This window comes from Serinus canaria, chromosome 1A (assembly GCF_022539315.1).
Source record: "Serinus canaria isolate serCan28SL12 chromosome 1A, serCan2020, whole genome shotgun sequence".
Taxonomy (NCBI): Eukaryota; Metazoa; Chordata; class Aves; order Passeriformes; family Fringillidae; genus Serinus; species Serinus canaria.
Genome location: NC_066314.1, coordinates 19,766,779 through 20,343,494, shown reverse-complemented (window position 1 = coordinate 20,343,494; position 576,716 = coordinate 19,766,779). Strand labels below are relative to the sequence as shown.

General features: G+C 36.7%; 2 protein-coding genes and 1 long non-coding RNA gene across 10 annotated transcripts; 1 reads left to right on the top strand and 2 right to left on the bottom strand.

Annotated features, from left to right (window-relative positions):
* Nucleotides 1–171,585: 171,585 nt before the first annotated feature.
* GRM8 (glutamate metabotropic receptor 8) lies at nucleotides 171,586–480,323 on the bottom strand. The gene is made up of 10 exons (XM_050970061.1): nucleotides 479,814–480,323; nucleotides 423,860–424,076; nucleotides 342,964–343,099; nucleotides 342,350–342,504; nucleotides 341,302–341,439; nucleotides 292,575–292,775; nucleotides 237,169–237,305; nucleotides 214,334–215,269; nucleotides 176,655–176,901; nucleotides 171,586–171,635 (listed from the first exon to the last, which is right to left on the bottom strand). The coding sequence occupies exons 1-10, from the start codon at nucleotides 480,321–480,323 to the stop codon at nucleotides 171,586–171,588; spliced, it is 2,727 nt and encodes a 908-aa protein (XP_050826018.1).
* A 34,596-nt stretch (nucleotides 480,324–514,919) lies between these two features.
* ZNF800 (zinc finger protein 800) lies at nucleotides 514,920–531,549 on the bottom strand. 5 transcript variants are annotated; one of them, XM_050970067.1, is made up of 6 exons: nucleotides 531,421–531,549; nucleotides 530,776–530,886; nucleotides 527,969–528,064; nucleotides 524,611–524,754; nucleotides 520,498–522,235; nucleotides 514,920–519,103 (listed from the first exon to the last, which is right to left on the bottom strand). In XM_050970067.1, exons 2-6 carry the CDS (start codon nucleotides 530,834–530,836, stop codon nucleotides 519,094–519,096), a joined length of 2,049 nt encoding a protein of 682 aa, XP_050826024.1. In that variant the 5' UTR covers nucleotides 530,837–530,886; nucleotides 531,421–531,549; the 3' UTR covers nucleotides 514,920–519,093. The 5 variants fall into 5 exon arrangements, with proteins under 5 accessions (XP_050826024.1, XP_050826025.1, XP_050826023.1 ...); XM_050970068.1 differs by having other exon boundaries at nucleotides 530,776–530,883; XM_050970066.1 differs by having other exon boundaries at nucleotides 531,212–531,536.
* A 2,264-nt stretch (nucleotides 531,550–533,813) lies between these two features.
* On the top strand, nucleotides 533,814–565,803 carry LOC127059140 (uncharacterized). 4 transcript variants are annotated; one of them, XR_007776615.1, is made up of 7 exons: nucleotides 533,814–533,984; nucleotides 534,113–534,261; nucleotides 538,675–538,797; nucleotides 541,171–541,605; nucleotides 552,587–552,786; nucleotides 556,324–556,474; nucleotides 561,363–565,803. It is a non-coding gene; the product is annotated as an uncharacterized LOC127059140 (long non-coding RNA). The 4 variants fall into 4 exon arrangements; XR_007776617.1 differs by lacking the exons at nucleotides 538,675–538,797; nucleotides 541,171–541,605 and having other exon boundaries at nucleotides 561,363–561,533; nucleotides 562,976–565,803; XR_007776616.1 differs by lacking the exon at nucleotides 541,171–541,605.
* The last annotated feature ends 10,913 nt before the right edge of the window (nucleotides 565,804–576,716 follow it).

The following is a 576,716-nucleotide window of genomic DNA, read 5'->3' as shown; positions in this document are numbered from 1 at the left end:
CTGATTTCCCTGATATAGAAGACTGGTCTATATTTTTCTAGTCCTGGAAAAATAAATATTATTTTTAACACATCTTGTTCTACTTAAATTAATTTGATTAAGTGATAAGTTATGGCATAAGTAATTTGAATTCTTTTTTAGTCTTCTGGGCAGTGAAGGAATACTTGATGATTTCTTATGGTTCATCATACCAATTTGGTCTAAAATATCTTCTAATAATATGTTAGTCTGCAACAATTTCCTTAATTTTCCTCATTAAAAGAAAATTTCCAGGAGAAACCTCCCATAGTTCCTATGGGAACCAATGGACAGTGGACACCTATGCAAAGAACACTTTTATTTTTCCTATTCTTATCTTTCTCATCTCTTTTGAACATTCCTATTCCAACTTTCTAATCTATTGACCTTACAGAGTTTTTGGCAGTCTTCCTATTTCATTAATAATTTTAATGTATTTAGCAAGATATTTTTCAAAACATTTCTTGATCTGCTTTTTAATAATTTTATATTGACATCTGTATGAGCCAGCAGAGAGCCCAGGAGTACAACTGCATCCTTGCTTTTATCAGAACTAGTGTGGCCAGCAGAACCAGAGCAGTGATTGTCCTCCTTGCACTCAGCACTGGTGAGGTCACACCCACAGCTCTGTGTCCAGTTCTGGCCTTTCACTACAAGGACATGGAGGTGCTGGAGTGAGTCCAGAGAAAAGGAACAGAGCTGTTAGAGGGGCTGGAGCAGCTGAGGGAGGTTGCAGTTGAGGTTGCTTAGTCTGGAGAAGAGGAGGCTCGGGGGAGACATTATCACTCTCTACCACTACCTGAACGGAGGCTGTAACATAGTGGAGATGGTCTCTGAAAGGGAATATTTTATGACCAAAAACAATAAGACAGAACAAACAGGAGTTTGTCAGAGTTATGAAAACTTGCTCCAACTTCTGATCTGCCTGAGATTTCCATTTTTCCTTTCTGATGTCTCCAACAAGAAGAAAAACCAAGTATAAAAGGAGGCTTCCCTAGAAGACCAGGAGGAGATACAGGACTGCATTTTCAGATCCATAACTCATCCTCTGTTAAAGGAATCCCCATGGTTGGTCCACATGAGGGCTAAGAACTGGCTCAGGGTACAGTGAAGGGCAAACAGATAAGGAGTGTTACACAACATTAAGGAGTGTTGGTTAGGTTAATGGCAGCCTTTGCAGATGAAAACGTAAATTGAAGATGCATCATGCCAGCATAGCCTGACAGGAAAAATCAGGCAGTAAAAATAAAGGACTTAAACAATGAGGAGAAAGCACTCCAGCAAATGTAACTGTGTTTATTATCATGATTCACTGTCAGATGAACTCTTCAGTGAGCTTTAGATCAGGAGCTTAACAATTTTAAAAATATATACAAAACCTCAGAAATTCAGAAATCTTGGTAACATCCATCCTACCAATCATGTGAAAATTTTCAAAGCAAATGAGTTTAGGTATTCCAAGGTTCTAATAGTCATAAAATAATTTAAATTCTTTATATTCAAGTACAGTCAATGAGTCCAGTTTGTTTGGTTTTTTTCTTTAAAAAGGAAGACTCACCTGCTGGTGTATATGAACATACTTCCAGAAAGGAGGCAAAGGCAAAAAGCTCAGTGAATAAATGGTGTTATTGTAGTTATTCTGTAGTTCTCTGTGTTGTATATTACATGTGTCACATGTACTTCCTTGTAAGGAAAAATGGTGAAGATTTTCTTCTCTTTTCCATGATAAATGCTGGTTTAGAAGTGTTGTTTGTGCTGTTCAAAAAGGCAACAGACAGGAATTCAACATTCTAAGGCAACATTCAACAAGAATTCATTTTTACACACCAGGATGTAATTTTTGCATAAGTGGAAGGTACCTCTTAAATAACCTTTTGTCTAATTCTAAATTTACACTATGAGAAGAAAACATAAACAGAAAATTGTGTAGCGCATCTAAGTCCTGAAAAAGCAGACAAATGAAAACTGGAGCTTTGTTCTTTAATTCAGTGTAGATTCCTAATTAAATCTTTCCCTCAGTAATGTGATATATGCAATCCTCCTTGCAATATCAATTCTGAATGCTATGCTAAAAAGAAAAAAGAGATAAAATAATGCAGCTTACTGGTAATGAACTAGCCCAAAAATAGTTGGGTTTTTTTTTAATAAATAACAGTTCAAAACAAAATGCAGTCAAAAGATTCCCATTTGGCATTTGGGTTCTTTTCATTACCATTTTATTACCTCTCCTCTTCCCCAAGAAACAGGGATCATACCCATGGAATCCAGTTTGATGTATAAAACAATACATTAGGTGTAGGGTTCCATATTTTATTGGCCAGCTGTGGTGAGACATCAACCCTACCTCTGTTGTCCATGTAATATCTATTCTCAAAACAACTGTCAGGAATCATAACTTTCCCACAGAAACTCAGTTTTAGCAAAGCACAAATTGTCTCCAGTCTGTGAAATGAAGGCAAAATTCAACTCATTGCAATTAGCAAATACTACATGCAACTTCTACATGTTCCTCTGTCTGAATAGGCCAGTTAAATGTCAGGATTAAATTAAAATATACCTACAGAGTCATGAACTTCTCATATCATGTTCCTGTTATATGAAAGTCAATGCAGCTCTAACAGTTAATATGTGGTTGTTTCCTCGATTTCTCCAAAATGTCCTAAACATTTCTTTGGAAAAACCCAAGTTTGGATTCTGGGTTGTTTTATTTGTGTACTTCATAATAGAAAACTAGTAAATCAAACAAGATAGCAAGCAGATAATAATTATAGATAGACAATACACAATAGATATCAGATGAGAAAAGAAAGCAGGAATATTTAGACTGAAACAGGTGTGAATTAAGACCTCTTAATTCATCACCTGATCAGACCTCTTCTCTGCTGACATGTGTCCTTCATCCTATATATCCAAAACCATCTGGTGCTAGAAAAAAACAGAGTTGATTTTTGCAAGCTCTCTCAGAAAAGCAGAATATTCACCTAAAAATCATTCTGGCAGTCCCTACAGAGAATACACTGTGAAGACAGGAGCCAATAGCTCTTAGGTTGTTCAGAAAGCATTTTATATCTTTTATTATGAAGTATTCTGGAAATTATTCAGACACCACAACTCCTTTGGCCTATTTCACACACCTGAAAATGGTTCCTTTTTTCCTTTTTTTTTTTTTTTTGTTCCCTTTTTTTATTCCCTTTTGTGTCTTTCATTTGCAGAGCATTTTACATAACGTATTTTTGTCAGTTCTGATAGCTGAGCTGACAAAAACAAATCTTATGCTTGGTATTTTGTGTCCAGTACCTCAGTGAATATCTTTTCTATTGGGTAGTAGATTCTCCTCCTGTGTGACAAGAAGCCTTACATAACTTCTCCTTTGTTATTACACTGCATACTAATTCACTCTTATGTTCATTCCTAGGTAGCTTCTTAGCAAAATCTCTCATCATAAATTTATTGTCAGAAACAAAAGACTGGCCTATGGCTTTTGGTAAATGACAGCAAATTGTACTCTGTATCACAGTGGCCTAAAAATGTATCTGGATTTTTTTTGTGTGGCATGTTTCTGGATACAACACAACCATTTGAAACACAATGCTGGAACAATCTTTCACAGGAGCAAAGAATCAACACTAGACTAGAGGAAATGTAAAAGCATATTTAGTGGAACTTTCATCTTATCATCTTAAAGAATCTGTACTTCCATGACTTTATAAACCCAGCTTTAAATCAAGTTTATTTTACAGTAGTGGTACTGTAACAATAGTACACTACAGTCAAAATTTTTCAGCTATTATATTTATTTTGAATGCAAATTAAATGCACTGAGTTTGCAAGTGTAAATAGGTGACTATCATCTATGAATACTGTTTTATTTTATTATATTTTTCTATTTTAATAATTTCTTTTATCTATGTAATCCATCCAAAATATTATTTTGAAATAATTTGAAACATTATTTATCTGCTGAATACACAGATAATTTAGAACCATATTTAATCTTTAAGTCAATAAAACCAGATATTTCCAGACACCTTTCTCCAGAAAGGTAACCCATTTATTCCAGAACCTTGATACTCAATTTTAGAGAACCCTGGTCTGTTATTTCTTTCACTAACCTCTCTTTCACTTTTTTCTTCTCTCCATGTGGTTTTCTACAGTGTGCCAGCTTGAGCAATGGATAATGCAAAGCTTTTGCAAATTCCAAAACTGCTGCCAAAAGAGGCAAGTATTCATGATTCTTTTTTCAAAGTCCTAGAATTAGCAAGTAATTGTACTCTTGCTTGTAGAAGATGATGTTCATCTGTGATTGAAGTCTTAGGAGAACTAAGGAGCAAATTTAAAATCACACATTAACTGCTTAAGTCAATATAATGCAAAGGAGGCAATCTTTTCTGAGGATGGATATCAAACTGATTTGATTTGCCATGTTGTGATTGGTTTTGATTTTTGGGGGGAAGAGGGGGTGAGGTTCTCACCTTTTCATTCAATTACCATTCTATAACCTGCTTTGATTATGAAAGGTTTTTCCACATTCTTATCAAAGATGTAGCACTTCAACCATGCAGTGAAGGTGTGAACATGTGAATTTCAATATTATAAGACTGCAAAATGCTAATGATAAGCTGTTTGCATGTTTTCAGGCATATCAAGTTTAATAAAAGTTTCATTAGTGTTAAACAAAGGGATTGCATCTAGGGAAATGGTCATGAAACAAAACTAATTATGTGCGCTCAAAACACCAAAGCAGGGTCTGAATTACACTTGAAAGGAATTAAATCAAGTAAATAGTCTAACAAAGACAAAACAAAACTACCAGCAGAATACCTTTCCTTTCCTAGAATTTATAAAAGGTTTGATTTCATTGGTCAAGACTTCAAACAGTCTTATCAGCCTTCAAACCTGGACTCTCACAATAAATTTTTATTTAAGGGCTATTTGTGGCATTGGATAAATTTCAGGTGGATTTTTTTTTCAACTTTTTTTGATTGGTTGGTTGATTTAGTGTTTTCTCCACAACATCCTTTTTGTGCAGATTTTGAAAGAGCTGGAGAGAAGAACAAAACATATATACTTAAGGTTCAGTATCTGCCTGAGTATGGTGTTTTATTTTGTGGATGTCAGCAAACTCTCTAGGACATAAATTCATCAGTTTGATGATGCTATCCATTCTATATTTTGTGTCAGTTAGTGTATTATCTACCTTCAAAGCAGGCATGAGTTCATCAGTACTACTCATTGAGAGGTGTGCTTTTTCCCTTAGTAGCTAAATGTTACTTTGGCATTTATTTTACCATATTTGTGTATTTACATATTTTTTATTTACAACACTGCTTAAACTTTTCCAGCACTAATCTTTTGTAGAGATCAGAGCTACAGACTACCTACTGCTCTACTATTAGCTTTTTGTTGATTTTTCTTATACACAAGGTGAATTACTCTGTGAATTATGCGGTCTAACAGACAAAGCTGAAAGAACTGCCCTTCTCATTGATTGCATTACCTGACATACATTATGAATTCTAGATAAGGAATTTTCAGTTGTCCACTCATGTGAATTGTTGACCAGCTCCTTTCAAACAGTAAAATGAACCTCTTGAAACTCTAAGCACCAAAGAATAAATGCTGGCAGAGTATAGTACTGTTTATAACAGCACTAAATTTTCTTCTTTTGTAAAGGCTGGTAAACTGATCAGATTCTACATTTTTGAAGAGGTTTAATTTTTTGAAGAATAACATTAGTTTCCATTTTCTACCTTTTCTAGCTTTTTTTTTCCTTCTAATGTAATGAATATAAAAGCAGTACATCTTCCCATGCCACTGACACATGTTTAACTAATGACAGGGCTTAGCAGAAGTAGACTCTAGTGGGAGCCTTGATTGCACTTAGACTGCCTATCCATATCTCTTGAATACCAGATTGAATACCTCTGCTTTCTAATTAGAATGATTTTCATTAATACTCTCCACATTTTAAGCTTTCTAATGTATGCCATTATTCTCCAAATCATCTGTGTCATTAGCATTTCAATTTGTACTGAAATTATATTTTTTATAACAGGCAAGAAAAAAATGTAGAAATTCTTGACTCAAACCATACTGTTTAATGGACATAATCTCCGGGGTTTTTATAAAAAAATATGTGTGAAGAGCTTTTCCTGTTGGTTTGACTAGCAGGTGTATGATTCTTATGCCAGTGATCAAATGGAAGTTGGATCTCATGAAAACAGGATAAGATCAAACCAGAAACACATCAGAAGAACAAGACACCATATGATCTTCTTTGAAGGCTCTACTCACTTATCTATGAACATTTTTGGTCCTTAAGGATTGACTCTTTAAGATTTACACAAATAAATCTAAAATATAAATACAGATGATTGATCTATATACTCCATATAGACACTGGAGACATCTATGTGTATGTCAGTTCTCTGGTCGCTCTTTATATTTAGTAAAGAGAACCAGAAGCCTCTAGAGGGTGAGCAACCTCATCTTGCAATGGAGGTTGTCCAAAATGCTTATTGTTTCTTGCCTGAAAATTAAATTCAGAATGTGTTGCTTCAAATCTGGAGTTATGTGTGGAAATATAAGATTAAATGGGATTAATTAATTCAAAGTTAGCAGAAAAGATGTTCAGAATTGGGTTTTTTTTGTGTGCATATTGGAAGTAACTTCTCTGCATGCTTTGGGAAAAAAAAATTTACACAGACAGTCAAATCTTTTTTATTCATCCCAGTATAGACTCACAAATGTATACTCAGGAGAAATTTATAGTGGTTAAATTTTAATGAACTAATTACCGTTACAATTATTCCCTCTTTGGAAATGTAGTTTCTAGACCATTACTTGACAAATAATTACACAATACCACTTCCTTGTGTTCTGAGATATAACTTAAAAAGATTGCATAAAGAAATCACCAAAACTACTTTGAAGAATTTTGTTATTACTGCAATTTTCTTGCAAAAATATCAATTCCAAAATGTCCTCTTTTTGCAGGATACATAGCTTAAAAATAATTTTATTATTTTAAAATTTATTTTTCAGTTCAAAATAACTTTTCCATAGCAGAAATACATCCTAGTGAATCCACTGGATGCACAGATTAACAAGAAAAGTTTACATTGCAGTCTTGAGACATTTTTCCCCTTTCTTGCTTCTCAATACATATCCATAATTGGCATTATCCTAATTCTTTAATAAAAAATGTTATATTTTTATCTTAGTCTCAGCTAACTAAAAGTGGCATTTTATGCAAAAGCTTGGCATTTTAAAGTGAATTTACCACTCAGTATGCAAATTCTTTCTCTGCTACATCAATCATGAGGAACATTTGATGATTCTTTGTAAACAAAGGAGTAAACTATCACTTTGCCTCAGATAAATATTGCTTGAATAGCATGGAAAAAGAATACAGTATCCACATTAAAAATTTCATCTTCCATAATTATCTGGTGATTCCAGGCTGGAAGACTTAATAGTCCTCCTTTGTAAAAGCTTTCTGAAAAAGAAAACTGAAGTCCTCATGTCTAAAATAGAATTAGAGATGTTAAGATCATGTTCTTTACTTATCTAAGAGAGTTTGATTGCTCTACATTTGATTTCTGAACCTGGGTGATACATTTAAAAGTATTTTTACATTAAATATCCAATATATGACATAAATTAAAGTCATTCAATTGTCTGACAGGGCATCTAAAATTCAGTTTAAAATAGTTCCATGTAGGGAAATTTCAAAACCCAGTAACAGAACCACCACACTTCCCATCCAGTTACTCTGTGTTCACTGACTGTCTGCATCTGCTCAGGAATGCATATATTTAGTTTAAATATTTTATTAAAAGCCCAGTAAATGTTTTACATTTTTCATACTGAAGACATTTAGATGGAAGAGTCTATACAGAAGGAAGACACAGACAGGAGAATACACCAAGTGCACCCTGCAGGTTTTGCTCTGCTGGAACCATTTTTCCAGTCAGATGGCTGAGCAGAATCTTGTTTCTCCTTGGTTGTGTTGAGCACCCTGGTGCCACTGACCAGTGGAGCTCAGAGACACCACATTGCCCTTGCCTGCCCAGAATGTGTCAGCTGCATGTGCTCTCCTTGAAAACTGATAGCAGCTGGCAGCTGCTGCTGGCTTTCTTTGCAAGGAGAGCACACAAAGCTGATAATGCCGTGCAACCTAAAGGAAATAACATTTACTGAAAAAATTCCTTCCATTTTCCAACTGCTGATCTTCCAAAATGCTAAAGGAATCATATATCTTTTTATATTACAATATTTTCACTTTTACTTTAGGCCTGAAAGAATTAAGGCATAAGCAAAGAAACAAAATATCATTCCTGAGTTCATAATTTTTTATATTTCTTTAGAGCATGACAGGAATAAAATATCTTTCACAATTTTCTGAACTTTAGGGGAGGGTCAAGAGCAATTCTTCCTGTAATGACTATTTTTTCTCATTTTAATTATTCTGTGAGGACTTACATAATAGTAACTTTTTCTCATTCCTTTCTCCTTGATTGTCTGTAAAATGAAGATTGATTACTGTAGATCAAGAATTTTTTTTTAAAGGAATGATACAGTAAGAATTAATATGACAAAAAAAAAATTGGTGCTTAAAGAAAAATTCTGTATTACATACTGATACTGTCTGAAGAAGATGAGATATTTTTTCTGATGAAAGAATTACCATATCTCTCTATAAAAATTTTGTTAAAATATGGTATATTGATTCCAATAGATAAAATGTGAAGCCAAAGATTGAAAGAAGCAAATATATGTATACAAAGGAATTTTTATCATGGGGTTTTTTTCTGCAGTTTGTTCATATATTAACAATATATTTGTTCACTCTGTCTTTATCCTTTTGCTGAACTACTTTCTCAGTTTCTATCAGTTTCTTTTAATCATTTGTAGTTATTTATAATTTGTTACATTTCTTGTAATGATTCGTAGTAAATGGAAGTAACTACTTCAACACTCGTTGAAAAGGAAAATTATGTCTGAAAGTTTTAAAACCATGTCCTTAGAATAAACTAAATTTCTTATAAGCATAGGGAAAGAAAAACTCTATACAATGAAAATTTTGATATGAAATAATGTAGCCACTCTCTCACCGACCTCTCTTCATTCATTATATCAAATAAAGAAACTATTGTCCTTTTATTTGGGACAATAAAGAAATTGCTCTAAATTCTATAAAGTGAACGCCACTGTAAATGTTTACATTTTCATGAGGATCAGGTAAATGAAAATAAACTTGTTTTCAGAGAGGCAAGAAAACAGTGCATTCAATACCTCACAGAGAAATCATAGGACAATTTTGCAGGCAGCTCCAAAGCTGCTACAATGTCCTTGGGGATATGCCAAGGAACCAAATGCTAAAAGCTGGAAAGGATTTGTGCAGCTTAACATATGGCCTTTATCACAGCCAATAAAGGCTTCTGTGTGATCTCAGGTGCTTCCCCTTCTCAAAAAACAAAAGAGGAATTGAAGGCAATCATGACAAATAAAGACTGGTTTATTTAGTTATGACTTAAGCCTATTGAAAAATAACTCTGAAGGTGACCTCTAAGCCCTCAGTGGAAATCATCTGTGAGATCTGCACTCAGATATTTTCCATTCACTTTAGCAAAAGCAAAACTATTTCTGCATATATGCAAAGCTCAATGAGTACTGCAATATTGTAATTTATCAACAAAATATTATATAGTTGTACACTCCAAGGCCAATATTATCAGCCTTTCTTTTAGTTACAGATAGTTTACTAAACCCTTTTGTTCTAAAAGCCATGTGACATATCTTGTATTTAAAGGAGCTTATCAATTAGTTCTGCATAAAAGCGTTCTTCAAATTGTTTTCCTTAATTCTGTTGTTCAGAACTACAGAATTAAGGAAATGTACCAACTATCCCTTTTAGATGTACCAACTATCCCTTTTCAGCTACACACTGAAAACATGAAGAACTTCCAAAACCACTCTTCTCAAATATCTGCAATTTTTCAACTCTTAGTCATTACTTTCATAGAAAATCAATATAATTTTAATTGAACAACTCAGAGAAAATATAATGGGAAAGTTTAGAATACATGAAAATTAATGTAAAATAATTCTACTGCTGAAATTTCTTTACCAGAACTTAGATGGGCAGAAATTGAGAACATACTACTGTTTGTTCCCGTTTATTTTCACAATCCTTTATGTTTCCCACAAACTTATTTATTCTGACTAGTTCAGAAAATACTGTGCATCAAGGGAAAAACAGCAGCAAGGAAGATTTACTGCATCATTTTACCTTCTGTCCTCTGCTTCTTGTTTCTTCTTTGGCTGTGCTTTCTCAAGGGGACAAAATTCCTAACAAAAGAATAAAAAGAAATTATTATGTTTCCTATTCAGCATTACTGGAAACAGACGTCTGTAGTTATCTGACTGCACTTTTGGTAGTTTTAAAAGTACTTGAAACTTTTTATTTTTTCCCATCATCATCAGTAAATTCACATTTTGCTGGGCCATGGCTTTTGTTTTACACTCAAGGACAATGAACTTTACAAGTTCACCTACCCATTTCAATAGGTTTTAAACTAACCTATGATGTTAGTCATGGAAATACAGGCCTTTAAAAGTCATTATTCTAGGTTATCTGTTTGTATCTAAAACTGGGATATTTAGTTCATGTCAGCTTTGGATGTAAACACTTTCATCTCAGAGGACTGTGAAGATGCTGTGTTAAACATGTAGTACCTTGGATGATGAAGTATTTTGCTGCAGTATATGACCCTTATGTGAAGGAATACTAGAGAGATCTTAAACTTCATTTTGATGAGAAAAAATAAAAAAGAGAATGAAACATACAATGAAATGTGATTTATCTTCAAATAAACAAACAATACATATGCACTACAAAAAGATATTTTTCTATATAGTGTTTAAAATGTCCTGAAAAAAATACAGCCAAATTACTGGCAGCTACAGTGCATGAGAACAGCTATAAATCAACTTCTCTACTGTATATCAATTTATATTTAGTAGTAACTTCTAACTCACTGTGGATTTTATAGACACTTTTATGATATATTCACGCTGCAACAACAAAAGAGTGCTGCTCCTCTACACAAAATCTAAGGAAAAAATGAAAGTGATCAATTGGCCCCATGGCAGAAGACATCACTAATTTATATCTCAGATATCCCCTGTGAATCTATTTTATTTTATTTTTTTTGTTGTTGTATTAATCAGTGGAACAGAGCAAGAATCAGAATAAAATGATAAAAAGAGAGCTCAGTTTAATGTTTATATATTTTGCCTGAACTCTATTATAATGAATGTTCATTATATGTTAAATATTTTATAAATGCTTAAATTGTGAGGAAATTAATTTAAGTGTTTTTTCTTATGAGTCCATATTTTATGCCTGTAGGAAAATGCTCTGCCTGTAATGCAGTAAAACAACTTAAACAATGCCCTGTTTGTAAAACACTCAGGGGTGATCTGTTGTCGTGCTGCTTTTGGTGTTGAATTATGCTAAAACCATGCTGACTCATCAGCCCCAAAGTTAATAATTCTGATTGTGAGGTGAAGGTGTGTCAGATATAGTAAAATGTCCTTATCTAAAAATGCTGAGCTGACACAGCTGATCTGGAGACATGTATCTGACATGTATCTACAAGTACTACATACTTTGTAGTATGAAGTGCAGTTTCACTTTTAAATTGCAGGTTCTTCTAACATAACCCTTCTTGGGGTGTATGTGTGCATGTGTGTGTGTGTAAATTCCTCCCTTGCATGGGGACACCCCTCAAGTTACTCTTTAAGTCTGAGTGAAAAAGATTTGCCCATGGTTGTTGGTATGAGTGAGTAACATCAATCTCTACCTAATTATTGTGGGGTTTTGTTGCTGGCTTTAATATAATTGCTTTGATACAGTACATTATACTATACTAGTGAGTTCAGTTTCTATACTGTGTAGCATGTTTCTGATTAAGGTCTTTTTTTTGTCTAGTAATTTATCATAGTAATTTTTTTTTCATTTTTATATAAATCTTCATTCTTGTTTAAATATATCTGGTTTGCCATGCTTAATCATGCAGAAAAAAATTTGTATAAAGGTGCAGTCACTGGATCCAGCTGTGCCAAGTTTCCTCTCTGAGGAGGAGTTTAGAAAACAATGAGGCCCTTTCTGCACCTCATGGGCCAACAGGAGGACTTCTCCATTAATTTTTGTCTGAAGCTCCCACTCCACCAGTGACAAAGCCTTCTTTCAAATGTAATTGAATTTCAGTTCCTATGCTGTATGATACTCAAACAAATTTTTCTGGTTTTTATAGAGAGAAGCTCATTGAACAGTTCCAAAAATTGAATACTATACCTATATGTGTTTGTACCCCAAAGTAAGATGTTCTGAAAAAATTTCCCATCTAGTCTTTTTTTCCTGCTTTATACTTCATCACACCCAGAGAATATTTCTTGTACTTCAGTGTAAAGTTAATTAGATCTGGTCTTACCTTGAAGCAAGAAAATTACTTGTATGTCTGCATGCAGGCTTCAGTTGCAGGCATTGAGATTCAGAGCACAAATCTGTTAATTTGATGGCTTTCTAATTCTCAGAAATGATAACATTAAGTCATAACTGTCAAAAATTGAAAAAATGTTGAGCATTCCATGACTGATACATAGCAAAGATCATGAGGAAGAAAAAAGTACTTCTTTGATGCCTTCTGAGGACGTAGTAGTAAGGCAACAACCTTTTCTGCCTTAGACCTAGTGGTCTAAATGTTTTTTAACTTCACCAATGGTACTGGAAATTATGAACTGGAATGGTATCCCAACAGCTCTACGTTGCTGTAGGAATTTGCCATACAAAAGCATTTCTCAGAAAAACAGTTGATCTAACTTGCCAGCTTCATTCTAATCTAACATTGATGCAAACAACCATGATAACCCAAGGATACAACTGGTTTTAAAATCTTATAGCATTTATGAACCATAAATTTGAAAAGAAAATTTTAACATTTCTAAATCAGTGACATGCATTGCTTGTTTCTGAGGTGAAGTGCTCTATAAAATTTTGCAAAAAGAACATTATGGATGGAAACACCTCTGCTCTTTAAATAATGATAGGAATTTAATCCCAGAAATTTCGTAGTTCAAATCTCATATTTTTTTTACATGGAGAAAAATGCCTCTACCTGCATAATATAGAAATGAAAACATGCTAATAAGGCTGAAATATTAACTAGGTAAAAACACTGGAGAATTTTGATTGGAAACTCTCTTTCTCAAAGAGAAGTATGAAACTGTAAATTTACTATTCCGTGGATAACATAAAACCGAAGTCTGATGATGACATCTTGATGTTCCTATTGCTCTCAATATTCTGCTAAGAATGAATTGATTAACTAGGAAATGAACAGAAACACTTCAGCAGATAATTTTATTAGATGACTTGTTAGGAACAGGTTCATTTCTTATCTTGAAAACAGTAATTAATCAGTAGTTATTTTATGAAACACTTCAGAATGGCTAAATCCATTTACAGAATCATGATCATGCACTAAACTGATATGCAGTCTAATTGAAGAAATTTTAAAGAAATATAAAGTATTGTTATATGTGCTTAATAGTAACATTTCCATTTCCCAGATAAATGCAAAGTAAGAAAAATCATATTAAAAGAGGTGCCTGTAAAGAGGAAACCCAAAAATAAAACCAACACAAAAGTATATGAAAACACTGAGAGAAGTTCTTGAAGATCCAAATGGCTGCAGAGAAGCAGAAGAGACAGCAGACTTTGGTAGTGATGATTTGGAACAATGGCATAGTTACAAAAAGGCTTGTGCAGCTACCTTGGAATGATAGTTTCTGTAACTCTTGCAAAATTAACACTGTCATTTTATTTATTTATTTATGCTTATTACGTATTTTTTTTCCTCAAATTGAAATCCTCATCATCATGACAAATGGTGAAAAAAGAGTGAGGTTGAGAGCCATGAGAATAGCAGCTCTGTGAGAGCACAGGAACAGGAGGGAAGGGAGGAGTGGGGTATCCTCAGAAATACCTCTGCTATTTTGGGCATACTACGTTGTATAACCTCTTTCATCAAATATTGAACAGGCTTCCTTTTAAAAAACAGCCTTATTTCTGGACACTATTATTCCCATTATAATTTTGTCGGAGACGAAATTTGGCATTGTTTTGTTTTTCTGCAGTTTTTTGTGGTTGTTTTCATAAAAGCAAAACTTTCCTGAAACAAAGGAAGAAAAAGAAAATTCTGGGAATTATTTTGTTGCCTTTTGACTAATTAGAGTTAAAAAACTTTTAGACCACAGATGTGAAACACTAGCCAACCCTAAAGTCTAATAAGTCTAATTATACATATTTAGAAACATTAATCCCTGAACGGTTAAAACTTAAATAACTTTTAAAAGTAAAACTGCATTTCAAAATAAAATATTATCTCTACAAAAAAAAAATTACTACAAAAATAATTGAAGTGTAATATTACTTAATAAAATCTGTTATAGTACCATTTTTTAAGGAGGTTTCTGCATTTTATTAAAAAGAGATAGATTCTTGGGACTGATCCCTTACTGTGCTGTGTTGACATTTACCTCATTAAAATGTGCTGTCTCTTACACAAGAAAGAAATATCAAAGATCAAAACACTGAAGAAAACAAAGCTGCACAGGCTCAGTGTCTGAAGGCCATCTTTTTTCCTTGTAACAAACACTTCTACAACATTTACTTATTGTAGAACTTTTATATTTCAAACCCCATATTAATCTTTCAAGTAGAATCTGTGTGTTTTCACATGTCCTATGATTTGTTTTATTTTGACATTGGAGTTTGAACAAATGTGCATTAAATATGTATATTGGAAATATCAAGCCCCCTTTTTTTATTCAATGTTTAAGGCGAAGCACCATGAGTTTTGAATGCATTTAAAGTCAAATTCTATGCACTTATCAGTTACCTTATATTTAGTGAAGGTAATGGAAAAATAGGTCAATCCAGTTGCTAATAATAGGATTTTGGAGAATATTTTCCAACACATTTTTTTTATTTAGGCATTATTTTGTATTATGCCCACAAAAGTAAACATTCCCCTTAAAAGTTTAAAATTAGGAGAAAAATACATTTTCACAATGTGAAGACTCATCATTAGAGACGTGGCAATGCTGAAAAAAAGAATATATATTTATTGCATATCTGCAATGGTCTGGTGCTGCCTTCTCTAAATAATCCTTGAACTTTTTTATCTTGTATCTACAAAACAATTATTTGGTGATTAGTTAACAGAATAAAAGGAAATGCACTTTCCTTGCTTCATTTAAAGCAAGATGAGAGTTTTGTTTCCAGAGTTGATGAGATGGGCTAAAGCACAAAGATTGTCTGCAGAGCAGATAAGTTATCCCCATCTCCTTGAAGTCAAGGATCTTGTATTAGTTGGAAGGTACTCTTACAAAAATGCTATTATTCTATGTTGGAAGTGATATGAGCATCTTAGGATGATATAACAAAACAGCCTTGTGTGTCATTCTGTGACAGACATTTTTGTTGTGGCTGTGCTGTGGGTTAATCACAAACAGTGGAAATAAACATACAGAGTGTAGATACCTATTCTGATGTATAGAATTCTAACCTGGTCTTTCCTTGGGAGTATGAAAAATTGCTTGAGCAGAGCATAAAACTATTTTAGATGTTATAATTATGGAGTTAGGATAGTTAAGACATTTCAGTCAGTTATATGGGCAGAATTAGAGCAAGACTGGAGGAAAATTCAAAGTAAATAAATTAATCAGTGAGCCAAAAAATAAAATTAGTAGGAAGAACTAATAAACATGAACAATTTCATAATTGTTTATTTTCATGTTTCCCATTTCCACCAAGTATGCACTTAGAGACAGGAAAAGAGAAATAGAACAGGTTATAAAAAAATCAGAATTAAAAAACCAGTGTTTTAAAATAAATTTATTGTAGAGGTAGTAGATGTGATGACATAAGAGGATGGATGACAAAGGTCCCTATTAGAGCAGTAAGAAAAAGTTTATGTACATGATTCTTCCTAAAAATGTTTGCATTTAGACTTTTGTTCATCTTGTCTAACATCAACTTCCTAACATTTAGGCACTTTAATTCAGTCTCTAGCACTCCTCCATGATTAATGAGGAGAGCTAAGTATCTCCAGAGGGTGATCCATTCCATCTGTCTTGGACGTTTTTCTGGCTTTTCTCTGACCATGAAGGAGAGCTCAATGGAAAATCATTGTCTGGCTTTTTTGTTGGACTAATTGCTTAGCTTTACCTTAGATATCTGATTCCTTAAACGACAGATTATTTGAATGAATTGCAGAGAGTAAATACTCTAAACCAATATTTTTTGTAATTTCTGCTGGTTTTCAACTGATTTTGAAGTAAGTTTTAAGACATTGGCTTGACCAAAACAAAACTATATTGTCACTTTTAAGTGCAAGGCTGAAAAATATGAAGATTCACAGTTGATCTGAACAATAAGACTGAAGAAGGGTATTGAGACAGGAGGTAACTCATATCAAGACTAGAGAGAGAGGTAAAGGAAGATGATAATTTCTCTTCTTCCACAGATTTTATGGAATAGTTTGCTTTACACCCAGACTCTTCAGCTCAAATAGATTTTCTCTTCCAGGCCTTTTCTAGTTTGGATTTTTGAAAAACTGTAAGTTTTAAGGTGTTTTTCTGAGTGATGGGATATTAATAAATATAACATTTATGACTGGAATTCTGAATTTGAGAGACCTCTTTATTATAGCAGCCTGCTTAGATAAATAATTTTACGTATTGTATTGATGTTTAATTTTAGTACAAAGTTTTTAATGTTATGAAAGTCCTCCTTCTGACTGGTACACTTAAAATAATGTAAAAATTTGATACCAAGAATAAAATTAAAAAATACTTCCTCTTTCATAGGATTTTTTTAATTAAATGAAGATTGAATTATACACTCATTGGATATTTTTGGTCTTATTTTATGTTGAACATTTGTTATACTTAGCATACAGTTGCAGGCATCTGAACAGTTGCATGTACTTCAAAACATAACAGTACTGTATTTGTAGACATAGGTGGAAAAAAAGAAATCCCTGACAGGAGGGAGCACCTTCCATGGAGAAATGAAAAACATTTTGGAGCAGTGTCAACTGTTAAAATGGCATCACTTATCCACATGCAGCCTTTACTCAGAGTTCCCACAGAAAAGTATCTTTCTTTATTCATGATTAGTGAAATAATACAATAGAAAATAAATTTCAATTCCTTCGAAAGTTGCATCTGTATATTTTAATTGTGTTGTAACACACCAAAATAAGCACTAACTTCAAGCTTGGGTATAATTCATTTGAAATAACATCTGATTCTTCTTCTATTTATGATACTCTGGATGACTAATTTTTTCCCAACAAATATGTATCCATCCGTGTATCAGAGACAAAAGATGAATGAAATTGTCCATAAAGGTAAATAGCAGGCAAGTTTTCCATTAAGCTAAGCTACATCCTACAAAACAAGAAAACGTCCACCACTTTGTTCTTTATGTCAAGATTTGTGTTAGCTTTAGAACTCAGTAATTTGAAAAAAACTAGAGAACAGATTTTTTTTTTCTAGAACTACATGAAACATCAAGTAGCTTTTTCAACAAACTTTCTCAGAGATGTTCTAATGTGAAGTGAACCACAACAACTTACAGTGAGCGTCTGACACTGGAAAAACCATAAATATTGAAAGACACTCCTCCATTTACACAGTCTCACATTTAAGGAGATATATAAACTCCAAGATTATTAATCTGAGTAAGGAATTAGTCAGCAATTCTGTTATTTATGTAAGAGCATATGCCTTTAATGTGATTTCAGGATTTTTTTAGGCAGGATCTTTATATTTTGACAAATAACTGGTGGCTTATATGTTGTTCTATAGTCATACTAGGTAAGAAATGTAAAAGAGGCAGAAGTTCTCACAAATCAAAATGAGTAAAATATTTAGGTGTTCTAAGAGAGTTAAAAATCTAATTTACATCTTTAGAAATACTTGGAAAATGTGGGCTCATATGTGTAATTATGCCATGATAAATTGACAAATAATCACACGTCATAAGAGCCTGGGAAATCTCTTCCTTGTGGCTTTCATTAACACTCTGACTTTGGGTCTTCAGCAGGCTGAGATTTTCCCTACAACAGAAGAAAAGTTAATACACTGAGATTTCTGAGTCCTAAGTCATATTGCAAGCCTCTCCCTACCATTTATGTCATATTTGGAAATAGGATCCAAGCTCCTAACTTTGTTAGTAGCGCTTGAAAATATTGCTGTTCATTTGTTGGGGGTTATTTGTTGTTGGTTTAGGGTTTTTTCCTGAGTGCTCCCACCTTGCTTTATATATTCTCTACTCTGAGAGTAGACCCATAAAAACCTGTGTATACTTTGGGGTTGAATGAGATCCAAGGGATGCCGTTATTATCCCTTTCACATTAAACCTTTCCCTTAGTTTACTCTTTTCCATTATTCTCAAATATACTACTTAGAAATATTTTCTTTTGTGTGCACATATAAGAGCACACACAAACCACACTACAGGTTTAGAGGGATTAAAATACCTGCTAGCCAGAAAAAATCATTAAATACATCCATCTAGGGTGCTTTTTCTTCCTTTTTTCCACAGCATTACCTTGGCAGAAATGATTTAAAGCTAAAAATTAGCATTTAGTATACTAATCAATAGCAATTGTTTTATTTCTTCCTTTAAGAACTTATTTCCATTATAATTTCACAGCTCATCTTTCCTGGCCTCCTGTTTCCAAAAAGAGCTTGCAGCTTCTGTGTCTAGCCAGCAAGTCACACTATTGAATCGATGTGGAGTGCATCAGCACAAACCATAAATTCAAGATTCAGTAAGAAAGCCTCAATTTTCTATTCACTCCAGTTTTCATCACTTTCAGAAAGCATTCTAGGTAAATATCTTTTTATAGCCCAGGGTTTTGTTCAGTTTTGCCATAATTACTCAGAGTATGATGATCTATTTACTGGATGTCAGTTCCCTATTCAAGGGCATGGAACATTCAAATTTGTGTTGCAGACCAAAGAGAAGTAAATCAATGAAGGAGGAAAATAGGGGGGAAATCAGTAAAAAATCTAGCCACTATAGTAATTTCCCCTAGTTGAGCATTTTGCACTCAGAAACTTTGTGGCAATATTTACAATTTATTAAATCCCTTATTGCAACACTTGGTACTGCAGAATAATTTTTTCTTCTAATTTCCCAAGAAAGAAACTCTCTGTATCAGAGATTATTTTATTTCTTTCACAAGAAATCTGCTGCTGCTCTAGTTGAAGATTCTGCCCCAATCCAACAGTACCCAAAGTGAATTTAGAGTAAAGGATATGGCTGAAGAGTTTGTTTTATAAGGCCCAGCAGGCACATGAATAATTTAGAATTTATACGGGTGGAATTGTATAACCACCTCCGGTAAATTTTCCCTTTTTCTTCTAAGCCACTAAGATTTTGCTACCACATGCTGTGATTGTAGAAGAAGTCTTCCACTTTGCCACTCTCCTAAATATTTCCCATTTTGGCAATGGATAGACTGAGCTCTTAAAGGGGCATGTAATTATATCTGTAGGGAAGAATAGAGGAATACTGGCCTTGATTTTCTGTGGCTTCTCATTTAATTCAGAATTAAACAGGATTTAGTCAGCAAAACATCAGGCAGAACCGAAATCTTCACTGAAGACTACTTTTTTTTTGTGTGTCTACAGTAACCTAATCTATAGCAAATAGAAAAAGTGGATGTTGTTGAAATTTAGAAACAACTTGGAATATTATTTAGTATCTCTCTACATTCACGGCAACAAAATCTGAAGCCATTTTTCTGCTATGTAATTTATTTAAAAGTATAACTTTTCTTTGGTTTTAAAATTTCCTTTTTGAAGATTTATTTGCTACTTTCCTGATTTAGGATCTGGTTATGGTAGTATCATGAAGCAGAGTGGAATAATCCAGACAAGTGAATTCTAATACCCTGCCCTATGGTTTTCTGCAATAAGGCACAGTAATGAGGGTGGATCACACTGCTCTGACTCCCTGAAATAATTGGCATTCGGCACTCAGAGCATACTTTAATCACAAAGTAACATGAATTTATTTAGTGTTCCCAGATATAAAAACTCTACTGTCCCCACACTATTTTCAAGGAGATACTGTTTAGAGACCATGTCTTAACCCAGAGAAACTATTTGAACTATGTTTGAAGAGGCATTCATTAAGTCGTTTCAAAATCAAATGAATTAGTTTTTTCAGATTTTTACTGTGCAAAAGCTGTCAGCCTTTGGGGGTAGGCCAGGCTTATCAGTGTGTTTTTAAGATACTACTTTTACCAGGATATTTGAATGTCCTGGAGACCACAGAAAGGAAAGATATTGTCTGAAAGCCACTCCATGTTCACATCTAATTAAGAGCAGTGTGGACAGACACAGAAATTCCAATTCCTCATTGATTTGCTGTTTTTCCCTGACTTCCACGTACAATGTGGTCCTCCCTGTCTCCCTTTTCTCCTGGACAATTTGAATCACATTCTTCTTCAATGTATTTGCTATTAACATCACTCACTACTGTGGCCAACACCTGGAATGTGCAAAGCCCTTTGATTATGTGCTGTTTTCAGTGTTAACATTTCCTGAACACATTTTGTTTGTTCTTGTTTACAACCAACTCTATTTCATATCTATTAATTTATCAAAGAGCAAGGCATCTTGGCAGTGGAGAAGGGATTCTCTGTAATCACACCCTAAAATATTGTTATTTTTCTCCTTTCAGACCATAAAGATGCTTAATTTGTTTTCAGGAAAGTTGCTTAGATGGATATGGATGGAGGAGGCTGGATTTGTGCAGGTGGCAGTGCGCCTGTGGGTATGGCAGCCTGCATTCCCCATGGTCTGTTCACCTGCTCTGCTGGTGATGTGCCTGAAATTATTTTCCTCTGCATTTTCACTTGATTTAAGAAAGGATTAAAAAGTGTAAGCCTGTATGTTCTGAGGGTTGAGGTGGATGCAGCACACTATTTTGTTCCAATAAACCAAAATGTCTGGAAGATGAAATATAGCCATACCAGCCTTGACACTGTTTTCTTCTAGATGTTATGTTTCATTTCATCTCTATTATAGTCATCTCTTTATTCCCATAAATGTTATATTTATCTGTCCCTGAGAGCAATTCAGACACATTTCTTAATCACTCAGAAGTTCAAAAATATTATTGATCTCATATAAAAACTCTCCTGAGGCACTGCATGAAACAACCTTTTAAAGGAAGAGATATATAATATTCTTCATGGTAGATGGCAGGTGCTTTGTGGACTTGAGTCCACAAAAAATATCTAGGAGGGGGATGAATACCTTTCAAAGTAAGTCACCTTCTGGAGAAATTATGAGGCAACAAATTCTTTAGCAGAGTCATTAAACATTTATTGGCTTTGCCTTGCAGCATCAATGCAAACACTGTTTTTGGTTTTCTTTCCTGCAACATTTGCACCCACCCTTGTTTTGTTCAATAAAAGCCAGACTTTGATCAAATTTATACAAAATGCAGGTTAACCTGTTTTGTCTTTGAGTTTAGCTACTCTCTGCATCTGGTGTATTACAAGATGAATATAAGAAACAGTTCTTGCTGCTAAAATTAAAATAAGATATATTCAAATATTTTGAAAGTAAATGGCTTTTATAATATTCCTTCAGCTCTCCTTTCAGGGATTTTATGCTACTTTTTTTTCTACTAAAATCCAACCTTACTGAATGAGAACAGATGGAAATAATAATGTCTGTTTACTTCTCTTAGGGACCTCTTTTAGGAGGTGATAGGTTATCTATAGGAAATGCATAATAATTTTCAGTGCATATAAATAGCTTAGAAATAAATATCTAATTTTAAAACTCTTAAAGCAGACAACTGCTATGTAAAGAATGCTTTTACAATTTAAAAGAAAAATCTAAATACTTTACAAAGGGCCTTACAAATTATGCTCAATGTGTCTACATAATGTGAATTTATTCAATGAATTCAAGCATAATTTAAAACACAGAGATCCGTCTGATATTTTAATGGTGCCTGTTAAAAGATATTTTCCTACATCATAGCACTTGATCTGATTTATTCAGATCAGATAAATTAATGTTGTAAGTTCAATTCACTTTTATAAATTGAAAATGCTTGCATGTTTTTAATAAAGTTAAATTAGTAAGGCAAAATTAGAACTGAACAAATAATTCATAACTGTTAAATTGTTTGACAGATTTTGCTTTATTTTTTTTGTTTGAAGATTATCTATCCACAGATAATATAAAGTGCACACCTTCCATGAATAATTATTGAAGTATAGATAAGCCTAGAGCTGTTTTTCAGAACTTTTCATACTTAAAATTCATCATGTGTTGGTTAATTTTGATTACACCTTTGGGTTACCTGCTGCTGTCTTTGGGACATGCATTGCAAAAGCTTTACTTTGGCTTTTACTGTATTGTAAATCTAATGTCAAGGGATCAAAAGCAGAATTACACTTTGCCTGCTTATGCTACTCCAGTTTCAAATGAGTGGTGACAGTCATGTTAAAGTGAGTGCACACAAGACAACGTGGAAAAACATTTTTTTAAATCCTCTTCTGGTTATTATAACATAGTTGCTATTAGCTATCTGCTTTATTTAAATTTATTTTTCACGCTATACCAAAACCAAACATTTCTTTTTAAAATGCTCCCATTGAAACAATCATTAAAGCGATAGACTTTCATAGAATTAAGGTTTTGGGAATTGTTAAAACTAGCATTTTTTCTTCATGAGTTACTTATTTTTCTATACAATTGCAATCACACCTTTCTAAACAGAATATTTTCCGTAACATCATGACCGAACTTTGCTACTCTTCTTTTTTGTTACAACTTTTTAAGCATTTTAGACCTTACTGTTTTGAGCCTCAGATCAACACCAGCAGAGAGATTTGGTTTTCTTTGTGGCAAACCACACTAGGATGACTGATTCCAAAGAATAATAGCCATTGTGGTTTTGCTGGGATAGTTTTCAGCTGGATCTGTTCCCTGAGTAATTCACTGGATAGACAGTTGCAGTACAGAGAGCAGAAAAAGCAGGGCTGGGAAGAAATCACTGTCAGTGAAAGATGAGGCAGACTGCTTCTTTTATTTAAGAGCCCTGCTTCACACCAATCATTCTCTGGGCCTCAGTATCTAGCTAAGAATGTTTCCTTTTTAAGCAAATGGATTTTACTTACTGTGCAATTTCAGTCTTGGAGGTCTTGATATGGACTTTTTATGTGAGAAAACAAAACCATTCTAAATGACCTGAGTACTCAGCCATTTAAAATTAGAGCAGAATAAGTCAACCCGTATTTATCAGTCAGTTTAGCCTCCTCTGGATGAGAATGAAAAGCTTAGTGACTTCTGTCTCACATGCCAGCTGTCACTTTTGAAGCTTATGTTTGTAAAATAATAATACCTTCTCTTCCTACCCCTTTTTGGCATAGTTGCAGGAGATCAGCCTTTGGAGCTCCTAGTAGTGTAGCCACAAAGGCTGTGACACACATTTGCAGCTGTAGTAACTTGCATATCCAAAGGATTTTGTAGGTGGAAACAAAAACATAAAGGAGCTGGTGTCTCTGTGACTACCAGTGTTCCCAGGGGTCATGTTCAGTGGTTAATGAGGTATTTTGTTGCCAATGGCTCCAGCGAGAATCTAGTCTATAAAAAATGCATTAGCGACAATAATGAATTATAAATTACAATTAATTTTCCACTTTTGTTTGGTTTTATTTTACAGCAATTTTAAGTTGGTGTCTGTTTATATTTCAAGCCAATTAGTGACTAACACATTGCTTTAATTGCAGCACTTTGGAAGCAGCTGAAAGGGATCCAAGCATAATAGTTGAAGTCATTGTTTTGTTTAAAATAACCCTGAAATCATGAAATTTGGTCTCAAAAGAGTAACACTGAAATTGATGAAGAATTAGAAAGGGTGGGTGAGTATCTTGTGTGAAACTAGAAATGTTATGCAGGTTGTTATACCTGGTTATACATTAGAAGACCAATGAATACTTATCCAACTTCCTTATATGTTAAAAAGCAAAGAAAGACTTGGGAGGTGTACTTAAACAATTGATTTTTGGATAGTCAAAGCTAAGTTTAATTCAGCACATTTGACTACAAAATATAAACCTGATAAAAATGTTCTTTCCATTTACTAACAGGTTCTACCTGAGCTTTTTAAATCTTATAGATTATGATATTTTTATTGCTATTTCTTCTCAGTTTATCTTTTTCTATATAGTTGTCATATCATTCTTCTGCAGTCTATATAAAACTAGTTACATTTTTTAAAAAGAAAAAATTTTAATCAAATATACTGCATCTAAAAGATTTCAAGGGAAAATTCTGAATATCTGTGCAAATTGATACAAAAAGAGCAGAATTAAGTTATGGGTTGTGTATTCCTTCTGAGCAAAAATGTGACTGCAGATATAGTGCCCAGACAAGGGTCTTTACTGTCAGTTTCCAATCTCTTTATCTAAGGTAATAAACCAGTGACTGTTTCTCCTAAAGAGAACTTGAAAGAAATATATGCAAATTCAATGATAATGGGAAAATTTCTCCTGAAGGAGATGAAAGAGTAGGGAGATACACTCCAAATTCCTCTGTTCTAATCAGGTGCCTAGCAACAGAATAGTATCTTTATCAGAGTGATAGTACTGAAGTTTTAATTATTTCAGATTGATTTTCTTTCTGGGAGATTCTAAGCCTTATTTTAGCAAAAATAAATCTCAGGACCTTCTTCTCACCTTAGGAAACTCTTGGGGTTTTGGCTTATCCAGGTACCTTTTGGGAGTCCTAATTGCTGTCAGCAAGTGAGTCATAAAGCTTGTTCAAGCTAATGGGTTTGTCAAACAGTTTCAGGCTGAATGAAAGGAACATTTAAGTCTTCTTATGTATCCAAGATAGCTAGAAGTAAAATAGTCATCCAAGACAAATAGCAAATCAGACTTAGTTTGAACACAGGCTTTGGACATATGAATTGATTAATTTCTTTTAGTTCCAGTTGTCCTAAATTTCAACATAGTGAGCTTATGAAAAACACAAAAAGTTATGTCACACTTGGTGGGTAAATGAGAACTAAGTATCCTGTTTTTAAAAGCCCATTTCTTAGGAAATGGCCAGCACAAATCTCATCCTTCTCAATGCACTGCCTGCTCAGTTTTATGCAGCTGGCATAGTGTGATCTGTGCAATATCTAATGCTCTAAATATTGCTTCTCTATATATCTACAAGCCTGATTAGGTGTCATACTTAGCTGTTTGCAGACATTAGGCATTTGAATTGCAAAAAGATGTGGTTCAGATATCAGAAGCTGGGAAAGACCAGAAGAAGTGACTGTAAATGGCAGTTTGGAGGTGCAATTTGTTGGGTAAACAGTTCTCTGCCTTGCAGATTGTGAAGCAAAGAAATTATCTTTTATTTCAGTCACAACTGGGTAAAGAGTAATTGGGTTCCTCTTCCTGTTGCATATAAACAAACAGGGAATACATCTTTGGTGTGTAACACAGTCATTCTCCCAGCAGAAGCAATCCTTGCTGCCAGCTGTTCGGAGCATCTTGGTAATCTATCTCTAAAGCTGCAGCCAGCTGCAGATTTTTTCCTTGCCTGCTGACTTTTACTATTCACTTCTCTCTCCAAACCCCTATATGGCAAACCTTTAACACTCTGCTATGCTTCATTTTCCAAGATTGTTGCTTTCAAAGCCCTGAACTGAATAGACTTTATTACACTCACTTAGGTAAGCAAGTGTTGCTTATCTTGAATAAAGCTTGAGGAATCTGGCTGGAAGAGAACAGTAGGTTTGGAGTTTTTTTCTGTAGCCAATTTTACTATTGTGCATTAAGTAGTCTTCTCTGACCCTTTTTCACCAGCATATAGATCTGATTTCTCGCTAGATCAATTTCTCCTGACAGATAGCTTTGAGTCTTTCCACAGCCTGAGTTATAGACAGACACAAGTATTCATTTCACTCACGCATTAAGTTCCTAATACATAGGAGCACATGACATGTAACCTCAAAACAGACAGTGACTGACATATTCAATGCTCTGCTATATATCTGTTTTTGTGTATTTACTTATTTATCAGTAATATAAATATCCTGCTCCTTCATAGTTTTGCTCCCTGGAACATAGCAGAAACTTGCCTATGTATAGTTTCAAGCTCCATCAGTCATAAAATTCAATACTCTAAGGCAAACATTAGCCCATATTCTTTTTCTATTTCCTGACATTGCTATAGCTGCTGCAGAAATACAAGTAACTGAGCCAGAGAACTTTATGTTTATTGATTTGCTGAGGGAATCACAGAATTTTACTTGGTCGTGAGATTGTGCCCTTTGCAAACAGGTTTTAGCATTGCAGTTATTCACTTCCCATTAAAAAGCCTCTCACGGGCTCCAAAATCTGTTCACACACATGATACCAAACTAGTGATTATAGAACTTAAATATTTTGGTTGGTTGGTTATTTTTAAAAAAATGAATTATACAACTGAAAGTCTAGATAATGAAAAGATGTATATTTCTTCAAAAACGCAGTTTTTGAAACTACACAATTCAGTTGGAATGGCTAAGATAAAAGACAGAAACTGAATATTTCCTGAGTTCATCAGTTTCTTAAGGAGGAAGATAATGATGAAAGGCCACACTTGTTTTACCTTCATTTTATACTGAAGAAACAGAGAAAATCAAATTATGATAATTTCCTTGAACACACTAAACACTTGTTTCAATCATGAAAATACATTACAAAGAAAAGCCCCTATATGTAGGCTTCTAATAGTAACATGTGCACTTTTAATATCTGTATCTTACTGATGAATGAAAATGTTCAGTTGGACTAGGGGTATTTTTTGACCTCTGGGAGGACCCTCCCCATTGATAAGAGCAAAATAATGTAAGAGAAGAGGTCTTGAATTTGTTGTACCCAGAGAAACCCGCTAAAATTCAGGCTATGTTTTCTGCAGAAATATGTATTGTTCTTGCAAACAGTTTTCATCTTCCTACTGTATTTCTTTAAGATCAGGGAGAAGGAGAAAATCTCAGGCAGTAAACTATATTCTTCTTCACTTTCTAGTTCCTGAATGTACTTCTTGTCTTTTCTGGTTTTTAATTTCTTGTCTTTTTTTCTCCACATCATGTCAGAAGTGCTTATATCTTATAGCACAGCATATTACTTCAATCAAAACAAATTGGCATTTTTTTCAGAATTTTTACCCTTTCAACACAAGAAATAATAATTACTTTTATGGCCTCCAATGTAATTGATTTAATGATGCTAATTTTTAGGTGTTTATATTAGAAAGGTTGTTTGATTTGTGGACTTTTATCCCTAGTTTCCCTTTAAAGTAATTTCTCACTTACTTTTAATATTGGGACCACAGAAGCATATTTAAATTTTATGCCAGCTAGCAATTAACTCAGTGATAATTGCAAAAAAAAAAAAAAGGTGCATTAAAAATAATGTACATTTCTTACTCTTATCCAGGAGGAACCTTTATAAGTTAACTGGTCTCATATTAATACCTTTTTCCTAATACTCAGTAAAGAGTATTGCAAGCATCATGCACATCTTGTGACTGTGAAAGGTTTGAAATTTGCAGACAATTATAACAGTCTGAAGACTGAAGTATCTGTGTATCTTGTTTGGGATATAAAAATGCAAGAGTACTCTATCTACTTTTTATGTTCTCTCTCCATCAGGTGGTCACTGCTGTTGTTTTTCTGGCTGCTTTCTTAGGCTAAGTAGTTTGTAAAATGTGTCAACCTCAGATGAACTTATTTTTGTACTAGGTGAATAGTCAAAGCTACACCTTTGCTATCAACATGCATTTTGCTAAAACCAGCATTTAATTAAAAAATAAATTAGGGTTCACATATGAGGAACCAAAACAGACCTTTTTTTAAATAGCTTTCTGAAGTGTCTGGAGAAGAGGAAATATCACACTACTTTTTAATAAGTTTAAAAAGGATGATCCTGGGAACTGCTGACCAGTCATTCTAATCTCAGTGCCCGGTAAGAACATGGAACAGATCCTCTTGGAAGATATGTCAGAACACATGGAAGAAGGGGAGGTAGTTGGTGACAGGAAACATGGCTCCACTGGGGAAAATGGTGACTGATTAATCAGGTGGCCGTCTATATGTAAGTGACTACATCAAAGAGAAGAGTCACCTGGACTTCTGTAAGGCCTTTGATATGGTCCCCCACAACATTCTTTCCACTGAATTGGAGAGCTTTTGGTTTGATGGATGAACTGTTAGGTGAATAAGGAGTTGGCTGAATGGCCATGTGCAAAGAGTTATAGTCAATGACTCAATGTCGAAGTCAAAAACACATAAGGGGTGGTGTCTTTCAAGGGTGCTCAACTGATACTACTTAATACCTTCAGCAGTGACAGACAGGGGGATTGAGTGCACTCCCAGTGAGTTTGCTGATGACGCCAAGCTGAGTGGTGCAGCTCATCACTTAAGGGAAAGGATGCCAGAGGGATCTTGACACGTTTGAGAAATGATTCTGTGTGAAATTTCATGGAGTTCAGCAAGGTCAAGTGCAAGATCCTGCACCTAGTCTGGGCCAATGTCCAGTACTAACACAGACTGAAAAATTAATGGACTGGTAGTAAGCCTGCAGAGAAAAACTTGGGGATACTGATGGATGAGTCAAAAATGTGCACTTGCAGCCCAGGAAGCCAATTATTTCATGGGCTGCATCATGAGAAGAGTGACCAGCAGATCAAGGCAGCTGATTTTATCTCCTCTATTCCATTTTGGTGAATCCCCACATGGAGTACTGTTTTCACTCTGGGGTCCCCATGTGAAGTACTGTTTTTACTCTGGCTTCTAATGGGCCTGTTGGAATGGGTCACAGGAGGATGGCAAAAGTGTTCAGAGAGCTGGAACACTTATCCAGTTAGACAGGCAGAGAGGGAGGGAGATGCCTGGAGAGGATTCTGGAGTAAGCTTGTTACAACATGTCAGCACTTAGAGCAGTTTTTAAGTCTGCAGCGGCAGAACAAGGGACAATGGTTTTAAACTGAAAGAAGGTAGCTTTAGTTTGGACATACAAAACATTATTACAATGAGCATTAGTGATATGATGGAATAGGTTGCCCAGAGACGTTGTGGGTGTCCTTGCGTTTGAAGTGTTCCAACTCATGTTGGGTGGGGCTTTGAGCTGTAACTTCCCATGTCCCTCTAGCTCAGAAGCAACTTACAAAAGGAAAAGGAATTTTGGTAGTAAAGAGTAACATTTGCCAAAATTCAGTTTTGAAAGTTCACAGTAAACTCCAAAAAGTAGGTTGACAACAGAGGTTGCAGATAAGTGTTAGAATTAGTAAAGGAAATCATGAATTTGAAAGCCATCACCACAAAAGAACATACAGCAATGTAGTATTTTCTGTACTTTTCAACATGGTTACATTTTGCAAACCTTTTATTTTGTTATTGCTGCTTATTTAACTATTTCTACACTACCAGCTATGATGTTGCTTTGTTTCTAACCTGCAGTCCGTGTGTGGATCCTACAGATTGTTATTTAGACTAGTGTTTCCATTCTGAGGAGAGATCAAGTACTGTCATTCAAAGTCTCACAAAGACTAGAATGTGATACAGCAGAAAACACCGAAAGAAACCGGTTGATTCAACCTAAAGATGTCTTCTACTTTTCAAGAGATCAGTCCTCTTCTCACACTTGAAAGGGTGCAATGAGCATGTTTTCATTGCACATGATGCCCATAGCCATATTTCCCTAAAGTCATCATGGAAATAGCTACTTTTTAGATGTTTTAGACCTAGTAACGGCTCTGGGTTTGAGTTTTTTTGCATGTGATTTTTTTCAACACTTACATGTTTCTCTGTCTTCCTTCTCCTTTCCTTGCACCATTTTGAATGTTGGCTGTTCAAAGAAAACAGTGTGGTCCAGACCGGCCATCATGTTTGAGCTCTGAATGGAAAATCTTATTTAGTTCTGTGAAAATTATCACATATTTTTAAGAATTTATGCATATATTGTATTTATTAGAAACATTTGATGAGGTGAACAAAGGAAGCCTCCTCCCTCAAGTCTACGGTTCCAGAACTGCTCAACTGATCATGTAGGTTAGATGACATCAGGTGACAAGGTATGGTGGGGAAAAGTAACTGGAGATCCAATGTGATCTCAGTCTATACATTCCAAACATTTAATCCGGGAGCCCGGAATGTGAATGTGAAGAGTCATTCAAAGGATGGGAATGAAATGTATTAATTGCTGAAGTTGTGATTCAGAGAAATGGGGGAGTTTTTTATATTCTTCTTCATTAGAACTTTAAAGCTGAGCCAAGAGCCATTGTATTCCAGTAAACACAATATCTGGATTAGATAGTTAGCAGATACTTAATTAGAAAGAACCACTAATTTTGAGCAACTGTGATGAGTCAGCTGCCTGTACATTGCTGCACTTTAAAAGAAATCCAGGTTCTGAATCAAAAGCTAACAATTCAGGAACTTTCTGCATACAGCCACATAAATATAAACAGATATATGTGTGCGCGCGCGCGCGTGTGTGTGTGTATGTATTTTTATATATGTATATTTATGTCATCTGAGTAAAGTATTACTTGGAGGAATTTGTACTTGCATAGTCTTGGCCTTCATAGAGGTTCATGAATCATGAATTTGCTTAAATTAATCTTGCAATAGTGAGTGAAAAGAAAATAGACAAGCAGGGAAATCTCAGACTACATGAAACTGGCATTACAAGCCATAAACTAGTTCATCTCCATGGCAGAAAATAGAAGTAATCTCGCATCAGGATCATGTGAGTAATTAATTCATCTTTCATTCAAGAACATACTCTGAACTAAAAATATATGTGCAGTGGTATGTTACCTCTACTTAAAAACACTTTTTTGTTGGCATGATTTAACTACTGAACTGAAGTCTAAAAAAGAGAGGTTACCTCTACTATTAATCTTTAATAAGCTGTGCCAATTAGGAGATCTGTAATTAAACAGGCTACAGCAAATAATTCCTCAAAATTTTGGATGTTGTATAACTTTAATTTATTGAGAAAAAATTGTCAATAAAAAAGACAAACTCTTAGTACTGTATACAAAGATGCTAGTTTAGAAAAGCTGTGGCTAAAATTTGACTAGTGCTGGCAAAGAAACTCACTTTCCATTGCCAAAAATAATATATAATTTTTTTCTGTGTTGCAGTACTTTAATACAATGAAACAAGCCACTTACATTTAACTTTCTTTCACGATCCCTTTATGACGTTATGCATTGCAATGACCTCAGTATAAACAGATCTGATTTTATAAACATAGTAAAAAACCACTCCTTCCATTAATCATAGATAGAAGTAATAATTTTTGTCAATTTTCGATTTGCCTGAAACTGTGACCTAAAGTAATCAAAGTGAAAAAAGATCCACCCAAATGCAAGAAATACTAATTTTTATAGGTAAATTATTAAAATAAAATAAATAAACCAGAGAACCATATTTTCTGTATTAATAATGTATTAATAAAAATTAAATATAATATAGTAATAAATATATTATTAAAAATTAATACAACTTTACTTATTTGCACTTATTTAGTAGACACCAGAAATATCTGGGTAGAAAAATATAGGGCACTGTCTATTCGATTATGATCAGATACTTTTTTGCCTATATTTTCTTTATACATTTGCTTATATATATTTCTATAAAAATGTTTTCATATATGACAATGAAAAAGAATTATTCATGATAGCTAATGCATGAAGACAGGAAGAAGAGTACTAAAGTGAAGATACTTGGCACTAGCTTATTTTAGTTAATTTGTTCAAGGAAGGCATTGCATTGGGCAGAAAGTTTGGATTCTGGAGCCCTATCACTGCTTTCCTCTGTAATTTGGGCCTATCACCCATTTTGTGTCCAGGTTCAATTTTTCAGGTCTTTTAGCATAAGTCAATTATTTGACAGTTACATAGCTCATTAATACAGAAGAAAGTCATATCTCTTCATCTAGATAGATTCCAAATGTTAATCACAGCAGATTTTAATGTTATTTTGCTGATGTTTAAACTCTAGTTCACATCTCTGAACCCTCTGAAGATGGAAAAATGTTTGGTCTAACAATATCTTTCCCTTCAAACTGATTATTCAATTTGTTTCAGCAAAGTTACTGGCAAGGATAAGCTGTTATCCTGTAGGCAGCAATAATTGAAAATAAACATTGAACAGGAACTAAAAAAAGAAAAAAAAAAAAAAAGGAAAAAATCCCAATATACTTACTGCAAACAAATAACTACAGCCTTGAATTTATCTTTGTACACCCTTCACTCTTATTGTATCATATGTTTTTTTAATTTCTTCCTCAAATAATACAACAATTTTTATACAAAATTGCACTGAAATGTATCCTCCTTGAATTAAAAACCATCATTTTGAGAACACATTCTATAGGCAGGTTTGAACCCCCAAAATTATTCTGTATTATTTATGTTATGGTGATCCTTCTATGTGAAATTACCAAAGATGGAAAATAAGAAAAAATGTGCCTATCAGAATCTGAAATCTCTACAGAAAAAAATAAACTTCAGAGCTTTCAGATGGTTTGGTGAGTTCCCTGCCCATCTCTTCCCATTTTTTATATGGAACATTTTGAACTTTATTTAATACCAGAATATAAAGCTGTAGTGCATCTATACAACGTGAGAGAATGTATGCTTTAATTAACTCAGTGAAAAATATATTGGATAACAAAATAGGTGTGATGATATCAATTTCAAGAATGACTTAAAAAACTGTGCTTCTGTGTGTGTGATAAACCCAGGTTTCCACGACAAAAGGCTGAAGATAAGCTCTAGTGAAATATATTCTTACCTGCAGGAATTCATTGCATGCTCTTGCAAAAAGTCCTTTTCCAGCTCTCTCTTGCAGCCCCCATTAGGTACTGGAAGGCTGCCATAAGATCTCCCCAGAGACTTCTCTATTTCAGTCTGAGCAACCCAATTCTCTTAGCCTGTATTCACAGGACAGGGGCTCCAGCCCTCACCCTGGTGGCTCTCCTCTGGACTTGTTTCAACAGGTCCAAATCCTTTGTGGATCCGCTGGGGCCCCCAGATTTGGACACAGGATTCAGGGTGGGGTTGCATGAGAGCAGAGTTGAGGAAGAGAATAGACCTGGGAACTGAAGAATAAAGAACCAAAGAAGCAAAGACACCCTAAATGAACCCAAAAACCTGTCCCTGGACTGAGCACCACAAGGCTAGAAGGAGCTGGGCTGGCCTGAAAGACTTTTCTCCTGGAGTGCTTTGCTGTCCCCTGTGGGACAGGGAAGCTGTACAAGGAACCACTGGGGTTACCTGTGCAAACTTCTATTCAGGCAGAATGAATGAAAAGAAAAAAATTCCACAAAATCAAGGAAAATATCAAGCTTGTCTTGAAGGTTTTTTCTGTTCCTGATCAGAGTTTTTAGTGGCAAAACAGGTCCTTACATCATCTAAGCTTTACAGACAATGCAGAAAACTCACAGAAATGTTTGTGAAACATTACCCTCATTAGTGCATAAGTACTGATATACTGGTATTCTGTTACAGTATTTCAATGGCTTATGGTTGTAGCAAAAGGTGAAAACAGTACCACAAGTGAAATTGATGCACTTTTAGAGCAAAGATATAAAAGAAGAAAAGAAATTAGCCTATTCTGAATTTCCCATAAAGTCACTAGGCAGTAACTGTGAGAATGTTCCTTAATGACTTTACCACAGGCTACAAGAAACATTTTTTAGTATCTCCAAATCTACATTGGAAATAAATGTAAGGCTTTATATTTAAACTAGCATAAACATAGAGCTTTAAATTCAAATTAATTTAATTTCAAATGTTATGCCTCCTGCCATTGTCAAATGTATTAGTCATAATACAGTAGCATAATGAAAAGGTGAAATCTGCCTCATGACAGCCCTTACCCTTTTCTTTACCTTCAGTACTCCAATATGACCACCCAATGTAAGGCTTTGGGATCCTTACATTGTTTTAATCAGAAAACATGATACTGTTCTCTCCTCAGTTTAAGACAAATGTGGTCAAATCTGAGTTTGTTTTTTCTTGCAAGATATCCATTCCCCCTGTTCAGATATAAATCAGTAGTGGTGATATAAACATGGACTCAGACCCACAACCCAGGCTCACCTGGGATGCTTCTATTCCTTTCCTGTGCATATCCACTCCCATGTCCTGCTCTATCTTCAGCCTTTTCCTGATAGGTTCTTTTTCATTAAAAAGAGGTTCAAATCTTCCCTTGTCTTTAGAATCCATTGTAGCTCTACTCTTTGCTTTTCAGTCTCTGTCAGCATTATTGCCACATTTACCAAATTTTTATTCATCTTTCTTCTTCCTGGTTCTAAATACCTTTCCTATTACCTAAAGTCCATGGTATACTATAATTAGCTATGAGTTTTATCCTCATATTCTTCAAATGTTTAGTTTTAAGAACAACCTCTTTGAGATCATAGGGATTACTTGGATTTTAGAAATTTTTGTCATGATTTTTGAGAGTCGCCAGCTTCTTAGTTTGCTTTTCGCTGTATAAACATACAATGGATGATATTCCAAATATATCACGCTTTTCAAATCTTAAAGAGAAGGTCATCATACTTCTGAAGAAAAAAAAATCTATGAACAATCTTATGAATATCTTGGTAGCTTTTATTTAAAGGACAATAAAATTTATCCTAAGCTTGCAGGAATTATCTATTACTTTCATTTTCCCCATTTTACATTATTTTTCTTCATTTTTTTTTCAAGTTTGGTGTTTTGTTCTTTTTCTTTGATTGGTATCTTTTCAGATATCATCTTATGATGCATAATAGACACCCTACAGAGATCACTTAGAAACACAACACAATCATTAATACAATTAGTGACATGGATTGAAAGGTAGAATGTCTTTTCATTTATGTTCTGTATTCGAACAGATAGCGAGTATCATCATGAAGATCTTGATGGTGATAAATGAAAACTAAGGTGTTTTTTCCCAGCTTTTTTATTTTGATCGAAAGGTAACAAACCAATTTCTATGCTTAATAGCTGGATTTATGCAAATATAGGCATACCAATACAGGCAAAAAAAAAAAAAAGAAAAAAAAAAGGAAACCGGAAATATGGTAATGTACTAAGGAAAAAGAAAAGTAAGAAAATTAAAACTCGAGCAATAAATCTACACTGAAAATTCTGCCCCAGGCAATGACTGTGTTCACAGACTGTGAGCCTCTAGTTTTCTTTCAAAACAACCCCATATAGTGTATGGATAAGTACTTTGAAATGAAAAAGCAGTGCTTTTCCCAGAATCTTTAAAGACATGAGAGTGATTCTAGAACAATTCTGAGAAAAAATAAGAAATGCTAAGACAGAAATAAGTAGTCAGGAATTATTGACTACTAACTCTATGTGGTATAACTTTATAGAGAGCAGTACCTTTTGGATAGTTACTAGATCTGATAGAAGTCATGATGCATTATCATCTACCAAATTTTAAGGGAAGAAAACCCAACACTGCATAACAAAATAACACTAAGAATAAATGAAATTGATAGGAAACAAGTTTTAGAGAAGAAAATTATAAGTATAAAAGAATAATTATAAAAAGAGAAGGGAAATAAGCAAAAACTTGAAAGATACGCACTGAATGTATCAGAGTTAATCACCACTTGTGGGTTAACATCAGCTGGCAGCCATGCACCATGCAGCTGTCTGCTTACCACTGCCTCACCCAAGGAGATGAGGAGGAGAACCAGAAAAACTCATGGGTTGAGATAAAGACATAGTGTTTTGCAATGCAAAAATCTCACACACAAGGAAAGCAAAACAAGGAATTCATTCATCTCTTCCCAAGGGCAGGAAGTGTTCAGGCACCATCTGCAGGAAGGCAGGGCACCATCATGGTGACTTAGGAAGGCAAGCACTATAATGCTAACACCCCTCCTTTCCCCTCTAGCTTTTATTGCTGAGCATGATGCCATAGGGTGGAGAATATCCCGTGGGTCAGTTGGGACAGCTGTCCCAGCTGTGTCCCCTCCCAAATTGTTGTGCACCCTCAGCCTCCTCGCTGGTGGAGTGGTGTAAGAAGCAGAAAAGGCCTTGGCAGCGTGTACACACTGCTCAGCAGCTACTGAAACATCCCTGTGTTATCAACAGAGTTTTCAGCACAAACACAAACCAGAGTCCCATAGGTACTATGAAGAAAATTAGCTCTGTCCCAGCCCAAACCAGTCTATTATCTTATAACAGTCACATAAAAATAAGAAGGAATATTTACTCTTTTCAGAAAAAATAAAAGAGCATGCTAAATTAAAAGAGAGGGAAAAAGTAATACTTATTCAGGCTGTTATTGGAAGAGAGGTAAAAGTAGAGCCCCTCTTGGTAAAGACGATTAAACTCCATGAAAAGAGAAGAGCATATAGAAGGGTAGTTACCTAATGACACTTCATTATGTTTTCAACATCAACATTTAAACAGCAACACAAAGTACCAAATGCTGGGACCAGATGATATCCTCACCCAGTCCAGCAGAGCTCCTGGTGGATTTATCAGAACTCAATCAATGAATACTCCATGCCAGAGCAGTGCTAAATATCACAATTTGAACTACTAGCCTGTCTCACGTTTAAGCAAGATGAGGAACTTACTCACACTATTCATTTCAGAGTATTACTACAACCACCATTTAGGCAAAGGTACATCTTGGGAGAGGCAAACATAAAACAAGAGATAACAAAAATCAGATTCTGATTGACAAGTTAGTTATAAAAACTGTCAAATCCATGGAGACAAACATCTAGGGTAGCATGAATGGATTACCATAATGTTTTTTACTCCAGTATCTGTTTGGAAATCTTTAAAATTCTGAGATTATAAACTGTTGTGAATAAAACAGAAATTTTAAGACTTTTATTAATCACCACCAAAGACTGATATTTAGCTATTCTTGATAACAGCTGGAAATCTTTTCATTAAACTCTTTCCCATTTATTTTTCATTATTTGCATTTTAACTACATGGCAAGGCCTGAAATACTTGCAAGGTGGGATTAGGAGGACATGACCAAGGCACAAGAAGCAATGGTCTGAGGAAATAACAAATCATGATTTATAAACATATAATTGGTGTATTGTTGATAAGACTAACAACAATGGATTTAAATCCATGAGGCAAAAAGTCTAAACTACACAGAAATAAACCCATCACAGAAATTTAGATTACTTGTGAAAAAGACATGAAGCAAGACATAAATAAAACGGGAGGGCAAGCAGAATGTGGTAAGGTTTATCATTAGTATCTGTTCAGTGCTGAGGAAGAGCAGACAAATCATTGAACCATGGAATATTTTGGGTTGGAAGTTCAAATGCAAGCTACTCCAACCCCAACCCCCAAAATAAACAGCAATATCTTCAACCAGATTAATTTTCTGAGGCCTGATGCCACCTGACCTTGAATGCTTCCAGGAATGGGGCATCTTCCACCTCTCTGGACAACCTGGACAGCAGATAAATTGTGTCCTTTGTGATAAGCACCAGTAATACAGGAAATGAAAAAGCTAAGAATATTTCCAGAGGACCAAAAATGGTTAAATTAATTTCATATTGGATTTCCACAGGCTGTTGGAAGCCAGAAGATGAAGTACTGTATTGATTCAACATCTTCACAGTCAAAAAGCAAAGTCATAAAAACTATGAAAAAGAAAACCTTTTTCTTCAGAGAAATATCACTCAGAAAAAAACCCAAAATTCCTCCACAAATAATAATGAGAGAAAAAAACCTTTTAAATACCACTTTGTCACATCTAAATGCCCTGCTGTCTAAAAAATACTGGTCCTTTTTGGTTGGCATTTTTTAAAATCATGCAGTCTCCAAAACTCTTGATTTTAAGTATTTAAGCCACCTACCATCCATAAACAATATATTGACCTGTAAGGATACAACTGACACCAACCACAAGAGACATTTTAATTCATAGCCAAAGGAAATAAATTAATCAAACAAAGAAAAAAACCAAACCCACTCACTCCCTCAAAACATGCATATATATTAACTATTCATTAGAAATTATTCCCATTGCTCTGAATAAAAAAGCTTTTAAATCCTACAGGTGACATCACATCTTCAAAACATTGCCAAGTGTTGCTTTCTCCTCCTGCTAAGTAGAGATGGTAGCACAAAAACAACAATCCTAATCTCAGCATGAGCAATTTCACTGCATTGACTTCAGATGTGGAAAATACTGAGGCTGAAAAGAAAAATTATGTAGGTGATTATTCACACAAGGAGTAAGTAGCTGTCCTTTTCAGAAAAGAATGACTTAAATTCATGTTCTACATTCACTGCTTGACTTAATACCTTAATTGAACCAACACAGAAGAATAAACAAGCCTTTCAGACAATTATGTGTGCAGAACATTAATTTACTAACACCTTTATCAGTATAAAATTAGAGGGAAAGATGTGAGGTCTTCAGGGGATCAATTTTCCAATCTCTTTGGAAAGTCTGATACTAGACAAAATGTAACACAAACAGGTGAAGTTTTTCATAATCACAGCAAATTTTAAGTGGAAGAGCATAAGGACTGATTCAAAATCTATTAAGAAGCTAAGGGATAAAAGGAGGCTTCAGGAATTAAAAACATCTTTAGATAAACAGAGTCAATGAACATCAAAACATAATTGAAGAAGAAATAAGTTAGAAAATGCTGGGGATTTTTGAATGAAGAAATTGAGCAGAAGTTAGACTTTATTAAAAAAAAAGTACCTTTTCCTGAATAGATAGGAGAAACAGTGCTTTGTCAGATGTAGATGAAACTATGTGACTTTGTACAGAAAGGGCTTGCTATTAAAGGTACCATAATTTATTTTTATTATTTTTTAAAATCCTTTTTATTAATTAAAGAAAATCAGAGACTAAAATGAAAGCAAGCATTCTATTGATAATTTCAAGTCTGAATATAGCCTATACACATGGAAGGGTAAATATCTCAGAACACAATATATAAAAATACTTAGAGGAATTATCAGGAACCTGCTCCTATTTTTCTTTGGAATGAAATAATGCATTAAATAATTTGGAGATTTCAGGAATAGCCCAATCTTTCCCTCTTTTAATATAGAAGCTGTGAAAAAGATAAGTGAAGAGTAAGAAAGAAAATCTTAAAAGGAAATATAAAAGAGAACTGGATAAGGAATGGTGATGGAGTAGCACTGGTTTGGTTGCTTTAGTTTATCTGTTTTTTAATAACAAAAATTATTTTTCCCCCCAGTAATATTGTACCACCTATACACTTTTCATTATAGGGCAACATTTACAATTATATCTTTGTTTTAACCAAGTATTCTGGGTTAAAAAACAAATCTGCAGATTTTTGCAGAGAAACTATTTGCTTGGCCCTGCCTGAATGTCAGGCACCCACCAAAGTTGCTCTTAGTCAGCTGTACAGGGGAGAGAAAGTAATAAAATAAAATAAAATAAAATAAAATAAAATAAAATAAAATAAAATAAAATAAAATAAAATAAAATAAAATAAAATAAAATAAAATAAAATAAAATAAAATAAAATGCTTTTGGGTTGAGACCGATACAGGGAAAGATCACTAATTACCAATATGGGGAGAAATGAACTCAGCTTAGGGAAATCATTTAATTGATTGCCAATCAAATCAGACTAGTGGAAACTAAAACACCTTTCCTCACCCTCCTTCCCAGGCTGAGCTTCACTCCTAATTTCTCTATCACTTCCCCTCAGTGGCAGAGAGTGGGAAATATGGTCTGAGGTCAGTTCATCACATGTTCTCCTCAAACTCTCCCCTTGCTGCAGGGTGATGTCCCTCCTACAGGGGACAGATCTCAATGAACTTCTCTTGTGTGAATTCCTCCCATGGACTCGAGTTCTTTACATTCTGCTCCCAATCCCCCACAGGGTCACAAGTCCTGCTCTCAAACCTGCTCCAGCAGGAGATTTCTCTCCTGGGCTCCTCTCTCCCTGGGCCCAGAGGTCCTGCCTTGGCCCTGCTCCAGCAGGAGATTTCTACAGGGTCATGGCCTCCTTTGGGTGACCACCTGTTCTGGCATGGGGTTCTCCACATGCTGCAGGGGCAATCTCTTCTCCTCCATGGGCTGCAGGGGCACAGCTGCCTCACCATGGCCTGCATCACAGCCTGCAGGGTGGTGGTGATGGATTTGCCCCTCTTTCTTCACTGACCTTGGTGTCAGTGTTGTGCCAGAGCTGTTTCTCTCTCACTCATATATTCTCACTCCTCTCTTCTCTCTCTGCAGTTGTTGTTGCCCCTGCACTGGGCTTTTTTCCCCTTCTCAAATATGTTATCCCAGAGGTGCTTCCACCATCGACGATGGGTTTGACCTTGGCCAGAGGCAGCTCTGCCTTGGAGCTGGCTGGCAGTGACTCTGTTAGACATAGGGGAAGCTTCTGGCAGCTTCTCACAGAAGCCAACCCTGTAGCCTTCACACTACCAAAACCTGGCCATTCAAACCCAATTTAGAAAAACTTGGCTTTTTCTGCCATATTTTCTGAATCTGTAAATTTACACTCCATACTTATCTAAAAAAAACCTGACCTCCTATGTACTTTAAAATTGTATTCATTGCAACACCAAAGGCATAATAGCTGTTCATTTTGCTACAGAATTCCTAATATTGATTTTGATTAGAAAAGTAATTTCCAATGTCAATAAATTTAATAAAATGAGAATAAAATTTCTCTACAGAGAAGGTTGCATCAACGCAGCCAAATGATTAAGAGAATTTTACTCATGGGCACAAGCCTCATATAAAGTGGGATATTCATGGCCTATTGATGCTTGAGCATAAGATCAATAATCCTGTAAATGCTTATCTGCATAGCTCATAGAGTTTTATATAGACTATTCAGATGGATCTCATAATTCAAATAGATCTTAGATGCATGGAGTTGCACAGATTGTGCATTGCCCACTGTCATGTAGGCTATTAAATATCAATACTACACAGCTCTAGCCTCAGTTGAGTACCTGAGCCTAGACAGTATTATTTCAACATAGATTCAGTCTCTGTTAATACATCCTTATTAATGACCAGAGTTTTTAATCACAGCAGCAAAAACAATATCAGACTTCATTCACTGTCATCTTATTGTCACGTTTTAGAGTCCAGATTTGGAGTGCAAGAAATGACTGTAGTATATTTACAATATAAGTTGCACACAATGCCCTGTGCACAACTTGTGCGAAAGAATAACTTTCATGATAGAACACAGCATAAAAGAAAGAACTTATACATCTTTTTTCTTGTACCACGTTCATTCCATATTTTAATTCCCTTTCCTTCCTAAAGCTCCAGTTAGGATAGCTAAAATCAAGTGGTAAGGTCTTACTTTGAAAAACAGATGCTGCTTAACCATATGTTTGTCTCAAGAGAAATGCTTCTGCAGATGCCAATAAATGAGAGACACCCTTGGCAGTGCTATTTGCAGCCAATGAGAATATGAGCTTCTAAGAGAAACTTTTCAAGGAAAAGGAAATTTGATGTAATAAATGTCTACATATTTGCACCTAACATAAAGAAGGGCTTAGAAGGGTAAATTGCCCCATTGCAGATTGCAAGTATTCTTTTATATTCTTATTATGCTAAAATAAATAGTGACAGTAATGTGACTTAAAGTATCTCCAATGACAACAAATATAATGGAAAAAAAAATTATTATTATATTATCAACATTATTATAAACTATTTGCTGCTATTTTAATAAATATATTAGTCTCCATGTGTTTAAGGCCACAGAACTTGAAAATCAGAATCCGCAATGACAGTTATACCCTCTCATATTATCTTCTGCTTCTATGAAAAAGTAATAATCAATATTTACAGATGAATATAAGGTAACATTTATATCTTAATTGGCTCTCACTAAAATATGGAAAACTCATATCCTATAGAAAATGAAAAATGTTTTAAATGTACTTTCTGTCTAAATAAGGTTGAAAAATAAAAATTTGTCAAATATTTTTTTCCATTACAGAGAGAGTACAGTAATGAAAATATGTTCAATAACAATTAAGAAATAATTCAAGACAAGAAAAAAAAACAAAACCACAACTAAATGCTTAAAGCTTTCACATAAGAAATGAGATTTAAAATTTCATTGTAATCCAGATGTTCCCGATGTTTCTTTTCAGTGGAATCCTTTCCACTGGTAGGCTAAATCCTCAAGTTCTGCTGATCTGTGACAACACCATGGAGTGATGGTGACTTAATCCATTGTTGTCAATAAACACTAAGATGTATTTTATCATGAATACCACAGTGACAGAACCAGCAATATAAAGATGATAATGCAATCATGCATGAAATATGAATGACGACCTAGTATGAGGAAAGCAGTTAAACCTGACACAAATAATGAATATTTTTATTTTGTAATGAGTATTGATATAAGCTTCTTTTCTATTTTGCAACCAAAAAGTAAGCTATTTAACATCTTCGTTTCATCACTTCAAATAATGTTACTTTTTATCAAGCTGAAATTATAGCAAGTCATTAAAGGGAAATTTAATTTTTGTTGTAATGATTAAGCAAAATCTTTTTTCACACAGTACTTTGTTTTTTATTATTTACCCTTTTTCATATTTTAACTATTCCCAAATAATGCCTTCTTTTAATCACTCCTTTTGACAGTATCTTTCAAATTCTTGTTTAAGTTTATGCTTACTTATGTCTTAAGAATTATCAGAATAGGAAGATCTAGAATAAACGCAATTGCAGTGATGTAAAGAAAACACTCTTTGGGTGAGCTTCCTCTTAACAAACATTTTTGCTCAATAAATAGGCATCTGACCCTAGGCTCCATTGAGGGAGAAATGAGCCTCCATAGAGTTATTTATGTTGCTGATTTCAGAAATTCATTTTAGAACAGGATGAATCACTTTCTAGAGTTGTCTAAATCTTTCTCTTTAAAGTCTTATCCTACTACACAGTACTACATATTTAAGTACAGGAGAGGTCAAATTGTGTGATTCATAGCAGATGATCTACAGTTACTCTATAAACAAAATTATTCTGAGGTTTTATTCCTGTTCACACCAAGAAAAGCATCATTGCATCTTATCTGTGCAATCATGTTTTTCTCAAGCCTCTTCTGCATAGCAGACAGAAGGAAATGTGAGTCCTTTCTAAACACAGCCTCCCTCAGTGTGGATGGTGGCCTGTCTTGTAGTGGCAAAAATTTCTCAGTGAGAAGGTGAACGTGCATTTTCCTTCATGCCAGCTTTGCCAGCTCCAGTCAGCTCAGCACCATGTGCTCAATATCCAAAGCTGGGTATTGCCAGTTGCCTTTTTAACTTGGTTGCTACCCCCTCCCTCCAACTACATCGTGTGCTAGCCCAGCTGCACTCAGTTCTTTAAAAGGTAACCTGTAATAGCAGCTGTGTGCCTAGGGACCAGGTGTTTGTTGGTTCTTGTCCTAAGAACATTCCCTGAATCCATTCTGATAATCTGTGAAGGTTATCTTTTCTTTTGTTTTTTTTAAGCATAGAGCTTTTATGTGAACAACTATATGAAAAATAAGAAATCAAGATAGAAAGTGGCAAATGGGGAAAAAAATGAAACAGAGATTGGTCATTATTTCAGAGGGAAGGAAAACAGTAAGCAGGGTCAATCTGGGAGGAGAAAATAGTAAAGTAAATGATGGTGATTGTAAGGTGTTCTTGTTGAGCAGCCCTGCACAAATTCAGTGGAATTCTGTTTACAGCAGAACTAAAAAATCTGTGATTCCTTTGACATTTTCATCTGATTTCACTCTGGCTCAAACACCTGGGCTGCTCTCCCTAATGCTGGCAAGGGAATGCTAAGAGGGGTGTTGATGTCCTAGCTGACGTGCACACTAACAGCAGACATAAGATTAATTTCCCAAAGAAATTGGGCTGAGGTGCCTCTCTGGCATCTTCTTGTTCTTTTACTAGCCGGTTTTTTTTTTGTTTTACATATCATGAAACAATTTATGTGTTGTTCATTCACACTTTCAGTGGTCTGAGGTAAAAATCAGATGCCATCTGAGTTCCTGTGCCACAAGATTCCCCTAAGGCTTTGCCCTTCATAGTCTGTCTTTCCTGCAGCCAGGTGTCCTGCACAGAGTAAATGTTAATCACTAATGTTTTTATATCATGCAGCTTATATTGAAATTGGAATAATAAGGAATGATCAAAATGTAAACAGAGTTTTCACACTCAGGCAGGCCATGCTATTCATAATTGCAATTGAGTCTTAACTGTGCTCTTGCCATTACCAACCCCAGTTGAGGTTAAATTTATCTTAAATATTCTCCTTTAACAGAAGAGATCCAGCATGGACTGATAATTGGCTCAGTGAGTTATGTTATGTCTCAATTTTTGTGGTAAAGGATTTCTTCCAGAATAAATAAGTGTGCCCTTTACCACATTCTCACATTTTGATATTTTCTACCTGTCAGAATGGTGGACTTGGAGTGCAATTAAAATAGTGACACACAAACATAATTAGGTGTGTGTTACACACAGAGATTGAACGGTGACAAAGTTCATTGTACAGTCAGTGGAAATTCTCTTGAGCTCCTGGTATGTTGGTTCTAAGCCTGACAGTCAACCAGTCCAGTCAGCTGCAATTTCCCTTCTTGTTTTCATCTGATGTTTCATTGTCCATGACTTCCTCAATAATTTTCATCTACTCTATAAATGGATGTTATCTCTAATGTTTTTATTTGTTTCTTTTTTTTTTTTTTAGGAAACACAGAGTGTGTTTCAAAGCACAAAGGGAGAACAGTGCACGTGAGGTACATGCTTTGGATGGCAGATGATTTATGAGTCTTGACAAGGCAATTTACAGATTTTCTATTTCTGCATTCAAAATATAGTTTGTGTCTAACAGGAACTCCTGTTGCTGTGAATTACCACGTGAAACAAAGTCATACATGCTGTAACATAAAATATGGGGGATTATTTTGAAAAGTATACACTTAATCATGAATGAATTCCAAATCAGTGTAAAGGAAATTTGATAATGAGTTGCCCCAGATTTTGATATATGAACCAAAATAAAATCAGGTTTCTCAGATAAGTAAAAAAAAAGGTGACAATAAAGGAAAAAAAATAAAAGATCCACAGCAAGTTAGTTAATTAAATATATCTTGGCAGTTTCAGCCATATTTAAAGCCAAATTTGGCAGATTATGGGCCTGGATTTGCTGCATTTCTATTCTAACAATAATGTAAAATGATGTAAGAGTATTGCTTCCCTGAAGTATTTACTACTGAAGAAAAATTGCTTTTATAATTATACATCTCAAAAAAAATTTACAGAAATATTGGAGACCATAAAAAAAGTAACCAACAAATTATAAGGTTTGAATTCTCCTAGTTACATGTGTACAACACTTTCATTACTGTTAAATGGATTTAGGAACCTACACTGAAGGATAAGCATAGCTGATTGGATTTTTCACTGTAATTTGCATTGTAGTTTTTCCTGCTAAGGATTTTCTACTAAAAAATTGTGTTTATTATAATTTAACATTTTTAATTCTTATAAAAACAAAATAGATAGCAAGTTTCTGTGATGGAACATATGTGAAGGGCTCCCAAAAACCTAAATTTTCTGTTCATTTATTTGCTCCATATGTAAAAACCAGTATTCCATGTGATATATTGCCTAATTCAAAAGAAGTGGTTTCTGATATATATATAATACACAGATATAAATATATATATCTCCTTAAAATGTCTTGATGCTTACACTGTCTCTCATTCTGGAATTCATCTGGTCATCTGGTCAGAAGAAACCACACTATCTTCTCAGCCAAGGAACCTTTTTTTCTATTGCAACAAAAATTATTAACCTAACTGTTAGAAATATCTCTAATAATTACTTTTTATTAACACTTAAATGTACATCTCTTATCAAGGCCATATTGTCCATACAACTTAAAAACTTCTTAAATAATGGCTTTGATTTTGCTACTTAATAATTTTGAAAATCAGGTTTTTTTTTTCAGGAGACTAAATATTAATTTAGAAAGCTCTGCTGTTGCAAAAATGTAAAATGTGCTCTTGATATCCTTTGCATCAGTGAGACCTATTTTATGGCAGCAATGGCTAAGTTATGTCTTCTGTTAGGAAAGGAAAATGTAAGCAAAAAACTGTTTTAAACAGGTATTTGCAGACAAATAAATGCTAAATCTTCCTCTCATTATTCTGGAGCTGGAATAGTAATGATATGCAATTTTGAAGAGGATTATTGATTAGTGACAAAAGAATATTTCCTGGTTGTGCTGGTTGTTATATCCATGCAAAGAAAGGGGATTAGGTGCCACATTTGTCTGTGATGCAGAGGGATTACTGTGCTCTGAACTGCAGATCTGCTAAGTATAGAAAAGGCCACTTCTTGAGAGGCATCTGTTAGTTTGGATGTTACTCAGCTTCTGTTTCCCACCAAGATCACTGCAAATGAGAGAATGGGTAAGTCATTGGCAGGAAATACTCTGCCTGAGTTATTCTTACTCTCTTGAGCACATGGCTCCATTATCTGTCACCACTTAGACCTGTACCACTTTATTTTTTTGCAACAAATGGAACGCTTCTTGATTTCTAAATACAAATAATTCTCATGGATAAATTTGATCATGAGAGTTTTGTTTTGTGGGCTTCATAAGAATACTTTTTTTTCTCTTAGGGCCATGAATGCAAATTAAAACAAGTATGGGATATTTTTAAAGAATGTGCTATGCTTAATGCCATTAATTCTATTTTTTTCTAACAAATGTTTCTAATTAACCTAGAGCTGGCCCTTGAGATAAAAAAAAATTAAAACTCTATTCAAGTACTTTTTCCCTGCTCTGCCAATTCTTGCCTAATTTTTCATGGGTTCATGGCTTTAAATATAAGAAATGAACTGCATTTTTTTTCTCCCCAAGGATCAAGGCAATTCATTCTAGAACTAGCCCTGTAAAGAGTGATCTGAAAAATAATTGAGCACACAGAGTGTGAAATTTTAAAGGATACTAGAAGACATTCATTGCTTTGAATACCTTACTGAGTGGTATACAACAGTGAAGAGCTGAAGAGATTATTAAGTCAATTAATAGTCACAGAGAATTACAACATATTTGCAATATGCCATCCTGACATGACCTTGTGTACTCTGGTATTGATACAACAGCACAGTGAAAAAATTGCAAGGCATTATCAGGAACCCTATTGTGATTACTTTGTTGTTTTCCATAACTACTTTACTCTATTTTTCTTATCTTTCTTCTCTTTCCTCTAACACATGACTTCTTAGAGGAGCCAAAGTATTTCACATTGTATATCTCTTCCCCTCTTTTTATAACTCTTTCTTTACTATGTTTTGTTTTTGTTATTTGTTTTGCTTTCTTTTTGGGTTCATTTTTATTTTTCCTTTTTGGAGGATTATCAGTGACATGGTATTGTTTGTTCATCATTTTATGACTTTATTAAGGCAATGGCAAAGATCTTAGTGTCTGGGTATTTTTTGGTCATAAAAGAAGAGCTTTATAAACTCTTACTGACTATTTAGGAATTATAGTCAGGGATCAAAAAATAAACAAGTCCCTTTATTCCAGAAGGATTCAGCTAACTCAGCCCTTTGTGAACCGTGATAATATAATTATAATTTAAGGAAGTATGTTGACTTTTTTAAAAGGCAAATTTCAAGCCGTCAGTATCTCACATTTCAGCCCTAATGCAAGATGTGAGAGGTATAGATTCAACACAGCATATGGCTTTAAAGTTGTTACAGATTTAGAGCACAGAGCCATTTCCAGTCCTGTGAAATTACTTCCCATGAAATATAATCTTCAATTTGCATTTTTTTCTGGTTTCCTCCATTTTTTTATTCTCCATTTATATTTAAACTCCCACAGGACTCTCAAGTAGATAATGCCAGCTGATGAGTCAGCCTCATGAAGGCAGCCCAGACACTATGGTAACTAAGTTTAATTCTCTACTCTCTGAAGAGGCAGCCACCAGATTGTTGCAAAGAAAAATGACTTGTATTGCACATAAGATACTTGGGTTTTCAGAGTGAGTTTTATATGATGTTCAGTATGAAATTAAAAGGGAAATATCCTTATTTTATCCCACAGAAGTTGTAACAGTAGTCAAAGGTAGGTTTGGGAGATTTATGATTGATAAACATGTAAACAAAAAGTATGGAAAAACTTTACTCTCTCTGTTCCTCTCTGTCTTTTCACGTGGTAGCCTGAAACAATCTGAACACAAAGACAGGAGAAAACTTATGGAATATGTGTGCTATGAGTACCTTGGATGTGGTTCTGCCACATAAACAGGAGTGCTGTTAAAAGGTCAAGACTAAACAATGATAAATTAGAGATAGGAAGACTGTGGTTTGTATTCTAGGAGATTAGATGCTGCAAATGAAACCTTAGCTGTAATAAAACAGGTTACATATCTGATCAAAAACAGTGTTTATAGGTGGACTGTAGAAAGGCAGCAGAATTATATTTTTCAAAGCCATTCACATCAAAAAATTATGCATTCCTGTCAGAAACTAGAGAAACTAGAGTTTGAGGATGAAATTCATCTGATGTAAGGCAGCTGACTTCTAGAGCTTAACTGGTCAGCTACAGTTCCCTTTACTGTAAATGGAGATTAATCAGAATAAAAAATTCATCTCATTAAAAAGTAAATAGCTAACATAGATTAATCACATAAAAAAAGCAATAATTTCTCTTTTTCAATAAAAAAGGCCTCTCTAATTAGCTATTCTCTGCATATATGGATGTTTAAAGTTAAGCTAGATACATCTCTTCAGTACACAATTCTTCCATGAACTTCTGAAAAATTTCAGATTTTTTTTATACCTATAGCAACTTATAAATGAAACTTGTAAGATTACAACATTTATTTGCATACAATTTTTTAATACAATGCAAGAAATAATCACAAATGTAAATAACAAGTGAGACAAATATTTCACAGATATATTGTAACAACAATGAATCCACAAAACACTCCTGAGTTTTACAGACAAGGAAATTAATAAAGTATTATTAATAATGATAGTGGCAATATATGAAAAGCTGCTTTCAGTTAAAGTAAGAAAATCTGATTAAAATTTGCCTTTTTTTAATCATTTGCCGAGAAGCAGAAAGGGATAAAATCTGTCGCCTGCACTCTTCTCCTCCATTCTTCTATGACATGCTGTCACTCCTTTGTTTGCTTAGTATTTCTGTAACAACAGAATAAGGGAAATAGCAGTCCACAGGAAACCCCCAGAGAGGTAGTGAAAATGATAAAGAGCCGGGTTTTTTTTTGCTAGGTGGTAGAATATATTATAGCTTTATCTTCTGGTAACATATTGAGACAATCTATTTTAATATAATGTTAGGCACAAAACATGGCCACTAATGAGTTATACTGATATCAGTCGACTGATCTGAACAATATTGTCTTCAAGGGTTAATGCTTTTAAGTTTGAATATTCTCACAGGGGTTATTTGTTCACATGATTTTTAAAAATTAAGGCAGCATATTTTTATTTATTCTCTGAAAAGTCCAGTTGACAAATTTTACATGTTTTAGCCAGAGTATGAAGATTCAGAAGCCATCTTAAGCCAAACAGCAACAGAGAAAAAGACCTAAACTATTGCATCTGTGTTAAAATGAGCAACTAAAACTATTTTGTTAGCTTTCTGTTTTGAAGAATCCATGCAGCAAAGAATGCTCATAAATTAGCTTCCTAACACTTTTTAATTTAAAAGTGATTGTGATTCAAATCATACTTATGAAGTTTTCTTTCTTACTCTCTTCTTATTCTCTTTCTTTCTTATTGCATCTTTGCCTACTGAGAAAAATAATATTAAGGTATTTTGAAAAATCTTAATACTCACAATTGTCCAAATGTTTAATTGTATAATCGTGAAGATGGATTTGTTAAAAGAAATCTGGCTCTTGATTTAGCAAAGATTTAAACTAAGAAGCGTAATTAGAGGTGCTAAATAACTGTTCTTGATATATGAGAATAGAATAATAATTAATGTTGAATAAAAATTTTCTATTACCTAATTAGTATAGTTGAAGTTCTGCCTTGTGATTAATTCACAGTTTACTCTCTTTACCCCAAAAGGCAGCAAACTTTTAAAAGTCTTTTGAAATCCCTATTGCCCTTCGCTGTTGATAACTGACATCAGCTGAAATTTCCCCGTATGCAAGACTGAGCAAGAGAGCCCTCTGGCCTGGCAGGGTTTTATGGGCTTTCCTATTTTCCATGGCTTAGCTGAGTCTACCTCTTCTTTCAAGCAAGATGTGACTGTTTTGCTTTTTGTTGCAGAGAATAATCTGAAATGAATTTTCGGTATCTTCTACTTTGTTTTGTCTTCCAAATCCTTTCCTTTCTCCAGCATGCTTCTTTCATAGCTGAAGATAAAAAAAAAGCTAACAACTATGGTACCCATATTTTTGCAATAGTTTTGTAGACTTCAGGTAATATCTCATCATATCTAGAGTAAGAAATGAAAGAAAACAGAGTTCCAATGCTATTACTTTTTTCAGAGTCATTATGAGAGGGGTAGAAATAAAAGAATTCTGTACTTTACATGAGAAAAATGTAAAAAGGTTTGCTTTTCCTAATAAGCTATTTCATTCATTCATTGTCATGGGCTAGTTTGCTCAACAGAGCAAGAAAAGACAATGGAAGACCCAGAGATTAGTTTAATAGGTCAGATAATACAGCAAGTTAATCAACTCCATAACATTAACCATTAATAATTTCTAAGGGTAACTGACTCCTCAAGATTTGATAATATTCTGGCTCAAGCAAATAGGGGTTTAAGGCTGACCCCAGTTTTGGTGTCCTTTGACAGAGCAACCAAAGATCTCTCTCCCTCACAATGTTTTTTCCTACTGTACAGAAAATAACACTTTGCTGGAAATTCCTCAGATCAAAGCATTTTTTAACCATAGTTCACTGATAGAAGTGAGAGGTGGAAACAGATGAAGTGGAAAAAAAATGAATGAGAACATGAACATTGCTCTAATTCTCAGGGAAGACAGCAACATTAGAGGTAGTCCAGGCAAGAGGTCTGTCTCATTGTTTTCCAAATGGTGCTACTGCCAGGCAAGATAAGCAAAAAACAGCTGAATTTTATTTTCACTCAATTTTCTGATTTAACATTTTTATTCAGGACAACTAGGTATGTTTAATGCACTAGTGTTACATGAATAATGGTAATCCAACTAGGAGACATTCCGAAAACCTTGAACTATAATACTTTCAAAAAAGTAAAATAAATTATAGGTAAAAAATAAAAAAAAAAGCCATGCAAAATCAAGAAAATAAAATAAGAGCTTTCTAACAGATCTGAATCTAATGGGTCAATTTATTATTTTGAAACGTATATTTTGGATTCCATTTTAATTCATAATTTGAGAACACATGTAAAAGGAAGTAAAGGAGTCAAATAGGGAAAAAGAAGGCCCTAATAAAGAGTTTTCTTAAAAGTATAGTAGGCTGAAGAACAGAATGAGAGCAGATTGGAAGCACTATCTGAGAAACTAGATGATATTGTGGTTGAATAGGGTACAAGATGAAAAATCTGCATACATACATAACTTGAGAAAACCAGCTTGTTCTTTCCCTTTGACTTTTTTCCCAGTGATTCATTTGGAAATGATCAGAGGGGCTTTTTTTTCTTCTGTTGTATAGCTTTGAGGAAAAAATTATTTTTTACTTAAACAGACAGATGTAGCTTTCACAGAGTGTAGGTTCTTTAATTGAAAAAAGCCATGAAACAAATTTGAGTTAGAGGAGCTTTTTTGTCATCACCACATAATTGATACTCCTCTGAAGACACCAAAGAATGGGAGTATTAATTTAAGTTTAAAAAAAGAAAAGTCAAGATTCTAATGAAACTACAAGGCACAAGTTGATTTCTTTTCTTTATTTTTTATCTTTGTCTTTTATCATTAAGGCAAAGACTGGTACTTCAAAACCAATTTACCAAGCAAGAATATGCTGTTGATTAGAGAAGCTGGTTTCTTTAAAACCTTAAATACAATCTTGATATTTCAGTGTCACTTAGAGTTGTGTCAAAGTCATAAGTTATTGTTCAGATAATGGAAAACATCCAGAAAGATATTTCTGGGGGTACTGAGCTATACAGCTGTGACAATAAGCTGTTTTAAGTCTTTGGTGCTTAATGTCTAAAACATCCTCCTTCTCCAGAATGGACTCCTCTCTCTACAGGTCTGCAGGTCCTTTCCCACCCCTTCACCCAGCACAAGTTTGCCATGGCTTCACAGCCCTCTTTTGGGCATCCCCATTCTCTGGCACGAGTCTGCTCCGTGGGCTGCAGGTGGATCTCTGTATCCCCATGGGCTGCAAGAGCACAGGTGCTTCACCATGGTCCTCACCACAGCCTGCAGAGGAATCTCAGATCCTCCCCCTCCTCTGTATCTGTAGATTTCTTTCTCTCACATGTTCTCACTCCACTCTTCTCTGGCCACAATTACATCTGCACAATTACTTTTATTTTCTTCTTATATATGTATCACAGAGGTTTTCCAATAACATATGTAATTGACCCAGAGGCATGGCCATTTTTGGAGCTACCAAGGATTGGCTCTGCTGAACATGTAGGAAGCTTCTGGCACCTCCTCACAGAAGCCACCCCTGTAATGTCCCCATTACCAAATCCTGGCCATGCCAACCCAATAAAGAAATCTTCTCTGGCTGGGATGCTAAGGATCCTAGAAGTTATAAAGAATCCAAGTGTACACCTGGAAAGGTAGACCCAGGTCACAGCCTGTCATTGCTTTGTCTGCTGAGCAGCTGGGTACTTGGAGTTAGAAATGCAAGTTTGGGGGAGGTTCTCAACTCTCCACCAGGCAAGCTGATAGGAAGCCAAGAGCCTTGAAGCCTTGGCTAGACAGAGCAACCTGGCAGCCAGGACTCACAGCTCAACAGCATGCCATGTGGATCCTGAAGAGTTGGTAGCCTGGAAGTCCACCAGCAGCCTTCAAAAAAGGCAGTTGGGTGAGCTATCACTGTGGATTACTGCTGGAAACCTGCCCCCTTTCTGTCACTACTTTGTCAAAACTGAACTGTCTCCTGCAAACACTTTAGTTCTGATGAACTTGCAGTCTCTGCTCCATCTGACAATTTCCAAAACACTGATTCTGGAGTCTATAATCTGGGAGGTAAGGCTCTTCAGCAGGAAAACAAATGTTCTCAGGAAGCACATACAGTTTTGTACAACTGGCAAACAAAAGCCCACACCAAACTAATTGAGATGTTCTTTCATGCATGACAGATGAAAGCTGCTTTGCCTGGCTTCTTTTTAACATTTTTTGTTTGTTGGGTTGATCAGCTACACTTTTGAAATGGAGAAGATTGTTGCTTGCTTGTGCACTTATTCATCAGACATTTGTCTGTTCTTAATATTATTTTGGAAAGTATTGCCACTAGTGAACATTGGTGAAGTAACTCAGCTAATGACTCCATCATTAAAATGTAGATATATCTACAGATTAAAAGATCAATCTATACTTCAAGGAGAAAGCTGAAGTACATTAATATTAATTTTTGTCTTTTTAATAGTCTGCATAAATATGGATTTATTTAATCTATATTGCTTTTTTTTCAATCCAGTGTTCCAGGTGTAAAGAAAGAAAGCTCTCTAGTAAAGTCCTGATTTTTTGAATTGTCCTATTTTAGGATCATTTTTCCATAAAGTAATTTTTATTGCCCCTTATGCAATAAATCTTTCTATACAAGCTGAGAACAACATAATGTGATAAATAACTGAATGACTGTGTTATTCTACATTTAGACACAGAATGGCATTGAGATTTTGTGGGGTTTTTATCTCTGGTCTCTGTAAACACTCTTTAAAAGATATATTCTCTATCTGCAAAACAGATTTCACATAGTTCACAAGAGCATAAATGAATGCAAATAACACAATGGAAGTATTTCAGCAGAGGTTCAGCTCTTCTCAAGAGTATCCTTCACACAAATGTAATGTCATTGCACTAGAAATGTCTGGATATTCTGGATTTCAAAAGGACTGTGCATTATTCATTTATTATGGCTGGTATTTCAAAGGGACAAAGGGACTGAATTCAAAGCCAATAGGAGTTGTTGTTTTTTTCTTATACATTCTCTCTTACTCTGTGTCTTTTTTTCTTTTTTTCCAGAAATTATAATTTCTGTGGGAACTTGCTCTGTTGGAGCTTTGGGGTTATTTTGTTTTACTTTGATTTTTTTAAATTATGTCATTTGGTCAAACTTGGATTTCACTATGTTTTGTTTCCCATACACTGATGTGAGCCTAAATTTTATATTTACTGTGCATTAGTACCTAATTATATCAGGTGCCCAAAAGCAGATCTCTGTAAAAAAAGACCTACAAATGCACAGATTCATTCATGTTATTTCAGTGAGATTGTATTAGTTCTATCAAATGCCCTGAAGTCACCAGAAAAGTTATCATTTAAAGCAATGTGAGGACTGTGCCTTTCCAGTGCAGAAAATCACTACGCCCAAGTAACTTCTAGTTGCCAACACTTACTGAAATCAAAACTATGCACATTTTTTTTCAGAGAGTGGCTATGTATCACATTTACTTTTCAGTTGGTGTAGACTGTCCATTTCAAGAAGGCAGTCAAATCACCTGGCCATTAAAAGTATCTAGACCTTTCTTTCATGGTTCAAAGCACCCTTTCCTGAGAACGTAACACTTTGGATTAAACTCTGAAAAGGTCGTAAATGCTGTGCAAACATGCTGCAGAAATTGCAGCATCAGTTTGAAATATGGGTACTTGAATGTTAGTTTCTTGTGTCTCCTGAAATAAGGAAAAGAAAAATGAAGGAGGAAAAAAAGGAAAGGAGGAAAAGCTGTGTAATACAAATATATTGACCTTGTTTCATGGGAAACAGAGACAGAATTAAGTTGTTAAGCTCCTGTATCATGTAAGAAATCAAAAGTTTCTACAGGACTTCTGTAAAAAATTGTATATTCTGATCAATCTCCCCTTCCAGTTTTGATCTTTGAACAGAGAGAAATTTTCTGTGCAGGTAAAAAAATATTGATTTCTTTCTAGTTTCCATTTGAATTTGATCCAGAGAATATTTTGTGAAATATGACTAATAGATTTGGAATGTGAAACACTTTGAAACATCAAAATTGAAATAAACTGATCGATTATTACCCATTGCTATAGGTAATAATATTGAGAATCCCAGTTTCAGGGCCAGAGCAACAGACAGGAGTATACCTGTTTCTTTTGCCTTTTTCTACTTTCAAGAAATAAATTGAGGTATTGCATGGTCATTAGAAGAAAGCCTCTTTCCTATCTCTTATAAAGTTTCCAATGATAATAATAAATAAATTTTGCATTGGCAACATCAGAGGAGTTATTGAAAAAATCTCCTTAGTTACTAACCTCAATGTTTTATATATTTACCAATACTTTTCTGACTCTTTCAAAATTTTCTACCACACTGGCAAGTTTTGTCATAAAGTTGCACAGATATAGGAGTTTTTACCTGAATGAGTCAATAAATACTCTTGTATTCTAAAATAAAAAGAAAAATACGTTTTTGAGTGTAAATTTTTAGTTCAAACTTTTTTTCTATCCCTTCCTCTCTTTATCCTTCTGAATCATTTCCTTCATAAAGTAAGCAACTATTCAGTTGTTTAGTAGTTAGTAGACAGCTTCACTCTCTTTTTACATTTTCTTGGTTTGGTTTCATTTGATTTGGTTTGGTTTGGTTTTAGTGTAGGGAAATTCATGTCTGGTTTTAGGATTTAAATGATGTGAACACAGGGCAAGGTAGATCTTGTGATAAATCTGATCTAGACTTAATAGCCTATATGAATATACCAAACTGCCCTGAATAATTTAAATATTTTTGATAACATTGTCATTACATTTGGTCTTTGCCTAAATTTCCACTGCACATTCAGACAATGAAATGAAGGGGTTTATTTCAAGCTTCTCCCACAGACACTACATATTTTTCCTGCTAATTCTATTTCTAATTTGGCACTCAAAGCTAAGTCAAAGTGAATGAATCCTGCCTTTCTTAGCTGAAGAAGGATTTGTTACAAAGTTCCTAATAAGAAAGAAAGCACAGCCTGACTTTCATGAAGACCTTTCTAAAGAACTTTCCAAATTATGTAAGTGCAGCTAAGGAACTCCTTATCTGTTGTTGAGATGTATCTCAATGTCTGTAAACTCATTTGCCTAAATGTGTCATCCTATGCAACCACATCTCTCAGGTTCACACAATTCAGGCTAACAAATTATGGGACTACGTGTACAGCTATTGGCCATTTTGAAGGCTAGAAGGTATCTGTGATCCTAAAGACTTATTTCTCAATGTAATCAAGTTAGGTCTGCATTTCAGAAGATAGTGACACACGGTTAAATACTCAGTAATCAACTGGATTTCTCTAAAGGGCTTAGCAACCAGTAGGTCATGGATCCAAACTGCAAGCACATCAGTAATCTTCTCTGAAAAACTTCTTCTCAGTACCAAAGAGCACCTTTCTGTTAAAAAGCAGCTGAATTTTTAGTCTACCTTTGAGTTTCATGAGTGTCGACTTTGTTTTGATTACAACTTTTCTAAACTGATCAAGAAACACATTTAACAATTGTGAACCTGTGCAGATAATGATTTCCATATGAAATGATTAATAAATGGCTGAATAGTTGTAACAAAATTTTTGGTGTAATGTCTACATGAGAAGTATGCATATGACTTTGATTTATATTTTAACTTCTATGCTTGTTTGTTTTAGTTAAATGTAATTCAGCTACTAATTCCATTCCACCCACCCCCACGTCCCTGACTTATGTAATGGATTCTAATTCACTCTTCAGTTCTATAAAAACTTTTTTAAATTGTGCTTTATTGTATCCACTGCATATTTATCTGGCTGAATGATAATTTCAATTTTGAGGCATGTATTCTACGTCAGCTTTCATGAAGAATTTTGTGCTGTAAACTATGACAGAATAGCACAAATAAATAGAGGCTACGTTTCTAAGCTGAGTTCTATTCTCACCTTATATACCATATATTCAATGAAACCTTGAATAGTATCACACTACAAAAAAAAAAAAAAAAAAAAAAAAAAAAAGAAGAATCCAGCATATATATGCTTTTATTTCTAAATAGCTTTTATTACACGTTAAAATGAAATAACCAATTTTCATTTTCTTCCTAAAAGACAGAACAACGGATGCAATGTTCAGAAATGTGTTCATGATATTTAAATGTAGGAGGTCAGATAAAATTTAATGAAGCAACCCTTTCTCATGATGAGAAATATGATTACAGAAAAGCTTTAATAAGTTGTGGTCCTGGGAAAAAACATTGCTCATTTCATGTAACTAATGATAAATACAATGGAGAACATAAACCAGGAATGAGTTATTTCCAACCTCAAACTATCCTGAACTTGTTTCAGTCTTACATGGTTTTGCATGTTGTTTAAAGTTGGGTTTGAAGGGACTTAAAAAGGAGTAAAGCCAAGGGAAAAAATCCAGGAAGAAAACCAGAAAAGATAGGGAGCTCTGCAAATAAATGTAAAAGTAGACCACACAAAGGCTTAGACAAGGTTGTTTAAAAATCTAATAAAAAAGTCAGATTACCTTTTATCACAACCTGGGTTATTTGTTTTAGCTATGAACTATGTTTCATCTATATATATGGCTTTCTCTTTCCTCTAGCTACCTCTAATATTAACTTTAGCTTTATTGACTTCCCTAATGGGAAATTAGGTTGGTTGAAAAATTTACTCTTCTTTCTTTTTTTTTTTTTTTCCGGAAAACAAGCAAACAAATAAATCTAAAGCCCACACAAGTTTTCATAGGAGCAGAAATTCTTTTGCTTCACTAATAGCTTAAAAATTATTTCTAGACTAAGTCTTCCTAACTGTTATTTGATTAAGATACATGTGGTGTTTTCCCCTTTCAAGAACAAATTATGCATGTCACACATGCTGACAGGTATATATTTTAAGGTTTATCAGTAATGCCACAGAATGCCCAGTCTTAAATTTCAATTTTGCTCTCTAAGTGGGAAAGTACTAAACTACCTTATTCAGTGCTGAGAACAGATTAACTGACTTTATTATCTTTCTTAGAAGAAAACCAGAATGTGTAGCCAGATCAAAATATTGTAAAAGGTCTGTCTAAATAGCATATTTTCTTACCTTTAAGAATTCTTCAAAGTCCTCTGATGAAAAGAGTTTAATGAGATTTTTGTGCTTTCTTCTGCCACCACACGAAAATTTCAAGCCAAATATTCATAGCTCAGTTTAGGGTTAGCTTAGGGTGTCCATCCAGCTGTAGGATGTTATATGTTATTTAATTCTTTAACTGATTTTTTTTATTATTATCTTTAGCACAAAGAAATCTTTTTAACAAAAATGAGGACTATAAAATCCTATTACACAAACATGAATGATGTCCAAGGGTTTGGATTTTCCTCCTAAGCTGGAAGTGTGTTAAAGCTAGAAATAAAGATTTGCAATAACAGAGTCACTTATTTTAAAGAGTTGCTAATAACTGGATCTGTATTTCTATTACTGCTATTTGGGAGAAAAGAGTTGGATGTGTTCTCTGAACTTATTTCCAATGTTGAAATGGAATTCAGCAATTTGTGCAAATCTGATTCATAAAGCTTTGCCTTTCTGCTTGAAGTGTGAATTTTTTCCAAATGGGAAGTGCAGATGAGGACTTCAGGAAGGACAGAGAGGTAACTGAAGGGACTACTGATATATAAAGTGATGAAGCAATAAAGCATTAAAATTATCCTCAGTCTAATGAGGAATGATAAGAATTAATGTAACAGCATGTGAAAAGGAGGTGGAAGAAAAGCCTGTATGAAAAGCTATATTTACCAGTAAGCAATTCATACTTTAATTCCTTAACAAAAAAAATAAAAGTGGGAAAAAATGTGGGTGACATTGTGCCCTGCTATTCTAGTCACTTCATCTCACTATTCCTTTCATTAACATACTGAGTTCTGTCTCATAAGTGGCAAGTTTTGTGCCTCCTCTCAGTCCCAACAAGCTGTTCCTGAACATCTGACTGATCATTAAGAACTTTCATCTCACTCCAGATTAAATTTTTCATCACCAGTTTGCACTTCTGTGTGATGTGATAGTCACCACATAAGAACTTTTGTACTCTTCTGCAAGGTCTGCCATTTTCAATAATTAATATTTAGGGACCTTGAATTACAGAAGCACAAATGGACACCAGAAATGTTTCTCTTGTTCCTTTCACTGTGGCAATGGGGATAGAACACCAAAGCAAAATTTTGGCAAAATGATTTAAAATGTCACATAACTATTCAATGATCAGAATCTAAGTGTGACAAGCCAAATTTTTCTTTCTTTATAATATGTGTTGCAATCTATTTTATATAGAGATATCTGTATATTTGGAGCTCCAAACTTTATTTACACAGCCCAGGAATCCACATCAAGAGTTTCAAGCTTAACTTCTTAGCCACTGTTTCAATATGATTTTTTGAGCTAGATGTAAATAGGTCAAAAGTATTTACTTCTAGTTAGATCTATTTCAGCAGTAAATAGATCTAACTAGAAGTAAATACTTTTCTCCAAATCCACTTTAGTTAAATTTCATGTCAGCTTTTGGGTTATTTTCCCCCCTGAATAATCTGTCAAGGCATACATTACCTGGCATTTCTCAGCCCTGTATAATATGTAATAGATAAGAGTTAGCCACTACATCTAGTTTTTCTTATTATCTACAGTTATACCTAAAAATACTTCTTTGACATGAAAAACTTTGATATTAACTTTTTGATATTATCTTTGATATTATGCCATCAGGTAACTCAGCATCCTTAGCTGACTTTTAAAAGCCACATTCTTTAGCCTTCTGTCAAGCTTCTGAGTGTCTTCCTTGGCCTTCCTGTGCTTGCTCCATTCTGAGTTCTCCTTTCATGAGCATCAGTAACAAGAGTTGTAGATGCATTCTGCAAGAAGACTAAGCTGGCATAAATTTACAGTGAGATCAATATCTTCCTGCCTTCACTGGAAATCTCTGTTCTGCTTTACTAAGATTTTTTTTCTCTTTTTCACAGCTACATCAAGTTAGAAGCTGGAAATGATTCTGTAACCAACAAGCAGCACTAAAGTAATTTCATCTGTTTTTCTATAGGAAAGTTCCTAGATTGATGTCACAGAAGTTTATCTTATTAAACCTGAAGCATATAGTCCTGCATGTTTACCAATTGCATTGCATCTTAAAATTCCTGTCATCCCAATGCTTAGTTCCTCTGTGGATGTTAATTATTTTTTTGTAGACAATATTTTCCAACTCTATTTCATTATAAATTCTCTGAGGCAAATTTTGTCCTTTCTGTTTTAGGTAAAAAAAACTAAATAAATCTGTCCTAAAAATTGTTCTTGTGAAATACCACTGAAAAGATCCTTCAAAATCCCTTGTCATCTCCTTTTCAGGTTTTTTTTCCTTTGCTTTTTAATTAAAGTATAATTCAATCTTCACTACTTTTTTTTTTCATAAAGAATTGAAATAGACATTCTCCTCTGGTCCAAATGCAAAAAGTACTGCAAGTCTCATCTATCTAAAAACCCCAGAAAACCATATAAATTTATATTAGAATATGTTATGATTGATAAACTAAGATTACATATTTCATTTTGAATTTTGAATTTGTTAAGCCTTCCCATATTAATAATTTGTTGTGAGACTATTCAAACTGGAGAAGTCCCAAAGCTTCTCACTAAATCTCTTATTCTCATATGGCAAAATTCAAATTTCTTTACTAAGCTGAACTAAGTAATATGATTTTTGCTTCATCTAAATTCCATTATTCAACTCACTTTTTCTCTTATATTCAGTATCTTCCTCTTTTTTTGAGTGCAAAAACCAAACACTGTTTTAATATATATCTACATCTTAAATTTGAAGAAAATTCATTATTTTTCCAGTTTAATCGCATAAGTTAAAACTTTCAAATGATTTGATTTGCTGGTCTTTCTAATAATTAGAGGTCACATTTTTAAAAATTGTATTTTGTATATAGCTAGGTTATTTTTCTAGCTGAATTAAAGTAATTTATAAAGCTTAACAATTATTCTGTCCATTTTTTTATTGCCCAGTCATGTGTCTTATGAACCTGTGGAAGACAGGTTTATGCCACAGAGCTTTGAGACTCATCTGCAACATAAAATTTTCCTAATTGAGATATATTTTTGAAATCTAATCAAGCCCATATACTTCAGTAGAAACTGGGCTACTTGTTACTGAGAATGTATTGTCTGGATTTTAGATTGCTAGAAGAAAATAGCAATGAATAAATTTGTCTCTGGATGTCTCAATTTTCACTTCAACACAAGAGAAAGATTGTAAATGAAAATTTAGGCAGTCATTGGAATGCCTGTACAACATCCCTATACAAATGAATCTGACATCTGTTAACTAGAGCATATATCTGGCCCTGTATTCAGCTGCAGAAGAATCTACCAGAACACTCCCTAAACCACCATTTTTAAAACTTTTAAATGAGTAAAATGTTCCTTTTAGAGCCAGCAACTTCATTGTTGTGAATAAACTTCATTTTAACTGTTTTAAAGACTCCTAAATTACAGATAGTCTGACATATATATATCTGATATATCTGTCCCAAAGGACCTTCAGGATATGAAAATTTACATTTTAGACAAAGGATTTATAGCTTGGTAAGATTTTTGGGAAGAAACTATTTTAGTTCACACTCTCTATAATGAAAGAAAACAAAACATGTAAGTGTACAATGCATATTCAATATCTTCATTAACAGTGTCCTATTACAATCTACTTTAAACTTAATGTGACACAGAATTATGAAATGAAATTAAGGCTAATTCTGGGGTACCTGTAAGATTAAATAAAAACACAGGATGTGATAGAATGAATATTTTTAAAAGAGTTTCCAGACATTAATAATATGATGCAAAATATCAATATTTATTTTTCATTTCCCAGGAATGTGTAACCCTCACACATGTTTAATACCAGCAGAGACTACTCTCTATTACTGCAAGATGTAGCCTAAGCATCAGGTAAAGTGTTATGATTTAATCCATCCAACAGCCAAGCCCCATGCAGTGGTTCATCCACTCCCACACCAGTGGGAGTGGGGAGAGAATTAGAAGAGTAAAATCTAGAAAATTTTGGGTTGAGATATTGACAGTTTAACAGGGAAAGCGAAATACACACCCACAAAAAAATCAAAACAAGGAATTCTTTCACTACTTCCCACGGGCAGGCAGGTGTTCAGCCATCCCCAGGAGAGCAGAGTCCCATCATGTCTGGTGGTGACTTGGAAAGGAACATGCCATCATTCCAAATACCCTCTCCTTCCTCCTTTTCCCCCACATTATGTACTGAGCATGATGCCATATGGTCTGGAATATCCCTCTGGCCAGCTGGGATAACCTGTCACAGTTGTGTCTCCTCCCAGCTTCCCAAGCACTCCCAGCTTTTGTGCCACTGTGGCTGCACAGAAAGCAGAAATTACCTTGGCTCTGAGTAAGCAATAACAAAAAATGTATTTATATTATCAACCCAGTGTTCAGGATGTTTAAATCCAAAACATGCAAGCTGCTGTGAAGAAAATTTACTCATTAACCCAAAGCTGACACAAGAAGACAAACTTTTCTTGATTTTAATTTTAGTTTTATTATTAAATCAGTTCCCCTAAACATGCTATTTCTCAAAGAAAGAACTAGCAGTTGGTTGAATTGGAGAAAACAGAGACTGTATCCTGAGGCAAATTTTTAATAATGACTTATTTTTTTAATTTTTCATGGTTATCAAGTGATTTGTTTACTAATTTATTAATAATATTGTGAAAGTAATATTATTTATTTTCTGGACCATATAGTCTGTATTGTGTTTTTCAATTAGAAAAATTACTTCCAAAATTATGACAACTTTTCTTTAGAGAAGAGCATCATGCTATTTTCAGAATTCTATGTGAAAAACATCCTTTTGCTACTAGTGTTAATTATAATACACAACTGTGTCATGCACATCCCAAGTGATGTCATCAGTTCTGCTGGAATGCAACCATTTATGATACTCTTATATTTGGCTCCTCTTTTGAATGACCATATTTTCTATACTCAGTATAGGAAAGAATTTTAGGGTATAAAACTCTAATCAAAACAAGGAATTACCTAATTACAATAGGTTGCACTAATTTTTTATCTTGTCCCACATCATTTTTTGATTTAGAGCTTTTCCCACACACCTCACAAGGCCATTCTCCAATGGGAGCCATTTCTTCAGCCTCTTTACATTGCTAGAAATAGCAGGGACAGTGTGATATTTTCTAATTGTTTTCTCACATTTCACATATTGAAGCAAAATCTCCCATGGCATCTTCATAATAATAACCAGTTAGACCTGGTTTCCACAGCATGGACATGATGGACTTTTTTCCAGGATCTTCTCTGGTGTGCCAGATCTGTGCTGCTCACCAGGATAGGGGAGGCGTGCAACAGAGAGTGTCCTGTCCTTCTGTGCTACTCTCACCCTCACCATGGTAGGTGTTTCTTCCCATGGCAGTTTAGAGGTGGGAGCCTCATGTGCCTCAGGATACCTGACCAAGCCCTCCCACCAGATGGAAGGATATATATCCCTCCATATCCTCTTCCACAGTGTTATAGAGCTCCAATCTCATCAAAACCGTTTTGTCTTCCTCCAGTTCACTGTGGGTTGTGGTCAAATGTGTACCCAGCATGTCATTCCAGTCTGAAGGACTGGTCTGTGTGGCTCTCAATGCACATATTAACTTGTCAATCAGGCCATTTTGTCAACTTTGGTCAGATCAGCCAATCACTGTGAGGGTAGAATAAACCAACAGCATCACTTTAGTAATGTTTCAGCTGTGCCCAACTGAGAGCCCATGGGCCAGGGTCTGAGAAACAAACACATTGAAACTGTTATCATAAATTTGTTTCATCTTATTTAGTTCCATCTCTGGTCAGTGACTGCAAGCAAAAGGGGAGAGTAGTTATAACTATGTAACACCAGGACAGAGAAGGACTCAGCTACCCTTAGGGATATTTGGTGGGACTACAGAGTGGTGTGAGCTCTGCAGCTGAGCCTAATTGCAACCAGTCTTGTCTTAAGAGAGTCGTAGTTATGTTATCCTGCTATCAAATGGGGTCTAGATGCAGTCTACAGAGCACCCAAACCACTTCTCTTTATATGTTTATCACATTACTTCATGTTTACGTTTACATAGGGCCTGAACCCACAAATTTAATTAACTCAGCTTTTGCTGGAGATCTGAAGCAGATCAGCTGTACAGCACCAAAGAATCTGTCAGCTGATGCATGTTACATTAATCTTATGGGACCCTGCTGCCTCCTCACTCAAGGAAGTCCCCAGTGTTAGGGATCCAAATGGGAGGTGATTATACAACATCCCATTTGTTGTACGAGTATTCCCTCGCCTCCTTCATGTTTATTTTGGAAGGAAAGAATAGGCTCGGGCAGATAGATAGATATCACTTCTTTACCTATTTTTTCAGCTTCAGTAAACACGGCTTCAGCAGCTCAACCCATTCTACCATATGTTATGACCTATATCTAGGTCATATCTCTGGAGAGTCCAGCTCTGAGTGATTTTCTAAAGAACTCAGATTACAAATTTAAAATTTTTTGGTATTTTTCATAAAATAAAATCAATTGAGGACTGCTTCAGGAATGATCTTAAGATGAATACTGGACAGGAAGGGGTCCCAAGGCCTGCAATAGTGTAAATATCTTTGCACCTTTGATAGAGGGTCATCCAAAAAAAAAAATCAAATTTATTATAATGGACCTCAAGATACTGTCAAAACCTTTTAGAAAAAAAAAAAAGTGTTTCTCTATGCAATTTGAAACATTTTACTGGTGAGTGAGAAGTCTTTGCAGATGCTAGAAATGAGATCTCTAAATGCAGATCTATGCGATCAGCACACTAGACTTTTAAGGAAAGTAGTGATGCTTTTAGAACATCATTAACAATAGTGAGTATTTTTTCTCTATTTTCAAAGGGGTTGGGTGTCTTTCCTTCCCCCTCTTGCCCTTGGTAAATAAAATATTTTTAGTAACACCATGGTATACTTTTTGAAACAAACAAACAAACAAAACAACCCCTCAAAAAAAAGTGTCAGAAACAAGAAAAACCAAAACAAAGATAAAAAGTTCCACAAACCACATTAAAAAACCCAGATCCTTTGAACCTTTGACTAGTCTGAGTATTTTTTTTCCAGAGGAAAATAAGTCACAGAAAGAAAGGAAAAAGACTTGATTACAGCAAATTTTGCGTGAACTAGTGACTAAATACTGACAAGAGACACACTAATGCTCACAGACAACACCGCAAGACAGAAAAAGCTACAGTAGTTTCTTGGGGATCCTCATAGAACCTCAGTATAAAGAAACAAAACCTACAGTAATCAAAATATTGTTGGTTCCACTACTGATAGAGCCATTTTGCAAAGCTTCTGAACATGTACTGTAACAGGAATACAGAAAGTTAAAAGTGTGGATGTTGAGAAAATAAACCACAATGTGATCTTTCCCTATTTTTGTTTTGTTATTCTTACTAGATTTTCTTCTTGTAACCTTGAATATTTATATTTCATTTGAAATAAAGATGTGAGTGGTTTTTTTTGACAGCCAGTCTCTCAAACACTAGAATGAAACAATTTACAACTGCGAGATCAAGGCTGATGTGCCAAGGTTAAGGAGTTCCACCATTATAACTATGTGCAGATTATTACATGAGAGGCTCAAAACACAGGCAAAGTAATGTCATGCTCTGTACAGAGAAACTGTCCTTTCAATTGAGATAAACTTTTATTGTGTATTATCCACAATAGGCTAAATTTGCTGTTTGTTGTTTGCTGTTCTTAGCAGGAGAGGTGGCTTCATCGAGGTAGCACTGTTTTTCATGTTTTCTGATGGACTGAAAAATATCTAATGCTATCCAAGTATTAAAAAAAAAAATATGCTTTGTACATGGTTTGTATAGATTCCTTTTCTTTTAAAATTCTATTCATTCCATTAATAGTAACAGAATGAAATAGTACTGTCCATGAAAAGTAACAGAATGTCAGCTCATTTTTAACATATCCAAAGCAGAAATAAAAATGGTTTATTTTGCACTCAGAATAGTTTCATTTTATATTTTATCCATTTTACTTTACACTGCAGTAGATTAGGTATGGTAGTTAAAGAAATGACATTTCACTGAGAAATAACTTCTTAAGCTGTTCTCCAGTGGTCACCTATAAATATCCAAGTATCTCCTAATGGTTATGGCTATGGGTTATTAATGACCTGATACTTTGTAACAGAGATTTATTTTGATTCTGTAAAAAATTTTGTCATGTATTAGATGTTTTCATGTGTGTATTTTCCAGTCTTCCCACATATCAAATAGATAAACTATACCAAGTCAAAAGAGCATGTCAGCATATGGTTAATTTTGTGTTTAAGAATATGAAGCAGTAACTTCAAAATAAAGCATGTAAGTTAAATGTTTTACTTCATAAACATACTTAACTTATATGTTCAAATGTCTTGACTTTAAAGATATTTTGCAGCTCAAAAAGTGCTTTACAATTCATTGCTTATTTGATTATATTATCTTACTTTTCTCAAAATTTATTGATTGTTCTCTAAAAGATCTATATTTCTTAACATTTCTTTGGAAATAATATCTTAGAGAATTAATGGCTTTTGATTTGTATTTGATTTTCTATTCATGCAAACACATGTGACACTGTTCCTTATCTACAAAAATTAAGCTTTATCAAGAAGAAGCACATTGAGAATTCATTGCTCATTAGTCAAAAAGGGCAAAGCTTTAAACTGCTCTGTCTGTGGGGATTCAGAACATTGAAATCAAGTCACATGAATATTGGTGAATGTCTTGGCTGGTAATAGGACAGACACTCTAAAGCTGCATATGCTTTGCACAAAGCTTCCATCTCCAGGCAGAGCAGAGAATGGAAGGTAGGTGACTTCGGCTCCATTTTCAACAAAAGTCTTTTTGTCTTTCTTCCATTTGTACTGGCTCCTTTTGACTGACTCTGTGGATGGAAAGTGGACATTTTTAACAGGATTAATCTGACCAATGTAGAGCCTAAAATAGAGGCTTCTGTGTCTGAAACCAACACCTGAAGTTCCTTTCAAGTCTACAGGAACAGGAAAACACTTTAGGATTAAATGAATGTAATGTCATCTGAACATCCTCATCTAGGAGATGGCGCCTTAAAAGAGCCTGTTCTCTTCAGTGACTTTGAAGGGGGCCAGAAGTGAATTTCTTGGATGCAGACATTTTCTAAACTTAGATGAGTTAAGATCTCTATTTGAAAATGGACAACAAGAGGAAAAAGTATTTTTAAAATGGCTGAAAAATTGTTTAATTGTCATAAACCAGCTGCAAGCATAGCATTTTGTAACAATTTAGAGCATATTTCATATGTCACTGGGGAAAGGCTATGCTTCTAAACTTCAATAGAATAAAATAACTCACATTGCAAGAACTTTATTGAAAAGAAAAAAAGGAATGGAAATTCCATCCTTTTTCCTGAACAGACAAATATACACAAATCTTTAATATAACAAGAGCACCGATGCACACTCACTAATGAATTGTTAGTGTTTGAACAATGTGCTGTGACAGATTCTCTTATTTGTCCTCTCAGACCAATAAATATGAACACATTACTTTAGTTAGCACATTTCTGTATAGTTCAGTAGGAGAGGGAACACAAGAGGTTTTTTTGCCATTAAAATTAAAGACATTCCATTTTACTATTAAAATAGTACCTGTAATTAAGGTTCTCAGCTTATTAATTGATGCATGAAAGACTTCAGACAAGGACATATTTCAAAGCATTTCTTCCTGTGTATTTAGTGAACCACCATAGGCCTACCTATCCTTCTGTTATTTCAGCTTTTAAAGTTCTGTAATGGAAATGATTTTCTGTCATGAAGTGCTAGATACTATTTAAAGTCAACAAAATAGGCCCAAGGACATTGAGTGTGATGTGGTCCTCTGTCATCTGTTTTACTCATGCAGCAGAGTCTATTTGACTAGCTTGCTGGATGGGAAAAGCAGAAATAAAATAGAAAAAAAATTGCAGCCAATATTATTCTTTTTTACTTCAAGGACAAGGTGCTTTCAAAGTTATGTAGAACTTTGTGATTCTGACACATACACACAAATACAGAGTTAAGACTAAGCAAATAAAAACAATTTTATAGCCTATATTGAGGATACTGTGGTCACCAGCCTTTTTATGTTAAGAATCTAGAAATCATTTCATCCAATAGATGAAACTTCCTCTATCACTAAAAATTGATTTTTAGAAATAAACAGATATTTACTTACCCAAGAAAGGTACAACTGCACTTCAACTATTGTCTGGATTCTAACCTAATTTATATTATTAAAAATAAGCTGAAGTCACTGATGCTACACAGTGTGCATCTGGGGAGAAGCAGTATGTATACAACTATAGGAACTTTGTATGCCCTCCAATACATAATGAGCAGAGCTTGCTATTGTTTGAAGAGATAGTGTAACTGTAAGATTTTGGCAATCCATAGACCAGATGAAGGCTGTTACTATGTACTTTACTCTTAAACATCACATTTGGAATTAGTTGCTGCTGAGGTACCTCAGACTACTTTTGTTGTTCTGACCACTATTTTATGTATTGTGTGCATATATATACACACTACAGCACAAACAAAATCAAACAAAACACAAGTTCAGTTGTATATATAGACTTTTTATCAAACTATGTATATTTATGACCATATATAATTATACACATAAATGTAATAGTGTTTTACCCCCTAAAAGAAAAAATAATTCAAGGGCCATAATCAACTATAGTATGTTTGTATAGTGATATGTACATATGTGTGTGCCTCTGTGTGTGCCTCTGTGTGTGTGTGTGTGTGTGTGTGTGTGTGTGTTTGTGTGTGTGTGTTTGTGTGTGTGTGTGTGTGTGTGTGTGTGTGTGTGTGTGTAACTTGTTTTAGAAGCCCTTTAAAGGCCTTGGATGAATATTAGGAAAAGTCAAACAGAAGTTTTCTAGTCCAATTTAGATGCTTTTTTTTAGGATCAAACACATGAAACTCTGGAGGTATTTTTCCCACTCTTCTAAATGCAAAGTGTTTTTGGGGTGACTTGTTTAGCCTTGAATATGTACTCATTCAACTTTGGGAGAATATCCAAAACCATTACCAATGAATGAATTCCCCAGTTACATGTAAATATCAATAGACAGAGACAGCAGTAGAGAGAAATAGAGAGCAACAGTGGCTCTCTCTCAACAGAGCTGTCAGATTCTACAGTGTCTAGAAATAGAAAATATATAGATTTAGACACAGGTATAGGTAGATACAGATATATCAGCATAACCACCAAACCATTGTAATCTGTTCCAGGAACCAAAAATTTTTGACCAAAATTTCTTTCACTAAAACTGACTAAGATGCTACCTCTTCAAACTGAGAGCTGTCTAGAATTTATGTGTTTGAAATTTACTTTTAAAAATCCTGGTCTGAAAAGAACCACCTTGGCAAAGCTTTCTCTAATCTAAACACACCATAATTCTTTGTATGAGTAATTTATCAGGCCTCTTCTGTCCTTTCCTAACAACAGCCATAGCCAAAAGTTCAGCACAAAGCACAGGGGATGTGAATGATTTCATCAAGTGGGATGAAAATCTGGGCACAACAGCCTTTGGTTTAGCTCCTCCCTCTGAGGAAGCAAGTGATAAAAATAATTAGGCACAGGAAGGATTCAAAACTAGATTTCCTAAGACAGTGATCTTGCCTAATATTTTCACTGAGGAAGGTTGATCCCTTAGTATTGAGTCTGTACTTTTGGGGTAAAGATATTATTCTGTGATCTTTGAATATATCTGTTTTTAAAAATGTTAAATATATTAAGAATTGCAAGACCTGAGGATTGAAGTCAGGTTGCCAGTGTATACTTGAACCATTAGCTCCCACAATCCAGAACTTCCTTTTGTGCTCTTATAGTCCTTTTTAATACAGTGTCATATACAGGACCTGTACTGATAGCCTGTTTTCTTTTATTTATAACTAGAAATAACATACTGTAATTGCTGTTCTGGAATGCAGTTCATGATTGATTTGAAAAACCCAAATTTTCCATTCCTTGGGTGATATGTAAAAGAGTGAGTACTGTAATTATTATGCTCTGCTCAAAAAGATATTTATTCTCCAAAGGTGCTTCAGTGCTCTGCATAGTAGGTGGCCCAAAATTCAGTAATCTAAATTGAAATGAAGGTAGAATTTGAGACTCTGCTGTGCCTGGTATCCCCTATTTATTACTGCTATACTGGTTTTCCATATTTCCTTTTCTGCACTTTCAAATCCCTGCTGCTTTGACAATCTTGCGTGTGAAGTCTGTTTTTCCACTAACACCCTAAAACAGATTTTTAAAAATGTTTTGCTGTACTTCATAAAGAACTCTAAACAAATCATGAATCACAGTACGAATTTGTGAAAATGCAAACAATACTGAAAATATCAAAAGAGAAATTATTAGAGGGGACTTGAGGACCTGTATGGATAAGTATCACTAATTCCTAAACTCTCCTTTCAGTTATGATGAGAATGCCTGTTACTAGGTTCTCCCCAAAAAATGTAAATATCTGTCAAGACATGAAAGCCTAAACCTGAAACATAATGAACATTGCAATGCTATCACAGTCATAGAGTCATAGACTGTATAGGTTGGAAGGGACCTTTATAGATATAGTTCAACCCCTAAATGTTTTCAAAGTTATGAAATGTAATTTATATGGCAGTTAAAACAGCATAATTTTTATGTACTTGCACTTTGATATAGTCTTCTCTTTTATGGTCACATTTTCTCCGACATATTTTCCCACCTAGCCTCTCATTCAATTAACATCATAGAAAGCTACATTTTTTTAACACTAAGCTTTTAAGGCTAGAGATTTTTCTTTTGCCCAGTATCCAAACTATGATTTGAAGAAAGGAGAAGAAATTCCTTACATACTTCTTATGGTGCTCATCACTTGCTAGCATGCTGAAGCTTTTTGAAGGCATCAATACATCCACTTTTATAACACTACTTTTCCATTATCTCTCCAGTAGATAAACTGAGTTAAATGCTAGAATTCACAGTGTAATGTTCTGTCCTTATTTAAACAAGTTATGCATGGGTTTTTTGCAACTTACTTTTCTTTAAATATAATATGTAACTTAAATGCATTGACAGATTTTTTTTGAGAATTTCTGCCAGAAACATCCAGGTATTTAAGGCACTAATAAGCAGCATATAGACTGTAGGGACCCAGAAAAATTCAGATAACTATTTTGCCTAGCATACCATGGAGCTTCATGGCACAGTAAGCTTAGGTCACTGTTCAACTCCCCAAACTCCATTCTTAAATTCTTTGTCTTGCTTACTAGAAAAACCACTAGAACCTCTTTAACCTTATTCTGCCAGAATTCGTTGAGATCAAACTTGCAGAGAAATGTGATATTTCCATGAGACCTGCTAACAAGACAAATCAGTTCTGAAGTTCACTTTCCCAGCTGTTTTTTTACCAGCTCTCTTGTCCTTCTTTTTGCTTGTTAGTTTTAGGCTTGTTCATACCCTTTTCTTAGGAGTAGGATCACAAAACCCTCCATCTTGGACTTCCCAAGAACCCATATTTTTCAACTACTTCATCCCAGGCACCCTGAATTAGGAGATTGGGAATTTTCCAAAATCTGTTGTCTCCACTTTCAAAACCATTTCACTAAAACTTTTCCCCACATATTCACCTGGAGATAGATCCTTAGCTCACCACCAGTTTAGTTACATACAGGTGGAATCTTACAAGTGCTAGTCTCAGACTGACAAGTTTGTTGCCTTAGGTGTGGAATTCAACCAGTGGAGCCCACTCCCCTCCTGTTCCTAATTGCTGGCATCTCCTCTAGTGCCCATGTGGCATCCTCTGCTCTGCTCTGGGTGCCAGTAAGCCTCTGCACACCCTCAGGTATACCAGCTTCTGCAAGAGGTGTTTGAAGGCACAGAGATGACCTCCAGCTCTGGGAGCTCAGCCAGGAGGGCTGGTCTCCAAGGGCAGCTCAGCTCCAGCTCAGCACACAAGCTGAGGTGCCATCTCTGTGCTCTCCCTGGCCAGCAGCCACATGGAAAGCCAAGAGGTTTGTGTAGATAAAGTCTAGAAAGCATGGAAGCAATCATTTGCTCATGTTCATCAAGAGATTATCAAAGATTTGTGCATGAACAAGCACTAAGACAAGTATTGCACTATATCACACCTCCTGAGAGGCAAAGAACTCTCTTTCTTGGTGCCATGAGAATTGTCACCTGAAGTATTCATTTATCACTGGCTTGAACCTCCTTTCCTTGAAGCAGCAGTAAAAAGGTAACTTATTAGTACAAAAACTTTAAACAGCCTATTAATATGCTGTTAAAAATATTATTACTGTATAACTTTTTTTTACTTTTTCAAAGAATCTATTTCCTGGATTTTTTTAATAGAAATAGTATACCAAATGAAATGTTTTAATAATAAGTTGGTGAAAGACCACTCATTTTTCCAATCGACATTTTGGTAATTATCTCCTAAATGTCACTAATATTAAGAGTTTTTATTAAAAAAAAAATGCTTCTAACTTTTAAGTGTTCTTTGATTTGTTACTCACTAAAAATAAGTCACTTGTACCTGCAATAAGTGAATATGAAACTGATGTATATGTATTTACAGTAAATAATTTTGCTCTTGGTTTTGGTTGGGGTTTTGTTTAATTTCTGTCTAATTTCTTTCTTTCTTCCTGTTTATTTTTCAGAACTTCCATCTTATTTATTTGTTTTGTTGGTTGGTTGGTTTTAGTCAATGGCTCAGCTTCTTTTCATTTGGTTGAAATCTGAGTTACTCAGTGTCACACCAGGTTAGCCACAAAAGCAGCTTACAAGGTGTGGAAAAAGATGGCCAGTGATACCTAATAAATTGTCATTTTAAATGCTGGCAAGCTGGTAAAGAAAGTGACAGAAATTAAATTTCACTGAACACTTGCACTTGAATAACATTCACAAAAGTCATTGATTGCTACAGAAAAGACAACATGATGTGTTGCATGAGTTAGTGCATTTATTTACTCTGTCATTTCCAGTCTTGAAATCCCTGTGTAAAAGTAACCACTGGGAGATCTTGGTATTAAGATACAGAGGATAAAGATAAGTGGCATTCGTCCTTATATTCAGAACCAGACATGGCTAATCTCAGAGGTCATGTCACCACCCTCTGGATATTCTTCACAGTGTAAGGCTAACAAACATGCTTTTAATTTGTATTATTTAAATCCAATAATTTTCCAATGGATTTTCTTAGGGGGGAAAAAAAGTATTTTCTGAGAAAAAAAAAATTTATCTCTCAAAGACAAAAGGTAAAAAGAAAGAAAAAAAGTTGCAATTACATTTTGCCTATAAAAAATCAACAGAACTCAGAAGTCAGGTGCAAAGTAGAATTCTCCACATTGGTTATATTTCTCATAACAGAAGTAGAGCTGTGTGATATTGCTTTTACTATCCTATTCATGTATTTTTGCTGCTAAATCAGCTATATTACATCTTGAATTTCTAGTCCTTCCAAAAGCATGATTTATAGAAGACTAGTGGGCTGAATTACAGCTTCTGTAACACAAGGACTAAAAAAATACACTCTAGTAAGTTCTGAACTAGGGGTATTTGCTTAAGTTGTGTATTTAAGATTATGCCCACACAGTGAATCATTCTCAGGTTAAATACACTTAAATAAAATAAAAAGAATTATTTTTATTTTCTTGCTTTTTTTTATTCTTTCACTCCTAATACATATATTTATATATACACACATAAATATATGAAGCAGAAGTTGTTAATTTTTTTTAAATTTACTTTTTTTATAATATTTTAGAATACTGTGAACTCAAGTATGTATTACAATATATTACTTGGTTAAATGCTCTATGCTGTAAAAAAAAGCACAGAAATAAGAATTTATACATTTTTTTAGCTACATCACTAGAAGAAACACACAAAACTATCATTCTTCATGGCTCAGCAGAATGTTAGGAAACAGACATGTTGGGAAGTATGACTCTCTAATCATATGTCCTAGTGAGCACTGGAACCTAGTGCTTTCCTAAAATGCACTGGGAAAATTCAGTGCCCTGCAATCCTCTGAATCTCTAACTCCAGTTCTTGGTCAGAGCACCTGCTTATTACTGGGAAAGTGGTGAAAAGGGAAGAAATGCTGACATGGTAATTCTTCATTATTTTTCTTAAGTATTTCATTTAACCTTAAATTTAGAACATGTAAACTCATTTTAGCAGGAGTGATTTGCAAGAGGATATTTTTTCTTTCCTTTTTTTTTTGGTGTTGAAGCCATTGGTTCACATAGAAACCAAGTTACTTGATTTAGCTAGGCAGAAGTAATAGCTTTTATATTGAGAGAAAAAATGTGGAATTAACTGGTGTCTAACATAAATGACATCTCTGTATCTTTCAGATCTTCATACACAACCAGCTGGAAAGCAGGTAGACAAAATCCTGGGAATACGGGATAAAAAAATTAGTCAATGCTCTGTCACAAAATAATTTCCTTTCCTCACTAAGATATTCTTTAGAAGGTGATATAAGAAGATTAAGATGATGGATGATGTGGCTGTCACAGTCTAAACAGTACTGGTATTTCACTGGTCATATGTGTAAGGATGAAAGTCACCTGGAACTTCTTCACTTTTTGCCTCTGCAGTTTTGATACATTTCATTAAGGGCCAACACAAAAAAATAACCTAAATTAAAGCAGTCATATGCAATATCAATACTGATTCTTTCTTATCTTTCATATCACATCAGAACAGTGCCAACTGAGCACTTATAAATAATAAAAATAATATAAATAATATAATATAACATACAATATAAACAATATAATCAAATGGACAAGTAACAATCCTGCTTCAGAATTATTTGCTACACAGAGAAAGTGCTGTTTCTTATGAAGGCACTTCTCTTTTTCCATTTTTCCTTATCTGTGAAAAAAACACTTTTTGAAAATATTTTCACCTTTGTGATGAAGTGTCATCATTAATGACCTCAGTGTTGTGATGGAGGGCTCTTTCACTGAGACTGCCAACTTGACTGGGTGGAGTGCTCACTATGCTGTAGGTTCCAAATGGTTTTTCCAGGCTCAAGAAATTGGTTGACAGAAAAGTCATGAAGTTCTACAGAGGCAAGTGCAAAGCCTTGCCTCTGTGATGAAATTACCACATGAACAGTAGAAATTGGATAGGAAGCAGTGCCAAGGAAAATGAGCTGATGTACATGTTGCATGAACCCTTCTAGCAAAGAAGCCAAGCTGTTGCCAGTAGCTGCAGGGAGGTGAACCTTTCCATATGTTCAACACTTGTGAGATTCTATCTGGAATACTGTGTCCAGTTATGGTCTCTCCCACACAAGAAACACATTGTCATATTGGAACAAGTCCAGTGGAAAGGCAACAAGATGACTGAAGGTTCATTACTTGGAAGGAAAAGATGAGAGAGCTGAGAAAACAAGGCAACCAATGAGGGGTGGAGAGAAGACAGAGCCAGACTGTCTGCTCCAAGGTGCACAGGGACAGGAAGAGAGGCAGTCAATAAAAGTTGGAGCAAAGAAGTTCTGACTGAATACAAAAGGAATTTTTTTTCTCATAAGGATGGTCAAACACTGGAACGGGTTGACCAAAGTTGTTGTGGTGTCTCAATCACTGAATTAAAAACTCATCCATACATGTGCCTGAGTAACCTGATCTAATTGGACCTTCTGTGAGGCAAGGGTCAGACTAGGAGATGTCCAGACATCTCTGTAACATAAAATACTCAATGACTCTGAAAAAGGAATCCATGCTTTCTCCTTAAAAAGAAAACTTTTTACCTGTGGTAACAGTCAATACCTTTCTAGATCTGGGCATAAAGATCAGATATTTGGTGCTTCCTTACAACTTTTTTACTTCTGCAACTTTTATTTTTTCCTCTATCAATCAATCAGAGTAACTAAATAGTATGTAAATTCTAGTTGCTAGTCTTTAAATAGCCAATAACTCTTCCCTTCTCCTCATATTGTACCAATCTCAAGACTTCTATGCTACAAAATAATGAAAATGGAAAGGAAAAAAAACTGATAACATTACAACAATATGAGATCTCAGACTTCTGCTGACTGTAAATGTGTATCTCTATCAAAATTGGGATGGCATTCACCTGCAACTGAAATCCTCCAAAACACGACATTCATTCTTTTTACATTTTAATAGACAAATTTGATTTGTGGAATCACATTACACTGTCCCTTTACAGCGTAGAATCACATACACTGTCCACTTTATCAGTGTCCTTATATACAATCAGGGCTTTGAAAGTTTGTAGGCAAAGAATCAGAAACCTGATTGGAGTTAAATAGGTTTTGATCTTGCCAGCATTGGAGCACCACTGGTTAGTTATCTCTAAACTGCTACTGCTGTCTCCTATTGTACTCATATATGTACACAGATATCAATGTTAGACATGCCTGCTGATGCAATTTTCTGTTCTTTGTTTGACTGAACTTGATGGATTTCAGTCATTGGGTGACTGCTTTTGACTGTGCAGTGTGAATATGAACTGTTGGTATAGAGAGATGCAAGCATGAGCATCAAGGATTGTGATCTCAAGCCCCACTAGAATCAATGGGAATTTGTCATCTGAAAGCAAGAAAACTCCTAATCAGAACTAGGTTCTTAGAGTTCTAGGACTCAGATACTTTTTGTCTCATGAAAAACAAACAGAACTTCTCCTCAAACAGAGAAAACTTGCAAAATATGATTAACAGTACCTGGACAGAGATATTATGAAACCATTCCTTTGATGTTACAAGAAGCACAAAAAGAAAAGGTGGGATAACACTTTTATGTGTTGTTGGTGCCCTATGGGAGAGTAATAGTGAATAATAGTAGTGTACTGATAACATTAATTAACCAGGGCTATTAAGATGCTGAATGATGCAAAAGAAAAAAAATATTGAGGAAAAATTGCAGCAAGGAACCACAATAGAGTAGGGAAAGAGCTGAGGAAACAGGCAGAAAGGACATGGAACAAATTATTTTTCAGGGACAAGAGAGCTTGAAAAAATTTATCATCTTGAAGGGAAAAATAAACCATTGATTCAAAAGCAAAAGAACATGGTAGCAAAATTTGATTGAACATAGGTAACCTCATAGAGATGAATGGAAGCAAGATGAAAAATGTGAGAAGAAAAAGAAAATTGTCATCTTCAAATTTCCAACTCTTCAGTGATACAGAGACACATAGAAATGGTACAATAATAGTGATTTTTTTTTTTTTCCCCAGACATAGTAAAATACCTGCAATTCTGGACAGATGTTAACAGCAGAGGCAGAAAACCTGGGAATAGATGGATGGCAGCTCATGCAGTTTTAACTAGTTTCAGCCATGTAAATGGCAGTTCCCTACAGATATTGTTTAGCCTTGTCTGCACCTTTGGGTGTATAAGTCAAAAGTTGTATTATAAAATCATATACTGGTAACATGTTACTGTCTGGAAGGGACCTTGAAAGTCATCTAGTCCCAATTCCCACAAATGGGAAGGGACACCTCTCACTTGACCAGGTTGCTCAAGTCCTTGTCCAAACTGGCCTCAAACACTTCCAGGGTTGGGGCATTCACAACCTCCCTGGGCAATTTGCTCCAGTGTGTTATCACTCTCACAGTGAAAAAATTTCTTCCTGATATCCAGCCTGAATTTCCCCTCTTTCAATTTGTATCCATTATTCATTGTCCTGTTATCCAGAGTGTACAATTATTTTGTTTTGTGATATTCTTTGCAATTAGTAGTCAAGCTGTATTAAATTTTATTTTATTGTGAGAATTTATTGAGAGTAGCCGTAGTCGCATACATTTCATCAGCATTTGTCTTACCATCATAATGACACTAAAGTCAGGACAACTTGAAGTGAAAGACTGAACCATAGGGAGGTTTCAAAGCTTTTCTTTCTTACTGTGTAATTGAATTACTGGGATAGACAGGTTCAAATAATACTATATTTGTGTTGCAAAACAATATGTACTCCTGGGGTTTTATCAGTTTTAGTTTGGCTCTTGTTAAAGGTCAAGGTATGTTTCTCTGAATAGAAAACAGCTGAGGATCCTCAGAATGACACAGCATACTTTTCATAGATCATATTACAGTACTATACATACTCTTATTGCTAAGATCTAAGAAGGCTCTGAGTAAATTTGAACATGTCCATTTTTATAAATAATCTTATAAAAATGAAAAGATGCAAAGTAACAATAATTTTCAATTAGCTCTTATTTAGGTATTTTCTTGTGTGATCCCTCATTAACAGAGCTGATATTAAAAATAAATAGATAGAGATTGGCTTTGTGAAACACACCAGCTCAAACTGATACATTACTATTTCAGTACTTTGTTTACTTCACACAGAAGTCTCAAGTGAGTGAAATAATGCAATCTAAATAATAATGTAATAATTTAAGAAATAATTATTAATAATTTAATAATCTAAGAAATAATTAATTAATTATTAAGTATTAAAAATAATTAATAATTAATTATTTCTTAAATTAAGAAATAATTTTAACTGTATGTTAGCTCAGACACATGGATATGAGAATAAGATGTGTGGGAAACATTAACTACAGGATAAATCATGCAGAGACTGTAAAACTTAGAAGGGTGGTGGGCATGCCTCTGTTGGAAGTGGTCACACCTCACAGGTCATAGTCCAGAAGCAGGTCTGGCATGTAAGCAGTATATTTCTAATGAGCAATATTCCTCAGCTGAGGAAATCACTTCCTACTTTGGCCAGAGCCTTAAAGCTAATACAGCAACCAAAATAGTCTTTGAAATAGTTTACATGTTTTCATTATCAAGTTCTTCAGAAACTCTAGTACTACTCAGGCTGTGTTTGCTGGAGTTCCAATCCTCTCCAAATAATCAAAGAAGGAAAAGGAGTTCTAAACATGAGATTATCCATTTACCAAAGCATGGGTTGTGCTCATTCCTCATCCTGATCAGGTCTGATACAAAGGCTGGTGTCTTCTTTTCAGTGTTTCACAGTCCAAAAAATAGTTGTCTGCTACCAGTTCCTCATACAGAAGATTTCCCTCTCTCATAGTTTTGGTAGGAACAATTTAGTTCTGCTGTTGCTTGATCCCAGTGAATATTGGAGGCATTACCTTGTGCTAATACCAATGATTAAAGTCATCAGAGTCTCAGATTGCTGTGACCACTCAGTCGCTTGAAACATCAACATGTTTGTATTGTTGTCTTCTGCAATATAGAGAAATAAATTTCAACGATACTTTTATTTTACTTATGCTTTTCTCCTGTAAGACTGTATGGCCATTGCTAGTATGAAATACTAGCATTTTCCACTTAATCTGGTTTTGTAAGAAATGCAGTAGTCTAGAAAAGGAAGGAGGTGAAGAATCAAACTGTTTCATTATCATTGATCAGTATCTTGCATCTGGCTGCTCTTTTGCAGAGGCATATGTGTGCATGTATGGGTATACAGATTATTTATGATAAAAGAATAATTTTATTTATATTTATAATTCTATGCCATTATGAAACAACAGCTCCCCATCTTAAAAACGTGCTAATACCAAATGTATCAAAATATTGTCTTAGGCATTTAAGACACAGTTTAGTGATGGACTTGCGAGAGTTATGTTAATGGTTGAACTCAATGATTTTAAGGGTATATTTTTCAATTTGCATGATTCTCTGATTCTATTTCAGTGTGTTCCTGAGAAGGCAGTTGAGAGAAGTATTACATTCCAGATTTTTCACTGACAGCATAAATGATTAAAATTTACAGTAAGAAAATCTTGCTCAAGTATTTCATAAGCAGCAGGAGCTCTATTTCACAAAGAGTGAGTTTCATCAAGTTAGAGATTTCAGGTTTCAGGTTTTATTATTATTTTCCATTGAATTTTGTGGACATGATAATGATATATATCAAATTAATATCCAGCAGCAAAAGCTATTTCTTATTCTTATGAACTTATTAATCCTTGAAATTGACTTTAGTATTCTGAACTTTATTTTTTAGTGATTTGTATTTTCCAACAAATTTTTGTTAGTTTACATTCTTGAAAAACGAATGCATAGAGGAGATTTCTTTTAATATTGAATAAACAATATTTTCTTATTGATATATGTTGATTATATCTTTGCAATATCTGAGTTTTACTTCTCTCCTTGTCTATAAGATTTAATAAATCCCTCTAGTTTTATTAAATCAATGAAGTTAATCAGTTATAGAGAGTAGGATTCCATTCCAGTAAACAAATATCAAATATAGGGGAAATATCAATCTATCAAAATATCTATTGATCTAGCTATCCATAGGGCATCACCCATCTGGTTCAGTTCTATGGTGTCAATCACCTTGTCATTTATAAAAACTGGAACAAAAACACACCACCAACTTTTAAAAATTCTTTACAAAATTGAAGTGTAAAAATGTACATATATATATATATATATATATAGTATATATCACACTATATTTAATTAGGTAGAAAATAAGAGTGCATGCAGGTGAAAAAAACAATGTTCTTTGTCTGGCAGACAGAACAGAAGAATTTCTGCAGATAAATAGTGGCACTGATGAGGCATACCATCCTTAAACCAGGGACAATGATAGAAGTATTTTTATTTCCTCTCCTTATTTCTTTCGTCATCCATTCCTTAATCATTTAACTTCCATGTTGTTACCTTTCTTTTGGCAGCATATGGAGTGATATAAATTTGCTGCATGTATGTTTTTGTTCTCTTCATTACTCTATAAACCAGCTCTGCCCAGCTTTCAAGACTGCTTTCCTCTAGTGATCAGATATTTACTGTTTCTGCAGCTACACGTCCAGAGACCTGGGTTCATCTGTTCCTGTATTGTCAAGGCATTTGCTGTTATCCTGTGCTCACACAGTTCAGGTACCATGTTGCAACCTGTATTGTATCTATCTTGATAAAAATGTAGGCTCTATTTCTGAGTATGTGAAATTGCAATTATTGTGGAGTTTTGCCAGCGTTCATCTTCTACCACTCCCTGCTGTCACAAGAACTTCTGGGTCTAAAACTGAGGCTTGAGCAAAAGAAATCATTAAAAGAGAAATGCTCTCGGGGTTTTGAATGAGTAGGAGCATAAAAAGAACTGATCTGCAGCGCATGTTGAAACAGTGACAGAACTGAAAGACTGGGATGTTTGCTGTGGGTATGCCCAGACTGCAGGGAAGGTATGCAGGTCAGCACTGCCCCTGGGATACTCTGAAGACCCATCATCCTCTTACTGCTTATGATTTTCTTTTAGCAGAAAATTTCTTTATTGTCATGGAGCTGGCATACGGTGGTGGATCTAGTTCCACATCCATGATCAAGAGCAATAAAATACTGCTCTGTCTCACTGCATATACAAAGAGTGACTAAGCAGTTGTACTGTCCTGAATTCTGGACTGTCTAGAACTCTCTTAGAGAACAGAGATGATCACATGGTAAATAAAATGCAGGAAAAAAACAAACAAACAAACAAAAAACAGGAGCTGGCAAATCCCTATTTTAATGGAGGTTCTGGGGCTATTTTGCCACTGAAGAACCTACCAGTGAATGGACACTGTTGTTGTATTAGTCCTGTCCACATGCATCTGTATAATCCCCATGTTTTTTATAGGATAGAAAACCAGGTATTTTTTATAGTATATGGAAACCAGACTATTAGAAAAGTAAGAACTTGAAACATTATTACTTTTCTGGATGTGTTTTATATCTGTTGGAAGGACAGTCATCTCACTTTGCCTCACTTATACTTTTGCAAATTTTGTTAAACAGCAAAATATTAGGCCCAGAATGACACTGTCTAAAAATAAATTCAGTGTTGATATGGAGAGGTTAAAAAAATGCCACAATCCATGCAGAGTTCCAAAAAGAACTTTGGCATTGGTATAGACTATTACAACATATAATTTACTGGCAGGTGGTCCCTAGACCAGGGTTCACAACTCACAGATGTCCTCAGGAAGTCTTGACTGCATAAACACTGGACAGGAAATGACTGCCTTAGTTAACAGTCCTTCAGAAAATATTTTAGCTCATGAGTCAACAGTATCATGCTGTTGAAGAATAAAAAAAGCAGCACACAGATGTATATGAACAGGGAAAAAAAAATAAAACAAAAAAAGAAGAAATAAATGTAAGAAAAAGATAAATAGAGGAAAGAGAGAAAGTGAGAGAGAAAAAGAAAGAAAGAAAGAAAGAAAGAAAGAAAGAAAGAAAGAAAGAAAGAAAGAAAGAAAGAAAGAAAGAAAGAAAGAAAGAAAGAAAGAAAGAAGAAAGAAAGAAAGAAGAAAGAAGAAAGAAAAAGAAAAAGAAAAAGAAAAAGAAAAAGAAAAAGAAAAGAAAAAGAAAAAAAAGAAAAAGAAAAAGAAAAAAAAGAAAAGAAAAAAAAAAGAAAAAGAAAAAGAAAGACTTGCTTTATGCAACATACAGAGAGATGACTTCTAACCCTGAAGGTGCTCCAAATTCAAGAACAGGAAAGACTTTCAAAAAGTAATAGAATAATCTCTCATGGTAGATGGGAAGTAAAAAAAATCTTAAATTTCAGTGAGCCAGTGCAAATCTTGCTAATGACAAGGGTGGTAGCCATTAAACAGACTGCCTGGCAAAGTTATAGCCTTTGTCACTTAAAATCTGATGGAACAAGTTTATAGCTGAGGGGGAAAAAAAAGCCTTGAAAATATAGAACAAAATCGAAATTAGAGACTGAAAGAGGTTTTCAGACCATATTAGTTTTTATAGATAAACATCTGAATTTTGTTCCAACTTCAAATACGTCTATTTCAATACTGTATTCAGTAACACTGTATCCAATGAGCACTTCCTAAAGAACACATCACTTTGTATTTAGCTTCAAACAAAAAGTTTCATGATTTCTAAAATAATGTCCTATGCATGATCATAAAAATAGTTTTATGTCTATCTCATCTCTGTGATCAAATGAAGCCTTAAAAGTGTTTGCTTAACTAGTGTGTTATGTGTATTTCTCTCTGTAGCCCCAAATCTGGTTATTATGGTACTCAAATGGAGGACAGAGTTTTCATCTTCCTCCTTCTGGCAGAGGAAGATACTGCATATGGTGTCCCTGTATCTGAAGTTTGGACTTATGCTCTAGATCAATTTGAGATATTGAGTTATGTAAATCCCAATTCTTTTCTCTTTACTTTCCCATTAATTTATTCAGCATTACTGCTTTTTCAAATACACACACACAGATGCAGAAAAATTAACACTAAAAACCCTACTGAAAATACTGTTATTTTCAATGACATTTGCTGATTGACCTAGTCAGTTTAAAACTCCTGTTAACATTTGCTGAAGGTATAGATTTTTAATCCAAGTGGTTTGACATCATTGTCAATAACTATTCTTTACAGATGCTTGAAATTAACATTTCATTTTTAAAAGTAAAAATTTCAATATTAATTTCCATGAAATGCTGGTGTTTAAACAGCATGCCATTTTCAAGAATAACCTTGAGCTCAGCTTTGAAAAGAGAAAATCTTTCTAGTTTTCTGTGACAAATGTGAAGAGTTAATGCTTGGGAAGTGCCAAGATAAATGCTTATTGATGACTCAGTTAACATCTTGGAGTAAGCAGAGTATAAACAGGCAAAATATGTCTTCTTTTTTATAGCTCAAGCAAGGGAATGCAGTCATAAAAAAAGGAAATGTAATGAAAAGAAATCAAAACAAACAAAAGACAAACTCTCAGACCATGGTGCTGATGACTCATTTTCAGCCTCCTTTTCAAATTGTCACTTTATTTTCCAGGTTGGACTCCTCACCCATGACTTCTTGAGTGACATTTATAAATGAGAATGTGGGACTTAATTAGGTGAGCCCTCCCAGTGTTCCGTGTGCATCTCACATGGATTTCAGTTCCATCTCTGGATGTGCAAGATGAACTGTTTGCAGCTGAGGAGAAGCGCGCCCGATGGCAGCGAGGCGCTGGGTCACGGCACACAGATGGTGCCCAGTGCCAGCCTGGGGGGCTGCTGCCCTCCGTGCCCACCGCGCTCAGAGCCTGCCCAGGGGACCTGGCTGTCAGGAGCTTGCTCCACTTGGACTCAGGCTGAGACATGCAGTAGCTGCTCAATGAGTGAAGAGGACCATCAGCTCCACAGTGGCCCAGCAGTGGCCAGCATTGCAGAGGAATTTCAATTAGTCAGGTGACAATCAGCTGCAGTCTGAGCTACCACCTCTTCTGCACAGTGCTCTCTCTATCACTGCTACAAAAAGCTCACTTGTGACACCACTTACAGCATCAGGTGTAAAAGTAGCTGCTTGGAGGCACTTGTTCTCTCTGTGTGGTTTAATTTAAAAACTGAGATCTATTCCGTGTTTGAATATGAATGAGTCAGTCGTAAACAAAGAGCTGAAATAGATGAGTCTGGTTTGGAGAGGTAGCTGAGTCATTCTATAAACACTGTCCCTTAAATGTAAATGGCAGAGGTTTTCTTTTTTGACACAATTGCTATTTTAGCTTAATGAGCTAAGTGGCTTTTGCAGCAAAATATCTGCTTAAAGTTACTTTTCCCTCAACTTTTAAACTTTTCTATCCAGGATTTTACTTCTTGATCACTGTGAAGAGAAACTCCAAATATTTTCTTCAGGAGCTTTCTTTTTATTTTAGCTATTTATTTAAATAAACAGTATTTGAATTTTGTACCTCATCTTATGAAGGTACTATTTCTTCATTGCACTATGCCTCTTATACCATTTTAAAGAGGTACACAATCAAATTTTGGTATTAAAAAACCAAAAATTATTATAAATATAAATTAAATAAATATAAAACCTTTTTGCAGTTTTGATTCAGAGGAAGAGATTAGCACAAAAGAGAATTGTTTCTAGTGTGGATTAAAATAGCTAAAATCATACTAGAAAACATTACATGTTTCAGCAAACATATCCACTGTCTGAATGAGAAAAACCTTCCACAAAACACGAAATAAAATTTCTTTTCCTTTCTCACTACAACTTTGAAAATACATTATATTATTAAAGCAATATAATTCCACAGAAACTGATAAATGTATCTTTGTGTTATACTTGATATGGTATGTAAGCTTTAAAAAAAAGGAAAAAACTTTTTTTCTTAAAAAACCTTACCTAGATAGATTTAAAAGGCTAAAGAAATTGTAATACCATCTAATAAATACCTGGAAAAAATTAATACTGTTTTGGATGCATATTTCCACTAAAAAATTTACTGCTAGCAAAATGAAAATCTAAGTCAGAACATGTTCCTCCTGTTACCCTTGATAACATTTGTAGTAGCCACATAAGACAGAATATTTAAAATCAGCAGAACATGATTTTCCAGAGTAACAGGTTGCAGCATTAGTTGGCAAACACTGTTCTTGTGTCCACAAGTAGAAATGTTGAGTATAAAACAGCTATTTTACTGCATTCAGAGCTGATAAATCCTTGGCATTTCAAATGTGGGCAAATGCAACTTCAAGGGAGTGGTTCAGCTAAAGAGATCCTCAGGGTGAGCAGGAGGCTTTTCAAAGGTCTGGAAAAATCAAACACCAAAAGGAAGATGAAAGGGTAAAGTATATTTAGGCTAAGGAAATGAAAAGACAGTAGCAGTGTTCATATATAAAAAACAAAGCTTTAAGGAGTTTATTCCTTCTCTGAAGTCATTTCAGATCAGACATTAAGCAGCAGAAGGGAAGGTCTGTGTTGGGATGTGCACAGTGAGGACTGAAATGGCACAGATAGAGCTGACCCAACATTTCCAAAGGAGGTGGGAGTAAAAACTCTGCTCTATTTTTGCTCAGCCTCAATGTTTACTATTCCTATTTCAGTGATTTTATTATCCAGCTTCGTTATACATATTATTATGCAGCAAATAAAATAATGAAATAATAATTCAGAAAGTTGAATTCAAAACAAAATTTTCGGAAAAACTGAAACATAGGGCTATGCTCTAGAAATTAACAACTCTTTCATTTAAAATTTGCAGCAAGTATTTTCAGATTGAAATAATATTTTCTTTTCAAATGTTCTAACTTTCCCATAATTATTATATTATTATATTATTACTCTATATAATTATTTCATTGCTTGCACACTGGCTTTTTACACATCATCTATGTAAATACCAGTATTAGGCATTAACAACAAGGCTGATAAATATAATTTCAACGCGCCAGCTTGGGTTAGTGACAGGTTTAAAAATTTCATGCCAGTCCAACAAATTACCACAAAATATAGCTATGAATTCTTCTTCTTTTTTCAGTCTCCTTAAATATTTTACACTGCTCAATGAGGGTGAGACAAATTATAGGTTAATTTTAAGAATTATAATGGATGGCAATTACATCTGTATTATTTCATATTTTCATTATTCTAATTATCTTACAATAGACATTCTGCCTCATTGTTCTCATGTCTGTTTGCCATAGAAGTGCTGTATCAGAATGCTAATAACTTGCCACATTCCCTCTTTAACAGTTGATAGTAAACCTCAACTATATAATTTCACTGATGCTCAGTAGGTTTGTTCAGCAGGTCCGTATCACTTTAAATTGGTAGCAACCCACATTTTGATATCTATTCCCTTTAAGAATGTAACAGATATCAAAATACAGGAAAGGTTTGACCATGCTTTTTAAATTACTTGATTTTTAAATGCTAAATATTGCAATTTAAGCATATATTTTAAAACTAGAAGACTAAGGATATTTACTTGATTTTTAAATACTAAATATTGCAATTTAAGCATATATTTTAAAACTAGAAGACTAAGGATATAGTAGACAATTTTCTAAATGAAAAATTCCCAACTATAGTTCATCTAGGAAATTTATTAGTGCTTACTGAAGTCCCATATATTTTATCTGATATTCTCCTCTAATATTCAACCAGCTAACTATCACATCTGCTTTTGGTCAAAATCAATTAAACCTTTGTCTTGCCATGTATTTCCTCAATAATCAAGTAGATTTTCTTTGGCTAAATTTTATTTAGAAATATGGTATCTTTGTAAAAGATAATTGGTTTATTTAATATTAATATACTCATGCATGTAGTCCAGAGCTGTATCTATCCCTGGGGCCCCCAGCAGGGGAAGGGCATTGAACTGCTGGAGCAAAACCAGAGGACAGCCACCAAGTTGATTAGTGGGATGGAGCACCTTTCTGACAGAGAAAGACTAAGATAATTGGATTATTCAGCCTGGAGAAGAGAAGGCTACGGGGTGACATCTTTGTGTCTTCCAGTACCTGAAGGGACCCTACAGGAAAGCTGGAGAGGGACTTTCTACATGAGCATGTAGTGACAGGACAAGGGGGAATGGCTTCAAACTGAAGGAGAGTAGGGTGAGATTCAATATCAGAAAGAAATTCTTTGCTGTGAGGGTGTTGAAGCACTGGAACAGGTTGCCCAGAGAAGTTTTGGGTGCCCCATCTCTAAAAGTGTTCAAGGTCAGGTTGGATGAGGCTCTGAGAAACCTGGCCTACTAGAAGGTGTTCTTGCCACGTCAGGAAGGTTGGATCCAGATGACCTTTTAGGCCCCTTCCAACCCAAATCATCCTATGATTCTAGGATATCAATTGCCCAGCATAATTTTGCATATTCATGTCAGCATGCACATAAATGAAGCTGGTGGATAATCATCCCCCTCTGTAAAATATAAATATTCATTTGATTTTAAGTTCACTGTCTTAGACATTCTGGCTTTCTTAAATGTGAGAAGGTGTTTAAGTGCTATGCAGTGATGGGGCCTAAAGTGTTTAATGAGTCATTTATTCAGTGTGAAAGACAAAAATAAGAAGCATGTTGCTAATCATCCAACCTTAATTTCTACAATTTGCCAAACTCCCAAATTCATGAGAAACAAACTCAATCTTGGAACCAGACTGAAATTAGTTGTTGTGGATCAAAGGTTGATTCTGTGTTTGGATGAGAATAAAATAGCTGATCCTTATGGAGTGGATTATCATGGTTTAAAAGAAAACAGCTGAAGGAAAAGACAAAAAGAAGTCTTGGATTTGACAGAAGTTACTGAAAAAATAGAATTGGCACGAGAAATAAAACTTCCTTGCTGCTTTATCAGTATCCTTCTATAGGGAAAATTCCAGCATTTCTTATGGATTTGCTAAAGGCTGTTACCATAAAAGAGAGGGGTTGCGTAGCAGTGCTGTCTTGAGGAAATAAATGTGAGACAAGGTCAGGATATTCATCTACTTAATTCAGCTCAATTGTTTTTGATGGAGACATCTTATCAGCCTAAACATTTAGCACAAACATTTCATTTTCTTAGTTTAGTGTTATTTAAAAATAGGAAGGAGTTCAGGGCAAAAGAGAAGATATTTACACTTTTACAGAGCTGGGTCACAAGCTTGTTCTACTTCTGTTTCTTGTTCTAGCATAATTTACATGGGAATATAACTCAATAGTACTAAATTCAGCCTACTGAAGCACTTCTGCCTGTTGAATCCTGGATATCAGATGAAGCCAAATGTCGCAGGAGTATGAATTAATCATGTTTCTGCACTCATGATCATCATGAACCTGGAACTCTTTGAAGCAGTAGTAAGAAAATAATTCATCTTCCTGGTCCCTTTGTCATTTGTTTCAAATGTCAATGGACAATTAGAGTTTCTGCACTCCAAAGTTCCTTACTATATCAATCTTCATGGCTCTTCAACAGCCTCACCTGACTGAGAAATTTACATTTTGTGAATGCCTAATAAAAGAAATTGCCACAATACTGAGATAATTCACATAATAAAGTTGCATATCAGCCCAACTGAAGTGACTCTATTTTATAGTCAGTTACCAGATCCATCTTTTCTTGAACAATGATAAGAAATCACCTGTCTTCAAAGTCTATGAAAACATCATGAAACTGTCACCTAGGAATTTTAATTGTGTATGTAAAACTAATTGGAGCTCAATTATTATCTTAAAGTTTTTTCTATCTTTCACCCTTCCCCATTTATCATGATGTACTTAATAACTTGGAGTAAAACACAGTCTAAATCAAAATATTCAACACTTTCTATATTTAATTTCTGCTGTATCTGTCTATATAGATAAGGTGTCTTTATATATTCTGGAAATGCAGAAATGCTGAGACATTCATGCTACCAAGCTTAATATCAGCAGTGTAATAAAGTTAAAAAGAAATACCAAAAGCTCAGAATAGAAAAACATTCATAACCTCTTGCTCAGATTCAGTTTTGTAGATATCACTTTTTCCTAAGATGTTACTTTTAAAAATAATTGCAGAATTTAGCTCATACTTTTCTGAAGTTGTTTGAAATTTTGTGTAAAATTATCCCAAGAAGTCTTTAAAAATTTTTTTTCTTAAAGTGTTAATGAGGGATGAGTTATTACTATGCACGACAACAGCTTTAAAAGCAAAAGAAAGTACAAGCAGTCTTTAGACATGACTTGATTCCCTACAACCTGAAAATAAAAAATAGGAGTTTAACAATGGTCACTGCAAACAGCAGCACTAAATGCTGAATCCTCTGTCAAAAATCACTCCAATAGTTTTAAAAATATACAGTGATATTTTAATATTTCAGTATTTAAGATTCAACTTTAGTGCTACCATTTAGGCAACGTAGTGTAAATGTGATTATATTTTTGTATAAATTTCTAAAGAGAAGAGAAGATAGACGCATTATACAGTTCTACTCTAAGTGTCATTTTTCATCGTTTTATGTTTCATTTCACATAATCTGCCAAAGGAAAAATATGCATAGGCTGTTATCAGTGGTGCTGTTTTCTTTGTTCTGTTTCTGTATACTTTTGCTCTGCTTCTCCTTTGCAGAACTGACATAGCTATTACTGTAATTATGATTTTTAAAAAGATATCTGAGTATTTTAATTGAATAGTCAGAGTATTCTTACATCCCTACTCAACTTTGTATTATGTATTATTTAATCCACAAGATGCTTTAGGCCATTTATATAAAAAGTCAATTCAGCTGTTCTAATGTCTGGAACAAAGGGAGAAATACTTTGTTTTAGTTATTGAAGCAAGCCCTCACATGCAAATTCCCATTTTAATTATGAAAGGCTAAGCACATGCATTCCATTTTTATTGTCTATATAATAGAAAAGGGTGAGCAGTAAGAGCTGTGAGTCTAGCCAGCAAAATAAAGTAGGAAAATTTCAATATTTTAATTAAACATTTTCTTCAGAGTAAGAAGGCTTAAGTCACTCTGATCAGGCAGCCTGTTTCGCTCCTTCTTATGGCTTTAAGTCTTTCATCCTTCTCTGTATAGATCAGCACACATTGGGCAATTCTTGTTGTTTTATCTTCATGTCTGGATGTCCTAAGCCATACGCTAAGAAAAAAAAAAATCTCCCCCACAGAAAATACTAGAAAGCCTTCCTGCAAGGGCCAATCATTCTGAGAAACACAATAATCAGTGAGAAAAAAAATCTTTAGTGAGTTTCAAGGAGAAAGTTTTGAGGTAAGATCTGAGTGGAGCTTAGGAAGCAGGCAATTATTTATGGAATGCTGCCACTGAAGGTAATGCCGGACAGCACTGCTCACTGTGCTCCTGTGGGACAATTCCTCTCTGCCATTAAGGTATATATATTACATAAAGAAAACCTTCTGCAGTATCTACTAATAGTTTAATTAAGGGCAGTGAGAGGATGTTATGAGCACTTATCTGTACACAGTAATTGCAGAAGAAGTGGTTTTATCCTGATAGCTTGTCTAAAAGTTACAACCTCAGTTGAGAGGCAAGCCTTCATTGTTTAGCATGTGACCACAATCACACTGGATAATGACCATATAATGAAAAGTCAATTTGCATCACAACCTCTCTTTTCATCTGGAAAAATTTAATCAAAAGAGGTAATTTAACAAGATTTTTAATTCTTCTTGAGTCAGAATCTTGTTCTTATCCTGGTCTCAAATCTCCTTTGCAGAGAAAAAACGTCCTTCAGTTTTCTAGAGATCTGAGACTGAATGGTGAGAAGAGATAAATAATGACCATTAGTGCCTCTTGGGGAATGCAAAGAAATTTATGAACAGAATTAATTTGCTTTTATTCCAATCATTTGTATATTCTTAGGAGGCTTTTTGCTTTTTCAGAATATCACCTTTCTTTTCTGACCATACAAACAAGAGGAATCACAAACATTTAGACTATGTAGTTATTTAATAACACATTTTTATTACAATATTCTCCTGATTTTATTTTTTTTTATTTTATTGAATAAAGAGACTCATTTTTATTCAAAAGAAGTTTCAGTTCTAAGTAATTCCAACAGCAAATAGCTTTACCACAGCCCTTCTACTAATCACATACTCACAAGACTTGACTTTCAGAAAAAAAATATATTAACCTCAGTCCAGTTTTTTCTGTTTTCTTGGATCTTATTTATTCCTTCTGAAAAGAGGTGAAACTCTTGATCCTTATTTCCCAGTTTAGCTGCACCCTACAGCAGTAAACTGCTCTGCCTGTGCCATAGCTATACTTTTGAGAGGTGCAAGGAATGGAGTGCTAAACTGAAGAAGAAGAAAAAGAAATGCTGGCATCCATGAATCACAGTTCACCTTAGAGCAAACATGATAAAATTATTCACAGGAAATAAAGTGGTACTGAGATTCTGTGAGAGATGGCAAAGATGAATCATCACCAAATAGAGAGCTTCTGTGCGTGTCGGTTCATCAGGAGAGACAGCTGAATAGAGCACACTGTGAATGTAAGGCAATGACATATAGACCTATAGGTGGAAAAATGAGATTTGCAATCAAGTCTTAAAGTTCCCTTTGGTGCCATAAAAGAGCTGGTTTTTAGCTTTCTTGTGTTATCTTTAAGTGTTCTGGTACAATTTTTTTTTTTTTTGGAAGATCACCTACATGTTAAAATCTCAATTATGAAGGATACCATTTATTCAGTTAGTATTCCTGATTCTCTGGCATGTTTCATATATTTTAATTTTTTTATACAAACAGGTTGCAGAAGCATATTTTCCTCAGTAGTTTCAGTTTTATAGAGGCAGTCGGGAATCACAAAAATGTTTTATTCTTTGCTCAGTGTATAACACAGGTGTTATAATATCAGCAACATTTTCTACTCACTTGAGAGACCCATGTGAAAGGAAAATGAAAGGCACATTGACTGAGCAGGAAATGTAATGCAATAGAACTAGTTCCAAGCAGAAAATTTAGAGATTTGTCTTCAGTGACTTATGATTTGAAAAAGAGGGCAGATCAAAAATGTATGGGTTTATATAAGGACAAATTATACCAAATATACACATATGACTGTTCTTGCAGCAGTTTGTACTCTTCTAACTTTGCTGGTTAACTGGAAATATTTAGATTAAAGAATAGATTTGATCTTCCTTATGTTTATTAAAAAAATACCTCCCAACAAAAATGGTAAAACATATTTCTTTCAAAATAATAATTGAAAAGAATCACTTTAAATTTGCCTGAATTAAAGTGTTTGCAATTTTTCCCCATTTTTTGAACCAAACATGGACCAACTCAATGTGGGTATAGAGATAACTTCAACAAAATCAGATCTTTGCATTCTACAGGACAAAATTGGTAGATAAGACATTTTTCAGCAGATTATAATAGTTGGCACATGTCTGCCTTGCTGTTAATCACTTCTGAAGTCTATGCTATTGAAGTCCTTTGCAAGAGCTACAAAAGAAATTTGCAAAGAATTAATGATAAAAATACAATTTAGGAATTTTATAGCATAAATTTATTAAAACAGGTTTGTGGGGGAAGGAACAAAATTTATACATCGGGTATAAATTTTGTTCTATTTATTGTTAATAAAGTGATTATGTTGTTAAATGTTTCAAGAACGATGATGGAAAAGACCTGATGATGATGAGAACTCTCATCTTTACATGAGTAAAGAAATTTTCCAATTTTGTTTACCCTCTGAAATGAATCCTTAAAATGTTTCTTCAATCTGTAAAAAAAGCAAAAAAACAATACGACAAGCACTAATACAGAACAAAATTTTACAACTTGCAAACAAACAGACTGAAAACAGTCATTTAATCAATGTATGTGAATAGTGAGTAAACTCACATGGAACATCATGAGATTACATATTTGTAATAATATTAGATATTCATGGACTCACAAATTTACAAGTTTTAAAAAAATCTGTTTTGCTGTTTTTACTTTCAAAATCCACATGTATGCAATGCAGCTTTTATGTGCAACATTAATTCATGGGGTTTAGCATCACAATGCATCCAGTAATCAAAGTCTACAAAAGCTGGTGAAAATTATTCTTGCTTTCCAAAAAGTCTTGAATAAGAAACAATGTATTCATGCATGATAGAAACTGAAGATCTTGAAAGTTTAAAAAATTCTTAAACTGTAATTATTGTATTTTTTCCCTTTCTCAGTTTTATAATTCTACAACAAAAGTTAGCTTTTTCAAAAGCCTTCTTATGTGTCTATGGTGTACTCTTGATATTTATTGTTGGACTGTCTCTGGTATCGACTGTGGATAAGTTACTCTAATAAATAATCAGTCTCCAATGAAAAACACTTCAGTTATTAAAACTGAATTTTCTATTTGGTTTAACATTTTATATTTAATATTATTTATATTATTATTCTCTCTCAGATGTTTGTGTTCTTGGTTTTATTCCCAGAAACTACTGTTCATGAGCCTGCAAATGTTGATATTCTTATACAAGCCCAAATGTTTTTCAGGCTGCCAAATGTTATAGCTTAAATGTGCAAACCTAACATTGTCATTTTAATCAAGTGTGAACTTTAATAAAAACATATTACATAGATAAGAAAAGCACAAAAATGTCTCTAATATGTTTTTCTTTACAAGCATACTTAGGTGATTTCTTTTTCTAGCCTATTTTCTAATTGGTCTATGATTTACTGCCTTTGACAGGTTTTTTACCATCTGTTTGCTGAAGTTGTTTTAAAACTCCTGTGTCAGGGATTTTGAGCCTTTATCTGAAGTGAACACCGTATAGATCCTTTCACTTTTGACATCTCTCATTAAAAGAGTTAAAAGAGCTTTTGCACAAACAGTTCTGTCTTTGGAAGCTGAAAGTAGATTTCCATCATCTTGAAACCTGAAAATCCAAAAGTTGTTCTTTGGTTGTCTCCTGAGAATAAGGACTGATACTATCAGCAAAGCCTACCAGCATGTCACAATGTGTTTAGTAACAAAAATAAATTTAAAAGAAGTAAGAAGAACAATGAAACGGCAGCAACATCAATTTTGCAAGGCTTTGGCATAAATATTGGGAAAAAAAGAAAGAAAAATCCTGTTTTCCTTTTGTAATTGTCATTTGAAAAGATAAATTCAAACAGTTTTTCATGTTTGTCAGCTAAATGCACCTTAGAAGTCTGAGAAAACATTTCAAAATAGGAATTTACAAACTGAGAGAGAAAGAAGTAAAAAAAAATTTACTTCAAAAAGTAAAAAACATCTAAGCAAAAAGTTAGTTTTTTAAGTTTCACCCGAGACATTTGTGACAGAGTGAAAATAAATGGAGAATAGATATCTGTATTAGCAGCTTTGCACGACAGTGGCATTCCAGGTAGTGACTCAGAGCAGAGAGTAATATCACTGTAAACAAATGCACCTGTTATTGTAGGTAAGTACCTAGATGGAGAGGAATTTAGGCTGATGGTGGAGTAACAGCAAGCCATTCAATTTCAACGAGAGGCCTTTTAAGAGAAATAAGCTTTCAGGGCAGCCCTTTTCCTAAGCTAGCCTTAGAAACATAGAAAATTTAGCTCTGTCTTCAGTCCCTCCGTGGGCTGTTTTAGCAGCTGCAAGCTGCAAAGTGCAGGGATCATAATGATGCATCACTACTGAATTATGTGTTAACTCCAAAAAGAAGTGACGTTATTCTGAACTTATAAAAACCCTGGATGCTATTTATGGATGAAGTTGTTGTTAATGTTCTTGTTAAACTGTTTAGCCCACATAACTGCAAAGATAGAAAAGAAATATATGTTATCAACTGTTTTGCCCATCCAAGAAAAAAATAAAGTCTAGAGGAAGATGGCTAAAAATTACTAGAAAGAGATAATTAAAGATATTGCATCTTGCAAACAAAACAGAGGAACAGTTTTATGGTGATGAGAGAGTTGGGGTTCTTCAGCCTGGACAAGTGAAGGCTCCGAGGAGACCTCATTGTGGTCTTCCAATACTTAAAATGGGCTCTTAAGGAAAAGGAGGAGTGATTTTTACATGGGCAGATAGTGACAGCACAAGGGGGAATGGCTTTAAACTCAAAGAGGCCTGGATTAGGTTAGGATGGGTGAATTGCTCTGAGGATAGTGAGGCACAGAAACAGGCTGCCCAGAGAACTTGTGGATGGCCCATCCATGGAAGTGTTCAAGGACAGGTTGGATGGGGCCCTGAGGAACCAGATTTAGTGGGTGACATCCCTGCCCATGGCAGGAGAATTGGAACTAAATGATCTTTAAGGTCCTTTCCAAACCAAGCCTTCCTATAGTTCTATGAGTCTGTGATTCTCTGAAGCTATTTTTAGCTCTAAGTACAAATCAACTTGATCTCCACTTCCTTCTGGTGTTACAACAGGATTGTCTTCCCACATTTGCAAATAACATTTAATTTCTATACACATCTTCCTACACTCACATGCTTTCATGTTATTCCGCATTTGCTTTGGAAATAAAGCAATGCAAAACTTCTTTTAATGGATATGTATTAATCATGATAATTTTAGCTATTTTTTTCTTTAATCGTGTAATTGCCACACTAATTGGACCACCATTGGATTAAGATATTCTCAAGGTATCTTTTTAATAGTATCTTCTATTTAAATAGGATACTGAATGTCCCCTTGTTGGAAATACTTGCTATTATTCTGCTCTAGAAGTTCTATTCTATTCCAAAGGATAAAAAAAAGTAAGACTTGTGTACTACAGGGCTTAGGTTTTATAACATTAAGCACTAAATTAGGTGTCCAGGATCTCAAGACAGCTCTGGTAAGGAGTCACTGACATAAGCAAAGAAGGTTTTACATTAAACAATAAGAAATGTTGAAATGCTGATATTCTTATATTTTTAAGAAATGTGCCCACTGCATTTCAGCTTTAGAAATGAACTAAACTTACATACAGATTCAGGTACTTCTACCAGTCCAACCAATGAGATTGACTATCAACTGACTAAAAAGTGTTTATTAAAATCCTTGCAAGGAAAATAAGTTCTTTCATCCATCAGGAGAAAGTTATTAGAATATGTGGGGATTGTTCAAATTCAGAATGTGATGATAAGTTTTTTTACAAACAAAGTAACTTTGAATACTGTATTTGAAAGGCATCTCAATAACTTTTAGTACTTCATATGGCAGGATATATTAAAATATGTGTTTCTGTGAATGAGCCTATTTATCATAATTTTAAATATTTTAATTTCTTACTTCTCTTATTTTAGTGCATAAAACACAAATTCAAGCAGACTGTTATAGACCAACTGCATTTATTCTCCATTTTACTTCATGCCAGTTCTCATTGTTAAATTTCCTTCACCCATAAAAACTGATCTTAAGGAAAATTTTAATAATCTTCATATAAAACTTGGCTCAGGAAGCATTTCATAGAACAGAATAGTGTATTTATTTATAAAATTCATAAATGGACTAGCAAATGGTGGGAATAACAAGTTTATAAAGTTTGACAATGTCCATGAGAAGCTGCAGAAGGATTTCTTAATAATTACCACTCTAACGTAGATGACATTCAGTGCCAATAAATTACATGTAAAGTGCATGAGGAAAGAGTAATCTGAACTGGGTATTGCCTCTGTAAGAAAAACAAAAAAGAAAATTTATTGTCACCGACATGTTTTATGAAAAATCCTTTCCTTAGGATTTTTCCCCTCCTGAGAAGCTGAGAGGCCTCAGGAACAAACTGTAAACAATTCTTATCTGCTGCTGTGGAATGCAACAGGGGAATCTGTGATTGGCCTCATCTGGCTGTTTCCAATTAAGGGCCAATCACAGATGACCTGTCCGGACGGTCTCGGTCAGAGACAAACCTTTGTTATTCATTCCTTTTCTATTCTTAGCTTAGCCTTGTAGTGAAATCCTTTCCTCTATTCTTTTAGTATAGTTTTAATATAATATCTATCATTTAATAATAAATCAAGCCTTCTGAAACATGGAGTCAACTTTCTCATCTCTTCCCTCATCCTGGGACCCTTGTGAACAAGACCACAATTTATAATAATTCTTTGAAGACTGTTTAGTATCGATAAAGAAAAACAAAAAAAGTAAGCAAGAACCCCCAAATATCGTGTAGTTAATAGAGAAAGATAGAGAATAAGACATGAAACATCATTATACCAGAACATAAATTAATTACAGATATAAATATTTGACAGTTAATCTCTGAAAGTAAAGAATATTATTGGAAAGGTATAAGCATGGAGGGCTTTAACTGGAAGGAAATGGGATAATTTCAGCTATAGTGTGAGTTCTGTGCAAATAGAAGTCACGCAGATTCTTTGTCCTTGTTTGTCAAAAAAGAGATGCATCAAAGTCTTATTTGCAAAGGGAAGGAGAGAAATTACTTATTCCCACTTTCTCAAAAAGTAGGTAAGAACATGGCAGGTTGCAAACAAAAGGTGAAATCTAGAGTTCATTATAACAAGACATGGTAAGCATGAAAAGTTTACATGGGTTCAAAAACTGATTGTACAAATTCATTGAGGAGATTCAGAGAAACCTTTGTCTCAAGCACATCAGACACAAACTTTAAAAGTTTGTGTCAGAAAAATTGTAACTCTCTGCTTTCCTTGTTCTGCTCTTTTTCCTAGACATTCACTTATGACTCAGTGTCAGAAATATTGGACACAGTCTCTGACAGAAAAAATGAAGAAATTTCTTGATACCAGAAATATGGTCTATTTTTATTTGTTTAGCTGTGAGTCATCTACACTGTGATAACTATTGAGAATTGGCCTCATGGGCTCTTTAGACACCACAGGATATAAACTTACCTGTTGCTTAGGTAAGGATTTGTTGCCAGGGAGCAGCAAGAGCCAGCAGCTCCAGCAGGACAGGTCAAAGCCAGCTTGTCCTGTGCCCCCACCAAGGAGCACAGTCCCACAGGGTATGAGCACAACAGGCAGTGCCAGATGTTGGTAACAATTCCAACAGATGCAAACATATGCAAGTGATGATCCAGGTCCAAAGGATGTCCAAAGACTCAAGTTCAGAGCAAAGTAGGTGAGGTCTGGGACATAAAATTGAGGTAATGTGACTCAATGAGCCTTAGGAAGAGAACTTCAGGCAATGTTAGCTTATCTCCCAGTTCAGATGTGAGAGGTGACAACTCATAGCATGGTCTCAGGTGCTGGGTCTAGATATTAGCTCAGCCCTTTGTCCTTGAAAACCTGTGTCTCTCACTCTGCTTTATGCAGAGTCCATAAAAGAACAAAAGGCTGGATTTTTGTCTTGCAATGTACATATGCTAAGTATTTATCTGGACACCACAAGCACATAGAAGTACGAAATTACAGTAGCATTTGGCATTGATACAGGTTTACTCTGAATTTAAAAATTAATCAAAAAACTTATTCTGCAAACACATGGAGGTATTAGTAAAACTGACACTTCAAAGACTACTGACAGCTAAAATTTAATTTAGTTTCTATAATGTCAAGAATGAGTTGCCTTACATCTAAATAGACCATAAGAAATCATCTTAAACTTGAAGGAAGCCATATGTAATCTTTTTGAGAAGAGGAAATGAAAATCAAATTCTCAGTTCTAGTTCAATTGAAACATCCCAGGCAGAGGTGACAGAATAGATAAAACATTTATATTAAAAAATGCCATGTTGCCTGGAGCTTATTGATAAATGCTGCTTTATTAGACTCAGCTATTCCTGAAGATAAACGCATACAACTTTCATTGATTTCCTTCAGCTTATATTTTGATAATCATTCAGAGTACCAGTACAACGTGACATTTCATGCTACTGAGTCAAATTGGTCTTACTGAACAGTCATAAAAACTGTGGAATCACTGAATCATTCATACTGGAAGGAACCTTGACAAGACACCCAATCCACCTTCCTTCTCAAACAGGGACAACTCTAAATACAGACAAGAGATTTAGAACTTTTTTTTCAGAAAAGCCTTGAGTTACTCAAAGAATTCAGATTTTCTGGGCAACCTATACAAAAATTTATTAAATCTGATAGTGATTTTGTTTTGCTCCATTTTCATTGGTTTGGTTTGCTTTGTCCTAGCTAGGCTCTCAGAACCTCTTCTGTTTCTATTCATGTCCCCTTGTCTCCCGTTCTTTCACTGGGTCCCTGAGTAGAAATCTTGGCTCCTTCTCTTTGGTTACGTACTAGGAGGTATCAGAAGGCTGCTGTTTACTGCCCCTGTACATTATTTACTTCTTCAGACAAAAAAAAATCCCCTGATTAATTCCCAGTAAGGCAGAATAGCATTTTTTAATTTGACCAGCTGGAAAGTCCTGCTAGCTCAGGAGCTGTCCAGGTCCTTTTCAGCAGTGGCTCAGCCAGCCTGCCCCAGCCTGGGCCACTGCTCAGAGCATCACATCTGCAGTGCAGACTGCAGAGAAGGCTGGGGCTGCCAATTTTCCCGGGGTACATTCTCCAGTCACTGATGGGAACAGAACCCTCTGGTGTATTAGCACCATTGAATTTTCAGAATTTAGAAATTTATTTTTATTACTATTATTACTGTTACCTAACTTTTTCATCTTTATTCTTTGTTTTGCCAAAGTCAAATCAAACAAAGCATGTACACATACACAACACACAAAAAAAATATTTCTTAATTTCACCTTTAAACACCTAAGATTGTATTTTTAAAGTAGCCATTTACATTTTTTGTGATTATTGTTCTACTAAGTGTAATAAAATGTGTGTCTCATAGGAGGAAGTACAGAAAAAAGACAGATTGCTGCTTAAAATAACAAATTATCAGGGAAAAAAATTGCCCCAAAATCTCTTGATGAAATGGTATATCTAGTCAGGAAAATGGTAAAACTCCTATTACCTCTGCTGATAGTTTGTGATTCATCCCACCACATAAGGTCTGTGTCAACTCTTTGGCACAGTAAAATATTACCTTGGGAAGCAGCTAGTAGAGAGTTTTCTTGTGCCTAATGCTCACAGGGAAGGACTCAATAAGCTAACCTAAACAATGCCCTCACGTAATGAGGAGCAGCTGGACCTTGTAAAAAAGGTGGCTATACTTCAAAAGCAGCCTTCCTTAATGCAGAAGTCATGTCCCTGTACCTGTCCTGAGTATGCCTTCTGACAACAGCCAGAACTAAAAGCTCAAGAGGAAAAGGCTGGAACATTTTCAGTTTAAAAAAAGAAACTTGACTGGCAGGAAATAACACTAGTTTAAGGTCAAAGTTTCCATATAAAATTTATTTTATTGATGCATTTTGAGGTATTTTTTAAAAAATTCTTTAGTATTACAGGCTTTGGACATATGTATTTGTTTATGTAGATTGTAGCATCTACATTAATGGTAGGAAAGGGAAAAAAAGTCAAGAGAAAAATTAAAAAAAAAAAACAGAGACAATCAAGCTATAAATCAAACATTTGCCTGTGATGTTTTATCACATAAGAGGCAGAAATGTAACTTCACTTCCCATTTGGCATCCATATTTCCTGTTAAGCTTCTAACCACTTTCACATAACCTCAGAGGTTCATCACCCTTTATGAGTCCTTTTCTCTTTGTCAGCAGTTACCTGTTATTGCTGCTACAGTCTGTATAACTAAAGAGACTCTGATGACACAGCTGTTGCAGGAAAAGGTGGCTGCAGTGATTATGGTAATGAGATCACTAATTTCTTGCATAAACATCATTTAAAACTGTTGCACTTCTTCATGTGTCACTAGCTGGGTTGATGAAATATCTTGAACAAAATATAAAAATGTTGTTAACTCTGTTGTTATTTGTTTGTATTTCAGTAACATCTACCAGCCACGAAAAGCGGAGACCTCAGCCAAAAACATCCTGTTTCCCTATAAAAACCTGTATAATCAGAAAACAGGATTTTAGTCCCTCCCTCTACGTGCTCTTTTACCCCTCTATCTCACTCTTATATAACCCCAGCTGGAACACTGCTTTCAGCTGAGGTCCCCAGTCCAAAAAACACACAGACCTGTTGGAATGGATTCAGAGGAGAGCCAGAACATTATCAGAGGGCTAGAGCACTTCTCCTGTGAAGAATGGTTGAGAGAGTTGGCATTGTTCATCTTGGAGAAGAGAAGGCTACAGAGAGAGAATTTTGTGGGCTTTCATTATATAAAGGGAAATATAAAAAAGGCAGACAAAGAGTTTTTACAAGGACCTATAGTGATGGAACAAGGTACAATGGATTTGTTCTGAAGGAGGGCAGATTAAATATAAAGAAGAAATTTTTTACAATAACAATGGTGATACCCTGGCACAGGTTCCCAGACAAGTTGGTCCATCTTTGAAATTGTTTAATATGAGGTTTGACAGACAGTACTCTGAGCAACCTGATCTAGTGGAAGGGTTCCCTGTTCATGGCAGGCAGGTTGGAACTTAATGAACTTTAGGGTCCCTTTCAAACCTAATAGTTCTATGATTCTATGATGTTGTGAAAGATAAAGAAGGGACTACAAGGATATTGAGATACAATGATCTTACGTACCTAAAAACCATTTAACAGACCATCCATAAAATGCTGGAAGCCTCTTCACTCCTACTGCAAAAAAAAAAAAATAGGGAAAAACATAAAATATTAAAATAATAATTAAAAAAATAAAAAAAATAAAATATTTATTGTAATAGGGAAAAAATATTTGTTTCAACATTAACAAAGATATGTTTCAGGATGTAAGGGGGTCAGTTTTCCATAAAGATTTTCCTCAGCCCATGAGATATTCACCATCTGTTCCATCACTCAGTATGCAGGAGAGATCTTAGTTTAGCTCATACATGTGCTGGCCCTGGGACTTAACAATTTCTATTTTTCATTTCTGCAGATAATATCAACTTTTGTGTTAGTTATCTCCCATAGACAGGGACTTGAGTTGCCTACCAGTCCACAGGACCGCTGCAGATACATCCATAGGCCTGGGATGTAACTCCGACCTTAAAGACTTTGTTGTTTTGGCCACGTACAGACATAGTTTGCATATTCTTGAGGTACATCTTTTTTGATGGCAAGAGTTTGTCAGGATTTTTGCCACTGACTATAAATAGAAGTTCAATTTGGACAGTTGAAATGTGTCTAAAGCTAGGTGACATGACAGGCATATCAGCCTTTTAACAAGGGAGTGTACAGGTTTTCTATAATTGTGTTGGTATTGTTGATATATTCACATTCAAAATACAGACTTAGCCTAAGTTCCTTGGAAGATGGCAACAGTTACAACAGACTAAAAACTTATCAATCCCATTTGTAGACAAGACTTCCAAACCTTTAGAACTTTTACATTAATATCCCTTCCAACTAAGCTTTCCAAAGAACGGGCAGGAAGCCAGGATTGTTCAGCCATAGCCTGCCCTCAGCAAGAAATGTGACTCAGGTAGACAGCACTCATGGTGGGCCTTTTGCATATTTTAAGTATGCACACTGTGATGCATTTGCAGGGAACATCAGAAACTTACAGAGCAAGTGTGACAAGCATGGATAACTGAAGGCAATGTCCATATCCAGAGATGAGCCCAAACAGAGATGAAAATCTTTATTCTGGCAGCTGCTTATTCTTGCCCTTCTAAAAGTTTTTAGGTTTACATTATACAATGTGCAAACACAAGCATGTGTATGTACAGACAAAGTCTAGGGGGCACCTCTTCTAATAGTGACTCTTTTCTATGTGTTATTTGCACTTAGACTTTGGCTTTTAAATACTTCAGTCTGCCTCTTCAAAGGTAAGCTGTGAGATTCTCATTGTGTAATATCCTGCCACAAAATTTGTGTAGCGGTTTGTGGCATCAGTTTTGAGAAAGACATACACATAATGCCCAGTCTCAAAGTAAGTATGGAAAAATGAGAAGAAAAGTGACAGCTTAGTGTGATCCCAGCCAAAAATATTCTAGTAAAGAAAAAAAAAAAAAGCACCATAAATGAACAGAATAAGCAAATTAGAAGATATGGTTTATTTTTAAATTAGTTTTTTTTCAAGACTGAGCTTATTCAGAAGTATCCTAGGTACTTCTAAATAAGTAGTTTAAGTGTTGAAGAGTTTCTGTCCTTCATGGAGTTTTTCTAAAGTTATTTTACCTCACTCTCACTGATCCCCATGGGAATACTACCACAGTATTAGTCAACACTCAAACTAAGTAATTTAGAGCTAGGCCAGACTATTATTTTTTACTCTGTACTGGTTTGTGACAACACCTTTCCTTATGTATTCAATTTCCTTATGTAATTAACTTCTTGGCTACCTTCAGAAATTCAACCATTAGTGAGTCCCCTGGGCTACTGAGCCCCCCCAGCAATAACTGCTGTTAGGATGCTCACTTATTATTAAATATTTTAATTAATATTAGTTAAAATCCCTAGTTTATTTCCAAACTTCTCTTTGTTTTCCAGAATTTTTGTAATTGTCTGAAGTAAGTCCATTTGTACAGTCTCCTCTGGAAACACTGCTTCTTCCAGATCAAGTAAAATCTTTTGCTGGCTGGGTTCCATTTGAACTGCAGATATAAAACTTGATTCCTGTACTTTCACTAAAGGAATGTGGTCTATGTTTTTTCTTCTTTTGACAGAGGACAAGAAAGTCACTTTATCACAAGGATCTTGACTTCAGTAGACCCTAAATATGATATTTGATATGATATTTGATATAATATTGATATGAAATTCCCTTTTATTTTGGCAATTTATAGTACTGGCATTTTTCAGACCAAAGCACAGTTAGAAACTGTAATTCATTCTGCTGCAGCTAAAATTTCTATTTTTATCTATGCATAAAATTTCACCTTTCATATTTTACAATGAGTGGATTGATGAATTCTTGCTCCTCAGAAAATTAAACATGAGTTTGATACATATCAAACTGTTTGATACATATCAACATGAGTTTGATACATATCAAATTGCCAGCCAAATTGACCAGGTTTGGAAAATCTCATATCAGTCTCAATTGCTTTAAACTAGAGTTTTGAGTACTTCCTTCTCTTTGTTCAGGCTTGCTAATGCCTTCTTTTTTCATCCACATTGATGTGCAGAATTTATGTTTTATTGTGCAAACATCCTGTTTGTATTCCAGGCATTATTACTGACATACAAATATACTCATCTACAATTTATAGACACAAATCAATGAAGAATCTGAAATTATTGAAGCATAATTTAAATACATATATTTAGAGGTATTGAATACAACATCTGATTTTTAAAAATAGTATTTAAAAATAAGTTTCTGCTTACATTTCCTTACTTCCTTTCTGCTACATAAATTTGGTTTGTGGGTCATGAAGATGCTATTCTACAATTTCAGAATCACCCTGGGTTTAAACATTTCTGTGGGAGAGTTCAAGTCTTTTCCATTGTTTCCTCCCTCCTAATAGCTCAGTCCTGAGCTATATGAGATTTTATTAAGAGGAAACTGAAATAAACAGATTTATTCATTTAGGATCATAAAGTTCTTATTTTGTTCAATTTATATAAGGACAGCTGAATTTTAAAAAAGTTTAAGTTCCAGAGTGCTTTTTACATCTGGATTCTAACCAGTATGATTAGCAATTTTTCCAGCTGAGACTCTTTCCTCCCTATAAATAATTGAACATTCAATGGGACTGAGAAAGAGAAGGAGAAACTGCAAACCTGATTGTACAGCTTGTTGTTTGGTGTTCTCCTTTGGGATACAGAAAAGTCAGGTTACAAGTTTCTGCTTCAAAATCTGGTTTAATTATTTATACAAAGAGAAATAGGTTCAATTGTATATCGAGAGAAGTTCACACTAGGATATCCAATATCTTGATGATTAGGGTACTCCCATGGGATACTGGAAACCTCTCTTTCCATTCCTATGCCAGTGAATACTTAATTATTTATACACAATAAAATTGCTTCAAGACAAACTCACAAAAGATGATCCAGTACCACAAAGATTAGAATACTTATTTGCAATTAAGACAGACCTGATTTCAATCCTCTCATCAAATCAGAACTCCAAATCAGCAAGCACAAATATTTGGAAACAGATTCTTCTCTCCTAATGCTTTGAACTCTGAACTGCAGAGTAAAATAAAGAGTTTTTGTGGAGCAGAGAATTTTTGAGACAGCTGAACTGGAACTGGTTATTTTTTCCTGAAGAGGATACTTTATTGTGAATATATAATACCAAGTGTTCTTGATACCTGTCTTAGAGTGTTCCCATATCTTGGCATTCTCATTTTGTGAACAGCTGTTGCTTTGTATGAATCTTACCTGTAGACACCTTGTTTTCTATACTATCCATAAGAAGTCTGACCTCTAAATTTAGGACCCAAGGTTATAGCAGATTGCAGTGTGCCTAAAGGTTAGAAACACTAAAATCCAAAACAAATCAACTTCATTTCTATGTACAGAGAAGAGAAAACATTCCTTTATATCCAAATTTCTTGTACATTTACATCACAGAAGAAACAAGCTACTTCAAAATGTGTAGCAGCACAGACAAATTACAGTCAGCCCACAAAAGAATATATTTAAATCTATTCTTTGTGTAATGATATGGAAACTTTTAGCAACTAAAATTTCTTTTAAAATTGTGTAAAAATAGAAATAACCTATAGAAAAGCTATGCTTGTTCTGACCTGTAATGGCTCACCTAATCTTTATAGCTTTTATAATGTGGATTTATTTATATATTATTTCCATATTTATATATTCATCTAAATGTATTCATTAGCATATAAGGTAAATTAAAGCACCAATAACCTTGTTAAACACTGGAACACTAAACAAAACAAAAAATTTGTTCTTGATTAATGGTGAAATACATTTATTTTCTTTAGGGAATATTAACTTCCAAGTGTCAAAGTAATAGTATTCATGAGTCAATGAAAGTCAGGTAATTGCATAGTCCATAAATAGGCTTATTCCCCTTGAATACTTATGTTACCTAAATATGATTAAGGTCTATAAATTTTTTTAATATCTAAATGAAGCCATTCAATAAGCATTCAAAGCAAAACAGAAAAATGACTACAATTTCATAGAGAGAACCTTGGATTTTGCTTTACTTGGCTGCTACAGAAAAAAATGGAATTGCAAAGCAAACTATTATTCAAAATTATCACTATCAATATCATTGTAAATAATAAAAGGAATAACAAATGTAAAATATGCATCATAATATTTTCATTTCTAGCAGGTGTATCTGAAACTCCTAAGTGAAAGAGAAACTGCTTAGAAGAAACTGCCAATTTTAATACCTCCCCTGAGCAATGAAATTATTTACTCAACAATAAAATTTGAAATTTATCACCATGAAAAAAAATGTGTAATCTACACTGTGAAAGGAAATAATAGAACTATATACTATATTACATTATTATTATATAATGTTTCCACCCATAAAATATATTTCCCTCTTACAACCACCAAAAAACAAAAAGTAACTCTTGCCTATAGGAAAAAAGTGCTTTAATTTAACATATTTTTTCCCTTTTACATGCCTACTGTGTTATGTCATAGAAAGCATACAGCTCGTTTTCTTTCTAATTGGTCTGTCCCACCATTTTTTCAAACTGCATATATATCTCAGGTTTTGATCAGCATAAAGGTAAAAAAATTTAGCTGGAGTACACAAATAACTAAAGATGGATGTGATCCCAATACTCACTATTATCACATCAATTTTCAAATAAGGCTGTGTCAGAACATATTTAAAGCTTTTACTGTGTGACCTCCTCCCCACACAGGAGATATTCATTTTATTGTCACTTGCCAGGCAAACAGTAATTGAAATACCTGAAACACCTGTTTATCCATCTCACCAACATGTGTTCAGAACAGCCAGCAAAGGGTTGTCTGAACTGAACACATTCAGTGTGAAACTGCCTAGAACAAACTGATGAAGATGAGGGTAAATATTGGCATATTATGGCATTTTATTAGCAGATTCAGGCAGCCAAATCCATTGCTTTCTGCATTCTTAGACATGGGAAAAAAAATCCCTTGAAAATGTGTCAATATTTCTTTTAAACTTTAGAATAGAGCTTGAATAGAGTTAGAATATGGTCAGTAGTTCATACTACCCTTACAAAGGCCCTGAATTTTATACAAAACTTAAAGGGAGGTTTATATCGAGTAATTGTTAACTACCTAAAGCCAGAATCTACTCAGTATTAGTCAAATAAATCACTTTTTACCAACCTTCAGAGTTTCACAAATAGACCTACAAGAGCAAGGCCTTTGTGGTGTCTTTTAAACAGCTCAAGACTGATGTCAGTTGTTACTGCATGGGGAAGAAGGTGTTCAATCAGAAATGTCTGCCTTTAAAAAGAGAGAGATACTATACTAGACCAAAAATTTCAAATACCAAATACCATAGTTTCAAATTAAAAATTGCCACAAACATTGATCTTCCTTAGTTCCTTCTTCCTGCCTTAATCCCACATCATTCTTCAATGACAAAATTATTTTTAATATGTTTCTAGCTACTTGGCCACCTGTTGCCATGAAAGTCATGAAACTCTCTGAGGTGTGACATCTCACTGTGCCTGACAGATTTCCTCCAGAGATCCTCAGTAAAGCTATGGCTATGGCTTACTTTGGTTGGGAAGTACCATTAAATAGCTGATGAAAGATAAGCATAACCAGATGTCTCTCTTGGCAAAAGCAGGCAATAAAATCCTTGTGCTCAGTTGGGTTGGTTCTGCTGAGCATTGTCTGTGCAATCCTATCAGGGAGCATGGATAAGTAAAGAATAAGCCATAATGACAAACCTGGAAACATAAACAGAACTTTTCAATCAAAAATAATGACTTTTCTTGTGACAGAATATTCTGGGCTGAATATTTTGGAATTGGACAGGTAGTTTAGATGAAATTACATTTATATGAAGCACAGTTTGAAAAATGAGCATCACTTGGAAATAAGAGCATCCTTCTTTGTTTGTGGCTAATGACGTAAATCATGGAAGAAAACCAGTCTTACTTTCCCAGCTTAAGGAAAGGGCAAATCTCCATCAGGAAAAACTTGCTGAACTCTATGGTTTGGCAGAGACAGGCTGCTGATAGTGTTTAACAATCTCAATCATGTTAATTCTTTAAACTGTCCAATAGAAACTGTACTTAACATCTCAAAGTAAAGTATATGGCAAGCTATTATTCAATAAGAATTGATGTCCAATGCACAGTTCAAAGAGTGGTTTGAACTTGAGTTGGAGATTTTGATTTTTTTACTTGAGACAACTTTTTTCCATCAGTAAATTGGTGAAGTCATCAATTTAAAAAGAAATGGAGAGAGGAAAATGGGAATTAAACAAATAAAGCTCTGATCTAAAAGGAAAGAGAAAAAGAAAAAAAAAGAACTTGTAGAGAATTTAATAAAACCGTTTCCTGTTTTAAATGTTTTCTAAATTATTTTCCGAAATAATTCCTCTAAAAATTCACATTATTATATATACACACAGACTGAAAGTCACAAAAATATTGCAATGAAGAATCTTAAGCTCTATGATTCATTTTATTATGAAATTATCAAGGAAGTTGAAATGGACAGGAGAAGTACTAAAGTTAGTGGCTTTTAACTGCAATGATTTATGTATTGTGCTATGAAAGTTAAGGAGACATCTTTGTTCCAAGAAAGCCTACACGAAGACCAGGTTGAAAGATATTTTCAATTGTAGTTTTAGAAAGACTCTGAAATTTATCTCATCATCTGAATATTTAAATGTTTCTATTGTGCAATCTCTAAATAGAGAGATCAGCTTACAAAATATTCTTCCTTGTGTCTGGAGAGAAGTGTGATCATCACAGCTGCTACGACCCTTTATGTTCTTTGGGCAATCTTAGCTGGTTTCCTTCACTATGCATCAAAAGACAAAATGTTGAACCCATGTAAATATTGCAGATTGATAAGTGAATGCCAACCACAATTATGTAAGTGCTTAACAGTTAATAGTTTCACAAGAGCATCATGTATTTTGATGAAGTAGAAGTTGGGCATTTTTTTAGGTGTGAGGGTAATTACTCATAAATAAGACTGGCAGAATTCACCCAAAAAATCTCGTAAGACAGCTTTGCAAATGAGACATGATCAAATTGCATTTACCTTGCAGATGGCAATGGTGTGAAGTGTAAAACTAAGGTCTAACAAGATTAGGAGTAGATTGTGCATTTTATACTGCTGAATACATGTACTATTAGACACCAACTTGAAACTCCTTATAGAATCAGTGAAGACAAAGAGACTAGGTAATGCCATCTACTTTGTGCATTTAATTTAGGGTATAAACTACCTTGTAAAGCTTCTTTGCTCTCCAGCAACCATAGATAAATATTCTACAACTAGATTAGATGGGATACTTAGTATTCAGCAGATAAAGTTGCTTCATGATCTGTCATAGAGTTTTTAAGTTCTTCTTTAATGCAGTAGCCAAAATGTAGTACTGGTTTGGCCATTTGTATTTTGATATTTACTAACTGAATATTGAAAGGAAAACTGTTTAACCATTAGGATGAAATTGAAACTATGTATTTGTGTTTTATTTGATAATTCATCTCATGTATCAGTAACATTTTGCTTTAATGATATTATATAGCTCTATATAAGATAAATTTCTGTGACTTATTTTCTTGTCCCAATCATTTAAGAACCACTGTGAAGAAGGATACTGAACTATAAAAATACATTTTTGTAAGTGTGTTTTATGTCAAAGGAAAGCTTTTGGCATGTCTCACATGTCCAGTATAAGTGTTACTTCTCTGTGAGAACTGAATCAAAATCAGCAGGAAACAGAAAACTTGCAATAAGAAACACTGTCAGGAACAAAGGAAACCAATAACAATTGACCAGCAGCTAATGAAAATGGATGGAAAAAAGGAAAAGAAAGAATTGAAAAAAGAAGATAGTTCATACTAAGGACAAATAATGAAGTAGCACTGTTTATCTTCATTTGGCTAGATATCTTAAAGGATAAACCCCCAATGCTGATGCTGTAAAGAAAGAGGAAATGTGCACCCTTTCTAAAAGGGTTCTTGCTCTGTGTGCAATGCTGCCTCCTGCTGTGGAATCTTCTACTGTCTCTCTTCTGCTTCCACGTCAAAAGATATTTTTTTCCATATGTGTTACAGACACATCCTAAAAAACCTCCAAAAAACCCAAAAAACCCAAACCTCAAACTAAATAACTCAGCAATCATGAAGATTTTCTGGGTTTGTTTTGTATTTTGCAGCTTGTAAAAAAAAAATAAAGGTAATTCAGCTCACAGATAATTTTGTAACTTTCCTTTTATCTATTCCATTTTTTAAAATTTCTCACCTCTCTTATCTTTCCAAACCTTTTTAAGATTATAATAAAGTAAAAATATGTTTTCTTTGTCTTTTAAACTGAGTATACTCTTCCAAACATCTTATTTAGCAATTCTTAAGTTACTTTGGGCGCCAAGATCTACAGAAAAATCTGTAATTTTGCTTTTCCTTGCTTTATAATTTTATGGCTGCAAAAGTTAAACAGAAAAGGTAAACAATTGAATCACATAATTTTATAATCTCCCAGCTGCTATAGAATTCCCATAGTACCTTTCTGTTATTGCTGCGCTCTTATTATTCTTTCCTGATTTTAGATGACAATCTGTGATCACAAAAATTAAGGCATAAACAACACTTGAAATATGTCACCTGTTCCTCAGATATATATAAGAAGAAGAAGGGCACAGTGAACTAATGTTTTTGTAGAAAAAGGGCATCTTCCTTTAATGATTCTAAAAATGTAATCATTCTTGCAATGACAGGAAAATGCCACTACCTAGGATTTATGATCCACCTACTAGACAGATCTCAGAGGTTTATGCTAGGTAAAAAATAGGACCAAAACATGGATTAATCATTACTTTTTCTCTATAAACCTTAAGGGTCTTGTCCCTTGTGCTGATTTTTGGCTGGGATAAAGTTATTTCTCCTCATAATAGTGGTCTACCAGGGGGGTGATTGATTATCTAGGTAGTTCTTAGTTGTCAGCTGGGGTTAAACCACGACATTCTTGACAACTCAAAAATTAATCAGGTTTGTCTAATAACTGTTTTTTGACATCATAATAATCACCACAAAATGCCTCTGCTTAAATACAGGATAGATGTATATTATCAGTGGAAATCTGTAATAAAAAAAAAAAAAGTTATTTTTGACATACTGGGGATATGTTATCAGTTATTATCAAATCTTGTTTAGAATCACTTTTAAAAGTAAAAATAAGCATCTGTTAAAATATGGCTACTCTTGAGGTATGATTCATCTCACCTAGACTTGCTGTTAAATTCACACAGTTTGTGTTCTTAATGCCACAATGTAGGTTATTCCAGAATGATCTTCAAAAGATCATTCATCCTACCAAGGGGACATAGGTTAGGAAAGTATGAATCAAGATCTGGAAGTACCTGTGTGGATTTGTCTGCTTTGGAAGGAAGACAGATAAGCAGCTGACACAACAACGCAATGGCTAAAGATGTGACATGAGTGCTATTTCAAGTGGCTGTTCTACACTCCCATGAAAATCAGACTTTGCAGTATATTTTAGATGATATATGCATACATGGGTCAACCCCTGTGTCCTGGTCTAAGAAAATTGATCAGTTTTGTTTTTAAATCCACTTTGTTTTTAATGGATCATTAGTTAATTTAAATTTAATTTACCATTTAATGTTAATGCTTACAGCTACTGACTTTTCAATACATAGATTTCTTCTTTCTCAGATTCAAAAATGTGTGTCCTAATCATTCATATGCAGTTCAAAATGATGCAATTTTGTCCTAGATTTATGGTTCAAGATTTAATGTTTCATTCATTTTCTTATGACTTACATTACATTGTATGGCAACTGCTGCTGTTTTTTAAAATAGTAATTATTAAAATCACATTACCTAGCATTATTTGAAGAAGATAATGCTGTTAATATGATAAGTGATAGTTTGCTCGCAGTAATTGAATGAAAACTGATTTCTGACTTTATTTCTGAAAGTTCTTGGTTTTTGTTTACGACGATAAAGCAAAACATTTCAAGAAATCCATGAAAATATTGTACTCTAAAAATTTCATAAAACCCAGCACAAGTAGTTTGCAATTTTCCTAAGTCAATAAAATAGTTTTCTGGTTCTGTTCTGATCTACTGTATCAAGACAATAAAATCTCACACAGAAATTTCCTCATTCAACCACTATCTTCTGCTTGCCTTTAGGGCATAGCTTTATGACATCCAGTTTGGATTTAATGTGGTTTGACTTACAACAAAACAAAACAAAGCAAATCCCCAAAGATATTTAACTTTAGACTGAACTTCAAGGATAAAATCATTAGTGCAGTGGAATGAACTGGACTTTTACCACTGATACCTTTCAGATTGTTATATCTACAGAGAAGATTTGGACATGCATAAAACCATGCTCCAAATCTGAGAATCAAGCAATGAAAATTTTATGGTGGAACCAAATGGGTTCAAAAATCTGCTTTCTACTTCCTTCCAATTTATATATCAGACACACTGATAATTCTTCTGTAATACCCTCATATGTACTGAAATTTTATTATATCATGAAAATTAATAATGGCTTTTAAAATTCTGCAGAAGAACATCAGCTTTTACTAAATTTCATTAGACTTTACTATACTAGCTGGCTTTTACAACTCCATGTTTTCAGTTGCTAATGAAACATACTCAGTGTTTTTAAGTGAGGTGCTTTGAGACAGATTTTTTTCAATGCCTTTTCTGTGCTCTGTTTAGTGAATATTAAATTTCTTCTACAGAGTTTCTAATGAACTGGAAGACAACCTATCTTCCTTTATTTACCTTTCTTGTCTATATTAGCATTAGTACATTAGCATCCTGAAGTTACATGTAGATATGTGTAGTGCAAAATATTATTTTAATTGAATTCAGAAAGATTTGGAAATCCTTTTTAACAACAGAAGGCACAGTAACCCTTTTTCTAAAACATAATTATCCTAATCCTACATTAATTGTTAAGATTCAGTGACTACTACTTTGGATGTAGTGTTTTTATTCCCTGCACCAGCCAGCATTGAGGATATCTTTGTACCTTACCACAAACAATTCTGTAGTGCAGACATATGAGTTTATATTGTTAACTCAGATATTGTTAGCAAAACATCATGAGTAGTCTGGATCTCAGTGGCACAAATGACCAGACAAGCAACACAAGAAATGCTGAATCCTGAGCTGTCACAAAATATAGAGAGATGTATCACAGCTCACTATTTTATCTCCTATCTTATATATTTACTTCAAACAAGAAACATGGCAAGGACAAACGGGTGTAAAGAGGTAACAAGGAAGCAAATATGCTTAATGATGTAGGATCTGTATGAAAATAATCTCTTGTATTATAGAATCTTATAGTATTTTCAGAAATCAATGCTGTCAAAAATACAAATTTTGCCTATTATTTAATGTGAAGAAAACAGTGAAATTTCCAGAAAATGGAGATTCCAAAAAAGCTAAGTTTGTAACGCATTCAAAATTTTATGCATTTACTGGAAGAACTTAATCCTAGTCTGAGAATATGGACAGACATCACTACCTGCATCATTTTAATGGTAAATAAAATCAAAAACACTAGTAAATATTAAGTGGAGCAAAAAAGCTTTGAGCTTTAATTTTAATAAGCTTCAGTATATTATTCACCTCAAATAAAAAAACAAAAAAGTGGAGATTGGAAACCTAGTTATATTTCTGGTTTTTTTAATTTTAATAGAAAAGAGAGAGAGAAACTTCAAAGCAGAAGAAAGAATTTTGGGGACAAACCCCAAAGAAATGAAAAATATATCACTAAAGAAAATCAGAGTCCTGAAGACAAGTACTGCTGTGTTTGTTTCATGTGTACTTCAACAGTCAGAACAATACCTGATAGAGCATGTCAGTGTAGGAGATCTTCATGAAACCAGTTCCAGGCACATAAAATTGTCATTTTTAATAGAAATAGTGGACGACAAGTACTGAATTTTGAAACAAAGGATAGAGATTTGAGTTTTAGCTGGGGTTTTTTCTATTTTTCTCTGTTTTGGACAGTAACAGGAATATAACAGACTACTGTTTGAATATCTTGTACATTTTTGATGCTATTAACTATTCACTTCAAGAAAAGAAGTGACCATGCTTACCTTCTGTGTCTATTGGAAAAGCATATATCATGCAATTTCAGAAAATGGCTGCTTGAACTTTGTCCTAATGGGATGTTTTTCTACACAGAGAACATAATTTGTTTTTAGACAAGTAGGAGTTTCCTATTACTGCCAGTGTGAAATCAGTGCTATGCAAATACAGGAGGAGTACCTTTCAGCACCTTGAGTATTTAAAATATTGCTAATGTTGTACAGTTGTGCACACATATTTAAAATATTGTATTTAAAATATAGCAAATGTTGTACAGTTGTGCACACACACATGTGTTGTGCAGTATACACACTTCCATGTTTAGGCATTTTTTAAGGCAGTAGACATTGTCAGGATTACAGATTAGCATTAGGTCCTTGAGGTCCCTCTACTTCTTTTGTCAGTCCTAATGCTTGAAGAATTAATTACTAAATTTCCTAAGGAAACAGGTTAAGATTTTTAACTTGAATTTTAACTTGCAACACATGCATGTAGTTTAGTTTACTGGTTTTCTACATAATTAAAAAAACATCAGTATATAATTTCCATTATGCTGTACTTAGATTTATTCAACAAAGCTACAACCAGTCATTAAAAAGAGAAAACAACAAAATTCCAGCCTTCAATACATTTAGTGCCAGGAATTCAAACTATGCCATTACTAGATCCAAGGACAATTTTACGAAGTTAAAACCCATGAATCACAGCCATAGCAGGGATCCCATGTCTATCAGAATTTGCATATGGAAATTATAATTTGGATAAGAACATCTAGTTACATTATTTTAAAAAGACAAAATCTTATGTAAATCTCCTTCCTAGAATTTATCAAAACACCTCATATGTGTTATATGAAGAATAAATTTGGAAGAATCACATATTTAACATTAGTCTTCATATTAGTAACTCAAAGCTTAAAACAACGTGAAATTGCTCACACCATGAGATGAATAGCTAAGATACTTAGACAAACAACTGCTCTACACATTTATGCATTAATGCACTTTTCATTGGGCTGTTCAGAAATAGATTTATTGTAATTAACATGAAATAAGAAAAAAAAAAATTGTGTGTCAATTTTCCAGTTGAGAAAACAAGCACTCTTCAAAACTCCCTTTTTTCCTGAAAATGTTCTTAAATTCTGTGCCATAATCTTCTGTAGTCTTAGTGATGGATAAAAAGTTGTCAAAGATAAAAACAAACAGAAAGAAACAGGTTTGGAAGTCTTAGAAATGGTGTTTTCATACCAGCATCCATGGGTTTTTTTCCCTAAAATGAATGAGAGCTGCTTGCAGTATTTCTACAAGCTTTGCCAGAACAGAGTATAAATGTGCTTATGTTACAGTCAGGCAGACAAGAGGTGAGGTATAAAGAAAAACCATATGTTTTATTGGACAACATGATTTATTGACTTCTAGAAAAAATGATAAAAATAAGAAAAGGGAGAAGAAAAAGTAATGAAGACTCAGAAACTTGGAAAAAATGTTCTTGCTCTCTGTCGATATCAGAAACTTGTGACTGTCTTGCTATGAAGAGCTTTCCTGTGTGTTTGGGTGAATAATCTGAAATAAATAATCACTAGACTAACCACTAATAGTTGTTTGGATTTTTTTTTTAATTAAATACAAACTTACACATTTTTTATTAGTTATTTAAAAATCTGTCAACATCATGACCATGCAGGAAATATCTCTGAAATCATGGCAAATTACTTGACTCTGTCCTCTTCTTCCTTAGCATTTTGTTTTGTGAAACAATTAATATCAGTCTCATATAGTATCACAGTCTACAGAAACAACATACCTTGTTCCTCCTCCTCCATTATAACATCACTTAGAACTTATTCTACTATTTTGATATTCAGAATTTTGATTCTAAAAACAACTGCAATAATTTTAAGTTCATTCTCTGAGCATTATCCAGCAACCAAATAATTGGAAAATTTTTGAGCAGAAACACAAAGCAGTTTACAAATGGTATAATGCAGTTTATTTAAAAATATAAATTAAAATTGGATCCTTTGTAAGTTATTCTTTGTTATATTGTGTGCACAATTCATTTTGAGAACTACACAGCAGTTATTAGTTTATAATTATAAACTTCTCCATTTTTTGGTTATTTTATTGTAAATTTTAGAGACTTTCTTGTGATGAAAAAAAAGTCTGTTTATTTTTGGCGTAGATGGTTCTTTTTCTAATACTCAGAAACTTCAAGTACTAGTAACTAAAACAAAAAAATGGTATTCTTCTACACAGTAATGAGACCACTTCATTGAAAAGAATACCAGCGTTCTGATATTTTTGCCTGTTTTGGGGACAAATTTAGCATTTATTTTTAGTTTTCTGGTTAAGATTTATTGGACAGGATCCAATGCAAAATGTTTTAAAACACTGAGGCTTGAAATTATTTGTATTTGACAATATTGAGACTGGTGCAAGAAAAAAATTGGATATACAGAATATTCTCACAGGCTGCTAAGATTATTGAATAAAATCCCCTCCATGGAGAAATATGAAAACACATTTTTTTATTCAGGATCCCAGTTGTTCTGTTATTCCCAAGGAAGCTTTGTTAGGTCAGATGCCTTCAGCAATAACCATTGCCTGTTTCAGTGTCAGCAAAGGCTGTGCAATTCCTGTGGCCATAAAGGCTTTACAGTATCACAGTTAACAGGAAAGGTTAACCACAAGGTTTTAACAGATTTGCCATCTACCGTTGTGTTTGCTGTTGTACATCATCAAATACTGGAGAGCTTTCTACCCAAGGCAATGCTGTTGGCTGATTTGGGAGGCCAGACAAATGACTGAAGGAGCAAAAAAATAACATCACGCAACATGAGTGACCTATACAACAGAAATTTAAAAATTTTAAGATAAATGTCTTTTGCTTCACTAGGCTTTGGATTCACTGAAGGACACAATTTAAAGGCTATCATGGGAAACAGAAACAGATATGTGTTGCAAATAGTGACACTAAATAGTTAAACATTTACATATTTTTTAATTACACTGATACGACACTCTTAGCTGAAAAATATTCAGCTGTCTATTCCATTTATTGAATATATCTGTGAAATTTAATGTATAAATACTTAATAGTATTGCCTATTTACGTTTACAATTATTGCATAATTCTATATTAATCAAACTGCTAAATCAGTCTGGCTTAATCTTCATGCCTCATGAAGTGTAAGACAGAAGCCTGCATGCTACTGACATATTCAGTTCAACAGATCATGCTAGTCCTCTTAAACAGCAAGGAATGCTAATGGAGTTAATCATTAACAGCTTTTTAATAGGGTCACCTGCAACTATGGAAGGGAAGAAGAATATTAGCTTATACTTAGAGGATATCCCACAGCAATCAGCTGCCTATTAGAGCGCCAGCAAGGGGCATTCGCCAAAGGGATTGAACAACAGAATTTTGCTGAAGTGTCCACAATTTCCTCTATGCAGAGGCTTTGTGACAAATCCTTAGATCAGTTTGACCCTTGACACTTGAAATTGCAGTTTATAAGAAGAATACTAAACATTTTTTATCACTTTCCATTTTTAATTTCAGTTGAAGTATTAGTTTAACATTTGAGATGCAATATCACAATGCTGGCTTTCATACACAGGTGCACACTTTTTAGCATATGCTCAGAGAATGGAAGGTTTTCTTTTTAAAGTATTTAAGACTTTCCATTTGTTCAGAGTTAAAATTTATATTCAAATTGATGAGAATGGAGAGTGATAAAAGGATAAGTGAAAGGAAGGAAAAGCGAAAATTTAAAAACTAAGCTCAGTTATTATTTTAGCTTATTTTTCCTCTTTTCCCTTTCATTTTATGAGAAAGAATGAATTAGCAAATGTCTCTAGTATGTCCTTGGTTTTGTGAAAAAGTTACTATAAATAGATTGTACTTCGATGTTGTTCCTGAAGTTGAGTTTGATACCTTAGGTTTTAAGTTTTTCTGTTCTGCTCCGGTGTGCAGCTTTAGCTTTATATTAAGTGTTACTAAGACCTTTTCACAGGGTGGTAAAGACAAAACAATCCTATTCTAGCTGGAGACTCAAGGACAACCTCTTCAAACTCCAGGTCAAAAGCACAAACAACTTGAAAAGAGGAGGGCAGGCAGGCAAGCAAGGAAGATGAAATTTCAAAATTTGAAGATATTAAGTGGACAGTTAACCCCTACTTGCAAATGGACTAAAACTCAGAAAAAGGTGAGGTCTAGTGACCAAGCCCTCTTTTGTTTCCATCTTGGAGCCATTCAGGCAGCGCCACGACTGTGGCTACAGTACTGCCGGGGTGTGGCCTTTGAAGTCACTTCAATAAATATCCTCTTTATTCCTCTTAACTCTGTCTAGCATCTGTTCCAGCTCCTTAAGGCATCAAGTTCATTGTTCATTCTACTGTCTTGCAGGAGAGAAGCATCTGCAGACTCTTTTAAAGGCTGCAATGCAGAGTACAATGTCAGTGATGTGCCTTGAGATGTCCTTAAGTGCGAAAGCTCAAATCTGCAAAGTGCTGTGGAAGAAAGGACCTATTTGTACTGGAATAATGCTTGGAGCACTCAGCACATGCCAAAGAGCACTCAGCACCTAGCAGGATTATCCCAATAGTCAGAAGATTAAATAGGATGAAAAAGGCATCATCTAGCATATACACTGTCTGCAGCACTGAGTACTACCCAGCTGCTATTACATTGAGAATTCTGCTCTTCTGTTTTGGAAGAAAATATAGATTTTTTTTTTTTTTTTGATTCTGTGAACTGTCTGCTGTGTTTCTTTGATAGAAATAAGGCATTAGCAGTGTAATTCTTCTAGCACTATACAAATGAAGCAAAATTAATTCTTTGTTTCATTTTTTCTAAAGAGAAAAAAAATGAGTCTGTTTTTGCTCCTGTTATATCCTCTGTCATCTAAAATATTTGATTCTAATTTAATAAGTAAATCAAAAAAGCCAGATACTATATATTTGGCTACCAGATCAAAAGAATTTAGCAATCTGTTTTACAAATTCTGGATAACCAGTGCCTGTTAGTGCCTCCACTATGTTCTTGGGACACTGTTCTCAAATTCCTATTTAAATGGCAGACATTAGTTAAAGAAGTAAATGTGTTTATCTGTACTACCTTTGCAGTCCTATGCCATTTACAAGGATTATTCAGGTAATTAAAATGCTGTGTTTTCTTAAGTAATATGTAGAGTCTGAGTTTAATCTTTGCTTTCAATACTCAAGTGGCAGCTGAAAGAAGATTTTGGGTTTACGTTACTCTAAAAAGTAGTGAGTAGTGGCAACTTCAATCCTTGATTAATCCTGAATCCTAATTAAAAAAAAAAAAAAAAAAAAAAAAAAAGGCAAGATACAGGTCCACATAGCTCTTGATATAACTATCTTGAAAAATACCTCTGAGCAAGATACCAGATCCACACAGCAATCCATTCTTCTGTTTTATCCTTTTGACTTTGCAGGTGAGGTTAAGCATTCATAATAACTTAATCTGCTCTTGCAGTGCCTTTTTCTTTTTTTCATTCTTTGAATAAGCAAACACTGACTAAAGGAGATTTACAGTTAGGTAGTCTTGGTCTCAAACTGCTGAAAGTTATTAAATATAAACTTACTTTTTCTATCCTCTTTTATGGACCAGTGATCAGAATAATTGAGCTTCATGAGCAGAAGGTGTCTGTATTCTTGCCTCCTAAATTCATGGATGTTCCAGCTAGTAGAACATTTTTCATCAGAATACTTTGGACACTAGTAGTAATCAAAAAACAATGGTTATTTTTAAAATTTATTACCGGGAAAGTGTGTATCCTAAAAATATTCTAGTTTAATAAGTAAAGCTGTAAAGGCTGGAAGACAGAGAGTGGGAAGCATGGGTTTAATGCTGAAGTGCAGTAGCTCCCTACTAAGGAAAGGATTTTGTAGGCATTCAGTCAGCAATGTTTTCTGAAAAAAATAAAAAGAGAAATGAGAATCAGTACTTTTATATTTCCTAGCCATGGAAGGGTACTTCTTTAAAAAGAGTAACAGGCTGGAGTGTTAGAGTAATAAGAGAAGTGAAAATGCCTGGGATTAATTAAATTAGTTAAAAGACAGTGCAATGAGAGTGTGTAATGATATCTGAGGCAATTGGAAGTGACCATTAAAATGCCTGGAATAACAGATGCTTAGGCCTGAAAATGATCAATAACATGACTGTGAGACAGCTGGTTTCATTAATTGAAGAAATTAGCTAACTGGTTAGGAACTTGCTTCAGCTAGATCAATTAAAAACAACTAATTGAATAGAAGGAGAATTGTGCTTCATTGGTTCAAATAAAATAAGTTTGGTAAAAGATTTAAGAAATCACAGATGGGTGTCTAATTAATAACAGCAACAATGACAAGAAAGGTCTTCAGTGGTTAAATGAGGGAAAAAGACATAAGGGATTGAGTGCATTGAGGGCAGGTACTCTGAGGACCTTAGGGTAAGGGTTAGGTTAATTGAAATCTATTGGATCAGACTATAGAGGAACTGAATGGCTGTCTCATGGGCAGACTTTGGGGTAGCTTATTCCTCATCTACTTGTCCAAGAAAACAGGATTTGGGAATATGTGTCACAAAAATAATGAGAGGCATGTTCAAAACATCTGCTAGGGTGAAAAAAAAGGAAATGTGGACACCATCAGTTTCTAATTGGAAAAATATGACCCACAAAACTTCATACCATTGATTTCCTAGGAGCACCAGAGTTAAATAACAATTTTCACTTTGGTGTTAAAGCTGTTTAAAACATAGAAAAAGCTCCAGTGAGAGCTTAAGGAGCCTGCCAGTACCTAAAGGGAGAGAGCTGGAGGGGGATTTTTTGAGGGTTGTGTAGCAGCCTGGTCCAGTGAAAGGTGTTACTGCCCAAGGCAGCAGGACTTGGAACTAAATGATCTTTAAGGTCCCTCCCAAACTAAACCATTCTCTGACTTTTTTAAATGCAGCTGCCTATTGCCCCATCAATAAGTAGTGACTGAGAGTTATGAAAGTGTTTTCCAGATATTATTTAAACATATATAAAGAATACAAATAAAAAACAGAATATGTATAGAATACATTTTAATATATATAGAGTACAATAATATGTTTTGAGTATAATATAATGTGTTTTGAAAAGTAGCAATTTTTTTTTTCTATTTTCTATGTAAAACAATGACTAAAAAAATTAAAAGAACCTGTTAAAAATAGTAATGTTTAGAAATCCCAAGTAGCTGTTTTCAGCTTGTTGTTTGAGACTGGAGGACGGAAAAAGGTGCACAAGTTTATAACTCCTCTTACTCTAGATATAATTATACTAATTAATTTAACAGTTGTGGTATGCTCTTTTGATGGCTCTATAACCAGCTTCCCATTTGCATTGATTCTCCTGGTAATTATGTTTATTATAACATTATATATTTACAACATGATTACAAACACCCATCTCCTGAGGCCACACTAGTAGAATAAAGATGTAGTGGTTTTAGTTTTGCCACATTGAGAATACTTGACTCCAGACCTGAAGAAAATCATTTTGTATTCAATTAACCCTAATGCTGAGCTATCAGACCTGTGAAATGCTGTTATATGTTACATTACCTAACTCAACAAATGAGTCCAAATAATCAGCAATGGTGGGGTCTGACTCAGTCAATTTGTTCTATATTGGAGCCTAATTCTGATAATTGTTAGAATAACCCTGTCATGACATTGTGTGCAAACCTGGATATATATGAGTATTCCATTTTTAATTCCAGTCTTGCAAAATCATGCAAACAACAAGAAACATTTCTGCATTCATACCTCTGAGACAAGACAATAAGCCCTATAACTCACTTATAAATTTTTAGCTTCTAATGAGAATGCCCTAAATCCTTCAGGTACACCTTCTACAAAAGGCTTGGAAAGTATTCACCTTGTGGGGGATAGAAGGTGTCTGCAAAGCAAGAATGGCAAATCTCTTCTACAAAGGAACTTTTCTCCTCTTTTGAAGGCAAAGGGAAAGAAGGAAGATCTTAATTTCGTTTGAGAATTGCAGTGACACCTGTCTTTGGTATCTGTTTCTAGAACCAACCACTCCCTGTTCCTATGCTACAGACAATACTGAAATGATCCCTTTTCAAAAAATATCATCAGAAAGAGAGGGAATTAAATGGAGGGTCTACACTCAGAAAGTTGAAGTCAGCATGAATTAAACTCATCAGAAAAGAGTTCCTCCACTCCCCTCAGAGAAACTAGAATTTCATTCCACACATTCCATAATTAAAAAAACCTAAAATACTGCCTGTACAACAATGAATTTCATCACAGAAAGTGAATTCTTTTAAACAGAGAAGAGATCCCATGAATAGGAAAAGAGAATTTATAACTCTGGAATGCTGAAGCTATTAAAAAAAAAGGCAGAGTAAAAATAAAGACACTATTGTTAAAGGAGATAAGTTTTGTGTTTTCTGTATATCTAGGTATTCCTCCTTTCTGTTCATCATCTTTGCCCTTTTTTGCCATATGAAAATAATTTTGGTTTTCCTACTGAACTGTCAGATGATCCACCTATTGTTTTAATTGGCAGGGGCAAAATACTTTTTCGACTGAATTTAATTCCTCCTTGTCCTGTGTAGGGGCTTCTTCACTCTCCTGTTCCTCTTTTTGAAGTCTGAGAATATTGAAAGGGTGGAATAACTCTTTTGCCTCGAGCGTTTAATTTTTTTCCTTCTTCCTTCTTTGCTGTTTTTTGCTTTGGATCTTCTAATCCCAAGTGGGGGGGGTGAATCTCTCAAATTTAAGTATGAAGAATATGAAGTTTTGATTTCATATATATGATATTAACAGGCTAATTTTTTATTTTACCTTCAACAACAGAGCATTAATTGCTGCTCTAAAGTTAATGTATTCCCCATGTTCTGTCTGTTCTAATATGTATATCTTAGCTACGTGTCCTCAGACCACTCTGGATAGCCATTTGAAGCGTTGTTCATTAATTAATACAGGGTACTAATCACTAGTGTTCCAACTAAGTTTTTCATGTGCAAATTTGAAAGTTTTTGCGTATTATTTTCGGAGATAGACCAAGTGAGGGATGAAGAACTTATAAAACATTTTATGACAAACATTTCTATGATGCTAAGCACACAAAAAATGAAGTACCTTAGATCTGCATAACTTCTGATAAAAGTCACACATTTTTGACTATAGGATGTCATTTTGGTACACATACATATAGTTCTAAAAAAAATACTGAACTGGGGGGGGTTTGCAATATGAATAGAAATTACATAATCCAGTTTCTAAATATCAGTAAAGATCTACTGTTGCCACAGGATGAGGAGAAATAATATTCCCTTCATGAAATTCAGATATGTTGCTGATACTTCAGGAAAAGATCTGGTGGAGATTCCACAGGTCTCATTCTAAAAATATCTTTGAAATATTATTGGAAAAAAGCCATAACATGTGGTCTGCTTGCATCTTCTGATTTGAAATTAGAAGTTTGAAGTTCTTAGAGTAATTTAGTAGTGTAAGATTTGGTTTAGTTCAATGGGTGTAATTTATCAATGTATTTAAATATCAATAATTTCCACCTTGGAAATTCATGATGTGTTTTCTCTGGTTTCTAAGGTATATAATTGAAATAAAAAGTAGTATTTTGATTTCAGCAATCATTCTGAAAAAAAAATCTTTATAATGTTCATATTTGAAAAGCCTTCCATTTTTGTAGTAAAAATATTAGCAGGCACTAGTCTGGATTCTATACACAAAATATTAGACCCTTTTATTAGCTCTCACCAGCAGCACAGAAATCCTTGGAAAACAGTGAGTGAAGTCCTGTAGAAACTTGCAGATACATGTTCTGAAGCATTATGATAAACCAGCACAAATCCACTTTCCTCCACCTTTCTCATTGATGGCTTAAACATCAGAATTACCTAATTTTCTCTAAGCAGGAAATTTTATATGCAATAATAGAATTAGATCCACTTAGGATAACATTTCTAATTAAGTAAGGTACTGGGAAATCTATCTTGAGATGATATATTAGGATTTGCTTCCATGGATGTCTCTCTACCTGCTGGAACAATTTGCATGAAATTAGTATGTGTTAGAGGATTAATGACATTATATGTCAAAACCAATAGGAAAAGGTCTTCAAATATATATTTATTTATAAAGGATTTTTTAAAATTTCTGTATGTCTTTTTAAGAATAATAATAGTTGTTTCAGCTGGGATTTATATACAAATTGGAGCAGCAGGTGGAAACTCCAGAAAAGGAAAGATGCAGACCCAATGCTCATCAGTGCCATCACAGAAAACAAACTACCTAAGGGTTTTTTGTCCCTCCAGATAAACGGGCAATGACCTCCTCCTGGGAATGACTGAAGAAATCAATCTAACTATCCTGGTAGGGCAGACTGTGTAACACATTGCTGGTTAGCCTAAACCTACTTTCTATCTTTCATAGTCCTTTGAAAAGCAGTTCAAATTTTGTCTGAGGAAGGAAAGCAGAACGGATCTCGTAGGTCCTGTGATCACTTTTATAATAAAATGGGGTGATTATTTTTGATAAAGCACCTAACAGCTGAACCTAGCAGCCTCATAGGATGGTATGAAACTTCTAATTTTTAAAGGTGATTCAGAAAATGGAATATTAATCTATTCTAAGGTTGAATGTTAATCTATTCTAACTAGCTATAAGGATACTCAGTAAAATTTCTTTGCAAGTAATACATAGATACTGTGAATTAGCTCCTAAAAATCCTTTTATCCTCATGGCAAAAATTATGATTTTGATCACATGAAGAATGAATGATACCAGCTTTCTATATAAACTGATCTAAGCCCTATTGCACTGCAAAAATAATTATATTTTAATAATGAAGCATCTTTAAATGTTTAAATTTTTTTTCCTCCCATTTGTTGATGAAGTACCTCTTATGAAAAATCCCTGGTCTCAAAATCCTTTTATGATTTCATTCAGGCTTTCCTCACTTGAATATTTACTGTTAAGGATCTGCTAGTGGGTTTTTCATCTCTTTCTACTCCATGTTCTTGGGATGGAAAAAAAATTTGACTGTACCACCAAATATCTGCATCCCAGTGTTACATTTTCTAATGCAGAAAGTGGCCAGCAAGCTTTTAGATGGGTCTAGAGTTCAGTGCAGCATTACTGGACACTACAGCCTTCTCACCACTGCACAGAGGCCACAGCTGGGAAGATAATTTCACAGATTTAGTTTTCTCATTTCAACAGCCTAAAATGCACTAAGTTCTCTGGCTCTGTCTTGTTTTCCAGACTTTGGAGGTGAAGTCAGTTAGTGATTTTTATAAATATATATGGTAGTTAATAATTATGGTATGTATCTCCATGAACCACATAGACAACCTGAATTATTATCTGGTACCTGTCTACCAGATTGACCTGGTGATCTTTCCAATCACCATTAGGTAAGAAAATTCATATATAAAAGACTTTTGTATTTTTTTCTTCATTTAAACTTTTTTGCTGGTATAACAGTAATGTTATTATGGCTAGTGGTCTTGAAATTTTTATCAAGTTTACATCTCTATTATAGAGTTTTACACAAGTCATATTTAGTGAAGTTTATAAATTACTCAGGATTTAGCACTGGAACACAGAAAGAAGAGTATGAGTTGTATTGACAGAAGAGTGACCATACTCTGCAGAAAAAAGTGTCTTATACTTTGATATAGGTGAAATCATGATTTCTGTGACTCATGTAACTCCATGCACACAGATATCATAACATTCTTTGAAAAAAATAGGAAATTAAATGAACAGGTAACAAATACACTATTTCATTTATTGACAGTCATTTAAATCTGAACTTTACATTTTTTTTTAATTCTTACTATAGAACTGAGTTAAGCCATAGGGTCCAGAAGTTGAATTAAAAGCCCTGATTTATCTATCACAATCTAAATTCCCTCTAGCTTCTGAAGTCCAAGCCCCTAGGTTTCCTTCTACACTTGAAACCTTTTCCTTCAACGGGAAGCAAAAAGGCAACAAAAAAGATCATTCCACAGTTACTACATCTGCTGTCTCCTCTGTTAATCAAACAAGATCTGAACCTGTTTACTTAAATACCACTTATTTTCCCAATGTTTGGAAGTAGGTTAGGCTGAAATGAATAAGCATTGTTACCTGCATGTTTAGATGCATAAAAAAGTAAAAGAGAATGTGATACCCATGACAAAAATATTTGATATCCCTTGGAATATCTGTTTCAATTATAAAATCAGTATGAATCTGATGGGTTTTTATGTTATAGAACTATATATATATATAATTATTTATATATACCGTCCACTTTTATTTTTCATTTTTACTTTCTTCTCCTGGTAAAAAGTTGCACATCTTATAATTTCATTTTTATTTCATTTTTCACGCATTTTATACAATAATTCTGGTTTTAGAGAATAAAATCATTGCATCCATAAATAGTGATTTCAAACAATAAATAAATATCAAGAAGGATCTAGGCAAATAATGTATCATATGCAACAGATGGCATAAAACCTCTTGAAGGCCCTAAAGTCCTTCAGGGAACAGAAAATTATACTACCAAACAAGCTTGGAAAGGTGCCTGAATGACTGAGCAACTTCCTGCTGCAAAACATAAACCTCATTGATTTAAGGCATCCTATCAAGCTCTCAGTCTTATGTATTTTTTGATGTATCAATACATATTTGTTTAAATTAAAAATACAGCAAACAATTTTTTTCTTCAATTATGTTTGTTTGTGATAGTTAAAAGGTTTACACTACCACATGTTACATTATTTGGTGTAGATGTCCTTTAATGTGTTTCTTAGATGTTTTCCCACACAATTTTTCGTATCTGGGTCATCTGAGTGAGAATCACACAGTACCACACAGAATAAGGTTGACACCACCAGAAAGGGGTTCAGGTCCTGGGATTCATTCTTTATAGATGCCTTTCTCTTTCCATTTGCTAGTTATACTCATCAGGTTAACTAGAATCTTAAAAAATCTAGATTCTTACTAAGAGAGTCCTTAATAGCAGTATATATGGGATACTTTAGGTGAAAGAGGTTTTCCTAGTTCTGATTTTTACTATAAAACTTCCTCAGTGTTGATATCTGTTCTAAGAAACAGAACACCAAACCTATCTTTCTTAAAGCCATGATGGTTGTCATTATTGAGCTACATTTTTAGCCTCCAACTTATTGTTACAATTCCTCAAGATTAGAAGTGTTATTAATTACATTAAAATAATTAGTTACATTAAAATTCAAAACAGTGGTTTCCCTGGTTTGCCCTTTAACCTTTTTTCTCCCTTCTGTTTCTGTTAGTAATAAAATGGCAAATACAGCACTGAAAGTTTTTCATTGGCAGAATAAATGTTTTTAGTCACTGGAAAAACAGTGTGGGGAAAAGCCCACAAGTTGAATGTTGATTTCTGTTTCAGACAAAATAAAAAGGCTGCATTTACACAATATGCTTATGCAAATAAGGAAGAAGTGATACAGCATTAAGATTTCATCCTATTAAGTCAAACATCTCTGTTACTTTAGTCAAGAATCATAAGGCAATTACCTTGGGAGCTCTTTGCACAACTCAGTTTTAACAAGTCTTAGCATACCAGAACAATGCTAAGGAATAAAAGCCCAGTAACATATGCTTAATCCAATACAAAGACAAAAAAGGATAAACCAGAGGACAGCAGTTTGGTGTTACCTCTGTGTAAAATCCCCAAATGGTTGTTTTTGCACTGTACTAATAAAGATTTAAAGGCAGCATGGTTTCATGAAAGGAAGGTCTCTGGTTTTAAATAAGATTTTTTTTTTTTTTTTTTGCAAAATTGCACATTCATAAAGGTAAATCTGTTGGTTTGACTCACCTGCTCCTCAAAGGCATTTCAATACTACATAACATTTTTATTAATAAGATTTCATTAGGGATTAATGAAATCCCTACAGAGGGACTGAAAATTGTCTCACTGATATATCTCCAAATATAATTGTAACAGATGAGGTAATAATGAGCAGGGACATTTCTGCTGGGGATCCCTAAGTGTCAGAATTTGTTAACTCCTTAATACTTCCTGTTTTGATTTAAATAAATCAAAACAGGAAGTATTAAGGAGTTAACAAATTCTTTTGGTGTGCAATTTTCAAACTTTATTGAAAAAGTTTGAAAATTGCACACCAAAGGATATAAAATGTTGAGAGGGAAAAGTTAGTAATGCATACTGTGTGGTCATTGGATTCACTGGCACACTCATATCCTTCCTAAAGTCATAACTCTGTTCTCAATGTATTATCTCTCTCTGAAGTGCATGGAAAGACTCTGTGAATTACTTAAATTTGTATTTATACTTTTTTCCCTGTCCAAGAAAGTGGGCTCAAGTTTTGAGTTAAAATACTAATACAATATTGGGGTTAGAATAATTTTTTGTATTCCTGATAGATCTTTCTATCATTCACCACTGTGAATGGATTTGTGCCCCCCTTAGTGTTTCTCTACATGGCCCCCAGGGAGTATATTATCACCTGTGCTGTCAGTAAGCATAACATACACGTGGGTATAATCAAATCTTGTGTTTCATGGCTTCAGCTTGGTTCTTGTAGGAGTCAGGATTACTTTTTCCTTATTTTCCTGCAGAACTGACTTCAAATAACCAGCTTTTGATTCTTTCTTTCCTTATCCCTATAAAGCATTACAGATTTTAGACTAAATAAACTATCCTAAAGTCTCAAGAATTTAATTCCCTTGAAGGACTCAGCAAGTTATGATCATAATGAAATCCTAATCTGGAAATGAAAAGAATCTTTCTTTAGATTGGCAGAAAAATCACCATCTCAGTGACAAAATCTGGATCATTTTCTTGAATTTTTTGGCTGTATCCTATTCCAAACCATGATTTCATGGTCTTTGATTTTCTCTATAGAGCAATCTAAACTTTGAGCCTAGAAAGGCTTTAATCAAGAAAAAAGCTGTATCTCTTTTTAGCTAGCAACATACCTGAAATTAAAGTATCCAGGTGTCCTATGCTTTTAACTCTATGAAAGAGGTAAAATCCTTCTTAGTGCCCAGACCCTATGAATTACCAGTGTCACATTTAATTGAAGTTTTATTGTTCCAAAGAATGATAATTAAAAATGGGTTTTAAAACAGTTAATTCTAAATAATTTCTAAAAATTTTATGGCAAGTTTTTGTTCTGCAGAATATTTAAGTTTTCCATACAATCACTGGGGATGGAATTACCCTCTTTGCCTGGCATATCTAACTAGAAGCCACTCTCTGAGGAGCATATGAAATCTGATTTCTACTCCCCACCTGTTCAATGACCTCAGCCTCTTTGGCTAATCATGAAACTGCTGTTACCTTTACCTCCATAAATGGAGTATGAAGACAGTGGTATTTATTTTCAGAAGCTTTATAAATACAAAGGGTACCTGTCCTCACTCTCTACAGACCAGTAAGTAATCAACAAATTAGAACCAAATCAGAAATACCAAGTTAAGTTTTTTTTGAACGTACATGGAAGTATCTCTTAAGATTTAATTCAGTATGATGCATAAAATGAGTGTCAATGCTAATGGATAGAGAATCTCAAACCCACATTAGACAATATAGTGATATATTTAAATATTGGGAGCATCAGAAGGAGATGAATCACAATATCTATCTATCTATCTATCTATCTATCTATCTATCTATCTATCTATCTATCTATATCTATCTATCTATCTATCTAGCTATCCATCCATCCATCCATCCATCCATCCATCCAACCATCCATCACATCCAGCCATCCATCCATCCATCACATCCATCCATCCATCCATCATCTATCTATCTATCTATCTATCTATCTATCTATCTATCTATCTATCTATCTATCTATCTATCTATCTATCTATCTATCTATCTATCTATCTATCCATCCATCCATCCATCCATCCATCCATCCATCCATCCATCCATCCATCTATCTATCTATCTATCTATCTATCTATCTATCTATCTATCTATCTATCTATCTATCTATCTATCTACTTGTCTGAATAAGAGCCTTGGGTTCAGGGTGAAATCAAAGCTCTCTGTGAGGTTTCCTACCTTTCTGAGTTCTGTGTTAAAAGCAGAAACTCCCTCTCTTCTGATCTTAGAGTGATAAGATACACAGCAACATAACATCAAGCCCTGCAGTCCTTTCATTACTTAACATTTATACAGAAGTCTGAAAGTGCAAAGAAAGCCTAAACTTAGCACACTTTTAAAAGACTGCAAAGCATGCATTTGTTGCTTTCAGCAATGCAAAGAAATTTTTTCTTCTGTTTTGCTGTTGTACTTTTGTTTTTTGCATTGTCAAACCAGTTTCTGTTGGCAGACTACTCTTATGTCTGGTTTTTTTTCTTGTTGACAGTGCTAGATGACAGTAATTCGTGACTGTAATATTCTGAGGAAATTAAAAAATAGAGATTTTTGTAAAAAATATATATTTCTCCAACATACTGAGTGTTCATAAACCATCAATATGGAAAAATTAATAAACACCATACACAAAAAAAACCTAAAACCAAAACTACAGGGACCCCAAATAAGCCACTAAACAAACCAACCAACCAAACCAAAACAGAAATTGCATCTCCGAGGATGAATCCTTGCTGCATCCTGGGATGAGTGCTGTGTGGCCTGGTCAACACCTCTGAACTGTAGTTCCCCAGCCTTTGTCCATCCTGGGAGAAATGTCACAGCAAACCATCATTCCCTCCCTACTGCCATTCTCTGTTTCCTTTGGAAGGAAATTCAGGGACATCATGATGTGATGCTCAGGGCAGTCTCTTCCCACTGTGCTGTAAGGATATGCTGTATAATGAAGTCACAACTACAGTTCTGGGCAGGAAGACTCTGCTTTAGCAACCAGGCATGCCTATTGCTTTTAAATATTATGATACTTTATTCTGATTTTACGTATTTATATAATATTGGTTTTGTAAAAGTTTTCCTAGGACAGGACAGAGGTAATTTCACCATATTAAACACGGCCTAATCTGGCTGTATTTTTTCTCCTCCTTTGCCTAGTTCCACCTTAAAAGTCACAAAAGTCAGTATTGTATATCAGACTGAAATATAATCAGAAACATTAGCTCCTGACCTGTCTGTTTTGTGTTTGAAGTAGTAACACAACTCCCACTGAATGGATTGGGTGGAAAATCAGGCAGCACAGATTCATTAACACAGTGCTACCACAACTGAGAATCCTTCTGAATATGCCTTAAACTTCAAGTTATACTCACTTCTGGATAGCATTAAAAAGTACTAAAACATAATTTTCTTCTTTTTTTTTTTTTTTTTTGGGAACAGCAAGAAGACTTAATTGAAGTTTGTAACATATAATTATCTACTATATGTCATAAATTTAAGCAAATAGTATTTTCTCTTTGTTTGGTTGAGGTTTCCTTTCTTTTATCTGATTTCTCTCCAAAGTGATCATCTAATAGTGAAGACCTGTTAATCTCTCACAAGTGACCTCAAAGAGTGGTACAGTGTATTTTCCTTTTCTACTTCATATATACTGTTGTAATTGTCAGAAAAAATAGACTGTGTGATGACAAGTGTCATGCTATAGCTACACCTTAGGCAAAAGGACAGCTTATAAAAAGTGTCACTAAGTGATTACAAACCAGGATGCCTGCAGTAAAACCTTCTTTTTTTTTTGTTCTTGACCCTCATGAGTCACCTAGCTGCCAGTACTGCAAATCATTTATTGATTTTGCTGTATCCAAGGTTTTTCTTTTCTCCTCTTTCACCTATATCTATGAGAGATCTATGACACAGCAACTGTTATTTTGACTAACACTGTGAAGGCACATAAAAATATAATTGCACATCAGCTATGTTTATTACAGTATGAACAAATTAGGTGTAGAAACAGCAACTGGAGAAAAATGTATTTACTTGAAAATATAAATTTCATAAAACAGTGAAAAACCCTCAAATATTAGCAATATCAAAGAGCCACAAGGCTCCCTATTCTATTTTAAATGTCTAGTTTCTTAGTGGAAGTAGTACTTTATGTTTCATTTTTCATTTTCTGATGCACAGTTACAGATGCAAAGCATTTATGAGAAATTTCAGATACTGCAGCTTGTTACAATGCATGCAGTCATAGCTATAAACCATATACATACATCACTTTACCTAGGCTGTTTCCTATAAGTATGCCCACCTCCAAAGAGCATTAAACTGTGTCTAGCATTTCTTCTTTATAGATTTCATATATTTTAATTTTTACAAAGGCATGGCAGATTTTCCTCAATCTAACTTTTTTTTTTTGAAAAATGATGTCCATAGTGTTACACTTTAACTCTGAGGTATAAAAAACCAGAACTTTTATACAAGTGCATTTAAAAAGTCTCTCTATCTGTCTTCTGATTCCACAGACAGAAGAAATCTAACACTACATTTTATTGTGGAGCTAATGCAGGCTATAGTTAGCATTTTAATAAAATCCACACCTGAGTGTCAGGATACAGAAATACAGAGAATTTTGCTTTTAAAATCTCAATCAAGATCATTATTCTTATTTCTGTGATAGTGTGACTCTCATATTGCTTGGCTCAAGACACAAAAACCCTGCTCTCAGGGTGTTTAAATCTTTTATTGGCATATCAGTACTATTTTATTGATCTTAGTACAGTAGACTAGAGACCTATAAATTAGCATCTGTCTTCTTTGTTTAATCAAATTTCCAATAATACAATATTTTTTATTATTTATTTTGTCATTTTGAAATGGTACTTAAAAACAGTACTTTAAAACAGCATTTTGCTTTTCATAAAGTAGTAAGTTGCTTTGTGTCATGAGACTGAATATATCCATCACTACCCGATTTGTATGTTTACTTTTAAAATGAAACAGTTTCCTCTGCATGTTGTGCATTAATTTTCACATCCACTCTTGCAATCTGAGTATATTTACTAAGCAACCATCACTTATATTTTAAACACAAATAATTTGTCTTGCCTACATTTTTTGCTTTTAAAATTTAACTCTTAAATGCTGTGTCAATAAATACTCTTAAATACTGTTGACTCTTAAGTGTCAACCTTATCAATTTTCTCAGTGACAAACAAAATGTAATTATTTAATTCTGCAATTCTGTAATTTGTTATAACTGGCTTCCTTCATAAAGCACAAAGCCCTGCTTTCATTAATGTCAGACTAAATTTCAATTTTGCATGTACACAACAATGGCCCAGAAAATATAGTCACTTTGATGTCAGTTTGGACAAAAGGATACAGAGGTTTTCCTGGCTATTGCTATAGATATGTGTAAAAAAGCCAGTCTGCATTTGCACAATCTGGTGTAACCAATCTTTTGGTTGCATGCCTGCAATAGTCCATGCAATGGAGTATTACATTCAAGTCTCTAATAGTCCATTGCATGCACACATGTCAATATTTTATCTGGTAAGTGCTTTTGCAAATGGTGGTATTAGGTCAGGTTCTGCTCCTTTTAACATTGGAATTTCTTGCAAAATTGACAGTGGGGAGCTTTGATGAGAAAGTGGTTATTATGCTCGCAGATCATTTGCATTTCCATGGATGCTAAAGCTGCTGAGAGATGCTGTAAGGACCAGCAGAGGACCAAGGGATTCCTCCTGCCCAGGTGCTGGTGTCCAGCCTGGATGCCCTGAAGCTCAGGGTTATCCAGAGCTGGATCATGGGTATAGGTGCTGCAGTCCCATTTACAAGTCTGGCTGAGTGTCCCTTCTAGCCATGAGCAGAGGACAGTGACAGAGCTGTCCACACCTCACTGCCAGGTAACAGTGGCATTTAACAACACCCACGTGTACTGGGGCTGTGTCAGTTACCAGAAGTGTTGCACACAGCACACATCCTTACACAGCCCATTTCTGTGCTTCAGTCCTTCAGCCAATCAGGCCTGAAGCTCACACAAATGCCCCTGTGCTCTGGATTTACACACAGACATGCACACACATACACAGACCTCTCGAGCATCACCATCCTCTGTCTGGCACTACCCTTATTGCTTTCCAGACATTCTAACCTGCTCCTCTGATCTCCCACCCACTGGCTAGTCCTGCTTGGTGATGTCTAGGAAACACACATGAACTCTCCCACTTGTCTTAGTCTCCATCCTCATTTCCCACCCCCCCACCCAGTAGTAGCTTGGACCCTCTGCATGTTCCTGACACCACCTGCTTGCCATCCAGCCCACACCCACACACACCAGCCCAGAGACAGCTGTGTAGGCAGTGATCCCTGTGGCTGCTGGCCTGCAGGTGCATGGGTCCTGTACTCCACCTGGTGCTGGGATCCTCCCTTGCTCCAGCTGCCTGGCACCATGGGCACACAGGCCCTGTGGCCAAAGGTTTGGCTTTGATTTCTGGCACTTGCACCAGTCACTGCAAACCTCCAGCTGCTCGACAGCACACATCTGGAACTGTATGACCCACGTGCCTCCAAGCTGCTAATTCTGAGCTCCTCACTCCTTCCAGTTGCTGGCACCATGAATGCATGGGCTTTCTCCAGGGTCTTTCTCCTATTGCTGGTACTTCTCAAGTGTTCCAACCTCTTAGATGTTGCAGTACTCACACATGGGTTGAAAAGTGACCATAGACAGACTGTTGAGAATGGGTCCATAAAGAAGATTTGATGGCTACAGCTATTGAGCAGACTGGTAACTGTTTACATTACAATCTCCTTTAATATTTGCTTCTCTCTATTGTTCCTCACTAGTTACTGCACCTTAAACGTTTCTCAATAAGTTTTGTCTAGTGCCACAGGCTCCCACAAATATCCAAATACTCATGTTCATATTATTTCTGCCTTCTTCTCAGTCATAAATCCCAGGTTCTTATCAGTTTTAAAGTTCAGGTTATGCTTTCTCCAAGCCTATGCTCCATCAAATGGCTGCTGAACAGTTTCTATCATGGTTTGTGACTCTGTGATTTTGTTTATTACTTTCCCTTCGGTAAATTAACCCATTGAAAGTAAAAATTCCTTGATCTGCCAATCTTACTGAAGCAGATGGTCTCACAGACCACACATCCTTACATAAACACTTCTTCAGTTTTCCCAGGTAGGGACTATTCCTACAATTGTTTCATGATCACCTGCTGTTGTGAAGGGGAAGTGCAATCACAGCAACTGTCCTTCTTTATTTACAGTTTGAATTATACAAAACCCAATTGCTTTGATATATTTTAGCCCACCTGCAGATTATGGTGGCACTTTTTTCTTATTATTAAAGTATGGGGTCATTTTATACACTTATAGCAACAGTAAGTAGTTTCTGAATATTTAGTAATTTAATATATATCATAGATTTAATGTTTGTAAATTTTCAGGACCTCAAGTATGACAGAACAAGCTTGAAGCATGGAAAGGCCTGACAACACTAGAAAGAAACTAATTCCTCATAGGAAACTGTTTTACAATAACTTCTTCTAATGTACAATTTGGAGTTCTTGACAAAAAGAGTCATCCAGCATAGAGACATTTAAGTGAATATTGCACATGTTAGGGCAACCATAGTATTTAAAAAAAATGCATACAGTGTAGTCAGTTCTGTAGAAGTTTTGAATATATTATTATGTAATTTTGGAGCCAGGGAAGTTTCTTAACTATAGTTGTATAGAAAACAGTAGTTAATCAATATTTATCTATGTTGCTGTTCTTTTCTCTCAGTATCAGCAGTGTTTTAAAGGCACTTGTTTTCCTGTCTGTATTTCTTCCATCAACATATAAGCTCTAAAAATCAATGAAATATCTATAAGTGAAAATCTTGATGGTAATTTTGTGAAGGGACACTTTATACCTCTCTCCAGTATTGTCTCCATGTCCTTCCTATAAGTAAAATATGTATTTCCAAGATTTCATTTAAAAAAGGAAGGGACAGAAACAAGAGTAACTTGTCAAAGTCCCCAATCCGTACAGCTTTCCTAATACACAGAAAGAAATTATCCTCCCACACATAATAGTGATTGTGGGACTGTAGTTTTGGAGTTTGAATCTGTATTTCCCCACAAAATTCTAAACCAAAGATAAAATAGCTTGGTTTTTAATGAAAGCATGTTGTTAGTTGCAGAAGAAGTGCAGTAGCAGTATTTGTTTTTCAGGTACAGCTGAATAAACATCAACTTAATAATATTTAAAATACATATCAAGAAATAAAACAGTGATTTCTTTTTGGCAATTCTAGATTGAACCTATTATTATTTATCATCTAAACTGTAATATGTTTTGTCTTTTTCATAAATACTTAGGAGGCCTCTAATCACAGCATCCTGGAAAGAGTTATTGCTGTGGTGTTTCAAAGCTTGTGATTATCTTTTGGCAAAGATAGGGTTGTGTTTATGAATACCATATTCTGCTGGTTCATACATACAAAACAATATTTCAAAGTGTCAAATGGAACAATTTCTTTTAAGCTGGAAATCAACAAACATAGTCCTTCATTGTGCTGTATGGAATACATTTGATTTCTGGCAGAGAAAATAACATGTTACTGTAAATGTTTCAGGCAAGACCAATGTGAAAATAGCACTGATTTAACATTTTAAAATTCAGTAGAAGCTGTAGACTTTCCAAATTCAAGACTCCCACTGATTTAGAAATGGCTGAAGACATATGGCATGAACATAGAGGCTTAAGAATGGTCTCTTTTCTCTTTTTTTCTTTTTTATGTGGAATAATATTTTCTATAAGCAAAAAAAAAAAAAAAAACCAAAACCAAACAGTTGCAAACAAATAGATTTTAGTGTAAAAACTTCTCTGTGTTTTAGAAGATAATGCAGAGAATTTCTATTAGTGTCAGCTACTAATACCTATTTTTAAGCATATGCCTTGTGATACAAGATAATTGTGCAGACAATTATGTGCTCACTTATACACATCATGAAGTGGGAAAATACAATTTCTTAAACATCAAAACCCACTCAGAGCTAAAACAAGGGTAAGGAAATTGTTATGTTTGAAATTATAAGAGAAATTTCCAGGAAAATGAGGCAAAAACTGACTTCTTTAGCAAGAAATTAAAAAAAAAAAAAAAAAGACACATCTGAAAAACTCAAAATGCAAAAACCTGAGGGAAAGGAAGAAATTATTTGGGGCTTTTCTCTCATTTGTCTAGACCTTTAGACCATTGTCTAGCATATCAGAATATAGAAAGTGCTAGCAAAAATTAAATGACTAATCCTACCTGTAGAGTATGGAATTGTAACATGTCATGCTGTAATATCAGAACAGTTGCCATTAGACCCATGAATTATGGAGAATCACCATTTGTTTGTTCCTTATCTACAACAGAAGGAATAACATTGAAACTGCATTGACCAGAGAAGCTGGGCAGGCTCCAGAAGTGGATGCCCCAGCCCTGGAAGTGCTCAAGGCCATGCTGGGCTGGGGCTTTGAGCAACCTGGTCTCATAGGAGGTGTCCCTTCCCATGGCAGAGAGTTGGAACTAGATTAAGGTCTTTTCCAGGTCAAACCATTCTATGATTCCATGAGCCATACTTGCTTTTTGAAGGTGTTCTTGGCCGCTTTACTCTTTTCATGGGTATCACATTGTTGCACAGCTGATGCAACAATTGCACTTAAAAGCCCAACTCCCAAAGCTTCTGAAGAAAACTAAAATTTAAATTTAGAAAGAAAATGAGGTGCGGGAACAAAAGCAAAATCCAGAGCCCTGAGCTACCCAGTTCATACAATACAGAGGAAGAATCACATATTTCAGAAAAAAATTAAATCCTGCAGAGTCAACATGGTGAGCAAGTGCTGAAGAACGTGTTCTAAGATGGTCCAGCTTGTGGCTTGAGCTGGAGATTGATGTTGTTTTGCCAGGATGATTCCACTCTGCCTTCCTGCAGAGGGGCAAAGGCAGGAAATGCCCTGTCTACCCCACCTGCTTTGCTGTGTGGTCAGAATCCTACCAATCCCTGCTGCATCCATCTGACAGGAGAAGCTGAGGTGGCACAAGGGAGGTCCAAATTAACCTTCTTGGCTGATGGAAATGCACAAATCCTCCCCCTCTCTGGGCATCTCTGAGCTGCAAAGACTCTGCACTACACTCAGCCCTTAAGGCTTCAGTGAAGGGTTCAGCCCAAGTCCCCTCTGACAAATGAAGAGGTTTCCCTTCAAATCAAGACCAAGTGATTTTAGTCAACAGTTCAGCAGTTACGAGATTTAGATAGGCAGTTGTATCCTTGCATCCATTTTTTTTCTGTTTTTGACTGGAATTAAATTCACATTTTTGACTCAGTGAGGTCAGTATAAAACCATTAGGCTATAATATATTTTTAAAAAGAGATAAAACAGGTGTTTCTCTTTGCTTGGCACATTAGAGGCTTAACTGGAATCAGAGGAAGAATGAACACTCATGAGGACAGTAGATTCCCTGACCCAGTGATAAAGGCATTTTTTGGAGAATGAACTATGTTCTATTCCCCATTTTTAAGAATGATTCAAGCTTTTGGTAACCCCTGTCTCTATTTTTATTCAATAAAAAGTGCATTAACTTTTTATACAAAGAAGCATAATACCTACACATTGAAACAAAAATTTTTATCCCATTTTATTTCCTTACCCAGCATATTGGGTGAGGTCTAGCTGACCCAAAGGCATGAAAGAAATATTAATTTAACAAAGTGGTGGTTCTTATTATGATTACAGAGGAGTATGCAAGGTTCTTGTAGTAAGAATGTACATTCAGTAGAACAATAATCTTTTTTATTTTGAATCTTGAGCCATTTATGTGACTCCTCTGTGGTATTTCTGTGCCACATATGCTTGATTTCATTTCTGAACTATGCAGATATAGCAGTCCATTTTAAGTATCTATTGCACACAGTCCCCTCATTATGGCGAAAATGAGAACAGATACACTGCTCCTAAAATGCAACTGAGCATTTAGGAGCACTCTCAAGTCAATTGTTTGCTGGAAATCAATCAAAATACCTACTCCAAAATAAGGACTCCTACACTAGCTTTTGCCAAAATAATGAGTAGACGTTTCCACACCTTGTCTGATGCAGAAATCCTGAGACATATTAATCTTAAATTTCTTGCTTCCTCATTATTATTTTTAATCTTTACTCCCTGCCTCCATCCTCGTTTTCTCCAAATGATTTATTGGTAGAAAGCTTAATAGGATAATAGAGGTCTACAGAAATCTGCAAACCTGCTCTAAACTGTAATAACTTCAGGTTGTTTTGAGTTAGGAGGAACTCAGGAATGCAAAGAATTTAATTAACAAGTTTTTTAATAGGGCTAGCAGAATAAAATACCTTTAAAAGAAATCCATCAGTGGTAATTACTTTCCAGCCTGAGCAAAAGCTTTGTATGTCAGAGAAGGTAAAACAGAATTGTATATCTATTATGGTTATATGGAGAAATAGAAATATTTTCAATAATTGCACTAATCACTTCTGTATGGATAAAAAGGCAGAATGAATAAAAAAAGTAGAAAAACTGTGGGTTTTTTTACTGAAGTAATTGCAGTGAAGTGTTGACTTTAGCTAATAAGCTATAATGCAAGTCATAACTAAAGAGAGAATAGGAGAAAAAGAAAGGAAAAAAAGCCAGAAATCTCTGATGTTAGTTGATAACAACAGAATTCAGACACTCAGTTTTCTTTTATATTTTCCCTAAACAATGTGTCAGTTATATAGAACTGAACTGTGCACAAAAAGCAGAGGACTTCTAGGCCTCATTATATCTCAAGCTTCCCAGTTGCCAGGACACATATTCACTAGTCCACGCTTTAAAAAAGAAACATGCTTTTTCTGTTCTCTTAATTGGAGCCACTGGCACTTTAAAGAGCTATGAGGTGATGGCAACAGCACAAGTCCTTTGGAAAAATTCTTCCAGCAGTTGACTTGTCTGTGCTCTGTCTGAGCAAGTTACAGAAAACAATGAGGTCGCCTCCTGAAGCCTGTTTTCTCAGTCTAGTAGATTCTCCAACAGCTACAGGATTGTGACTTATTGGGAATCTCTATTCCATCTGCTTTTTGAATTCCAGCAATGAGATTACATTTTTGTGAACTTTTTTTTGCTTCATTAACTCTTGCAGTATTTATTTAATCAGTACTTCTTTTTTGGAGTTCGGCTGTTTGTCTCTGTCCCCACACACGCTTAGGATGGTTCTGGCAGGCTGTGTCTCAAAAGATGAGTCTGGACTCCAGGGTTTTTCGGTCTTCAGAATTGTTTATTATATCTTATCTGTAAAGTCCCTTCTCTGCTCGACTGGGATCTGACCAGCACGGCAGCCAAAGGCACTCTGGCCACCCCGAAGGCGGGCACATCTTTTATAACAAAAACTATGTATGTCATATTTACTTTTTATCCCCAATACCTATCACCCTTGTCACCGGATACATTCTTACCCCAGACCAATCCCCAAGTGCCAACACAACACCAGAAGACGGAGGACAAGAAGAAGGAAGAAGAGTCTTGTGACCTGCCCTGTTTCCTCCATCTTGCCTCCATAACCCCCCTGTACAAAAACCCCAAAATCTGTAATTTACCCTATAACTACATTTTTCCCTTCACCATTCACACCCGGGTAATTCCCACAGGTTCCATCTTCTCATACATCGGTGGCACATCCCTAGGTGGATCAAAATCAAGCCACCAAGTGCTTTTGGCAACATTCCAAGACCCCCGAGCCCCCCAAGGGTTCTCTCGGTAGCTCTGGACGTCAGGAGTGATGTTCTGGGTTCCCACATTCTTTGTCCCCTCTCCCTCTATTTTTCAATTCCCTGATGTGGAACAGTTTGCTGCTTCTGGAACTTAGAGGTGAGCTAGGCGGAAAAATATACCTATCTCTTTTCATCTGAACCGCCTACCCAGAAACTAGTTCTTGTAACTCAACTAGTTATTGTTGCTTTTCACAGTCTAGAGCAATTGGTTTCTCTTTTGAGTTCAAAACACAAGAGAATTTGATGCATTTTAAGCCTCCCTAGAAAAGAATTTGGAGAGAGAGGGTAAATGGAAGGAGAGCCAATTTCACACCCTTATGTTCAACATAATACAGAAAAGCAGGAAGTTGGGAGTTTTAGCAGTGGTAGATTAACAGTGTAAATAGCCATCCTTAAGCATTAATATACACATCACCTTTAATTTAATGAAATAAAAAATATTGTTTAGTAATTGTAAATCATACCTCAAATCCTTCTAAATCCTGCTACGTCTCCTATTATTTCTACACAGGAGCAATTGTTTTTTTTTAAATTGAATTTGGATGAACTAAATCTAATATATGCCATTTTTGAGTGTTTTTCTTGCTATTTGCAGTACTTGCTCTGCCACTCAAGATTCTCCCTCTGACCTGAGTGACTTCCTTGCTTTGTGTCTGAGTACCAGCTAAGCTCTGAAAGTTAACCACAAGGTGCTGTACTCAGGGAACTGGGCAAGTCAGTACTTTTCTGTTGTAGTCACTACTAAAACACACTTTTAATTTCTCTTGTGGACAAGCCTGCCTAGTGATACACAACCAGAAGATGCATATCTCTGCTAGAGTATCAAAACTGGCTCTTCCCCTAAGAAGATAAATTAAATATGCTGTTCTGCCACTAATGTTTTGGAGCACAGACAAGCAACAGTAAGCAGTTAGCAGGAAAAAAACAGCTGGTGAAACTCTCTCTAAGAGCTAATGAAACCTTATGATCTCCCAGGAAAGACAATTGCTATCTGGGGGTTTATCACAGTAACTAATTTTTCTAGGAAGAAATGAAGTCCAAACTCTCAAGCCTGCTCCACAGAAGAGATGATAGATTATTCTTTGCAAAGCTAATTGAAAAAATACTCCATAGCTACAGCAACAGGATTAGCAATGTTAGAAACAAAGTAGGGTGAATAGATGAAGTAACCTGTATTTATCAAGATCTTTACAGAGACTGGAAAGGCTTCTCTTCAGAAACAGGGTTGTGGACTTTCCTATTTCTTCACAGTCAAAAAAAATTAGCTTATGGTTAAAACCATGAGAAATTATAGGCTTTGCTGTATAGCTGTCCTTCTGCAGCCTAGCCTCTTATAATTTGCCACATTGTTTAGGAGGAATCCCTCATGGAGTTCTTTATGGTAACAAATACTAGCAGAAATGTCAAATGAAGGATTGCAGCACATGAAAGGAGATATTTGATTTGCTGTACTGATTTGTTTCTGAATAAACATCAACTGGTTTTTATTTTAATGCAAAATATGATGTAAAGTCCCAGAAAAGCCAAAAACTTTCTGTTTTGTTTCAATGAGCTTTTGATCTACATGTGTTATGTGTGCACACCCATTGTCATGCTGAGAAGAAATAACCCCTTTCAACCTGTTGATGTCCCTTTTCTGATCTTCTCTAATCCTACTGCTCAAAAATATAATTAAATACTTCATGTTGTCACAGAAAAACATTTTTGAAATTAAAAATAATCTTGAGGAGTTTATACACCTTTGGAGTTGTTTTCTGGTAAAATCTGTGGAAAACATCAGTATGGCAGTGTAAAAGGAGAACTTTTACAAAGGACTGTTGGACAGACTTGTAGCATGGTCATGTACATAGAAAGGGGTTAGGTGCCTACAAAGAAGGCATGATATTTGGGGTTTCCAATAATTTACTGATTTTCACTGATTTAAAGGAAAATTCTCTTCACAGGTTCCTTTGAATATCCATTTTTAACTCCAACTGCAATTAAACACTTTTGAAAATCCCTTTAGATACCAGTTTGACACTTTAGGCAATTTATTATAAATTCTTGGTCTACACCTCTAGCAAACTGCAAGGAAAAGGAAGTGGGAAACAAGGAAGGAGCAATCACCAGGAACTCAAGGCTTTTTCAAAACGTTACCTTTGTTGTATACAGAGCCAGTGTGCTCATGCTGGGTGTTGAAATGGGGATAAGCATTGATACCACTCAGTTTTGGCTGCCAAAATTGTCCATTTGTTAAGGCATTCTCTGCAGCCTTTACCATCAGCAGGCTGGAGTAAAGACCTGTAGAGGGTAGTTCAAGGGATCCTGGGGTGGGTTGTTTTCAGTGCTGGGATCCTGGCTGGCTACCTTACCTACCTAAGCAGGTAGTGAAAGTTCCACTAAATCAATGAACCCTATAATATATATATTAACTATTAGATTACAATACAAGACTGCTATTTCAATAATAGAAACCGTTTGAGAATTTCCAACTGTGGGCAAAGCAATTCAGCATAGCAGGGTAATTTTTGATGCATGATTTAATTATTAAGGAGCACCAGCTTTATAATACCCATTAATATAATTGAAAGCATATTTTGACTTCCTCTCAAAATGGGAAAATTCATTTTCTATTCCATCAACGCTAACTTGGTATTCTCCATTCACATTTAATATATTTTAGTTTTAATATAAATTCCCCTGTGAGAAAACTCAGAGTTTACAACAGGGTTCTGTGTTTTATATAAAATACACAGAAGCCTGTTGTCTTTCCATGGTTATAACCATTCTATTTCTTCTTAATCCTAATTCTTTCACTGCAAATTAAAATATGGACAACATTTTAATTACGAGTTTAAATGCATAATGAACTGAAAACCTAATCTTACTTCTACAGCTTTTGGCACAGAGTCCTATACATCTCTAGAACTTTATTACAGACAGAAGTAAACAGCCTACAAGTGAGCCTGTGTTTGCCTCTGCTGAATTCCAGTAAATTCTTTTAGATTTAGTGTCTTGAAAGCATAACAATTTCATCATAACTAGAGAACTGAATAAAAATTGAAGACATGCAAGCCCTGACTAGATAAAACATATTGCTGAGAGATGGGAAAGGCGAATTTTATTTAAATGCCAGTAATATATACAAGGGTCCAGCCAACTTCCTACAGGTATCAGAATGATTATTTAAGTATTTCCCAGAACAGATAAAACTCCATGAAGAAATTATTAATGATGTTCTCTCTCATAAAGCTCAACTCATTTTACTAGAATATAGACAATGTAAGAAAAAATGTATTCTGCTCCTTCTCCTGCATTAGAGGGAGAACAAATTTGAACTTAAGTCCTTTGCTTAACAGTTTTTCATTTCAGAAAATTTCAAATTAGGTATGTGTAAGATGTCTTGTATGGAGCAGTGAACTATCCTGGAGATTAGAAGATACAAGTAGAAAAACTGAGTTCCAATTTTTATACATTCAAATTATTTACAGAAAGCAGAAAAGCAATGACTTCATAGAACCAACAGGAGCCACTAACTCAATCCTTGCACAGAACAAGAAAAGCAAAACAAGGTGGGACACATTTGGACGAGGTTGGTGGGGTGAGTTGAAGTACTGATTAAAAATGTAACTTTTTTTGAAATCCTAAATTGAGCAAATGTGCTGCCTTCTGAAATGCTGCGTAAGATACAGCTTCAATCTCAGCAACTTTGAGACAAGCCAGACTCTTTGTTTGATAGAGCATGTTTTGGTGAATTAACCATTCACTAAGGAAAAACCAATCATTCAACACCACTGTGGCTGCCTGGTATCCCAAGAATACTGATTTGACATTTTCTAATACTTGTTAGCTGTCATTTGTCTTGGGATCGCTTTCAGTGAGTGATGCAACAGTGAATTATGTAAACAGAAATGCAGTAACAAATGTCTCTCGCTAATGTTAATTTTTTTCTTAGTAATTGTATGTATAATTCCAGTAATTATAATTTATTTATTATGTTAATTTACTACAGGGTACCCATTAATTATTTCTAAATGTGATTGGACTGCTTGCTATTTCTGACACTTGATGCAGTTAGGAATGACGTGGACCACATTTTAATTATGTTGCTCTTATTTTTTATTTGCTGTACTCTGTGCTGCTTATTTTACAAGTTTTTGTGGGTTTTTCTTTATTTCCTGCCTTTCCTGGTGAAATAGCTTGTTGTAAAGATGCAGCATAGAACAAAGGCATTTGCCAAGGTTTTTGTAAAAAAGCAAGCAAAGAAAGAGATGGAGCCTTAAAAAAATGCATATGTATATAGATCTATTTATCTCAGAAACCAGATATAAATTGCACATGTAAGGTCTTCCTCTTGAGTTTGAAAATGGTGAATTAACCTCTTGGGGAAGGTACTGGAGGTGTTACTGAGCACTCTACTGAAAGGGGAGGGAGGGAGTGCACATCTTGATTGATTCTCAGATAACTGGGAAAAGAAGTAAAAAATAGAAACTGCCTAAAGGCATTCAATTTTTCCATGTCTGATCCTGATTGTTCTTCAGGAAGTTATCTGGACATGAAATGCATTTTAAAAAATCAAGAAAGAAATCAGCAAGGCTGGACAAGCAAGGATAAGTGCAAGAGGTGAATGACAGCTAAAGGTAATCTGAATGACTACAAATGGAAGTTTTAACTTGGAGGATCTTAAAGTGTCTTACTAAGCACAAAATATTTCTGGCCTCAAAAGCCCCAGAAGACCATCTCCATGGCAGGCCAAGCTATTTAAACAGAAAGGTCAGACTGTCAAAGAAACTGAACTGCCTCACAGAGCTGTAGAGCAGATGATAAACTGGGAGGTAATTTAATGAACTCCTCCAACCTCCCATCCTTCGACATTTCACACTTGGCTCCACAGTTCACAGTACAACAGATTCGGGCTCACTGAGCTCCAGGCACAAGCAATCATCCTGAGAAGTACAGGGGGCAAAGCAAGACTCAGCCCCTTGGTGCCATTAGGAGAACTCTAGTTTCACAAATAGTTTACTTCCATAATCTGTTCCCCTTTTCAGAGCTGTCTGGTAATTCCTTTGAAAATAATGACCTTTGAGGCTGTGCTTCCTGCTGACACACAGGGAAGAGCAGAGTCCTTGGAGTAGAACCTTCAGCTTTTTCTCCATTCCCATAATTTCCCTGGACAGGGATTGTACCTGGTCACTTGGGACAATGAACACTATCTGCATTTCCAGATACAGCTCACAAGCAATCATGTTTTTTAGCTGACTGCATAGTCCATTTCCTCATCAAAAACAATGAAAAACACACAAGTCGTTATTTTTTGTACAAAAATTGAGGTCAGTGACCAATTTTATTTTTTTTTTAACTCTCTCCTGTGAACTCTGATACTTCTTTCAGGTTAAAGCTTTCTTTTTCATCAAAAGTAAAAAATTACTAAAGTTCAACTAGAATGCAGATTTTTATATGCTACCACACTTTCTCATTCAATGGCCACAAATATACCTGAAAAATATGTATGATTATAAAAATTTTTTTGATCAATTACTACTACAAAATTAACAGTGACATATCATCTCTCATGAACTAAATATCTGCTACAGTGCAATAGGTAGCTACTGTGATGAAATAAAAAGCATAGTTAGGAACAAAAAATTCCAAATACTTTCAGTAATCTTAAACAGTGCTACAGGCTCAGATCCCTGTATAATTTAAAATATTCAAAACTTTTATTGAAACATCTGAAAACATGTAAGTATTTGTTTTTAAACTGACTCAGCATATCCTCTCATATTTATTGCTTGTTTGTAGATTTTAGCCATTGTGTTTGATTAGGAACTATTTAGTTTCTAAGTAAAAATATCATTAGTGCTACCCTTTAAAATGTAAACTGGGAAAAAAAAAGTAAAGAAACATGGGATTGACTGTGTTCTGAACCTTCTGACAAGACCTAATCATAAATGTTACAAAGATTTTGGTACCTTATGAAATTGTGTAAAAGCTAGAATTCAGAACAATGAAATACCATAAGAAGTTGAAGCTTTATATATTCTTCTCCAAAAATGTATACAATTAATAAAATTTATTAAGAAAATAAAACCAGTTTACATTTTCTTTCATAAAATAGAGTCAAAATGTAATTAGAGGTGACCCAAACTAATAAAGGTCATTATTTTTATTATGTGTATTAATGTGGGTTGGGACCCTGAAACTGCAGCACAGTTTCATGCAGTCACTCATGTCAAAGAAATTTTCACCATATAAAAAAGGATAAGGGTATCCAAAAAGAAATCAACTGTAAATAGAAATTGCAGAATAATCAAGGTCAGAGCCACCAAAAAACAAGTTAAATGTTATATGTTTGAAAGTCAAACTGGCCCTGGAGTACAATGGGATCTCCTGCCTTCTGGAACAGCCCATGAGGGAAGCTAGAGCTTCACCTCATGAGATTGAAAGTTTGCTTTCTGAAGACTGGTTGGACTGCAACTCATTCTGTTCCTTCTGTCTGCTGAGAGAACCTTTATGAATATTTTGATCAAATAACCAATCAAATAATGAAAATTATTTATGAATATGAGCTATGATTATCAGCAGAAAACTGTGACGTACCAGGCATGAAATATCAGGAGTGCTGTGTTTGGAATGTGTAACTGTAGAAACCTTGCCAAGAAGTTACTGGACCTTTATGTTTCAGTTAAGAAACTGTGGAGATCATCACGTTCACCAGTTATGCTTCTTGGAAACTCATTACTCTTCCCAGCTGCCGCGCTGCTGCGTCGAGTGCACTTTACTCCCCTGAGAGCTGGGGGCGGGAAGGCGGCGCCGACTAGCTCGGAGCACAGCAGCAGCTAGCAGCGGGGGGCACTACCTGGATGCATCAGGGACGTCTGGGCAGCGCCTTCGACAGGGCAGCAATCTCGAGAGGAGCGGCAAAAGAGGAGAAGCTTGAGAGAAAAGAGGGTCTTAACTCGCCTGGTGCAATCCAGAGATTTAATATCTCATTGTTTCCAGGAGATTCAGGTGGGAAAAGGCAGGGAACAAAGAGCAACAGCAGTATATGAAGGGGGTGTAACATAGGTACAAGAACCAATGGGGGAAACTGAGGAGGGGAATTGAATATAAGTGACATGGACAAGAACTAATGATATAAAAGCTAGGGAGGGGCTCGGAGCACCTGCCAAATCACTTTCTGAGGAAGGGAGAAGTTTCTGGAGAAATGGTCAGGGCCCTGGGAGATGGAGAGGGCTCTGGAGGAGGGGAAAATGTAACAAGTGGGGTGGTTGCTAAGGGAACGGGGGTGGAGACAAGGGCTTGGCAGCTTTCTCAGAACAGGAGAGAACCAACTCAGGGAGAGGGGGAAACCAGGGCTGAATCATCAACATAGGCTTAGGGATGCAAAATGGGGAGAACATTATAAGATGGGGAGAACAACACCAACGGGGAAAACAATACAAATGGAAGCTGAACCCACACCATAACACCCATCTTGATTTTTATATCAAGGATTCCAATCTGTAGACCTCAGAAGAAATAGCAAATGATTGTTTTAAGATAAGAATATTGATGAAGTTATTAACTATTGGAACCAATCAATGTGAAGCTTAAAGAATGGGCTCAGTATGCATAGTATATAGAAGAATTTACATAACAACGATTTACCAGATAAAGTATATAAAAGGGGTGGGTTTAGTTTTTTGAGTGGGACACTTTTTAGAGGAGCTATTCGCCCCTGTCCCCAGTACCCTCAATAAAGAAGTATCTGCTTATTTGCGTCAAATTTGTATTGGATTTCTTAGGTCCTGTTTGTTGACAGAGCTGTCTATGAAACAGGTGCCAAAAAGCTCATAGCCAAGCATTTTAAAATCAACCACAGTAGGTGTATTCCACCAATCTGACCTCAGAAACTCCACTTCTCCTAATCACTAAATCCATTAACTAAACTCCAGTTCACTTAACTGTGGCAGTTCTAAAGCTACTTCATGTGGGCAAAGAGGTAAGGATAGAAACTCTATTATCCACTTCAGGGCAAGCTATTCCCACCTGCAGAAAAAAAAAAAAAAAACAACTCTATAGCAATATGTCTGCATTTTTCTTTTCATATGGCATAATGGCTATTATAACAGTCTACAGAGAAACAGGATATTCAATCAGCTAATTCAATTTTTCCACTTGCAGGGAACAGGGGAGGGAATTAGGCTATACTTGCCTAACACAGTGTGATGACTATGAGCTCTAAAGGGATTTATAGGTCATGTTGGCCACTCCTGCTGAATGTTCTGTATGAGACACTGATTCTGCAACTACAGGCTCCTCTAAACATGTTAACTTCTGCTCAGTTCAACATGACCGTGCTGCTCTTCAGTTCTCCTAAGATTCTGGTTGTAGACTTGCATTCCCTAAGAGTCTTTGCAACACATCACAATCCTACCTAATCAGTAGGAAATAGTATTATTCAGACTGTGCTGTAGGATGTGAAACAACAGGCCACAGAAGAGAGAAAAACTTACCTTGTAAAAATATCTCAATTTTGTTTAACCCACATTATTATATAAATTACACAAGGGGGTGGGAAGGCTGCAAGGAGAAGGAAAAATAGAAGGGAAAGGTGGCTGTCCCTGGTGGATGTGATAAAGCCTCCAAACCATAGAAGAATAAGTTTTGAATGTCATCTGGAATGATGGAGGGGAGTTCAGGAGTAGAGAGGAAGACAGAAGGTGACTCTGACACATGAACCACAAACCACTGAATCACAGAATCAATTATGTTGGAAAAAGTTCCAATCTTTGTTCTCACACCACCATGTCAATTAAATAATGGCACAAAGTACCACATCCAGTCTTTTCTCAAACACCTGTAGGCATGGTGACCCCACCACCACCCTGGGCAGTCCATTCCAATGTGTCATTACTCTTTCTGTGAGGAAATTCTTTCTAATGTCCAACCTAAACCTCCTCTGGTGGAGCTTTAAGACTACATCCTTTTGTACTATTGCTTGTTGCCTGGGAGAAGAGACCAACCCCCACCTGGCTACAACCTCCTTTCAGGGAGTTGTAGAGAGCAATAAGAGCCTTCTCCAGGCTAAGCAATTCCAGCTCCCTCAGCTACTCCTCATAGAACTTGTGTCCAAACTCTTCACCAGCCTCATTGTCCTTCTCTGGACATGCTCCACACTTCAATGTCTTTCTTGCAGTGAGGGGCCACATACTCAAGGTGTGGCCTCAGCAGTGCCACGTAGAGTGAGAGAATCACTTCCCTGGTCCTGGCCACACTATTTCTTATATTTTATTATAGAATAATCACATTGGTGTATGCCCATATATTTGTCTGTAAAATCAGGTCACACCTAATTGTAAGCTCACCTGGGCAGATGTAGAGTTAATATGATATGTCCTGTAGCTGCTGATGTGTCACAGTCACACGTCAGTCACATCAAAAGTGACTGACAGTACTATCTGTTGTTAGTCTCTCGAATCATTTAGTGCCAAGGAAAGTTTCAGTTGCCACCATAGTGCTCCCTTGCCACCAACTAGGAACTGTAGGAACTGACTGATGAGCTGGCAGCACCCCTTCCCTCCCTCAGCTGGCTGCTCTGAGCCATGAGCACTCTCAGTGGTGCTCAGGAATGGGGAGACTTCAGACAAGGCTTCAGCTTCTGTAGACCTAGTACTGGCCCACTGGCATGAGCTCTCTTGCCTTGCTGTTTTTTTAGGATAGGTTTCAGGACAAGATATTTTTGCCAGCATGTCTTTTTGACAGAAGATGAGATAGTGCCTCATACACCAGTCTGGATTCCTTAATGGAATGGATTTTGTTGTATTTTGTGCATCCTGAGAAAGAAATCTGTAGCTAGATAACATGGAGTATTGATCAGTATTTGCACCAACTGACAAGCTGAAATCTGTGGAGGGCAGACATCACTGCATCATTCTTTAAAGCAAGGGGAAAATGGTGTGAAAAATTCATCAGGCAGAGCAAGAAGGAAAGTAAAAACAAGGAAAAACTTCACTAGGATATATAGATATATAGATATTTATAGCTATAGATATATAGCTATAGGTATAAATATATTGATGATATATAGATTATAGATATATAGATGATATATAGATATATAGATTATATATAGATTATATATAGATTATATATAGATATATATAGATATATAGATAAAACACAAAAAAAACCATCACCAAAAGCCCCTCACAGAACCCAAACTTTTTGCTAGGTACCAAGGCTTTGGACAGTCTTTAAACTAAAATAAATAAATTTACTCTAGAAACCTATATATGACTGGAAAAATTTATTTCTAAGTTAGGAAGATTGCTGGGAAGACCTCTGCCAAATCACAGTGAGTGGATTTGTCATAAAACATTTTATTTAAATAGTCTCACTAAAGAGGTCTTTTTCCTTAAAAGGAAGAAAAAATGTAATGGAGGAATAGATGCTTTTAGTGAAGAGCTGTGTTTTAAGAGAGGTAGAGGAAGAAACAGACCCTTTGATACAGGATTTTATGTGTATCTAATGTCTATGTGGGACATTTGGATACAAGAATCTGCATTTTTCTGCTGTAAAGTTCCTGATCCCCTCCTCCCCAGGAGGTCACGTGAGGAATAAAGCATCCATTATGAAATGTTATGTGACCCTTATCTATGGGTACATGTATACTTTGTGTATCTCACAGCACATTTAAGGCAAAGAGCTTTCACTCAGTCGTATAGAAGGACATAATTTATGCAACATAAATAGTGCAAGAAGAGAAAAAAAAATTAAAAATTGTATGGAAATAACCCATCTTACTATGTGAGCATAGGATCTGCCTTTTGACATATTTTCATCAAAGAGTGTGACAGTGAACAGCTAAGGCTTTGAAATATCAATACTTTCTAGTCAAGAGTTCAAAACAAGAAAATGCCTTTAATATATTCAAATAAAATGCTAAAAACACGTTAAGTTACTAAAAATTCAGAGTTTAATACCAGAAAGGGGAAAATAGTGCATAACATCGATTCTTCAAGCCTTGAGGCAAAAAAATCCACTATTAAATCAGAAGAGATTATCACTAGTAACTAAGGGAAGACAACTTACTAAACTGATCACATAAAAGTATATTTCTGTCTTTTATCATCATTAATTACCCAATAATCTGAAGTATATGGTGAAAGGTTTCACTCCTTCAGTAGGCAAACTTTTGATGCATCATTTTCTGAGAATTTAACAGTATCACAGCTCTAGTGCTCATTTCTGGCAGAGCATGGACAGATTACAAATGGAAAGAGGGCTTGAAGGTACGAGATAGAAAATGCAAACAGGGCAAAAAATAGAAATTGTATCTGACTTGGTATAGTGGTAATTGAACTTACCAGGTGTTGCTCTTTGGGCCTGTGTTTCTTTCAATTAACACAAATGACCTACAGAGCAGTACTACAGGAAACAATCAAACCTGCTGATAATGCAAAAGTCCTTAAAACTGAGAGCCCAGGTTCTTTAGTAAGCACAATTAAAAAGCAGTAGTAGACAAGCAGGTGAGGCAATTTGCACTAAAGTGATGAACATCAAGTTTAAAAGCAAACAAGCAAACATCTGTAAGTGGTCTAAATCCAAACTCAAACCTCAGATACGTACTTTCATTGCTGTACAGGTAAGGAATACACAAAAGCTCCAACAGATGGAAAAAAATCTTGCTCTGGAGACAGACAATGGTGGAGGTAATTTCATTCTAGATGTGCAAAATGATGATGTTCTTTACTTGATGTGCATAGTTAATGGATTTCTTGCTACTCAAAATCCTGAAGCTTTGGTAGGGACAGGTTGCTTTCATTTTTTTCCTTTGTTTGAGCGACAAAATCTCCTCTGAATGTTTCTCTTCTGAGCTCCTCAGATAGGGAGGAGGTAGAAGGTTCGCCACAAAATTATTTTAGCCTTTGATGAAACTGAAGAAAAAGCAACTTTCTGACCCCTCTTCAACACAGCTGGATTGTGGCAGTCTTGGTATGCACCTCAGTTCTTGTCACATAAGTTGACATAGAACCCCATGCACCTCAATTTTCAAGTGGCTAGAGTGTTTTACTGCCACAAACCAGTATTTTCTGTGTCTGATTTCTTTATTTGATAAGTCAATGAACTATTATAAACTCTTATATCTTTGATTATCTGACTATTTACCAGAAGACCTAATAATATGACTGAACTGCTTAGAAGATTGAAAATGTTATGCTAAATGATGATAAAATAACTATAAACATTCTGTGATAAAAGCTAAATAAATGTATTGTTACATATTCTTAAAATACACAGAGCTTAAGGATTTGATTCTGCTTTTATCATGTTCTTCCTTTAAAAAGGAAGGCTTAAGAATATTAATTTTGAATTAGGTAGATAGTTTTCAGCTCAGAAATAACACTTGTGATCATTATTGGGAATAAAATGAGAAAAAGTATAATGCAACTGCTCTTCTATCTTGTCTTATTTCAAGACAAGTGAAGCTAACACTCTGGACCCATCCATCTAACAACAACTAGAAAATGTTCCAGGCCAATTTTTTCATTAGACAAAGAGCTATAGGCTTTAACACAGAATATCAGTTTTCTCAATAGAAGACTATAAACAGTTCTCTAGGCAGCGTGTGAGATGCTGGTTAGAGAAGTAGTAGTATTTTTAACTTTTTCTGGAGCTTCTGTCTGGGCAAACACACCCAGACCAATATTGCACACACAAGAACTGGCATGAATGGTTGGAGATTGGGAATGTGTTTTCCTTGCCAAAGGGCTTTGTTCCCAGGGGTCTGGCTCCTTGGTCCCCTCTATATGTAACTTCATTCATTCCTGAATTCTCTTTGGAAGCAAACCTACTGGTTGCTTTTGGATATAATCTAGATGTAGAATTCTCACTACTTTGCTCCAGGCACTAGTCTGTGTAGGGAAAAAAAGGAATGGAGCTGCACAAAATTCTGCCTAATTCACTCAGCCTTAACCTATAGGGCCTACTCTGATTCTTCAGATTTCTTCATGAAAAGAAATTAGGTACTTATATTCCACATATGCTGAATGTTATACCTGAAACACGGAAATAGCACTTCTGAAAGCCAATGAAACAATACTAATTTTCAAGCACTGCAGCTTCATCCTGATGCCATGGGTGTAGCACAGGAAATCCAGGAGATACTTTTGTCCAATACAGCGCAGTGTAGCAGCACTCCATGATGAAGGGTTCGTCACTCATACAGACACAGGAGAATCTGCAACTCCTGGCTTGGAGGCCTGGAATCACTCCTGGACAGCAGGAGTAGTTTAAGTATAGTCCGTGTGATTTTTGCTGAGGCAATGACTTCCACAGCTTCGGTCTATACCTGATGCCTCCATTCAAGAGCAGTCAAGATGATACTTTGTTCATGGAGGAATTGCAGGAATGATTAAAAGAGTAACTAATAGTCACATTGTGAAACACTCCAGAAATTCTATTTCCTTAGCTTAACAAGGAGGTTAAAAGGCAACCTCATTACAGCCAATAAGTAGTCACAAAGAGACCAGAGATGGATGCCAGCACATCTAAGCAGAAAGCAGAATATAGATACATTCAGGTTAGTAGAAAACAACCACTTTTTTTTTTTTTATTTAATAGTGAAGATATTAACCTTTGGAACATATTACTGAGAGGAGCGCTAGATTTATCATCACCCAGATTTTTTTAAACTGAGATAAGATTTTATTTCATTTTTTCAGAGGACTTGTCCTCGTTCAAACTGGAATTAATTTAGGAAAGTTCTTTCCTTCACAGAAGGTCAGACTAGATGACCCTTTCTTGAGGGGTAATCTATTAATATAACAGCAAATAGTGCTGATGATAGAACTCAACCAGCCATTTGTCCTGTTGATAGGATCCATCCCCTATAACATTTAGACTTATGATGATAGAACAACATTTAATTTTTATCATTAAGATTCTTCTTATTGGGCTCAATAACCATCTCTTTTTATTGTATAACCCACAAAGTAGCAGCATCCTAGTTCTGTCATTCCTACACATAATCCATATTTATTTCCATACTGTTACTGAGACTTGTGATATAATTACAATATTAAATCTTTTTTAATACTTTTCTACTTTGTTATTTTTAGCTCAATTGACTACCTATCACCTACAACATGCTACCCTTTTTCAATTCAGGCTTCTGGCCTACTCTGCTGTACTAGTTATGTTTTCCATTCAATAGCACCCTTTTAATCACTTCTGTGTAGATCTAGTCTGCCACACTTAGAATACATATTTTATCTTCCTTTTACATTTTCCTTCCAGCTTGCTAATTTTAGATTGTTCCTGCATGATTGAAAATCATCCTATTGCATAGACACAGAAGAATTGATGTCAATATCAGATTACTACTTAATCTGGCACATGAAAACTAGATTTTTATTTGTATATATGTATATATGTCATTATTCATAACTTCTCTCATCTCTTAGGAAAAAGTTAAAGAAGAAACATGTCTGAGTTTGCAGCAGGAAAAAATTAAAGTATAAAAAGTTTAGTTTTCATGATTTAGAAAGGCATGTGTGAAACTGATACAGAGACATTGTTATCCTCCAACTTTCTTTCATTTCATAATGTGTTGTGACTACAACAAATCAATTTCAGTAGTCTCTTTACTCATCTCTTTGTTTCCATCTGCTGTATCTCATAACCCTCTATACAAAGGACATTATATATGAATTACTATTCTGCACATGGATTTGCTATTTTCTCAACAAAATATATTAGCTTTGCCATTTACAGGTATCAAGGAAAACAGAAATAAGTTTTGCCTGGCTAACTTGAATACCTCCTTCAGCTTCTTTGATAAATACAGCAATCAGACTTGATACTTCACAAACAGTGAAGCAGCTAGGGATGGAGTGACTGGATTTTGATATTTGTTTTTTCTTATTTCACATTGTTCTGTTCAAATGACCATGGAAAGAGGGACCTAAATTCTTGCAGGACCAGCCCATTTCTGTAACAGAGATTCAGTGCATTTATATTCTTTGAGTTTCTGATTAGTTTTCAGTGATATTATTTTAGTCAATTTTTTTTCCTATTAAAAAAGTATTTTAAATTATTTTGATTTTTTTGATAAAGCTTCTCTTTTTTCTCTAAACATATGCAAAGGGTCCACACCACTCCGATTTTTCAGTTATCAGTCTAGCACATTCAGATGAGCATTGTCTAAGATGCTGATTAAAATTATGCCTTTTTTGATTAATATAGTTCTCTCTAATTCTGGTTAAGCCTAACTTACAGGATACCAACATTACATATTCCATGACCTAACTACTCTTTTAGCATGAGAATAAAACTTTTTTTTTCCTCAGATGCACTTTTTGAATAATTTCTCTTGTGAGGTTCAGAGACTTTGTATTGCATTTCACCAAAGAATATTATCCATATCATGAACCATATTCTCTCTTTCCATTGATATATACTTCTCATCAGATTTGGATCAGTGATGTCTTGCTTTGATTCTTATATTTGTGTTAGATTAATGCCAATTTAAATAGCTGTGGTTTGGCCTTCATCTGTGTTCCAATGCTAGTTCTGCAAGATGGAGACAAAGACCTTGCAGGGATTTATGACCTAATACTATCAATTTCTTTTTGGTATGGAAATAGTACTGAGGGACTTAACCCAAGAGCTAAATGTAAAATATGGCTGATACTGGGCAAGTGTGGAAGAAAGGTTCTCTATCCTAAACCAGTTAACAACTGAATAGGAAGCAGAAGACAATACAAGATGTATTGACAATACAAGATGTATTGACAATACAAGATGTATTGAGAAAATTTTTGAGATGACAAAAATTTACACTTGCAAGGTTCCTCTGCATGTAATCACTATTCTTCATTGTATAAAACAATTCTTTAGTATAAAAAAAAAACCTGTTCCCTAGCACACATACCAGATTGCAGAGAACATTGATTTGGAAGGGTCTCACAAGGATCATTTTGTCCAGCCCAGGACCATCCCCAAGAGTCACACCACATGCCCCAGAGAAGATTAGCTGCTAGGTTAGTCATAAATATATTCTCTTGACTCCTTTGCCTGAATTTTTGCTTATCAGAATGCATTATTATTGAGCTTGGAGAAAGTGAACTTTATCAACCAACTTAGCAGCCAATATCAATTAATCTCTTGGATGTAGCTTCCCCACACTGCCTCTTCCCATAGCATTCTTCCAAGAAGATCCCTGACAACACCATAGTTAACCATCCTGAAGTTCATGATTGCAATTTTACTTGCAATCTTGCTTCCTCCTTGCCCAGTACTGAACTTGACAATCTCATGGTCATTACAACCTAGGATTCTCCCAACCTTTATATCTCAAACAGGGCCTTCCCTGTTTGTTACTATAAGGTTGAGCAGTACACCTTGACCTGGGTCAGGAAGCTGTCATCAATGCTTTCCAGGATCCTCCTGGATGGTTAGTGCTTTGCTGTGTAGATTCTCCAGCAGATGCCAGGTAGTTAAAGTCCCCCACAAGAACTCTTACTGGCTGCCTCCAGCTGCCTCCAGAAGTCACAGACTCACAGAATTTCTAGGTTGGAAGAGACCTTTAATATCATCGAGTCCAACCCACGCTCCAACACCTCAACTAGAACATGGCACCAAGTGCCACATTCAGTCTTTTTTTAAACACATCAAGGGATGGTGACTCCACCACCTCCCTGGGTTGATGATTCCAGTATTTGACCACTCTTTCTGTGAAAAACTTCCTCCTTAATTCTAGCCTGTAACTCCCTTGACACAGCTTGAGACTGTGTCCTCTTGTTCTGTCTGTTGTGGCCCGGAGAAAGAGACCGACCCCCAGCTCACCACAGCCACCCTTCAGGAAGGTGAAGAGAATGATAAGGTCACCTCTGAGTCTCCTTTTCTCCAGGCTGAACAACCCCAGCTCCCTCAGTCATTCTTCATACAGCTTGTGTTCCAAGCCCCTCACCAGCCTCGTTGCTCACCTTTGGACACGCTCAAGCATCTCAATGTCCCTCCTAAACTGAGGGGCCCAGAACTGGACACAGCACTCCAGGTGTGGCCTCACCAGTGCCGAGTACAGGGGAAGAATGACCTCCCTGCTCCTGCTGGCCACACTATTCCTGATACTGGCCAGGATGCCATTGGCCTTCTTGGCCACCTGGGCACACTGCTGGCTCATGTTCAGTCGACTGTCAACCAGCACCCCCAGGTCCCTTTCCACCTGAGCACTGTCCAGCCACACCATCCCCAGCCTATAACGTTGCAGGGGGTTATTGTGACCAAAGTGCAGAACTCGGCACTTGGCACTTATTGAACTTCATCCCATTAGATTCTGCCCATCCATCCAACCATTCCAGGTCCCTCTGCAAAGCCCTCCATCCCTCTAACAGATCAACACATGCTCCCAGCTTAGTGTCATCTGCAAATTTGCTAATGAAAGACTCTGAACCCTCATCCATATCATCAATAAAAAAAGTCCTCATCCATTTCCTCCTCCTGCTGAGGCAACCTGTAGAATTTACCCATAACAAAGCCACCATTACTAGTCTGCCCTTTTATACTAACTTGTCAGCTCTCAGCTCATTTGTCAGACATCTCAAGACAGAGCTTGATACGTCAATGTTGCCTCACATAGAGGGCCAGTCCACCACTATGCCTTCATGGTCTGTCTGTTCTAAGCAGGCTGTAGTCCTTCATGACAGCATTCCAGGTGTGGGAGTTATTCCACCATGTGTCTGTAAATGCAATGGGATCCTGCACATAGATCTCTAGCCCCTCCTGTTTGTTCCCCATGCTGCACACATTGGTGTACAGACACTTTACAGAAGCATTTGGTTGTCTCAATATCCCAGTAGGGGTGCAAAGGGATGCTCCATAGAGCTGTCTTTTGATTACATCTGTGGCTGCTTTCGTTGGACCTGAGGCATTCTGTAGAGTATTTTCTCCCTGAAACTCAACAAATCTATCATAATTTTCTTCACAGTGAAGCACTTCTGAAGCTTATCAGGCTTCCTCCTCTTTCCTCCCTGCTCATGTTCACAGCTCTCAGGGTCCTTAGTTCACTGATAAGTGTGAGTGCCTCAGCAATGACATCTTCTTCTCCTGTCTCCTAGAAAGATTAATGTTAACTAGATTTCCATATCTTAGATTCCTAAAAAAGCATGTCTGATTAGATACTAGACCTGTAAATCCCTGGCAGCTGAAAGGTCCCATGCTGCCACGATAAGGATTTTGGTAACCCTCTTGTCTTATGCATTTCCTACCAGTTAGTGTAGTTATGTCCCCCCACAGGATCCTGTTTTTTACAGGGCCCATTCAGTGACACTCACCCAGTTCTGTTCTTGAGGAATCTGGTGCAGCTGATTTAGGTTTCTAGATTCTTCTGCAGAGACAAAAGACTGAAGTGACTCCTAATATTACCATTTCACTGCATGGTTAGTCAATGCTTAGAGTTGCATGAATACAGTTCATTGCAAATTATAATGTGGTTTTTTACCTTTATTTCCTAGCTATGGTCATTATCAAGATTCTTTAATGTCTTGGCCATGTAAAAAAGATTCTAAATGGAATTTTTTTAGTGTTTGATTTGGATGAATTATCTCCTGTACCCTTTTAGTATCATGCTCTCATCAACAGCTACTTAGGTTTGCCAGAAAAAAAAACCTTGTGTATTCCTAGATGTTCAGTTCTGCTCAAATAAGAACTGAATTATGAACAAAGTAATTAAAATATTATAGAACAAGCAAGTTAAAGTTATATCAACTCAATAGTCTTGAATCCATAGGAAATTGCTTTAGCATTCTTTCATGACAACATGCCCTAGCAAAACCTTAAAGTAAAAACTGAGGTAAAGTCCAGAGACTTAAACCAATCTTAAGCTACCAGATGTCGTTTTTGCTCTTTATATCAGTCAGAGAAAAAAAAAAAGAGGTTTTAACAGAAAACTTGCAAAAATTTCACAAATATTTGCTAAGCTTTAAAGATATTTACAACTTATTCTTCCCAGGAATAAGCCCACCACATTTGTTCATGTGAAACTACTTTGATTTTTCCAAGAAGCTGTCCATGTGGTCAGTTTAGCTTCTAAAAGCTAAAAAAAAAGCTAAAAAGCTTTTTGCTCTGGTGTTGAAATAGGAGGCTTCACAACCTCCCTGGGTAACTCTAAACCTGTACTTGGTTACCCTCCTAACATAAAAGTGTTTCCTGGTGGTCAGAGGGAGCCTGCTGTGTTTCAGCTTGTGCTCATTCTTTCACTGGTCACCACTGAAAAAATCCTGGTTCTGTCATCTTTGCCTTATGTTCAAATCGGTGCTTTCTACAACTTCTAGGTCCCCAATTTTCTGAGATAATTCAGAAAAGTGGATTATGTGATGCTGGAAAGCAAATAGAGCACTCCATTTTACCATGACTTTTAATATAACTGAACAGAAAAAATGCTAAAGCTAAGATTTTAAGAAAATATTTAGCAGCAAATAAGCAAATATCTCTAAGTAAATGTAGATTACTAACAAGTTTGTGGTTGTGCTATTATAATTATCATTATTTTAAATAATTGCTTTCATGTTTATTTTTAAAGAAACATTTAGACATAATTTTTAAACAAAATTTTAAACAAAATATAACAAAGAGGTTGTTGAGAAGGTGGGTAATTCATTGTGTAACAGCCAAGAGATTTCAGATCTAATTGCAGATAATCACCTTCATAAAGAAAACCTCTGTACACAGTAGGTAATTTCAGGGTTTTTTAGTACATTGTGAATTTTTGTAGTTTATACATTTTGTGTAACTTTTATGTCCAATGGTGCTTTTAGTTTGTTATTAACATAGTTGTGAGATGGTAGGCATGCAAATTGAATCAATTTCTAGATTTTTGTTCTATAATCAAAGTTTTTTGTGAAATTTAAGACTTTCTTATCTACGTTTCACTAGCTTTATATTCTTAGCCACCATTTTCATGTAGCATAATTATAATATCATTTTCTTATCCTTATGCTGCTCCATTTACTGAGAGAATATCTTATTCTGTTCCAAAGAGATTTTTTTTCTCAGAAAAATTCTATATAAATTAAAGATAACTGTATTCACAATGGAAATATCTGTCTGCAACAGATTAGCTCTCTGGATGCCTCTCAGTCTACAAGTATCTATTTTTACTGAACAAATGATATTTCAATTTTGTCAGTGTAACTGAAAAAATGCAACTGTTTGAGATTTGAACACTATTTTACAGTTTCTTGATAAGATTTGAATTGCTATCCTAGTCACAGGGTTGATAAAGGAACATCTACAGGAATTTTTGCTTGTGAGAAAGGTTTTCCTTATGGAATAGAAGTGTGTATACACACAGAAAAAACATCCAAGCCATCTGCCCTTGGAATCATCATGTTTTTAGCTGAACTATAATACTGGAGAATTACTGCAGATTTAGCTTCAGTTTGTGTTCAATGAAGAGCTTCACTCCAGTTCAGAGCCATTTAAAAACAAGTTTCAAGGCTGGTTTGAACTGGGCTTTAGCAGTTTTAATTTTCAATATGCTCCTTTGATTGCAGCACAGTAACACCTAAATTGCTTTGTGCATTTACCTCAAAGCAACAGCAACTCTGTGGCACTGCTGCAGGTACCAGGCACTCTGCCCAAGTCATAACCTCCATCACAGCTCCCAGAGATTCATTCCCTTTCTATTTCCCAACTCTTCAGAAAATATTGCTTCGGGATCTGGATGTGGCAGGGAAGCTATTGTAACAGCCAGGTTTATTTTTTTAGATACTGATAATTTAGTGACCTGGAAATTATAACCTTCCTATTAAATTTGTATGCTGGACATTTCAGGGAGAACTAGATGCCTTCATCTCTCAGGATGCACCAGTATCTCACAGAAAACCTTAGCTCCTTAGAGAGAAGAATTCAGTTTTTCATAAATGATAAAGTTAGTTGAATTCTGGAAAACATATTCCCATCTATATAGGTATTCTCAGTAAATCATAATCAAAAAAATTACATATGCATAGAATGAAAAGTTTCAATTTTTCTTAGCTTCTAGAAATAAGCTTCTAAAAAAAAAGCAAACTCCAAGTAGAAACTACAAAGAATTTTTCATGGAAAAAATTATAAGTACATGGAGCATCCTAGCGGGCATTTCTATTAAAGCAAAATCACTGAAGCCATCCAAAAAACAATTACATTGAATGGCTCCCTGGGGGAGACTGGGCTCTGAATGGGAATAAGTTCCTGAAGGATGAAAAGGCTTCAGTCCCTCAGCTTCATGTTGCATATTGTAGTTAAAAGTGGTTTGCATTACCAAAATGCAGGCTACTATGGCAAGGTCAGTGAACAAAAGTCAGCTGCAGATAGATCACCGTGGCCTGACAGGCCTAGGTTGTTCTGAAGAAAGGCAGACAGACACCTCTAGCCCAACCATACAGTATTCCTTTGGAGAAATTCTTTAGTCCTGGCTTGTCTTGGAGTTCCTGGTACCAGACAAGCTAAACAGAGAGCACTGTTACAGAATGGAGCTGATGTCTGCCAATCACTTTCTTGTTCTCTGTGTATCACACCCAGGGAATTTTGCAAATCCATTGTCCCAGCTGCAGGCTAGAATGCTTCCAAAATCACTTAAAAATCACAGATTAGCCTCAGAAAGTGAAGGGAAATCAACACACAACAGCAGTGGTGAATAGTGGGAAATGATCTGAGTCTCAGTACTGTTACAATTATCTTTAAGAATAACTCATTTGTGCAAGCCCTTCAGATACTTTAGATAACCTTTCAGATAATTCTTCAGGTACTGCTGATAAAATACAGATTATTGCATAAAAAGTGCTGGTGAAATAAATATAAATTTTAATAATAATAATAATAATAACGAATTCTGATAATTAGAATATATCATCCTGCCAAAGTATGCCAACCATGAGCAGCAACATCAAAAAGTAAAAGATATACTTCAATGGTGCAAACAGTAGATACTTCATTTAAAGCTCCTCTTATAGGCTGTATTTTCTAGAACAGATTCTACAGATTAATGTGCTTTGGTCAGCTTCTGAGCATGCAGACTGGGGACTCATTTCCAGACCAAGACATTTTGAAGTGGTGTTGGAGACCCTTTTACAGAAAGCAAGAACCAGCTTCAGATATCTCTAAACTCATTTTCTCTTGGTTTCTGAGGGCTGACTTGCACTGATTTTTCTTGATCCTTACATACAGGGAAGTAACTGCCTGAAATTTTTCAGCTCCATATGGATCATCAACTTCTGGTTATGTCTTGGGCCTATGTTAGTGTCAGTACTGTCATTTGTTAAAAGTTTGTAGGTAAGGAGTAGAACTATAGTAAAAAAAAAAAAAAAAAGTTGCCATATTATTGTGATTAAAATATTCATCAGGTTCAGCAGTATTTTAAAGAAAATATGGAAATTACCATGTACAAAATCCCAACAGCCAGCAATTCTTTGTAGGATATTCTAATTATTTCACAGAATGTTGGATAATTTGTTTTATCTTACTTATACCTTTTTTTTTCCAGGAGAGTACCTCTGCAGATTCATTTAATTTTTAAGCAAAGACCTGGCTTACTGAATACTTTGATCTCATTGCATGTCAGCACATTTCTAGTTGCGTTTTATATTAAAATAGCAACCAAGGATACCTGGTATGTCAGTCAATTTTTATATTTTTCACTTTCTTCATGAAAGCCTGACTCAGTCTACCCAATGTAAAATTTGCAACCCTGGCTGTGTATTACAAAGCTGATTGTGTCCAAATTCAGCTTTCAGTGGAAAAAAGATGAGTGAAGACATTGCTGAACCCTGATAATGACTTGATACCAGTCTCTTCAGTTTAGTGTCTACAAGTATTTGTGAGTTGATTTATTGTAAAATTAACTTCATAAACCCCCCTGTGAGGTTAGATTGGCTTATCTATTGAAAATTTCATGATCCCACTGAAAGAAAACTTATGATCTACCTTGTACTGTCACTTTACCTGATAAAGAGTAATATCTACATCCTGAGTCAGGGTGTGCTGCAAGTCCCATATTATGCAAATGTTTTCCAGATGACTCGTGTGGTTTCCCACACCAGAGAGCTGTGAGTCTCATTTGCATCAGTAGCACACCAGCCCTTTGGCCCTGGCAGCTGGTAGTTCAACTCCACTGTACCAGCCAGGAAAGCTGACATTACACTTTTGCTCTCCAGAAAAGATCTTGCTTTGATCCCTGACTCCATATCTGTGGGAAATTCACCCACGTGGGAAATAGTTTCAGTGATGTTTTCCTACCACAAAAAACATTCTGCTGTCATTAGTGCTGCTTAGGGAAAATCTGGCTTTCAAGTAAAACCTCACCAAACACAGTCCTGAGCTGGGTCAGTGTCCTGGTGCTAAGAGATTGGATACATTAGGATGCAGTGATGGAAAAAGTGCAGGCACCTGCATCAACAATGCTGCTTCAAATGGACACACAGGGCTGTTGGCATGCAAACAGCTGTCCTTCCTTGCTCTTTAAAGGAAAGCAGCATGTATTTTAATGAAACTTATTACAAGGGGATCATGAGCATGATTTCTTCAAGAAAAAATACATGGAGGAAGTCATAGGATGTTAAGTATGCGTAGCTCTGCTCTGTGTGTAGAACAAGCAGAAAGCATGGTGGGATTATTTTTTACGAGTATATTATCTATACTATCTCATTTCTGGTTTACTGCAAAGCAATATACATAATTATAAAACTCACTGAGTTAATCAGACTTTCTAAAAAAACAAGTGCTTCATTTCCATCATCTGTAATGTTTATGGTGTTTCCAGTGCTGTTGTTTCTCCCTTTTCTGGTTTTATGGGTGTTCTGTCTCTTGAAGTAACAGCTCATTTCTCTTAAGTGAAACTACAGGTTCTGAAACACAGACATTTGAAACTATCTCTGGAACACACTTTCAGGCATCTATCCTAAATTTTCAGCGCTTTAGACAGTTATTTATAGTGTACCCTCAGTCTGGCATTTGAAATAATCACATTATTGTTATTATATCTTGCAAACTGTGTATTCCATAGCTGTCATTCAGTGAATAATATCCTGAATTTTGTATAAAACTAATCTTTCTGTCATTCCTTGTTCAGTGTCACACTGCAAACAATGACAAAGGATGGAAGCTCTCACCAGAAATGATTACCTCGATATCAAAATGATTGCAACTCCTTCTGTATTTTCAGGTAAGTGTATGAACCATAGAAATGAAGAAATAAATAACAATTTTTTCAGAAATGCTTAGCACTTGTGATGAAAAACTATGTGGAGTTAGCAGAGAATATATGTATACAGGTATATTTACTACTCTGTGTCCTCCCAGAATTATGCACACAGCAAGAACTGAACTTCTGATTTAAAAAGAGTAGACAAGTAATATTGAGGCACTCTTTACAGCCTGTAATATGTGAGAGATGTAAACAAATTGATAGATAAATGAAAGTATTGATATATTCATCTCTGATTTACTGTTTTAATTATTTAATTTTTACTCTTCTTGTAACAGGCAAGTTCTCAAAAATTTGGTAGTTCAATTTATCTTATGCCTCTCCAACATTCATTTTCACGTGTTCCCTCTCTTTTTTTTTTTTTTAATTAAAATGCTATGCAAAAAATGCCATTCTAATCCAGTTGATAAAATTTTCTAAGAAAACAGCCACTGAGGAAGACTTCCAGCTGCAGCCTGTGGAAACTGTCTTTAGATGTGGATGGTTATTCTGTTCCTCAAAAGAAAGAAATCAGTTGTCTGCAGTTGTGTTACCTTCTTCAAACAGTTTTCACCCTCTTATTCCTCAGATTGCTCCTTTTCTTGGCATTTATTTACTCTATTAGTATGTCTTCTTCCATGGTACCAAAGCCAATAGTTGGAAAAAAAGCTCTAATTGGAGTAAGACAAAACTACTAGAAGCTGTAGTGAAGAAAGATTCTGACCAGTCATAAATCAGACCATATCTGTTAAAAAGTTCATCAAACTTTCAGGCAAGATTAGGAAAAATAAAACTTGTAAGTTAAATAAATAAAGTTTATTTCATTAAAGGTCATACTTATTTGATATTGATGTGATAGTGATCACAAAGACAGTAAAAACACTGCAGCCAACTTGAGGAGTACAGTAGGCTTCCAGAAACAGAGCAAATGATGTATCAGGTAAACAGGAAGCAAAAAGACTTTCAGACTAGCACTGTATGTAGCACTTCTTAATAACACCAATCTTGCAGTAGTTTTTTCAGAATAATATGTTTAACTTTGGCTTGTTACTTATTCAAAGAACATCAAAGACACCTGTGCATGAAGCAGGATGTGATACCAGTCATGCAATTTATATTTTCCTTCCTCTGAGATGAGGAGTGTTGTTCGACATATTGGTGACCTGCAAATTTAAATTTAAATTAAAAAATCGGTTTTACAGAGAAATTTTCCCTTTATTTTGGAAAATGTCATCTGTTTCCATCTCAGACTAAGTTATGATGGACCAGGAAATCTTCAGAGTTTTTCTGAAATCCTGGCACTGAATGAGTCATGACAAAAGAAAATGAGCTAATTCATTAGTGGAAAGACAGGTGCTGTCTTATTTGTGATGTTGCAACCTTTGATCACAGCTTACACCTTGTGAAAAAAATGTTAACATACTTGTATTTGCAGAAGCTGTGCCTATTTCTTGGGCACCATCATAATATCTGCTTGAATTTTAAAGAAAAATGAGTCTATGTTATTTGCTACATCATCCAACATTAACTCTGGTGGCTTCCATTGATTATTTTGTCCTGCTTTCTCACTGCAGTTCTGTGGATGTAAGATGAACAGCCACTCTGGGGATGGAATGTGCCCTTTACAGAGGTCAGTGTCTGCAGCTGGTACAGTCCTTTGACAATTTTCAATATTTTGGGCTGCTTATAGAAGGCTTTTAGACACTATGACTCTGTCACTGCTCTTTTTTCCTTTCCATGCTCCTCTGCATGTCATATCACTCCAGTTCTACCAGGAGACAAGGTATTTGTTTAGTACAAAAAGGAGCTTGGTTTGTCATTAAGGACACTGTGCATCTTACTGTACTTCCAACATTGTTTCAGCGTTTGGGACAATGCTCTTTTCCCTGCTGCTGTACCACTTAAAATATTAAGTTCCTGGCAGTTAATGACCTGCTGTCACACTATAATGTCAAATGAGAAAAATTATTGTACTCCATTATTTTAGTGTTTCAATGTGACAGAGGAATTTACAGTTATCAAAACATATGAAATGTGTAATGACTTCTACAGCAACCTTTTTAGACAACCTGAAAATGTTCATAAGATTCTGCTGAAACAAGCTAAGCACACTCCTGATTTGTAGTTAATTTCCTGATAAAGCTTTTAATATACTCATTAGTAAGTTTTTCAATTTCCTTTAAGTTATAACCAAAATGTTTCCAGATTAATTTGTCTTCCATGTCAGCCAGTTTATTTTCATTGCACAGATTATTTCCACCAAAATATTTTTCAGTTCTCATGATCTTACTAGTAAATTTAAGCAAAGAAAGAAGTTAATTTTAAGCTAAGGAGGAGACAATACAATTTACATATATTCAGAAGTATAGGATGCAGTCTACAGTTAAGATCTGTTTCTTCTTGTATTTGCCATAACCCATTTATAACAATAATTTACTTGCCCCGGAAGCAGAATAATTATTATTGATATACATACCTTACTATCCTATTAGCTACTGAAAGTTCAGGAGAAAATCTGAAAGAAATGACTTTTTGCTGAGAAAAAGACCTTTTCACATTTAGACTGCAAGAGGTAATAATCCACAGCAAGTGAAACACACATGTAAAATGGTGTTTTCTGGATGCAAATAATTCCAGTATCACAAGAGCTACAGGTGCCATCACATTAGATACTATCAAAACTGGGAAAAGTAATATTTCCCTCTTCTGACATTGAATTTTGCTCTTCAAAATTCAACCAGAATATGTAATTTCCTAATTATGCTGCATGGCACATAAGTTAATTGAAAGCGTAATAAGTTACCATTTTATTTAATAGCTGATGTGAAGGTGAAATATACTGGATCATTTATGCACATTTTCAAAACAAAGCCTTCTTCTCCCTACACCATTTTATGTCTCCTGCCTTCACATTCTGCCTTGAAGTAGATGCATAAATTAATAAATTATCTTCCAATAAAATAGATTTACAAACTGTATCTCTTAATAATGCTTTACTTTATTTGTTTTCTTCTTTAGTAATAAAAAAATATCTATTAGTTGGAAGAGAGGTAATGTTATTAGTTAAAAACCCTTTTGTGGAAATTGTTATTTGGGTATTTCTGGAAAAGGAGATTTTAGATGCTGTGGCTCATTACTCATTCTATAGAATAGTTAAAGTACTGTCTATTCTGTGTGATTCCTGGTTCATTGACCTGATGCATAAAGTCATTCAGATCTCATTGTGTCTATCTTGCAGTCACAAAACAACATTAAGGACTTGTTTCTGCTGTCAGTAAAATAAGTTCTGCACCCTGATGGAGTTTTTTCAGCATAATCACACACAAATTATCAGTAATAGCAATTAAATAGCCTCCTTCTCCATGAGCAGAACTAAACCCTAACTTTGTAGAATAAAAATTTTACAATTTTAAATGGAAAAATCACTGCACCTATGCAAAAGTTTAGGTTTTAAGCTTCATGGTCTCAGCTACTGAATGACTGTGAAATCTGAGTGGAATATTCTGTGCATTTTCATGAACTGCACATAACCACCCTTGTTGAAGGGAAACCTGTAGACCAGTGCTGTTCTGTAATTCATACTGTGTGCTCATTTATCTGATTAGTTACATTAATGTCAGTGGGACTTACAGCCTTAATATACTCCATGTTTCAGAGAGAATTACACAGAAATGCACATACTCATTTACATTCCATTTTTAACCTACTATTCAACCAGAAGAAAATGTACATTGATTCTAGCAAATCTGTTCTCAATAACATTTTCTTCAGACTACTGTGAAGCTGGAAGATATTTATATTCATATACTAATCTTTATGTCTATGTAACATATGTTTATGTGTATACAAAATGTGCTTTAAATGCAATTCCCATGTGCAAATGCTTTTTCAAATGCACAGAGTTATGCTTAAGTTAACAGGTATAGACATTTCAAAATATCTGAAACTTTTTTTCATTGAGTATTGAAAATTAAACTTTTCAAAGGCTTCCTGAAAAAAACTCTGTCAAAATATTGCTTTTCAGATAAAACAGATTTTCTTTCTCTTTTAGGAAATCCATCCTAGGCACAAAAATCTGTCTTGTCAAAAATTGATCTAATCAATCTATTTCTACAAGAAAACTTCAATTTTATGAGATATTGGCTAACAAAATAGAACTAAAACTGGTTTATTATTTTTTGCAGGTTTCATTGCATTGCCTGCATCATCTATATGCTTTAAAGTAAGCATATGTTAGTTTGTAGTTTTGGCTTTGATGTGCCTGTGGCATATTCACTAGAGGAAATTTCACACAAAATATCACTCATACCAAGCCCACAATGCCATATAAACCAAAGAAATCATCAGATAATTCTTCAGACCTGCAATTTCTGGGAAACACTAAGTATGTTTTATCAAATACTTTGAAAATGGACACTCATTGTCATACAGTTGCCAGATACAGTGAAGTTTAAATACTGGCCTTGTAATAGAAAGAGATTCAGTTTCAGATACTTCAACTTTCATTCATGTAATTTAGGACCCACCACAGCTCCCTTAAGATGTGTTACAAAAATACATCTGCTGTGAGGATAAAATCACAAGGAGACATTCAGGCTAAGTCAGGAGACATAACATTTAATAATGAGCTGCATGTGAAGACCCATTGACTTGATGAATGGTAAGTACTGTATGGAGCAAAAAATCTTACAGAACATCCATCACAGGTGTAGTAACAAGGGGACAATCGCTATCTGTATTTTTAAAATCATTTGGAGGAGTTCATTAACAGGATAGATATAAATGTGATTTCCTCTTTCTCCTTGCATAGTTGTTTCTAACCTCAGACAATGATGGGAATTAGAAGATGTGAAGAAGATTAGATTGCAGATTGGCATTTATTTCTTTGATTTGTAGGTGTTTATAAGGCAATAGTACATATATTCACTAGGCTACTGCTTTCCAAATTCTCCATTGATTTCTCTTCTGTTATTTCAAAGTCACCTTTATTGAGATATGCATCTGCTACATTCTCCTGTCAGAGACAGGATACTAGGCTGAATAGACCTTCAGTTTAATCCAGTCTAGCTGTCATAAAGTCTTACAAACTGTAAGTTCCAGAAATGGAAAGGATCAAAATTATTAGTGGAGACTCAAAAATATAATACAATCATACAAAATAATTACTATCAGGACTCCTTTACTTTACAAACATATAAAATGAACTTACTTTGAGGGTAAGAAGAGGGAAAAAAAATCCTTCCATTAGAAAATATAGTCACAAAGCTTTGAACAAATAAATTCACACACCGCAGGGTACGCACACACACGCATGCAGGCAGGCATGCACGTATGTACACACACAGGTGCACACATACACGCACACATACACACATGCTTAGAGTTTACACTGCATTCTTCTGATGCCATGATTATTATTTTATTTGTACACCCACCTTTACTGCACATTCTAAACAAACAATAGACAACAGTGTAAGGACTTTTTTTCCTTAAAACTGCAACAAAATAAGTCTCAACATTTGCAAAACATTCCTTTATTATTAGAAATAAATTATCTTGTATAAAAATTAGCATGCATTGACCATTGCATTTATTTTAGCATAACCCAGGACTTAATTCAGTCGGCCGTCACAAGAAACAAACTCATCTTCTTTTACGAGTTGAACAATGTAGGACAGGAAAGGAAATTGTCACAATCACAAAAAAGTACTTACAAATATAACATCAGACATGATTTATTTCAACAGCATTTTTTTCACAAGCTAACATTTGTTTTCCTTTTGTGATTTGCTTCCATTTGTGAGTGAACAGTTCAGAAGCTTGACACTCTATGTTATAAAACTGGATTTTCCTTCCCCTGTCTCTTTTTGCCTTTTGCTTTTGTTTAATCCTTGTTCTTTAGGAGACTGACTATCGATTTGAATGTAGACTACTGATATTTTCAAGACTGAATTCTGTGGTGGTAAAGTCTATGTTTGCAAGATCCAGTCCTGCAGATCTTCCAGTGAATTTCATCCCTGCTCAGTTTGCCTGATTGCTGTAACTGACATATGTTGTCTTGGTAGAGGAGGCTGTAAATCGAAAGAAAAAGAAACAAACCAAAAACAAACAACAACAACAACAACAACAAAAAAAAAAAAAAAAAAAAAAAAAAAACCAAAGTTCAGGATTTTTAGAATCAAGAGAGGAGGAAAAAAACATATTTATCATTTGAATTCAGACAATGTCCTACTATATTTCCAAACAATATGGTCCATGTTCATGGAATAAAGAATGTTTAAGGATGTGTATAAGCAGTGTATAAACTGGATCTCAATTTCTCTGTTCATGGTAATTTTTTTTTTTCTATGATTTGGGAAAGCATGTATCAATAGAAAGGAAAAATGATGAGCAGTTTCAGCATACCCACAACAGAGTTTCAATGCCTGGTATTATTTTGTCTGAATTCCATATAAAAATTTTTTACTTTAGAGACTGGATGTTTTTTTCTCTTCTACTGTTTGAAGACAACATTGCAGTTAGTGATGGTTTGTCCATCCAAAATGAGACTTATGCTCCTTGAAAGGAGCAAAGCCTAACCAAATTAGGGAAACTGAGTAGATAGTCCCTACAGCACATATTATCTGGAGAAAATTATGGTCTCCTTATGCTGATGGTCAGCTGATCATGTCTTCTTTTGATCAAAGCTGATGCTCCTTGTTCAGAATGAGGCAATATATTCAGAGAATTAAACAGCTCTACTATTGCAAAACTGAACAACTAGGAATTTTTTAAGAAAGTTTGTTTCAGGTTCTAGCCCTTACATCCTTGCTATTAAGAAATATAAAAAATATGCTATAAAAATATGACTCGAGTCATATCACTCAAGGTTAATTTAATAGTTGAGAAGAAAAGTGATTACATCAGGTTTCATAGTTAGTTCTCTAATTTTTAATCAGCTGGGTACATGGAAAATCAGATTGATGGGAGACTGAGTCTCTTATTTCTCTATATTAAGATCTATGTTACACCGCATAAAGAAGAATTTGACTTTCTAAATATGCTTTATATTCTGTCTGCTACAGACATGTTCTGCTTATGATAGTGAAGATTGCAGCTGGCAAGATGAAAATAACAGGATGGCAAAAAGTTTCCTGGTCTATTTCTATTGAATCTATAGATTCAAATTTTCTATTTCCATACCTTTCTGCAATTTGTTTCTTTTTTCTGTATAGAGCCTGGTGAGAACAGCTGAGATAGATATGAAAAGCATTCTTCATGCTAACTCCTAAATTCAGCCTAACAATCTGATGATTTATGAAGTACAGACTACAGAAACTGAGAAATGGCAGTTTCTCTCTTCTGCATCATGGATCAAACTAAATAAAGGATCACTAAAATGCATGTAAATTAATAGTGGTTAGTATAACTAAGCTTGCTTCTTGATTTTCTGAGCAATTTGAATCTAATACTGCATTTGCCATTTTTTAAGATGCAACAAAACCAGACTGTTTAATTCACATATTCCTATAATCCTTCTCCCTAAGAATACATATATAAGCATGAATAATCAAACGAAAGCTGCAAAATGTGATCTTTCTTACTTTTACTTGCTCAGGTAGTTCCAGTACTTTGTGTCTAGAAAAAGCTCATTCATGAAAGGACTGCTTTTAGCACACAAAGCAAGTCTTTCTCATAGTTGATCACAATATTCAAGCACCAACATGAAACAGCTTTATTTGCGTGTATTGGGACACTTGAAGCAAGTATAGCCTAATTTACATCTTTCAGATCTTTCAAATGGGATGTACTGCTCCCGTCTGAACTCTCTCATGCTCCCACAGCTGGATTTCTGAGAGGATTCTATTTTTTCTTTTGGCCTGCTGAGTTCCTACTCAAAATAATGCAGGACTGATGAAATGGCACCAGGATCTTCAAGTATAGGAGGATTTTTTTCCCAGCTATTAAATAACAGATAAATGCTCATCTGCAAACTCTGCACACTTGAGAACAAAAGGAAAGAAAGATCAGAGCTTATATTTTTCCTTTTTCTCTGAGAGTAGGGTCAGATACATGATCAGGTTAAGTTAGGTTACCATATTATCATGTATGAGCTGAGTTGAATTCTGTGATTACTTTACATGTGTCTGTTTTTAGCCCACAGTGATGTAACATAATCAGATTTATCACAACTCAGTAAGCTGAATTATGTGAGGACATTTGCAAGAATACAATACAAAATACAAAAATAGTAGTTACCACACCTCAGCTGAAATAATTGCTGTAACTTTGTTGTGTACCTGAGAATTAAACTGTTTTGATGGAATTAATCTAGAGTTGATCAAGAAATAAAAATTATCCAGTTGAGTTCTGAGTGTTGCTCCTTTAGAAATTCATAATGCAGGAATTTAATGTAGACCGTAGTTTGAAATATATTAAAACTAATGTCATATCCAAACATTTTTTGTGGTTTTTTACTTTATAAATATTGCATGTATCTTTTTAGTTCTGTGGAATAAGTCTAGAGTTCATGTTTGGGGGCCTAAAAGCTTCAGCAGCTGGTGTTCTGCTCTTTCAGACTGTTAACATTTCACAATAATAACACGAACCACGTTTGGCAAGCCTATATGGCCAGAAAAAGGAACAGATTTGCCTCAAAATATTTCTGAGAATAAACATTGTTTTACAGCTCCAGTTGCTACTTTGCTGTTGAAATTAAACAAAAAAAAAAAGAAGAAGAAAATAAAAGAGTAATGTAGAATGATTATTATGATCTGACCTAGATTCATTTAATGTACTAGTCACTGCCTTCTGTAACCACACCTGGATGGTTTTTTTATCCTGTTTCCCTGAAACAATTGGTTTTTCACTGAATATGGACCTATTCCCACAAATAAACCCATGAATGTATTCATGTGGAAGAAAACATGGAATAACATGTGTTACATGAACAAACTCGATAGCACAGAGTTGTCTCTGGATGGGAAGCAAAAGGGATTACTTGACTATCTCATCCTGTTTCTCACCTAGTTATGAGTGCTGCATCTTCATTTCTAGTGTTTGGGCTTGGTGAATGGGGGAAATAATCACTGCCCACTTCTGGTATACTAGAAGTAGACTGATATATTGCAACCAGTTTCATATGCTATTGCTGAAAAGAAAATCTATCTCACATGGAGAGATCGCAAGAAGAAATTCTGTGGTGCTGAGAAGTTGTTACAAGTGACATAGTAAAAAGGACTTATGCTGCATTGTGCACTTAAAATTCACAGAAACTCTCAAATGCTTTGACAATAACTACTTCAGGGAAGAGAAAAAAACATCTTGAGGCCTAGAACTCAATTACATAGGGAGAGCTTTCTGGAGTGCAGATGACTTGACTGAATTTTTGCCTATGAAGCATTATGATGGATGAAAACCTAGTCAGGATATACTGCTATTGAGCTCAGAATTATATAGATGTGTTACTGTTAAAGTCATGTTTAGAGCACTGTAAAAGAGCATTACCCTGCAGTAATGGACTATTTGAGAAGTAGACTTGCTTCCAGTAGCATCTGTTTCTATGAATTATGCATAATCATAGTTTAAGGAATATCAATCACAGCATTTCTTAATTAGGTAGAGTAGACAAATATCAGATCCCCAAGACTTTCTTATTAACACTCTTACTCACCCTACTGTGGAAACCCTGCTTTATCCTCTCCTTGGAAGTTTATAATTTTGCACCCTCAGCAAAATCCATGTATCTTTTCCTTTTTTCCTTCCGAGTTTTCTGAAGAGCTGCAAAATTACTGTATTTCATATTCCTATTCTATTATTTGATCCACAAATAATTTCTATGCCTTTCTTGCATGTCTCAATCTATAGCTCTATAAGCCCATAGCTCACTCTAGCAGTTCTACACATTTTGAAGGGTGGTGAGTTTTTCCAGTGAAACAGTTTGCACTCAGAATCCTCCATGCATCAGCAAGCATAGTATAGTATAGTATGGTAGAGTTATGGACTACTTTTATATAGTCTTCAATCTGGCAAACTGATAGATTTCAGTAGGGGGGTCATTTTTCAAAAATAAATACAATATTTTAATGGAAACTTGGTACTGCCTTGTTTTAATGTGCTTAACCAAAACAGTACTACCAAAACACCTATATCGTTCAAAAGCAATAAAAATTAAAAATAAACCATGTTGTTTGCAGTAAAATGATTGAAAAGCTTAGCTGTCACACCTGCTGCCCATCTAATGGGACATCTACCTCCGCAGAAGAAAACAATTCTCCATTTCTCAGCACTGGATATAAGGTTAATGTCTTTGCTCATAATTAATTATTATTGTTATTATGAAGTCCAGTCTATAAAATGGTATGTCACGTGGTGGAATGGGAGCTGTAACCTTTTTTTTCTCCTGTACCAGAGCAACTTTGAGATGTAACAAGATTCAAGAACTTTCCTAACATGGGAAAGAATTTTTCTCCCTTTAAAAACCTACAGTAGGTCAGAACATTTTGTAATTTAGCTTCACACAAATTATCATGATTGTGTACCTCGATGAGTGAGATCAGAACAAAAACCTGGATGGGAAGCATTATGCTGCAAAGTGTTACTCATGAGTTGTGATAAATGAACAATGCAACAAATATTAAGGTAGAAAGGTAAAAAGCATTATTTTCACTTCCATATCTGACTGCAAAATAAAAACAATGCTAGCTGCTTTCATTATAGTTTGTTTTTCCAACAGCCTTTGAGTTTTGAATATACAATGATGACCATAAATGCACCTCATGAACTGTCAGGACATACCACTGGCACAGCAATGTACAACACATCAAAATAGCACTAGCTAAAACAAACAACTTTTAAAAGATGTGGCGTTTCAAAATCTGCTTGTGCTTTTTTTTTTTTTTTTTCTACTAGCCTCCTGTGAAAATCAATTTCTTTGAGACAGCTCTAGACATTCCTGCATTCAGCAGTACATGAATTCTGACACATCTCTGGATTCATGCAGAACAAGCAACAAAAATAATTAGGTTTATTATTAAAAGAAAGTGCATTCTTGTGAACGTACATCTATTAAGATGTGCTGCCACTCTTGACCAAGTCTACAGATGACTTACTGTTGGTTTCAAGACTTTCACACAGTTCAGTCTTGACTTCACCATTTGGTCTGTCGTTTCCTTTTTGTGACAGTTTGCTTTGCATTGTAGCAGCTGTCACCACAGCCTTGAAGCTCCGCTTCCGTTTTTGAACATTCTGCTCTGGATGAAAAATGATAATATAAACCTTGGGCATGTAGAGCATGCCCAGAGACACAGAAGCACTTAAACTCATGGAGATAGTCAGTGTTGTTGTCTGGATGTACATCTGGGGAAGGAAAGAAACAACATAAAAATCATTGTTGTATTGATTTAATACAAGAAGGAAAAAAATGTGGCTATCTTATAAGTACTAGGTGGAAGGGGAACATCAAAAGGACTTTTGGCTTTGGTTGTTTTTAGTTATAGCTGTATGGCTGTTTCCTGTTGGGTTCATAACCTTAAGAGTTGGTGGTAGAAACAACATAATATTCATGAAACTTCATTGGCATAAAAACAACAAAGATGCTGCAGCAAACACATTTTTAGGAAAAAAAACCAGTATGTCTGGGCAAGAAGACAGGAATGGCAATAGATTCAGCTTTGTGTCATATATCTTAGCAGACAGAAACCTCTACACCAATATGCCACATGGTGATTCAACAGTGTGTGCAGCATGGCTCAACTGACAGTAGCATAATGCAGAAACTAATGGAATCTTTTATATAGTCTGTGAGCTTCAAGCTGGAAAAAAAAATTAGTTTTCCATAGTGATACTTGAATATTCCTGAGGGTGCTGAGGGTTTAATTTTTTTGTTTGTTTGTTTTCCATCCTACTTTTGAATTCTAATCACAATGCTCTGTTGGCACACAATAAAGTTATTAATATGTCATGGTCCTAACTAAGAAATCAGAAAATTGAGGAACCATGAAATTATCTCACAGAAGACCTGAGTTCCCTATAGATAGAAAGGAAAAATCTGACATTTCAGAGTGCCTCTATTTTTTGTTATCACCTACAAGAAGAAAATGTCAATAAACACTCCACAAGAACAGCAGACAGAAATTCGTTTGATGAAGTATTTAGCTAGTATATTACCGATACTAATTTTAGTTCTGCTCAACAGTTACTTTTTCTTAGGAAATTATTTTTTATTAGCCATATTGTGAAAAAAATTTACAGTTCTGTGTTAAGTAGGAAATCTCTCAGTAATCCCTGTTATATTGAAAGAAATACAGAAATAAAACATGCTCAGTGCCTTCTCAGATGATTCAGTGATGTTGTCAGGCATGATTTTAAGCACTGGACAACTCTATCACATTAACCTGAAGATAAGGTGGTAAGTCTGTCTGCAGTGTCAGCTTCAGATCATCATTTTTTATGAAGTGCCCTTGGGTGACTTGGCCCTTGGCAGAAAAGTAGAGATATAATAAACTGTTGTGCACTATTATAGCTGAACATTTTAATGTCTTTCAGCCTACAAAGTTTTTCCATTAGTTACTTTCTCCTTAGGGATCACAAATAAATTGTGGTCTCTCACTTAAAGCAATCTTAGGTAGGAAAAAAACATGGATTCTGAATGACCTTATTAAGTAACTGTACAGAAATACAAATACTATGCCAAATACTACCATAAAAAGAAGCATAGCCCAATCTAGTCTTCAAGAAAACACTAACAATTCCTCAAAGTCTTTAAAAAGCTCAACTCACTTTCAAGGACAACACCAGCCTGAAAAGACAATCAGGACTGTCTGTTGTGCTGAGGAAAGGTACAGGAGTAACACCTTCCTTCATTTGAGTCATACTTCAATTCAGTACTTGAGGAAATAATATACTCTTTTCTCACACCAGTGAAATAATTCTATTCCTGTCAATCTCCAAAATGACAGTGGTGCTCCTGAAAGCAGAGCTATATTGTGCATGAACATTTCTAATGAAAGCATTATGTGGTCACACTAATAAAGCAGTTTTTTTCAGACTTCTGTGGAAGGACCTCTCTGCAGATGCATGTTCACATGCAGACAGCACCAATACATGTCTGTTTCTCCCTGAACCAAACTGACTGATCTCCAAACAAAATGGTACAGCAATGGCTTTTAGGGTCAAGTATTTAATTAAGTGACATCCAAAAGCAAAAGTATTTTGGTTCCTAAACATAAATATATTTCCTGATGGGGTTTTCAAAACTGAAATCATTGCAAGCAATACATTGTGAAAACTGTATTGTGTAGAAAAGTTCCATTAAACATAAAAATTCTTTTTTGAAGCCTTACCATTTTTTAAAATCCAAGTCATGGCAGTTAAGCGCTACCTCAGCCTCATCCATGCATTCTGTAACAATGCCTGGCATTTAAATATATTTTGGGGTTTTTATTTCTTATCAAGTACTCAAGTTCTAAGACTTGTCTTTTTCTCATGGTTCAGTGTAAGAGTGACATGACAAAAAGGATAAAGCTTCAAATGTTATAGGATAAAATACATGCATTACTTTATTAGTAACATTGACAAATTTATACATTATAGTGAATCTCAATGATCTTTCTAGCAATAAGAGGTGCCAAAGTCCCAAGATCTTACTAAAGAGGTTTCTCTTATTGTGTCAATGTCATTTTGAATGTTTACATTTAACAAAGCTACCTAAGTGAAACAACTCTGAATCTCATCATATGCTAAAAAATTAAGATCCTAAGGGTTTCAGCACAGGTATTTTTCATTACATATATCATTACATCTAATCTATTTTCTGTGGACTTAACTGCTGATGAGCACAACAACCTCTTCTAAAAATCCAAATCACAGTTAGTTTCTGTCACCGACACAGTTTATGAAAAATCCTTTACTTAGGAATTTTCCTCTCCTGAGAGCTCAGAAGCCTCAGGAACGGACGGTAAACAATTCTTATCTGCTGCTGTGGAATGCCACGGGAAAATCTGTGATTGGCCCCGTCAGACTGTTTCCAATTAAGAGCCTATCACAATTCACCTGTTCGGCCCGTCTCGGGCTGAGAAGACTTCAATTTACACATTCTTTTCTATTCTTAGCTTAGCTTTGTAGTGAAATCTTTCTCTTTATTCTGTTAGTATAGTTTTTATATCTTATATATCATATTATAATAAATCAAGCCTTCTGATGCATGGAGTCAACTGTCTTGTCAATTCCCTCCTCCTGGGACCCCAGAAATCCACTGTAATAAGTTTCATACTGCTGATTATAGTTCATATGCAAGGGGGTTTATTTCTAATGATTTCTGTGTTTTTGAACCAGCCACCATAGTTATTGAAATATCAACACTGTTGCTGTCGAGGCAGTCACGACACAAAGCAGAGACTACAAGCAGTCTCAGTTGACAGCTCTTTATTCTTGAACATGGTTGATCTTTTATACACTTTCTAATTGTTTATGCTTCTTCTACTTTAACTATTAGCCACAATGATTCAACATAATTTTATTGGTGAGAATTTACAGTGACTTAACTAACTTTCTAAAAATACTTTGTCTAGCTGCAAAGTTCTTATCTTTCTTCAGTTCCTCTCTTCTCTTTGTCTCCTTAGTGACAGCCTTGAAAAAAGTTCTTTATCAGCTTCTTCTTACTTCTCTCTCCTTTAGCTAACAGGCCCACTGTTAGCCTCTTCCACCAAAACACTTGGGTGAACTGAGAGTTTTCTGACAGGACAATTTCCAAGAGTCTTTAAAGAGCTTCAGACTCAGGGATCCTGTTTTTCATGGATCCCCCTTACTACTTAGTCATTAATAAAGCCAATGAGAAAGAAGGATTTTGAGACACTTGCTCAGCCTTGAGGGAAAGGCTTTGAACATATCCTTACATGTACACATTGTGCGTGTACATACATCTATCTGATTTCATAGGGTAATGCAATTGCATTCTCAGCTGGAGGCTGAGTTGTCCATGACAGCCTGAGTCTGATTCCTTTACCTACTGTAATCATAGAATAGTTTTGGTGAGAAGTGACTTTTAAAGGACCTCTAGTTCAGCCCCTCCACAGTGAGCAGGGATATCTTCAACTAGATCAGGTTGCTCAGAGCACCTGACCTTGAATGTTTTCAGGCATGGGGCATTTACCACCTCCTCTGGCTAACTGTTCCAGTGCTTCACCTCCTTCATCATAAAAAAATCCTTAGTACTAGTCTGAATCAATCCTCTTCTATTTTAAAACCACTACCCCTTGTCCTATCTCAACAAGCCCTACTATTTTTTGAAGTGGTCATTTGAAGGCTGAGAATCTGTTTATAGCGTGGGAATATCTCTTGCATTTAATCCTTCCTTTCTTGGGAATCCCCATTCTTGCAGCCCAAAGAAGCCCAAGTCTAGCAAAGAGGATACCCCACACTCTTGGTTTGACTTTTGTCTGACTCTTACCTTGTTGTATTCCTGACAAGAGGACAATGATGTTTTATGGCTGTGCATTCTGGGTAATTTTATTATCCTGGGAACATAACTACCTGTAACTTTTACAGAATTAGATGCTCTAAAAATAAGGAGCAACAGAGCAACAAAAGTAGTTCAGTTTAATAAGATATGAGGTCTGAATAATTTTTCATGTGTCTCACAGTGGTAGCTCACTCAAAGTTCCAGGAGAATAAAGGTCCCTTTTTACCATGATTCATAGTTAGGCAGAAAGGAATTTCAGCACTTCTCACACCAAAATCCCTTCTGAACTACAGACTTTTTGTCTGATCATGCCTTTCACAAATGTAACAAAGACTGCTATATCTATTCTCCTTGTTCTTGACAGTCAGAGGACAGGTAAGAAAACTAAAATCACGGTAGTGCAAGGAAAAATACCCTTTAAACTATGGGATATACTTGAGGCCTAAAAACCTTCATGTCTCTATCCTCCACCTCAGAACTGATACAAGAGTTTTTTTTTACAATTTTAACCTCCGAAATTGACAAAGGATTTGTCACAATAGACAGCTCCTCGTGAAAAAGATTCAGATCCCTGCTCAGACACATGATTTCTCTATCCCACCAGTGACCTGGACCCCTTCTTCATCAGAGGGTTCCTACAAGCTTGGCATAGCCTTCAGATTATCCTAACTCAGCAGCCAAAATAGATATTGGCCATTGATTCTCGGACTACGTGTGTCTTTCTACTTTGAAAGCTAAAGTGTTCCTCAGGAAACATTGGGCCAATGAAATATGCTATTTTGGTAAAACACAGACACTCTAATAAGTTCTCCAGTTTGAAAGTACTTGAAACTGAATTGCCTCCTTGGAAAGCTGAAAAAGTTTCTATGCATCAAAGCAGGTGTGCACACTGAGCAGATAGCTGAATGAGGGCTTCTAGCTAGACTGATTATCCCAGAGCACATAGCTGAATGACTGCCTCTCAGCTAGGCTGCACTGCTTGGAAATAAAATATCCCTCAAGTCCCCAGTAGTGTCCCATCTATTTGGTGCTTTGCTGAGGCAAAATTCAACACAAAGCAACTACTTTCACTAAAGGAAAAAAAAGGTAGTAATGTCTCAACCTTGTCCAGACTGCTTCCTTGTTTTGAGTCCTCCCCTATTTTTACATATAAGATAATATTCAGAGTCTCCCCAGAATTGCTGATTTTCTCATGCTATTTATTTTTCTCTCCTACTCAAGTTTAACAAGTCAAATAGAGAACAGACTGCTCCCTAATCAGGTTTTAATAGTATATCCTGGAAAAGCATATGGCTATTGTGATGTCTTGAGTAAATTTAATGTATTTTCCACTTTGGCACACGCTCTCTAACTCCTGGTAGTTGTAACACAGATGAAAAAAAGTCCAGCAGTGAGTGAAGTGCTTAATCACTGAGGGAAGTCTTGGTGAATCTCAAACTATGAGTGTGCCTAGCATAGACTCAGCTCAGCTACTTGCAGTCCAAAGAGAGGTGGATGTTGAAAGGACACAGATGGTCTAATGACTCTCATTGACTAATTCTATACAACTTGGCCTTTAGAAGTCTCTTTCTCCCCAGGATAGAGCAATAGCCTTGGTATCAAACACTGGAGTTTGAACCATCCTGCTGAGACAGAAAAATACAGGCACTCTTGAACACGTCTCACACTGCTAGAAATAGAGAAGAAGATTGAATTATGATTTAATTTTTCCTTTATCCTTGTTATAAAATTCTATATATCGCTTATGTGACTCTTCTTTGTTGCTTCAGCCAGTTTCATATTATAAGGAAAGAACTGCAGCAAGTTTTGTTTCCAAATAGATTTTTTTTATATAATTCCCTCCTTCCATTCTTCCTTTCATTCTCAGCTGCTAGAAACCTTTACCAGATCATTTCTATCCAGGAGATAAATGATACATCACAAAATGAAATACATATCATCTATGTACAGGCATCCCTCATCTTGGGAAAGACAGCAAAATGGGCCTTCTGTTTTTACGGTGGAGACAGCATGAGTCTTTTTGTTTCCAGGAAAACACTGAAAGCACTCATAGCCATCTTCCCTGTGCTGCAGAACATAGAAGGCTTACAAAAAAGACAGTCCTTTTCTTCTTTTAAAGTAATGTGCATGCCATGCACTACAATTACTTTTGTGTGTGTTGCTGCTTGCTGAAGAGTTGACTGGCTGACAAAAATTATGTTTCACAGTCCTGTTCACAAACTAGAAATGCCATGGATTCCACACCAAAAAGCAACAAGGAGAAGCCTGGATACAGACAAAGATATAAGTAATACATTTGAAACCAGGAAAATGCAAAGAGGATGTAACAATGCTGACAAGGAGCCAAAAACTAACCAAAGGATTCACGCTTCTCTGCAGAACCCCATAAGCTTACACCTACAGATTTTTATTGCTTTCACTGCAAAACTTTTCTATCTTGATCTGTGGGAAGAAAATTTTCTTAAGGAAAATATAACAGGTACAACTCAGTCATTGTTTGGCTCATATAACAAGATTATTTTCCAGGTATAAGATAAGCTTCACTGAATGAGTCTTCAAACATTTGTTTAGCTAGAAAACATGGGAAGCTATGGTACTTATATATCTTTTAACCTTTTGAAAATACTCCTTACCAAACTAGCAATTAAAATGAGGCTTAAAAAAGAAAAGTGAAAGCCTTCTCACAAAATGAAACTACAACGTCCATAAGATGATTAACTCAAGAAGTAAATGTAGACTATGATTCTTCACACAGTAAAAGAAAACAAATCCTGAAAAAACATACAATCTTTGTTTTTATTTTTAAATTTCTGCTGCTTTCAGAAAGTTATGAGAAAGGAAAGTACTAACCACTGATTTCAAATTAAATGTGTGCAAATTTAAAAAGTATGGATTTCCATTAAAGCTTGGATGTGAGAGGAGCTATAAAAGCTCAGAGGAGTTTTGGTAGAATATGTATATACTTGCATTTCAGAAACTGAATTATGGTAATTATTTCACTTCAGATTTTCCACTGAAGTCCAATTATGACCTTACCTGCAATATTTGTAAGGGGAGGGTCCAAGGTGATTTTTTTGTGGCTTTTCAGTCTCGAAGGGGGGAGTGAGGTGGGAGGGTGGGTGTAAGAAAGACAGAGACACTTTACTGAGGCCCATAGTGACAGTGTAAGGGAAAGTGTCTTATCCTGAAAGTAGGTAGATTTAGACCAAATATAAGGAAGAAATTTTTGCCATGAGGGTGAGACACTGGCACAGGTTGCCTGGAGAAGTTGCAACTGTCCCATCCCTGAAAGTTCAAGACCAGGCTGGATGGGGGCCTGATCAACCTGGCCCAGTGAAATGTGTCTCTGCCCATGGCAGAGGGGTTGGGATTAAATGATCTTGCCTTCCAACCTAAACTTTCCTGTGATTCCATGATTTATACTAACATGGTACTTTCTTTACATGGCCGACAATAATGTCCATTGTCATTTCTATTGGCAAATCTAATCTCTTAGCATAACATTCTAGACAACCAGATTTTTTGATTGGTTTAATTCCTTGTTTTTTCTTCTTTTCCCTTTGCTTTTTTTCAATATGCCAGTTTCAGATGCTTTAGCTCCTCCAAAACTGCTAATTTCAAAAAACTTTCTGCTGATGTGTAACCCCTGTAGACATTTTTACAGATAACATCACAGAGCACTGGCATGAGAAATTATGCTATTTTTTGGCAAAAGCTGGAGAAGATTAGACAAGCAAGTGCTGCATTATCAAACATTCTGCTCATTGGAAATAAGAAACATTTTTGAAGGGAAAGAAATATTCAACTTTACTTCATCTGCAATATTTATTACAATGTCATATTAAACTAGTAATAAACTAAATCTGATTCTTCACTGAGACCCATCCTCAGGATGTATGTCATGGAAAATCCTAACTACTGCCTTTCAAAGTAATGTAAAATATCAGTGTGTAAATTGATTTTTATTTCTTCTCATAATATAACTCATTTTTCTTCTCATATATTATACTATCATATAGCTTACTTATACCACAGAACACAATTTTTTGCAGTATTATGGTTTTTAAAGTCCATGTGAGCCATACTTTTCATCAACCTTACTGCAAATAGAGTCACAGTTTTCAGTAATTGACCAAAGACTAATCTCTATTATGTCTTGTTGCAATATGCATGTCAGTCCTGATAGTCAGGAATGCTGAGCTCCAAATGATCAAACTGAAATGTAGTACTGATGTTTTGTAAATCTAAGCTAAAAGAATTTCCAAACACAAGTAAAAAAACCCCAAAAATGTAAAAACATAGTAGAAAAAGACTGTGCTTTGTGGAAAATCTGAGAAATTAATTAATTGAGTTCTTATTTATACATTAATTGAATCTTCAACATAATGTACAAGTAGGATTTTATGGTATATTGTGTTACACTTACTCCTTCTTATTGAAAAAATGCTAAACAAAGAATTTATTGTTTATCTAATTAAAATCTTAACAGCCTACTGAAAACCATGGCAAATCTTATTATTAATCCTGTTACAATTATACTAGCTTTTCTTTTCATATTATTTAATCATTGCAGGAAAATCTTATTAATAACACAGCTAAATCTGTATACACATAAACTTTTGAGTATCAATGTAGAGGAATTCTTGGCAGAACAAGGGCATGCTGTACTCCTGCAAGAAATGGACAACCCTGGCCTGCAGATTACAGAGTTACTTTGAAGACCATGTACCATCCCTGAACACATAGAACATGTACCATCCTCGAGCAAGATAGAACAAGGAAGAATGAACATTGTGCAAGGACTAAGTCGGATGCCGAGCGAGATATAAAAACCATGAAGTTAGCACACTCTTGCTAAAGCACTTACAGCGTGGCAACCAACCAGCAAATAACATGTACATGTAATTGCAGCCACTTAACCAATGACCTTTAGACAGTAGTGGTGTGAAACAGTGTATAGAGAAGCATAAATATGCCAGAATTGCTTAATAAAGTAGAAAACAATGTAGCCACATTGGTGTGATTGTCATTACTCGACGACTCTCTGTGGGACCCTCTTCATATCAAACCCTTTTCTCCAGTGATACGCACCTGGTCCCCACTCCTCTGGCTCCTAAGGCCAGCAGATTTAGCCCTCCACAAGACAAATAGAAAGAAGGGGAAATTACATATCCCAAGTCCTTGATGATGATGTCTGGTATTCCTTCTCCCTTAGTTTTGGATAAGGCTGAGGTTGTATTCGCATATTTTCTAATACTCTGTCTTTATTTTCTCTTTTTTAAAATGAGTTCTCCTCTAAACTCAGTCTAACTGCATCCATTACCTGCTTAGTGATTGAAATTAAGTCCCAGTTACTTTGTTAGTGAGTGGTTTTGCAGGTTTGTTAGAGTGTTGCCATGCCCAGGGTTCAGAGCCCTGAGCTAGAACAAGTCCAGCAGTATTCTCCCCACTGCTGGACCAGTGCTACCACAGCCATCACAAGCTCCAAATATTAAAAAATATTTTCCAAAAGCTCACATTGACACAGCAATATAAAGTCCACAGGCTTTTTCTAGTGACAACACACCCCCTATACTGATATATTGAGGAAGAGCTGGGTGCTCTGTAAAACCTAATTTCCAATGTTATTTGATAAAAAATACTCCTTTATTATAAGATTTCCAAAGAGTCTTTAAATGACTTTCATATCACTTTCAAATACATCAAAATTAAAATTCTCTTTTGTCAAATACTTTCTAACTTGAATAACCTATCTAGATGAGAAGCAGCAGAACTTAGAGAATAATTCTACTTTTGAAATTTTATTACTTTTACAAAAATTTATTATATAGAAGTGGTTTATTATTAATTAGGTCTTCAGGCATCTACTTTGAATGCTGATTGAATTCACCCTAAAGCTAAAAAACTTGCAAGTGTTTAAAATAAATTTGTAAATTCAAACATTTTCAATTATAATCCCTTTGAAAACATGGGAGCTGCATTTCAGAACACTTAACATCCAAGGACCCAGTTGGCAACCCCAAAATTGTCACTTTCATATTCATAACTGTATTGTGATGAAAAAGGGAAAGCAAGGAAACTGCCTTATAGTGAACTAAGGAAAGATGTTTCCACTAAAATAAAAATATATTGTTTGAATTTAATTCAAATTCCAGGATTAAAATAAGAACTAATTCTTCTGTATAACACAAAGGCCATTGATGTTGACTGACACATTCTTATAACTAGGATATATCACTGAATATGAATTTTTACTTGTCCAGGTTTGAAATACATAGTGTGTTACAATTCTTTCTTTTTAAAATTCCCAATGCTTACTGAAGATCTATTACCTATGCTCATAAAGCATAAGAAAAGGTTAGCCTTAAGTGCTGGTTTATTGCGCTATTAACTGCATTTAACTTCTTTTTTTTCTGAAGTCTCTTAAATATGCATAATATCTGAGCTTAAGAGATAACTGAAATACTGTCTAGAAATACTGTAAAGCAGCCTCTCACTCTGTAATAATTATCTTGCAACAGGTTTTGTTTTAAAATATGTTTGCTTCTTTAGTGCACATAGCTTAAGTGTCAGAGTTTAAGCACCTGATAGAGACAAATATTAAGTGAAGTACACTTGCTCAGAAGATAATTTTATTTAGCATCTTCAAGCAGGGCATAATTAAGTTACTCTGTCATACAAAATGATGGAGGCCTAAATAAGTAACAGCTGGTTACCCCAATGGCTGTACAACTGAAGGGCAGCCTTTGGCAGGAAAAGCTGTGCAAACACAATCAATACATTATGCTAATGGGAACAATGTAATGAGCAAGGAAGCAGCTAAAACGGAATGACAAAAAGAAAAACAAACAATCAGACTTGTCCCTGCAGCCCTTAGCAAGCATTTCAATTGCAATTTGCTAACAGAAATCTTACAACAGTTGTACTCAAGTACTAGTCTTATCTAGAAATGTTCGCTGTGTTCATTCCTTCTGTCAGAATAAATTTAATGGCAGCCAGATGAATCCACTGATGGCTGTTTTCTTGGCTTCAATGAATTTACACTGTATTACTCCAAGTGATGAATTGATCACAACTTAAAAACTAATAAAAATATTTTTGCATTAATTTTATCTCTGATATTTTAGCAAAATTAAATTTACTAAATTGCAGTATAAATTAGACTTACAAATCTGCATATTATAAAACTATTTCCTCTCTGTTGCTACTAATCTCTAAAGGTCTCACTTGAGTGTTTACTTGCCTTGGTGTCATTCTGATTTATTTTATTCCGTAATTGATTGTGACATTACTCCAGTACAGATTTTCTGTTAGATTTATTCCCTGCAGTAGACCCTTGTGAATTCCCTAACACACTCTGGAGCAGGAAAAAACACTCTTTAGCCTGAACTGGATTTTAGAAGCAGATGCCAGGTTCTTAGATTCAGTGCAGAGGGCAGGTATGTTGCTAAACACAACACATTCTGTGCTACAGCCAACCCACAGCCCTTTCAAAGTCCACTGTAAAAGACTTTCAAAATAAGTGCTTTCAAAAGAGGCTTTTGAATGAACCCGTGTTTCATGCTAAACATGTTTTGTTCTGTGCTATTCTGATAAGCTTTAAATTTCTTCTTTGTCTACCTGGAGGATTCTTAAGGCAGAGCAGGATTCTGCTGACTCCCACAGAAATGTGCAATGTTATCTTATAGGACCATCTATGTGCTATCTCAGAAGAGAATCTCAGAAGATCAACGAGGTAGAGCACTTTTGATACTACACACCTTCCCCCCTCACTCCCCTGCCTTACCCATGCAAACTCTGCTTCTAACTTTCACCTTCTTTTTGCTATTTGTATGTTCAGGATAAATTGAATATAGGTTTTCTGGGTCAGGTTGTAGGGGGGGTTTGGTTTTTTCTTGTTTTCTTTTTTTTTTTTTTTTTTTTTGGTCAGGCTTTTTTTTGTTTGGGTGTTTTTTGTTGTGTTTTGGGGTTTTTTTAATTTGGTTTTGTTTTATTTAACTGCATCCTTCTCTGGTGAGGTTTCAATTAGTTTATCCAAGATAAATAAAAGATAATACAGTGTAGTCTTTCCACAATTCTTACATGTTATTATTATTTATATATTTGAACCTTCAGCAGCTACAATCTCAGTTACCTATTACAATGGGTAATACTTGATAATAAGTAATTAAAATATGTAATGCTGCATACTAAATTCAACATTAGAATATCTCTGATGTCAGCAGCCAACATTTGCTTTTCCTACCTGTCAAGAATATTAATCCTAAAATAAAAACCCTAATATTTTAACTTTTCTGGGAGCAATGCCAGAAGATAGAAACTTATAAGGAATGCAGCAGTAAATGTGTATAAATTGCACTGCAAAACTAACAACAAGGTGGGCTTTTGACTGATTCAGAGCTGACTCTAGAATGCCTTGGCTGCAGTATACCCAGGGGAAATATGAGTGACTCAAACATCTATGTTACTCTCACAAATGCAGTTAATCATACAAGGTGAATCTGGCACACCAGCATGCTCAGGCACTCATCTATTCTTGCTATGGTTAACACTGTACAGAGAAGATAAGCCAGAGTGTTTCCCTTCAGAAATCTGAAATACTTCATGTACAGTCACTGTTATCATCTGCCACAAGACTAGGAGAGGTTTGTTGTCAGCCTAAAAACATGTCTGCAAGTGCAGAGCAGACCTAGATTCAAGCAGAATGTGAAGTATAGTTACCAAGAGATTTCAATTTCCTGAAATCAGTTTCCAGCTGTTCAAATTTGAACTCTAAACATAGGAATAAGTCGGCCTGAGCCATGAGAAGTTAGTGTAAAATAATCTCTTAACTTCCTAACATCTGCAGTACTCTGATCTACTGTGTTATATGATGGTGTCAGCATTATTGCTGAGGGAAATAGCTCATCCCTTGTGTGAGACTTCTACTAAAAAGAGGCTTTGTACCAAATCAAGACCCTGGGCTGAAAATCCATAAAACCTTACAAGAATCCAAATCAGTTTAACTGAACAATTTGATTGCATTCTTTCCAAAAAGACTTTTTTTTTCATTTATAAGTATAGTTAGCTCTGGGTGGAAGGGTCCTTGGGTCTCTAGTCCAACATTCTCCTCAAAGCAGGGTCAGCTGTGCAGTCAGACCTGGTGTCTCAGGTCTTTTTCCAGTCAGGTCTCTCAAATTCCCAAGGATGAAGAGAGACTGCATAGCCTCTCTGGGCAGCCTCTTGAACTTCACCTTTCCTTTTAGCCAGAAAGGCTAATATTTTTTCTTGAACATTTTTCCTTTTAGCCAGACTAAATTACTTTTGTTTCAATTTCTGTATTCCTGCTCTCCTATCACCCCCACCGTGAAGGGACTGGTTCCATTCTCTCAGTGACCAAAATATAGATGCAAGGGGCTGCTGTTCATTCTGTCCAAAGCTGTCTCTGCTCCAGGCTGAACAAGCCCATCTTCATCATTCTCTTGTCACAGAGCAAGGGCTCCAGCCACCAACAATCATGGTGGTCCTTGCGCTGATCTTGCTCCAACCTATTGCTATGTCTCTTAGGAGGCCCTAGGAGGTCAGCATTTCAGATATCTCCTGCTGAGGACCAGGTAGAGAGAGGTAATCCTTGTCCTCAATTTACCTCTCTGCTTCTGTTTACAGAGCCCAGGAGGCTGATGGCCTTGTTTGCGACCATGGGTCTGTTAACTCAGGTTTAGTTTGATGTCTGTGAGGCTTTCATGGCCTTTTCTACAGAATTTTTTACCCAATCAGTCAGTTTTTACCCTGTACCATGGCAAGGTCTCTAGCTTTCCATGTGCCAAACTTTGCATTGTGCCTTGTTAATTTTATGTGTTTTCCTGTTGGTTCATTCCTCCATCCAGTCTAGGTGTCTTTGTATGACAACTCTTCCTTTAGCAAATCAGCAATTATACTCCAATTTATTACCATCTACTATCTGGCCATTGGTGAAGATGTTAAAGAGCTCTCAGAACAGACCTCCTGTGGCCTTCAAATAGAGCATGACATAGATCCGTGACTCTCTGATCCCTTTCATCCAAAATGACTCTTACCTATATGATGCACATCCCCCAAGACTATAACATCCTAAATTTAGGTACCAAAATATTGCAGAACACAGTGACAAAAGACTTACTAAAATCAAGGTAAATGACATCCCCAGCTTTCCCCTCATCCACAAACAGGTTCCATTGAAGAAGGCAATCAGGTTGGTTAGATATGTTGACTATTTCCAATAAATTTCTTCTCCTTCATGAGACCAGAAATTTGTTCTGAGAGGGCTTGCTCATTGATTTTTCCAGGGACCAAAGTGAGACAAATTGATTTTCTTATGTAGCTAAATGTTTTTACCCTTAAAAATTGTTCTTAAAATTGAATACTACCTAGTTACTTATCTGAAATGGGAAAAGAAAAAGTGTCACTACAAATTAAATAATAGTAGGAGTTATAATTAGGTGTTGTTTCACAAGTCCTATAGTAGTAGTAGTAGTAGTAATTAAGACATGCTGCTGAATTATCAGAAATAAAAAAAGAAGTGGTGTTACTGAACAATCTAATGACTTTATTAATACTTCCCTGTCTTTGTCTCTGTGGTATATGCTTGACATTTTGACCTTTCTTCTGTCTTCTTGAACAAATGGAGACTGAGATAAGAGCATATTTTAATTTTCTTTAACTGTATTCAATTTGCTAATTATGGATATTTAAGTAACCTAAATAAAAATTATCTTAATAATTGTTATTATAAATTAGTATTCAAATTCAAACAATGAAATCCGGTGAAACCTGTGTAAAGTACATGGGATTCTGATCAGTTCAATTAATTATCTTTATTTTTATGGTATATCTTAATTGAATAATTTACATAAATTAAGGGTTTCAAGTCCTCAAAGAATTTTAGAAACATTACTTTTTAATGTGAAGTCTTTTATTCAGTACTGCATATCCATTGCTCAAAGCCAACTCAGAATTCATGACATTGTATATTTTAAGATATTGCCAATGTTTTAAACAGAAAATCCCTTTGGTTTATGTTCCTGCATATTCAGGCTGTTGTTGCCCAGCTGCTGTAATGATTAAATAGGACATTTGATCTCTGGAGGAAAACCAGCTCAATTAAGTGAAAGAACTAAAAGGTAGTTTTCCTTCCTCTTCCTTAAATAAATTTTAAAAGGCATTCTTTGTTTTTTTTTCAACTCTTAAACTCTAAGTAATATTTGCCATGGTATAACAAAATTACCAAGAGCAATCTCAGGCCAAATGGAACATGACCATGCAATTGCCAGTCACTAGATAGCGATTTTCTGTCATTAAAGAAAAATAAAAGAACCATCACTAGATTTGTTATTTATGGTTCCAATGCATCTAAATACAGGGATCAACACTCTTTTTTCTTTTAAACTAATGAGATGATCAATTTGCTTTCAGTGAACCTGATTCAATAGGCTGGAATACAGCCTGCAAAATGGTGGCCAGACAAAAGAGCCAACCTTGTTGGTTCCCTTAGCTGCTTTCTTGGACTATTCTGATTTAAATACTTGATCTTGCCAGATCATCCATTTTCAATGCAAAATTTAATGCTTGTCTAAACCAAAAAGCCCCTGCACTAGCCAGTCTGCTGGGGCTGCGCTGTCAGATCCCTTCAATGTATGCCAAAAAGAGATACTCTCCTGCCAGCACAGTTACATCACCTCACTGAATGACAGATGCAAAACTAATATTAGCTTTCCTCTTTTGGCATAACCACACATTGGGATTTTGCCTTTGTAACTATATTAGTCATGTTTGGTATGGGACTGTGGGTTGGTCAACCTTATTTTCTGCTCTCCAGATATGTCGGCAACTCTTTGTAAGTATGGCCTAAGAACCCTACTGTTAATGATCAAAATGGGAGCTAACAACATCTTCCATCTATAAAGTATTTAATCTAACAAAATGTACCGGAAGATTAAAAAAGTATGCTTAAGGACCCCAGACTTCTGTTTGATTTGGTCAAAAATAAACAGCTCACTGCAAATGTTTCTAATTTTTCTGTACTGGACTATTCATAGGGTTTCTTTTCTTCAGTAGAGGAAGAATATCCTATAAAATCTTGTCAGGTGTAGCTCACACCACAATTTGTTTGTCTTTTCTTTAGCTTTCAGTTTAGGAACTCCACTTCTACATAAAAGTTGGCTGAACTAAATTTTGTATTTTTTTTTTAATTTGTTGTGGAAACTAGGGCTGGGCATATGTAAACTCAAAATGTTTTTGATATACAACTGCATATACTTTCTATACTTTATTCTATCTGGAAGAACCTCACCAATCCCAAAGCTGGGCTCACTGATTTTATTGTATTTCCTTCAATCATTGGCATAAATCTGGAGAACCAACTTGTTGTTGTTGTTATTTTATCAATGGTTAGTAAATCCAGCCTCTATTTCAGATATCTACAATATTAATTTTCCAAATGAAATGGAGCTCTTTTTTCATGCTTTGGCAACCACCATGAATAGCAAACAAAGAATAAACATGGTGCAGTAAGATGTATGTAGTTATTTTATTCATTATTTAACTCTATAACTGTATAAATAATCTGGCCTGGAGTAAGATCAGTCCAGGCAAATTTAGCACTGCATTGTTTCTATGCAGTAGTAGTTTGTGTAAATTGTGTTTTTGACAGACTATTATAGTACTAGGCAATATTTTGTATGGAAATAACAGAGGACCCATGACAACTCTAACTAAAATATATTTTTGCTGGTGTTACATAGGTAATAAGCCCATCATATTCTATCTATTGAGCTTCACTAAGAGGTAAAATAATATAAAGTGCATGATAACATATCTATGAAAAGGAAAGCCCTGTTATTTACCAGCTATACAAATAGCCACAAGTGATCCTAGCCACTGTCTCCCTTGTGAGCCTTTCAGAATGAACCCTCAGCTCAGGACACTTCCTCTGTTTCCCTGTGTCCTACCTCTGCTTTTATCTCTGAAGACATTTTTAGATTGTTATTATCTGATGAGTTGCCTGCATCACTGACATAGTATCCTGCCTTCACTGACCTCCCTGATTGGGTGGCCTAATTTTTGCCAATGGGAGTGCTGAATGAAATCATTATTAGTGCCTGAGACTGTTCAGCGGAAAGCTAAGAGTATTTTAGAATGGAGGATAAAATAAGAGACAGGAAGTATGGGAACACTTTGAAGATTAAAAGTCATTTCCTGTCCTTCCCCACAGCCTCTCCCCCACCCCTGCAACAATACTTTTTTTGCTTCTTTTCAGCTGGAAATAGGAACTCTGGAGTTTATATTAGCTGTGTTCCTACCTTCAAAAGGCAAAAAAGAGAGTGAAATCTAAATCAGATACAATGTTCAGCAAATTTTGCAGACCCTTTCCCTTGTCACTTTCTTACCAATCGGTTGCTATTTCTGCCACCCTTCTCAGCTTTCCTTTGCCAGTGTTTTACACACTTGTCAGTGGCAGCCCCTGGCTTTAACTCCTTGGATATTTCCAAGGCATGTCTAAAACATAATCAAAAGTGTCCATGGGGCATTTGCCCTCAAGTGACCAGCTTTTGCTCCGTAATATTGAGGAAAGAGGTGGTACGCAATTTTTCACAATTTTTCACAATTTTTCTATTGTTTGTACATACAGAAACCTTATTTGATGTTGTGTTGCAGATATTTTTCATCAATCCACTTTTTATCCATATTACTTACAATTTTCCTCCACTCATATGAAAACACAAAATCTACAAATAAGCATTTAGGAATGCTAAAGAGGGGTTGAAAGCCCATTCAGTCTCCATGTATACACAAGCAAAACTGCAGCTTTTGTAGTTGTAACTGAAATGTAAGAAAAGAGGGAGAATGCTTACTGAATCACAAGTCAAATTGTAGAAATGGAACCATAAATATATTATTCCACTGTTTACTCAGCTCTAAACTTGACACTTAACAAGAAACGTTTAGCCACATGAGACAGGAAATTGAATCTTCTCACTTATCCACATTCACGCTCTGTCTCTTGCATTTGATTTGTGCCAGATTAACAGAAGAGAGTGAGGGATGAGGCTAAATTGTTCCTCCCTGTGCAGAGGGAATGCAGAGATCTCCCAACAGCAAGTGGCTTTCCTCACCATATGTGCTTCTTCATCTTGGCCCAACAGGGCAGGAAAATGAATCTGAGGATTTCTAACACAACACATTATGTAAGTTTTAGCTGCAGTACTTTGCTCCATTTTTGTTTTCAGTGCCTCATTAACATGCATTTCGCAGACAGTGGCTAAGCTCAGAAATTGGAAAAGATTTAACAGTGTGGCAAGATCTATGGAATTCAAATTATTTTGTTACATGAGGGTGAAATTCAGGTTAGTACTGTACATATAATCATGATGTAGCTCAGTAACCTGGGTTTTGTTTTGGTAGGCAGGCAGCTACTTAGTCATCAGTTCCTAAATAGTTCAAAGTCAGCCTCGCAAAATGGGAGAATTTCATTAATTTGCTGAAGAGGTGAATGCAAAATAAAAGTAGTTCAAGGAGGCTTTTCCAAATCTGCTCACAATGCCGCTGCAAGGACCTAGCCAGTGACAGACCACTCTGTTTGAAGGACTGTATCTCCACATGAGCATCACCCTCTGCAACAAAGTTCAGCCAATTAGTGGATTCTTTAGCAAGCATTCTGTCTGTGAACCAGACATTCCTGATTTATTTTTTTTTTGTGCTATAGACTATCATGTTGTAATCTCACTATGCCAATATATGACCCACCCTAATTTCAGCATTTCAGATCCAGCATTTAAAATTGCTTCTTTAAATTCTGGATGTTCCTGTCTAAACTGTTTACACCACATTGCATGATGGACAGCTTTGAATGGAGCATGAACCAAGTCATGGTCATCCTTCTTTCTTGACTTCACTGTATTGATTTTTGATGATCCCCGTCACAAGGGCATACACAGTATTGATACCAAAAGGGATGAGATGAGGAAATGGCTGTAGACTTGCTGGCAGTTGTGAAGTCAATGCAACTCAACAAATGCCCTTTAAACTAACTGATGTGCACTTGCCTTCTGGAAAAAAAACTGGAGTACTCGTCAGATGATGTGATGCATTTTACCTTTGTATCCTGATTCAGGACACATCAGCCTGCAATAATAGGAGCTGCTGAAGCCTGTAAACCTTACCACTGATTTTCTGAGGAAACAGCAAACTCCTTGCTACCATTTTTTTCAATTGTGTAAAAAAAGTTTCTGAGAAGAGAAAAGATCTAAGGGAATCCATAGTTTAAAATGTTGTCTATAGGTATTTTTAACATTAGTATATCTCTGTACCTCTCCATTCTTAAAAAGCAGCATGTATTTTTCAAGAGGAACAAAAAAGCTTTCTTTCATATTTTATCAACACGATTTATAAAGTAATCAAATGTTTGAAAAAGTCTTTGCTCCTAATCTATGGGCGGAGTTGATTCAGACATTTCATTTCTTCTTAATAGACCTAGGGCTTTCTTCCAAAATTTATATCTATATCAGATGACCTATATCACTTATAAACAGGTCCATGAAACAGAAACAAAAGCACAGTTCTATTCAGAGTAAAGGAAGTCACACATTATATTTGTGAGTTTTTGCTTTAAGCTACCAATACTTTATGAATGATCCCACCAACAATACCTTCTCCCTCAAATAAATGATCTATGTATACTCATATTTTCACTTCTATTCAGAAAGAGAAACTAAAATACAGACAAACAGAAGTACAAAGAAAGGCTTAACAAGCTACTTATGCCTACATAACTGCTAAGCTAACTACATATACCCCTTTAATTAGGGATTCTAAAGTTTTATATGAAGAGTTTGAAATTTATTAATTGTGATTCTGGAAAATACTAAAGATTTTAATGACACTGATTACATGAATGAAAGGAATGTGAATATAAAAGTTTTCATTTGAACCAATTAACTGAACATTGAAATCAATTTAAATAAAGCAATAAACAAAAAGTTTATCTCAGAACTTTCTGAATCTCAAAGTTTCAACAGAATAGTGGTGCTATGTTATCATAAAACTCTTTAAACTCTCAATCGTGGCTCTCAGTGTACTTTCAAATCACAACTGTCTCCTTTTTTCTCAGTGAAAACCTTGCAAGTCAGCTGTCATTTGAAGTTTTCATTTTCCTATGAGTACCACACTGTGAGGGTTTTCTGACAATGCCTTTGGGGGGTGAAAACCTAATTTTCATTCTGTCAGAACGCTGTGACTCTGCAGCAGTCAGGCCTTTCTGAATGCGCAGGTAACAAAACTGGGAGCTACTTCCTCTGTCACCCTCTGACAACAAAATATCTTCTCAGCAGCATTCTGCCACAGCTTACCCACATATCTGCCACCAGAATTCTTCCATTATATAATTTTCTTTTTGATTTTTATTTTTCTTTCTTGTCAATACTAAAAAGTGAGCTAACTCAGAGCTACAAACTATTGGGAGTTACAGGTTGTTAAAGGACCTAGCAATAAAAAACAGGATTTTAAAGGGACAGATTATATGTGTGCAAATATGATTGACTGAAACTATGTGTGAAATAAACTAACAAAACACTAATCATAGAAAAGTAATGCAGAATGTCAGAGACATGCACAGACATAGTAATGTCTTCTGGACATCACATCAAATCATATGTCTTCTAATAACCAAAAAAGGAAAAAAAAATTGAAATATTCCTTAAAGCAAACTTTTTTTTCCTGTGAAAGAATTCAACAACCACAGAAATATACTCTATAAAAAAATAGAAGCTACAGAGTTGATGCTTATGGTTTATTCAAATGTTTAAAAATTGAGATAGCAAATATATTTAGTAAAATCATTGTACAATTTAGTAAGTGTTTGCCTGGCTAAAGGTCACTATTTCAGACCACTGAAGTCCTATGAGTGTAAGGACTACAATTGTTCCATATACATATTTTTTAAAACCCCAGGTAATTACTGTATAGTAAACATTTTAGCAGATATAAGAGGGTAGTTTCTGTGCTATTGGAACATTCATTTTTAGATTTGAAAGCTTCCATGCACTACACGTTCAGAGACACAATGTTTGATAAATACTGTGCCTGTAAATGTAGAAGATGACAGACAAGCCATTGGCAGGTGGACACTGACATTTCTATGATCATTCTAAATGCAATTTCTAGTAAGAACCTGGACCTGGAACTTAGGATATTGACTAGAAACCTAGGGTGACTGTGTTCACATACCCTTCATGTCTGCATACTGTCAGACAAACCCCAGTTTATCTGTCTGGAGAACAAGTATTGCCATAAGGAAACTGCATTATCCGGCTTCCTTACAGGGGGGTCACTGTGATCTTGCACACATTTCTTTATTCATCGAGGTCTATCCACCAACTCTGTACAAACACCCTGTGACCATTAAGCACAGTGGAAGTTATCTCATGCACCATTTTTTGGTTGGAATACTCTGCAAACTGGTTTTCCTACAGTAATTATACATTTTTAACCTTTTCAGAAACCACAGAACTGTAACAGGTACTGAGGAGAAATTAGCTCTGCCCTAGCTGAAACCAAGACACAAGCCCTTAAAGAAAAAAACTTCTCTGAGACAGACACAGCCAGAAGGAAGGCCAAGTGAGGGAGGCTAACTGTCCCCATTTCACTTCCAAGGCAGTAACTAAGCAGTCTGTCACAAGCCACACAGCACTTTTCTGTCAGAACAGGCCCCCTGTAGATTAGGAGACTCCTCTAAAAGAAGAGGTACTTTTTAAACTGTTGGTGCCACAACAATTATGTCAGATTAGGAAATCTCATGAACTGCATAAAATCTAAAAGCTTCCACTAGGATGAAAAGTCATACATTATGCATTTGAAAGGTATTAAACACAGTGGTTTGCATTATCAGATGAAAGCATCTTGGAGTAATCACAAATAATTGAGCATTTGTTGTCTCCACTTAAGAAGTATACTGTTGCTATGCAAGTGGAAAATCACAGCAGGTTTACAGATGCATATTTTTTTAGCTGTAGAGAAAACAAATTTCAAACTTCAGGAAAAAAGAAATGAAGAAATGAAGACATGATTCTATATGAAGGATTATTTTTTATACCCACAGATACCTAGTGATTGTGGGCGAGGTGATGGTGTTTAGTTTTACTATATTACTTTTTATGTGGAATGATTGATCAGATCTCTTACATAAAGAAGGGCTGCAAAAAACAGATGGAGAACAAAAATTCAAAACCTCATAAAAGCTTTTTCAGGAGCTCATAAACACTAACAACAACGGCACATAATGGGAAACCAATGAGAAGGAAAATATGGTGACATGAAAAATCCCCACAGTTCTATTCTCATAAAAATAGCTATTTTATTTTTAGAACTTTATACTATAAAATGAAACATACCTTTTTTTTTAAAATATTAAAGTATGTAGAAGTTACCAGAGTGGATTAGAAGTGTGATCCATGTGGTCAAATACCATGATTTAAAGAGTGGCCAAAGCAAGGTGCTTCAGAGGAAGGTATAAAAGAGGCCCGTCATAGAAAAAGTTACTCTCTGAAGTCCTTATCTTCATTATTAATCACTAGAGACTACACTAAGCCTTCAAATATAGTATTTTTTCCCTTAATTTTTTTCCTACCACTAAAAATTGATATTATACACTTTTTAAATCATTTATATGTATTTAATATTGTTAGATTTTTGGTTTCTGACAGAGGTGTGAAGATTTATCTGTGTATCTGCAGAATGAATGGCTGTTTTGTGATCTACCTCCACACTTTTATGAGTGTGTAACATACCACAGTAATGTGCATTGGCACTCAAGAGTTTACTCTGACTCCTCTGCATTCAGGTCTTGTACTCATTATAAAAGTGAAACACTTAACCTTTGGATAGACAGAACTCCTAGAATCCCTTCAGAATTACAGCTGAGCACCCATTCTGTATTTTCATATTCAGGTACATCTCGGGTTTTGATGATGAAGCTCTATGAAGTGGTTGAGGAATTGAACTGCTTGGGGAGCCAGGCAGAGCTGCAGCAAACAAGAACTGCCCTGGGGGCCGGCAGATTTAGCCAGGGCTGCTCTGAATTCTACATGGAATCACAGTAACAAAGACTATTGTCACACTTCTCAGTGCCACTAATGGATTCAAGGGCAGCCATCATTTCAGTGGAGATATCCTGAGATATCCTTCATCTCCTGGGAAAGGAGCTGTGTAATTTTTCTATGTTAGTCATCAGTTCCCATTTATGAGCAGTTGTAGCTGAAGGCTGTGTTTCCCCTAGGGCTGGTGCAGGATATTGTATACAGCACTCCATGAAGGAAGGATGCAAGACAGTGAATTTAAGTCAATGACAATTTTTTTACCTCTAATTTGGCAAATAAGCTATAATTAAAAAATTTGTTGGGATTGAATCAGATGCATTTATTCTGGTTTTGCTCACAGAAAAACTCAATCATGTTAACCATTTTTAATTAATAAGAATTTTATTTATCTCTGCATACCATATTTTCTTTTTAGGCCCTTGAAAGAATAAGAAATTAAATCAAATAGAGCTATGAGAGACAGAAGAGGTGGTGGCATCCTTTTACATCATAAATATTAGTAAGGTTATATGTTTAAATGAGGTTATATGTTTAAAAACAATGTTTATAAGGTTAGCCTCATAAACATTGTTGAGAATTGAGGGACTTGGTTTCATATTTCCCAGAACAGTAGCTTCATGAATGTGCTACAGGCCATCATCGAATTATATTTTTCCATAGAGACTCAAAAAACTGGCTTAATATACCTTAAACCAACATGGAAAACTGTTAATTAAACTGAAATTCAAAAGTAGATCTTCATTCCTGGACTTACAGGAATACTATCAACAGAGATGTAGACCTCTGGCCTGGCATTCTCATGCTGTGAAAAAAAAATGGGATCTATGTACAAAGCAGCAGCATTTTCTGTTCAGTGATCATGTGAAAGTCTGTCCAAATGGCAAACTTTCAGGACAATGACTCCACCAAATGTCCTGCTCACCCTAATTAAGGTTATAAGTGATCCAAACACCACTTGCAGAGAATTAATTCAATATTCCTACAATATACACACATAATTTTCCATCTACTGACAGCTACTTTCTCCTCATTTGCATAACCAAATCAGAAATAAAAAAGAAAGCCATTATTAAAACATTCTCCCTGTGCAGTCCTAGGAGACCTCTCTCTCATAATAATCTTTGGCTAATCACTCATTTGAAAAAAGTCCAGGAAGTTTGTTCAGAGAAAAAAAAATCTGCTGCCTCCACAAACTTTCCAGAACAGCCACTGGATAGTTTGTTTTCTCTCAAAATTGTTCAGTAATCTTAGAAGACAACTTAATATATCAAAACAAAGACAAGGAAATATGTCATTTTTGCATATGGAGCACAAATAAACAAATAATGTAAAGGAGCTGGACTTTGCATGATCTGTATATACTGTAGATACAACATTATCAGAATCAGGAAATCAAGTGCTAGGTGACTGAATTTATAGCTGAATATCTTGGGTATATTAAAATATTAGACTCCTAGTTTTCCAAGAAAACTAGTTTCTTTTGTTAAGGTTCTCTCCAGCCACAATGGCTCCCTAAACACAACCTGTTTGTTAAAATATTTCCTCAACAGCAGCTCTGTATCTGTGAAATAGCTACATTTCCTGTTAGACAGCTGTTTATTCATCTGAAATAAGCAGACATGATATCTGAAACTGCAGACAAGTATATTTTTAATAGACTGCATCGGGGGAGAGTTATGTAAGAAGAAAGAGGACAACAAGGGCCCATCTTTGGAAATTGCATGTACTCTAGTTTCCTTAATGTTCTTTGACAAACCTAAGTACTTGAAGCTTCTAGGATGCAACACAAGGCTTTTTTTTTCTTTTTCTTTTTCTTTTTTTAACATAGATATTACTTAAACAGTTAATTAGATTGTGAGCAAAATACAGTCATTACCTGAATAAGAAAACATGCACACTTAAACTTCCTAAGGAATGACAATGTGATTCTTCAAAATAAGTGAAATAGGCATTGGTTAAGGGAAGAAAAAAGAGAGATGAGCTGTGAATAGATCAAAAAATTGATTTCAACAAGAAGTCAATAAGGCATAGAGTTTGGGGCCTCTGTGAAATATACTTCACCCAAGTGGATGGCTTAGTAGGAAAAAAAGAGCATTGCTTACCATCCCTGAAAAAGCTAGAATAAAAAAGGAAAAATCACTGAGAAAATAAGCACTCTGTTGCTCAGAATCGCATCACTGCTGGCTAACCTGACAGGTTAGATCTAAGTTACTTGCTTATATTCTGTCATTTTAAACAGCATGGTAGTGTTAACTGCAGTAAAAAATAGGTCTCGGCACTGGCTCTCAGGCATTACATGTGTTGGAGAGGTGCTGCTGGTCTCATTTTACAGCTGTAGGGATCTAGTCTTCTGCCAACTATTTTAAGAGGAATGCCTGTGTTCAAACACAAGAAAAAGGGCCAAAAGAGCTTATGTTAATATTCAGATGACAATTAAAGTCAAGCTTAATCCTTTCACTCAATAGGTTAGAAGTCTAGTGTAATTTTACAAAAGCCTTTATTTCATTCATGTAGAGGAGACAGAAATTACTAATTAGGCTTATAGTCAAACAATGCTCTGGAAGGTATTAGTGTACTCTATAAGATGAAATTGACAGCACTTAAAAATGTCTTCATTGCAATTAAAACAAAAGTTTTTCTGAGTAGATCTTCAGCCTACTTTCACTGTTTTGAAAAACAAATAACTTTTTCCAGCAGCGAGGTGTAAAAACCAGATTAACTTATGTCATTCAGAAGAGGCTTGCTCAACTGCAGTTTTGACATTTCCTAGTATATTCTGGTGACCTTGAGAGGAAATGAATATAGTCAAATCCTAAAATGTCTGGCTCTGAACCACCTTCTCAAAGCAAGTGCAGCTGGAGCAATGCCAGCTGACAGCGCTTTCCTCTGGCCCCTAGTCTAGCAAACTACCTGCCAAATTATCATACAGAGCTACATGGGTACAAAGAGAAAGAGAAACCCAAAAAAACCTCAAAAAAACAGTCAGTCAACCAGATCTGCTTGTTACATCCCTGCCTAGGAGAGAGGAGGAAGCACACCACATATTTCTGTCTCTTCCTTTTATGCCTCCCTTGTGCTTAAAAGCTGCTCTGCTGAAGCAATGTTTAAGGACATAATGTACTCAACACTTTCTCTGTTTTGGGTGCTTAGAAAACCAGAACTGTCTGTAATGTATTTTTTATGCCTTCTGCTTGTGTGCAGGAGACTGAAAACACACATGGGCAGTTTATTAAAACTACACTAAAGTACAGGATAGCCAGCTCAATTTTAAGCCAAGTCAAATATGACCTACATTTTAGATAAAATATGAAAACCGCAATGTCGAATTCCACAGATATATTTTTATATAACACAGATGCACAAAATTCCAGCTTACACAGGTCCCTTTAGAAAAGCTTTTAGTAGCTTTTAGTAGATGGGATGCATACAGACAAAGTATTACAGGAACAGCACAGGCATTAATGTTTCTTGACATCACTGGCAAAACTCTCACTCACTTGATTGTGGCTTTACAAGAACAATTCAGAAGTAGAGCACTAAACAAAGGAAATAGAACTTGAACAAATTTGAGAATGCTGGGGGAGAGGAGGGGAAGGAAATGTTTTTAAAACCATGTAAATTTAAGAGTGAAAGTAGCAAACACCAATAACTAAATGTCATCATCGAGGTCAGTGAGGAAGAGGAGGAAGAGACACAGAGATAAACTGAGAGTTTAAGATGTAAGTTACACAGAAAAGAGCTAGGAATTTCTATATAAGATGCCAAGGATATAAGATATTGGGATATAGAAAGAAAAGCAGCACTGGCTGCAATGACTGCTGTCTATTAGACAAATTATCAAGTGAGCAAGCAGGGAAATGAGAGGATTTAAAAATTGGAGGTTGAAAAGGAGACAGATTATATCTTTGGTGATGGTTGGAAACAAAGAAATTACAAGCCTCATTGACAAGGCAAATAGTTTGGAGAAATAGCAGAGAAATTTTCAACTTGGAATCTGCAAGCCTTGAGGTGTGTGATCTTTGTAGATCAATAAAATTTTATGCGGTGTGATGGCTCAAAAGGATAGAAGTTTGATGTGTTCTGGAAGAAGCTGCTTCAGTTTGTACCATAATCTAAAGCACCCTTTCAGTAGATCAGTTCTTAAGGAAAACATATGGTGCAAACAATTCCCTTACAGAGACTGTTTGTAAAGTAGTTTTGGGCTTTGGGACCAATTTCAGCATCATGCCACATTGGTTTTCCTGTGTCTTTTTGATGACTAGTTTAGGAGATAGACGCCTTGCCTGCTGTGAGCTCTTCTGCTATACCTCATTCAATTATGACTTCTAACTTTCTGGAAAAGACATTTGCAAAATCCAGTGTGTTCCTCTGCATCAGAGATAAAAATCTTTTCCTTTATTTTCCATTGAACACCATCTTGTAAGTAGTTCCCCTCTTCTCTTCTAATCTCCTTCTGACCTTGTTGTTTTGTAATTGGGAAGTGTTTTGCACTACCTGAATGAACGGCATTCACAATACCTGTGAATAGCTATTCTTAATCTATTACATCTGAGTTCAGTGGGAAAAAATTTCAAGTACTTTGCCTTTCTTCCCTTCATTGTTCAGTTATTCTGACTGTAAAATTGAAGAAATAAGGACGTTTTCTGTAGAAAATAGATTTATGCTGGTCCTGTGTCATCAGATCTATCAATGAGCCCCATAACACCACTTCAATCCCATCCATATGCTTCACAATATCAAATGAACGTGACCTTAGTAATCACCATGAAAACAATCATTTGACTGTTCTACTAGGCTCATGTTTCTGGGAAATTGATTGATTATGAAGTCACTCTCAAGTCTCAAAAGCACCACTTTAGGAAAATAAAAATTCAAGATCTATGTACACACTGAAATTAAATGTCTGAGCTTAAGAAAATATTTCATAATTATTCTATTTTTATTTGGAGTACTAAAAAAAAAATCATTTCTTCTATGCTTAAATTTTGACTCTCTTGGATGATCTTACATGGATTCCTCTATTCCCTACTGTCATTTCATTCCCTGTCAGGAAGATTCACTGCAAACTGAAAGATAAACCTAAAAAATAGGTTTATATGACCAGTTAAAGACTTCTGTTTTGTTTTTCTTTTTTTTTTTTTCTTAAATAGAAATTTCTTATATATTTATTAAAATTGTTGATTTTGCTGGGCCTTCTATACTAGCTATTCTTGCTTTGTGCAAGACAGAGCTTATAGTTATGTAAAAATAAATACTTGTACACACACACTCACATTCATATTCAGTATTAACAATCTACTGAAATAGTTATCCAAATAGAATTAATTTGTGTTTTAAGGGTAAGCATAAAGCTCACTAGTCATGGTGAAATCAGAATTTCATCATTTCTTGTTTCTGGTATTTCTATCTATATGAGACATGAATTTAAAATTCACTGTCCCTTACATGAAATTTTAGAATTTTATTGAATCTATCAATTCTGTTACAAATTTTACTGGGCTTATATCTCATTAGATTTTTTTATCTCAATCTTGTATTTTGATAGGATGTCCAATTTACTGTCATCTTCCCAGCTGTACAAGTTATGACAATTCTTTAACATAATGGTCACAAGGGGCTGAAACATACATCAACCTACTGTGCTTAGGAAACACTTTAATTGAGTCACCATAACTGTGCTTCAAAATAGTATTTTTCTAAAGGAAATACAAGGTAATATGGCTTTCATTAGGTACTGATCACCTAATGGGGATCAAGTTCACCAGTGTGGCGTCAGCTCAAGATGTGGTAGGTGATGAGCTTGTACAAGTATTGCTATTTAGGCTAAGCCTATGCATGCCAACTTACCACAGCATTTTGTCCTGTCTGTAAAGTCATATTGATATTGGTATGAATCCTATGCAAAATTGGAATTCTTGTAGGAGGAGATAAGAAAGACAAGGAGCTGAATATCTACTCAGAGACAAGATAAAAGCCTTGTTAGTGTGTGTCTTCTGTCTTTCCTACATGTGTTTACTTGCTTTCAGTAAGGTACCAGCCTCATTAAAGCTACAACAAAGGCTATTGACATACTGCTTCCAACTTGGCAAGGGCTAGCAAGAACATGAAGTTTCCCAAGACAATCCCAGAAATAGTTCCACACAATTTCTAGAGAGTGTTCTATTTAAAGATTTTCTCTTTGTCTTAACAAGAGTATAAGTTCCAATTAACTTTCTCTTAGCCATACCTTTTTTTTTTCTCTAGGATGTGGGTTTATCAAATCATTCTTAGCTGAAAAAAATCTCTCTTCCTGTCTACTTACAAAGATTTTTCACTAAGTGATAAATTTGCTTGAAGATATTTTCCATATGGTTTGTGTTATCACAGGTTTTACTTTATGCAAATTAAACCAGCCCTTACAGTGCCCCAAAAACCTAAGATTTTTTAAATGCTGGAAGGATTTATCTTAAACTGCACTTGTTGAAGACAACCAGATTTTTAGCACTGAAGAAATCCAAGCCAAAAGATCAATATTTTTGTGAGGTGAATCTGATTCTTAAAAATACAGTAGCTAAAGTATATTTTCTTCAATATTATCTTTATGAAACATTTCTGGTCTGTCACAAACTTCTTTCTGTGATTATTGATCCTTTTTTTAACAAAAAAGATGATGAGTTATTTAGCTATTTGGGCTTCACAAAATTATTTCTGCTTCTCAGTAAGGATTAATTACTTATCACAGGGGCCAGCAAGTAGCCAAAAATATCTATTTAAAGTTCATTAGTATGCAATTCCATCTTCATCTACTTGTTACCAACTCTCTGACACTCCCCGGGATGGGGTAGGATGCTGACCACAGGCAAATTTCACTTTTCTGGCAGCTCATTCCTGACTTTGGGAGAAAAGCCATCATTCATGATGGGGCCAGAAGCAAACATGTCAGACAAGCAAAATGCCAGTGTTGTCCATTATGTGGCATGTGCACATCTTTCCAATGCATACGCCAGCTCAGTGCTCATGCCGGAACAGACATGCAGCTTTGCAGAAATCAAAAGGTTTTGCAACCCTCAGGTGCACCCATGAGCACCTCACTGGGCTAAAAAAATAAAAAATATATTTTACTAAATACTTCCCTTCTTTCTTGGGGGAGCTAGCGTTGTATCTCTTTGTGAAACATCCTGTAAAACTTGTCATAGGTTGGACTAAATGATCTTAAAGGTCTTTTCCAACATAGTTCATTCCGTGATTCTGTAATTAAAATCAGACCTCAACATGCATACTCAAAATCCTTGTAGCTTCATTAATGAAATTAGCAAAGTCAAATCTCACTCTAAAGGCAATGGGCATATCTTAAAACAATAAAGCCCAGCCTTTAAAATTGCATTTGCTTTAACTTTGCACAGCCATTCAGCAAGAACACTTCCCAAAACTCAGGTACACGCTATGCTGTGCAGCTGAATCACAAAAAAACTTAACAGGTGCTAGAAATTCGAAAAAGTAGCATTTTCTAAAAAAGTACTTGGCCTGAAAACTCATTAAAAATCTTTTCATAAGTGTTTTTTTTTAAATGCCAGGCTGGTGCTACAGTCAATAGTCCAGACATTTTTCAGTTTAAGAAAGTGGAAACAGTTTAAAACTTGTGAAATTATGGTCTTTAAGTATCAGAACTGCTCTGCTTCCAAATTTCAGTTTAAACTTACAAGGATAGAAAAGGTTGAAACTCAAAAAAAGCATTGAAAATGCCTACAATATTTTAAATTACCCAAACCAATCCATCAGTTTTGTCTCACTTATCAGCTAATAAACTTTAAAAAAATAAAAATATAATCACATTTTTTTCCTGAGAAATAACTTTTGAAATGGGTTCCCACAAAGCAACTTTTGAAAGAAAAGAGGATCTCTATGTTTAGCTGGTTTCTCATTATAGGTATCTTTTGCAGGTGTGCTGCCACCCAGGAGAAGTATGACTACTCCTCTGTCCTCCAACACCAGCTTGTGGCAGGCTGGCAGGGAAAACAGATTTGGGGGCTGCTGAAACCCTTTGTTCAGCCAGAGGGTGAACAAGCAATGACCTAGCAATGACCATGGCCTGCATGGCACTGAATATCTTCCAGTTGGAGGGGAAAATGCTGCCTCAGTGACAAACAGGGAGCAAGGACCTTCCTCTCAGACAGAAAGGGAGCAGAGGGTTATTGGACAATGAGCTGTCATTTCGTCACACTCTTGTTCACATCTCTTTTAACATTCTGCTTCTATAGTAGAACAACAAAGTTCCATTTTCTGCCAAGGATTAGGTCAAAAGTTGGAGGAAATCATGAAGCATAGAAATAATTTATTTGATGAAACTTTACATGTGAAAAACATGAAATGAGAAGGATGAAAAGTTTCTCCATTCTAAACATGATTTCCAGTGAGAGGGAGGCATATTTCTGTCAAATAATCTGGTGAATTTTAACTAATTTTCTGTTCCAAGACATAGAATAATGCAGTCATTTATGTTGGAAAAGACCTCAAACATCATCAAATCCAATCATTGACCTAACATTGCCGAGTCCACCACTAAACCATGTCTCTAAGTGCCACATCTATGTCTTTTAAACACCTCCAGGGACAGTGACACCACCACTTCCCTGTTCAATGCTAGACCACCCTTTCAATGAAGAAGTTTTTCCTAACATCCAACCTAAACCTGCCCTGCCACAGCCTGATGCAATTTTCTCTTGTCCTATCACTTGCTACCCAGGAGAAAAAACAACACCATCCTTGCTACAGAAATGTGTAGAAACAAGCTAAGCAAGTCCAGTTTTCTGAGTTGCTTCTCATGAATCTTGTATTTTGGACATGCAAAAATTCAAATATTGATAGTTTTTTTTAAATCTTGGAAGTACTCCCATATTCTAAAAAATCTGAATAAAAAAACATTAGGAGCCCAGAAATGAAGTTTTGAACAATGATACAAAACTGAATGTGGAATGTATCACTTCAGCACTCTTCTAACTTCTGCTCCTGTAATAAAAAAATGAAAAACTGTTTCAAACATTGCTCAGATTAATCCTTATGATATGCACAGTGTTGGCAGCAGAGATTCCAGTTTAATCAAGCAAAAAATTATTCATAAAATGAAAGAAATGCTAAATTTATAAGTTTTTAAATGCTAAATTTATAAACTTTTCTGGACTTTTTCCTATGATGTGTATTGCACAGACTACCTGCAGAGCTAGATCTCCACATCCAGTCTGGATTAGAAGAGAATGCTTTGAGGTGAAGAACAAACTCAGTGCTGTGCCCTTCACGAATTCAATCTGAGGAACCATTAAGACGTTGTTTTCTTGCAGTCACAGGAATATATTTAGTCAAGGATTCATAATGTAAACACACAAAAGATTATTTGTATACTTTTATAGAAATATGGGAGATGGAATAAGTCTCTACCTGAACTATCATTAGTAGTTGTTTTCTTTAAACTAATGAATGTATATTACTACTCTGATGGAACTAGCTCTTCCTCCCACTGAGAATTGAATTTCTTTATCTTGACAATTACAGCAGTAATTTACAAGTCAAATTAATAGTGGAATACTTTTGGTATTGTTTCTAACTTCCTTTAGTGTAACTAACAAACAGATGGATATAAGCATAAGATCCACTGAACAATAAATCCAGCATGAAAAGAGCTGGAATGGTAAGATCATAAGGATAATAATTTATGAGAAAATTTCTATTATAAAATTACAATTTTTCTATATTGCGGTTATGAAAAGAGAGGTCAGAGTTGTCAGAATAATTGAAAATACATTAAAATTCATCTGCCTTGTTAGATCACACCTTGTAATTGCTTCCAGTTGGAGGAGATCAAAGAAATTATTCAGTGTTTTTATGGTCTTTCCTCAGCAAAAAGTGAAACATCTCTTCATTCACAGTATGGGGAACATGTATTCATCTTCTCATTCAAGCAAAGTATTTCCAGATTAATATAAAAAATTATGTCTGATAATAATGATGTGTGATAATAATCTGTGAACAAACATGATTTATCCACCCGTCAAAAATGCTAAAAGGAAGGGAATTTACAAAGTTCAGTTTATTAAACAAGGTTGTACTTCAGACAGCCATCTATCCTCAGAAGGTTTTAGTGCAATCTGCCATTTTAACTTAATTTTACACAGGAATTCAAACACCTGTTTTAATCACTCAGCTATTCAACATATTTTTCGGTGGCATTCTGGTTATTATGACATTTCAGACATCTCTATCCCAGATGATTCCAGTACTTCCAGTGTTTGGCTATATCCATGTGCATGACACAGAGAAAAGCCATATTCACAGAATACTTTCTGACAGAATTTCTCTCCTTTGCCTCTAAAACACTTTACTGACATTAATGTGTTAGAAAAATTGTGGTTTATGTCTTAGGGGGCCATTTATCACTCAGTTTAATGACAAACTGGAAAAATTTAAATTTTTGTAGTAGGTTCTTTTCATGAAGAAGGAGCTGTCAAAGAAGGCATGAACACAAATGGACAAAATCACGAACTAGACAAAAAAAAAAATCACACAGAACCTAAAGTCAATGTTCATATTTTCTCTGCAGGACATCTGTAAGAATGACAACCTCAAAATAGCGTGTTTAGCACCATAGGGAATTTATATTCTGCTATTTATATTATTGCTTCAAAATAAGGACAAATGAGTAAACGTGGAGATCAATACAAGCCACCAAGCTTGAATTCTACCAGGGTGTTTTGGATTTGGATTTAACAGTTTTTTACTTATCTCTGTATATATATTAATTTCTTGAATAATATACAGTAGTTTTCTCAATTTTATATTAGTTTCAAACTCACATGTAAAATGAGATAATAAAAATTTTAAAAAACAGCATTTGTTATAACGGACTGTAAAAATATTACAAATGTCAAGACTAGAAATCAACATATTCCCATAGCATCTTGTTGAATTACCTTAACTTTTACTACATTTTTTTTTCTTATGGATATGTCACTGCATGCAAATTCAGACATTTAACTCAGCTGCATTCGCCAGCTAGAGACCCAAGATCCTTCATGAGTGAAAGAGAGCAGTTTCCCATCCTGTGCTTCACAGCAAAAGCACATATCACCAAGATTCCTAGTCTGTCTGCAGATAAGTACTTATGCTCATTTAAATTACCTTCATCATTCATATTTGAAGTTTGATTGATGCCAACACTCAATTTATGGACTTGTGCTGACTCTACATGTCTACACTCCTCTAGACTGTTTACAGAATCTCCTAGGTAACCTATACTTTTGAATTGATCCCCAAGGCCATTAAATGTAAGGGTAAGTTTTCTAAGGTGAGCTTTGAGTTTTGGATCTAGACATCTATTTTCAGCATTAATGGTACACTTTTTTTTGTTTATCAGTAGTATTGACAGTGAAATAAAAGCTGCTCTGTAAGTTTGTTATTTAATTAGAGTCAATTGAATACCTAAGTGTACAACCTCTTTCATGAAATGCTTAGTAACTTCTGCTATTATTGCAAGCACTGCTAGTGTCTAGGAAAATTGAAATTCCTCAAAACATTTTGGAAAAGTTTTAATTACTCATTATTCAAACAGATGTGAATCTAAATATGGCAACTGGAAGTACCCCTGGCAAGTAATGAATAAATTTATTAGTGATAAAATCATGACAAATTTATTGCTGTCAAAATTTCATAAAGGAAACATTGCTTTAAGATAGCACTTTAAAATCCCCAGCTTTTATTGCTCTGTTCTCTCTCAGTAAGCTCAAGCCATAAAAAAGAAATAATTTCAGGATTCTATGATAACTGCAATGTAAGTAAGCACCAAAAAAAGTCCATTAGAGTTTTTCATTTATTTCATCCTCCAAATAGATCATAATATCAAATTTCAAATTAAATATTCTAGAATACATTACCTTGTTTTTAAAATGCTATACTGGTGTTCTGCACCAACTGAGAAACCATAAGTTTCTTTAGAACATGCATATTTGTGCAGTAAGATTTATACATTTTTATCTCATTCAGAGAAGTATTTAAATTGTATGGAATATGTTAACTGTTAAGAAGAGGTCTGTAAAACTCTGTGGAAACATGTTTTTATTTGCAGCAAAAAGAAGCAGCACTTTGGAAAGAATTATTTGAATTACATAGCTACTGTATTAGCATTTTTTCCCTCCGTAAAGAAGAGGAAAGAAAAACAAATAATTTAGAAAGAAAAAATGGGAATTAACAAGTGAAATTTAATGTTAGAAGCTGTGTGATTTAGCTTCATTTGTGCAGTCTTGGGCTTCAAAAAAGAAACGCAGAAGAGATGTTCATTAATTGCATCTTTAAAGGTTGAAACCAAGTCATCCTTTATTACAATCCAAGGTGGACTGATGGTTTAAATCAAAGTCACTGCATGGTTACCAGCAGCGAAATATTTCCTGTTTCAAGAATCAATTATTTTGGTTCAAGTACTTGCCATAAACCTGATCAGACCAAGCTGTTAAAAGTACCACAAATTTATACAACAAAGCATTTTTTGTGACTTAAGCCTACAAATACAAAAAACAATTTACCTAAACATGTTTTCCTATGTCAAATGGGATTTTTAACTTACTCTATCTGTCATAAGCCATTACCTTGGTACTCTGATGCCTTGCCAAGGATGACCTAGAACAGGGGCGAGATGGAGTTAAAGTATACAGCAGGTATTTATTGAAAGATCTCAATCGATACACCTTGGGCAGTACAAGATCCCAGCCAGGGCTGCACCCAAGATGAACCCAAAATGGTCCCAAAAATGGATCACTGGTCATGAGGTCTCTCACTTTTATAAGTTCTGGTCCATTTTCATATTGGAGTGAATTGTTCAATTATAGCTTTAGGTTATGAAGTCCCATTCTTGTTTTTTCTCTCTTCAGTCCATGTTGTTTATGCTCCTGGGCCTGAAATTTGGATCAGTTGTCCTTGGTTCCCAGCTAGAAAAGGAATTGCTCTGTCTAGCTACTCTGTGAAGAGATTTTACCATCCCTTAATATGAAGCACAGAACTACACACTAAAGCAGTACAGAATCTGAAAAATATAAAAGCTAAAACCTAAGGCATCAACTTCCCCAGCTTAATTCAAAAAACCATGAAAATAAGCCTGATTCAATTCAGTAAGCCAGCTTCAATTTCTAGGGAGGAAACTATTTTTTTCTGCCACACTCTGCCCCATGCAATTCTTCTGCTTGAATTAGAAAGTGTTTCATCAAGGTATACAGAACTGTTCTTTAATTCCACTGACAAGTGTGCCCTCTAAACTAGAGACGTGTCAAACCTTTCCACAATTATAAGTGAACACATGCTGACTTCTCAAATTACATTAAAATGAATATTTGGAAATATTATACTAAACCTGCTTGAAGGAAAGACAAGAATTTATGTGAAAGACTGTTAACTTTATTTTTGGATTTCTAAGAATTTCCATATATCAAATATTTGCAGTTTTGAAGACTGATGCTAGTATTATTTCTTTTCCCTGCCTAACTTGTCGTTTTCACCACTGTCACCTCAATAAGTACTCACACAGTTGACATTTACCTCTGCCTTCCCATTCAAACAGAAGAGAGTCACATGTCTGATGTAGTTTCCATCTAAGTATCAATCATTTCATTTCTTATTAAATCATCAGGAAAGTGTTTTATTTTTGCATCCATATAATAATAAGTGAATTATGCCTTATATGAATTTACACACGCTTGATTCACAATTTAATTCCTCCTGTTCTATTTTGGGTTCTTTTAAATTTTTAAAGTTTTGTGTGTCAACCAGAGACAAAAGTAATTCTTTTCATTCTGCCCGGGCATTTTTCTTCATTATTTTTGACAAATGTAAGTTGATCTTCTTACACTTGTGGAATGCAACCAGTTCTATCAGATCTGTAGATGATAACAAAGATTGATAGTGCTTCATGTAACAGGCCACAGCATCACTGAAGGGCAATAAGAAATGTTAGAAGAAACAGTCATTAAAGGTTATATGGAGAAATTGTCAACATTTTATGCCAGTCACACAACAATCACAATCAGTTACTTGTGTTAGTACATGGGAAACCTACTTTTGGAAACATGTGCTTTATTGTCTGTGAATTCTGATGGTTTGTTTGCCATTCAGAATTACTCATTTGTAAGAGTGAAAATGTTTTTGTGCTGTAATTATTGAGAGATGAAAGTAGAAAAAGAGCAGTGTTTTGATAGGTAAACAAATCACTTACCTTCTCTGCTGATTGGGCCGTACCAAAAAAGATTGGAATAAAAGCTAACCAAATTATGCAGGTTGTGTACATAGTAAATCCAATAGGTTTTGCTTCATTGAAGGTCTCTGGAACCCCTCTTGTTTTAATAGCATAAACAGTGCATGTGACCATCAAGAGAATACTATATCCAAGGGAACAAATGAGAGAAAGATCTGAAATGTCACATTTGAGAACTCCTCTGGCATTTTCTGGTTCAAGTGTCCTCTGCTCTCCATAGTCTACAATGGTATGTGGTGGGTCGATAGCAAACCAGATGAAGACTCCAATAAGCTGAAAGGATATTAGGCTGAAAGTGATCACCAGCTGAGAAGCCGGACTAATAAATTTGGGAGCTGTGACAGATTTTTTACCTTGTTCAAATATTCTGTGAATCCTGTTTGTTTTGGTAAGTAACGCAGCATAGCTGAAGCACATGCCGAGTCCTAGAAAGATCCTTCGAAATGAGCAGACCACTGTATCAGGAGCTGCAATCATTAAAAAAGTAATGGAGTAACAGAGAAAAATCCCAGTCAGGAGCACGTAGCTGAGCTCCCGGCCAGAGGCCCTGACGATGGGCGTGTCGTTGTAGCGGACAAATGTCACAATCACGAAGGTGGTGGCGATTATCCCGAGAATCGCTATGAAGACAGGCACGATGGCCCAGGGAGAATGCCACTCCAGTTTGATTATAGGGATAAGCTGGCAATCTGTACGGTTGGCATTTGGCCTCTTGTTAATGGGACAGAGTTCACAGTTGAATTCATCCACCTGGTAGTGGTAGCCCTCGCAGCGCTCGCAGTGCCAGCAGCAGGGCACTCCCTTCACGGTTTTCTTTCTTTCCCCAGCTTTACAGGGCAGGCTGCAGACAGATGCTGGATGAGTGTGTTCTCTGTTAGCCCACTGCATATCTTCTACCTGTGGGTATAAAAAATTAATGAGACTTCTATTTTCCTTCATTTATAATATCCTAATCCTGGCCACAGGTTTGTCATAAATCACCACTTGCTGACAGCACAAATACAGTTTACCATAATAAGAAACCTGTTTCTTTCCCTTGCACTGACTTTAAAAAAGTGTTAAATGATTGTGTCCAATAAATCATTCATGCCACAAGCTTGATGAGTGCCATTAGTTTCTATTTACCTCTTTACTGCTGACCAAATTGACATCTGTAAAGATATTTATCGACTCCAGGCTAGTTTAGAAGCAAAAAGCCCCATACACAGTGCTGTAAAAAGTTAATCACATGCAAATATAAATATCAGCAGTTCTCAAACATTTAATTACAAAATAAGTCTATTTTCAGAGTGAGCTTCAGAGCAATTTCTGGTACAGCAAAGAAATAGATTAAAATCTCCATGCATCAGCTCTAGCAAAACAAAGAGTTCCATGGTCTGTGGTGCCATCCCTTCTACAAATGTGGATATTTTATACTTTTCCACTTTCGATACTTTGAAATGCTCAAAAGTGTTTTGTTTGCATTTCTAGTAGATTAAAATAAGTATATACTGCTTTCTGAATAACAATGGAAAAAGATGTCATGACTATTGCCTTCGTTCTCCTGATCTAATAAGTCCAGGGATCCTTTTGTAGCACAGAACAATGCAATCTTGTTTTAGAAATCCCAGCTTTCTCCACAGCAGCACATTAGCAAAATATACTTTTTTCATATGCCCATGTATTCTTCCTGCTTGCCCCACAAATGAAATCTGAATAGGGAACTCCCGGATTTAAAGAATTTCCTACTTAAAATTATCACTCAGTTTGGTGCCAGCTGTCCTTAGCCCACCCTTTTTAAAGCCCTGTTGTGCATAGGTCACTGAGAGTGAACCAGAGCTGTGGGTAGAGCAGAGCCCTGGTGGGAGCAGAACCCCCTCCTTGTTGCTCCAAGCCCCTCCTTTCATTCCTTTGTGAGGTGGTGAGCACTCAAAGACGAAGCACTTTCCTGGTTCTTGCCTATTAAGTACTTAGCACTTTTGTTTCATTTGGAGGCTGTATTCATAAGCAGTAACAAAACTTCAGGCATCAGGAATGTTTTCAGTTCCTTCTGGAGGAGGACAGAATGAGGACAGCTCATAAAAAGGGGGAATTTTGGCCTTTAAAGTTTCTTTTTTCAGCAATTTTTCAACAGACTTGAGAGGAAATCACACCGCAGCATTGCTGGCCTTAGCTGCCTTCCCCGGAGAGCCAGAGCACCAGTTACAGCACTGCACAATAAAGCAGCAACAAGCAGCCAGACTCCTGCTCTCCTCTGTGCCCCTTTGGTGCAGGACTTTGATGTTGTTCTCCACTCCAAGGGACCACAGAGCAACAAGGAGACAAGAATCACTCATAAAACCAGCTCTGTGAACCCTCAGAGTCACTCGAGGATTTCAGTGGGAGGGGATCCTGAATCCCCAGAAGTCAACCAGATTTTATATCAAGGATTGTGATGACTATGCAAAATACATCATCTGGTGACTATGGAAAAGAAAAAAAATTAAGCAATTAGTTTCCTAAAAAGCACAAGAATAACCCAGTTTTGTATGAAACAGCTTTGACAGAGTTCCAGCAGAGCACTTGATACAGTAAGAAAAAATTCACCTCTATTACAATCTCCTGGTTTTAATCACTGAAATCCTAAAAGCCCACATAACCCCTTATTGTTTCATCTACTGGTTGTGAGAAAAAACATGCTATGATGAAATCAGCATGATAGTGAAGGCAATTTACCTTGCTAGGAAAATAAATACAAATCTTGTGATTTAGTCACACACTACAGTACTGGGGGGCAACAGTAAACCATGGTCATTAATCCAGAACTGTGGATGAGTTTGGAATGACTCAGAAAAGCACAGTACTGCATATTGGCTAGATTATAGCACACAATACAGAATCACCAGGAGAGCAGACACCACCTTGTCCAGCACAGACTTAGAATGGCATGGACAGGCAATATCTCATCCAGCAGAAAGCCTGACAGGATAAAGCTTAGCTGTTTCTGCTTTTAAACATGTTTGAATTAGAAAGGTGAGTTTATACCAGATCAGTATTTAATACCATGACACTACAGTGGCTCTTTTCTGTCATCAAGCATCCTAAGGCCACACTTACTGTATTGTGAATCAATGGCTTAGGTAAGTACAGAGAATTCCCTTTTGTCTTAGAACTTCTACTTTACTAAGAAGAAAATTCCAAAATTGAAAAAAAAAAAAGAAAAGTCCTTTAATTTTATAGCTATTTACAATTTCACGTATTTTTGTCCTGACAGTATTTTAATTGACTAAAAACATGCCTAAAATCTCTTCACAGTTTGCAAAACATTTAGGTGTCTCAGTTTACTTCACATTGGCAACAACTGATAATAAATTCTTACTTCTGAAGCTAGCTGACAAACATTCATATATGTTTTTCACTCTGATACATCTGACACAAACTAAAAAATATATAATTTCCAGCATATAAAGTTATATAAAGTCGGGAATGTTGAAAAACTCACTGGATAAAGCATTATTTTCCCCAATAAATTAATTATTAATATGAACACGATTGACTAGTTAGCCATTGAAAAAGTCAAACACAAATGAATCTTAAAGCATAAGAAGTTCTAAATCAATGTAGAAAATAACCAGAATGAATGGTTGGGGCAGGTGGCTTTTAAAAGGTATAAATCCTATGTTTTAAAATCTTGATTGTCTGGATTAATTTTCTAGGCAGAAAAACACATGTAGGTGACCTAGATTTATCAAAAAGCTTAAAAAAAAATATTGGTTCTTGCTCATTAGTTTTGTACTAGTACAAATAGTAGTACTTTTGTACTACTATTTAAGGTGAAAGAGATATATGTTCCCAAGAAACTGGCCAGTGTTTGAAATTGCAGATTGCTTCAAAATACATGTATATCTGAGAAAATTCTGGCATTGTGGATGATAACTCTGGTAGTTGTGGAAAGATGGGATTCTCCCATGAACACAAACCATCTGACAACTCAGTTTATCACTCTATTAACAAGCAATGTGCCACAGTAAGAACCAAAGGGCAGAGCAAAGCTGTTAATTCTGAGGAACTGATGGTCACATTGGTCTGTATTTGAAATTAGAGTCCACAGAAGAAGGTTGTATCAACCAAATTTTGACAGAGTTCAGTGGGCTTCATCGATGAAGATTAACTGGAAAGTATATTCTATTTTCATTTCAGCCAAAAGCAACCCCATTCACTTAGCCCAAGACTCACTCCACAATGAGCAAGTGTGCAAAGTGAGAATAATTAATAGATTCCTTTCAGTAGCTGACTCTTGATTGAAACCAAAATGCTGATGTGTGTATATCCTCAGACTGCTACTTGGACAATACTGTAGCAGGGGCAGAAAATAGAGCAGGGGAAACTATACCTGAGAGTGAGCATTGTGCTTTCATTACACTTGAACAGGTCTGTTAAGGGTTTCTGTATATGCAGACCTTAATAACTGAAAAGTCATGCTAATTCTGGTCATCTGGTTCACTCCCAGCTATCCACAACCTGCAGCAGTCTTTGCCTGAAATGTATTTTTGAGCTATTATTTTGCATAATATAAAAGTAATAAGTAAATGCAGTACAAAACATAATTACAATAGTCTTAAATATCTTTCAGGTTTTTTTCACTGATTGTATGTATTAAAGATTCCAGTTTCTTGAACTCATGTAGAAGATTCACCTATGCCATTATTTTTCTCTCTTTATGAGCTAGTATTATTGATCCCACTACTTCTCTGAGATTAACTTTATACAATAAATGACAGCAGGAACTGTTAAGAAACTACAAAACAAGGGAGGATCATTTGGGAACAGAGAACAAGGGACAATTATAATTTTCAGAACTACTGAAAACCTGTAATAGTCAAGCTTTAAAGGGAGTTGCTGGATGCTCATCCTCTTCTGAAAATCATAATTTTTTATGTAGACATAAACACTTTGCAGTGGAACTTTCAAAAGTGCCAAAGGGAACTTGCTCAATATAGCTAATTAATTTAAATGAGAGTTAAGTGCCTTGTCTGTTTAACTGCTTTTGAAAATCCCACTATGCTTCCATCTGCAGTTTTCACAACAAAAATACTTTGGAAAACACCTTAAAGTGATCCAGAAGTTCAAATGTTATAAAACTAACTTACCTTTAGGCACACATTTCTAAAGATTTTCATGGGGGAAAGAAACTCTCAAAAAGGCCTGAATCAGACAAAAAAAAAACCCACAGAAAAGAAGGTGCTTTTTGACATTGAAAAAGGATTAAGTTCTACAACTCTTCAGCTCTTACTGATTAAAATGTCTGGGTCTGTTGCACTCTTTATACTGCTCAGACCCTACCAAGGCTGAGCAGGTCTCAGATTGTTAAGTAGCCTTGGGTAAACATGGTTTCTGGAAGACTTATTTTGTCACCTCATTTTCATGTGACATCTTCTAGATCCAGTTCAATACAGTTCACCACAAGGCAAAGTTCATTGCTGAATGTACCTGATACCATCTAGCTCAGCTGGACTTGAATAGCCCAGCTCTGTACCTAGTATTAGTAATGGTTTAAACATTTTCTCAGTTTTATTCCAGTACCTTCCCTGAATTTGGAAAATGCCTGATAGGTTGATGTTCTATCATGAAATACCTCACATTTCCCTAAGATGCAGTTCCATTTCCTACTATTCCAATACTTGCCAGAGTGAAAACATCAGAAATACTTTGACAGCATGTCTGCAAGATGTGTATTCATTTGCCATGAAATGGATCATGATACAAAAAGAGAATGGCTTCATTGCTATTTCAATGGACATAAAAATCATCTCTACATGAGATATCTGCCTGATGGAGCTGCAATTTGCTTTAATGTGCAGCATTAAGATTCACAGTTCACTAAACCATTAAAATACAGACAAAATGCCATTTCATATCAAAAGCAAATAAACACCTCTGTCCTTCATGAACATTTCAAACACAATTCCCTCTAATATCTAATAATAGAGCTAAAAATTAATGATGTGAGAACTTGGCTAAAAGAGTACAAGTTTACATGATACAGTACAAATAGCACATTCACTTTTCTGGAACCCACATTCTTCCAGTAATCAAGCAACTCATTCACTTAACAATGCCCTCAGCTACTGGAGAGGACTGATCAAAAATGCTACTAATAGGTGAAATATAATTTCTGAATCACGTGTCCAATATATATGTACGAAAGCACTTTGTTTCCTGTTCTTAATTATAGTGTAGAAACTTATCAGCTATTTAATTCAGCAACCCATGAACAATACAAAGGCACCTGGACAGCTTTCAAAGGGTTTTTCAGAGTACATTGCTTGGGTAATATTAAATGTTTCTGATTATGTTATAATCAGAAACTTGCAAGAATTTTCATTTTTCTTTCAAATCTTAGAGGCAGTTATTCATTGTAAAAATGAAAAATTAATTTTTAATTGTCTTCTTGTAACAAATGGAATTATGTGAGTTCTGGCTAGAGTAATGCAAATGGTAATTAGAAGAGTTGTGGAGCAGACAGACTGTAGTCAGTTAGCCAAGACTTTCAGAGGATCAGGAGTCTTATATATAAATTCATGGGACTTTTAATAGATATTGAGATTCTTGGCCATAACAATGAAAAAGAACTGAAATATCACCTCCAGCTAGGATTTTTCTTATTTTTATCTCAAGTTCCTGAAAGTTTTTATCTTCTGAAAAAAAGGCCCATCATAGGAGTATAGGAAGTGAGAGAATTAAGGGAATTTCTTCTAGCATTTAGATTTTTAAATTGTCTTACATATCTATTCTCACAGTAAAAGTTAATGTACCTTGTACAATCAAGTCACCTGAACCATTGAAACCCAAAATTAAACTGAAACTGGTTCAACTAAATGAATTCATTATGAGTCTAAATATAATGATCATTCCATTCTGACTGCTAGATAGACTTATCCCATTAGAGAAGAGCTGGGTATACACGCAACTATTTAAGCGAGCATGTACAGAAGGAAAATAAGACAATGACATTAAATACAATTTATATTAAAATAAACCAAAATTGAGACTTACTCCAGACTGCCATGCTAGTATAAGATCACTATCATTACCAAATGTGCCATAATTGCTGTAAAATATTTATATCATTCACCCTACACAGATATTTTTCCTAACAACTGAGATGCCATTTTCTTTAATTTTACGCATAGATATTCCAAGAGTTCTGTAAGGAACATGGAATTATATATTTGGTTTTACCATGTACTTGTTGAAAACTAATGCAGTCTAATATCAGTTTGAAGAGTCTGAGAAGCTTGATGAGTATGAAAGGATCAGGCTGAAATACTACAAGACAAATCATTTTTTCTCTTTTTCTTCAGGATCAGAAGTACATGTTGTTGAAAGAATCCAGATGGAAGCTGATTTCTCCTAACTGTAAATCCACCTGCCCAAATTCTTCCTAGGGAAACCACTTACCTCTCTCACAGCTTTCTTAAAGGAAAAACACTTAAATTTAACATCATTTTTGTTGGAATGTTTATTGAATGTTAATTTGAATATTTACATACTATTTACAGGTATGTATGTATAATTATTTTTATGTAAAAAAAATTATCATAGTTCTGTGCTTTCTCAGCATATCATAATTTTCTTGTCATCTCCAGTTTTCAGAACTGCAATATCACCAATCTCTGGAATTACTAAAATAAAAAGAATGCATTTTTATTGTTCTGAACATGTTAACAAGTCATTCTCAGATAGAGAAAAATACCTATAGGGAATGATCCTCTAAGGTAATACATAAAAATTTAAAAGAATGCTATTAAAGCATAAAGATTCTTATGTTCATAAATAGAAAAGTTTAAATACTTGTCTTTCTTTATTAATGCAAATATGTTATTTAGTGGGCTGATACTGTAATTTTACCTCAAAGAAACCAACCCTAGTAATTAAGCCATATAATTAATTACTGCTGAATACTTACAGAGAGGAACACACTGTGTTAATCTAAAATGGGGAATAATCATGCCATGATATCACAATATACAGAGAGTGTTTATTAGTGCTATACAGTCTTAAACTGCTAGCCTGTATATAGCTTGGGATCTAGCTTACTGTGTTTTTCATTGGTCTTGGCTTGTTTTGGTTTGGGGATTTTTTGGGGTTTTTTGTTTTGTTTTTTACTTATGCATTTCTCCTCCCATTATTTGGTTTCTTCTGACTCTTTCAGTATTGCTGGCCCCAGCAGATAATTGGTACAAAGGCAGGAGGAGCTGCACTGTAATACCTTCTTCAGTTTGCCAAACAAGAAACATTAATGTGGATGAAATATTTGGGAAACATCATTTTATTCTCAAGTGCCTTGGGGAGTAGACAACACAAAGTGCAGTGATTAGCAGGTCAAATAAACAGCTACTGTCACTGCACTGTGTAACCACCAAATGGAATTTTACAGAAATCTAGTAGGCACTTCTATTCAATATATGCAATTTTTTTTTCTTTACTGAAAGTATGAACCACAATTAATTTTCAAGCACTTAGTTCTGAAAATAGCCTCTTTATTTACAAAGGAGACAAACAATTACTCCCAACCAAATCAAAGAAGCCAAACAAACCAAAACAGACCACCACAGAAACATCCCATTCTAGATGACATTGGCAGACTTCAGATTTTTTGGAATCTCTTTCAGTGATCTATTTTCTATATTTTTAAAACATGTAATTAGTACCAATGTATCAGACTGAAAATCAGGTTTCCAAAGTCATTCTTTATGCAGACCACTTTCACACAATCTCTCTCGCATATCCTTACCTAGAGGTCCCTGCTGCCCTTACGTGTCCCTGACATGCACTTGAAGAGAATTTTATGAGCATTTATAAATAAAACTCATGATGCACACACAGGGATTGAAGTCATTATGCCCTTCCAAAAGTAGACTGTGCCATAATTTTGGATATGTAATTAAACAGGTGTTCAAGAAAAGACTGGATGTGGCACTAAGTGCCATGGTCTTGTTGACAAGATGGTGTTATGTCATAGGTTGGACTTCATGATCTCAAGGGTCTTTTCCAATTTAGATGATTCTGTGAATCTGTGTTCACAAACATTCAAATTAAAAACAAACTAACTAAATTCCCCAACAACTTGTCAGATTTAGATTTTGAATTAAATGGGCTTTTGAGAGGAAATCTTCCACCATCACTTTTTTTGTCAGCTGATTGGTTTTGATCAGCTCTAATACTAAGGCTATGTGAACCATAATGCTTGAAGTACTTTTTTACTTCCTGCAGTTGATCATGCAGAAATAGCCTGCAAGCATACCTTTAAAAATTTCGTGTTTTGAGAAAAGAAAAGGAGCATAGTTCTTGCAAAGAGTTTTTCAACCTCACTTTCTTGTGCCTGGAGAATCTCCTTCATTCTTCCCAAGGCCCTTAATAGCTAATAGCTCAGCTGTATTTCTTGATGAAAGTTTTAATACCCATAACAAACATGCCCCTCCCAAATACAGTTCTTTTAGCTAGCTACAGTTACCTAAATTAGAGCTGGCTTGTCCCAAGCCTAGTGCTCCATAGCTACTGTGTTTCCTCCAATCTGTCAGGTGCCTTTCAAACCCTATGGTCCCAGATTCTTCCTCACTTCACAGCTCAGCATAGACAAAAGGAACAAACACAAGGGGCTCAGCACAGTTGCCATTTGAATTTAATATAGATTATTGCTTTTTTTTAATTTTAGGACTGTAACATTTCATAATTCCCATTTTTTTCATAAAAAAATATTCACCATGGCATGCTTTTAATTATTGTATTGGTTAAAGGTGAGTTTATCGAAACGAAGAGCTGTTGTCCCCAAACTCCTTCATGATGGGTTGTGAAACAAATGTACTGGGCTAAACCTTCAGCTGATTTAGTTCAGCCCAGTAAGTTCAGTACTGTTGTGCTAACAAGTTATTATTTCTTAAGGGGATGACCCATCACAGTTTTTGTTGTCATTAATATTTAATTATTTTAAAAATAGAAATTAGGCAATCACAAAAAGCCTCAGTTCAATATGAAGAAAAAGATCCTGATAAATTTGTTTAGGTTTCAATCCTCCCCCACTATTTTAAAATGGTTTAATCTACCTCCTATTTCTTGATCAGAGCAAAAGGCACTGTGTGCATGAAACTGAAACTGAATGGTCCTAAATTCCATCCTGCAAAACCCTTCCTACAAATTAATACCAGCACAGATTATATATTCTTTTTATTCCTGCTCTGCTCACAGAGAAAATGCCAAGGTGTGCTAAGGGCTATACAAATATACAAGAAAAAATTATGGTCTCAATCCCAAAGAATTTACAGTCAAACTATAAGATAAAAGAGAACAGAGTATTGGCAGAATACAGAACTGACCATCCTAAAACTATTAAGGCAACACAGACCAGCATGATAGTCAGCAGCCACCTCAAACAGGGGCTTTTTGAGGAAATTTTGCCAAGAAAGATTTTTAAGGAGGTAACAGAAAGAGGAAACCAGGGCAATTTTGTATCTATTTACTGAGCTTTCCATCCAAGCATAAGACAGCACAAAGTCATTGGCTTCACCAGTGACCTCTCAAAGAGTACCATAAAACAGAGCTGAAATATCCTGCGCATTTTAGCTTCTAAAAAATGTTTTAGCATAGTGAAGCACTTGAAATTTTGGGTAAAGTTGCCCTCACTTCAGCAACCTTCATTGACTCTGACAGAGGAACAGACAAACTCAGCTGAAATAGAGGGATCAAATTTATTTACTTGCCTGGAAAAAAAGAGGCACTAAACTGTTCCTGACATATTTGTCCAACCTGTTTTTAGGAAAGAAAAGCCGTACTACAATATACTCTGAAACATATCAAACTCTAAACCCCAGAACACTACTTTAAGATGGTTTCCCATTTTGGTGGCACATATCTTATTTTCCAGCTCTTCTTCACAAAGGGTCAGATCTTTTCAGGCCAAGACTTTGAATTTTCAGTGCTACATAAACAAAAGAAATCACACTAGCCCTTTAAACACAGTTCCAGACAGGAAGACCACATACACAAAAAGTGTGAAAGTCTAAACTAACTCAGGCAGAAAACAGACTGGATTTTATATGAGATTTACAGCAGGAGAAAAGCTTTCGCTACCAAGTTAGTGCTGTTGCTTAGAATGATAAGTCAATAATTAAATTTAAAATTCTGAAGGGAGACCTAGTGATCTGGAAGTGACAAAAACAAACAAGAGGAAGAAGTTTAAACTAGAGAAAGTACTACACAACATGTTTAGTCAGGGGAGGATGAAACAAACCAAACCCAAAAATACCTCTTACTAAAAAAATAAGGGTGAAGATTTTCAAAATGAGAGAAAGTGATAGGGTTTCATATGGACTAAAAATATTGGGATTTATTTTATAATATTTACAGAACTGAGTCAATAGCAAGCTCTTGAGACTTAATGGGGAAGTATGGAGAATTTGAAATGGAAAACCTAGTGCTTACATGCTAAAAAAGGAGGGAATGAAGAAGCCAGGGAATTATCAATCATTCATTTTGACTTGGATTTGAAGAAGAATCCTGAAAGAAATAAACAACACATTTCAAAAACACAGAGAAAACAAACAAGACAAGTAACAGCCAAAAGGGATCTGTCATCAGTGGGCTGTCACATTTCCTTCAGTGAGAGGGTAACAGGCAATGTGGATGAGAGACAAGCAGCCAGGTGTCATTTATCTTAACGTTAGAAAGATTTTTGACAACATCTCAAATTACACTCTCAGTCACAAGCAACCTAGTGAAACAGATTTAGCCCCTAAGGGCTAGGTGAAAATTATATCAGAAAGCTGAGGAAAGATAAAATTTGTAGTTGATTTACTGTCAGAAGGGAAGGGATGGCACTGGGTGTGGTCTAGAAAGGTCTATTGTTAGTCTGCTATTATTCAATATTTGTAATAACCACTCATTTTGTCTGGATCATAAAATAGAGTATAGGGTGATCAGATTTGGGCAGTAACACTGGGAAAGGCTGAAGCACCATGCTGAAGGTCAGAATACTTATTTCAAATGATATTGCAGACTCTGAAAAAATGAAGCATACAGTTTAACAGGGACAACTAGCACTACATTATGGGTCAGGAAGGACAGTAGTGGCAGCTCTGCAGAAGAAAAAGAGATCTCAGGGCTCCAGGAGATTGTGATATATTGAATAGATGTTGTCCTGTTGCAAAAGGGGCAAATGCCAGATAAATGCAGATAGATACAATAGTCTTCCCCCCCTACTCTCACTCATGACTACATGAAATTAAGTTTCTCCTGTACTCTGCACTAGTGATGCTGCAGTCAAAAAACTTTCTGAAGGTTAGGTCATTGTGTTTCCCTTTGAAGGAGAATCAAATGGGGAGTCCAGAGGAGATCTGCAAAGATCAGAAGCACGTCTAGAAAACACAATCTATGTGACTAAATTGAACAAATTCCTCTTGTATAGCCTGAAGAAATAACATAGCCTAGGAGGTAAAACAACAGTCTTCAAATACATGAAAAGGATGAGGATGTGCACGATGTACACTGAATAAAATAAGCTTAAATTATAGCAAGAAGGAGTAAAGTTAGGTATTCTTAAGACACTTTGGAGAGATAAGATTAGCTAAAAAATGAAAGATAATGTCTTCAGAAGCTGCAAAGTCTTCACCCTTAAAACAACATAAGTGTAGAAGATGTTAACTTTATCTGAGGGCCAAAGATTCCCTTGAGATCCCTTTTGCTGTCTTCTGTAAGGCAAAGGCAGATTTTAGGTACTAAATATTTTGAGAACAAATAAAAATATCATAACTAGGCTAAATAAACAGGAAAATGGAAAAATGTCAATGTACTCTCTTGGCAGCTAAGTTCTTGAGGCTGTCTTTTGTGATCTTACAGAATACCTATTAAGGGAAAAATATTTACAAGAAAAAAACAAACAAGAAATGGGAATGATCCTACTTTTTCTATGTATTGCATAATTAATGATGCATTTTAAATATTGTATGGTAAATTGCTTTTGTTTACAGTGAAAATGCTTCTCTAAGTGTTAGGGAAAGAAGGTGTAAGTAAAAGATGTCACCATTGCAGCAATAATAAACTGTTTCCCACATAAGGGAACTTAAATCACTTTGGGATATATTAAGCATCTAGCATGTAAAAAAGAAGTCCGAATTGGAGTCCTATATGTGAATGGAAAACAGGTAGAGAAGTTGTCCTTAATCAGTAACGTGATGCACAACCTGAAGCAAAAGAATATTCTAAATAAATAACCAGGTTTATAACTCCATAAATCTTTCACAGCTGTCTTCTAGAGCTCCTGCTAAAGACTGCTAAAGACAGTCTTGTATTCAGCACAAAACCAAGTGTAGGAGTCCAGTTGCTTCCATGCCTCCCAGCATTTGCTCAAGGGATAGAGGACATTGCCTCCGAGGGGATTATTAGAAGATCAAACCCGCCACACAAATGAAAGTCAGAAAGCTTTAGAAGTGATGACACCATCTCTGAATCACTATGCAAAATCAATATTTACAGCTCACTTGCTCCAGCCAGCCCAGGGCAGCCCAGTAACTAATTACCCTCGTCCTTAGACTATTCCAGCATGTCTGCATTAGATATCTCTCACTGCAATTCAAATCCACTACTTCTCCTAATAGCCAAATTAACTATGCCTAACACAGTTCTTTTCCTGAATAATCCTTTCTGTATTGGAAGAGATTGCCACAACCCCCCTCAGTGCAGTTTTCTTGAGGCTAAACAACCCTAGTTTGCTCAATCTTCCCCTAAAGGCATACTTTTAGATGGCTGATCATTATAATTGCTTGCAGCTGGACTGTCTCCAGCTACTTTACTTTTCCAATGGAAATCACAGTTCTGCTAAGGAGCTCACAGCACTGAAGAGAGAACAGATGAATTACATCACAAGTCTAGGAGTTCTGTAATGGCCTCTGGTGAAGCAAATCAGTTAACCATTCCAAAGCTATTGCTTAGCCTTATGCCTAGGTTTTCCATAAAAGGGGAGGTCACTTCAATTCCTGCAGTTACCAGGAAAAGTACTGCAATCCTTCTTGTTTGACCCAGCAATTTCAAGCATATTTTATTGACATATTCAACACTAAATCTGTTTACTGTGAACTGAAGTTACAATTAAGTTAGCTCTGCATTCTTCATTCTTCATTCCATATTAATATCACCATTAAATCTAGTGATACCATTTTGGATATTCAGAAAATAATTCCCTATCTTTAAATATTTTTTTAAATAGTGTTTGGGGATTTATCAGGATGAAAAGTCCCAGATAACTATAAGATGACTATCCTAAAATAATTAAAATAATATTAGTGCAAGATGAAGAGAATTGCAGCAGAGCAAACAGAAAAAAAATAATAATACAGTAATGTTCTGCTAACTGCTGGTTATTCTCTTTCATCATATTATAACTATTGAAGGCCTTTTTCATTTTCCATTTAATGATTGTTAATTTAGTGGTAGACTTCCATTATGTAACACAAATGAACAATAATTAATTTAATCATTTAATCTGCAATTTTTGCTGTTAAGGACTTTTAAACAATTTGCTTCAAGCTTTAAAGGGCAGCTCAATTTTCAAATTACAAGACATATAAATTTCAGGGTGGTGTCAATGCTAAAAGTCACATTAACTTGTACCAGCAGAGTAGCTAACCCTGCTCTGAAGTCCCATATATGAATGCAAAACTCTCTGGGAATTCATTGAAAAGCTCCTGAATTTTTATTGTTCTAACACTGCTCACTTTTTTTACCGTGAAAGAGAAAATAATGTTTCAAAACATAAGTGCAATGCTTGTCATTCCAGTTTGTTGAAAAAACAGGAATACTCTTGGTCCTGTTGGCTATGGCTATTCAAAGAACAGTTCATTCTAATCATACCATTTTTACAAAGGATGAACACAAAAAGCTATAAAATATCTACCATCCATTCAAGAACCCTGTGACAAATTCATAGTCAAACATACAACTTCAACTTCATTATTTGTTTGAGGAACCTGACTTTCACTCACCCTGACAAGGTGAGAAAAAAGTCACTATTCATCCTAACTCTCAAGCAGAGACTCTTTCACTGGCAATTTCCTATCATTCTAATGAAGAAAAAATGGTTATCAAATTTCAGGACATTTTCCCAGCAGCTATGTTTTATCCATTTTCTGTTTTGTTTATGTGTTTGTTTTTCTATAGAGAATCAGTCAAGAAGTCTATTTCATTGAGGGGGAAAAAAGACTATTAGGACCAAAGTAAAAAACCTTCAGAAGTTGTCATTCTTCTTCATTTCTTCCAAGGTCATTGGTTCTTGAATCTAAGTTCTGTTTTGATTTTCAGTCGTGTCTGAGATAGTTTCTGTCCAATATGGGTACTTCTGAAAATCATTCAATGCTCTTTTAACATCTGTATTCAGCCCATTTCCTCTCCATCAGAAAGCTTTTTATATCAATACAACCCGTAACCTTTCAATAGCATTAAATCTCAGTTTTATTCCATGTTTCTTGTATTTTTCGTCTTGTATCCACTTCTCATTTACTGCGCCCTACTGTTGACTTATCTTTTTAATCTAGAATTCGTCCTCAGCAGACACAATTTTCATATTGACCTAACAGTAGGGAAACCCAAATCCTGAGTCATACTACTTGACCAGTGCTAAGATCAGGACTAGTTTTGTGAAACCTATCTAGTCTAGAAACCATAAGAGTCTCTTCTATTTTTAGCCTTTTGTAGAATAAAGAAAGATAACAGTACAATTTTGAGAAGAACAGAAGAACCTAAAACATTTTTGCTTGTCTCATTTAGTTTTATTTTTAACCCAGCATCAAAAATTTTCAGTCAAACGACATGGGTTTGTTAGAGTGAAAGTTTGAACTCTACTGCCTTATTACATGCAGGCAGCAGAACACCCTGCAGGCCATATGATTGTCATATTTTGTTTATAGATATAATCATATACAGCACCAAGTGCTTTTGTTGTGTATTTCACTGTACTGTGCTCTTTTGTTCAACACAGGGCTTAGGTTCAGCATTTTAAAAACATCTATCAATTATATAATAGCCACCACAGGAAAAGCAGAGGCTTTCTGACTTCTTTAATGAAATACAGTGGCCTACAGCAAAGCTTTAAACTTATTTAATGCAGTTACGGAAAACATCAGAACTTTGTTGAGTCATTTTCTTTTACCATGTCACAAGAAAGGGAACTAATGGATTTTGAATCTGTAACTTCCAAAAATAATTGACTAATTTCAGCGTTGATGGATTCCTTCAGTATTAGATACAAGACATGAGGCCTAGAAAAGAAGAGAAATCAAATACTGATTCAAATCTCTTTATGATCTGGCTGCCTGAAGGGAAGCTCACTGTCACTGTGAGGTTCCAAATTTTTACTAGTTCACCAATCACTGTGCTTAAGGCTGATGGTGGTTATGGCTGTCTCTCTGATAGTTCATCACATCAGTGTAATTTTAATTTATAGTTTTCGCCATAAATCAAGATCATTATGGAAAAATGGATGCCCCTGAGTCTTTTACATCCTCAGTGCCTACACCCCATAAATGTGAAAGCTTATGCATCTTATTATTTCTAAGAAAATTTTTGAAATCTGTTCTTGTAAAATCTCTTTTTTATTTTAACAGAACTCTCGTGCTCTGGTGAAAAACAAAACACACAAAAATCCCAAACAAAACAACAAAACAAATACAAGTGAATTCTGTGTTTAAAATCCACTGTTTTCACTTGAAGCACAGAATCATAGAAGGGCCTGTGCTCAAAGCAACCAGAAAGATCATCTAGTTCCAACCCCTCTGCTATGATCAGGTCCAGCCTTCTCTAGACCAGGTTGCTTCGAATCCCATCCAACCCAGCCATGAAGAGCTCCATGAAACATGCAGGGGGTTTATAGGCTTTGGATTTTTCTTAGGAGTAGTATCACACAAGTTGATATCCACTTGAGCATTTTAACTGCATCAGCTAAATGTGTGATTTTGAAATCACCCGTAATTGTGTCTGCCTGAAGACTCATCAGAAGATTAAAATCACTAACTTGGAGGAATATGGATTTAAATCTACATATTTCTTTCATACTGGGGTCTTTAAACACAGACTTTGGTAGATCGAAATAATGTATAAGCTTGAAATGCAATCTTAGATTGTTTCAAATTGTATTTTAAAATATGTGTGATGTTTTTTTTTAAGTCAAATATTAGATTTTAAAATTCTTTAACATTTCAACTTTTCTTTTTCCAGCTGGTACTTAGCTTTAAAAACAGAGCATTTTAAAATGCATTTAGAACATTTTAAAATAAATGTCCAGAGCAAAAAAGAAATGAACCAAAACAAACTGAAAGGGTTTCTAAGGAAAGGAACTCAGGAAGTCATAACTTTAGGACTGGGACTATTTCCATCTACTGCCACTGACAAAAGCCACCAGTCATCTGTGTCTCACCCTAATAACAGCACATGCAATACAGAACACAGTTTCTAAGGGTGAGTTCATTATTAATCATAAAAAGAACTTGATTCAAATTATAAGTGCAAGGAAAAACAAGCTTGTTTCTAACATCTTTACTTGTACAGATATTACATGGTTGAGAGCTCAGATTTGCTAAACCCACACATTTGGAGAGAACTTTTGTGTGTGACCTGGTATGTAAAATACTGTTGCAATATGAATAAAACATAACTTTTGCAGAAAAAGTTACCTTTGCCTGGATTTTTATTCATCATAAAAAACTTGGGTTTTTGTTTTTTTTTTTGGAAGAAAGCATTTTAACTATCAGACTTAAAATTAGGTTATCTTTTTTCTGCTGATGAAGAAAATAAAATTATGACAGTTAACGTATCGGCAATGAGCAGAAGTTCTAAGACAATTATTTCTTCCTTTAAAATCATACTAAAAGTTTAAAAGGTCTGGTTGTTTCCAGTATATTAAGATCACTTAAAGTTAGGAAACCTTGGAGAATAAAAGGACTTGACCAAAAAATGTATAAATTTACATGGTCAGAATCATAAGACAATCAGGTTCTTTGAGATTATTGTTGGACATTTCTAAATATTTGCTTTCAGAATTTCCTTGTGTCTGTCAAAGACTGAGATACCTTATTCAAACTCAATAATCGTGCAAAAATTTTAATTTGGAAGATCGTTAATGTTTCTTAATTTATCCTCTGTATCAGTATTGTCATGCATTTGTTTTGTAAGTATTACAAGAGTAGGACTGATCAGAAGGCATGAAGTGCCTGTATCTGGAAGCCATAGTTGCTTCAGAGGAAATTTAAAAGGTCAGTTGGCCTAAAGGAGAGCATTAATGCTGCTGAAGTGTCCATGAAGAAACAGCATCAGAGCTAGAAGGGTCTCTGCAGCTGGTGAAGCCTGCTGAGAAACAATCCCTTAGGGAGCGTGATACAGAGTCTTTATCCAGCCAGTCAGCACTTTCTGCCCAAAGGGAAAACAGCACTGCAATGAGACAGGAACAAGTCTGAAGCTTGTCAAGGACCCTGCAGAGTCAGTTTCTGGCTTTGAGGAGCCAGAGACATCAGCAGAGCAACCCTGAATCCTGACTGTGGTGGCCAGAAAAAGACTGGGGCTGGCTACCAGCTGAGTAGCCACAGCCCAGACAACAAACCTGCAGCCAAAATATGATATAAATCAGCAAAGAGCATCTTAAAGAAAAGGAAAATTAAAAAGTAGGGGCAATGAGGAAATCAGAAATAGAAAAGGGAAACCTTTCAATTAAGTTATTTAGATGGAAGATACATTCTAGTTTGTCTTACACTAATTTTTCAAGGGTTGAACTGGACTAAAAACCTGATACTTTCAAGATTTATTTTTCTGACAGGGAAAATGAACAGATTAATAAAAACTATACATTTTCTGAAGCACAATACCAGCTGCATAGATGAACATAATCATAAACACATCATAGCTATAACTTGTTACCACACCATTTGAGGAAGAAATAACTGCTAAAACCAGAGTAGAGGTATCTACAGAGGATATCTAGCTTAAAAATATTCACTAAAAATCATAGTTACATGAGTCTTCATTAAAAGTAAACTAGAGAAGAAAGGGTACGGGGAGGGGGGAAGCATTATATTTTAAAAGCATCTCCTTTAAAGAGCAGTAGGGTAAAACTTGTTCTGCCATCTTAATACTGCTTCACTTTCAATAAATATAGATGTTTTCACAGAAACTAATGAAAACATCCACTGTGTTCCCTATGATTCATTGGCAATCAAAAGCACTTCATAATTTGCAATATGATGATCTGGAGTATTGACAATCATTCAAAAAGATTGCTTGGTTTTAATATATTTTGTCTAGTGAGAGGAAGCAACAGCTTTGCCACAGCAGATCATCATCTGTCATAGCTGCCATCAACACCTGCTAAGAGTTTAGTGAGTGTGCAGGAGGAGGGAGCCCTGGCCCATGTGAGCAGGGCTGTGCAGCAGAGCAGGACCCTAACACTAGGCTGGGAGCAGAAGTTTGCACTGCAGGGCACTCTGCCAGCCACTCATATCTTCACAACTCCACATACTGGAGACAGAGCCTGCCTGAGAGTTGGAAAAACCAGTTGCATCCAGCATGTGAGCTCATGGTGGAGAAAAAAGAGAGCCAAACAACATTCTAACATATCCTTAACTAATGAGAGGCAATGAGGGCATCCTTAGATAAATCCTTTCCTGTTAGATTTGTGCTCAATGTGGTTAGCACAATGTGGTTTCTGTATATGAGTACCCATCAATCCAATCATATTTCAGAGTTCCCCCGAGTACATGTACATGAGGCAGAAATAATGGGACTGAAAAACTACAGGCTTAATGAAAAATTTAGAAGTCTAGGGGGAGATAGAAAAAGGCAGATCATAATGAAACTAAAATTGAAGCAAATTTTTTCATATCTTTTTTGATATTACTATATAACTGTTATGTTAGTACTAGCATTTGTGCAAAATGTGTGTATCAGTTTTTTGAGTTAATTTAATAAACATTAACTTTTCAGAAAAATGTAGCAATTTTAAAAATCTGGAATGTATTCCATAATAGTTATGATAAGAATCTAACTGCAGCCTTTTCCAGAAATTAATGTTTAATATTAAACTTGTTTAACCTTTTTTTTTCCTTTCATGCCTTTCAACAGATATCTTCAGGTTAGTGATGGGAAATAACAGTGCCACACAAACTGTAACACATAGCTTCTGTTGGTAGGATTTTTTTCTATTTGGGCAAAGTAACTAAATGAATGAGTCCCTGACAAGTAGTTACAGATATTAAATTGTAGATATGCTAAAGTGGTTTAACAGCTGTGGATGGAAATGGGAAGCTATCATATGTGTTATTGTGGATAGCACTCAGATAATTATTGCAAAATAGTCTGAGCAGGAGAATAATTTGTAAATATTTACTGCACTGTCTTTGTTACTCTTCATCAGGAACCTCTCACATGGAAAAACAGAGATATTTGAAACCTTCTTTTTGTGGTTTGATTGAATTTTCTGCATAAACTTGCCTTGGTGTATTTAGTCTTCAATTCACACTGTTGCCCTTCTCATCAGCCTTTAGCAAAACAACATTGGTATTTGCAGAGGTACCCAAACAGCTAACACTAGTATATTATCATCTAATAAAGAAAGAGATTAAATTCATTTTTCTTCTCTCTTTGCATGAAGACATCTTCTTCCAGAAAGTACCCTGGACCCAAAAATTTCTAAAATTAAACTTTGATGCCTATTTGTCATACAAATCTATGCAAGATATCCTCTGAATTTTGTTGGGACAGCAATTTTCAACCCAAATATAATTCCATGAACAGATGGAATTTAACTACCCAAAATTTGCAAAAGAGATTAAGACAGCAACTAAAAACACCATCTAAAGATGGGTAAATTGTGGGTTTTTATTCCTCCTGCTGTGAAGTAATCAGGGACAAGACAAATCCTAGTTATTCATGTAGAAAACCACCAAAGTCTCCCTTTATATACAAGGAATATTTTTATTGCAGTAGTTCATCATCCCAATGTTTTAACTAAATCAGAAGTGGTTAGAATTCAAACTTGTCTCTTATGAAACATATTTCTATCTTCTTATATTATTTGAAATACCTGGGCAATTTACCTGCCCCCATCATTTTGTCTGATACCTTTTTTTAAAGGAAAAGTTATTATTTCCTTGCCTAGTTTATTAATCTCTCTGAGGAATAACAGATTTAAAAATGATTTGAAGATATCATCTGAAGGAGCTGATAACTACACAACCCATCTGACTTGATAATATGAAGAATTTTATTCAGGCTATTGTGCAATCTTTTACTGTCTTCTTAAGAACAGAAGAGAAGTGCTTTGTTCTGCCAACTGACAGAGAATAAATAATTTTTTTAAACTGTTTATAATATTTTAATCCTCAAATGAGTATTCTCCAATGTTAGTATCATAATCTGATTGGTAGAACCATAGAATCATTTAGGTTGAAAAGACATGTAAATCATCAAGTCTAACCTTTCGCCTAACATGGCCAAATCCACCACTAAACTATGTCCCTAAAGGCCACATCTACGTATGTTTTAAATACCCCCAGCGATGGTGACCACTTCCCTGGGCAACCTGTTCCAATGCTTGATCACCCTTTCAGTGAAGAAATTTTTTCTAATGTCTGATCTAAGCCTCCACTGGTGCAACTTCCAGTAGTTTCTCCTATCTCATCACTTCTTTCTTTCAGGTAGATGTAGAGAGCAGTAAATTCTCCCCTGAGGCTCCTTTTCTACCTAACAGAATAACTAAGCCCAGTTTCCTCACTCAACTCTCACAAGACCTGTGCTCCAGACCCTTCACTAGCTTCATTGACCTTTTCTGGACATGCCCCAACCCCTCAATGTCTTGCAGCATTCAAGGGGAACTTTACTGATCTCTACAACTACTTGAAAGAAAGTTGTAGACAGGTGGAGGTCAGTCTTTTCTCCAGGGTGATAGAAATGGTTTCAAGTTGTGCCAAGATAGGTTTAGATTTCATAACAGGAAAAAATTCTTCCACTCTAAGGGTGGTCAAGCAATGGAATGGTGGTGAGGCTGTGCAGGGAAGTGATGGAATCACCATCCCTGAAGATATTCAAAAGACTTAGAGATGTGGCCTTGTGGCCATGGTTTGGTGGTGGTCCTAGCAGTGTTTGATTGACAGTTGGACTCAACTGCCTTAGGGGTTTATGCCAACCTTAATGATTCCATGATTCTATCAGCTGCAGCCTCTCCAGCACCAGGTGCAGAGGGACAGTCACTGCCCTGGTCCTGCTGGCCTCACTATTTCAGATACAGCCAAGATGCCATAGGTATTCTTAGCCACCTGGGCACACTCCAGCTCCTGATCAGCTGTGTCAACCAACACTCCCAGGACCTTTTTTGCTGGGCAGTTTTCCAGCCACTTTGCCCCCAGACTGTTGGGGGTGTGACCCAAGCGCAGGACTCATCCCTCCACCTCGTTGAACCTCATCTAACTGGCCATGGCAAGCAATCCAGCCTGTCTGAGTGCTCTGCAGAGCCTTTTGCTCTCCAGCAGATCAACACTCCTGCTCAACTTGGCTCTTGTCTGCAAATTTACTGAGGGTGCACAAGATCACCTTGTCCAGATCATTGATAGAGGCATTAAACAGGACCCAGTACTGACCCCAGGGGAACCCCACTTGTGACCAGCTGCTAACTGGATGTAACTCCATTCACTGTCATCTCTGGATGGCTTGGCCCTCCAGCCAGTGTTTTACTCAGTGAACAGTGTGCCCATCCAAGTCATGACCAGCCAGTTTCAGCAGGACAGTTCTAAGGCAAACACTGTACTTACATTTAGATGAAGTTGATTACTCCACTGACCAATTACTTTGTATTCTGTACTCTTGTTGGTGATTTGATACTGAAAAATATCATAGCGTCCAGGAGCATCTCCATTTTCATTGAAAACAACTGGTGTTCCAGCACTCCCTGAAAAACATATTAAACTCAATGAATACCTCTAAAGGAATTTTAAAAATATATATTAAGGAAAAAATTCTAATTAGAAATTGAACAGGTTCTCCATAATACAGATATAGTATGATAATAAATTCAAAAACCTCCCCAAAACAAAATGTATGATATTATCATCATCACAAAATCTACCCTATGAATATATGAAAATAATTTTAAAATATAGCCCTTTGCTGTCTTTTTCTCTGGTTATTTTGTTGAGCATGTTTTGTGTGTGTATTATAGAACATTAGTAAATTCTAGGATAAAACAGAAATGAAGAAATTTCTTTTGACATGAAGAAAGACATAATTTCACTTTAGGATGTGTATACTTGGCAGCAGGCAAAAAATAGCAATCTTGTAATGAACTACATTAAAAATTTCCCAGTTAAGTCCAAAAACATTGGTAATATCCTTAACTTAGGAGCCAATACTCATAAAATACCTTGAGTTGCAAATGTTTAAGTTGTGTCACAGTAAATATGCTGTTTCTAACGCTGACCACCTATGAAAAAGTATTTTATCAAAATAAATTAAGTACATCAGCTGTGCTTGTTGCTCTCTCCTCTATACCTGACACTGCTTGACAGAAAAGGCCATTGCTGAAGCTGTCAAAAGTTATAAATCGACACTGTTCTTATTCGATCAACAAAATGTTCAAAGATTGAAAACTACCTTGGCAACCAGACCAGCCAAATTAGAACACACTTTTATGGATTCCCTCAAGGTGACATCAAGGACCTACACTCGTGCAGAGACCTTTCAAAAGCTACAACCCTTCCCCAAATTTTTATTTATAGGTGAATCATATTTATGGTTGAGGCCCATTGAAGAAAAATTCAAGTATGCTAATGTTCTATTTCAGTGACTGGAGATGAATTTTATCTTTACTGAGGAAAAAACACAAAACACCACAAAATGCCCCCACAATGTTTCCATGTTTCTTCATGTAAACACCCAAGAAAAGAATAGCCAGTTTGTAGTAAATTCCTACACTATAACCCCTTGTTAATGTATCACCTAGAGGCACTAAGTCCACTGGGAGTGGTTTCCAGAGAATGAAAAAAAAAAAAAAACCTTGAAATTCTGGGTACATATCAAGCAGAAATAAGCTAGTAGAAGTAGGAGCAGTCTACACACTCCAAGATTTCAACATAAATTCTTCTCGTATGTCTGTCTCTCTCCCATATGAAGTATTTTTTTCTCTAAAGAATTTTTTTGTATAACATCTTTCATATAAAATTGATATCCAGTGAAATAAACAGTGTTTTGAGAGTGACAAGTGGCACATTAAATATTGTGCCAATTTCACAGTTCTGCCAGAAAAATTCTGGCTGCAAAAATTGGACGTGAGCAACCATGGAAGAAGAGTATCAAAAATTATGTGTGGTAAAGACTTAAGACCCCATGAAGATAGAAGAGACTCTACAGAAAATTTTGGAAAGCTCTTCATGCTTTGCTCCCAATTCTTTTGACAGAATGAAGGGCAAGAAAAATCCCAGTCTACAATCTTTCAGCAATGAAATTACTCTTCACTTCTCACACAGCAGGTTGATGCAATAAATTTCTTTCTTCCAACAAACAGGTACTCAGCTGTTGTTGGTTTATAGTTATGGAGGTAACCTTCAAAACATTACTGTATAGTAACAATAGAATTCATCTTTCCACTCAGCAGCATTTGAAGACCTCATGGAAAAACAGTCATTTTTATGAACAACTAGGAAATGTTCTTGGTATGTCTTATGATCAATGGGAAGATAATTATAAACATTAATATTCTCAGCCATAAGAGTGTGAGCTTATAATATATGGCTGGCTTTAGAAACATCTGGTGGATTTGGTTAGGATGAAGTTGTTTTTTTCATAGTAGGTTGACTGGGGCTCTGATTTGGATTTGTGCTAAAAACTGTTGACAACACATGGATTTTTTTAGCTATTTCTGAGCAGCATTTACACAGAGTCAAGGTGTTTTCTGCTTTTCATCCCACTCCACCCTTGGGGAGGCTGGAGATACACAAGGAGTTGGGAGGGGACCAATAATAACAGATGACCCCACCTGACTCCAGGGATATTCTCTACCATAAAACATCGCGTTCAGCATATAAACCTGGGGAAAAAGAAGGAAGGAGACATTTGGGGAGATGGCACTAAGTCACTCACTCTATGTCTGACGCTTTCCTGGTGATGACTGAACACCTGTCTGCCCATAGCATGCGGTGAAAGAAGTCCTTTTACTTTGCTTATGTGTGCAGTTTTTTCTTCACTTATTAAACTGGCTTTATCTCAACCCATCTGTTTTCTCAACTTTACCTTTTCAGTTCTCTCCCCAGTCCAGCTGGTGGGGGAGGGAGCAAGCCTGTGTGATGCTCAGCTGCAGGGGTTAATCCATAACACACGTACAAGGTGACTGACTAGTCCAAACCAGAACGATCTTTCCTTTTTGGTGGTAGTACTGTTCTCAGCTAGAGCACAACAGCATCTCATGCTGAGCACCACAATCAACAGGGACATAGCAACTTGCTAAATTCAGCAGCCTCTCCAACTGAGTCCAGCAAGATTTTTCCCATGAGGCAAAAGTCAAACAACCTTTGTCAGGTTAATAAAATCAGGCTTGCTAAAAGCTGGAATAAGTCACAGAAGATTTACACTCCCTAACACTGAGAAAAAACCACATTCTTTTGTTAAACAGCAGATTTTAGAAAGTGCAGTAAAAGCCACAGTGCCTGCTCTAAAGTGTATTTGACTGTGTTTTAGCAATGCTGCCATAACTTGTATATTTTGTTAACAAGGAAACTATTGCTTTAATCCATGTCTTGTTATATTCATATTCCATTGAGGAATGAAGCATTTAATGAACTATAACTAGGAGGTATGCATGACTGGATTGTGCTAATAAACCATTAGCTGCATAACCAGGAAAGCAATGTCAAAGGCATTTGAAGAAAACCTATGGATTTGACCAGTGGTTCCCAAAATAATGACTGCAAGGTGGTAGCAGAAGTCTTGAAAATGAAAGGACAGAATGAAAGCGTAAGACAAACTAGATGCCTCAAGGCTATAAACAAACTACCAAGGGTTAATTAATATTCTTTAAAAATGTTGATCTCATCTGAAGAAAAATATACCCTGGTGAATGATCTGAATGAAGAGTGCATCTGAGAATGGATTATCCTCAAATTGAAAAGGTTTTCTAAGAAAATATACTTTGTTGGAGAGTCCATCAAATTAAAGTGTATACTTCTGTGGGAAAACTGATTAACACTGTAGAGACAGCAGATGACAAACCATGTGGAGAAGCACTGTAGCTGACCATGACAACTAATCTCATGTGAGGAGGCAAACTTGGATTCAGTATACGGCACTTGAACAAATGCTGTGGAAGTATCCAAGTGTCTCTTTTTCTGTAAAACCAGATATGCAGAACTGAGCACTCTTGGTATCTGGTACTGCCACATAGACTCTATCATTACCAATGCAGGGAATTGCATAGTTCAAGTTTAAGACAGAATTTAAATGCTCCTCTTGTTAATCATTGAGGTCTACCTACAGAACTTAAATTTAACACACTGAAGAAAGAAAGCAACACAGAATAAATCAAAGACCTGAGGTAGTGAGTCAGGACTACATAAATTACAGCTTAGATATAAAGTACTTTGGAAAACCACAACAAACAGTTCTTGAGTAGGGTAATTATACTAGAAAACGAGCTTGGCTACCTTCATTTGAGAACCACATTCATTGGAAACCATCATAGGAAAAATGTTACTTTCGCTTAGGATAAATGTTCCTATAATGCTAGTGTAGACCACCGTAGAGAACAGAGAAAGCACAATACTTTTTTAGAAACAATTTCACTGATTTAAATTTTAAAAATGTTTTTAAAGCAATCATTTAATAAAATAGCTAAAGAAAAATGAGGGAACTATGTCTTTGAGCATTTTCATATTTTATTCTAAATATGGTTATGTTGCCCTGTGTAATTTTAACTCATAAATGACTCCGGTAATTGTATTTAATCGGTCACCATTTTAACTCAATTTTTAATTTATTCTGGATGTTTAGAACAAAAGTACCTGGTAGAACTTCCAGACTACTATGAGCTTGGCTAACTATGGAAAATCATGCACGAGCTTTCACATTCTTCATCTCTCCTTCATACCAATGTTTTTCAGTTTGATTTGGGTTGGGTTGGGTTTTTTTAATATAAAGCCATAATTACTAACTTATTTTGAGATCTGTTTCAGAAGTGTCTCTTTGCTGAGCAAAGGACTTATTTACAATTTTTAGGTATAAAGTAATATTCTGGTACTGAAAGAAATTCTGCCTCCTCCTTCCCACTTTGCAGCAATCAGCATTAATCAATGGTGAGTGTTAAACTAGCACCTCATCTAGACATTTCAGAATGTTTCTGTGACCTCAGCTGTTTATTAGCCTTTCAAAATTCAGGTTAAAATAACCAGAAAAGTTATTTTGAGAAGAAAAAATGGTAGCATGTATGAGGTTTTTAAATCTGATTCAAGGCTGTGATGGACCCTTTTGAATTTTTAATGCCTTATATAGATATCAAGGAGGATGCTTTCTGATAAGCAGCTGTTGTAGTACAGGTCCTTTGTGCACTGGACTTGAAAATTCACATTCATCTGAAGATATCTTTAAACATGTACCTTGATATACTTGAGATGCTGCTCAGCAACTACCTAATCCTTCATGTGCCTACTTTGTCAAATTACATTTCACATGATTCTAAAATATCTCCTCTTGCACTGCAGACTGTAATAGTAGATCCCTGTGAGGTTACAGCGTGCACTTGGCCAATGCCTTCCAGTGAAATTATCTTTACATTTCATAAAGTGGAAAAGAAGTGGATTTACTTGTAAACCACAAGTTCATGTATAGTACAGTTCATGTATAGTACTGCATATAAAAATGATTAATATGTAAAAGTTCTTAAATTAAGAACAGCACTGAGCCTTATTTAAAAAAAAATCTTTTAAATTAAATCAACAAACTTGGATCCTCTTATATGAAAATCTTTTAAAAATTTTTTGAGGCCCTGTTACTTCAGTACATTGACAAAAGTATAGAAAAGTGGTTGTGCTGATAAGTCTCTCAACTGCCATTTTCAGAATATTCCAACTCTAGTGGAGCAGATTTAATTATAAAGCGTGATGCCAAATACAAATATTTTATTTATGAAATCATGTGTCTATGGATTTATATTAATTTCTTTTTTTAAAAATTTAAGTTAAATTTACTTAAGCTGAGTCTTCATCCTTTGAGCTGTTCCACATAAATGACTTTATCTGCTATGAGTCTAAAGAAGGAAGCCTGGATTCAATTGTAGGCTTAGGATCATGGAAGTCAAGCAGCTATGTAGTGCACTGTAACACAATTAACTATTGGGTATCAAAACTTCAGAGTGCACCATCTCTTAGCATTCAGCTTAATGGAAAGACTTTTCAGATTTATAGGATCAACTCTTATCTCGCTAATTCATTCAAATAGTTCCAAGTACTAGAATTAAGGGTTCAGATTTTTTTTTTAAATTATCATTTCATTCTAAGTAGGTTTTAAAAGGAAAAAGTACTTCAGAGATGTACATTAATTTAATTGTTCTCAGGAAAGTAAAAAGAGGGAGAATAACCATCTGAACTTTCAGTACCAAAAGTTCCCAGAGGAAAAAAATACATAAAGAAAAATTAAGCAAGATGTTAGTCAATGAGACAAATGAAATAGAAGTTTGAAATGGAAATAATGGAAAGATTAAATGCTGGCTGTTATAACATTTAATAGGAAAAAAACCCCACAGAAAATTATAAACAACTAATCAGAACTAGCAAAAGTGAATTTGTGAAGGTCAGGCTGTCAGAGAAAGAATATACAGAGTACTAAGCTATGTGAGGTTTGTAACAAATGAAGTCATTATCTGCTCAATCTCCACACAGCAGACATTTTAAAACAATGAGCAAAATGAGCAACGTGGCTACTAAAATATAAAATGATGATTTTCTTACACCCATGCAAAATCTGAAAAGACTTCCTTTCATGCTTACCCTACATGTTTCAGTTCAATATTAGGACAATAAAACAAGTTTTCATCCAGTTGCATTGAATACAGACCTTTACTGACATTTTAAATATCCTAAGATACCGGATACATCCACACAGATATGCAGAATATGCATATGACAGAGAATCTGTGCCTTTCTGAGGCAGCAGCTGGAGGCCAGATGGATACCCTGGGGTATCTTAAATGGTATTTGATGCCCATGTTTAGGCAATTTATCTTACTTACCACAGGGCAAATTGTGGCTGTTCATGTATGAATGCACAAAATAGAATGAAAGAGAAACTAGGAGTGCTACAAGAAATGAATTATATACAGATTTAGGGTATATGTAATACAAATTATGGTGGTATCCTTTACAAAGCTTATAGAGAAAGTAAAAAATTTAGTATTGAAAAAAACAGATATAAATGAATTTAGGTCAGGCAGCACAACTTTGCAATTTTGAAGCTGATGGATGTGATTTTGCACAGAAGCATATAATTTATTTGATGTCTTGGTCCTCAGCATAGTGAAAAAATTAAAATTGTGTATTTCTGTGAAAGGAACAGTTCATTCCACTCTTGTATAACATCAGTACGGGCAAGTACAGTAAGCCCATGGTATTTAAAATAACAAATAACTAAAAGTGCTTTTTTCCTTACAGAATCTATTACAGCTTCTTCCCACATCAGGCACAGAGACAAGCACCATAAAACCTACCCTGACATGAATAAAATTCAGACATGACACTGAACTCTAGACATCAACAATATAAAAGTAGTAAAAAGTAATTTGCTCCATCATTAATTAGTTGGTGTAACAGTGGATTTTAAAAGTAGTTATTTAAATGCAAACTCTGGTTCATGTAGTCCTTCAGCTACAACTTCAAGTATATAGAGGAGAAAAATTAATCTACATTTTCCTTGTTCCCCACATTCTCTCTTCCAGAATCTGCTATTGGCCACTCTCAACCAATATACTACAGTGGTGACATTTTTATTCTCTCCTTCTAACAAATAACTTAACCCAGAATATAAAAATACAGAACTCTAGCTCCTCTCCTTATAGCACCTTGAGTCTACTATCAGAAAATATGTATATCTGTAATACAACTGTATCACGGGTAAAATTTTAAGATTAAATTTTGAGTTTTGCCAGATAAAGAATTAAATTGGTAGACGCCAGTCTGTCACCTTCTATGGTGATACAGAATTGAGCAGGCAGTTTTGTGTCTCCCAGGCTGGAGTCAGCCTATTCTCTGCTCAACAAGTCTATGCCTTGAGCTCTCCTATTGTATTTGCTGGGTTTTCCCAGACAAAGGAAGGAATGATGAATTTGACTGCATGTTCTAAGAAGGCTAATTTATTATATTATATTAAAGAATGCTATACTAAACTATATTAAACAGAGAAAGGATACTTAGTGAAGGCTAAAAAGATAATAATGAAAATTCATGACTCTCTCCAGAGCCCCAACACAGCTTGGCACTATTTGGCCAAAGAGTGGAAACAACCCACAGCAGAAACCAATGAAAAAACCACCTGTTGGAAAACAATCTCCATACACATTCTAAAGGAGCAAAACAAAGGAGAAGCAAATCAGGTAATTATCGTTTTCTTTTTTCTCTGAGGCTTCTCAGCTTCCCAAGAGAAAAATCCTGGGCAGAAGGATTTTTCAGAAAATGTAAACGTGACACTTTCCTCCCAGTGGTGGGACAATACTGTGTGAATGACCTTCCCTACTCCACTGCTAGCAGGGAGGGGTAGGAGTAGCTGAGCTACTTCACAGGTAGGTGCTACAGCAAGGGAGGAACTATCACTGTGGCCTTGTCTGAAGCATCCATCAATCCTAGGAAAAGAATGTGATGAATGAGGTTCTGATGGAGAAGGAGCTACCAAAGAAGAGAAAACAAGCCCCTTTGAACCTTCACTGCCCCCTTAGCTTTGTTCCTTTCACCTCTGGAAAAGAGACAGCTCTGTCCACAAGTGGGAGGGGGTTTTGAGGAGAAGAGAGGAGGGAGAGAGTGAGACAAAAATCAGGCTGTTCCCTACTTGTAGCCAAAAAGCTCAGTGCTACCAGCATATTTGAAAGAATAGAGCTTCTTTTTATTCTGCACTCAAAAAATCCATAGAGAGAGGTTTCATCTTAAAATCTACAGCATATATTGTGAGCCAGAGAAGATTGATTCAGTTCTACAGCTGAAGAATCCAGCAAGTAAAAAAAGCCAACAGGCTCAGGGAACGGATATTGTATGCAATGGGAACAGATCACTCAATCCCCTAAAGATCAACACATGGTATAAAATTCAACTGAGAGATAAAGATTACTCTAGTAACGTACTAAAATAGTAGCAGGGTGATTTGACATCATCTAGTACAAGCTAACAGCTTGTTCTGAAAGAGGAAGTTATAAGAAGGTGGTTAGGTTTCTCATATAAAAATGTGTGAATAGATGCATAAAGTTTTGTTTGCACATTATTATAGACTGGATAGTATCAAATTCTCTTTGGTGGAAAATGGTGATTTTAATGTTATCAAGTACATGTGCATATTTTGGTTTTAAATGTTGTGGTTGGGCATTCTTTTCTCTTTTTAAATGTATTTTTCAGCACAAGTAGTAGCAAGCACATTTCTTGTAGTCCCTCTGAGAAGAGTTCAGGGTTATGATTTTCCACAAAAAAAAAAAGAAAAAAAAAAAAGTAGCTGACACATATGCTGGGACATAAGTGGGAGTGAAAGTGTGAGGAATCTTTTCCACAGATACAACCACAAGTAATTTTTTAGAATTACTAAAATGAATGTCTACTTTAAGCAGACATGAATTTCTTTATTAAATCAGGATCACCTGCAGACCCCAGCAACACAAGCATGTTATGGAAACATTCCCAGATTAAAAGGGTTTTCATACCATTTATTTATGTTGTCATGATTCTTCTGGGAAAAAAAAAACCAAAACAAAAAACCTTCTTTCAAGAAGCTGTTGCTATATAAAGCCATGAAAGAGATCAGAAGAGATTGAGGACATTCAGGAGTGTCCAAGATATTATGCAACTTTTTTTACCTAAAACTCTAATTGGCTAGGAAGCACAGAATAATTGTCTTCTGACCAAAAATTATTTGTCTATCTCAGCGTGTGCAAGGACTCACCAAGACATATTTGAGAACTACATGGCATGAAGAGCTTGGGTGCCTCCTGCCCATATCTGCCCTCACCATTAACTATTGTGAGATACCAAGGATCCTATTTATCCTACTTGTTCCATTTTTCCTGCTCTGTGGGACTATTTGGTTAGGGTTTTGTTGTGCTTCAATCCCCCTTCCTTTTATTTTTTGGGGGACAGGGGAAGGTTGTTGTTTTGGTTTTGTTGTTTAGGATGGTTTTTGTTGGTTTTGTTTTACTAGTCCCAGAAAGATGTACTTATTTCAGCACTGCTGACTGCAGCCACATATTTTTTTGTCAGGTTTCAGGTAAGAGCCTATCAAGCTGACAATTGACAGAGTGTCTTTCAGGTGACACCAGACTTTTCTCATCAGCCTGCAAGTACTGAATGTGAGAAGGCAGAGATGAGTTACAGCTGTCCATTTCAGACTCCAGTCTGAGCATTTACTTCATGCCAGGATGAAAACACACCAAGCAGATCCATCCATACATACATACCTCTGTGAACTTCAGGAGTCAAAGGACACCAAGATAAAGTGTTTTAGATAAGGAAACAACTTCATTAATACCAGTAACTCACAAGTGCCTGTACAGTCTCAGAAAGAAAGATTTCTTCCCTTTCAACTCCAGAAGAATCCCTCTGCTATGGAACCACAAGAGAGAAGGGAAATGTGGAGCTCAGTGAAAGTTGTACCCAAAAGGTAGTTGGGCTCATACAAGGAAGATGATCAAAGAAAGCCATACACTATAGGAATCAATGCAGACTGTGATCTGCAGGAACTAGTTAAGCTGCAAGGGCTGTCTGCAGAAAAAAGTGGGCATCTGAAGATCCATCTATATTTCTAGGTGCTTTTGGACAAATGTTTTAGAGTTTGTCCAGCTTCTCAAGCAACTCCTTGGTGTTAATAGGTTCCTGAGGCCAGTGAAAAGCAAATAAAAGTTCTCTGCCTCAGGTAACAGTAGCCTGGGGAGTGAGGCAGTATCCTGGTGAGTAAAGAGAACCATCCTTAGAGTAATTGTAAAAATGTCAAAAAAAATGGGAAATGGTCCAGCTAACAGGCTTCGTCCTCAACACATGGATTGCTCTGCCAGTGCCAAGAGAGCTTTTATTTGTGATTTTGCTCCTCTGTCTCCAGGCTCTTGGAAGTCCTAGACCATAGCCATAGTTCTCAGATATCATTAAAGACATATTAGCATTCTGTTATTTCTTTTCAAAGCCTTCATTATTTTTCCAGATGTGATATATTGCTAGAATAAAAATGAACAGAAAACAAGCAAACAAAATCAGTGTCATGTAATCATAATTGAAACAACAGATTGCAGAGAGAATGAAGGAACATTTCCTATTTAAGGCTTTTATGCAATGTAGTTAGTTTACCAAAAAAACGCAACATACAAACCCACAGCCAAAAGCAATTAACTTTAAGAGTGTTCTGAAAGCACATAAATAATTTAAGACTTCTCAAACAAGACACATCTGTGTGCTTAACATTGTCTCATTGGGATTGTCATTATGTAACAGACATTAGTCCATTAACATTTAGTTAGCAGACACCTGAAACTTAAATTCCATTTTCTTCTCTGTCTAACCAAGCATCCCGTGCAGTTTATTATGACCAATGTACTCTCAGTCACCCATGAGGATAGTTCATCTTGCTGAACAAGATCCTACTTGACATTGAGCTATTTCCTGTTTGTTCCTGGAATGCAATCAGCTGTGTGTTAATTAAAATAATTAAACAGGTTAAAAGTATATCAGGGCATTTCCTAATATCGATTTCTATCACTTGTCAGGGATGAAACACAACCTTCCTACCAATGCTTTAGGTGGGGCTTAAACTCTGGCATTTAGTGAGTACAACGTTCCGAAGAGGAACTGTTAAATATCCATAAACCATTTTGTAGCTCGATTTCTTTTGTGCAGTCTAAATCCAAAATGAACTAAGTCACACAACTGAACACATATACACACACTCACAGAGATGCAGGCCACGCTTCAATTACCACAAAAAAACTGGAGAGGCATCAAATAGAAACATCACTCTCGGAATCATAGCTTTAAATTTTCCAAAGTATCCAAGGTAATGTTATTTCAGCCTCATGACCTTGTCATGTCTCATTCTCTGATGTTTCTAGAATGCAAAACCATCTAATACAATTCACAACAAACGTTACGTTATTCATTAAAGTATTACCTTGTGCCAGAAGGAGGGAAAGACTACAAAGCTGTTACTGAGAATCCTGATGTTCATGTAAAAAATGCTTGAAATTCCTGAGTCCTTCAAGTCTGCACAGCAATAATTAATATACTCCAATCAAAGGATAAGTAATTTATAGGATTTTGCTATCTTGTTTCTTTGCAATTACAACAACCATTAGTGAGCAACTGATGTCCACTGAAAATTTACTTTGTTGCTATGGTTATTTTAAGGCAATTGTAAAGCTACTAATCTCCAAAGACATAAAACTATATTAATGCTATAAAACATTTAAGAAGTTGTTTTAGTTTACAATGTTTTACAATCCGTTTATGGGTCACAGTTTTAGTGAAAAACTGACTTAAATTTGGAAGTAATTTAAAACACCTATAACTTATATACTCACGCCCATGCTTCCCACTTTTTAAAGACCCTGCTTTAGAGATCATACAGACTATCTGGGAGGTAAGTCCATGGAATCTTTCAGTATTAAATTTTCAGAAACTTATATACGAATGTCTATATTAATTTTTATACCTTTATGGTGTTTGTGAAGGAGTATAACTGGGCTTTTTTCACTGACTCTTGCCTAGGATACAAGGTTTTTCACCTGTTTAAATGGATCGTATTTGAAGTTGTTGATATCTGGGGCAGTAATTTACTTTTACTGAAGACAAATGGGGACAATTTTTTTAACAGGAAAACAAGTTTTATTAGAAGAACAAAATATTCTTTGAACAGCTGATCTCTCCATTCAAGGAAACTGGTGATGAGTGTTCTTCAGTGAGATATTTTTTACAGGTGCTGTTCTGTATTAATCTTAGGGAACACAGGCCATATTGTCAATCTAGTAAGGCTTGAGGTTGCACATCTCAATCTCATCTACTGGTATGAGAAATTGCCATTCCAAAAACTGTCAGTAGAAATAACTATTAGTGGAATAATAGCTGTCAGTAGAAATAATAACATTTTTAGTATTACTGAAATTTTACGGCTAATCTCAAAAAACTTCATTTTGGTCCCAGATACTAAATTCATGTAATGAGAGAGAATCTTTTTAGCTTGCTTTAAAAAATTCTGAATCCTCAGGACCATGGAGAAAAGCTTTCTTTTGCAGCCAAACTCCTAGTCAGAAAAACCCAGATGGTGCAAAAAAATTCTCTAAAAATATTTTTAATCTTAAATTTTAAATGTTTCTTTGGGGACCTTGCTCGAGACATCTGAACTCATTGTACTGGAACACTTAGCTATAGTAAGTGATATTGTGAAAAATAGTAACATTAGACATCCTCCAAATCTTAGCATTATCTTTGCTATATAACTTAAATATACAATGACTAAAAGTCATATACATCAAACAATACTGATTTCTTCCTTCACTATCATAAGGAAGAAAGTTAAATTCTGTTCAACTAGGTAATTAAATTAGGTTTGCAACTGATTTTCATTATGGAAAAAAGCACAAATTAAAAAAAAAAATCTCAAGCCCAAGAGATATATTTTATAGATGAGTTGTTTGGCTCAAAATTTCCAAAAATAAATCTTTCTAGTTTATCACTATACAGTGGGAGTAACATAAAAACATGTGCCCACATTTTTTTCTTTTGTAACATCTATCAGGATTTTTTAAAATTCAATTTGCTGGTTTGAAGTCCCTAAAAAGATAATATTTTCACAGTTGGGTGAACCAGACACAATTCTTCTCTGAATGCATACTCAACCATCGTAATGACACTGTCCTGATTACCTGCTTGCCACAAAGGGGTTGTTTTTATCTGATTTAAATGTCAGCCTATCAGAAGCTCATGGAGTGCAAGGACCTGTTGAATTGCCAAGAGATGAAATCACACACCTTGAGCTGGCAAAAGACATGCCTGGCAAGCAGGCTGAACCCAGCAATGCTAGGTTGAGAAAAAGACTCATACACCAACAGAAGTTAAAAATGAAGGAAGGAAAAAGAGCATCTTGCTTCTGGTGCTATTTAGAATATCAAAAACAAAGCTTCTAGAACTCACTTGAAGGCAGTTTTAATTGGGTTTTCAACTTCATATGATTGTGCCTGGGTATCCAAAATCTAAGATCATGGCATTTAAAAATAATTCATAATCTAAAATTTAGTACCTAGATTCAATCACAGATTGAATGCAGTTATTGGAACTCATGTAACCATAGTTTCTCAAGTATTTAATATAAGCAGAGTTTTGCCATCTTGTGAAGTCTCTAATAATAGCCACGGAAAACAGCATTGTGTGCTTACTTACCGTCACAGACAAGTCAGATTTTTAAAATGTCAGTAAACCTAGTGTTCTCACTGAGAACTCTGATGCAATATGAAGATCTAACTGCTACCACTATTTCAAAGACCACATAAACCCCTAATTTGCTAATTGTAGCTCTACCTGCTTAAAATAATGTAATCATTCTTGCAGGTGGTTAGACAGGTGGTTAGAGGAAATGCTGTACTAATTTGTTATTGCACTAGGTACCTGGCAGACATATACTGGAAAGGGCCTTGTACAGATTCCCATTTCCTTTTGCTGTTACCCTCTAAGAAAGTTGGACTTTTGTAGCCCAAAAGAGTAAAAATCAATATTGCCTCTGAAGTACTCAAAGGAGAGCAAATCCAAAATACAGTAAAAGAGTAAAAGTAAGGTATGATAGTGGGAATCCCTGCTTACTATAGCCTGAGTAACTGCAATGAGACCCATCCTGTGTTAATTACTACAACTTGAACAAGCTTTCTTCACAGTTACATCTATGTTTTTATAAGGTTGTGTTAAGCGCTATGAGAAGAAGATTTAGGATTTGATGTTCCCATTGTGTAAAATACTGCAACCACTCTACATAAGATGTGTTTGAGCTTTTTAATTTTAATTATTCCATAAGAAGATGATTTACAGACTAATTCTCCCAAATACAAAGACAAGACTCTAGATGCTGATCTTACAGAAACTGCCTAAGAGTTTCAAAAATTGCTTTAAGGAAGGATCCTATCCAAGAAAAAGAATATTTTGCCATTACCATGGCATGTCAGATTTCTGCTTCTTTCCCTTAAAGTAAAAACTTCAACACTTTGGCCCACTCAAATATTGCTGCTTTCTATGCCCATATCATACCTCCATTGGAATAATGGCTTTATTACCCATCAAAACTCAAATTAGAAAAATCAAAGTATGACTTTTTATTTTGGAAAATATTACAAAGACTATCTCTGCAGTAGTCTGGAGCCCTTTCAGATTTGTTTCTTTTGAGGATAAGTTGACATATGAAACATGTAGTTACAAACATTAGTTAAATAAAAAAGTAATGCATATAAAACCCCGATTCCTTGAAACTCATTTGATTTTTTGCAATTTCTACAGTCCAAGGAAGTATTAGGTCATTTTGTAGCTGATTGTCCAAACTCATCTAGGCAGGAAAGCCTGGAGGAAGGTAACCCTGAGCTCCTTCAGAGGTGCCAACACACCCACTCAGCACAGTGCACTGTACCTTGGCAGCACAACCTCCACAACCAGCAGAGCTTCCTCAGCACCATGGGGGTCAGGGCAAGGCACCCACGCACCACTGTACTGCATTCTAATGGACTCTGATCTCTGAAAGCTTTATATGCAGTTCTGCTGAGTTTACATGTTTATTATTTTGCAACCAGTGTGAATCCTCTAGGTATAAATGCCAGACTGAGAATTTTCACCTTTCTTCACCTTCCTTCTTGCAGTGAGAGTATACACACTCACGCCAAGCTTCAGATGGAGTGGTCTCACCTGATGTTTATGCAAGATCATGCCTCCTACCTGCCTGATGATATCTCACATTTTGCCTTCTATAGCTCTTTTTCCACTCTCTTTCTCACAATGGAATTTTTTGGTTTATTATTATAAAATCTTGTTCTGATTATTTCACTGCCTTTTTGTTGTCCTTAATTTCTTGTTGCTTGTTTCTTTAGGATGAACAAAATCCCGTCATGGGGTAGAGCTCAGCTTCATAAACAGTTCTTGAATAAATATGAGTATAAATACATAGTAATCAATAAAATCAGAGTGAGTTGGTTTTTTAGGAAATATTCTCCTGAAATCCATCCCACCAAACTGATTCCCACTACCGGATAATCTGACGGACTCATTTGAATGAAAAGAATCATGTTTTTTGAGAAAAGCAAAGTCAATAATTTCTGATAGATGACTCATTACCCTTTGAAAGTCTGTCCAGAAAACAATTTATTCACAGTATCATATTTATACATTGTGTCCAGAGGTTAAATGATTAAAGCTAAAAATAAAAATAAAAATAAAAATAAATATAAAAATAAAAATAAAAATAAAATAAAAATAAATATAAAAATAAAAATAAAAATTAAAAACCCCAAGCAAACCAAACCAAAACAACAACAACCAAAACCAAACCAAAGCAAACAAATCCCAAAGTGCAAAAAGGCACTTACAAAAGTCTGGAAGTCTGGTTGGTCTTTGAGAAGATTTTCTTTACAAATATGATCCAACATATTAAAAGGCTTCAAACTTTTTTATACAGACTCCCCACAGTTACTGTAAGCTCTATGAAAGAAGATCCTTATTTGCTCCAGTCAAGCTATGCATGAGAGATAAAATCCACCTGTACACCATCTGTTCCAGGATTGAGGATGTGAAGTAATGAAGAACATTTAGAAGAGAGGGATAATGATTCAAAACACCATGAAGAGAGCATCACAGCATCCATCTAAGTCTATAATGATCATTTCCTAATACAGTGACCTAAATCTAATCAGTGATGCATGGTAATATATGAAAACACAGTCTTTAGCAGCAATACATGTCACCTGTGATATGCTGCAGGTACTACACTCTAAGTCCTATTTAATTAATCACACTTTGCTTATCTAAACATTCCCCCAGTATTCATATAAACTGTTTATTTCTTCCACATCAAAAATTTTACTGACAAATAAGGAATTTTTCCCATTTACTTCTCTGAAAAAAAAGCCAAACTTTCAGCTTTTTTTCTGTGAATTGTCATATAATGTACATGCTAAAATATAAAATGAAATATTCTTCTTCAGAATTATTTTATATCATGATGAGAAAAAATACTCTTCAGCAATATATTAAAAGTTTAAAGGTCTCTAAGTTTAATAGCACAATCCCAACAATAACCAGATTTGAACTTAGGATGTTATTTTTTAATTCAAACTTTCTAATATTTCTTTATTATTTTCAATGCCACAGTAAATATTTTTAAAATATAGGAGTATTAATCAAAGGACTCTTCATACCAGGACTTAAAAATAGATTTAAAGAAAAGTATTTTTATTAAGAAAACTATCAACCAAAACCCCTTTTCAATGAAAATCTTTTTGTTGCTTTTCATTTCAAATTCTCAAATTTTTATTTTCAGCAAAAATCTAAAAATTTTATGAATTTTTTAAAAAGTTTTTTATCAATATATCATCAATTAATATAGAATTGTGGATATTTAAAGAAAAATAAATCTATTTGAGTTAAGACTGGATGCACCTCACAAAACAAGAAAACAATCCTCATCCTTACATGCTCAAGATTTCTAGACCAAACTGAAGTGCAAAAGGTTGAGTTATCTTGGAGTAAGCAGAATAAACTTTGGAAGCTTTCTTGAACTACACACATCACCTAACCCTCCAACTATTTCCTTATTAACAATTTTAGAATCATTAGGCAACTTGTGTGAAACCTGATAGAAATTAGCACACAGAAATTGGTGTTTAGAGACATGAACCTCCATGGAGGCCATTTTTCTGGCTTTCTTATAATACACAAGAAATGTATTATTGAACTGTGAAGCTTTTTGTTAGTTCCTGGTTTGTTGGTTTGACAGTAACCCACTTCATGTGAATGTCACATGTACCACATTTTGCAAAAAGTGAAAAGGAATGAATTAATTTTTGCTCTCCTGGTGGTGTGCAATATAATAGAATTTACTCAAACAAATCCCTTTGCACCATAAGGAAGCCTAAGAATGACATGGACCTGTTGGAGTGAAGCAAGTCCAGGGCAGGCCATGAAGACATTCAGAGGGACAGAGCAGCTCTCCCACTGAAGACTGACTGAGGGAATTGTTCAGGCTGGAGAAGAAAAGGCTCCAGGGAGACCTAATTGGAGCCTCCCAGTACTTAGGGGCCAACAAGAGAGCTGGAGAACTTTTAGCAAGAGCATGTGACAGCACAAGGGGAATGGCTTTAAACTGAAAGTGGAGAGGTTTAGATTAGAGATTAGAAAAAAATCTACTCCCTGTGATGCTGATGAGGCACTAAAAGAGGTTGTCTGGAGAAGCTGTGGATGCCTCATCCCTGGAAGTGTTCATGGTCAGGTTGAACGGGACTCTGAGCAACCTGTTCTAGTGACATCTGTCACTGCCCATGGCAGGGGAGTTGGAATTGGATGATATTTATGCTCCTTTCCAGGATAGGCCATGAGAAATCCAAGAGTGTGGTTTTCCTGGTGTTTTAGTGTTTGGTTTACATGCACTGAATCATCAAATACAGAAAATATATAATAATCATCAAAATAAAAAACTAATTAAATGTTATCATTCCAAATAAAATTTTTCAAGTGCAAATAAAAATATCTTGTCCCTGACATTTTCTTTCAATGTCAGTATATTTAATACCAAATTGCAGAAACAGGCACATAAAAATCTCACAGAAAGGCCAATAAAATATATCCTAGTTAGATAGGCTTCAAAATTCAACATGATGATTTGTTAAAATTTACTGCATATTTCATCTTTGCAAAAGGACACTGCCAGCATAGTTCTACAAAGACATCCTGTTGATTAGTGAGCACAGCTTCAAAGACATCCTGTAGAGTTTATCTGTAGGTATAACAAGGGACAAAGCAACACTCCTTAGACTGTGCTTTCCAGGGACTGCCAAATAAACTGATTTCTTTTCCTGGTAAGGTCTTGCAGGGAAAAGAATAAAAATGTTTTCCTGGAGCTTTAAAAGACAAAGAGCTTTATACTGGGACTAGAATGCACTTCATGTTCAGTGCAAAAAAGAGGAAAGTGAATCCATGTATCCATGGAAATGACTGATATTTATGTTCAGCCTAAGCTATGCAGACTGACATCCCTGTTCATTGATCTGTATATAGATGAAAGATGGCTTTAAACCATAGCTGAACCAAACACATTGTGAACAGAAACAGGAAGACTAGACAAGCTATCAAAAATGTACTATGATACAACATGCATTAGAGTTTGGAATAGGTGTATCTTCCCCACAATTGTTATAATGGATAAATGAAACTGATAAAGTTATTATCTTTCATCAGAAGTTTGTCTGAATACAGAAACCATGAAAAACCAGTTTCTTACAAAGAGCTGGTTCTCATTTGGCATCACAGACTCTATCATCACATGGTAGCAAAACCTGATTTCATATCCAACTCCAGTCTGTAGACAACGCCAAGTTCACTGAAACAGAAAAGTCAAATGCAGTTATTTTTTTTTTGTATCTAGCTCTCCATATCAAATTTGTTACCAGAAGCTGTACATGTAGGCAAAACGATTCTTCCTTTTTTAAACCTCAGTTTCTTTTCTAAGAGCAGTTAAATGTCTGCTATTTAAAAATGAAAGCCATGATTTTTGGTGTGCATTTTTTGCATGATTCCAGGGGAAGGCAAATTAAAAAATATTTGCTACAGACTGAAAAACAAGTGAAGAAACACTGCCTATTTTACAATAAAATTTGAAGTAACTATAAAAGGAAGGAGAAGCAGAAGGGTAAAAATTTTCACTATACATTAGGATGATATTCATCGCTTAAAAGCAAATATTTCAAATTATACTGGATATCTCCACATTTTGTAGTCATTTTGTCTTCACATTGATTTTATCCCTGACAAACCAACTGTCTTCATTCTTACGTGGAAAGTTGTAGAAATGAGGACAGAATGATACAATATCTATTTCCATCCTTAATGCCTTTTTACAAATATTCACGTTCTAAAGACAAATCATGTAACTAAAGCCGAAAGTTTTTGAGTGAAAGGGAAGCAAGAAGGCTGCAGTAGAGAATATTGCTAATAAAGTTATTCTCAGAGTCTTTTAAAGTCTTTTGTTTTCATTTGTTTTCATTTTTTTAATTGCATTTTTTTCTTACAGAAATAGGGAAGTTGCAGTTTTACCACCACAAAAATATGCATAATATATAATTTTTATAAAAAAAATTTAAGAAATAAGCTAAAATTTAAAATTAAAAATTAAGGAGAGTTATTTAAACATTCTCTTTTATGAAATATTAGCTCAAGCTGTTGAAAGTTTAGCTAATATAGCAAAACATTTCTTATACATATTAAACTGATTGAAGATGCCGTTCATGAAAGTTAATGAAAGACTCTTGCTTAATATCAGGTAGTTCAGGGTAAGAAGTGTCATGATTTTATTTTAGGTATAAAACCTAAACCTCAACAATTTAAAGTAAGGAGGTTTTTATAAGTCCCAAGTTTTTCATCTGTAACCACAATGTATATTCATCATATTAATCAATTTATTAACCTAAAGGCTTTCAATAATCTTGAAGTCAACACAGGCTAATTTTCTTTTTCATTTATCATGACTTTAGTTTAAACACAGTCAAACATCTTGGACATACATATAAATTTTGCATTTAGAACAAAGTATAATCTGTTGTGCAAAACTGTAATTGGCATAATTCAAAGCACACATCAGACATAAACATGACAGATCAATAACATAAAAAACATTAGCTAATAAATTTATTTTTGCTGTCCTCCTGTTAGCACCCAAAAATAAATAACCATTGTTTTGGGGTTTTCTTACTCATGCTTGCTCCTTACTTAATTTTTTTTTTCACCTGGCAAATATTAAAATTTTAGAAGTACAAGACATTTAACTGTGAGGCTTGAATATATTATTGAAAATATCTTTTCCCACAGTAAAACAGGTGGAGTAAAAGTAGCAGGGGAGGTAGTAGCATACCCTGTCCCTTGTTCTTACTGAACATATCTGTATATCTCAGCTGTATTGTGGTAAGGTACTTTGCTTTCATTTTATGTGTTATATTAAAACAGGTGGCCCACAAGTACTTCCATGAAAACTGGCAAATTTTTAACACATCTCGACTTCTACCCAAGCAAATTAGGCAATTGCCAATTTCCCACATTTCTGTCGTCTCTCAGGCCATTCTACAAGGAACAGAACCTACGATATAGGGGGCATTTTAACACTAAAATACATGCAAGCACAGGCTAAATATTTATGAGTCTGGAATACCATTTTCGAAAGGATTCGAGTGGCAAAATGTAAGCCCACTGAAAGGAGGGATTTGGTTTGTCTAACTCATTTAAAACTGTTTTAAGGGCAAACTTTGATTTGCCCTTAAGTTTTATTCTGCTGTCTCAAGTCAAGCTGCAGGAAGACACTTCATTGGGCTCACATTTTTACTATGTGGAAGTAACTTCCAAGCTCAAACTCTGATTTATTTTTGTTTGCCTTAAAAAAATCCCCAAATTGAATTGAAGAAAAAATGAGTAAAATGGTAATTTATCTCATATACAGCAAACTTCCTACAAACTTAATTGCTGATGAATGGAAATGACCCATTGGATGTCTAAGCAATTCCTAATCTGTTCATAATTGAGTTAATCTAGTTAAGTGAATTCAACTTTATTTTATAGCAATGGAAACCTATTTCCTAGCTGGAACACAGCTATTGAAGTGGTTTACCAAGCTTGAGATGTAATGTCATAGGATGCACTCCATTCTTCTCTTTTAGCTAAAGACATCCTGCTGAAAACATATGGTCTAAAAACAAAAGCAGTGAAATTGTACCAATTTTCATTGTCATTGTCTTCTACTCAAGCAACTTTTCACTGAAAGTGTAGGCCACTGGGGAACATTCTGTAAGTGTCTATAACAAAAATTCCTTTAGAAATGCACACCACAGAGAACTGGAAGAGCTATAAGCATCCACTCAGCAGATGAACACAGTACACTAAGAAAAGGATATTTTGGAAGTGGCCCTGAGTAATAAGTACTGAAAGAGGGGTGGCATCCTGCCTGACAAATACCAGAATACTTGAACATGTGATTCCTGCCCCAAATCAAAAATGATGGATTGGAGCATGCTCCTTAGGCAGAAGCCTGATTTTGGTTAGGAAATTCAAGCAGTGGTAAAATGTCCCTGTTCTCCCAGCCTTGTCCAACCAAGCAAAGCAAGATGAACCTTCTCTCCTCCTGAACAGGCAAGTCCTTTGCATCCTACCCATCCACAAGTCCTATCTACAAGTTTCTGGCAAACTCTACCAATGTCTCCTCGAGATCAACTCTCCTGCTCTACACCTCTAGAAGCATTTTACTTTCTTTTTCTACTTTCATTTTCAGCTTTTACCTGATTTTGACCTGCTTCCCAGGTTAACTTTTTTATTGCAATTAGGGACTTAAAAGCAATTTCACTGTCTAAAAATATAACAGCATTTCTAGTTTCAGCTTGTCTAGCTTCAGCATTCAGACCCTGCTATGCTCGCAAGATTACAATAAAATTAGGTTCTTCTTTATCAGGGTTTATTTCTTCATGAGACAAGAAAGAATACAAAAGACCTCCTTAATTTTCATTAGATAAAATTCTCAACTTTCTCATTGTACAAAGTGCTTGCTAAAATCTTGTAGCACTTCTTTTCATGTCTGCAGTATGCAAGCACCGTTTTTAAACAATGAAGACTAGAAATGGATAATGACTTAGTGTGATAACACTCAAATGCCAAAGACAGTAAGTTTAATTACACTTTTCATTCTTCTGTTATACACTCAGAATCACATTTGTTTCTGCACTAAAATTATCTGCAATGAACTGAGATTCAGATGATTATCTGCCCTGTGTCCTAAATTGTTTTCTGCTTCCTCACTCCTTAGGAAAAAATTTTATGTTAATAAATTATTATTTAAAATAAAAAGTTCCAGAATGAAAAAAAATCACAAACAAAACCATAAAAGAAATTGAGGTAATTTGATTATTTTGTACTTTTTTTCATAAGCATACAAAAGTTGATAAATCATTAAGTAATGTTAGCAATGAAGCAAAATTACTAAATGAATAATGTCCTGGCAAAGTGAGAGAAATGAGTCTTTTTATATCAAAATATGCATAAGCATATTGCAAAAATGTTGATGAGCTCATTAGTTTGCTTGCTTGAAGAGTGCTGTTAACCATACCAAAATGCATTGTAATGATTCCACTGATGCATAATAGAAGAGCAAATACTGAAAGGGGGCAAATATAGATACACCTGTTCAATGCCCAAGGTGACTGCTTAGATACTTTTGATTCTGTTAGAGCATAAACAAAAATTCCTTCAAGGATGATTAGGTTTGCCCTCGTTTTTGCATTTTCCTGTGAAATATAAACTAGCTTTGCTTTACATGTTTTACCTGTACTTGCAGTAAGGGAGTGTCAATATAATAAAATTTTCTTTAACCAGAAAAGCGTTAAGAAAATTAAATTAGTAGGAAACATAAAATGCAATCTACTGATTCATGGGAAATTATTCAGAAAGGCAAATAGGATCAATTATTGAATGATTCAAAATGTCATATACCTTACAGCCTAGGTAGGAAATTATCAAAGGAAAGCCTTTGAAGAAATCCACCTCACATACATGTCTGCTGGGCAGAAGAGGCATTTTCATCTGTATGGCATATGATGAATAAGTTAAGGGAGCATGCACTCAATCAGTATGGGTAGGATTCATCACTTCACTTAGCTATTTTTGATTGTTATATATAAAGTGGAAAGAGATAGCCAGTGTGATTCATGTTATTCTAAAATTGGTTTTAATGCAAGTGGGTGAATACCACTCTGAAATTTCCTAAATTTTTGATAAGTTGTTGAAAGGTTCTAAATGATTAAATTAAACTGAATGCCTGGTTTAGCTGTTAAAGTTAGGTGAAACAAAACTAGTGCCTTAAATATTTAGGATATGCAAAATAAGTTAAAAAAAAACTCATTAGACTTACACCATGGCTAATTTTCTCTAGGCAGAAAAAAAGCCTAGCCTGAAAATGATAAAAATTAATCTACATTTGAAATAAAAAGCTAATTTGAATTATTAAAATTAATTTTCTTTTCTACAGTTGAAAAAGAGGTCTTCCATTCAGGAAGATTAGGTTGTGGCATACTATATGTTCTGAATCTTTTTACAGGATTTAATTTCAATATGGTATTTTGAACTGAGCAACCTCCTTATCAGTTAAAGACTTTCCTTCATTATATGTAGCAGCAGTTATCACAATGTGAAAAATTCAAGTCTTGGTAATCATTAATAACAAATCCCAATTTCATGGCTGCTATCCATTCTTCTTTTCCAATTTAGCAGATTCCCCCCAGATATTTACTTTGCTTCTGAAAACCAAAGTTATTTTTCAGTGTAAGAGATACTTGGGGCCCACAAGTATCTTTTTGAGTAAAAAGGTAAATTTTCCTAATAAAAAGGCTAATGGCAGTTGAAACAAATTGGTGCTGCAGTAAACATATATATATTCTCACTATACATTGCTAAAAGCTGCAGATGCTAAAAGGAGCAGGCAATCAAATGAATATAATGCTGCATCTCCAGACTTTTTTATGTAATTTAATTTTGTACAGGAAATTTATTGTCTGGGCAATGCAAGCCTGCCAGCAAATCACCAGCCAGCTGTTGTTGCCAAGATAATTGACAGTGGAAGTTATGTCCAAGAGCAGCTCCACTCAACTCTAAGGATTGGATTTGCATGGCCAAGGTTTGGTAGTGGGGGAGATGTAGGGGTGGTCTCTGTGAGAAGCTGCCAGAAGCTTCCTTCATGTCCAGCAGAGCCATTCCCTGGTGGCTCCAAAGATGGACATGCCACTGGCCAAAGGCTGGGCCAATTAGAAATGGTGGTAAAACCTCTGTGATATAGATTTATAAAGAAAAAGAAAAAAAAAAAGTTATTGCACAGTTTTAATTGTGGCCAGAGAAGAGGAGAGTGAGAACATGTGAGAGGAACAACTGTGCACACACCAAGGTCAGTGCAGAAGGCCCCAGAGGCAGGATTCTTTTATCACCCACGGTGCTGATGAAGAAGCAGCTATGTCTCTGCATCCCATGGACATCCATGGGGATGCAGAGATCCACCTGCAGTCCATGGAGGAGACTCATGACAGAGCAGGTGGATGCCTGAGAGGAGGCTGTGAACCTGTGGCAGGTGCATGGAAAGACAAGCCCATGCTAAAACAGCCTGTCCTTGACAGACTGCACCCCATGGAAGGGTGACCCATGCTGCAGCAGTCTCAGGGGTGCTGTTGCCTGTGTGATGAACTCACATTGCAGCTGTTCACAGGGAGCTGCTGCTTGTGAGATGGACTCACATCAGACAAGCTCATGGAGAACTGTCTGCCATGGGGAGGACCCCAAAGTCCAGAGGGAAATGATAACTCCTCCCCTGAGCAGCATGAGAAACCAAGTGTGATGAACTGACCATAACCCCCATTCCCATCTCCCTGTGTTGCTGGCAGTGAGGAGATAGAGGTGGAAAGGAGGGAGACATGGGATGAAGGTGTTTACTGATTTTACTTTTTATTATCTTGCTCTGATTTGGTTAGTAAAAAATTCAACTAATATCTCTAATTCAAGCTTGTTTTGCCCATGATGATATTTGATGAGGGATTTCTTCCAATCCTTATCTAAACCCATGACCCCCATTTTTTCATTCCCCTGTCCAGCTGCAGAGAGGAGCAAGAGAGGACCTTTGGTCAGAGCCTGGCAGCCAGCCAGTGTTAACCCACTACACTCTCCTAGTTTTGTTGCATTCACCTTGACTAGTAGTCACAGGTCTATTTTTCAGCACCCATGTATTTCTACTGTACCCATCTGTAAATTAAAATTAGATTTCACTTTGAGATTATATAAAAGCAAACGAGATCTGGCTTAGCCCATCATTCATTAAAATGCCAAGTTGCACTTTGCTCTTTTTTCTTTTTTTTTTTTTTTTTTTTCCTTATGGTGATTCTTACTGTTTTAAGGATTATGGCTTTCCTGGATAAAATGTAGTAATAAATATAAAAGTCAGATCCACTGAATATGAAATTCAGGACTGGTGTACTGCTCTAATAGATCTCACTTTATCTGTTTTCTCCAGATGCACTGAAAATGTCTTGCCTAAGAAGGCAATAACTTAAATATTTGTATAAACTTATTAAGAAGGCACAGCATCCTAATTCCTTTAGGATACAAGCAAAGGTTAGCTCCCAGGCTGCTTTTAAAAAGAAAACTTAGATTACTGTATTTCAGGAGTGCATGTTTTCTGATCTATTTTAGCAGCCAATAACTATCCCAACCTCAAAGCTTCCAGTCAGCAGAATGACAGGATGCTTTTCCTTGTTGTGTGTTTAAGAAAAAAGTTTTGGGTAATATTCTCACAGAATTTCAAAACTTTCAGAAATAATCTAAAGCTTGCAAGGCTTAATAATGGGATTCAAATTCCCAATCTGAGCAGAAAACTGAAAATATTGTTTGATAAAGCTCTAAAATGAGAGAGTGGTGAGCTACTATATTTTACATATATATATTTATATTTACATATATATAATAATTTATTATATATATATATGTGCATGTGCGTATGTGTGTGTATATTTATGCATAAGGAACTGTTATACTTGCTTATAAAGTATGGTGAGTGGGTGTGTATAGACACAAAGAACTCTGTCTGATCATTAGCCAAGCACAAGTGAATAGGAGAAGCATTCTCCATTAATTGCTGTAAGAAATGTTACACCAGCCATGAATTCTTGACGTCAATTTAGCTGGCAAGTGTGATTGCCAAAGAATTTTATGAGATTTTTCCACATTGCAAGTCATTTTTACAAAAAGGAGCTATAAAATTGAGCACTTCATTGAACTCTGATTGTAGGAGGATAAACACATAATGAGGTCTTAAATCATTAGAGCACATATGAACACATATTTTATATCAGTCATTTAGCAGACCTGGAAAAAAAACAAGCATAACATATTAATATATATGTATATTTTAAACAAGATCTGCTATCAAATTTATATCCAGAAGACCCCCAGTGTTTAAGCAAGCAATGAAACAATGTCAGCTGAGCTCTATGCTGTTGCTCCCTCTGTTTCCCTGGAGGGTTCTCTCACTGCTTTTCTGCATCATCCAATTCTGTAAAAGCTCATGAGAGCCCTGGCTAAGGCAGCAGAGAGCCTGAGAGCCTCAGCACAGGAGGTTCTTAGGACAGAATTCCATTAGTTTTGACATGAGCTTCCCAGAGGGGAGCCAGGGCAGCCTTAAGGAAGAGCAGTGCTGTGCTTTTGATACCTCCTCTGTCTATATCAGAACATGTATTTACTTCAGCTTGATCTTTTCTTTTTTCTCCAGAATTTCTTTTTGTCATTCAATTTTGTAAAACTAGTGGCATATAAGAAAATTGTTCTCACATATTTATCCTGAATATTCAACTGAATTGTTAATGGTAAGTACAGCACAACGTAACCTGAATCCCACAAAGGAGTGCTGCAGCTTTACCTCCTGACCTCACTTAACTAGGGAAAAGATTAAATTTTAGTCCAAAATAAATATTTCAGTTCATTTCAATAACATGTTGAACTGAGTTATACAAGAAAATAGACTAAATTGTCCAAAGGTAAAACTTTATTTCAGTTGTCAGCTCTTGATTATTTTTTAACTTCTCTCTTCCCCTTTTTGCTCATTCTGATTAATATAAAAATTAATCAACATCTCTCATACTTTCTCTGCTTAGGATAGAAGTAAAACTTCCAACTCAAACAAAATTTGCCGTGCAAAAACAATTTTTTCAAGGCCCTGTCTTAAGCAGACTGTTCCTCCTGTCTGGTAATAATGAAAGGTTTGACATCCAAATGACACTAATGGCACAGTGGGCTTGCAAAACAAGTTTAAGGGGAAAAATGTTCAATAATATTACCATCTTTTTCAGGGGATGCAACTTAAATATGCTTATTTAAAAAAAAAGGAAAATATGTACTGCCTGTCCGGAGTAATGCCTGTTTCAGGTATTAGTTCCCCTGACTTGAGTAGTAAAAGGTTGTCAAAGCAGGCTGAGAGAAAAGAGAAGAATAATTTATATGTTGTGGTATCTGTTCATTTAAAAAAAACCAAAAAACCAAATAAACAAACAAAAAAACAACCCAAAAAAAACCCCCAAAAAAACCCTTGGAAAAGATTGTGGAATTGCTAGACTCTTAAACAAATTTTTCCTGACAGTAGTGAAGAATAGAGTAAATAACCTCTTGAGGAATCACTTCACACTATTAGACCATGATAAAGGAAAAACATGATGATAGTAGAATAAACATTATCCATAATTTTGTAATTACTATTTTATTTCACATTTAGATCATAGATGCAAATATCTGCTTCTTAGATACTCTATCCACATACTTAGTTCTCTACATAACACTCAAAATTTCTTTCCTCTGTGTTCAATACTGCCTTGGGTATCAGTAGATGAATGAGCCATAGCAGAATATCTACCCATAAAGAAACTATATCACAATTGCCAGTGTAAATAACATCTTTACTAATCATGCATTCTTTAAAATTTCCAGGATGTTTTATACAATTTTAAGCATTTAAGCAGAGTAGCCCAGTACTCACATTAGTTTATTACTGGAGATAAAATTCAGAAAATGAGCTCAGTACTTTAGAAGACAGAAAGAAAATACAACTGCAACTGTTGGTCCTGATTTTGTTGCTATTTAAGATGTTATTTGGGCAAGGAAGCAGCCTTCAGAAAACAAGAGGATTCTTACTAGGACTCAGGAAGACACAGGAAAACTGAAATAAGAGGGATCATATTGCCATTGTTTAAACTTACTGTGATGTCCAAAAGAGTGTATTAAACCTTAAATTTTCAGGTAAACTACCAAAACTTGAGAAGAACTAACTATGATCGGTAAGTAATCACTGTCAAGGAGTCTAAAACAGTGAAAGAAATTAATCACCTGTCATCTACTTTGTGCAAAGGACTTCCAGAATATACATCACTATAAATTCCTTGATTTGGCATCGAAGTAGAATCTTAGGTCATTGAAATTATTGTTGCTATGAGTAATAAAATGTACGTATCAAAATAGTCCTTAATTTGCACAACAGAGACCACAGCCAATTTACACTGCACAACAACTGGGGAATTTCTGTATCCAAGCTGTTCACTGCTATGAAAAAAATATTTGCCCATCTCTTTTCTGAGCTTTGCTTTCATCCCATTGATGAGGAAATTGAAGTAATTATGATAGTTTATCATACTTTTCTCCATAGAACTCTGTATCTTGGACACCTCAGCAGTATGCAAGGAGTTGTAGCCATATACACAGTATATAAATAGATCATACAACAAACAAGTAAATTAGGTGTGTGCAGGCATTGCTCTTACTGAAATCAGAGGCAGAAATAGGACAAGGTCAGGCCTCACAATCCTTTAACAAACAGCATTGACAAAATGTTGATATAACCATATTGATTTCAATAACTGTATTTTTCTCTTAGGCTGGTGTCAGCACACAAGCCAGTCTACACACAATTTCATGTCTGCTTCAGCTTAAACAAAGCCCATTGACAGAGTTTTTGGCACCAGCAGCTATTTCACATCTTCACTGTGGATTGCTAACTGCAAGAGTGACCTTCCTAAGCCACCAACAAAACTTGGCACTAACACTATCATACCAACTATATGTCAGTAAAAGAAATTGTGAGATGGCTGAATTTTCTTCAGAGATTTCTAGTTTGGAGAATTTAAACCTCAGTCCCAGATGATGAATCATTCATAAAATTATCTTCATTGGCATCCTTAACACCAGTTTCTAATATCTACTTCTTCATTATTTATGCTATCTGTTCAATCAATGGCTATTACATATTTCAGTTTGTTTTTTAAAATGCTTATTATTAACACTGCTGACATCCCTTTTCCTATCTGTGACACCAGGCTTTTACTTTCTGTGTGGTGGATTAATGACAGCAATTAGCTCTGTGCCTTGACAACACAAAATTCTGCCCAAGGGCTTCTTCAAACATAAAGGAGAAGAAGATTGATTAAAGCAAATGTAATTAATTTAATGTCTCTTGAAGACAAACGGTCAGATGTAATACATATGGCATCTTGAAAATCTAGATCACACTCTTGACTTAAATAATATCACTTCAAGTTTAGATTTTTACGATCAAAATTAGGTCAGTTATATGTTTATAGGATCAGAGAAAAAAAATGGGTGAAATGAACATATTTAGTTTGGAAACAGATCAGTTAAATGAGTAATAATACTTTTTTTTTTTTGTTCCACCACTAAATCTATTAGCCCTGATAATCTCTAATGATTATGGGGGAAATCTCTGGATTTCCTACATTGGAAGTATAGTTACATACCTGTTGCTAAAGGCCTCTAAAGAAAATGGATGCTCAAAAATCAGTTTCTATGTTTAAAAGGACAGATTTTGTGGGATGAACCTATGCAAACAAAAAGTATTTACAAGCACATGCAAACCTGAGTGTGTGCCCTCTGAACAACAAGCATGGGTTTCAAGTCTGAATTCTGCAAATTAAAAGAACCCCACAAACAGACAGGCATTTCTAAGCAGCAAGAGGCAGCTTTAGAAAAGCAGAGAGAGGACAGACCATGAAAATAAAGCCAAAAAAACCACACAAGTAATAATTTTATAAATTACAATGAAAACTGTATTCTGTTTGATCTGAAAATACCATTTGCAGCCTGAGAAGCAAATTGGGTCTTCCAAGTATTAATATCACTGCATAAATGAAGATTTCTAGTAAACAAATCATGCACAATGCACGACTGTGCAAATGGATGAGAATTTGGAACTAAATGTTCAAACAGACAGCAGAAAAAAATTAAAAGTATGTTATGAGAAGTACAGAGTTGTGATAGCATAACATCGGTCACACACAACCATTAAAATGTTAAAGGAGTACTTGGGCAATTTATATCCCTCATACAAGATCAGAAAACTGCTTTCTAAATTGGAACAAGATAATTGATTCCCCCCACCCCAAGATTGCTTCAGACATTTCCTGTCATCTTGAATTTCTGAATTTAGGACAATGATGATATCCTGTTACATTATTGTTGTTCTTTTATGCAGTGTGACATAAATGATATGAGGCATCTCCACAACATACAGCTGAACACCAGAAAACTTTACCAGGGGCTTCACATGAACTCAGTTTTACTCCTCAAACAAAATATATTTTGTGCCTTCTTTCAAAGTTTTTATATAATGAAGATGAACTACATTATTGTTACACAAACACAATTAAATGTTGCACATCTCTAGCAATTAATATTTAATTAGAAATTGATTTTCTGTAAAATTAGGAAGATAAACAATTGCATTCTGTATTTATTAATTTAGATTGGGTGAGGGGGTGAGGAATAAAGATTTACTCCACCAATATGACATTGTTAAAACTGAGCACATAGAGCTTTGATCACCTTCAAAATTGTCCTAGGACTTCTAATATAGCATCAATGCAGTGCAGTGTCACATTACTTTGAAGAGTAAAAAGGGCTATTCTTACAGAGAACACCCTTCTGTCCAATACTGAGTAAATGCTAATTAAACCAAGGTTCTCCTAGAGCTGTACTGACCTGAGCATAGTCTCTGCTGTAGCACTGAAAAGTTAAACCTCTGACAGTAAGCTTGGCTAAAACTGTATTAATTTTATGAAAATATTTTAGATTACAGCAACCACGTCTATCATAAAATGGAATAATTTTAAGGGGTTGTGGATTCTTTAGAAAAAGCAAGATAGAAAGGCTGAGTGTTATGGGATCACAATACATCACCAATTCAAGTCTTTCTCTGAACCAAGGTCTCACACATTCCAGTCAAAGAGTTTGGGTTTTTTTATCTGTACATCATTATTTTTTCTCATCCAACCCCTTCTATTATGTTTATCCATCTGCATTTACTGTGAAGTGACTATAATAAAACATCCTGGGGAACTGCAACTTACATTTTTCCTAGTAAGGTTAGGCAAGGTTATATTGCTACATATATTGCGTTAAAGTTATATTTATTATATTTTAGTTATATTATATATAGTTATATTTGGCAATTCTATATTGCTAAAAACTGAAAGAAACACTGTTCTAAAACAGGAGCCTAAGGGTTCTTATTAATCTCTGTCTATTTGAGACTCTGTATTGAACCTGACACATCTAATTAATGAGTTATTTTTAAAATATGTAAACTACATTCCTATCCTAATATCCTAACAGCTTTGGCTTCTATAAGCCCAACTTGTTTCATTATTCTCAGGATAATAGAAAAGCTAGCTTAGACTGAAAGTTCAGAGGTTGTTTATTCTTCAAATAAAACACTACCCAAAAGCCAGAGAAAGGAGATCAGCAGAAGTGTTGGAATATCAATACAGAGCTATTTTTGTGGCATGTAATTGGTGTCTTTGGGTTTATCATTTCTTTTTTTTCCTCTCAAAAGATGCAGCTATATCAGATAGGTCACAAATGATCTAAAGGAGAAGCCTGTTATGACTAGCCAGAAAAGAGGAGCAAGAGAAAATACTGTTTGGGTGAAGATGTATACATAGAACATAAAATTTATTGAGAAATAACTTTCATGGAAATGAAAGAACAAAACATGCATCAATGTGAGCAGGATGAAATTGACTTTTAAAAACAGGTCAGATGCTGACTCAGTGTTGAGAGTACTCTTTTCCTCTGCTTATATTTCCAAGAGTCTGCCATTTGGTATGAATTACACAGGAAAAAATGCTTCAGTCCTTGGCTTGCTAGGTGGAGTCTGACAGGAGCTGCCCTAGAATTAGGAGCCTCCTGCAGTGCTAAAACACAAATTGATGCTACTCCCTCCTCACCTCCAGCAGGCTAGCAGGTCTTCTTTTTAGCATGCAAAGCCACTTATTATTGGAAAAAATATGGTTATCCCTCCTCTGGATATATTTGTTCTTGTTTATTTGTTAGCTTTATCAGAAAGTGGATTTGGCTTTTATCACTGTTCTTTAAACCTTTAGGGAAATTAAACCCTGGCATGCACACTGACCACAAGCTCCTAATCCCTCCAAAACATTTTTGGTTTTGCACCACTTTTATATGTGCTAAATAGGAATGAAACAAGTAAAAATTAAACAATTAAAGGATTGAGTTTTCTTACTTTGACACATGTGAAATCTAGCAGGCATAGATCTCATATCTGTGATTTTGGTGATGAGTACAAGTATATGCAAAACTTACATATTATTTTTGTTTGAGACAAGTGCACTAAAAATCTCATCTATGTACATTTTTAGCAAACTAGCATTTTTAGGAGCACAAATGCAGTAAATCCTGTGAAAATGCACAGCATAAAAGGCAGTTAAGAAAATTATTAATGGTGATATCAGCTCAACAGTAAAAGTGAACCTATTATAAAGAGCTTCCTACAGAAATCCAATGTTACTTTATTTTAATAATTCTGCCAAAAAAAACCCCAACAATATACAAGTAAACTCTCCTTTAAACATCCACCTAAGAATAATTTGCAGTTCCAAAATCTATCTGAAGCAATTTTCAGCCCTACAATTAAACCAGGTTTCATTCCTTTCTGTTTTCTTTTTAATTCTCCCTTTGAAGAGATAGGAGGTTTCTGACTTTTAGAGAAAACTAACAGGATGAAAATGAGATACAGAACTAAAAAGGTGTTTAAGGACAATCTATTGCACATTGCAAAGGTCCTCAGCTTCAGTTCTGAGTTCATGAGGGTGACAGCCTAGCAAACATTTCACATGGAAGGTTTCACAAAATACCAGTTCACACTGAACACTCTCTGAAAGCTCAGATGTTATACACTTAGATAAAATTCTAGTCAAACATGATCTAGATAAATAGAAATTTCAGTTGTCTTGAATACTGTTAATATGATGAATTAATGCTACTTCGCTTCCCCCACCCACCCTCACCCCTCCACCTCCTCTCACACAGCTACATGAACATTAGGGTCTGGCCTTCTATATTAAAATTCCTAAGCCAGAAAGGTCCTGAATATGTAAGGTAAAGTGTTTCTGACAAAGCTAATAATATTTATTATTTTAATCTCACAAATTAACAATAATAATAATAATAATAATAATAATAATAATAATAATAATAATAATAATAATAATAATAATAATAATAATAATAATAATAATAATAATTTCCCTTTTCCTATTTAATTTTCTCTTTTCCAACCACAAGAAAAATAAAAAGAATTTAACAACATAGGACTTGCAATAGTGAAAAGCAACTAATAAGGAAATTTAGAATAAAATGAGATTTAGACTAAACAGATGTTCATTATGCAGGTTTGGTTGGTTGGTTGGTTGGTTGGTTGGTTGGTTGGTTGGTTGGTTGGTTGGTAGGCTGGTTGCTTGGTTTGTTGATTTTTTTAAACAAGGCAGATTTGTAATTGAATGAATTTGTGTGATCATTTAGCATTATAAATTTTCCTCAAAATATTGCTGATCATCGCTGTTGAAAAGGCGTAATGTCCCACAGAAAGGAAAGAAAAGAGTGGTTGAAATCTTATTTTTCATTCCTACTAAATTCCACTCGAAACAAAGCAGTGAATATTTTTCCAAACAGTACCTGAGAACACTGTAGAGATGCAATATGACAGCACTGGCCAGGTGTCAATCATTTCACTCATTTGCTAACTCAGTGTACTCTCAGAATGTCTGTTACCAATCTTGCCTTGTTTTCTGTTTTAATTATGATGAATAAATTTATTAGTTTAATTTTATTCACCTAATGTTATCAAATGATTACATTTTTGACTACTTCCTCCATAATTAAATACAGTTCATTCAAGAAATATTATTTATTTTTATTACATGCCATAAAAAATATGAGTCCATAGGGACCAGCTGGCCTTTGCTGGGCCTTTTATTATCCTGCATTATCTACTTATCAGCCTTAAATATGAATATTTTGAAAGTTCTCTGTAGGAAATCTAAAAACAAAACTAGCATTGAAATTTTCTGGAAAGGACTGAGAAAAAAGTTGTCTCATGGAACAGTTTCAAAACTGTTGGTCACAAAAAGCAAATTGATGATAGTTTTTTGAGAAGAGCAGATGTTTCTGCCTTTTTAAAGATCACATCTTAAATGTCCTTCTTAATATTGCAAGGTTTGAGCATTTTGGTTTTGGCCCTCTTACTATATCTTCCATGATTCTTAGATTTCTCCTAAATATTATATTGTTCTAAAACAGTTCTAGATTTTCTAAATAAATAATCATATATAGCAATGTGTTGTATAAAATTGAGACATGCCTCCAAGTTTTACCCACATTTCTTAAGGGCACACTTTACATAACTACAAAGGAATGAGGAGTGTTAATGTAATAATGACAGCTCTCACAGATTTTAATGATCTTAGCAAATTTCAATAAATGACACTTTTCCTCATTAAGAAACAATTCTTAATAAGGACAGATAGAAGATAAAATTCAAGGAAAATGGATTTAGATAAACATAGTTCTTATTTTAGAGTGAGAGAAGGAGAGAAAAGCCACAAAATTCAAGGCAAGTTGGTTCAATTTCAGCTCCTTAAAAGTGGTAGAAGAAATAATCAAACACTGTTTGAGCACTTACAAGATAAGAAAGTTGTGAAGAGGAGTAACACTGACAGTGGATTCATCAAGAGCAAGTCCTGCCAAAATATATTTTTTTCCCTCATGATGGCATAATAGGCCTTTTGGATACAGGAAAGCAGTCAAATTGTCATTGTGCTTCTCTTTAGAAAGCTGCTCAGTGCTCTCTCTCATGACCATTTGATAAGCAAACTAGGGAAATGCTCCCTGGATGGAAGCAGGGAGTGTTGTTATTATCAGGGAGTGTTGTTGTCAGGCTGGACAAGGGTTTGCAGTACTGTTCCACAGGGGTAGGAGTGCATTCATTACATTCTTTAACAATTTAGGTAAAGAAATCAAAAGTAGGGCTATTGCATCTAGAAGTTGACAGACACCATGCTGAGAGAGCTGCAAATGCATTGTTTCAAATTATTCTCAACAGGTTGAAGCCTGAAGAAAATCAGGTAAAAATAAGAGCAAGAGCTGCATTTCACTGTAGACAAATTAACCAGTTGATTGCAGAAGGGAAACCACTGGCAGAGAGCAATAATATCCATTAGTACCAGTGGCTCTGTCACAAGATGAACATGACATTTTATGTAAAAATGAAAATTTGAAATTTATAAAGATTATTTTTAAAAACTCTTCAATCCTATCCAATACAAGCAAGACCTTCAGTGGAATATTATATTTATTTTGAGAACAGCATTTTAGGAAAGATATGGAACAAGAGAAACTCCAGAGAAGATATAGAAAACCTTCAGTTTGTGGTTAAAGGCTGGTTAGGTCAAGAGAAGAAGAGACTGAGGGGAAATATGATATATCAAAAGTATTAAAAAGTAGGAATAATAGGAAAGCAAAATTTCTTATTTTTTTCCCCTGTGAATTTGAGTTTTTAATAAAGTGATAAATTAGGCTTGGCTTGTGGTGAAACTTGATCATTCAAGGTCTGAAACTATAAAATCATGAAATGAGTGTTTGAATTTTAAATGCAGCTGTGAGGAGTAATGATGTGAATTCAAAATCACATATAGCAGGCTTCTAGTGAAGCAATTAAAAATGTCATTCTTCCTTAGACTTACATTCACACATTACTGTTTAATGTACTGTAATATTGATTCCTTTAAAATGAGAGAAACAAACAAGAAAAATCAAACAAGCAAAAACAAATCCTCAAACCAACCAACCAATATAAAAAAAGCCACTAACCACAACCCAAACCCACTTTTTTCTTTCAGTTTTAAATATTCAGAAACTCACAATATTATGTGGCTGGAAGGGAAACAGAAATATTTCAGTTTTCACAATTTAACCTGCAGAAACCTGTCTGACAAATTTTAAAAGTGATTCTGAATGAAATTTCAGTCATAACCAGAGTGCTAACTCAAACACTTCTATGTCTGAGGTGAGCCCAGGGGAAATATGTAAGTCTGTGCAAAAAGTGATTTAGTTTTGCATTAGAACTCAAGGCTGAAGAAATCATCTGAAATCCATAGGAATTTTAAATTCAATTATGTCACCTTTTTGGTCATCTTTCTATTTTTTTCAATGTGTTTAGGTTAATCTTTCAAAACATTGTTTTTAAGTATTTATATAACCAGAGCAAATATTGGGCATTATGAAGATACCAGTCTGATGTTCTCCCTTTCAACAACAGAGCCCATGTTCTCTTTCAGAAGACGAATTCCTCAAGCCTCCAGATAACAGTGACTGACAAAAGATCCAAGAACATTGAAACTGTCAAGTCTTGACTGCATTGCCAGTGCCAGATTTGCTGAGGGTAAGGAGCCATAAGAGGGTAAGGCTGTTCAAAGCAGCAACACTGATTTACAGCTGCTTCTCCCCCTCCTCCCCTCTTTCACTGGGCTCTCTGTCTTCCTTCCTGAGTTTGATGGTTCTGACTCTAGAACCCTCATTGTCCTTTAGCAGCAAATGAGAACAATTCTGCTCAGTGATCAGCACCTGTCATTTCAGAACCTCAAGCAAGTTAATAAAAAGGAATAATTTTAACTCTAAAGATCTTTAGTTGTAAATATCGAGCAAATGACACATTTTTTTATAAAGGTTATGTGTTTGTCAACTGAAAGCATATAATGATCTTTACAATTTATCATCTCTGCTGTTTGTATATATCCCATTTTTTTCCTTAAAACTTCCTGAAGGAAAAGATGTTCAGATCGTTGCCTCCAGAAAACCTCTTATTTCATCCAGTTTATTTCTATTTGGTGTCAAAAGTAGTTATTATCATGCTTATAATGCATCTTAATCACATTTCTGCCAGCTGAGTGCTACTTACAATTCCATTAAGGTGGCCACTAACAATACAGTTAAGACACATGCATAACTTTATAGGGAAAATGCCACTAAATTCAGTGACTCAATAGATGACTTGTTTGTTAACTACAATTTTATGCTTTAAAATTCTTAAGTGCTTGCTTAAATAAAGGTTATAACATGTATTTTTAAATCTGACTATATGTTATTTGGTGTTCCTCAAGAAAAGCTTGAAATTCATTTTTCTTCAAGACCATTAAGAGATTTACCAGGTGCAATAAGTTATCATGATACCACTGTAACACTCAAGGACTGCAGAACAATAATACTGTATGCCAGCACTGCTGTGTCTCAACATTTCATCAGAAATATATAATAGATTAAAATCTGAATATCTTTATGTATATGACCTGGTTGTTCCTGTAGAAAAAGACCTCTATTCTTGTCAATAAGGGTACTATTGATAGTAAAGAAGAATGAGTTCATTTTTTTCCATGTAAGGAAAAGTCCATTTAGCAATGTCCTCTAATTTCTAGAGGCAATAATTACCATGTCCTCTTCATATACATGGAAAACTCAAATGCTTCAGTAAAACAGAAGAGTCTTAAACCAGATACAAAAAGTGATACCACTTTCTTTATTTGTCTCTTAAAGATGAAAAAGAAAAACAGCCAAGGGACCAGGAAGGACAAGGAAAACAGAGCTAACAGAGGCAGGCATCAGACACAGCAGGTTGCTTAGTATTTTTAGGGTTCTTCTTGTGTACAGCCTGTGAACCCACTCTGGGATAGGCAGGGATTTCTGGGAACTCCTGGAGGAATGTCAGGGCACCTGCTTCATCAGGAAAAAGCAGCCGTGGGGGCTGTGACTCCCAGCAGCTTGTAAAGAGGCCATTCATGATCAAAGGGTGCTTTGAGCTTTGAGCAAGGAGAGACAAGTACCCTTTCAGCAGGTGCTGGGAGAGGTGAGCTGAAGGGCCAGCCCAGTGTGAATTTCCCTGAGAACTGTTTTCTGCAGATGATGTGCAAAAGCCTTCTGGAAATCCTGCTGCTGAGGAGGGAATTTGTGTGCTGCACCAGGGGGGAGTGACACAGCATGTCCCCAGCACACACCAGAGCAGCTACCCCAGCATATCAGAGACCAGGCTCCCAAGGGGTGATGATGCATCTCTGCAGGCCCCTTTCTGAGGGGCCATCCACGACTAGAGGGGAGCTGTGACAAAGCAGGGCAAGAAAGGTCGGTGGTTGTTTGGTGCAGAAATGGAGACTCACAGCATGTCCAAGCCAGAGACTTAACAAATTCAGGAAAAAAAGTTCCTTCTCTAATGCAAAAGCTTGAGTGTGGTGGTAGCAGATGAGGTGGTGAGTGTGAGCAGCACTTTGAGGAGGTGATCCTTCCTGTCTCCCAAGCACTGCTGGGACCACAGCTGGAGCACTGTGTCCAGTTCTGGGCTCCATGGTAAGAGACACAGATGGACTACAGGGAGAACTACAAAAGGTCACAAAGATGGTAAAGGAGCACCTTTTATGCAAGAAGAAGTGAGAAAACTGAGACTTTTCAGCTTGGAGAAGGGGACATCTGAGAAGGGAATCTTATATCAGTGTGTATAAACATCTTATTGGGTGGAGGCAGACTCTTCTCAGTCATGTCCAGAGACAGGACAAGAGGCAATGAGCACATACCAAACCAGAGCAAGTTATGTTTAAAAATCAAAAACAAAACAAAACAAAATAAAATGAAACAAAACAAAACAAACAAACAAAACAACAACAAAAAAAAGCCCCAACCAACAAAACAAAAAACCCAAACACAAAAACACCAAAAAACACTTTTCAGTGTGCAAGAATGCAAAGAGTGGAATAGTTTGCTCTGAGAGGCTGAGTAGTCTCATTCCCAGGAGACATTTCACATTCAGCTGCATGCAGACCTGAGCAAGCTGCTGCTATGGCTGTCTAGTCTGAGCAGAGAGGGTTGTGCTGGGCATCTCCAGAGGACCAGCCTGGTTTTGTCAGCAGTAACTGTTTCTGAGATCTAGTGATCCCAGACTTTCAGAAAGTTGCAAATTATCAATCACAATGACATGATATTTGCAACCATTTGGCTGCACCACCAAGCCAAAAGAGGTGTGAAAGAACCACAGGCAATGCTTTTTGATGACATAAGAATGGAAGATGACCCATGAAACACCCACATCATTAATTGTCAGTCTGGTGGAAAGGCCTCAGGAGCTCAGCCCCCAATATCTTTATGCTGGAGGAATTAATAAAGAGCCAGGCATTTAAAAAATTGCCCCTGTAGTCAAGACACTCATGATATACATGATTCTTATGTTTATTCTGGCATGGAAACTTATAATATGTTCTCTTTAGAAGTAAGATTGACTAATAAACTAAATAGCTGCAGATATGTGTAAATGGAAACAAATCTCTTTGTAAAAATGCAGCTCTAGATTATAATTAGAAATTAATAAGTAATTTTCTTTTAATTTTAAAAGTGTATAAAACACGAATAAAATCAAATTAAGTTTACAATGACTCTTGCCATTTCAGTTGAGTCAACAGAGGAAGAAGCAGAAAATACAATACATTAGCAGGACCAATGAAATTAAGAAAAAAATGCTTTTAACACAAAGATAGTGGAAACCTTTATTACAATTTCACAGATCTTGTATGCTACAGATGGAGGTATTTTCTAGCCTTAAGGATTCTATGATGCTATAATAATGCACAAAATATTACCAGGAATTAACATAAATAACTTCAATTTAAAGAGACAAATTTTTTCAGAAGTGCTACTTTTGAAAAGACATTCTTCCCAGAATGAGATTGGACAGGTAAATGTGGAAAATTGAACAAAAATTATATCACTTTAGGATATGCACAGTGGAATGGGCTGCAAAAATCTTTTGATAGTAATTTTTCTTATTCCTGTGAACTGCTCTTTTAGGATTCATTTAGTAATTAATTGCTGTCCTCGCTAGATGCTAATATTGCAACAGAAATCTACAGAATAAATTGTGCCAGTGCAAATGAGGCAGTGATTGGCAGGCCTTCCTTAATTATGGCAGGAGGTTTAGCACTTGTGTTAATCTGAAATTCATTAACAGGTCTCCAGATACCACTAGTTAAATCCAGTTTGCCAACAGGCAGAGTCAGCTCTGAAATTAGTGCTTCAGAAAACCTTGCTCATTGCCTGATGTCCTCTGAAAAAAAAAAAATCACTGAGGTCAGGTTTCCTGACATATTGTTTGACTGGATTCCCAGAATAATTCTATGATGTTCGCAAGAGAAAACCCTGAACAGACAAAACCTAGAATGAGGTTTGTGCCAAAATCACTTATCTACAAGTAAATCTCTTTTTTCTTCAAACAGATTCTTAATTCCTCCTTTTATACTTTATTGATGTGATTTTTCAGGCTATATTTTCATGATCAATAGTTTTTCTACCCATATAGAAATCTCTGTAGACGAAACAGACAGAAATGCAAATAAGGATAAAAGCTACATAAATTTTTCAGAAATGGATCATGCCAAAAATCCTGGTGTCTTCTTTTGACAGACATTATTTACTTATTTACAAGAAAAGCCTGACAGATACAATCTCTCTGGATTTCAGAAATGTATTCCATAGGAGATGACTGATTAAAATTGAAAAGGTGGGGATCAGAAGCTGGACTCTAAAGTGGATCAAAAAGGAGATCAAACAGGTTGTGCTGAAAGTGTCCTGGTATTGATAGCTTCCCTGTGCAGTTCTTCAGAGTCTATTTTAGAAAATTTTAGTGGTTTTACCAGTGACTATGCCCTCAAGGGGCAAAAAGTTTTCCTTTTGGGACATACGTGTACTAAAGAAATGCAACAGTAGCATGAATACGGATGGGATACACTGGTAACATGGAATGAGATTAAACACCATATGGCAGAATTTGGGTAATCTTAGTGACTGAGGCAGTAAAAATAAGATTGTATGTGTATCCTGAGCCATTTACAGGCTAATAACAGGAACTTTGCTAAGAGTACAGAGTGCTGGCATTTCTAGAAACAAGAGAAGAGAAAATGTGTAACAGTTCAGATAAATCTCACAGTAGAGTCCTGCCTTTCTTTTCAGTCTCTTTCTTCAGGCAAATTAAGGATTTATAATCTACCTTTGTTTTGTCACAAAGTTATTTTTTCTCTTTTATTATTATTATCTTTTATTATTTTATATAATTTTACAACACTATATTATGCAAACTTTTCCCAAGTCTTATTGTGTAGCCCTTCCTTATTAGAATGCTAGAGCACTAAATCTTGCAAAGATTTTATACAGATCTCCTCAGATCACTGAATAGGCCATCATATAAAGCCATGAAAGACAATCTGTCATTAAACATTTTACTTAATCTCTTCTAAATCTAGCATTCAGCTTTCTGTACACATCTTCATTCTTATTTCTTTTTCACTCATATATCAAATGACTTTACATATATTTCTTAGACTATGCTGCACTTTTCCTTGGAAATGCTTAGTCATATTTCACTGTGTGGATAGGTGCTGGAAAGATGGAAAAGGTGAATGCTACAGAACAACTAATTATATAATTCATTTTCCCATCTCATTTCTCTAGTCATGATTATCAAAGTTCCTCCCTTTCTTAGCAGACTGTTGACAAATGACAACTGAAAAATAACATTATCTCTTTGGGCTCCCCAGAGCCTCCAGGATGAAACAGAAGACTGCTCTACCACACTCAGTCCTTTTCCCCAGGTAACTTCTCCAGTTTGCTTACGTTCCAAATAATAAATAGCTTTGTAAGTACTGTTGCTTGCTCCTTCTTTTTCGTTTGTTTAATGTTCAGTTCCCCAAATTTGTCAACCCCTGTCACTTACTGTCAGAATTACTTTTCTAAGAGTATTACAGACCCACAAAGGTCTGCATTTACATCTTTTTATCCACCAGTTCTTCCTACCAGTTTTGGTAGGCTTTTTATAACCAATTTTATTTTTGTTTTTCCTAAGCTGTTTTTCCATCTTCCTTTCCCTTTGTAAGCTCTGCAAATGGCAGATTTTTTTCAGTTTTAAAGGTGTTTTCATACTGGTATAATTTAGAATCTTGTTTCACAAGATGCATTAAACAATCTTCTTTAAGAATAACAATTTTGTCTGTAAGGAGATCTTAGCATTTGGTTATGTCTTAATTACTCTATACAATCCCTGTACATGCAAGGAAGAATTCCATGTGGATTGCTTTTCCTCTGATTGCTTTTAAAGCAGACTCAAATAGTAGTCTAAATTTATTAATATATGGTTATTATTACTGCATTTTTACTGATCATTAGATTAATATCTCTCTGCAAAGTAGTGTGTTATGATATGACCTTTGCACATATTCTAAGTTTCTGCCTTTTTTTTTTTATTTTGTAGACATCTTTGATGTGATTTACAACAAAAACTCATTGCTTTATTCCTAGCTTCTATCCTTCAGCTCATTTTTCTCCAAAAAAAACAGCTTAATAATGCAGTCCTCTCACCTGTTTTTGGAAATAGATAACTCACAGAGTTCTATAGTTTTTCTCTGTTGTCATTGAAGGCATCTATAGAGAGCAATTCATCTGGCATATTTCAGAGAATGAAATGATGAGGCAAACCATGACCCACTAAATGACTTTCTCACCATTCACTCTAAAATCTCTGTAATCAACTAGTTCATGTGTAGACAGCTGCACTCACCACATCTAATGTGAATCAAATTGAATTCTGTTCCTACCCTGTTTGGCTATTTGAATAGCTAAAGCCTCTATGCTCCTGTAATATTCCATTTCTATACTTGTCCCCTCTTCCACGTTATCTAGTTCCATGACACACACAAAATAAGGCAAACCCAATACATCATAGTAGTTTTGCTATGACCTTTCACAACACTAAGAAAAACTGCACCTTTTATCACCTACATCATCATGTGTCTGTAGTGTTTCTGTTATTTCTCATGGAGAAAAACAAAAAAAAGCAATACCATATAAATAGTCCTTGTCTCTAATCTATGTACTGTTCAATATTTGTAGTGTGTCAATCTACTGAAGTTATAAGCCCTTCTGTTTTACTGTGCCTAACCTTATTGCTTTCTATTTCCTAGCAACAAATCATATGGTTCAGGCACAGGCTTTTGACCCTCTTCTATAGGAATCATGTTCATTTGTTCTCACCCTCAGTGCTTTTTCCACAGACTTCTATTATTGTCAGGTTTCATCATCCTTCAACATTTCCCTACTCAGAAACCCTTTTGTTACATATCTGTCCAGCAATTCATGCCAAGATGTGTGCTCATACCTATTTAATACTCCATTAGAAACCATTATCAAGTCAGGACTATGAAGATAAAAGATTTATATTTTCAGAATTTTTTTTCATTGATCTGGTGGTTATTGACTCTGACAGAGGGATCTCTGAGGGAGGACAAAGAAGCAATTGTATCAGTAGCAAGGAAGAAAATCTAGGAGAATTTATAGCCATCTTTACAACTTTCAAAGTGGCAGAAGGACATACAAAACCAAGAAAATAAAGGTAGACACTTCTGTATTAATTTTTCATATGATCCTTAATGAAAGACCTATGTGTAATCTTGGAAGACACTGAACCCCATGGGAATTATTCCCTTTCTTGATCACCTCCCATTTAGCCACTATACATCAACATTTACAAGGTCTCTGTTATCACAGACTCCAAGGACTTCACAATCTGAAAATCATCTGTATAAAACAGGATGACATTTTTACAAGACAAGGAACAATAGGAAGGACCAGGCTCCTGATGACATTTTTAGTGACCAAGATCTGAGTTTAATTTAATTATCTAAGTACTGTCCACTTGGCACCAATTTGCATTTCTAAGTTACTGAAGTACCAGCATTTACACTCCCCCTTTCAGAGGTTCCTTAGCCCAACCAGTGGGACACACAGCCTCTTCTTCAACCCATTGCATCTTGGATGCAAGAGGGAGAGGCATACTTATTTTTTGCCTATTTCTCTGACCTGAGTTTTCCCCTCTGGACAGAAACCAAGAGAAATGTAGCTACAGGCTCCGAGATATCATGGATGCTGAGAGAGGCAGCTCAGCTCTGTTGTCACCATGGCAGAAGGGAGCCCTGCTCAAACACAACAGCCAGTTGTGTCTATGTACCATGCAATAATTCACTAAAGCCTTATATCTAAACTACATTTTATCCCTTCATATTTGCTGTGCAAATTGATGTATGCATTAGGAACTTGAATTAACAACTTGGGCTTAGGAACATCTGCTTGAACATTACTTTCTTTATTTTACACATTCCTCAGAATTTTCTGTTTCACTATACAAGGTTTAGAAGAACTCACTTATTAAAACAAGAAACTTAATAAAGCCATGTGCATTTTATGCCCGGGGAAGAAAGAAACTTTGCCTAAGCACATTGTGCATAAACAATGTCCCTTGCTGGTAAAAAATGGTGAAAGGGACAAACAGAAAAATTATCAGTGTTTGAGCTGCAATTAGTCCGTGTATAAAGGAGGATCAATACAACAATTTGCAACTATCAAAAGCTGGAGCCTTTAAAAGCCAGCTGGCTTGGCAGAAACCTTCCCACAGTGGCTGTATGTCAATATAAGGATTATTTTCAAGCACCCTTAGTTGTTTTTCTCTAACATGATAAGCAGTGGACTCTAATATCCTGAGGCTTTCTCTTCAGATATCTGGGTAGGACTTGGAGAGAAACACCAGAGACTGCACTAAATAAGCCTTTCAAGTTTGTACAGCCTGGCATGTTTTGAGGAGTCTAAATGCCCTGTAGCTGCATATCCTGCATGCAGATGATGACTTAAGGTTCCATATATCATTTTTGCCTTCCTTTAAAATGCATAATTATCATTCCAAAAAACTGGGACAGAGTTACCATAACTGGCCATATTATGAGTTGTGACTTGACACTACCTAGGGAAATATTTATAAAATATGATTATGTGTGACACAGGAGCACTGCCAATACATTTTTGTCTCTCAAATCAGGATCAAGCTATTGGAGCAAGTCCAGGGTAGTCCTTGGGTAGCTGAAGAATTACACAGGAAAAACCAAACATTGATCTAGCTAGAGTTCAGGGTGAGCAATAATGTATCTTCTGTGATAGTATCTGTTTCCTTGACCTTACAGTCAAAAGAAAGAAATCTATTACTTAGATCTCCATAAGATACGTAAGGTTTTGCAATTTTTCTCATCTTCAAGAGTTTGATGAGTATATGTATGGCAAACCTTGAGAGAAAAGAAATTCTGAGCAGGCAGCAGGGTACAGTGCATGGGTGATCTATAGCTACTCCCTTTCCACCAAGTCTGTGCAAACTCTATCCTCTGCCTGCCACAAGTAAGCACAAACTCCGTTGTTTTTCCACTGAAAAACATGCAGCTCCCAGGGACTATTCATTTAGTGAATGTCAGGGACTATCTCTTGCTGTGTGTCTTAGGGAGATTTTAGGATGTTTGTCTCCCCAGCTGTCTGTTTTGTTTATGCTAGATACTGGGTTTCACGCTTTAAAGATTAGATTGGAGAGCAAAAGGGTGGAGCAGAAAAAGCAGTAGAATACTTTTGCAGCTGTATTCAAAAACACAGAGATAAGAGCTGCAGCTCTCTCTCTCAGTGTGTGCTGTCTTCAGCACAGACAGCCAGAGAGGGCTCTCCTTTGGTTTTAGTGAGTTCTTCTTTTTTGCTAGCTGAGGCAGAGGAGTTTCCCAGACTGTGGCTTTTCTTTTTGGAACTGATTGTCCCTGCTCTGGACTGAAAACCCAGAAAAACACCAGAAGGTCACACCTGTGTCACACTGGGACAGGGACGTGGCATTTTCCAGTGCAGGAGGGACTGATAAGAGACTGAGTGAGCCGAGCTACAGCCCACAAAACTGACCCTCCCTGAATCTGCCATCTCTTCAGAACAATGAGACGTTCCATTGTCTAACATTATTCATTTTCTCATGTTTGTGAATGCTTTATTTGTTAAATAAAAAATTTTCCAGTTCACTTACAGGAGATTTACCTCCCGAACTGGCTGGGGGAGAGGCAGCTTGAACCTGCTTTCTAGAGGGACCCCTTTGAAAGTTCCCTCCCTAAATTTGCCCTAAACCAGAACAAATGCACGATGATGTTCTTCAGTTCCTGCAAATAAACATATGTGGCAGAGAGCACATCTATAATCTCAAGATATTTTGAATTCTTTAGACAGCTCAGGAAACCACTGTGTTATTGAGGTGCTTTCCAAGCTCTTAGGAACTATCTTCCAGTATACAGCAAGTGCAACACCCAAACTCAAAGCCACATCTAAGTGACCAGATGATACCCACAATAAAAATAAGTAATTTTAAATGCTAAAAAGAAGTTTTTTTTTTTTTCTATCAGTTTGCTTGCCAGTTGATCTGGATTTTGGATTTACTTATCAAGAATCCTTTAGAGCTTGTTAGGAGATGTCTTTTCTCTGGCTGGTGTCCAGTGTGGTTGACAAACAGTGGTATTCCAGACCAAATAAAATAAACACTAAATTTTCTATTGAATGTAGTATGGTTGAAACTTTATAAACCTAGTGTTGATAAACATAAGATTTCTGAGATTTTTTAGGTTAGAATATAAACTTTTTCCTTTTTTCAACTAAATGATGAACAGTTAAAATTTAATATCTACTTTTCAAGAAATATTTGTGCAAACTGATAATGTTGCCCCATTGCAGAATATAAAATAAAAAGGGTGAGTCAATTCAATCCAGTTCAGCACTCACAATCTCACAGCATTCAGTTGGCTCATTGGGCTTTAATTCTTCCAACAGTAGTAACTAGAATCAATTTCTGTCTGCTGTGATATTTGAATGTGGTTGTGCTTGTAGAACAAGATCACAGATTAAAGATAAAATTATTGTAATCATCCTCTAACATTTTTTCTTGATTCATTTTGTCTGAATAGATCAATTTTCTACTTCTTTATGGTTTGTTATATTGGTTAATATATTCACTTTAAGTTAAAACATGTCGGTAAATGTTACAAGGAGATATGTAGTTAGCACATACATAGAACTGAGAATACAAAAGAGTACTGCAGGATCAGACACAACATTTTGGGTCCAATCTCTTCAACATAACATGATAGGTTTCCAAAAATATTGGGTACCTTAATACTTAGAAATAATAAGAAATACTTCCTTTGCTGGGTTAGAGAAGCTTCTAAGATACACTGTCTTCCACATACTTAATATTTCACATGACTAGATATGCTTTAACCAGCCATTGAGAAAACCTCTGGCTCACAGCTGACTGCAGAAAACACAGAAGCAGATGAGTGTCTATGGTGCCTAAATGCAGATAGACAGGCTCTCTCTGGCAGCCTTGAGAGGTACCAGCCTTCCCCAGTTATATGAAGAACAAGACACTCACATTGGAATTCACCAGCTACTGAAATAGGGAAACCAATTGGTCTGTCTGGGATGAACTGAATCCTGTCTCTTTCCTTTTGAATGCTTTGCTGAGTCTCCTCAGATTCTCCCCAGTTTTGCTTAAGGCTCATATCTGGTAACAGGGTCTAACACATCTAACTTGCTCTTGAATCCAGTACTCCTTTGATTATGCACCTGAACTTGGTTGATTACTGCTGAGTGCATCTCCCTAGAGCAAAAAAACTAAACAGTGCCATCTGATGATGCCAGTATTAAATTTATTCTCTCTTCATTGTAATTCCTATGCCACAGTATTTAGCCTAAATGCTTTCACTGCCATTCCTTTTAATATAAAGAAATTTTTATTTTTCTCTTTATATTACAAGGTAAGATTTATCAAGATAATTTCACTGACAGTGACCCTCCAAAATAATTACTCTATCTTTTGAGTTTGTCACTTATAGGCCATTACTAGATACAGATAGATTGCTTTTTATAGAAATGATTTATAAATACAGCTTCTTTATACTATCAAATGCCATTAACAAAATCTTTTTCCTTTTTTTCTTCTATATTTTTTCTAATGTGTCTTATTTCATTTTTAAGTAAATTTTATAAGAAAATAAAAAGGCTCATATTATTCAGTTACAGAGGTGCTGAAACCAATCTATTTCCCCTCATATCTGTCCTGATGGCTTGCAGAACAGTTGAATTACCAACCAGGCCATAAATCAACAAGTAGGGAAAATTAGAAGATTGTACAAACAATTCTCATCTGATTTGATAGATTTAAGAAGAAATTTTCAATTTAAACATTCAAGTTAGGAAGCTTTCTAAGGCATCGTTTTCCTCAAAACATGTGTCAGGCCTTCTTCCTGTTAATAAAGGTGAGGATATCAGAAGGGCTTAAAAATGCTACAGAACTGAAACTGTGTTGTTTCTGACACAGACTAAAAGGTCAAAAAACCCCACAATTTCTTTGCACTCAGATACTTTTTTCCTTGGAATGACAAGGGTTAATTTTTTCAGCCTCTTTGCTACAGCTTGAGTTTTTCACTTGCTCATAGTAGAAAGGATATATCTGGATATCCATAACTATCAGAAGATGCAAATCAATTTTCATTGAGTAATGAGAGTAAATCCTTTATCACCTTCCCTAACATATTAATTATTAAAATATCTTATGAATTAGAACTTGTTTCTCAAAACAGAATTGACCTCAGTCAAGTTCTCCATCATGAATTTTTTATGTGGAGCATATATATTGCTCAATTAATCAGTACTTAAGATCTGTACATAAGCAAAAGCACAGCTATAAATTGCACTTGCTTTTAGGTTCTACATTCTAATTTCACACCAATAATTTTCCTAATCACTGATTTTAATCACATGGATTCGTGATGCACCTCAGAATCACAGCAGCTCCAAGCTCTGCTTGCTGAGCCTGCTTACATTATGGCCTTACATTACTTAAATCCATTAAGAGTCATTCAAATCACTCTGCAATTTTAGTTTCTTGTACAACCACCTGGATTAACTCCATTAAAATAATTAGCATGCCAAAGCAGAATTTATTTGAAATCATTCCCTGTTAATTCCCAATAATAAGTTAACAGTAGTAACAACTCTTTAATTTATTTAATATAAAGGCTTGGGAAATTGGACATCAGGGTTCTTTGTTGCAAGTGGTGTGCCCTAGTTCCCAGTGCAAACCAAGACCATGACAAAAGTACATGATAAGAATTTTGAATTGAATTTTTTGAATTCAGGTCTATGTTTGTTTAAGGTTTAACCATATTTTCAAACATTTCTCTGTACCACCAAGATTTCTAAAAAAATTACATAGAATTCTGACATGTGATGTAGTTATAACAGGAAAAACATCTTAATAAAACTCTGGCAGACATTCCTCCTGCCACTCCCACTTCTGCAGTTGAAAGCTGTATCTATATTTTTTAACAGAGTACAGATTAGTGAAACTAGATTTGCTACCACAGTGAGTCCTACAAGGCCAGCAGCGTTCTGCCCTTCCCAACTCATTGTTAATTTTATTTATCCATCTCTGATCTACTCACCTGCTATTATCTCACATTATACTGAGACAGTTTGTCAACCCTATCAGAATACAGTACCAATGGCATCCTATGATCCTAAGTGTTTCAGACAGTAAAACGTTCTAAATTATGAGCTTATTATTATTATAAGAACTCATAATTTGCAAAAAAATGCAAGACGTGGCCAATTTAAGCTATTTTTAAAAAGTTTTTTTTTCTCTAAGGGTAGTTGTAGACTTGAGAGGAGGAATTTTAAAAACCTGAGTGAGGAGCATAGCACCAGTACATTTTAAGGGGGACGTTTAGTTCTATTGTGCTTAATGCCTCAAAAAATGTCAAAACTTATCAGCCTGAAAGTGCACCATTTTAAAGCTTCTCTTTTAATGATAAATAATGATTTGAGAATGCAAATTTTGTACTCAGTAAAAGAATAGAGAGGTGTCAACTTTCTTGAAGAAAACATTTAAAACAGTCTGAGCTGAATATTAAATCAAGAGAGTTTTGCATAGATTGATGTCTGAGCAACTTCAAAAGATAGCAGAAGAAGATCAATTTTGTGATTCCACAATAATGATTCTCTAGAGGGTTCAAAATTCTTTATGAAAAATCTCATTCTTCTTGGGTTTCTTTAAATGTTCTGTATAGATGCTATCTTCTCAGAAAAAAAAAAAATACACTGTAGAATGATCATTAATTTTTATTTTAGTCAACACCTTATTTTGAATTAGCCTGCTAGCTTCTGTTCTTTTATTCCCATTCTCTGGTATTATTCTGCCCTTTCTGGATAAATTTTTTTGATATTCCCTTTTTAAATGGGGTTAATTCTGCAGTGTGTCTCTGTGTGTTCAGCCAAAATTAATCTTTCCTCAAAGGCATTAAATTAACATATCTAAAAAACAAATAACAGCAAGGCTTTCTCGTCCACTCAGACTATGAAATTAGTTCTGGAAGAATAAAGTAAAACATTGTAAAGTGGGGTTAGGTGATAATATTTTTCTTCCTTTCAAGTCCAGATAAATGTTATAGAAACACGGCAAGACTGAGATGGGCAGAGAACAATGGAAATCACCTACTTCAACCCCTCCTCTTAGAGCAGGCTCAGCTAGAGGAGGCTGCCTGTCTCCAGCCAGGTTTTGAGTCTCTCCAAGGATGGAGAGAGTTTCCACAACTTTTTTTAAGCAGCCTGTTCCAGTGTTATTGTAGATTTGTCACAAAATCTGAGAAAGCAACGTAGTTGATGTACTTTGCCCAGAGAAGACCAAAGAAAAGGTTGCACACTCAAAATATATTTCAAGTAGTTTCTTCACCAGGAGAGGGAAATGATGTTGCAGTGACCTCCTGAAGGAGCCACCAACATTTACCTAAGCACTGATGGCAGAGGGGAGTCACTCTATAGTCACACCTATTCTCTGCTCCATTCTCCATTATCCCTGCTTGCATAAAAAATTCAAATTATCAAGTATCCCTATTACTCCCCAGGAGAAATAGCCCACCAAAGCAAATAAGATGTCTCTTTTCAAGTATGTGAGTTGAGGTCAAGTGCTGCCCTTATCTTTACAAGTTTAATACTCATATTGTTAAATCTGTAAATACATTTTGTTACAGAGTTACATATATCCCTAAAAGTTCTAAATTGTGTAAATGTAAATGTAAATAGAAATATATGACTAAAGGTAGGCAGAAAACAGCTGCCCTACACTGCCTATAAAGAGAGACCTTGGGAGGAGAGAGAAGCACACACAAGAGAGGTGGCCAGAAAAAAGAGGTTTTTTCCCATCCAAGAAATAGCCCTACATCCGTGCTGTAATTTTTTGCCTGGAAGGAAGTACAAAGATAAATCTTTTTCTTAAAATCAAGACAAAACCACCTTTGAAACATTTCCATCCACTACAAATGCATGCTCAAGTCCTGTTCCTGTTAACTGATGAGCACTTATGTTGAATTCAACAGAACACTTCTCACGAAGCACTCAGCACCTGCCAGGGTAAAAACTCTTATAAAACACCTGCTTGTTTTGTAGACAGAATAATGAAGTTAAATAGAATGAGAACACTAGAGAAATGTGATGGGAGAACATATTGAATCACGCCACAATTACACCATTGTGCATATCACCATTTATAAATCTAATTAACAGAAAAACTCTTCTCTTTGCAAAACTTTAAATACGAAATACCAGATTTGCATAAATATCTCATTTGGATACAAAGAGTGAGAGGGAAAATCTTTCAAATGTGGCAACTTATTAAAATAAGAACATCTTAAATTATAATATTCACTTTTTGCCAGGGAAAAAGAAAGATAAATAGAACCATGAAACTTTCAAAAGTCTATCAAATAATATTTTCATTGACCAAAGAAACAGATGGGCTGGTTATGGTCTACTTAAAGTAACCATCAAGAATCCAAGCTACTAAGTATGCCATATCTCAGAGCACTGCTTTTCTATTTTCTTTTGAACACACTTTAGATATACACAGTAATACGCTGTACTAGTTGCATGTTAGAAGTTTCTTTTCACACTAAATTAAATTAATTTTAAAATGCCCATTATAAATGAAAATTAATTGAGTCTAGAGACCATTCTTTCCTAGCTCTCCTGTGAAAAACACAGGCAACAGTAAAACAGGAATCTACACTTAGCAGTAACTCACATTTTACATACAAATAAATTTCTTTATTTCTATTACCAATCAAGTTCTCCCCAATTTAAAATCATCATGAACAATGAGATTTTCTGTATTTAGCATACAAGTGAAAGAATATCTAAGCAGAAACAAATGTCTTATCAACCACATCAGTTCAATATGCATAGGTGGTTATGATCATCCTTCAGTCATGAAGGTGTCAAGGAATATTACACACAGGAATCCTTCAGGGAAGCAAATATTCATCAAATATAATAAAATAAGTAAACAAAAATAATTGCTCTTCAAAGAGATTTCTTGCAATCAAAAGCAAATCAGTTACTCCAATAAACAGAAAAATGTGTGTGTGTTTTCTCACCCTTGCAAATACCCTCCATAAGACAGACAGAGGTCCTTCAGAACAGACCACACAGACCACACTTGGTGAGGTGGAAACCACTAAGTTGAATGTGTCAGCATATTAACTGGACTTGGACCTACTCACTACTACATGAGTGAAGAGGGACATACTGAATTGAGGTGAAAAGTTGCTTTAATAAGGGTAGGATCTTCTGGAGAAATTAATATTGAAGAAAAGAAAAAAAATTACTGTCTCAAAAATGCCACGTACTACTTGATATATATTTTTTTTTTACTGTGAATATGATTATATATTGTAATTGACTACTCAGAGAGAATTCTGGAGGATTTTCTACCCCTGCAGGTATTTAAAATCTGGATGGGCATGGTCCTAAAGAACCTGATTATGCTGATCCTGAACTAGGGAGAGAGTTTGAGTAGGTGGAGGTCTTTGACAGCTTCAGATGGTTTGTGCTCCAGTGATTACTAGGGTCGAAAAATGGTATCTGGAATGGCTAAGCCAGCTAGGGTTTTCCTTTCATTTATCAGTTAATATTTAATATAATGCATTATTACTGATTGAGGCTAGGATGCACATCAAAACTGATGTGCATCACATCACACAATATTACTGTTTACTCCCAGCACAGGAAGTCTTGTAACCTGTGTAAAATATTCACCTCTGTCAGACACAGCAGTAGTGCTGCCCTGAAGAACAAGAATTGTGAATTAATAGGAAAAGGCAAAGTGTTTAAAGCCATCTTCTTCTTATGCCTCGGAATGCAAGACTAAGAAAATAAAATGTTTGGGCATATAACACACCCAAACAATTGGCTCACTGGTACATAATGTGGACTAGCCTAGTATGGGGAATATTAAACAAATCCCATGGGACAGGAAGTTAACCCCAAATAAATGTTTCTTTTTCTTCCTTCTTTTTTTCCCCCCTCTCTTTCAGTACATCACTGTTTCAAAATCAAATGCATTTTCCTTAGTGTCCAGAATGCTTTCATCTCTGCTTATTGCTTTCATCTCTGTTTATTGCTGTACTTAGAGTCAGCAACAGAAATTTTTACAGGTATTGATGAAATATAATTATCTAGGGAGTGGAAGCTTTCATATAAAAATGTACAGCTTATCTTATTATGCTAAACTTTCATGCTCACCAAATGGAAATAGATCACTTTATGCTTTAACAACACAGACCCAGAAACACATCTACTGGAAATGTAGGTAATTATCACTGCAAACCTTACAATATGCTGCCTACCTTTTTCATCATCACAATATTTCCCATTTTCCAGCAACATTCTGTGTTTCAGGTGTTCTTTAAAATCACTAAGAATCATTTAGACTTTTACCTTTATATACCTGGAGGCAAGGATTCCCTTTTCATAAAAATTGCATAGAAAGAAAAAACTGTGAACTATAACCAACATTTGTATCAACCAAGTGGTCTGGTGTATTACCTAAAGCAAAAAAAGCTTCCACTCAGAAGCTAAATTCAAAATGACCTTGTGCTTTTCTTCAAAACTGCTTGCAGCTGAGGTTATTGGAATAAATTGTGATAGAATGCTTCTCTCTGCATAGTCAGAAGGCATGTGTAGTACATGAGCTACCACCAAGTTAGCAAAAAAAAACCCCAACCAACACAGAGCACATTGCATCATTCCATTTCTTTGTAAAATAATGGCAAATATTGTCTATAATAATTAGGACTTCTAATGAAACAATTTAGGGTTTTGGCAACTTTAATTCACCATCAAGTATGTGCTACACATTTCAAATCTACATTCACTGAATCCTGTTTGTTATTGGCTCTACTGCTAACAGCCTAACCACCTGTAACTACATTTCCTCAGCAGACAGATCCCAGTTACATAGAACATTATGTAGTGTTGTTTAAAAATATATATTGTAGTTGTGTTTAAGTGATGTCATTAAATTACTGAGTCAAGAACAATTAAATGGAAAAGAAGCTGGAACTGCTAGTGAGTGTTTTAATTGAAATTTAGATATGTAAATCAAAAGTAATTTCACTATTTGCTTATGTAGGAAATTATTCATTAATTTTACAAGATTTTTCAAAAGGGAATTTTTAAAATTCTTTCTCCTGCAAACACATAAGCAACCACTGTCAAATTATTTTTACTCTGTCACTAAGATTGTACGAGTCCTCAATTTGTTTCCATAATAGCAGCTTTTCACTGGAATATTTTGATCGACAGATTCATATTTTTAACATCTGCCTCTTTTGGGAGCAGCTTAATGTTAGGATGAAAAATGTTAAGATGAAAAATACACTGGAGGTTTCAGAGCAGGTGGAAAAACTCAGAGTTCTGATTAAATGACAACTGCTTCTAATCCTGTTTTCCACTGTGCCTTACAGTATCCTATATAAAGAATAAAACCCCACTTGTCACTTATGGAACATTTAAAGAGGAGAGGGGCAAAAAAAAGAGCCCATGTAACTTACCATTAAAATTCACTGCCCGGATATAGCTAAGCAGCTCTTTACCATCAGTAGTGCTCATCCTGGGGCACAGACCAATATATCCAGGACAGAGATCTTTATGCATGTTGTGCAGGGCATAGGCCATGGAATACACTGCATCAATGACAAACTGCACTTTTCCTTCTTGTTCATAGGCTGAATCTCTTGCAATTCTTTCTAAGCCTGCAGAAGAAAGAGAGAGAGTTTACTTCTATTGGTGTGTGCACAAGTGTGTACCTGCAGGAGCACTGGCATGCAAAAATTCACACTGGAATGTAAATAATTACAGCTGGATTGACGGGTAAAGTAGGGATTCATCTATCCATCATCGAAATAAACAAGACAAGGAAAAATATGGCCATCTGGTTTTGCCTCTAATCATTGTACACTCTGCCAGGTATGTAAACAGTATGTTGATTTCTGGGCTAGGAAAGACGACAGGACATTTCATTACAAGAAAAATATATGTAGATATATATTTCTACAACCCGGTAGAAAAATTCTCTTTTCACCTGATTGATTTTCATTCAAGAGTTGTTCATTGTCATGTACAGGACAGTTCTAGAGCAGCCTGCCATTCTGTTTTAGATAAATTTAAGGCTACCTTGATTTTTATCCCTGTCTATTGTTTGATAAACATTATTTAATCATCTCAGGGAAAAAAGCTGAATGCTTGCCAAGTGATGTGACCATCTGTCTCCATAGTGAAAACTGCTTATTCTACGACATTTTCCTGTATTTGCTATTGAATAACACTTCACATTGAGAGCCATGTACTCTTTGCTGTTTCCTACAGGGACATTTATCCTTTAGAGGGAGCACAGAGCAAATCAATACATCATATAATTTTTATTCTGCAGGATTGCCCAAATTCATCATCTATGTCCAAGTACAAGAGAATTTTTATGTTAAGAGATTATATTACTTAGTGGAATTGTAAAAGAGAAAGATCAGAAAAATTATATTTTAAATAAAGAATAAACATGAAATCCCATGTCCTAGATAGAAATTCAGACACTGATTTCAAAGACTCAAATCTTCAGTTTCTAGGGAAAAGTGATTGGCAAATCTTGGTGTGAAATTCGCTCTGCTGAAATCTACTGTGAAATTCCTTTTGCCTCAGTGAACTGAACAGACATCTAGGTTATCTACCAGATTATCAACTCTTTCAATTTGCAAATAATCCAATCATATTATTTAAAATTATATAGAAATGAGACAAAGGTTTATGCATAATTATAAAAACCTCTCTATCTTCTTTTTTGGTTTTTTTTTTTTTTTTTTTGTATATCTAAACACAGGATTTTATCAGCTCAAGGTATCAATTTTGCTGAGTCCAAATTTATAAAAGTACACTGTTTGTGACTGAAAATATAGTGGACATGAGATCTTTCTTTAGACAAAGTATGCAAGCCCATATGATGAGGGGAAAAAGCCAAGGAGCATACTCAGAAGCCTTTCTTCTATTTGCTGCACTTCAGCACCTCCATCTTGCACTACAGTAATAACACATGAACAAATCTGTAATCTGACAAGCTGTAGTAGTTTGTGCTTTAAACACCCCTGAGCACTGGAAGAGATAGATAGCCTTGAAAAATCAGGGTGTGCTGTTATTTCTCCTCAGGGATTAGTTTAAAAAAACATAAAATCACTACTTCTTGAAAAGCTAAAAACCATTTGAAGAGGAAGGCAGAGATCATTTTTATGATTTGTACAAGTAGCTTTACAGACACTTTTTAAGACATACTCTCTAATGAATGACAAATAATTAATGAATAATGCCACCGTACTGCAAATAAATAAACAGGAAAAATCTTTCCTTGAACATGCTGAAAATTACACAATTAGTTGCAGTGCATTGCCCAGACATAAAAGAGGACATGAAGGATGGAAAACATGAAGCTTAATTAGTTTACAAATTTACTGACTTATTTCATTTGGGAGCTACCTTCCAACAGCAAATGATGGGTAGAGCTCATCTCTCCACTTTAATTGCTCCTGCCTTGTTAAGGACTCTGGGACAAGAGAAGGACAGAGTTTACAGAACTGCTGCAGGCACAGAGCAGTCAGTAACCTGGATGCACTCCCAGAGCTTCCACGTTCTCTAAACAGGATGGTCAGGACAGGAGGAGTTAAAAGGAGAACCATTTTTATTGCCAAGATAAATATAATTCCCATTACATAAATGGATATATGTGTATGCTGAGGGGTGGGGAGCTGGTGAAAACAGAGCAGAAATATTTTATGTAATAAATTCTAAGTCATAAAACACTAAATGTTGCAAACACTTAAGAAAGTGTATTGTACTAAGTGGTACAGATTTTAAAAGGGAAAAAAAAATGTTTTATTCTTCCCTATGTTATACTGTAGTTTAAATACATCTAAAACATTTTTGCATAAATTTCTTCCATGGCATGAGATTTTTACCTTCACTCTTCACAGATATGCTACATAAATTAATTCATCACATAAATTATAGAGGAAAAAACTAATTTATTGGGACTGAATGTGTTTCTATACATACAAAGGTGTAAGGACCATCACAGAATTACAATATTTAAATCAGTCAAACCCAGAAGGCAAAAGACAAGAGGAGTCTCTGTGCTTTGCAAAACTGAAAATCACAGCAAGAAAAGCTCTTTCTTCTTTAATTTTCTTTTTATTTTCTCTTTGTGGAATTCTCAAACATCTAAACTAATTTATAAGGATGGCAAGAACTCATCAACTTAAATTACACTGCTCTGCTCTAAATAGGTGTTTATGTATAGCAACAAAATGATGCATATTGTCTAAACCATAAATATGGTCAACTCCTACAGATATAATATTACTTGATTGGAAGACATGATTATAATTTTTCTTCAGACTTGTATGCCAAGTAATAATTGTTTATTTATAGCTTGACTCTCAGCTCTACAAGGCATGTTTCTACACGCATTGGTGACTTGAAGGAACATAAAAATTTGTACCTCATAAAATAAATGTTGTAATACTTCCTTATTTTCACTTCAATTTCTCATCCTACAGTTTTTACTCTGGTAAATTGCTTAAGCTGAGTCATTATCAAAAAGAGTGAGAAGATACTCCCAGTTCTCAAACCTGCAGCTGGCAGACCCATGGTCTGACAGTGTCAAGAACTGAGATGAGAACTGTGCTCACCAGATCCTGACCATCTCTTCCTGATCTTCAAAACAACAGAAATCCAGGGAAATGCGCCGTGGTGTTTTCCAGCTGGTCTCCCAATCCAGCTGTTGAAAAGTGCAAACCTGACATCAGCAGGATGTCAAGACTTTCTTCAACCAATGAAGAAAGAGTGTAGACATAAGTACTAGTGCTATCATCTTGGGCTTGAGAAGATCTAGGAGAGCAATGACACTAGTCCAGGAAATGTAAGCTGTTCCTGGATCAATCCACTGGAAATTTCTTTTGAGAACACTAAAGCAAGACAAAGGAATGATCCCATTAAGCTTGTAAATGTGGAAGAGTTGCTACAAGTGCTCTTGCAGCTCCTGTGCAAGAGTGACAAGCTGGATTGTTGCTGGAGATATTGCCTCCATGCCCGCACATCATTTCCCATTTTCATCCTGTATTTATTATGCTGCAGGAATAAATGTGTATCCTGCTCAGGATGGTGTAACTCACCTATTGCAGGGAAAGATAAGGAACATAATAGTAGGAAGGTGAGACATGGATTAAGTGGATAGGGATGTGACTGGGGCTGCTGGTCTGAGGGGGAAGAAGGTGAAGCAGGTGGTATTGTCAATTCCATGGGCGTGAATTGGGAATCGAGAATTTCAGGGAACTTAATCAAGATAAATTGGGCCTTTACAACAATAAACTAAAATGCATCTTCATTGAAAATTCAAGATCATGCAGTAAGTAAATAAAGATTAATGTAAGGTAGCTGAGGTAATGAATTCATACATGGACGATGATATCACCTATGAAAGAGGAACAAGTATCTTAATCAAAACCTAAGTTGGTGATCTCACCAGAAGGGCAATAATCTGGTGGGTGATAAGTGTTGCATAATTCATCCAAGTTTTAGAAAGCTTATTCTTAGTGACAATCTTAAAGTACATGTTGAAATAATTTCTGCACACATATAAGTCCATGACAATAGGAAAACTTCAGAGAAAAGTTCCTAGCAATTTTTCTCTTAAGAAAATAAAACATTCTACATAAAGCAAATGGATATACCTGTCTTGTAACTTGTGACATAGAGGGAAAACAATATATTTTATTTAACTGCCCCATTTCTGAAAATCACTAGTTCTCCTAACATTTCAGAGCAATCCTATTCCTTCTGTCTCACAAAGCTGTTTCCATTTAGCATTACTGAAAGCAATTTATGTAAATGCAGCCTACATTGTCTCTCCTAATTCTTTTGATATTTTTTAAATTCCATCCCATATATCTAGTAAAAATCTTAATTTATGTTACTTGAAAACAAAAGGCTGAAGTGAAGGATCTTGCACACAATAGCTGGTTAGAGCTTCAAACTGGAACAACGTTGTAATAGTGCAGGGTTTGAGAAAGGTTTTGGGCACTAGAGAGCTTTGGGACACAGGAAAAAGGCTCCATAGTTTAGAAGAGAAAAGACAGCTGGTATGAGGATGCAATGTGAGTAGGAACTATTGGACTGGCATGTCTTGCCCTTCATCCAGTGAGAACCATTTGCTGAGCAGTGACAAGGAGGGCCAAGAATGTCCTACCTGTGGATTTGTCACCAACTCTTTTGGGACCTTGTCCCCTCTCATAAGTGCCAGGAAACAAATCTTTAATGGACTGTGGGAAAAATCTTCCTGGGATAATGGTGGGAGGACAAGTAAAGTGGAAGAGGGGAGAAAAAATTGCAATGGTCTTAGAATGTTTTCTCATGAACAGCTTTTATTCCATTTGCCTCTCTTTACCTGCCTTTTTTATATATACTTGTGCAGAATTACTGCTCAAAGACAGTTGGGGTATTTTTCCAAACTTCTGTTCTTACAAGTCTGGATTTTGGATATCTAGAAATATATTTTTATTTCATAGTTGCAATTCACATTTTTACTTACTGCTAAATTATTTACCCCATTACTTGGCTCTCAAAACAGTTTTACTTAAGCTGCGCTTGAAAGCAAAGAAAGTCAAAGACAAATATTGTGTTCCATTGATTGTTTCTGTGGGCCAATCCCAATCTCAACTAAAACACAGCAATTTGTAAGTGGTCTCCCACTCTTCAGCTCAGGCATGATGATCTATTTGTCAGAATTGGTTGGAACTCCCCACCTTTGCAGCCAGAATGTTTTCCACAGAAAGCTGGCATCTGCAACTAAGCTGTTTCAGCAGGCTCAGCAGGAAGCACCAGGAGCATATGTTGCTCCTATTGTAGTCCTTCTGATTATTCAGCTGTTTTCCTCACACATTATGGAGTTTGATCTCTCTGAACAAATAATGCAGATCATCATCTTCTGTTACTGAAACTTAAGGGCGTGATATACGTTCATGGTGGGGGAGTTGAGTTTCCTAATAGCTGTATGGTAACAGTGATGCATGAGGTAGTTTGCAGAGAGCATCACAAAACCTGAGGCTTCTCTGTAATGGTGTGGTGTCAGTTTAGGAAGCAATTCAGAGAGCAAGCCAAGGATTACATCAATTTTCTCAGCCATTCCAAAGAGAAAATTGAGAATGTAGAAGCAGAGACAGTGAAATGAAGCAGTTTAACTGTCTGCTGTTCTCCAGCAACTGATGGATGTGGATTCGTGATTTAGTGAATTGCCCCTTGATTTAATTTTTGGGGGGTTATGCCTCTTTACACTGACTCACAAAAACCCCAAAAATACAAAATAAAAAAAACCTACAAGACAGCAAGACCAATTAGAAAAAGTCTGAAAAAAAAGCTTTTCAATCCCTACAACTATACAGTTATTTTTAAAAATTTCCTATTCAGAACTGGACTGAAACTTTATATATTTTTAATGTTTTTCAAATACAAAATAGCAAAAATAATATTTCACATTAAGTGAATATGCTCCAATAATTTTCACTTTCACATCACCATAAAGGAAAAACTAACTTTTCTTTTTGCTTCATCCGGTAACTGAAGCATCTAAAAAATTCTTGGCCTGCCCACAAATTTTTTCCATTGGAAATATCTTAATCTTTATCCTGACTTTCACAGTAAATCAGACTGTTCAGAAAAGCACTTCTAGCAAATGCACAGTAATATATACCAAAGTGGAATTAAAGCATTATCATAGTTGTATTGGAGTGTTTTGCTCCTATACAACTATACGTGACATTGACTAGTGTTTTCTCTTGGGAAAGCAAACTAAGGTTGCATTGCTAAAATAAGATTCTCTATTTTCTCATTTATGTACTTTGAGAGAGTCTCTAACAAGAGTTTGAATGTTATTATCAGAGTGAGAAAATTTCTTTATCTTAATTAGTGCCTTAATATTGCTTAATTATAGCTCCTTGAAACAGTGTACAGAGTTGGGGAACACAGGCACTCAGAATTCTCATACATTTAAAAAACAAGTCTGCTACATCTAACAGTGACAGTGTTGTGTAAATTGTCTTGCTGAGCCAAGATTTGCTATGATGACTGTCCTTAGCTAGACACTAATGTCTGCATTAAAATAAGAAGGATATGTTGTCTCCTGAGCCAACCACACCAAAAACAACACCATGCATTTAAAAGAAAATGTGTATAAAAGAATACAGTGGAATAAGCAATATTCCTTTCAGGCACGTGAGTAGTCATAGTCTGTGGAATTGCCCATGTTGGAACATGATACTTAGTATGAACAGAACTTGATACTGGGTACAACACTTTCAAAAGTTGTTATTTCCTTATTATAAATGGATTGCAGCTTGGAAACTACAAAAGTAGAGATCTGGTTCACTGGCTCACTTTCTGACCACCATGTGTCTGATAACCTGAGAGCAGAAAATACCTGCAGAAAAAGACATTTTGGAAGTTTAAATAAAAGGCAGAGAGACTATTTCATTACTAAGCAAGGATGCAAAGTAATAAATAAATAAATCTGACACCACAATTGGTTTCATTAGATTTTGGTCCAGCTTTCAAGACAGAAAGCAAACCACGCCAACTCTGCCAAACATTTCTATATAATATTTACATGTATTCTGAGGATTCCCTAAATATTTACATAGTCATTTAAATATCACTCATTCCCCTCTTGATTCTTCTGTTTTTATTTTAGGAAAGACACTGAAATCAGAGATTAATCAGTTTTGCTAGACTCTTTCTAGAGTAGGATAGATCCTACCATATATCACTGAGATGTATTTGTGATCCATCCTCTCTTTCATTCCTCTATACTTCTAGTTTCAGTACATATTAATGGTAGGCAGCTGTTTCTATCTTATGATAGTATCACACTTTTTAAAACCTTCCAACCATGTCTATTTTTCTTTACTTGTAACAGTAAAAATTGAATGCATAAGGTCAAGTTGTCACATTTAAGATTTTATTGTATATAGTAACACATGAAATTATGTTTCAAATCTAAAATGATTAGTTTTGCCATTAACATTCTTAAAATTCTAAGCAAAAATAAGGAATTTCAACCTCAACATTTTTCATCTTGGTTTGTGAATATGAAATGTCGCTTTACTGATTTTTCACAAAATCAAAACAATACAGGAAAAGTCTTTTAAATATAAAAAGAGATGTATTTTTCATAATGAAACCATGTCAAAAGTTTTATTTTTGTTATTTCTGAACAAAATAACATGAAGATAAAGGAAAAAACTCTCTTAGTGTTCGCTAACATGAAGATCTAAGGACTACCTTAGCAAAAACATTTTAAATGTTGGTCAAACTTTAGGTACTTTATTTCTCCCTCAGAATACTGTCAGTGTTAGTGTTAGCATGAACAGGCAACCAAATATGTTGCTGAATTTCTTAAGTCTGAAACAAATTATATCTCAAGGTAAGCATGTAGATAGGATCTACATTTTCTAACACAAATTACCCAAGGGAATTTCTAACTGTGGAAGAAATTGCTAGTGTAACTAGTCCAGGCACATAGGTTAAAATAACTGGTACCATTTTAAAACCCCACAGGCTGCAAGCACTTCTATGCAGACTTCAGTGTATAACTCCAAAGCCTACAGCAAAGGCTATCAGCAGGAGTAAAGATTCAGTACAAGTAACTGAATTTATTCATTTTCTGCTAGCATTTAAACTCAGAGGACCTTCAGCAGTATGTTTAAAAATCCTTTCTTCTGCTAATTGACCATGAGAGCTTTCAAGTTTAAGGTTCTGAAGCAACTGAAGGGACTTTTGTCCTCAGGAGTATTATTTTTATTTATAAACTTGTTTGACATCATGGTTAAGAAAGAACTTCCTTGCAATTAGAAAGCACTTTTTGGAAGTATATACAGAAAAGAAGCATTCAAGCACATCACTTCCTGAAGCATTTGTGGACACTATTTTTTATGAGTCTATTTGGAGACTAAAGACTACAGCTGCATCAAGACTTCACCAAAAATATTGCAACATCTAATCCAATCATATTAACTACTACTAAACAGAGGTTCAAGCAACTTTCTTTAGTTTGATGAGAAGCTCCAAAAGAGCAGAACAATGCAGGCTGCAAACTATTTGTAGTCAGCTCTTTACCAAAGTAGCAGATTGAGATGCTTTTGTGCCCTTTTCATCAGCTATAGATACTGTAGAAATTCAAGGCCTCTTGAGTTGGAGCTCCTTCAATGGAAGGAGCTTTATGTAAAAGTCTCTTTTCTGATATCAGAGTGCTGGGCTGAATTACCATGAAGGTAATGTGGGCTGGATGTCTGCTCTGGCTTGGCTTGAAGTCTGCAAGCTAAGGGACAGCAACATCCTAACAGGGCCATTTCTGCAGTGAATATTTGATAGCTTTTTGATGCAGACAATTTAAATATAGATTTGGAATGTACTGTGAATTCCCACTCAGACCAAGTGTTTTGATGCTATGATTCACATGAAGTACTGAATAACTTTGGTCCCTCCTGGAAGGGAGCTTTCATCAGCTCTGCATGTTTGCAGTTGGTTGCTGAGGCAGGATGCATCTCATGCAGCTTTAGCAATGTAACAGCCAATTGTCAAACCTAAAGAAAAGGGTTTTGTTTCAAAGAAAACACTTACCCTCTCCAAAAACAAGCATTTAGGAAAACAAGTTGAAGTGCTTCCCTGAACAGACTTTCTTGTGTAACTAGCTTAAATTACATAGTTAACTAGTAGAGAACTGGTGTTGTGCAAGATAAATATGTATGCTAGTTAAAAACAGTAACTCACATACTACCTATTGTTTAGTCAGCTGCTGTGAGAATAAGCAAAAAATTAAGTTGTTCTATTTTCTTACAATTGTTGCAAGGACTGACAATAGCTATATGTCACATTTGAATTAATTCACAGGGCTCCATGTTACTGCTAAGGAGACAAGTATGTAAAAGAAATTCAAAACAAATGTAATAAAAACCAATTTAAAATGAAAATAAATGTAATAATGAATCTTAAAATAATATAACTCTAAGTTGCTGCTGGGTTTCACAGTATCAAAATTCCAAGAGGAAATTTTTTAGAGCTAGACAAGATAGAAGTATTCATGACAGACTTTTTAGGTGAGAAAAGAGTGGGGTTTTTTCAGGAAGGAGTAGTGGGAGAATTCTTTCAACTGCAACTGAAAAAGGAAAGCAATGAAATCATACTTTTAACAGAAAAGGAACAATGATGAATTTAAGCATGTAAAAGATCCAATAGTACCATTTTTCAATATTAAGAGCTGAAGAAAATGTTGCATTACCTTTTTCATTTTCCCTATCCACTGTCTCTTCCTTCTCTGTCCCATTTTACTGAACCCATCACACTGCAAGAAGTAGAGTATGATGAGGAAAAGAAATAGGAGATTTCATTTTGTGTAGCCAGTAGGAAAGATTCTGCATGGTTTTAGAGAATTAAATACTTTTTTTTGTTTCATATTCTTCTGTATGACAAGAGGTAATTTTTGATAGTCAAAATGGAAAACATGGGTTCAAGAACTTTGGATTGCTGTAGGTTATAACGTTGTCATGTATTACTGTCAAAGTAAACCTATGTTATTTACTGGAGATGGTGAAACAAAATTTTTTTCTACAAGATGTGTAGACAACTGCTGAAATTCATGATTTTCCACAGGTGAAAATCTGTAATTTCCTCACTAGTCTAATTAAAGGTGTTTCTTCAGGACCTGATAAAAATAAAAGCACCATCAATTAGAACTAAGCAGCTAGCTAATGGACTGCTTGATGGCATGAACAGGACATGGACGATTGCCTTCTGGAAGGGGATTTCAGTCTGAAACTGGAAGAGAGTTTACCCAATACTCTTTGCAGAGCCTAGAAGACAGCTACTTCTTTAATCACAAACTAATTAAAACTGATTGGCTTCGTTGCTAAAATTGCTAAATTAGGGACATTATAGACGCCTGTTCCTTGAGCAGGTTGGCTGTACACACTCCATTGGCAGCACTCGTACAGCTGCACATATCCCATCCTCACCAGGGCAAAACAGTGACAGCAAGCAACACAAAGAAAAGCTCCCTTATGGGCAGTCCTGTCCCTTTTGGATAGAATGAATCAATTTGCTCTGCTTTCTCCTCCTGTGTGAATCTACAAATAGCTGAAGAGAGAGGAAAGAGGCTTGTCTGGAGATGTTGGAGTTGGAGGGAAATAGATACGCTGTCAGGGCTTTTGCAGCAAATCTGAGCATTACCTTGGCTGAGACATGCTAAATTAGATGGTGCTGAACAAGATGCCTGTGACTAAGCAACAAAAAAAACCCCAGAAAATGTCCCCACAGTACACTTTAGGTCTCTAATTTAAAAAGTAGTCAAAAACCTGTTTAGCCATGTAAACACCTTAAAAACTCAATACTCTACCAAAATATCTGAAGTATATATTTCACAAAACTAAAACCAAAGCCATCTTGAGAATCTGGGGGACTTCACCCTCTGCCAAGGGCCATCAAGAATTCATGGTACAAACAAGTTTAATTCCTCACAGGGGATGAATACAACAAATAAATCTGAGTCCACCAAATTCACCCTTGGTTTAGCCCCTGATTGATACTCATCTTCTGCTTAAAAATGCTAGTAATTAAGCACTTCCTCATCAATCAAATTTCTTCTTTTTAGGTGCTAGTACACTAATAATAATAATAATAATAGTAATAATAACATTAATAATAGTAATAATAGTAACAACAACAGCAATAATAATGATGACAATAATAATAATAATAATAATAAATAATAATAATAATAATAATAATAATAATAATAATAATAATAAGCAAAGTACTGTTAAAGCACATTCTTTCTCCTGATAGGAAGTGCACACATTGCTGTATTTGCATATCTAAATCAGCAAGTCCCCTAGTATGAACAGCTGTCAGCACAGTAAGGCTTCAGTCTTCTAATTCAGTCTACAATCTTTTAACAGTATTCACATCCTGATGGCTATGTGTACCCCAAAAAAAGCAGATCTTCAATCAGGTGTGCATGTCACTGTAATACTGAGACAGTGAGAACCTACTTGGTTGTTTTCATGCACTTGAAAATCAGATGGGAAGGACAGAAATATTTAGGTATTCGGCTACTATAATTTTAAAAAGATCACTTGTAATAACCATTACATTGTCATGGACTTATTTAAGGAACCCAAGGCTGGTCAACAGTCCTGATCTTGAACAAAACTGAAATGTTTCCTTTTACTTTCTTAAAATGTATTTTTCAGTTTAGGATTTACTTTTGAAGAAATCCAAGCTCCTCTGCAGAATGCCAAAATCTTGTGCAGTACATGTTCCAATTTACTAAGTGCAGTTTGAACTCATTTTACCAAGGCTTTTTAATTTATTTAATTTCTCCTAATTCTTATAACTTGTATCATAATTTTTAATGTGCAGGCTGATGGGAAAATTCCCCAAATCATTTAAGTGTTTCACCAGTATGTTAGATGTGTAAATGTGTTTTGAACCCTTTTATATAAGAAATACACCAATAAACTGGAGGAATTTCAGCAGACAGCCATCAAGATGTTCTCGGGGACAAATCACATGCCCTGTGAGGAAAGGATGAAGCATAAGGCTTTAGCCAGCCTGGAGAAGAAATGGTGGGACAAGTCCCTCAAAGAGCAGATCCAAACAGGGAGATGAACCAATACTCTCCACAATGGTGTATGATGCAGGACATTATGGGCATAATGTGAAACAGGAGTTTTAGACTGGTCAAAGCTTTTTTCCAATAAGGTAGTTCAGACCACAGAATGGGTTTCTCATAGAACATATTCCATTTCTCCAAATCCTCAGAGATTTTCAAAATTTGAATGGAGGAAGTCCTAACTCACCCAGATCCAACCTCATGCTGAGCCTCTGTTGTGGCTTAGGTCTGGATGGAAAGTAGCATCCTGTTTTGAGCATGAGGTTGGACTAGAGACCTCCAGAAGTTCTTTCCAGCCTGAAAATATCCTATGATAAGATGCCGCTGCACCAGAAATGTCTTAGCCAATGCTACTGACCAATCTCAAGTGCCTATGTGCATATGCATATCTACAGGTACACCTGCTCTTGCAGATAAGCCTGTGGAAATCCACAAAATACAGAGTTCTAGGGACTTCTATTGATTACTCTCTCAGTCCTTAGATGATAAAGAACAGTTCAAAGCAAAGAGAAAACCAGGTGAATTAACTTTTAAAAAATTATTGTTATATTTGACCTCACCAGGTAAAGTATCTGCATATTTAAGGATGTGTTACATAGATAGGGGTACACTACATTGATGCCTTTGCTAGTTTGGATGCCTTTTATTGTGACTACCATATCACTTAGTGCAAAAATTATATGACTGACTTTTATGTTCACTCACTCCCATGAGCCTGGAATTCTGTGACAGAGGAAAAAAAAGTTTACTGATGGAAAGTGGTGGTGAGAACTCTGGTCTCTTTTTAAATAAATTTCAAACATTTTCATCAGTAAAGAGCTCACTCACTGTCACCTCAGAGGATACCAAAATTTCAAAGAACAGAGAGATAAAAGCCAGAATGTACTTTGGTAAGATCCTTTTTAAACCATTCCAATGATCTGCAAGTGACTTGTTTCATGAGCCAAAGTATTCACAGCTCTTGGCACTGACCTCTTCTGCTGGCCTGAATCACCTCAGTTCCAATGGAAGTCAATTAAGTAAGGGTCATTTATGGTCCCTCCAATTTTGTCTCAAAATCTGGCATAATGTGAAAATGTCAGAGAGGTAAAGATTTTTGGTTTTTTTAAGACAAATTGCACTATTTTCTGTTAGGGTATATTTGTTGCTTCCTTACAGGAGAATGCTTCTGATGTTCTCTTAATTTAATCAAAGAGAAGTCACCTGAAGGGATAGAAATTCAAACACAACCTAGATCATGTAGCTCAAGGAAGCTGTAGTCAGCTTTTCACTTTAACATTCTCCAGTCTCATGGGTATGTGCACAGTTACACTAAGTTAATTAGTTAGTAATATATACTAGCTGATACATAATTCACAAGATGACCATAATTTTAAGGAGTGTAAACAATATTTTGAAATTAATGTTTCCCAAAAGCCATGTTAAAACCTAAATGAGAGCTGATAACGGTCAAAAAGAGCAAAAGAAAGGGATGGGAGTGAAGCACAGTAACACAGTAATTACCATTCAGGGTAAAGAGAATCTTTTTTTCTGGCAGTAATGAGTATGCAATTATGGCCCCACAAAAAAGGCAGCACCTAAACAAACAGATAGAAAGTGCTATTGCACTTGCTCTGTGCTATAAATTTGTGCTCTCTTCAGGCTTTTTATCTTCAGGCTTAAATTGCCCTTATGGAATTGGAAATCTGTATTTCTTAGGCTGCAGCTTGTGTCATCAGTGACACAAGCCAGAGGTAATGCTATGGTGAAGCCAGTTTACAAAAAAACACCTTGGAGAATGACAAATGAAATTATTTATCTATTTATTTTAAATAAGTCAAGACATGAGGACAAAGTGATTCCAAATTGTGTATGAGAAATGATTCATGATTCAATAGAAAACAAAATTTTTTTTTTTTTTTTTTTACAAAATTAATTTATAAACATGCATCACATCTTCTTAAGAGCAGAAAGGCATTCAGTTATCTTCTGTTAGGATTTCAACCTCTTCATACCTTGACTGAGCAAACCTTGTCAGACAAAGAGGGACAGGAGCTTTATAAGTAGTTCCTTCCAAGTAAAAGAACATTTTCAGAATTCTATTTTCTCCATTGATTTATACAAATTATTTGCTAGGACACTGAAGGAAAACAAATGAAATATTACTGTAATCCCAGTGATGCCATTCTACATCCATCAGTGGAAAACTTGGCCAATAATATTTGCAGAAAACAATGATAGTTGAATGATTATTTGCTTCTTTCAAGTTAACAAACCTATTGATTTATTTTTATTATTGATATATTTATTAGTTATCATCAGTATTTATTGTAAAAATAAAATCAAAAAAAATGTACTCTAGTTATTTTGGTGATTGGTAAAACAGGATGTAGTCAGCTTCCTTACATATTTTTCTGCCGCTGTAAAAAGAAAATCATTCCTAGAAATGCAAAGATATGACGATAAAAATAGCACTATCATCTATGATAGACCGATTCCCTCTCAAAAAGATGAAAATTAAATGTACATTATATATATGCACATAAATAGAGTGAATCATATATACTGATTATTTGTTTACTTTTCTTCTCGCCTGGGTGGAATAGATTTTATTAGACTTTTTTAAGCTTCAGAGTCTTTGAACAATATCTTCACTATGCATTTTTGGTGGAAATTATTTTATAAAACAGATTATCTAACAATAAGCATCTCACAAATCAAAAAAACAGCTTTGCACATGTAGTGGCAGATTCTGACCTGTATTTATTTTACATTATTTGAGGTTTCTGGAAATAATTGTTGAGATGTTATTTGCTGATAAAAAATGAAAGTAAAGCTGGTTGTGATTAGAAGGATGACAAGAACTGTGAGTAAGGAAGAGTCAGCTCATACTCCAAATACACGTGTGCCAGCATGACATGGAAAATGTATGGGAGTGTCAGGCTGTACACAAACTATATAAATTACATTTGTCATTACAAAGTCATTACAAAATGACTAAACAGGTCTGGCATTGTACTGAACAAGGTGCTTGCATTTAATCAGTGCAGAAGACCAGACATCAGTGACAGAATGCTTGCTGCTTTTGAAGAAAAATGTTTGAATAGTTGTGACATGTGACATGCCAGTGTGAAAAGCTAGTTCAAGACAACCAAGCAAAACCAAAATACTCTTTACTTCTGCCTACTGTGTAGGCAAAAAACAATTTTTGCTGCCCCAGAATGAGCCAGTTTTACCATAGAAAGTCATAAAGAGAAGGATAGAAATATTGTAGAGCTCTGAAAAACTAACCTTGTTCCTAGCACTGTCCCCAGCAGATGCAAAGGATGGAAGCAACGCTTGCCATAGCCACAAATGACTTCACACCTTTGGCAGCTGAAGCCACTATACCTCTCAGCTTGGCTCTCCAGGCTGCTTAGTTAGGGAGGCATGGATAAGTCTCCAAATGCTGGACTTTGCCTAGCTCATACTTGGCGCTATCTTGACCTTGCTTCCTTTAGAAGGTTTGAAGGCAGAAATGCATAAAATCTTTTTGGCAGGCTGCTTAACTAAGGCAGCTAAATAGGAACAATGGGAACACTGTAGTTTAGGTCCATTTTTTAAAATAAATTCCCACTATATCTGAAATAACTTCAAGTGGACTTGTAAAATTGGTCTGATTTCAGTGAAACAGTCTCATCAGAGACTTTACAATGCAACGCACAAAATTAGTATTATGCAAGGACTTGGGTTTAGGTAAAACTCTCCCTGAATGTTATCAGTAAGCATACCTAGTTAATCCTTTTTCAGGATTTGATCTTCAAAATTGTTTTCTGAACCACCAGTCTGCAAAAAGCACACAGTATTAACCCTTTAGCCAAAACCAAAGGCTAAGTGGGAATATGCCAGCCAAGGAGAGCCATGGCTGAGGAGGCCTTCCTTGAAACACAGACCTGATGTATAGATGAGAACTGTGGCAAAATGATTGATGACTCTTCTGAGTAGTCCCATCAGTCGCCCCATGCTATTAGAATGTAATTGTTTTAGTGGACTCAGTGGCATCCCTTCTGCCTTCATGGGACTAAAGTTAGGGTAATTTTTTTTCAAGCCACTGTTCTCAATTGCTAACTCGAAAATGATTATGTCTATCAGTAAATTGACCTGATTACTCTGATGTCACAAGAATATTGATAGCTTTTAATTTCTACACCACTCAGAATCTCCTTTGGTAATATCACGCACACTCTGAATAAAATTATTCACAAAATTCACCTTTTTTCTTAAGCCTCTGCTGCTGATAACTGCTCCTGAAAACACTCAGTATTTGAGAGAGGGAATACAATGAGAACTGTGGATTTTTTTTTTTTTTTAATTTTAGCATCCTTATTAGTACAATCAAAGCATCTTAATATTTTATTTCTCTTTGTTCTAGACTCTTATTAAAGGACGACTGTAGTCTTTCTTTAAAGAGCTTAACTATTTATTCTTTTACCAAAAATCTAATCTTTTATCTTAATTCTAATTTAACATATTCATCCCAGCATGCAACCACAACATGAGTGTAGATATAATTATTAATACTGATAATAATATAAATGGTAAATTTTCTGTGTATTATCTGATGCTAGGAAAGTAGCACATTAGGCAAAGTTACAACATTTGCTAACAAGAGACAAAAACAGCTCACCAGGTAAGAGTTTCAAGACACCCCTCTGCTCTACTGCTGCTTAACTGCATTGAGTTCACAGGCAAGCACTGCTCTGATTTGAGCCTTTATAATTCATCAGAGCACAGACTCTCAAAACAGAAAGTCTGTTTAGTCTGTCTCTATCATCATAATGACAGTAGGAACACAAAATAGCCTTTGGCTCTGGGTGAGTTAATTATCTCCTTTTTTTTCCCTAGGACACCGTCTCGAAGTACTGACACATTAACCTTGCAGACTATTCACTTAGACCTTCTGCACAGCTTGAGATTACTACTAGTCTCTACTGGTTAGTGTCAACTTCCCTGCTCTCTGGGGTTAGCCAGGTCACTCCTCCTTGCCTGGAAGATTAATTTCCCTCTTAGGGACAGAATAAGCTGAAGTATACAAACACTTGAATTAAGTGATGGAACATATTCTAGAAAGAAGAAAAACTACATTTATCTAATCAACTGTTTCTTCTGATTAAAATGGAACACTATCAGCAAACAAGGTCTTTTCTTCACTAAAATATATATTTATACGTATTCTAGATGTGTATCAAAAATACCTACTCTAATGAAAAGAACTGAGCTGTCAAAAATGTGCTTTATGGTTTTCCAAACCATTAAATGTTATAAAGTTTTGTTTCTGAACAAATAGAAGACATTTATATACAATACAATCCACTGTAAGTCAGCTGTATTTACAATTTCTTTTCAATGCATTATATAACTATCCTTCTTGTAGAATAGTGATTTTTCCAAGCTGTATCAAATGCAAATGAAGTAAATATTTATCAGGATATTTTAAGCACAATACAAAGATTTTAAAAATAACTATATATTTTCCCAGTTCTGACTATATGTTTTCATTTAAGCTTTTACTTTTCAATTTTCAGCTACTTTGGACAATAGGAACGGATTCAACTAATTTACATTTTGGTTCTTGGTGTAAATACTACACCATTGAGAGAGATGTTTATTCATTTAACTATGGAACTATTGCTTGGTAGCTTCACAGAAAACAGGAAATCTTTTCGTTCTTTCAATTCCGAAGGATTGCTTGGATTTGCCTTTTAATAGATATTTTCTGATTACATTCTTGTTAGTGAAGGCATCATAACACTCTAGTTAATTAAACTTTAAGTTTCATAATAATGTATAGGTATAATGTATTTCTAATATATTTTCTGAGCAAGACAGAGAGAGCTTGCATGTAGCTTCATTTCAGAGTCCTCATTTTTTTTTTAATCTAAGGGACTGTATCTTGGTACAAGTGGGGAAATCATGGATAGCTGGTGAGCATGTGAGCCAAAAGCTTTTAGATCCCTGTGCAGTCTGCTGAATAGTGTCCTTCATCAGAATCCTACAACTTTATCAGCCTGACAGAAAAATTTCAGCAATGCATCTGACCTTATACCTCAAAAGAAGAAATTGATAAGCTACTTCAAATATGGACAGTGGTTTACATTAAGCCCTAATAAACACAGCTTTGCAAATTTAAGAAATTTTGCTTCCAAGCTCTCTCAGCACATATCTGTCATACAGTTTTGGGGAAATACAGTAAAACTAGTGCCACATCTCCTTAAAGTTTAAGTTTTTCAAGTTGCTCATTAAAACATTTGGATATGAATACACATAAGAGGCCTAAAACTCTCACAAGGCTGCCTGAAAATTGGATCCCAAAGTTGTCTACCTTCAGAATGAGCAAAATTGGGTATTTACCAGGAAAATTAGCAAAAACAACTATCCTATGAAATATCTTAGATAGAAATATCTTAGATATGACTCAGTAATATCTCAGAACTGCATGACACCTATGATGACTTAAACTCGACCAAGTACACTTTAGTACACTGCATCAATAGTAGAATTCTTGAGTTTAGGTGATTTACTAGCTGTACTTTAGCTAGCTTTTGTATGACACACTTCTGACAAACTCAGTAAAATAAACTGCAAGTCCAGCCATTTACATGACATATTGAGAATAAGCTGTTCAATCAGCAGGTAGTTCAGCTTTTACTGAAATTATTACTGAAATGTCTTCAGCTTTAATTCCCACAAATATTTTGATAATGTTTTGGAGGGATACTATTTCTCCATTACAAAATAAAACCGGGAAAGATTAATTTTTTTCTCTTAAAGTAATTTCTAATTATTAAGTTTAGAATAGAATTATTAAAATATATTGACAAGTCTCTCATTTCACTCAGTTCTAAAGTAAATTTTTTCACTCATTAAAGTCAAGAAGCACCCTATTAAACCATAAAAGTCAACCCACTAGTCATAAAATGAGTTTTAAAATAATGAACTGCTGATTTAAGATTAATGCTTGATTATCTTTGTGAAGGTGATAATAGTTACTCTTACACAGACTTGACAGAATTAATGGGCCATACAAAAGTGACACAGAAAGGGCAGGCATTGCTCAATTATTTTCATTAGTACTTCCTTATTTAATGATGGAGTGTCATGTGAAGCATGCTGTGCTTCACTTTCACTTGAGATTTGGAAAATATGATTGTCAAAAAGAAAGTATCATGGTCCTTTCTCATCTATACCACACTATTAGTTCCTTTTGTAGCTTTTAATGAGGCACATATTTCAGGGATTTTGATGGGTATAGGGAAGCAAAAAGATTAGGAATTAAGAGTTAAAATCTGGGAAAAAAAACCCCACAAATTGTAAACAGCCATAGAAATTTCCCTGTATTTCCTTTTGACTTGATAATGAATCAAGGTTGCAACATAAATAAACTAGAGTTTTCCTTTGCAAGACCAGAATGAGGCAAGAATGCATTACAGATGTCAATGATAGAGGGTTGAGTGTATCCCCTCTATCCAATCAGGAGACATACACAGGGTGTTCTTCAGGTGGGAGGGATTTCAATTCACCTGTCTTTACTCCACAAAGCATATACATCTATTACTGGTTTGGATTCATCTCAAGCTCAGGCCAATAAGAGATGCTTAAGGAAAGCAATTACACCAACCCCATTTCATTACTTCCACAGACTTAGACTTACAGATAATGTGAAAAATCAGTAAAGAGCAGAGAAAAAGGGACTATTCTGAATTATTGCTGCAGATACCTTCTATGGTATCTGACATATCCTCAAAATAGCCCACCTTTCTCACTAACAAGTTTCTTTCCTATTCAGTGGTCTAGATAATTCAGCCATGGTACTCTGAATGCTGTAGTTGGTATACGTATACATATATATATATGTTAAAGAATATATACACACGCATTTGCATTCTGTTTCCCTGTTTACTCTCCCAGAGGAATAAGAACTTTTAGCAGAAAGACAGTGTCATTGACCTGCCTTTTTATAACAGTGTTCTGTGTAAAGACTCCAGCCCTGTAAAATTCATTGCAGTTGTACTACATATAGAAACACAGTGAGTGCTAAGCACATAGCTTTTTAGTGCATTAAAGTGTTGATGTTTTTCATTCCTTTCCTCCCTATTCCCATCCTGCATGGCTTATTCAGACTGAGACAAACTATGGCAAAAAGAAGACAATTAAAAAAACACTTCACCTTCCCCAAGTCTTTATTCCAAGTAAAATAGTGTGGTCTCAGTAGCATCCTAAGCATCCTGTGGGTGAACCCATAAGCAGCCAGCTGAGATGAGTTTATGGCTGCTTTCTGCAGCAGAGTAGTGATGGTACCTGAGGCAGGCAAAAGCTCTTGCAAAAATCCCAGTGCCATCTATTTAGCTTTGATAGAGGGAGAAAGAAGCTCAGCCACGCTTAACTAAATGACACTGAACGCTGATATGTGAATATGCTGTCAAAGTTAAATGAAGTGCTGTGCAGAGATAATATTCTCTTTCTCTGCAAGGACCCAGAGCTAATCAAAACAATTAACTAAGCTATTAACCATACCAAACATACTGACTACTATTATTTATTACTCATCTCAAAAGAATTTCTAATTTTTCTAAGATTATGGAAAAAGGAAACACATTAAATGTGGCAATTGAAAATTGTGATGATTCTAGAACCATCTCTGATGAGTGTGTAGGAGAGCTAATTGTAAAGAAATTATTGACAGTGGACATGTTGGTACCAACTGTGTCAGCCTTACACTGTTCACAGGGGTGAGCTGCAGAGTAGGTTGAGAATTAGTCCTTTTCAACATAATTATTCCTTTTCAACATTCAATTTTCACCCCACTTAAATGTTAAACAAAGTAGTTTTCTCACTAATATTCTGTCTTTGATTAGTAGACAGCAAAAAATAACATGGTACCTCTTGTCATGACTGACTCTAAGGTCAGTTAGAGGACTCTTTTTGCCAAATGGCATTGATTATCATCAATTACTAATTTATTAAAGTTCTGCATGGAGTTTCAAATTCTTAATAAACTTGCAGCAATCAAGGTTTTTTTTTTTTGTTTGTTTGTTTTGTTTTTTTTAATTAGAGACCCATCTGTGTGCCAAGGCTTTTATTTTGGGCACAAAACACTGTAAAACAAAAATACTTTAACAACACATTAGTGTAATTCTAGGCACCTTTTGATCAGCCCTAGGTTAACAAACACCACCCTCTGTAATCTTTTGTCTCTTTTTCTTAATCAGAGAAATTACACATCAATGAAGATACTTCATAAGCCAAAGTGACATATAGACCTTCTCTATCAATCACCTCAATAATCTGTCCAAAGGTATGGGTTAAAGGAAAAAAGTGAAATCAAGCCCACAGGGGTGTCTTTCCATTCAAGGACCATAAACTTGCTCTGAAAATTCAGAGTGATTGTTTAGCTTTCTCACTTATATAGACTGGCATCTGTAAAACTACAGGTAATTTTAGAGCAGCCTCATGACCAGTCATTCTGCGGAGAATTGGATATTCAGGTCTCAAGGGCAGCTCCCAGAAATTCAGCTACAAAATACAGAGCTATCAAGTATTATTTTAAATGTGCCTGGTCTACCTTCATGAAGAATGGAAATTGTAGTTTCTGCAAAAAATGGATGGAAATAAATGTTGAAAAGACTGAGTCACAACGGAGAAGTTGAATTTCCAGGTGTATTTTTTTAATAAATATGGCAAAAGAAAAGTAATCTTGAAACTTCATGAATCCATCCTGTTCCCCTAAGCATTAGCCTTCATCTGTCATTTCAGTGATAGAGGCCCTGCAAGACACTCATTGTGTCACTTTTACATTAGTATGTAATAACATAAGTTCAATCATCAAAGTAAAAAGAAACAAAGATAAACATGAAAAAAAAAATCTAGGAAAATCTAGGAAAAAAAATTCTGGAAAATATGGTAGTTTGCAGAAAAAAAATAAAAAGAAAAATATGGTTTCAGTTAATTCCCGAAAATTGCAGTATCTGAAGGTCAAACAATGGTGTTGCACAGATACTGTTGGTGATGGATAACAGTAGCACTATTACCAAAGTACTTTATATTTAGGAAAGCAAAATGCAAAGACCCAAACTATAAGAGGGTGGGGGAGGGGAGAAATTGTCTCTTTCTGGAACTTTCTGTGTTATGGGAAGCTCTATGCCCCCCAAAGTGTGACAGCTGAAAAAACTTCTGAAAAAAAAGGGTAAGTGCAATGAAATCAAGCCCAGAAGGCATTCACTTATTAAGACTGTTTCAGTGAAATTGGCAGATCTCTAGGAATCCTTTGCCTTTTCTACTCTCTAGTCCACATAAAACATAAAACAAAATGGTATTTTTTGCACAGATTACACGTTGGCACACAGCCTGCAGCACTTGAGAGCATGCTGATGATAGCTGGCTGTGCAGATCAGATTAGTCTGGAGCATTCAGGGAAAAAAATCTGCCAGTCAGTTCATCAGTAGAGAGTCTGCTGGAATGAAGAGAGGCATTATCAGGATGCTAAAGAGGAGAAGAGAAAAGGAGAAGAGAAGTTAATGAGAGATGGATTGTAACAGATGTAGTGGAAGAAGAAATAGAACTGTGCTGCGAGGCTGAAGAGCAAACAGAACTGCAGCTGACAGTGGGAAAAACTCTTGAGTACTGTAGTTCTAGATGTTATGGATTTCTGTGCTACTTAAATATCTGAAATTATTGGTTGTAAATCTGCATCAGAGTTTAAGTTATATGAATGCTACCATTCTGATTCACAGCTTGTTAGAACTGAGGAAAAAAATACTGTCCTTTACTAAGAGGGATGGTTTCTATCTTAGACCCTTTTTATGCTGTTAAGATTTTTTTTTTCAGATTATATTATTGCTGTGAAGCTCCAGACAACATTAGAACTTAAAACCAGTAAAAAATACTTGGAGTGGTGGAAAAAAAAAAAAAATTAAAAAGAAAGTGGTATATCCCTTTGGAAACCCTCATATGCCCAGCAAAATTCTCAGCCTCCTACTATAGCCACATTCATGCCCAGAAAGAGGAATATAGATGATCTTAATGTTTAAAAACAGCTCACTTAGAAATCTGCAATAGCTCTAAAAACAACCAGCTGCCAAAAGCAGCAGTAGCCAATTACAACGCTGAGTGCAGGAATGAGCCAGAGCTGTCCATTGGCATCTTCTTCCATTTTGCTTCATCTTCAAGGTTGAAGATTCTAAAACTGCTCTTTTCCTTCAGCACCTGCTGGTGGTGCTGTTGCTCCTTCCTATACAGTGGCTTAATCTCCAGGTTTTCACCTGGCATGTGACCTCGAATTTATTGGAGTTTGTTATCTAGTTCACAGTGCTGGAGTAATATTGCTATATTGTCCCCATTTCATGCTGGACTGTTTCAGGTTCCCTGCACTTCCATAGGAATATGTTAAGCATTTGAAAAATCTCCTGGAAAACTAGATTCTTTTGAAATTAAATAAACAAACAAACAAAAAAAAGCACAACAACTAAAAATCCAGTTTATAGAAGGAAAATTAGACAGTAGGATGAGAGCAGAAAGTACATTAATTTTTCAGAAGTGCTTGAGTTGGAAAAAGAAGACAAACATACAGGTTTTGGGGCAGTATCATATCTAACCACTCAGGCAGTTTTCCAGAGAGGAATTCCATTCATGTAACTAGTCCTATTTAGTTCAGAGAATTTAACTTGCTCATTTAGGTGACTACAGAGATCATAAAAATGCAGAGCTGTAAATATCCCCCAACCTGCTGTGAGTGTGCTTATAAGCAGGAATTATCATTAAGAAGACAAGCAGCTGCTATGTCTGAAAGACTCTTGCCAGTGATAAACACAGTATAATTCCTGCATAAATTTACAGATTAGAATTTCCAGCATTTTATAAGTCAACTGAATTCCAAGGGAAAAAATGTATTCCTTTGACTTATTGTTTATTATGAGTACCAGGTAGGCATCACAATAGATGAAAATCTTGCTTCAAATGTAAAAATAAACATTGCAGGCTGAAAAAAAGCTAAGCCATAGCAACAAGAAAGTATATGATGAAAAAAGCATCAGTTATGTAAATTTGCAAAATCCTGCCAATTATTTAACCTTATTTTTAAAAAAGCAAAACAAAACCCAAAAAATGGAACAACAAAGTTCTGCTAAGATAACTCTCATTTAAAAGTTCTCATATTTATGAGCTGAGGGGTACATAATTAAAATGTATGAATAAACACAAATTAAATTGTAGCAATGTCTTTTATCATGCTTTGCAAATCATCTGCATGTCAAAATAGAACTATCTTATTGAAAAAAAAAAAACAAACACAAAAGAAGAAAACATGACAATGTCAAGCAGGACCAGATTAGCTTTTATGGACTAAAGATTTGAGATTAGGGCACCAACTTTGGGACTAACATCATGATTTGAGAATCTCAACTTTCATTTAAAAAGGGACTTTCATTGGTAAGAGCTTAAAAGCAGAAATGAGGATAAATTAATGTCCATATATGCAGATAATTGCAATTAATTTAGGCTATAGCACCAAAATCAGTCATCATGTAAAGAGCAGAGTCACAGTCAAGGAAAGGGAAGCAAGTAGAGATGGGGTTTGGTGTCCTGTATTATCTGACACCCTGAATTCTGTTCTTCAGTTGTTGGTGACTTATATCACATTTTCCCTCTTTCTATTTCTCAGTAACAAATGCAGTCAGAAATAGTATCCTGAGTGATCTTGATTTTGAAATACACTTTTCCTCATGCACACACACACACAAACACACCCCACTCTATTTCTTTGCCTATGCATATTTACTATCTACACAACCTAGACAGTCCTAAAGCTCTAATAAAATCAGGAAAACAGAAAGCTTAGGCAGAGCTTTCTGTTTGTCTCTGTTTCTGTCTCCAAAAAATTGGAAGGGTAGGCATAAAAAAGCCCATGTAGCTAAAGTAAATTAAACCAGAAGTATAATGACTTGTAAGAGGAAATAGTGATCATATTTTTCAAATCATTCAATGCTGAGAGAAAACACAAAACAACAAATGTGACAGTAGCATCATGTACCTGCACAATTGTATCTACATCACCTGAGAACAAATTCAAGCTCTGAATGTGCCAGTGTAAATTTGAAGAAAGGAACTGCATCCCTCTCTATTAGTCACATCAAACCCACGCTTGTGTAGTAGCATCCCTCCTTGTACTGAACATCAAACATGGAAAAAAGCCATTTCTCCTGGCATCCCTGTGACTATATGTCTATATCAGGACAATACTTTCTCAATGTGAATTGGGGTGATACATCCATTCCTTGGTAGTATAGTTGCATAATTTGCACTGTAATGTCATTGTTTTTTTCCACCTAAATAAAGTGCCTAAAAAAGAATAAGAAAATAGTAATTTAATAGTCACTGGCATCCTTTCTAAGTATTTTCTCATTCACCAGCAAAATAAACATAACATTTTTTAATGTCAAAAACTCACAGGAAATTTGATCCATAATTTTAGATAAATAAAAAATAGAAATGACTACTGTCCATTTCTAAAGTTATGAGTCTTGTGATTTGACTCATTTGAGTGCAAAGTCTTGCACCTGGAGAAGAACACTCCATGAAGCAGGGACTGCAAGAGCCATGAGTGATAAAATAAAAGAAAGAAAATTGAAAAAAATTTCTTTGTTCCCGGGAGCTGTGTTTGGAGCATTCCAACATCCCATTTCCCCAAATCAGGCAAAACAGAGAGATGGAAGAAACTTTATAGTTGAAAACAAACCATAGAATTCATAAATTAGATACTGTTATCTGAGAGTCTGCATTTACCAGGAATTTAAATCAGTGACCCAGGAGATCTCTTCTGAGCTTTTATCTTACACAGTTTTTTTTTTCTGATTGTGATGAGTAATTGAGGATTGCTGCCATACCACAGAACAGGAGCCAGTATAATGTAAGGTCATTGCCTTTGATGTATATTTTTATATTTCTACATAGTAAAAATATTGTAGGTCTTGTGAAGAATGATATTTAAATGAAAAATACCTTTTGATAATTATCCATAATGCTTCCAACCTATAAAATGAGAAAATGTTCAACATCAGGCCTCAATGCACAAGAAAAGTGCATGGAACATCCTCTTTTAAAGTATAATTTTCTCCTAGTGTGCTTTCTTTTAGCTAGGCTTGCCAAGCCTTTCTAATAAAAACATATTTTCACTGTGTAAAATCAGTGTCTGCTTTCCAAATAAAATTTTGAAAAATGTCAGGTAAACGTAGTAACACAATCACATTTTTGTATTTTGATTAAGGTACCTCAAACAAAATTTCAGTTCAATTACCTCATTTTCTTGTAATCATGTATAAGATGGATTCTGTAGTCTGCACATGATGTGCTGTGGCCATAAAACTGACAGGCAGAATCTGCTTATTCATTTAGGAAGATAATGACATTGTCCCATTAGGAATCATATCAGTCTTGGTATTAAGATACATTGTTCTGTCAGTAGAAAAGGATGTGGGCAACAGGCAGCTGGAAATGCCTTCCTCTAGAGAAGTGTAACAGAAACCTGAAAGCAAAATATTTCTGGAGATAGTACAATGTCATCCTTTCCTCACACACTCCTGCTTGCAGCCACTCTGGATATTTTCATGACTGGAACATAAATGCACAGCACAAAATCACCTCTGCCTGACCTCTTCCTCTCTTTCTAGGCAGGATCTAGCCAGAGCTGAGACTCCGCTCACAAGCATGAGCGGGAGCTGGCAGCAGCTGCCCTGGTGCCTGGAGTCAGGAAAACACTCACAGCTGCAATCTCTGTTTGCCCATGGACACACAGAGATGATTTGTGTGATCTGGGGAGCACACAGACAGGGGTTTGGTAAGCCTCTTATCTAAAGAAATGAAGGTCTCCTCTCTCCTGAGGAATCTACCAAGCACCTCAGAGCACTCGAGGCGTTGTGTTTACCTCTTCAGACACAAGTGCTTAGCACTGAACCAAACCCTATTTTCCTGCTGGCCCGAGGTAGAACAGGTCTCCCACATGAGCATTGATAAGCTGTGAAGGGTTCCCCATGTCTTAAAGTTTAAAGACACATTTAAATTCTTACCAAACAAAAAATTCAGTCTACAGGAGTAATTCACAACAGCTGAAGAGCAGATGTCTTTGAGCCTTCACTGGGGCAAAAGCTGCAGAGATCAGATTCATCACAAACTCTTGCACAATAGCACTAAGTTTCTTTTCACAAAACACTTTGCAACTCCACAGTGAGATTTGCCCCTTCCAAGCTCCAGTTGCCATCCTGACTGGTGTCAATTCTTCTGTCAGAGAAGGCAAGTGATCTCACGCTACCAAAGATAATTATTTCACATTTGTTACTAAATGACTTCTGGTAAAACCAGTGTGATGAACTACTGAACACTCAGTTCATTAGCTGTCATCCAGCTTGACATTTCCATCTTTCAGGCAGTATTGCAGAAAATCAAAGACACACAGGGCTGTGCTTCAAAAGCTGCAGAGGCAGCCATACTGCCTTCAAGAAAAGGGACTATGAAGGTTACTGCTCATGGGATGTGGAAAATTACAGTCACCCATAAGCAGATAAAAAGTGTTTGAAAATTAATTCTTCATGAGCCCTTTAGACACACAGTTACAGAACTAACAGTAATAAAACAGAATAAGAACATAATAACAGAACTTAAAATAAGAACATAATACTCTGGAGACAGAATAAGAAAAAAAATCTTGGCACAAATGACTGGTCTTATGCTGTGGCACTTTAAAAGTCATCCTATGTAAATACTGTACTCTGTTCCCATGTGACAGTTGCTATTTATAGGTGAGAGTAAATAGGTGAAAGAAAATGAGTGCTTTTTATCTGAACCCATTTAGGACAAAATTCTTATGCAAAGGATATAATCACTATTCTATAATACATTCTATATGTTGTGTTACAAAACTTCTTTAATTACTGTTTTCATTACCCACTTTATTTTTAAGCCAACAAATATTTGAATCATCTTCTGCAAGAGTTTATCAACTGGATTCCTACCTTAGGTGCCCTCAGAAAAACTGAAAGAAGTGTTCTATTTTCTTCCTGTCCTTTTAGTTGAGCTAACTATTTTTTTTAAATTGTTTTCATTTCCTAGTTTTATTTGTTTCTTTTGAGATTTCTCTTCACAGTGGATTTTAAAATCCATTTTAAAAAATCCATTTTAAAATCCATTCTTGGTCAATTTAAAAAACCCAAAATCTATTCTGAAATGCTTTAAAATCTTCACACTCTTTTAAATTTTTCCAATTTTCTTCCAGAAAGTGTTATATTAATCTATTGCTTCCAGTCATCCTACTTACCTGGCTTATTTTGTATTGTCACCTCGTGTACGTGACATGACAGGGATGACACAAATATCAATGTATTGAAAGAAATGTTTCATGCCTGTGATTTAATCTCTGAATCTGAAATTGTGTTCCTCTGTGTACTGTTTATACTGACCCACTCAGGGCAATTCCTCTCCACTGGTATTACAGACTTCAAACTGACTCCCACAGCTTTCTAAGGATATAATTGCCAGCTCCTGAGACCCTTCAGAAATCACAAGCAGAGCAAGCATACACACTGTGGCACTCACTCTTAAACTAGTGCTGTTCCTTGAGCAGGAAAGGTCTCAGTGTTAGATAACTTCTACAGCTAGTTATGGCTAAGCTTTCATTTAGCAAAGGAAAGTGTTAGATACTTCATTAAGTATAGGAAATAAAATTTTTTAAATGGTAAATACAAAATATGTAAAATGTTCCCTGGACTTAAGAGTCAGCTGACTGTTTTGCTCCTAGTTATTAACTGGTGAGTCTATATCAGTGATGAGACTTTGGAACAATTCTAACACCTACTCCTGAAATTCTGCTTCCCTTGGCTAATCTCCTGCTTCGACCACTGTACAACTTTAGCGTCTTATTGAGGAAGTTAAACCTACAAACCTACTGCCCTTCTCTAAAAAAATCATCTTTCATCAGAGATACTCTCCCTTCCCTGTCTCTCAACCCACATGGGTTTTTTATCAGCAGTCCAAGCAGTCAGGATTTATATAAAAAACAGTTGTGAGAAACAAGGCTTGGTGAAATCTCAGTCTACACTGAGTACCCAACTGCTACCCTCAGCTCCCATGAATCAACCCTTCTACAAGTACCATCTTAGCTACTTACATTCTTTGAAGGGGAAAAGGGCTGTGTGATTCCAGGATCTCAGGTGAAGAACTGATGTCAGTTACAGGCATCTAAATTATAGCCACAGGATCTTCAAATGCAAACACTATAGCCATTAAAGAACTGTGGCATTTTTTTAGAGACTAACTTGCCAGCAACTTAGTGTTCCAGCACAGTTAATGTTACTGAACAGAAAGGGAGTTCCAGCCTCCAGAGTTACAGTAAGAATTCCAGCCTCAATTTCTCTCCTGCTTCCCTTTGAAGATGGATTATAAAAATGCTGCTTTCACAGAATCACAGAATATGCTGAGTTGAAAGGGACCCACGGGGATCATGGAGCCCAGATCCTGGTCCTGCACAGGACCATCCCCTGGAATCACACCATGTGCCTGAGAGCACTGAACACCGTCAGGCTGGTGCTGTGAACACTTCCTTGGGCAGATGTTCCAGTGCCCAACCACCTCTGGGGGAAGAATCTTTTTCTAACATCCAACCTAAACCTCCCCTGACACAAATTCTCTCACTTGCACTGTAAATGAGGCTTCTGCTCCCTCTTTCTAAACAACTTTGAGGTTTTCTATCTTCTGCATAAATGTGAACATACTGCTTGTTTCAGACTTCTTTGCAGGAAGGATCACTTTCAGCATAGTAGGACCAAGTGAAGTGCCTGTCATTAGATTCATACATTCACTGTGAAATCTTCAAAGAGTCTGCACATGAAATGCTGGCAGCACAAAAGACAGATTTGGGACCCAACATTTTCTTCTTTTCCTCAAATTTTGTGAACACTGTAGTTCCTCAACTTAGATTTCAGAAGTTGCTAAGATTTTTTTTTATATAAAGTAATTTGATTTTGAATAATTTGATGGATCTGTGATGCAAACCACATTTGCAGACTTTTTCACAGGGATGACAGATCAGTGATTTCCTCTGACACTAAAAGGTGGCCATTATCTTTTACAATTTAGTCATTTTCAATATTCAGAGTCTGCATTCATCTAATTCAAAGAACAGACACATATCAGTGAGAATCTCTAAACATTTCTACATTCCTGCTAAGATCTCTTTATGTAACTTTGCATGCAGTTAAGTTTATCCTTATCCATATAAAAGCCTGATAGTTGTATTTCTGCACAGTAAAACCCAAATAAATACTGAGAGCCATAAAAAGTTCCTTTTATTTCTTTAGGCAGTGAACTAAAGCAGTGCAGAAGAGGCTAATAGGTTCTACAAAGCCATTGCTTTTTGCCCTTGTGCAAGTGAGCCAGACAGGAGAGAGAGTGACTGAAAAATTATTGTGACAGGCTCTCAGCTGGCCATAACTCTGAAGTTGGAACTACTGTACACTTCCCTTAAAAGTAACCAGACCAAACACACTAAAATAGCCTGTGGCATCAATGATTTATTAAAACACACTCTAAAGCAAGTGACTTTTGAATGTCCAGTTAAGTATAATATGGTGAGACAGAGTAAAATAAAAGGGTTTGCAAACAAATCTTTCCCTTATTCACTGTACCTCACAGAGTAGGTACTTCCATTCTTGTTTTCTAGGTCAAAAATTTTATCAGCCTCCTGAACTACAGCAAATTTTCTGTGATCTTCTCAGTGTTCCCATTCCTTTGGGGGAAGTTTCTGCAAGCCCTTCCACAGATTTCTGCCAGCCCCATGCCCCCCTAAGGAGTGTCTCAGCCTGTATTTGAGTAGCAGCATCCCCACTCATGACATCTATCACCCCCATCTGTCCTATCTCACTGTCTCCCATTACCATGTTCAGTTGTCCCCGAGATAAAAAGCAGTTTCCCCACTTTCTTGCTGGTACCATGACACTGGAGCTGCAGCAGTGTGAGCACTGACACCAGGCAGCCCTCCTGCCTGCTGTTCAGCCCCATTCCTTCACCTACACATACAATAAAGTGAGTGGGAGAGGGCATTTATCATAGTTATTTCCAGTGACTGATCTGGCCCCTGTAAAATTAGCGCACGGTTGCATGACAACTTATCAACCTTATTATTTTGAAAATCAACATATCATTGACTTCTTCAGGGCTGGAGGGGTGGGCATTTGCATTAAGACTGACTACAGAAACCCAGTCACATCAGCAATCTTGTCCAAAGAGCAATCATCTGTTCTCTGTAAGTTTCCAAGGATGCTGTAGGGCAAACCAAGATGGAAATCACTTTCTCTGAGGCAAAAAGGCCACTCTTGTCCATTGTCTTTTGACACTTCTCTGTAGCAAGAGAATTACTTTGGACAGTCTCAGAGTTGGACTCCAGTAGGAACAGAAGCTTTTCTTTGGAAGGACATAAGAACTTCATTTCCTTTATGCAAATAGAAGTGTCTGATATTGCCAGCAGCAGGAAATACTCGCTCACAAAGATGCAAAGTGCTGTCAGTCACTGGTATCTTCACTCTTATGGAAGGAGGGTTTCTCTGGACTCAGAAACAGATGAAGGTACTTGGGGAGATGGGGGCTGTCACTTGAAGTACTGGATTTTATCAACAAATTGGAGGTGCCATGAGAAATTTCAGCCAGCAGCAGGCTTTATAGGTTTTTCCAAAGTAACAGAAAGAGAACAAAGACTGTGACCTGCAACTCTGCTCTCTCCCTCACTGCTCCAGAGCAGAACAAGTTATACATTACAGCCAGCTACCCTGCAAAGATGTGTAAGACAACATGACTGGAATGTGCTACGCCGATGTAAAAAATTAGCTGTATTTATTTTCCTTATTAACCAATTGATATTTTGTACTGAAGATTATCTTTCTGAATAATATTTTTCAGGATCTGATGGCTTTCTGCAATTGCTTTGAATTGAAATATTTGTTTAACAATGAGAACTTTTAACATTTAAAAAAATAGCTTTACTTGCTTTTTTAAGCCCAGTTACATTTTTCCCCTTAAGCTGTTTGGCTCTTTTGCTCTCCTTTATAGCTACAAGGAGGAGTATTATTTTTGGAAATATTCCCTTTCATATTCTTTCTTTATTACTTACCCTAGTCTCTTAATCTTTTCTGGATATGTTTGGGTTTGCTTTTCATCTGGAAGTTTATTTATTTTTTTTCTCTGTACAATATGTTCTGTACTTCCAAATCTGCAAGACACTAATTTTACTTAATTATCTCTCCTTAAATGTTCACCCTCTTACAATTATTATGTTTCAGGTTCTGGGGTTTTCACAAAATATATTAAAGCATTCATCATGTTTTCCCTTTCTTTTATATCTCAAAACAAATTCCCCTTAATGGAAAAACTGAAAAGAAAAAGAAAAGGAAGACTTAATATCTAATTTGTAAATGTAAGGGAATAAAATACATTTAATAGTGTGTTAAGAGATAGCAAATATTTGTAATTAAATTGCAATATGGAAAAAAACACAGTACTTTCATTGTATGGATGGAATTGCAAATCTTATTTATGTATCAGTTGCCAGATTTACTGAGCTATTTCAGAAAGTTTAAAATTTTAATATAGACAGTATCTGTCATTTTAGTGAATATTTGTGTATGAGATGATTAACTAGACTGATATAGCTTTAAAATGAGGTTTAGTGTTTGCAGTCAGACTAGCAATGTAGTCATCACAGGCAAAATTTGCAAAGTGTGAATCAGCCATGTAAAGGCCCCCATACCTTTCACTTATTTACCTTCTAAATTTTCATGGAGCTATAAAGTTGGTGCCCAAGCACCAGTTCATCTCTGTGCTGGCATCTGGCATTCTGGCTGCACCAGGGGAAGGTCCCACCCTGGAAATCAAATTGTCTATGATAGAATCAGGTATGAGACACAGGAGATCTCAGCATACTGGCCTGGTTTTGTTCCTGGCAAAAACTGACACTGACAAGGGAGAAGCTATTTCTGAGATATAAATGCATCTTCAGTCCCATTCCTGCTCCTGGCCTTGAAATACTTTGGGGCATAAACATGGGTTACACTCAAGTTTTTATAGATTACAGTTAAGTTTTTACTGAAGCCCATAAGTTGCATCTCTCCTGAACAAGTATTCCTTGTTTGACAACAGTGTAAAGCTCCTCCAGACAATGATTTTTGTTAGATTTCTGTAGATATTTTTCTTTCTTTATGTCTATAAAGGCATCTAGACAGATCAATAGCAGTCTCTTTTCACTTCAGGTCTATGCATACTGTCTTTATGTATATTATGAGTCTTACAGAGGTTTGTATGGGTTCTTTAAGTCACCTAAAGACACTGCATAGGAGATCTTGCTTGCAGTCTCTAAGTTTTTATGAAAGTCAATGTTATTAAAATTCTCCACCTTCTTTCTATTCACAATTGTCAATATTCCTAACAACTTTTAAAACATAACATGAACTGGGAATGAACCATGGACTTTAAAAATGCCAAAAATTACAGTCTGTATTCCTAACATAATAGAACTTATTTCTTCAAGGGCTCAAGATTAAAATATTTCCTATCAGTAGCATTTAGTTCAACCTGGACTTGAAATTACCAGTTCATGGGTCACAGTTTATAATTATCTTTTCTCTCTCAGACCTTATTAATCACACAGACCATCTATAACAGACTTTATAAAAAGGCTTTATTTTGCCTGGTTTTGCACATAAATACTGTTTGTATTTACTTCAGATACAAATGGTGCCACCTGCTCCTCTTAGTACCCTGACATTTGGTGCTAATTAGATGGACTTGCATTATCAACAGCACAGAAATACAGCGCTGCAGCAGACTTGGTTACCATGGATCCTAATGCACTCAGCATTCCACAGGAAATTTAGCAGAGCATAAGAAATAAATCTATTCCCGTGTGAACCTGCACCAGTTCTATGACACTATTAAGGTACATTCTCAAAGTCTTCTAAATTCAAGGGTAAACACCATTATTATTTCTAAACTTTTATTAATACATTCTACCACTGAGTCATCGTGTAGGTGAAACAAAATTGCAAGACGATTTTAAACACCCTGACAGTGCTGATGGAAACAAGACAGGCATTCAAGGTGTAGAGGAGAGTAAGTCTCAACCGGGGATCAGCTGCTACAAAAGACTATTGGCATCTGTAAGTGAGAAAAGTCAAAACTATTCTTACACATAGGAGCATCACACTGAATTGCTGCTGTGAAAACTCAAGCTATTTGTTCCTTTTCAAGCCTACCTGAATATACCTAATTATTATACTCTAGGACCCAACGAATCTACTAATCCAAAAGTTGCTTCTACAGAGTGATTTGATATGGCTTGGTAAACTCGACAGATAAAATTAAAAGAAAAGAAAGAAGAATGGATTATGGTGCAAGCAGAAGGCTAAGAAAATATAGAAAAATAACAAAGAAATGAAACCATTAAATAAGCAGACAATATTAAAAAAATTATTTTTCCCTTTCTCACAGTGGCATGCATATAATTCTCTCCATCTGTTCCAAGGCCCAGCAACTCTATATTTCACAGCTGAGGTAAATTAACAATTTCTTCCTCAGGCGTCAAACTCTGATATTATTTGGGGTTCCTCCTTCATTGTCAGAATTGTCTGCATTTCTGAATTGTACACATCTTTGCGGGCTATGGTGCCAGAATTTCAGTTTCTTTCAGAGTTGTACCCAAACACTCACATCTCAAATGAAAAGTTCAGCACCTGAGTTATGAATTGCACATCCTCTGCTCTCCGAATGGGCTTTTCTAATAAACTGCAAAAGGCAAGTTTGAAAATTAATGCCTTCCCCTTGCAATTAGAATGATTTGCAACATGCTGCAAAAAAGGTGAAGCCAGGGACAGATCCACTTCCCAAAGCTAAAAGCCGACTAGCACAATGCTAGGAAGTGTGAGGTACGATACACAACCACACAAGGCTCAGGCTGCTATCTCCATGCAGGTGTTTTTGCTGCCTTGAGAAGGCTGACCTGGAACAGAGGCTAGAGTTCAGTAAAGTAGATATTCATTCAAAGGCCTCTATGGATACACCCTGGGCAGCACAAGAACCTGGCCAGGGCTACACCCAAGATGAAACCCAAAATGGTCACAAAATGCACGCCTGGTCGCGAGGTCTCACACTTTTGTAAGTTTTGGTCCATTTGCATATTGTGTAATTGTCCAGTTACAGCCCCAGATTATGAAATCCCATCCTCCCTATTTTCTCTCTTCAGTCCACGCTTTATCCTCTTGGGCCTGAAATCTGTAATGGTTGTCCTTGGTCCCAAGATAGAAAAAGGAATTGTTTTTTCTACCTACTCTGTGAAGAAAGATTACCAATAATTATTCTGAAGCTCAGAACTATTCCCCTAGGCAGCACAGAATCTGAAAAATATGAAAGCTAAAACTTAAGGCATCACTTTAAACTTCATCACAATTGAGTTCTATTGAAAATATTTAATCTTTTAAGAAGGAAATTCATTTCAGAATCATCTCATTAAGGTCAATTTATGAAAGTGACATAGACCAAGAGAAGTGGAAGAAGATATGCCGGGCAGGTCTAAAAGCTTTTTATGGGGTAGCACAATTAACAAACCACTGCATGCAACAGATAAACAATCAAATGGGTAGGCAACACATGATTTGGAACAGGACAGAAGTAACATTTTATCTCTTTTTTTTCTCTCTCCTTTTTGGAAGTTGTGAGTGGACAATGGACCTAAGTTTGCATAGCATATATGTCACAGCCTATATTACTAATCTGTCAGTATTTTAATTACCAGTTCTTAATTGTGGGAACATTTCTGTACCTAAATTATCAATTCCAACTGGCAGTGAAACCTCACAGCATTAATACAATGCATAAACAAAAAATCTGAAAATCTGCAAGTGGCCTCACAAAAAGTAAAATTTTCTCAGATTGACTGAAGACTTTGCTTTGTTTTGAGCCCTGAAAACCATTCAGCCTCCACAATCACCAGATGCTTCTCCTCCACCAAAGCCTGCCAGCTCACATAATTGCACAGCTGGAAAGGGGTCTGTGTCCACATAGCTGTGTGCACTCTTACCTCAGTAACCAAGAATTTGTCTGTTGGATGGCACAAATACTGCAAAATTAAAAAGGAGCTGCTTTAACACCTGGCTGAGGAAAGCCTATTGATCAGAAAGAGGGGCTTGGTTTTAATGAATGTCAGAAGAACATGTAGCTGGTTCAGTGGTGAACATGGCAGTGTTGGACTAGATGATGGAAGAAGTCTTTTTCAACCTTAGCAATTCTGTGAATCTTTGAACACAATAGTTCCTTCAAATAGGGGAGGACGTCAAGAAATCTTCTGAGCTAGGAAAGTTTATGTTAAAGATGAGATTTCCACAATTACCAATGTACTTTGAATTAAAAACAAACTGAGGAAATCGCTTCTTTCTTGAACAATACCTTGCCAGGAACAAAAGATGCTCCATTTCTGATGTCATCATACTGCCAAAAATTAGTTTTTCAAAAAAGCTGAATAACCCATCCCTGCGATACATGTGCAGTAACTCATTAAACTAGTTTTTTCAAGGGATAATAGGCCAGTATAAAAGAAGAGCCAGAAATGGTCCAATTTTTTGAAATGTTTAAAATAAAGTTCTACAGGAGCATGAAATTTGCATTTTTCACAGTGTTTCATTCTCTTGTAGGAATTTATACAGCTGGCTTTCAGGAAATATGTAACTGTTAAGTGATGAGTTTACCCAGCTCCTGCCTGAGATTCTATTTCAGCAATCATATCTTTGATTTTGAGGAAGAGGTCAAATGCCCAATTTAGAAATCTTCTCCTGAAAAATAGCCCTATAGGAGAATGAATCCATTGTCTAGAGACATGGAAAACTACTAGACATGAATGTCAATATTTTTACCTGTGTGAGTCATCATAATCAGCGTGTCATTCACACACACTGTCATTATTCTCCATCAACTGTGTGCTAGAAAAAATACTGTTCATGCATGTACTGTATAAAATAAAATATTACACACTGCTCTGATAAAATATATCTTTTTTTCTGGGCCCCAAATCATACATTTTTGTCCTCATCTTAAGCTATAGACTTATGGGGAGTGTTTGTTACAGAGTTACATTTCACAATACAATATAGTTCCATTACAGTAAATATACTTTCTAAAATACTTAACAACATTTGGGTTGTGGGGAAAAAGGTAGAGAAAACTAGGACTATGTTGAAAATGGAGCTGTTGCATTTTAGAACTGAACTCAACTGGTGTTGGAAACTTTTGGTTACATGCATTTGGTTTTTATGTTAGGTAACACACTAGAGTATTTTCATTGGATGGAATAAGGCTTAATTCTCTTTTCTTTGAATTGTAAAATGGACTGGTTTAATTTCAATTCCAAATGCCAAAATCCTTTTTAAAATAGAAGATTGATCTTCTTTGCAGTCCTGTTTCTCGAGAGGATTTCCTGAATAATAAATTAAGAATAAAGGTTTTGACCCTAATTAGATTTTTTTGCCTGCTTTCCAAAATAGGCTCCTTGTGTGCAACAGCAGTCATTTAAAATGCTTTCCTTCTCCTAAGATTAGAACAAGGGAGAGGGGACTGGGAACAGTTCTCCTGAGGCATACCAGGGCATGCCAGCACAAAGAGGTCCAGCCCTAAGGCCCAGCTCCCACAGCATCAGGTTCCCTTTCTCCAGGCTGCTGGCTATGACTCTCAATAATTTCTTCAGTCCTTCACCTCTCACTTAGATGTTCTATTGTGAATTGAAGATTAGTAACATAAAGATTAGAGGCAGGAGAGGGCACTAGAAAAGGCAAATTATTTTTTCTCGAAAGTCATCCTTTGTAGACCTGCATACGGGTAGGGATTAAGGAAAATGAGATTTTATACAGGAGATTAATGCATACTGAGACATAGGTGCATGCATGCTGCAAACCATGTTAATATTTAAAAACTGCATGCTCAAGAGAGTAGGTCTGTATGAATGTCAAAACCAAAGGAATAGGCTTATACCATCATCATTTGATCATTTGAAAGCCGAACACATACAAAGTTGAAGAACACATGAAAAGTTTCAATAACACATTTTCCAATAATTCCCTGCTCTCTAGGGAGGTATCACAAGAACACAAGGCACCAGCACTTAAAATTATTATTTCCTTGTGGGACTGGCTATGGAACATTTCTGCACAGGTAGAAAATATATTTAAGACATTCTTTAGGTAGTCATAATCATTCATCAGATCCTTCAGTTATGAAATGCTACTGAGTTCAGTGCAGTCCTGCACTCATGCATAAGTGGCCCCCCTACAGCCTACCTTGCATGACTGGAGCTGTATTTCTAAATATTGCCCAGCAATTTCTTTGTATGCACAATTACACCCAAAATGCTTGATCATAATGTAATTAATTCCTCACACTGAAATAAGAATTATTTGAACTACCATACTACCATTAAAAACTTTTTATTTTTTTTTAAGAAAGGAGCACTATGAGAAAAAAAACCAAAAATAATCAAAAAAATTGTTGGGAAATGAATCAATAAACTGAGCTATAGCAAAATGTACATAGCCTTTTAAAAGACTTACTAAGGACTTGAACATAATGAAAATAGATTTGTTTGAAATTTCACGTAGCCACATTTCAGGCAAGCAAATATAATAATGAAGTATCAGCCAGAGATACTGTAAATGATCAACAAGAACAGAGAACCTCAGGAAGGGAAAGGATGCTCGTCTTCATGTGGATGAATTCTCTAGACACAATTTCAAATAGTACTACAAATGAGCACCTTTGTAATAATGCCCAATATGTGCTCAGATGCAACTTTATTAAATGGAATAAAAGTAAATATATAAAACAAGGAAAAAAATAAATATAGGATTTTTAAAAATTGTTATTTAAGGAGTACTGTAAAAAGGTGAGGAAGGTGGTAAAACCACCATTCATATCCTAAAAAGACACTTTCTTTTTTATAATGTCACATATATTACTGGAACTGAACATAAAGAATTTATGTTAAAGGCTCCAAAAGGAAAAGCCAACATGATTCAATACTAAACTGAAGGAGGTTACAAGAAGTTTTAGTTCTTTTTTTCAGAAGAGAGATTCATGTTAAATGAGAAAAAAATAACTATATATATTTATATGTACATACACTGAGGAAAACAGAACCACATGACAAAGAGTAATATGCATTGTACTCCCCTCACAAAAACAATTTTGCTTTCATTGACACTAGAACTCTTCAGAATTTAGTATTGCTGAGATCAAATTCTTGTTGGCCACCCTTTTCATGGGATGTTCAAACTTCTAGTCTCTATTTCAAGGTTCTGTTCAACTTGACTACAAAGCCCTGCTTATTTTCACCCTACTCATAAGATCTAACTTGTTTTCTGAAGTGAAAAGCAATGTAGCTTTCCTTCTGATCATTCCTTTAAAGCTTTTCTTATCTACTCTGCCTTTGATTACTGACCACTCTGTGATTTCCACAAAGAATCAAGTTATTACTCTCATTGGGGGGGGCCATATCCTCTCAAATCTCATAACTCTTCATGTCAATAAAGCAACACTCATGTACAGCATTGAAGATCTGTCTATACAACCTTTGTATTTTATCTCTGTGAAACTAAGTTGCAAAATCTTTGGTCCTGTTTCCTTTATTACCACCATAAATTACATGTAAGATTATTTCACAGAGGAATGGGTAAAAAAAATTCAGATAAAATGTAAAGTGACTTTAAAAAATTTAGATTTTTATATGAAAAATAAAAGGTAATTTCTGAAATTGAAATAACTGGACATGGGGGTGTTTGGTCAAAGGTTGGACTCAATGATGTTGGTGGTATTTTCCAACCTTAACAATTTTGCTATTCTAATATATTATTCACAGTAGCTCTGTGAATTGCAGAGATTCAAGCAATTGCAGATATCAATTTCAGATATCACTCTTCAAGCCAGCAGTTAGAATGCTCCTAAAACTGCCACTTTTAGAGACCTGGTCAATTTTTCAAAATTTAAAAGGAATAAAATGAATTTTTTCCCTTTTTGCTGTAGTTTCAAAAGCCATAGTCAATTTAAAAAGTTACCTTGAAGTGCTTCTAGTGCTGGAAATTATTTGTTCATTTCAAGATGAGAGAATAATTGTTAATCTACCTGAGAGTCTTTGAAGAACTGCTCTTTCTAGAGTACAGCTCACAAAAAAGTCTACCAAATATTCAGAATCTAGCACTAAGAGAGAAAAAGCACCCATATTTTCTGAGCCAAACAATGTTTATGTGGCACTTAAATTTCAGTGGACTCATACAAACAGCTTTATGAAGTGCAAATGACCCCTCTCTTTTCTTCTTCTTTGTTTGAAAGAATAGAACAGGTAAGTCTGTTCAACAACAAAAAATGAAAAAATTCAATCTCTGGCCCAAATATATTATATTTAAGCATATGGAAAAGTAAAGAACAGATTGGAAACAAAGGAACCCTGAAGAGCATGACCTCAGCACACCACCTGCCCCATCACTGCAGAGCTTTGAAGGCATTTGGATCTTTTAATTTTGTGGGATCTGGTGGAATGCGTGTAGTGCATAGACTTTCCCTTTCATTGTTTTACATTTTAACAAAGCAAAAAATCAACCAAGACCATTCTCGGCTGCCAAAACTTCAGTAAATGCTGAAGTCAGAGCAGTAAAACCTCAGAGCATTAAACAGCCACTGTCTACTGTTATAACCAGAGATACCAAAGAAAGTACACCTCATTCCACGGTGTTGCTTTAATAATCTGAAAGTCATTTATTTTCCACAGGGTCTATGAGATCACAGCACCAGCTATATTTGTCTCAGTGACAGCTCACACATTTTATGTAGATTCATCAAAGTTTTTTAATCCTTAATTTCTCTGTCTCCTGGCACCATCTCTTCGCAGCATAAAAGGATTTCAGCCAGAATAATTAAATATTTAATTTTTTTAAGGCAAAGCCTAAATATAAAACAGAAATGTAAATGTTTTTCAACAAGTCATTTTAAAATAGTTTTGCATAAGTCCACAGGATGTTGCATCCTTGAAATCTGGAGTATTATCAATAAGCAAATGGTCACATAATCAGATTTGAGGAATATTTTCTGATAATCTGTGTGCAGAAGACTGTCATTTATTGACTGCCCTTCTGTTCCTATGTGTGAAAGTGCCTGTAAGAATGCAAAGTTATCTCTTTAATTAATATTCATAATTAATATTAAAAATTAGCATTATCACCAGGATCTTACAGGAACTGTGAAGGAAGATTGCATTGTTGAGAATGTGATGATCAGAGCAGCCATGGAATGGGAGACATTTCAGCTGGTTTGAGCAATCTGGAAGTGAGACACCTGATCCAATTTAGTCATCTAGGACTATTTGCAATCTGCAAAGAGAGATGGGCATCCTCACAGGGTAAGTCACACCAGCCTAAGCAGTTTACAGAGACATATGGAGGTGGCCTGCCAGAAGTTGGAAAATTAAGTAAATCCATTCTCATGAGCTCCTTCCATGTTCAAGCCTGCAAGCCCTAAATATGCATTAGTCCAGAGTCCAAATCATTATGCCCAGTCATGCAGTTAAACCAATGTGAACTCAATATAACAAATACACCTTTTGTCCCCTGTACCCTGATTTTAACATAAATTAAGGGCACTTGTGCTTCTACCTGACCTTTCATAAGAGCCCTTCATAGAAAAACACCTAACTCAAATATTGGATACAAATAATATTCTGGAAATACTGAACTATAATTGGTACATTTAATGGCTACACTTAACCATTGAAAGCCAAATTCTGACCTCCTTTCCTACACTGAATTATTCTAAAGTTCATTGTGTACGTCCCATTGATTTTTCATGGACTACTTCTGCAATAAAATTCTACTTGGTAGATTTAAAAGCATCTACATCTGTTTACAGGTGACCAGTCTGAACTCCCTTCCACAAAAGATGAGCAATCACTTAAAATCAGGGACATTTCATGGGTGAATAATTACTCAATGTATTGAAAATGCTCATGATATAAAAGCAATCCTAAGTATTTCCATTGCTACTTGATAAAATAACTTCATTTACCCTTACTAATTATATAATAAAATTAATATAATTCTTAAGATATATAGGTTTGCTTCTGGTGTTGATAGTAACTAAGATCAAAATAAGTTTAAATCTACTTTAATATCAAACAATTAATAAGTATAGAGATCACAATAGAAAGATAAATAATTTCTTTTGTTTTACCATTTGCTTTTCCCTTTTTCACATATTTTTAAATTGCTTGTATCCTGTAAATCAAGTACTGACTAATAGAGAAAATAATATTCAGTGGGAACTTTTGCATCAACAATTTACTTTCCAGTAACTCTATATCCCCTCCAAGTCTTTTGTGTCCAATGGATGTGATTGGTAACAAAGATTCCACAGTCAGCTTGACTCCTGCTAATGCTGCAAATCTGGATACTGTGATTTTTATGTCAGATTACTGTACTCACACAAAACAGCAATAGACACTTCAGAAATACAAATAACATGTCAAAACTTATTTTGGGTTTGTGCAGAAGATACATTTCAAATGGAAATCAAGAAAATGGGAAGTAACAACAAAAGAATAGAAATAAGAATTGCCCTTCTAACTCTTATGCCTAAACATCCTAGTTACAATTCACAAAGAGGGAGAGCAACAGCTATTTCTGTGCACTCTAAAAGAGCCCCTCCTAAGCATCAGTGCTTCTTGAGAATTGTGCTAAATTCAAGTATCTCAACTTCATCTGTGCTGGTTTTCTTAATTTTCTGTAGGTCTCATCAAGAAAAGAAACTACTTTAGGAGTGATTTGATGGTAATGGAACCATTACTCAAACAAAATGGCAAGTCATTGTGCCACTAAAAGATTCACATTCTGGTTTTCAACTTGTCCTATAAACTTTTCAGAATGTGACTTCATACGCACATGAATAAATTTACTTCCTCCTATTAATATCTTTAGGGGCAACTGTAATTTCAAAGAGGTTAGTTAAGAAAATAAATATCTCTGAAAAGTTCCTAGGTATGCAGGGTTTTTTTTATTATACTGAACCATGATTTTTTCTCAGAGAAACAAACAGCTCATTTTGATGGAGCAAAGTGAAATTAGGCTAATTGACACAGGACTCTATACTTTTGGAAACTCTTCCATCTTTATTTTTAGCAGCACAGTCAGACATTATAGGCAGTTAAAGGCTGATTAGGTTTGCAGAGTAGTTAGAATTCTAACCATACAAAACAGGGAGAAGACTCCTTCTGTGGGGATGTACATGAAAAAAATTTATAATTAACATTTTTGTTGAGGTTTTACAAAAGTGCCACATTACATTGATGTTTTATTAAAGGACCCCATTTTGCTGTTCAAAGACCATAATGGATGCCTTCGAGGGATTCTGTGGGCAAAACCCTGAACAAATCTCAATGGAATTGAGACTTCTTTTGTAGGATTTGAAGCTGAAGTTATGGTTTTTCCCATTAAAATATGATATAGTAAATGACTTTGATGTTACATTTCTATCTGCTTAAGCATACAAACACAAACATATCTGCTTGTAAAAGTGCACACAAACAAATACATACAAATACAAAAAGAGGACTTCTGTAGTTTTTGTTAGCTTGAAATCAAATATTAGCAGTCTGTGAGGTTAATGAAAGCAGATCTAAGTAGATTTCATTTAATTCTTATTCTTCTCTCTTTGCACTTCATCATTAATGCTGCTTTCTTTTACTATTACTTTTTGATTTTTGAAAAAAGCAATGTATGTTGTGTCTATTCAATGCAATTATTAAAAGAGCATTCTGCAATTTATTTTTTTTTTGATTTTCAAGTAATTGTATTCATCCTTTTGTAGCCTTCTTAAGGAAGACAAAATCTAGAAATCTACATTAAGGTGAGACTGACAATAATAATAGCTCAACAACAAAGAGTCAGAGTGAAGAACAAGTCAGGTCAGTCCACATTATTTCTAAGTAATGCTAAATCTTCAAAAATCAAAACTGGCCCCCTGGTAGAATCACCTGGGAAGTTGAGGGTATGGAAAAATTATACGTAAGGATGTTAAATTTATATATGAGCAAGAGGCATAAAGTCTTTGCCATCTCCTGAAACCACCAGGCAAGCTCTTCCTCCTGAAGAGTCAACAGGAATCAAAGGATGAAAGAATGCTGTCTCTGCCTTTACATTTTTCTGCTGGGGCACAGGGAGAGTGAAAACCTTTCCATCTCCTCACTTCTCCTCCCCACAGAGAACCCAGTGCTAAAAAAAAGATTGCTGAAGACCCCTGAAAGGATCACGTCTCACTAAAGATGTTTTCATTGAATATAGAAAACCTACACCTTGAATAAATATGTAAAGTCTTCTTGTAACCTCTACATTTGGTTTAATCTTGCTTGTACTCCTTTCTTTTCCATTTTGTTGTAGTAGGATGAATGAGTTTTCTCTGCAAAGGCCTTTCTTCTTCTCCAAGTAAAATAGTTTAAGGGTAGTCATTGAATTATTGTTTCATGCTTACTAACTTAATGGCCCAATTTGATATTTTTTTAATTCCAGAAAAGTCAGAATAAGAAATCTCTAATATTTTTTTGATGAACTATTCTAATATTGAGGATTTGATCAATGTACACTCACATTCAGAAACACACAGAGCTAGCTTCTAATCAATAGTGGCAAAAAAATACTTTTTCAAAGTTTAGGTGAATCATTGCTTTCTGTAACATGGCAAAATCAGAAAATAAACAAACAGGCAAATTCAAAAGAAACTTATTACTTTATATATCTCCAGAGCACAAATTCTTATAGGAATAAGAAGCAACTGCAACCACAACTAAATAGGATTTCAAAATTCAAATAAACCGTTCAAGTTATTACAATGCTAGACTGCAATAGTCAGTAATGTATAAGAAAAGAAAAGGTAAGAAGGCTTATGCCCTTGTGTAATTGTTAACCTTAAAGGAAGATAAATTCTTTTCATACTTCCAGTGCTTAAAAGACTGTTGATTTTACATAGAAAATAAAAGAGAGAAAGGTTTTCCACTATTAAGCATTTTCTAGTGTCTTCATAGGGGAAAAAAATGCTTGAAATTGGATTAGACCTGTAGCATCCTCAGTGCAGGCAGCAAAAATTTATAGCATGAATAACTTGACTAAATAAAGAACAGGGATATCAGTTTTGTTGTCAGGAATTACAAATGTTATATGAGAAAAAGATTCAAGTACCTCCTAAGTAAGATAAACAGGAAGGCATAATAAAATACATCTCAAGCCTGAGAAAACTTTATACCTATCAGTTTGCCTTTTAATATCATTGGAAAGAGACTCTCAGAATGTGTCTGTATCTTGAGCTTTTGGATTCCTTTCAGTGTACTACTGCCTACTGGCATCACAACATCACAGAATCACAGAACCATCAAGGTAGGAAGAGACCTCCAGGATCATCTAGACCCATTGTCAACCTGGCACCACCATAATTACCTCTAAACTATATCCCAAAAATGCCACATCTTCAACACTGATACAGACAGCGACATGATTTACAAATTGGACTCATGGGTAAAACACAAAGAGAATCTTATTTTCTGCAGTGCACAGATAAAAATACAGGAAAATTAGAATAAATGGTGTTTTACATTCAGTCTTCAAGTTCTGAACTAGAGATGGGAATACAGAAGCACAGAATCACAGAATGGGTCAGGTTGGAAGGGACCACAGTGGGCCAACTGGTCCAACCTCCCTGTTTAAGCAGGGTAATCCCTGAGCACATGGCACAGGACTACATCCAGACAGTTCTTGAATATCTCCAGTGAGGGAGACTCCACCACCTCTGTGGGCAACCTCTTCCTATGCTTGGCCACCTGCACATGCCTTTAAAGACTTGCGCTGAAAATCAGGACTGAGACTCGACACACAAAATATCAGAGAAAGCCCACTGCAAATGGTAATGGGGACAGGCCATAGGAAGTTCAAGGTTTTCAATAAAAAGTTATAAACAAAAAAAATTTAAAAACTCTTATATTCTTATTAAAATTTGGGGATTCTTTCATTTTTTCACTTACCAGACTTGGCCATGAGGTAATGCCTTCAGCCGCTCAAGGAAAAGATAAATTCATGGGTAGGACACTCTAATTTTTAGCAGACATAGAAGATCATAGGATACACTCAACTGCTTTGAGGGCTGTGGTATGAAGAACCAGCCAGGATTTCATTGCTTCCTCTCTTTTGTACATGAGAGGCCCTGACAAATGAACTGGGGTGTGTCAAGATATCATTTGCAATTCTCTGAGTCTAAATTGCGCTGGGGGTCATTCTCCCATTCTCTACCTATCATTTTCCTTAAATCACAGGAGGTTTATTTTGAACTTACTACCACCACCACCATCTCCTGTTTCAGTTTACTTAATATTATCATATTTGCTGTTCCTCTGTTACCCAACCCTTTAAATTTGAATTAGATAAGCATAGGGATCATGATGAATTGCCACTTTGTGTCAGATCTTCTTCTGTCTGAGTGGTGACTTCTTCTATTGTGACAAGCCACTTTGAAGTAGTTTTAGTCAAGAATCCTATCATTCATAAGTTCATTGCAGAAGAATTCATTGTTTTTTCCCCTGCCAGTTAAAATGCACATGCAACTGCCATATGAGACCTCCCATGTCTTTGTCCCATCACTTAGTACCATGTTGACTTTCTGGGCACAAGAAATATGTTTTCTTTCTATTTTCAGGTTCAGAGAACATACCAGAATTTTTTTTCATCACATATAAAGATATCTGTTTCAAATTAGAAATTATTTTGGATCAAGATACAGCCTATGCATTTCATACACTACTTTTGGTAATTCAGTTTGACAGATGAGACTGAGATAAATCATACAACCATCTGTGGTACTATTTAGAGCTTCCTAAACTACAACACATACACCAATCATTCCACCTGAAGAAGTCAAAAAACCGATCTATTATCCACTTAAAATAGCAATACCAAAATAATCCCTTTCCAGATGTGGGTAACTATCCAGCTGCGATTTACTGCAATATTCATCAAGGTCAAGGAGTAAAGGATTAGAGTAATGAGCTATCATTTAGCTCAGTGAGGAACTGAATATTACCCTTTTTATTTTATGAAATATGTGGTAAAAGGCCAAAGACAAGGCATTGCTGAAATGACAGAGTGAATGCATGGCTCTGATATTTCTGTGTGAGTTGTATCTGTGACTTGTGAAGCCCAGTGCAGTAAGTGCTTGAATTGATGGCACAACACACATACAATAAATCTGATGGTCCAGAAAGAGCAGGAATCCATGTTCTTGGAGACTTCAAAGTGATTCTGTCTGACAAGTCCAGAAGAAGTGGGGTGCTGGCAGAAAGTTTGGAAGGGCACCCCTACAACAAAGGCTACATGAAAGTGTCAGCAAGCAGCCGGGAATCTTGGGACAGAAAGTGAAAAAAAAAAGTTAATGTTCCAGGGGAGGAATATTATTCAGTGAAAGAAGAGACTGCCAGGAAAATCAAAGCACATTACAGAAAACTTATGTACATAGTGCAGCAAAATTGTGTAGTGCTGCTGGCACTTACTCTCAGAGATGATGGTCACAGCCAACAATGCTGGGAGTGGTGGCAGTAATTAAGGAAATGACAAAAGGAGCCCTGATATTAGGTAAAAATGTCTACACAAAAAGTAACATAAGCAATCTGCTGTAGCCACAGAAAGTTACACTCTTGTAATAAACTTTTCAAGTAGCACCAAGAATACAGCATCTCATAGAGAAGATCAAAGTCAGCTGCTGATGTGTTTCCTGTATTAGGTGTCATGACAATTGCATCTGGGTATGATGCCTGAGCAAGCACATTTGCAAATCTAGTGAAAATTACTTCAAGTTTTTGCTCAAACTTTTTAGAAGCTTTCAGATTTATAATATGATAGAGGATCTTTCTTTTGCACATGGGGACAAGTAATAAGAACCTATTGATTTGCTTTTTCCTTCATCCTCAAACACAGTTTGTAAACTAAATAAGTAGTTCTAGACTTGACCTATCATCAAGACTTCAATAGTTTAAACATAAATTTAATTTTCACTGTATATACTTTAGGGTTAGCAATATGAAAATTACCATGATGCACATTGCACACACTTGCTAAAAAAATCATATTGACAACTGCAGATAGGGTTAGAGAGGAGGTCATTTAAAACATAAATGAAATTGAACCACTTGCACTGGTCTTTAATAAAATCTGTACCATCACTGTATTTGTGCAAATCAACTACTAAATTTCTCATACATCGTCCATGAATTTTTTCTTCAGATTAAAAATGGGTCACACTTTTCTTACAACTCAGCAATATGCATTGGAGAATTGAAGGGAGACAGAAAAGTGATGAAAAGAAAGCAGCTCCTTTCTGTCACTTCTATAAGCAATTTACAGATAATGTTTTACTTTCACGGTTACCTGTGCATTTCTTGATATTGCTATTTCTTTTTCCATGTGATCCTAACTTGCATCCAAAATTCTCCTCCCAAAATTCTGCAAACCAGACATTTCTTCGATTGTTAGCAAGTGTTCTGCTCCGAAAATATCTATCAAATCCTACATTGAAGAGAAGTGAAAGAAGCGTTAAAATATGATACATATAAAAATAGTATAAAAATATAACTTTAAATACAATATCAGATTTTTTTATAAAGATAAGAACAAGAAAAATCCTTAGACACAAACTATTTTATGAGCATGCAGCATCTAAGGATTAGACTTCATTTCAAGGCCACATAAAATCATGGGGTAGCTCTTTGTTGAACAAGAGCACATCCAGGACACCTATATTTCTCCTTCTATTTATATAGTAATGACACCAGCTGAGAAACTAAAGATTCCTACTTAAACCTGGTGATCACCATCCTTGCCCTCACAAAGCTGTCATAATGAAATCATGATTAACGCATCCTATCTGGATTAGCTCCTTACAAGTATTTCCCAGTGGCTAAATTCTCTATGTAACATCAATAGTGTTCATTTTTCCTAGCCAATTACCAGTTTAGCACACTTATCCAGACATAAGAGATGCTACTATATCCAGTACCCTCACAAGAATAAGGTACAGCAAACCAACTTCCACTTCATCCACCAAGAATCTTAAAGGAGTGGAAAGCGGGGCACAGATCAATCTCCTCCCCAGAGAATAATCTGATTCATTATCATTCATCCAGTACTCTCCTTATTTGTCCCACTGAATGACCAGGCTATGGTTAAGAAGCTCTCAACTCCAAGTATCATCATTATTAGACAATTACAAGATTGCCTAATTGCAGATTCAGCATCTCCTCGTCTCAACAGGTATTTTAAATTATTGTTGTACCAGGCCAACTCAGGTAACTTGGTTGGAAAGCTTTTCCTGAATTCCCTGTAATCAAGGACTACATGATTTTAAAATTATTTTTAAAGAGATCTAAAGTACTGAACTTTGACAGAAAGTGAAAGGTTGTGCCACATGCATCCTTACCATCTATGGATGTTCTTTTGGGTAGAATGGTTACTGCTCCTTCAGCAATCTCCTCCTGCTGCTGGACTGGTGAAATTTTTGACCCCCAGCTGTCTGAGCCAATCCAGAGAAAATGTCCAGACTGATTAGCTTTTTTGGCTGCTTCTAGTACTCTCCTGCAAACAAACAACAAATTACCAATTAAACAAATTCCATTGACAAAGAACTTGAGAAACCCAGCATTTATTTTCGCTATGCATAAACTTACAGTAATTAATCTATAGTTTTCTAAAGCATATTCAACAACAGCTATAAGGAACTCAAGATACAGTAATATACAAGTTAATTTGCTTCATCTTTAGCCATATTATTTAGCATTCTTATTGGCTTCTTCCTTTTCAGTTGCCAAATAACTGTCCATTGGCACTGCACTCCCAGGAGCTAGGAGAAGTCTGGAGCTACACAGAATAAAGGACTGGCCCACTCTCTAACTACAACTCCATTTCTTATCATCAGGTTTCCAAGAATTTTTACATAGGATTGAATCTGAAACTTCTTTGTTAGTCTATTTTCCACCAGCCAACCAAGCATCTTTATGAAGAGGAACATCTTCAAAAAAATTAGGAAACAGGCACCTAATATCATCTTCATTGGCAAACATGATCACTGCTCGAGCATTTGGAGTTTCCAACAAGCGCTTAATGATCTTTTCAAATTCTCCTGGTCTTGGTTCCCGAGGGATTTTGAGTGACTGAGCAATGCAAACACCTCCTAGGAAAAATTAAAAGGATAAAAAAAGAATTTTAATACAGTAAATATCCACACTTCAAAAAATTCTTAGCTAACCAGGCAATCAGACAAAGCAAGGTGCTAAGTGAGATACAGCAGCACAGCCAAAACTCACATTATCTCTGTGTTTCAAAACATGCCTTGTACAGGCTTACACACTTAATGGTGCATTAATGAGTATAACACAATTACCTGTTCTTTATATTTTAAGGAAATTTTTAAACAACATTCTGAGACCGGTTGTCAGGCACCACACTGGCTCAGCTGGACCAGGTTCCCCAGACCTACCTAATCTATGGCAGCTGAGAACCCAGCCTTGCCACAGCACTGCATTGAGCCACAGATCCACAGTTTTACAGTCACCTTATGTTCATGATGTGGCTCTTTGGTGTCAGCTACTGACACACACCTCTGCTTTGACAGCAGAGAGTATGTAGCAGAGAATATATACAGATCACTTTAAACTGCTATTATGACATCCTTAATTGAGTTGTCTCAATTATTGAAGAAGCTGTCATTGAATATTCTAAATTACTAATCAGCAAATGAACACAAACTCAGAGATTATATTTATATTTCTTCCTGACAGAGGGTGCTGATTGAAATCTTTGCATTTTACCTGTCAAGTAAAAAGGGTTGATTTCTAAAGAAACATAGTGATTTCTTATAGCTTCCATAGACCGGTTCAGGGGAGCTCTCCAATTGCAACACTGTTATCTGTGTTTCAGCATGCAAGAGAAAAATTTCTTGAGCCTGTTTCATTAATCACTGAGTCCATATTGCTACTAGTTTCCAATACCATACATGATCTTTCTGATTGCTTGCTGATTTTCTTATTTTAATTATTTTTTCTCTAGAACTATTGCCTGATTCTCATTACTACATCTAACACGCCCCTAATGATTGTTCTTGAATTTTGTTATTCCAACCATAAGAACCTATTGGGGGGAATAGGGGGGGAAATTAAGAAAATGAGAAAATATCTAGCTCTGACAAAATGTGACAAGTTACTAGACAAACGCAAGCAAATTTTATCCCTACATCTAAATACTTCTACACTGAAGATTGTTTTCAGTGTGAATAAGAATGTTTTTTAAAAGAGATGTTCTATTTTTAATGATTTTTAAAAGAGGTACTCTATTTTTAATGAATGCTATGATACTTATCCTCTGATGTATAAGATCATTTGAGACACGTACATTTCTTTGCACTAAATGCAGTTAGTCAATTAAGGTCACAGTTAGATGGCTGCGTTGTGTATGGGGAGGCTTTCCAACATTCTCATCCATCTTGTTCCTCCTATCAAAATGTTAGAATTCTGTTTTTCCAAAGCACTTCACAAATTAGGTTGATGAATACCTTCAGTAGTAGGATTTGAACAAAAACAAGGGTCCAGCCAGATGAAGCTTGGCATGTAGATTAACATGAAGGTGTTACCAGAGTCCCTTGTGTAAGCTTTCTTAAGCCTAATGTATTTAATCTTTAAGCACAATAAACAAAATAAAGGTATGTCTGAAGATATTTTTCTTATTTTATTCAAAAAATGAGTAGGAATGATTCAAAACTGTCCCAAATCAGTCTGTAATTAAGAGGCACTAAGACAGAGCACCTTAAGACCTGCTTTAACTTTTTGATCAGCCTTGATTTGGTCAGGCAGTTGGACTACATGATCATCATAGGTCCCTTCCAACTGAAATATTCTATTCTATTCTATTCTATTCTATTCTATTCTATTCTATTCTATTCTATTCTATTCTATTCTATTCTATTCTATTCTATTCTATTCCATTCCATTCCATTCCATTCCATTCCATTCCATTCCATGTAATATTTTTTAAATGCTGGGAATTCCTTATCAGATTTTGTGCTGCCTTTGCAGAATCTCATTGACTTCAATAGCTCTCTGAACTGCCAAATCCTAAGCTTGAATCAAGTTTAGACATGGCATAGATGAAGGATGGAGTTATCAACTGCCACTGTAAAAACAACTTTCAATTTACATCACCCAGCTTTAGTCACAGGCAAGCAGATCACCTTTTTCAGTTATGCATCAATTACTTGCGATGTTTCATTATTATTTTACTGGATTGAGAAATTCAGTCTATAGTGCAGGCTTGTCCTGAATTCTTCTCTGCTTTACATGGAAGAAATAATATTTACAAGTCAGAATATCTGCCATTTCTAACAAAAGTTGTTTGTATATAGGTCCTTACCATCCATAAATAGCGCAACAATATAACATAAATAATTTACTCTTATATGCTATAAAATGAAATAAAGAACCTTTTTATGGCAACAAATTTCTTCACATTTTTACAAATATCCTGTCTCCCCATGATGGAAAACCAATTTTCCAATAACAAATAAGCCTTTATAGCAGATGATCCTTATATTTACCAGATATTTTTGAAAATCCAACAATGAAAAATGGGCACTTTACTGTGAAAAGCTTTAACCAATTATCTAACCAGATATTAGACTATAGTGATAGACACTTCAAAGTCCTTTACTTTCTTTCTTAAGTACCAGGGCTAAAATGTAAGAGAAATATTTAGCAGATAGCCTGTAAGTGTAACAATCAGCAATTCACTGTTAAAAAAAGAAATGCTCAAAAAAAAAAAAAAATGCCAAGCTCTCAGCTGTCCCCAAAGTCATTCAGCACAAAAAGTAAAACAGATCCTAAAAATGATGTAAAGGAATAATTTTTTACCTCATACATTTTGTAAGTGAATTTTTCCACTTCTACTTATGCAATGGCCCTTAAGGAAAAAAACTCATTCTACCCACATAAAAATCAAAGTCAAATATTACAAAATGCATATATGTAATAAAATACGTACATCCATCTACAACTTTTTGAAATGGATATCAAGCAATGAAGAACTGCAGCATCTAAAAAGGCTATTTTCAATGAAAATAGTGTAGAAGAAACATCATTCCATCATTGCAGCAGCAAGTTCAGTCATGACTGTACTGTGTATCTTGGCATCTCTGCATTGAGGAATGTGTTAAGTACTACCAGGAACAAAATAAAATACACTTCAGCATCGTTGCTACATTTATAATTAATTCTGTAGGCTATCTCCAACTCACAAAACACTTTGTATACATCCTTACCTATATATGGCATATAAAACTGTTGCTCAAAAAAATAGCAGGATATCAATTTTTCAGCTAATGATGAATTGCTAGATTCACAAAGGTATTCACAACATTACAGTGTCTAACCTCTTGGCACCTTGCTGCCTTTGAAATCTACAGCCTGGGCTAAGTGCCCAGACACAGAGAGAGATAAGCCTTGGAAAAGGATTCCTGTGAGCCAGCAAACTAAATAAGGAATAATTATTCCTCCAAAATAGGTTGCAGAGGTACTAAAAGGACAAGTTTAAGGCCAGGAGTTAGGATTAATCTCGTGAAGTGTGAACAAAAGAGAGATTTCCCCAAATCAAGAATAAATAGGGCTTAAGAACAGATGTCTCATACGTGATACCAATGGATTTACCACTCGCTGCAGAGGTGCCAAAGGGCAGATGGTTCAGACATCTAAGGTCTCAAGAGACTTCATGGCTCTGAATTATAAGAACAAATTGTATTTCACTCCATCAGCATTTCTGACTGACTTGGCATGATAACTGATTGTCTCTGTTGCTAGTTTCTAAGATCCTTCATTGTCTGGGGATGTACTTTAAAAAAAATGCATTGGTTTGAATTTCCCTTGGCTAAAATGATGATAGATATAGCATTTGTATAAGGAAATGAGAGCTATCTTTCCTCTTACTGAAAGGAAAATTATATGTTTAAGTCCCATCAATTAAAAGGACTTATAATGAGGCTTCAGAGAGTGCTGCACTAAAGTTATTGAGATAAAGAAGAGAGAGAGCCAGACAGACTAATTTCAGGTAGCTACTACAAACAGCATCAGTAATTGTACTGCTATGGTATCCGTTCCCTAATTCATATATGACACGGGAGGTGAAATTAACACTTTGCATCTATCACTCATTTCAAAGACATTAAGAGGGCACTGAAGGAAAGTAGCTCTTTGGCTACTGTGGAGGAAAATAAAGGCTTACCACCAAGTTCTGCTAACCCTCTTTCACCTGTTTTCAGATTTGTAAAGCCAAGGTTGTCCTCGGTCAGCCCAGAGCTTGATTGGAGGAATAAAACAGTCAATATGAACTACCTTGTGTCAGGGCTGACAAGTATCCATTTGTCTTCTGTCCAGCAGCTATGAAGTGCCATACCCAGCACCTGGGGCAAGGGGATGATAAAGAGAGGAAGAGCAGAGGTAGGAGCTGGAAATCAGGCTCAAGGCAGGAGCTGTCTTATTCCTGATAAGGGGCTCAGTCCAGCCACTCTGCACCATGGTTACAGCTGGAAATTCATGTGCTTTTAAAAACAGACAACAGACCTGGTCTACAACAACAAGTTTTTATCTATGTTGAGATAAAATCACATGTTAAAAAAATTTTACCAGGTTAGGCTTGCTTTTCTTACAGGTACACTGTATAACACAGCTTGTGGGAACACAGGTTAACACTAAACAAACATAACCAAACTAAAAAAAAAAAAAAAAGTGAGATATTTGAAGATATGGAAAAAAAGAATGGATAGGCAGTACCCACATAATTTCAGTAGGTAAACATAATAATATTTATAATAATGAATACTGATTTTTGCCTGTGTGGGTTTTGAAGTCACAAGATGCCATGCTGATTGAAAACCCTTAGATACTCGACTACATGAATGTGTGTCACAAGATGTTGAAAGTGCATTTGGAAAATAGCAAGTAGACTTGGTAGAAAACTTGTACAAACAAATTAATTTCCTGAAAAAAGACTAAATGGTGAAGCTCAATGCAAATAACAGGGCTGAACTCTCTCCCATCCCAGCTAGGATTCAGCACTACCTTATGAATCAGCTAAGTAAGATATATAAGGGTGGTCCCTGGTCTTGTATTGAGAAAGTTGAGAACAGTTTTCAGTTCACGTGACCACAGCTGGGACCTCAATTGTACTACTCAGAATCATTTTACCCTCTAAACTATTTCCCCACATAAATATAAATAGCCTTACCATTGTAATAGGGCAGGGATGAAGCTATGCACTTTGACAATCTCTCTGTTAGCATAAGGAGGTGTACCTCACCTGACTCAGTACGCAGCATTGCCAGTCAATTATTTAATGAGAGCTTCATCACAAATCACATTGCTCCTGAAAAAGCTCAAGACAAATAGCCAGGCCATATCTGGGATCTAATCCTGCCTGGCAGGAATTTCTCAGCTGCCTTCAAGTACACATGTCCTTTTTTTACTATGAATTATAGGTCACTGGTCATTAGGCCAACAAAATTTTAATGTAGGTCTGTGGAAAGTTTCCAGAACACATTACAGAAATATATGAAGGCAGAAGAGTTCCTTTTCCAAGTAGGGGAACAGATGTCAGAGACTCAGAAGATGCCCCAGCAAGAAACTCCTTTGAGAACAACAGGGTGCTGCTGCAGGCTGACAGAGCCTCTGTCTGAAGGAATACTGCACATTTCCAGCAATAGGACATGACACAGAAGAACATAAGGAAAAACACACAAGTGCATTTCTCCTCCTCTTCCAGTCCTTCCACTGGTTATACTGAAAGTCTAGAAAAACTAGACCTAGTTATATTGAAAGACTGTTCCAATTGCCAGAAACCCAGATCAATATGAAGATTATTGAATATATAAAAACTACAAGATGGTCCAAACTCTAGTTCTGTTGACAAAAATCAGAATATTTATGCCACTTAGTGAATCTATCAAGACATTCTTTTTAAGCCAAGAGTTCCTTATTCCTCAAACTTAGATGGTAAGAAGTCTGAATGTTAAAGAAAAGGCAAGTGGTTGTTCTACATGGGACTTTTACTGGTGTTGGTAATCAGTCACTTTTAGCAATAACTATTTAAACTGAAACCAACCTGCCATCCTCTTGTGTGTCCCTAGATTCCTTTAGGAATAATTTTCTAGAGTGGGAGTCAACAGGGAGTGACACCTAGGAAGATATAATTACAAGTTGAAGATAAAATTTCTCGAGCAATAACTCAAAATTAAATGTTTCCTTAATGCCAAAGTGCTGATGCTGGGAGGTCTGAATGCAGCCATGCATTTTATCCAAAGCTACCTTTACTTAACAACCACAGGAAATTAATACTCTCACTGATGCCACTGTGCAGACTTCAGGGTTATTTAGCTTAAAGAGTAAGAACCTGAGCATTCAGCATACTCTGTGGTTTCAATGAGCCAATGCCATGGCACCTTGCCTGCTATTCATGTCCAAATGTGGTTTAATAAAATCCCATATCAATGCACCTTTTTTGCTGCAGTCACAAACTACCTGTGCTACAGAAATAAGCCAAACTCTTTTCATTTCCCCAGAAGATCACCAAATACTTCAGAAAAAAATTCACTGACTTACTTCTGCAAAGGCAGTCAATTCTTCAGCCAACAGTGGCAATACTTTTTGATGTAAAGTCACAGAAAGAAAATAATTCTTTTTAAAAAGTAACATAAACATGAATTTACTCTGAATTGACAAAAGTGGCACCTAATTTCCAGTACACTTAAATATAATGGAGGATGAGATTTTGTTATAATCTTTGAACAGACAAAAACATTCTGCATTTCAAACCCATATATTGGTATCTTATTTCCTTCACTTAAGTAAAACTGTATCTCCTCAAAATCCCTTCATATTTCTGACAAAGATTTTTTTTTATTGCACAAGCAGGTTGATGATGCTTTTCACGAACATGTTAGGTACAATTATGAGCTTTTCTACTCAGAACTAGCAGCTGTTAAGAGTTCAAAGTCTCCCTTTTTTATTACAGTGTTTTAGAAAAGGCTTTTTAGCAAACGGTTTATTGTTGGGTCTTACATTTATTAATCTTTTTGCAAAAAATGAAAAAAAATAGTATTAAGCAAGACCATGAATGAACACACTACATTCTGATAAATACAACTCACCCATTCCTTTTGAACCTGTTTCTCACATTCCTACATGCACTCACAGGCATACAGCCATGCATATTTCACAAGCACATGTGCTCACACAGATCCTTACACTGTGGTCGAAGCAGATGCTAATTCTAAAAGAGAAAAGGAGAGAATAATCCAGCTCTGCTGCTACATGAGACCACTGGCTACTGGCTTCAGCCATCAGAGTCAGTTTCTGAGGTGACATGAAACAGCAGGGATCTGCTATTTTGCACTTCCATTCTGAAAACTAAAACATTCTCTTTCCATTTTCTTTTTTTTTCTTCTCACAGAAGAAACAGTTCTAAATGTAGCACTACAGATTCTGTTAACACCAGCATCTGATGGAAAATAACTGCAAAGACTATTCCCACCACTTCCAGACCTACAGATTTCTCTTTTTTTCAGATTTGAGGAAAAAAACCCCAACCTACAAACACATTTTTTATCCTTTGATTTTTAGTGCTATTTGTGTAAATGAAAGCCAACTTTCACAGCCTTGAAAGTGAAAGGCTAAAAGAAAAATCTGTAGTGGAGATGTTTATGAATGGGAAAAATCATCTAGCCACTCAAAAAAAATTCTGAAAAAATGAACCCTGGAAGGTTGTGAGAGAGGATGTTTCCTCTCCACAGTGACTCCATAGATAATTACTTCATAAAGGATATGGGATGCCCAGTGAAACTCCAAAACAGAGTAATTGAAATAGGCCTCCACTTACATTTACTGGTCAGCTGTTGCAATGCTTCCAGAGCTATGTGTTTTTATCATCACAGTGGATATAGATATTTCCCTCTGGGGAAGCATTGTTCTTGCTACTTGCAGATTTAGAACTTGTAGAGGCGTAATATGAAAAGATAAATACACTGTGATATTCTGTTTTCTGGCTACATGCCAGCTTGAGCCTTAATGAAGAAAGGCTCAAGCCCTCTATATTTTGGGAGGTTTTTTTCTTTTCTAAAGATCTGGGGAACCTAGGTTATGAAAAGAAATTTCATCAATTCTAAAATATTTTCAAATTTTGCTTTTAAAATAACATCAGTTCTGGTTTATATAAAAGTAAATAGCACAGACTCAAAGCCTGGCACCTTAAGTATTTCCCTCTAAAAGTAAATTTGCTTAAATATGGCCCTAATTCTTTTCTCCATTTCTTTACATTTCCTCATACTAATGGGCCTGACTAGTGGCAAAGATTTGGATTTGATATTGTAGGTAGTTGAGCTGTTAATAGGCAATTCAAAGACATTCTAGAGAAAGTTCAGACATAAAAATCATCAGTTCACCTCCAAGTATAGGTCCACAGTAGTGCATAGAAGATTGTGAAGATGACAAAGGAGCTTACAGCATTCTCTCTAAATATGTTTAATAAAGTCTACCACAAGAAGGACTGAATTTTCTTAAAACATTTATTTCTAAACAAATATTATCTTTCTTCTTTTAAGATACTTTGCTCCCTGCAGGCCTCTTTAGTTTATCAGTTTTTATTCCATTCTCCACCTTGTTTATTCTAAATATCTTACTGGTGTTATAATAGACTTTCCAGTTAAGTTGTCCTGGGTTGCCTGATTTTAATAGTAGGCTGCTATCCAATTTCTCCCTTGCATTGCTTCTTAATGCTATAATAGTGCTCAGGGATTGTGTTCAGTCAACTCCTTTGAACTGAAATTCTGTACACAGGCAGGGGAACCCAACTTTCAATCATGCCTTCAAAGAAAAACAGCAGCTGTGATTAATGTTCTCCTCCTGAAACCTCTTTATCTGCTTTGTGAAGACATTCCTCTTCTTTGTGGTCACATAATAATCCCAGTTTTCCTGTATTCAAAAAAAAAAATTAAAAACCCTTTGCTTTTTGGTTTGAAAGGAAATGAAGTTTTTTGTGATGGTGTGGGCAATCCAATCAGTGTTCAGATTTAATATTGGCACCTGGTTTGTCCACTGAGGGCAGGATACGCCTCTGAGAACACAGGGGTTAAAAGCTGTGATCTCCCAGGGGAACTTCCTCTTGGAGTCCCGCTTGAGAGTGAGTAGACCCCCCCTGCCCAGCTCCTTTGGCTGGGCAGGGGGGGAGGGGAGCCATGTGGCCAGGAGAGAGAGGTAGGACAGGCCTGGGCCCAAGGGTGGAGGAGAACATTGCAAGGGCTTCGGGCAGCCATCCTCCATTCCCCCCCCCCCCCCGGAGAGGGAGAGAGAGACAGAGCCGGTGCCTGTGGTGTCTGTGATAATGGCCCGGCGTGAAGGAGAAGGGAGGGGGTGCCCAGCAGGGCAGACAGGCGTGGGAGTTGACGAAGTAAACCGGCAGAGAGAGAGAGAGCTCGAGACTTTTAACCCCTCTGAGGAAAATGAGAACCTTGCAAAAGCTGAGTCCTCCTGAAGTTGATGAGATTGAGAAGCTGTTGAGATTGAGAAGATGTTGAGAAAATTCTAAGTAGGAGGAGATGATGGAGTGGCTTTGAGCTAGACTTTTCTTGTGTAGCCACAGCAGAACCACGAGTGTTTCTGTGCCACAGAGACTGCGTTCTAAGGAGAGGCGATGGCTCAGAGCCAAGAGAGTGCAGTGATGTGGAGGAGTGAACAGAGACGACGGGTGAGGAAGGTGTGGTAGTGCCCTCCACTTCGAAGAAGAGAAGAAGAAGAAGACGATCTCTGTTCAAGAGACCCCTCGACCCCAGGGGGTGAAATTTGGGGGGGACAAGTGTCCCAGAAGGAGAAGGACTGTGCTCCCTTTGGAACTGGTCAAAGTATCCTTAAAATGAAAAACCCCAGAAGCAGCTCTGATCCATGTGCAGTGGTGAGAGCACTGGACATGGAAGGCGTGTGGCGCAAGAGGGACTTCTCTCTCCTCGAGAGACTGAGAATCGATTGTCTGAAGGGTGGCAATGAAATTGGAAATTTGGTGGGGGGAGGAGGAAGAATTTTGGAAGGTTTTCATCTTATGTTCTATTGTGTTTTGTGTGTCTTCCTTTGTAGTTGTAGGTTAATAAATGCTTTTTTTTTCCTTTTAACCTTAAGTTGGAGCCTGCTTTGCTCTGTCTCTGATCATATCTCACAGTAGGTGCCAGGGAAGTAGGTGTTCTCGTGGGGGCACTGGTATTGTGCCAGGCTTAAACCATGACATTTTTGGTTCCCTGACCGGGAAATCGATTTTTGGATGAGTGATAAGGTGAACTGTGAGATGTGATCAAGAAGAATAAGAGCAAAGCATGTAATGTATTAGGTTAAGATGATAGATTAATAGAGGTTTTATTGTTTAAGTAGAGTTTGTCTATTGTAATTTGGATGATAATTTTAGAAAATGTGTTCTCAGAGGCGAAGGGTGGAATGTCGTGGTTTGAAAGGAAATGAAGTTTTTTGTGATGGTGTGGGCAATCCAATCAGTGTTCAGATTTAATATTGGCACCTGGTTTGTCCACTGAGGGCAGGATACGCCTCTGAGAACACAGGGGTTAAAAGCTGTGATCTCCCAGGGGAACTTCCTCTTGGAGTCCTGCTGGAGAGTGAGCAGACCCCCCCCTGCCCAGATCTGGCTGGGCGGGGGGGGAGGGGAGCCATGTGGCCGGAGAGAGAGGTAGGCCAGGCCTGGGCCCAAGGGTGGAGGAGAACATTGCAAGGGCTTCGGGCAGCCATCCTCCATTCCCCCCCCCCCCCTTGCGAGGGAGAGAGAGACAGAGCCGGTGCCTGTGGTGCTGTGATAATGGCCCGGCGTGAAGGAGAAGGGGGGGGTGCCCAGCAGGGCAGACAGGCGTGGGAGTTGACGAAGTAAACCGGCAGAGAGAGAGAGCTCGGGACTTTTAACCCCTCTGAGGAAGATGAGAACCTTGCAAAAGCTGAGTCCTCCTGAAGTTGATGAGATTGAGAAGCTGTTGAAATTGAGAAGATGTTAAGAAAATTCTAGGTGGGAGGAGATGATGGAGTGGCTTTGGGCTGGACTTTTCTTGTGTAGCCACAGCAGAACCACGGGTGTTTCTGTGCCACAGAGACTGCGTTCTAGGGGGAGGCGATGGCTCAGAGCCAAGAGAGTGCAGTGATGTGGAGGAGTGAACAGAGACGACGGGTGAGGAGGGTGTGGTGGTGCCCTCCACTTCGAAGAAGAGAAGAAGAAGAAGACGATCTCTGTTCAAGAGACCCCTCGGCCCCAGGGGGTGAAATTTGGGGGGGACAAGTGTCCCAGAAGGAGAAGGACTGTGCTCCCTTTGGAACTGGTCAAAGTATCCTTAAAATGAAAAACCCCAGAAGCAGCTCTGATCCATGTGCAGTGGTGAGAGCACTGGACATGGAAGGCGTGTGGCGCAAGAGGGACTTCTCTCTCCTCAAGAGACTGAGAATCGATTGTCTGAAGGGTGGCAATGAAATTGGAAATTTGGTGGGGGGAGGAGGAAGAATTTTGGAAGGTTTTCATCTTATGTTCTATTGTGTTTTGTGTGTCTTCCTTTGTAGTTGTAGGTTAATAAATGCTTTTTTTTTTCCTTTTAACCTTAAGTTGGAGCCTGCTTTGCTCTGTCTCTGATCATATCTCACAGTAGGTGCCAGGGAAGTAGGTGTTCTCGTGGGGGCACTGGTATTGTGCCAGGCTTAAACCATGACACTTTTGCTATCTTCAAGATATGTAGCAAGATCAATTTTTATCTTTCTTCGTGTATTTCTGTAGCCCTAAAGTTCAATATGAGGAATTAATTCTTAAAATTAGGTATGTGTTATTTAGATTAGGTTATCTCTATTCATCCAATATTTATTTTCTTTTAATTTGAACTATCAAAAGGGTTTGCATATAAAGAATTACTTAACTTTAATGAAGATAAGTCTGAATTTGACTAGGACTGTTTGAGCTTAAGTGTGACATTCAAAAAAAGCCTCAATTTGGAAATTCAAAAAACATAGCCTCAAAAAATAACAGCCATCTAATTCTTTTTCTGAAACTGCAAAAAGATAATTCTTTTCTCAGCATGAAATTATACACACAAAGTTGTGAGGAAAATCAAGAAGGGATCACTTCTGACAGGGAATCTTGTAGGCAAATCTAATGCCCAGAAAGTAAATATGACATCAATTCAGTCTCCTACAACAAAATGGAGATGCACAGGTATAAAATGGGATTTACACATAAATTCTCTACAGAGCCTACACTGAAGTTAAGCCCTTGCTAACACTTTTCAAGTGACCATTTGCAACTGGTGCTCAAGGGGTTTTGCCTACTTCCATGGAAATTTTCTTCAGGAGCCATGATGACTTCAGCCATGCAGGAACAAGCTGAAGTTTCCTTCTAAGTCATGATTATCTTATAGAGGAGCTCTGTAAAAGCTCATCTATGAGCTCATATCATACATCAGGAGCTCTGCTCATCAATTAGACCAAAAGAGAAAAGATTTTTCAGGCGCAAGGGACAATTGTCACCATCTACCTTGGCCTCTTCCACTCAAAGGTGATTAGAATATTTTTCAAAGACCCTGATTAGCTTTCTGAATGGCAGTTTCATTAAAAAAAAAGATATTTTGCATTTGTTTGAAAATATTTTAAAGTATGAAATTACTTACTGGTTGGCTTTCTTATTTTAGCAATATTAAAATATTAAGATAAAATGGTATTTTTTTATGGATAGTTTTGAGGGTTTGGTACCTTTTTTTTTTAACTCAGTAAAAAATAATATGTCAGCACTTCAGAGACAAAGCAGTTAAATACTTGAGAAATGAAAGCTTTATTTTCTCTGTGTATTTCTAAAATTTCATAAAACAAATTTCTATATTTAATTTCTCTTTAGTATCAGAATTTTCAATGTAATGGAAATACGATTTCTGAGTGGTTGCAAATGTAGTGAGTCAAAGAATGCTACCCTACAATGTCTGGATCAAATGATTTCCATGAAGTGCACATAGTTTAAAAATGCATTTTAAGGCATGAAGGGTGGCCCACACTGCTGTAGGTGTTTCTGAAATTATTTCTAATCATCTTTACTGAAAAGTCCCTCTTAATCAGTTTAGTTTTTAATATTTCTAACTTCAGTTTGTAAACAACTCAGTCTAGTTACACCTTTTTCACCAAAACAGATGAACAGACATTCACCTCCCTCATTCTTCCAAACACACTAACTTGTCTATTATTAAGTTTTGTTTTCAAGGTATATAAAAATTGGGACAGCTGGCTTTATTTCATTAAGAATCTAGGCTGCAAGTTACGTTTTCAAAATTCATATATATATATATATCCATTTTGATGTTAGGAGCTACCTATCTGACTTCAAAGTTTTTTGAGAGCTACACACTTGGGTAAAAACACAATTAGGATCTAAAAATATTAAGGAAGTTTATCTGCTGACTTCTCACCATTGTGGGTAATAAAAAACTGGGAGAATAAAGCTAAATCTTCTCTACTGCTTCAGGTCTTTATGTTTCTTTACACCAGCTGAAAATATAGTGATAGTAAGAATCAGTAATACTTCTTCTACAACACAGCAGTAAAATGAAGGAGTTAGTGACTCTGCAGCCATCCACATATATAAACTTACAGAAGCCTACCTTAATTCTAAAAATGTAACTGAATTCAAGTTGGCCACACAGATCCTGTAGATTTAAGAAAGTTTGTTGCACTGTCTCTATGCATTTAATACCAAGGGCCTTCTGTATCTCTGCATTAAATAATAAGTGGTAAAATGTCTCTTGAGAAGAAGTCCAGGAGTGAGCAGATCAGCTAACTGGCATTTCCTGAAGCATGTTGGGATAAAGGATTAACTGAATTCATAAAGGTCTAACTGAATTCATAAAGGTCTAGAGAAAAAAAAAAAAAAAAAAGCATTTGGACAAAAATGACCAACCAGGAGACATCCTCAGAGAGCCTCAACAGGAATGAGAATTTATAGCTGAAGGAAGCCACTGGAAAATCTATGCATGCAATCAAAGAGAGCTTACAAAGTGAACAGAGGCATTTAAGGCATGAAACAACAATGTAGAAGAGTAAAAGAAATGAAATGGTTTTAATTCTGGAGTATAATAAATGATAAAAAGGTACTTGCCTGTTCTTGGACCGAAGATTCTATGTCCATGCATCAGTGCAGGTGGCTCAGTGAGCAGCTGCAGAGAGAGCTTCAGGCTAAGCTCTGGGGGGCAGGAGCCTGAGGCAAGAGGCAGTGAGCTGGTGCCAACTTTTTGCACAACAAAGGGCATGGGGACCCGTGTCACTGCCAGGTGACTGGGCACTCAAAATATAAAAGGTAAGGCATCCTTGTCCGACTGTGGAGTGAGCATAGGGCGTGAAGCAAGGCATCCAGGTGGTCTGACAGTGACTATAGAGAGACTCTGGGATGGCCAGGCAGGAAAGCAGCCTTAACAAATAAAATAAATTGCAGAAATATGGCAGTGTTTACTTTTATTGAATATCTAATTACATCTGGGTTTTTTTGTTTGAGGACACAAATACCAAATTAATCTTCTGAATTAATCCTACTTTGTAAATGATACAGCAGACATATACAAAGGATTCTGGATAGGAGGTCTGATGAGTTATCTGATGCAGATCATCATTTCTGTAACAGTGGGGAGGCACTTGCCTTATTGGGAAAGGTCCAGGAAACAGAATCAAATGTTATGTAGTAAAATAGTTGTACTAGGACAGGATTTAACCCTACCTGTCCTTTTTTCAGATGCTAGAAACATGGCTTCATTTTCACTAACATTGTGAAAGGAACAAAGGCTCTATTTAATATAAAATTCAAAAACATGGCAAGAAAGCTGCTTTTCATGCAGGGAGAAAGAGAAAACACTGCTCTTTTCTTGCAAGTGCACAGCTAATGTAAAATCTCCTGGAAAGAATGGCAGCCAGTGGGAAGAAGAGGTTTTGCTTTCCTAGTCCAAACTTGGAAAGTCTCAGCTAGAAGACATGGATCTCACTCAACCCCATCCAAGCTGCTCAGTGACATCAGATGAATGATGCAACTCTGTTCAGAATTAACACTACAGTAAAAGGGAAATCTAGACACCTCTACTAATGTAGCTATCAAATGGAAGAAGGGCTTAAGACATGGAAAGCAAAACAAACACTAGGAGGATGGTTTAATCCTTTCCACAGCGTGGCACTCTTCTTTGTTTTACTTGCAAGTAAATGATGAAAACTTGCAAGTGCTCATTTCCATCTGATTTAATAGAATATTCTAGATCTAACTCTTTTCATGCAAATAATACCTGCACTACAGTAAATCATCATTAGCTGTAAAAGGGGAAGGAAGTGGTTGCTCTGTCACAGATTATGTATTCATGGAATACAGTAACTGACAAAAGTTGTCTGCACTGCACCCCCTTCTAATACAAGGTTTGATAGATTCACCACAGTTTTAGAGAATGAAGCAAAAAAACACACCAGCAATGACACAAAAAACATAGTCAACATGCACAAAATTGCTTCTATGAGCATTGCACAATAGTGGACACCATTAAGCCATTAATACAAGATGAAATAAAAGCCCATTTCAGTGTGCACCTAGTCTCCTCCACAGAGACTTTTGATCAACAGACTATCTCATCAAGAGCCTGAAGGATTTTTTCCTGTCCACACTACTCATCTGATCACATGGCTTCAGTAATTTGAGGCAATTCATCATATGTAACATTTTAAGCATTCTCCATTACGTTTTCCCTTGTCCCAAAAGCTATCAAAAATTATACCAGACAAAAATCTATTATTCATGGAGCACTGATATGTCACATATTATAAGAGAAAAATACAGAAATACATGTTTTTATAACTAATTAATCCTGAAATGTAATGCCAAAAGATGTAATGGGGAAAATGAAGGTGCTTAAATTTACTCTGGGTTATATCTTGAATAAAGATATATTATTAGCCCTATAGACTCATGAGAAAGAAACTCCACCTTGCAGTAACAAAAAATCCATTCTATTTTTGGACAAAAGTAGTGAGTGAGGATAAAAAAATGAAGATAACATAGAAGACAAAGAGAAGATAACAAAGCAAGTAAGTACTGGAGAGATGTGCTACAATCACTCATTGTTCAGTGTAGTGCACAAATAATAGTGCTGATCCTAAAACAAAATCTTTGGCAAATGCCTACTGCTAAAATAATAATACACCTTTGTTTGCAATGCTTTATGATTAATCATTGTCAAGTTTTGAAGTGGAAAAAAAAAAGGAATGAATCCATTGTTCTCCAGACTTCCAAAGAACTTTCTTGCTCTGCTTATTTAAAGAAGTTTCCCCAGTGAAATACATACTTCTACTATAAGAAAAAGTAAAGGGACAAGGGTCTTCCAAACCCTTCATAATAAACTTACTATGAGAGTTTGCATTGAAGTTTTCAAGTTAAATGTGTATTTTCAAATCCCAGAAGAATTCAATAAAAGTTACTAGAAATTTAAGTATTAAAATTTTTACTCTTTCATATTCTGATTTCTGTTAACAGCCGAATTAGAACAACTTTGAGAATGCTTTTCTCTATATTAGAAAGATCACAATCAGCCAAAGATGTATGAAGTTCCACTGGATGCAGTGTTTGAAAAGACAGTATCCCTCTCCCACCATTTAGAAAGTTGTCAGTGATGGAAGGATGGAAAAAAGGAAATAAATTTCAATTGTGTGCAGGTTTTGGCTGGAATAAAGTTAAATTTCTTTGTAGTAGACTGTGCAATGCACGTTTGGATTTAGGACAAGAATAGAGTTGATAACAGAGGGATGCTTTCATTATTGCTGAGCAGTGCTTACTCAGAGCCAAGGACTCTTCTGCCTCCCACCCCAACCCCACCAGAGAAGGCAGAGGATGTACAAGGAGTTGGGAGGGGACACAACAGGGACAGATGACCCCAAGGACCAAAGGAGTATTTTAGACCACGTCGTGTCATGCTCAGCATAGAGAGCTGGGGCAGGAGAGAAAAAAGGGGAGGGACATTTGGAGTGATGGTTTTTGTCTTACTCAGACACTGCTATATGTGATGGGACCCTGCCCTCCTGGGCATGCCTGAACACCTGCCTGCCCATGGGAAGTGCTGAATTGATTCCTTGCTTTGCTTTGCTTTTGCTTTACCTTTTAAACTACCTCAACCCATGAGTTTTATCATTTTTTACCCTTCTGATTCTCTCTCCCATCCTGCTGCAAGACTGAATGAGCAAGGGGCTGTGCAGGGCTTAGCTGCCAGTTGAGGTTAAACCACAACAAATAGTAAAAAGCAAAAGAAAGCTCTGAAGAGCAAAAATCTGCACTCTTTCCTCTTGAGCTTGTTCCTTGTAGAGGGTTTATCTTATATTAGAACAGAGTAGCCAAAAAATGAAAATTAAAGGAACATGGGAGAAAACAAAGATAGTAACTTCAGAATACGACTCCTGATAACTTGTCTGAAAACAAACTTAATCCCAATGAAGAAAGCAGCATTATATACATATACCAGTTTAGGAGACCAAGCCACCGTGTAGAACATCTGTTTACAAGACAGGGACAGTGACCTTGTTATGCTTGTGCATTTACACACAGTGGCATGTGCACACAAGGTCTACTGGAACCCATTCCAGATATTTGTGTACAATCTGCAAGGTTTGAAACAACTTCAGGTTTCAGATTTGGACTCCTTGGGCCAATGCATAAGGATCTCAGTGTCAGATATAAACTCATCTGAGTTTTTTGTACAACTGTAAAACGTTTAGCCTGAGATAGGCCTTTTCACAATGACAATTTTACTTCTTGATACATAAACTAATCATTGGCAGGTGTCCCCTATGAAATCAACTATGTGCATAGCTCTTCTAGTAACCAAAGTCTAGCCATTTCCCACTCAGACTTCCACAACTTTTCCTCTCCTATGAAACTTCTACTCACTGGAGTTATGATTCATCTCTTGCATAGGAAAAAAACCATGAAGCATGAGATTACAGTTGTTTGGGAGGAGACGACCAGAAAAGGGACCCTAAGGATCTCCAGCTTCTATTTTATTCTCCTATCACCAAAAAATAAATTCACAATCCAGCATTATTCTCTGGAAACTCCCTCTGGATGAGAATACCTACAGAGTAGGTATTCTCATTCTATACATAGGCTTCACAGAGCCTGTGTCTGTTTCATACCATACCTTCCCCTGTCCCATGAGAAAGACACTGTCCTATGCTGTCAAATGTGAAACAGAACAGGAGTGCTTAGTCTCCTCACTACCATAACTGTGGTCAAGACCAAAGGTACTTAAGAAAGGAAATGCATCTGTCATGAACCTAAAGAGATTCCAGCAGCAAGACTCTGTCTTGTAAAATCCCATCTGGAAAAAGGACATTAAGAGCACAAAACTGTGTGCAATAGAATTAGCTATTGATCTGCTTAGTTTGATGCTGATTTTTTAATTGGAAAATATTATACTAATAACCTAGAAATCACCCTTAACCATCTGTTTGGCTGTTAGATTCAGGTTAGCCCTTTAGAAGCTGAAGGGCAATGTTGCAGATGACAGAAGTCCAGAGGCAATCCCACATTGGGACTTCTTAAATTGAATTCCTGTGTTGCTATGTTTTCCTCCAAGTTGCATGCCTCAGACTGGCATTGCATGCCAAGCTTGACTAGGGCACAGAGAGAATCTGATTTAAAATCAAAGCCAATAGATGTTTTTTTTTTTTTTACAGGACACAGTGAAATGATGCCTATGGCATTGGAGAGTTTACAGTCAGTCTAGGTCCCTGAGACAGAGGCAGTGAAATTAAAAAGACAGGGACCTATCAAAAACTAACACAAGGACATGCACATAGAGCTGCATTCTGAAGTTGTAAATTCTGAGAAATTATCAAGATCATGTCTTAATAATTAACTGTGATTTTACTCTCAGAGCTAGCCAGGAAAAAGCCCAGGTTCTCTCAAGTGCTAAATCTAGTGACTAGCAATGAAGGGTGTAAGAAAATATTTTAATTATACCCCAGACTCCTGGTATTTTCCCATTGAGCACCTTCAAACTATTTTCAGAATATTAGTCAAAGTCTCTCTTCAATTCTTCTCAGATTCTTCTGTCTGCAAAGTCAGGGTCATCTTTTGCAAACATGAGCCATCACGGTGGGACTTTATTGACTCACACAAAATCAGTTTTCACAGACAGGATGCAACTGGGAAAAAATTACTGTAATGTAACCTTGACTATGCAGAGTTCCACCCCACTAAGAGTTGGATAGCAATGCTCTGTCAGAGATAAACACTGTTCATGACAGGAAAACAACATGTCCCTGGGCAGTTACAGTGGAGTATGAACACAAATTCATTCCTTGGCTGGTTTCACAGAATCTTCACAGAGAGATGGAAACTCTCATCATCACTTCTCAGACCACATATGGGCAGCAATCATCTCTACACACTTTGCTGATAATTAATAATGAGAAGGAAAATTCAAAGAATAAATGATTTGTTGCATTATGTCACTGAAGAGACTCAGAAAAAGGCCTATTAATATAATATTATTATTATGATTGAAGTCTAGAATGGACCAAATTCTTTCCTTCTAATAAAGTTGTATATATGGTAGGAAAGGATACTGTTTTTCATCTCTGCAGAAGGATTTAGTTCCATAGTTTTATTTGGAATAGTCTTTCTTTCCCCCCCCGCCACATTTGTGGCTGAAAGTTCCCTGCCAGCTGTCATTTAATTAAATTTTGCTAACTGAGCTCGCTGGATTTACAGTTGCAAAGGAATCTCTACTGAAGAACAGCCATTATAGTCTGACCAAAGGTTCATCTCCCTGATAGTCCTTTTCTGGTTATGACATAGTGTAAGAGTGGAAGAATAAACAATGTGCTGACACATTGTTCTAGTCTTCAATAATCTCCAGCTCAAGGGCTTTTTGAGAGAAGGTTCCCTTATGCTCATCAAAAGTCCTTGCTAGAATTTTTCTTCATTTGTACACTTAGTCCCCCTGAACACATCCAAAAGCTATAGTAGATGGTCCAGGGGTTCCCTCAACATCAATAAGCCTAAACTTTACAGTGCCTAAAGATCAATTTTCCTTTTACTTTTTTTCATTATTACAGTCTTAAGCTCCAAAAAACAGAGTTTGATCCTAATGCCATGGCAAAGTCTTCCCAACGTTGCATGTACTTTGCAGCTTTGCCTTCTTGTCAAGCTGGTGGTCTTATTCATCATATACATCCATCACTTCCCCCCCCTTTTTGGAACAGATCTGCCAAGTATATTTAGATACATTTCTGTGCAGCTTCCCAGAATATTCCAGTATCTAAAACTGTAGATATATTTTTATATCACCATATGTGCGTCTGCAGATTTTTTGTCATGGACCCCAGAAAACTGGCCAAGAAAAACAGCAAATGAGGAATCTGAATGTACAGGCATATACGCACATCTCTAAAGGCTGCATGGAAGCTTTTTGAAGTAACAAGTTCTTTAGTTTCTAGGACAACTGAAATCAAGGACCAGATATATCTGACAAGAAATTCAGTGCTCTAGAATCAAGAGAACTTTATTGTTTTTATGAATGACTCAAAACACTAATTACAGAATAATCCCAGATATATTTTCTTAGTGACTTTTTACAATAACCTAGCAGTTATCTGGTACATACTGAACCCCTTCTTGCTATATATTCAAATATGGTGATTTTGTACATCTATTTCCATTTGTACATATCTAGTAACTGCAGTGTTTTAAAGTTCTCAGATGCTGAAAAAATACTTTCTCATGTATCTAAAATATTTGCATTTATAGCAAGAAATTTAACAAGACAAAATCGGTCACTGATTTGGGTTCACCAATTCCATTAAGTTTGCTTGTAGAAGTCCTATTTCATACTGTATAGCTCCCTCTGCAGTAACCAAAAGGGTTTCATTTTTCATAGTTTGCAATGTTCATTAGATATTTGTATGAAAAATGAGAACAAACTATGCTACAGTAGATAGAACAAAAACAATTTCATAGGGCAGTAAACTTTCATACTCCAGGGCATAACCCAACTAGTAATTTATGGGGTTAGGGAGAAGCCTTGCTCTCCAGATTATTTTGAAGAGAATACAATTAAATGTGAAGTACCTTCCACCAAACCATCCATTCAGTTGTAAACTGGACAAAATATGGTATCACAATCTCTTTGCCTGTATCTTTGTGAAACCAGGCTCCCTGCCTACCACCCTTGCTCGAGTGACATCCACAGCAATCTTTCTCAGTCCAACTGCTCTCAGTACAGTTCACATAGTCAGACATCAACTGAACTAGATGATATTTTTTAGGATTTAAAATGTGTTTCCCAGCCTATTTACTTTTTCAATTTACTTTATTTCCTGCACCATTTTTCTTTAAGATATGAAATGACCATTTTGTTTCAAGTGAGCAAGGCAAAGCCTCTGTGTATTGCTTTCATATTTTATACACCACCCTGAAATTCACCTACGTTTGAAAGCATAAATTATCTTCTTCCCTCATTTTCACATGGACTCTTATGTGCAATATCTAAAACTGTACTGATCAAATTTATCCAATGCTTGTGGTAAGTGAAGATAAAGAAAAATCCCTTTTAAATGTAGAAAGGTTAAACATATTAAATACATATAATTATCTACCTTGTTATTAATAGACTTTTGGAAAAATGTTGGAATAAGAAAAACCCTTTGCTCACAGCAAACACTGATAAAAGAGATTTTACAAGTCACCAGATTTAACTGTCTCTAAAGTGATCATTATTTTGGTTCTCCTTTTAATTCAAAGGTGCATTGCATTTGCTTAAGAATGTATCTCACAAAATTCCTTATCTATAACTTCCTTCCCCTATGGGTTATATCATACTTCTGTTAAATAGGTTCAACTTCATACAGTGGGAAAGGAATAAAAACAAAGGAAAGGAGAAAGTGATTTAAAGTTTCCATGAGACTCCAAAGTGAAAGCACACAGAAACATAAGGGCCTTTCATTCACTACAGTGCAAAATCACAACCCAGACCCAGAGTGCAGCACAATGAACTGTGAAGTCTTGGCCATTAAAAGTAGAAACAGCCACTCTCCTTGTTTCTTCTCATTTCTTGGAGAAAAAAAATGAGTTTTTCCAATTTTAAATGTAATAAATAAGGCAGGCAATTTGTTCTCATCAGTTCCTTCATCCAATAACCACACAGTAACCACTGCAGCTGGCCTTTATGGGTGAGAGGGCTGGAAGAAGGTCTTGTGGACCATTTCATCAGTATCAAAATGAGCTGGTGTCAGCTGCTCGTGAAGAGACAAGCATGAACTTCCAGCAAGATAGAGCAGAGAAGCAGCTGAGGTGTCAGAAGCGACAGCCATACACTGGCCTCTCCCTGCCTCCTCAGAAGGCACACACCACAGTGGCAGGGGATCTGCCTTGCAAACAGCCCAATCCTGCCCAGAGCCAGAAAATCCCCCTTGTCCAGGTGGGTCAAGGTTGGACACTGTGTGTGCAGCCTTCTACTTACCTCTACTTTCCCTTTCCCCAAAGCTGAGATTCTTCTGAGAGAGAATAACAAAAGCTCACTTTAACAAGTCCTTCAGCATAAACTGCTTGATAACCTAAATCAGGAAGATCTTCTGTGACAGTACATTAAGCTCTGCCCAATAAGAGAAAAAAATTAAATAAATGCTGCACAGACACAGAGTGTATGTTTGACTAATTGCAATTCTTGCATGGTATATAAGAAAATTGTGCTTTCAGAATGAAGCAGCATGATTTGATTTCTGAAATACCCTTGTGTTTGAGATACTCACTTACTTTATAAGCAGCTAGTCTACCTCATTGTTATACAGTGTGCAACTACAGCTCTCTGAAGTTAGGGCAAATCCTACCATCTGAACTTCAATTTCAACAATCTGTCAAATAATAACAGAAAGCGTTTGTCACAGAGCTGTATTTTAAGGAAAGGAGGTTCAAAGACCCTTCTTTAGGTTCACTGTGGTTTAGAACAATTAATGATAATAAAAAAAAGAGTTCCCAGTATGATGAGAAATTACAAACAAAAGGTATTTGGTTACTCTTTTTACTGAAAATCCAATATGAGCCTGCTGATGGTGAATGAAAAGAAAGCATAAGAAGAGGTATTGACATTTTGTATTTCTGACCCCATCCTTGGGACAGCAAATTCTTTCTTTGGCATTTCTTTCACATTTACTTAGAACACGATAAATATATCCATCCAAGCAGCTATATCAACAGTAGGGGCCTATTTTACCTAAGTTCAGGCACCTTGTGTTGTTATGTAGGTGGAAAGGCAGATTCGTTTCTCCTTCCTCGAGATGAGTAGGTGTGTGGAAAAATGCCATATGAATCAAATTATCTTTGATTCATCATTATATCATTCACATCATACAAAATGGTTTGTGCTTAGGAACTCATTTTTTATCCATGTGTTCCTGGCAAGTATACAGGGTACAAAAGAAAAGACAAAAAACCCAAGCACTTCACTGATTCAAAATTCAGTTTATCTCTGCATTTGCTCCACAATGTTTGGTTTTTTTTTTTATGATTCTTTTAGAAACAATTTGTATAATAATAATTAGTAAAATCCTATTGCAGTCGAGTCTTTTTGGTAAATGCCTCCTAAAAGACTTAAAATCCCTTTCTTTGAAATACCTATGGTTAGAGTAAATCACATTAGCTATGGCAGACAGCTGAGCTCAGTTCAACTGTGAATGTTCTCTTTTAATCCACCTGGATCTCTTCTACTCCTCCCTACACATTTTGTGGGCAAGGAAAACCAAAGGCCTTGATTACACAGAATGCCCCTCAGTATTTTCTTCCAGAGAATTTAAGCACAATATTAAGAACATGTTGCACCACTCCTGAAGTCTGCAGTACTGGCATTATCATAAATCTCAAACTGACTTCCTTATTTGATCTTTTCCCAGCATGTGAACATGCAGGCACTGGAAGCATCTGTGGGATGCTGAATACATCTGAAGTAATGTGCACATCAGTCTCCTGCTGAATGGGACTTAAATCTACAGCTTTTATTGTTCGGGCCATTGCTTCAAGTTGACTTGCAGTGCAAGAGGATTCCTGCAGAGGCTTTAATAAAGTCCAAATTCTGCAGTCTGACATAAACAAAATGCAAATTCTCAGCTTTTTAAATGCAAAATATATCTGCTAACAGCCCTCTCTTTCATTCATGTGACATGCAAAACCAATTGGGAGAGTGATCTGTGGTGGAAGAAATTGTTTTGTCACGTCATTCCAGTCAAAACACTGAGGATGTGTTTCTAGCTAACCCAAAAGCAACTCTCAAGAATCATATCTCTCTGTAGAAAAAAAGATATTTCTTATTTCACTTGTAGACCAAGCAGGCTAAAGTTTTGTTGATTTCTGATGTTATAGAAGTTGAAATAGATTATCCACAATAAACATATTAGTAAAATGGCTTTTCATCTGAATTTTTAAAAAAAAGCAACCACAAAAACGAACCCTCAGTTTTCCCAAGCTTATTCCATCCCACCACAGAAACCACCTGAGCATGCAAAATAGCATAAAGATACTGGTGAGTTGGGTTTTGGGATTTCAAAGGGGTTTTGCTTAATTATTCACACAGCAAATTCAGCAAAAGGTATTATTAGTTCTCTTTTTCCTCAGTTCATTTAACACAGGTCTCTCTGCTTCTTCACTTAGTGTTATTTTTTCTAGGTGTGAAAGTCTTTTCTGTCATGTGAAATTGAAATCCAATCTCATTAACATACAATTTCTATTTAGATTGCATTTTCTCTCTTGTCTATAGCTAGTATTCACTCTTTTGCTTTTTGCTTTCTTTTTTGTTGCTGCTCTTCCTCTAGAATATCTTTTGGAATGTGTTTTACATGAAAGATATTATACAAAGAGCAAAGGATAATCTAATTTCTTTTTACCAAAGGAAACAAAGTCCACTTCATGCCAGGCTTATATCTATTACTGTTGTTATTCAGGGAGGGTAGATGATAAAGCTGTCAGAATAGCTAGTGAGGGTGTATCCTGTATTGTTGTTGTTCTGTAAGGACAGAGGGAGTGGAACAGGAAACATTGTTTTGTTTGCAGTCATTAATTTCTCTCCTGCAAAAAAAGTAACACTGAGCAGATGCACCTTTTTTTTCTGAACAGAAGTGTTTTCTCTTCCTAATTAATTGGGGACTTATTTAATACTGGCTCAGCAATGCAAAATTGACCTTTGAAGATCAAAGTGAAAAGCCATATGGGACTAAATCTTGTCTCTCTTCTGCATGCTAAATTCACTCATTTCAGATGAGCTTGCATCAGGACTTAGACAAGTGATCATCATACACCATGAGAAACAGCTCCTGGGACAATTGAATTGTACATCCAAAACTTTTGTGTTTAACTTTATTTTCTTCACCCTACCCTCTTTTTTTGGGTTTCTTCTGGGTGACTTTCACCCCCACTCACATCTCCCTCAATCATCCCATTTTGCTTTAGCACAGTTGGCAAACTTCTTACAACACAAAATCTTGGGAGCGAGAATATTAGCACTGCATAATTTAGGAGAGCCTCCTCATTACACTGCTTCTTCTTTTCAATTGTTTGAAATTCTTTTGCACCTACAGGCATGTGTAGAAGCCAAACCAGGATCCAAGTGTGCTTACATTACATTACTATTTCTTGAATACCAACAGCCGGAGGGTTAAACTAATAATTCAGAATCAACCAAATATTTTTCTTTCAAAATACCTTAAAAACGATACTGAATATATAGTTTTGTCATGCATAATATAGTTTACATTGAAAATCCTTATTGCAATGATACTGTATCTGCTGTCATAAGGAATGTTTTAACAATTTTTCCCCTGGAATACTCTTAAATTTTAAGCAAGTCCTGCTGGTATCAGAAAGTTAAACTTGTCAAATCTCAACAGCAATAGCCAAAAATCTTTTAGAGGTTTATGCATTTGATGTATTATACTCCCTTCTCACTACCAGAGTTGGATTTTATGATGAGCAACTATCTAAGGTGCAGGATAGAGTCTATGGTCTGCAGTCATTCTAGTCTGCTCTACAGTCATTAAAAAGATGTCTAAACAATTCCAGGGCTCTGACATTGCCAAAATAGCCAAATAACACCGGTTGAATATGCTTACAGTGGTCTAATAATTCTTCAAATACATGATTACTGCATGAAAGCCACACTCATGGAGGGCTGTGCTGTATCAATCACAGTCTCAGTAGGGGAGTTCTTTAAGTTTCAAGCAAAGTCCTGCACTGGTATTGTTTAGGCAAAATGGGAATAAACTCTGGGTGGTGTCAATCAACATAGTTCCTTGATTGCCAGTACAGAAATATTTGAGAACAGAATTGTGAATATAATTTTTTTGACTGGTTGAAGATGGAAATAATAATGCAATGTCGCTGTATGCAATCTTAGAATCAAATAAGAGCCTGAAAGAATTTTTTATATTCATCAAGGTGTTTTTAAATTAGGAGATAGAAAGAAAAGACAGATGGTAGTTCACCTGCAAAAGTGAGCAAAGCTTTTTAAGAGTTTTCTAATGTCAGGTTCTTCTTATTTTAAGACATCTTTCTGGATGCTGAAAGTGGAGGCAGCCAAAAAAAACTACTCAAACTCTCAATCAGTGACCTTAGAAGGTCATATACTACAGGAATAAACATAATATCAGGTACAAAACTATATCCAAATCTTGTACTCTGTTATGCTTCTAGGTTACATATCTAAAAACCCAGCACATTGAAGTCAAATATGGAAGGCCTCTCAAGGGTGAGACACAAGAATGCTGCATTTGACCACGCTCTATGAAATGGCAAAATACTTACCTACCAAATGGTGAGGCTGACAGAATTTCCTAATTAATATATTTTAAGTACCTTAGATCTTTGTCTGCACAAATTCTGCATGACAGTTGCAAAAAATACTCAGGATAAAGTTCTACACTGAATTAAACTACTCACATTCAGTCCTCCTATGGTAATCTGGTTCTCTCAAAAGTGACAGAAAAAATATTGCAAGACAAAGAGCTATTTACATAATTTATAATGTTAAGACATGAAGAAAAAGAGATATGGCCATGGTTAGGCTAGAAATTAGAAGCTTCTTAATGAGCTGTGAAAGAGAGAGTATTATTTCAGTAGATTTAGGGAGAGCAATAAAGCCCAGAGAGGTTTTAAGAGAGATCTAAGCCACTTTTTTGCATGGGATCATACATCCCAATCACTCTAAGCAGTGCCCACTATTTCTTCAATCTGGTACATTCACAGAGCTCAGAGATGCTCCCAGAGCTCAAGTCAGTGAGAGAGAACCACAGTCCTTCACTGCAGACCCGGGAGGACTTGTGATGCTGCAAGCAAGCAAAGGCTTGCTCCTGGCTAGGGGGATGAGCTGTGACCTGGATTCGGTTCACTGCTCTGCTGTTCATCTCTCCTGTTTCCTCAGGCACATCACCAGCCCAGAAGCTTTTCATTTGTGACAGAAATAAATACTTATCACCATCAGAGGTAGGTACGAGGATCAATACTGTATGGATTTAAGATACCAGAGTAACAGCAAACATTCAACTACCTTTACAGGGTGCTTTTAATTCCAAACTCTCAATTTTTATGGGCCCAGTCTCCTCACTCTGTTAGCACCCCTATCAGGCACTTTCATTCCAGCCAGGTGACAGAAGCACTGCTAGGAGGGCAGAGAGAAGGCAGTGAGGCAGCTGAGAGCAGAGAGCAGGAGGCAGAGGGATGATGCACTCACTGCCTGTGGTCCTGCTGCCTCCTGAGCCCAGCCGGAGCCCGGACCGCACTGCGGCTGCTGCGCCGCGGGGAGCGGGGAGCGGGAGGGTCTCTGTGGCTCTGAGCGGCTGGCTGGGGGTGGCAGCGGGGAGGGACAGGCTGGAGGGCAGGACTGGACCCCTCTGAGCATACGGGACTGCTGTCCTCTGCCTCCCACAGCCCCCAGCGTGAGAAACACGGCTTCTTCTCTGGGTCTTTGGCTCCTGACTCACTTCCTCCATCCTCCTCCACTCCTGCCCATGCCAAGAGCAGCAGGACTTTGGCCAGGGCTGTTCTGCCATGTCCGGTGGAACAAAATCAGTTTCACCTGCTCTCCTGGGAGGCGCTGAGCTGCTGTTGGCTGCTACATCAAACAATGGCTCTGCCACTGACACCGTCACGGCTGCTTTTTAGTTCAGGTGCTGGCACGCTGCACGTCTGCTGCTTTGTCACTGCCTGGTGGATGCTGGGGGCATCCACTGGACTGCATCCCCAGAAGAAAGCTCTGGGATTAGTATGCAGCTTATCTGTATTTAACAGTCAGCCAAAATATCAAAGAGCTATGTATAAAATTGTATCTCTGTTGCTACCCAAAGGAGTCTAGACTCTTCTGTGTTTTCCCCATGAACACTGATTTTATAGTATGTTACTCAATTAAGACCTTTTCATAGATGTTTTGCAGTCGAAGTCATACATCCAGCTAGTTAGCCTAAAATTCACAGATTGCCTCCAGTGTTAAACTTTCATTTTTAACAGGATACTCAGATTTCTGTTTCTAGAAAGTGAAGTTAAATTACAGCTCCCTGTGGGGCATTTCAGAGGATGACTCTAAATAAGCCAAAGGAAATATATTAAAGAACAGATCTTTATTACAAAAGCTTATAAATTCACAGTAAAGGAAAGGAAGGCCACAGAAAATTCAAGAAAACAAACTAAATTCAATAAATATGCTTTATTGATGAGTTAGTGGAGAGTAGACAGTGCTGCAGAAACAACAGCTTAGAAGACAAATCACTGTCTGGGCTAATAAGAGATCACACCCATATCTGGCTGTAGTTCTCTTATCCCCATACAGAAATCAGATCTAACTCAAATAATCAAAATATCAATGTAGGATTTGGACTCTAAGCCCAAAGTTGCTAAAGGTCAGGAGTATAGAAGGGCTCAGCTCTACCAGCAGTTGAGGATCTCATTTACATTCACATTTTCTGCATGTGCATAACAGAAAAAGAAGGAAGACATTTTTTTGCATGCTGACTCACTGAATTGTTTACCTTGAAACACATCCTGCTTCAGGGCTTGTTTAAGTAATTCTCACCATGGGGACCCCTCACCTTCACAGAACTGAAGTTTCAGTCTCTTAAATCTCTTATGTGATCCCATAGGGTCAGTATTTTAAAATCCTTTACCCTCATGGTAAATTAATAAAGTTTAGTGACTTCATCATGAAACTGGCCATTTGGGGGTCTTGTATCTGGCAAGGCTTTTATGAATTTTTTGTAGATTGCTCTCGCTTTTTGTGGGTGTTGGTGAGGATTTTTGGTTAATCACTTGGGCCCCATCAATGCTTTCATTCTGCTCAAGTAAGCAATTTCTTTTGAATACAGAATTCTGACAAAATTCTTTAATCAGCTTTTGCTCAGAAACTGTTTATTTCCATCTGCATTACAAATGTAGGATTTAAACAACCTATCAACTCAGCATAAGCAGCAAGCCATCTTGTCAGTCTGTCCTTTCCTCTCAGGGATGCAACTACTGTATTCTGTTGTTCTGAAGAAAGGAAATAATAGGATTAGAAAAACATTGAGGAGAAGGGGACGTCATACAAAAGAAAAGCATGCTGTGGTTCTAAAGCAGTCTGATCTAGTACTGGGAATTGTAATCCATTTGTGTTAAAGACTTTGCCTCTGCTAATTAAACAAAAAAAAAAAAAAAAAACCATGAAAGACTTATATAGTTTGATATTGTAGTGTGGCCTAGAGGGAAACTAATTAAAACACATCTGAGTGTGTTGGTTTTGGCTTGGATGGAGTTAATTTCTTTCATAGTAGCTACTAGGGGCTGTGGTTTTGGGATCTGATGAAAAGAGGATGGATAATACAGCTATTTTAGCTATTGCATAGAGTCTAGGCCTTTTCATCCTGTCCTGCCAGCAACGAGACCAGGGGTGCATAAGAAGGTGGAAAGCAAAAAAATTGGGACAGCTGACCCCAAGTGACCCAAGGGACATTCCAGACCTTGTGGCATCATGCTCAGCTCTAAAACTAGGGGGAAGCTGGCCAAGGGGAATTGCTCAGAGACTGGCTGGGCGTCAGTCAGACGGTGCTGAGCAATTACTGCCATTTGTCTCACTTTTGGAGTTTTATTCCTGTCTCTTTATTATTTTTCTTTTCATTACTATTAGCATTATTATTAAAAGAAAAATAACTCAACTGTTCTTATCTCAACCAAAAATTTTCTCTGTTTTACCTTTCCAATTCACCTCCACCTGTCCTGCTGGGGCAGGGTGAGCAGCAGCTCAGTTGCTGGCTGGGTTAATTACAACAGAGTAAATGCAATTTTAGTCAGTAATAAGCAATCTAAAGAACAGTCAGCCACACAAACACACCATTATTTAAGGATTACAATGTGTGATAAAGCCAGCAATCAAATAACCTTATAGATCCCAAACTCACTTTGCATAGCAAAGAAATAATGCCCAAGTACTTTAGAAAAATTATTCTATACATCTTTGAAGGAAATGCAAAGATATGATTCAACAGAAATAGCTAAATCTGTAAGCACTTTCAGCTCTTATGTTTTGTACCACCATTAGACAGTTTTATTAAAAAAAGAAACACTATTTAAATAAGTCAATGTAACATCAGATATACAGTGTAATTTTGCAAGAAAAGCTTTGCAGTCTATTTTCTTCATCTTCAGAGACAACAATCACAGGGTATTTTTCATGTACTCCTATATTGGCTCAGCTTCAGGTACTAGGCTAAATAAGCATTCACTTAAGACTTAGTTCTGTTGAATGAGGTTGGTATTGAGAAGAATGACCTTCTCTGCATATTAAAGTTTACATAAGAAAGGTGAAAAACTGTTTGTGACCTTGCAAAAGGCCATTATTTCCATTTAAACAGAGCTGCAGGCAAGCACAGAGCTTCCTGAATAGTGTTAGGGTTGTGTGCTAATCATGCTGAATTGTGAGTGAAAATCATCTAAATATTGGTCAGAAAAACACACAAAATAAAAGCTGAAATCTATGTCTACTAGTAATCTATCAGCTTTAAAATAAAAATACTTTGAAACTCAAAGCTGAGGCTTAGGGTATTTCTCCTATCAAGCCCAAACAAAAACCAGAACAAAACAAATTATACCACACCTCCTCTCTGCCCTTCTCACCAAAAAAAAAAAAAAAAAAAAAAAAAAAAAAACCAACAAACCCAACCACAAGTGAAAACAAACAAGCAAAAACCCCAACCACTTTTTGTTCAGAATGTATTTTCCTGTTCCTGGAATATGAGCTGCACGTCTCACAAAAGAAGACAATTGGGATTTGAAACACAGAGAGTCCAATGAGACTGTGAGACACGAGACATCAGTCTGTCTCACATGTAGATCAAGGTAATTCAGATGAGAATTCACTGTTTCAGAGATGAGCTGAACTCAAAGCGGAACGAGAGCAATTTGACATTCCCACTTGCTGCAGTTTGCAAAGACAACCAGTGTTTACAGAGGTTTGCTTATTGTTCTCACAGTGCCTTTTCTCGGCCAATTCTTGTGTGCAAACACCATAACAACACAGTATAACAAGCCCAACCTGCTTTAGCCCCCTGTATTCCCCAGTGCACATTCAAACAAGGCTTATGCAGTTTGGCCCAGATGTGTGCACATCTCCGTGTATCGAGGTAAGCAGAGAAAAAGCAAAGATCAAAGCCTCTTCTCTCCCAGGTGAATCACAGAGCTACAGACTCACTCTCCCACCCCACTGAGCTTAGTTATTCATGAGACACGGGATGTTTGCCCTATCAGAAAGTGCTACTCAAGCACGGTAAAGCTGAGTGAATACTTTGGAGAATGCTGCTGGAAAATACTGGAACAAGTGCTTGTAAGTGTCCCTCTGCTCTCTACAGAAAACAGGATGTTGTGGTGTAGAGATAACACAAATGTTCACAGAGAAATACAAGTTACTGAGCATTTCTGGCCTTCTTGGCTGCTAAATAAATACTAGCATAAATCATGAAAAGCCCATAAAGCTTTACTTTTTTAGAGCCATTCAAGCTTGCAGCATTTATAGTTTCACTAGCCAGCTCCATCACCGGACTGATCAAGCTCTGCTTCATACAATTTCCACTAGATCTGGTCAAGTTTTGCTTCATATGACTTCACCAGACTGCTCCCTCCTTGAGTATTTCCAGGGCTCATCCAGCAGGACTTGCCTGACTAATCTCCCAGCTTGTGTCCCTGTGCTAACCTTACAGAGTATCCCTCAACTCCACCAGCCAGTTGTCTCCCCAGTTTCCATACCAAAAAGATAGGAGAGCTATTCCTCAACCTAACCATGTCACACTGGAGGTATTCAATACTTCAAGTTAAAAGCAAAACTCTTCACTATGTAAGTATGAAAAATGCATTATTCTGGAGACCCATGAGTCTTGCAGGCATACAGACTTCTCATCCTTTTAAGCTGGACCTTAAGTATCTTCATGACATTTCAGAGCATCTTGAGTCACCTCTTGGAGCCTTTTCAGTCCAGCTCCCCTTAGCAAGACCAGCAGTTAGGCCATGTACACACAGTTCCTCTCTTCTTACCTGCTGTGTTTTTTGACAAGTTTTCCAAGCGATCCTGGGAGTTTCTCTATATATAAAAAGCTTGGCCTCCTTATTCTGTGTTTAGTCATATTCCAGCCTCTTCCTGCAGATTGATAAAGTGGATCCATTTTTGGTCAAGTCACTAAAATTTAACTAACTGTCCTGAGGCTGAAGGGTATATGTTGGAAAATTTGTCAGTAAATGTAGATAAATATTTGCCAAGAAATATTCACAATACAGCAATTTTCCTAACTACAGAATGATTCTGTAATATTGATTGGAATTCATGTAACAAATGCCAGCTCCCCTGACCATCCTATGTGCCTACTGATGTCTCTTTGAGTTGCTGCAAGGACAGGCAGCATCCGCAGTTGTTGCAAAATGTGCATTTATATAACAATATAAATCTATCTACTCTAATTTTAGCTCCTGCCAGCAGGGGAAAGTGTTTGCAGCTAAAATACAAAGTTTGGTTTTTTTCTGAACAATTTATCCTTACTTACTGTTCCACCAACCATACTTACACATGAATTAAATGCAAGGCATTTTCCAATTAATATTTTCAGCATATACTTCAAATCTCAAATATGTTCAATTACAGCTTAGTTAATTTTCTCCATTTTTTCCTGATGGTTCTGCCCCTGGACTGTAAACGATGAGAAGGTTCCTGCTGTGACTGCAGTATTCTTTCCTTTCACTATTAATAATCCCACTTAGATATATGAAGCAGCCTTGCAAGGTTTGTTTAAGCTTCATTATTTTCCTAATTTTCCAAAACTGAGTACTTCCATTGTTACTACATGGATAGGTTATATTGAATACTGTTCCTGTCAATTGAAAAAATATTTTCACATTCAGAAATATTTCTATGCTATACAGTAGCAAAATAAAGTGGCAGAGGAGGATGGACTATCCCTCAAGACAGACATTAAATTCCTTTTTCATTCCTTCAGTTTATGTTATGTTCAGGTTTGGGATTTTTCTTTTGTTTTGTTTTAACTGGTTGCCATGTGAACTGGCAATAAAGTATGCAGCCTTCTATACCTGTTAATGTCTTCCCATTTTGAAAAAAGAGAGACAGCTTTTAATGTATCTCTCTCTGAGAACAGATTGTGTTGCAGACTCGACCTCATGCAAAAGGAGAATTCAAAATATCATAAGCAGTTCAGTAAAACTGCAGCTTGCACACAGAAAATCTGCCAACATGCTTTAATTTGGGAGCAAAACTACTGACTTTATTATTCCAAATACAAAATCTAACAGGACTAATAGCAAGTGCTACCAGTGGAATAGCTCTTGAATATTGGGATTTTTATTCATCCTAACTTCCTGAAATTTGAGCATTTATTAATGAAAAACTTTTATAATTAGTATTCAACCTCTGCACAAACCACATTATCTTGTAGATCAAGAATTACGTAAAATGCATAGGAATATAAAAACATTTGTGATGGAGATGGAAGAAGGAAAGAAACATTCCTTACAGGAAAACAACACTTACATTAATGCCAAAAACCCCCAGGATTGTTAAATATGATGGGCAGGAACTCGTACATTCCAGCCATATGCTGAGACTAATCTCTTCTAGAAAAACTGCATTCCATACAAGTGTATCTGGGGAAGAGCTCTTAGCTGGGTATAAACCATAGACACTTGTACTCAATTTGTAAAGGGAGGAAATGGAAGAACAAGAGGGAGAGGAAAAGCTATATTAAGAAGTCAAATTGCAGGAGCCCTTTGACTGCTATTCCAAACTGAAGATCTTCAAAACTGAAAACCTGCCATTAATCTCTTATTTACATGGAAAGCACATGCTTCTTTTTATCTGAAATACTTACAGTAATGACAGGAGCTGAGACTAGACAGATAAACACAATATGTCTGGTTATCAAGAAATTTAAATTTCTTATCTAAATTTGGGGTTGAAGCTTGATATTTGCTTACTGTGAGCAGATAGTGCATCTGCTCAGTGAAACTTCTGTTCCCATCATTTTTACTGCTAATAGCAGAAGTGAAACAGCATTTTCATGGGGCCCATTTTTTCAAGAACCAGTCATTTCTAACAGGGAGGAAGTCTACTTACTGAATCAATCCCAAAATCAGAGATTATAAACCCCAAATGTTTACAATTATGAAGTCCAACAAGGAGCTAGTCACAAATCTAGAACATTCACTCAAAAATTTTTAATCTAAAATTGTTCTGAGTGAAGCATGTGAGCTAAGCAAACAGACATTTTATGATGCAACTGTTCTGAGGAAATTTCCAGGAAGGACTGGTTTTTACTGTTTTAATCACATTTGGTAAACACAGCAGCTGTATACATCTGCTTCTTTCTGTGCATGTTAATACTAAAAGTGAGTGGCTGTGAGTGGCCATGTTTATTTATCAGTTTATTTAATTTTTTAAGAGCTCTGGAAGCATGTGTGATCTTTACCAGGAGATCGTGTGATCCTTTCAGCAGCTGTGCTGCATAAAGAAAAACAGCAACGGTTCTGCTTTGCTTAACCAGCTAAGCCAAGTCAGGGAAAATTGGAGGCCCTGATGCTATTCATGCAAGAAAGATATAAAGTCATCTCTAGTAGTTTTCTGGCCTGTTTTGTTTCTTTTTTTCAGTGTACTCTGCAGTGAAATTTGTTGGCCTTGTTATATGCTAACATGCAGGACACACCTCTCCTTTGATCACAACATTGATTTTGGTGGTTGGCTTGAAGTATGGGTACTCATAGTGTCCAATGCAGAGCTTTGGAAAGCAAGTGCAGAAGATATGCAAACAGAGCAATTCACCCCGAATCACATAATTCATTTTAAAAAATTGGGTTTTTTTCATACTCTGATACGTGCCCATCTCAATCTCTCTCTTATTTACATAAAACTCCCACTGATTACACAGATGAGGGCAATTACACTAAATCATTCTAAGGGAGTGCTGCCAAAGACACATAAACCCAGGTTCTGCTGTACACGTGTCATATGACAGGGATATCAATTACAGTGCCCAAAATTGAGCACAGAGCTTTTATAATTTCTACAGGCACACATACTCTGACATTTATGAATTATTAGGCCACAGTTTACCTATTGATCTACAAGCAAATTCATTGCAGTAGGGTAGCATTTAGTACGACTGCTAGAGAAGTGCCTAGGCATATCTCAAGAATTTACTCATTTGTTCTTTTAACACCACAGAGTTATACAGAAAAAAGAGGTAGGTAATGTCAACATCATGTCTTGAAGAGTCAACACATTTCTATTCCTAATACATGAATAAAACATATTGATTCCTGAAATAATTTGTTTTGCTCCTTGTTTTGAGAACACGCTCTTCACCAACGGTTGAATGTGGTGAGGCCTGTGAAGGTGTGAGTCAGGATTGCCAGGAGGACTGAGTGACTACCTACCCCTCATATTTTGAATGCAAGGCCATTCTGCCAGCTGCTCATGTCATTAAGGTGACATTGCACCTCTGAAATGAGTTGGTTTATATTTTAATGGTACCCTATTGCTTGACCCCAAATCCTACATGTGCTGAATCAACACTATCACAAAGCAGCAAAGACTGTCTGACATAGCAATGTTTTAATACATGATGATTCATCATGACAGGACTCTGAAAGCCCTGTGGCATGTGCAGAAAAGCTTTAAATAGTACATAGTTGTTAACTTATTTCAATTAAAAAGGCAAATGCACAAGAGAGATGAGAACAAACTTTCTGTATCACATCACTTTTATTTGCTCCACTTACCAGCAAAGAATGGTTTGGTTCCATTAAGAAATTCTATTTTAAGAAAATGTCTTCTTCCCTACTTTCATATTTTCTTTTCTGCATGGCATATCTAAAGGCATACAGCTCCTGGCTGCAAATACTACAGAGGATCACTAAATATAGGACAGCATGAAAATATGTTGAATACATTTGTCAGCACTGTATTAAAACAGAGCTGTATAGCAGAAAGATTCCCTCATTGTTAATATATACTGGCTTTATCACCTTTCCAAGGTGAGAGCACACACACAGGTATCATAACCAGTGACATTTTTGCAAACTGCTTCAGGATATTTTATTTATTCTTTAGCTCCATAAAATGCATAGTGAAAATGTGCTAACGAAGGTTACACTACTTTTTAATATTATGTTATTAGCAGAAATTCAGTATTTCATTTCATATTACAGAGTTTTGAATCTCCCTTGTTTGAAGTGCTGCCAGCACAGCTGCAGGGTGCATCTCAGATAAATGTAAGCCATGCCAAAGAGAATGAGTTAACCCAGTGTAAACTTTCCATCAAATATGCACAGCAGGTAAACAATTGCAAACTTCCATATTTTCTCTGCACTGTGAAGACATTGCAGATGACATTAAGTTGTTATGTAGCAGGGGACATCAAAGCAGTATGTCACATCAGCAGAAAAACCAGAAATAGCACAAGAAATATCTCCACAAACTATTTTCAGCTTTCTCAGGAAAACTACTGTGAAGCTGCATGGTAGAGCTAAAAAAATTACAACAGTTTGCAGAAATGGACCAATGTTTCTTAATGAACAACCTTTCAGATTCATAACAGCTCTGCAGCACAGAACTGCTGTAGAAGTCTCCAACCAAAAAAAAAAAAAAAAAAGAAAAAAAGAAAAAAAAATTTTGCTAATGATACAACCCCATAATTATTGATCTTTTATCTTTGAACGTAACTGTGAGATCCACAATGCCTTCTGAAAATCTTGCAATAAGAGCAAAAGTGCCAGAAACCATCCCTTCACCAGACTTTAAAATAAACTAGTTACTTTTATTCCTTACAGGTAACAGAAGCTCCACTGTGCAAGCCAAGTTGTGATGAGGCATGTTTTAACACCATGACCGCAAGGGAAGGCAACTCTTGGAAGAAGCGTTTAATCTGCTCCGTGCTATCAATTGATGCTCCTTTAAAATCTGCTCCAGAGATTGGCAGGGTTCTCTGTCTGCCTACAACGTGTTCTACAGCCCTTGAACAGCTAAGCAGCAGTGTAGGCAAATCATCTTACTGGTATTTTTGAAATCATTGCAAAGAAGTTTGTACGTCACCAGTGTCAAAACGCTCAACTGTGCTCACATCAGAAATAACAAATTTTCATAATGATTTTGGTAAAAGTACTTTTACCATTGGAAATACATAATGAAAGACAACTTGGTGCAGGTTGCAGTAGAATAGTTTATATCTGAACATCTCAACAATAATCAAATACAGGTATAATAATTTGTTTTCTTAACATTGGTTGTAATAGCAATAAAAAAGAAAAAACAAAGAAAAAAAATCCAAATTTTCTTTCCCTTCATGACTGGATATTTATATTGACTCTCTCCTGTTCCCAGTAAATTACTTGGGTCAAGTACAAGATACTCTTAATAGCATTTGTTATCATGCAGACTTCTGTCAAACAGCAGTATCTTACATTTCCACTGGCATTTCTTATCATTAAATGTCCATGTAAGTCTTCTGGTTTTAGCAGATATCTCGCCTACTGTTTTTTCCTTCTGACATTTAAATCAATAATCCTCCAATCAAATTAGTCATACTTAAAAAGCTTACACCTATCTGCTAATTCACAATGCTAAATGACAGATGAAATGCAATGTTATAGAAAATATCTTACACAAAAGAAAGTATGTTTTCTACACCCATGCTATAAAGGACAGAAAGTAATGAGATTAAATTGCAGCAAGAAAGATTCAGGTTAGAAACAGAAAAATCATCCAAAGAACCAGGGCACCTAAAATGCTCAAGCAGGGTGCTTAGGGGTGCTGTGACACACCTGTCATTGGAAATATCCAGAAGCATAAACCAAAATCTCCCTTGAAGTGTTACAGGTCTTGCCAATCTTGCTGTGAGTGAGACAGACTAAGTAACTTCTTATAGTCCTTTCTACCCCAGACATTCTAGAATGTGCAAGAAGCATGGAAAATACAAAGTTGAAAAATTGGGCTAAAAAAAGCTAATACTACCATCTAAATTAGTATTTGAACTTATCTCTAGAACCTACTCCATTCTTTAAACACCTGTTAACAAAAAGTACACCCCTCAGGAACTGACACTTCTTAAGCAGAGAGTGGGACAATGCAGGGACAAAGCAAAAGCATCCAATGTAACCAGTAGTACAAATGATGAGACATTCACTTTTATTCATCTTGCCCAGTTGGGATTTAAAAACTCATAGAAGTTATGAGTCACAAGGCTTAGGTGAAAAGAATTATAAAGAAAAGCTACATAGTGTAACATTTCTTAATATTATTTTCATCCATAATAGTAATATCTCATTAAAATATTAATGAAAGTGCCACTGACATATAACAAAGTGACTTAGACATATCTCCTGTACCCACGGCTTCAATTTCTCCAGGGATTATCTTCATACCATTAGCTGCATATTTTGATGTCAGAAATATCTGAAATGTAGTAAGACAAGAAGAACCTTTAAAGCAGACACATATCCAGGAGGAGAAGTAACCCAAAGAAACCTGGATCTACATTCCAGGGAGAAAAGCACCACAGCACCATGGCAGCAATCACACAACTTGCTCCAGCAAAGAGGATCACCATGTGCAGTCATCCCCACATGCACCCTTATATCTACACTGCATTTCTGACCTGCCAGTCCAGCTGTTTCTGCAGTGGCACCATAATAACCCAATCCAAAGGCATGACCCAAGCTATAAAAGCTTCTGTAGTCATAACTCCTGTAATGCTATTTACTACTACCTGCACTAGCTGAGCTCAGCCTGAGTTCACTATGGTCAGGGCATAAAACCATGAGCAGTTGAGTTTGTTACGCGAAAGGAAGAAGGTGGAGAATGACTCTTTGTGCAGGGCTTATAACCCTCCCAGCTGGCCCAGCAGCAGCTGAGTGAGGATGTGCATTCAGGCCTCCAAGGAGCAGGGAAAAGTGATTGTGCTCTTTTGTGCTGCTAGCAGAATGCAACTTGGCATGACATTTCTGTGTTTAACAGCACCCCTTGTCTGGCAACATTTTTATCTGGGCAGATAAAAAAGTCCATCCACAAATAAATTGTAACCCTCTCCTACACTGTGAAAAGATGAATGGGGATAAAATTAGAGGAAACTGAGGAGTTATATTTGCACCCTAACAGAAGTTATAAAGGTATGGAAATTATAAAAGGTAGTTGCTGTTTCCTGGATGGAATGTGGTTCACATGCTCAAAACCTATCCCACAGTGATTCCCCATACACACAATCTGCAACTGGGAGCATGAGCTAAGGGAGATTGAATGAAGGGTGGAGCAGAGTGGAGAAATCATGGCCAGGCATTGTTGAAATCCTTGTAGGAAGGGAATCTCGATGTTTCTTTGCAGCTGATAAACTGTGTAACACCTGTCAGCCAGGGGAGAGAGGGGAAGATGTCCTGCTGCTGAGCCAGCAATGTGGTGGAATCACTCTCCTCAAATGAACATGGTTCACTAAAGCCTAGTGGTAACATTAACACACACCTCCATCCCACATTACCCCACTCCAAGGTGTGACCACCCCTCACTGGGCATGGGCTCTATATTCTTCTTGATTGCACCTCTAAAAGTGAAGGGAGACAATTTTACACTAATCAGTAACAAAGGTATGCATGACTAGAGTCACTCAAGCTCCACCTAAACATAAAGAAGTAGAATGAAAGTAAATCAAGAATAGGGGAAAGGCCAGGGAAGACTCCATTGAAAGTGCTGGGATCAGCTGATGGGCTGAACCTGTCTTGTGCCCTATAGGGATGTCTGTTGGGTAGATGTCTACATTTGCTGAATACTTTTTGGGGATTAGAGCTTGCTGTGTATTATTTTGAATACATTTTTGCACTCAGTACTACCACCAACACTCCTTCAACCTTAACCTGTCACAATTTTATATTAATAAAGTGTGCTGTTCCATAAACCATTGCTCTGAGTCTCGTACAGACACTAGCAGTCGCTTACAGCAGGGAATATTCCCAAATGAAAGGTAGATTTTATAGACATAAAAGGTAGACACCTGCTGAGGTGTCTCCCTTGTGCTGTTGGTGTTTTTCCCTCAGTCACATCACCCTGCAATTAGCAGGACTGCACAGAGAAGAATTCCCATCCCACACTGGTCAGACACAAGGGTCTTTTCCAGCTTTCCTGGCATGCTGAAACCCCATGACAAATGAGTCAAACACTAAGTGTCAGGTAAATCTCCCCACACAAAGGGTGAGAGAAACCTCCCCTTTCCATAAGACACTCAACCCTTTTTCTTCTTTCATCACTTTAGAATATTTTACTAAGAATTATTTGGCAGAGAACAATTTCTTTTAGTCTCTCTAGCCCCTGTCACTTAAAAGCTGCTATAATCAAATTCTAACTCTACTTTCAGGTTACAAAGTAGTCCATAAGATTAAAAAGTTAAGAAAAGACATCTAACCTCTGTACTTAAAAAAAAGATTAATGGACAAATTGCCTTCTTTATGGGGACAAGGAAGCTAAGAAAAGTTCTCTTATGACAGTTACAAAAGAAGCAAGGTTTCCAATCTTCAAAGCCCCATGGAAAAGATCAGTAAAACACTCTGCTATTTAATACTTTAATGCAAGCCTCTATAATTAAATGTTAGATTTTCTATTACAGAAATGATCAGATTCAAGATGAGGTGATCAAAGATTCAAATTAATTTGGCTACTTTAAATACTTTCATAAAGATGTTCTGTTGATTCTCAAACAAGCAGCACTTACATTAAGAGTGTTTCAGGGAATGCCTATCACATTGTGAACTAGAGTATGGTCTTCTGTACTAAGCATAAAATTCTGTTCTTTTAGGGGGAAAAAGGAAAAGCATACAAAGATTTTCTTCTGATCTCTGCAAGATAAAAGTGTAAGAAAACTTATACTCTACTGTATCCTTTGAATTTTCTCAGCTTCATTGCACACTACACCCACAAATTCACTTTCCTAGAAAATGGTATTTTAATAGACTTTAACCCATACCTCTTTAACCTCATTTTTTATTCATTGTCATGTTAAACATATTCTTCAGCAGAGGATCAAACCTGAATCAACATGTATGGTATGTGATGCTTAGGCCCATCAGGACAATGAGCACATTCCCTTTTTACATCAGCTAAAAGGGGAGCTCCTTGGACATCATACACAGCTTACTTCATTTTACCCTATAAAATAGTAAACTATAAGAAATAACTAAGACATAACACTTTTAGTCAAGCAACAATACAATAGGTTATGTTCCAGACACCTAGGAAAGAGGAAATGTCAATGACAGGAAAAACGTCATTCATAAAAAAGCTGAAGGTGTGTAGCTCAGCTAATGGATAAGAATGAAACAAGTAACACTCTGAAACTTTGTTCCTGAATGCATTAAAAAGACTTTTTACAGCAAAAAAAAGATAGCTAGGTATGATCCTTAAAACCTGAAATAGTACTGTGGAAAAGATAGACTCCAACAATTTTAGAGTTTTCTGGACAAGCAGAAAATATCAAAAGCACAAGTAGCTTGAAGAAGAATAGAAATCTCTGGAATCTGGTAGCCAGATGGGAAAAGGAAACTGTGCTGCTTTTCCAAGTTCTGCAAACTATGGCAAGCAGCTCTAGCAGAAGATAGCTGCAAACATGCACTTAACTTAGGAGTCCGTCATTTTTCAGTAATTTCTAATGCTCACAGTAGTATGATTAATGCTGGGAGGTTTTTTGTTTTTTGGGTTTTTTTGTTTGTTTGTTTGCCAATTGTTCATCATTCATTTTGTTATAATTTTGGAGGTTTTCAAAATACTTCTATATTTCAATATCTGATTTCTTTTTTCAAATTTTTTCCATTACCACCCTGTCTTTGAAATGTTTTTACAGTTTCTATCTTCCCTCTTTCCTCCTGTTTCCACTTGCTTGTTTTCTAGACAAGTTTGAGCTCTGGAAATCTGCTGTTTCTTCCTCATGCAACAGAGCCTTGGGCGGATCTATCAAGAATTTCTCCATATTACAGAGTTCTAAGAAAAGAATTTACATCTCTCAGACTCAAAAAGGCCAGGATCATTACAATTTCATCTATTATAATTAACTCTTTATAGAGAGAAAACTCAAAGCAATTAGATATCACAGTATAGAAAATCGAGAGTTTTTATACACTCTCCCACCAGCAAGTCTTTGATGTCAGGTTTGACTTCAGTTTGCTCAGGAGTATAGGAAAGGACAGGGAATTCTGCAAAATTTCTCACAGAAACCTCTCAGGAACCTCTCCCCAGCCCACTGGGGCTGGAGCTGCTCTTGGTGGCATTCAGCCTTCTGGTAGCATCTGGATCATTGTCTCCCTCAGTACTCAGGAGCTGGCAGGGACAGACAGTTGTGACATCCACTGAAAGTTGGGAAACACAGAGATTTCCTTATATCTTGCTCTCAACTTTCTTCCATGAAATTTTACCTTGAAATTCCATAAATATATTAAATCAATATTTTACTACCTGAGATGTGTCACCTATTCAACACTTCCCAGCATGTAGTGCCAGTAAAATCAGTATTTTCCACCCACCTATTGACAGCCAAATCTGTTATTGCTGATTCACCAATTTCTGTCAATCTTTTCAGGCTGACATTACTATTACTAATCTATTACATAATAAATCACTAATTTTGTAGTTCCTCTATGCTTTCTTTCTGAAGTTCCATGAATGCATTGAATCCAATAAAGAAATTGGAACATTTTCTTAGACTTTCAGAATTCATTATATAGTATGATTTTTTTTCCTGTTCTCAGTGGTTCATAATAAATGAATAAACCTGATTTCAAGATTCCTGCTCAGGAGGAATATCCTGTCACCCAGCCAGTGACCTGTTGCAATACCTATTATTAGATGCACTATTTAATTAGGATATACACTCAGGAGATCTGCTTAATCAGGATGTCTCCCAGTGAACACATTTAGGTCCAGCAACATTCATTGGCAATGACTTTCATAATGGGGATAGCAACTTCCCTTAATTGGGCTATCTTAGCCTGAGTTAGTGTGTTAACCTCAGTCTTGTACTTCTGTCTTCTCTGACAAGAGCTTTCAGATTTTCTCATGCTGTGACAGAAAACACATGAAATATGAATTGCCCTGGTTTTGGCCATGAGAGTCAACTTCTTCCTAGCAGCTGGTACAGTGCTGCATTTGGGTTTTAATACAACAATAAATGTTCAAGACACGCTGATGTCTTTGTTGCTGATAACCAGTGCTGACCCTAAGCCAAGGACTTTTCAGTTTCCCATGCTCTAGCTCAGTCTCTCTTTCTTTATGGAATAGAAGGTCAAGCAGTAATACTCAGGTTTTCCTCCTACCTTGCTGCTTCCTTGGAAGAGCCTTTTTACCTGCATGGATGGGTATGTAGAGAGGATTGTACACCAGCTCACATAATGTGCATTTATTTGGTTTCCTGCTTTTCTCTTCTCTGCCTTTTTAAAACCCCCTTTTCCTATCTTGAGAACAACTTTAGGGTCATCAACAGGGCCTAGTCGTGACAGAACAAACTGGAGGCCAAAAGCCATAATTTCTCACAGGAGGTCAGAGTTTAGAGCTGGCTAGAGAAAAACAACTCTCTATCTACACACTAGAGAAGAAAAAAGCAAGCAGCTGTGTTATGTGCTTTGATTAAACTGCCTCATTATTCATCACCAATTCTATCAGCCTCAGTTGAAGAGACCCTACCAACAAGCAATTTTAAAAAGAAAAATAAACAAAATCTGCAGCCTTTATGTGCACATATTCAAGTTCCATCTCCAAGAACATCTATTGAAATATTTTGAGCTAGAAATTTGCTGCTCATTGACAATCTATGATAACCAGGAGCTTATTGATCTCTCCTTTCCTTCACTAAGAGAAAGAAAGAATGATAAAGAGCTGCTGTTGAGATAAAATGCACCATACTTAACATCAAGTATAATGCCCAAAAAAGTAGTTCAGGAACTGCTGATTTACTGTCAGCACAACATCAGTGAATGACTTTTCTTTCTTTTTTTTCCCTGCCCTACCTTTGCCCCCTAAATTCAACAGCAGACAGAAAGAAAGCAAAAGATATGAACATCCTGGGAATGCACAAAATGTACAAGCACATCCACAGAAGCAGATGCAGTTACTTGTTCACTTGAAGTCTAAGCTGGCTGGATACAGGCCAGGTCCAGTCCAAAACTTACAAAACCATGTTACCTGGTTATTATTTTAGGATTAGCACTATGATAACACATGCTGCTGGCTTGCATTCAGCTGTCTGAGAGCACAGATGGAATGGGAGCACAGCTGTCCAAACCTGTGCATGTAAACATGGTCTGCATGTCACTGCAGATCTCCATTCCAGGAGCTAGGACAGGAACTCTGTGTACACACTATGTACACAGGGTACACACAGTGGATGCAATTCTCCCCTCCCTAACATCCATACAGGAAGAAATGACAGAAAAAATTGTTCCCATGAGCACAGGTATTAAAGCAATGAGAACCTAGCTTACAGCATCCTCAAAGTATATTAATTCTACCCACTTATCTAGTGCCCAACTGTTTCCTTTTCCACCTCCCAAGGAGTTTTTTCCTTGCATTTAAGTATGTCTAGGATAGATTCTGGTGCCACAATATGTGACCAAATACAGTACTTCATGCCTAGACAGGTAATACCTGGCAGCATATTAAAGTACCACTTCTTGATTCAAATATCCCCGAATAGAAATTATGGCAATGAAAAGAAATTACATTACAAATTTCTTGTCAAGTCTCATTGATATTTTGTATGGAGGTTCCCCATGTTATGCCCCTGTCTGGGACAGTACTTGAGGGAATTCTGGATGGAAATAGCATTCTTGCCTCTAACTAGGAACTGGAGAGTGGGTGGCAGTTTATTTAGAGAACCTACTTGATCAGAAAGTCATTCATGTCTGATGTCTCTCCTCTTTCAGCAGTCAGTGTTGAATGCTTTGTAAAATGAAAAGACTTATATGACCTTCTTCATTCAGTTCCTATTCTGAGATGCAGTTATCTTCTTTTAAAGAAAAACTAGAACTTATTATTAACCCTTGGTATTATCTCCTGCACAGTACATTACCTAAAAGTTTCTAATTTAAACCCATAACGTGAGGTTGAAGTAGTGAATTCTATTTTCTTTTGTTTTCTGCTTAACTTCTGAATTCCCAGATGTAGAAATCATCTTTTTGCACCACAGTTACCATACTACTAGCCATCTACAGCATTCAGTAAAAAAAGTTCCAGATATGGCTGATAGTATTCAGCAGTGGAATTATCTTATATCTGCTGTACTTTTCATATCTTAGATAATAACACTGATTTTAAAAAGCCTTCCTGAATTTCTGCAGCACTGTTTTAGCTATTAAATAATGCTATGTTTTTTGTTCTAAAAAGGATATCTTCACTTCCTGAAAAGAGACACAGAGACTACTTCAAATCACCTTTTGACCTTCTCTTTTGTGAGCTCCTTATGTTTCCCATCATAAGATATACTTTCCAGCTCATAAACATTTTCTTTCTCTGAATCATCTCTTTTAACTTCAGAACTCAAAATTAAATACACTATTTCAAAATTAGTCTCACTAGCACATATAGAGGAAATATCTCTTTGCTATTCTAATACTTCATTTACATATCTAATGACATATCTATTTAACACAGCTAGCCAAAGCTCCTTACAGGATATTTTTCTTCTGGTACTACCCTTCATTTCAATGTCTCAAAATCAGGTGGCTTAGGTGCATACGTTTTTCTGTTTGATCAATATTGTTCATTGGTATGACTTGTCCTGAACATTCCATAATTTACTTTATTTTACCATTTCATTATTCCTTGCACTACCTATAAACATGAACAGCTCCCCACCCAATGAGTCCTTTCCAGACTTCAGAGGTCACCTGAACAGATCAGCCTTGCACCTTGACTAAGTAAGATGATCAAAGTCAGACCACAGGACTCTCCTTTCTTCATCCGACCTCCATGTGCAGTTTATTTCATGTGACAAGACACCCACAGAGTAGTACCACAGTTCTGTGGCACTGTCTGCACTCCTGTTTCTGCAGAGCTAGATGGGAAAGGAGTTAGGGTTTGTCTGGAAGAGACTCACTGTGAGGTGCAAAAGGCAACATCAAGCATAAAAACAACTAGAACACTAAACTATGTCACCAGACCCTTACTCAAATTTGCACAATTTATTAATAAGACAGATCTCCTTGGTATTTTTTCTGACTTTAAAAATACTTTAAATTCATCATATTGGCATGAAAATTCCAAGTTCAAGCCCTGATTAGTATTTTTGAAGAATGTTCTTGCAATATCCACACAATCAAAGTATCTGTAAATGCCTGTGCTATGTGTATGTGCTTATGTGCACAAACACAAAGACAGAATGGTAACATTTCTGTGGAATTTTACAATTAAGCTTAAGCAATCACACTAGGAGGTTTGAGGTTCCCCACTATAAACCTTTTATATACCTGATTATTAATCACCTTTTATATATCAGATTATTAAAACAATGATCAGCACAATCAAAATAATGTCAGCACTGCAGGAAACATCTTTGATCATTTCATCAAGTAAAACAGTTAAATTAGATTTAGGAAGAGAGGTTGCCTGACAAGTTCTCCCAATTCTGGATTCCTATTTTAAATCTTAAATACGAATCTACTCATTTTGAGGAACCTAAGGTGTTGCTTAAATACTGTTCAAGCTAAGAGCTTGAACTAAGAGCTACTATATATGCACATGCAGGAAGAAATGGATTTTCATAGTTTCTAAAAACATGCCTTCCATCCATTTGTACAACCGCAAAAAAGTGGAAAGACATAGAAATGGAGAATGTATTAGGAAAATACACTTTGGTTTGGTCTTATTCAAAGAAGATAAAAAGGTTAACATTTCCAAAAAAACTACGTTTCTCAACACCTTCCTAGCCTTGCTCATCACAGTGATTCTGACTGGTGACATATAGCATTTTACAGTTTTTCCTGAAGCTGAGAAGCTTCCTGAAGCTGAGAAGATGCCAGTGGGAGTTGATGATGCTGAGTGATCTTACCAGCACCTTAAATAATTGTTGCTGCATTGCAGATCTTAAGTCTGGTGTAGTTACATAAAATTATATGAACAGATTGTGAATAAATTGTAAGTAATACAACAGATTGTGAAAAACTGTATGTAAAATCATGTGCATCTTTTGATATTGCTGTGCTGGGTTTGGCTGGGATGGAGTTAATGAGCTTCACAGTAGCTAGTATGGAGCTCTGTTTTGCATTTGTGATTAGAACATTGGTAATGCAGAGATGCTTTTGTTATTGCTAAACAGAGCTTACACTGAGTCAAGGCCTTTTCTGGCCTCACCCCACCAGTGGGGAGGCTGGGGGTGCAGAACAAGTTGGGAGGGGAGAGAGCCAGCACAGCTGACCCCACCTGAACTAAGGGATATTTCAGACCACATGGCATCATGCTCAGCTCAGATAAAGCTGGGGGAAGAGGGAAGTGGGGGGGGTGGGATAGAATGTAAAATAGTGCAGAAGGGAACCTCACACCTGAGCAATTGCAGCTGTATTAATCACCAAAGATTAGGAACAGACCTGCCCTTAACAGGCCAGGTCTGTGTCCAATAAGAGGAAAAGTGCCCCAAAAGAGTGGGTTAGCTGGTTGAGGAGACAGTTGGAGTTGTTTGCTCTACTGTGAAGAAGAAGGAGTCTGTGCTGTGAGGAGCTGCCCGTGAGAAACCACTGAGAAGGCATGGAACTTTTGCAATATGATGACAACAAGGAAGTGAGGGGGACATTTGCAATCGTGTCTTCCCAATAACCATTGCACAAGATGGGGCCCTGCTTTCCAAGTGATGTCTGAACAGCTGCCTGCCCTGGAAAGTGGTGAACAAATTCTTTCTTTTGTATAGCTTGTGTGCTTTACTTATTAAGCTGTATTCATTTCAACCTGTGTGTTTTCTGATTCTTACTCTCCTGATTCTGTTCCACATCCCACTGGGGGGAAAGGAGTGAGCAGCTCATTGGTGCATAGTTCTTGGCTGGGATTAAGCCACGACAATTGTACAGTCTGATTATATAAACAGCTCATGTTGCATATTACAAAACACATAAACACAACAAAACAACTGCTTTTCCAGTTGCTGCCATGCACATGAAAACTTTTAAAGTAGAGTAAGATTCCATTTTGTTACAATACCCTTTGCATTTTTACAGTTCAGTTGGGCACCTTGTCCCAACTGATTATATATCTTGATGCCTTTTTTATGTTTTTTAAAGCAATGTGAATATTTCTTCCTTGCATTAATAGCATTTTGTGTAGCAAAATTGGCAAAGATATTTTTATTCATTCATTTCGTCATAGTTTATTCCTCTTCCCCAGTCCTCATCCATGGAAAGATTCATTAGCTGGATAAATATTTTTCTGTTAAAGATACTTAGCAGATATAACTCCTTTTATCCAAAGCACATGTTTCAGTGCTATTTAGTCTAAATAACTTTTATTATAATCAATTGCCTCAAAATTTTCAAGAAAACAAGTTTATATGCTGCTAATATTCATTTATTACCTTTCCTTCAGGCACCAAAAAAAAAAAAAGTCACAATCAACCTTAATTCCCTTTAAAGAGAAGAGGACCAAACATTTGAGGGTACGCTCACATAGAGAATTCAAGAGGACATAAGTTACATACAGAGAGAGAAAGAATGATTTGTATCTCAGTAATTCATTCATTTCTCAGAACATTTTGCTTTGTTGATGCTATCCTGTGTTTTTGAAGGGTTTTCCCTAAAACCTGTGTTTTTAAATTTACAATCTTACATGGTAGATGGGTTGGGAGGAAAAGGAAAAAGGTGTCATATTGTCTCTGTGCACATAAAATCCTTTAAGTCCTTTCTTTATCACCAAGTTCCCGGAAACACTGTTACCATCTCTTCCCTTCTAACTGGAGTATTCCAGATATAGGAGTAGGGCTGCCACTTCCAGTCACCCAGAAATGCTTGTCAAAGAATCAGTGAACAACATTCCAGATTTTTCACAGGTGAAAAACAAAGGAACTGTAGATGAGGTGTCTAGCCTCATCTTATCTCTCACTTTGAGCAAGATCCAGATTATCCTACATCATCCTAATTTGAAATAGAGATTTTAGGCATTTAATCTCTCAAGTACAAATACCACAAGAACAACCAAGAAAACCAGTTTTCTTGGATTCTTACAAGTCCTATAAGTGTACAGAGAGATCAAAATTCCTTCCATTTCTAAATGACATCCCTCTTGAGCATGTGTATGCTCAGCAGTGGGACATCCCTACTTCAGACCTACTTGTGGCTCCCATGGTCACCTCAAAGCAGTGGAAAATTCACCTTCGATGTCTGCTTTGGCTCTAAGCTTATCATAGAAGTATCAAGTGAAACTTAAAACAGTGATTTAATTCCAGTATTTTTTCCATGTGGTGGCTGAGCAGCTAACAAGCAGGTTGATACTCTAGGAAGGTAGACAACCTCTAAAGCCTAATAGTCATCAAAATCCTTCTCAACTCTTAGACATCCTAAGCAACCTTCTTTGATTCTATGTGGCACTCCTAACCTTTCTTACTTTCCGTCTCTTTATAATATTTTGTTGTATTTCTAACAGAAACTGAGACAAATTCTGCCTTTTGGAGAGGGCTCTTTTTACCATCTTCTCTAAGAACAGAAATTAAGAATAAAAAATATGAAGAAATTGAAATTATTTTTTTAAATTCTTTATGTAGAATTCAGTCAGCAAAAATGGACATCCAGAGCTGTTTTAGGGGCTGCAGATGGCTCCTCTCCTGTGGGCACAGCAGCACTGGAGGTACCAACTCTGCCCTTGCAGGGGTGGCACAGGAGCAACAGGCAACCCATGCCTTTTGGGAGCCACAGCTGGAGGCAAAATGACCTACCCAAAAATACCCAAATATTATTAAGTACCTTTCTTTCAGCCACTGAATTCTGCCCTTTTTCTGATAATAGGAAATCACTGCACAGAATAAAAAATGGTAACGTAACAAATAAAAATGCCGCATATCAATTCAATTTCTGTTAATGTAGCAGAAGCATATATTACTTTAACAAAATTAAACTATAAAGAAGCAAAAAATGGAGGAAAATAAGAAATTCCATTTTGATAAAAATAAAGATTTTATCAACTTTTTTTCATTATCTATAAAGCTAGTTTTTGGGGGAAACAACACCCACAGCCACCATAACCACCAAAAAGTCCAAATTTTTCAATTGCATTAGTCAAAACCAAATTTCAGTCTTTAGTTTTCCTTCCCAAGGTAATAGTGTTGGGCTACTAAAGACCTTTGTGGCTATCCACATCACTTTCCTGATTTTATTGGTATCTTTCTAGTTCCAAAGTGCCCAAAACTGTAACATTTTTTTCTAACTGCAGGGTTAGCAGCTCTCAGAAAGGGGCACTGTCACCTCCTCTTCTAGCTGAGATACTTCTAAATCCAAACATCTTTGACTTTTTGCTGCCATATTTCACAAAAAACTTATAACTAATTGTCTATTATGGCCCATGGTCTGCTTTTCAACATTATTGATTTCCATCAATCCTCTTCCTGTTGTTTGGGATTATTTTTTCCGAGATATAATCAATCCTATTTCCTGCCCATTCTTTAAATCTTCTCTAGGATCCTGCCAGTGTGAAACACTTATTCAGTGGTTTTACATACAAAAGTCCACAGAGTATGTGTATGTATAATTACCATTTTCTCATTTTTCCTGGTAAAATAAAGATGATTGTCTTAGCGAGGAACAGAAAATCATGACTCAAAGGCATAGAGGAAGATTAGAAAGTCACTTGTGCCAATGTCACCTTTTTGAACTGCAAAAAACCAGTGGGATTGCTCCAGTATTTCACACACCCAGACGAGTTCACACTAAGCTTGCACTGTGACATTGTCCCTCTCACCAGGTCGTGTCAGGCACAGCACTAAGCAAGAAGCTGAGAAAGCCACACCAGAAACCCACAAGTTTCTGAAGTGACAGCAGAGAATTAGGGGACCAACTGCTGAGGCCAAGACAGTCCCTTCATCTCTGGAACCCTCCTACTTAGAAATTCAGAAGTTATACAGAATCTTATTTAATACCATGAAATACAGAGCACATTAGTTTTTGCCTGCTCATTTCCATACAGACCAGCTGTAGTTGCAATGTAAAATCAGTCCAATTTTACTGTTGTAAAACAAATTCTGAGTATTTCTTTACTTTTGGATTGTGAAAACCTTGTACTTTTGGAGACATGCATTCTTATACAGAAGAAAAAAAGACCCAAAATCAACCTACTCAGAGAAATAGGTTGTGGTTTTTTAAGTTGTTTCTTGCTGTGGTGATATTATTATCAAATGTATTACTTTGACAAATCTCTATGGCAAAGCAATTTAGATTTCAAGCTTTACTTTTCTAACTTCTCTGCAACTTGAACAATTCTTTTTCCTTTATTTACTTGTGATTTCCTTTCTGAACTTGGTGAAAAGAAATTATTTTTCAGTACTCAAGATTTAAAATTTTCTATAGAGAACCATATATCAATTTTTACCTTATAATGCAGCATAAAAATCCATCTGAACTAGAGTTTCCTTACAGATTTCCACTGCAAGACCCTTGTTGGGGTTCAGCTCATCCTGAGGCCTCAGTAATGAGCACAGAAAAGGGCAGCATTTTTGCTGGGCAGGTTCAAAATGAGACATTGACAGTCTGTACCTTCTGAAAAAAGGGCATTGAATATTTTTCAATTTCTCAACTCCAGTAAGACATCCAAATTTTCTGGTTCATTTTAAAAGCCCCCTCTAAAAAGAAATGCTTCAGTCAAGTTTTGTTATCTTGTTTACTTCCCCTCTTCCCTGTGGACAACCTTCTTAACACATATTTTGCTACACCCCCTGTGAAATCATCTGCTGATTATCAATGCAAATCTCTGTAGAAAGAATCATCTAGCTATATTCAACTAAAATGAAAGAACTGAAATGCAGTGACAGTGATTATATTTCTCAATATTCATTATCATAATTTTTCGAGCCACAGTTTATAATAATTATAATGTTTCCATATGCTATGAAGCCTTTGGACAGGGACATTCTCTGTTCATCCATGCAGTAAGCAGTATGTGAGGAACCTAACTTTTATTGAATTCTTTGGGAGTTATTAAGAATAAAAAAAGAACTAAAACTAGCTCATAGAATTAAGACAGAAAAAAACAAGACTACATTTTTATGAAGCAACCTAAGAAAACCAGCAGTTTGATTATGCATAAAGGTCATAATAACATATCATGAAGATCTTTCTTGAAATTGCATGACTTGGAAGAGGCTCAGAACAGACTGAGGGAAGACAACTGGCAAGTTATGATGCACTTTGCTTCACAGATGACATTAATTTTATCTTCCATCTTCCATCTTTGTACACAGTACATTTCATACCTGGGTTAAAAATGTTAATTCAAAATGTGAGATCCCTGAGCACACCTGCAAATGGAAGCCATAAACACTATAACCAAGTATATGTCCTAAATACCCTCCAACAGAACTCAGAATAGCAATAAAGTTTGTTAGCCCTCATTTCAAAGTACATTTTATGCATTTTTTAGATTCTTTTTAACTTCAGAGTCTTTGATCCCCCTTTTTTTTGGTGTTATCTATCTACAGATTTTCACACAGATGCTATCAATGCTCCCCAGTACAGAAGCAGAAGGAGAATGAGTGTTTCTCACTTCAAGAAGAGAACTGTGCCAGGCAAAAATTAGACTGCAAACCAAGCCATCGTGACACTGAGACCAAAGGAGTTAGAGTAATGTGAAAACAACTTTCAGACAAAAAGTTCAGGTTTGGACAGTACAGAGGATTTGGTTATCTATATGTTACCTATATCTATCTGTTGGAACTGCAGCATAGACAAATTACAATCAGATATGTTGGTACATTATTGTAAAGAAGCATTTTCCACTGCTTGCAACAGATACTCACAGACATGCTCTGGAGACAAGTTACATCACATTAGGAGAAAAGCACATATCCAGGCTGATGCTGTAGTATTATAAGTGATGCATTAAATTTATGTCCCTTCATAATTTGTTAATGTGCATTTACCTAAAGTGACATCTCAAAAATGATGAAATTACAAAAATGAAGGCTCTTGCTGGAAAGCTTGCAACTCTCCCAGGAGGAGTTTCATCATTGAAATCCCGAGAAGCACAATTAAGAAATTTGGACAGATCTGAAGAGAACTAGGAAATTTGCAGAAGTAACCTAAGGAAAGGTTGTCAGATGTTTTCAGTTTCCAAGTACAACCCAGGAGTAATGTCCATCATCATTCTAAGAAAATGGCTCCTGAGTGACATCAACATCCTGCAGCTTTAAACAGCAGATTTCTCATGAAATGCAGACACTGTTCCACATGAGGAAAGCAGTGCTTTTATAACTATTCTTCCAAAAAATAAACTCTAAAGGAATAAACAAAACTAATGACTGACACATAAAGGAACTCTTTATGAATTTAGAGAATTTCAGATCTCTGAGGATTTTCAGATATGTTAAGTTCTATCACTATTAATGGCTTCATTTGGAAATTCAGGTTCTCAGAACTGAAAATCAGCCCTGAAAACTGCATGCAAAGATCCCAAACTGCTCTAAAAAGGTTATGATTACACTGAAAAAAAAACCACTACGAAGGTACATTCTCCTTTGTTACAAAAAGTTCAGTCTCTTCCTACACTAGAAGATTGGAAAGTTATGCAACATGGCATACAGTTATCCTGGTAGGAAACTGGGACTGATAGGCTCTGCTGCTGGCTGAACAGGACAACTCCTCCTACACAGGCAAACTCACAAATAGCTCAGTGACAACTTACCACACTTTACTGCACCACTGTGCATATCCTTCTTATTCTTTCTCCAACATGTTTCACTGATCTTTCTTGACAAATTCTGACACTTGATAAGAACTACCCACACCACTTCCTATCACTTTTACTAGCCTCCCAGCATGATCCCAGCATGATCCTCGTTCCCAAATTTGAAACACGAGCAATTTATGATAACCCATAATGTGACAAAAAGGTGAAATATCAAGTTTTATCCTCAGCTTAAATCCACAAAGAAGAAGATAAAAACCATTAGCATCATTTGGATGCAATCCTGCTGTCTGAAATGACAGAGGCACAGATATCCTCCCAATTGATTTTGTCTGCCCCAATAGGATGACTGTGTTGTTACTTTCAAAACCTCATAACAGCAACTCCTTAGCAAGGTCTGTTTCTTCATGATTCACACTTTAAATATATTTTAAAACTCCTGGTTTGATGTACCTACCTTCTGCTCCTTCTAGAGTCCATCAGAGGACATACTGTGTTTCCCACTCAGTGGTGACAGGTCTATCACCTTGAGAATACATTGCTCAAGGTGACAGATTGCTTCGTTTACCTCGAATAAACAGAAGACAATTTCTGCATCTGATGAGATCAGCAGAACAGAAGTCTTTAGTTTCATCAAACCATCAAAAACACCATCAGGGACTCTGACAGACATCCTCTAGCAAATCTTGCAGGCAAATTTTAAATATTTTCAAATCCACACCTCAATACCTATTTATTTATAGACCATATACATGTACTACTGTACATGTCCATTTGTGCTGTGTGTATATATATACATATATATATAATATCTATTATTATTATTAATAATATTGTATTACTATTATAAAAAATATCCAGAAACAACAATTTTTAAAGGAAAACTTAAAAATAAAATATAATGCTACTGTTACGTTTGGTGTTTGGGATTGATTTATTTATTTTATTAGTACTGAAAAAAAAAAATCTTTCTTCTCCTCAACAGGTTGGTTTGCTCACCCTCTCTGGTGTGCAAACCCCACTCTGGAGATCACTGCATTACACCACCCCTCCAGATAACACGTGTTTGTGCTGTGGTTACACCACTGCAGAGATAAAATAGAAATACAGTGTATATTTATCAGAAATTTATTGATATGGTGTCATTGTACCCTAGAGGCTACTGAGACCCAGAAACACAACCCTTTCTATTACCTTTATTGTGGGTACTCTGCTGTACAGCAGAAGGGCTGAGCAGACAGCTGTAGAAAGCAGGAGAGTGCATCCTAAGCAAATCAAAATCAGCATCAGTACTGAACATCTGTTAGTGCCAAGAGGCACTCATGTGATTGTTCCATGCAGACCTCATTGCCCTTATTTTCATTGTGCTGTGAAGCAGTATGAGTGGAATGAGACCATATAGGGAGCAAAAACAAACTGTCAAAATGTTCCACTAGCCTTAGGCCTGAATATTTTGTCTCTTCTCCAAAAAGTATATATAAATCAGGTAATCACAAATGACAGCAGCATCACTGAAATTTCAGGGTCTAAAAGTTAGATAATAGAATACAAAGTAGCCATTCAGGCTCTGTTTATCAGCATTGGGCAGAAACAAGCCCCTACCAGAGCGGTGCAAATTTCATCCCCTTTCAAATACTTAAGCTAAGTCAAATAAATTCATTTCTGAAGCTACCTTCATCTTTTTAAGCTGAATGTGAGGCAGGTCATGATAACAAACACTATCAAAAATTCAGTGTTTGAAACCTTAAATTAGGTCAGGTGAACACCACCCTGCCTGCCAACCTGTTCTACTGCCCATGCCACATAGACTAACATTTGAAAATAGATAATGTTTCCTTCACTATATATAAAACCTGCTTCATTTTTTACCCCATGTGCTGGTTCTGACTAGGATACAGGATTTTTTTCCATAGTATGAAACCAAGTTTTGGATTTATGCTGAGAACAGTATTGATAACACAGGGATGCTTTTCTTATTCCTGAGCAGTGCTTACAGACAGTCAAAACCTTTTCTGCTTCTCACCCCAGCCCACCAGCAAGCAGCCTGGGGATGCATAAGGGCATGGGAGGAAACACAGGCAGGGAGCTGACCCCAATTTACCCAAAAGATATTCCCTACCATATGGAGTTATTCCTAGCATTTAGAGCTGGGTGAAGAAGAAGAAAATGAAGGATGTTTGGACTGATGACATTTACCTTCCCAAGTCACTCTTATACATGATGGTGCCCTGCTTTCCTGGGGATGGCTGAACACCTGCCCACTCACAAGAAGTGGTGAATTCATTCATTGTTTGGCTCTGCTTGTGTGCACAGCTTTTGCTTTGTGTGTTAAACTGTCTTTATCTCAACTCACTTTTCACTTTTCACTTTTATTCTTCCACTTTTCTCCCCCATCCTGCTGCAGGGTGGGGAAGAGAGCAAGGAGCTGTGTAGGGCTTAACTGGAGGTGGGGTTAAACTAAAACACCATACATTCTCCTGATAGGAGCACCAATGAGGCAATAAACAAGGGTACCACTATAATTTTGTCACTGTCACCCTGTTTTCATATTGTTTTCTATTATAGCTCTCATTTAATTTTGGCATTTAGATTACATTGTATACCAGTACTGTCAGTACCAAGACAGATGTCTTGTGCATTCACAATGACCACAGCTTTCAGACCTTTGGACAAGAAATGGATGAATTATTTTTCAAGTGGTTATTTACATTCTGGTAACATCTACAGGACTGTACCATCTTACTGTATACTTTGGACAAACTACCTGCCTTGTCAACTCCTGAGACAAAAAAAAACCCCAAAAACATGGCGAATTTATCCATCATACAAAAGAGCTAGTGGAATATCAACAGCCTTTGGTATGCTGGTTAGAAGGAAAGAGAGAAGTTAGAAGGAGAAAGCTAGTGAATAGGGAAGCAGGACAATGAGGGAAGGGAAAGAGCAAGAGGAAGGACAGACAGTGAGAATAACAGGACAAGACAGCCCAGGGTAATAAATACCCAGTCTGTCAAATGAGAACAGTAGTTTTCACTGTTCAGTGCATCCAGAGCAGCCTCTTACCAGCACTGAAATGAATGGTCAGTGGGCTGAAATAGTGGGTTTCTCTGTCACACAACAAGGACTTTTATCTACAGCCAAGACGAGTCCTGGCACTTCCAGATACCAGGTCTGCTCCAGAAAGATGTGCTGAACACCTTCCTGTTAATGTACCTGTGATGTGAGTATAGAGAAAAGGGATATAAACACAGACAGGTCTTTGTCTGCTGTCAGCTTGGTCTACTGCTGCTCCTGTTACTCTCAAGCACTCTCTAAACACCAGGATGACCGCAGGCAAGGAATACACCATTGGAAGAGACAAAAAGTGTCCCTTGGGAAACAGACCTGTTTACTGTTCATATTATCCAAGGCACCTTCTCCTCTTTTTGCAATGTAAAAAATGCCTTTATGTGATACAGACATTCTCGATACCCACAGCAACTCAGTTCTCACTTCACTGCTACAAGTTCTTCTCTATTTTTGGCAATTTTTAGTGCTATTAACACAGGGAAGTCAAAGTAACAAAATTAATAAAATATCCAAATATTAAGAAAGACAGAAGCATTTTGTCCTTCTCTCTTTTCTCGGTTTTTAGATCTATCATTTCTTCCCATTTCACTGCCATGTATATTGTATTAGTTGTAGTAGTCATGTACCTAAAAGGTCAGAGTGCTCTTTTACCTTAGACCTTTAAAAACCAAATCTTCCTCTTATTCTTTTGTTTTTATTAAAACTCTCTCTCAACCTCAGAAATAACACTTTCTATCCTCTTTCAACAGGTAGCATTTGTTTTATACTTCTGCTATATGCTTAAATATATGCCATTAGGCTACATATTTAACAAGAAATTTGGCCAAATTTTACTATAGCACCTCTCTCATTGCTTCAGGAATTTTTTTCCCATCCCAAGGGTACATGATATCTTTTCCTCTTTAATCATTGTTTTAGGAGTTGTAATTATTGAAACATGGCACGATCCACTCCTGAAGTATCTGCATTCTGGAAATGTAAAAATTAGCTCTCTCACAGGCAAATTTCCATCACTAAAAAGACTTTTCAGAAAGAAGTCAGCCCTGCATATGATCATGAAACATATAATAATTCACAATATTTCAGTAAATATTTAAAGGTCCCTTTGTGTAGAGAAGATATTCTTAGAACAAATTATCCGTTGGTTTTGCTTCAGGGAACCTAAAAGCACTGTCTGTGTTTAATTTTCGTGTGTCACATTAAAAATCTACAGCCAGGAGTAACAGAAGGCACTCCAAATGCAAAAACTTCCACTTGAACTAGACAGGTAACCTTATCCTTAGACAGCCTCAATTTTTTGCTTGTTGAAACCTTTTATAACTAACTTTTCATGTTCTTCAGTAATTCATATCTTCAGCATCCTGTAACACACTACAAGTAAAAATGAAATAACAAATCCCTGAGGTTTCAGGCCATGTTTTTCTGTCAGACAGAATCTTTGTAGCATTTGTTCATTGTTCATCTCCCCACTTCAATAGCCCTCTTGTTTAAAATAATCTGAAGAATAAAAAAAAATAAAATAGAATTGCAAAATGACCAAATATCACAGGGTTTGTTTTCTAAAATATATTTTAAGAAATCAAGCAACTAAAAAAATTACTAAAGAATTTAACAAATTACAGAAGTAATTTTAGATTTTCACAAAGGCCACTGTATGAAGATTTTGTATTTACTGAAGTCTTCAGTACATACTTCATCTCTTCACCTGCAGACATTTTAATCTGCATCTTCTAGCAATTTAGTTTTGGAGAGACTATCTTCAAAAAAACAGTTACCAAATCAACAGATGACATACTGTAAAAACACATGTATGGTCTGTTCTTCAGAGAATTTAAGGTATTTTCTTGCAAATATTAGAGCTTTCCCCAATATTTAAATTTTATCACTTTCAAGTTCCCATTTTCAGTAAGTGTGCTTTGTTTTCCTTTACAGTCTTCTGACCTGAAAGAAAGATTATCTGTTCAGTATTATCAAAACTTCACCAAATTCAAAGTACAGTTTGAAACCCTGGTATTTGAAACCCTGATATTTGATATTTGCAACCACAAATATCAGAACCACCACTATTTCCTACACACAGGGAAGGTGCTGCTTTTCCTCTGAGTAAACAGTGAGAATATAAATAGACCAAAGGACTGGAAGCTTTGTTTTATTATATGCCAAGAGATAGAGATGCAAGGGCAGGATGGTCAAGTGTCTTCTCACGGTCCTACTCAAAAGGTCCAGATGGATTGCCCCCAGAGTCTAAATATCATCACACCAGCCAGGGGTTCTGTAATCCAGAAGTTAAGGGGGAAAGAAATAAATGGGGGCTTTGTGGTAAGGTCCATATTTATTACTCTGATACAGGCCAATAATCATCAAAAGATCTAAGATTTTCTGAATTCAGAAAAAAAGTGTACAAATTTACTTATTACCCTTATAATGTTTCTGATTTATGCAAACAATGCATGAATGGGACCTCCCAGTTATTGAAAAGAGAAAACATGAATATGCTCCACATACTGATTCCTCTGTTAAAAAGATATTCTTCAGATTTAGTAGAGGGGAGTTTGGCTCAGTGACCAACAAACCGAGCTGCAGCTCAGAGAAGCCTTTGGGTTATTACTGTGCTCTATGACCATCCCAGTGGGCCTGACAGATGGGCACCTTGGTTGATTTCTGCAGTAGCAGATATGACCTCAGTTTTACACAGTCCAACAGTCCTTAATGTCTCTTACAATTCACTCCCATGAAGACTTGTAGTTCTTTAGCCATGACATCTTCTTCCATAGTCTTTTTTATGGCTCAGTTTAGCTGTCTCAACACAGATTTAATACATTGTCTCCATTTGTTCTTTATATCTTAATTGCATAATTAAACTGAAAGACTAGGCTTTAAAATGTAGAAAATGTAACTTTTTCCATCATAGTCCATAGCCCAACCAGTCCTACTTCTTTACTGAATTGTTTCAGGGACTGCCATAACAGATTATAAAGCTGTAAATCATCTGTATGTAGTATATCCAGAAAGCAATTTCAGTTTGCATTAAAAGACACCAACAGGTGCACAGTTCCTCTGACTGCCAGAAAGGACTGTCCAAAAACATCCCAGTTTATATTTTTCCAGATACTCAGCTCCACATTTTCTTTAGCTGTAGCTCATGTTCTACAGGCAGAGGAAAATTTGTTCCCAATGATTTTGTGTGACAGCTGCTACACATGGCATCACTGCATGTACTGTCTGTTGTAATCACCAACAACAAAATTTAATGCTACAGAGTGGTGCACATTTGAAGTGCATGTAGTTGTTCATTTTCTTTCAAATGACAGTATCATTAAAGGCAGTGAAATATTAGAATCTGCAAAATTTCTGTTCTGTAACTCGCTGTCAGGGAAGGGTCTTGAGACCACTTTACATGAATGCAGAGATTTCAAGAGCAGAAGCTTCATTAAGGACATGAATCTTTCAATTAATTGTATAATGGTGAATAAATTTATCTCTACAAATACACAGATAATGTTCCAATAACGTTATTTTATAAAGATAACTGTATGAATTGTTTTGTAATGTTGGACACACAGCACAAGTATCCCATAATTCTGCAAAACCCATTTCTTCTCCCACATCCACAAAAAAGATAGTACATTCAGCTACACTGCCTTGGTTCTGAAGGCATGAACTCCTCACAGAATTTCAGAAATGTCTCGGGAGGAAATTTGAAAGAACAGGTGGGCAAATTAGAAAAAAACAAATTAAGCTGGGTGAGGCAAAAAGCCATTGACTTCAAAGAATAACTGTGAGATTTAGACTGAAAAAAGGCTAATAACAAAATTCTGACAAAAACAAGTGTTATTCCTGCATTGCTGATGAAACCTACACCTAATATTCATGCAATCATCAGGAACATATTCTTTTTTATCAGTTGATTTTTGGGCAAAGGTTTTTACATCCCTATCATACTCTGAGTGCCCATGAAATGGCAGTAATTAATGATGAATCAGTTATTCACTGAATTTTATCTCTTCTTATGTTTGAATACTGACACAATTAGTGTGCAGTTCTTAGACTCATGTTTTAAAACTGGAGTATCCAATTATTTTTCATGAATATTTCTTAATAGGCAGATTGAAAACGAGTTGTTCTTACTGAAAATACCAGAGCATCAGAGTTTCAACAGGCAGATGGGACAGATTATTTTCAACAAGCTTTGAGGGAAAATGTTTCCAGTGTGGCCCATTTCAATATGTCAGATATCCTAAACTCCAGTGTTGAGTTAGGTCATTCTTGCTGTCATCAAGAGGTCACGATCCCAAAGAGAGCACTAGGTGATTCTGCACATAATATTATGTGCCTCTGCAGGAAGGAAAATGAATGTCACATGCCTGCTCTTCTGCCATTATCAAGTCAGGGGATATCATTATTAGCATTTGCCATGCTGCCTTTAAGAGGCAGTTACAGGATGTGCCTTTTAACTCAATGCCATGCTTGGATCCCATCATGACAAGCTGAGAAGGCCTTTTAGATATGAAATTTCTCCTCTCATTTCAAAAAGGCTCAGAAGGCTCTTTTGATTTCATGTTGCTTCCTAGAGAGTGACTATTAGAGGTGTTTGTATCTAGTTTGGAGCAGCACAAGAGTGCATTGTGTCTCTTGTTCTTTACACCACTAGAATAATTAGTCTGAAAAAATCACACAGACAGCTGGGCATCAAAAACTATTCTTAATTAAACTAAGCAGTACCTACTTTTATACTGCAGCTCCATTTTCTACTAGCTTCTGAAAATCAGGATATACTTGCTTGTCTAGAAAAACTGAGACAGACACATCCAAATTGTCTGGCCAATTCCTTCAGTGCTGTCATGTCTTGCAATCCTAATGCAGTCAACAGCAAGAAGTACTTGCAAAGCCTATTCAAATATGTATACTAGACAGTCTGTCTATGACCCAGATTCCAATTGTAACCCATAGAATACCATAAAGTTACTTCTGAATTGTTTATTCTCCCTCCATCTGTCACCTTACAGTGATCATCAGCCTGTTTCCTTCAAAACATCTAGGCACTTTAATAAAAAGAGCCTCTTCTAAAGCATCATTTCCATAATTGAACATGAGTGCCTAACACAACACAATGTGCTGAAGTCATTGGGGCAGAATTATAATGGATGTAAATCCAAACCAGCTCTTCATCTTCTCCTACGGTGTAAAGAATTAAAGACGCTCTTTTCTTTCTAGAAGAAAAGATTTTGCTATGGGACTAATTCAAGCATTCATTTCATCCATTTCCAGATTTCAGCATTTTTTTCGATGATGTATGATGCAATTAAGAGCTCTGGAAAAGGAGTAATACTATCACTTAAATGTTAGGAAAAGTCTCAAAAAACACAAACTTGAAAACATGACCAACATAAGTATTTCTTTAGTCACCTATCACAGACTAATTCTCTTGAGAAATCCTAACAAAGCTGGAAAATCTCTGCCTGCCTAGAAAAGAACAGCTTTGCTATATCTCTCTGTCATTCAGAGGACAGTACGCTCGAGAGCACAGGAACATGATATTAGATGGAATTGGATGGGTCCTCAAGCCCATTCTCAGTGACAGCAAACTGTCTGGCAACAGATTCACTGAACATCACTTTGGGCCCTCATTCAATAACAACCAAAAGTTTAAGGCCTGTCTCCAAACACTTTCAAAAAACCAGGAAGCTGAAGAAATAACAGCCATGTATTACAGCAATTCACACAATGCAACAGAATATAAAATTCTTACAGAGCAATCTTGCTTCTGTAATTAATACCTAAAACCCTCTGTCAGGGCTTGAGAGCTTACATGGAAAATTTTTTCAAGAAGACAGTAGCAAATCTGCTACTGTCAAAGGAGCAAACACAACATAAGCCACTGGTGGTCCACAGCTCAACACTCAGAATGTTGCTTTGGAGGAGCCGAGGCTACATGTATGAACTGCTACCACAGGTACACTGGACAGCACATCCTGGGCAAATGAGAAGGAAAGGAGGGTTAAGCACTTTAGCCCCTCAATAAATATTTGCATAAGACAAGATCCATCCAGAGGAAAACCATTACACTCCCTGGTGCTGGAGAATTAAGGAAAAGTCAGAGAAGGGTGCTGTAAAAGTGACTCAGATAAAATAATTTTTTCTTTTCTAATCTGTGGTGCCAGAGGACACAGATTACATTGAACTTGCTGCAACTCCACCTCAAGCACCCCCACAATGAATGCATCTTGGGCATTGATAACTACAGTGGATGAACTGATGTGGAAGCTTGTGCTTAGCACATCACTGAGACCTTTTACCTGCCCTAGACCAAATTAGCCAGTTACTCAGCCAGGTCTTGGGCTGTCTACATCTTTGTGAAAAATGCCCACAAATGTCATAACTGTGAGGGACTGAGTCAGGTTTGCATATTAAGAACTAACTTCTGTTCACAGTTGAAGAAAACACTCTTACACCAGCTGAAAATAGTGCAGAGAGTCAAATTCCTTCACTATTTGTTTCCATCTGCTGTCTTCAGCAATGGCCTCTTTATTTATGTCCTGCAAAGGTTAGGCAGCACCTAGGCGAAAAACCACATTATGGCACTGGCAATTTATTTAACTGTGGTGATATTAAATTGCTGTGTATGTAGGAGAGACACTATCACAGAAACACATTTCTCCTTTTTTGTTTTCTCAGGGCTGTTTTTTACAGCCTAAAGCTACCCACTAACCACTCTACTCTTGGAGCAGCAGCAGGTAAAGTATGTTGATGAATCCCTTCATCACGTAACGTCCTGGGGAGATGCTCATTACATGCTTCCTCCAAAAAAGCAATAAGAAGCCTGTGGCTTAGGTGCAATTAAAATCTTGACATTTACCACACACAGTACTTACAGTTACTATGATGTTTGCAGTATACCACATTGAGTTCTGAACTCACAAATACTATATGAAGGTAAATATTGCCATGCATTAAAGTTGTAGGCACTGATGGTGTCTTATAAACAATGTATCAATCATCAAAAAATAAAGTCTTTACTTGATGCCTTTATTTTTTCTTGAGCAGGAGGGGGAGAGCAAGGAGGGAGATGATTTTGGAAATAAACTTTTTTCCTCTTTTTATTTTCAATAATTACTAAGAGGGAAAACAAGCACTATTTACTGCAAGAACCCTAATTTCAGAGCTAAATATGAGGCCATTAATTTAAAACTCCAGACTGAGTTCTGACCACATTGTCGGCATGCTCTGCACATTCCAGATATTTTCTTATTTGTTTGTTTCACAAAGTAACAAAACCCATTCAGTTAGGCCATGGTATCCTGTGTGGAACAATGTACCCTTTTTCTGGCATATTGCAAGGGGTCTAGCAGCTGTTTTCACAGTTTTGCCAAATTTGACAGAGAGGTAGAGGTCCAAAAACTTATTAAGTACATTCATCTTTTGTGAAAGCACAAGGCTGACTAGAGACAAGATCCAGTTAGGTGGTCTCCCTTGGGGAAAGGCTAATCTCAGTTTTTGGTAGACACCATAGCATTCACACAGGACACTCATATCAAATGCTCCAACAATAGATAAAACTTTGATTAAAGTTCTCACCCAATGCAACCATAACATATTAAGGCATAGTTAACAAGACTACATTATGCTCCTGCTCATTGAAACTCTTTGTTCTTTAATTTTAGAACCAGAGATGTTTGCAGCTTAGAAAATCCCAAAGCTGCAAACATTTTTATGCTCAATCTCCTACAAAAAAACAAATAAATTCAGGGAGCATGGACTGATCAAATGGCTATTAAATAAAGTGGACCAACTACATTTCATGGTCTAGGAAATGTTGGTGCATCTTTTTGTACATATATCTACATTTATAAAACCTTAGAGATTTATTTCTGGAAAAGGCCTTAGCCACAGACAGATACCTGAGATTTCTGAACATTTTATTAGATCCCATTCAGGTGCATTAAGTCTCTTAAGTTTTGTAAATTCTAGATAATAACTTTAATCATAATTAAATTTCACTGACTGCTTTTACAAGAAAAAAATCAGGTATTTGCTACCACATCCCTTAAATGAAACAGCATCCACATTTCACAATATTAAATAAGGGATTGCTCAAAACTCCCTGATTTCCTGCTTATAATAGTTCTATTGCCACAGAATACACATGAGATGAAATACAATCCTGTTAATGAGGTGATCAAGTTAGGCACTGTCTGATTGAAATTTTAAATTTCTGGACCCAAATGGGGACTTCTCAGTCCACTTAAATTGAGTCTCTAAAGAATTTAGAAAGTCAATAGAAAAATGCAGAGGAAGGTTTATTTTCACTATCCTACCACACCTCTGTCCTTTTGCAGCAGACCACTGGTCCCTTTTTGATAACATACATAAATCTAAAACTACTCCATTTGAATCAAATGCCAGTTTTTCATGTAAGTATGAGGTCTGTTCACAGCAAAACTGAGAGAGAAATGGGAAAAAAGAGGTAAAAGAAAGGAAGACAAGCAAGTGTCCCAACATCAGGACCTCGATTACTTCAACTGCAAAAACAAACAAGAGATGTAATTCCCCTAGTTTTAATCACAGATATAGGAGAAGCTCTTGCTCTCACACAACCCCTGTCACATTTTTTCATTCTCTTTTCCTGATGCTCTCAGAGACTTCTATCTTTAGTCAATTTTCTTTGTTGTAAGTTTCTTAAAACTGTAACTGGATGATTTTCCACATTTTGGGTAACTCCTTTACGACAGGCAATCCTGGAAAACTCCTGTGTTGAAGTGAGCTGATGAAACTGAGCTGCTAAATTACCAAAGGACTGAATACAGATGTGATACTTTGTTCACAGTGGAAATTCTTTTTAACAGCAACTATTTTTAAGGCAAGCCATGAGAAAATTAATAAGTTTGTAGGTTCATAATCTTGTATTTTATTTTCTGCCAAATCAGGTTCTGAACTTACAGATATTTTCTGTTTGTATAACTGAGGTTGTGGGTCTAAACCTGCACACCTGGTACTCTCAATCTTAGAGATTCCAAATTAAAAGGCACCACTTGAACTAATTTCCCCAAATAATTTTTAGGTTTTGCACTCACATCTGTGAGTGCACATGTGTGCAGCCCTACAGGTAAAGGCACCCTCCTGGACAGGTAGGCTCTGGCTGCAGTCAGCCTGGGAAGGTCATTCACACATCTCCAAAAATCAGCATCCACTGGTGCTGGAGGAACCCCACAGATGGTCACAGCATCAAATGATGTGAATAAAACTCCTGATCACAGCCACTGTTTCAGATTTCTCTGAGGATTTTTGAAGTGTTGAGGACACAGCATGCTTGCAACCAGAAGACTCAAGGAAGAACTTTCAAAGGAATTCACTGGATATCTAAGAGTTAAGTTGGAAAAAAAGACAGCTGGAAAACTAAGGCTCTAACCTCATGTCATACTACAGAATTACCTATCTATTGCTCATCATTAATTCTTATTTATCATCAAGCAACTGCATCTCTTGTTTTCCCTTTCTCTGCCTTCTTAATCTGAAAGGTTGTCATGAGCAAGTTATGAGAAGTTAAAGCTTTTTCCCCCCCCACAAAGATTTTGTGGTAGGATATAGCATTTGTAATGCTTGTATTTCACCTAGTACTCTGCCATCAGCTTTGGGATTTTGATCTCTGTCTCTACTTTTACACAAGGACCATTCATTCTTCTTCCCACTGTCCACCACAAGTATTTATATATACATACCCTAAGTTCTGCAACTGAACACAATCAATAACAAAAACTGAAAAAGCAGGAACCACTCAGTTACTGGAAAACACAGCACAGGATGTTGCATCTAAAGCTAAATCAAAAGTAACTATTTTCTGGCAACTAGTTTAATGTATTAAATAGTGCAAGTCCAGGAGATACTTTTACTTCCTTTCTTTTCAAAAGTCTGAAACGGACAAATACCAAGTTTGTTTCTGCCTCCCAAAAGTTGTTTTACTTCAATAATTTTGTTCCTCTTGATGCATAACATCCATCAATAATCAAGAGATTAAACCTAATGTTAAGTTTTATAATTAACTTCTTTTAAATGCAAAAGATAAGATAAATACACGCCTATTTAGTGTTGTTACACCATTACCTTATTCCAACAGATTCAGTGGTAGTAGGAATATTTTAGAACAAAAATTACAGGTTCTTTCCCTCCATCCCCTCACACTGCCTCTGTGATAGAATGATTGCTTTCTTTTTTTTATCCGATTAGCAGAAAACGATTTCCATAAAAATAAAATGTTGACTGAGCAAATTAATTGGAGAAGGGCTGAGGCTAATCTTGGTGTGTCATCATGATATATTTTAGTGGTATCAGTCTTATTTCAATTGCTCAATCGTCTAAAATCTATTTATCCACATGTGTGGAAAGGAATGAATTAGAATGGCGGGAAATTCGCTTATTGTAGAAGCAAAGAATTAATAATGCTGAGTAAGCAGAAGGAACAGCACTGTGTAAACTCTCTCACCAGGCTGTCACCTGCACATGGCACAGTCTGCTAAATGGTTAATCATGAAGATCTCCTAACACTGGGATTCTTCTCCTTTGGAGATAACAAAGGAGCTTGTGCACAAATAACTAAGATTCGAGCTCAGTTGCACAGGTGCATGTTTCATGTTGCATTCATATTTTTATTATTTTATGGGGGTTTTTAATTAATAAACCATAATTCCAATAAAGCAGTCACATCTGATACGCCCAATAAGCCATAAGCTACAGGTGCTTCAAGAGCAACCTTTTCTAAGTGAAACCATGATTTAATATAAAACATATTCTCCAAGCTAAAAGCTACATATTTTTAATTGGATTGGAAAATCATTTCTCAAAATTGGAGTGAAAAAAATAGTTGTGCATGTATTTAATTTCTGCTGTGTAAGACAGAGTGAGGTAGAGTATAGGGATTTTGTACACCATCAAAACAAACATTTACTCAAGACTCGTGTTTCATTTGAATAAATCAATTTAAAATGGAATAAAATTACTGAGTCATCAATCAAAATACCTTCTTAAAGAAGTAAATTGCTTGAGCAAGAAAGGATGATTTGAGGGAGCAGAGGGAACCCAAACTCAACTTTCAAGCTTTGAGACTGTACAACTGTTCTGCCCCTGAGCCTGAGCAAATCCTAAGACCAAGAGTGTGCAAAAGGATCATTGGGGTTTCTGAGTCCAAGTCCACTCTGTCTCAGTCCTTTTTATAAACTGTTCCAGTCCACTCTTGAATCTTGCTTTGTTTTTCTTCCCTTTCTGTGCATAAGTTAAACCAAACTGGACAGAATTCAGGGGCTTACTTCTCTGTCCAGAAATATCTTACACTGCCTAGAATATCACTTCCTAACAAAACATAACTGTATTTTGTTAAGCACTTTATTAGACTGAACATAATGTAAACTCAAATTTGAGAACAGATAATAGAAGATATCCACCATGCATTTCTTCATTTTGTTTATGTTCTTTCTTTCCCTTCTTTCATTTTTCATTAGCCCTGTTTTCTTCCGTGTAAACTATGTAATTGGACTAGGGGAAAAAAGCATTTGACCACTGTGCATTCTACCATTTAAGCCTGTATATAATCTCTTTCTCACACAAGGTAATCTATGCCTGTATAACAACAGAAATAACAAATGAGCAGAAGGAGTTATTTGGAAGGAAACAGAAAGTGATTCTCTAGCCAGCGCAGAAGTCCTTGAATGCCTTTCACCATTCCTCCTGAGAGGCACCTGATGTGTAGGTAGCCCAGAGGGGCTTGTCACAAGCTTTCAGTGCCTGTGGCAAGTGTACATATGGGAACTGATGCTCTTCCATCACCAACACATTTCCTGAACATATCCAAATGTCCTCTTCCAAAAACCTGTCTCCTTTGAAATTGTTTATCACAGAAAGACAAAGAAAGATAAGACAACCCTGGTTAAACTGACCTTAGCTAATCAAACTTACAGTTTCGTGGACATTATTGTGAAAAACTGGCCATTACCCTTGCTCCCTCTTTGAAAAGTCCTTCTGCATCTCAAATGAGCATTTGCCATCACATGAAATCCTCCTCTCCCCACCAAGAGTTTAAATTCTACCAAAGTGCACATAGGAAGAAAAGAATCTTCAAAGTTCCTTGGCTTTAAAAGCCTCTGAACAGTCATCACTGCCAACTCATGTACATCTGATTAATTAAAATATCAAAGCAATTAAGGGATTTAACAATGAAATGCACATTAACTACAATAAAGGGTTTATAACTAAGCCTGTAAAAACCTATGCCATGAATACCATTCTCTAGGTTACTTTTCAATTATTAAATCAAAATCTTTGCACTTAACTAGAGGAAAAAAAGAAAAATATAACACATATTTTGCATACATTTTAGCAACAGAAAGAATATCTTCAGGTTAGATCTAACATTTCACTTCTGTGAAAGGGGCATCATAGTTTACAAAGCTAAGGATTCTCTGCAAAAAAACAAAACATTAACTAATCAAAATATTTTAATCAAATATTATTAATATTTCTACCTCCTGAATAAGCTTTGAATGGATTTAATCCATAAAATACCATAATATGGAATTAATTATGAGGTTAGACAATTCTCATAAACTGAGCAACATAATTATCTGCACTTTGTTAAGTGCATTACCATATTAGGTTAAATATTTACAATACATAACTCAATTTATTGGCCCTAGCAAATGTTGTAATGCATCTCACAGCAAATCCAACATGCCAGCAGAATGTATGACAATGCACATGGCAGAGTGCATTCATCTGCCTCCCATCTGAGCAGAGCAGCAGAAAGGGCCTCAGTCTGTGCTTTATTCCCCACGAGAACTCTGCAAAGTCACCAAAGACCTGGGCAGGCTCTGATGAGCTGTATAGGCTCCCATCCTACCGTGAAAGCTGGGTTTCATGGTGCTCATACCAAACTTCAGCTTCAACTTCAACAAAATGAAGGGTGCTTATTTCCTGGGACTACAAATACCAAGAATGTGCACCATCACACATCTCTCTCATCCTTCTGGGGCCTAAGATGTTCCAGGATTTGCATGCTGTATTAAAGGAAGGGGTCCATTCAGAAGATAAATAGACACCCACCCGCCCACCCTCAAAATAAAGGAAAAAAGGCTAAAAGGAAAATAGGAATCCCTAAAAAAAAATAAAGAAATTCCCAACTAGTTTAGTTCAGATTTTTAGCTCCCATTTTTAAAAGAAAACATCTTGATTGGTACTCCTGCAAACAGGTGTGGTTGATCTTACCTCAGAGAGCATTTACATCCTCGGGATTAATTACATCATACAATTCTCATGGATCCCTTAATGGCAGCTGAACATTTCCAGCATAATTGTTTGTAGGAATCATCAAGGTGTTGAGATATATTTGGTTTTCTTAGCCCTCCATCCCTCCCCTAACATCTACAAATTACACAGATGCATGCATGTCAATGGAGTCAGTCCTCAGTTTTGAAATCTACAACCCTCTTGTTCTTGTGTTTACAAGGGGGTTGACATTTTGTTCCTCTCTCTATAACAACCCAATCCCAGCACTTCAGCAAGCATCCCAAGGAGAAGATGACTTATGAAGGCCTGTGAAGGGCAATGTGCATTCCTGTCTGCTGCTGCAGAGTATGCTCCAGAAGGACGTGGCAGGAAAATTCTGGGATGCATACAGACACAGCAACACAGGGATTTATCTGCAGGACACCTATGCTACTCAAGGGTATTGCATTGTAACTCATTCTCTTGATTAATTGCCTAGTCAAAATATCCTTCTTTTATAAAGAATATTAAAGACAGACTGGCATTTTTGTTAGAATGTCAGAATTTAAAACAATTAGTTCTCTTTCAGTTTCTTCTAGAAAGTGATGAGAAGTCTCTAATCATTATGTATTTAAGAAAGTAGGCGAACAAACAACTCTGTTTTCATCATACAAAACTCTGTCCTTGAGAGGACCTAAGAAACACTTTGTTTTCTGGCAAGAGAAAATATTATCTTTTTTCATAAGTTGCGAGTTTTCACAATATGCATATTTCTGTCATCCCAGTTTAAAGTGGTGGTATCACAGCTTGCAATTTGCATAAAAATCAGGCATTTATAACAGAAAAAAAATCAATGCAGGAGTTTTTCTAAATATTAGTGAGACATACATATATGTCTGTTTTTTCTGAAACAAATAAGAGCAATTCTTGAAATGTTATTTTTCAAACAGAATTCTCTGGAACTCTGGAAAGTTCATTAGGTAAGAGAATTGAGGGAATGACTTCTATCTGAAGAGTTACCCCAGTCTGAACACCCAAGAGAGAGCTGTTACTTCTAAGCTACCCCACTGCATGTCTAATAGCAAACATGTGCTTACTGTGATTCAGGGCACAATATGGGCCCCCAGCCTTCAACAACAGAAAGAAAATAAGAAAATGAAGACAAGAATATCTCTTTGACATTTAAAGTCAGACATTCTTTGCATTTAATCTTGCAAGAATACTGTAAGCATTGTAACATTCAATTCAGCCAACCCTTCTACATCATTCAGCGGAGCAAAGCTCAAGAATCTTGTATTAGCCTGGCATATTAAAAATAGCCAGGGACAATACAAACAGTAGAACAAGTAGGGAAAGTCATAAAGAAGTAAAATGAGAAGTGAAAATCCCACTGATTCCCCAGAAGACATTGAAATTTACCATAATAAAAAGCAAGAAAGATAGTGGGCATTCCCTACTATCATCTACCTACTATTGAGGTAGATACATCACAGTACAGTAAATAACAATGGGCATGAAGTCACACATCTATTACATAAACACAGAATGATGAATGGCTGTTTTCTCACTTTGCTTTCTCTTCAGAGGAAAAAAAAAAACCAGTACTGCCTACTTTAACAGTTTCCCAGACATCCATAGGACTGCCCAGGAAAGTAGACTATATATCATGCACATACACCATTATTAACAACATTCAGCCTATGGAAGAAAGAAAAGATAATTATTGGGTAACATTAATGTTTATGATTACTTTTTTCTGATAGATATTACCATTCAGACAAAATTGTTGAAAAATCTTGAAAATTAAGGCTCAGTTACATTTGTTCATTTTTTCTTTTTAATATCAGAAGGCATAGTTGCAAATCAATCAGATTAAATATTCATTTTCTGTCCCATTTTATAGCTATCAAAAATAAAATTATGCTGTTATTTGAAAAAAATATGCTTCAGCTGTAATAAAGAGGTTTGTACAAATATCATAACACAAGTTTCCTCTGTCTCAATTCATAAACTATCAGTTGTCAAGAATTCTGAAGAAAGAGAAATTCCAAGATTCTTTGAGGGCTAATCTAACATTTGAAAGACCATGGGCTACGTGGCTGAGTCAGTGGCTTCATGTGCAGCTGGACAATAACAAAAATTCAACTTAGCAAAGTTACTAACCTTCACCCTCAAGCTACCAGTACCCCTGGCACAGTAGCGGATATGATCCTACATGGTTTAAAGCACCTTGAAGATTAAAGGCATTCAGGAGGGGCATACAATTATACAAGATACATTTATAAGGTAAATTCAAATCTCTCTGCATTCTGCTCTTAGTACTTAGATAGCAGGCAACAGTAGTTACTATTAAAACTGATACATCAGCTTTGCATAAAGAATATTAACATTCATAATACAGTTTCTAGAAGACTTTTGGATGAACAGGTAAAACTGGGGAGTTGAGAGAGGGAAGGGACTCCCAAGGATCACAAACAATGAGTAGAAGGAATAGAAAGAAACAGTCAAAACTCAGCACTGGAAAAGGTTAAAAAAGATGTGCTCTAGAAATGCCTACTAGGGTTTGATTTGTTTAACACAAATATCTTCAAAAGGAGAGGGAGTGTATTGAATTGAAAGACTGGAAATTTTGAAAGCAGTATAAAATAATTTGAAATATACAAGAGCAGAGAGAAGAGACAAAGTATTCACAAAGACAGATAAACAAGTATGTCATAGAAAAATATTGACTATTGACAAATACAGTGGAGACCAGGCTGGCAGAAATACCTGGAATTGTTCACACACATCATTGGGTTCTAAATCAGCTGTTGCCATTTGTTAATAAACTTTGAGTGTCAGAACAGATTGCTTTTGGAAATAATTTGCTTGATACCCAGCAGCCAACAGAAAAAGCTTACAATTTGTCAGGATGCATAAAGATTGGGGCTGAGAATAAAAATGAGATTACAATGACACTGCATAAATCAACAGTAAAGCTTTACTTGGAGTGTTCAGTCATGGCTACACAGCTTACCAGAGATATGAATGAAATAAAGGATCCAGGAAGTGACAACTGAAACCATTAAACTGAAATTACTTCATGTCTTATAACCCAGAGTTAAGTAAGGAGGCACACTATGAAGGAGGTTAACTGGATTCTCCTGCCTACCATTTGTAGCATCCAAACAAGAGAATATTTAACAAGTGAGGTTAAAATGGTAACAGAAAGAAATTATAATGGATATTCATTTTTATGCTTCAGGAAATCTAAGTATCAATGACTAAATGCCTGGGGTTACAGAACACTCCTTGGATAAGTATTTCTGCCAGGGACTAAGTAAGATTTTGGTGTCTTTCTGTTCCATGCATTGAGGCCACCATTGGAGAAAGGTATTGACTTGCAGTGTCTGGCTCAGTCTGACAGTTCCAGGGCTTCATTGTTTTAACTGCAGCCACAGATCCCAAAAGAGCTGATGCTAAGAGTATATTGCTAATATCAATCATGAGGCATTGCTCACACAATTTTTAAAACTTACAGTTCTCCAGGTAGAAAGCAAAGCCTTCTAAAAATGCTAAATATTTAAAACTAATAGAAACCATTTGAAGACAAAAAGACATACAGAGAGACAAAAGAAATTTTCTCAGAAAACTCAAGAGCCTCAATGATTTTGCTTTATCAGATGTACCTTCTTTACATGAATGAGACTGATTCTAGAGCAGAGAAGACCCTGAGATTGGCTCAGCTGGTGAGAGCATGATGCTAATAAGACCAAGGTTGTTCAATCCCTGCACAGGCCAACAGGCCATCACACAACATATTTCAACAAAATTATTTTTGTTGAATCTAATTTTTAATCTAATAAGACTGCTTAAAATTATCATATTCACATTTATAATTCTTTGTATTTATACATTCTTAAAAATTGAATTAGATATCATTACTAAGTTAAGAAGTTTGAAATGGCTACAAACCAGTCATAGCACTAAAAGCACTGATGAAATAAACTTTCCTGGACATCTTAACCACTCTTTGAATTTGTGCTCACAATCAATGCAAACATCTGGTGTTCACATGAAGCAAAAGCAAGAAAAAAGTCCTACTATAGAGACTCTGTAGTACTTACAGTACTACAGCTATTAAGCTTCCTATAGGACATTTAAAAAGTGCCTTAACTGATTGACTGCAGAAGAAACACCTCAAGAGTATTAAAGTCCCTCTGCCTACAATTACTGGAGGATCAGAGAGCATACACAGAAAGTATGCTTACTGCTCTATCTCCCTAAAACTATAGAGAAAAGAAATAATTATAGCTAAAGAATATCACATTGATTAGCACCACTGAGAGAAATTAAAATAGTCCTTCATTTTAAATGCCTAGAAATTATACTGTTCTTTATCAAGTACTAATTGGTACAAAAATAAAAAACTGCTGGAGTAATTTTCAAGCTTTTGCAATATTAATACACCTACCATCTGATTTTGGAAATTTTCAACATTACTTTGAAGCTCCTGTAGCCAATTATATAGTGTTATTATTAATTACAGCTTGCAGCTTGAAATACAGTGCTATCAATAGAGTTTTATCTGCATAAATATGAAAATAAAACTTAAATTGAATTAAACTGTTTACCCTTAGCGAGGGTATGTTAGAATATTATTAGTTGTGAAAATTAATTTGTTATGCCTGAAAACAGACTTTAAAGCAGAAATATCTCTGGGGAAAAGGTTACATTTCATGTATTGTGTTTCTTTCATCTTCATGTTGCAAGATTTTTTTAATCTTCCATTAAACACTATCTTGGGGGTGTGGAAGAAGTCCATTCATCTTACTTAACAAAATACAAAAAGCTTTAACTCTATATCAAACGTATGCAGAGATTACTGCAGGAAATATGAACTAAACTTAACAGCAACCCATCTTCTTTCTAAATTATCAAACTTTAAGTGGAAAGGAAAAGCCACCCCTTAAGTTTTATTTTCCTGCTCAAAACTCCCTCCCCACTTCCCAATACACTTCCACTTTCTCCACTGAAAATTTGAAGTCCAAAAATTGTGAAAGGTAATTCTGACTCTCGGGAGACATTCAAAACCCACCTGGACATATTCCTCTGTAACCTGCTCTAGGTGACCCTGCCCTAGAAGGGGGCTGGACTAGATGATCCTCAGAATCTCTTCTAACCCTAACTATTCTGTGATTCTTCTGTGAAGAAGTAGCCCAATAACTTGGATAAAAGCAGAGGTACAATGCACAACTGTAAACACCCTGAAAGAACTGAGAAGAGACAAACATGATTTAAGAACCGTGTCAAAGAAATGTCACAGACCATTTCCTTTGTAAACAAAATATAGCTACCAGTGTTGAAGTCTGAAACAAGCAAAGTTACTGCAGCATTCCTTCAGCACCAGCATGCATTATCATTAATATACAGCTTACATTGTCACTGTAATGATACAATATTATGAAAGATCATAAAGTAATTGGAAAAATGCTATTAACTGCAATGTACCAGTATAAAAGGAGTAGGTAAAACTACAGAACCTCGTTCCTAAAAACAAGTATTCAAGGTCACACCCTGATATGAAGCACACCATTCTCTTCTGGAATAAAGCTGCTATGAAGCTGTTCTTTCGACCAGTCAAAGATTAAAAAATGCACTTTGATTAAATGCTCTTTGCTCTCTTTGCACCTCTGTCAAGAGGTGCAAAATGAACTTACAAGCAAAAAGGGGCAAGCAGTGCTAAGTTTCTCACATGTTCTTAATGATCAGTTCCACTGCCTGCCTTTATCATTTTTACATCCTCTTCTAAAAGTTTCATAAGTGTTTCACTGCCAGTACCTATCAGCAGTTGACCAATAGCAGTGAATAAAATCTGTCATGTAGCATTTCATATACTATTTGTAGATTTGTTACGTTTTCCAGTACAAACATCACAAGGAGCAAGTATTCTGAACTCAAAGAGATTTGTCTGAATCAAGTGCTTTTGTATTTTGTGGGGGGGAAAAAAAAAAAAAGGAAAAGCATCCCATGATTTTCTCTCTAATGGTAAATTCATTTGATTTCTAATAACAGGTGAAATGAACCATTAAAGGAAAGTTAGATCAGCAACTTTCCAACATTTATTTGGCCAAAGATAATGAACAGAAAGTAAATAGAAGACTAATATTTAGCACAACAGTTTAATGAAGACTTGGTAAAATGCACTTCCTTCTTTTTCCCCATTTTATTTTGTATCAGTGAGCCAAGCTTCAGTTTAATGTTTAAACTCTTAAGCAATTAGTAGGAATTCATCCCTTTGGTCAATGTACCAAAATGATTTGATCATGATGTCAAAATGATTACAGTGGTATCATTAACTTTTTAATGGGAGTAGAAAATTCTATAAATTTAATCATTGTCTTCAAACAATGCATGGAAGAATGAGCTGGAATAATCTCCTTCCAATCGTTGTCATGTAAAATATTTAATTTCCAGTTCTGCTTTGTCCCAGACAGGATCTTTGTCATTAAAATGAGAGCAGATTTTGATATGTAATATATTTGGTGACATGTCAGGGTGGCACCACTTTGACCTTTTCAGTATTCCACATTTCATTTGGGAGCCTGTTTCTTCCTTTTTCTTCTAGTAGTGCTCAAGAAATAGTAGTTGAACAGAGGGCCAATCAAACTGGAAATTACAGACAAAGGGTCAACATTATACTAAATAAGTAGATTAAATTAATTTGTCTATTAAAATTAGGTTAAACCCTAGCCCTTTTTCACCTCTCCTTTAAAAAAAAATAAGAATAATAAACTAAAGGAACAAACTTTCCTATTTGTATTTTCAAATCTGCTACCTCACATATTTTCTCAAACACTAAAATTTTTTCAGAAATTAATATATATATATTTTTCACACTCTTTTCTCAATTGTTTGCTTTTCATTAGCTGATCTTCACATTCATTTTGCTTCCAGTTGTTGGCTACTTATCTGAGGCAGGACATAAAGTACTCAGAAAGGAGTTGAACTGTCCTGCACATTTGTATGCCAGCTGCACAGGAGAGACACATTGTCCTGATTAGGTTCATTAACACAAATTTTGCTGTTGTGTGTAGTCTTATACTATGGGATGATTTTTGTCAACCTACATAGACTCTATAGTCTCAGACTTCATAGTCTGAGATGCTATTCAGTTTGCATTTTAAAAGCATTTCCAGCCCTATGGCTCAGATGAAAAATCTGGAGACAGTGGATAATAGGATCAGGCTGGAAGGGACATTAAGAAATCATCCATTGCACCCCAGCCCCAAGCAAGAGCTAAGTACACTTACATAATCACTGGGCAGGTGTTTGCCTAATGCATTCTCATGGATCCTTATCAATGGAGGTTCCAAACTGTCCCCAGGTAAGCTGATATAATACTTAATGTCTTAAACATTACAAGGGGCTTTCTCCAAACCTAGAGACAGAATCGTGCCAGAGATTAATTCCATTATTTCTGTTTTACATATACTGTATTTGGATGAACAAGTGGTCCTCTATCTTTCCACAGAAGCCTATTTGAAAACATTATTTTCTATGACTTCTTCTTAGTCAGCTCTTCTTCAGTTGAACTAAACCCCCCAGCTCAGCTGTTCCTCGCAGACCACATTTCTGAGATTTCTTGTTCTTGCTTGCTTGAGAAGTTTCACTTTTTCTGAAGCGAGGGACAAAACCTATACTGAGTCAAAATGACTTCCCACAACTGATAGATAAATTGGAGTATTACTCAAATTGTTTTACAGATTGTATGTCCACCTGCATGTTCCATTAAAAAAATCAGGAATATATGTTATAATTTACTGTCATCCCTGCATCATTTTTTGAAATACTATTTTCTGATCATTCTGTCTAAATTCCTCATTGTGCAGATCCTTCTTGCAGAAGCTCAATGCCTTGTTGGTATCTTAAATTTGTCCTTTTCCAGATAGTGTTTTCAGATTTGGACTCTAAGGATTTCTTCTAGATGCTCTCCTAGTCATAGTCTTAGTCCTTCTGACCTTGAAGAAACCTCCAGATTTTACAGTAATCTTCATTCCAAACCCATCTGGGTTAAACATGAAAATATTGGCTAGTACCTGATCCAGCTTAAACAACTGCCAAATAACACACAGCACATTCTTCCATTTAAACAGAAATCACTGCTAATCGCTCTCTGAGAAAACTTTCCTAAATAGGTCTGCATCCAGCCTATTTACACCTAGATCACAATTGCCAAATTTGCTCAGGAGAATACTATATGTGACAATTGAGATAACACTACAAAATTTGAGGGATGTGACACATCGAGTGCTTTTTCTCCAGCTATAAGCTGTTATCCTGTCAAAGAAAATTATTAGATGGATTTGATACTATTTGTTCTTGACAATTCTGCACTGGTTATCAGTCATGTCCCTGTGGTTACATGCAATTTACCTGATTGTTTACCTGAGTATTTTTCTAGGAAATAAAAATTGCTTGTCTGTCCTGCCTCCCCCTGCTTTCCTTCTTTAGAACCATTAGAGTCCCTGATACCCACAATAGTTGGTAAGTTGCTGGGGCCACAGAGGTTGCCAAAATCCAAGTGTTCTAATAGAAAACATAAATCACAAGGGGGAAAAGAATCAAACTGCTAATCATGACTTATTATGTTTTTTGCTATTACACAGATCTTAAAAGGTTTAGGACACGTATTGATGATTTTAACAGCTTTGGATTCACAATCCTGTTAAATAATATTTATTTATCTTATTCATATTAATTATTTATCAAATTACAATGCTCTTTTTTTATTACAGGATCAATGGAGATCCAACTGATCCAAACTCGAGGTAATTAAAGTTTTTGCTTGCACCCATCTGAAGTTCTCTCATACTCCAGGAAATGGGAAACAGTAAAAAGTCCTGTATTATATCTGTTTAATTTCAGAACTTAGAACTAGCTATGTTGCAGATGGCTTCAAGAAAAAATTATTTTTCAGCCAATGAATTCAGTGGGTGTCTGGGGAAGCCAATCTATTTGCCATAGATGAACCATTTATTTTAGGTATGAACTGTGAAAGAATTATTCATGTCTTCTTTTGCTAACCCCAGAACAAAGCAACGTAGAGTAGACAGCTTTGGCTCTCCCATGAACACACCTAGGAGTTGACAGCAGTGATCAGAAGCTAGAAAAAGAACATTTATCAGTTAAACAAGTAAGCATATTGCATACACTGGTTCCCTAATGTCAAAAATGGCTGTAGTTTTGTCCTACAACCAGGTTCTTGCAGGTAATCACTTACCTTTATGGTTCAAGCAGCAGGACCTGAAATACACATGTACCTTCCTATAGATAGAGATGCTCTCTGTATTCACATGCAGTTACTGAAAGTGGGAGATATTATCATATTTTCTCACCAAAGCTGATTCAAAAGAACTGGAGTTTATATGCACATGCCCTATAAGCCAAATCCAGCAAATTAACCCAGGCTTTCTGAGGAAGGACAGGAAAATTTGTTTGTTATTTAACCCTGTACTTGGGAAAAGACCAATTCCACCCTCTTTCAAACTACCTGTAACTTATCATCTTATTCCTTGGTGTCCAAAACCTACTGCTCCTGAGAAACAGCATTTTTTTTTTTCAGGCCAGAAAAAACAGCAAAAGTGTGAAAAAAAAAATTGAAGCATCAAAGGGACTTAAATATACTTCTCATAGTGCCTGTATTTGTACAGCACATTTTATTATAAAGGGAAAAATGGCAATGTTATGTGCTTTGCTTCAGAATGGAGGGGTTTTGTTGTTTTTAAAATTCATCAAAATCAAAACCTCTAGGTTTATCTGTGCTGGAATATGATAAAAGCTCTCACTGGACCATAATTTTCCTAAGAAACAAAAATTGCCTTTCCTCAAATCTGGCTGTAGCTCAGCATCTGGTTGCTTTTTGTCCCTAAGTCATCAAGGAGCTTTCCTTTTCCAAAAAGGGTTAAGAGATATTTATTTTTTGCCTCTCTTCTTAAACTGCTGCCAGAATTGCCACCTTGGCAGAAATGCAAGAAGCAAAATCACCCACTTGAGTCCGGGTAACCCACCCACAGGTGTTCTGATCACGCTGCACACACCTAGCCAGAGCTCAGCAGCCACAAATGCCAAGCCTGGTAAGCACACACTCACCAATCTCTCTGGAGATCTGCGTGAACGCCTCCACACCGCTCTCGCCGTAGTTGCCTTCGGAAGCCAGCGTTGAGACGTAGTTCCACCCCAGGGCTGTCACGATGTCAACCATGGCCTGTGCTTGGTAGGAGTCTGGTGGCACCACCCGAGAGAAGTAGTCGTACCTGGTGTTGTCGCTCAGCTCGGGAGCTGTGGATGCATAGCTGATTTGAGGTATCTGCAAACAGAATGACAAGTCATGCAAGCCAATCTAATAACATTTTACACTACACACTTGCACCTTTGAAAGGCTTGTAATAGATTATGCACAGGCATTGTGCAGAACCAAATATCTGGCTTTAATTAAATCAGCTGATCAGAAAAGCGTCTCGGATTTTGTGTAATGTCAGTCGAGGTTTATTGTGTAACACTCTCACCAAGAAATAATGCATTCAGCTGTGCTCCAGACGTCATGACTCCTGACATATAAACACTACTTCTTTTTTTTATTCTGGCCCTAATAGAAACAAGTGAAGTAAAAAAAATAGGGGGGGGAAAGAAAAGGAATAATTGTACTATTACTACAGAAAATGAAAAGGTCAGTTATGATGACGGTGATTCTTGAAATTTGACAAGTAAAATGCAGTTTATTTCTTTGCCTTATTTACCTACATGAAAATTTGTGTTCCCATTTTATAACTATTTTTCAAGCTTTCTCTGCCACACGTTTTTCATTTTCCAGTTTTAATAGTTCATTGTTCATGATTTAGGAATATGAAGACTATGTATTAAATAGCAAAAGCTATCTGATCTGATAAAAATAAAAAACACACCTAAAAAAATTACCTATGTATGATATCCATATACAGAAGGAGAAAGCTTACAAGGATGGTAAATTTTGTCGAAAACACCTCAAAATTCTTAGTAGAAACAAACCTAAAGAACTGGAACACATTTTAAAATACATTATTATTCTCTTAGGAAAAAAACAAGGGTGGTTTTCTGTTAAGTCGTCTTCTACAGATGGTTCAGCAATGTCCAGAAGAGACATTGTAAGCAATACTCACTTATTTTGAAGAATATTTTTGGTGCAAGAAAATTTTATTAACATTTATGCTAACCTAAAAGAAGAATTTTCTTATTTTAAATGGTAAAACTGATAAACAGTCGTTAGCTTGAAATAAAAGATACTCCAAATATTGCATTGCATTATCTATATTGTGATCTATATTAATAAGAGGTGTTTAATTAATGTCACAAAACATACAACAGTCCTCAGGAAAGCAATCTGAATGGAGTTCCTAAGTTGATTTTGTTGAGAGCTAAATTGAGCAGCGCCAGGCAAGAGGTGTTCTGGTAAATACTCTCTGTCACATTAGATGTCAGAGCAGAAGGTTGCAGGGCAACTGTTTTGTCCTGTTCAGTGCTTCCTCATCAGTACAAACTAAAAAATTTACTTGGGGCAAATGTAAGGAATTCTGAGTCTGGCCATTAACCAAACCTGCATAGACAGTGCAGATATATTTGCACAGCCTGAATAAACAGTTAATTGCCTAAGGCTTGGCACTATCATTTCTTAGTCAGAAACTAACAAAATAAACTCTTATATATCTTGGCTGTACTCTTCTTTAACAAATTTTCTACACATTGAAATTCTGGAAACTCAGAACAAAAATCTGAAATGTTGTTATAATAAGAACTGAAGAGAACAGAAAAGAAAAAGGGAGGGAGGATCACAGAAAAAGTGAGAGCTCACATTTCATGGAAATCAGTATTACTAACAAAGAAAAAATAAACCAAGCAAAACTAAAGGAGAAATTGTTCTTACAAAACTTGTCTTGTATAAATTCCCTTTCTTTCAGAAAGTGTTTGAAACATCTTTACCTCTTTACAGACAAAATACTTTTGGCCTGTAATAAAACAAATGTGCATATTTCGAGCACATATCATTGCCTTTCTAAACTTGTTCTATTACTCTCTAAAACAGACTTTTTTTTTAAAGATGGAAAAACAATAAAGACAACCTTTGTGATTTTACTCATTTTGCTCCTTGGTGTTCCATTTCTCAAATATTATGTCATTGTTCCTTTGTTGAAGGTTATTTCATCAATTATGTCAACACAATCAACACCAGTAAGAAATATTTAGACTGATACTTTGGCAGTGAAAATCTTGAAGCCTAGGCTTATATCCCTTAACTCTATCAGTTCATTTTTCTTCAGGCATGAGATGAAGAACAAACCCTAGATGTGTGCTTGTAGCAGAATTGTTGGTTCAACCACAGCAATGAGATGTTTCAGATCAATAGAGATATTTTATGTACGACAAATATCACTTTTTTGGAGCCCTGGAAAATGCAGAGGACAGATGCTCCTTTCCTACTTTTCAGCTCTTTGCAGTTCAACTTCTTCCCCAGAGTTATTTCTAATAAAAATGAAACCAGAGATCAAATACAGCACGAACACAATACTCTGAAATCACTGGGCACACTGGAAAGCTTAAATCACCACTGCTTTATAACAACTGCCAGCTTTTCACTAGCAGAAAAGAACAATATGCCTCGTGAAAGTAGGGAGAAAGACACTCTCTAAATAGCAAGCCAACCACAAATTTTAAGAAAAAAATCAGTTCTTGCAATGAAATATATAATTATTTTCCTCATTTATTTTTGTATATGTCCCTCATGGTTATAAACACCACCACCGTCAAGAATTTTCTCCCCAGAATTGCATAACTCCTACCCAGAAATGCTTCATGGACTTCTTTTTTTGAAAGCAGTTTATGCAAAAGTAAATAGTCATTTCCTTCCTTGCCTGCTTTTAAATGTACAATTTTATATAAGGGAGCTCTGAAAAATAGCTTTAAAATTTGAGAATTTGGTTTATGTTCCAGTTACATAGGAAGTAAAAAGACTTAGCAAGACTTAGCAAAGAAATTTATTGGCATGAGGTCAAATTCTTTGGATTTAGTGGTTCAATAATCCATGAATGAAAAAATATATACATTAAAATGTAACAACTCTAGTTATGGACTGTAGGTTTAATAAAGCATTTTACATTTCCCCAAGTACATTTTACAAGATGGAGCATAGTGCTGCCTAAGCAAGGAGCTGTTATGCTCTATCAATTCAGTAATGTGTGTTTTTTAAACTCCCTAAATACAGACTGTATTCCTACTTTAAGTTCCAATGGTCTCTTGGGACATAAATTTGCATTTTGAAAGAAACCTTTAAAGAAAGAGTTTTATTTCTCATTCTAGATTTCTCAATCTGATTTTTCAAAATGAAATACAATACCTGTAACATTTACATTGTATTTAAGTGGCATATAATAGTGTTAATGGCATATTTCTTTCTCTTTTGGGGAAAAAAAGTTGATTATATAACCACATATGAACTGGTTCTTGCACAACATCTGCCACATTCACTGGCAGTTGCTGAAAGCATTCATGTTTTACTGTTCATTGATATGATTTTTCTATTCTTTCCTGCCCTATGGTTTAGCCACTGTCTCCCATTAACCTACAATCTGCTGATAAACTCAACTTCTAGTGGGTGACAGACTTGAAATCTTTGAAATTATTTTATAGATTAATTCAAAGAAGCCCTATTTTTATTATTTTTAAACCTTAAGCTATCCATTAAATGTTGAAAACAAAAAAGATCCTAGTGTGATGTTCTGAAACAATATCCAGTTTTAGTTTCATACTGGTCTTAACCCTGATACCTGCTGAACTACTGCTGAAACTACTTGTGATCTCTCAGTTCTTTCATCTAAATCAGTGGTGGCTTCGTTTCATTCTATTCTTCAGTCACTGGCATCAGAAAACTATTCAGCATGCTTAAAAAAATAAAACAATTTGGAGAAAAAACAACAAAACTAAACCCAAACACACACACACACACACACACACAGGGATTACTGATAACTAAGCAGAACACCTAATCCTTGAAGATCCATTCAAGCCAAAATCAGCAGTCCAGAAGAGTCTGTTTTTCATTGATCTATCTGTATATATCTCCTAGCTGATTTCTCTACAGGTCTCCCCTTCCCAGAGGACTAGAGAAGATGGAGCAGGTACTTTCAGAAGTGACAACCCACAAGCATGACTGTGGCAGCCCTTAAAGGAAGAATGACATCAGCACAAGACCAGCACCATGCATTGCTATGAAACAGACTTGTACTCCCTCATGGAGGAGGTGTGGACAACTTCAGGAGTGTCAAAGGCAGCTAATGGAACTTTACATTTATTTCAGTTCCTCATACACTGAAAAAAAACCCACCCACTATACTCCTGAATCCAGGACTATTCATAGAGGAAGATTCCTATGGATCTCTCTAGGGGGTCTAGTGTTGGGGTCCAAACCCCAAAATACAGAAGAGCTGCACCGGGGATGACAGAGGAAACAACATGACCTAGTTGTGCCCTTCCAGAAGAGTGTCTTCACCAAAGCAGGCAGATTTAACATGCTTTCTCTTGAATTACATGCTCTCCAGGTTTAAGGCAAAAGTTCACTACAACCCTTTTACTGAGCTTTCAAATCCATTTGCATGCTACATTTGACAATGTAAAGAATCAGCTGGCCATTTCATATGCCATCTTCCTTTATACAGTCTTCCAGCTGAAAGCATGATTTGGGAACAAAATAGCAGACAGTGAAATGAGCAAAGCTCATAAGGAAAAAGACTTGAGAAAGGAATCACTATCAATTTTAAAAATTAGACATTATCAGTTACGCTCAGAGCAGTAACTATGTTGTACAGTCACCAAGAGTAATGAGCTTAAATCACTCACATCTTCAGTTTCACTACCCACTCAGTCCTATCATTACTGACTTCAACATATCAACTAGCATTTTATTTCTCTTTTCCATTCTTCCATCATTGAGCCTTTTTTCCTTTTTTAGGTATATTAGCAATAGCACATTAAAAATAGTAATAATTGCAACTAAAAAAAGTGAAGTCAATAAACTCTAAGTTAATGACTACTCAGTATCAGCTGGCATTTTACCACCAACTAATACAGCTAGGAAAGGAGTTAGAGTACTCAGAATAAAATTTGACTGTGGAAACATGTTTTCAACTCGATGATTTTTTGAATTTTAAATGTCTATCATTAATCATTAATGGCCCTGTCTCTTCAAGATTTTTATTCCCTCTTCTGTACAGCAAGAAAGAGTTCTTTGTGAGCCCAAAAAATTTACAGCAGTGAAATGAATCCTCAGGGCCTAGATATTGAACAGTTGCAGGAGAAGAGCCAAGGTCACCATGCTTAGGCTATTAGTGACATTTTTAAATTGCCATCAGCCAAAGCACCATCTTAGTTTGCTTTTGCTCCTGAAAAACGTCAGCCTGCAACACAGCAATGCCAAAGTCATTCAGGAAGGACATTCAAGATTCAAAAGAGTTTGATAAAGCTTAATAACATCCTACTGTATACCAAACAATACTGAAAATGTCTTTTATTATTACTAACTATAGGGAAGATGAAATGAGCCCTGGAACATTTCTCTAATATAAAGGGAACCTGGGAGATTAATTTAACTGTTCTACACACTATGCAGAACAATAGTGTAAACAGCTCCATGTCTTCCATTGCATCTCACAATCCCACTCACTTTGGCTGGATATGATTATTAAGACACCTCATGTTCAACTTCCTCCTATGATGACTTCATCCTTCCCTCTATGACAAACACTGGAGAGATCACTCCTGCCATCACTAGATACCTCATTTCATTCATTTCAGAATAAACCAATATTAAATCACCCTGTGAGAACTGACACATTAAGACTCAGTAATGCCTTTGGAGATGTGAGATGGCCCCAAAAATGCTCACAGCAGGGTGACACCTTGACAACTCTACCAGCTACAAGTCAGCTGTGCTAGAGCTGGTGTTATGGAAAAGTTCCAACATATGAAGTTTTTGAATCAGCCTCGTTCCATGGATTTTACTGTGAGGAGTAGTGACCTACAACAATATATTTTCCCAGTAGAAAAATTCCTGCATTCATTTATATTTATGAACTCAGGCAATTCTAATCTATATTTATTTAGATGAATACATTTTCCTTGGATGTTAAGGACCCTCAATGACAATATTTATCATGTGTCAAGCAATGCATATTGTTCAGGAATTACCACTGATTTCTACCTCACCCCCAAAAAATTATGTAGATACTAACTTGAGCAAAAGCAAGAAAACACAAGTATGTTTTTCACCCAGATGAATAGGACTCAAAATGCATTTCTTTCAAAAAAGTTTAGTAGATTTTGAAAAGCTTTGGAAACAGAAAGAAAAATATAATCAGAAAGCTGTCATTAGCTGATTTCACTTAGTAGGCAGGATTTTTTGAACACATTTGAATTATTCCAAGTCATTTTTTTGCATTAAATATCATAGCAGTTCCTGTCAAGGGTGCTTGCAAGTCATACACCTAATGATGAGGAGGCAATGGATAGGTCACTTCTAATGTTTTGGAAGTTCCACATATATTTATACAGATTTTCATGCAAAGATATGGGGATTTGTGATAAAATGCAACATTGCTATTTTTTGCCCCAAATACAGAAAGAAAAAGGATCTATCATACCTAAATGCTTCTGAGCTGGAACAGGTAGATTATTGTACTTTTTTCTTTCTATCTGTCTTTCACCTAGTTTATTTCTGCTGTGTTACCTTCTGAGGAAGTATTCCTGAACAGAATATAATTTCAATGATCAGCACTGATATTTCCATGAAAGCACATAAATGAGGATCAACGCAGCTCCATTTGTTGCCAACAAAATTATTTCTGCAAACATCGTAACCTGGTGTGGTATGTGAAAAATTGCAGAGACAGATGCAATCCCTAGCCCTGTGGAAATATGGGAGTAAAATCAAACATGCAAATCCTCTTTCATTGCTGATTTTCTTTTTTTTTTCTCTCCACTACAAACAGAGTAATTATCTCTCATACCTGTTTCTGAGGATAGTGCTGGTGGTCTAATGGCTAGCAACTACAGTAGTCTGAATAAACTGAATTACCCTAGTAAAAGTAATTTTTTATGATTAATACATGGAATTGTACAGTGTCAGATAATGGGCTGAAAAACTATTAAAGCTCCATTGCATCACCACCTGCCAGAAAGTATCTTTCACAAAGTCTAACAAGACATGCTACAGCAAAAATATTTCAGTTTATGACCTGCCATTCTGCCCTGGTAGAACAGGATGTCACAAAGGAAGAATGTATATAATAAAAAGCACCTAATAAAAGGTGTCTGAATTAGATTAGGTTCATTCCAGTGTGTTGAAGTAGGTCAGGGACTCATTACAAGTCATTACTTTTAATTATACACAAGGGATACTATAGAAAATAATGATGATATGATATCCCAATCTCAAATCCCACAACAGATGCAGCATCTACGAAATATATTCACCACTACAGGAAGTATGGGGTGCACTTAGGGCAAAACATTAAAAGAATATTTATGCATTAGGAACATTTTTACAGCTGAAGTACATCTTGTCACATTGTGCAACACTGTGTAACTCTAGAAGGATGAGAATCCATCTAAGGGGACAGCTTGAATTGTCATCAATATTCTGTGCAAGGGAGTCTATTGATAAATGTTAAACAAAGGCCTTTTCTCAGTATGGGAGTTCAATATCAGTATTTTCACATCATTTTACATCCTGGGGTTTTCCTCTCTGAAAACCAACTGAGCCAAGCTGTTGCACATTCAATTATCCACCATCTTTAAGCAGGCTCTTTCTAAATATTTTAAGCCCATCTGAGGTCCAGGCACTGAATGATAAACTGAAGAAGCAGCAGATCAAATGAGAAATATTCATACTGAGATCAAATCGCAAGGAGGGGGATGGAGGGGATCTTGAGCTGGGGAATTGCTGGTAGCTCTTCCTTTACAGAACCCTCTGTTCTCCAATCATCAGATCAAACAGAAAGCCAAGGATGGTCAGATAGCTTTAGGGACTTCTTAAACTATTAAAATTCCCTTTCTACTTGTCAGGGAAACCCACATTTAATTATGTGTATCAATACATTAGACTGTGTCAGACTTCACTGAGCACAGTGTGAACTCTGATATTTCAGTTTTTCTAGCTCTACTTTCCTCATTAGATCTTGTCATGTCAGTGTCTGGAACTCTAATCTCTTTTGATGAGTTTGAGAAAAATATACAGAAAATGTGCATTCCTTTTAATCTGAACTAGGAAACCCAACTTTTCATTATTATTATTCAGCAATAAAAAATTTACCCAGTAGGTCAGAGTATCTCTCAGCGAAAATCAGGTTTCCTTTACATTTATTTGATAATTTGTACCATGGAGAGCACAGCAAGCAATTTCAGAGACTTGCCCATGGGGACATGCACTCGTTCATGGAAATTTTTCTGATTATGGAGACCATCACTATGGAAAGAAGAATGAGACACAGGAAGAAAGGGAAAGGCATTGGAACAGAGTGCCCAGGGAGGTGGTGGGAGTCACCATGCCTGGGGTGCTCAGGACAGGACAACATGGTACTTAGTGCCATGCTCTGGTTGACAGGGTGGTGATCAAAGGTTGGACTGAATGACCTCAGAGGTCTTTTCCAACCTTAATGAAGGTTGGAAAGGGAGAGGGAAGGGGAGAGTGCTCTCAGCAGGATGCAAGACAGGATTCTCTGCTAAAGGAAAAGCTCTGATCTTTGCATTCCCTTTTACTGCTGCAATGCCACTCCAGCTTACTCCACTGCCTGAGCAGCAGTGCTACCCCCTTGCTACCCATGCTGCCACCTTAACATCATGAGATACAAGCGATCAAAATACCATGAGGAGGAAAATTAAATTTTGTACTCTTGACAGCTCTCTCCACCGTTGTGGACAACGTTTAGATACGTAAACAGGGCTCAGCTGGCCAGACAGATATGTACAGTGCTCTAGTGGGTGCCTTCACATCTTCTAGAGTACACTGCCTACACTTCAGCTATGGCTCAGAAAGCCCAGCTTTCCAGTAACCTCTCTGTTCCATGCTAAAGACTTGGATACCATGTATCAGAATTCATCAAGAAAATCCCCACGAAGAAAATCCAGAGCTATGGATTCCTTTCACAGCACACACAATTCATATGGGATTATAAAGCATCATCTTAAACCCATACACTACAGACTTAGAAGAAGGAAAATTAAAAGTATCCCTGTTTTGTTTGAGTTCAGACAAATTTTCTTTCATTCTTAGAACAATCAGACTTGGCTGATAAACAACTTTACTTTGAGTTCTTAACCTTAAAAGTTATAAAACATTAGCCAGCTCCAAATGATTTCCAAAAAGTTCAATATTTCCTGTATTAACAGAGTGAAATGCTAAGTCCAGTTGCTTCCAGTAGAAAAGTTGAAGAAAAGAGCAAAAACATTTATAAAGGAGAATGAGCTAGAGGGGGGGGGGCAACAAAACAAAAATACTGATTACTTTAATTATGTGATAAAAATGATTCAGATAGAAGCAGTAACCTAGTGTTCTCTTTCCTTGTGCCTAACAGTGTCAGTGTCTTAACTCTTCCAAAGTACAACCTGGCTGTCAAGAGGTAATATTACTTGTCCCCTTTGAAAATCCAAGGCTTGCAAGACAGAAAAGCAAATGTAGCTAAATTATCCACCATCTGGGGATTGTTCAAAATAATAGCTATCCAATCTTAGACTAGAAAAAAGAAGTCTTGTGATTCGAGCTCAGAAGCACATTGTACAAAGTACAAAAACATGCCTTGTCCTCTACCCCCTTCAAAAAGCAATTCTGAAACCTGCATGTCCAAGCACATACAGTGCTTAGTGCCCACATTCTGCACTGAGGTATCCTGCAGTCAGACTTTGGGGTCTTGATGATGGGCGTGGGCATCTGAAGACTGCTCCACAGCCAAAGAGGCATAGCTGCACTAACAGTGCTAAGATTAGCAAAACAATCAACTTTTACAAATACCTGTATTTCATTAATTTTGCCATTCTGGTAGAATAAGTACAGCCTTAGAAATCACACACAGAGATCATGCCACAAGGAGGCTGTGCCCATGGTCAGAGGTATGAGATACCTCTGAAGTTTGAACTTATCCACCACATACTTGGTACCTGTCAGCAGCCATGAGTAAAGTTTCCAAACAGTAACAATTGTCATAAAAGTCAGGAACTCAGAAAAAATTATTAGATTTTTATATAAAAGTACTTTATATATGTATAATATACATATGCACACACATATTCCATATGTTGAACCATTTTTATTTCCTTTCTTTTAGAGTATTTAGTGGTTTATACTTCCTCAATGAGGAGGCTACCCAAATTTTATTTCTAAGTTGATATTTTTACTGAGTCAAATTGGACAAGATGAGCTTTAAGAAAAGCACAGCCTAAGGGGAATAAGATCATTTGAAGAAACAGAAACCTTGCAGAGGTTTCTTACCTGTACAGCAATATATAATCTATTTAAAGGAGATAATTAGAATATGGAGGAAATATTTGTTTTATGAGTGTTATTTCTTACAGAATTCATCTCTATATATAGTTACATATACCTGACATTTTCTCCTTTTTCCCTTATATCTCATTCTTACTTTTTTTCCTCAGACATTTCAGGAGCCTCCAGTTCACTCCTGCTCCCTTCAGGAAGCTCTCTCTCTTTTCTCTGCATGAACACCTTCCTTCCAGGTACCCCTTTTCCTTTATAACTGTTCTCCCTACTCTTCTCACTCTCTCTTCTTCAACCACAACTTGGCTGAAGTCAGAAGGAAAAGCAGACAGTAGTTGGCTCCTAAAGAGTGATTTAGGATACTTGGTTTGAGCTCTGCTTCTCTCCTTTGGCAGCCAATATTCAGAGATACTCAGTAGAAAGGGCAAAGTCTTCTGTAAAATATGGCTGGACAGGGTCACTCCTCACTCTCATCTACTGAGTAAGGCTTCCTTTCCCACAATAGATATTTTCGTGGACATAGTCTCAATGCAGATAGAGAGCAAAGTCAGCAAAAGTGGCATTTGATGTAGGAAAAAAGCCTATATTGGATGAGTATTTCACAATTTCTGCAAATTCTCCTTTTCCCTATTTTTATTCATTGCAATTTAACTACAAGTCAGTTTACTGTTATCACCACCATGCAGCCTTGTTTGAGTGTGTTAGCCTTAGCCTTCCTGGCTAGTGCAATGGAGATTTCCTCCCTAGCTATGACTCTCCAATATCTCTAAGTCCAAATACAGCATTATATATAAGTCCTTTTGAAGGTTCTTAAAAGTCCCCCTCAGTTAGCTTGATCCTGTAAGTCTGGCCACACCATCAACATCCTACTTCAGCAGCTCAGCAAGATGATGAAAGAAGAGGGCCTGAGGAGCTTTCAAAAAGTTCAAAAGCTCCCTCACTCAAATTTTCTCCCATTTCAGCAATCCCAGTAACAACTCACATTTCTGACAGCATGTCAGTAGTCAGAGCAGAGCCTGCTGATAGCCACTTTCCAGTGCCCTGAGAAGCAGCTCTCCTGCCTGCCTTCCCACCTGCAGGGATCAGCTCACCTTCGCCATTAGCACGGCCCTGGAGAGCTTCAGTTGGCAGCAAAGCAAACCTTGGCCCTGGGGCTGCACATGAACCCTTTTTTCCCACCTGAAGTGGTTGAAATGCCCATGTCAGCCCACAATGTATTGCACAGAACTTTGCCTTTCTTTAGCAGAATAAGAAACCAATTGGTTCTGCTCTGTCCAAATATTGGTAACCTTAATACTCATCAGCTGTTGAAGACTTTTTGCTATGCTGACTTTTTGATGATGCAAAACACTGCTATTTAAATCCAGCTTTAGCAGAGATCTGAAGATAACCCCCTGCTTTCCAGACAGTGCTTCAGTCTGCAGCCACTGTATGCAGAACATCAGTGTAGATTTTGGAAACCTCTCCTATACTGTGCACAAATGATTTGTATTAGGGACAAGAGTGCCACTGTACCACTTCTGAATACTACAGCAGCTTTTGATGAGTGAACATCTTTTATTTTGAAATTGTCCTCCCTCAGTCTGTTGCTGCATATGTTAAAAGACCCCATCAAAAGCAAAATTACACTAAACTAGATTTAAAAGTGTCAAGTGCATTGAATAAACATTGGAGACATCAAAAGCATGAGTGGATGCTCCTGACAACAAGTGGTGTGGGAATGCCAGCCTGTGGTGGGCCTGATAAAATTCCATTTCTGTCTACTTACTGAAATTGCTTCACAAATATATTTCTGCATATCAGTGTCACCTACCCAGTTCCAGGCACTGGAAGAATTGGTTTAAAATTGCCAACTGAAAGATATCAACACTTTTTTTTTTTCCATGGAGTATCAATGTCATCTATATCTCTTTCAAAGAGGAAAAAAAAAAAAAAGAAAAAACAACCAAACAACCCACACAACTTTGAAGCATTTGTTTTTGATGTGTTTAGTCTGTCTTCCCTTTCATGGTTTGTAGTCTTACTTTTTAATCACAAAGGCTACAGAGCACTGTGGTTTATTGAAACAGAATTTGGGGGTTCTCTCAACCTGTGAGTTGCCTACATAGCAGAAGTTCATTACTTTGGAATGGGATTCATATGATATTTACTGAGCTAGCCAATTGAAATAACAAGCAAGAGATGTGTCCAAGATCATATTTCTTTTGTACCCCAAAGTCATCTTCAACACACCAGAGTGGTTCAGATATCTTTTCTAAAAAGAAGTTTAGAGATGAGGATAACGTGGACAACTATATTTAGTTTTTCTTAAGAAATGTTAAGCCCACATTTATACACTTGCATCTTCACTTGAGATGCATTTCTTTGGTGTAGGGCTAATGGGAGATAACCAAGTCTCTTTCCTCTAGGTTGGAAACCAATACAGACAGTTTTAGCAAAAGTCAAAGTGTGAAGTGTGGCTCTTACATCACCTTTAGCATGCACACAGCCAGAACCAGATCTCCCAAAGGATTGCTCTGATGCACTGGCCAGACTGAGACAGGAAGGGCTCTCTCACCCTCCCATGGGAGCAAGGCCCTTCATGGATTCATGGATTGGTTACACAAAGCTGGAAGACAAGTGCAGAGTTGCAGAGCTCCAGGTATATCTAACCTGGTGCAGGTGCCAGGATCTGGCCTCGACTTCTTGAGGTATGTTTGACACTGAATAAAATTTGCCAGATATGCAGGAAATAAGGTAACTGACAAGGTGACAGCCCCCATGGGAAAATGTAGCCACAGAATCAGAGAAACTCACTGGCCAAAAATCAGACAGCAGAAGTTTCCCAGATCCAAGAACATCTTTACACATCCCAGACTGAGATGCCCAAGTGCCCCTTTAGACATGTAAGAGGATTCTGTGAGGTCTTACTTTTTCTATCTTGGCCTTATAGTCCAAATATAACTCTTCAGATCTATGAAAACAATTAAGGGGTACAGTTCTATTATGCAGTTTCAAAACGAACCTGCAAATCTTCTGTGTCAGATTTCTAAAGAATGGCAATTTCACTCCCTATTAGAATAAGGCAATTTCTGTCTGACAGAATTCTCTGTACAAGGGGAATATGTTATCTTCCATATGTTTGAACATCAATCAGTTTCTTATCTCTGAGCATTTTTCCTTTTCCATTTTTCACATTTTATAGCAGATATCCTTTCTACTCACTTGAGACAGCTGAGCCAATAATTAACCAAATTTCACTTGAGAGAGAAAAGTTCTAGCTTTCTATACAGAGGTGTCACAAAAATCAGACTCTAACAAACAGTGAATTGTTTCAAATAAACTTCTTCATGCACATGGAGGAGAGTTTGGTGCAAAATATACAAGAGCAAAAGCAGAGATGTTTCCAGTGCCTGTGCTGGAAGCCAATAGCTCCAGATCCCTTCTAGCACGCGGGTGTCAAAGCAAAGGGCACCTTCAGGTCCAAGCCTCTGCACAGCCTGGTGGACACAAGCCTCGGTGCTGGAGTCTCCAGAGCCTGCTCTGCTCTGCAGCCGACTGCACAGCAAAACCTGATTCTCAGACAGGCAGCCAGCTGCAGAAAGCCAGGCCGGGGTGCCCTGTGCTCTGCCCTGCTGACCAACAGCTGGAGAACCACGGGAGGGAGCAGCACACGGTCCCCATCCCAGCAGAGCACACCTGCAGTGCCAGGCTGGAGCTGCAAGGCTCCCCCCACCAGAGTGAAGGCAAAGGCTTTGGCTTTTTCTTAGCACCCTGAGAATGAAACCTCCCTCTGAGCTGCTGCACTTCAGGGAGGGTGCTAGGGCTGTTCCCCCTGCATCCAGCCCTGTGGGATTGCAGGCTGCACACAGGAGAGGTAATGCTCTGTGGGACACCTGCAGCACCTCGTATCTGCAGCCACAGAAAGAAGACAGCACTTCTGGGACCTCTCCTTCCAGTCAGGGATAAATCAGTCAGAATGAGTCTCTAAGTGAACAGCTAGTATCATTGCTTTAAGGCTTATAGAAGAAGTTATAGGGGCACAAAAAAAAAGCAACTATTGATAGCTGGCTGCAGGACATTATTTGAATCTTTGCACAGGAGCTAGACCAGCCATTTTACACAACCACTTTTCCACATGGCAATTTTTATTTCCTCCCTCCCACAAGAGGTCTCCTCACTTCAAATCACAAATCATTGCTATTATTAGTGTTATTTCCACATCTTTTCCTGAAAGAAAAGAAACAAACAGAAAAGTCCTCTTCAGACCTCTGTTTCAGTTTGGATGTATCTGGGTCACACAATAAGAAAAGCAGAAGCAGCCTTTCTGCGTGGGAACTATTGGGTTGCTCTCATGCTACTATTTCACCATAGACTAATGGAAGTCTCAGCTTTACAGTTTAAACTTCCAGAAAGACAACAAAGAATCAGGCTCTCATATGATGTAACCATTAACCTGTCTGCACTATAGTTTTTGAAGATATAAAACAAAATAATGCTATTTTCCTATATTCTAAAGAATAGGATGCTCAAGTCTCAAACTAACTAATTTCACTATTTAAGTGTTTATTAAGGTCAAGGAAGTTTTTTATGGATGTGGAACTTCACCTGAAACCAGCAGCTAAAAAAGTCAAAATAAAACAAATTATCAGAAATGTGATCTTCTCACACAGCTTTTTTTAAAAAGACTTCTATATCTACACCTACATATTGTAGAGAAATAGGAAGCACTTGAGATTCTTCTCACACTACATCAATTTCCACATCTTATCTTACTTCAGCTCATTCCTGCAGTAGAAATGAAATCTAAGGAAAAAAAATTAACATGTTTAAACTTACCAGGTCATAACAAATTCTTGATATATAGTCAGAACAGATTTTTTTATCTGTTTAGCATTCTAAAAATGCTAAACAGTTAAAAAAAAGCATTCTAAAAATGCTTTTTTAAATTTTAAATTAAAATTCTAAAAAAAAAAAGCAAAAAGCAACATTCTAAATACTGAACTCTGTCTCAGAATGTGAAAAAATATATTCTCCTTTTTATTGACTGCAAATATTAAATCTAAAGAACAGTTGGAAGGTAGAGCCTGCAATACCTGCTTTGATTAGTCAACAGATGCTGTACAGAGTCCAAACTTACTGAGGCCCTGAGTTCTGATTTTCACTGTTAACTCAAACAATAACAAAATAGAAACCTAAACTTCACCCCCCACCCGCCACCACAACTGCCTACAGAAACAGTAGCTCTCTAAAATCATCCCCCCTCTAATACTTCATTATATCTGCTTGAGGGAAAGATTCCTATATCTGAGATAATTTGCACCTGCTTGTATGAGTCACCTGTTAGTACAGCTGCTTCTTAATGATAGTGCCTTGCAGCTGAGATAAGACTAAATTCAACAACTAAAGATCAAGAGGTGATTTGAGAGTCTAATACATCAGTTTCCAACATTCCACTGAACAGAAAACTTATTTCTTTATTAAAAAAAAAATTGCATGATCCAATAGCTAAAAGGAGGGGGAAAAAAGCATTAGGGCTAGAAATAAGATAAAGATATTTAATGTTGAATGTAACTAGTAACTGCAAAACTTTGCTGGACTGTACTTGATATGTAGTGTAAAACTGTAGAGTACAGAGTCCAGACTTCAGGTCAGCAGACTTTAACTTACTCAGAAAACTGTCAGGTGTGACCTTATGGCAGGTCTGAAAAGTAAAGGAGTTCAGGGAAGCTGGCAGGTCTGTCAGACAGCTTCCTACAAGTGCAAGAGCAGTCCTCGAGCATAGTCAGGAAGTCATGAAATTTATCAGAAAATCTGCATGATTGAAGAGGGAACTTACAGCATATAAAGATTAAAAGGCAATACAGGAGGATGAAAGGGCCAGGAAGAGGAGTTTAAAAACAAATCATGCCAGACCACCCTGCTACTGCTCAAGAGTATAGTGATGGGGTCTGTTATCAAGGATGGAGCAGGAGATGTCATTTACATTGGCTTTAGCTTTTGACTCTGTCTCACACAGTATTCTTGTGTCCAAGTTACAGCTTTAGAACCTCCTAGTGAACAAATGGACAGGTAAAAACCCAGTCAGACTATCTGGGAAGGGTCACGACTAAGGGGCCATACTCCCATCTGGAGGCTGGTTAAAAAGTTGACTACCACAGGGGTCTATTCTAGAATTCATCCTGCTTAGCACATTCATCAGTGATCTGCAGGTTTCTGAGACAATGGAGTGCATTTTCACACCAAACTGGGGGAAACAGTGGATACACTGCAGGACAGGGCTGTCATATAAAAGGGCTTGTACAGGTTTGAGGAACAGGCTAAAAGGGTCCTCATGAAGTTTAATAAGGGGAAAAGCAAATCCCTGCATTTAGGAAGGAAATGGTCCTTGCAACAATACAGGCTGGAAACTGATGCATGGGGAGAGGGTCTGCAGAAAAGACCCCTGAAGATGGCAGCATGAGACAGCAGCACCCTGGCAGCAAAGAGGACAAGAAATATCCTGGGCTGTAGTACCAGGAGCAAGACACAGAAGGGATTATCACTCTCCATTCATCACAGTGGGTGATGATGCACACTGGAGTATTGTGCCAAGTGTTGGTTCCCCAGGTACAAGACAGAAATGGATAAACCAGACCAAGTTCAGCAAAAGGCTGCCAAAATGTTAGGGAGCTGAAGTCCTGTGAGGAGAGGTTGAGGGAAGTATACCTTCAGCTTGAAGCAGACCTGGCTGAACACCAGAAGTTCAACATCAGAAGATACAGCCAGACTTCCACACAGCCATGAGGTGGCAGTGTGAAAGACACCAGACAAAAAGCTGAAACAATAAAGGTTCAGACTAGCATAAGGAGAAGCTTTTACACAATAAGAAGACAGTCAGGTAGTCCAACACACTTCCCAGGGGGTACCTCTCCATTCTTGAGGGTTTTCAAGACCTGCGGTCTGAAAGACCTGATCTTGCTCTGATTCAAGAGCAAGTGGTCTGATCTCATAGCTGACCTTGAGCAGGAGCCTGGGGTATCCCACCTTACTGGTGACTGGACTGAGGTCTGAGTTAAGCCTTCTCTGTACGTAGTTCATGAAGAGAGACAGAAACCTCCATTGTGCAATTCACATCTAAATGGACTAATCAACCTCTGCTGGAGACCTAATTATCTCCAGTAACTGCAGAGATTAGATTAAAGTCATAGACTCAATAATATTCCAATATATTTCTGTGTACCAAAGAAGCAGCAAATATTTGCCTTGATTCTCATTTAAATATAGAAGTTAAGTGGAAGCAGGCATCATCTGACCTAATTTTAGTCCTTTGATATGTCCTGACAGAGGAAAGTAAATATAACACAGTCACTGAAAACATGCAAGCACCTAAACCTATGCAGATTTTGTTGCTACTTTAAGAATTGCAGCTGCACAGTCAGATTTTGGGGTTACTTTTTCTAAGCTTTCCTGTGCAGAAAAGAAAGTATATAAAATTTCATGTAGTAAATCATGGAAATTGTAAAAGAGATTTACAAATTGCCGAACCTTAAAAATCAAACACGCATGGAAGATTTCATAGCAAATAAAGAGGCTTCCAAATGTATGGGCAAGAATAGCATGCTGTGACAGCACAAAAAGGAAAACTGGCATTGAGCCAAGAAATATACATCCATGATTACTTAAAATATGCCTATATGCACATGCACATAGTAGGAATAGACCAGAGCAAAAAGTGAGCTCCACTTCCTGTTGGTAAGAACTGTAACTGTCTCTTTAGCAGCCCCAGTGGCATTCCTCACTAGCAAAATGCCAAGGAACTTCTTGGCTTCTCATGCATCCTGATTTTGATGCTATAATCTGGGCAGTAAACCAGCGTTAGGCACGTGCACGTCTCTCTGCTAAGGTCCAGTTCCCAGAGGCACGTGGTGTTCTCCCAAGAGTGAGGGGCACCACCAGCCCTAAAGACCACTAGGAATGTGAAAGATGACTTCCCTGTCTTCCTTCTCTTTTTCACATACATAGAAGCAGTGTGTTACTGAGAATGACAGTCTCCACCATACAGAAAACTCAAGATATTTTAGCAACATGCTCTTTATGTATTTGGAAGAAAAAAAAAAAAAAAAAGAAATTTAAAAAAAATCCACCAACTAGCTAAAAAAGGTCAATTTCACTGCAGCAAAGGGATGAAAAACCATAGCTGTATTTCTGCTCTTTCCTCATAATTTTGAAGGTGTTCTTTGTAAAAAACATCCATCTCATATCATCAATTTCTTTTTCTTAAATACTATTACATTAAAAAGCTCCTGAAAAAAATGTATTAATTTTTATGTGCATTTACCTCTTCCTCCAGAACACATAGTGTCAGATTTACTTTGCTTTCCAACATCAGCACATACAGCTACCATTCCAGCACAAGTGCCACTTCAGCTCCAGCCTCCTCAGCATGATGAGCCTTCTCTTGTGCTGTGTGTCCTGGACCACAACAAATGCTCTTTGGCTAAGCCATTGTAAAAATAATTGGTCTGATTGCTAAATATTTCTGCAGGTAAGAAAGAGCATTTACTTGTTATCATGCTTACCACCTATAAAGCAAGAATAATCTCATTAAACTATAATGTTCCCTTTGCCCATTGTCCATTTTTCAAGAATGATAGAATTCCATATCAAAAAAATGGTGAAATTTTTTTCCAAAGGAAAATATTTCAAAATACATACTTTAATAAATCCTCAGTCTTTGTAATTAGAAATCAAATTTCTATAATTTCTTTAATAAAGCAACATACTAACTATGCTACAAATAAATCAAATAAATTACCATTTTTAATTAGGCATAACAAACAATTAAACAGATGACATTTAAAACTAATTTCCTCTACTGGAGAGAACATGATTTAAATCGGTGCTGAGCCTAGCACTCTCCTTGTGGATATTCCTTCAAATGCAGTGACATTCAAAATCATCATAACATTTTCAGAGACAAGTCTATTTCAATTTTCCAGTATTTGAAGTTTCACTTTTAAGCCAGGTTTTTTCAATTACCAAACTTCCGTAGAAATGCTTCATGTCTTAAAGTTTCTGCTCAGCTCCATAGTATGTAATTGCAGAACAGCTGCACAAGTCATACCAACCACTGATAAAAAGGCATTACAAACTTCTAAGCAAATCATATTTATAATGCATAATATTAAAGGCCAAAGAAAATCAGTAGTACTTCAAGGGAAACTTTGGAAAATAGGGCAAGAGCAGCTTGGGAAAGTGGTAAATACTGTGCAGCAGTGAAAAGATGCAGCTGTCTAAAACAGAGCTCCCGTACAGCACACTGAAAAGAGAATTACCTTACTTTTGGCTGTTCTTTGTCTCCCAAATTAAAGCATTATCCACAGTTAACTGCTTCAAGGACTGGAGTCATAAACTCTTAGGAGTCCAGTCCAGAAAAGAGTAAGCTCTTGCACGAGTTACCTGATGCTAAGCACATGGGTCCTCTCCCAGACACATATTTCAACACAGGAAAGATTTGCCCCTCTGAGCTATTTCAGGTGATCCAGAAGGCACAAAAGACATGGCCTATTTCCTACTCTGAAAACATTCTGTAATTCTTCATTTGTAATGGTGTAAGTAAAGAGTGAGTCTGTAGGAATCAGTGGGTTAAGGCTCTGTAAAGGCAGTCAGCAAGGAAATACAGCAGCTGCACATTTCACTTGCAAGCTTTGCTTAACAATTGTCACCACATGTATACACACTTTTGCAAAGCATCAAATGGTAAAAACACAGCAAAGATATTTTATATTCACTAAAAGGTGACAGACGACTTTCTAGAAAGTGCAAAATGCAGCTGAACATTTCACCCAGACCATTTTCAAGACAAATTAAAAGCCCAAAATGATACTATGAATTTAATTATTTTTTTCTGTTGCCTGAAAGAACTAAATGTAGTATGGTATCTTCCTGCTTGGACTGTACGTGTGATTCCCATCAGCACAAATGAGTGCTGTGTATGTGGATGGAGAGCAGAACAAGTCTGGCTCTGTCTCTGCCTTCTGGAGTGTGAGAAGGTAGCAGTAAATTTTGCTCTAAGTGAAAGAAGTGGGAAGCTGAAGTGGCCATTTTTGCAGCTAGCATATCGCTATTGCAAAGGTAGCTGGAGAAGCCTGTTTGTTACACATATTACATCCATCAGTTTAAGACTATAGCTATTCTGCTTTATATTGACATATAGAAAAATATATATATATTAAAAAATAAAGAAATAATAAGTTGTTAAAATACTGGAATTATGACATAAATAATTCTTTCTGCTTGGGAAAAAGCCTCAGGGGAACAGTTCTACAGACAAGTCCCTGCAAGGGAAATGCTTCCAGGGAATGCCTCCCTAGACAAATCTCCTGCAAAGCAGAATGCCTCTGGCAAAATGCTTTTGGTAAAATGCTTCTGAAAGGTGATGACTGTCTTGACAAAACCTGTGCTCCCTCTCTCAGAGTGCCCAAAGCCAGGTTTTCATCACAGCAAGGTGCAGCCCAAGCAGTGGGATGAGCTCACTGTCTCTAACCAATCAAAATAAAAACTGGAACCAATTACTGCCTGTATCCCAATGATTATAAAGCCAGAGATTTCCATAATCACAGCTATTACAAATATTTATACTCTGATTAGGTAATAGTGACAAATAACTGTCAGAACTAAGGGATTTATGTGTGATAGAGTCACTGAGAAATAATCATACTGGAGTTATGCAAATTACCCCTCATCAACCAATCTTACTGTAAGGATTTGCATATGTGATTTCAAATGTGGAGTAATATACATATATCTCCCAGCTCTGCCTGCCTGAGAGACAGCTCCTTCTGAGGAGTACATATCTGAAAAACCCTGACATTACCCCAGTACTGAAGTTTGGCCTTGTTTTTCACATTCATTGTGTTATTTGATAAAAATATATCTGTTAAGAAATTCTTGTGCCCCAGAAATCTTAAATCACATACTCACAACAAACAAGACAACTGTGGTTCCCCTCTTTCTCACTTATCTATTTAATCTCTCACTATCCTCTTGTTGCAGCTACATCTTTTGAGGACAGAATTTTCAGTCCCTGTGAGTGCTACCTTAGAGTGAAAAAGCAAAAAGTAGGACGTGACCATATTTACTAGAGTGTGGAATAAGGAGATCAGAGCACACAGACAGATAAGCATGCTGTACAGATATTCAGAATATGTCATTTTTTTAAAATAGAATGATCATGTTCCAAGCATATTGCCACAAGTAAAATTAGTAGCCCTGCTTTTTGTATTGAACCCTTAAGGGCTAGAAAACAGACAACTTTCTAGTTCTAGGATCAATTTCCTCTATTTCAGATGCCTTATCTCTTCACAATGGTCACTATGATATAAAGAGCTTTGCAACACTAGCTTTTTAGCATTGCAGTAAAAGGCAGGGTGGGGAAAGGAGTACAACTTTACAAAAGATTAGACTTTTTCACAACTTTTCCACCTAAAGTGCTTGTATATCTCTTTATGATAAATTTGAATATATTTGATACATGGAATGTTCTGCACATAATATTAAAAATGTTAATATATGCTGACAGCCTGGGATCTCTGGTCACTTTAGTTTAGACCTCAGGCCAGATCCTGTTTCCCAAATCCTGCCAGAAAGCAAGTGTACAAATACACCTTGTATTTCCAAGAGCAATCCAGCCCTCCAACCTGCATGAATAATCCTATAAGTATTTTTCTGCTTGCCTAAAATTTTCTTTGGCATTTGAAGTATGTCTTCCATAAGAATATAAATATCATGAAATAGTTTGTTATTATCTGTAATGACCTTGTTTGGGAAAACACATTTATTCTCATAATGTAAGGAACTTTGATTCATAACATCAGCTTTTAGAACCCTCATATTTCCTAACACCACTCCAAAGTATGTTATTCTAACATGGTCACTGTCTATTTGCTTTTCTGTAAATATTATGCCATTATTTTCTTTTGTCAGTGCACAAATACAAGGAAGAAATTATATACACAGAGATCTTTGCAAATAGAAGTATCATTGATGACACTTGAAGGTAATAACAAAAAACCCTCCAAGGAAGGCACTCTGCAATATTAAAGACAATGAATACAACATTTTCAAACACATGCTTATTCAAATAGTTTAAAATTATGTGCTATCAGAGCTGGGTGGGAAAAGGTCTCTCTATCCCAACAATAATTTCAAGATTTAAAAATATTTTTTGTTCTGCATGAGGATGGAAACACAACATGCCCTGCTTTTCCACCAAAAATAAAACAAAGCTATATTTTAACATAGGCAATGTTTCTAAAAGGTGTAAAATCAAAATTTAAATGTTTATCTAGGAACCAAAGATTAGTCAGTTGGAACTGGGGGCTATCTGGGATTTATATGTGTTTGTAAGCACTGAAACTGCTCAATAGATGTGGAAAAGTTTCCAGATTAAAGTTTTAGTGAAACTTTACACTTGCATTAAAAAATTTGATTCAACTAGTTATAATTTTCAAAGAAAAAAGGAAATAATCATCATAAAATTCCAGGCAAGGAGGAGTTGCTAGTATCCAAATGTTGATGTAGTACTCATTTTATCCCATTTTATCTTTGTGAGGTTTTTATAATTATTTTGTAACAAGTGAATCATTTGTCAATCAAAAAAATAAATTACAGTCTGTTTCAGACTGTGGTGCTCACTCAAACCAGATATTTAATTAGATGTAGTCAATGTTATGACTCATAAACTAATGAGATTCTTTGATTCCAAAAAGGAATAGGGCTTACCTCACTTGAGAAACCTTTTTCCCACTTTGAACATTAGACCACAGTAATCGTGATCAAAAGTAATTTATTAAAAGAGTCTATTCCATATGTATTGTATAAACATAACACATAACATCCTACTAGGAAATTGTGAGGTTTATATAATACCAGAAAAACATTCAAAAAACCACTTACAGAATTGCTCTTTCATTCATTTCTTGCAATCCAAAAAAATAAAAACTGGCATTTAATCCTTATCAAAGGCTAACTTGTAGACATAGCAAAGCTCTTTCTCACAAGATTGAAAAAGTTACAATTCTCATGCCTATATACCAAAAACATAGTGGGGATAACATCAATATGGCATGGCTTCTTGGTATCACCAATTCCTGAAAACAGATTTTAGTTCAAATTTTAGTTCACTTTTTCTATCATTAAAATGATAGGAAAAATTCCAGGAATGCACGAGGATATCTGGTTTTCTTTCTAGAGAAAAGGTTTAAGCTTTTTAAATTAAGCATCTAGAATACTAATGCATAGTTAATATCCTGAATCTACTTCTTTACACTGATTTACTTTAATCTGCTCTTTTTTTTGTTACAGAATGTAAGCCTGCCCCCAGAATGACTAATTTAGGCTCTGGTGTACATACATTCCTAGCACCTGCTGAACTCAAGTGTAATCAGCATGGCTGGGTTTGAACACACCTTGAACATGAAGGAGAGTGCCCTTGCCACCCACACCAGGGCACTGACAAAGAGGAGAGGTGGAGCCAGTGGCTGTCCAGCAGGGTGCAGCTCAGGAAGGTAGCTCTTGCTCCTGGAAACCTGCATTCATTTTGCTTGACATTATCATTGGTGAAAAAATGCACAAAAACAAATGCAGCATCATCCAACTCCTCCCAGTTAGAATCAAGTTGCCTCTGTGGTGGCTCCTTTTGCTTCATGAAACTGGCACTCCCCATTGCCCAAAGGACCACACTCTAATGTGCTGAAATGGCTTTGCCCCATAGAATCATAGAATTATTTATGTTGGAAAATACCTATAAGATCACCAATTCCAATTGCTAACTCAGCACTGCCAAGTCTAGCACTAAAACCATATCCCTAAGCACATATCTACACATCTTGTAAATAACTCCAGGGATAGTGACTCAATCACTCCCTGGGCAGCCTGTTCCAATGCTTGACAACCAGAGGTTGTCAACCATGCCAGAGGTTTGGCAACCATAAAGGATGAAGAAAATGTGTGGACAGCCCTGACCAGGTAAAGAACAGACCTGTGGTGCCCCATCTTTCATGCCTGCAATCTCACCAGGTCCTATGCCCAGGAAAGAGTGAAACAAATTGGGATATTTCAGAAGTTAACTTGTCATAACCTCTGCTGTCTGTAGTTCTCTCTGTTCTCTGCCTGCCTACTTTGCAGCAGACTCTTACCAAGGCACTGGTGTTTAGTATTCCCAGCATCATGGGATGAAACTGGAAGCAGGTAAACAGCTACATTCCTGGAAGAGATTTCCCAGCATTTGGGGATTCCCTTCAAAGTATTTGCAAAGTGTTTATTGCTCCTTCATTAGCTTTCTGCTGCAGGAGCAGGGCTAGTGCTAGAGGGAAAATGTATGAGTCATTCTACATAAAATTATTTCAATGTGCCCTGAGATTGGGCACAAGGTCTGGCTGGGGATGACCCAATCAGTCTTATACATACTTGAGTCTCAAGGTAACAAAAGAGCTAACAAAGAGGGCTAAAGACTCCAAACCTGACATGGCAGCTACAAACTATTCTGTTTGTAAGTTTCAAAATCAGTAATAGTATGAATGCTTACTCTCGTCTCTTTTTTTAGCAATCTTTTATGCTTCTATACAACAAATACTCTTCCAAACCTCTTTTGGTATCACTGATGTTTTTTTTAGCAATAATACCTATGAAGGATCTCACAAAGCTGCAATCAGGACTTCCTAAGTGAAAACTTTTATGGCTTTGAACTCAGGAACAGAAGGTTCATGTGACAGCTCAGTTTGATTTGTAATTAATAAATCCACAGGTCACTCAGCAAGAGTTCCTACTGCAAAGGATTGTTCTTTCATATATTAGGACAGGACCTGACTCCAGCAAGGTTGAGGCTGGTGGCCAGCTAATTTGGGTAGCACATGATGCTGAGCATCTGCTCTGAAACAGATGCTAAAGCTTTCTACAGCTAGACACACTCCTCTGTCTAGAGGTCCTGGTAGATGGTGGAAATACAAACAGCAGGGGCATACTGGTCCTATTTATATCCATTCCACATCTCTCAAGATCATAATTCCAACAAAATACTAAAAATCTATATCAAAGGGCATCCCTATACGTGTTCCACTTCAGACAAGGGGTCTGACTTGTGGAATCCTGGTCACCACAATGGGACAGCTGGCCACCCACATACTCTGCACAACAGGCCAAGAAGAATAAACTTTGGTCAAGATGAATCCATCAGTCATGCATGCTCTAAGACTGTCTTCACCCAAAATAGTTAAAAAACCTGAAAATCCTGCAAGTCTGCTGACCTCAGCTATTCAGTGGTAGCTCTGTGAGGCAAAAAATTCAGAATTCTTTTGGCAGCTTGTCTACTAAATCTTCATCCTGGCAAGAATTTTTTTTACAAGACAGAGATAATATCCTTCAATAGTGTTTTTTTCTGAATAACTTCTAACTTACTCTGCTGAAATTTTCATTTAAGCTATGATAATGTCTTAAAATCCAGTTAGAAAAAATAACTCAATGGGCTGCATAACAGGGATAAATCTATTCAAACGAATTCACATTAGGACATCAAAAATGAAAATAATTTTAATATGGTTTTTAGTAAAAAATTGTATCTATTCAGTCTAAAGACAAAGAGCTTAGATGTTTGTGTGTAGATAGATAGTTAGACAGACAGACAAATAAATGTAAGTCCTAGGGATAAAGGAGACCAAGGAACACACACACACTTTTTATCCTTGAGTGTTGAGACACTATCATTAATGTTATATTTTGCCTACTTTTCCCATAAATGTTTTCATTTGATCTTAAATGACCTGCCAGAACAGGGGCCAAGTATCAATTCTGTGTTGCAGACATCTAAAAAAATGACCTGAAAAGACCATAGTTAGACTTTCACATACACTAATTAGCGACCACAAGTGAAGAATTCTGGGTCACTACAAACAGCAGCCAGTTTTGAACTTGGAGGTGAAAGTGCACATACTGAAAAGCTCCAAAATGTCAGGGAGTTATATTAACATCTGACTCAGTTGAAATAGATTATGTCTGGTGATGAGGAATGGAAGAAATCATTGCCCTCTGGTGGCCAAAATGGCATTTTTAAAGCATCAGAATTTAAGCAGAGTATATGGGGACAATAACCCACTGTCCCATATGTACAATGAAAAATCTTAAAGGATGTTAATTTTATTGATATTGATATAAATGGAGAATAGTATGGTCCTTTCTTTCATAGTTTCAGGACAGAGGCTCTTATCAAACTCTTAATCTAGATGCAGCTTTTCTCCCCTTATCAGAATTTTCTCTAGTTCAAATTCAACTTGTATGAACATACACCCATGAAATGTAGTACTTTTCGTAATTCAGTGTCAGGAACAAAGCTCATTTTCAGCACCTAATCACCTCCAGCAACAGCAGTTTTAACATAGCATTTAAACATAGCAATGCATTATTATATCTGTGTCTGAGAATGCTTTTTTCTAGACAGCCCTACAGATGGATTTGAAGTACAAACTCAAGCAACACAGCCAGTCTAGCAGTGGTCCTTGTGCTGGGAACAGCCACGCAGGCTTCCTGCTGTCCACACACAGCAAGGGCCAAGTACTTTGCTGGTGCCTGGGATGCTGGGGTGAGAACAGGGAATTGTTTTGCTACAGGAAGAGAGAAATACATCTCCTTCACTCTGCTGAAGGCATATGCATACTCTGTCCATGTGCCATACGAGTGGATCCAGAAAGGACGCTGCCTTCTGTCACACAGAGTGCCCACATGCATGCTCTGCCTTTGTGTTAGCAAAGACTGGTACAAGCACGGAGCACAACACTCTACTGACCACCATCTCATACACCAGTCTTTAATATGGGCTGTGTGATCTTCACCAAGCATCTGCTGACGTTGTGGTTGGTCACCATTTGACAGACATTTTAGCAGGAGACACCCTTTAGGTTGGCTCCTTTCTAAAAGTCAACTGTTCTGTAGACACAGCAAAGGAGAGGAATGATCTGAATCTCTCCCTTCTCTCACAGCCCACCTGAACAGGTCCCACTGCACCTGACTGCATCTCTAGGTGTCACTGCAGAAAGTGGGGCTCCCACCCACCCTTTTGTGTCTCAAATTGTTCTAAGCACCACTCCTGCACCTAGAAAACTTCCAGGGAATCTCTATCCAAGAGTGAGTTTAGCAACATATATTCATTTTATCCATGGGAAATTTTAAAGACTCCTGCTTAGAGGCTGGTTTGGCCCACCAATTTTCTTGGGAATTATTACTTTCATTTCATTACTTTTTCTTTTAACTTCATTCCATAACTATATTTACAAATTTTTATCACTATTTTAAGCAAAGAATAGAAATGGCAGCTGAGCAAAAACATTTTACAAGAAGAGGGGATAAAAGAAAAAAAAATAAATAAGAGAATCCCAGCCAAAACAGAGCAAATACAGCTAATGGATCATTCAGGATCTCTGTGTTATAACGGAGTCAAATTAAGCAAGACAGAGTAAAGGTTATGGTCTTTCCAATCCATTGGGTGGCTTGACTGAATTCTTAAAGGAGATAAAAACAGGATGGAGACCTCCTTGCTAAAAGGAAGGGTAAGATCTTTATTCTCCAGTCTTAAGGCTTATTCACATAAGCAGTTACTTCTTTATGTCAAAGACGCTTTTTTTGTTGCACAACTGACTTTTGTGCTCACACCACTTGTAAGCTTAAGCTGTTCTTACTACCTATTTTAATATGATTTTATTAACTAAACCATTCTTGTACCAAGACCTGTCCATTTTACCTAAGCCCAAGTACCAAACTATTAAACTTCATATACTGCACCAATTAGAGATGTGAGGTATCAGCCTGTGGTTTGTTTTTTGTCTAAAATATGTTCTAAAATGTGACATGTTCAAATTGAACCACAATTCCTGTGAATGCAATTACCTTTTGAAAGAACACTTACAAAGGCTTACAACAAACACAGAATGACAGAATCAGAGAAAAAGTATTAATGTTATATTGCCTACAACAAATTAATAATCTTTTTTTCAAGTATATCTTGAAATATGACAATTGTCATTTTGTACTATTCATTTCATTAGAGAATGATAAGCTTACTGCACTTTGGAAAGCACTTTTAAATTTTACAGCTAAACAACTTACATGGTTTTCTTCTGTCATTCTCAGCAACCAAATATGCTTTAGTCTGGCTATGCCAACAAAGTCCTAAGTGCAAGCAACGTTCCTATTGATTGCAGTGCATAAAAATAGTAATCAAGCACTTTAGGATGGGATCCAGTATCTGGGGTTTCTGGAATATTGATATTGGAGTAGATGTTATGGAATGGTTGTGAAACCACTAGCATTTTTATAAACATCAATGCAGTTTTTAAAATTTAAATTATTTCCCCTAATTGTCATGAAATTAAGAAGTGAATGAACAACTATTTTAAATTTAAGGGGGTCATGCCAAAACATAAGCATGTATCTTCCAAAAATGGGTGCAGTGTCTCTTTTTTAAATGTTACCCACAGCAGATAAACACAGAGATCATTTCTGGAAACAGTATATTTTATCTTTGTTCCCAAATACAGTCAATTTTTAAATATAAATACAGCTATTTTTGAAATATTTTCTACAAGCTTATAATTGCAAAAATCTCCCCTTTTTTTTGTGGTCTGATCCAGTATGGCATGTTTCTTACAGTAAATATTAACAGCAGCTTAAAATACCCATAAAATTATGACTGTGATCCCATTCACATCATGTAAGTTTTGCTCTGGGTCTTTCTTTGCAAAGTAGTGTTAATTCTTTGCCTCATGGTAAAAAAAAGTGCTTTCTGCTTTAAAACCGTGTGAGATGCTTGTGCTAGGGAAGACTCAGCAGAACAGAACTGCACACATCAGCAGGACCCTGAGCATTTCATCAGGAAAATCTCCTAGGGAAACAAGAATTTCATCTGGAACAGCAAAGGCAAGATGGGTCTTTAACAAGGGGATGTGTGCTGGTATGGCTGGAGGGTGCGCGGGTGGCGCAGGCAAAGCCCTCGCGGCTGCTCCAGCACCGGCTGCCTGAGTTTATCTCAGGTAACATTCTCTTTCTGAACATATTGCAGCAAAGGCAGGCTTTAGCAGGTTCATCAGGCCAGACGGTTTGCCCCTCGGTTTAAATGGATTTTCTTAAATACTGTACCTCACAAGCAGATGCTGTTGCACCCAAAGATATTTTGTTTTGTTCTAAATATAACTCATAAGGACTCCAAAGGAGTTCTTGTAAGATTGTCTTAAAACTTCAAAAGATGAGCCAATTTTCAGAGCAGTCTGGCACTTTTTAACTGAAAATGCTCTCTTGCAGGGGTGCTGAGTCCTTTCCACACCATGTGCAGGTGGATACTCTGGTTACATCCCCCACACACTCTCACAAGGAGCTGTTACGTTACTTAGCGTAGAAGAGGTTAGCTGAGGTCCCTGGTTTAGGTTATCTACTTAGAGGTGGCATCACTTCTCTTTACATTTCCAAGTTCCCTCACAGTCACCTCAAAATGAGCCACTTTATTTAGGTGGACAGAAGAAGTCTTAGTTGAAGACAATCCAACTGCTTGCAGATGGTTTGTCTATGCTGCCAATGCCATAGGAACACAAGACACAACATTCAATTTGAAAAGTTTGTGAAGAAAACACTCTGAGGGGACAATAGAATGAGATTTTAGAATCCAAGGCTCTAATATCATCTGGGTATTTCTTTTAAAAGTATCACTGATTATGAGCCAAAAGCCATGTAAACTGCTGGGTAAGTCTCCTCAAACAATTGAGAGTTAGGATTTCTTTCCTCTTGTACTGGAATTTGTTGTAATCAATAGAAAGGTTTCTATTCACATTTTCCTTCAGCTTTTTATTTTCATTATATACAGTCTACAGCTACTCTGATTAGGAAACATAAAAAGCTTAGACATTAGCTGCTTAAGAATTAACTTCTTAAGATTTAACTTCTTAAGACCATATAAATTTAGATCCTCTCTGCTGTGACATTCATCCAAGAATTCAAGCAAATGCATTTCCATTAAAAAAAAAAGAATAAATTAATGCAATTCATGTAATTATGCATTTGCAAATACTCAGCACTGTGCTGCCTAATTTCTTTCTTTAATCTCAAGTATATAATACATATTTATTTCCAATAAAAGCTTTACTAGCAAGGTGTACAACCTCAGAGTAAAGCTGATCAACTCTAAGAGTCTTCCAGACTTCATGTTTCAACCACAGCTCTGTTTGCTGGATTGTTAAACCAAAAGCAGTGCAGAGCCAGCAGTTCCTCTGCCCCACATCATGACCCACAATTGTTTTCTCTGATCTACTACTGACAGGTATATATGTTCTGTGAGAAACAGACATGCCTCTTCCAGGAGACTGACAATGAGCAAACATCAGCTGCAGTTTAAAACTTAAAAATTGGAAATAAATTAGCCCATGCCATGCTGTTTTCAGATACTGAAACATTTAAAAAGAAATTTGGGGTTCATTGAAACACTGATATTTTAGCTCACTGCCAAATTTTTGAATGCATTTTTATTTCTTAAAATTGATTCAAAACTGAACACTTCTGAATCTAGTGCTTTCAGACAATTCTTATGTCCAGGCTGAGAAGTACATGCCTGAATATGATTGAATCTAAGCACTATAAACACTGAGACAGGTGCCTAAACTGAACAAAATAAGCAGGATAGAATGAGAGGGCCTAATTCTGTCCTCAGGATTGCCTGGGCAATCCTCTGCTACTTCAAGAGCTGTGTTATACTGAACTGTAAGACCTGGATAAATTAAAAGCAAAAAGAGCTATTATCTGTTATAAGTAGATCATATATCAATAAAAGTATTACTATTACTATCTATCTAGTCCATCCATCTGTCAGGACAGGATTATCTCTTAAAAGGGCATTTTCTGCCACTTTGCTCAGTCCAGGTTAGATGTCACATGAGATATGACATATTCCTTCCTCAGAAGGCCAGTTGGTCTCAGAAAATATTGCAGACATAGACAAAGATAGTCAAGGTCAATAATTATTTACTTTATTTCATTTAACTACTTGTTATAAACTTTAAAACCACCCTAAATCATTCTGAATCATTTTTCTGCAAATATATAGTTCATAGAATCTTATCTTCCCTGTTGATAAAGAAAAAGGACCAAAATCCCATCACATGGATTCAGTCACAGGTTTTCTTGGAATTACTGCTGCATCCAACCAATTCCAACACAGCCTGCAATGACTGACTATTTTGACACACACCATTCAGGCCTATAAATTCTTGTAAAATTTAATTTCAAGTTGATCAGCCTTCTGTTTCTTTGATTTCTCCTGTTTCCTAACTGGGGTTTCCATGTGGGCAAGTCTCTTGTGAAGACAGCACGCCTGGAAAGGCTGCCAGCCACACTGCTGAAACAGAACCAGAAAAGGAGACATCATATTCCCCTGAGCTATTTGATGCTCTTCAGTCTCATGTTGTACAGGCTGCTTTTGCTCTTTTCCAACACTGCAATCACTCATCAGATTTGCTTTCTGTTCCATCCTTGTGTCTTCAAGGATATTTAATCTTGTAATTATTTTGTTTTGCATCACCAAGAATACCAGTATATTTCACTGAATTGGAATCCATTAAATTTTGGAAACTAGGGAAAAAATTTTAATTTCTCTTATTTCCATGCTCATTTTCATAAAATCTCTGGCCTTCTGCTAGACAATTACCCCTAATTTATTATGTATAATCATAAAAATATATGCATCATATTTATTTCTATATTTTATTAGTTTTCTAATACATTTGTGATTTATTTATAACTATTTTATATATTTATTATCACTTACTATATTTTTGGGGGTTTTATTATTATTATTTACCTATATTTATTATTCATAGTGTAGTATGACTATAAAAGACTATTCAAATAAGCATGAAAATCAGGATTTCATGAGACATTGTAAAAAAATAATACCTAACTTCATTGTATCAGGCTGTAGTTCTGCCAAGATCAACAATTAACTTCGTGGAGCTGTTATTACAAGATCTCTTAAACTTTGCAGACCATTAAATAGTTTTTTAGGCATTCAAGCTGGTAATTTCAGATCTGCTGTGCAGTAGAGACACAACAGTCTTCACTGAGAGACTCAGTAGGAATGACATAGAAAGTGACTCCCTTTTGGGAGTGCATATGGATTTCCCAGCAGCTTTCTAAAAGCTGGGAACATGAATCCTATCTGTATGAGGTTTTATCTGATCTCATCACACATATAATTTCTTTCACTCAGAGACACCCACAAATTCCTTCTTTTGTTCCCCAAGAGTCAGGCAGCTACATGACACAAAGGGTGCTCAGGCATCACCCAAAGTCTGGATGCTACTATGCCAGTTCCTCTTACTTAAAAGTCTTTTTGCAGCTTTTGGAATAAACTTAACAAAGCTAAGGATAGATTTGCCCTGGCATAAAATCATCTACATGGTAGAAACCACAGCAAGTCCTGTGGCACAATTTTGGCTTCATTCAACAGCTACCTGCTCAACTTGGGAACAACCTGGGCTAGGTATTGCCACCCAGGGAACTATCCTTTGCAGTATAGTGGTGTCCTACTGCACAGAGGACAAAGATGAAACTAGAAAGGGTGAAAAACTGAGACAAAATAATCCCAACCAATTTTGTACATATTTTATGAGGAACAAGATCATCCAGTTTCATTCACCACCAGGATTTATGCTTAATCCTGACTTCCAGAGGTCTATGATATTATTTACTAGTTAAGCTGAACTAAATGTTGACAGATCTGACCTACTTAAAGTAGGGATGGCTGAGATTTATGGAATTTTCTTATCTGTTTCTCAGCCAGGACAAAGACTCATGGTAATGTTCTATGACCTTATAAGCTCCTATAAAGTGACATACCTCTGTTCTTCTTTCATCTCAGTGTTCAAATTTTCCAAGCAGTCATTTTTTGCTACATTTTCTTCTCAGTTACTCTATAATTGCTGTACTACTTCAGCTCTTTAAATCTTTCCTAACAATGATTTCTCCAGACCACAATAATTTCTGTTGTTCACCTTAGAAATGTTGTTCTAATTTGTTCATATAGTAAGAAAAATACAGGTGAAAGATCATATAAATTTTGACATAAACTGCTGTCTCTATCTTCTGTGTTGTGATCCTTTCATGACAGCACAATGAAATCACCCTGTTCTTTTCTATAGCTTTATCACACCACACACTTTATCTATTTGCTGCCCTTACTAGATAGTAGTTGCTATTGTCACTCATACTTTTTTTTTTTTTGTCCTGGTGCTCAGCAATGCCTTTTCTTTTCCTGAGTCTCTGGTGCCATCCCTGTTGCTACTGGTCTTTGTAAGTGGTCAGACATTCAGAGAGTTGCAGTGATTAAGCATCATCTGTAATGATTGATTTGTCTCTATATTTTCCAAGTATTCCCAAATCTGTTTTCTTTATCAGTAGCTGTTGTGACATGATATCAAACATCTTTTAATTTCCAATCCTTCCTTTTCTTTCCATTTCTTCCTAAAGGCAATATTAAGAAAGGACTTCAATCCCCTGAGTCATTTTTGGTCACATTTAATTTTAAATGTATCCTATTTATTTCTTAGCTCCCTTTAATCTATTTTTCAAGTTATCTTAGTTTCTTCTGGAAAACCTTGTATAACTCTGACTCATTTCTGAGAGTCAAACTGCATAGTTACCCCTTCCAATTCTCTACTTTTTCCACTTCAGATCATTTTTTAGGATCTCACAGATTTGAAAATTGGAAGCAATTATGCTATTTGGAAGGAATACATTTCTTGCTCTACTTTTCATGTGTGAAGGCTCACCTGCTTATCTTTCAATGCCATCCTCAGCTCAAAAGCACTCCCTTCTCCAGCTTGGCAACCACTACTCCAGATAATACTCTCTTTTTATTTCACCTTTTACTTATTGTTTCTTAGTACTGTCTGTCTCCAGTCTGGGCTTTTGTGCTGCAGCAATCACAGACATGTTGGCAAGGGTGAAGGTAATAATGATGATAATGCAATTTAATACAGCTCCAAAATAGATGTCACGGATTTACAGGAATTTAGTAACACATACTATTACCCCTGTCTTATTTGTACAATATCTGAAGTCAAAGAATACTTGCCTACAATCTACCTTTCCCTTTCTTTTGTCTTTGCATTGGTGTTTCCCACAAAACGTGTTTGTCAAAAAAAAAGCAAAAAAAGTTTAAAAACAACTTCATTTGTGAGACCAGCAGACTAGGCACATCAACATTAGAAAATGCAGTAACTTTTCAAACTGCATGCAGTATTACAGGTGCAAACCAGTCATTTGACTAACATGGAAGGTTTAAGGTTATCCAGTGATCTTTCAGGGGAAAGGATCTCCTAGGGTAGGAAGGCTTTTTCAATGATTAGGGAGAAAAGCATAAGAGAAATAAAGCCAGAGAAGAACCAGACATTGCACAAAGCAGAGTTCCATTGTGCTTTTATTTCAGAGACAAATTCCTTTGACAAGAAGAGGCCCAGACAGTTCACTGAAAAACATTTCTTGATGAAATGATAAACAAGTTACTGTAATAACCTCACAGTGTCTCTGAATGCTGTAGGATATTAAATCTGCTTTTCTGCTTTTGCAGAGATAAAATCTATTTTCAAAAGGGTACCCTTTAAGGAAAAAATTTTACTCATGTCAAAGACAGCAGTAACTTTAATTTCTAAGCAATGTCATTTGACACAGTGACACTTTTACCATTGAAATTGCAGATTATTATTATTATTATTATTATTATTATTATTATTATTATTATTATTATTATTATATTATTATTATTATTATTATTATTATTATTATTATTATTATTATTATTATTATTATTATTATTCAGGAGGAAACCAAAAACTATCCTGTTTTCTAAGATCTAAGATTTAAATTTGTTCCCTCTTCTTCACTGCTACACCAATGTCACCATTTTCCTCTTCTCTCACCCCTCTCCACATGTGAAGCTACCTCACCCAGAAAATGCAGACCATATCCTTCAGCATTGTCCTGTGATATTCACTCACCTGCCAGCTGCCACCCAGAAAGGGAATGATAACAGCTAGAATTTCAGTCCTAGACCAATGTTATAGCCAAAATCCCTATTAATACCCATTCCTCTAAAAGAGGGCAGCATCTTTGGTTCGTACTTTCCCAAAGCCATCATGTGAACTATAATGCTGAGAGAAGATGAAAGCCAAAACTTTGAAACTCCTTTCATGTGTTTGACTACCTGAGGCTTCCACACTACTTCCAGAGCTGCCAAACCCTTTAACATAACCCTTGGTGATGACAGAGCATTCCCAGCCACACCAAATGCCCTTAACACCATCAAGACAGAAGCTCATCCTAATAGGACTATTACTGAACAGTGAAACCAGAAAGGTACCTGAGGATATTGGCAAGGAAAAAATGGGTTTGCTTATTAAAAGTGTGCTACTCCAAACCTTTCCCATTGATAGTAACCCATGAACTGCATGGGTTACTCAGTTGCTCAAATTGAGTATTGCTCAAATGCCACGCTTAAAAATTTGTCTCAAGAGCACAGAAACCATCTGTTCAGAACTACTCACAAATAAATGACCACCACTGTTTTTAGGCAGAGAGTCTTCAAGTAGTCTGTCTCACTCCCTGCCTGTGGCAAATCTGACTTCATAGCTTTGTTTTGCAATGGCTTTGGCCAAATTTGAATTGTAGTTCAAATGTCTGCAATTGATGATTTCTGAATTTTTCTAATGTTTTCTGTTAAAATTTTTTGACAGCTCAGCCCAAGAAATATTATCAGATAATAAAGCACTCACCACCAGATAATAAAGCACTCTGGACAAAAAATACCTGAATGAATTTTTTGCAGGTCAGGTAGTCTATCAGATTGGGTAATTCATAAGTTAATTTTACTTTAATGGATCTGCTTTAAGTGTGCACAGCCAAGGTCAGCACATTAAGATAAATTTCTTATGTTCATGGAAGAAGAAAATATTTTTGGAACTTAACTTTTCCCCAAGACAATTGAAGCTAAAGTTCCTCTCTACTAACTAATATGGGAATATTTGAATGGATACAAGGATACCCATTTCCCATCTTACCATGATGCCCAAGGAACTATTTCAATATACTGTAAGAAAAGCACACATGTATTAGCTGACAAAGCACAAAGTTAATTTTACTTGGAGTGTGAATCCAATAACTACTTGGTCTAACACTTTGGATACCAACTTTCATAAATTTCAGTTTCATACCAAACACAAATCACCCACAAAAGATCTGCAGTTCTTCTCATGGTAGCATATTGGGACAATCCAGATGTCTTTCCTTGGCAGTGGTCAGTAACAAATAGCTGATGAAAATGCAAGAGAATCAGCACATCTTCTGCCTTTGCATCTCACCAGATCATCTCAGACTAAGCTATTCTGGGGAATAAAGGGGTTTTGGTAATACCAAGGGGACATATACTGCATTTTGCTTCACCTCCAGTAATGACTTTAAACACCACTTTGGAGGACGGTATCCAGCCAAAAAATAAATTAACAATTAACACTTTGCCTTCTTGAAAAAAAAATCCTTACAGAGAACAAAATTCACACAAGGAAAATCACTACCAAAGCTCTACCTAATTGGGCAATTAATGTTTCCTTTCAGAAAGCCCTGATCTGTTCTTCTTATATATATATAGCTCAAGACATTACTTATTTGGAATACCATAATTGTACCACCTTCATCAGAGAGTGGACATTTACTTGTTTCAATAGAATTACTGTTACCAGTAAGTTAATGTAAGCTCATAACAGAGATGCCATCATTACACAGATTTATGAGAAGAGCACTAAACATAAAATTGAGGTAATTGCCTGTGTGCTGCCAGGCTATTTTCCCAGTTAATATAAATAATATCATTCTCAGCACGAGCCACCAGAAGGACATCATCCTCAAAACTAATTCCTCACCTGCCACTGTCAGAAATTTTCACTATAAACTTGATGAAGAATGTGTTGCTCAGTGCTACTGAAAATCATATATTATCAGGGAAAGGTGGTTACCTCAAGTACCCCAAACAATCTGTTGTTTTGTTATGTTATCACATAAAATTGATTTAATGCTGCAATTTTCCATTTCTCTCTGGACCACAGACTGTTAATTTATTAGTCATGTACATTGAAATTTCTCTTTTCCATTCATGTACAAATTTCCATGAGCAAACTAAACAGACAGTACTTGTTTGGTTCATTTTTAAAACTTAAAAAAATAAATCACCTGTGAGGTTCTGCTACTCAAGCTATTCAAATAGGTCCCATGAAGCAAGCAAACATTAAAAACCATACAGAAGATCAGAGATAGGAAAGGTTGGTACTGAGATAATAAAGATTTATGTGTTTCCTTGGCTTATGATAAAAGTTAAACAGAACAGTAGTTTGTGCTTTCTTAGTAAACACTGCAAGAGTGAATTTGAATGGAAACTCCACTATGTATTTGATTTTTTTTCCTTCAAATTTAATTCCTATATTCTTTACTCTTTTGAACTGAAAAGGAAAAAAAAAATGAGCTGCATGTCTGAAACAGCAGGTCTGGAAATTTTTGATTGCCAAGAAGAGCACCAGAGCCAAAGCAGGTCCCCCAGCACAGAGGAATGCTTGTCTGTGACCAATCTCCTCTCTACCTCAACGCTTATTAGCACGAAGGGTAAACATTGTTTTAGCCGAACAAAAGAGGTTTGAAAGCCTCAAATCTCTTATCATACACCACTGCCTCTGAGACTTCTGAAACCCTGGATGATGTCCTGAGCACAATCACTGGATCACTGTCATGCTCTCGGTTGCAGAGAGACCCAAGCTGCGGCACACAGAGATGAATCCAGGACTCACATCATGGACTTCTCCAAAGTATTCCTGAGGCATACCACAGGTGTAGCTGAGAAAGATCTTGAAGAGCCAAAAAAGTAATGAGCCTGGTGGCAAATTACACCATGCTCGATTGCTCTGCAGCCAATTCCAGCGTGATGCAAAGTACTTTAAAGCCCAACAGCTTTTAGGAGAACAGCTAAAGAATAATGAGTAGGCCCTGTTAAAGCTAAGGATTCCCAAAGCAAATTTTGTTTGCTCCAATAAGGTTCATGGTACTGGAAAAGGGCTGATATTGTTATCTTACAGGGAATGGGCTATGACAGCCACATTAATAGTGGCTGTTCCCTTGCAAAACAAAGTTGCAGAGGGACTATGATTTTTGCAATCTCCTATCTTCCCATCACCCTGCATGTACAAGAAACCTCCCAGATGAAACAAATAATCAAATGAGATGTTAATACCCTTTTCAGGAATAACTGTATTCTTGAAAACATTGAATAAATGTAGAAAATTTCAGGGCAAATGACTTTCTGGCACCTAGTACATCTGTTCAAGACTAACAAACAATTATTTCTGTCTGTTTAGAGGAGTGCATTGTTTCCAGCCCGAAAAGACATTTCAAGCGGGAAGAAGCTTGAGACTTTATCTATCTGAAAGTCAAACAGCAGAGATAGATTTCAGGTGCTGAATGCTTTCCAGCCAATTAATCTTTTAAATAGTCCTCTGGCTCGGGACCCTGCAGGCCACAACATTGCAGTGCTAAGTTAGCATTGCTCACATGGTGGTTGCAGGCTGAAACAGATGTGTCTTCTGTCCTCAGCCTCCTGCTGCAATAGCAGTGCCCTGACAGTACCATGCCCTGACAATTTTGCTTTCTATTCTATGACTAATTTTCACATATTCTTCCAGGCTACTCTTTTACAACTTTGCATGTACTACTGACCATTAGGACTAAATCACAAACTAAGCAGTAGCTGTTCTCCTAATCTCATGATAAATCATCATGATTTTGATGAGACTTGCTACAGGACAATTTTAGCAACAACTTCTGGATCAAGTCAGTATTTCCTAAATTACTTGTGGTTTTAGTTATAGAGACAGAATTTTATATTGCAGGATACATAATACGAATAATCTTAACAAAGAGATTATATTTCTTTTGTCTCAGTGTGCATACCTTGAAATAGCTCAGGTGACTGAACTATCAGGAAAACAATACATTCAAATGATACAACTGGCATCATCTTGCTAAGCTGTTGACAGGAATGTAAGATAGCATAACCAACAGAGACCAGGTATATTTGCTGTAATTTTCTCTGTGGGTTTCTTCCCTGACACAGTCTCATTTTCTTGTCTTTCACATTTTCTCTCCTACTTTCTTCCAATCACTCATCTCACTCAAAGGCCAGCAGAGACCTGGCTAATACAGAGATTTCAGCTCCCACCAGTATGCTCTGTTTATGTCTCACAGACATTCCTTGAAAACCTTAGAAACAAGCTGGATAAGTAAAATGGTTCAAGGAAAACCAGCTGCAACAACCCTTCGGTTTTTGGCTCATAATCAGGAAAGGAGTGCCCAGAGTGGCTGTAGAGGAGCACTGGCAACCTGGCAAGAAAATAGTTCCTTAACAGAAAGAGGCATTGGCATAAGAGCAATATTAGCAGTAGCTAATAGTAGCAGAGAAGGACTTTTCCCTATGGAATTTCCTTCCCATCCCTGAGCATAAGCTTATCCAGACAAACCCCAAGCCACTAATGAACTATCAATGTAAAGAAATAAAATTAAAAACATTAAGTATATAATTATGATGGTCTTATTAAATGAAGTATGCTTAAGGTACCTCACAGAATGACATGTGATTCTGAGATTTACAGAAGACAATCCTGTTATCTTCACAACTCAAAGTCTTGTTAAAAAGACAGTCAAGTTTATTTTGCAAGACCTATTTTCCATCTCTCCATGTGGGCTGGCATTCAAGAGACTTCACTGTACATTAATACTGGTTTATATCAGTTATGTTATTTTGCCCCTGGCAGGGACTGGTTGCCAGATTTGCCTTCTTTTTTCCTCCTTTTCAAAATATTGGCTTATTCTAGTTCCCTGGCAGTGCTCATGGAATAAAGCACCACTTAGCAGGAGGGATAAGGCAGATAAAGACATTTCCTGACAACAGGAAATAAAAATCAATTTTACAATCTACACAATATTAGCAACCCCACCGTCTTCTAAGCACTGCAGTAAGCCAGAGGGTGTGGAAGATCCCAGGTGGGAGTCTGAGTGCCCAGCCTGCTCCCATGCTCACACCTGTGAGTATGCCTAACATATACAACTCCAATCTCTTGGGAACATCTCACCCAGCACGTTTCACTCCTCTTTTTCTGCTTCTTCCTAGCAGAATCTCAAGTGAACAAACCACCAGCTCTCTAGGGTTTGAGCCTTTTTTAGTCAGTTTTCTAATTGAAATTGCAGTGAACATTAACACACAGTGTAAACAGGTGAAAAAAGGGCTGTTGCTATTTAAGTCCTGTATATTAATCACCTGTGGGAGATTAATAATAATAGTAATAATATTGATGAGGATGATAATAATAAGGCATAATAATAAGCATGATAAACACCTACATAACTACATGTGCAAAATGTAACTGAAAATTAAATGTTAGTTGCGTGCACGTATCTGATCCTTGGCTTTGCAAACATGCAATAATTGGAAAGTATCTGCAGATGTGCTATGAGTGCAACTCAGGTATTCTGACTGTCATACTGAAAGAAAGATTTTAATGAAATAAATGTCAAGACGATTTCTTGGATGACTGCTTACGCTAGGATTTGATCTCTTGTTTATACTTGCTTAATATCCATAAATTACGGCATATGTTTCACAAGCATGTAATTACACTTGTCATTCTGTGTGTTAAATTCCTAAGCACTGCAGACAAACTGTGCAGTGATAGATGGCCAGTTCAGACATCATTTGCAACAAGGTAAATCATTTTCAAAAAAAAACCCCACATGTAGCACTGTAAAATGATCAAGGATACATAGAAGTAATGTTACTTTCGGGTATGTTAGTAGCAGAATTTTACTAACTGCTTTTCTACTGGTGCTTACCTGGTAATGCTTTGCTTAAGAATATATTAAATGCTCTTAAAATTTTCTAGGACAGGACTGTAGCTGCATTTTGCATTCTGCAGTATTATTATCAAGGTTTGTTAGAGAGAGTTTTAAGTCATTCCTATGATCGTCATCCATGCCAAAGTGCAGCACTGGCCCGTGTGATGACAAGACCTCAGTATTCCTTTCACTTCTTCTGAAGGTAACAATAAATGCTTCTTAATTGACCCCATTCTGCAATGCTTTCCAGCAGTAACCAAAGGAAGAGGAATTGTCACATACATTTTGCATTAAATTTCAGTGAGCCCCTTCATGTCCTTTCACCAGCTTCAGGCATTCCCACTGCAGTGGATGGAAACTGAGCCTATACCCACAAGAGAGCCCTTGGCCCAGGGAACTGAGATGTGCATCCTGCAAAGCCAGAGCTCTGCTGCCACAGGCTTTCCTGGCACAAAGGACAACCTGCCACTGTAGGCAGTGTGAGTGACTCTTCACTCTTTGGCTAAGGGTGGGCTGCTCCAGCATATTGAAGATCACACATGGCTGGTTTTTGAAAACCAAAGCAAGGACCTTATTTGACACACTAAAAATAAAATTTGATGTTAATATTTGCATCTGCATTAGGTGGTTTGAGGCATAGGGCAGCCCTTCAGTATATGCATAGCACCTTCAGTCGAGTGATATTGCATTTCTCATCTCCTCAGGTGCCCTGGTGCAGTGCCCAGGGGTGGCAGCTGGCACTGCAGAACACTGCCTGTGCTCAGTTCTCACACTCCTGCCATAATTTTTTGTTCTCCTTGGCATGTAACATGGTGTAGATAGAGCAGAATTCAGCTCCTACAAAGTGAGAATTTGTATGTGTATAATAGTTTTTCACTTTTCCCCCGTTAGTGTTTAGAACAGAATCTTTTAATAAAATCAGGAAGATTCATATAGACATCTAACTCCATAACTTCATTATTTTTCAGTCTGTGGATCTGAAAAATGTCCCAAATAAATTCTACTGCTGTATTATTTAATTAGGACTTGCAGAAATATTGGCTATATGCTGCTCTCCTTGACTCCTCCTGACCTCTCCACATCCTGAGCCTTCAGTTAAGGAATGCCACATCACAGTATATTAGATTCAGAAAAAAAAGCTTCCATCATAGAAAAATAAATAACTGTGCTATTTTACAATATTTTTATGATTCATTTTCTATGTGTTTTAGTATTTGAATGGTCTATAGTGTATTACAGGGAATCTGGAGCACTGCTGCAAATAGGACTTGGGAAATTAAATACATTATTTATTATTTTGAATCAGTCTGCCTAAATAACTGTAGTAACTAAAATATTCAGAACAGTCTGAAGAATGAAAGAATGACAAAAATCACTGTCAATAGCTGCCATGGGAGTGTCCTCCAATGTTCCCTATTCAAAACAAAAATTTCTACACTCCTTCTATAAAGTCCTACTTGTAAAACAAAACAAATCAAATTACAAGCCTATATGCCAAGAACAAAAAACCATATACATTTTATGGGAGTAAGTAAATACAACAGGTCATGGCAAGGGTTTTGCACTGCAGAGATATCAGCCCTAAATACTGAGAGATTATTTGGCATTTAGACAGTTCAGAACTGAGATGGTCAGTGCTGTATGGCAGGAGGTGGTTTGAAATTCCCAGTGTTTAAGAATCACTGGTTCTTCATCTGGGACTAGCAAATACACTTAGGCATTTCCAGAAGTCCACTTCACTTCAGACTCATGTGGGACAATTCAGTCATTCATGCAAATCCAAGGGGGTCTGTCCAGAACTATGTTCAACTAGGCAGCTGAAGATGGGGGTGAGATGAATTTTGTGTTACTGCTCTGGCCAAGACTTTCAAGCTTAGTCTTTAAGAAAAGTCTTGGCAATCCCTGGCTAAAGCATATAGAGGAATGTTTCATATGTTTCATAAAGCAGGAATGTGCTTTACTCTCAGGTCTCCCTGTGGCATTTATCAGGATTTCTTAAAAGGTTTTCTTTTGGTTCTGGTCTCTGTCATCATGTATCTGTCCTGGTTTTTTTTGTACTTTATCCTCTCAATGCACGAGTATGTTCCAAAAGGAAAAATGAGGCTGCAGTAGCTGCCTGAATTATACTTAACAGCCTGGTGGTTGAAGTACTCAGCTGGGAACAACTAACCACTGAGTTATAGGGGGTTTGGACATGAAAGTCTCTCCTGCTGAAGCTGTTCATGTTTTCACAAACAATTAAACTTCCATTGGACCCGCCTGAGAGTAATTCACTGTATAGTCCAGTATTCAGTGAGGAATGGGAATAGCTAAATTAGAATCATTACTCTAATGAACACTTAATGAATTTTAGCATGGATGAAGTAAAATTTTCCCATTGTGAAAGCTTATCATCAGTGAATAGATAGCATCTGGCAAGAGCAACCTTCACATGCATCCAGCTGTCTAGAGGTAGAAGAGCAGGCGAGAGTTTTCAAGAAGATGCACCATTAGAGACCTGTTTTAACAAACAGCTCTGAGATTAGAGCTAGCCAGGGAAATTCCTGCAGACAGCAGACTGGTGAGAAAAGACTTGTTCTGGCTAAAAGAAAAGTTATAGGGTGGAAGTTCATTGCATACAGAATGCCCAGGCAGCCCTGTTTCTGCAGCTTTCTCACCTTCTGTGTCCAGAACTTATAATTTTACCATAAAGCACTCTTGTCTGTGTCTGTGGGGACTGGAGTTGAGCTATGCCATCTCCTAAGTTTTATTTGATTTCCTTCTCTGAATCCAAAAGAATTTGCCCAAGAACTTCATTTAATTCTTGAGCAAACAGTGGGGTAAGAGGGACATCAGCACTTAATGGTGTGGTGGTGTCCACCACCAAGACTGACATTTCAAACCTATCACTTTTATTTTACATTAGAAAATCTCCAAAATAGAAAGAAAACAAACAAACAGAAAAAGAAATGAAAATCCAACCCCAAAAAAGAAGCCCCCAAGTTTCACTAAAACATGATCAATTTGGTGCAGAATAAAATGAATGTTTATTTTCAGTTCAGCTTTATTTGCAGGGCCTTGCTCGCAATACTGTATTCATGATTTGGTAGATTTAGAACAACTGAAAAGGAGGCAATTTAAAATTAGGAAGAACCTTTTCTAAAAGGTGTAGAATCTCCTCTTAGCTCCTGGTAAATAGATGAGGCAGTTATTCACCACAGAGCTGCCAGAAATTGCCAATTCTTAGGGATTTTTACTCAATTTAGAGATAAGCAAACAAACTTCTAATGAAATCATCATGAAAAATGGAGGGAAAAAAACATTCCTGAGACACCAAGAAACATACTGGCATAATGCTCAGCTAGCAAATCTTTTACAAAACTGTTTTGTTTGTCTTCTCAAACATTTAAGAACACAAGTCCTCTCAGCTTAGTAGAACATACATTTGCACACACACCTGTCTAAATTTTCTTTAATCCCACACTACTTAATTTCACTCTTTGTCATAAAAATGACAGACATTCATTTTTTCCCAATCACCCTAATATAGGTTTCAGATATGAATTTTAACAATTTCAGTATTACTGGGCAATAATCCAAACACCTTTTCCTGCCTCTGGAACTCTGTTTCTTTGCCTGCCATGGTTTTCTAAGGGGGATGTATAGCCTCTGAGTATAGGTCAGGCAGGCTTCAGCACTTGCTCTTGAGACTGATGACTTGCATATTTAAATCATACTGCTAGCTGGATAATCTCCTTCCATGGCAAAACCCAGGGGAGAGAACTGTGTAAGAGGATACAAGGGATCCCACGTTAAGGACTAGCAAGCTGAAGCATTTATGGGCTCCCACCCCTTACTCTTATATCTGATTATCAAGGAGCCTTTATATTCACAAATCCCTTCAGCCCCAGAAGTGCTCCATCCAGGGAAGCAGGGGCAGGGAGCCTGGACCTCAGTCCCCCAGAGCCCAGGGGCACTCAGCTCCACAGGCACCCTCCCTCAGGCTGAGGATTCGCTGCTGTGTCACTGCCCAAGGTCACCGAGAAAAGCTGTGCTGGAGCAAGACAAAGGACGTGAGGCTTCGGAGAGCACCACCACACAGCAAGGGGAGTCTGTCACACTCACACACAGCTTTGCAGCTTGCCATCCAGCCAAGTGATTATGTGATCCATACCAAAAATACCCTGCATTCTCATCAGCTTTTTACATCTTTACTCTCATTCTTTCCTGCAGGCCAGAATAATTATTCGGTGTGCATGCAAACACACAACAAAATAGATATAACTAGCATGGTGAATCTTCATTCCCAAAGCACAAGTTCTTTGCTATTCAGCCCAAAAATAGAAATAAGGAGAGGAAAAAAACACATAAGCTTTGAAACTTGGCAGGAGTGTCAGGAAATCATACCTTGAGTCACAGGGCACTCTCAGCATCTGTTCCAACTGCAAGCTTTTCATGCTCCCATATCCAGCACAGCTACCTTCCTGTCTTATTCCAGTCACCAAAACTAGCACTAGAAATATTTTTTCTCTGCAGTCTCTAACATCCTAGACATCCAGTTTCCAAAATGCTGTTTAGTTAGTACTGGAGATGTGAACTAGCTCACAGATGATGAGTTTTGGTTGTTCAGATGATATTTGGCAAAACAGTTCCCAGTGGGTTGAAACCACAGCTCTGGCTGCACTTAGGATTTGCAAGTGGAAGTGCTTGCAACCTGCACAAAAGAAATGCTAGTTAATAAGACAAATGCTTACACTTAAAAGTTTCTAAGGGCATCATCAAATTCTATCCCATAAAGAAGACATAAACACGTTATTTTTCTCTCATGTTTCATGCTTTTTAATAGCTTTTATTTTCATTACAAACACTTCAGTTCAGCCTGAACTGAGCACAAAGAGAATCAGCCCTTTAATCCTCAGGACAATACATGTTTTCTTCACATTTTGGAAAGCAAATATAGCAGCTGGTAACTTTTAAATCCTGTGCTTTGTTGTGCAAAAGATGGCAAGCAGAACCATCAAATTTAGGAATGGAAAACACTGGCTATGTTATCTAGATCATTTTCCTACTGGTATAAAAATGTATATTTTTATACTTCTATCCAGCCTAATTTTCAGAAAGCTAGGAAGTAGGAAATTTGGCACTGTTCTCATCATACACAACTGGATTAAACTTCAGACAACACACAAGAGAGTACTTCTTGGCAATGTTTTTTTTCCTAATAATCAGCTCATAATTTAATTTCTGAAATATCCTAGCTCTAGCTATAAATGTCTGTGCTGTACTAACTCCTCTTTATGAGTGGAATTTGGAGTTTTAGGTTTGTAGTTCATTCCTATTATAAAATTATTATTTGGAGAGGCATGTCTGTGGAAATTAAATTGCCAGCTCCCCCAAGATCATTACTGTCCTATATCAAAAGAAGAAAAAAAAATCTCTTTTTAATTAAACATATTCCTATCTATTTTCAGACTGCTACCAATAGTGCATCAACATGATCATATCTGAAAATTACATAAAGCACTAGAGGACCCATGTTCACTTTTTCTATGTGCCTGCTGGACAAACCCTACTCAAATACAAAGCCTACTAACAGTGATGACAGAATATTTTCATGGACATAGGACATTATTTGCCTCTGGATACATCCAGTTTAAGAGTGGTATAATTCACTGGCTTCCCTGGAATTCATTGCTCTCTCAGGGATTCTTCCTCACATAAGCAAGATTAAAAGTCACACCAAAATCAGACTCTGTTTCCCTTTTGAGTAAGCAGAATTCAACATATAGGTCCTATCCAGCCAGCTGTAGAAAAACTACTATACTATAACTACATACATCACTTGTCTGCTTCTCTTCAACTCAGAAGAAGCCAGAAATTTGAATCCTAAAAAAAGTCATGCCCCTGCAGCAAGACATCCACAGTCTTGGGATTCCAAGGCCTTTGCACTTTCTATTCAGTGTATGATATCAGCCCTGACAGCCTATTTGTCTCTTTCTGTGGTTTTGGTTTGGTCCAGACACCATGGCAGTGAGCACAGTCTGAATTCCCCAGGTTTTTTTATGCTGCTCCTAATGATAAATTTGTTCCTGTCTCAGATTGCCAAGATATATTCTCTTCTCCCACAGCACTGTCTTGAAAGGTTGTTTGGACTATGTGGTTCACAGCCATATAATAACACAGCAAACATCCTTTACAAAAGCACACATATACATGCTGTATATTTTCTCCCTTCTATTATTAGCCAATAGTGCTAATATAGTGCTAAATTCCACCATGCTCCCCTTTATTTAATACTCCATTTACATATGATCCAAATAGGCAGGTCAGTCTGGAGACCTCCTGCAACCTCACCTACTTTCATACCACACACCTTCTGGACTGGTAGAGTTCTTGTCTAGATGGCAGCCCTCAAGGAAGTCTGCTCTTCTAGGACACTTTCTGTGTTTCAGCACCGCTCATAAAACCAAAGCATTCACAGGGTACCCAGAGAAGAAACCAGAATGGCAGGAAAACCAGCCCTTTCTTCTGTTCATTTCCTGGGCTTTCCTCTGCTTCTGAAACGTCATGCCTAGAGAACCTTTGTAGGATCTATGGCTGCTCCAATGAATTGCCTAAGTAAAACTGTGGTCATAAGTTTGCACCAAGACCTTAATATTTCACAGCACTTTGCAAGCAAAAAAACAAAGAAATTTTATCTGAATAAGAGCAACTATCACTTTAGGGGATCAGTGTTCCTGTAATGCAATGGAGTTCGTTCACAAAACTGTTCCCTGCCTGCAAGACAATTGCAGTGGTATTTTAAATGTAACAGAGCCACTCTCAAAGTAAAAATCTTATGGAAATTGTTAGGCATTTTTCATAGATTGATACCCAAAATGGGCTATCACATTTTGCCACTTTCCAATTTCTAGAAGAGCTATGTGCAACATGCTCTAGTGACAAAGGAATGGAGATTCTGCCTCTACAAATACCATTGCTCCATAACTAAATGCTGGAGGCACCTTTAGTGAAAACTTAAACCAAAACTCAAAAGATTAATTATTCCAGCTCAGAGAAATCACTTTTGCTTGTGTCCTACAGTCTCAATCTGTAAAAGAAATACAGTGGGAAGAGAGATCTCACCATACCATGGAATATCTCAGCATTGCTATCAGAAATAGTTTACTTCAGAGATGAGTTAGATCCCAGTATCTTTCTGAAGTGCCAGACAAGAAATCCTACAGGAAAGGAAAAAAATAAGAGAGACCCTTGTCCCTTTAGAATTCAATCTTTCAACAAGCATTTCCCTTTCTTCCTGTTATCCCCATCGATGGATCCCTCTCATAAGTTTCCTAATTTACAGCTCTTCCTCCTGCTGACACACTCATCCACAACCTGCAGAAACTGAGACTCAGAGTCTTGCTTACTCAACATGTCTGAGAAAAATTTTCTTTGAGGACTATGGAATTAAGTACACTTGAAAAACACTGGCAAGAGCAGACAAAAAATAGCTCTTCTTAATTAACCTAGAGATAGAAATAAAAGTGTTGGAAAATAAAGAGAAAAGGAGGTGAGTAAAACTCTTTCCAAAGGAAAGTGAGTAAGGATTTAAGAAACTGGCACCACCCTTGGGAGTGTTTGAAATCTTATAAAACCCCCTATCACGTCCATCAAAGGTTTCCAAAGTCTTCCAGTGAGAAGAGGTTCTATCTGATGCAAGTACCAGCATCTATCAACCCATAATCTTTCTGTAAAAAAGAAAGATGCATCTGCACTCATAGACCTGGTCCAGTCCCCTTCTGAAAGAATTTTTTTCTTCCTATTGAGGACACAGACAGCCAAGGGCCAACAGCCTCCTAATTTAAGGCCTCACTTAAATGCTTAATTGTCCTGTCAGAGAGATAGGGGACATAATATCTTGCTGAGAGTACATACAGTTTCCAGCCCAGAGGAGTGTTTTGCTCTTGGCAATTTAATTCATTCCTGTGGAATTTGTGTCCTCCAGTAAGACTTTTGTTCTGATGGCCACTTTTCTCTGATAAATGCTAGGAAGCACAAGGATATACATTGAAGCACTCTAAACCAGTTTAATCCTAAAAGCACAATATGCTTTAGGGAAATAAAATGAGAATGGAAATAAGCAAACACACAAAAACTACTACTTGGCTCTAACACAATAGTGCCTGGTTTCTGATGACAGTCAGAATGGAGAACTATTCATATTGCCCAACTGCTACTGTACTGAAACAATTAAACACCAGGGGGAAAAGTCATCTTAATTTGGTTCTCATTGTAGCTAATAAAACTAACATTGCTGTAGTAAAGCACTGAAAAAGCATCAATGGTCCTTGCAGTGCCTTGGCTTCTCGTCAGTGTGACCTATCAGCAGAGCTCTGTCCTGAGAGATCCGCAGCAATGTCTGTGCTGGTAAATCACATTATTTCAGAGCACATCTCTCAGCAACAGCTCAGCTGCCTCCACTGTCAGACTGTCAGGACAGTCCATAACTCGGCCATGACCTGTGCCAGCCAAGTCTCCCAATTTTCTGACAGGCTTCAGAAGTCATCATGGGTCAGGAATCCTCCCCTCCTGGTAATCTGCATGCAGACCCAGGATCTGGGGGAATTAAGGAGTATGCGACATGGGCGTGGATTGTCTGTGCCAGCCATGAAAGGGTGAAATCATTTTCTCTGCAGATGCAGTTTCCTTCATGTGAGAGAAACATGTGTAGATATATATAGATATATATTCCCTGCCCTCAGGGAAGTAGAAAGAAAATCAGATTGTTGGTCTTTAACCGCTACACTCTCTTTGTAAGGCGCTCATGTATTGAACTTATGGAATGATGTAAAATAAAACCCTCAACATTTTTGACAGTTTCAACATGTCTACAGAAGCAGAGGAGACATCTCAAACATTTAACTAATGTTAATCAAGCTTCTCATTGTTCCTGTGAAATGCTTAAACACAAGCAAATCAAAATGACAAAAGAGAAGAACAAAAAGGTCAGAAGATGCTTCTTGAGCCTTGTAGCAAACCAATGACAAACAAAAGAAAATAACCCAGAAAAGCAGATTACCCTTTTGCTCTAACCACAGGTTATAGTTCCATCTAGGAATGTAAGAAACCAAAATTCTTAAACTTTTAGAGTATTTAAGAAACTAAATACTGAAAAATAAAAAATGAATGCATCAAGTTGGTTCTGTACTCTCTTGCCTCAAGCAGCTTAGCACAAATAAAATTTGATGCTAATCAGTGCTAGCAGTTTTCACAGAATCTGAAAACCTATTATTTCCTCCGGCTGCTACTAAAAAATTTGGCAACTGTTTCATTATAGGTGCTAGCAAAGTACCTCTTGTACCTATAATTTTATCTTGGTGTTGACCTGGTATTTGCCTCTCTTGACCACACTTAACCTGGTAATGACAGAGAATCATGGTTGAGTTAAAAGGGGCTTTCTGCATTATCAAGTGTCTACTGCAATGGAAATAAAAAGAGAGATGAACTTTTCTTCTATGTAAAACAAGTTCAATTATGAAAAAAATATATAATTAAAATAAAGGTATTTTTCAGCCAATAACAAGACAAGATGCTTAGGCACTAGACAGATACATGTACTAACCTACAAAAAAGCATTGTAAAATTAAATGGAATGTATTGGTTTCTTTTATAGTTAAAAATTATTTAGAAAGTGTGAATATTATCTAGAACAAAAGTAAAATAAATATGTTCCTCTAAGAACCTATTTCAAAATGTTTTAGTCATCTTCTCCCTACATACAATAATTTTTCTTCACACTTCACACAAAATCTTCCACATATGTTTTAACCACCAGGAAAAAAAATCATCCTATTACACATTTCAAATGGTATGCAGTGGAAAATATTGACACATGTAGCAGGACACAGTAAACAGAAAATGGATATATTTTAATCAGTGCAGCACATTTTTTTATTAATGAATACCAATATGCTGGGTAAAATTCTTGAGCCTCTTCTTTACTACTTTAAAGTATATAATACAGCTTTTCCATTATGGAAAGGGCCTGCAGTCACACATGGAACACACTGACTCCTGCATCTTCCTAGAGCCTTTGAAGTCTGTGATGCTCATGAGGTGCAAATATTTTTGAAGATATAGAGTCTAGACCAGGATCTGTGTATGCCTCAGGTTGCCTCACAACAAAATATGTTTGTGGTATCTGAAATTAGGTGGTAAAATGTTACCACATTTTATTTACATCATATTCCTTTTCATGAGATGCACTCCATTGCCACAATTTAAATTCAAAGCCCAGCATTTATGAAGTTCAGTGAGATAAGCCTCTGTACTATGGTAATGCCCTCATTTCTGGGAGGCCTGTTGTCTGCTGCTCTGTGCAGGTCTAGAACACAAGGCAGCAAAAGTGCCAAATGGCAGCTAAACATAAAAAGACCTGGAACTAAGCATAAAAATAGCATCATCCAAGTATAGCCCTAGAAGCTGTGCAAAGCTACCAGATATACACTAAAACCCAAAATGAGGCAATGAAACAATCAAAGTGGATAAGAAAAATGCTACAGGAGCTAATATATTCACTTCTAGATTTACTGAAAGACACTCTCCCCTGCATTTTGGATGGTTGCCATAAAGTTGAAAGTGTTACTCCGTAATGTCATTTGTACTTGTACTTCTATAGAGGTAAACGTGTATGAAATGCATAAGGCAAATGTGCATGAAGTGAATATTAGTCCCTTCAGACAGCACCTATTAAAGTGGATTACAGCTCTGCAGCAAAAAGGAAATTTGACCAAACAGAGGAAATAAGTAATTTAGCCTTGGGAAACTGGTGAAAACAGAAGGTGAGGCAAGGAAAGGCCAGGCAAGGCAAAGGAAGGAATAAAGCTGTCAATGAATATTTGGCCTTATGCACATGTACATAAATATATACATAAAAGCTTGAGATCACAATTCACCAAGCATCCTGTCCACCATCTCGATTTGCATGCAAACCATCTTCCCTAGGCTGCTCCTAGTGTGACACTGGCTGGAAGATGTGTGAAGGTGACAGATGGAGTGTACCAAGGAGTTCAGAAATAGTATGTGGGGTTTAGATGTGAGGACACAACCATAAACAAACGCCTCCCTTTTTCCAGCAGATTTTAACCATTGACATAAGTTATTCAGACATTAAACAAGTAAAAGCTTTGAAAACAGGGAACACAACACATGAAGTGAGCTAAGTTACATAGTCTCTTGTTTCCTCCAGGCCAAGTTTGGGGGGCCTGGAAAACAATCCAGATACTCCTGAGTGTCATACAAAACAGATAAAAGTTCCCATCTAGTCATGCCTAAGCACCCTACAGGAAAACAGAAGTTCTGTAAAACAAATATAAGGAAAGATGCAAGAGTAATATTTTGACAGATGGAGCCAATAGAAAGGTTTCCTTTGTGATAGTGAGAGCTGCTTAGCTGAGACAGCCAGCTCCTCAACAGATCCTACCAGTCTACAGTCCTTTGTCTCTGTTTTCTTTGTGAAGCAGCCCACTCCTGATGTTTCCTGATAAAAACAACTATAACTTATGGCAAAAATCAACAACCTGGTGATAATCAAGCAATAACAGGTACACTTTCACACACTTTTATGCTCCAGTGCTTCCTGTGGGCCTCTGGAAAGTCTAAAAACCACCAGAGGCTGCCCAAATTTGTGCCTTATTGGTTTGGACCAACTAAGGGTAAGACCAATGGAAAATCACCCGTTAAGCATCAAGGCACCTCAAAATTCACAGAACAAAAAAGGAGAGAGAATTCAAGGCAAGCCATTTGATCAGGAGAAAGGGTACAGATAGGGGTCATTTTCTGTGGTGGCCTCCCTCCCCTCTTCTCATGGAAACACTTAGATAAAAGAATACATTTACTATCAGTTTGTGCTATCCACCAGATCATCAGATAGAACTATTGACCTGTATGTCTTCTGTCATAAAATCAATACAAGAAAGAAAAAAAATTTCAAGAAAAAGAAAAATAGCAGCACAAAAGTTCAAGCTGCTGAGAGTAGCACTTCTTAGACTATCTTTGTGTGTTCACATTGAGAGATACACTATACTTCTCACAATTTCATTACAAATTAAAATTTTGCCAGATAATAATGTTCTTAAAAATATGTAGTCCTGACATTTAGGAACTTCAGAGCAGGTATTAAAGCAATACTGAACTTCAAATTACAGGTTCAACTTTCTAAATAGTACTGTTAAACAGATATGTGGATGAATCACACTCATCCTTGATAAAATGGAAATAGGCATTTGCATGATGGTGATTGCTGACTTCGGTGCAAGTGCAGATATTTACCCCAGCTGAGGGTCCCACCTGGACATATACCAAGTTAGAGTAAACACAATTTCATGCCTGGAGCCTCTAGGAGCACAGGCCAAGCTCCAGGTCCTCAGCCACAAAGTTGGGGGGATGCATCAGCTGAGATTTCAGCCTACATCTTTGGTCTGAATACAACCCAAACTGCATTATACATCTAAGTTTCTGGAAAACGACCCTTAATTTCCTGATCCTCTTGACTAATAACCATTGTGAGTGGTTTCTGCTGTGCTTCTAACTCAAAGCCTTATCCAGAAGACTTTACTTGTGAAGAGATTCACTTCTGACAGGAAAGTGTAAAACCAGATTTCACATGCTGGTCCATCATCAGACATTAAAGGGTACAATTTATAATTTTTTTACATTATTAAGAATATTTGAACAGGATCCATATTTAAAAATAAAAGAGATGTCTCCTCCTTTTGCCAGCAGCTGCATTACATCAATTAAATGGGTAAATAAGATCTTTCCCAGAGGGGATATCACATGACCCTCTATTGATTAAGACTGCAGTAGAATGTTATTTGCAATCTTATTGCATAATGTAAATCAGGAGGTAGCTGTCAAGGTTTCAGAAGACAAATTGCTGCTATCTTAGACAATTCATAGGCCTCTTTCCTTCTTGCTGCTCTTAATGCTCAGTTAATGCATGTCTTACCAGGCTTAGTTCCTTAAATCAGTCTATAGAACCCTATTCAACCCAAAACTGGGTGTAAGTTGTAGTCTACATGGCCCTGCATTACAATGGGTGTTAAAGTGACCAATCCATCTATCATTATTTCATAAATATTCATTATTTAATAGGATGACACTACTTCAAAAAAGGATGTGAACTGAAAAATAGACACCTCCTGCAACATGCCTGATGATTCCCAGGACAGATAAACCTCCCCACAAGGCACAACTCCAGAGGTGCTTTCCATATAGAATATTTTTTAAGTCTTAGCTCAGTTTTGTGTACTTGATTTTCACAAGTAAAATATATGGCCAGAACTACTTCACTACTCTCAAACCTGTCCAGTAACTGCAGCTGAGCATCAGTTTCGAGACAGAAAGGAACACCTGACCACAACCCAGCAGTCACTTTGCTCCTTCACTGAACTGTAAATCCATCATTATTTCCTTCGAGGGAGAACCAAAAGGAAGGACTATAATCTCCATTCAAATGACTGAAATGCACTTTGCTGAGAAACCATAAAAAATGGCCAATCTTTCTCTACTACTAACCAATCTCAGTTACAACAATTAGAAAACAAGAGCACTTTTCAAGATACATAACAGCAATAATAAAGATTGCCAGAATCTTCTGCACCAAAGTTAAAGAAACAGTCTTTAAGTGGGTTTTGGTGATTGTAAAGTTGTATGAAATAAGGCAAAATTTCTGAATGGATGAAAGGAACAGTGGGTGGTAGGACAGTAATAGATTCAGACATAAGCTACAATTGTTCTGCACATAGAAAAAAAGTGCTCAACTTATCATCATCTGTTTGCCATTACAAAGGATTAAGAATTAAATATCTGCTGCCTAATCATTTCCATCCAAGTTGGTTGATTAGAATGTGTGCATCTTCCCATCTAATGTAGCAAATTTGCAAGGGGCAGGTTTACTTTTCCATTACCTAGAATGTCTGAGCTTCATAAAGTATTTGGAAACAAATGCCACTAGAACTGTTGCCTAAAAATAATCTCTCACAAAGTGATAACAAAGTCTGTAAAAAATATCACCTTGCAGAAAATACAGAGAAGGTAAAATTTCAAGAAAATCAAAGATTTTACAGTACATTTCATTTGGCTAGACATGCACATCGGTAGCACTAGATTATCACTGGCATTTCTTTCTATGTAAGGAAATTCTGGTCCTCTAAAAAATTTATTTGTGTTAAAATCTTATTTTTCATTCTCCTGGAAATTTGGGAAATTAATCCTAACCCAGTCTTGATGAGCATAAATGCTTAACATGGAGCAAATTTGAGTAGTATAAAAGTAAAGATACAAATTCCAAAAGAGTTAAAATGTGCACAGATTGCTCAGAACTTTAAGAGAAGCGCTTGGTACCTTAAAAAAGAGTCTTCCAACACTGCTTTTAGGTATTTCCCCCTCCTCTGCTTTGAAAGGGCAAACCAGCCATTTTAGATTTTTGAATGTGAAAAGTGTCCTTTCTCTTTTGAAGGTATGACAACATAACCACTTCACTTATTTCACTGTTCTTGAAATTAAAAAAAAAAATATATATATATAGAAAATGTTACTTACCTTAAAGAGTCTTAAAATATTTGCGACCATAATGGACACAGAACTTGCTGCAGCACCTATCACACCTGATATCTTGTCTGGCTTAGTGAAAATAGGTGGGTCACCATTTGCACACTTCACGTCTGAACCATCTTTTTCTATCAATGCTTGCACAAATGTTAAGGACTGCTCCAATGCATAAGTGTCCCTGGAACACGTATCAAGGATACGGACACCCAAGGTGATATTGGCAAGAAGATCAGGGTCTTTATTAATTTGATCAACTGCATACAGCATTGCCTCTAGTCTGTGGATCCCCTTCTCCTTCTTGAGCTCCCCACAAGGCACCCCTCTATCCCCTTTTGCATGAACGGGGAACAGTCCTCCCAAGATGATGTCCCCATCCAGGCGAATGGAGTGGGCATACTCCTGGCCATGAGTCCTTTGCATCAGAGTGAGTATCCAGTAGAATTTGGCTGTTAACAGGAAGAAACAATGGCAGGAAACCAATCGTTTGCCTTCGTATACCATTTTCTCTGAAGACGTTGTTGCTATCCAGTATCCAGGTTTTCTTCTTGCTAAAGGACGAGGCTGACCATTTGAAGCTGCACTTTCTGGAGGCTACCATCAGTGCCCAATAAGTAATATAGAACCATGTGGTGGGTAGGTAGAAAAAAAGATCTCAGCAGAAGTACATAAAACGTGTTTTACAAAAGATGTCCACTGATGGAACAGGGTGACCAGCTTTTCTGAGGCGGTTTTTCAATTGCTCCTAATTGATGGTGAGGAGTAGGGTAGTATGTCTGGTCCTGATGCTAAAAGGAGGTCAGTAGCTTATGTCCTTGTATTTTGCCCTACAGCTGAGGTACTTCTGAAAAAAAAAAATAATAATAATTTTAAAAACCTGTGAGAAATACCATTTACTTCAGCAGTTTTATACCTGTCACACAGTGTATTTACTTTTGAATAGCAGTTACATCACCTAGGTTTTACTTTCAATGTTCTTTAACTTAGCAAATCTTGGCCTTCAGTGAATTTGAACACCTGGCTGCACTGTACTATAAGCCAGGAAATTGATGATGCCAGCAGAGCAAGAGCCGAATCAGGGGAACTAAACTTAGCTTGGTGTTCAGATTCTGAACAGTAATTCATATTTACCTTCATGTTGCATGGCACCCAGAAACAGACCTGATCTATAACACACTGTATTTTCTGTTTTGCTGCATTATTCTGTTCAGCTTTATTATTCTGCTCCAGCCTACAGAAGTGCAATAACCACTTACACTCTCACTCCTGGAGAGGTCTCATTTATGACAATGGAGTAATCAGGGCGCCCGAATTTAAGTACGCCCTTCACCCAATGCAGTGCAAGCACACGCAATTCATTTGGATGTGAGACTGATTATTTCTCCAATGGAATTCACTTTGAGGGGGGCCTAACTATATATCTAAATGTCCTTCAAGATAATGTCTAACACTAAATTATTTTTATGAAAAGGTAGCTGATTTCTCAAGTAAAAAGAACACAACATATTATGTTAGGAAACCAGCTAAATATCCATCGTTCCTTTTCCAACATTTGACTTGAGCTGAGGTTTAACATTAACAAGGTCTATTTTCTCTATTCTCTGCTTGCATTTGGACCACATTAAATAGGAACAATGTTGTGCCTGCACTGACATTTGGAGGGATCCCACTGATTTTAACAAGATGAGGATTTCAGCCTACATATCTAAACACCTGACTGACTGTTATAAATATCTCCAAATTGCCCACACTTTAATTCTCAAGTGAAGGCATTTATTTATTTCAATTCTTAACAAAATTATATGAGCCTGAATAAATTTTTAAACCTCTGAGGAGAAGAAAGCAAGAAGTAATTTTACCTGATACTAGACAGGCACACTGTGGGCAATTGCATCTGAACCAGTCTCTCAATACATCTGTTACAGGCAGTGGAGAGCAGTGGACATCCTAGGGTACAATTTACCTTATCCTTTTTTTTATACAAAAGTTTTACTTACTATGAAATTTAGCACACTGAACAAGTGTCTATATCACTGCCTGTACAGAAAATCCAGGCATCAGGCTCATGTGTAAATATCTATTTTTTCCTCCATGAACTGACTGGTTACTACCAAAAATATGGTCACACTGGAAGACAAACACAGACAAAATCACAAAACTTTTATATATCGTGTGGTAACAAAACTCAAAATGCACTTTGATAAGGCCTTAAATTGATAATCCTCTTCTTGCACTAATTTCATTACATTATTTCCTTCTGTGATAACACTAAGCTCACAAAAGTTGAAGTAGTTTTCAAATGATGGCTATTTGAAGACCTGAGGAGAAGATTCACAACAGAAAGTCTTTTACTGAATGTGAAACTCTCTCACTGTGATCTGGTATTAGAACCAGTTGAAAATGAAACATTTGATGGGTATGAATAAAATCACTGCACCTCTTGACATTTAGTTTTGCTGGAATTTGGCTCAGAGTTCAACCCAAGCAACACAAAATCTGTGCTGTTTTTTGCGATAATCCCATCATTCCCCTTGGCTCTTTTTAGACACACAGGTCACAAAGCTGCCTGGGCTCCAGCCCTGTGAGCCAAACTCAGAGTCATTCACAAACTGAACAAATTGACTCACACTACAGTGCAATTTGATCCAGGCCTATGGGATATTTCTCATATGGTCCACACTATAGAGAAAAGATTGAACTACAAAGTAGCCAGAGTTATCTATTGTTTCCATTGCCTTAGTAGAAAAAAAACAGTTATGGTTCAAAATAGTAAAAATAGACCTAAAATAGATATGGAGGCAATTTGCTTTATGGTTCCACAATGAACTCAGTAGTCCATGCATGTATGTACAAACCACTCAGGGAGAAATTCACTAAGGCAATAAAAGATAAGACTACTCCTATTTAACACTATATGGAGAACAAGAAAGCACCACTGACAAAGGGAAAATATTCCTGAAGGAAAGAAACGCTGCTTTTTCCCCTTTCTCAGCTGCAGGTTAATTCCTTACAGCCAAAGAATGCCCAGAAATTAAAGCAAGTATCAGTCTTCATGCAACAAATAGTGATGAATTCAGCTATTGCAACCCAAAATTCTAACAACAATAGAGAAGCTACAGCGAGCCCAAGATCATCAGTCTAATACTTTATCTGGAACTGACTGAAAATCAAATGAATTGGCAATTAGCATTTTTCAACCTTACAGCCTTCATAAGCATTAATTGCTTTGCCTCAGCTTGCACGGTTTCCTGAAGAAGCATGTTTCTTAGCTGCAAGTGTCCACTGCTTGTCTATAAAACAGAAATAAAATTTTAAAGTGTTCTTTTTAAAAATTTAAGACCTTTTAGTCTTTTTTTAATGTTACCTAAGAAATAAAAGCTTCTATTATATTGCCTAATTTATTCATGGCACACTGCTTTTTATATATTGATTAACATTACCTTTTACAGGACATTTCAAGTCTGTGTAGCTAAGCAGAAAGCATATGATCTAAATTAATTCCATTTTTATCAATGAATTTTAGTGAAAAAGCACAGGCCTCTGGGCTATAAAGCCTGAATGAACTTTTCTCATGTGCAGAGATTTCATTTGTAGTAAAATGCTGTCCATTTCCAAATGACCATAAAAGTTTGAATTAATGCAAATATATTCTTGATTTACCAGGTTCCCCACTGTAGTAGCTGGTGTTCACTAGAAACTTGAGTTCAGAGAAGAATTTCATATATTTCCCCTGCACAGTCCGAGACCAAGTGCACCACAAAGCGTCTCTTCCAGTCACCTTGTAATACATGCTTCTCTTGGGTTTATTTCATTAAAAATATCTGGCATTATCAGAACATATTGCTATTTTTAAAGTCAGTATTTCAGCACAAACCTCCACTTGTTCTGCTAGAATATATATTTATTTTTAAACATAAGGAGGCGGAGTACTGCAAGACAGGGGAGATGGAAACTTCTGCATGTAGTGTCTGGTTCTGAAATTACTTCCTTCATAAAATCATTCAGCTTTATCAGTTATTTGGTACTCAAGGTTGTGTATTTTTGTACCACACTGCCAGAACCAGCGCATCAGAATGAACCCAGACCAGTCATTACTCCAACCACAGACTCATTGCACTAAAAGACAGGCTCATTATGGAACCTCTTTATGTTAATGAAAAGGTCTAAATAATGGGTTGAGTGACAGATAAATACTTAAATAAATATAGGAAATGTTTCTATTTTGTTAACGAGGTTCCTGAAAGAGCCTCTTCAGCTGGCACTGAAGTTTTCGCTGAAAACATGTAGAAAGATGCAATATGTTCATCAGGAAATACAGTTTTAAAAAATCCCACAATTACAGACAGCAGCAGGAGCAAGGAGTACTTTCTGGAGCATAGGCAGGATGGACATTTTACAGCTGACATTTCTAGAGAGACATACATGAACCCTTTCCTGAGGGACAACATAAGGTACCGAGGGGAAAAAATACCTCAGAAAAAAGGTTTAAAATTTTGTTTGAGCCAAAAAAGCTAATCTCTTACTGTATTTAAAGCATGGTTGGAACAGCATCAAGATAAAATAAAGCAAATATTCTGTGAATCGGGATATGAGAAGTTCTAGAGTGAAAACCCATTCACAAAATATCAGATTGTCTGGTCAATACAAAACTGATCTGGTTTTATTGAATGAAAACAAAACAATGGCAAATTCCATTATTAAGTTCTGAGGAGGAAAAAAAAACCAAATTTGATTGTTTTGATGTTTTACTACTGACATCTCTGAACTATGAAAGAATTCTCTTATTAACGTTCATTTCAATGTTCACAAAAGTTGCTTCTTTCTCCTGTACAGCATTCCTCAACGAGCAAATAGCTGAATTTCCACGCAGAACAGGTAAAGAGTTGCCACCTGCACACAGCAGTCCAACACATTTAGAAGATTAATGGGTTTTGCTGATAACAAAAGGGAATTTGGAAAACCTTTGGCCTTGACATCACAACTCCTAACTTGCAAGAGAATTCTTCACTGATGTAAGCCGTCTTATCTACCTCAGCTCTTCTGTAATGGTTTGCAGTGCCCCTGCCACAGAGGTAACCTTTACACAATAATCAGGACTTCAAGGCGAATCACTCTCAGCATCTCTTTTACAGGAACTGTTTCTTCCCTGTGCAGTCTGATGTCTACCCTCAGCCTGATCAGCCCCTTTTCAAATACTCAGAACACCTGCCTTCACTTCCTACCTTGCAAATATCCATTTACCAAACAAGCTACCCTGTGAAAATCCAACACAGGTCCTTCTGCTGGGGTGAGACTAAGAGGAGCCTACAATTTTTTAAAAGAAAACTACATTGAATATTTTTCACTGCCCTTGGTTGGACTTTTAATGAACCCCATCAGTATTAACACCTTAAGAAAAAGGTTTCACCTCTGGTCTAGCAAATGATGATAAAGATTTTCCCAGGCACCCTAGGAGAGCTTTCTCTGTTGTTTCTGCTTTCATTTGACCCTCTTCCCACTAGACTCCCGCTCCCCAGTCCGCACAGCTGTGCTTAGAGCAGGCGCGGCTGGTGCAGTCCGGTGCTCGGCAAGAACGACTGTGCCCCCAGAAACGCTGCCGCACGCCGAAATCGTCCCGGGGCACCCAGCAGGAAAGCCCCCCACTGTGTCCACTCCCGACGCCGGCGACGGCCCCGGGCGAGTGCCCCGGGCGAGCATCGCTCCGCGTCCTGCTCTCCGTATCCCATGGCGCGCCCGTGCGTTCCGCACAGCACTCCGAAGAGCGAACCGCACCCGCGCCTCCGCACAGCACACCGCAGCTAACTCCGCGTACCCTGCACCGCACCCCGCGCACTCGGCATCCCCCGCGCACCCCGCGCACCCCGTGCAGCGCCCCGCTCAGCGCCCCGCTCAGCGCCCCGCTCAGCGCCCCGCGCCGCACGCCGCTCTCTGCCCCGCCGCCCCTCTCCGCCCGCCGCCGGCGCACACCGGCGGGAGCCAGCAGCCGGCCACGCACCGGCTTTCCGCGCGGCTCCTCCGTGCTTTCCCGGCTCTTGGCGTGCTCGGCACCTTTCCCGGCTACCGCAGCCAGGCCGGCCCCGCCCAGCGGAGGGGCCCGGGGAGCGCCCCCGGGCTGGGCGAGCCGGCTTCCCCGCGCAACTCCGCGACCATCGCCCATCGCCGCTGCGCTTCTCCCTTGAAGGGAGCCCCCTATTGTTCTCCACTTTACTTAGCCGAGCAATCTATTATTTTTTGTCTCTTCCCAGGCTCATCCGTACCCCGGCTGGCGTGTGCTGTGGAGGGATTCCGGCACAGCCTCGTCGCGGCTCTCCTCGCAGCCTCGCTCCTTCCAGCGTGCGGCTGTAGGACGGGTTTGAGCTGCCTCCCGCCGCGGCCTTGCAGCCCAGGCGGCCCGTGGGTGGGGGACGGAGGGCACATACGGATTTCCCGGCTAGAGCCAGAGCTCCGCCGGTCCCCTCCAAGCCCTGGTGCCCGGCCGGGAGCGCTGCACCTCCGTCAGCGGCGATGCAAAAACAAGAGTCGCCTTTTATTTCCAGCCGCCGGTGATTCCTTCCTCTCTTTGCATCAACTAGTCAGCTTTAATGAGCTTCTGCTCCCGCCTCGATGCAAACCTAAGTCTCTTTTAATGAATCCCTGGTCCCAGAGGTCCGAAGCTTGCAAACTCCAAAACGCCAACGCCGGATTTCCATGCACTTTGGGTCACTGATTGATTTTTACTACTTGAGTTGTGTTGTACGGTGTTTGTGTTTCGTTTTCTTATTTATCAGGTTTTTGTTGTTGTTGCTTGGCTTGTTTAGTTTGGTTTTTTTAACCGTGTCATACATCCATCCACCTGCCAAACACTTCTCATTCCTGCAATCAGCACATGCCAGCGCTGGGGATGCTGCTCCACGCCGAGGACAGTTAAGCCCTTGCCTTGTGCCGGTACAGCCTCTCGCCTCCTTCTTCGGCTGAAGAAGCCCCCGGAGCTCGGCGGGGATCCTCCTGCCCCTTCCCTCCACAAGGACGCGGGGGTGTTCCCGGCGGAGTCAAGGAAGCTGAGCCCACCCGGCCGGCAGCTCGCCCGACTATGGCCCCGGAGAACTTGGCAGCGGCGGGCAGGGCTTCCCCGTGCCCCTGAAGCGGCAGAAGCCCCCCTCTTCCCTTCTGGCCAGCGAAACGAGAACAAGGTGGCGGGGAGAGCGGGGGAACCCCTTTACCCCCCTCCCCCGGGGGGTGGGAGAAGACCTGGCTAAGACGGCCGAGGGGAGACCTCACTGCTCGGGAGCTCCGAGATTCTCCCTTTTTGCTCGCTGCTATGACGGCACCGTGTCCGGGATCTCTTTCGTTAGATCTGATTGGGGGAGGATATCGACAATAAAAATGATAAATAATTAAAAAAAAAAAAAAAAAAAAAAAAAGCTCCCGGCGCCACGAAGCAGGCGGAGAGGATTGCCCAGGATTCCCAGCCCAAAAATCTTAACTGAGGCAAAACGCACATTATTTGCCTTCTGTCTGCTTAAACTAAGAACTAAAGACGACACACAAATATACACAAATACCTTGATCGAAAAGAGTTGCATATCCATGTTACTGTGGACGTCTCTGGAATTATACTCGGTGTCGATCGGGAATGGCATGAGGTAATTTCTGTACAAGCCTGGTCTTAGACAGCTTCCCTCAGCAGCGTCAGCTTAATATGCGAGAGCTCAGCCTGGGACAGGTATCCAGGAGAGCGGTTTCAGTCGCGCTGTTCAACACTCGCCAACAGCCGAGCCAAACTTGCTCCACTGACTCCTTCCTCACTTCTCCTCCCCTACCCTAAAAAAAACCAAAAACAACAACAAAAATAAAAACAATCCACAAGGTAACTTTCTGGGGTCAGTGGCTCAGCCCCCGTGACTATACCAACCCTCCGCTGCCTTGCCGCTCAGTCGCAGCGGCGGACACTCGCACCGGCCCGGCTGAGCCGTTCACAGCCAAGCAAGAAAACACCCCAGCCCCCGGCCCGGCCCCCGCGCCGGCGGAGCGGTCCGGGCCAGGAGCGCACGGCTCGGAGCCCCCGGGCGTCGGCGGAGCGGCAGGACGCTGCCTGAGCTAACCGCGGCTCTGGCTGGACGGGCACAGCACGGAACCGCGGCACGGCACGGAATGGCTCAGCGCGGCGGGGCGCGGCAGGGCACAGCTCGGCTCAGCTCAGCGGGGCGGGCGCGTAGCCACACTTGTAGCTGTTCTTGGTGCTGAAGGAGGCGACGCTCCGCGGCAGGACAGGGCACGGCACGGCACGGCACGGCACGGCTCCACGTGAATCCCCAGCTGGTCGCGGGCTGCGGCTCCGGGCCCGCCCGCCCGCGCTCGGCACCGCCCTCCCCGGCACAGCCGCTCCGCCCGGGGCGCGGTGCCGGCAGACGCGGGCCGCGGGATTTCTGAGCATGGGAAGCCAGTGAAGGCTGAGTCTGTGGCACTGGGGGAGCGGGACCGAGGGCAGGGACACAGAGGGGATCACCGGCGCGGGCCGGGTCTGTTTAATGCGGTCTCCCCCAGGGTGCGGAGCCTCCATCCCCATCCCGCCTTCCGCGGGCGGCGGAGTCGTGTCCCCCGCCACAGGATCGATGACACGGGATAAGATTCCCGACGCTTCTTGTCCCGTGCCCGCTTTTGGCTCGCAGCTCGAATGCCGCGTGGCGGAGTTCCCATTTATCCCCCGACGCCAGGGAGGTTTCGGCAGGGCGGAGCCAGGGCGATCCCGGAGGCTAAGGGACACAGCCGGGAGCACCTCCCCGGAGGGCTCTGAAGTTCGCTCCGCTCCCAGAGGCTCTGCCCAGCACACGACCATCGCACGGGGATGCCCCACGCCGCCGGGCGGCAGCGCCCGGGCCGGCCCCGCGGAGCGGCGGGAGCGCAGCCCCGGCGCGGCCGCTCCGCCCGCCGGGAGCGCCCGCTCAGCCTCGGGGAGAAGGCGCCACCTGGAGGGCGCTGCCCGCAGCTGCACCCGCGGGCCGGCAGCGGGACGGGGCTCGAAGCCCAGGGGGCAGCGCGGCCGCCGCGTCAGGCTCCTGACAGCAACCAGACCTGTTCCATCCTCCCATTTCACGCTAGTCTGAACTACTTTCCTTAAAAGGAACAACATTTTTCTTTGCTTTGCCCAGGGCTGTCTCACTTAGAACGTCATTGCTGGAAGGAGGAATTCCAAGAATGCTTAAATATGTCCAACCAGTGCTTCCGTGATCATCTTTGTTGTGTGTTACTGCTTGTGCTTATGTTAAAGGTCTGCCCCAGGCAAACCACGGGACTCAGACAATGCTCCATGAGTCCTTAAAGCCTGTAACTTCTTTTATGGAAAAGGTCTCTTACAATTGCAAAATGGCACTGGGAAAACAGCCAGGTCTTAGGCAGGATATATCTCATGTTTGCATTCGTTTTTTCTCAAAACCGTCCATAACAGAAGATGGAGGAGATGTGCTTTCAATGACCTATCTCAGAAATCAGGGATGTAGTCATATAGGTGACTCAATGTCTCGATGTTGAACCATGAGCAAAATTCCATTTAAAAACAGATATCCTCCTTTACTCCCATCAGGAAAATTAGCCATGCATGAGTTATCATCAGTGTTAGGTAGACCAATTTCCAACTACATTTATACTTTGCTTCTCCAGCAGCTTAACAGAAAGTTCACCAAAGCAAAACCAAGTGATATCCTGAGGGCACAGGTGATGCCTGAACTCTTGAGTGAATCTTTCAGCTGGAGAAGCAGGCTGAGGTCAAAAGGCAAGGATACAGAAACCTCCAATGTGCTTCCAGTTTGGCCACCAACCTGGATGTAATCTGATGCCTCCCCCTATTTCTTCTAGCAACATCTTTTCTATAGCACTATTTTGAGGGCATTGAGGGTGTATCTTTTACAGATATTTACAGTGAGTACCACAATGACTTTTTGGTGGGGATATGATAAGTAAATGCATAACTGAAGATTGCTGTGTTTAAACTAAATGCAGAGAAAATTAATTGGGGGGAAGGAGGAGTGGGGCAGGAAAATAATAAGAAGCTTCACATGAAAATGGCAATTCCATGAGGATAGATGACACAGGAGAGAGGCAAAACACATCCCTGATTCTCTGAGCAGGATTCATTCTGATTCAAACCCAACAGTAGCTAATGTCAGCTTGTACAGAAGGCTAATGTCAGGGCTGGTGACAGCTACTACCTGCACAAGTAACTTGGAAGGCAAGAAATCCAGTTCTGGAGACCAAGCTGTCATAAAGAATATCTTAATTTTTTTTTTTTTTTTTTTTTTTTTTTTTTTTTTTTTTTTAGTTTGTGAACTCCTGAGTGTCACAGGCAGTATCTGACACGTTACAAGACTGGCAGGGCCATGCTAAAATGGACCATAGAGGCATGGCCTGAGAGGCTGCAGGTTTAACTACTGCCTGGAATAAATACTTACTGTAAACTCTCGTTAAAGCCAAGCAAAACCAAACCCATCAGTCAATCTCTGTGCCTCTTTTACACAGAAGATGTTGAACCTCTGTGTATCCAAGCAGTGATTTCAGCAAAGTAACTCATGTTCCAGTGGCCCTCTTCCATAACCACAATCACCAGTACAGTTTTTAATGACATTCAAATGGAGCTGATTTTTCTTAAATTTGAAATGATGTGAAGACACTCTGAGTTCTGATGAGGTTTTTGTTGCTGCTTACGTGAGAAATGAGACTTCCTGAGTTATTCAAACATGGGAATTAAACCCACAAAGGCAATAAAACCTCTTGAATAATCACAGTTCAGCAAGAGCCTGCTGATTAATAGCCATTAAGGAATACAGAACCACAAAGTCACTGACTTCCATTAAAGTGATAGTGGATACTGCTGGATTCTGAATTACAAGGTGCTACTGAAAAAGTGTGTTTGAATTTTTCAAGAAACGTAATCATTAAAGAAAAGAACTTGAAGCTTGGGTGCTTTGTGTGCACTTGTTTAAGACTAATATTTTTTTTACAAATTTTGTTATGTGAAGAAAAAAGAAAAGGTGGAGAAAAGGCATTTCACATCAGTAACTATGACAGAAAGCATTATCTGGAGGCCAAAGAAAGTGTGCAACCATCTCTTAATAGAATATACCTTTAGAAGGCCCCAGCTGTGGCTTATTTCAAATAAACATTTCAGCAATGAAATGAACAGGAAATGTAAAAGCCTAAATTTTAAAAAGAAAGATAGCCATCATGTAGGAAAGGCAGCCTGGTTTCCAGGCAAGATACTTTCAGAATCAGAATACTTTCCATTTCTAATTTCCAAATCTGTCTAACAAACTCCAGCATGCTAGAAGATTTTAGCAGCTGGAAACCATTGTTCTGCTGGAAGGAGCAGCGCATGAATGGGTTTTTGAAACTTTTGAAAGAGCAGGGACACTAAGTCCCACCAAACCCACTATGAAGCAGAGCAGAGTAGGTCTGGTGGCAGCAACCAAAGTCAGCATATCCCAGAGACTGCTAGACAAGTCACAATGCTAAGGCAAGTCTGAGGTCAAGCCAGCAAGTCAAGCTGGGAGATCGGAATCCTCATTAGAGGGGTACATGGCAAGGCACATTCATGGCTGAAACAACTCCAGGAAGGGCAAAGAAGGAATATCAGACCTTAAAACAGCTTTGGGAAGCCCAAAGGAGATTTCTTACAGCTTTCTTACAGAGCTCTCCTCAGCAGCCTCACCCATGGTCACACCATTGCCTTGTGCCTGAGTTGCCTTGACCACTGGCTGCCAAAGCCATGGGAGCAGAGTAGGGCTCTGGGCCCTCATTTATATACTGGTCAAAGTCTTGTGTCATATTCTCTTACATCTCCTTTTTCTGCACAGAGCTAGAGGATGACAGTGACACATCTCTCCCAAACATGTCATAAAATTTGACAGATTTTCTTAATGCACGGTATTTGCCTCTCAATGTGATTGAAATGTGAAGGACACACATCTGGAAGTCAAAAATGGTTGACACATACTACATTTAAGTAAAGGATATAGTACATTTATGAATCAAATACAGTGTTTCCAAAATGGAAGTGGATGATGAGCTGGCAAAATACTCTCCTACCCCAGCCAGAGCACTGAAGTCAGCAGAGAGGGTTGGGAAACAAAACATTTGCTAAAGAGAAGAGCCTTGATGGTAATTAACTAAAAATTACAACACTCCCAAAGGGAGTTATCCATTCTTACACCATTATAATGGGAACAGTCTCCACTAGCATATGTCCTCTAGCATAACAACTATATGGTTTTATATTGATCAAGTGTCTATAGAGGTACTAAGTTCAGCTGCTTCTAAACTCCTAGTCTTTCATTTTGTCCTTCAGTAAAGGAAAAATGAAATCATGTTTAAGGGTACCTTTCACTCTAAGCCACTCTACAAAAACTGATATTGCTATATATAGTGATTACTTCACTGGCCTTTGAAATGCTGAAATCTTTGAGGTGAAGTACAGAAAAGGTTTATAAATCAGAAAGCCAAGCCACATTACCTTTTCAACATGTGAACCATAACCTTTCCTCTTAAATGACAGCAGATGGTTACAGGTATTTTAGATAGCTGTAAAAAAAAAAATCATATTTATATACCCTTCCAAATAAAGTATTGCATACAATGTAATTTGCCAAAAGGCAAGTGGAGCTGATCAGGCTCTGCCTTGTTCCAGACACCTTGTCAACTTTTGGCAAAATCCTCTCAGTTAGCAATGCATGGAAATAGCTAATCTTCAACTCTGGTATTCCTATCATTTTTGTGGACAGCAGAATCAGGCAGAAGAGTGTTTTTTAAGCTAAGTACACAAAATCTCTGTGTACTCCATAGATTTTAAAAAAAAGCTTGTTATAAAATAAACTTTGATTCTACTTTTAATACTGCCTATTAGACAACCAGAAAACAAACCATTGATCCACTATCTAGAATTCAAGGCGTTATTTTGCACAGTCGTTTGCTTTCATAGTTTGTTGCAGAAGCAGCATAATTGTAGCTCTAGGAATCATCAAAATCGTGAATGAAGACTCACTTGAAGCAAAAAAAACCCTTTTAAAAAATGTAAGTTTAAATGTAACTTTAAATGTTGCAAGACCCACCCTCATGCAGCAGGGAGCAGGGAGAGCATTTTTGATGAGACTCTGAGAATTCCCCTAAAACCACAGCTTCCATACAGTGCCACACAGGCATGGATGGATTCCCAGCCCAGCACTTGGCCTGAAGTTATTCTCTGAGTGGATATGTAAGTTCCCAAGGTTGATGTTGAGTACATTATGGTGTCTCTTGTTGTGCCCAGATCCATCAGAGGAAGTGTGTGAGCATGCCCTATTAGCCAGTTCCTCTTGAAACTGTTCTGTAAGAATCATGTAAATACCTTTTTGGGTTCTCAGAGTGGCAAAATACACAGGTCTTCAGGAGAGATTCTCAAGCATCTGAGATGTAAACTCCTAGATGTATTTAAAACATTCCTCTAGGCTCCCTGTGTAAAAGAGAATATGGAAATGGAAAGAAATAGCTCCTTTCCAGGCAGTGAGTCACCTAATATTAGCATAGATGTCTAAATAGCACATGCAAATCATGCCTCAGAAGTGTCTTTTTCTCCCCATGAACTATAAAAAGGGTCCAAACAACTGACTCAGATGTAAATGTCTGCAGTAGAGATGATGAAAGCCAGGTGAGATATATCCACCACTGGAACATGGGGAGGTACAGACAGACAGACAAACAGCTCAGGCTCAGGCTCTGAGAGCACACACCACCAGCTCATGCCTAGTTTCTCGTTGTGCCTGTTCTGGTGGTAGCTAATGCTCCAGCATTAATCAGTCCTTACTCTACCTTTCCCACAGTGAGTTGCTGACAAATAGTCAGAATGGTCTTAAGTGAGACAACTCTGTGCCAAGTATTTAAAAGTGGGAAATACTTGGCAAAAAATTATATTTATTAAGAAGTTATATATTTATAAGGAAACAGTTCTGCATTTTTTTCCTAAAACTTAATCGGTGCAAAATTCAGCAGTCATTTTAATTGATTGCCTGTGGAAAAAAAGTCAGGGTTCAGTTTTTTGCTGACCTTAACATGAACAAGATGTAGTTAAGCTGCTGCTCAAGAATCACACATGATGACTTTTTACATCCATACAGTACTTTGTGGGGGGATTCATGTTAACATGAACTCCTCATCATGAGCACACTTTTGAAGTAAATCCTGCAGTTGTCCCTTCTTATGATGTGCTTTAGAGCAGTCTAAGGGCTCATGGACTGGATTCCTCTCAAGGAAGAGCTGAAGCTGAATCTGCGCTCCAGGACTGCACCCAAAGCGTTACAACCACTGGCAGACCAAGCTGGACCTAATCTGAGGTGATCCACATGTGATGTGACCACCAACTCATCAGCACCAAATATTTTGCTCTATAGACCTGTTCTGGCCATGTGACTTGTTAAGATAAATATAGCCCATGCCAGATTGAGGGTACAGTCTTGAAAACTGTCCCAGCAGTGCCCTGAGGGCCAGGGCTGAAAGACTGCACTGAAGCTCTGAGAACTAGACCTTGTAACTAATTAAAGGCTAGCATGATGCATGGCATGTTTCACGGGGAAGTTTCACACTTCATTTAATAGTTACCAGCTGTAAATAATGTACACAATTCAATCTTGTGTTTATAAAGTGAAGGTAGAACTTTTTAAATAGACTGGAGGATCAGAAAACTTGTGTGTAACCATATTTGCTGTAGGTTCTGTGCAACCAGAACAACAAACTCCCTGTCAATGTTGTTGGGAGAAAGACTAAGTGTACAGTGACACAACATTCATCCAGTGTTCTGCTCTGCATCTCTAGTTTGGGAATTACATTAATTTGTCAATGATCAGGTCATCTTAATAAAACCCTTCATTGTTTAAACTGTAAGTAAAGTACAAAACAATGAGTGGTTCAATCAACAAAGACCACTTGTAATTTACTCTTATGATAGTGACATTTTCTTGTATTAAAAAGATAACTTAGGACATCTAAAAGCCATTTAGTCATGTCATTGGTAATAAGGTTAATGATTCATTTTCCTGTGCTTCATTGCTTAACTCTGACCTGAAGACAGGTAACTGTGGGAATCCACAAAATTAGAGGGTTTTGGGAAAGCTGCAAAAGACAGGCCTCAGAGACAGCAGAACTGTGATTAGAGCTAAGCAATAGCCATGAGATAGGTCAGCAGAAAAATTACTTAGAAAGTAGAAAAGCAAGGACGAGTAGAACAATGGTCCATGTATTAACGCTCATCTAGGATAACTTCCTAAGCTGCAGAAAAATTTATCTAGCAAGGTATTAGGAAGTTTGAAGTTTAATAATGGAGCTCTGTGCATTGTGTTTTAAGGCTTACAAGCAAGCATTGTATTCGAAATAAGCAAGCATTGTTTTAACTAAAGGTACGTGTGCTTATAGTGGTTGGATGGAACCACTGTCAGTATGCTTTTGCTTTGTGTGATTGGTCAAAAAAGTTATAAAGTAAGTTGTAACATTAAGTTCTTTGTCTGCTGCTTGGAATGCGAGCTGCTGGCATCTTCCCATTTTCATAGCAATGTAATGAGAGTGATGCTGAAAAATAAAACAGCTCAAGGCACATTCCACAGCAGTCCCGTCCCGTTTGTGATTTGTACATAGCCCCCAGCCGGCGGCAGTAACCACTAATGGTATAATTAGATGAGTATTTTACCAGACACTGATGATGCTTCTGCAGCAGAAGCACTTCCAGTTCTTAAATGCTGTCTCATTGGTCTTGGGCAACTCAGGAAAGGCATAGAGCTGTTTGAGTGTGAAATACAGCTACTACATCAACTACACTTGTAAAACTTGACCAAAAAAAATTGTTTATTTATTAATGTCTCTCCCATATTGAGTTGTGTTTACCACCAATCTTAACTCTCAATGCCCACAAAGTAATACGACAATAATATATGTGTCCATTGCCCAGTAAAACAGGTAAATTTGAGGAAAAAGCTTTGAGCTCAAACTGAACTGAAACCCTTTCCCTCAGTAGAAGAATTAATTCAAGTACCCAGCTAAGAGCTTTCAAGAAATAAAACATTCTTCTGGCAACATAATATCTCTGTATTTAGACTGAGGATGATCTAGTGGGAAAGTCCATAGTCTAAATCTTATTTGGCAGACTAAATTAGAATTGCTCAAACATTTGAAGGCAGATGAAATAAGCAATGAATGACATAAACATAAAAGAAATAACTGAGGATCAGACAAAAATTTTTTTTTTTTTTTTTTTTTTTTTTTTTACTCTAAGTGCTATTGAATTGCTTTGTTAATGGTTTTGTTGGTTTGGGTTGTTTGTTGGTTTGGTTTTTTAGTGTGTATTCAACACTTTCAAAAAGGAAATTTGAAAATAAAGGGCTGGAGTTATGTAAGAGGAGATACTGATGGGAGCTCCAATCCTGTAGCTGTGCTGTTCATTTGCTATGACAGAAGCATATGAAGGCATCCTTTTCCTGACTCCTTCACCCAATGACTGAAACCAGCACTCCCTGACATCAAGAAACTGCCCTAATTTCAGACTTGCTCCAGGATGGCTTTCACTGCACGTGTCTATGTCTGCATCTTAGCCTAGGACTGTTATTTTGATGCAAGCCTCTTTTCCACCACTGTTCACCACTGGCACTGGAGCACAGAGCTGTCCTGGACCAAACCAGCAGGATCAGCCCCTCGATGGAGCCAGAACAGAAGCTGTGCCCCAGCTTCACTGGGCAGCCAGACCCCTCACCACCAGACCAGTCCTAGTCCCAGGAGCACCCCTGGAGCAAGGACAGTGTGGACACAGGGCCCAATGCCCGCACCATGGATCTGCCCCTGTTGTGCTAAATTACCTGTTCTACACATCTTGTCTGCCTTCCTTCTGCAGTTTCATGCTTCAGGTCAAAAAAAAACCACTGGGGCACAGAGTGTGTTCAAGAAAGGGCCCAAACAGATGTGCTAGCTGGGGGTGATATTCTGTCTTTTGTCAAGCAGCTCAGTAGGCTGTAGTGATAATGCCCCAGTTCCTTTCAGTTGCAGGAATGCTGCATAAATATTGAGAAAATAACGAAGATTTAAATCAGTTTCAGGCCAGGAGAGATATTTTATCCTGTAATGATTATGCACTAAGGTGTCCCTAACATCTCTTTTCATTATTTTTGCTTCACAGAAAAATTTAAAATGTTGTACTCATTCTAAATCAGAAAAAAAAGAGTGTTTTAAAATATCACTAATTTGTTTGTGAGATAAATACACATAAGCCAAGTGTTGGATGAGAGCTCATAGAAGAAATGGCAGAAAATTACTCCTTCCACTTCTATTTCCTAATATCAGGGGAAAAATCATATAAACAGTACATAGTGGTATAAAAACACTAGTTTGTTGATCAACAGAAACACTATTACTCATATTATTTCAATGGATTTACAAGTCAAATACTCATTTTATTTCAATGGATTTACAAGTCAAAGACTTAAAAATTACTTTTCTTTCCTGCAGTTGTACTGTATTCCAGTATAAGTGTAAACTGTGCTCACTAAAATCTGAAGTTGCACTGCTACAAAATTAGTACTGCAACATGCAATGCTTCATGTTCATTTTAAAATGCAGTGAGATTGGATTAAAATATGTTAAGCATGCTAATGTATCTTTATTACTTATGAGCTTTTAAAACCTCAGCACAGACTCTTGTTTGAAATTTCAGACACATGAAGCAATGAGCAAGAATAAACTTCAGCAGCTTTAGCACACATTGAATAAGCTTGTCCATAATACAAAATAACTGGTCTCACAGCATCTAACTAGCATGTGTTGGTTACACCAGTGGTTTTCAGGCTGGGGTTTGCAGGTCACAGGTGATGAGATGCTAAATGTATTTATCACTAAGCTGAATAGTGCACTATGATCTGTGAGAAGCTTTGCAGCTTGACAGTGAGCCCCCAGGAAGTCCAGGAGCCAAGATTCACTTGCCCCATTGGATTAGGCATATAAACAGTTACCCTAAGCTTTTTTTTAAAACCAGGAGGAGAAATAGTCCTCTCCAGAGCAACCACTTCATCCTGAAACAGGTGACTTTAAAAAGGTGGTAGATGGACTTATAGATGTCACAGTCTCTCTCCTTTGATGACAGAGGGAGTCTCAGGAGACTGACAAGGGGGGCATTGGCTTTAGACTAGATCTCACTGCCTTCGGTGTCCTCTCATCCATAACCTCAGAACAGACAGCTCAGATGCTCCTGCTCTGAGCCTTGGTTTCTCTGCCCCTTCCTGTGAAAGGGCTGCCTCTCCTCCAGGAGCCTGGGAAGGAGGAGGAGAGCACAGTCTCACAGCAGCACCCAGGACCATGCATGGAGCACACCCAGCCTCTCAGGCAGGAGCACAGTCCAGCACGGGGGTCTCAGCAGGTATTGGGGCTGCCAGGGCACAGGTGTGTGCTCTGATTACACAGCCATAAGTGTCTGTGCCAGTGTGGGCATCTTATCTGAGCACTTCCACCTAAATCCAGCCTCTGCCTAATCTAGACCACTGTCAGAACAGATATATTGGTGCTCACACAGCTGAAATAGAGGAGCTCTGCAGCCTCCCATACTCTGGGGAAAGGAAATACCAACACAAAACTTAATTGAAAACAGGGTTTCACCCTGATTCAGCACATGAGTTTTTCTTCCTGCAAGCCCACAGGGGCCATGAAAATCTTGCACAACACCTTCCAGAGAGGAGTATGAAATTGAAGCAAGCTTGTGCTGGTGTACAACACATCCATATTCTTTAGAAGATTTCCAGAAGAGGGTCCACTGGGGTCCAGGTTTCTCAGTGCAATACAGCTGTATCCCATGAACTAGCTATTGGATAAAAAGGATTTTAATGCTCAACACTCACAACTGCAGCCTTGTGGAGGAACATTTCACTCAAGCACACCTCACTGGGATTCTGAAATGCTTCTGCTTCTGAACTGAAATATATAAAGTTGTCACATCAGCCATGAAAAGAGTTTAATTGACTGAAAGGAAGTTAAGATTAAACCATATATACATTTGCTTAAAAAAAAAAGTAATTTAATCTGGTATTTTCCAGTTAAAAATATTCTTTTACAATTAAATTTTAAATCTCTAGAGAAGTTAATTTGGCTAATGTAGCTAGTTTTTAAACCTCTTTCTCAGTGGAGCCAATTTTAATTGGGATTAAATGAACAGCTAATAGAGACAATAAGCTTTTTTCCTCTCATTTGATGTTTGCTTAAAGACTTTTCTTTTACCAATCACCTCTTCAAAATAGCACTGCCTTCAATGAGTATTTAGAACACATGTAACTTATTAAAAACTTAAAATAAGCCCCAGGTTGTTATATTCCCATCCATTAAGGATCTTACTTAGAAAAATGGCTTTGCTAAAAGAACATGTTTTAATCAGCTGGTACTACTTGCTTGCATAAAGACTAGAGGGGTTGAACAATTTTTTTTCAATTTAAAATTCTGCAGTCATCAGCAGCTATTGAGGACATACTTGGTAGTAACAAGATTACTACATCTTGATGCATTGTATTTGATATCACCAGCTCCTGCATGTGCCATGTAACACAATAATTCTTCAGTGGAAAAAAGCATTAAATTAAAATGAAGCAAATAGTGTGGGGGAAAACAAAAACTTTTCTGTGGATGTTGACTCCTTGCAAAAATCACCCTAAAATATTCTCTTAGAGTTAAAAAAGTTAACAGGCCTTTTAGGCTTGCAATCAAGCTTCATTTAAAAGTTTTCTAGACAGTTTGTATATGATTAAGTGATCTGTAACACCAGGTGAATGAATAATTGATCTATTCTGGAATGACCTGAGAGATTTCTTGTTTTTGAGCCTGATCAGTTTGGTACCCACACCATCCATTTACCGCTTCTAATGTTCAGCAGACTGTTCTATAACTCTGCCAGGTTCAGTTCTGCAGCTACAATTCAATCAAAAAGTCACGTCAGGGCTCAGAGTTGTATTAGCTGAAATTAGGAATGTTGGTCATTTATTACACTTGGAGTCATATTTATCTTCTGGGCCTCAGCTTTTCACTGAAGACAAATTCTCAAGGTTTTTATACCAACTAAAGAAAAAATTATTTTTATTTTATTTTTTTAATGGAAACTTGGTGCATCGTGGTTTTCATCCACCTTCCAGGTCTTCACAAATGGTCACATATTTCACAAGAGTTATGGCCCAAATCACGAGAGCTGTCAGCACTGACATTTATCCATCAACATTACAGGTGCACAATTGCAAAGATACGTATGAAATCACTAGAAGTATAGAAGAACAGTTCAGATTTTTTTTCCTACCTTTTTGGGTTAAATCTAGTGAAAGATTTAAAGGTGCCAACACCTAAATTTCAGGCTGACTTCGAGAATGAAATTCAGAGTCAGTTATCTGAGTTCCTTCCATAACTTGAGATTGTCCCTCAGTGGGAAGAAGACTCCTGAGCAGCAGTGGGAACCTGCTCTCCCCGTTCCCCTGCATCCTGCCTCCTCACAGCTAAGTCCTTGTGAGGCTGCTGAGCCACACCCTCCTGGTTCCACAGGAGACTTCAAACTGCCCCATGGCTACAGTGTTTTGCTGCAGCAGAGGGGCTGTGAACCTGAAGTCCCTCAGCTGGAAGAAGCACCCCATGCATGTCTCTGCCTCCTGGGTGAGTGCTACAGGTGTGAGAGGTCCATTAGAAACACTTTACATATAATTACTGCTGGGGGGGGTGGGATGAGACGACAACACAGTTTTGGCAGTGAGCCAGGCAGGCTCATTTCAAGGTATTTTGCATGGTCTTCTGCCTACTTTTGGGATTACTGAAGTTTTGGTATGGAGGCAGCATTGCAGACTGAGTTGAAGATCTCCGAAGACATTTGGGAGGATGTTTGGATAAAAGGCACCAAGAGCTCGGTTCAGTTATCCAGCTGTAAAGGGTGTCTAGGAATGTTTGTCCTGTCCAAGGGAGGTGCAAGTGGGAGATCACCACCGGCCACACAGGAGACATTCACTTCTCTGGAGGGGCAGCAAGAGGCCAGCAGGTACACTGTAGCACCTTACATGGAAAGAGGTGACAAAGTTTTAGCAACTGAAATAAACCTATGTAATAACCAAATCCCACATTAGGAAGAGCAAATTTTTACCTTGCTTTTGTATTTTAGTACACTGAGAAGATATGTCAGCAGCAGAAAATACCAATTAGTTAGAGGTGACAACCAGCTGAAAACACGAGTTCACCTATATAATCTACAACATTAATAAAATGCTATGGAAAATGTTTCATGCCAAAGCACAGACCTTGTTCTGCAGCTGCACATTGTGAAGCCTGAGGGAATAGAATAAAGTTAGATGTGGCTGTCTCCAATTTCACTCTCTTTTTAAGGTCAATCAGACCATACACTAGTTTACAGCTGCACAGATAGAGAAATCTGTTCATGGGTCTTTCTGAAAAAAATCCACTAGCAGAGTGAAAGCCCACCCAATGAGATTTGTAAGCAAAATAAGCATCTAAACAATGACATGACTAAGTGCTTACCACAGCAGGCTGTTTGTTTTGGACACAGGATGGAGAAGGCTTTTGCCAGTTTCTGTTTAGCTTGGCAAACCCCATGGCAAGTGTAGTCACAGCAAATATATTCCCAAGCCAGATGACACACACAGTTCCAGAGCTGATACAGAATAGGCTGTGGAAGACTAGAGTATAATCAAGCAAGTTGAAATAGTGTGTGACAATGATAGCTTTGCATACTATTGCCCTCAAAGTATCAAAAGGATCTCACATTTCCTTCAAAGATATGTGTTAGTGATGTAGTGAAGTAGAAGATTAAATTATGTCCAATTTTATACATAGAAAATTTGATACTTTTTTTATGTCACAAAGGCTGATATTGCACACATTTGCTACAACAGACTCTCAGAGAAATCAAATGCTATCATAAAACAGAAAGCAAGACATTATTTTTTAATGACTGCATTATGTAAGCAGGAAGAAGGAGATGATATCAACCTGCCAGCTGGAAATCAATAGGAGCTTGGCCAACTAGCCTAAGGCTTTTTTTTCTGTTGTCTTCAAGGGGATCAGTTTACTAAAATAATAATTTAATCCCATGTTCTTCGGGAATACTGGATGTTTGAAGAACATTCAAATCCTGGGCATTGTAAAACCAACCTTTTATGCACATTCTGAAGTCCAAAGCATAGCATGCACCTCTTTATCTGGTCAATCATACTTTCTGTCATGTGCAATAAATGACACTATGACCAATTCAGATACTTATGACTAAAATGGATTTAATTTACTTAACAAACTTTCTTCTTTGTAGTTTTAACAAGTCACAAGTCCAGTTCCTCAGGCCAGAGGAGATTAAGCATGTATATGTATATGTATATGTATATGTATATGTATATGTATATGTATATGTATATGTATATGTATATGTATATGTATATGTATATGTATATGTATATGTATATGTATATGTATATGTATTTGCACGGCTCATAAAAACAGTAAGGAAACTGGAAAATCATTGTACATTTCTGCCATGTGCTGACTTCATGCTGTACCTGTTTGGACTTTAGATATGAACATATCCTTTCTGATACTTGAGTCTAATAGGGCCATCAGCTACCTTTTTAGTGTCCTCTTCCTACCAGTCTCAAATTGCAAGTGACACTGAATACACCTTAACTTACCACACTAAAGGTCCTTGCTGCAGTAGGTCAAACCAAATTCAAGGCTGCAAAGTATCAAAAAAGTTTATTAGAACTCAAAGTAAAGCAAATTCCTCTCCCCTACTGTCTTCATGCCTTTGTTGTGAAAGACAATTCTAAGCCAGGTTCCCCAAGCACACACAGGCATTTAGTAACTGCATGTTTTCCCTATTTCCCTACCGCAGCTGAGTTAGTGGGCTGTGGCTCAGAAGCCTGACCAGACTGAAGAGGTAGACATACAATTTTGCCATTTTTAAACTGTAAAACTGTTTTCAAAATTGTAAAATTATTTATAAAAATCTCAACTATTTGATATATAACAAATGAGCACAGATGCCATCCTCTGTTTTATAGAAAAGGAAGCAGCAGGTTTGTTACCTCAAGGTACACAAAGTCCCAGAGAACAGGCATGGCAGAGTGAGCTGGGACACAGGACCAGTCTTGTTTCCCAGCTTGGGGCCATGCTCAGGGACGTGCCACAGGCTGCCTTTGATGCTGCTTTATCCTTCTGTCTGGCTGACCACATGCCATCAAACGTGAGAGGCAAACGTGTATGGTCTCACCAAGACCACTCCAAGATTTCAGAGGTTACAGTCTAACCCATTTCTCCAAATTACAGTCAAACAAGTACAAAGTTGCACCTGAAACACCTTTCCCCATTGTATGTATTCAGGTGTAATACAACTTTAGCTCAAGCAGCCTCCCAGCATCTGAGAATAGGATGTGTGAATAGTTGAGACAACCTCAGCATCTCACAGGAGCTAGAAGAGCCTTGTCCTTGAGATTCTTCAAAAAACAAGAAAGTTTGGGAGGAGATTAACATTGATTTTTAAGAACTATTGTGTTATGTGGAAAGAAGAAAAAAATGGCAAAAAGCTAATTAGGTGTTAAGAAGGTTAAAAGGGATGACCTAAAGGGATAGACTGATATTGATTGCTCACAAAATGATGGAAGGCTGATAGGGGTGCCATTTGCCATGAGTATGGTAGCATAATTAAGGTCATTCAGAAAAAATTATATAAAACAGGCTCTGTCATACAAATACCATTACTGCAAGACATTAGAAATTTAGGTGATAATGTAAATTATACTGACATAACAGGCTTTGGCAAACTATTTTACATCATGGTGAAGGATCTTCTGTTTAAAAACAGGTATAGAATTAAAAGAAAAAAAAAGTTGAAAAAAGCTTCATACAAATATCTGGTTTATTACCTATTGGCAGATTCTTGAATATAAAATGGATTTGAACTGAAAATTGGTTTATACATTTCTAAACAGAAGTATTTCAAATGGTGTTGCACAGAGTTTCTATTCTTGGCTCAACTATAAGAAATACCTTTATTATTGAACTGAATACAAAAGAATCACTGCAGCTAGTGCACAAATTCTGGCAGCATGGCAGAAGTGTTAAGAATGGGTCAGCTCCACACAGAGGCTGCGGTGCTTGAAATGCTAGTTTCATTCAAACAAAGAATATAGGTCAAACATCCAGATCTGGAAAAGCAGTATCCTGTAATTCAATGATTTAGAGCAAAACTCTGGTTTAAGGGAAACAACCAATGGAAAAAAAAAAAGCTCATAACATGACTGTGTGAGTATGAGGGACAGTATGATCTTCAGAAGTGTAAATAAGAACAAATCTGTAACAAGTAGGACAACTGTATACTGCCCAGCTGATATGAGCTAACTGGGGCTTTTTTCCTGATATTCTTCATCACAAAATTCAACATTCTCAGAGGGAGGTGAAGTTGAAAGAAAAGAATTTTAGAAAAGAAGATTAGGATGTTTTGATTTTCATGACATGTCACTTGTGCTTTTGAATATACATGATTTGGTTTTAAATTTAATATGATTTTTGCATATTTGGTGACATCACATCATATTAAAAATTAAAAAAAAAACTATTTAAAGTAAAACTGTAATGAAATGTCTCAAGTTTGCTGTAAGATTACTTTTGAGCCTATATTTATAGAAATTGTGAACATCTTCTTTCTATTCTGTTTTGAGAGAAAGACTTTCTGAAAATCCATACCTTCTGTCAGCCGAGATTGCAATTCAGATATTGGAACCTGAGTCCAATGTCAGCATTTAAGAATATATAAAGCCGAGAAATGTTATAAACAAACAACAAGAATAGTCCAAAGTTGCATTTCTTCAAAATACAGTTTGAAAACAAGGGTTTGGATGCTTTCTTAGCTTATTAGACTAACAGAAACACAACAAAACCTAACATGAAAAACACTAGCCAAAGGACTTTGAATTAAAATTAAGGGAACAAACAACTAAACTGAGATTCCTGTAAATCAGTAATTTTTTGCAGCCTCTCAGTGACACACTTTTCTAGAAGGCATGTTTGCAGCCCAGTGACAAACACAGGACTCAGTGCTGAATTTCTGCAGGGATGTCCCGCAACTCACACTGTGTGGGAGGTTCTCACAGCTCCTGGGTTCCAGCCTATGAGCACAGGAAAAGAAAAAAAGCAACACTCAAGTCACTGCTGTGGTCAGGCAGCTGCCTTCTGTAACCAATACAAGTTTGCAAGAATGGGCATCACTTACCAAAAGGTCTGACAGGGTGGAAAGGAGCCAAGGTCTGCAGTGTGAAGCTCTCACTGAAGACAAGAGATGATTTGCACAGAAGGAGATACTGTGAAACAAGCACAGCCATGCCCTACTACAGGCACCTACCACACTATGGGCAAAGCACCTAACCTTCAATGCAAGTGCTAAAAAGAAAAAAAAAAAGATTAGCAGATATTTTTTAATGGTAATAAATCAGATAATAGGGAAACTTATCTTAGCAGGACCCAATGGGAGAAATAATTTCAGTTCACAATTCAGTAATGTCTCTGGGGGAGCAGAGGACAAGCTAAAACCTGAAGTACAGAGAACTAAAAAGGAAAGAGGATCAACACACACCCTGCTCTAACACAATAAACACTTGACATCACAAAAAAGATCCCTTCCCACACAGATCACCAGCACCTTACTTTTCCTCCCTGCCAATCAGTCTTTCTGCAAGTGTAACTGCAACCTTAGCTTTTTTTAAATATCACACCTGCCTGATAAATTGTTCCTCTTAAATCCATAGCAATGATGGTTTTACCTTAGAGCTTCAGATTAAGATAGACATTTTGCACTTTGCTAATCTTAGCATAACTCATGTTTCAGGAAAGCAGACCTATTAGTAAATACAGATCAAATTGTGAAAGTGTATTACAGTATAGGAAATCTTTCTTAATCTAGATAAAAACCCCTCTTCTTAAATTATATAGATCAATCATAAACAAATTTTTTCCATTAGTGTCAGATAAGCAATCATAATCAAATCAAGCAATCAAATCTTCCTGATTTATTAGGAATTCAACAAATATAGCTAATCTGTATATATTCACCTCTCTCCAGCCTTAGTCTGCAGTTTCTCAGGCCAGGACTGTCTTTTCCTGAATGTATAGAAAGTGGTTAGCTAAATGTGAGCACTGGCATAAATAAATAATGACATCATAGTCACTAGGGACACTTAAACAAAATTATACTCAGATTTCACTGTGAAGGCCCTCTTCCAAAATCCCAGATGAGTAACAATATTCAGAATCCTGCTTTACATTTATCCTTTTTATCAGGAGTTTCCTTCTAACAAAACAACTGGAACTGTACGTGTGCTGCCTATCTTCTCTTTCCCCAAGCACTCACCAAGGCTCAAGACAATCCCTCTTGCTCAAATGCTAGGGAAGAACATCTTCGGATAGTTGCTTATTGTGATTATGGGATGCTTAAGGCAACAGATGAAGCAATGAAACCATTTCGTGGAAAGAGAACATGCCAAGGAGCACCAAGGAGCCTGCCAGCTCAGGGAAGAATAAAAAGAACCTCCCTAACATGAGGAGACTGGATAGAGTTTGCTACAACTCAGGAAGTTGCTGAATCAGCTAAAGCAAGGACTTACCCAAAAGAGCAGAAATTGTTGGGGTTTTTTAACTTCCTGCTTGCCTTTCTCAAGAGTTCTAAGCTTTCTCAATTTAAAAACTTAGTTTTCTAGTTTTTGTTCAAATAAAGCATGTTTGAAATTAAAAAAAAATTATATAAACCATCAACTTCAGTCTAACTTGAGGTAGAATACAACATAACATAAAAAAAGACTGCCTGCTGCAGAGTCCCATCAGGGATGGAAAGATGACTGCCCTTAGTGCTGTCCCCAGTGTGAGAGCAAGGAGGGAGGCTTTCACACTGGGAAGCTTCACTGCTGTCAGAAGTAGAGCAGGAAGTGTGAAAGAAGGAAAGGAATGGAAAAATACAAGATATTTTGACTGGTAACAGGCCTCCTCACCTCCCCACACACCAAATGTCTTCCTGCAGGGAAGACAGGTGCAAAAGAGAACAAACAAAAGAGAATGAAGAGGAAAAGCAAAGAGCAGTCAAAAATGAAATGAAGGATAAAGGAAAGCTGGGAATCATGACATTGCTGGTAGCAAAAGAAAAAAGCAGAGTAACAGAACTACACAAGAAGGTCTTTCCTTCCCATCATCCAGGCAACTCAGTCATCCTGAACTGAGTCAATCAAGTTCCTGTGATACTGAGCCCCAGAGCAATGAGACAGCTCTTGCTCTCATGAGGTGACATGAGAACACCCAAGAAAAGTGACAAAAGTTGGAGAAAAGTGCTCTACTGCAATTGGAAATTTTAAAAAATATGTCAGACATCAAAAAAAGTAGCCTTTCTTGAAAAATTATATTAGAAAAAAAAAAAAAGAAGATGGCATAAATGTCCAATTGCTCCTCAATCCTCAGCACCTGGAAATGAGAAATGCTTCTTAAAAAGTAGTTTCTAATGTGTCTGATCTCTCCACAAGAAACAGAAGTTAGAATGGGCCAATGCTGTGAGGTAAACAAGTTTTTGTTGGTACAACTCCAATTTTAACTTAAAAATAATTAGTTTATAGCAAAAAAGGAGTCACAACTGCCCTTTTCTTTAATCTCAAAGCTTGTCTTCATTTAAGTTTGCAGAGCCTGCTGCCAGCTGAGACAAACTCTACCTCAAAAAAGGCATTATAGCTGGGGGGGAGTACAGCATCACAGTCTTTCTTTCCTCTTCTTCCAGGATATCAGCCAATATTTTCTCTGCAAACAGACCTGAACCATATGCAATGGCAAGACATAGTTTTCAACTTCTGCATTGTTTTAGATGTCCTTACTGTACATGTATTCCTCAAAATTAAGTAGAGAGAATGTCATTAATCTAATACATAAAGCCAGGAGAAAGTAAAAATTACAATCATGTGGCCAAAAAATTCTCACATTGGGAATCTAGATTTGCATTTTTGCCTGGAGCATTGCCATACATGAGTAAGCATCAGAACAGAAGGATGTGTCACATGGGGTTCACCAGGGGTCTGTCCTGGCAATACACTCCAGTATTTATTCAGAGAGAGCATATTAAATTTACAGATGGCAAGAACCTAGAAGGAAATGAACCTCTTGCAAAGGAAAAAATACTGTGGACAAAGGAAGGAAATAACGTCTGTGAAAAAGAAAACAGAATGCACCCCAACAGGGACAAGCTGAAGATACTGTAAGACTAAATGATACAGAACAGAAGACAGCCAATTAGAAATCAGTTGTGTAGAAAAGGACCTTGAATGATATAAAAGAGAAGCTGAACAGAAGTCAACATCAAGCTGTAACAGGTTTCTTAAGGTACCAACAGAATTATGTATGAGCCAGAATACAGAATGCAAACTCTGTAAAAGCCCTCTGCTCTGCAAGGCACAGCTGTGATACTGCCTTGGTCTCACAACACAAAAATAAGTAAGTAAGTAAAAATTCAAGTGGGCCAACTAGAAGGAATGCATAGGAGAGTTGCAAGAACAGTTCCAGGAAACATGACCCTGGAGGAAACACAGAGCAGTGAGTTTTTGAGTCCAAACAAACTTCAGACCTAAACATGACATGCTAACAGCCCTCAAGCACATAAAACACTGGGAGAGACTGAATAGTTAGTTTCCTACACTCATCCAAGAGAAGGGAAAAAGGAACAGGCTTAGATTTTAACAGCAAGGTTTCCACCTCAAGCCAAGATAATTTTCTGTTGGCAAGAACAATGAAATGTAAGAATGAATTGCCTGACTAAGAGGCCAAATCCTTGAAAAAGATCCGCTGACCTTGCCTCATAGTAATGTCATCCGCTGACATTGCCTCATCTTCCCTGCACCCCCGTTATTGTCAGCATGCCTAAATATTGTCAGAAGAGGTAACATCCTGCATCCTTAAAAGCAATCTCTTCATAATGACCAGCTGGCCTCCTTCACAGGTTAAATAACTATGCCTTGCTGTGGTCCTCTTTCTCACCTTCCCCAGATGAGCACACAGGCTGTCCCTGGTCTGGAGCAGCTGCCTCCCCTCTCCAGAACCCTGGGCACATGCCCAGGCTGTCTCTGCTTTCCCTGAGCAATGCTCTAGAGAGGACACAAAAGCCTTTATGGGATGATTAATAGCTACCTTTCAAGGCTTAATGATTTGGCTAAGAAACTACATCTTATAGATCAGTCAGCTAATCTAGACCTTGGCCAGCTCTCTTCTGCTCTTTCCAAGAGGTAGACTAAATATTAAGCTCAACATCTCCCCATTTTTCTCCATTATCCACCACCTATTCAGACAACTATTCCCAAGTTCCACCACTTTACTCAACAGATCATCTCCATTACATTACTAATGGGTAAGCAGAGAAACCTTAAACCTAATCAAAACAAACTGTCACTAAATACCCAGAAACAATTCAGGAATTAGTCCTATCTTACAGTTCTGTGTGTTCTGTTTTCCAGTTTTCAGCTCTGCAATGATGAGACTGCATTTTATCCAAGGAAGCACACATCATTTTACTACACGTTAGGTAACGTATACAATTCCAAATGGCAGAAGTTCTTTCCTTCTGTTGCTGGAAAAAAGATGAATAATAATGTTAAAATTAGTTACAGCCAGTATGTGGTAGATGGACTGTTGCCATATGGTGGTTATGTAAATTAAGTGACAAAATAAGGATCTAGCATTTATAAGCAACCATTGCACACTTCAAAAATCCAGCCTGCCTGTGAAATACCTAGGGGCTCCCACTTACGGGAAAAGATGACATCCAAAACTTGGATTTTTTTCTGAGACTCTGAACAATTATTTCAAGGAAAACCTCTTATTTGCCTAACATATAAAGAATATAAAGTCCAATCACCACTCCTGTGCATTACACAAAAGTCCTGTGCATTACAAAGTCTTGTTGTCCAATTAAACATCTATTTTCACTCTCTAAAATTATGTCCCAACTCTGGGTCGCTGTGCTGCCTGTCTGGAAAGGTGCCTGACTGTACTTAGTGGATGACTTAAATGCCCAGACTCAGGACAATTTCTCTAAAAGCTGTCAAAGCCACCCACTTTTGCTGACTAGACTGGGAATTTAGGACAATCTTTAGGAGTCCTGATACTCTATGTGCTTGCCATTAAAACATAAAATGGGGGGACAGCTGCGCAAGATACTTCCCAAGCATCACAGCTCATTAAACTTTAAATAAGTTCAAGAGGCAGCATTTCAGACTCCATGTGTAGTAGCTATCATGGAGAAAAGTGAGAATTTAAAGTATTTAGTTTTTTTATTATTTCAGCAGGCAGGGCCACTAGGTATCAAATAGATAATTGGATCAGAAATCAAAAACCAGTTTCTTCTAAAGATGGGTCACCATTTAAAAAAACTAGTTCTCATTTTTCAGGTCATAATGAAAGCATAGCTCCTGCTATGAAAAATAAAAGTTGAAATTAATTATGGTATATAACAGCTTCATAAATCCTTGACATACAGCGCAGATTAGATTCTAGACTCCTACTGTCCCACCACACAAGAACATTAGTATTTATTCTCTAACCATATGCACAGAGGCTAATTAACACAAAATCCTTTTTCCTTACTGAAAAAGGAGTCTTCAGGCTTTATTAGAAAATCGGAAAAGCAATTAACTAAAGATTAAAGGGGCTCCATCTGCATGATGCACGATAGAAATTGCCAAAAGGAGCAGGAGACAGCTAACAAAAGCAGGGCAGGGGGAGAAGGAGAGAATGAGCAACAGAAGGTTAATATTAAAATCGCAACTGGAGATCTTTTTCAGTAACCTGTTGGAAGTCAGCCAGAGGGGATAAGTGTAATAATGTAGGCACAAGCTTAGGCAAAAGTCTATGGACTCTGTTCAGGTCAGACTACCTGATCATAATGGTCCTTTCCACCCTCATAAATCTGAATTACACGTGTAAGAAGACAAAAGAGAATACTAAGCACAAAATCAAAGAAAGGTTTAAATCTAAGTTGAACTAAAACCCTTACATTATTATCTTGATAGCAAAAGGCATATGGAAAAGGCACTAACCTTATTCTTGACATCTCTAGCCAAGTATTAGTCCCTCCATCAGTCGTCACAGGAAGTTCTATGTCTCATAGGGTGTCGTTGCTTGGCATCTTTCTGAGAAAAGACTACACGACAACTCTGCCAAAATTATCATCCTTTTTGACTCTCCTATCTGAGTGTAACCCTGGGTTTGTAACATACAGATTTCTAGCACTGGAACATTATTTAAAAGCCATAAAAGTCACACAATTCTGACTGAGTGTATCTAACAAGCTATATTCCAGCACAATCTGATGGAAGTCTCAACTTATTCATACAACCAGGCCTTTTGCCCTGTGGCAAATTTCAATATACCTTAACTGACTTACTTCTGTCCACACAAAAGCTGGTATGTATCTGAAGTCTTCCCTTGCAGCAGTTACTACAGGATCAGGATGGGTCAAAAAGGGAGGCATGAACTCATTAGAAGGTCACTAAGTCACAGGGGGTCCCGAGGTCCTTCGACATGCACTGCTAGAGCTGCCAAAAGTCCTGTCATGAGTACTGATATTACATTACATATTAAATCTACCTAAAAGTCCATTTTGATGGAAAGATGCAAATGTGAACCAAACCACGAGCATGTTGTATAGCTCCTACAACACCTTGGATGGATTTATCTGCCTGTAGCTCCACGACAGACCCCAACCAAAACCAGGTGCTGTTGTGCACCTCACCATGGCTCATATGCTCTCAGTGACCGGAGGGAAAGCTGACAACACAGAGCTTCTCAGGGGTCATCAAAACCTCAGGGTTCCTTAAGGATAGTGACTCATCTGGTGGATCAGCTGACAATGAAAACAAAACAGTCAATCTGGCAGGTGCAGCACCCTGTTAGCTCATCTCCGCTGCAGACAAAAATAGTCTGCATGTTGGATGAACAGCTTTTCCCTAATGATTCTATCTGGCCATCACTGATATTACAACTGATATCACCAGAATCACAATAGCCCTAAAAGTAGAGTCTAGTCTCATAGAAACTCTCTTTTTTCTTCAGACAAAACAGAATTTAATGGAATAGTGTCGTCTTTGTTAAAAATTGCAGGGTACCACTTATCTATAAGATAGATACTCTATTCAACTGTTGTTTTCAGCTAAAACAGAAAGATCTGCAAATCCCAATTGAACAGAATGGACTGAAAGTTCATGATGGCACTGGTAGCATTTCACTCCCCTTAAGAATACATAAACTGCAGTAAGAAAACAATAAACTAATCTAGCATTGATGCAACTCAAACCCCTTCCTATGCTGTCAGATGTCTGCTAGAGACGACTGGTTGTTAGGTGTATGCTGCAATTGCAACAGCTGTACAGGGAAAAGCAGGCATGGATATGAGGATGGAATGATCCTCCATCTAAAATTCTTCAGAGCCTGGAGCATACTCTTTATAGAGCTGAAGCTTGAGCTATTTTCACACCTCAGGCTTTTAATGAGCAATAGATACAACCCGGTTGAAAGGGGCTGTCTGCAAGCAGACGTAAACAAAAGGCCAAAAGAGGAAAGGCATTCTCAGAAAAGGCCACAGTGACAAGGAAGCTGTCTAAGATATTGCATTAGCTACAGGTGCTGCAGGCAGCAGAGAGCTGGGGTACAGCAGGAACACCCCAGGAAGCAGCACAGAAGATGGGACCTGGAGTGATCATGACACCAGTGAGTTAGGCAGCCTCCTCACTGACTCAATGCACTCTCACAGCAGTGCTAAGTTTTGGTGTACAATTTAGGCATTCAAGACTTTTGGAAATTCAGAATTGCAGATAAAACCACTGCAGAGAGCTCATTTTCAGCAAATTAATCATTTCACATAAACATTAAACTGTGCACTGCGTGAATCCAATAAATCTGACACAAAGGGCTACAGAATGCTTGCACATGTAAATGGGTCCACAGGCCCATTTAAATCACATGGGTCCTGAAGAGGTCTAATTTGAGTGTCTATGACCAGAATAATCAAGCTCAGTGCAGATGTTTTAATTAGTATTTTTTTCTTCATACACATTTCTTTACAGGCAGAATTAGAAGCTGTGAAAAAGAGGGGCTCTGATTTTAGCCATCATCCAAAACACAGAACAGTCACCATACTGTATACTGACCTATATATGCCTCATTATAGCTACCAATACAGTATTGTATTCCCTGCAGTTACTACTCAGAATATGAGATACTGAAATATTTTCCATTTTGAAGAAGAAAAAACAAACAAACAAGTGACAATAACAACAACCACCTCAAGACAAAATAACACACCAAAACCAAACCACACAAATGCTCATTTAGAAAAAAATACTAACTGCTTTTCAATTAATATTATTCTCTTTCTTTTGGCAGAAAGTGTGTTAACTTGAAATTAGGTGGTCATCCTTCCAAAAGTATAAAAGAGATGGTATCTATGACATGACCCATGTTTCTCCTTTCCAAACAGTAAGTCTGGGAATAGAATAGGATTTGAGGTCTGAAAACAACATGTTAATAGATGCTAAATAACATAACAGTGTAGAAATTTCTATTTATGAGATATCGTCCACCATTCCCAAGATAAAGCTTCTGCATTTTAAAAGGTGGAGGTAATCTTGTGTTCAGTATTTCACATTTTAAATATAAAGGTAAGTTAAATGAAGCTTAGAGGAGGTGAAAGACATGAGAAAAGTACAAATCCTCTCTTGGTGATCAGTAAGGGACTAAACAAAAAAAAAAGGACCTGAAGTGCTATTGAGCTGCACGAGTTGTGCAGCTAATTTTGAGAGAGCACCTTGGTAGATAACACCTAGCCCCTCTACAATGCATTGCCCCCAGCTATTCCACAGCCTTGGGGACAAAGAGCAAGCGCAATCAAGCAAACCTTAATTCTTCATCCTTACAAACATCATCCAAGAATTTCAAATGTCACAACCTATGAACTGCTTACAGATATCACCTTAGAGCCTCGTTGCTGTATCAGGCCCAAGGCCAGCCTTCCCACAGTAACCAGTCCTGGCTCTTTGCGCAGCCAGCTCCCAGTCGGATGCTGCGCTCACAGCGGAGGCGGTGCGGGACGCGGGCTCGGCCCCGGGCCGCTCCCCGCGCTGCCTGCTGCCCCCTGGCGGCAGCTCCGCGCCGCGCTCCGAGCCTCGGCGGCGTGGGCGGGCCCGCAAAGGAGCGCCCGAAAGGCCTTTGGAAAGGAAACAGCTACCGGACAAGCTGGAATCACCGATTTGCATTCCATTCTCCCAAAGGGTGAGGTGACTGCCCACCTCACCCTTTCCATCCCAGAGAAGGACCGAGGTGTGCTCCAGGTATTGCTGGGCTTCCTTGGCACTGACTCCCCACCGCTATTCAGGCTCCTTTCCTCAAAAGCCCATGTAAAGCTGAAAAGCTTTATTCCTCACCAACCCTGTGCTGCTCCCATAGAAAGATTTTCTTTCTTGCATCCACCATTCCAAAAATGAGATTTCTTCCAGGCTAAGGGTCTTCTGACTGCTCTTCCAAAGTCTCCCTGGTCCAGGGAAGAGGATGTGGCATTATGGCAGCGCATAGTCACAGCCTAATAATAACTATATCCCTACTGCCTCTCCTGTCCACACACCAAACACTGGCCCAAAGCCTTTCACTCGTCATACCAAGACAAAGACAAGAATTGGTTTTTAAGGCAGTGAATGCTGTAGCAATTACCCTGTTCCTCTCACATGCACCTAGTAAAAGGCAGTTCAAAATAAAAGCAGTAGCCTCAAGTGCTTTCAATGAGTCTTGTCATAGTTACCTTGTTACTCTATCAATTTTATTTATTGAATCAATATTTTTTGTTCCAAAGTTAGAAAGTGTAGCTCCAAAGGCAGCAAGCCCCTTCGGAGCAGAGAAACCAGGATTTGGTAATGATTTGAATTTAGTTACACGTTACCTTCAACCTCTCCAAACAACAGTTTGATAACTAAGGAGAAAATCCAAGAGCACCAAACTGCAAATGAAAAAGAATAAAAAAATAAAAAAACCAACAAACACAAACCACAACACAAGAGAAAAATAAACATTTCATTTCTAATTCAGGAACACAGAAATAGTGAGAAAATGGAGCTGGACAGGGCCTGAAGTTCTTGAGCCATTTATCAGGTGCCTAGTGCAGGGAGAGAAATATTACTTCTGGCAGTTATTTCTCTAATCTATTTTAAAGGCTTAAAGTATAAGAGGGTCCACATTGTTCCTGCCTGGATCTCTTCTTGTCTTTTTCAAAATCACCCTCTAGAAGACTCCATAACCAAAATCTGAACACCTAAATCAGTGGTGTTTGGATCACCTCATCCTCCAGGAAAAAAAAAAAAAAAAACCACTGACCCAACATTCTCAAATACCAAGCAGTTTTAAGGCAGCTTTCAAAACAGAAACAAATAAAAGAAATTTTACTACTTCCAAAATTAGGAGTTTAAAGAAGCTAACATGATAAGCACATAGATAATTCAGGAAAATTCAACCACAACCAAACAGTAACATAATAAAAATTGAACTGGGAACTACACAGGTGAGTAATGGAAACATAAAAATGACAGCAAGCACCTTCCACAAGGGAAGAGACTTTATATGAAAGAATAAGATAATTGTCTTGTAGCTGTGCTAATGTACCTATCAAAGTGACATAGTTTTATCCTTTCCTTATTTAATAGAACCTAAATTTAATAGAACCTAATATTAAGCCTTATCCCTCAAAATATGTTTAAAAATGTATTAGGAATTCTACTACTTTTGGGTTATATTGCCTTGCCTTATACTGGTGTAGGCAAACAATCTACTAAGATGAAAAAATGAGCTCTAAGATACAAAAACCAATTTTTTTTATGCTTTTCAAGAGGCAGAAGTATCTTAGACTGTTACCAGTCTTGTTTTGAAGCCAAGAATGCTAATAGTTTGCTGGCCATTTCCAATCATTGTGGGTCAGTCCACAGCTGTGCAGGCACTCCGTTTCAAAGGCATCTTTCACACTTCTCAGTACGTTTCTCCAGACTAAATTTCTTTCTGAAAGTCACAGTCAAAACATAACCAAGTACCTGACTCTGCATTGCTGTGATCAGGTATTGCCTTAACATTTACAGAGAGAAAACAAGGACAGCAAACATCCTACCACTGCACCCAGTAAGGTAACTGTAAACTGAAAGACAGCTGAAATAACTTGCTTGCTGAAATAACTCTTCTATGTGGAATATCACCAGTAGCACCTTGAATAGCAGAAAAGCAAATTCTGGAGGTAAAATCATGAAATAATGATAATTAAACAGTAACTCAGAATAGCAAATGCCAGATGAAGTACAATTTATGAGGTGTTTGCATGTTATTGTACTGCAAAAAACAATGACCAGCCCAAGCCTCAAGACATTACTGACACTTAAGAAAACAGTCCCTTCAGTCTTTTCAGTGTCAAACACCATTTTTACAATGCATATGTGAACAAATTAGGCAAGTGATCCTTGAGGAAGCAAATGGCAGTATTTATGATTTAATAAGAGACCAGAGTCACAATCTGTTCAGTTCTGAGCAGGTCAACAGTCATGCCCCTTGTTTTCCTCCTTTATACTAATGGGAAGCACTCTGAAACAGCACAGACACCCGATCCTAAGCCTTGTCAACCCAGGCACCACCTAATGTACTACCAGTCTGACAACATGCAGAGAAATCTCTCACTGAATTTGGAAAACCATTACCACTTTTATACCTGAGACAAATTATTGATCTCCTTATCTGTCAGTATCATGAATATATTTTTCATGGAAAATGCAGCTTTACACACTTAAAGGATGATGCGTCCATTTCAGGCTTGTTCATTCTTAGGCAGTTGTTTCTTCAGAGAGCAGCAGTTGAAATTTAGATGTATGTTAGATGTTGTGAAGGAAGCTGATCACAATTTACACATCCATTTCAGTCTAAGATTCACCCCACCTGCCTTGCCACAAGACAGCAACTTCAAAAAGTCCCTTTGTTTGCTGCAGAAAGTCACAAGCTGAGAACTATAAAACCACAACATCCTGAAGAAGAAAACATCTGAGCAACAGAATGAAAAAAATGTAAGCACATGTACACATAAGATCTGCTGCAAACCTTGGACTGCACTTTTTGGTTTCTGCTCTGCCACTGAGCCCACTCAGCTCTTTCAGATAACATCAACAGCTGTGGAAGATCATCAAAGCAGACTGTTCTGCCCCTAATAAAGGAGATGACTGTCAGGCTCAAAGCATATAAGTATTGTGAAAGAGCAAATCCAGCTCAGCCAAGAGAGCTGAACCAGCTAGCTAGAGGCTTGTGCTGAGAACACAGACCAGGTACATCCAAGTCACCTTAGACTGAAAAGGCAGGAAAACATCTAAACAAAAAATACCAGTATTATCATAGCCTGTCTTCTTCAGTATTTTCTTCTAAAAGGGTAACAACAAGAGTTCCTCAGAGATTCCTTTACAAGGAACAAAAGGCCAAGATAAGCAGTGTTTGCCAAAAATACAGCAAGGGTTGACAAACCAGTGTGAAGTGTTCACTCCACAAGTGCCAAATTTTTAATTAAAAAAGACCCATTTATTACAACAGAATATTACAAAGAACTAGCTTCAATGATCAACAAAAAAAAACTTTACAAAATGCAAACAATGTAATTTCCGACTGTGCAGTGACAGATATCCCAAGTTTACAAACACAACATCTTTTTGTTTATGCCCACTTAAAAATCATTTCCAGTCTGCTTTATTTTCCATCAAATACAGTACATTTATCCAAAAAAAAAAGCATGTACATTCAATATAGAACATTTTGAGCAAAGCTACAATCTTAGTTCCCATTCACAGTATTTTTAGTGCAATGCACTAACAGGGCCAAATAGTTCTCTATCCATAAAAGCATTTTTACTCCTGATCTTGTGATCAACATTTAGATATATTTTATACAAAAAAAGTATATATGAACACGAGGCACCTCCCTAAGTAAGGGAGTGAACCGATATAAAAAACACGGTATTTCTTCTGATGTACAATACCTTTCAAATTGTGGCAATTTGACACAAATCACTAAACAAAATATTTTCTAAAAGATAAACAACAAAAAACAAACAAAAACCCAAACAACAACAAAAAACCCGAAACAAAACCCATGATTGCATGAAACCTGCCAAGAACTTCATAATGGTAGGCATGCAACTGTTTTACTACAATCTTGATTAAAAGGTTAAAAAAGGGTATCTAAACATTTTCCAATTACACAAAGTCAAGTGTTACGCATAGTGGTCATTTATGATTTTGAGAGAAAATGTATTTTGAGTTTCTCCCAAACTATCCTCCCTTTTTATTAATATTTTATGAAATAAGCTAACATTATAAGTGGTTGTGCACAGATTGTCTATAATACATCAGCAAATATTCACTACCTTCATATTAACATTAGTGTGTTGATCTTTCAAAAATAAACTGAAAAAATAAACTGCAACTATCATTAAAGTGCTTGTGTATAATTTTTTTAAAAATTAAAGAATAGAGGAATGTGGATATTCTTGTAAACTTTCTAGATGTTTACAAAATTTTCCTGTGAACCACATATGGAAACAAAGTGGAGGTCTTTGAAGAAACTTCAGCACAGTGAAATTCAGAATGTCCTTGAACTGGGAAATTACTCAACATGAACAAACTGAATTTATGGCAAAATCTAAAAATTAGTAGAATTCAGCCAATAAACACTACATTGTTTGCTCTTATACATTCATTTGTAATAAATTTAAAACAGTATATAATATAACATTTGCCAAAGTAGGCTATCACATGAAAGTTTGAGCTGTCCATCAATTAGCACTGCCAGGGAGGACCAGTATGCATGAGTTTTCTGAAGATTTTCTAAATGAGGAAAATCCACCTTCTTTCAAAGCTGCTGCTCAATAACTTGTCTCTGGTATACTCTTTTTCAATTTCAGGAAGTTTATTCTATACTGGGTTAAACTACAACTACCTAGAGATAACTGTTAATTTAGAACCATGTGGATTTTACTTCAACTGCTTCAGTGTTTTGGGAAGTGGTACTGTCCTACAAGCAGTCAGAATGGTTAATATTGTAAGGAAAAAAAAAACAGCTTATGAAAGTATTTCCTCCTTATAGTACCATTAGCAAGAATTAGCAGTTCCACAAACAAACTGAAGTCTTTTTTCATTCAAATGAACTTCAAACTTTCCGAACATCACTCGAACCTATCTGAAGAGAAATGGGAATAAATTAATATTTTGAGATCACCCATATAATTCTCTTTTAAACTACACAAGATAAATAATTTACAAGGTTAAATTTTTTATTCTTATTCAAAATGCAGGAGTCACTCCCCCTCTAGAATTCAGCACAATTCAGGGTTCAACTCAGTTCATTTTTGAAGTTCTGCCTAATTTGGTCAGGATTTATTAGAAAGTCATGAAAGCACCACATCACAATTTAATATAACTAGGTGGTTTCTCACTGTGAAAGCTGAACTCATATGCAAATCACCTCCCAGCAAACAGCATTTCAGTGGTGAAACACAGAACAAGGCACATATACTTTGCTTTCTTTTTGTCAAATATGCTAGAAAGATGATTCTTTATAGGGATGTTTATAACTCCTAAAATTATCACTACAGTCTCTCTTCATCATACTTTTGTACAATCCCCAACCTTCAGCCACCAATTGGTCAGTTTGAAATACAAAGTGACTGCACACAAATATTTTCTTTTTTAAAAGGTCCTCTAAATGTAGGCCATGGCAAGGCCTATGGAAAACTGAGTAGCTACAAATACAACCCCTCCAAGCGTAAAAAATTCCGAGAGCACCACATAAGCAAGAGTTCAGAAAATTCTATGGCAAACTTCAATACATATTGATGCTTAAAGCAAAAACTTTGACAAGATTTGAAGAATTTAAAAATCTAAATGACCATAAGTCTCCAAACCTGGGCTTATATAAATAAGCATTAGAAGAATGGAATTCTAAATTTGATGACTTCAAAGGTATTTGCAGACACTTAACCCATAATGAGTTTAAATCAAAGCAACTAAGCAACCAAATCACATTAAAAAAACGTGTTCTATGCACTTTTGTTGACAGTGTGCTGGCAATACATATCAAAATAAAAATTTAAATTCACAAATGCTAATTCCAGTAAGTTCATAGAGATTTTTTCTCTTATCAGCTTTTACTTTAGTACTTTTAGTACTTCTTCAAGTGGTCACAGCAAAGTTAATTGAGTTAAGTTATTCAAACCAAAGAAAATTACCGTTAATTTAAAAAAATTACTATTTTAAAAATGCACTTATATTAGCTTTATTACAGCAGATGCCTTAAGACAGTTTAAAGAGTTGACTTAGTACAGTTTAATCTACATTCCATCTTTCTACAATGAAAAATTTAGATTTTTAACTCTTTTCCAAAATGCTAAAAAAAAAGAGAAACAAATTTGACATCTACTTTTGCATTTAAACCACTAAACCATAAAACATATGGGAAAATATGTTTTCAGCAATAAATCAACAACAGGGAAAGAAACGCAGTGGTATTGATGGGTTTTTGTTTTTGTTTTTTTTTTTAAAAATAGAAAACACTTTTTCTTTTTCCTCACCAGACAACAGCTTTAGATCTTGTACTTCTGCCTTTGGTTTTACTTTCTTCAGGTGAATGAGATACGTTTGCTTTGTGGGTTTTCTTATGATGTTCTAGAAAAGCTTTTCTGGCAAATGCTTTCCCACATTTATTGCATCGGTGCAGAGAAAAGTTTTTTGTTACTTTCACTTCAATGCCAACATCAGCTCCTTCATACTTTTTATTGGGAGAATTAGAGGTGACATCCTGTTTTGAACCAATCTGTTTTGTTTCATCCTTCTGAGAGCCTCTTTTTGTCACCTTATTTAGAACAAGATCAATTGGCTTCTTTATTGCTCTTATTTCTAAACTTGCCGTTATTTTCCCAAGGTAGCGCGGTGACTTTTTGTGAACCACAGTTATGTGTCGGATCACGTCCCGCTTGCGACGCGTTTCATAAGAGCACAGTGGACACCTGTAGTATTTAACATAAATATTATTTCCATCTGTGTGTAGTTCAATGTGCTTTGTTAAATTCTGTTTAGACGTAAATTGGCGCTTACAGAGTTTACAGTAAAGCTGCTTGAAGTCAAAGCCAGCTGAAAGTTTTGGCTTCCTGGCTTTTTGCTGGCCACCTGCAGCAGATGCATTGGTTGATTTAGGGGTTGATTTAGTGGTTGATTTGCAGGTTGATTTAGAGGTTGATTTAGGGTTTTCAGGGTCCTGTTTAACCTTATTCTTCTGTGCTGACGGTGTGTTCTTTTTCTCATTTGAATGATTTGTTCCCTTTAATTCATTCTGGGGAGAAAGCACAATGGAAGGGGGTGAAGGTTCTACAGAATCTGCTGGTTCAACTTGCATTTCTGTGCCATTGGTGGTATTGTTGGGTCCTTTCTCTCTTTTAGAGGTCTTTCCAGAGAGACTTATCTTGTGAACAATTTGCATATGCCTTTTCAGCATTATCTGTGAACTATATTTCCTCTTGCACAGAAGGCATTTGCACGCACTTAAATTGTATTCAGCCTTTGAAGACGACTTTTGTTTTCTGGTCTTAAGAGATTTTTTAGCAGAAACAGTATCCAAGAACAAAGGTTGCCCAGGCTTTGTAGCTATATCAGGAGTAATGGAATCCCTTCTTAATCCTCTATGAACTTCATCAAAATGCCTCCTTACATTGGCTTTTGTGGCAAATGATTTATAACACACAGGACAACTTCTACCTAACGTGACAAGAACATTCTTATTTCGTCCTCTTGCAGAGCACTGGTTTGCCTTCTTTTTTGTTTCTATATACTTCTTTAGTTCTTCCATCTTTTTTTTGTGTACTTTTCGAATGTGCCGCCGTACACTGCGTCTTGAATGAAATTCCTTCCTACAGAGGCAACAAATCAACTGGTGGCCATAATCAGAATTATCCAGAGAGTCCAAGTCAGGATTTACCGCTGGAGGCTGTTCTTCAGGAGTGTTCTTGTTTGTGACAGGATCAGCAGGAGGTAATTCTACAGTATCCCCAGCTGGGACTGGGGCTGGAGCTGAAACAGTCTTGGGTTGCTCAGTGCTGGGTTCCTGGATCTGTACTGGAGCTTGATCAGGGGTATGGCTACTTTCTGTGTTCTCATCTGGGCTATCAGTCCTGGACACATATTGAAATACAGCATTTTGATTCGTTTCTATAGGTTCCAATGTAATTATATATTCTTGCTTATCTACCCTTGGATAGATTGCTTCAAGAAGGTCATTTATGGCTTGACTCTGCTTATCTTTTGTATCTGGGAGGTCTGTGAAAAGAGGAAAAGGTATTTTTTAATGATTTGGTAATTTCCAAATATTTAAATTTCAAAGTAGCTTTTAACCACTACGTGAATTAAGTCTACAAATTTCCACAAATCCTCTTTTGTACTCTCTGAACACTCAAAGGCTTTGAGTAATCAATGCAAGTTGCCTTTTTATTAAAAGCCAGCATCGGAAATAACCCTCCTGGTGTGCTAATGTGAAAACCACCTGAACTAAAAATTTGTATGACTGGAATTAAGCTGGTCTTTAAAAAACTGTATCAATTGGAAGAATAACATCATTCGACTGAGCTTGTTCTGCAGGTGTGCAACTAAGCCTGAAGTATCATTAAAAACCGATTTTCCTACTGTGGGATACAGGCACTCATAATAAAGGAACCTAATTCTGGAAATAAGCCCTTCTCTGTGAATTCTGAACCTCTGCGAATCTTTACCAAAGGATGAAACATCTGTGTGACCTGAGCATTGCATGAAGATATAAGTAGATAATATTTCACAGGTCTCAGTGATATTCTCCCTTTAAATGCCAAATTAGTTCAGTGCTCTAGTTCCCAGTGTGACACTCAAAGCATCTGCAATGGCACAACTAGGAAGCTGGGGTCCTACAGCAAAAAGGTAAGGCACTGATATGACACAGTTCAAATTACTGTGGATAATTTTAAAGATGTGAGTCCTGGTAACAGCTAATTAAAAACCCGCAGTCAGAGTTGTTCCTTCCACACACCCAGAAATACATGCAAAGTGCCAGTACAAAAAATAGGCATTTTGTAGCTCCAAACCCATTTTTTAACGCTGAATTTTTAGCAGCTTTTACAGTCAGTTTTAAATGAGCCTATCTATATAGCTTTTACCAAGAGTTAAAAGTCTTTCCTATTTTATAGCACCTTTTAAGACTACTTCATGACTATAGTGAGTGCATGGATTTTTTACCATGGTGTGCTGAACTTTGATTCCTGCCTCTTGTTCACTCTCTTTTATTTTTTGAAAAAACTCTCACTTAGTTCAATAACTATACTCAATTTTATATAAAGCACAAGTATTTATACAGTTTTGTTCAGAGTGTGCAGCATTATTCCTTTTATTTGCACCTCTCATAGTGAACAGTGGAAGTTATTTTATTTGTATGTTAGTTGCATGTTATTTCATATTAACATATGAAAGTTAATCAGAAAGTTAAATGAAGGCTAGAATGCCAGGAGCTGGATATGAAGTCTTTCCTCAGGGTAACCTTACTTTTCTTAGAAACTATCACATGCACTTTTAACCTTGCTTAGAAGCTACAAGTCACCCCTTGTCACAGAGAAGCTCTGTGACTCTCTAACTGGCCAAGCAAGCTCATTTAAGGAAGGTGACAGTACCAGCCTTTTCACCTTCTCCTTTCAGCTGACACCATGTGCGAAAAGAATCATCAAAGTATATCTCTGTTTCTAATTTTTGAAATACTGAGGCAGGAAGGCATTAATCAGGAAAGAAAATTCCTCATTGTACCTATATTGATCTAGTGAAGAGATCAAGATAACTAGCTTTACAAACACTTTTAAATGCTGAGTCATTTCCAAATTAATCAACTTTACTCAGATTAACAAAAAGTCATCACTGGCATGAGTAATAAATTTCTTTTTTTCATAAAAAAAATAGTTCTTAACTTTTTCCTCATCATTTAAGTAACTTCTTTTAATATAAAGCTTCTTTTCCACAACAAAGATGTTGGGCTAGGCATGATCACAGGGATATGTTAAAGCAGCATACAATGAAGTGAAGCAGGGGAAAAGAGACAGCATTATTCAAGATCCTTAAATAAAAGGGTAAACTTGTAGTCTGTGTTTCATACTGACTAAAACTAAAAGACTGCGTCCATGACATAAGCACTGTATTCTCTCGGTACAGGAGAATATTAAGGATATTGACTCAGGTCACTTCACAGGACCAGCTGAAATCCATCAGAGCTATGATGGCCTAAAACTGAAACACCCTGTTAAGAGTCACTGTCTTCTGTGAGATTAGCTTCCCAGTCCTTTGACATACCTTTGGTATCTTTCACAGTAAAGGACAGATGGGAAAGAAAAAGAGGAAGAAGGAATAAAAACTGTTAAGGGTGACAATTAAAAGACTAGATGTATAAACTAGCTATCTAATTATGATATTGGCATATCTTGGCATGGCTCTTGGTTGTTAATTCATATAAAGTCATTGCTGTAGCTCCTTCAATAAAATAAAAGTGATCTACAAACATTACTACAGAAATTTAGATCCACCTCGTTTTTTGCATTTTGTTTCAGATATGTTTTGTAAATGGTAATAAGAGATAATTTTTTCAACTTCACAAAGCTTTATTAAACATTTAAATTAATAAAACTTACTATCATCCATTTGAAGACTTGGAGGACAATAAAACTTTTTATGAGTAATTAAATTTGGTAATCCTCTGAAGAGACTCCGGCACAATTTACACTCAAAAATGGTGTCCACATCTCTTAACAAGATATGTTTAAGTTGTTTCGTTCCTGTAATAAAATAAATATTACACTTATGGAAGGCTTTCTGTTAATTTCTTAATTCACATCATCCCATGAAACTGGAAACATTGAATAATTACAACAGCATTTTATCTTTTGCTGGTGCTACTTCATTTGTACTGAAAGTTTATGATACATGCTCCAAATTTCACTATGAAGACAAGACTGAGATGAAAAAAAATCCCTCAAGGATTACACACATTACAGTTTACAGAGAAAGTGCAATGATTTACAATAAAAACTAACATCTAATATTAGGAAAGAGTTCTTATATGGTATTTGGTTGTTGCAATACAATTGTCCAATAGGAATGAAGCACCTAGAGCATTTAAAGAAGTCTGTAGTATTTTTTGGTTAGGATTATCCTACAGTGCTAAGAAAACAAGACACATACAGCTATTTCACATAGAAATGGCACCTGGGAAGGCAAAAAACTAAAGGATTGAATAGACCAAAGAGAATAACTAACAGGTCAAGAAATGTTACTACACTTAGATATCTAACCCAAGTCCAAGATGATGACAGTTAGGCGAGATAGTAGAAACGCAGGCATATTTTCAGCCTGAAGGAAGGAAAATACATACAACTTAAATCTGAAAGACCTGTATTAAAACATAGAGAGTGTGATAAAATATGCCAGCTTTACAGACTATCACTCATTGTATACAAAGATAGTTAGATCTAGCATTGTTGAAGTATTCCAGCTCCTGCCATTTTTTTACTCTTCAAACTTAGTCCTCCATTTCTCATCTCATGAAAATTATGAATGTAAGGCCTAAAATTAGCCACAGATTATTAAATGATGCTTACCCACTCCAAATTAGAAAGGAACACTAACTAACCAAATTCAGCTATTCTACCTGTCTTGATTTTTCTTAGAATTTAGTTATTCAAAACTAATCAAACAAGGAAAAATATAATGACCTAGACCATCAATAAATAATTCCAAACATCTATGAAACAGCAGTGGCAAGACATTCTGCAAGCTGAACTACAAGGTCAAGTGTTCTGTCATCTCATAACAATTCTTTTAAGAAATCCTTTCATAGATCAAACACACTGCAGAACTATTTTCTAAATTAAAATCTTTCAAACATTAAAAATTTCATAATAGGCTATAGTTCTTCAATACAAATGGGCCTTACCAAGAAAACTTATTTCTTGGTGCAACAGGAGTACTACAAAGCTTTCTAAATCTGAGTTTCAGCAAAGCACAGTGTCTTCTTCAACAGTTCCTTAAAAATGGTATCCAAACTTGACCATCTGAGGCTACCACAGTTTCTGTCCCCTCCTATGCCTTCCCAAGCCATATTCTCTGCTCTTTCTTTGTGTGTTACTAACTTCACCCTCATTTGACCTGCATTTTTACAAAGAGACTACCAAACTATATTTACTACTATATTTAGATATAGCAACAAATAAAAACTGTACAGAGTTCCTCCCAAAAGCAAGTTGTTTACTCTGATCTCACCTACATTTAAATTTCTGCATATAAATAAAACCCAGCTGAACAAAACTGAAGATGCTCCATGTAGATAAAATTCCATGCTGCTCATGCATGCTCTAGGCACAAGCCTCATTCTCAAAAAATAATTCTCCATCACTACCCAGTCAAGGGAGATACAGGTTCCTCATTCTCTCCCCTGTTATATTCAGTCCCTGTTCAGGACTGAAAGTTTTTTCCAATAAAAATTACTAAATTTAAGAATTACTGGATGAAATTAAAGGATTTATGACACATTAGAGATCATACCATATGACATGGTAGTCATTCTGGCTTCAGATCATCCTTATGCATCTGTGAAACTTTTCACAGATGAGAGTAAAGAAAAATTATTGGTCCTTTTGAAATAAACTGCAGACATTCAGAAACTTCTCGAAACAGCAAAAAAAAATTAACTTATGAAATCTTCTCTATTTTGTAGCTACATCTAATTGTATATTGTGATGATAATGCAGGTGATACCTTGTTGAATTCTGTTAATATGTGTAAATGTTGATGCAAGAATAACATCTAAGTCACAATAAATCAGTAGAGAACACCGATCATAAATATCTCTATCAGAAATTCCAAAATTTATTACTTTTGCAAGCAGTTTCTTTTTTAGAAAAAAAAGTTCAAATTCACTTTTTATTCTTAATGCTTTGAATGACAGAAGCTTTTTATAAAATTACTTTAACAGTTACATGCAATACTCTGTCATAAATTACTATTCCTTTACCACAAGAATCAAATAATCTCTTTCCATAATGAATTGTCGCTTGTTCAAAACCAGCCAGTAAAATCTTTGTCTAAGTCCTCTTGCTTTCTGTCCAACCTCCCTGACGCAGCTGACTGATGATATCAAAATAAACTATCAATTTAACACCTCCAGCAAGGACGATCTGGAAGCAGCTCAGAGACAAAGTACCAACAACTAGTTTGTGCTACTACCAGTAGATATTCCATTAATCTGCTTCAAGCAAAAGAATCCTGTCATGCATCTCTGAGGCCTCAAGCAAACTAAAAAAGGTTACTAATGAATAATCACACATCCTGGTTTTGTATTAAGTTATTGAAATACTAGTGGACAATTTACATACTGTGTCCATTTACAAGACTCAGACCTGACATGCATCTCATTGCACAGCAGCAGTGTTTTTATACATGACACAATTCACATGATTAAAAGATCTACAGGAAAAAAATCTAGAAACACGTGGATAGTAGCACTAAAGAAGTTGTGAAAGTAAAATGTTTTGGTTTGCCATCAGAAGTGTAGAAGCAGCTTGAAAACACTGAATCTTCCCTAGCACGACTCCCCAAATGCTTAGCTGTTCATTGCTATGTATTGCAACTCCCAAAATCAATCAAGGAACACCTTAAAAGTAATATGATGAAGCAATTTAAGATGTTCAAGAATAAGCTTTTTCTTCACCTCAGGAGTTTTATGATAAACTCATTAATAATAGCAGCAGAAATGATGCAAGGCAGAACAACAAACTTAATTTTTAAGGTTTTTGAAGGATAACTATACTGCAAGATCTGTATCTTCATTACTTTCTATGAAAACCCTTATTGAAAGGAATACCTAATTCCAAAAATCTACAAATATTTTGCAGATATGGACAAAGTCAGGTGCTGGTTATTTTAATACACTGAATAAACATAACTCTTTTAACAAGGTAATGAACTTCTTAAGGGTCAGGCATGGTTTCCTACCTGATCGAAAACACTCAATGATTTGTTGAATACCAGATTTTGATGTTTGCAGAGGCTGCTGCAATAATGGAGGATCACCAGGTTCCAACAGATGCACTGAAATATATAGAAGGATAATAAGCCTTTAGAAAACACTCAGGTAGTTTTTGTAATCTAGGAATCTTCTATACATACAGTAAACTAGCTAAAAAGAACAGCCAGGACCACAGTAAAAGTAGCCTTACTCTAAAATTTTCACTTATATTGCATTAAAAAACAATCAACAGTGAATTTCCCAGCTATGATACCTTCTGACAGTTTGCTGTCATTTTGATCACTTTTTCTGTCTGTATTCAAAGCTACATGTAAAAAAACATAGAAACATATAAATATATAAAACAACATTAACTCACTAGAAATGTTCATCAATTAAAGTAATTCCCCAGAACAACCTACTTGACTCCCATTGTTAAAACCATTAGAGTAGTACAAAAGAGAATTACCAAATACTGCATTACCAGCATTACCAAATACTTCCCAGCACACTACATGACTTCAATGTTGCCAGTATGCATCTAAACACTGAAACCAAATTTAAAGTAGCAATGACCAGAAAAAAAAGCACAAGCATAGCTACACAGCATATACCAAAAAAACCTATCACAGTATTTTTAACCACAAAAGCTATATTCAATAAACTCTTCAGGCTCAAATAAACTGCTGGGGAACTACTTTATTTCTGATGTTTCTTTCCATATCATAAATGGTGGAATGTTGGGGGACGCAAGACAGATGATGGACTTTGGACCTGGTTAATATAAAAGATTTGACAACAAAATGCCTTGGCAAAAACAAATGGAACTTTGAAAATTAGACCTAGATTGCAAGAAGATTAAATCAAACGGGTTTACCAGAAGAAGAAAATCTCATTAAACTCTTCAAGCAAGAGATGTTGTTATATGCATAAGTTTGTGTATGTGATTTTAACCTAATCATTGTAGTACACATTACTAGTCTCCCTGAAATAGTATAGAAGCATTTGTATCCCACAATAATATTGGGTTCTGATCACTGAATTAGTCTTCCCCGTCTCTCTCCATCACCGACACATATTCTTTCCAAAACCTATTGAAACTAAAACATATATTGATCAAAATTTTTAGCAATTCCAATATGCAGTATTTAGGTACATGAAAATTAACAGCACTCCATTGCTGTATATAGATATGGCAATTAAGCTTTGCCCAGAGGGAACCCAAATTTACAAGAATAAGAACATTTCTTGAAGCATGTGTTTGCAAAATCATTAGTTAGATCTTATTTTTTATTTCTTATTGACTAAACAGCCATCCTGACATTTCATAAACTGTCTCCCACCTTAACCATTTGGGTTGATTTTAACCCCATTGTAAGGTTTTCATTTCTAAATGTAGCACTAAGATCTCTAAGAAATTTATTTTTAATAAAGGCGAGGTGAGGCATAGTATGAAACTATTTAGAGATAATAAGTGCAAAAAGACTTAACAAATTATGACTGGAACACTGAGCTAGAAGGTTATAAATAAATTCTATATATAAATTCTAGCTGAATTTATATATAGAATAAATATAAATAAGGTTATAAATTAATTCTATATATAAATTCTAGCTGAAAAGAACATCAGAAAACAAAGCACTGTAAAAAAGGACAACAGAATGAACATTCCACCCAACTATCCTGGTACCATAATATAATATTATAAATACAAACACATAACAACCATGACGAATCAGCTAATCATTTGGGGATCTCTAACACAATGGCGTATTGTATTCTACTAACCTAATCCCTACACTTCAAAATTTGGTTTGTATATAGCCCCTAATATGCATGAACAACACCAACTGACAGCAACAGGAATAACACAGGTGAAGCAGACCTAACACAGCACTGTTAATTTGTCTGGCTGAAAGAAAAATATTTTTGTCTTTTTAAAGCATTAGAACAACTCAAAACCATTTCATCATCAACACAAAGTAATGTTTCTACTAATTGAACAATATCTACTCTCACATTTCACTAAAGGGGCATAATCTAAGTCACTGTGCTCACATTTTCATCTGTTAATTCCCCAAACTGATGCCTTTCTTCTCAAAACAGAAGTGAAAGCATCCAACTAGCACCTTTCTTTCAAAAACGTAAGTGAAAGCATCCAAATAAATGCCCCAACAAGGCAAAAAGAAACAAAATTGTCTTTAAAAATACTAATTATAACAATATGCAGAATAATTTCAAAAGCATCTAACAGGTTCGCTGAACCTTCAGAATATTCATTACAGTTTCCACTGATGGCATCTTTCACATCACTCAGGCATGGAATGTAAAGAGCTGTTCTAGGTGAGGTTTTTCTCCTCTGAGACTACGATTTTCAATTTCACCAGAGTTTACCAGAGAAGACAGAGTAAAAATATAAACAACAAATGCAACTGATTGCCAGAAACACCATTTTACCAAAAAAAAACTGGGAACACAGCACTTTTTGGAAACAAAACGAGGAGCTGTTTTATACAAGCTCTTGCCTTCCTCTGCTCACTTCATACAACACCCATGTGGTGGTCTGAGGATTATCCCACAAGCAGGAACTAAAATATTCTCTTCCTGAAATGATTTTAAGGTGACAGTTCAAGGATACAAAACAAAAAAAAAAACCAAAACAACAAACCATTTCAAACAAAATTCATGCCTTGAGCTGACACTCGTGATATACAATTGCATCCTCACAACAGTTTCTGCAAGCTTTTAATGAAGGAGACATGCAAAACAGCCGAAGGATCACACACCACTATACCTGGTTCACAGCATCCATGGTGATGGTGGTCAGTCTGACAACACTTGTCCCTTAGAGGCATTTTCTGTGCGCACGACCTACTTTCCTTCTACATCCAGCAGCTCTTTTCTGCTAAAATAAGCAAATTAGCAGTGACCGCCGAAGCACAAGCGGCTCAGGAGCGCGCCGTCCCCGCACACCCACTTCCTACGGCAGCATGGCCGGGCAGGCCGGAGGCAGCGGCACCCCTGGCACAGGAGAAAGTCCCATTGTTTTCGGCAGGTCTCACGACGCCCTCTGCAACGGCCGCGGCGAGCACGGCCCCGCTCCCGCCCCGCCGCCACCTGCGCCTCGGCCGGCCGGGACAGCCCCAGGCCGCCGCCCTCCCCGCCGAGCCCGGCCCGGCCGCACGGCCCCGCGCCCCCTCCGTGGCGGCCCCGCCGCGTTCCATCCCCACCTCGCAGCCTCGTCCCGCAGCCCCGCCGGTGGGACGGCGTCCCTGGGGTCCCGTGGGGAAATCCGCGTTACCGACAGCCCGGGGCAGCAGCGCGCCCGCCACGCGCGGCCGGGCGGGAGGGAGGGAGGGGCGCGCGGCCGCAGGTAACAGCGGGCGCCGACGCCGGGACGGGGCGGGCGCGACGGGCGAGTGCCGCGGGCCGGCCCTACCTGGAGAGGACGGGCGGCTTTCCCCTGCCCGAATTAAACTTTATTCGCCCCTGTCCCGCCAGAGCGGCGGCCGCTGACCCCGGAGCCGGATGGGCACGGGGGCAGGAAGTGACTGCGGTCCTGGCGGCGAGAGCCCGCCCAGTGCGCAGGCGCCGCTGCCCGGCCTGGCGGCACAGGTGTCGGGCGGCGGGGCTGGCCCGTCCCGCCGGGCTGTACCGCACGCGGGAGGAGCCCCGGGCGGGCTGAGGCGCAGCGCCTGCCACGGGACCGACCCGCCGGGCGGAGTGCGCGGCGGGAACCGGCGCCGTCTTTGTCCCGGCGGGGAGAAAGGCCCGCGCTGACCGCCGCGCACGCCCGTGCTGCGCAGTTCTGCCCTAGGGCACCGGTGCCCGGACGCACGTGGGAGCAGCCAACATCCCTGGAGCTGGCATTTCTGCCCCCCTTCAGCCTGGTCTGCGCCATTACAGTGTAAAAAATAAACGAAGCAAACCACCGGTTCTAGTAGAGCTACCAAGGAAAAGCGTAGGTTAATGTTTTGAAGACTTGGAGGAAAATGTGTTCTTAAAGAGAATTGTGTGATGCCTATGCCAAATACCGGCTACAGGACGTCGGTGCAGCGCAGTGAGTGGCAGGGCAGCCGCTGTCTCCCTACACGTTTCCACAGAGTCCTGCTTAGTCCTGTGCTCTCTTAGTGCGCTTCTGTAGGCACCTCGGGTTGTTAAATAGGTGATACTTGGTTTTTGCCAAAGGAAAGGGTGAGATTCAGTCTTCATACGCTTAAGGAACAACTTTTGCCGTTGAAGAAAAATCTGTAAGGTAATATCAGGAATAAGCACATCATCCCAGGAAAAAAATGCATAGTGATGGTACTAACACAAAAACAGTCTGTGAAGGTTTGGCTTGTGATAGCATCACTTAATGGAGATAGGACTGATGGTTTGAGATGAAGTTCCAAGTCACATTACAGTCTGTGCAACAGTAAGATGTCTCACACTTTTTCCAAATCAGACGTGGAGAGACCTTACCATCTGTGGCCATCAGCTTGTACACAACAATGTCTTCTTTTAAAATATGGATATTGATTTAATCAATAAGTCTTTTTCCAAAGCAGCATGAGACCAAATTCAAACTCCATCAGTTGCATTTGGATTTTGGTTAATGAACTGGAAGCCCCTTAAGTGTCAGAGAACAGTTCCAACAGCTGAGTGCCAAATAGCATCTTAACTCTGAGGTACAGCAGGACTCAGTTGAAACCTTTGTGTAAGACAACCAAACACAGGTCATTGTGTATGTCCAGAGATGCTCTCACCTTGAGTTTAGCTACATCCTGAGCTCTGCTGTGTTTTAGACACACAGTGGAAGAGGCATAATCTCTGCCAGCCATGTTCAGCCTATGTAGAGAGCACTTGGATAAAACTATAAAGCTCATGGGTAACCAAGTGCAATGAACACAGCTGTCAGCTCTAGTTCTGCACAACAGCCTACTGACTTGTACTTGCCTGAGAAGTATTAAACGTCTAAGTATTTCTTGCGTTCTTAGGATCCCAAACTGGACACAGTGTTGCAGATGTGGCTTCACAAAAGGCACGCAGGGAATAATCATCTCCCTTCCCCCACTGTGCTGTTGATGGGGCACAGTATAGTGGTAACTCTTAATTACCTCAAAGTTGCAATGTTGATCCTCATTTCACTGTTTAGCTGGGACCCACAGGTTCTTTCTGCAGGCCTGCTGTCTCTTTAGTGAGTCCTCAGCCTATACCAATGCTTGGGGGGTTTTGCCCTAGGTGCAAGGCTTTGTCCTCTTAGGATGTTCTTCGGCTTGTTCAAGGTGTCCTCACAGAGCAACCTTGTCCTCCAGTATGTCAGACACTCCCTGGTTTCAGCCACTCATTTCATCATAAAAGACCATGACATGGGTTATACAAAATGTGCCTTTTTGCCTTCCCCCTCTCCAATTTTAGAAATTCCAACTAAGGTCAGGTTCTCTATTGCTGTATTTTTTGGGAGGTGGAAGTGCATATTTTTGCAAGATGGCCAAACAGCAACTGAAATCTTCTTCTATCTTAAACACATTTTCATAAATTTTGTGTTCCATTACTTTGTGTGAACTTTGTGTTCATAACTTAAGGAAGACCTTAAGTGGTCACTGTTGCATGAACGTGTAAGTCTTTGTAATTTAGCTGACCTTGTGACCTCATTGTGGGTGGAAGACCATAATCTGTATATTGCTGTTTAACTCCTCAGGTGGTTTACAAAGTAACTAATTAGTAACATGAGCAAACAACCACACCCAAATTTTGACCAGTCAGCCAGACACGTGCAAGGCGTCTCTGGGACTGATAAAAGCTGCCGGCACAAATCAGGCAGTTCCATCTGACCGAGCAGAAGGTGCCTTCAGGAGGGTGCTTGCAGGGTGGAGTCCTTTCAGCCAGGGGCCAACCACTGAATAAGAGAAATTTAGATCAGGGTAGGAAAGATTCCAGTACAGCTCACTTCACAATACAGTGCTGCTGTTGTTCACCCAAGAGGTTAAACTGGAACTTGGATCCAATTTGAATTTCATTGTGTGTAAAAAGAACAAGCATATGATGTTGCCTGACTTTGAAAAATATAATATTCCTCTGTAAAATATGAACATGAAAAAATATGAAGTAATTGAAATTTATAATAACTTTCTTTTTGTCTTGTATAGAAAAGATTCAATGAACATGAAAAAGATTTTTAGAACAATACATAATTCTTCATACAATCCATAATTAGCTTGTATCCAGGAAATATGGAAATTCCCAGTGAAACCAGATACAACGTAAAATGAACAGGATGCATTTGCATATAACAAAGGTAAGGATGAAGATATTTTTGATGTATTTCATGTAAATTCTAGGCATAAAATATATTATTAGGGAAGTGGGGTTGAGTTTAGCTTTTATTCTCTGGGCAATGTTCTCAACATAACCAGCAGATTTTGAAGCAGCATCTTTATTTACTCATTGTCTCGTAGATGATGTGGAGCTGGTGAGAAGTTTTGAACTAAGTCCTGTTACAACTTGATGATCAAATTGTTTTTTAATTGTTTCTGGATTGTGAATATGGCTTTGAAAAATGCAAAATTCAGAACAATTTTTATTAGTTACTGGACTGTGCTTTCGAAATATAAGTATTCTAGCAAGGGAGGTATATTTCTGGTAGAGGATATTGAAATTTTGTCTCAAACAGTTGTGATACTAGGTTTAGTATCTACTCAGAGGTTTTGTCTTGCCAAAGGGCTGGCAGTAACACCTGCTGAGATGCCTTGTCATCTGTTTATACATCTAAGAGCTGTAAGATTTGATTACTGAACTTTTCCTCTTATGCTATGACCACTAACATTTTTTCTGTATTTGGGATGCATTTTGGATGAAGCACCTGGCTTCACAGTCATTTTTCCTAGGAGAAAATAATTATAAGTTGGAGTGAATTAATACTGTGATGCTGCACTGAACAGAGTTCATTTTTGCAGAGGTGAAGGTAAAGTTGCATTAACCTTGAAGGATCTCATGTGTAATATGTGCTAATCAAGAAGTATCACAAATCATAGTCATACACTGTTTCACTGCAAATACAGATATTCCAGCATTCCTTAATATATCACTCTTAGTCTATTTACTCGTTTGATGTGTCTTAATGTAATGTCCTTGCTGAAAGCATCTCATGAAAATTGTATATTCAGAAACTCCATATTAAACAAACTAAGTATTAAAAGTTGTAACAAATTAAACATAGAAGCCTGAGAGAAATTCAGACTCCTGCAAGGGCAGAGAGACCTCAAGGAATTAAAAAGATGGATAATCACCAACTGTATGAAGTTTAATAAGCACAATCTGCACTTGAGACAGGGCAACTCTGGTTGTGTGTATGGGCTGGGGAACAAGAGGCTGGAAAGCAGCACCACAGAAAGGGGCCAGGGGTCCTGGTCAGTGCAAGCTGGATGAGTCAGCAGTGCCCTGGCAGCCAGGAGGGCCAGCCCTGTCCTGGGGTGGATCAGGCGCAGCATGGCCAGCCAGGCAAGGCAGGGGATTGTCCTGCTCTGCTCTGAGCTGGGGCAGCCTTGCCTCTAGTGCTGGGGGCAGTTTTGGGCACTACATTTCAAAAAATATGCTGAGTTATCAGAAAGTATCCAAAGGGGGCCACAAGGATGGTGAAGGTTCTGAGAGGGAATCCAGATGAGGAGCTGCTGAGATTTCTTGGTCTGTTCACCCTGGAGGAGACTGAGGGGAGTCCTCATTGTGGTCTTCAACAACCTCATGAGGGGAAGTGGAGGGACAGACAGACACTGATCTCTTGACTCGTGTAAGAAGTGAACAGGTCTTGGGAGAATGGCATGAAGCTGAGTTGGAGGAGATTTCGGTTGGATATCAGGAAAGTTTTTCACCAAGAGGGTGGTCAGACACTGGAACAGGCTCCCTTGGGGAGTGGTCACAACACCAAGACTGACAGTTCAGGAAGTGTTTGGCCAACACTCTCATGCAGATGGTGTGATTCTTGGGGTGTCCTATGCAGAGACAGGATTCAGACTCAATCGACCTGATGGGTCCCTTCCAACTCAGCATATTCTATGATTTGGGCACATTAAGACTCCTGTGTTAGAGTCTCTGAGCAGGATGGCCAGATGGGTAGAACAGTAGCCAAGGAAGTAGAATACCTTGATTTCAAAATCCTATACTACAAGTTGAGTAGTAGGACGCAAGCACAAGGCACAGTTAAATCAGGAATTCAAGAGATGGGGGACTGTAGAGATAATTAACAAAGACAGCCTGATTCTATTAGAGAGTGAGCTTAACTTGAGGAAGGGAAAGACAATATTGAGTTCTGGTTACGATTCCCAATGTTGTTTGTTTATATCTATCCAAAGATGTATTAATGGGAAATGAATAAACTAGTCTTTAGAGCACGTTAACTTTCAGATAAAGGTGAGATCACTCAGACAATTCTATGTTGCTTTTTCTGTATCAGTCACCTCAAAAAAAGTACATTATAAGTTTTCTATGTACTACAAATAAAATTATATGAGCTGGTTATCATGATATGATTTTATAATCCAATGCAATTTGCTTGCAGTATTTAAACTGTGCATACTTACATGCCTCATGTTTTTGGTGAAATCTTAAAATTAAATTCAGTTATATTTGCATCAAGTCTACATTTGCATAATTGCAATGTTTACACTATTCTTATACCTTAGCCTTGACAGTATCTTACAGAAAATCCCTGGGCTAGAATAATTCTGAATCTTAGTCAATGTGTATTCCAATCTAACAAGGAGCTGCATTTTCATGCTCTGTTCCCCAATTAACATAAAGCTTCATTACCCTTTTGGGATAGAAAAAACCCTGCTATGTGGATTGTCATACCCATAATTCATTTATTTACAAAGTTATTAAAACTCATAATTAATTAGACTTCTCATGAGGTCTAATTCCCTTCTGTGCTTTCTGGTGCATGACTACAAAGTTTAGCAAGGGGAACAATTTGCATTGCAACTCTCCCCTGGAGGTTCTTGTCATCATTTGATCATGGATTCAACCTATTCTGTTGTTTTCCCTTTACACCCTTCAGCTTTGATTCCTGGTTGCACAGTGACACAGCTTCACACAGAGGCAGGAAAAAAATTCTGGCCTAAAAGTATTCAGCTTGTGATTACAGCAGTTCTGTGGAAAGAATGAGCTGGTGTTCAGTCATCAGCAGGGCTGCTTGGGGGATGGAATCCAGCCTACCCATTTCAGTGCTGCACCTTCTGACCGTGGGCTCTGGCAGGAGAGTTAGAGAGCATACTGAGCAAATCCTCTGTTTGAGAAAAAGTCTGTGCAGCTGAAAATAATTGAGGTGACAAGAAGTGACCATTTTAATGCCCCAAGAAGACATGCTGCATCATCAGATCAGTGCAGTCAGTAACCCAGTCCAACAAGAGACAGAGAAGAAAAGGTCTAAATGAACTGATGATAAGGTTTGGGTGTTTTTTGTGGGACTTGGATAATTGTGCTGTTGGGAAGTCAAATCCAACTAGCCAAGAAGTTCAAGTATTCTTCTCCTCACAGATCACTAACAAGTACTGCATGACTTGCCACTTTAAAATAATTTATCTTGCTTACCTTTCCTTAAGAAAGGCATTATTCTGTGTAAAAATTATCTTTTTGCTTACCTGCCTGGATGGGTTAAAAAAAAAAGTATGCTTCTCACAGGACAGGTAGTTTACTTAACAAAAGAAATAATCTAGTAGAAGATACTAGGAAAAATGAAGGACTTGCTTACAGTATTATATAATGAATTTGCATCTTCTTACCGCATTCAGTTTTCTTCCAGTCCAGTGATTTTTTTCCTGTACACTCTTCCTGTAGAGTGAACATAAATTTAATTTAATTCATGTTCTCATCCCTGATTAATCTGATTAATATAAAACACATACAGATATGCAACAAAATGAGCTTCATGCTTTCAGAAATCATTGAATTGAGGCATATATATTCTAAGGCTTTGTGATGTGCACTAGGAAATGGAGGATAATGCATCTGGATAAGCAAATTGAGGCCAAATGCAGACCTGGTCTAGAGTGCTGATTCACAAGGTGATCATGATCTCTACCAAATAATGTATTTAAAACCTATTCCTAATTATGAATCTAGTGAAGTTTAAAATAAAGCGTTTCCAGCTGTCTCTTTCTTATGTAGGAGGTGGCAAAGGATCTAGACTGTTGAAGACAGAAGAGGAGGGTGTAAAGACAAGGTGTAAGGATTTCCAAGTCTTTCAGAGGAAAATATAAAGGACCATGTTCCTCAAAATGTGTGGGTGAGGGGAAAGTCCTGCAGAAAAGTGAACAAGGACTTCTGTTTCTCTGTTTGTACATATGTGGGTGTATGTCCACACACAGCTGTGTGGATATAGCATGGGGAGGGATGGGAAGCAGTAGAGTGAGAGAGGTGAGTGAAAGAAAGTGAGAGAAATATATCTGGAAGGAGGCTTAGACAAGGAAAGGGAGAATGAGATTCATGAGAAGAGGGGAGAAGGAAGGCCCCAGAAAGATTCAGAATGAAAGGATGCAGTAAGGTGCAGCAGCTTAAAACTAATGCAAGCAAGACTGAGAGCAAGAAGCATAGCAGAAAAGAGGAGAAGAAGTAGGAAGTCAAGAAAGAAAGAACAGGCAGTAGAATTCATTAAGCCAGGTTTCCTGGAGTTCTATGGCTTGCAATGAGATTATCTCCTTTTTGACCATTTTCTTAGGTTTTGTATTAAAAGCAAGGAAGCATAAACGTATAGATCTAGATCCCGGGTCTAATCAGAGCAAAAGTGCTTAGAAAATCCAGAAATAAGAGCATTTCTATTCAAAAGGAAGCAACTATTTTGGTAAGTTCTTTTATATATGTGTCTGTATGTAAATCAAGTCCTGTATTGCAGGGCAATAGGAACCTTTCAAATTTTGAGGTATTATGATTCCAGCAGCAAACTTGCAAGACATTACTCAACATCAAGGAACATATGCAAGCATTTCAGGATGTCTGAGGACAAGCCATGGAAACAAAACAAAACAAAACAAAACAGCTGAATTCCAGAAATAATACTATCAAAAGTATAAAGAACAATGCAATGTACAATTAACCCAATCAGCATAAGATTACTGTTTCATATAAAGGACTATAGAGGATAAATCACAGAATGAACTGAAAGAAAAATGAAAGTTTCATGGCCTAGATAAAACTGGTGATAGGCAGCTGATGAGCTAGTCTACATTGTCTGAGGCAGAGGAAATCCACGTAAAAGAATTGTGGGGCTGCTCTGCCCTCAGTGGGAGATTGATTGGGTTTCTACACTCTGCCTGGCTCTACTCAGTTTGTGGGAATGTTGTAACACTGAGACCTTGCAGCACTGTCAAAATCAGTTGAAATTTTCAAGAAGATTCCAAAGTTTATTGCGAGATTTACACTGACAGACTGTGCAACAGAGTAAATTTTGCTTCCTTAGGAAGGGAGGTGAAACCTGTAGAACAGCAAAAAAAGATGGATAGCCTGTTGATTGCCACTACATTAAAGCTAAATGCAGTTTACATTTGTGCTGCAAATTGGATTTGCTTCTTGGCTGGCAGAACATAACATGCCTAATTTGGACTATAAGTCCAAAATAAAGGACACATTCATCAAAATAAAGGCAATGACAGTAACCTAAAGGTACAAATGGGAAGTCCAATGCACAACACAATTAACTAAAGGTACAAATTGGGAGATACAAAGCACAACACAGTTCTGGGTAAAAGAAAATGTGCAGCAAATGTGACAGACAAGATTGTGACACAAGGCTGCTCCTATTTCAGTGATCAGAATCCATGAATGTGCAAGGAAGATATGCATTAAAAGATCAGGAATCAGAAGATTAATAAGTGATCACATAAATAGTATTCAATATATTATTCAGTATATTCCATAAATAGTATTCATCAATAAGAGAGAGCAGTTATATCAGAGTAAATACATTTCAGCAATCTCCACACAAGTTGAATATGGATGGCAATGACAAATAGTCCCAAGGAATCAAACCTCAAACAGAGGATCAGTCCCTGTAATGAGCAGGACTGATCTGCTCTGACACTGATTTACTGGGTTTCTCTTCCACATTTTGACAGTACTTGAGTGAATGAAATTTTTGCTAATGAAACTGAACTGAACTGAGGTTGGCACAGGATATTTTGGCACAGGATATTTTGTCAATCATGACTCTCATTAAAACTTCTTATCCCGCAACTTCTACTAATTGTATTTTTTAATGTGTTAAAGAAAAAGTTGATGAGCAAATTATCATCTTTCATTCATCAGTTGGCAATCTTCTCTGTTATTTCCTTCAAGCTAACTTGTATGTGATACTTAATTGGCCACTCAAAGGATATGGTCCTAGCACCATGCCAGCTGTGTCTCAGGTGAATTAATTCTGTCATTTACTTTGCTTATATCTCCTTGGACTACTGCAGAGTTAATAATCATACAGTATTAAGCAGTATAGATATTAGAGAATGCTTCTGAAAACCATATGAGTTTGGTCTTATGACTAGTCTGGTAAACATTTTTGTCTTACAGTTTTTGCTGTTCCACAGACTGTGTAGCACAGACTTCATCATAGACAGCTAGTGAGTTCAGTGTGTTATGTGCAAAGGAATAAGCTACAGCCCAGAGAGGATTGTGGTAGCCCTGGGCTATTGCACAGCAAAAGAATAGCTGGATTCTGTTAATTCGTTATTGATGTTAACTCATTCTGTACTATAAGATATAAGCATTGGACTAGGGTAAACTCACTATTTATATTTTTAAAAAGAGGAAAAAGGGAAGAGAGGAATTTAACAAGCCTGACAGTTTACCTTTGGTCTCCCCAGATAATGAAGCAAGTAGTGAAAGATGCTATTATTAAGCATTTAGAAGATAAAGGAGATATGTAAAGGCCAACTCAGTACCTGCTGAGTATGAATATTAACAGGTCACTTAATTTCCTTCTAAATGAGTAATAGGCCTCAAGAAACCTAGAGGTGGAATCTAGCAGGATTTCAGGAAGGCTTTTGGTGTTTTCTTATGTGGGATTCTCATTCATAGGCAAGATAATGTAATTAGAAAACCGCATGCAAAGAGAATTTATCAATGGTTTGCTATCAAACTAGAAAAGTATTTTATCTTAAAATATCCTGGCTGAATACCATTAAATATGTTTATTCATAACTAGGTATGTTTTTTTAATTTATAGATGATTTCAAGTTGAAGGATCTGCAAGTGTACAGAAGGCCAGCATGAGAATTGAAATTTATTTTGATTATTTCAAAGAGCATTCCACAAAAAGAACCACAGAATCACAGAATGGGTTATGTAGGAAGGGACCACAGTAGTTCATCTGGTCCAACCTCCCTGGTCAAGCAGCTTATCCCAGACCAGCACAGGATTGTGTCCAGACAGTTCTTGAATATATTCAGTGAGGGAGACTCTCTGGACAACCTGTTCCAGTGGTGACAGTGGTCAATCACCACCAGCAGATAAGTTATTCCTCATGTTCATGTGGAACTTCCTGTGCATCAGTTTCTGCCTGTTGCCTGTTTTATTGCTTGGCACCATTGAGAAGAACCTGACTCCATCCTCTTGTCACTAGTAATACTTCAAGTTTGGAAATATGAAATTCTGCTCTCAGGTAAAAATAGACACTGTGTGGGTGGCATGCAGACATTAGTAATTTAAAACTAATGCTGAGGAATTAAGTAAGGATGCTACAGAGTATGTGTGTGCACAAACCTCTGTGAATTATATTCCCAAAACCAAGTATGATATTAGTGCTGCAGTCTATCATATTACCAGAATGGTAACAATTACCACAAACTGATCAAGAAATTAGTGGGGTCAAAAAATTTTAATGACAGTCTTCAATTATCTGTTGTTAAGATTTCAGCAATCAGGAGTGAATAGCCCATCTTGAGATTGTAAATACTATGTAGAAAATGATACAAGACTTCTCCAATGGTTACATTCTAATTTTTAGAAGAAAAGAAAAATTTGAAAGAAGAAGTTTAAAAAAATTTACTTTGGATTGGAGACTATAAAAGCATCATGCTGTATGCCAAATGTCAATAAATATCCTCTACTAGGAAGACATCAAAAACATTAAAAGCATTTAAAGCCAAAATAACGTTGCTGTGATTCAACTACAAAAGAAATACTAAAATACAGAAATAACTTTAAAAAAAATGGAGTCATGTCCAAAAGAGGGGAAAAACAGGATGAAAAATCTCTATGATGCTAAACGTATGATCACAGAAAAGTCCAAAACCACTATTTTGAAGCCCTAGATAAATGTTCACAGCCATCTTAACCACATTGAAAAGAAGCAGCTGACCAGACCATTAGTGCAACAGATCTTTGATTACAAGCAGCACTCAACAAACATAAACAATATCAGAAAAAGCCAAACTAATTATTTGCATCAGTTTTCACTGAAGAGGTCACATCAATTTTTAGCACCCCTCTTTATGAGTGATTAATTTGAAGAGCTGTCTCAATTTAAATATTAACAAAAATATGTTTAGAACAAACAACTTAACCATCCTAAGTAACAAGGACAAGATGGTTATCAACGCAGAGTAGTAAAGAAACTCGATCACAAAAGGAGGAGTAGGATTGATATATATAACCTGTGGTTTAAATCAGCCTCTCAGTGCCAGTGGTCTGGACAATTAAAAAATGGAACACCAAGCTTAAAACCAGCTCCAAGAGAAATTCTGGATAGTGTTGGCTCATAAATCTTTTCAATCTGTTTTCTTTCTATTTAATTAAATATTACACAAGTAGATACCTAGATAATGCAATGTACTGACAGACAACCAGCAGAACTTCTGTTTGGGAGTCATGCTTTACCATCTGTTTGAGATCTCTGAAGGAAATACCTGTCATCTGTTTAATATGTTTTTCATAGATATCCAAGGTGCCTAAATAACTTACAATGTTATACATAAAAATAATAAGGTTAAATAATCAGATTTTACAATGAGAATAAACTGGGAGAGGAGATCCCTCTAAGAATCTGAGTTAGAATATTTGGTGTGTAAAATAGTCATAACCATATGGAAAAGGAGAGAATTGTGAAAGAACAAAATTTCCAAATGATGATGTATTATGCCTGCTAGACAAACATAAAACTGACTGGAAATAAATCCACAGAGATCTCAAAATACTGAAGGTCTGTTCAGTAAAACAACCAAATGAAATTGTGACAACTATAATGACTATAATGCAGATGAGGTAAAAATACCATAATTATAAATATACAACAGCTGTGTCAAAGTGTGGCATTTATTATCTTTCAGATAGAGATCTGAAACCACTGGATGGGAAAAAAACAATAAAGAGAATGCTAGAATATACTAGGTACAAGGAGACCAAAACACACAATCCCATTTATCACTGTTAACTCATCCTAGTCCTCCTTTTAAACATTTCATACCTCATAAGATGTTTTGAAAAGAGGTGTTAGAGAATTTTTTAAAAATACTATAAAAGAGGGACAGTCACTGAGAAGAGCAGCAGCTTCTGTACAAGGGACAAGAAAAACTGCCAAGACTTTCCATGCTTGAAGACAGAGAGGGATATGATATAGAGCTATAAGATTGTAAATAGTTTGAATAGGATTAATAAGAAGTATTTATCAATTATTTCTAAGCTCACAAAAAATATCAAGCCTTTAAGGAAATTATCAGGGAGCAATGTCAACATTACAAAATCTTAATATATTATATAAGTAAGTTGTGAGTCTCATTGTCACAGAATACTTTGGAAACTTAAAGGACAAATGAGTTTCAAAAGTGATGGATTGATGGATAAATGGATGCAGCAAAGTCCATTTGTAGCTCTAAAATATTGTGGCCTTCAGTCCAGGAAGCTCTTTGACTGAGAAGACATTACAGGTAGGACCACTGTTATGCTTCTCTTGGCAGTTTTGCATTCTGGATTCAGCTTTGAATGTGGTTCTGGCTTGCACTGCCTTTCAGACAAGCACAAAAAATTCTTATGAAATGCTTGAGATATTCTCCACAGAAGTTCTGCAGAAAAGGTTCTTGGGGATGTAGTATATGCCAGCAGAGCAAGTGTCAGAAATGTCAGAGAGAAAATGGAAAGCATCAAATGGTGAAGTAAAGACATGAATTTGAGGGAATATTTCTCTTCAGTTCAACTCTAGTAAATCACTAGCTGGAAAACTGGCCAGGTTTTGGCATTGTGTTCCAAACAAAATTATCCAGGAAAAAAAAAATCTGTAAGCATAAAAATAGTCCAAGGAATATGACCTATAAGAAATAAGAAAACTATTGAAGATCTTTAATGTATTCTGAAAACTTTCAATATATATTAGGTAGAATCAAAGAAGAAAGAAAAATTGTTTAGTTCTTCATGAGAGCAAAGAATAAAATGCAGAAAGCTATTGCAAAGAAGATTTGAGCTAGGCCACAGAGAGGATTTTTTAACAGGAAGATTTCAAATACTGATGAATATTACCTAAGGTAATGTAGAATCTCTATCATCCTTGGGTTTTAAGATGTTGGTTAGACCCATATCTTTGCAGTTTGAGTGCAGTAAGTGGGCTATATGTGTTCTACATTCATTATAGTTCTATTTTTTCTGACATTTGAGAAATAGCTTGTCTGGAATGTGTGTGATCAATTCATATTATTTTGACTGCATGCTGGCATGCAGCTATTCATGCTGTCTTTGTGTATATTTATTTTCTTTCTCACTCCATCTCTAATCATCTATAATTTCATTTACATGCTCGGCGACTGTTTCTCACAGTCAAATTCCTCTCCATTGGCTTGACACTCACTGTTTAGTGTTATTCCCTGCGTTTTTTCATTCTCCTAGCTCATTTTTCAAACAGCTAGTGGTAATTTGTTCTCATTTTTATGAGGACAATTTCAATTTTTTTTCTACTTATTTATTTTTAAAAGCATGGTATGTAACAATTGAGCATGTTATACTAAATCAATACCATCCCCTGATTCAATGTATTCTCTCAGCAAATATTTATTCCTTTGGTAAAAACTCAGGTCATGTTGCCCAAATATTTTGCTTAATCATGCTTGGGGGAGAAATACTATTTGCTTTAATTTAGTACTATGTGTTGGCAGCATTTGTACTCTAAGGTTAGAGTTGAGGATGAGGCAAGGAACAAGGAGCCAAGATGACAAAGATTTATATGTGTTTCTTTATCCTGACCCTGTCAGCTGCCATCTGTGGTTGTACCACTGCAAACCCTGCACTCCCTTGGCATGGTAATTCCACAGGGTCACATTCTTCTCTGTCTGGGGCTGAGCCAGCCCATTCAGGCAGAGCCTGAGCAGGCAAGGAGGTCCTGAAAAGGCACCAGATTTCTTCTTCCAGAAAGTTCTAAAACCTGTGTTCACAGTAGACTAAATGCTTGCTTGTAAAAAAAATACCTAATGGGTCTTGAGAATAGAGCAAGCTAGTATTCCTGATGTTCTTATGCCCACATCTGCACACTGGAACAGGTAGAATTTTTTGTGGATTATGGATCACTAGAGCAGAGCACACGGGATGCACCAGGAGAGTCTACTTCCTTTTATTTGTATCAGCAGATGTAAGAGTACAAAAGTCCAGCAGCAGAAGCAAGTCCTATATTTCGTCTAACGAGGAGATGCATCTCCTGCTTTCTTTCACAAAAGAAAACCTGAAATAAGCTTTCTAGAATCTTCAAAATCAGCTATTTCCTTTGACTGCAAGGCCTTTAAAGAAGATGAGTTTTTCAAAGGTATTTATCCCTGCTTTCTAAAAATCTAGCTCTGAGAGACATATATATATATATATATATATATATATATATTATAATCTTGACTATTATTCAAAAGAACAAGTATCCATTCCCTCAGATGTGTCTGCAGAGTAAAGGCCTGAGTGAGCCATGTCATTTTTACAAAGTGTCATTAAACCTACACAGTTCTATTTTTGTGCAGATCTGTCAGGTGGGTGACAGCTCTGTCGCTGTTATATTCCAAAGGGTTTCTGAAGGCACGTGTCATTTCCTTCATAATTGGGCAAAGCTTTCAAATGGCTTGGGACAAACTCAACTCCTAGAAACAAAGGTAGGGAGACACACAGTCTGCTAGCCTGCACTGCAACAGGATTGCTCAGAGTTACGTGTCACTTCATCATTCCCATTGGAATAAGCCCAGGTGCAGCAAGTGAGGGCAAATAGCTCTGAGGGATCCAGTAGAGCCAGAGTATTCCAGGCTAAGTGCATCAGTATCAGAAATGTGCCATCAAACTTGAAACCTTGTGTCATTCCACCTTGAAGAATGCTATCACCCTACTGGAGAATCAGAAGGACTTCTTTGTTAGTTGTCCCTCTCAATGTACATAATCCTTTGACATGCTTATATACTCCTTGCTTGTATATGCTGTTTCTGTCTTTTCTTGGCGAGTCGCAGTGATATTGTGGTGCCAGAAGAGGTTTAAAGTTGTTGTCATTTGTTCCCTTGCTGCTGGCAGCTGTGATCAAGGTCTTTGACTGTTTTCTCTTTGATTCTCTGAAGTTTGGTTTATTTAACCCTAAAATTTTCACCCCTTTTTAAAAAAAAAAAAATGCTTTCATTTAGAATTCTTGTAGATGTCCCATATGGTTTTATGGTACCCCTTCCTTCCTTGGCTGCACTAGCCAACCCTGTAATCACTGAAATGCAATATTCTTAAAGAGCTGTCCCAGGCAGGCCTCTGATTCTTTTCATATATGCCCAAAAGAGTGCAACTGCATATATCTACTTCAAGCCACTGCTTCATTTTGACTCTCAAAGGCAATAAATATTTTTATTGTGTTTTCTCCCTGTTAATCCTGAACTGTTTTAATGTTTTTAATTAAATTTGTTATTGTTTAATTTTATGTGATTTTGACAGACTAGTAATATAAATATCAGTCCTGGTGCTGCCTGATTCTGCTGTAGAATAGAGAGGATGTAAAAAGGCATCAAACATTTTCCTGAAGTCTGCATTTGTTATTGGAGCTATGTAAATGGAGATTAGTAAATAACAAGATCAAAAGAGTAAGAGAAACAAATAGAAACAAAAATGCTCCTTTGCTTTGTGATTGCTTAGCTTTTTCTCAATTATTGTAATTCCACTTCCAAGTTTCTATAGTTGAAACTAAGAAAAGTTTCAGAAAATTATTTTGAAGAGAAAGGAATACCTTTGGTTTTCTGCACAGATCACAAAACTCTAAAATATGTGTAGACAATAGGAAGGATTTAAGAAATTGGTTTTACATTATAAAATAGCATTTTCCATACAGTAAAACAGATCATAAAATTCTCTTCCATCATTTCTATAACCTAAAATTATTCTACTCTTAAAAAATTATATTCTAAATATTTTCTTCTAAAGTCCTGTGCTTAATTCTGCTAGAAGTACTACAGACTGCTGCTGCAGATATTAAACATAAAAACTGCATTAGCAGAACAGTGAAGTTGCAAAGCTCATGTGCACCCAGTGCCTGTACTACACCAAGCTCTTTTAACAAGCAATTCTCCAATAAACAGTTTTCTCCTCCTTGTACTGTGTAGTTTATGCCCTATTTATTGTACACAATTCAACTCCTGCTCTGAATTAATAATTTTCTTTCTTCCATAACAACATCAGTATATGAGTTGAATACTTCCCAAACGTTTATTTTCACAAATGAGATTAGAGATTACTACTCTCCTTTTACAACTATTAAACACACAGAGACATTAAGGTTGAAGGTACTTACTAAGTTTCACTAGTCATTTTGAGACTCTCCTGATGTGGGTTTTTAGTGTAAGCATCAGAATACTGACTTCATTAATTTTAAAGTGCATTTGTTTACTTCAGAGGTTGCTATGGGCACTTTCTCAAATGAAACTGCAACACTTCAAGTCCAATATCCAGAAAACAAATGCAAAATTGATGATCATGTAAGATAAGAGAAGCCTTAGATAATATTTAATTATGTTACAGAGACAGAAAATAAAAGTAACTTCCTAAGGTTGTCCCATCAGACCAGTCCAGTTTTTCCTTCTTTCTCTTTTCTTCACTGTTTCCCACTGCTGATTGCTTATTCTCTACCATTTACTGCAAGAATAACCCAACTTTGGATTCCTTAAACTGAATGCCAACAGTGGTTGAGTAACAATACTTTTAGAACTCTAGGATGACTGACAAGCAAGGCATATTAACAGCTTTCTAAGGATCCTATTAATCATTGCAGAATGGATCTGAATTAGGTTACAGCAATAATTGTCCTGATTTTGTTTCTCACCACACCAAGGACTTGAAGAAACACCTGTAAAAAAAGGTTTCTTCTTCTGATAATGTAAGATTTTTATTAGTCAGTCTAAGGCAACAAAATTTGAGAATTTGAGCCCGAGCAGTTCATACTTGCAATGTGCTAGAGAAATAAAACCTGGATATTATAAGCTGGAAAACTTCAGACAAAAATACTGGAGCAATGGGAGGTGCTGCCTTTACCCCCATGATTACAGGGGGAGGAACTTCCCTAATCCCAGCAGGATTTGCCTCCTTTTCTTCTTTCACTGAGATGGAAAGTCGTGTTTTCCTAGTGAAAAGCTTTAGACAAATTCCAGGACTAGAATTTTGAAGTGACCTAACAAGGAACTGAGGAGGAAGGTGGTGTGTGAGGGAGAAGTTGCCTCTGTCTCACAATCAAGGTGCTTCCCTTTGGTATGAACTAGCTTGGACAATTAGAATACGGTTTTATGACAGGACTTGGAAGAAAGATGAAGGTCAGTTCCCACAGTTACATGGGAAATAGCCATCTAATCCCAAACCTTGGAAAGCATGAGTAAACCGCAAAAATCGTCTTTGTTTTGCTTGGCTTTTATTTAAATTCATATTCAGGTACCTTTTAGCTAGACTGTATCTGCATGCTAATGACTATATCTGCTGCAAAAATCTGCAGGCCTTGATCCACTGAACAGGCAGATCCACTGAACAGATGACATTTAGCTGAGTGATGCAGTTGACACTCCTGAAGGATGGGATGCCATCCAGAGAGACCTGGGCAAGCTCCAGAAATGAGTCCTTGTGAACCCTACAAGATTGAACAAGGGCAAGTGGAAAGTCCTACATGTGGGTAAGGGAAAGCCCCATTATCAGTACAAGCTGGGGATGAAGGGACTGAGAACAGCCCTGCTGAGAAGAACCTGAGAGTGCTGGTGGATGAGAGGCTGGACACAACCTGGCCATGTGCACTTGCAGCACAGGAAGCCAGCTGTGTCCTGGGCTGCATCCAAAGCAGTGAGGCCAGCAGGGTGAGGGAGATGATTCTGTCCCTCTGCTCTGGTGACACCTGCAGAGCTGCATCCAGCTCGGAGTCCGCAGCAAGGGAAGATATGGACTTGTTGGAGGGGGTTCAGAGGAGGCCATAAAACCAAACAGAGGAATAGAACCCCTCTGCTATAAGGTAGGACATCAGGAAGAGCATCAGGGCAGAGGCTGAACACCACCTGTATGAAGGAAAGGGAGGTTATTCTGCCTGGAGAGAAGATTCTGGGAAGATCTTATTGGAGCCTTTTAGTACTACAAGGTGGCTTAAAAAAAAAGATGGGGACAGATTTTAAGTATGGCCTGTAGCAACTGACTGGACAGGGGGAAATTGTTTTAGATTAAGAGGGTTTATTCAGACATTTTTTATGATGAAGCACTAGAACAGGTTGCCCAGAGATGAGTTAAAAGCCCCATTCCTCGAAACATTCAAGGCCAGAGCTCTGAATGACTTGATCTGACTGAAGATGTCCCTGGCCTACAGCATGGGGTGCTAGACTCTTCCAACCCAAACCACAGTATGATTCTATGGTTCTATGTTTCTTTGACTCTGAATGAACAGAATACTTGTTGTAGGATAGTAATGGTCATGCTCAGAGCTCTAGAGGGATGGAGAGGAATAGAAGCAGAAACCTAACCACACCAGTCAGTATAACAGCTGGCACAAAGAGCTGTGCCTATAGTATAGGAATATACACTGGGCTCTGTAGAATTAGTGCTGAGTTACTCTCAGTATGTGCACCAGGGGTGGATTCCAGAGTGGATTTTCAGGTGGATTTCCTCCCCTCCATCCTCAGTTATGTGACGCAGAGGAGGCTCTGCAACCCTTGCCTGTACTGCTTGAGCATCCATGCTGTACTAGTAGTCCCATATCAAGAACAGCAAAACCTGTAAGGATTCTCAGGAGCCATTGTAACAAGCTCATATGATGGTGAACATCTGCACTGTTCACATTGCAGGTCAACGTGTATGGGCTGTAGTACATAATGCCTTCACAACTGAAAGACAGCTGATTGTGTATTTGCAAACTACAGATTTTTTTCTGCATAAATATGTTAACTGACATTTATGCCAAACATATTACATACTCATGTCAAGAGAATAGAACCCATCTGTACTGCAGAGATGTAATTAGCATTAATTAATATGTTCGCATTGTCTGGTTGCTCATCTATTTTGCCCTGAAGTCATAAACGTGGCATGGCATTAAGTAAGGCAGTATTCATGAGTCTTCATCTAAATTCCAAACATTTGGGGTTTGTGATGCTTTTAGTGCCCCTTGTTATTAACTGTTTCCTAGCATCTACGGAAATGGCAGTGTTTGAGAAATTGCTGTTCCTGGTAAGAACTTGTTATAGGCAAAATATTTCTTCAGCAAGTGATACTCTAGCATAAAATACAAAGTTACAATTATCTTGTGGCACAGTAATAAAGAAACTTGTTTTTCACAAACATGAAGCAATTAACAACAAATGTTTGAATAGGTTATTAACAAGAGGCAATAAATTTTTTTCATCTCAGCCATTTGATAAACAACATGTATATATTAAATGAAAAATTGGTAAATGATTCAGGAACAAATGCACATCATCTACAGTAGGTCATCTACACTTTTTTTACCGTTTCTGATTCAGCAGAGATCCTCAAACTAGTGAATCCACTTGCGTGCCTTAGTCATGACCAATATGCCTTTGCAGAAGACATGCACTGTTCTTACCAAAAAAACCTTATCCTCTATTACCACTTTTTTCTGTCTCTGCAAACCTCTCCTCTGGTTCTAGTAATTCTGAATATTGATGCAAAAAAACTGAGGGCTTTGGACTGAATTTCTTCATTGGAAATCTTTTAAGTGAGTATTAATATTCCTTCACAAGTCATAATATATGGAGTCACATATACTTCCTGAATAGTTTTCTGTAATATTCCCCCCATTTTCTTTTAGCTGCAAGCAATTTTTCCTTTTGTTTGATGTTTATTCATATGTTAACAACAATAGCTGCAATTGCTGGATATGCATTCAATTGGATAGCTTTCACAGAATCACTGGTTGAGTGCCCTGATAACTGAAAGTACCTTAGTAACTACCTTGACAGTAGTTTAGTATTCCTACAGTGAGTGCAGCATCCACAGACCTAGCAGAAGCCATGAACATGTGAATGGGTTAACTAGTATGTTTAGCTGTCCACATTTTTGAAAGCCACAAACAAGATTCAACCTCTAGAAGCAATATGGCCCTGCTCTAGGAGTGACAAATTTGCCTTTTGGATAAATCAGAGGTAATTCTGTCACATTTTAATTGTATGCTTCTAAATATGCAGTCACTTTATTTCTCATGCTTTCAGATGCTTTACTGTAAGCAGCTGCCACAAATGTGATTTGCTCCATTTTTATACATCAAGCCATAATGTGTGTGTCCATTAGTGCCAGAACCTTGATGAGGTTTGGCTGGCAGCTTTTCAATGTTCTTAATGCTCATTTAGAGTGTGACCCCATGCACCTTTTTCTTGCAGCAATGCAGCCTTGCAGAATCATCTTCACCAGCCTTGGACATTTATTTACCATCTTGGTTACACTAATCCAATGTTTTGTAAGGCTGTGTGGAAAACTGCACTGGTTCACAGATGTAACTGAAATACAATTTTGCAGGAAGAGCATCTAATCAATGCACTAGTCTGTTTTACCAGGAGAACCAAAAAATCCAGGTCATAGCACAAGTGAGAAACCAACAGGGTTGGTTGGGAAATCATTTCATGGATATACTGCAGGGGAATAGGTGCACAGTAAGTCCATATGAATGCATGGACTGGGCTGGTACCAACAGGGGCTGGTTGAATCCATCTGCTATGATTTTGATCTGCTAATCAAATTACTCTTTTTAGTTGCATCATCACAAAATGTGGTGACTCTTACTTTAACAAAGCTGGTGTAGGTCACAAAGCTGGTGTAGGTCTCACAGTGACCTACTCAGAGAAGGTAAGCTGCCTGGAGGAAGAAAGCTAACTTACATTTATCTGAACTGACTCTTTCAGCAAAGGTAAACCTTGAAACAAACCTTTTGAAGCAGGTCAAGGCAAATGTGTCACTTGATTTTTCACCTGTCGTTTAATTTCTGCTACAATATCACATTTAGAGAGTAGTGTGATTTTTGTATTAAAAAATAGAGGGGAAAAAAGTCAGAAACAAGTTCTACCTTCAGCACAGCTGGCTCTTTTTTATATTGGAAAAGAAATGTTTGCTTCCTTTTATCAGTATCTTTGTCAGCATCCTCAGAATTTAAACAGAGTGAAAGTCCTGCTTAACAAGCTTTTCCTTTCTTCCAGGTTGGACAGAGTCTATATGAGGAGCACAAAAATAAGGACAAATCAAGCTGTTGGACAGGGGAAACACCTATGGAGTAATTTTGTGTCTAAGAGAAGAGCAGTACCTCCTACAAGAGCTCTACCAGGCAAGCTGCTCAGGCACAGCAATAAGCTTACTGTTTGCCTCTCTGCACAGTTATGGCTCTGTCATGCATCAATATGTGGGTATCAGTGCCTGCAGAATCAAAATCTGAAGATATTAGTAGAAAACTACATACTGAGTGTGTGGAATGTGTTAGATACAGATATTGGAGACACAGAGTTTGAAGGGGTTTGTCACATCAGTTTAAATTTTGTAAATATTCATATTCATATGAATATTTACTTCATATTTCAGCTTCATATTTCTGCTCAGTAATTTTCTTCATGAAAAGTTTGAAGAATTGCATTTAACACATTTCTGGGTTATCCAGGAGGAAAAAAATGCTGAACAATTTTCTGTAAATATGAAAAACACAGAGTGTTTACAATTCTCAGATCATTAAAAATAAATGGAATGTATTTCCTTTTAATTTTGGAGAAATATGCATATCTGAGGGAATAAGGAAATTTTAGGCTTTAAACAAATCCCTCCAACTGTAGGTATATATTAATATACCAGGTTGCAAGAAAAGATATCAATTTTTATTAGATCAATAAATAAAAATTAGTACAAACTGATTGGAAATGTCCAGGCCCTTTTGCCGCCTGTCTGCTATTTCAAGTGGTTCTGTTTCAGAAAAGGATTTGCAAGCTGCTATACTACTTGAAGTTTATTATAAGATCCTATCAAATTAGACTGCTGATGCTTCCACATGTAAGTGTACATAGGCTACTCTTTTTAAATAGAGTTGCAATTCTCTAAAATTCTTTGAAATAACCTTAGTTTCATGCCCACTAATGAAAATAGTAGGTTCTACATTAAAACAAAGTAATCACAATGAAAATTACAGAAAGCACATAATAAAAATTAAATTTTATGTGTATCTGTGTGCAAGATGTTTACTAAAATATCTGCAAGTCTCTGTCCTGAAAATCAGCAAATAGACAGTGTTGTTCAGAAATGTGGTTCTTTTTTTTTCTTGTCTTACATTGTAGAAGGCTTATATTAGTACTGACATTCAATCTTATCAATAGTAAAAATTATCTGCTATAGAGGAAATTGCTTGTTCCAGGAGTTTTCAGAGCTCTTGTTTGATGCCTTTAGTGCAGAAAAAACAAAAGCTAGCAATTTCTCTTCCAGTGAGGATCAGTAATTTCTTGTGTGTTCTTTTTACCTTATCTCTGAAAATCAAAAGATAGGGGGTTAATATAATAGACCTAGACTTGAATATTAGGCACCATACCTCCTTGGAAAAAATGGCTGAAAAAAGCACTAAAAATAATTATAAAAGTTTTTTTCCTACAAGTATGCATCTTTTTATGATATTTTCAGGACTAAAGGGAAGAGGAGATTGTGATTTTCCAAAAGAAAAGCCTAGCCTCATAATTTTCCCAGATTGTTCGAGTTTTTTTGTTAAACAGGAAACAGAACAGGTGAGGAAAACATATAAGCATCATAAGATGCAAATGTCTGCTGCCCCTTTGTGGCTGTTTTTAGAGTCTCTTGAGGTTTTCAAACAAATGTAATTAATATCTCATTAAATATCATAAATTAGCACAACATATATTTGAATCCTGTGTAATTTTTTTAAGTTCAGTCTAGATCATAAACAGGTCATGTTAGGACTATTTCAACTGTAAAGGACATTATAGTAGTGAGCATACACAGTGAGAAGCAGAAACTGTGGTTGTGATACTGAAAGATAAAAATGAGTCTGTAAAGTGTTGAGTGAAGTGTCATACTTCTTTGATTTTTTAAAAAAGACCTGGGCATTTCCAATCAGTTTGTACTCATTTTTATTTATTGATCTAATAAAAATTGATATCTTTTCTTGCAACCTGGTATATTAGTATATACCTACAGTTTGAGGGATTTGTTTAGAGCCTAAAATTTCCTTAGTCAGAGAAGGGATTTTACCACAGGCACATCTGGTATCCTGATTTGTGCAAGGACACTGGAGAATACAAAGTGTCAGCAAGATGTACAGGGGGGAAGATAGATTGGCCTGGATGGCTCCTGCCAATGGCTTCAATAGAGGGAAGAATCTGGAATCCAGGCAAACCTAGAGACAGGCAGAAAGAGACCAGATTAACCACAGGAGGTACCTGAGAAATACTCTGCATGTTCATTGGCAATATGTTTCCACGTTAACTTTTGGTTTACTACTTTCATTTACAAAAATTCTCTTCCAATTTCTCATAATACACTGTGTGAGGTGCTGAGTTCCTTCAATGCTTTCTAATTGCAATGAGAATCAAAAAATATTTTCCATTCTGCCTGAAGTTCAAAGACAATCCCCTGATTGTTTCTGTCTACAAGCAGCCTGTTTTCCCCTACCACAATGTGCAATGTTCAGGACTCAGACAATCTGAGACACAGCACAGCTCCAGGCCAGCTGGCCACGTTTTTGTGCGTATATCCACTGCAAGAGCCAAACTCACTCTGTGGAGGAAGCCTAAAGGACACCTTCCATAACAGTCAGGACTGGGAAGTTAAGCATAATTTGAAATTTATGGAGCATAAACTCTTGCACTTGGCATTGCCAGGAATCAGGTCTTGATGTATTCCATGGTGGTTTAACCCCAGCTGGCAGCTCAGCCCCACACAGCCCCCCAGTGGGATGGGGGACTGAATCAGAAGAGTGCAAGTGAGGAAGCTCCTGTCTTGAGATAAAGACAGTTTAACAGGTGAAGCAAAGCTGCACTCAAAGCAAAACAAAGAATTCATTCACTGCTTCCCATGGGCAGGTAGGTGTCAGGCCATTCCCAGGAAAGCACAGCTCCATAGCACCTAGCAGTTACTTGGGAAGACAAATAACATCACTCCAAACATCCTCTTCTTTCTTCTCCCCCCAGTTCTCTATGCTGAGCATGACACCATATGGTCTGGAAAATATCTTGGGTCAATTGGGGTCACCTGGCCTGGCTGTGCCCCCTCCCAGCTCCTTCTGCATCCCCAGCCTCCTTGCTGGTGGGGTTGGGTGAGCAGCAGGAAAGGCCTTGACTCTGTGTAAGCACTGCCCAGCAGTAACAAAAACATAAAAACATCCCTGTGTTACCAACACTGTTTCCAGCATAAATCCAAACCACAGCCTCACACTACCTGCTTGAAGAAAATTAACTCTATCCCAGACAAAACCAGCACACATGTCTGCTACCCTCATTAAGGAAAATAAATACCTTTAGTAGCTTTAAAGGCTTTTCTTAGCAGCTCTTTGCTGAAAAGCTCTTTACTGATTTTACCTGAGAAAAACCCAAAATGACTGTCCTCAAAGGACAGTCTTTTGAGTTACTAGCACCTACATCTCAGGTCTATCTGTAGATGATCCTAATTTTTAGTATCAGTCTAACACAGAAATGCTATTTTCAAAAAGCTGTTTGCATAAAAAAGCACACATAAAGCCTATAAACCTCTGTGCTTTCATTCTCTGCAAATGGAACAGTAATATTTTGAAAGATACAGGATATTATAGCTCTTCATATTATGTAAAGCATTCTTATACTGAATCCTGGCAGAGTTTATGTTTTCTTCACATATTTAAATTCCCACCTAAATTTAAGCCAGTCACATGTATAAAATTATTTTTCTTTTTTTTTCTTTTTTTTTTTTTTGACAGGATCACACAATTTTTGAAGATTATTTTCTGATTTGGTGCTTTGTTTCTGAGAAACATGCAGTTCCTAAAGATGTTTATTGTGGTGTATTGTGGGCAATATAGATTTCACAGTTGGGTTCCTGGTCTAGTTTAGCCCCTGCTCAACACCCAGGTAAGAAAGGTTTCATAAAGCCTTAGATCTCCTTGGATTGTTTTATCCTTAATTTTTGAAATATGTCAACATCCTTTGAAAAGCCACTATTGCAATAGATTTACAGAAATTAATCCTGCACAGTGTCCACATTGCTATCCCTTAGCCTGAATATGAAGAAAAATTCTATTTTTTTTTTAACATATGAGACATTTCCAACATTAAGTTCCACTTGCTCTTGCACTATGGAATTTTTTTTATGAAATACAGGGGGAGCTGATAGCTTTAGAGAGCACATCTGTAAATAAACATTCCATGGCTAAGATACTCTGAACCCTGTTTACTTCAATACTTTACAGCAATATAAAGCTGTACACTGCATTCCTGAATTTAAACAGAAAAGGGGCCAAATAAGGAATATTAAATGCCAATGTTTGTTATAAATACTTTTCAAATGTGCATAGACAGCATCTCAAGTATACAAAGCAATAAGCACATCTCTTGACATCCTTGCTGTTTACACAAATATATAGCTACACCATCACTCTACTGTTTTGACACAAGTTGTCAACACTTTTCCCTCAGTGCTATTGATGATAATTGTTATAAATCTAAGGACTGTGATGCCTCTCAAGAGTCCATCCAGCCTGTTTCCCAAACCTAAGTGACAAGGATGATTTGGTGTTACCAAAGAAAGGTGGGGTGGGAGTTCATTGATGGTACCTCTCAATGTGTATATTTTGAATAAAACCTTTCTACCAAAGTATTAGCTTTTCTTTTTAAATATTATTCATGGGCTTTACTGTTCAGAAGCTTAAATACCACTCACAGGAGTAAAACCAAATGAAATGCTTTGTCATGGCAAGTTAGTCTAGGAGCTAGGTACACCATGTGTGCAATTCTGATCAGTTTCACTAGCTCCAGTAGGTGCTGCAGAGGTGTCTGCAGCAGTTCACCAGAGTAAGAATTCTTCCTTAAAGTATAAATGGCTTTAGCTTAATATGAACAAAGCCAGTACTGGTGACACACTGAGTTCACAGTCTGAGTGAAAAAGCAGAATTACATTTTTCATAAAATCCTGTATCCCACCTTCTCAACTGATGAGCTTCTTATCAAACCACAGCATTTCTCAAACTTCAGAGGGAAAGATTCAGTGGTACTTTGCATTTCTAGCAATAAGCTTATACTAGATCATAGTTGATATTTCTGAATACAAACAATTAGTTGTTTTATCAACCAAGTCTTTTCACAAATATCCTCCAGCCCTTTAATTAATAAACCGCTCAGAAAATCCAGCTCCATTTGAAATTCCATCCAAAAAATGGCCTTGGCGCAAAAGAAAAGGAAGTCAGTCAGGTAGGATTTAATTTTTTAATGAAAGATTCCATATCCAAAAGAACAGTAGAGCTTTGAAATAAAAATTTCAAGGCCAATACTTGCATTATTTATACCTGCAATTATACTACTTATATTAGTGGAATAATAGATTTGTAAAACTGTTGTTAAAATCAGTCTTTGTGAGGACTGCATATTAAATATGTTACATATGTCATAAGTTACATATTTCTGTGGTAGTCCTGTAGCATATTTTAAAAGTCTATGATGTTTCAGAGATATGAGTTTGGCCTGTTTATCAAGCTTTTTGCTATATAAAGAGAATATCTTACTAATTCTTGGTTAGTTGGAATAAATCTTATGAAATTACATATTCATGTCATATATGTTTGAGTCTCCAGCAGGCTCAGAATTTCTCTTCCTCCTTTCCCAAATGTGTTTTTCACAGGGCAGTTGTGCATCTCCTTGCTTAACCATTCCTTTCTTCTCTATTACAAAAGGTGTCTAAAGAGAGAAACAGAAATAGAAATCAAGAATTACAAACATTAAAAATTAAAATGCCATACAGATTAAAGAATGGACCACCTACCTCATGAATTAGGCCTACAGCAGCTGTTCTTAAAATACCTTGACTCAGTACTCAGAATTAATGGACCTGGTCTCTTGTTCCTGCTTTCTTCATCTTTCCTGCACCAGGAAAGCAGATCTTTCTTCACAGTTCTTGTTTTCATTGACATCATTTTCAACATGGAAATTTTCTTGTCAGTAGAATGCAGCAAACCTCATGTTGCAATATTCAGTGAAGAAATGTCATGTAGATTTTATAGTGGAAAGGCATGCCCTCATTTGCCAACTGTTTTTTTATTTGAAAGCAGGTTTTCAAATAATCATTGACAGGACCAAGGGAGGAGGATTCATGCAGTAATAATTTGCAATTCTTTCATAAGTAGCATTATAAACTTGAAAAAGTCTGATAACTCAAGAGGGAGAATATAGTGGAAAGGGAAAACATGGAAGATTCATCCAATCCACAGGAGATCCTAGCAGTATGCAGATTTTTTTATATTTTGAAAATAGCAGCCATAATTTACTTTCAGTGTTACTTATAGAAAAATGCTTGTATTATATATAAATAATTAAAAGTTCTCTGGCTTCATAAGGTTACATGTATGGTGAATTGACTTTGGCTGCCTAACAGACACCCATCCAGGTGCTCTCACCCTCCTCCTTCCCAGCAGGACAAGGGAAGAAAATAAGAGGAAAAAAGAAACCTGATGAGTCTATGTAAGGACAGGGAGATCGCTTACCAAGTACCATTGCAGGACCAACACATTTCACTTGGGGAAAATTTATTTTATTCTCAATTAAATTAGATTTAATTAGAAAAAAAATTAAAACAGCACCTTCCCCCCACCCATCCTCTTTTCCTAGGTCCAGCTTCATTCCTTTATTCCCAATTCTTCTACCCCTCCTAACCTTCAAGCTGCACAGAGAAATGAAGAATTGGGGTCAATCCAAAACAGCTCCTTTTTGCCAATCCTTGTTCTTCACACTTTTCCCCTGTTTCAATGTGTGTCCTTCCAAGGGGTTGCACTCCTTCAGAAATATCTGCTCCCATGTGGTCTCTCCAGAAGATGCAGTCCTTCAGGAAATATCCATCTGCTCCACAGTGCTCCTCTACAGGCTGCAAAGTCTCTGCTCCAGCACCTGAAGCACTTCTTTCCCTCCTCCTTCTTTGACCATGATGTCACAGGGCTGTTCATCACATTTTTTCCCTCACCCCTCATTGCCACAAGGTTTTTTCCCTTTTGTAAAACACATTCTCCCAGAGGCACTGCCAGCATGGCTGAGAGGCTCAGCTGTGCCATGTGTGAATCAGCTGGAGGCACCTGGAACTGTTCATGTCCATCACAGCACAGCCACAGCCCCTCCAGAGCCACAGACACTGCTCCACAGCCCCTGTGGCCAGGGCCTGGACACCTGCACCTAGGACAACTTCGAGTTTCCAGAATTAGTAATGTCTTCTGCTGCCAACACGAGCAGCTTCTTGTCTTCTCAGGGTAATGCAACTTTCATTCAAATGGTGGCACAATGAAAACGATTGGGAATTAAAGGGCAGGAATAATTAACATAAATACCAGGCTTCAGATCATGCTGCCAAACAAGATAACCAAGGAGAATAATGAGAAAAGAAGTTGATGTATGTTATGTTGAAATGATAAGAAAATTATATGGTTACATGATCTAAGCATTTATCAACCAGAATGAATACCACTAGGGTGAGATATGAAAGCGTGAAGTGCATCTCTGTTCTGATGGAAAGCAGCAGAAAGTTGATAGGGCCCCCACCAAATTCCATCATTTGGAGCTGGAGCAGGTTTAGTCCTGCTGACAGACCTAGAACAACAGTCAGGAACCAACCAAGAATGAAACATCCTACACACAGATCCCTACAGATCAGGTACACAAGTGGGTCCACATGGCCCAAGTGTGCTGAGCATGACAACTGGGCCTGAGGATCTCAAAGACTGGACTCATTGCTCATAGATCACCTGTGAAATGCACAAGAACTTCCAATATGCCCGTGCTAAATATATAATATAATTAAAGAATCAAAAAAGGAAATATGAACACTTTGCACACTGTAGAAAGGCCTGATAATCTGTCACTGACCACTAATTGCATTTGTGTCCATGGGCTCCAAAAGCTGTGCAGCAATAGACATTGCAAACTTGTCTGCACATCTCCAGCACAGCCACAAAACCTGAGGCCCCAGCCTTGGCTTCAACATTCTATAGACATTAGGAAATCATAGACTCATAGAATCATTTAGGTTGGGAAAAAATTCAAGATCATTTAGTTCAGCATTTGACCAAACACCACTGTGTCAGCTAAACCGTAGCATTAAATGACGTGTCCAGGGATGGTGATCCACCACCTCCCTGGGCAGCCTGTTCCAATGCCAGACCATCCTTTTGGAGAAGAAAGTCCTCCTGATGTCTGATCTGAACCTGCTCTGGCACAGCTTGAGGCCATTTCCCCTTGACCTGTCACTTGCTGCCTGGGAGAACAGACCAACAGCCCCCTTCCTACAACCTCTTTTAGGGCAGCTGTAGAGAGCAGTTAGGTCTCCCTTCAGCCTCCTTTTCTCCAGGCTAATCACCCACATCTCCCTCAGCCACTTCTCACAGGACAACCTCTAGACCCTTCACTGGCTTTGCTGCCCTTCTCTGGACATGCTAAATATTAGTAGAAGTTTTATAGGAATAAAGTTAGCTGGCAAGGGGCCATCATAGTAGTGATGATAAAATTTGCTGCAGGGACCCTCTGCAGACAACACTTCTATTACAGCTGAACAAATACATTGTGAATAACTGGATGGATCAATCTTGCTTCTGTTCAAGAGCTGTGGAAGAGTAGCTTACAGTTTCTTTAATTATATAATTACATTTGTTGCTCAAAGTCACATAGTGGATAATTAGATGAACAAGATTTGCTCTGAAGGTTCACGCAAGCAACTCACACCAACATCTGCAGTTTTAAAAGTTTCACCTAGATTTCCTTGCTCCTGTAGGTCATGTGTGATTGGATCTGACTCGTGCCAGTAAGAATGGAATTGCTCTTGGAATCCAGAATGTGATGTGAAGATTTACTTAAAATTCAAAACATAGATTGATCAGACGTTCTCCAACAACACTTGTGTGAACATTCCTGCCTTTACAAAAGACTACAGAGACTATCCCAAGTAACAAAAATGTCTTAATTATTTCCACCTTTATTTTCACCATATATTTATGGATTAGATGAGAAATATTTGTTGACATCAATGCTAAATTTTAAGTGAAAAAGGCATATAAATACTGTGAAAATATCTGAGCAATAATCTGTTTTCCCTGCACTCACTGTAGAGACAGTTAGATACTGAAGCACTCAAATGTAATGCTTTGACAATTAAAATTATATAGTTTTTCCCTCCTACACAATTTTTTAAAGCTTTTAGGTGACATTTTCTTCAAGAGTACATGCTGTACCCTACATTTAGGAATGGAAAATTTGTAAAATTTCTAAAAGTGGGAAAATGTGTATTTTTAAGGTTATTTTCAAAGTTTAATATTGGAATTTAAAATGCTAACCCTTCCTCCTTGAAGCAAGCCAGGTCTTAGGTCTTAATCGAAGAAAATCAGAAATGTAGATGAAACCCAGAAAGGAACCAGATTTAATATTATTATTATGTTATAAGGAAAAATCCCTTATCTGTAAGGACAGTCATTTGTCTTTTCCTTTTTCTCAATACCTTTTCCAGAATTATCCATGTGTAGTAAGAGTAGGGGTAATACCTAGAATAATGCCATTAGAAAAAGAAAAATCATCACCAAGCTACCAAAAAATTAACAGTTAGCCTTATAAGACCAAGAAAAAGTAATACAAAAAAAGTAGAATCTACATCACTTCTGTATCTCTAGAAAAATTCTGGAAATGTGTTTCAACTTAATCATCTACCAGTGGCAAGATCATTGCTAAAATGAAATTGTTGGCAGCATCACAGAAAAGATGAAACTGGGGTTAACACACCTGTGGTATAATTTCTTCTACTCTGTGCAACTCCACCTGCCAAGGAAGAGTAAATGCACCAGCAGCAAATCTCAGCCTGGAGAATAGGAAGTCATTTCAGTCAAGGAATATCCAAACTGCTGTAACTTTTATCTTCATTTGTTCAAAAAATATCCTCAGAAGAAGCAGGCAGGATTTTTAGTTCACTGAACTTTCTGCTCCTCACCATGAGTACACAAAAGTTCAGAAAAAAAACCCAGTTGTTCAGCTCTCAAGCTACCAGGCCCCAAGATCTCCAATTTCTCTAAAAATCACAGCAACAAAGAAGTAAAGCAAAATTTTGATGCTGAAAATTTCCACATTATGGGTGACTCTATTTCTTAATAATTGAACATGCATGTTTGTTGTGCAGAATGAAAGGTGAGAGCCAAAGACCATTTTCTTTCCTACAATGCAAATTCTCAAAGAAATAACATATAGGTTAAACATATTTAACTTTGGTAGGTTTAACCTATAATACATTATAGATTAAACATATTTCTTTTTAGCTCTGTCCAGTCTTCTGGTTTATATTTTGCTGAACTCTCTTGGGTCAAAGAAACAGCACAAAAATATTCACATTTTGTTTTCATTTAGGGAGACAGGGATTTCCAGGGCCCGTCCTAAGCCTGGAGAGAAGGAGCTTCCCATGATGTCTTGTCCTGGAAGGACACAGCAACAGGCCAGTCTGGAAATGTTTGCAACAAATAATTTTAGACTCAAATTGACAACCTGCCCAACCTAGTTCTTTCAGCAGAATCAACTGTATCCAAATAATTTCCTACAGTTGTTTAACCTCATCTTTAAAACCTTGTCTAATTTCTTTAAACTTCTTATCTAGCCCATACTTAAAATTCTGAACACCACAAGTGCCTTTGGCCACCTTTCTGAGGGTTTATTTGTTCTGACTGTTAAAAATTTCTCCATGTTAAACCCAAATTTCCCTTGCTAGAATTTATGGCTATTTCTTGTCTCCAGTGAATATGGAGAATGCTTTCTTCTTTTCCTCTTCACCTATTTTACAATTTATCTTTTATGTCCTGAAAAATAGATTTCCCTTCAGATTCTGTTCTTTAAGCTAAAATACATGTTCAAGAAAATTAAAGGGAGAATCCTGTATTCCAATCCCATCAGGAAAAGAAATTAAAGTCTCCAGAAAAGCTATGGTGACATCTGGTGAGCTTGAGCACTTTTTATCTGGGAAATTGTTATGTCTGCCTCCTGGCTTTCCTCCTTTCGAAAAATATTTTATTATTGTAGCAAAAAATTCTTTAGTTTCTTTATCAGTGAAGAAGGGTTTTTTGGTTCTCAGATTAATTTGTTTTTTGTATTCTGCATTTTTAATTAGCAGCTCTCTCCTTCAAAGCATATATTTTATCAGATTATGGACATTAATAGAGCACAGTATCAAGTTTGCCATGTCACATTCTTTAGCCATGAAAATAAGTTATTGCATGACTTATGGAGGACTATACACTCTAAAAATAGTCAAGATGAAAAGACTTGTTAAGGAAATTATATTAACCAAGATACATAGGAAAGAAAGCATCTCAATTATAACTAGATTTTAAAAGCAGTATTACTGTTACCTTGTTTCAGCAAGAAAATTAATCTTTAAAATAGATCTCATCTGATGAAAGTCTCTTAAGGCTGTGACCTATTCAGGTGACAGTTTAATCTATAAAGGTTGCATTTAAGTTTAAATAAACCATTTTTCTTGCCACTATAATAGACTAAGAGCTCATGGTCCGTGAATTGTAAAGAGAAGTAACTTACTGGAGAATGGATGGTTATTTCTTCAGTTGCATTAACTCTACTTGCATGAATTTGTGCCAGCTCAAATTTCAGTATAGAGTGTTCAGGACATAGCTCATTTCCTAGCACCTTGACTTCATGTTTCATGTCACTCTTGTTCATACAACCCTCATCCAATGACCCTTTGCATTCTCCCAGCTAGCAGGTGAGCTGTGCTTGTTCTGGGAGCTGCATAGGCAGAACTGCCTTTGGAGGACATTACTGACACTGCAGGTTTTGCAGCCTACCCATTAATAACATTTAGATTCAATGCCAGCAGGTAAGAGAAGAAAAAAGTTGTTGTTTCTGGATGCTTTGGGGGCTGGAAGGGAGGGACACTCTGCAAATGATCTGGGGTTAAGCCATGGTTTCTGCACCCAGTGCTGGAGTTAGAGGGATTATCTATGCCACTGCTTTCTGCCCCTCACCAGCAATGATTCCTGGGTATTTAAACTGTTATCCTGAAAGACTCTAAAATCCTTCTTTCAGGTTATTGCTCTTGACATTTGAAGTTAATTTCTTGCCTTTTCCCTTGTACTTCTCTGCAGCCAGCTTATTTTGCCTTCGATCTATCATCTTCCCCTCAGTGTTTCATTTAATTTTTTACCAGGTCAAAGCAGCTGATTACAACCTTTTTAAGATAGCTAAAACCAGAAGGAATAATTAAATTAGCCCACATTACCAGATTGCTAACCAGAAACAATGCTGTCACCTGGCAACTTTCCAAACAGAACTAGATGAATGGGACAGATCAGGGTCTCTACTTGACACGATTCAAGGCCAGCCTGGGGACACGACAGAACAGGAGTTAGGAATGCCTTGCACTGATCCCAAAGGCAAATACCCACAGAGCCAGTGTAACTCTCATGGCTGGCACCTTGAAGGAGGTGTCTGTGAAAGCACAAAGCTCCTGGCCACTCATGTGCAGAGAGTTCTGGTTTCAGGAGACACTGTTTACACTCTTGAGGGTTATTGTGAGTGAGGTGATCCCTGCTTTAGAAGCAGCACTACAGACCTCACTGTAAGTTTGAAACTCCAATGATGTCAGGTGCCAGGAACAGACAAGGGACCATCAATCAGCAATTTGCCTTGTGATCTTGTGTCTTCACATGAATTTTAACTAGTTAATAGCTAAATTGAGAGAAAAAGGAAAATGTTTTCTAGAATGTGTATTTCAGGGGATCAGCCCTGTTTCTGTTTGGAGGATGTATTTTGAAACCTCAGAGGAGTGTTTACCTGGAAGGCCCAGTGGTAGACTCTAGGAACAGGGCAGGGCTGTGTTGAGTACTGTGCCATCAGGGAAGCCCTAGGTGGCACAGCTAACTCTAACAAAGAAAATTCAATCCCTCGTGTTGCAGGCAATAACATCACATTCCACTTCCCAGCAGAGTCATCTCAAAAATAGTCCCATGTTAAATGCTTGTGATATCAATGATTTTCCTGTACTAACACTCAACTGTGTCACTACAGATATGAGGTGCATTATGCACCAATAGACTGTGCAAATATTTAGATAGGATTTGGAATAATAAAATAAATAAAATCCACTGCTAAATCATAAATCTTCTGTTTTATCATCTTTTATATTAATGTGAATTATCTGCAATAACAATACCATGCCAATCATCTTTTATACTAATATAATAAAGTAACTGATGCATTTTACTTTTGCTGAGCATTTGCAGTTTTGTGTCTGTAACTTCTAGTGACATGAATGAGACTGAGGTTATGGATGGTGTTTGATTTTCTTTCATACACCATATAAAGTGTGACACGTTGCAAGCACTGTTGCCATCTTTTTTATAAAAGTTGAACCTACATTCCTGCTTAATTTACTTCAGCATGTCCTATGGAATTACTATTCTTCTTCAGAAGAGCTGTGACATATGATATTGCAGAAAGAATTTAGATGACTGCAAACAGGATGTCTTGCCACAACAAGCCAGTGTACAACCCTCTGTCACTTTCTGTCAGAGAAGTGTGACAGGCATTGATGAGGACCATGCCTTTTTCTCTCCAGGCCACTAGAGCAGCAGGCAGTAAGGGGAGGGAGGGGCAGGCAGAGGGAGAAATGAAGGCACAAATTTCTAATTAATCCTTCATGCCCCACATTTTCTGTCTTGGTGATCTCTATTTGGTCTGGCAGTGATAGAGTTATCTGTCTTAGGAGCCTGTATGCTGGTGCATCTTGGATCTCTGACCAGACCAGTGTTGATGACACAACAGTGTCCCACTTTCAGCTGAACTGCACAGTGAGTAGGCTACTGGTAGGTGAGAAACTGAGCAGGGACTAAGCCAGGTCAGCCAACCTGAGCTGGCCAATGGGATATTCCACACCACATGAAATTGTTTTCAGCAACAAAATCTGAAGGAAAGAAAGACTAAAGGGTGACGTTTGTGTTTGTGGCATTACACATGCCGAGGTTCTGCTTTCCAACCACTGAAAAGTAATGTATAAATGCCTTTTTTTTTTTTTCTTGCATATTCAGCTTTTCTTCAACTATTTTTACATTGTTTTGATCTCAATATATTGATATTTTCACTTGTCTAATTTCTCCTCATTCTAGGGGGAAAGGGGAGTGAGCAAGCAGGTGAGTGAATTCTCAGCTGCTGGCTAGGGTCAACCCACTGCATAAGCTTTATGATTTTCATCTAAGTCACAGCAACTCTGATACCGGGCTTCAGATCAACCCTGGCTTTGTTTTTATCAACAACATAAAACAGCAACAGCTGCCATTGTATAAGCTCAGTAAGACACTTGCAGGAGTGTCACAAAGCCAACATTTCTGTGACTGGTTTCTTGCTAAATTTAGCAACAGTGTTAGACTCTCATGAGTTAACTGCTGTTGAATGTTTTCTTCAAAGCATACAATGCAAATATGCTCTGCATCAGCAGTTGCAGTATAAACCTGCTTATTTCATATATTTCTTCACAAACATCTACACTATACAATGCAAAAAAAATCCTTTACTCTCAGCTTCTGTTCTCAAGTTCAGCTTTTTCACATGTTCTGTAGCACTGAATCAAAGATATTTATTCATTTACTTTACCCAACATTAAATAGTCTGTCTACCTTTCCTTTCCAAGAAGCCAATACAAGAGAGCACTGTGCGCATGTAGCATTTATATGTTTTGCTACATTTAAGTATCAGGTGCTTTTTATTTCCTTATAACTATTGTATACAGCACCTAGTCAGCACATTGCAGCAGGTAACTCTTGGGCAGCTGTGATTACTTAGTTCCCAAATTCAACATTTTTCCTGAAAAAGGCAATTTTAGCTAGATGTCCACCACCTTACTCTTGTGTGTTTATCCACTTCTGGAAGGAAATAAGGTCTCTTTTCTGCTTTGCACTGAGCTGTTTTAATCATGTTTTTCAAAGGAACAAAGAAAAGCTTTATTAGGTTAGCAAATATAACCCTGGCTTCAGCTAGGGTAGAGTTAATTTCTTTTCACAAGCTGTTACAGTGCCATATTTTGGATTTATAATGGGAATGGTGCTGATAACACCCTGATGTTTTGGGGTTTTGCTAATTCATGTTTATTCTTAGTCAGCACTTCCCCCCCACCCCCAGTCTCGTGCTCTGCCAGTGAGGACACATGCAAATTAAAATCCAGCCTAGGAGGAAGCACAGCTGGGACTGTAGGACAGGTGACCCAAACTGACCAAAGCAATATTCAGCACCCTAGACATCATGCCCAGAATATAAACTGGGGGAGTTACCCTGTTACCCTCAAGGGCAGCCAATCTGGGTTTGGGAAGGGGGTCTGGGATCAGCCAGTTGGTCTTGAGCAATTGCACTGTGCATCACTTGGATTTTTTTTCTTTTTTATTATCATTGTTTTTTACATTTATTGCTGTTTTTTTACTTTATTTTCAATTAGTAAATTGTTCTTATCACAGCATACAAGTTTTACTTTGCTTGTCCTCACCATTCCACCAGGGTGGGAGGAAAAAGGGGAGTGAGTGAGCAGCTGCATAGTGTTTCATCTCCAGCTGGGCTTAAAACCACAACAAGCCCATTATCTTTTAAATCACGATTTTAAGACAAGGCTTTGGGAGCCCAGCTTCTGGTATTTGAACAACTGAGACTGACAGTCCTGCATCACACAACTGCATAAATAAGGAAGACATAGTGACAAATGAATAATTTCTCAGATTATAATCTATTACACATAATCCTTTTTTCTTTTTCTGAGTCAGGCACTTTCTTAGATATAGCTTTCACACTTCACAGGTTCACAAAATTATAGCACAAAAAAAAATATTGCCTGTAAGCACAAGTGAAACTTCCCATTTTTTACCACCATCTAAGATTTTCCAAAGTCAGTCTTTAATATCTTAAAGAAACCTGTCCCCATGTTTTTTTTCAGAACAGTACCCTCAGCAAGTAATATAACTTTAAAAATTAATTCACCCTGACTCATCCAGACAGAAGATTGTTAAATGCTTGATAGGTCATAGCAGATGGGATTAAGAATGAGGAAAGGTGTCTCAATATGATGCTGAAATAAGGAGAAAATTCTATCGTCCCTGAAAATGAAAAAAAGATAAAACAGAAATCTCTTTGCTCTTGCATATATGAAATATGTGAAATGGAGATGTCCTTATCTTTTTCTTTCAGTGATGCCACTGTGGGCTAGATATGCTCAGAACATCCCTGCCAGGCAGGGTGGCACACAGACACCCAGTGTGTGAATTCTGAAGGCCTCTGGACAGAAATAGATGCTGAGCCATTCTGCTAAGCTAATATGGGAATTTACCTGCTCTTGTCTTTTAGAAATGTAGGTACCACACCAGGTTTCTGCTACAAATCATAGGCTCTATGAGTTGCACGAAGACTCAGAAAGGCAAATATCTGTGAGGAAGAGATGAAGACTCTTTATAAATTTGTTATCTATGGGCTTAACTGTGAATGCAGATCTTTAGTATAGACAGCACTGTTAAAATGCTTTGACATTCAAAAATGGTCCAGCAAATCTTAGTCCTGTCCTATGTAGCCTTAATTTCATTTAAAAGTCTCTATGACTAGATTCTTGTTGTCACTATCAAAAAGATAAAAATATATATATTTACTTGTTGCTGTACAGAAGATATAGAAATGTTTTTTTCCATAAATATCTTAAAGCAACATTCTTAGCCATTTTCCTTTGGTGAATCAAACCAAGGGACTTTGGACAAATTTAAGACTTATTTAAGCTGCCAATACTGCAAGCTTCTTTGCCATCAGCTAGACTTGCAGTGCTTTATATACTTCCTCTCACTTCCCAAACACTGTCACTATCTATTACTGTATCACTAGATGAGCTTTGTTTAATTTAGCAATCTTCAATATGAAACATTCTCCAAATAGCCTTCATTACCATGCATGACCAGGAAAAAGTGCTTCTTTTTGTAGCAGTTCTTGAGGACAGGATGTGCCAAAGCCATATGTGCATCAGCGTGTGTGGTGTGTTACTGAAGCATCTGAAGCAAAGCTTCTCTGGCAAAGCAGAGCAGGAGCAGACCCTGGGCAATAAAAACACACTACAACACTGACACCTGTTGGTAACAAGTGTGCCAAACTGTGACAGCATCTTTGCAATCCTACATTTTCAGAAGATCCAAGAGTTCAATCTACATTAATACACCTACATCTCCACCTGTAAGTCACTTTATGGATATGAAGAACCAAATGCTAGAATAAAAAGTGAAGATTTGATGTCCAGTCTTTCTGGAAGAAGATATTCATATCTGCTGACATCCATGTGCAGCTGATGTCTGACAACAGTTCCAACAAATAAATACACCCCAGCACACATTGCATGTCTAGAGGCTGCTTCCTGAGATCTGCACGTCAACCAGAGCAAGCAATGCATCCTGCAAAGCACTGAAAGATGTAGTGGTACTTCAACACAAAAGCTTTTCCATCTGGACTGCTCTAAGGCTAAGATGGAACCAGGAAATGAAATAGCAGTCTTCAGGACAACAGCAGCTTCACTGAAAGCTGTCTAAGAACAAGCTAGCAATGTGGTATCTTTTCCATTGCTCCCTTCCTACAAAGCAGGGAGATGAGGGAAGAGTGAAGTTGTACTGCAGCATTCCTCCTATCCTGGCAGCGGGCTGTGCTTCTTTAGGAGGAATTGCTAGAAGAGGAGGTAAGCTTTACAGAAAAACAAACAAACAAAGAGGCAACAGGATCTGCTTGCTTTTTAGCATAACAACAAGCTTTTCTACTGCCCTACTGGTTGGCCCCACAGATAATAAAGACTTACTACGATAATCAGTTACTATAATTACACTCCAGAACAAAGATGTGTGATTTGAGAACTGAGGCTTTCCAAGTTCAGCACCTAATGACAAAGCAAACTTTCATGACCCTGTTCCAGAGTGCATTTAGCAAAGCAAAGTGACACATTAGTAACAGCCATCTAAAGAAACTCTTGCTCTCCTAAGAAGCAATGTTTCAGTACGTGCCCTGTGTTTTCTACTGTATGGCTCCAGCATTTTTGGAAAGAAGCAACATCAGCAACAAATTGAACACTAAATTGAACTGGCAGCAAATCCTGTAGTCATTCAGGGTCACAATAGTCTTGTCTTTACTTGTCTGGTGATTGGTAGGCTCCTTTTCAACAGTTAAATAAATTAATTCAGCCTTCAGCACATTAAAAAACATTTCCTCTTCCAATGTAAATGAGAGTTCAAGAAACGTTCCAGTTCCCAGTTTGTGTCATGTATGGGCTTCAGCACTCCCCCTGAGACCTGTGTGCCCTTCTTTGCTCAGAGGAAGGGTGTCTTGATCAAAGAACATTGCTACATCTCCTCAAGACATTACTAACTCCTAGATGTGCTTTATGCACTACTGTGATGCCAGTATTTACAGGAAAGAAAACAAGGGATGGGATCAGCCTAGTTATTCAAATCTGAGGAAAGCAAGTTAGATTGGCAGACCATGATTAGCCAAATTGAACTGTGTTCAGTGCAAGATCTAAACCCAATTATCTCACAGGGTTCTTCCCCTCCCAGCTGTGTCATGATTTATTCTGAGGTTGCTGTCTGTGTCAGTCATTTGTATCTAAGACAGGAAGTACAAAATGGCTAAGATTCACCTGAATTCAAGGTGATTAAAACTTCAAGCAAGATTTCTTTCTCATGGTTCAGTCTGTGTCAGAGCTCTGGAGTATAGTATCCATGAATGGTACCAGACAAAGAAAATACCCAGTTTTGTTAGGCAGAAGGGTGAGGGAGAAATTGCATAACTACTTTTATTTTTTATTTATTTACTGGAAGTATATTCTGGTTAATATGGATCCAGCATGGTGCTCTGAGTCACAAGGGAACATGGTACACCTGCACCAAATCAGAGGAGTCAGTAACTTTAAACCTATTACTCGCACCTTGCCCATTAAAACAAAAAAGCTTTATTCACAGGAGAGGAAACATTTCAAATGAAACTGAGGAAAGACTGAAGAAACTCCACCCAACTGGCAACATCTCCCACGAAAAGTACTAGTGGACTATGTGCTGAAAAAACACCCTCACACCCACTGACAACATCAGCTGTTTTACATACATCAGTGCAGAGACCATGTGCTCCTACATGTTTGTGAAACAGCTACAATCATAATTTAGCTACCAATTTAATCAGAGAATCTGGAGATTAAACCAGTGAAAATATAAGCCCCAGCACCTTTGCAGCTCCTGCACAGCCTGCCAACCCCTGCAATACACTGCAAACAAGCTGGTGTAAGTCTTTTGTGTAAAAGCTTTCACCACATTTACTACCATGGGGTTTTGAGTTTGAAGTTATGGGGTTTTAGTAAAAGAATTATGCAAGTACTGTATTAAAGGCAAAATGCACAGTTCATACTGAACTAAAATAATTGAGATGTGAGTGACAAAATAATTATATATATCCTGGGTATTTAGCTATTTTTATATTATAATTACTAGCTTTGCTGCATCAGGAAGAATAGAGTGCACACAAAATTAGGAATAATGTGTGAGTTGATACACAAGAATGTAGCTTTCTTGTTGTAGATCAACCAGCAAATTAAAAAGTTGTCTGCCACCAATCAGTAGACTCACATTTCTGAGCACTTGGTGATGTTATTAACCTTACTTATTTTAAACTTTTGATCAAATGACCAGCTTTCTTCATGATCCATTACTTTTTTTTTGTTAGCGGTCACTCCAGCTTTTAAGTCAGAATCATTATTTCAGAATATAATATTAAATGTTAATATTGGTTTGTTGTTGCTGTAAAGCCTCTTACAGCTGATTTAGTGATGAAGCAAGTTGAAGGACTGTAGCTGTTGCTCAGAGATAAGAGAGATGCATTTTTCCCTTACACCTGCTGCATGATGCAGTATTAAACACTAATTTGATGCAAACACCTATTTTGCACATACTTTGTAGTCATGAATATGGTAGAAATTGAAGCAATGGAATTTCTTTAAAAGCAGGAAAATAAAAAGATATTGAAGAGTGATTATCTGAGATTCATGAGATCAGGTTTGCAATTTGAAGTGCAAGGTAAAAGGATGTTAACCAGCTAAAGGCTTGGCTGCAGATGCATTGCAAAAGTCATTGAGATGTTTGACTGATTCCCCATTTTATTAAACTGTACCCGATATGGCAATAATAGTACCCTACAAACATTTCACCTTTTTTCAAAAAAATCAAATTATTTTGTGAATGTTTTTATCTTAAGTATCCAGGACAATGAACATAGTTAACAGTGTTGTTGGAGCCATTGCCTGACTTAAAAAATGACATGGTCATGTCAACCTAAAGCATAGTGTTGGATTTCCTCCTGTTCTCGGACAAAACAACCTCATGCAGAATGTCCTCAAGGAGCTGGTGCCAGGTGCTGCCTTCCCAGAGTTCCTGCCCACAGCAGCAGCTCTGCTGGCCAGATCAGAGCACTGCTCAGCCAAGCAGCTGGCTAGTGGTCTCCTGCTTCTGTAATGGGCACTGCCTACTCCTCACTCCTCACCTTTCAGGGTGGAATGAAGTTCACAGGATATTCTGTTCCTCATACAGGAAACATGCCTCTGTGACTGACAGCACATTCTGCTCAGGTTTGTTGATTAGTTCCTTATATTTTATTAGTCTAATTAAGACTATATTTATTGTGAGGAGGAAATTTTCCCCTCCACTTCTGATAATGGCATATCCTATCCCTCCTGCTATCCTTGTAGTGGATTCTGCAGTGCCACGCCATGGCTACTCTGTATCTCTCCCACAGAATCGCTGTGCTGTTATTATGAAATATTTAGAATATTTGTAGCAATAGGATTTACCTGCCAAAGCAAGAAGGATTTGCATTTTCTGATATGAGATTTTGACCAGTCATCACACTAGTCAATGCATTGGCACCTTGTCTTGTCTGGCAAAATTGCAGTCATTTTGCTTGGATGAGGACCTAGCCACAGTTAGCTGTGTCTGTGCTGCTGCCAAATGAGATTATCACAATACATCCTACGTGTGGCTGGTTTGAAGACCACCTGGAAGCTTCAGCTAGAGCAGTGTGTACTTATCCATGAGATTAATAGTGTTGGCTCTGAGACACACGGTACAACAACTTTCCCAACACTGAACTTTCCACCTAGTTTCATATGGCTGCAAGGTGGAAGTGTGAGGCAGCTGCAGGCAGCCTGCCTCTGTGGCAGAGACAGCACTTTAGAGCAACTGAGCTGTGCTAGCTTGGAATCTGAGACTGGAGACACAGGGCAGTCTCACTGCAATCCTTGGCAGAACCTATCTGGCAGAGCCCACAGCAGTAGATCAAATGATCAACACAGTGGAACTCATATCAATTTTTCACAAACCTCTGCTTTAACAGTTGATTTTTTGGTTTTAAGTACAGAGTAACTGCAATCCATGTATAAATCTTGACACAGACTTGTGGAATGGCATACACTAATGCCCCTAGCAGCAACACTAATTAGTTCCTTGTTATACATTTAAAAATCCCATATTCAGAAATCAGAGCATTATCTATTATTCAAAAGAATGATGAAAAAATATTAAACAGCAAACAAGGAAATACAGCTTTCTCTATTTTTTCTTTTCTCTATTTTTCTTCTATCAGAGATCAAGCAGTTGGGCTTCTCTAGTCCTGCTCTTTATGTGTCCCCACCATAGCTTGCACATCATTTTCCTGACAAGCCTCATCCCTCAAATCACTGATGGATTTATATTCTGCTGAGCTCAACTGAGTAGTTAGATAGTCAAAATCTGATCTCATTACATGTGTGTCAGCAGAACTAACTCCAGGGAAGTAAATGGAACCAAGTTGATTTACAGACTTGGAGCCAAATATTTAATTTACCATCCAACATCTGTCATAACCTCAAATTGAAACTCTCCATGGACATGACCTACATTCCTAAAACTTACAGATGGTATTTTAATATTTCTATAAAAAGAAAACTCTTGTGTGCCAGAGAAGTGTACTCAGTTCTTCTCATCTGAAACATCTGATATCCACCCTAATTCCTCAAGGACCATTTATAAGGGCAGCCAGTTGGAGCTAAGACAAAAGGAATAGGAAGAGAAAAGAAAGCAACTATGCCAACTGAAATGTCAAGGTGCTGGCTAGCCTAGAGCTCAGTTCCAAACTAATTGGAAAGGAGAAGTTATATATATATATATATATATATATATATATATTTACCACATACACACTGATTCCTGTGTGTTATAACTTTCAGTGACCTCATCAAAACTACACTTGTCCTGAAAAATCTGGAATTACCAATACTTGTTCAGAATAGCTTTGAAACAATTTTCCCTTTGTTTTTTGATGACAAAGTCTAAAATATATGCTGCTTCAGAGTTAAACACGGAAAGAGTTCTCATGTTTGGACCTACTTTCTCCACTTAAGCTTTTTCTCTCTGCGTTTTGCACTGCAAAGAGCATTGATTAATGTGAATGTTTTAGCTGTAGTTGTTGTTTGTGTATAAACTTTTGTTGAAACAAGTACTGCAGAATAAATGACCTTTATACAGACACCTATTAAGGCACTAAAAGGCTTGGCTACATTCATCTGAGACGCGTATACATAACGTTTGGAACAATAAAGGGATCAGCAGCTGCAAGGGGTTTGAATTGAATTCTTTAACAATAGAAAAGTTTTTCAGCCCCAAATACCAGCAAAGAGAATTTTTTGCAGATAATCCAGAAGAAAGAAAATAATAAAAAAAAAATGCTAGCCAACTTTGCAGCAGTTAGCATAAGGGTGCCATCTGAAACATGTCAGCTTAAAAGTGTCCCATAGTACCATTCTTTTACACAACCATAGTATTCAGAACTGTTTCCCCAAATAATCCCAGATGGCAAGCCACAAAATTTCAATTCATTTTAAAAGCTTTCTTTGCTGTTATTATGTGATTGAAAGTGCAAAAGCAAGTTGCCATTCTCATGGCACTATTTGCATTGGCTATTATCCCCTAAAATCCCCTTTAAACAGCTACATTGTCAGCCCATAGGCCTCATTTAGAACTACAAAAAAGACCAGATTAATTCGATCAAAGGGAGAGCCAAGTACAAAATGCACTTTTCAAACTGTATCAGAGTAAGTTCCCTTTACAGATCGCTGCGTGGCTAGAGCAATGCAAAAAACCTTTGCCTGAAATAAAGCACTAACAGAAATAGCTGTTTATGTTTCACATGAAGCTTTTGGGGCTCTTCCAGGGTAAATCTCTCACTACAAATGATTACAATAAAATATATTTTCACGTAAGTAAATTAAGGAGCCAAGCATCCATTTTTGTCCATTTGGCTTTCTGCCACCATTTTCAGGAGGCGCTGATGTAGTGCTTGGATAATTTAGCCAGCCATAGACATTCCTGAAGTCTCTGTCAATTGGAATTTTTAATTAATTTATTAAACATTATGCAATGAAACTTTCAAAATATATAGATTAGTCCCCCCATGACTATTTTTTCTCTAGGGTAAAAAATCATCACTTATGAAGCAAAGAAAATAGAAAAACCTTTCGGTATCATTTCTGCAAAATATTCTTTTTCTTAAGCTAAGTGAACCATTTTGAGTCAAGCATAATTCAGCTCCATAGCTCTACAGCCAAAAAGGCTCCAGTGGCTTTTCAATCTCACCTGGGTTTCGATGGCAGGCAATAATGGTGATATTTTTGTTTTTCACAGAAGATCCTTCGGTGTCTCTGCACCGCCTCATTCACTCAGTCTCTACTGGAGTTTGCTTAGTGAGGGATCCTGCCATCAGTGCTCTCACCCTCGGTCTGAAGCAGTTTCTTCAGCAGCTGCTTTTGTGTACTGAGAAGAACATTTTATAGAGTAAAGAACTGCAGCACAAAGGTAGAGCAACTGAACACGTGCAGCAATATGTGCCATTGCCTCTTAAAGGACACATCAGGCTGAGAGAGACCCTGAAAAGCTGAGCACCTGCAACTAATATTATACTCATCTGGTGTAGGATGGAGCTGACTGGATGCTTTTGTTTGCCACTTCCAATGGGGTTTAGATTTTTGAACAGCACCCTTTAAATATAGCTGGTGCATTTGTTTTCTTCTCATATT

What these genes read in the sequence shown, in the direction of transcription:
- ZNF800 (XM_050970067.1), bottom strand. Translation starts at nt 530,836, where the DNA reads ATGCCTCTAAGGGACAAGTGTTGTCAGACTGACCACCATCACCATGGA. An exon ending in CCATGGATGCTGTGAACCAG is followed by an intron (nt 528,065 to 530,775) that starts GTATAGTGGTGT and finishes TATATATTTCAG; the next exon opens with TGCATCTGTTGGAACCTGGT. An exon ending in CATTGAGTGTTTTCGATCAG is followed by an intron (nt 524,755 to 527,968) that starts GTAGGAAACCAT and finishes ATTTTATTACAG; the next exon opens with GAACGAAACAACTTAAACAT.
- GRM8 (XM_050970061.1), bottom strand. Translation starts at nt 480,323, where the DNA reads ATGGTATACGAAGGCAAACGATTGGTTTCCTGCCATTGTTTCTTCCTG. An exon ending in CAAAAGAACATCCATAGATG is followed by an intron (nt 341,440 to 342,349) that starts GTAAGGATGCAT and finishes TCTTCAATGTAG; the next exon opens with GATTTGATAGATATTTTCGG. An exon ending in CCGGGCAGTGAATTTTAATG is followed by an intron (nt 237,306 to 292,574) that starts GTAAGTTACATG and finishes TATGTTTTTCAG; the next exon opens with GGAGTGCTGGAACACCAGTT.